The sequence below is a fragment of the Bubalus bubalis genome, chromosome 15 (assembly GCF_019923935.1).
Source record: "Bubalus bubalis isolate 160015118507 breed Murrah chromosome 15, NDDB_SH_1, whole genome shotgun sequence".
In the NCBI taxonomy this organism is placed as follows: Eukaryota; Metazoa; Chordata; class Mammalia; order Artiodactyla; family Bovidae; genus Bubalus; species Bubalus bubalis.
In genome coordinates this window covers 33578-519568 of record NC_059171.1, presented here as the reverse complement: position 1 = coordinate 519568, position 485991 = coordinate 33578, and the positions used below count along the sequence as shown (strand labels likewise).

The 485991-nt window shown below is 44.0% G+C and overlaps 3 protein-coding genes, 2 long non-coding RNA genes and 1 pseudogene across 12 annotated transcripts; 3 read left to right on the top strand and 3 right to left on the bottom strand.

Annotated features, from left to right (window-relative positions):
* Positions 1–15138: 15138 nt before the first annotated feature.
* MRPL13 (mitochondrial ribosomal protein L13) lies at positions 15139–56789 on the bottom strand. Of its 3 annotated transcripts, XM_006074687.4 has the most exons (7): positions 56561–56789; positions 52659–52782; positions 47421–47514; positions 43508–43568; positions 36605–36691; positions 29616–29737; positions 15139–15402 (listed from the first exon to the last, which is right to left on the bottom strand). In XM_006074687.4, exons 1-7 carry the CDS (start codon positions 56585–56587, stop codon positions 15381–15383), a joined length of 537 nt encoding a protein of 178 aa, XP_006074749.3. In that variant the 5' UTR covers positions 56588–56789; the 3' UTR covers positions 15139–15380. The 3 variants fall into 3 exon arrangements, with proteins under 3 accessions (XP_006074749.3, XP_006074750.3, XP_044784424.2); XM_006074688.4 differs by lacking the exons at positions 15139–15402; positions 29616–29737 and adding an exon at positions 32249–34292; XM_044928489.2 differs by lacking the exons at positions 15139–15402; positions 29616–29737; positions 56561–56789 and adding exons at positions 32249–34292; positions 54269–54409.
* Positions 56790–56809: 20 nt separating this feature from the next.
* On the top strand, positions 56810–134081 carry LOC102389419 (MDM2 binding protein). Of its 6 annotated transcripts, XM_044928487.2 has the most exons (23): positions 56921–57063; positions 57338–57476; positions 57857–57937; positions 63601–63674; positions 63770–63921; positions 65698–65756; positions 67308–67452; positions 68505–68622; positions 69520–69654; positions 71239–71333; positions 72144–72216; positions 75381–75498; positions 90361–90534; positions 91692–91799; positions 98978–99133; positions 101565–101682; positions 109603–109758; positions 113102–113197; positions 122845–123111; positions 124757–124997; positions 127997–128110; positions 132116–132181; positions 133228–134081. In XM_044928487.2, exons 5-23 carry the CDS (start codon positions 63845–63847, stop codon positions 133264–133266), a joined length of 2355 nt encoding a protein of 784 aa, XP_044784422.2. In that variant the 5' UTR covers positions 56921–57063; positions 57338–57476; positions 57857–57937; positions 63601–63674; positions 63770–63844; the 3' UTR covers positions 133267–134081. The 6 variants fall into 6 exon arrangements, 5 of the variants coding, with proteins under 5 accessions (XP_006074752.3, XP_025120723.3, XP_044784421.2 ...); XM_006074690.4 differs by lacking the exon at positions 57338–57476 and having other exon boundaries at positions 56810–57063; XM_025264938.3 differs by lacking the exons at positions 57338–57476; positions 91692–91799 and having other exon boundaries at positions 56810–57063.
* Positions 134082–140853: 6772 nt separating this feature from the next.
* SNTB1 (syntrophin beta 1) lies at positions 140854–394003 on the bottom strand. Its single transcript, XM_006074717.4, has 7 exons — positions 393326–394003; positions 279678–279894; positions 229814–230021; positions 170612–170751; positions 152195–152391; positions 145879–146069; positions 140854–142848 (listed from the first exon to the last, which is right to left on the bottom strand). The coding sequence occupies exons 1-7, from the start codon at positions 393840–393842 to the stop codon at positions 142756–142758; spliced, it is 1563 nt and encodes a 520-aa protein (XP_006074779.2). The 5' UTR covers positions 393843–394003; the 3' UTR covers positions 140854–142755.
* Positions 146067–148096, top strand: LOC123329407. Its single transcript, XR_006544796.2, has 2 exons — positions 146067–147127; positions 147774–148096. It is a non-coding gene; the product is annotated as an uncharacterized LOC123329407 (long non-coding RNA).
* Positions 392148–395033, top strand: LOC123329408. Its single transcript, XR_006544797.2, has 2 exons — positions 392148–392917; positions 394680–395033. It is a non-coding gene; the product is annotated as an uncharacterized LOC123329408 (long non-coding RNA).
* Positions 395034–437621: 42588 nt separating this feature from the next.
* LOC102396960 lies at positions 437622–474708 on the bottom strand (annotated as a pseudogene).
* Positions 474709–485991: the final 11283 nt, after the last annotated feature.

The following is a 485991-nucleotide window of genomic DNA, read 5'->3' as shown; positions in this document are numbered from 1 at the left end:
GCCTTTTGCTCATAAAGGAAAACACTTGTTATTGTTTAGTCATTAACTCTTTGTGACCCCATGGACTGAAGCCTGCCAGGCTCCTCTGTCCGTGGGATTTCCAGGCAAGAATCCTGGAGCGGGTTGCCATTTCCTTTTCCAGGGGATCTTCCCAGACCAGGGATCGAATCCAGGTCTCCTGCATTAGCAGGTGGATTCTTTACCACTGAGTCACCAGGGAAACCCATGCTTGAAAAATATTTGGGTTCTATTAATTGTTGAAAATAGAAATTTGAAAGAGAACCATAAACTGAATGTATATTCCTTTTTCTCTGTAGCATCTAGTAACAGGTAATTGCCAAAAATTGGGACAGGGCCTTTTATCACCAGAAGCTGTATTCTTCCTGGATCAGCAGTGTCTCTTGAACTTCTTTGAAGTTCACATAGCTTGGTTTAAGACCTTTTCATCTAAAATATTCAAACAAAAAGGTCTACATGTTGCCTTTGGGGATCCAACTAATACATATATATTTTGGTGCCTGTGCGGGAAATGAAAGCAGATAGTGAGCAGGTGACCAACAGCGGTTCCCTGTTAGTTACGCACATGCGTCCACACACAGAAAGCAGGGCCAATGAGGAGGAAAGTTTGCACGAGATTAGATGACCTGACCCAGAATCACCTGGAGAACTCTCAAGCGGTCCCCTGTTGGTTACGCACATGCGTCCGCACACAGAAAGCAGGGCCAATGAGGAGGAAAGTATGCACGAGATTAGATGACCTGACCGAGAATCACCTGAGAGCGCTCTCAAGTGAGTGGGCTGTGTCCTCAGTCACTTCATTCCTTTTAGCTCAGATTTCTTGGCCTCAAGCAAGTGAGGAGAGAGAAGGATATTCTATATGCCTTGATGTTTGGCCCTTGGAAATGCACGGACTACTGTGTCACTCAGGAGACACTCAAAGTTTGATATAAACGGTGAAGGATCAAGCACTGGAGGTTCTAGTCCATTCACATCGTTCTTGGATTGTGCAAATGAGCCTGGCGTTGATTTTACTTGCTGATCTGAATGTGTTTACTGAAGTTACGGGAACATTTCATTAGTTTGGAATTTGTTACCAGTTGGACCCTGTTCATGAGATTTTTATTGAGTGAAATGTTCATAATAAAAGGTGTAATTCAAGTTCAAGATTTTTATGTTTACAATACTTTGCCTTGTAATAAAAGCTTGATTCTGAAGTGCATTTTTATTGACTTACCTATTTTGGCAGGAATATACTGATATATTAACTTATACTTTATATAATTTCTGAAAGTAACCATTTCATAAAAGGACATTGCTCTTCAGAATTTTAATCACTTTGGTTAGAAACTCCTCATTTCTAGAATTACAGGCTTGGGACAGAGTGATTGAAGAGTTCAGTTTAGGAGATAATTGAGTGCAAGTTGAAGCTAGGGAGAGCAATCTGTGTGTGTGTGTGTGTGTGTGTGTGTGTATGAGCGCTCAGCCGTGTCCGACTCTTTGTGACCCTATAAACTGTAGCCCGCCAGGCTCCTCTGTCCGTGGAATTTTCCAGGCAAGAATCCTGGAGTGAGTTTCCGTGTCCTCCTCCAGGATAACCCCCCAAACCAGGGATTGATTGAACCACTGTCTCCTGCATTGCAGGTGGATTCTTTTGTGCTGAACCACCCGGGAAGCCCCCAGTTATTCCATAAAAACATTTAATTTCCAACTTCTCTCAGCTGTCTCAAAGAAGTGCTTGTAGTCATACTCACTCTTTGAAATCAGACCAGGCTCCTCCTCCTGTGTGAAGCCTTCCCTGAGCCCCACCACCACCAGCTGGATAACCTCCATAACCGTGGTCCTGCCGTCCCTGCTGTTCTGGTGTGCTCCCCATGTACCTGTGTGCACGCTTTAGGAGGTGTCAGACTGCCCACAGTGTGCTTAGCTCTTGGCCCCTGTGCGGAGGATCTCTGTAGAGTCGCCCCACGCTAGCGCAGTGCGGTTTGTAATCCGAGTCAAACCCTGCACTCCGTCTACGGTGGGGGGAGTGGCTTTGCTCTCACTATGAGCCGGAACGTTTGGGAGGCAGCAGTGATGCCCAGGAATGACTGATCAGCTCGTTAGAAGCTTGCAAATCAGATCTGGTAAGTATTTCGGAATGTGAGGAAGAGGTGTTTAAACAGAAATAGAGTGACAGATGTAGAAAACAAACGCGTGGTCCCCAGGGGGAGCCCCAGGGAGAGGGGTAAGTTGGGAGATCGGGACTGCCATAGACACACCACTGTATGTAAAATAGGTAACTGATAAGGACCACAGCGCCGGGAACTCTACTTAATACTCTGTAATGACCTACATGGGGAATGAATCTAAACGACAAGCGTGGGCATATGTATAACGACTCACTTTGCTGTACCCCTGAAACCACAACATTGTAAGTCAACTATATTCCAATAAAAATTAGAACAAGCAGAGAGTTACACACTTTGTGCATTTTAAGTGACTTTAAGGAAGTCTTCCATCTTCAAATTTTAGAAATATGCAAAAACATCTATTTCTGCTTTATTGACTATGCCAACGCCTTTGACTGTGTGGATTACAATAAACTGTGGAAAATTCTGAAAGAGATGGGAATACCAGACCACCTGACATGCCTCTTGAGAAACCTATATGCAGGTCAGGAAGCAACAGTTAGAACTGGACATGGAACAATGGACTGGTTCCAAATAGGAAAAGGAGTACATCAAGGCTGTATATTGTCACCCTGCTTATTTAACTTATATGCAGAGTACATCATGAGAAACGCTGAGTTGGAAGAAGCACAAGCTGGAATCAAGATTGCTGGGAGAAATATCAATAACCTCAGATATGCAGATGACACCACCCTTATAGCAGAAAGTGAAGAGGAACTAAAAAGCCTCTTGATGAAAGTAAAAGAGGAGAGTGGAAAAGGTTGGCTTAAAGCTCAACATTCAGAAAATGAAGATCATGGCATCTAGCCCCATCACTTCATGGGAAATAGACGGGGAAACAGTGTCAGACTTTATTTTTGGGGGCTCCAAAATCACTGCGGATGGTGATTGCAGCTATGAAAGTAAAAGACGCTTACTCCTTGGAAGGAAAGTTATGACCAACCTAGATAGCATATTAGAAAGCAGAGATATTACTTTGCCAAGAAAGGTCCGTCTAATCAAAGCCATGGTTTTTCCAGTGGTCATGTGTGGATGTGAGAGTTGGACTGTGAAGAAAGCTGAGTGCCGAAGAATTGATGCTTTTGAACTGTGGTGTTGGAGAAGACTCTTGAGAGTCCCTTGGACTGCAAGGAGATCCAACCAGTCCATCCTAAAGGAGACCAGTCCTGGGTGTTCATTGGAAGGACTGATGCTGAGGTTGAAACTCCAATACTTTGGCCATCTCATGCGAAGAGTTGACTCATTGGAAAAGACTCTGATGCTGGGAGGGAATGGGGGCAAGAGGAGAAGGGGATGACAGAGGATGAGATGGCTGGATGGCATCACTGACTCGATGCACATGAGTTTGGGTGAACTCTGGGAGTTGGTGATGGACACGGAGGCCTGGCATGCTGCGATTCATGGGATTGCAAAAGGTCGGACATAACTGAGCGACTGAACCGAACTGAATAAGGGCTTATAATAAGTAAATAAACCTTGTCTTTCTGTAAATGTATCCATGTGTTCATGTACTTTTCCATCTCTGGGCATCCATCCATCCATCAGACTTTTAATTAGTATCTGCCATGGGTTCAGAATTCCACGGACAGAAGAGCCTGGTGGGCTACAGTCCATGGGGTCGGGAAGAGTTGGACGTCACTTCACTGGGGGTTCAGCTGTGTGTTATAGTGGAGGGGGAGCAAAGGGAAGCTTGCTGGTGTAGGTTGCTTTAAGCTGAAGCAAGTCATTTGTACAAGGCTGGAAGATCTATCGCATGATTAAATGTTCAGATTTCTGCCTGAAAGCAGTAGGAAGTCAGGGGGGGTCTTTAAGTAGGTACGTGACCTGATTGGGCTTCTTAACGTGAAGGCACAGTTTTTATGTGGTGTATAAGACAGGCTGGTGTGGGGAAAGAGCAAGAAGGAGAAAGACGTTCGAGGATGACCTCCCACATACTGGCCTCTGTTCTGGATGTATTAGGTTGACTTGCACAAGCTAGCTTAAGTATTCCCTTTTTACAAACGATCAAACGCACTAAGTAGAAAGTCCAGGGTGACACACATCCCTGGAAGGGACAAAGGAAGGATCCTCACGGGTTTGCTCCCCTGGCTCATGGCCCCTCCTTAGCGGGTTTGTCATAACCTGAACGGACTTTGTGGCTAGCCCAATACATGCATCCCGCGATGCCTGGCGCAGGGGTTCAGATGACGGGGCTGGCCCGCGGTGACACAGGAGTGAGGGGAGCGGCTTTAACTGCTGAAGGAGAAGTCTGCGGGCAGGGTCTGATGACCGATGGCCGGAGGCTGGGTGATGATAGGCAGAGGGGAAGAATGGCTTTACGACAGCAAGTCTGGGAGGTTGAGTGAATGGGAATTTCACTGAGTGAGACAGAGACTTGAGGAAAGGAGAGTGATTTTAGAACGGCAAGTTGGTTTGAGGTGTTTCTGCTTTTCTCGGAGTACAGTGTTAACAGCAGATAGTAACTCAAGGAGACTGAGATGGGTGGGGAATGATGTTGGATGACTAATTCAGGCCGTGACAGCCGTCAGGACTGAGTCCCCGTGGGCCTGTCCCCCATAAGAAGGGCTGTGCAAATGCAGAATGGACGTTTCCAAGGACTGAACCAAAATATTTGGTTTAAAAAATAACTTTTTGTTCTGATTTGATGCAGGATTGGAAACACTGATGCAAATGGTCCATTTGTGCTAAACAAGCTCAGAGTTTAGATAATTCCTTTGCCACAAAGTTCTGGTTATTCTACACTCTCTAGAATAACTATCCTTAACAAAAATTAACTGCATGAATATATTTGCAACAGTTTTACATTATTTATCAGACTGAATAATTGTTTTAGAAGTTTGGCTGACACAAGATGCTTAAGTCTTGATAAAATTAAAAAAGCAAGTTGCAGAACAATATTACAATATTTACCTACTATTCTGTTCTATCCACATTGAAAATTGTGACGAATAAACTCCAGACACTTACCCATGCTTACCTCCTGGCTATGGAATTGTGAAAAGTGTTACCTTCACTTAACTGTTCATGGTTAACATTTCTCTATTGTTTGAAAAGTATTTTGCAATAAACCTGTGAACTCAGAACCTTAATACTTTACAGGAAAATCACAGAAGATTTCAGAGTAAAATTCTACCTTACAAAAATAATCTATCACCTTTTTAATACCCTTATCATAATAAATGATATGAATGAATGAAGAAAAATGAATCACCAGTATTTAGAAAAATGGAGGCAGTGATTATTTTAAAAGCAGAATAAAAGGATCAGTGGGAGGGGTGGGACGATTTGCTTGTTTCTAAATGCAGAAATATTAGTAATGATTTATTTTCTCTATATCTTCCTAATAAAAAACATATGCTGGCATGAATAACATATTTCATTGTTTCTAGAATGTTTAATTGCATTTGATCTTATTGATTAAAAAGATTACCACGACCAGTATAGTGAAATTGAACTTCCCTAACTTCAAAGAGGTTTTATAACGGAATCCAGAGAAGTGAAAATATCTTTTCTTCAGATTGAGATGAACTTTGTACGGTAACAAAACAAAGCTGAGTCAGATAGAAGGAGAACGTGTGCTCACTGAAGCCATTCATCTCCATCTTAACTGTCCTGTCATCTGACCCAGAGTCGCGACTCCTAATAAAACTATCCCCATCATATCCTAAAACTCATGCCACGAAATCATCAACCAGCTCAGCCTTCGCGCTGAGAAAGCATTGTTATTTGAATGTACTCAGATATTGAATAGATGTGTTGAAGAGAATTTGTTATTAGAACATTCATGTGTTTTCACCTTACCTAGCCTTTCTCATGTATATGGTTATATTTCTGAGCTGGCAAGTGTGCAGACTGAAAGGACTGAACTTCACAAGCAGAGTTTTTTGGCAAACATTCCGATTATCAGATCTGGACACCACCTTCATCTCCGGCTGCCCGCTCTCGTTCTTGGAATCTTGCCAACGAGTTCTGTCTCTGATTTCACACGAGCGTGAGCATGTTTCATCAGACCAGCAGAGAGCCACAACTCGGAGGGCGATAGACAACAGGAAAGCTAAAAAATGGATGCAACTCAAAAGCAGTACCATGCGGGTTGTCCACAGCACTGGGGCAACTTACCGTTCTCCCGAAATACCCACGGTCCACGTCTGCAGTGCTTTCTGAAGGAATCGGGTCTGTACCCGCAAGGCTGAAGATGGCTTTCAAGAATTGGAGAGTGATCCAAGGGACTGTGAACCTGGTCACCCATCTCCCCAGCAGCTTGGCAGGGTGCAGACAGACCGAGGGTTTCTGCTGGCACAGCTGAGCAAAGATTGCGGCTCGGACACCATTTCTGAACCTTAATGTCTCCTTGTTTTCATTTTGAATTTGTATGCCTATCAAAACGGTCACCCACTGCAGCAACATCACTTGTTTGGAATCCGTCACCTGCTTTGTTGCTCATGAGTGTTGTACCACCAGGTACGCTCAGTCGTGTCTTTGCAACCCTGGAAACTAGCTCACCAGACTCCTCTGTCCATGGGATTCTCCAGCAAGAACACTGCGGGGGGTTGCCATGCCCTCCTCCAGGGGATCTTCCCAACCCAGGCATCAAACTTGCATCTCTTGCGTCTCCTGCGTTGGTAGGTGGATTCTTTACCACTGGGTCACCGGGGAAGCCCAGTTACTCATGAGGGACCTTATTAGCTTGGAGTTGTTGTCCATACATTCTTCCCTCAGCTGATTAAAGACTGCATTTCTCATCTCCCTAAATCTGGCATCACCAGAGATGCTGTGTGGTCAGGCCGCCCCAGGTGGCTGTTCTCGCGCTCGCTCTTTAATGCTGCGGGGCCAGTGCCCATGTCATGCACACCTAACTCACACAGCTGCCCTTCCCACATACTGGCCACCCCTCCCCGCCCCCAGCCCCCGCTGGTACTTGGTCTCATCAAAGGGGTGCTGACGGTGTGCCCGTCTGCACGCTTCCTGGTAACTGATGAGCCAGCCTGCGGTCAGTTCCTCCTATAACGGGCAGCTTTCCCTTCTCTCCTGGGAGTGGAGACTGCACCATGCCCGACTGCAGTCTGCTGCCCACGGTGGGCACCACTCTGGGATCCCGCTCTAGACAAGTGAGATCCATCAAAGCACTGATATGGCTGTCCCTGACTCCAGCCTCGTTCTTCTGTCTTGGAGCGGGGAGGCGGAGGTCTTACAGGCCTGCAGGGTGCCACCCGACACAGTCCTGCACACTGCAGGCGCCTGCACGCTGGCTGCTGTGTGAGAGACAGTCTAGCCTCGGCTAAAACTATGTTTTCATCTTCTTGTACTGCCAACGGCAGCAGCGCAGATGGGTCTAGAGAATGTCACCCTGAGCGAAGTAAATCAGAGAAGGAGAAATATCATATGACGTCCTTTATATGTGGAATCGAACAAGAAATGACACAGATGAGCTTGCTTACAAAACAGAAAGAGGCTCATGGACTTTAGAAAATGAACTTATGGCTTCTGGGTGGGAGGGGGTACTTAGGGAGTTCAGGACGGTCATGTACGCAGAGCTGTATTTAAAGTGGATAACCCACGGGGACCTACTGTCTGGCACAGGGAACTCAGCTCAATGGCATGGGGCAGCCTGCATGGGAGGGGTTTGGGGGAGGGGATACATGGATCTGTATGGCTGAGGCCCTGTGCTGTCTGCCTGAAACTCACGTTGTTAATTGGCTATACCCAGATTACAAAATAAAACGTTAAAAAAAAAAACAACCCACAGAACTATGTTCTCTTCTTGTTGAGCACAGGTTAGACTCTTTTCCAGACTGTCTCAGCGGCCACGTGGCGTGTTCTCGGCCTGTGAAGTACATCTGAGGGTTTCCAGTCACCGGAGCTGAGAAGTTGTGTGTCTTGTCTGCCTGTTGCTTCCCCACTTGCACGCTGTATGCGGGGACTCCCCGGTCTTCTAAGAGCCCGGGGGAGTTGGGTGGAGGGTGCTGGCCTCCAGGAAGACTGGGGGTGCTGTGCTGCCTCTCGCTCCCCCTGGGGTGAGTCAGGGCGCCTCCCGCCGCCTCTCGCGGCCCCACCGCCCGCAAGCCTGCTCCCCAGATGCAGCCTCGCGCTCTCCGTCCCCAGGGGCGCTGTCAGCTGTGCCTGGAACACCGCGCCCGCCCTGCCCTCCGGAACTGGCGTCAGACGCCACAGGTTAAGGGCTCAGTTCCCCAGGGCGGCCCCTGTCTTGGAGGCCAGTCACCAGGCCAGGCGATGATGGGCGTGTCTGCCTGTAACCAGATGCCCGCCGCCCCCTGCCGCCACTGGGGTTCCGTGGCTTTGCTAGAGCAGCTCCCAGCTCAGGAACCGTCAGGTTCCTCAGTCGGTTGCTGGTTTATTGCGGAGGACATTCAAGGAGATGAATCAGTAGCCAGATGAAGAGATACCCAGGGTGAGGCCCCGAGCCAAGGAGCCTCTGTCCCTGTGGAGTTTGGGGCTCAGCTCCTGGACACGTGGATGTGTCTTTCTTGCCCAGCCTGGAAGCTCTCGGAATCCTGACCTCTGGGTTCCTATGGAGGCTTCGTTACACGGGCACTAAATGGAACATAACTGACTAAACGTTGCTTGTTGATGAGTATTTCCACCTGCAGCTTTCATCCCCTCCCTACCATCCATAACAAAAGACATCTTTGTGGCTTTCATCACTTAGGAAATGCGGAGGTTTTTAAAGAGCTCTGTGCCAGAAACAGGGATGAAGATCAAATACATGTATCCATATATCGGGGGCTTCCCAGGTGGTGCTAGGGGTAAAGAATCTACCTACCAATACAGGAGCCGCAAGAGACACAGTTTCCATCCCTGGGTCAGGAAGATCCCCAGCAGAAAGAAATGGCAACCCACTCCAGTATTTTTGCCTTGAAAATTCCATGGACAGAGGAGGCTGGTGGGCTACAGAGTCAGACATGGGTTGCACACACACACACATGAATATAGATACATATTTCCCAGCCCAGCCTAGCACTCTGTGATGACCTAGAGAAGCAGGAGGCTCAAGAGGGAGGTGCTATGTGTATAATTGCGGCTGATTTGCATTATTGTACAGTAGAAGCCAACACAACCCTGTACAGCAATTTTTCACCAATTAAAAAATAAATAAAAAAAAGATATATCTATGTAGTAGATATAAATCAAGTATATAGTAAGTATATGTATACATCTGCTGCTGCTGCTGCTAAATCACTTCAGTCGTGTCCGACTCTGTGCAACCCCACAGATGGCAGCCCACCAGGCTCCGCCGTCCCTGGGATTCTCCAGGCAAGAACACTGGAGTGGGTTGCCATTTCCTTCTCCAATGCATGAAAGTGAAAGTGAAGTTGCTTAGTAAGTGTCCAACTCTTCGTGACCCCATGGACTACAGCCTACCAGGCTCCTCTGTCCATGGGATTTTCCAGGCAAGAGTACTGGAGTGGGTTGCCATTGCCTTCTCCAATGTATACATCAATATATATCAAATCTATAGGTATATATAATATATGTTTCTTATTATAAATCACAATAGCATACCTTGATAGCAGGAAACTTTATTCACATATGTATCTCAAGAACCCAGAACAATTTCTGGAATGTAATATCTGTTGAATAACTGAATGCAACAGAGCAGCCGATCCCTTGTTAATATAGACTCGTGTTAGTCACTCGGTCGTGTCTGACTCTCACAGGGTGCAGCCCGCCAGGCTCCTCTGTCCATGGGATTCTCCAGGCAAGAACACTGGAGTGGGGTGCCATCTCCTTCTCCAGGAGATCTTCCTGCCTCAGGGATCAAACCCGGGTCTCCTGTATTGCAAGCGGATTCTTTACCATCTGAGCCACCAGGGAAACCCAAGAATACAGACTATCAAGTTGGCTAATGAATGGCTGCTTCCAAGTTTCAGACTTAGAGGTCAGAATTTCTGAAGGACACACGTATTTACATTTCTCCATGATTTCTCTAATGCGCTGGTAACAAGGCATACTGATAAAGTAATTCGTAATACTTTCCTAACAACTTAAAAAATATTTTATTTGGACTTTGTGAATTTGCCCCAAAGTAAAAGACAGATAGGCTTTATGCTCAGAATTTCCTCTAAATATTAAAAACCCTTTTCAGCTTCATGCTTTAAAATGGCATCACCGTTAAAGTGTTGCTTCTCCATGATTTAATACAGGCTGACAAGTTGGAGCTCCATATGCCCAACCTATAAAGCACAGGTGTGCTGTGAGCGAGACACTCGCTGGCAGCCACTATCTGCCAGGTTTTACTAGGTATTAATTTTGGAATTGAAAAGTGAAGGCGGTGAAATAAAGATTGGTTGGAAATCAGAGAGCTTCTCGTGGACCAAGTGGCCCTGGCGCCTGATTGTGCCTCCCGCCGCAGTCCCGTTCACGCTGTCCTCATTGGAAAAGGGATCTGACAGCTTGCTGGCCACCAGCCTGATGACAGTCGGCCTCAGCTGGAGGGACCCGCTGTTTTACTGAGAGCTGGTCTCAGGCTCTTTTTGAAGGTGGAGTGCTGAGTAGTAGTGATGCTGCAAAACTTCTCAGTTCTCTTTATTTTAGACTTTTGGGCAGAGAGAGAGTGGGGGTGCGGAATACCATTTCTCTGCAAGAGCCTGTCCTTAAGTTGAAATGGAATCTTAATGTCTGTCTTGGAAAGATCAAGCCTTTGTAAATAGGGTCCTATCCAGTTCAAACTTGGCATTGTAGAGATTGGCAGCTATATCCCTCCTGGGGATTTTAGGTTTTGAGGACTCAGGATTTGCTACCTGGCCGATGGGAGAATTTTCAGCCTGGAGAGACCTGGACATATAATGTTGTTCTTGACTGACTGTGGTACTAAGCTCCCTGCCCAGGAGAAGGTAGGAAAGCAAATCATACAGACTCGGAAAAAAAAAAAAAAATGGGGCACAGGTTTTGTGACCCTGTCTGGATCCGGCAGGGAGGAAATTACCAAGAAAGGAGGGGAAGGAAGGAATAGTAGAGAATCTGATAACTGCATGTATTTCTTCAAAACCTCGTTCATTTGGGGTAAATCTGGCAAGTAAAACCAAATCCTGCTCTTCAATTGCTTTTAAAGACGGCAGCATTGCTTCATCACTCCATCCCTAGCTCCTGGGCCAGCTTGTGGTCTAGTTTGTCTAAAAGGGAGACCTTATTCATCAGTCTCACTGAGCACAGCTCTTGTATTCACTTTGTAAATTTAGAGGAAGTAGGCGGAGAAAGGGGAGCCTTGCATTCTGGGTAGAGAACGGCTTTAACGACCTGCTTTAGTCCTTAGCTCTGTCTTGGCCCCCTGGCTAGGTCCTGATGGAACCCCGGGATCCCCCAGGCCTGGATAGGAGGGCTGGCTGTGTCAAGGGCATCACTACGCCCATTCAGGAGGCCTTACAGCGAGCTGCACCCTACACAGACCCAGGCATGACAAGGGGTGACGCCAGACTTGAGTACAGTATCTCCCATTTAACCCCATTTTCCGGGGTCGGGCGAGTGTGACCTCTTAGGACCCACCCTGGAAGAAGAGTCTGCTTGATGAAAGGATGTGCTAAACCAGGATTTATATGTGAGTACTGCTGTCTGTGGAGAAGGCAATGGCACCCCACTCCAGTACTCTTGCCTGGAAAGTCCCATGGACGGAGGAGCCCGGTGGGCTGCAGTCCATGGGGTCACTAAGAGTGGACACGACTGAGCGACTTCACTTTCACTTTTCCCTTTCATGCATTGGAGAAGGAAATGGCAACCCACTCCAGTGTTCTTGCCTGGAGAATCCCAGGGACAGGGGAGCCTGGTGGGCTGCCGTCTCTGGGGTAGCACAGAGACGGACACAACTGAAGCAACTTGGCAGCAGCAGCAGCAGCTGCTGTCTGTGCTATGCAGTGGCATCTGCAGCCCTATAAACGGATCCCTGCCTGCTGTGTTATGGGCTTATGGGAAAACAGATCTGAGGCAGAAATCTCAAACCTTACACCATCTTGTGATACAAGAAAACCCTCAGAATTTTAAACGTCAGAAGTTCCTAATTTAAAAAAAATTTACAGTAAATATAGAATGCTATTTTGATAAGACATGAAGCTTGCTTGGTGGAGGTGTTGATAGCAAACAGTTGTGGCTTTTAAACCATGGAGGAGAGCTGGGAGGAACACTGTAGTTTTCCAAGTAAAACGGGAAACCAGAGGTTGGTATCTGTGGCTTATTGCTCTATTTCTCGTTCCCCTGAACTGGCTTAGAACAGAAGCCCAGCTCTCCTGGCTTTGCGACTCGCCCTTTCTTGTATACCCACGTCTGCAGGACCCCGGCTGAGCTCGGGGGACACACGTGCTCTCCTGCTGCAGGAGGTTAGTTAGCCTGTGTCCTGTGTGCTCAGTCATGTCCCACTCGTTGCGACTCCACGGACTGCAGCCCGCCAGGCTCCTCTGTCCACGGGGATTTTTCCATGCCCTCTCCAGGGGATCTTTCCAACCCAGGGATGGACCCCACGTCTCTTGAGTCTTGCATTGATTGATGGATTCTTTACACTTGAGCGTGGGAAACCACAGTTATCCTTAACCCATTCCAAATGAGTGCTTTTTGGTTTTCAGTTCCCCAGAGAGCAGGCGGTTATTGGAAACTTGATTAAGCTCTTTTTTAAAGTGTTGTCTCTGTGTTCGTTAATGTGATTACTTTTGCCCTCTGGCTATTGCAAAATACATTTTCTCTCCTTTCAAAACTCCACAATACTTAAGCTTTTTCCTTTTCCACTTATAATCAGGATACTAACTCATGCTTTACTGAAGAGAAACAGCAGGCAGTCACATGGGTAACATGGAGAGACAGCTGTTGTGGGTTGTTCTTCCACCGGTCATTGTGTTCAACTGGATGGTGTTTTCCACATTTAGCTGGCGTTACTCAATAGCGTAACACTTAGCACCTAGTGAAAAACTGCACATGAGCAAACAGGATTTTGATTTTAGTGACGACTCCTTATCTGTTCTAATTTGCGTTTTATAGACACATGTTGCAACAGAGTATGTAGATCAGCTTTCTTTTCCTCCCCATGTGATACTTGGAGTAGAATTTCCTTCATGTAAGAGTTTGTATTTTTTTTTTTTTTTTTCAGTTCTTGTTTCTTCTATTCAACCTATTTGGATATGAGCAATAATTCTAACAGTTCAGCTTGTCTTGCCCCCTCGAGTTCCCGGTCCCCTGCATGAGCTGTGAGTTTTATTTGTCTCCCTGTGTTTATGTTCCCTGAAGAAACACAGATCTGGCTGTTAAACTCTCAAGGAACAGCAAATGGGCAGGACCGGGAAGTCTGATAGCTCCTGCTTCTGAAAGCCATTTGGTACAAAAGCCTCTTTACTCTGAATGCAAAATGGAGTGAGCCCCCGAGAGCAGGAGAAACTCAGTCCAACAACATAGCCCTTTTAGGTCTACACGGGTCTGTAGGATTGGACAGCCCCTACGCGGCCAAATGGGCTCTCACTTAGCGAGAGTCTCAATGTTCTTATTGAATATTAACAGTGGTCCCTTGGTATCTGTGGGCGAGTGGTTCCTAGGACTCCCTGTGGATGCCAAAATCTGAAAACCCGAGTCCTTCACACTGTGGCATCAGAAGCCCTCTGCACCCGCTGGTTCTGCATCCATGGAAGTGCAGGGCTGACGCTATGACAGGCCTGTGTTTGTGGTCAGTCGTGTCCGAATCTTTGGGACCCAGTGGACTGGAGCCCACCAGGCTCCTCTGGCCACGGGGATTTCTAAACAAGAATACTGGCGCCGGTTGCCATTTTCATTTCCAGGGGATCTCCCCAACCAGGGATCGGACCTGCGTCTCCTCCGTCTCCTGAGGTATGTGCCGGGCATGGTTCTAGGTGCTTGAGGTGCACCTGTTTTGGGGACACAGAAGCCCTCCCTGTGAAAGCTGGTCTAGCAGGAGCTGGGGGCTTTTTCACACCCGCTCACACCCAACATCACACGTCTAAGAAGGGGTGGGGCTTCTTTCTGGCCCAAAAGTCTGAAACATAACCGCCACTTCCTGGGGGCAGGTCATGGTTACTTTATTCCTGAATTTGTGATACATACATACTCACTTTTTCTCCTTTAGTGGTGGCTAAGCCCACGGCCGCCTGAGCCGGGCCGCCTGGCTTCGTCCCGACGGCACCACTCAGCAGATCTGTGACGTGGCCAGGTTTACTGCCGCCATCTCGGGCCCATCTTTAAACGGGGAGGTAATCTTGTGTACAATATTGATTGATGTAGGAATTAATTTTAATTTATATAAAGCAGCTGTGTTTGGTCCGTTAAAGGTGCTTAACAGCGATGCTTTATGTTTAATGTTACCTTTCCCCCCAGTGGACTTCAACCATAGCTCAGTCACTCCAGCACCTGCAACTGCCAGGCACAGGCAGGCGCGTGCGGGTCAAGCCCCAGCTCCTTTCCACTCGTGACAGATGGCAGGCTCTTTGCTGGGTGTGAAGGTGTAGGGAAGACAGGTGACTTCTGCTCCCCAACGCCTGTATCAGGCTCAGTGTATATTTGCTGCATGAGCAGGAGGAGTGGTCTGAAAGCCGCTCCTTGACTGGCTAGGGCACACCACCATAAAAACCCCAAACGCAGGGTCTTAGCTGCTGCATTTCCGGAGGAGACTTTGCTGGACACACTGATTCCAGCGGGTCAGTCTCAGCGCCCAGGAGAGAGGAGAAGAGGGGCCAACAGGAGCTTCGTGGACACACAGCGTCGCAGGTGGGGCAGTGAGGTTTCGGGGCGCAGACACGGAAACCAGCAAGCTCTGTGGGACACAGAAGAAGGTAAGCGTGAAAGGAGCTCAGGCAAGCCCTGCCTTGCTGAGCTGGTGGGTTACATACAACAGTCCCTGAAAGGAGACGTGCGGAGGGCCTTGTCCGCAGGCGTCCAGAACGGGAGCTGAGCTGAGGAGATCGGCACTTGGTGATCACAGTTGCCACACCACCTGGGTCTGCTTTTCTCATTAAATGAGACACTGAACTAAGTAAGGCGCAGTTTTATTCTTATCATTTCCAACATTCAAATAGCACTACACAATAAAACAATTCTATAAAATGACATCTTACTGCAATTTCCTAATGAAGGGATATCCCTTCCCGACCTTTCCCCACAAACTTTCAGCCCCCAGAGCAGGCTTCCTTCCAGAAGGCAGCTATTGCTTCATCCTGCCCTGAGGAAGGAGTTTCAAGCACCACACCGTTATTTTCTGAAATTTTCTTCCTCCTACAGCCGATAATCCTCAGGTCTGAAAGACAAAAATCAGTGTTTATTTTTTTAACGACTTATTATTTCACTTTCTCCTGCCTGATGCAGGAAGATTATTTTTCTAATTTAAAATGAAAGTAACTGTTCACCAAGAAATATTTCCAAATATTATGTCTAAATTTTTGGTGAAAAATATTAAGGCCAAATTACTGCAAAGTAGAATAGTTATGTGGCAATTTCCAAGTTCTTTTGAGAGTATAAATATAGGCTCCCATGTGCCTATACATGAATGTATGTACGAATAAGCCTGAATTCAATTTCCCCAAAGCCCTTTTAATAGAAAGGATCATATACAAAGATATGGACGGAGGAGCCTGGTAGGCTGCAGTCCATGGGGTCGCTAAGAGTCGGACACGACTGAGTGATTTCACTTTCCTTTTCATTTTCATGCATTGGAGAAGGAAATGGCAACCCACTCCAGTGTTCTTGCCTGGAGAATCCCAGGGACGGGGGAGCCTGGTAGGCTGCTGTCTATGGGGTCGCACAGAGTCGGACACAGCTGATGCGACTTAGCAGCAGCATATTCTGAATGAGCAAATAATTTCCCTATTTATATTATATCATACACTAAATTTAATTTGCAATATAATAGCATACAAAACAATTGTATAGACACTAGTCCTTTGGTACTTTAACTACACATACATTTATTACATATATGTATGTATATGTATATATATGGTCTTTTACTATATACAAACATAAGGTCTTTTCTTCATTTATATACTTATAGGATTAATCTTACCTGACAGTTCCTTCTAGTAGTAAAGTAAAACAACATTTTCAGAGAAATATTAATTTCAAAAATGGAGAAAATGAGGGAAAGGAACTTACAAAATGTAAGAAGTGTTTGTGTCTCACTATCTTTTACAGAGTGTAGTGTATTTGTGGGTATTGGACGCCTGCGGAATTTTCAGAAGGAATTTAGTAATAAGTAAACTAAATAGATATTTCTGAAACAACTGTAAAAATATTCGATAGTTTGAGTTCCTTTAAAAGGTGAAGTCTGTTTGCCCTGAAACAACTTATCTCACCCTTTCTACATTTATAGCGTTTTTAAAAAAAAAGACCAGATAGCCTAGACAGGAAGAGCAGCTTCTGGTATCTAAGTAAATGAATGACATAACGCTTAAAAATTATCCAAACATGCTTCACCATCATCATCCTGTAACAAGAAGAGAAACTGCAGCATTTTGTTGCTGTTTTTGAAATCTCTTTTCAAATGTCTTTTCAAATTGAATCCAAAGTCTGGGAATTGACAACTTGATAAACAATAGCTGGAAGGGGCTCCAAAACTTGCCCTTTTAGTCTTGCGGGTGTGACTCCACACAGTCCAAGCTCCCAGTCAAGAGACACCAGTGCCTTTTAAGAAACAATTTCTTCTCCCATCCAGCTGGTTCACATAATTAAAAAAGGGAGGTGGTGATGCCACTGGAAGGAAATCTAAGATTCTAACAAGGCGTCCTGACAAGGAGTTTCTACAATTCCACTCAAATTAAACGTGCTTAGCCACAGTCTGGTTGTTTCCACACCAAAAGTCCATTTATTCACAATGAGATGACGAAAGTACCTTTCAGTGGGACGCAGGAGTAAACTAGGACGCATGTGTGAAGGCTGTGTTCTGTCAGGTGAGCAAGCCGACTGTGACCTGAAGGAAGGGGCGAACGAGGCTCGACTCGGTGACCCCGTGGAGACAGCGCGGAGGATGGAGATGAGGCCCGTCAGGACTCGGGCCCCTGAGAGGAACGGGGGTGAGGACTTAAGAAAGGGAAAGGAGAGAGCGGAGGGGCCGCGGAGGAAGGAGCTGCTGCAAAAGGGCACTTCAAGGGCCACTATTAACCTTCAGCTTGAAGAACACGGGAAACGGCAATGCCATCTGATTTTCAGGAGGGGGATACAAGCAGAACAACAGAGTTTGAAGGGAAGGAGCCTGGTTTTGTACATGCTGTCTGGACATGGCAGGCAGCCAGTAAGCAGGATTTGGAGCTTAGGAGAAACGGGGAAAGGGAAAGACATCTGAGAGGCTCTAACAGTCTATGGCCACAGTGCCTGAAGGCCTGATCTCTAGAGAGGCTCTAACACAGACTGCTGTTCTACGGCCATAGCAGCTGACCACGCCCAAGTCTCTAACACAGACTGCTATCCCACCTCCCCAGTGGAAGCATTTTCACCAGCTCTCCACTCTGGCAGATTCAAACGTCTCAGAAGTCCACACAAACCAGCCTCCGTAATGGCCCCAGGTAACTGCTCTGAGTCATTCTTCCACATCCTGTCCCTTCTGGCCCCACGACACTCCCTGCTGCTGTCCAGATAAGAACTTTCACACCGCTGGACTTGGGCACTTGGTATTTTCTGCATTTGAAATGTCTCTTACATTTCCCTGCCTGGTGAGTGAAGTTGCTCAGTCGTGTCTGACTCTTTGCGACCCCATGGACTGTAGCCTATCAGGCTCCTCTATCCATGGGATTTTCCAGGCAAGAGTGCTGGAGTGGATTGCTGCTTCCTTCTCCAGGGGATCTTCCAGACCCAGGAATCGAACCCGGGTTTCCTGCATTGCAGGCAGACGCTTTACCGTCTGTAGACTTGACTAATCCTGCAAAAGCCACCCACAAAATCACATGTTCTGGGAAACCCTACACAACTCTTCCTTTCTGAGGCAGGGCTCTTTTCCCTGAGACTGCCAGGGAACTCCATGCTTGCTTCTATTACAGTTTCTCAAACTGCGCTTGCCCTATGTAAATGAGTCAATACTGCTCTGAATGTAAACAGTATTTGGTGTTTATGTAGATTAACAGTGCCGGGTGCTTAGATGCCGTGAAGTACATTAACTACCCCACAAGCACAGTCTCATGTTACCCTCCTAGCCGCACAGTGAGAAAGACATGTCGTCAACCCCACACAGCTGACCAGACGGACCCTCAGAGGAGCTGAGGGACCGAAGGACGCGCAGCCGGCAGGGAAGGCCAGTGCCCCACTGCAGACCTCTGACCCCTGCTCGCAAGCCCCGTTCTATTCACGTGTCCATCACGGAAGGCACAGTCCCGACATAATCCATCTCATGCGTCCAGCAATTAGCACAGCACCCTGCACGCTGTGGAGGCGTTAAGACACTCGTCATTGCAGTGACCGCCTTGCAAACGTCACTGAGCTCACAAAGTCACCCTTTCCTCTTTCGGAATCTTCTGCAGGTGGTTAATTTGTTTCTGAGGTGGGGCTGGTGTCGAGAACAGTATCATGGCCAAGGGACTAGATATTTTAGATGTTAACAGAGCTAGAAAAATCAACTTATGTGGGAGGCAATTAAAAATACTACATGGCTTCAGGAGGCACCCCCGTGGGAAGAAGGGGGTATTTGCGTTAAATGTGGTTCTGTCTCTCTCTCCACCCGCACACACGGAGCAGGGACACACACCACGTGCTGGGCCCGCTCACGCCCTTCCACCAAAAGCAGGCCCGCCCGGTCCAAGAACGGGAGGGGAGGCCCGTGTGCCTGAGTGCATCTCCAACCGCAGCGGGCATGCGAATCACTTGCAGATTTTGATTCAGTTAAGTCTGTAAAAGGTCATGACTCTGCATTTCTAACAAGCTCCCCTGTGATGCAAGTCTGGTCCATGGACCTCAGATCTCCCACAGAGCTATTCCTAAGACAGAGGAGGTGACTAAAGATGCTGAAGAAGCACTTTCAGTAGAAATTTCTAAAGTTATGCTGTGCCTAATAGAAAACAACACAATTCCTTATTAGCAAGAGATTTTTCCAGTTGATATATAGCACCCTTCTGGCTCTTTACCGACCAGAGGACTCTATTAATAGGCAGTTTTATGTTTTTCTGACACAACAATAGCTTACTATAAATTATGCTAACATCTACAGAGGCTGGATACTAAAATTCCTTTGACATCTATCATCAAAAAAGATTAACTATAGCTTTAACTGAGTGAATGTCACTGTATTAAGGTTCTTTAAATTTTTAAAACTGTATCAGTTTAAAAGCTAATGTATGTACAGCAACATTACCTTAATCAGAACTGAATTCTCAGATGTTGCTACACGTTTATCCTATTTTATGTTTACATCTACGTACTCTCCTTACTAGATTAAGTAATTTTTAAAAGCAAGAAATCTGGCAACTAGTATATTCCTTTTCAGCCTACAGATACTTAAATGCTGTTTGAAACTTTAATGAAATGGCTTGATCTTTTGCCAAATGGATGACAGGTAGTTTAGTCTGTATTGGCCATAGTTCTTTGTTTCATTGCAAATACAATGTATGAAGTTTTGAACTAGCAGGTATTTACACTGGTAACACATTTGGAAATAAGGGCTTCCCAGGCGGCTCAGTGCTACAGAATCCGGCTGCCAATGCAGGAGACGTGGGATCGATCTCTGGTCCAGAAAGATCCCCTGGAGGGGGAAATGGCAACTCTTTGCAGTATTCTTGCCTGAAGAACCCCATGGACAGAGAAGCCCTCTGGATTTCAGTCCATGGAGTTGCAAAGAGTCAGACCGGACTTAGCGACTGAACAACAACAATCTGTAAATAATAACAGCTTTCATTTTACAATAGTTTAGAACCTCAGGAAAACTTTGGAGACATTTCATATGCTGTTATAAAAAGCTAAGACCTATTAATTCTTAATAGAAAGTTATTGATAGAAATAAAACTTAAATGAATGAAATTAGCATGATCTTGTCTTTATATATGTAATACAAAGTATCCAAAATTGGGTACACCAGAGTTGCACCAAAGCAGACTGTTGAGAGAAAATTCTAGTTTAGCTGGAGGCATTAAGCAATATTTAAATAAGCAACAGAGACCAAGATATGAATTCATCACACAATGAATTAAAAGTCAATTCCTCTTTAAGGGAGGTATGAGTCCACTCATTCAGTCTCCCTCAACCAAGATTCCTGAGCATCAGGTCCATGTTGGGCTCGGGAAACAGCAGAGCGAGACGCAGCCTGTCTTTAGCGTTTTTCACAGAGGGAGACGCACACACTGACCTCTGAAGAGAAAGCTCAAAGTCTGACGCTCTCATATACGCATTTAGGGTTTACTTGGAGATTAATGAATCCTCAAAGAATTTGCCTACGTGAGGCTTTCTTTAATTCATTTTCTAAAGTGTGCTACACCTTCATAGGTATTTGATGCTTCACAGCAACAACTCACTTAGCGCCTGATACTTGTCACCAGCAGAAGACTGCCTCTAAAAGCCATCTAGCTTTGCACAAGATATCACTTTTTTCGAATGAAGACACAAAGGCCTCTGGGAGCTGTAGAAAGTATCCTATGTACTTGTGACTGCTTGGGCATCTGAAATCATACCACAGCTCACATGGTTCCCCATTTTCTATAGCAAATCCTTTACCACACGAATCCTCATGCAAAACACTAGCTGCCACGCGGCAGGTTTCACAAGCACAACACCGCCACTCGTCACAATGAAGCAGACACACCTCAGAAGTGAAGACACTCACGTTCAGAACACAAAAATGCCAAGAAAGCAACACATGTGTATTACCTTGAAACTGGGGACATTTCTATGAAGAATCTTCTTAGTTCAGGAAAAATCTTTTTGGAAATTTTAGCTTTCATTGTAAAATGGCAGAAAAAAATGCATTTGGTTTTTGAATAAAATGAAACATAAAGCTATAAAACACATGGTTTATATTGCAGTTCAAATAGAGAGACAACAGTGTTCATCCCATTACGATGAATTTATTTTCTAAAGGAAAAATAGCATTCAGATTTCTGTTGTAAATTCATGAAACTGAGTATAACTTAGTTCAGTTCAGTTCAGTCGCTCAGTCGTGTCCGACTCTTTGCAACCCCATGAATCGCAGGCACGCCAGGCCTCCCTGTCCATCACCAACTCCCAGAGTTCACTCAGACTCACGTCCATCGAGTCAGTGATGCCATCCAGCCATCTCATCCTCTGTCGTCCCCTTCTCCTCCTGCCCCCAATCCCTCCCAGCATCAGAGTCTTTTCCAATGAGTCAACTCTTTGCATGAGGTGGCCAAAGTTCTGGAGTTTCAGCTTTAGCATCATTCCTTCCAAAGAACACCCAGGACTGATCTCCTTCAGAATGGACTGGCTGGATCTCCTTGCAGTCCAAGGGACTCGCAAGAGTCTTCTCCAACACCACAGTTCAAAAGCATCAATTCTTCGCAGAGTATAACTTAAGTGTAATAAATTTCAAAAATATTTTACTCTCCTTTAGGCTTTATATCTTTTCACTTTTAAATAATAAGTAAAATGCTTACTCCAAGAAAACAGTTAAAAGACTAGGATAAAATCTGGATAGTGGAGTTATAACGGTCAGGTTGACAGAGTTTTAAGTCACTTTCACTGGAATAATGCAATTATTTAGACTAAATCAACCCAGGAAATCTGGGATCTGAGTTCATATTCCTTGAACTGAAGATGGCAGCTGTGAGGGTAACAGGCAGAGCAACGGTGCTGCCAGACTGCTTCACCCAGACACCGACCAGCCCGACCAGGAAGTGTTCAACAGGAATTCCTTTAAAAAATAAACTCAGTCTTAGGCACAATGGAATACTGCTCAGCCGTAAAAAGAATGACCTAATGCCACTTGGCAGCAACATGGACGGATCTAGAGATGATCATACGGCTGCTGCTGCGTCACTTCAGTCGTGTCCGACTCATCATACTAAACAAAGACAAATATCACATGATATCACTTGTGTGTGGAATCTAAAAAGTGATACAAATGAACTTATTTGCAAAATGGAAAGAGACTCACAGACCAGAAAACAAACTTATGGTAACCAAATGGGAAAAGGGGGGAGGGGTAAATTAGGTCAGGGCTCACACACACTGCTGTGTTGCCTAGTCAGTTGTGTCCACTCTTCGCGACCCGTGGACTGCAGCCCGCCAGGCTCCTTGTCCATGGGGTTCTCCAGGCAAGAACACTGGAGCGGGTGGCCGTGCCCTCCTCCAGGAGATCTTCCCGACCCAGGGACTGAACCCTGGTCTCCCGCGTTGCGGGCAGATTCTTAAACCAGCTGAGCCACAGGAAAGCCCATGTACACAGTTATATATGAAACAGATCATCAACAAGGACCTACCGTACAGCACAGGGAACTCGACCCAATGCTCGGTAATAACCTACGTGGGGAGAGAATGTGAACAAGAATAGGCGTGTGTGTGTGTGACTGGATCACTGTGCTGTACACCTGAAACTAACACAGCATGTAAATGAAGCATGCTCCAATATAAAAAAAGACTGTCTGACTTCTTTAAAAAGCAAATTTTTTTTCAATCAAAATGAATAGGAATTATTGTTGCACTCAACTGTCACTTTTAAGTCATAGCTCTATTGGCTAGGGAATATAAATGATTTGGTTTTGGTTTCTTACACAGAGATTGCTTTTTATTTTAGCAACCAGTCCTAATGTGTTCCTATCCAAAAGAACAGTATAGTTTAGAAGGCTTGATTTGAGCAAAATTCAGGACTGGAAATGTTGAGGTCTATGGTTTAAGCCAATGCTGAGCTGGTTGAAATGATGGAAAAGTTGGAACGTAAACTTGCTCCCCGAGTCCAGCCAATAACTTCTGACTGTGAAGTGTAGCAAAATGAAGTTCAATCTTGCACGAAAATGCCATATGACTAGACTAGCATACAACTATGGAAAGTCTTGAAGATCCCAGATCCCAGTTCTTCATGGGTTTTGAAAAGGTAAAACTCCTCTCCAGGGTCTTGAATTAAGTCTCTGACCTGAAGCACATTTTTAGAAAGCCATAGGTGAAATTATTGTTAGTTTTTAAGGGGCAGATTTGGGGGATGAACAGCCTCCACACGGAAGGGCGAGCAGAAAGCTCACGCCCCGGCCTCCTCCAGGCTGCGTACCGCCTGGACGGGATGCTCACCAGGCCCTCTGCCGTGCTTCCACTCCTGGCTCTGTCTTCCTTTCTACAGAGCTGGACGGGTGAACCGTGACTCTGCCTAAGTCTAACCCTGCTTCCAGCAAAGACGACTGCAGGGCCCAGCACCCTGCAGCCTCCCCCGGCCCAGGCCCACTTCTAAGGGTGCTCTGTGGGCAGTGTCAGACCAGGGGCTGGGTTCTCATCCCACAGGCTGTCTTTAAGCATTCATGAATGCTGAGACTTTCCACACTTAGCTTCCCTGCAAAGGTGGGGGCTATGCTTAAAATAAAGCATTACGGATTTAACGGGTGAGGAGAAAAAAAACACATTTCTTTTTTGGTTTTGTTTCATCATTCTGTGGATACTGTGAAGCAATACAAGTTGAAATTTTCCTTACACCTAGTTTTTCCAAAGAAAAGCTCTCCTACAGAATTTTGAAAAACTGAAAATTAAAAAAGTTTCAAATGCAACAAGTTTTATTTTTACCCTACATAATGAAAAATTTCCATCACAGTGACGGCATTATAATTTCCACGATTGCTGTGGTTTTGTAACGTTGGCAAAACCTCAATGATCCTGGAAATGATTATTGACAGAACTAAAATAAGCTGACCGTTTGAAAGCTACAAACTCAGGCAACTGACCTGCGAGAAGAGACGGGGCTATCTTCCCTGAGAAACGAGGTCTACGTGCACACCCACAGTCACCAGGCTCACACGGCGAGTGCGTAGGAAACGCAGACAGGCTGGAGCACACTCTGGCCCGGCGCTCCCTGGCTCGGGTTTATATCCATGAGGTGTGGAAACACTAACACACCAAGGACACACACTGATTTAACTGAGGTGCGTGGGTGATACTTCTCATCTGAGAAAATGGCTTTAGTCATACAACACATTTAGAGTTTCCTCATAAACATCAGTTTCTCTCCGTCTTGTATACCATTGTTTTAAAAAAATAAACAACCAGCATAAGAAAATCTAGAGTATGCTGAAATTAGTCCTGAGGGAATGTAACTTTTTAAGTGATTTAAAATGATTAGCTATTGAATTAAGATCAATACAATTTTGTTAGTCGCCTACTGGGTGACTTGGTTTCAAGGCCGTTCCAAGCTTGGCCTGACACCTGTTGTCGCTGCTCAAAAGACGCTCATCTCGAGCAGAGGAGCGCGCGAGCTGCCCCGGACCGGAAGCTGGTGAGAGCCGCAATTACGAAACGCCCCTTTTTATACTATAGATGCGTTAGGTTTTATTGCTAGGGAAACAGAAACCAGAGCAAGCTGTTTTCATCTCTATTTATTTATGGTGCAATCTAGGGACATTCGTTTCAGTCAAGTCTCTACAGGTTACCTGTCATATCTATCTTGAATAGTTTCCAATTACTACATTCCAAAGAAGATTATATTCTTGCCTTGGCTATTTGGGGTGGAACAAAAGAATATTTTAAGTTGGTTCCTTCTCTAAAAGGAGAAAAAATTTTTTTCTCATAAAAGCCAATCTATTAGTAATGGGGAATGCCATTTTTAAGCATGGCATGGTGTGTCAAATATTTTAATTGTGATCCTAATATATATCCTATTTTATACTTGAACTTTGTTAAGTAGTAAACAACTAAAACAGCACAGTCCATTAAAGTAGCCACTAGCCACATGAGGGGCTTCCCTGGTGGCTCAGTGGTCAAGAACCCGCCTGCAATGCAGGAGACATGGGCGCAGTCCCTGGATGGGGAAGGTCCCCTGGAGAAGGAGGTGGCAACCCCTCCAGTGTTCGCGCCTGGGAAATCCCATGGACAGAGGAGCCTGGTGGGCTACAGTCCACGGGGTCACAAAAGAGACACGACTTAGTGACGGAACAACAAGCCACATGAGGCTACTAAAACTTAAGTCAAATTACATACGTAAACTTGAAAATTCAATTCTGAGATACGCTAGCCACAGTGTAAGCGTTCAAGAGTCACAGAAGCCAGCAGCTACTGTACGAGCTCAGCTACGCATCAACGTGAAGAGTCCGTCAGATGGCCCTGACCTAAAGGAGCATCTGTTTCTTAGGCAATACGTTTTTGGTTGATACAAAAATGTATATATACACTTTTCCTGGTCATATGCATTCCGTGACTTAAAAAAAAAAAAATTAGACTTGGTGTCAGCTCTAATACTCAGAAGAATAAAATGAACAATTTAATGGCTAGCATACCTGTAACTGCAGCAAGTGTATACTCTTGTAAGTTAACAGATACTGTGTGGTAGTGGTGAGGAAAGATCACACTTTATTAAAGCTCACAGGAAAGCCTGGTGTCTAACGTGTATTCCTGCCACAGGTAAACCTGAATGGAAAGAAGGGGCAGGAAAATCCATTCCCAGAATAATAACTCAAACATGGATCAGGCAGCTCCGAGTTTCACTAAAAGTCTCCTTGAGAAAAGCCCTTTCTACTTCCCTTAATATAAAGAAGGCACTCAGTCAGCTTCTGGGTTGTTTTAAATGAGCCAGGGACATTTAGCAATAAAACAGGCAGTTTGATCAGTGCTCTTTGACTAAGACAACATTGAATATAGTTTGTTGTGGATGGTTATTACACCATTATGTTGGTGTAACTCACTTAGAACATACTTTAGAACATGAACGACACGCATGGCCACAAGCATAACGTGTGTGTGGTCACGCAACTAAAGACCACCTTTGGCATCTCCAGGCTCTAAAAAAAGACCTGTTTCCCATCTCGGCAAGAATTATGACAGGGTTTCTGTAAGAAAATCAGGTACGAGATATTTAGATTTACAGAATAAAACTGGTATCATATCTTAAAGCCACTGAAGATCATACTTGTGGGCAAAAAAAAAAAAAATCATGTAATCGGGAAAAGGTACAGTGATACCATATTTCGCGCAAAATCATGATTCCCCGAGTTTGTAAAACATACACACACACACACACACACAGCGCAAAAACTAACACAGAGAAACAGGAAGTGAGCACACCAAAATGTTAAGTATGGTGATATTATTTACTTACATTTATATCTGATTTTTATTTTCTGCAATGAACATTTAGTAAAACCCCCAAATTAAAACATTTTTTCAACTGAGCACCTGAGTCTGCTTTTTCCAGAGTTATTACATTTGAAGTAAATGTTGTCTATGTTACATGCAGTCTATTTTATTGTGAATTTTTGGTAAATAAAAGGTTTCAGACTGGTAAATTTAAGCTAATAAATGATTTCTAGAAGTTAAGGATTAATTTAAGTTCCACATCTCCTTTAAAGAACTTTTAAAAATGTTAACATCTTCCTAGAAGAACGTTCTGTGTTTACGTGGGCTGAGTTGAAGGATAAATGTAACTTCTATGTAGTCTAACTAGGAAAAGGTAGGTTGGATATGTCTTCAGTAAATGACCATGCAAATCTCTAAGAACAACTTACAACGATTTGTCCTAAAATGTAAATTTCATGAAAGTACCAATAGCTTCATATCTTCTAAAGATTATTTTTACCTCATTTATAAAACCTGATAAAAAAGACACTCTATTTCTTCATTTATTCATTCAGTATTTGCTGAGTGCCTACCTGATGAGTCAGTCACTGTGATCAGTGCTAACCAGACAACATATGTTTAACTGCATGAGATTAAATACAGTAAAATAATTTATTCTTCTATAACAAGACCCTATGTGGGTGGCCTAACCCAGCTCAAGGATTAGAGGAAAGAAGGTGCATTTAACAGGTTTCATCGTGTGTTTCCCTTTGGCGTCTGTCACACTTACAGCGCTGCATGACTCAACAGCAGTCTGTAGACTGGGTGCCATGAGCGCTGCACTGGTAGCTCCTCCCGCGCCTGCCCTCCTGCTTCCTGCAGGCTCCTGCCCGGCAGCGAGAGCTAAGACTGCTTGTTGCAAAAGACAATGAACGTTTGTTTTTGTGGAAAGAACACAGGATTGGAATTAGTTTCAAATTCAGGCTGTACTACAATCAGCCAAACCTCTAACTCAGTCTTAAAAACAGGAAGGTCACATTTCTCTTACTGGCAAGAGAATTACATACGGCATATGTAAACCACCTAGCAGAGTGCTGGGCGATTTGAAAGTATTAATATAACTGATCACTAATAATACTATTTTGCTCATTATTTGCAGACTTAATAAAGGTGAACCTTGAAATAAGTCAGCAAAGTCAAAAACATTTAAAATACAATACTCTAAAGACTTGTACTCTAAATACTCTAAAGACTTGCTGAAGAATTGATGCTTTTGAACTGTGGTGTTGGAGAAGACTCTTGAGAGTCCCTTGGACTGCAAGGAGATCCAACCAGTCCATTCTGAAGGAGATTAGCCCTGGGAGTTCTCTGGAAGGAATGATGCTGAAGCTGAAACTCCAGTACTTTGGCCACCTCATGCGAAGAGTTGACTCATTGGAAAAGACTCTGATGCTGGGAGGGATTGGGGGCAGGAGGACAAGGGGACGACAGAGGATGAGATGGCTGGATGGCATCACTGACTCGATGGACATGAGTCTCAGTGAACTCCGGGAGTTGGTGATGGAGAGGGAGGCCTGGCGTGCTGCGATTCATGGGGTCACAAAGAGTCGGACACGACTGAGCAACTGATCTGATCTGATCTGAAAGACTTGTGTGTGCCAAGAGTGAAGTTATATACACGCACAACGATCAGATCAAGGATTAGATTCCTGGACACACTATTAATTCTGGGAAAACAAATTTTCACAAACCTACCTGGCCAAAGGGCCAATCGAGAGACACAGATTTTCAGAGTGCATTGGGTAAGTATCCTGGGGGAAAAGGAGCTGTCTTTTGTAGATCAGCAAAGAGGATGTATGGTTCTCTCTAGGCCTGCGCAAACTCTGTGTAAATTCTGTAAACCTTTCTGAGCCCCTATCATGTGAGGTACTGTTCGAGGTGCTGCAGATGCAGGGATGAACAAGATGCAGCCCTTGCTCTTGAGGAGGTAGACGTAATGACAGAGCTACCTGGCAGGTGCCATGGCCGAAGACAGCTGGGCACTCAGTCTGCTCCTGAAGTTTAGGTGAGGCTCCTCCGAGGATACAGACATCTGAACTAATGCCTAAAGAATGGGTGAGAGTCACCCCTGAGGAGGAGGTAAGGGGCATGCTGTTTTAGGCAGAGGACCAACCTAGATAGCATATTGAAAAGCAGAGACATTACTTTGCCAACAAAGGTCCGTCTAGTCAAGGCTATGGTTTTTCCAGTGGTCATGTATGGATGCTAGAGTTGGACTGTGAAGAAAGCTGAGCGCCGAAGAATTGATGCTTTTGAACTGCGGTGTTGGAGAAGACTCTTGAGAGTCCCTTGGACTGCAAGGAGATCCAACCAGTCCATTCTGGGGGAGATCAGCCCTGGGATTTCTTTGGAAGGAATGATGCTAAAGCTGAAACTCCAGAACTTTGGCCGCCTCATGCGAAGAGCTGACTCATTGGAAAGGACTCTGATGCTGGGAGGGATTGGGGGCAGGAGGAAAAGGGGACGACAGAGGATGAGATGGCTGGATGGCATCACCGACTCAATGGATGTGAGTTTGAGTAAACTCCGGGAGCTGGTGACAGACAGGGAGGCCTGGTGTTGTGATTCATGGGGTCGCAAAGAGTCGGACACGACTGAGCGACTGAACTGAACTGATAGCAGAAAGTCATGGAAGAGCTAAATGGCATAAAAGGGGTGCCAGTTCTGTACAGTCTGTTACCGAGAGCCCAGCAGTGTGAAGGGAGAAGAACATAAGCTGAGGAGGTGACGAAGAGCCTGGGAGGCCAGGCAAAGCCGCCTAGAAACAGCGAGATGGGAGTCGTGTGTGACCTGAGCAGGCTTCTGGCCACAGGCGGAAGATACTGCACAGGGGAGGAGAGCAGTGTTTCTTCTTTTATTCCTCTACTTGGACAGACTGTGAAAGCGTCCAGAATGGATGACTCTCATTGGCTTTCATTCTTGGCTTAGTGAAGCAATCCCGAAAATGGAGAATTACTCGGTTTTAGGTAAAGACAATTCATTTATCATTCCAAGAGACTATAATCAATCCAAGTTATGTTATCCCAAACAAAATATCTGATCATTTGTAGGCCCCTATGAACGTCCTTGCACTTTCCTAGCACAGGCTCAAGACTCTGCGACTTCTGGTTCTGCCAGCTACAGCTACAGCTCATTTGTGGAAACGCCGCGAAAGCACCCAGGGGCGGAAGGGTGTGCTTCCCGCCCTCAAGGGCCTTACCATGCGGATAAGCAAAGAGGAAACACTGAACGCAGGTTAGAAAGACAATAAAAACAAAGACGGGAAGGAAAAGAAAGACTTACGGAGACCAAACTCTTGGAAAAGCCTCTATTTCTTCTTGCGTGTACTCATCTAGACGTCTGGGCACTTTTCGTGGTTGAGGAAGCTCTTCTGTTAAATTCTTAAGAATATCTTCTGGTATATCCTAGATCAAACAAAAATTTAGGCTTAATTTTCTTAAAATCTGTTCTTAGTAATTAGCAATTCTTGTGTGTAAGTGTGTTAGTCACTCAGTTGTGTCTGACTCTTTGCGATCCCAGGGACTGTAGCCTGCCAGGCTCCTCTGTCCATGGAATTCTCCAGGCAAGAATACTGGCGTGGGTAGCCATTCTCTTCTCAAGGGGATCTTCCTGACCCAGGGATCAAACCTGAGTCCCCTGTATTGCAGGCAGATGCTTTACCCTCTGAGCCACCAGGGAAGCCCTTAGTAATTCTTAGTAAGTATTAAGAAATAATAAATAGAAGAATGTTTACAATAGCACATTTTATATTTTAATCTTGACAAACATTTCTAATGATGAATCAGACATCTTCAATTTTGACAAGTATCTGGTCACTAAATTCTACTTTTTCTGAATATTATTTAATTTTTTCCTCCTCCTTTCAACAGCAAAAAAAGCACTGCCTTGGATCATTCTCATAATGTTTCATCTGATGACTGTTTGTGCAAGGTCTATTGCTTCCAGTGCCCAACCTTTTTCAATTTATGCTTCATGTTTTTGCCAAAAAAACCTTTCAAAAATGAAAATCTGCTGGATCCTTGAGTCATTTAGCCAGCAAGCATTTACTGAACTCCTTCTATGAACCAGAAATTGTGCTAGGGGATGATATAGAGAGAAAAATCAAAAGATCATGGTTCTAAAGGCTTCCAATTTTTAAGAAGTTACTCCTTGGTTAAGAATCTCTCCGGACGCAGCTCTAACTACTGGGCCACACTAGTGTGCTCACTCCCAGCCCCTCCAGCTTTCCTTCCACAAGTGCCAGCGGCTCCTGAGCAAGCCCCTCCCCGCACTGGTCCATGCCGACACCCCCATGCCTCTGGTCCATGCTGAAACCCCCATGCCTCTGGTCCATGCCGACACCCCCATGCCTCTGGTCCATGCCGACACCCCCATGCCTCTGGTCTATGCTGACACCCCCATGCCTCTGGTCTATGCTGAAACCCCCATGCCTCTGGTCTATGCTGAAACCCCCATGCCTCTGGTCTATGCTGAAACCCCCATGCCTCTGCTCAGCGCCTTCCAGAGCTGATTCCCGCTGGGTATACGGCCGAGGGTTCAGAAAAATGAAAGGAAAGGTAAGATGTGAAAAAGTCTGAACCTGAGTAAACGAAAAGCAGACTAAAGAGTAGAGCACATATTTGAGAGGCATCTTGAGAGAATTGCACTAAATAAGGGGAATGATAAAATAAAGAGTGTGGATAACCTAAAGAACTGACGTTTATATTATGCTCCTGGAACAGAAGTGAGGCAAAGGAATCATACTGTGGATCTGAATGATAGGTTAATTCAGGAGAGTCTATTGAAGGAACAATAAGATATCAATACAGAAGTGTCCTGTGGGCATTTCCACAGGGACTGCAGATATAATTACCTCTTTTCAGTTTTAGTGTGTTCCTAACTCTTGAGAAATTTGTATGCAGGTCAGGAAGCAACAGTTAGAACTGGACACGGAACAACAGACTGGTTCCAAATAGGAAAAGGAGTACGTCAAGGCTGTATACTGTCACCCTGCTTATTTAACTTCTGTGCAGAGCACATCATGAGAAATGCTGGGCTGGAAGAAGCACAAGCTGGAATCAAGATTGCTGGGAGAAATATCAATAACCTCAGATATGCAGATGACACCACCCTTATGGCAGAAAGTGAAGAGGAACTAAAAAGCCTCTTGATGAAGGTGAAAGTGGAGAGTGAAAAGTTGGCTTAAAGCTCAACATTCAGAAAATGAAGATCATGGCATCCGGTCCCATCACTTCATGGCAAATAGATGGGGAAACAGTGGAAACAGTGTCAGACTTTTATTTTTTTGGGTTCCAAAATCACTGCAGATGGTGACTGCAGCCACGAAATTAAAAGATGCTTACTCCTTGGAAGGAAAGTTATGACCAACCTAGACAGCATATTGAAAAGCAGAGACATTACTTTGCCAACAAAGGTCCGTCCAGTCAAGGCTATGGTTTTTCCTGTGGTCATGTATGGATGTGAGAGTTGGACTGTGAAGAAGGCTGAGCGCCGAAGAATTGATGGTTTTGAACTGTGGTGTTGGAGAAGACTCTTGAGAGTCCCTTGGACTGCAAGGAGATCCAACCAGTCCATTCTGAAGGAGATCAGCCCTGGGAGTTCTTTGGAAGGAATGATGCTAAAGCTGAAACTCGAGTACTTTGGCCACCTCATGCGAAGAGTTGACTCATTGGAAGAGACTGGTGCTGGGAGGGAATCGGGGCAGGAGGAGAAGGGGACGACAGAGGATGAGATGGCTGGATGGCATCACTGACTCGATGGACGTGAGTCTGAGTGAACTCTGGGAGTTGGTGAGGGACAGGGAGGCCTGGCGTGCTGCGATTCATGGGGTCGCAAAGAGTCAAACACGACTGAGCGCCTGACCTGATCTGATCTGATCTGAACATTCTCAAAACACAGGATGGTTACACACTGTCTGCAGACGGCAATAGTGTAATTGGGAATCAATGTCCAGGCAAGCACATGGCATCAAACAAGTTACTCGTTTGCCTTAAGAATCAAAATACAATTTAAAAATAGTTTCAAAGAATCACAGAGCTCTTACACTATAAGCTGATTCTAAAACCCAATACACCAAAAATTTAAAGATTTTTTTTTTAAACTTAAAATGACTTTAAAATTATGGTTTGGATAGGCTGGGTCACTATCAACATATATAAAGCCACAATAAACATTACTCACAATTGTTTCTTCACTCAAAAGCATTTGAAAAACATTTAACTTTCCTTACCCAGCATATTCAAATACACAAGTGTAAGCACACAGAACCAGAATGAGCAGAGGATGCCCAGACACATTAAATATTGTTAATTACTCCTTTATCTTTACTTACTAAGGAAGTCTATCTGCCAGTTTGGTATTCATGAAAATGTATGAATATTTCACACTTCTTTGGAAAACTATTTGAAAAAATCTTTAGATCACATTTGCAAAGACAATTTTAACACTGCCAACTGCTCACTCAGCATAGAGAATTTAGAACCTAGTGGGTTTCTGGTAAGTGTTTGCTGAACTGAACAGAATTTTGACTGAAATGAGCTTACCAAATTTCACCACTATTAAGGAATCCACTGAAAGAATGGACAAAAATCAGTGCGCAGTTAGGGATGGACATGCTGAGCAAAGTGGAACCAGAAAGGCGGGCAAGTGCTCCTTTAACGCACGCAGGGAAGGGAGCCCTCACAGGCTAACTGAGGGTGTTTATCAGAGTTTCTCTTTCTGTGATGATGCCTTCTGCAGAGTGGGTGGTTAGCCGAAGAGGGAAATAAGGAAAAGAATAAAAATAGAAAACAGAAGCACGGGGGCGGGGGGGAGGTGATCATTCACTCTTTCACAGGTTTTCCTCTTCATGCTTTTGTCTGTTTCCTGGCTGCGCCTCGCAGCCAGCAGGATCTCAGTTCCCCAAGTGGGGATCGATCTGGGACTCTGGGCTCTGGAGCTGAGCTCTCGAACCCGGGCTCTGGGCAGTGGAAGCCGAGTCCTAACCTCCGGGCTGCCAGGGGAGTCCCAGTTTATGCAATTTTTAAGAGAATTTCTAATCTATAGAAAAGTTGTGAAAATGAGTGAATTCATGAAGCCTTCACCTAAATTCACTAATTGTTAAAATATAACACGATTGCTTTCTATCTATTCATAAGCACATATACACCAAACACTCTTTGACTGTACCATTTGAGAGTTGTCTGCCAATATTTCATCCCTAAATATTCCAGCATATATATCTTCTAAATATAAGAATTGTTCCTGATGTAACCACATTACAAATTCATGTTCAGGAAAACTAACATTGATGAACATCTTTTAACCTAATATACAGTGTGTGTATATACACACACACACACACACACACACACACACACACACAGAGTATACGTTCAAATTTCCCAAAGTGGTCTAATGAAGTCTTATGGAGCTTTCTTTTTCTAATCCAAGGTCAAGTGTCACATGCTAAAACTATTATGTTATTATGTTAATATACATAATGCATTCTTTAGCTTCGATTGGAAGACATTCCTTGGTTTATCTGTCTCTTAAGAAATTAATTTTTGAAGCGGCCAGTCCAACTGTGTTGCAGAATATCCTCTTTCCTTTGGATTTGTAGAACTGTTTCCTCATGATCAGATTCAGGATAAACATTTCTGGCAGGACACTATATAGTTTATGTTGGGTCTTCAGTGCCTCATTCGAAGCAGGAGGCGTACAACATCAGTTTATCCCATACTGATGACAAATTTAATGTCTTGGTTAGAGGTGGTGGTTGGCCAGATGGCTTTAACGTAGAAGACTCTTCTCCCTTTTTAGATAGTTCTCTGTGGCATGTTCTGAAGCTCTGTGAATACCCTGCTCTACAGCGTCTAACCCAATGGGTACACGACACACTGATGCCGGTGGCGTTTCTAACTCAGTGTGGTTTTCCACACGGTTTAGATGACGTTCTTCTCTCAAGAAGAGCTCTTCCTTCTTGAAAAAGGAGAAGGGAAATGATAATAAGTTAAAAATAATTTTTGGACTATCATTGTGGGCTCACAGATTTCTGTTTTCTACTCCAAGTAATCCATCATTATGCCCATTCATTTCAAGGCTCACACAGTCCCGTATATGTTCAGTGGGCACCACTTCAAGTTGCCTCCTGTGTGCTGATATTTCTCCATCGGTCTTTGAACACTGTCTTACTTTCTGTTACTTATTATTTTGCTATTATAAACAATGCAGAAATAATAATCTTGTGCATGTGTGTACTCCAAAATAAACTTCTTTTTTTGTTCCAGACCTAGAATCAACCACTTCTCTAAGAATCACATTCCTTTTAATATGGAATAACACTTAGAAAACACAGTCTGAGAACTAGTTCTGCTTACTTCTATTGCTACTGGCATTTTATTTTTTTAATATATAAAATCTTAACATGATTAAAAAAAAAAATCTAAGCAGCTGTAATAATCTGGAAGGCTTTTCTGCAGAAGCTCCTTCCTCTTTCCTCCCCATCCTTCCCTGTGTTGGTCTGGTGAGTGACCAACTGCATGTCCTTGTTTGTTCTTCCTGCGTCTTTATGCAAAAAGATATATGTGTGTGTGTGTAAACATACACATGTATAAATGTATGTAAAAGGTAGTATGCCACCTATATTCTTTTCCATCTTGCTTTTTTTCACTTAATAATATATCTTGGAAAGCATTACTTATCAAGTCACAATGGTATCTGTCATTCCTTTTTGTATAATTGCACAGTACTCCACTGAATAGATAGAGCATAATTTAGCCAATTTCCTATGCATAAGCATTTGTTTATTTCCATTACTATTACGGATAATATGGAAACAGTAATCTTGTGTATGTGCATCTTCAGGGTAGCCTGCTGTAAACGAGGCTGCTGGACCAAGCACGATCCTCGTCACGTATGTCTTTGTGCTAACTGTCACCTCGTTCCCTGATTCCTCGTAGGTTGCACCACTTTGTACTGCTACCCGCAGCGTCTGAGTGCCCGTTTCCTCGTAGCCATGACAATAAAATGTGTTGTCAAGTTTTTGAAAATTTAGCAATCCATTTTTGGGGAAATGGGCTCATTTATTTTATAAACTGAAATCATTTAAGTAATTTACACCAAAACCTATCTAACTTGATAACTGGGAAAAATGACATTACTATTTTCTTTGTCCCTTTTAGAAATCATGATTGCTAAAAATATGTGAAAGTACAATCAGAAACAGTTTAAAAATTCTTTTAATTTCATGTCCAGGGTCATTTATCCTTACATGATGATACTACTCCCATGCTTGTTACCTCAGAGGTAAAGTGAACAGGGGGAAATTATTCTACTCATTCATGGAAAGCAAAGCTAATAATTAGCCACTTTGGTAAAAGTCTGAATAATTTACTTATGCATTATTTAAGCTAACAATAGAACATACAAGTGCCTTGAATAGCTGATAGAACTTGATATTCTGGAATGAATTTTATATTATTCTTTTACTAGGAACTATAAGGACAATTATAACCCGTAATATTGATACCAACTAGTAGTACTTACTGTGTTCCAGGGCCTGGTCTAAGTACCTAAAAAATGTTGTTTCATCTAATTCTTACAGCAATCTTAGGATGTAGGTACAATTACTACACCCATTTCACAGATGAGAAGACAGATAATAATGGCCACAAAGTCAGTAAATGGTGGGACATGTATTCAAACCCAGGCAGTCTGATTCTAGAGCCTAGACTCAACTACTTTATATAGAACTTCTAGTGTTTATATTATACTAGAGAGAAAAGCTAAGTACTCATACCAGTATAATAGTTATGAATAAAACTGTCTTTTTATTTTCAAGTTCTTTTTAGCTGAACAAGTTCTGAGTAGGAATAAGTATTCTGAAGTTATATCATGGGAGATAATTAGCAATCAAAGCCAAGCTATTAATCTATGATTCATAGAAGCTATACAGGTCACAAAAAAGTAAAGTGAATTCATACTTTTTTGTAGTTCATGAAATTACCTATGAGTACCCTCAATTAAACAGGGGCTCTAATTATAGTTCCTTGTTCTTAAAAAAGTAGCTATTAAAATGAAAATATGGATCTTACAGACTTTTGATTTTTAGTTCAATGATGGTTCACTTTATGATTTAAATCAGAAGCAATTGTTTTTGTAGTGTATTCACTATAAAATGCAAAAAAATATTTCAAAAGTTGACATAAAATTACTGAAAACAAATACAACAATTATTTTAAAATGAGAAAATATTTAATTAAAAATTTAATAAAGGATCTTTGAGGACTTACTTCATCTGGGAAAAGGTGCAACCTCTGCATCAGAGTTCTTCTGTGAAGGTTTTTTGGCAGCATGCCATAAATAGCTAGTTTTACAATCTGAAAAACAGATACATGGAGCACTCAGTAAGAAACATGTGATGGGAATATAAACACAGTAAGAGAAAGTGATGAAAAGCAGTGGGCTAAGACTTGATATGAATATGAAAGGAACAAAACTGAGACCTAAGCAGATATGTGGCAGCAATAAAAAAGAACTTTTATTATTTTGTACATTACCATCTTCTTTTAAATCTGTTTATCTGTATTTAGAAAAAGGAAAAAAAAAAGGAAGACATTAAGAAAACCTGTGTGTTGATTTTAGATGGAATAAGAAGAAATTCTCTGAGCTTACACAAGAACCTGTGGCCCAAATAATCTACTACATACAGGTTACGGCAGATCCTAGGGAGGTTTAATCACCCACCTCCCGCTTCCCGAGGCGGGTGATCAGGAGACTGCCAGTGAGTGAACTAGGCCTGACGATACCATCGTGAGGCTGACTCTGTAAGTCACAAATCTAGAAGGAAGGTAGTGGTGAGCATTCACTGAAAACTCACCACGTGTACAGGGGTCACTGCATTAGATTTGTTATCTTGTTTATGTTACTAAGTTCCATTTCACAGACGAGGAAACAAATTCAGTGAGGTTACAGAACCCACCCTAATTTCCTATATCTAATAAATGGTACTGGAATTCAAACCAGGTAGGCCTACTCCCAGGACAGACACATACCATATGCAAACACACTTAAAAATGCATTTCTGTCACTTATCAAGAAGACCCTTCACCCTGTCATACCCGTTGCCAAGAGGGCAAACTAAGCTTCCTATGATTTGCTTTTCTGCCTGTTAAGGTCGCCCCCATGGTTTATCTGCTGTTTAAGCCCTCTTTCAGGCTGTGCCGGGTCTCTGTCGCTGCACTCGCGCTCGCTGCAGCTGAGACGAGCAGGGGCTTCTCTGCCTGCGGCGCTGGATCCTCCTGGTGCAGAGCGCGGGCTCCAGGGCCTGCGGGCTCCGCAGCCGTGGGGCACGGGCTGAGCTGCCCCGCGGCACGTGGGGTCTCCCCGCCCAGCGATGGAACCCGAGGCCCCCGCGCTGGCAGGCGCACTCGGAAACACGAGCCCAGCAGGGGCGTCCGAGGCGTCCTCAGCGCTGTCCTGAGTGTGGCTCTGCGTGTGTGTCAAGGGAAAGTCACACAGCGTCAGCCTGCGCTCTATGCTCTCCCGTGGGCCTCCTGGCATGTAGTGTGCACAGACACACTGCGTGAGCCGCGTGAGACAGCTGAGACACCTGGAGGCAAGCTGATTTTCTTCATCTGCACTCATATTTCAAGGATATAATGTGGCATGTATCAAACTAACCCACTGAGACGGTACATGTTACAATGGGACTGCACTGTGGAGGATTTCCTTATCCTTTTCTTTTCTCATCAAATCTGACCACAAAACCTCAATATGTACAAATACTAATGCCACCCCACACATATTTTCCGTCTATTTTCTTGTTAGTGCTGTTAAGGCTTTATATTCTAGGGACTTTATATTGTTAAAACTAAAAGCAATTAAAAATTCAGTGCCTGAATTACATAAGCCACATTTCAAGTGGTCGACCTGCCGCAGGTGACTAGTGGTTACTGTATTTGACAAAGAACGTCTTCATCAGAGCAGAAACTTCTATTGGGTAGCACTGATATTAGTCTTTAAAATTTTTAGTGTTTTAAAAGTCTTTAGTAGAAAGCAACAATGTTAAGACTACTTAGCATCCTGTCTGGATTAGCAAGTCATTCTATCTTCTGAACATCATCCTAACAGCCAGTTTATTACATCAGCAGGGTTTCTTGGTATTTGGTTTTCATGTTCTTAAAACAATTAGTTTTATTTACTTGAATAAACAAATTGGTATTTTTAAAATGCACCTTATTTAAAAAATGCAAACGTAACAATCAAATTAGAGAAAGCTGTAAAGTATGAAAAGGTTACAAGCTGCCAGGTGAGAGAAAAAGATGACAGACACACACACACACCTGCCCAAAACATAAATGTGATGCAACATGAACAGGCGTCGAGCAATTCAGCTACACGGACAGAAGCACGGACTCGGAGGAGTTCAGAAAGCGAGACAGAACGAGGCAGGGTTAATGAACATTCAAGACCCTCCTAACTGAATCTGAACCCAGGGCATGTGACGTCTGTTTCACAAAAAACATCTTTGTAAGCTATAGGAGAGGGAATGGATATGAGAAAGGAACCGTATTAGAAGAAAAAGGCAAGAACACAGACGCTCTTAAGGAATCTAAACTGCATGACAGACGAAGAAAGGACATAAAGAAAGGGCCGGATCAATACACGTATCTGAGTTTAGAGTTAAAGATCTGCTATGTAATTACAAAAAGATATGGAAAAACATTTTAAAGCCTACTATTTAAATCAATGTACTTCATTAATAGTCGTGTCTGACTCTGTGACCCCATGGACTGCAGCATGCCAGGCCTCTCTGTCCATCCACCAACTCCTGGAGCTTACTCAAACTCATGTCCTACATCAATGTACTTTATTGTTCCCGAAAAACACTGAGGGTTTGGATTGGTGGTAAAGTAACTGACCTCTTCCTCAAAAACAGTCAAAATTAAGACTTAAAGCCATCATCAAATATTTCATAATGCATTTCAACCTCTGTTCATAAAAAAGTTTGAAACAATTTCTACAGACGCTATCCAAAGCCAAGCTCATCACATCAAAAGTTGGCTTATACCGCCTCCCAGTGTGCATTTAGCATACCCGAACAAACCAGAAACTAGTTTTAAAGACATTTAAAAATATTCGTTAAGTATTAAAATATAATTTGTTGTAAAAGTTATGGTATATATTAGCAGTGGCCCTAACAACTTTTTACTAGTATTATAAAAGTAGAACATTAAATATTTTCTAAGAAACAATTCTTGAGTATGTTTTTATAAAACATTCAAATGATGAAGTAAAAATACACAGTAAAGTACAGAATTTCTAAACATTATGTCAGTAATAAACACAGCTCTTCCCCCACTTATAACCAAGAAAATTTTAGACAGTACTTGGACCACGAGGAGATCAAACCGGTCAAAAGGAAATCAGTCCTGAATATTCACTGGAAGGACTGACTGATGCTGAAGCTGAAACTCCAATACATTGGCCACCTGATGCAAAGAACTGACTCATTGGAAAAGACCCTGATGCTGGGAAAGATTGAAGGCAGGAGGAGAAGGGGATGACAGAAGATGAGATAGTTGGATGGCATCACTGACTCAATGGACATGAGTTTGAGTAAGCTCCAGGAGTTGGTGATGGACAGAGAGGCCTGGCATGCTGCAGTCCACGGGGTCGCAGAGTCAGACATGACTGAGCAACTGAACTGAACACCAAACAAATGGTTGCATTCTTTATACATACATACGTACATACATTTATTTTTATTCATCATTTTAGGAAAATAAAAAGGAGTATCTTCAAAACTTAACAGTTTGCTCATTTAAATAAAAAGCTGAAACAGCTGTGAATGGGGAAAACACTCCCAAATCTAAGAGAACAATTCAAAGACTGGGTTATCAAGAGCTAAGGAAGAAAAAAATAAAACTGTAAAGGGCAACAGAAGACTCTGCCTTTATAATCAATACCGAGAACTAGCATTTGGATTTAGAACACCTGTTAGGACAGAACTCTATGATACATAATAAATAAACATTAATGAAGTTAGTAATATTTTTTTGAATATTTCTAAAGGATGGAACTGACTGGAGGACAAAAATAGGAAGAACAAGAAACAGAACGTCCTGGGCTGCCATCTGCTCTGGGGTGTCCGCTCAGCACAGGGCTTGGGTTCAGAGGACCGCAGACGTGAGGTCTGCAGGCAGGATCAAGACGCCCCCACACCCCTGGATCCCCCGGGGCCCAGCAGAAAGGCAGTATCCTTTCAGGGAGCTGAGTGGGGAAATGAAAAAATAAGTCTTTTTTGATAGATAGTTCCTAACTATGAACCTGATCTTGTAAGGTTTTCAGGCCCCAAGTTCACCTGTTTTATGGGGATCAAATTCCAGAAGTTGGAAGTATAGCTTAAAGGGGTCTTAGGTTGGGGTGTGTGTGTATACATGTATATCCCCAGGCACCAGCCAAAAGCTAAGTATATCTTTTCTGAAGAAATTCATTTTTAACATAGGTCTCAAAAACTTTCAGAGATGAAGTTCCAAGGTATATGTACTTTCCTAGCACCCTGAGCAGAAACAATAAATTGCAGACCCACAGACCCACAAGTATCAGTCAGATATAAATGCTAAGAATTATGTTTAATATGCTTAAAGAAATATAAGAGAGAACCAAGGTATGACAAAGGAACAGAAGACGGTCAAAACTGACTAGCAAACTGAAAAAGAAACAGTAAAAGCTTCCACAAAAGGAAAAAAATGCAACAGCTGACATTAGAAACTCAGTAAAAGATTAGACCTTGGTGAAAAGAAAATGAGAGAACAAGAACACAGATCTAAGGAAACTCCTGACAATCCAGCACAGAGCCAGGGAGACATAAAATACGAGGAAGACACAAAATGTAAAAGGAGGAACTGAACTGTGTGCGGTGGAGGAGGCAGTCTGCTATGTATACAGTCAGCTTCCAGAGGGAGAGGGCAGGCAGAGAATAAAGGGGACCAATATGAAAAGATGTAAGAGCTGACAGATTTTCAGAGGAGAAGAAACCAGTCCTCAAGCAAAGCAGTAAGAAAACTCAAAAAATAAAAATCAAAGCCAAAGAAAAGATTTTAAAAGTATTTTGAAAGACAAGACAGACTACATACAAATAAAGTGACATCTGAATCTGACATCAACAGCAATAATGGAAACTAAAATCTATTTGAAAGATAGCTTCAAAAAGCTAAGAGAAAAAAACAAAGTTATCCTAGAATTGTGCAGATACACAAAACTATTTTTTAAGAATGAAGGTAAAAATAAAGTTACAAACAGAAAAGGGGAGTCCACTATTCAGAGACTGTTATGATGGGAATGTCAATGAGGAGTACTTCAAGGCGAACACTGATCCGAGTTAAAAGACTGCAAGCAAAGAACATCGTAAAAAAATTAGTAACAGTATAAAAAACTGAGAACAAGAAAGTCCAACCAGAGGGGTTTTTAAACCATCTTGAACAGAGAAAACATACAGACAGAGGGAGAACGGGTATTAAAAATCTTCTAGAGGCCTTGACTTGACTTTGAGGAAAATAAAAATACTGATTAATCTTAGACTTCTAATAAATGAGGGGATTCCCTGGTGGCTCAGACGGTAAAGCGTCTGTCTGCAATGCAGGAGACATGGGTTCTATCCTTGGGTTGGGAAGATGCCCTGGAGAAGGAAATGGCAGCCCACTGCAGTATTCTTGCCTGGAGAATTCCATGGACAGAGCAGCCTGATGGGCTACAGTCCATGGGGTCGCAAAGAGTCAGACGCGACTGAGCGACTTCACTTTCACTTTCTAATAAGTGAACTCAATCAATCCAAAAGCAAGCAAGAAGGGGAGGAGAAGGAAAATAATACCTAGCTCAACTTGTGGACACAGCGGGGGAAGCAGAGAGGGACGGACTGAGAAAGCAGCACCAACATATACACCCTGCTGTTCAGTCGCTGAGTCAAGTTCGACTCTCTGTGACCCCGTGAACTGCAGCCCGCCAGGCTCCCCTGTCCATGGGATTTCTCAGGCAAGAATACTGGAGTGGGCTGCCATTTCCTTCTCCAGGGGCTCTTCCCCACCCAGGGGCCAAACCTGCGTCTCCTGCACTGGCAGGTGTGTGTGAGACAGACAGCGGGTGGGAACCTGCTGTAACACAGGGGCCCAGCTCAGGGCTCGGTGATGACCGGGCAGCGGGTGGGAACCTGCTGTAACACAGGGGCCCAGCTCAGGGCTCGGTGACGACCGGGCAGCGGGTGGGAACCTGCTGTAACACAGGGGCCCAGCTCAGGGCTCGGTGATGACCGGGCAGCGGGTGGGAACCTGCTGTTACACAGGGGGCCAGCTCAGGGCTCGGTGGTGACCGAGGGGGCAGGGTGGGGGTGAGGGGGCTCAAGCAGGGAATACAGACAGTTATGACCGACTCACAGTGACGTGTGGCAGAAACCAACACAGTATTGTAAAGCAATTACCCTCCAATTAAAAAATAAAATCTAGCTCAGTAAAGTTTAAAGATAAACTATAAAATAAAAGATAAACTGTGAGGCATCAAAATAAAAAAAGGTTGACTTAGCTATATCAATATATAAAAAGAATAGACTACAAGTTAAAAAGCACTACTGGAGATAAAGTCAGGACATACCCCAATCAATTCTTCAGGAAGATTACAATTCCAAACTTAAATTTATCTAACCCTAAATCGTCAAAACATACAATGGAAAAAACTGACAGAACTATAAGGAAAAATCAATAGATCCATAATTGAGATTTTAACATAACTCTTCAAGATAATAAAGTGAATAACAAAAATAGAGTGCAAGATTGGAACAACATATTTAGCATGTTTGATATACTTAAAATATAAACAGATATACATACATACATCTGTCTCCCCAAAACATTTTCAGCAATCATATATTCTAGGTGATCATGCAGATGTCAAGAAATTAAAAAGAAAAGCATCAAAATTCTATGACTAAATGCAAAGTATATTAAATAGTAATTAGAAAAGATACAGAACTGAATGATGATGAAATATTATTGATACTTATCAAAACTTGTATGATATAGTGAAGAACTCACAGCCCTAAATGCTAGCTACGTTAGAAGAGAAGGAAGATTGAAAACCCAGTTTCTGAACCAGTCTCTCCACAAATGATAAATAATAATAAAAAAATACAATACACTTACTGCTACTGGATCCTTCCGGTGAAGCTGAGCAGCTGTTACTTGTTTAAATCCACCTGGGTAGCTATTAAAAGAAACAAAGACAATAAAATTGGGAGTAGGAGATGGGATGGTGTCCTTGAAATGAACATTCTTATAATATGAAACTATTTTTATTATGAAATTACATTTGTTTCTCCTGGAGGAGGAAATGGCAACCCATTCCAGTATTCTTGCCTGGAGGATCCCATGGACAGAGGAGCCTGGTGGGCTACAGTCCATGGGGTCGACTGAGCAACTCACACACACACTTGCTTCTGGGAACTATGCTACTCATCATGCCTTAAAAATTAAGCAGTAACTATGCTATATGAAATGCTATTAAGTGGTCAAATTTAGCAATTGTTGTTTTATAAAACCAGTCAATCATAAAGGAAATCAGTCCTGAATATTCATTGGAAGGATTGATGCGAAGCTGAAACTCCTATACTTTGGCCACCTGATGCGAAGAAATGACTCCTTGGAAAAGACCCTGATGCTGGGAAAGATTGAAGGTGGGAGGAGAAGGGGACGACAGAGGATGAGATGGTTGGATGGCATCACTGACTCAATGGACATGAGTTTGAGTATACTCTGGGAGTTGGTGATGGACAGGGAGGCCTGGCGTGCTGCAGTCCATGGGGTCGCAAAGAATCGGACACGACTCAGCGACTGAAGTGAATTTCATAAAAAGTTCCACATCTTAGAAATTTCTTGGCTAACCATTTTAAAAATTAATTACTCTATTGGCTGTGCTGGGTCTTCACTGGGCTTCCCTGGTGGCCTGGCTGGTGGAGAGTCCGCCCGTAACGCAGGAGACCAGGCTCGACCGCTGGGCTGGGAATGCCCTGGAGGGGAAGGCTGCCCGCTGTCCTCACTGCTCCAGGCGGGCGTTCTCCGGCTGCGGCAAACGGGCCACGTGCTGCTCCGGCACATGGGCTCCTCATGGCACCGGCTTCTCTCGCTGTGCAGCAGGACTCCAGGTGTGCAGGCTTCAGTGTGGCAGCAGGTTCTGCGGTGCCGGCTCAGCAGCTGCTCCCAGGTGTGTGGAATCTTCCTGGATCAGCGGTGAAGCCTGTGTCCCTTGCACTGGCAGGCAGATTCTCATCCACTGCATCACCATGGAAGTCCCTGGCTAACTATATTTTTACTGGAATTTAAGTTCATTCATCATTCACAGTTACTTATTTCTGCTTGAATGTAGGGAAAACAAAACAGTGCCAAAATGTGTTTCAAAGTGAACACGCTAGGGGTCAGGTCTGGGGAAAGCTGGTAGACTACTTGGTTCTGAAGGCAAGTTAATACTCTAAACAGGTCGTGCTCCTATTTCCTATTACCAGGAAGTCATATGCTGCTTCTGAGTAACAAAATATTTCATTGTGTTCAGATCAAAATCATAAATGGAGATTAAAGAAAATATTTGGGAAAGTTATTGGAGATCTTACTAACCTGAATACCCCAGACCCAGGTCTGGGATCAAGGTCTGGCCGGCAGCAGCCAGTGTAGTCTGAGGCAACTCGTTTCCTCTCTTTACGGGTTTGCTCAGATAAGAAAAATGCTAGTGTTTGCCCCACCTACCTCTCATGATTTTATGAGTCGAGTAGGAAAGTGTTTGTGACAGTACTTAAGAAGTTTAAAACAAAAAGAGCACAGATGTAAGACTTCATTACACTGAATGGATGAAAAAGAGCCTAGATGACTTTCAAGGAAGGGAAAAAGAAAACATGAAGACAGTGGACTCTGCAAGGGAAATTTACAATTATCGAAATATGATTCCTGTTATAGTTTTCTTTCAACACTTAAAAACATTTTGGAGAGGATTTAGAGAACCGCGTTTTAGGAATAAAATTTAAGAAAGCAAATTTAGAAGTATGCTGAGAAAAATGTATAATTTTCAAAATGATACTCTTTCATTTGTTTCATGGAGTTTCACCCTCAGAACAAGAAATAATTGTTCTCTATTCTTTCTCTCTGGGAAGAAAATACTTTATGCTTTTATCACATGATTATTTTGTGAGTGTGTGTATGAAGGAAACTTAACGTTTATTTTTTTTCTTTTATTTAATTGGAGGCTACTTACTTTACAGTATTGTAGTGGTTTTGCCTACGTTGACATGAATCAGCCATGGGTGTACATACATGTGTTCCCCATCCTTATCACATGGTTATCTTGCATTTTCATATTTCTTTCCTAATTGCCTCTAAACTTTTAAAACTTGTTTTACATATATTTTACTTTGCCAAAAGTAAGAATGACTAAAAGTGATTGTGAATTAATTTTTGTTAAAGATTTCATGAAAGTTTTTAAGTACAGGAATGGGCAAAGGTTGGCTAACAAGCAAAAGTGTTTTTCCAAGCATTAAAGACTTACCTGGGCAAAAGATGAAAAGAAACAGATGGGAACCTTAAAGCTGGCTTGTCTAAGATGAAGGTGCACTTGGAAATAAAATAATTTTGATCAAGAATGAAAGGTCAATATGCCTAACTATATCTTGCATGATACTGAAGAAATTATGCTTAATAAAATTTGTACATGACCTGAAACTGAGGGGTTTAACTAATACATTACCTGAAATAATTCAGGTCTCAAAAGATCTTCAAAGGCTGGAGATAAAATTTAACATGGAGTAAACTCAGGGTACTACAGCTAGATTAGAATGCAACTGAAACACACAGGAAGGAGGACACAAGGTTGAAAAGCCCTCAGGAGTTTCAGCTGATGGTAAACGCAGTGTAGCACACAGTGACGCGACCGTGAGGAGGCCTCCTAGGGCAACAGAAGACGGAGTAACCGAAAGATGGGGAGTCACACTGCACCAGAACCCAGCAGGACACAGCCAGGCGAGGGTCATTTAGTTAAGATACTGACAAGTAATGACTGCACCCAGAGAACAGTGAGCAAGATATGACGGAGATCTTCGAAGGGCAGTCACATAAAGGGCTTTGCGTGAACTACAGGTGTTTAGAGAAGAGACGATCAGTGAGTGCGTGCTGATCACTCTCAATTACCTGAAGGAGGTCATGTGGAAGATACAGTTTTACACCGTCCAAAAAAGGAGGACAGAGGGCGAGATGGCTGGGTGGCATCACCAACTCGATGGACATGAGTTTGAGCAAGCTCCAGGAGATGGTGATGGACAGGGAGGCCTGGAGTGCTGCAGTCCATGGGGTCGTAAAGAGTCAGACACGACTGAGCGACTGAACAACAGCAACAAAAGGCCATTATGAAAGCTGGAGAGAGACAGGTGATGACTTAACAGCACTGAGATCTTTCCAAAATTCAGACCACGTCAAAGGCACAACGAATGGGCTGCCTCAGGAGCTAGGAGACTGCTACTGTTCAAAGACGGGCAGACCTGTAACCTGACAGGGATGCTGTAACGGTGTCCTTCCAACTTGGGATTCTCCTCACCATTCTTTCAACCTCTCATGCACTTTTAGAAGTTCAAGATGCTTCTGGAAACAGCAGTAAGACAAACCAGAGGAAGCAGAAAGAAATGAGAAGACTGATAAAGAGAGAAACCTAGATCAGAGAGGTTAACTGACAGATACTCTCAGGAAAAACCAATAGCCTCGGGCAATTACAAGGATCTGGTGCAGTTTTGTCATTTTCTGATTGAGTAAATCACACACACATCACGAACAAAATCAGTGTTTTCTTAAATCTCTTTTTCTTTCAAAATTATTTTATTATTTTATTTATTTTTATTTTTTGGCTGTGCCACGTGAGATCTTAGTTCCCCAACCGAGTACTGAACCTGTGCCTCCTGCAGTGGAAGTGCAGCGTCTTAACCACTCGATCACCAGGAAGTTCCTTAAATTTCTTTTAAATATAATCAATAATAGTAAAGTAATACATTTCCACTGCCTATCTTCCCCGACAAAAGCACTATCTTACCCAGTATGTGAGGAGTACACTTTTTGCTCCCACTTGTTTCCAGAAAAGGCAATGTGCCTTGTGTTCATGATGACAACATGATCCCCACAGTCACCTGGATTTAAAAGAACAAAGAAAGAAAAAAAGGATTTTGGTCGAAAAATTTTGCCTTTAAGAAAAAGTGCGCTTGGTTATTTATAAAGCTTTCCAAAGTCCAAAGAACACATCAGTGAATGTAAAGCATGTCAGTGCAGCATCAAAAGCCCGGAACAGACTGATGTTTTTCTTTTATATAACATCTAAGCATAGAGGAGTTGGCTAGACATTCGGAAAATCTCAACACTGGAAGGTAAAGGAGAATTCGGGAAGGAAGCCAGTAACAACATAGGTCTTTGAAAGGCAAACTACTGTTCCTCTTATTATCTTTGACCATTAATGATTACACTTTGTTAAAATGTAATAATTACACTTTAAGAATAATTAGACTTCACCACTTTTAACTATCTAATACAAATTTCCCCTTAAAAGTAAAAGAGAAAATGAAAACAATATGCATATAGATGAAAAAAGGTATATTTTACCAGTAGGTAAATTGGAAACAAATGTAAAACATCACAATTGTTATTCAGTTCAAATTCAGAGAAGAGAGTATTATGCTCTAATGCTTAACTACTAACCCAAGGTTTTTTCCAATCACATTTAATTATTTAAATATCTTTCAAACTGGAAAAAAAAAATTAAGGTTTGGTAAACAGTTTTCAGAAATAGGAATTGAGTTTATTTACAAAAACTTATCACCTTAGATTTCTAACCTTATTGGATTTCTTTTTATAATATTGGGCTAAGTTAAATGGCCAAATAAAATTCAAACTAATTAAATCAAGGGGAAACTCAATGATTTATGTGAGGATATCTAAGGTCTCATCGTGGATCCACGGTCTTCTTCCTCCTTCATGACATACAGCATTGCTTTTATATACTGATCTTATAGGATTTGGTTTGAGAAATGTCTGAAAAACAGCTGTTCCAATTTAGTGATAAATAACAGAAGTTTGGCTTTGGCTTTTATGCTTGTTTCCAGCCTTGATGCACAAATATCCAAATGCCTACTTCAACTTTTTTTTCCTTCTTTTAGTATCCCTGAACTTCTGCATGGCTAATGTGACAGATGATCATGGAAGTTACCATAAAATCCACTGAGTATAAAGACATTGTGATAGGAACAAGGGGTGCTGTTCCAATTTACTGCTGGTACGTAAATATTCACTTCTGAAAGAGGTAAGAGATGGGAATACCAGATCACCTGACCTGCCTCTTGAAAAACCTATATGCAGGTCAGGAAGCAACAGTTAGAACTGGACATGGAACAACAGACTGATTCCAAATAGGGACAGGAGTACATCAAGGCTGTATATTGTCACCCTGCTTATTTAACTTATATGCAGAGTACATTATGAGAAACACTGGGCTGGAAGAAGCACAAGCTGGAATCAAGATTGCTGGGAGAAATATCAATAACCTCAGATATGCAGATGATACCACCCTTATGGCAGAAAGTGAAGAGGAACTAAAAAGCCTCTTGATGAAAGTGAAAGAGGAGAGTGAAAAAGTTGCCTTAAAGCTCAATATTCAGAAAATGAAGATCATGGCATCTGGTCCCATCACTTCATGGGAAATAGATGGGGAAACAGTGGAAACAGTGGCTGACTTTATTTTTTTGGGCTCCAAAATCACTGCAGATGGTGATTGCAGCCATGAAATTAAAACACGCTTACTCCTTGGAAGGAAAGTTATGACCAACCTAGGTAGCATATTGAAAAACAGAGACATTACTTGGCCAACAAAGGTCCGTCTAGTCAAGGCTATGGTTTTTCCAGTGGTCATGTGTGGATGTGAGAGTTGGACTGTGAAGAAAGCTGAGTGCCGAAGAATTGATGGTTCTGAACTGTGGTGTTGGAGAAGACTCTTGAGAGTCCCTTGGACTGCAAGGAGATCCAACCAGTCCATTCTAAGTCCTGGGTATTTTTTGGATGGAATGATGCTAAAGCTGAAACTCCAATACTTTGGCCACCTCACGTGAAGAGTTGACTCATTGGAAAAGACTCTGATGCTGGGAGAGACTGGGGGCAGGAGGAGAAGGGGACGACAGAGGATGAGATGGCTGGATGGCATCATCGACTCGATGGACATGAGTTTGGGTGAACTCCGGGAGTTGGTGATGGACAGGGAGGCCTGGCGTGCTGCGATTCATGGGGTTGCAAAGAGTCGGACAGGACTGAGCGACTGAACTGAACTGAACCGAAAAGAGGTAAGTAGTCTATATGTAACTGGGAGCAAAAACCTTCAGTGTTTTGTATGACGATGTTCTAGGAGTGAGCTGAAGAACAAGTGTGCGATTAACACTGTGAAATTTAAATGACATTGTTAACACTTGAAATAGACTGACTCAACTGAATAGTAAGAAAGAAAAATACTTTAGCTGGGTGACTTTAAGAAGAGCATTTTAAACTTTTTTCCCCTAACAAATTCTTAAAACATTTAAATAAATAATGCAAAACAGAATAGTAGAGATTAGTTGAATTGTTTGAATTGTGTTTGAATTGCTAATATTCACAATATAACCTTTAAGAATTGTGTGAAAATTTTATTTGATTTCATTCCATGTGCATCAGAAATATTTTAGGATGATCTGATAACTTCAGATAATGCTAAAGAAAGGTTTCCCTCTGCTTCTTTTAAATGCTCATATAGTCTTCCTCAACTGATTAACTTGTGGACAATGAAAAGAACAGCATTCTGACGAAGAGTAAGTCATAATGCAGAAATCACCAAGGGCCCTGACTTGTCATTCATCAGCGAGAAATAAACATGTTCAGAAAGCGCCTGTGTCCCCAGCTCAGGAGGCAGCTCCAATTAGAAGGCAGTGTGTGTAAAGTGGTTCAAAGACTGTATACTCATATCTGCACATACACAGAGGCCCACTCGGCTTGTTGAGATGCTGTGGCAAACCAACTTTCCCTTTACATGGTTGTTTTTTTCTTATGGAAACTGTGGTCTGGGTCAAGATGGAAATGCCACGGAATTAAAAGAACGTGCTCCTTTCACAAAATTGGGGAGAAGATGGAATCAGCAGTAGCCACATAATTTTTTTTCAAGTATAGCACTTATCCATCCACTGAATTAAAGTTCTGCTTCCTTACAAGTAAGTCATCGCTGCAAAAGCGCTCCTTACGCACTGCAGAGTAAACACTGCCAGAACACAGACAAGTCTTTCTGTCAGGCCATTCTTTCCTAGGAATGGAGGATAGCTTTTCTAGGAAATCAGAAACTTACTTTTTAAAGACTAAATTGTATTTTTGTTTCACTGTATTTAATATTTGACTTTTATCAGCAGAAGTTTGGACTTTTCATGTCCCTAAGATGTCACCAAAATCAGAACTTAAACTGCAAAAAACCCCCAAAAACTTAAACTGCAAGCAGTTTTCAATTTACAAATATGTTGTTTTAGGTGTTTTTCTAACATTTACTGGTTTAATCAGCATTTATTATGTACGTTTTATGTGCTTATAAACATTATAGACATGTTTACTTGAAAACTGACATATAGTTTCCCAGAAAAACAATATTACAAATGATGGCCACATATACAGGAAGAGCTATAAAGGTTAGTATTTAGGTGTGATAATGACATTTAGGTTACGCTGGAGAATATTCTTAGGAGACATATGCTGAAGTATTTAGGGGGTAATATACTGATTATCGCCAGCTTCCCTGGTGGCTCAGAGGTTAAAGCGTCTGCCTGCAATGCGGGAGACCAGGGTTCGATCCCTGGGTTGGGAAGATTCCCCTGGAGAAGGAAATGGCAACCCACTCCAGTATTCTTGAGTGGAGAATCCCAAGGATGGAGGAGCCTGGTGGGCTGCATACAGTCCACGGGGTCGCAAAGAGTCGGACACGACTGAGCAACTTCACTTTCACACTGATTATCATTTATTTTCAAATGATTGAGTAAAAATAACATGGTAAAATACTGTGTAATCTAGGTGGATAGAGAGAAATTCACTGTACTATTTTGACCTTTTCTGAAATTGTGAAAATTTTTATAAGACAAGTTAGAGAAAAAGTAAAAGACTAACAAACCAGTGGAAAAAAGGGAAGAAGAAATGCAGACATTTCACAGAATGGGAAATGACCAAAAGGCCAATATATAAATGAAAAGATACTGAACTCCATGTGCAATTAGGAAAATGCAAATTAAAACCACAGAGCGCTTCCCAGCTACCAAAGCAGAATGTTACTCAGATGAGGAATAATGAAAACATCTGCATATGAAGACTGATTAGCTTCCTGTGTATCTCTGAACCCAGTAATTCCTGTCCTACAGACAGACCTTCCACCTGTGTCCTGGAAAAATGGTACAAGAATACTGATAGCAATGTTGTGTATAAGAAACAAAAAAGGAGGTAAACCACCCAAATGCTGAGTGAACGGATATTTATTTCATCATTACTATTATTACTTTTCTTAAAAATATTATCTATATTTATATACAGATAGATGAATACATCCCTATCCATCTATACACATCTTTGTATATTTCATATTTCAAAACAAAGTTAAAACTCAGTGCAAAAAGCGTTGTTGACAGGCCAAGCAAGATGAAGAGTAAGAACTGACACTCGGGCCTTGCAGGGTGGACAGGGAGTGCCTAGGAAAGTGAAGTCAATCAAAACTACCTGGGCTAAGCGGAAGGCTTTCAGTATGAAACCAGCTGTTTTTTGTTTTGGAAAAAGGATATGGAAAAGCAAATTTGTTAACTCAAAATAGTGAAAAATAACTTTCCATACCTAACTAGCTCTATATATCTCTCTGAAGGAAAGAGTCTTTAGAAGAGAGGGCAAGCTTATCTGCGTATTTTCCAAAGCTCTCTATTGAAATGCACGTCACCACGTGAAGAGACATGCTGAAGAATGAGCGTTTAAAGTCCAAGTTAGGATGTTTCTGAGAGTGAAAGGGAGAGCTACTGATAATTTTGCTGGGACAATGGCATAAAATGGGACTGTTTCAGGTGAAATGGTCTATGTGGTTTTCCTATGAAGAAGCAAAATTCATTTTAGTGCCCTAACAGGATTTCAGCGAAGATGGAATAAGGGATCTTCAAGAAAAAAAAAACCAGATCCTTGCAGCAGTCCAAACAGCTTCAAAATTCTATCCTCACATGAAAACTGCAATTACCGACAGGTCTAAAATGATACTCACTCAGTTGATGGTACACAGGCTTATGCAATCCTTGAAGTCTAACTGATGCCAGGGCAGCAAGCTTGCCAGGGGGCTGCATCTTCCCATCTAGGAGATACCAAACTCGGGCAAAAGTGGCCCATTGCTTAAGAGACGGAAGAGGAAACAAGGGAAATTCTCATTAAATGGGAACACCGGAGTTTGTTATTATATACCATTGCACATAATCTACAGTTAATGTCAATAATTATAACAAAAAAGATCCCATCGTTAGGTAACTTTTTTCATTTCTATTTCTGGAAAAAGGGAATCTTTCCTCATTCTTCTGCAGAGATTAATGCAGTCATTCTTCCTGCCTGCTTTTCTATTAGCAGTATGGATCATGCTTTATTAAAAACATTCCAAAGATATTATTTCCTTTTACATTTTGTATTTTTCGTACCATGTACAATAGACTGGAGGGTTAATGAGAAAGCAGAAGTTGTTTCTGAAGGTCTTCAAAAATACTTTGAGATCAGAAGATGTGTTACACTGAAAGAAGAGTGGCCAGTTAGAAACTGATGACTATTTAGGAGTTTAACTCTAGTGAAAGAAAGTGTGAAAAAGTGTTAGTTGCTCAGTCGTGTCTGCTCTTTGAACCCTATGCGCTGTAGCCCGCCAGGCTCCTCTGTCCATGGGATTCTCTGGGCAGGAATGCTGGAGTGAGTAGCCATTCCCTTCTCCAGAGCCTGTTTCCAACGCAGGGGTTGAAGCCAGGTCTCCTGAATTGCAGGCCCATTCTTTACCATTTGAGCCACCAGGGAACTAGCAGAAATGAAGCTGGAGAAGTATAGATGGATGTCATTCTAATGCAGTTTTTTGAAATTTAAGTTTATTCAGTATCATCCATCTATACTTCTCCAGCTTCATTTCTGCTAGTTCCCTGTAAAGGGTATTGCATTTTTAATTTAAATTTCTGATTGCTGCTAGTATACAGAAATACACTTCATTTTTATATTTTGGTCTTATATACAGCAACCTTGCTAAAGTCATTTATCAGTTCTAGTAACTTTTTGTAAATTCCCTTTTTTACACAGATGATCCTTTTCTTTGCAAATAAGGAGAGCTTCTAGCCCACATACTTTCCATCTCTCTCAGCATATGAACTAAAAACAAACAAAAAAAAATACAATTGTCTGCAGGACAATCTTGTTTCTTCAATAAATTGCAAAGAAAAAAGATAGGATAGGAACCCATTATTAAGAGACTTAAAAAAAAACACCTCAGAAACTTACTGTACTTTGGATCCCATTCCAAAGAAAAAAACCATAAAAATATTTTGTATTAATATTTATATAATATATACGTGAGAAAATTGGAAATGTGAACATATACTGAATAATTGATATTAAGGAATCGCTATGAAATTTTCATTTGCTTTGATAAATAGTAATGGGATTAAAAAAAATCTTTATCTTATAAAGAACATATTGAAACATTTACTAATGAAATAAGTAAATGAGGTACAGATTAAATGATACTGACTATGAGCCTTCCGAAACTGGGTGATAATCTACTTTAATATCTGATTGAGATTATCCATAATAAAGTTAAAAAAACAAAAAAAGCTGCTCCTGACCTCCATTCGTTACCAATGACTGCCTCATTTCTTTCCTTTTCTTTGCAGTAAACTCTTGCTAATAGTTGTCTTTACTCCAAATTTATCTCTCCTCATTCTTTCTTCAGGGCTTCCCTGGTGGCTCAGCAGTAAAGAATCCGCCTGCCAATTTAGGAGATAGGGGTTCGATCCCTGGGTTGGGAAGATCTCCTGGCGAAGGAAACGGAAATTCACTCCAGTATTCTTGCCTGGAGAATTGCAGGGACAGAGGAGCCTGGCAGGATGCAGTCTGTGGGGTTGCAAAGGAGGCAGCACAACTTAGGGACTAAACAACAACCGAAACAACGCTTTCTTCAACCTGCTCCACCCGGGCTTCTGTCTTCCCATACTCACCAGCAGCACTCTACTGCCCAAGTTACCATGACCGTCACATTACGAAATCCCTCGGTCAATTCTAAGTCTTTGATATGGTTGATCATTGCCCTCTCCCGGGTGTTCTTTCTTCACTTAATTTCTGGAACACCACTGTCTATCCCCGTTCACCCATCATGCTGATTCTCTCTCTTGCCTCTGAAAGGCTAGTATGTTCCACACCTGTTCTTGGTCCTCCTCTCCTCTTAACTTACTTCCTCAAAGACTTCATCCAGGCCATTTGTATGCTTATGATTACCTAATTTACATCTCCAGCTTGGTCCTCTTTTCCTAACTCCTGAACTCTTTTGAGACCCTATGGACTGCATCCTGCCAGGCTCCTCTGGCCATGGGATTCTCCAGGTAAGTATACTGGAGTGGATTGCCATTTCCAGGGGATCTTCCCCACCCAGGGATCAAACCCACGATCCCTGCATCTCCTGCACCGGCAGGCTGATTCCTTTACCACTGAGCCACCTGGGAAGCCCCCTGAACTATACACTTGTATTCAACTGCCCACCTGGCATGTTTTTTAAAATTATATGTAGCAGAAGACCAGTTTTCCCCCAATCCATTACAGACCAATACTCCGATAGAAAACACAACCCAACAAAACTTTGATAAGGCAATTAAAATGCTGCCACAATGTCAAACTGCTACAGTTCTTTTTAATGGTTAACTTATTTCCCGTATCTCCTTCATCAGGGGCAGGTAACAAAGAGTTCAAGGACGGAATCTCACCTGGGGCAGGACTAGGCTAAGAGGCATCTTACAGCAACATATCCAAAACCAAACCCTGCTCTTCCTCTGAAACCTGCTTCAGTGCCCGCCTTCCCTATCTCAGTTGATGGAAGCTCCCTCCGGTTGTTGAAACAAAAACCCTTGGATTAGTCCTTGGTTTTTTTCTGTTGCTGCCGCCACATTTAGCTCTTCGGGAAACCTTACCGGCCCCACCTTCACACGGAGCGTGGCCACTCTTCACCACTACACAGCGACCGGGCCTGGTTCGCGCCCCCGGCATATCTAGCCTGGATTATTGCGGCAGCCTCCAAATAGATTATTTGCTTCTGTCGTCCACCGATTCCCATTTCTAAACAATCCGGTCTTAACTCAGCAGTCGGGTACTCCTTGTAACACTTAAGCCAGATCAGGTTACTACTTGGTTCAAAACCCTCCAAAGTGAAAGTCGCTCAGTCGTGTCTGACTCTCTGCGACCCCATGGACTATACGGTCCATGGGATTCTCCAGGCCGGAATACTTACCAGGGGATCTTCCCAACCTAGGGATCAAACCCAGGTCTCCCGCATTGCAGGCAGATTCTTTACCATCTGAGCCACCAAAGAAGCCCATTGAACTGCATACCTGAGCTCAATCGCTCAGTTGTGTCTGTCTTCTTTGCGACCCTATGAACTGTAGCCCACCAGGCTCCTCTGTCCATGGAATTCTCCAGGCAAGAACACTGGAGTGGGTTGCCATTTCCTCCTCCAGGGGATCTTCCCAACCCAGGGATCGAACCTACGTCTCCTGTGTCTCCTTGCATTGGCAGGCTGGTTCTTCAGCAGCTGAGCCACCAGGGAAGCCCAAACCTCAACTGCCCCCACCCACCAAGGCGGCCCTTATTTTGCTCACTCTTCCAGTAGTCTACAGTGCCCTGTGAGATCCATCTTATTAGCTCCCTGGCTGTCGCCCTAACACCAGTCCGGGGTGAGGGGAGACCAGAAAAGGGCTGCCTGAAAACGCCAAAGTAGGGGCACCGACCGCACTACACGAAGGGGTGGTCAGCTGCGACCCTCGTCTGCGCTTTATCGCGGCATCTCCGGGCCTAGGCGCCTGGCTCCCCATCCGCCTCGGCATCGCCAAGTCTGACAGCCTCCCGCCAGTGAGGAAGCCCGCCACGCCGGGAGCGCAGCCTCACCTGCGGCGCCCTAGACAAACTCGCCATGCTCCCGAGGGGCGGCTCCGCTCTTCCGCCAGGACCCGGGGCCGCTTCGCATCACGGCCCGGAGGGAAACGCGCGGAGCTGCGGATGATGGTTCCTAGGCCAGCAAGCCTTCGTCTGCTTCTCCGCGTTTCCCACGTCTCTTCCAGTCTTCCCAACACAACCATTCCGTCAGGAAGAGAGCACACGATGCGGTTATTGAGAGAATAGCCCCCGAAAGCCACTCGTCTGCTGGAAAGGGTGCGTAAACCGACGGGGGACGGGCCGTTTCCCGCCGAGCTGAAGAGAGGGCGCCGGAAGTGCTGCAGGAGCGCGGGCGGTTTGGACGGACGCCGGCGCCTGAGGCGGCCGCGCGCGCTGAGGAATGGACCGGTACTTGCTCCTCGCGGTCTGGGGCGAGGGAAAGGCGGCGGCGGCGGCGGCGGGCCCGGGGCGTGGGCCCGAGGCCTCGCGCGTCGAGGGCCCCGGGAGGCCGCCGGGTAAGCGCCGAGCGGAGAAAGCGCGGGAGCGGCTCGCGGGGCGGAGAGGGCTTTTGGGACTAGGTTTTTCTGGGGAGGGCTGGGCGGAGGGGCCGCGGGGAGCCGTGACTCCCGCGGTCGCCTGTCAGGGCTGAGGAAGATGCTGCCCGCACGCAGAACGGGGCCACGTTCTGGGTGCCACACGCCTGCGCTCGGAACTTGCAGACACGGTTAAAAAGTTCTCGGGGCCTTGGAAATGGAATTTCTGCTCTTGAGACGTATATGCATTCAATAGGTAGCTCTGCCTCCTGTGTTCCAAGTGCGAGTCAGACGGAAGGCAGCAAGATGGAAAGGGCTCTTACTCGCCTGGAGTATTCATCCTAGCAGGAGGAGGCATTCCACACGTGGAATAAGTTAAAAAACAAGCCACAGATGTAAGACGATTCTGACCGTTTTTGCACTCTTTTTGATGCTCCTATCTGGAATCTGTTGCATTTTATTTAGTTTTGATGGACAGGTCTTTTGAGGAGGAAGTATATGTGGCTGTGTACAGAGTACTGTAACAGGATTTCCCATCCCATTGGTTTAAAAATTGTTTGGGGGAGGGCGATTTTGGATTTGCGTTAACTGGCAAGCATGTGCAGACCGGGAACTTAGGTATTCTCTCTGCTTGCTTAAGATTTATTATGTTAAACTTTGAACAGAGTAGATCTTTTATGTATCGTATGTTCTGGAGAGGCTCTGATGGTGAAATTGGAATTGGTCTACGTTGTGTAATTCTTGAGCCCAGCTGAGTTTGATTTTTCTTTCTCAGACTTAAGAGCAGCAAATGTTTATCATCTCCTGAAAAGAAGCATTAGTGCTTCAATTAGTCCAGAAGATAGTACTTTCCCTGGTGAGTACAACATACACCCTTATTTTCACTGGCGTAGCATTTGTATTGGAAATAAATTTAATTAATTTGGTCACATAAGAGTCCCAAAAACATTTGTTTTTTTTTTTCTTTGTTTGCTTTTGGGGGGATATTAATAATTTCATTTAATATTTTAGCTAAACGTATTTACAGGAAAATATTAGTGCAAAGCTATAATGCATTACCAATTAACACAATATATAAATATTTCTATAACATTTTATGTAGCACAGGATTTCTGTGTTATATAAAAATTTCATATAACACAGAAATAATATAAATATTAGACTAATTTAAAACTCCAGTCTCTTGTGGCACAGTTCTTTACTTATTGTTACAAGATTTAAAAAAATATATGAATATACATTATTTGTCCATTACTATATTATATTCTCTGTCTTTAAGCTCAACAAGAAGCACTTGTTGACTGGGTGCAAGTCCTTGGGATAGGGAGCTAGCAAAAGAAATATAGGAAAAGCAAAAGGGGAAAATTGCTTTCCTTCATTTACTGATGCTTGGATATCATTAAAGTTGTTATGAAAATTATTTTATATTCTCATCTTGAGCTTTGTTCCCTTTATGAGATTTGCTTGCCATCTTTAGCTTCGTGTAAAATAGAGTAACGTGGCTTTATAAGGAGGATGTATGATTGTGTTCTGAGTACAAATACATTATTAATGTTCTTATAGCCATTTCCTTAACTGTTTTTTTTTTTTTCATTCTTACCTCTTACTAATTCTCTTAAAAGCACTTCATAATTGTCATCTTTTCTCCATTCTTATCTGCTTGAACTTCTTAAAAATCTTTGACTTTTTTGATCATCCTTTACTTTGGAAATATTTTTTATCCTTTGGTTCCTATTGGCATTATATAGATCCATTTATTACTTCTTTGGTCGTTACCCTCTTTTTTTTTCCCTTCCCTTGCTTGGCCTCTGTCTGAGAGTAGAGATGCCAGAACATGTCTGAAAGCTGAAGGGAGTTTCTGGAGGCCTCAAGGAGAGTGCACCTGTTCTCATGACGGAACGCTCTGTTCCTTTCTGTTTTCATTCATCAGAGAACCTGTCTCTTGAGTTTCAACTGTCATCTTTGGGGAATTATTTCTAATATCTGTGCTTCCCTATCCTGTTTGCCAAATCCTGGTTCAGTTCAGTTCAGTTCAGTTCAGTCGCTCAGTCGTGTCTGACTCTTTGCGACCCCATGAATCACAGCACGCCAGGCCTCCCTGTCCATCACCAACTCCCGGAGTTCACTCAGACTCACGTCCATCCAGTCAGTGATGCCATCCAGCCATCTCATCCTCTGTCGTCCTCTTCTCTTGCCCCCAATACCTCCCAGCATCAGAGTTTTTTCCAGTGAGTCAACTCTTCGCATGAGGTGGCCAAAGTACTGGAGTTTCAGCTTTAGCATCATTCCTTCCAAAGAACACCCAGGACTGATTTCCTTCAGGATGGACTGGTTGGATCTCCTTGCAGTCCAAGGGACTCTCAAGAGTCTTCTCCAACACCACAGTTCAAAACCATCAATTCTTCGGTGCTCAGCCTTCTTCACAGTCCAACTCTCACATCCATACATGACCACTGGAAAAACCACAGCCTTGACTAGACGGACCTTTGTTGGCCAAGTAATGTCTCTGTTTTTCAATATGCTATCTAGGTTGGTCATAACTTTCCTTCCAAGGAGTAAGCGTCTTTTACTTTCATGGCTGCAATCACCATCTGCAGTGATTTTGGAGCCCAGAAAAATAAAGCCTGACACTGTTTCCACTGTTTCCCCATCTATTTCCCATGAAGTGATGGGACCGGATGCCATGATCTTCGTTTTCTGAATGTTGAGCTTTAAGCCAACTTTTTCACTCTCCACTTTCACTTTCATCAAGAGGCTTTTTAGTTCCTCCTCACTTTTTGCCATAAGGGTAGTGTCATCTGCATATCTGAGGTTATTGATATTTCTCCCGGCAATCTTGATTCCAGCTTGTGCTTCTTCCAGTCCAGCGTTTCTCATGATGTACTCTGCATAGAAGTTAAATAAGCAGGGTGACAATATACAGCCTTGATGTACTCCGTTTCCTATTTGGAACCAGTCTGTTGTTCCATGTCCAGTTCTAACTGTTGCTTCCTGACCTGCATACAAATTTCTCATGAGGCAGATCAGGTGGTCTGGTATTCCCATATCTTGAAGAATTTTCCACAGTTTATTGTGATCCACACAGTCAAAGGCTTTGGCATAGTCAATAAAGCAGAAATTGCCGGGGTCCAGCCCTGGTGGATCCAGGGAAATTCGAAGGGGAGATGGCTTGGGCGAACTGGATACAATAGCTTTAATTAAATATTAATTAGAGATATAAAGAGTAATAGAATAAGGATAGTTCAGCAGGAAAATTCAGCAGAGAAAAGAGGCTGAATAACTTGGTTTACTTGGAAAGCTAATAAAATTCCAGGGCAAGGAATTTTCGTCACCTACGTAGGCTGCAGGCGTCCTCCCGTTCTCCCAAAGGAGAGGAGACACTAAGGCCTCCCCGGTCAGATCTTAGAAGCCCAGGCATAATTAGTAGGCTTGACGAGCCTCCACATTCCAGATGGGGATTCAGCCAGAAGGTGAGAGAAAGAACAACATGGGGAGACCAGTCTTTCGAGGAACTGATCCCATTTTTTATTTTTCCAGGGTCTGTCTTTATACACTGAGATGTTATACAAAAGTCAAGTGGGGTCAGCAGTCCTGACTTTTATTAAAGTCAGGTGCTTCATACAAATATATACAGAGGTCTTAGGGGTGTTACATCATCTTCTGGCCAGGGGGCTGCTGACAATTTATCACCCTCTCCTTGTGACAGCGGTCAGTCAACCAGAACACTTATTTTTCCAGGGGTGATTATTCTTATAACAGACGCCACCTTCCGAAGGCACCAGATAAAGTTACATTCCTATAGGGTGAGGGTGTAGTGGGTTTTTAATTAAGGAAAGAATTTGCTTAGCCTAAGGTCTAACATGATTAATATCAAAGGTTAATACTTATTTCTTCTATATATTCATTAATGTGTATAAGGGCAGGGGATGTGGAGACTTAGCAGCAAACATTGGCTCAACAAATGAAAAACCCTTCACCAATACAATTTCTAATCAGCCCACTATACTTATACTAATAGTTTTCTATAAAGAACCTGTTTTTAGAAGGTTTAAAGCATCTCGTGCCTCTCACAGTTGGGAGGCTGTGAACAATCACATGTGGCCGGACAAGCCTGTCAGGCAGGCTAGAGAGCCTTCAGAGTTTGTAAGTTGGAACACTCCTGTCACACCCGGAATTATTATTAACTGGAGCTGTAAGTTAACTATTTTTCAGAGAGAGGTTGTGGGGGACAGCCCTCCGTAAAGTCAGAGGTGTAGGTGAGAGCACAAAGCAGTAAAGTAGGCAAACTCTGGTTTTGGGGGTAGATAATCGAGAATTTCCAGGGGGACTCCTGAGGCTTGATCCCGCCTTTGCGTATGCCGAGCCTCCTTCCTCATGACCTTTGCCATGGGCGGAATTCCTCACGCTGGCTCCCGGCAAGAAATAGATGTTTTTCTGGAACTCTCTTGCTTTTTCCATGATCTAGCGGATGTTGGCAATTTGATCTCTGGTTCCTCTGCCTTTTCTAAAACCAGCTTGAACACCTGGTAGTACTCATTAATTTTGCAAGTTGGTATAGTTTAAGTCAGTACTGCTATTATTACAACAGGATTTTGATGGAAAATGACATGGTCAGTGAAAGACATGTGATTAGTTGCCTGAAAGATTGCAAAGTAAAAATATTTTGTAAAAGGTGGATACATGGGACTTCCCTGGTGGTCCAGTGGTTTAGACTTTGCCTTCCAATGTAAGGGGTGTGGGTTCAGTCCCTGGTCAGGAAGCTAACATAAAAAAACCAAGACATAAAACAGATGCAATGTTGTAATTTTTAGTTCAATAAAGACTTAAAAAAAAAAGTTGAATACATGTGTCTGGAACTCCAAAGGAGAATGGAGCTGGAGAAAGATTATGGCATCATCAATATATAGATGTCAATTTGAGCCATGAAGAACGATGGGATTGTTTTGGAGAGTGAGAAGAGCAGAAAATCTTGAAATGAATTCCAAGGAATTCATTTTTGAAAGGATCTAAGCACCAGTTTTTAAAGAAAGATAAGTTTTCCACAGAAAGCAAGTGTTTTCAGGAGAAAGTAGTCAAATGTGTCATTTTTTATTCCTTTCTTAGTCTTTTTTTTTTTTTTTTTTTTTTTTAGAAACAACACAAATCTATTCAGTGATCAGAGAATGGAGAACTAGGAACTTAGTTTACAAATCAATTTAATGTTGAGCAGGGGTGGGGGAATTAAGGCAAGATTTAAAGGTACGAGTAAAGAGGGGAAGGCATTTGTAATGGTTTTGTGGGAAAAGGTGGCATTCTTCCTGGAACTGGGATGCCACCTCTTTTCTGCCCTTGTGTGGTCCTTTGGCATCTTAGTCTTAATGTTGAGAAGTCAAGTACCAATAGGACTAAAAACTTAGATTTAGAAACATGTTAGTCGTTGGTGACTTTGGTGGGTGTAGTTTCAGTGGCATGTTGGAGACAAAAGAACAGATTACATTGGATTCGGAAGGGAATAGAAAAGGTACATAGGAAATAGAGACGGTCAAGTGTAGACAGTGCTTTTAGAACGTTTATCTTCCTGGAAAGTAAAGAGAGATATAGTGGTTAACTAAAAAGGGGAGATGAATTTAAAGGTGATTTAAAAAAATAATTTGAGAAATACTTGTGCATATTTAGATGTTAATGGGAAGGAAATGGTAGAGAAGGAGAGATCAAAGATGCGGGAAGTCAGCAGCCTGGTGTCCCAGTGGAAGTCCAGGGGGTAGCCTTGGTCGGAAGGGTGGTGCCTCTTACATGTCAACAGGGAAGAATGAGGAAAGGCCTAATGGAAATGCAGGAAGGCTGGTCTGTTTATTACCTAATGGCTTCTATTTTCTTAAGAAATTAGGGGGTAAAGTCTTGTGGAATTTTGGCAGAAATTGGTAATAAGATACCAATTTGGTAAGAAATTGGTAATAAAATGTACTTAGCATCTTTCTTTGCTAACTTCTATGAGGTAAGCCACAGTTACCATATATCTCCTTCCCCCTCCTTTGGATCCGATTTCTGTACGTTGCTCTAAATTTTTCATTGATCTTCTGACTCGTACCCTGGGGTGACCCTTAATTTCATATCTTCATATAATATTCCAGTCTCCAAGAAGATCATCTCCATTTTAAAGCTATAGTTATTCTTTATTTCCTCTCTCTTTAGTAAGGCTGAACCAAACCTTCATGATCTTTGAGGAGGGAACCATTTTCCCTAAAATGCTTTGCATTTTTTGGTATTATTCAGCAGTAATTGAGTGGGTGTATTTTTCAGCATCTTTAGATTTTAGAGTTTGAAGATTAATAATAATGATGTAGATTTTGAACTGCGATGAACTAAAGCAGAGTCTTCATAGAGAATGAACAATTTTGCTCTTTAGGCAGCTTTTCCTGTTTGAATTTCTGTATTTTATATATATATATCAAAGTTGCGTAATTCTCTAAGTATACATGCTGTAACATCTGCTTATTTGTGGCATTCTTCTCTTCTAATCAGTATGATTTTGCTTTCAAGCCTGTTCAGTGGGCGGTATACCTGGTTCCAGGAAGTGGTTCTTTGCAGTTCAGGCAATATGTGGATTTTATCAGGTAATATAAATAAGAAAATGGTAACTGGTGAATGTCTTTGTTAATACAAATAATTCCATGAATCCATTACTTAATGCAGTCTTTTGACATGTTAGTTTTGTAGCTCACACTGGGAAGAGATACATTTTGGTGCAGAGAAGGATGACATCGAAGATGTTCTTCAAACAAATATGGAAGAATGTTTGAGTGCTGTTGAGTGTTTTGAGGAAGAAGATAGCAATAGCAGGGAATCATTATCCTTGGCTGAGTATGCTTACATGCGTCCTATAATGTCTTTACAGTATTTGACGTTAGATTGTATTTTAGCCATGAGGGTGAGGATTTGATATGTTAGCAGTTACAGTGAGGGAATTTTACATAATTAAAAATTTCAACTCTTATTTTGGAAGATGGGCAGTTTGGGCCTTTAATTTGAATAAAATTCTTTAAAACGCACAAATTTGTATCTGAAAATGTTTAGCTTCTTAAGCTTACTTATTTGTAGGAGTCATAAAAAGTGATAATTAATGTGTCACTTGCTTGATGTAATATTTCAGGAGCTTGAATAGAAACTTTATTTAAGGTTAGTAGCTGGCATTCACACCGCCGTGTCACTTTCATTTTGCTTTTGAAACTGAAATACATCTCTTCAGTTTGTGTGTGTCTTCAGTGTCTCAGGCACCCTTAAAATCCAGAGCTGCTGAGGGTTATATGGGTGATTGGATTCACTTTTAGATGTTTTGAATTGTAGTTTGACATATATGGTGATTTAGGTAATGTGAGTTGTCATTATTTTTTTCTTCATGAAGTACACTGTCTCTGGTGGTGGTTTAGTTGCTAAGTAGTGTCCGACTCTTGCGATCCCATGGACTGTAGCCGGCCAGGCTCCTCTGTCCATGGGATTCTCCAGGCAAGAATACTGGAGTGGGTTGCCATTTCGTTCTCCAGGGGATCTTCCCAACCCAGGAATCGAACCCAGGTCTCCTGCTTTGCAGGCAGATTCTTTCCCAACTGAGCTACAAGGGAAGCCCACTAGTCATTTTGGTCTTGTGTAATACTTCATTACAAAAAACTACTTTTGCTTATTTTAATATTCATGTATTATACTTCTATAAATTATTGCAGACTTCGAGTTTTCCTGTTTTCAAATCATATTTGTTTATACTGATTAATGAGGGGAGATGTAGACGTTTAGAAAGGGCATTGAAATGGAGGCTGGTAGAAGTGGTCTTGACCTTGGGCCAGTCACTGAACTTCTCTGGTGTTTACTGTCTCATCTGTAAAGTGCTGAGATCCTTTTAGATGATTTCTAAGCTGCCTTCCAGCCTTAGGGCTTTTACCATTCCATGTTTTCTCAGCGCTGTCCACGATGGTGAGTGCTAAAATAGTTGTTTCTAGCAAGTAACTTAATAACTATTTCCACAAGAGGGAGCTTGAAAACTGCACTTTACCATAAGATGTCTTAAGTTTTTTAAACAATGGTGAGTTTATAATAAAAGATTCAAGTACCTTTATGCTATATAATAAGCTATTTTGAGAAAAATTCATTATATGGATAAAACTAATAGATTTTTAATAGATTTTAAAGAATTGAACGAGAGTGTCATATTTTCCTGTCATCTGTTTTATGTCATTCAGAGAAAAGCAGTAGCCTTCTTTTTTAGACACTTAGGAATATCTTACTTTGTAGGGTTCAGAAGAATGTTTGATCTACAAGTTATGACTTATATTTAATGTACTAGATATAATTTAGGTAGGGTTTCCCCCCTTGTTACTGTTGTTTGTTTGGGGAGTGTAGCTTGGAACTTGATTCAGGGTTTGGATCCTAGCTTTCATACCTACTACTGATGTGAACTTTAATTGAATTATTTAAAGTGAGGATAAAAATAGTATTAAGAGTATTGCCTCATGGAATTGTCATGAAGATCAAATGAGATAATGCTAACATACTTAATATTGTGTCTGGCACAGAGATCCATTTGATTAATATGACCTAATTATGATTGTATATAACTTTTTTTTTCTACTTTCTCTTTTGTTTTAGCCTTTATGAAGAATCTGCAGAAAGTTTGCATCAGTTATCAGACAAGCTTCCTGCTCCTGGTAATACCTTATGGCTACTTTCAGTATTTGTATCTTATCTTACATTGTGTGTGAATGAACGATAAACTCAGTCTTTATGCTTGTGTTCTCACTTCTTATTTTTAAATTCAAAATGAAAAATGATTTTTATTTGAAGTTGTGAAAAAAAACATGCTCCACTACTTTAATAAAATACATTGTTGAGATATTAGCTTTCTTAATTGTTTTCATTTACTTAGACAAAAATTAGAACTTATAAAATTAAATACTCGTCTGTCTCCTTCTTCAGTTATTACTGAAGAAGAATCTTTCTACTGTCTACCATTGTTCTCCACAATGTTCTTTAGAACGCTTGTCCCATGGCAACTCCTGGAGAAAGAAATCCTTCAGCGTAGGTCACTTGGGCGGCAGTCTTCGATGGTGTGCAGTCAGCCGTGTCCGTGCTGTCATATAGAAAGGCGTGCAGTGGGAGAAGCCCGTGACTCAGTTTTTTTCTGCAGTTCATTTTCTTTTCCTGTAATGGGAAGCGTATTTTATGAAATACTGTATTTATTCTTAAAACTGTTTTATCTTAAATCTTTCTTAAGATGAATCAATTACTTGATTCATCAAAAATTTGATATACTTTGGCATCCACAAATACTTTTAAAGAGTTTTCTGAATATTTTCGTTATTGGAGTCAGATATTAAGCAGGTGTTTGTTGTGTCTGTCATGTATCAGGCATTGTACTGGGAGCTGAGTATGCAGTGATAAGTAAAGTATATGTGATTATCATAAAGGACTTTAGCTCACAATCTAATCCTTATATTCAGGATTGTATTTTAGCATAAAAGATCTTATATGGAAAATAGCTGAATACATCGACAAATAAGCATCAATTTTTTCTATGAAGTTCAAAATATGAAATGTAGAGTTGCTATTTTGGCAAATTGAAATACTTTGGTTTCTGTTTGATTTTGATTTTTCTTGTCCTTCAGTAAAATTTATCATTTTATAAAATTTAAAGTTTCATGAAGTTAACCTTCTTTCTCAGGAACCAGTGATATTGTCAGTATAATTGAATTTTCTGAGTGTTTTATTGTTCTTTAAAAAGAGAAATAATTTATTTGAGCATTACAGTTTTACACTAATTCATTCCCTTTTGTGTAACAAAATTAAGTATAGAAGAGCATAATGAATTGCACGTTTTTTTCCCTCTGTTCAGAACAACAATAGTGTTGATGATCTCACAAGCAATATATTATTAACCACTGGCACATAATTGGCAAGTGATTATGATATAGTTCATTGTTTTTCTGGCATATGCTAGCTATTTCAAGGTAACATGGCTTTAAATCAAGTGATGAACATTTAAAAATTTCAAACTCCTAAAGATGTGTGTTGTTTTGAAGAATTTCAGAAATTAAAGTTAAAATCCTTCTTCATCTTCTAAATAAACATAAAATTCAATTGTCCAGGATACTGTTTTGAGGCATTTCAGGTCTCACGTCTTTAAAAAGTTAGACTTAATCAACTGTGCTCCAAAATAAAAATGTAAAAAAAATTATAAAAATGCCTTTTTTTCTTCCTAGGTAGAGCAATGATAGATATAATACTGTTGCCTTCTGACAAAGATCCTCCAAAACTGAGAGACTGTTTGCCTGCTGTAGGAGCATTAAAACATTTGAAGGAATGGTATTCAGCAAAAATTACTATAGCAGGAGATCATTGTGAAATGTAAGCTATCTGTGCTATTTGTTTTTACAGTTAACTTGGTACCCTGCTTTTAATAGACCCAGCATTTGAAGATTTTTAAAAATGTGAGTTTTATGGGGGTGGCCAAGAAAGCAACATCTTATGGGAAAACTAAAACTTTTTGACCAACCCAATATGTCCTACTGCAATTAGAGTTTTTTTCATTGAGAAGGACTTAGATTTTCCTTATTTCATACTTTATATTTCTCAGAAGTTTTAAGTTTTTAGTAGATATTATGGATACTGTTTTTGAACCGTTATTGAGCATTATTCTCCAAACACATTGTGTATTTTTAAATAGGTTTGTATTGTCCAGTGAGCACCATGATAAATGCCATGGGTGTATGGATACACTGGATTTATAATGTCATGGGTTTTTTTTGTTTTATGTGCAATGTAGAAATAAATATATACTGTTGTGTCTTAGACACTTGAGTAAGGATCAACTGTGTATTATAGTTTTGATCCTTAAATAGGTGTTGGGTTTGTTCACTTCATGATTCTCTTCATTCAGCAGCTGTCTATTGGCCACTGTCATCATGCCAAGCACAGCAGTGTGTACTGGGGAATTAGAAAAGTGAGATGTGGTCTTTTTCATTGAAATACAGGGAGGAACTGGAATGCATATAGTCAGGACAATCTGTCAGTGCTATTAAGGAATTTCATACAGAACTGTTGTGGCAACAGTTTAGGAAGGCAGTTCTTTTGAAGATAAGAATTTAATTCTTTCTGTCTGTATATGTGTGTACATATGTGTGTATCTGATATGTTAAAGCCAGTAAATAACAATAGGAAAATCTATTCATCTATAGCATTAAGGATAATTATTCGTAATTCATGGTGATGTTGAGATTAAATGAACATATGCTGGAAACTTCTCCAGAGACTGATTTAATGAACGTTCTATATTAGTAGATAAAAGCAGAAATATAATCTTTACATTTTACTTATTTAGCTTGTAGTTAACTATAACGATTAAATCTAAGTCAAATTTAAAAGCCTGTATTGAATTATCATGAACTTTTTATTTATAGAAATTATCAGAAAATTGCAGAATACCTTTCTGCTAATACTGTATCTTTTGAAGATCTCAGAAATGCTATTGATTCAAAGGAGCTATGGAGGGGAAAGATTCAGATATGGGAGAGGAAGGTAAGTGGATTTCTGTTATCCCAGTTTACAAAGCAGGCCTTTCAACTTTATTTACAACACAGATAATATTAATGAATCCTAGTGAAAACGTACCATTTGAAGATGTCCTGGAAAAACACTTATCTCAACAGAACTTCTCCATTAATAGAAACGTTCTGAATTTATACAGAACAGTAGCCCACTGGCTTCATGTTGCTACTAGAACTTTCTATGTGACTACTTCAAACACAGAACTGAATTTTTCACTTTATTTAAATTTAAGTCTCTATGATTGTTATGGGCACTGCAATTCTAGAATGTAACATTATTTTCAAACATAGCTTTTAACATTAGTTGAGTTCATGTTTGTCCACACTGCTTTATTTAATTGCATGTAAGTTGTATCCACGTTGAAATAAGTATTTCTGGTATTTGATGTATTTCAGTCTATTATGCTTAGTTGCTCAGTTGTGTCCAGTTCTTTGGGACTCCATGGACTGTAGCCCGCCAGGCACCTCTGTCCATGGGATTCTCTAGGCGAGAATACTGGAGTGGGTTGCCATTCCTTTCTCCAGGGGATCTTCCTAATAACCCAGGGATCGAACCCCAGTCTCCTGCACTGCAGGCAGATTCTTAACCATTTGAATCATCAAGGAAGCCCCTGTGGTTCCAGAGAATGGGCTTAATATACTCTTGTGGGCTAGTGAAAGGCCAAGGAGAGCGTTTCATGAAAAATTCATGTGTAAGTTGAAATACGAATGATGTATACATAAATGGAAGAGTTGCATTTTGAGCTGAGGAATCAAAAATGAATTTATATATGGTTTTTCTCTCAACTTTTATGTTGCAATAAGATGCTTTAATCTTCGTAACTTAATTCATGATGCCTGTAACTGTGCTCTCTTCGTTTCTTTTCAGTTTGGAAGTGAAATTAGTTTTCCTGAATTTTGTTTAAAGGGAGTCACACCTAAGAATTTTAGTACATCTAATTTAAAAACTTGCTTTCTTGACAAAAAGATAATACCATCAAAGGATAAAGATATTTTGCCAAAGGTAATCTGTGTTTGTTTTTGCAATCCTTCATTCATAAATATTGTTATAAGATACATTTGAATCTTCAGTTAACTTAGCTAATATATGTGCTTAAGTGTGCTCACTCACACAACTTTTATTATAATTGTTCTTAAATTATACTGTGTTATCAGCATTGAATATTGGCAAAACTATCACTGTTTTAGATTCTTTTCAAAATGAAATGATCCTAATGTTAGGTCAGTATAGGCCTGAAACCACTTCAGGTTTGAACTTTACCATGTGAGCTCTCTAGGATTCAGTTTGAAGGGAGCATGACACAGTGGAAAGAGAACAGGCTTTGATCTCTCTGTCTCTGTGTTCACACACACAAACGCATGCATCAGTTCAGGCACTCAGTCATGTCTGGCTCTGTGACCTCATGGACTGCAGCACACCAGGCTTCCCGGTCTGTCACCAATCCCAGAACTTGCTCGAACTCATGTCAGTTGAGTTGGTGTTGCCTCCAACCATCTCACCCTCTGTCGCCCCTTCTGCCTTCAGTCTTTCCCAGCATCGGGGCCTTTTCTAATGAGTCAGCTCTTTGCATCAGGTGGCCAAAGTATTGAAGCTTCAGCATTAGTCCTTCTGATGAATATTTCGGATTGATTTCCTTTAGGATTGACTGGTTTGATCTTTTTGCTGTCCAAGGGACTCTCAAGAGTCTCCTCCAACACCACAGTTCAAAAGCATCAATACTTCGGCACTCAGCTTTCTTTATGACCCACCTCTCATATGACTACTGAAAAAACTATACCCTTGAGTATACAGATCTTTATATAAATACACACTATGTGTGTTTATTTTTGTGTATACACACACATACATATACATAATCACATATGGTAAAATTACTCAGATTTCTGCAAGTTTAAAATTTTGTATTGTTTGAAGATGTTTTTGCTTTTCATTGCACTTTCTATTAAGTACGCTAACCCCAACCTTGGAGATACCCTTTTCACTAGCTCACTCTTGGTTTAGTTTTAGACTCTACCCAAAGAAATCCTTAATCTTACTTCTTTGAGTGGAGCTTGCTTTGTTAATTAGCATCTTGGTTTCACTAGTTCTTTCTTTAATTACTTTGGTATTTTCTCCAAAGATTTTTTTTTTGTTTTTAATCTCAGCATACCAGCAGATGTTGGCAATTTGTTCTCTGGTTCCTCTGCCTTTTCTGGTGTGTCTTTTCTTTTTCTTTCTCAGTTTTTCGGACCCACTTCAGTAACCTAGCCTCCTGGCTTATCTGTCTGTCTAGCTAGAGATAAACAGGATAAGTTGAGAACTCTTGTCCTCTGTTGCTTACCTCTTTTTAGACTTCTTCCTGTAAACTCTTTCTAGAAATTTTCCTTTCTAGGAAATCTCCATGTTTATCTCTCCACTCTGAAAGCTAGAATTGAAATGGAAGAAATTCTTGTCTGTTATAGAGAATGAAGTGTTTGGCTTGCATAATGTATAAATACTGTCTTTTTAAGACCAATTTTAAAGGTTTAAAACCTGATCACTAATTTGTTCACTTTCATTTTATTCCTGGTATTTAAAAACTTACATAATTTTATTTTCTTTTTTTAGGTTTTTCATTATTACGGCCCTGCTTTAGAATTTGTGCAGATGATAAAATTATCAGATCTACCCTCCTGCTATATGTCGGACATTGAATTTGAGTTGTATCCTTTTCATTTACATGTTCATCATAGATCACATTTTCTGTGTCAAGTAGAGTTTTTTCCTGGTACTACCACATTTAAATATTTGGCCGTACTTTTGTGTTTCTTTTTTTTATAATATCAGTATACCTTTCATTGCCATTGTTTTAAGAGAAGTTCTACAACTTGCAAAAAAGAATCTTCCTTCAGGTAGTATATTTATGCCTTTAGGATAGGCAGAAGACTTCCTGAAATTATCACTCATTTGTGGGGTAGGGAAGAGGGAAAAATGTTAGGAATCTATGAAGAAAAACAAAATAATTTATATACTATTAGAAGGTTCAGATGTTTCTCTTGACATTGACAGGATAGATAAAAGTGCTATTCTACTGTATTGTTTTAAATACCTAAGTAAATATAAATGCCATCACATTTGTCTACAAATATTCAGCATTTTTAGAATCTTTTTAAAGAAAATATATCTTAAGATGTTTTAAGAATATACCTAATAACAATATTTTGTATAAAAAGAATTTGTTATTGATTGGAAATGAAACAGTAGTACATACAGTGTTCTTGAATTTTTATTCAGAAGCTCCAGTTTTTAAAATTTCTGGTTCTAATAGTTTGCAGTATCCCTACTTCTTGGCGTATCTTCAGAATCAGAAAAATAATTGTCCTTAAGGAGAGGAGTAATTCTGAGTTCCTGCAGCTTAAAATTTTTAATAAATGAATTTAAACATCTTGTGAGTTGGAGGATCAAACTTATTTTAGGGAGTTAAATTATTTGATAGCTAACCATTCTGTCATTTCTTTAACTCCTTAGTACAGGGGATTGACAAAAAACAGTACCAAGCAGACCTCCAGGTTGCTGTTGGAGCAGATTTCTTCCCTGTGTGGCGAGGTATAGAAAGTGGGGTTTTGTTTGTTTTGTGTTAAACTCAGTATTTACAGATGTGTGAGAAAAAGGAATATATGTTTTTTTCATCTGTCTTTGTGTGATGATTTGGTTTCTTTCACATAACACATTGTTTTGGTCCTAATTCATATTAAAATATTTTGGACTTTTTATAACTCAAGTCCACTGCAGACAGGAAGTGATTTTTGTTTTTTTTAGAAGAGATTTTCAAAAATCAGCTTCATGATTGGTAATTGCTTTAAAGTTTTAGTCTATGTTAGATTTTTGTTAACCTACTCCTTTCACATGTGATTTCAGTTCTGTGGCAAGATACTTATATGGCCCAGATGATAGACACACTTAAGTGAAACATTTTCCCGAAACGTATAAAGCTCTAGATACCCTCTTTTTGAAGTTACAATGAAATCTTTAGTCCTTAGTTTTATAGATAATGTTTCAAGTCAAAATCAAGCATATACCTGTAATTTGGCACAGGTATAAAGTAATTATTAATCCATCTATTGAAGATAGGCAAGACCAATCCTAGAAGACAGCTAAACTCTTGGTATCTATTCATGTCATATTTTCAGTTGTTTTATTTTAAATTTGTTGTATTAGATTGTCATTTTTATTGTTTCTTGGGCAATGGCTATAGAATATTGGACTGTACTTTATCAGTCAAGGACAAATATTGGATCTTTAAATATATGTTCCTACTTTAATGCAGCAAAAGGGATAATTTTTGGAAACATAGATTATGTAATTTGGCTGATAGATCTGTAAATGTGAAACAGTTCATTGTCCTTTTACATTGGGTTAAAATTAGTTTTTTACATTTTTTGAAAGAAAATTTTAAATTGGATGCTCATTGCTCGAAATAATCCTAGTGCTTTATACCATGGTTTTCATTTATTTATTCTTTTTTTTTGGACTGCCTGCCATTTGCTTGTTGCAGGTACTGGAGAGAATAAAGTGGACAAGGTCCCTCCTTGGGAAGCTATCATAGTGCTGAAATTCTAGTGATTTATGTGATCCTAAGTCGACTTCTGAGCTTAAAAAGGATGTTTGATTATCCCCAGAATAAAAATAAAAACCTTTTAGAGGAATACTTATTAGATTAGAAAAAGGCAAGATAAAATTGTTAGGGAATCATAATATCTATTAATCATACGGGCAGGAACATTTTTGTTAAAGAGGAGAATTTATAAGGCTAAAATGATGATTGTCATATTAGTGCCTGCTTGTTTGGTGTTTGCCTCTTGAAAGGGGTTTGAAACGTTGTCTTAAATTTTGAAATAGAAGGTGAAACTAAAAGCATCATTCTCAGGTCTCTCAGAGTCTATCTAAGGATTAGTGTAGGAGTGAGCACGGCTTATCAGGATCCAAGTTTGTTCTCAGTATAGTGTAAACTATCGACATATATTTATTTTGTAGGAAATTATAGCGTATGTGATTTAGAAATGTTTATTTTCATTTTTGTAGTAAATGTTTAATCAAAAATAGGCTGTCTCAGAAATGTGGTTATTTATCTGGATGGTGGATCAGGATATGTATACCAGGGTATAAGTTATGCTTTGAACTGTGTTTAGCATCTCTACGTTGTTAAGCTGTAACTATAATTTTAACGGTCATATAATTGTTAAACTATAACTGGACTCTGATCTGGCATACTAACATTACAGCTTTGTCTGCCCTTTGGGCCAGATGGTCTTGTCATGCATTTTGGGCTAAGAAGTCTTCTTTATGCAAGGAGGAAGAACTAGGACTTAATGTTTAGAAAATTAAACATATATCTTTTAGAATTAATGATTATTTTCCTAAATATTTTTATTTTAATGTCTAATCTTGAGTATGTAGAATATACTTGACTTAAAAAGATTATGGCTATAATAATAAAGGAAAGTAAGCATATTTAATTTTACCTACCTTACTATGCTCCGGTAGACTTATTTTTATAATTGTTAAGAATACGTAAGGAAAAATAATAAATAGCAGCAAAAAGTGTTAATTAACTTTGTATCACATATCTCGTGTAACCCATCTGTCTACCAAAGACAATTAAAAGTGACTTTGCTTTAGATTTGAGATGCCTCGTGCCTAAATTTCACCCAAATTTAAAAAAAAGTATATATCGAGATGTGCTGATTTTGTAGCTTACATTTCTAAAACAACAGGCAGAGTACAGCTTTCAGGGTTGCAATTTGTATTGTTCAGTGCTTAATCAAATTGAGAATTTACCTAAATATGTTATGTTGGGTTTGGGGGAACAAATATTTAATGAACATCTGTGAACCCAGCCATGGGAATATGAGGATGACTAAGTTGAGCTTGCTCATAAATCAGTTGGACACTGCTGTATGTTTTCTGGCATAGATTCATGGTTTCTCTGAATTTTATATCTGTTAGCATTAAGTCTCTGATATCTAGGAACAGAAGTTATGAAATTGCCTTTTGATTCTAATTTTGAAGCCAGAACAATAATCCATTTAGACTCAAATTTATAAAATTATGGCTTAGTGTGACCAGAATCTTTTGAGGACAGATAGAATTTGTGGCCTCTCATTGATTTGCCGGAGAAGGCAATGGCACCCCACTCCAGTACTCTTGCCTGGAAAATCCCATGGACGGAGGAGCCTGGTGGGCTGCCGTCCATGGGGTTGCTAAAAGTCAGACACGACTGAGCGACTTCACTTTCACTTTTCACTTTCATGCACTGGAGAAGGAAATGGCAACCCACTCCGGTGTTCTTGCCTGGAGAATCCCAGGGACGGGGGAGCCTGGTGGGCTGCCGTCTATGGGGTCGCACAGAGTTGGACACAACGGAAGTGACTTAGCAGCATTGATTTGCAGATAGACAAAGAAATTATACCCACAACCTAAACTTGAATCAAATATTGTAAATATGGTTTTCAGATATATGACTCAGTGGAAGGAAAAGGAATACCTATAGCTGAATACCTTTCTATGTTTTTTGGCTTTTACTTTTTTGGTAGAGGTGAGGCCGTGTTTTGGGTTTTTGTTTTTTTTAGTTTTTATAGTGAAATTTTTGGGAGAGAGTGTTATTAAAGGTGTGTTATGTCGATGAAATGTGAGTAGAGAATTGTCAGGTGACACCCTTTTACAGTTGCTTTCTGTGTGCAGTCACTAAAAGTGTGTTCTGTTTTATCCAGGCTGGTGCTCTGTTTGTGTTGCCGTGCACCATTGGTAGCATACTTACTCCTCCTCCCAGCCAGCTCAGTTCAAGAAGATGGAAGGAATATATGGCTAGAAAGCCTAGGACAATCGGTGGTAAGCAGTCCAGTTTTCATGGTGTAACATAAATAATGTACATATCAAATCTGAAATACAGATAACACTTCTTCATGAGAAAATACGTTATTACTACTAATTAAGAAAGACCTGTATCATATTAAGATTTTTTTTTTATCTAACAACCTACTGCAACATATATACAACAACCTTAATTCATTCATAAAATATCAGTGTTCAAAAGACAGAAATCTTGGTTAATTAGATAGCTAATTATATTGAACATGGGTTTCTTAGAGCCATTTCAGGAAATAAACTTGTGGTTACAATTTTATGACGAAATTAATAGAATCTATTTAACAACTTTTTATATGCTGTGCACTATTCTAAGTACTTTAGAAATCTTGATTCATTTAAATTTTATACTAACCTTGTGAAATTGCATTTATACCCATTTAACAGATACGGAAAATTGGGGCTTGGAGAAATTACAGAGCTATTAATTGGCAGAATCTTGTTTCAAATCCTGTCTCTTCCAGTTAATAGCTCTGTTAACATCTCCAAGGATTTGAACCCAGGCCTCTAATAATCTATTACATTCAAGATGTCATTAGTTTCTATTATAAATTCAGATTATTTAAATCCAAACTAATATTTCATGAAGTAATGGTGGGACAGATGTTAAAGTCACTTGTCCAAAGTCACATCACCAAAGTGTGTTCCTCTGTACTCTTCGCCAGCGTCTATTCCAATTGGACAATGCTGTGGACTGGGCCTTGTGACTCAGCTGGTAAAGAATCCACCGGCAATGTGGGAGCCCTGGGTTCAGTCCCTGGGTAGGGAGGATCCCCTGGAAGAGGGAAAGGCTGCCCACTCCAGTATTCTGGGCTGGAGATTTCCATGGACTATACAGTCCATGGGGTTGCCAAGACTTGGACACGACTGAGCGACTTTCACTTCTTTCTTTTGTTTAATTTAATTCTGCACTTATGATTAGCTGTTGTGCTCCATGCTGTGGTAGGACTGCAGACGCGTGTCTGCCCTGCTGTAATCTCTGGACATGCTCTCAAGTCAAGTGCTCGTGCTGAGCTGTGTCCAACTCTTTGTGCCCCCATGGACGGTAGCCCGCCAGGCTCCTCTGTCCTTGGAATTCTTCAGGCAAGAATACTGGATGGCTTGCCTTTTCCTTCTCCAGGGGATCTTCCCAACCCAGGGATTGAGCCTGCGTCTTCTACCTCTCCTGTATTGCAGGCAGATTATTGACCAGGAAAGCTGCAGAGATACTCTAGAGCCCTAGAATGCCAAGGAATACAGTTTTACAATCAGTGGCTTCCCCAGTACTTTATAGGTGAGATATTGAAATACATGTTAGCAAATGTTGAATTTGAAATGCACATAGTATTTATGTAGAGAGTTAAAGCTAGAGTTTAAAGTTTTAGATGTATATCTCAGTGAGTCATCAGAGCAAGAGATTTAGAGTTTAGCTTACCGGCTGTTTTGTTTACCTATTTTAAAAGTCACCCTACTTCACTTGAGTTCAGTCACTCAGTCATGTCTGACTCTTTGTGACCCCATGGACTGTAGTGTGCCAGGCTTCCCTGTCCATCACCAACACCTGGAGCTTGCTCAAACTCATGTCCCTTGAGTCGGTGATGCCATCCAACCATCTCATCCTCTGTCGTCCTCCTCTCCTCCTGCCCTCGGTCTTTCCCAGCATCAGGGTCTTTCTCAGTGAGTCAGTTCTTCCCATCAGGTGGCCAAAGTATTAGAGTTTCAGCTTTAGCATCAGTCAGTCCTTCCAATGAATATTCAGGACTGATCTCCTTTAGGATGGACTGGTTGGATATCCTTGCAGTCCAAGGAACTCTCAAGAGTCTTCTCCAACACCACAGTTCAAAAGCATCAATTCTTTGGTGTTCAGCTTTCTTTATAATCCAACTCTTACATCCATACATGACTACTGGAAAAACCATAGCTTTGAATAGACGGACCTTTGTTGGAAGAGTAATGTCTCTGCTTTTTAGTATGCTGTCTAGGTTGGTCATAACTTTCCTTCCAAGGAGTAAGCATCTTCTAATTTCATGGCTGCCGTCACCATCTGCCTTGATTTTGGAGCCCAGAAAAATAAAGTCAGCCACTGTTTGCACTGTTTCCCCATCTACTTGCCATGAAGGGATGGGACCAGATGCCATGATCTTAGTTTTCTGAATGTTGAGCTTGAAGCCAACTTTTTCACTCTCCTCTTTCATCAAGAGGCTCTTTAGTTCCTCTTCACTTTCTACCAAAAGGGTGGTGTCATCTGCATATCTGAGGTTATTGATATTTCTCCCGGCAGTCTTGATTCCAGCTTGTGCTTCATCCAGCCCAGCGTTTCTCATGATGTACTTTGCATATAATTTAAATAAGCAGGGTGACAATATACAGCCTTGATGTACTTCTTTCCCGATTTGGAACCAGTCTGTTGTTGTTCCATGTCCAGTTCTAAACTGTTGCTTCCTAACCTGCATACAGGTTTCTCAAGAGGCAGGTAAGGTGGTGTGGTATTCTTATCTGTTCAAGAATTTTCCACAGTTTGTTGTGATCCACATAGTCAAAGGTTTTGGTGTAGTCAATAAAACAGAAGTAGATGTTTTTCTGGAACTCTCTTGCTTTTTCCATGATCCAGCGAATGTTGGCAGTTTGATCTCTGGGTCCTCTGCTTTTTCTAAATCCAGCTTGAATACCTGGAAGTTCATGTACTGTTGAAGCCTGGCTTGGAGAATTTTAGCGTTACTTTATTAGCGTGTGAGATGAGTGCAATTGTGTGTAGTTGAGCATTCTTTGGAGCTTCCTTTCTTGGGGATTGGAATGAAAACTGACCTTTCCCAGTCCTGTGGCCACTGCTGAATTTTCCAAATTTGCTGGCATATCGAGTGCAGCACTTTCACAACTTCGTCTTTTAGGACTTGAAATAGCTCAACTGGAATTCCATCACCTCCACTAGCTTTGTTTGTAGTGATGCTTCCTATAGCCCACTTTACTCAGACTCTGGGATGTCTGGCTCTAGGTGAGTGATCACACCATCGTAGTTTTCTGAGTCATGAAAATCTATTTTGTACAGTTCTTCTGTGTATTGTTGCCACCTCTTCTTAATATCTTCTGCTTCTGTTAGGTCCATACCATTTCTGTCCTTTATTGAGCCAATCTTTTCATGAAATGTTCCCTTGGTATGTTGAATTTTCTTGAGATCTGTAGTCTTTCCCATTTTATTGTTTTCCTCTATTTCTTTGCATTGATCACTGAGGAAGGCTTTCTTATCTCTCCTTGCTATTTTTTGGAATTCTGCATTCAAATGAGTATATCTTTCCTTTTGTCCTTTGTCTTTAACTTCTCTTCCTTTCTCAGCTATTTGTAAGGCTTCCTCAGACTACCATTTTGCCTTTTTCCATTTCTTTTTCCTGAGGATGGTCTTGATCCCTGTCTTGTGTACAATGTCACAAACCTCCGTCCATAGCTCTTCAGGCTCTCTGTCTGTTAGATCTAACCCCTTGAATCTATTTGTCACTTCCACTGTATAATCGTAAGGGATTTGATTTAGGTCATATGTGAATGGTCCAGTGGCTTTCCCTACTTTCTTCAATTTAAGTCTGAATTTGGCAATAAGGAGTTCATGATCTGAGCCATAGTCAGCTCCCTTGTCTTTGTCTTGTCTTCTCTTGTGTTATTGGAAGAGTGTGTTTGCTATGACCAGTATGTTCTCTTGGGCAAACTGTGTTAGCCTTTGCCTTGCTTCATTTTGTACTCCAGTGCCAAACTTGCATTGGAGATACTCCAAATTTGCCTCTTGCAGGAGACCTGGGTTTGATCCCTGGGTTGAAAATTGTCCCCTGGAGAAAGGCTACCCACTCCAGTATTCTGGCCTGAAGAATTCCCAGACTCAAACAGAACAGCACCCTAAGCGACTTGCTGCAAAGAGCAGACAGTTGACTTGCTCATAGCTGGAGCAGGGTTCACCTGGGCAGCTCTCCTGCCCGTCTCACCAGCGCTCACGGATTGAGTTGTGGTGTCACTGAGCTGGTGGCTTGTTTGCGGGTTGGCCTCAGATGGGCGCAGGAAGGGGGCGCTTCTCCATGTGCTGTCAGGGCCTTCTCCTTGCCACGTGCTTTTTTCCTGTGATCTCCATAGCACATAGCTAGGATTTTTACATGACGACTCAAGATTCCAAGATACGCAAACATTGAGGCTGCCGGGACTTTTTAAGGCTTCTTCCCGGAACTGGCCGAGTGTTACTTCTGCTGTGTTCTGTTAGTTAAAGCTCCTCTCACCATGGGCCAGACTCAAGAGGGAGGCGGCCGTCAGGCTCTGAGCCCTGGGACGCCACCGATGCCACAGCCCTCCACGGACGAGTGGGGGTGACCGTGGGCACTGTAGGCGTGGCTAGGAAGAAACACAGCGTGAGGAGAACGAGAACCTTTAGAAATACCTGAATTTAAGGCATAGTGGAGGAAACGGTTGTCGGAAAACTGGAAAAAATTATAGGCATTAACATCGATATTGAAATACAGTTTATGACATGATATAGATTATGGTGCAAGGTGTGAGAAATAACGGGGAGTCCAGCAAGGTTCTTACACTTGAGGAAATAGAAGCATGGTCCTCTTCTTGGTGAAATTTATAGCCAAATGAGGCAGGCCCTTTGAAAAATCATTTTAAATCCCTTTAGCTGGCAGGGTGAAAGTGAAGTGGAGGATACTTCCAGGGTGTACGACCTCACAGAGCCTTACACAGGGCTTCTTTGAGGAACAGACATTGTTAATGTAGCTTATTGCACTGAACTACTCATGAATAAATTCAACTTTAACCCTTCTCAGCTCACAGGGAATATGTGTATACCTGGTGATTTTGGCGGATGCTAAAACAAAGTCAGAAATAGACTTACTGGATGGCAGAAGAGTCAGTTTCACCTTACTACATGAAATGATGGGATAGAATAGTATTTATCGGTTTCTCACTATTATCTATATTTAAGGCTATTAACCATAGCCTTGACTAGACGGACCTTTGTTGGCAAAGTAATATCTCTGCTTTTTAATATGCTCTCTAGGTTGGTCATAACTTTCCTTCCAAGGAGTAAGCATCTTTTAATTTTATGGCTGCAATCACCATCTGCAGTGATTTTGGAGCCCCCCAAAATAAAGTCTGACACTGTTTCTCCATCTATTTGCCATGAAGTGATGGGACCAGATGCCATGATCTTCGTTTTCTGAATGTTGAGCTTTAAGCCAACTTTTTCACTCTCCTCTTTTACTTTCATCAAGAGGCTCTTTAGTTCTTCTTCACTTTCTGCCATAAGGGTGGTGTTATCTGCATGTCTGAGGTTAACTGATATTTCTCCGGGCAATCTTGATTCCAGCTTGTGCTTCCTCCAGCCCAGCGTTTCTCATGATGTACTCTGCAGATGAATTAAATAAGTAGGGTGACACTATACAGCCTTGACGTACTCCTTTTCTTATTTGGAACCAGGCTGTTGTTCCATGTCCAGTTCTAACTGTTTCTTCTTGACCTGCATACAGGTTTCTCAAGAGGCAGGTCAGGTGGTCTGGTATTCCCATCTCTTTCAGAATTGTCCACAGTTTATTGTGATCCACACAGTCAAAGGCTTTGGCATCATCAATAAAGCAGAAATAGATGTTTTTCTGGAATTCTCTTGCTTTCTCCATGATCCAGTGGATGTTGGCAATTTGATCTCTGGTTCCTCTGCCTTTTCTAAAACCAGCTTGAACATCTGGAAGTTCACGGTTCACATATTGCTGAATCCTGGCTTGGAGAATTTTGAGCATTACTTTACTAGCGTGTGAGATGAGTGCAGTTGTGTGGTAGTTTGAGCATTCTTTGGCATTGCCTTTCTTTGGGATTGGAATGAAAACTGACCTTTTCCAGTCCTGTGGCCACTGCTGAGTTCCACATTTGCTGGCATACTGAGTGCAGCACTTTCACAGCATCATCTTTCAGGATTTGGAATAGCTCAACTGGAATTCCATCACCTCCACTAGCTTTGTTCGTAGTGATGCTTCCTAAGGCCCACTTGACCTCACATTCCAGGATGTCTGGCTCTAGGTGAATGATCACACCATCGTGAATATCTGGGTCGTGAAGATCTTTTTTGTACAGTTCTTCCGTGTATTCTTGCCACCTCTTCTTAATATCTTCTGCTTCTGTTAGGTCCATAGCATTTCTGTCCTTTATCGAGCCCATCTTTGCATGAAATCTTCCCTTGGTATCTCTAATTTTCTTGAAGAGATCTCTAATCTTTCCCATTCTATTGTTTTCCTCTATTTCTTTGCATTGATCGCTGAGGAAGGCTTTCTTATCTCTCCTTGCTATCCTTTGGAACTCTACATTCAAATGGGAATATCTTTCCTTTTCTTGTTTGCTTTTCCCTGCTCTTCTTTTCATAGCTATTTGAAAGGCCTCCTCAGACAGCCATTTTGCTTTTTTACATTTCTTTTCCATGGGGATGGTCTTGATCCCTGTCTCCTGTACAATGTCATGAACCTCCATCCATAGTTCATCAGGCACTCTATCTATCAGATCTTGTCCCTTAAATCTATTTCTCACTTCTACTGTATAATCATAAGGGATTTGATTTAGATCATACCTAAATGATAAAAAGTCAAAATTTAGGTCATACCTAAATCATAAAAAAAAAACATAGTCAAGGGTATGGTTTTTCCAGTGGTCATGTATGGATGTGAGAGTTGGACTGTGAGGAAAGCTGAGCTCCAAAGAATTGATGCTTTTGAACTGTTGTGCTGGAGAAGACTCTTGCAAGTCCCTTGGACTGCAAGGAGATCCAACCAGTCCATCCTAAAGGAGACCAGTCCTGGGTGTTCATTGGAAGGACTGATGCTGAGGCTGAAACTCCAATACTTTGGCCGCCTGATGAGAAGAGTTGACTCATTGGAAAAGACCCTGATGCTGGGAGGGATTGGGGGCAGGAGGAGAAGGGGATGACAGAGGATGAGATGGCTGGATGGCATCAGTGACTTGAAGCACATGAATTTGGGTGAAGTCCGGGAGTTGGTGATGGACAGGGAGGCCTGGCGTGTTGCAGTCCATGGGGTCGCAAAGAGTCGGACTCGACTGAACGACTGAACTGAACTGAAGGCTATTAACATGGATTGAACACTAACGTCTCTTAACTAAACTTAAGTGTATTCTTGACAGCCCTTTATTTATTTTTCCTCTTGTAATTTTTTCTAAGATAATTTTTTGATTTAGAATTTACTCTTAGTTGTTTTTTTTTTTTTCATAGTTTTTATTGCAGCTCTAAGAAAATACCTTATCAGTTGGCTTGATTTGATTTTTCTTTTCCCCTCTTTAAATTTGGGGATTCATATTGGTAACTTCTGAAAAATAATTAGAAATCTATCACATGACCATCTTTGAAGCCAGATTGTTGATTACTGATTAGGCTGTATCATTGAGGGCTGATTAAGCTGACACTTCACAGTATTTTTTTTTTTTCATGTTAGAAGTAGAAACAATCAAATTGAACAGTTGATTATTAAGTTCTATTTTACTCATAACCCTTCCTGGAGGGGAAATTATCCCACAGACAAAACTTCCATTGTAAAGAGTAGCTGAAGTTTAGCTAGTGTACGCTTGATGCCTCTTCCATGGGGAACATCATAGCCCTTTTGTGGTGCCCCTTCCAGTAGCCTGTCTCACTGCCAGATAAGATATCAACTGTCAGATCAGTCTTCTAAATCAAAACTCTGTTTCCCCACAGCCTGTTGAATCCTGCCCAGCTGTTCTCTGATGGTGCCTTCCATGTTCCCTTTCCTCCAAGCTACACTTTGTACTCTTTGCTGAAATTCTTCCCTGACTTTGTACTTTTACGATCTTGTTAATTATTCATTCAATCATACCTTTCTGTTTGTGCTTTGTAGGTACTATGAATTAGGGATGGTACTACAATCTGGGGATTGATGGTTAGCAAGGCAGACATGGCTTCTCCTCTTCTAGAATTTACACTATAACTTAGAAAATAGATATGGAGAAAGAGCTATAAGTCTTACCTATACAAATACAAAGTGCTAATTATACACATACTTATACAAAATACTTAGTTATACAAATACTATATACAAAACATTGTATTTAGTAGTAACCAACTAGAAATAATCCCGAGTAGCTGTTACATAAATAAAACATGTGCAAAGGTTATTATTGCTACAATTTGTAGTACAAATACCTGTTCAGGTGTATGAATGCAAGCATTTTTTTGTATTTGCACATGTATGAAATACTTAAGTTTTTCAGCAGACTTTTCTGAGCAGCTAAAATGTGCTAGGTGTGTTTTACATGCTGGACCGGCAGTAAATTGAACAAAGACCTCGCCCTTGGGGAGCTCACACGGTGATGGGGTCACAGGTTCAGTTCTTACCCAGAGTGGCTAGGTCTCTCAGTTTGGGGAAACCGTTACTCCACAGTCATTTTCTTGCTCAGGACCTAATTTTCGCTCTCCTGTCTAAAGCTGCAGCTGGACTGCACTCCTGACGTCCTCTCATCGTCCCAGCTCTATTTTCCTCCTTAGTGCTTCCCACCATCTAGTATACCTAATGTGTGTTCATTTCTTTCACTGGTATGGAGAAGAGACAAGGTGAACTCTTTACTTTTATTTGTTGCTTTATTCTCAGTGCCTGGAACAGTGCCTGACCCTTGATGGACCCCATGCACTGTGGCCACCGGGCTCCTCTGTCCATGGGATTCTCCAGGCAAGGATACTGGAGGGGCCAGCTGTTCTCTTCTCCAGGGGAGCTTACCGACCCAGGGATTGAAACCCAGGTCTCTTGCACTGCAGACAGATTTTTTTACCCTGTGAGCTACCAGGGAAGTCCTGACACTTAATAGGTACTCAAAAATAATTGTTAAATATTAAGTGAAATATAGATTGTATTTCCAATTAGTAGTAACTGCTGTCTGGAAAAGTGAAGAAAGACTTTGAATGAACTGCAGTGTGAACCAAAATTTGTGCTCCAGGTTTTATCAGTTCTTCAGGTTTAATGTAAGAAATCAAGGGATGTATATAATACATATATGTATTAGTTTGAACTGTGGTATGTCAAAAATTGTTAAATATCAGCAATTCATACAATTTGACCTCAAATAGGACAGTGCCCAATTTGAAATATGCTTAAATTGAATGGCAAAAGAATGATTTTTAAAGTGATTTTTGCTGAAATATTCGAGTATTATGGTACTGGGAAAAATGTAAAAGAACTATGGAAACAAATGGAAGGAACTAAACCCTACTACATTTCTGAAGAAAGGGCTCTATGTTTAAACTTGCATTAAAAAGCCAGTTGTATCAACCTGGTACCATATGTTCACAGAGATGTTTTATGAAATTGTCAAAAAATTGGATGTTGATCATTGCCTAATTTTATATAAAGAATGAAAAAGCTAAGGTACAGAGAAATCAGGAAACTTGCCTAAGGTCACAGGGTGAAGTCAGAATTTCCACCTAAATCTTTCTGCTGGTCATCTGTGATCATTTCACTATCCTGAGTTCTATTTTTGCCACATTTTTTAAGAAAGGAAACATTTTGAAGATACTCGGCCAAAAAAAAAAAATTATTAGTTAGGACTAATAAAGTACTTTGCATTGAGGAAGCTTGTGCCTTCTTCATACTCCAATCAGTGGGGTAAAAGTGTTTCAGAATAGTGAGCTGAAACTGACAAGGTTAAGGTGACTCAGCGTAATTTATTTTATAAATACTTTTGCCCTTGAGAAGAGGTAAAGGACTTGGATAAAGATTTTTAAAGAGATTTCAGTGGCAAAGACAAAGTATTCTTTCAGTCAGCAAAACTTATATTTATTGTGTGCTCGTGTTCAGGGCATTATTCTAGATGCTAGAAATTCAGTAGTAAAAACAGTCAACCAACTTTACTGTATTAACTTTTATTAAGCATACCATGGAACAGCATACTTGTTCTCTTCAAGCACAGATGGGACTTTCAGGGTAGACTATATATTTGTTAGGCCATTAAACAAGGCTCAGTAAATTTAAAAGGATAAAAATAATACACAATGTTTTCTCCAGTTACAATGGAATTAAATTAGAAAGCAACAGCAGAAAGAAATCTGAGAAATACTTTAAATATTTGGAAACTAAAATTTAAGCACACTTCTAAATAGCCCCTAGGTCAAATTAAAAAAATAATTTTAACTGAATGAAAATAGAAACAAACATATGAAAAGGCCCTCGTTGCAGTTCTAAGAGGATTCTAAATGCTTATCTTAGAACAGAAGGAAGATCTAAAGTCGACATTAACCTCAGGAAGCTAGAATACTAAATCCAAGTTAAGGAGAAGGAAGGAAATTAGACCAGAAATCAATGAATAAAACACAGGGGACTCTATCTAACAGAAAGTCCAAGACCTGTACATTGCAAACTACAAAACATCACTGAGGGCATTTAAAGAAGAGAACAGTGAATGGAGAGATGCAGCGTGTTCATAGTTGAGGAAATGCAGTCTTATCGCGGTGGTCTTTCTCTCCACATGGATGGTAGCAGTGGTCTAGTAGTGTTAGTCCCTCAGTCGTGTCTGACTCTGTGCGACCCCATGGACTGTAGCTCGCCAGACTCCTCTGTCCATGGAATTCTCCAGGCCAGAATACGGAGTGGGTAGCACTTCCCTTCTCCAGGGGATCTTCCCGACCCAGGGACCAAACCCAGGACTCCTGCATTACAGGCGGATTCTTTACCGTCTGAGTTACAGGGAATAGATTCAATCTAATCTCTAATGAAATTACAGGAGGCCTTTTCATAGAATTTGTCAAAATGATACTAGATTTATAGGAAATTACAAAGGTCTAGAATGGCTAAAACAATTTTGAAAAGGAAGAGCAACTTATGAGAATTTATGCTGCCTGATTTGCAACTCACTGTAAAGCTGTATCAAGACAGAGCTCACACGTGCCAGTGCAGCAGAAGGGACAGGGGTGCCAGTGAGAAAAGGGTGGTCTTTTTAACACATACCAGGATAAGTGAATGTTCATATATAGAGACTCAAAAATTACACGCATATATGCAATTATATATGTAAAGTTACGTATGCCTAATTGCAAGCACTAAAAGTATAAAACCTCTGTAAGAAAACATATACCAAAAGAAGGATCTATTAAAAGAAACCTATAAATTCACCAAAATTTAAATTTTTTGAATAAATTCACCTGTCCCCTTTTTGAAAAACTCTGCTAAGGAAAAATTTTAAAATCTACTAAGAGGAAATGGAGAAGGCAATGGCACCCCACTCCAGTACTCTCGCCTGGAGAATCCCATGGACGGAGGAGCCTGGTAGGCTGCAGTCCATGGGGTCGCTAAGAGTCAGACATGACTGAGTGACTTCACTTTCACTTTTCACTTTCATGCATTGGAGAAGGAAATGGCAACCTGCCGAGGTCCAGCTCCGGCTGATCCAGGGCTGATCCAGGGTATTCGAAGGAGAGACGGTGTAGGCGACCTATTCAAATGTTAATTAGAAATATAAAGAGTAATAGAATGAGGATAGCTCAGTAGGAAAATTCAGTGGAGAAAAGAAGCTGAGTAGCTTGGTTTACGTGGAAAATCAGTATAACCCGTGACACCAGGTTAGCTCTAACCACGGAGGCCGCAGGCGCCCTCTCAAATAGCGGAAGGTGCCCTACCTTAGACACCTTCTCGAGTGGGTCTTAGAAGCCCAGGCAAATAAATGGTCGCAGAGGATATCCACGCTCCAGATGGAGACTCAGCTGAAAATTGAGGAGAAGAATGACATGGGGAGACCAAGCGTTGATGAGCAAGGCCCATAGCTTTTTTTCACCAGGGGCTTATATACCCTAAGTTACACATAGAGGATAATAGGGGATGCAAAGTCAGCAGTCTTTGATCCTTATCAAAAACCAGGGTTTCTTTCCTGCAAATTTATGGTATACAAATGGTTTAGGTGATTTACATCATCTTCTGGCCAGAAGGCCTATTAACATTTTATGACTCTTGACAAAGACTTATCAACAAAGACTTATTTTCTCTAAGAGTAATTATTTTAAGGTTTGGCGCCATCTTCCGAAGATAAAATTACATTCCTATAGGGCGGATGTGTAATGGGTTTACAAAGGAAAGAATTTATTACCTTAAGGGTCTAAAGTTACTAACACCAAGGCCACTACTTATTTTTTCTACATACCAACTATATTAATTAATACACATTCAAGGATACAATTCAGGGGATGTGAAAACTTGGCAACAAACATTGGCTCATCAATGAAATCTTTTACTAGTTTTATTCTGACAGTTTCTAACTCTCTGAGAGGTTCTAAGCTATTTGAATATCTTAAGCTTCCCGTGAGACTGTAAACAATCGTTTGCATAGCTGTAGGAGTCCAGGTAAACTTGTCAGGCGAGTTAGAGAGCCATCTGAGGGGTTTGGATTTAAACACTCCTAATTGCCCAGGAACTTTATTAATTGGAGCTGTAAGTTAACTCTTTGACAGAGAGAGCGAGATGGTGGTGGGGGACAGCCCCCGGTAAAGTCAGAGGTGAGAGCACAAAGCAATAACGTAGGCAGACTCTGGTTTTTTGGGGGTAGATGCTCGAGAATATCCGGGGGGACTCCCGAGGCTCGATCCCGCCTTTGCGTATGCCGAGCCCCCTTCCTCATGACCTTTGTCACGAGTGGAATGTCTCTTGCCGGCTCCCGGCAGCAACCCACTCCAGTGTTCTTGCCTGGAGAATCCCAGGGACGGGGGAGCCTGGTGGGCTGCCGTCTATGGGGTTGCACAGAGTTGGACACGACTGAAGCAACTCAGCAGCAGCAGTGGCAAGAGGAAATAGTTTCAATCATATTATCTTAAAATGGACAGATAGTTTAAAAAAAAATTCTTACAACTCAATAGTATGGAGACAACCCAATTAATAAGTGACTTAGAGACTTATGGTGGTGCTAATGGTAAAGAGCCCACCTTCCAACGCAGGAGACACGAGAGATGCAGGTTTGACCCCTGGGTCTGGAAGAGCCCGTGGAGGCGGGCAGGGCACCCCACGCCAGTGTTCTTGCCTGGAGAAGCCCAGGGACGGGGGAGCCTGGCGGGCTGCCGTCCATGAGGTGGCGAAGCGCCAGGCACAGCTGGGCGGCTAACTCGCGGCACCAGTGCTGACCGTGCCTCCCAAGAGAGCTCGGCTCCGCTCTCTGGCTTCCAAAATTCTGGGAATTGTGTCAGTGAAGAAGGCTGAAGGGCCTCAGTATCGAGTATACCGGCATTCACTTAACACATGAATAATCAGTTTCAGCCCTAACCTCTGTCTTATATCTCCCAGGCCAGAGACATTTTGTTTTACTTTCTCCAGAGAATAACCGCTAGTCCCCTGGGTTGGGGGAAGGACGGTTGTTTGCCTGCACAGAATGTGGAGGGATCTGGACACCAAACAGCTTTAAGACAGACTTCCAGCCTGTTTCACTGTTTCACTGTCACTTTGTTTCCAGTGCCATCCCAGCGTCCTGTGTCAGGAGTTGTAGTATAAATTTTGTTGCTTCCAAACTTTATGGTTTTTCTCAGGTTAGCAACTGGGAGTCTGAAGTCTGTTTCCAATTGTTCATCTTCTTTCATGCTTTGAAAAGTTCATTTGCTCCTGTCTCTTCTCTCAGATATTGGTTCCTGTAGTTGTCTGCTATTTTTAAATTTATTCTCATTTCATGGAATTTCAGGAGATAGTGAAAATAAATGCTTATGTCCAATTCACCATCTTCTACAAAAAGGCTTCTATTTCTATTTTTAATCTCAAAGGCTTCACAGTTTCTCCTTAACCTTCACTATAGCCCTTACTTGGTTTGTTTTTAGCTGTCTTAACTGACCTTCGCGTTACTGGCGGCCAGATTAATGAGTGCTGTCCACCCCACTGTAAAGTTCATTATGGATGCACCGTGCGGGAGCAAGAAGCTCTCTCTGAGACATGTGCACTCCTTTCCCACCAGTGGAGCTGCGTGTGCGTGCAGGGCTCAGCGAACTCCACTTTTAAAGAAATGAAAGCTGGAAATAGTAGTTGATACATTATGGGTGTGAAGGTATAGAAAAGATGTACTAGAACTCTAAAGAGCCACATCAAAAGTTAATCAGTGAGTATGCTGCTCCTGCTGCTGCTAAGTCGCCTCAGTCGTGTTCGACTCTGTGCGACCCCATAGACGGCAGCCCACCAGGCTCCCCCGTCCCTGGGATTCTCCAGGCAAGAACACTGGAGTGGGTTGCCATTTCCTTCTCCAATGCATGAAAGTGAGAAGTGAAAGTGAAGACTGCTCAGTAAGTGTCCGCCTCTTCGCGACCCCATGGACTGCAGCCCACCAGGCTCCTCCGTCCATGGGATTCTCCAGACAAGAGTACTGGAGTGGGGTGCCGTTGCCTTCTCCGATCAGTGAGTATACATAGTTTTAATTTAAAGTAAGACGTATATGCTTTGTGAGTATCATTTTTGTTATATGAGTCTCTGCTTTAACAGCTTCCTCAGTTAAATGAATAAATTAAATTAAAAAAAGATAAATAGGGCTTCCCTTGTGGCTCAGCTGTAAAGAATCCGCCTACAGTGTGGGAAACCTGGGTTTGATCCTGGGTTGGGAAGATCCCCTGGAGAAGGGAAAGGCTACCCACTTCAGTATTCTGACCTGAAGAATTTCATGGACTGTATAGTCCATGGGGTTGCAAAGAGTCAGACACGACTGAGCGACTTTCAGTTAAATGAACAACTGCTGTCCCAAATATATTGAGTGACACCTTGTTTTAAAATAACATAGAAATGTAATTATATCCTATGGGTCAAATGTATGATTCTGCTATGTTGTCTGCTGAATTTTCACATGCTTAACAAGATAATTGTTTTTGTTTAGTTCCAGATGTTGAAGTGAAAGGAGAGAGTTCTAGCTATTATCTCTTGTTACAAGGTAATGGCAGTGGAAAGTGTAAAGCCACATTGATTCACTCAGCCAACCAGATCAATGGCTCGTTTGCACTCAGTTTAATTCACGGAAAGATGAAAGCAACGACAGAAGAAACCAAATTGAGTGAGTGTTAACTTTAGAGGGAAAACGAGATTTTTACGTTTGTTTGTGTAAGTAGTTAACTTACATGGTTTTTAGTGGACTTACTGTTTTCAAACTGCATTTCACTTTCAGTAAATTTGCTTTTACTTTAAATATTTTATAACACATTTGAACAATTTAAAATGCAGAGAATTAATCCCTTACGTATCATACTTCTTAAAATGTAACAGGTCACCCCTTCAGTTCCAAACAGGAAAATTTTTAGTATTTTCCACTTTAAACAATTTATCTTTCTAGAATTTACTTCTCATTGTTATTTACTTTCTCCCAAGCATCTTTATTGCTCATCTTTTTTTACTCTCCAAGCTCCATGCTGGGGTTATCCGTCACGGTGTGACAGACTGCCCCAAATTTAGCTTAACAATGACTGTTTATTACAATGTCTCATAGTGCTGTGACTGGACGTTTCTGTTTTGAAGGCCCGCGCGTGATTGCCCTCACACACGGCTGGGGCTTCTGTTCATCTGAAGACTTAACGGGGCTGGGTGTGTAGGCCGGCCCTTCCACTGCGTGTTTGGTGCCTGGGCTGGGGTGGCTGGAGCAGGTTGAGCTGCTTTCCTCTTCACACGCCCATCCTCCAGCCAGCCTGGGCTTCCTCGCAACAGCGTCGTCTGCAGGAAGTCTGATTCTTGTACGGTTGCCACCTTCTCTTAGAGCGAGTGTTCTGAGAAGCTGTGAGACTTTCTGTGACCTGCGTCTTTCATTGGCACTTTGACCATGCCTGTTGGTTTCCTGGGGTCACCTAGGTTCACTGTGGAAGGTCTGCACAGCAGGTGAGAAGCAGAAACGGATTCGCGGGGAGGCCGTCTTTGAAGACCAGCTCCTGTAGTCCCTCAGTGCTTGGTGTAGTGGTTTCAGTAGCTGAAGCAGAAGAAGATGTAGTGGAGGGAATTCTACTCTTCTACCTAAATTCTCTGAATTTAAGAAGCAGGTCAAAGTTTAAAATGCAAAATAATTTAGAATGTTTATTTTCTGCTGTTCATTTATTACTGTTTACTTTGAAATATGCGAGATGAAGAAAGATAAATAATTGACTTTTAATTACGTTTTAATACATTTCTTGAGAACTAAATTGTTGTTATAAGCCATCTTTAGTACTGATTTTTTCTGTTTCTTAGGCTTTCCTCTTGACCTCTTGTCACTCCCAAGTTTCTCCAGGGAGCAGCTTATACAGAGAGAGAAACAGCTAGCCGGTGTTCAGGCTTTGGCTGTGAAGGAATGTCTGAGTAAGTCGTCATGTGTGCCTTTCATTCTGTTGTAAGAATGTTGACTTGTTCAGACCTAATTTATTTTAACACTTTTTTCTTACATACTTTCTTTTAGATATGATACTCACTTGTAGAACTGTCGTTTTTTTTGCGGGATGTGAAGCAGAAAAGAATAGTTTCATTGCTTTGCCAGGCAAAGGAGCCACAGTGGACTCCTGCCCTTGAAAACTGTGTCCCAACCCAGGGGAGTCTGGTGAGGAGTTTTATGGCAACAGTTCGAGGGTGGCGTTGCTGACAAAATTACTGTGTGTGCAAGGTCTTAGGTGGTTGGTCTCCTTTTTTTTTTTAATTAAATTTTTTTTATTGTAGTCAAAGTCACATAATATAAAACATACTATATTTTAATCCTGTTAAACTGTGCAGTTCAGTGGCACTAACTACATTCTTAATAGAGGTAATGTAGGGTAGAAATGGTCTGTAATTTTTTTCCTACCAGATTCAGAATATTCCTATTTACTTGTATATTGCGGTTACCATTTATTATAATTGTCCAGGAAAATTTAGTTTCTCATTATTTTTAATTGTATACCAGAAAGAATACTTCCTGGTTAATGTAGTCATCTTTACAAAATTTCTCTTTATATCATTTAGCCAGAGGAAAGGAAGGTAGAGATTGCAAACAGAATAAAATATAAATCTAGAGAAATTAATATGTTAACTTGAGCATTGCTTCTTAGGCTTTAACCATAACTAAGCACATTGCACATATTGAGTGAAGTTGGATCATGGGTTTTTCTTTATTCAAGAAATTGACACTTTTTTAAGGGTTGTTATTTAAAATTTTTTTCCTCTGTTTCTAAATGTTAACTTGATTATCAATCTTAACATTGTTTTCATAAATAATCATTCATTAATACCTGATAGGGACTTAAGCTAATTAATATAGAATTTCTAAAACCTTGATTCAGCTTGTGAGGCTTCACTAGTTGCATATAGAAAAAATGATTATTACATACACACACTATAAAATGAAAAATACCACTCTTTAAAAGCATTTAAAAATATTTTGGATTCGGTAGTTCATTTTATTCAATGGAAAATAATTTTAGAATACCTGGTCTTAATAATTTGTATAAGAATTACTACTTTTTTATTTGTACAAAGCCAGAGTAATTGTGTAGTCTTGAACTCGTCAAACCACTTTTTTTTGACTATGAAAATAATAGGATATAATTGGGAAAGGCAAATTAGTTTCAATAAAAGGTAGTATGTATTAACCCAAGGGAAAAAAAAATAAGGAAAAAACCTAAAAATAGCGTTACACGTGATCCAGCATCTCTGACTCCTGAGCATATATCTGTAAAAGATGGAAACTGTCGTTCAAAAGGATATGTATACCCCAGTGTTCATAGCAACAGTGTTTATAACAGCCAAGACATGGAAGCAACCTAAATGTCCATCAATAGATGAATGGATAAAGAGGATGTGGAATATTACTCAACAATAAGAAAGAAAGAATACCGTTTGCAGCAACATGGATAAACCTAGAGATCCTCATACTAAGTGAAGTCAGACAGAAGATGAATATCATATATCACTTACATATGAAATCTAAAAGGCTGATAGAAATAAACTTATTTATAAAACAGAAGTAGACTCACAGACATAGAAAACAAACTTATGGTTACCAAAAGAGAACAGGAGAACGCAGAGCAGGGAGAAGGGTGGATAAATGAGGAATTTGGAATTAGCAAATACAGACTACTATATATATAGATAAACAACAAAGTTCTGATGTATATAGCACAGGGAACTATATTCAGTACCTTGTAATAACAGAAAAGAATCAGAAAAAGAATATATGTATGTCTCGGAATCATTTTGCTACACACCTAAAAGTAACACACCGTGTAAATCAACTATACTTCAATTTAAAAGGAAGAAAAAGCTGAAATACTAGTGAATACTAGTATTTTTGTGGATAAAACCCCTATATTTCAAACATTTACTTGCTTGGTATTATTTACTTCTGACTTTGTTCTAGCCCTGCTAAACCTGTCTGTAGGCTTTGAATCTTTGCCATAAGCCTCTGGTGGCTCCTTAAAACTAAGTTCCTTTAGCGTCTTCCCTCTCTCATCTTCACCTCCCTTCCTGACACTTCCAACCAGAAAAACTGAGAGCGGAAGAGCATGTAGCTCCCTGAAGCTGGTCCGTCTCTCCTCTGGTTAAGGCCATCCCTCCTGCTAGGTTGGGAAGGGAATATAATCAAGTTGTTGCCTATAGGTGTGACTAGAAGCTCTGCTTCGGGGAGGGGGAAAGAGGAAGTGCTAAATAAATGCCGAAAATGTGGAAGCACCAGCAGCTGAGTTATACCCCAGGCAGGAGCTGCAAGGATGGCCTCAGCACTGGGCAAGGACCGATAGGGGGCTGGAGGTTGGAGGAAGCCTCAGAGCTAGTAGCTGCTCGAGACGTCAGCTCTGGGGATATCCATGCGCTGGCCAAGTGCAATCTGAAGCGTTAAATCCTGATTAAGATGAGTGACCCACTTAATCTGTTATGGTGGAATTATTTGCTGAGCCACTCTCTCCTTTACCCAGAGAGTGAGTACTGAATTGAAAATCTGGGGACAAAGGTTCAGATTTCATGCATCTCTGAAGGTAGAGGAGGATGACAACAAATGACATTTCCAGTGTAAGAGAATCTTAGTGTCTCTTTCAGTGATCTTCAGAGAAGTGAATATAAATATAAAAGTATTTAAATTGATGTAGTTAATTTATACCTGATGAAAATGAATAGGAAAGCTTTCTTTGGGTAAAAATTAATGTTTCAGTATCAGTACAGATTGTAGTTTCTGCTGGAAAACAAGTTGTTCAAAATTCTTTTCAAAATTATTAATCAGACATGGGGTAAACTTACTATCTCCCCCAATATTTCTCTGACTACTGAGTTAGAATGAGCAACTGGGAAAGTTTGCATGAAAATTTTATTCTTAAAAATTATCTTAATTTTTAACTATACATAGATATTTAGATGTAGACGTTTGAAATGATACATAAATTTTATAATTTATGTCTAACTGATCTTTTGTAATTTATAAACTTTTATAATTAGAAGTATTAAATATCCTGCTTCTCTGATTTGTAAAGAAAAGGCTTGGGGCTTCCCTGGTGTCCTGTGGCTGAGGTGGGCTCCCAGTGCAGGGCCAGCTGTGAGCCCTGGTCAGGGAGCTGGATCCCACGTGCCACGACTTAGACCCAGTTTAGCCAAATAAAATATTAAGAAAATAAAAAAGACAAAAGGTTTAAGAACACTGAATGATTTTTAAATAAAAACTGCTCAATGTGATGCAGAACAGATTCCAAAATAGCAGCATTGTTGTATCACTCCAGGACTGCGGTCACAATTCTGAGTTCCCCACGTCATTTTTAAATTTATAGAGCCCGGTGCAAACCTGATTGATGTTCATTCTGCTGATATTTTTAGATGTTTTACACTCTATTTTCCTTTACTAAGTCCTGAGTTATCACTAGCTTCTTTTAGGAATAGCATTCTTTTGTGAATTCATCTTAAGACTTTAGTCCAATGTTTTTCTCCCAGATCTTTACCTGTCACTTGTGTTACAGACTCATCTGTGTAGGGGTTATTTTTCACCTAAGGTAAATTATCCTGCTTATAAACCCTATTAAATCTCATCTGTTTTCTCTCTCTATTGTTTGGTCATTAAAGTCAATAGGAAGCCATGTCCTGCTTTCCACATTGCCCAGCATTGTAATATAATTGACAGTTTTAATAAGCATAGGTCAGTGATGGTGGTGGTTTGGTCACTAAGTCGTGTCTGACTCTTCTGACCCCATGGACTATAGCCCGCCAGGCTCCTCTCTCTGTCCGTGGGATTCTCCAGGCAAGAATACTAGAGTGGGTTGCCCTGCCCTTCTCCAGGGGATCTTCCCAACCCAGGATCAAACCGGGGTCTCCTGCTTCACAGGTGGATTCTTAACCATCTAAGCCACCAGGGAAGCCCACTTACCTATCTACCTATCTATAAATTTACTACTGAGTCATGTAGTATATGATGGTCAATTTTCCTTTCTTGTATAATCTTTGTTTTCCTTGTGGTTGATAATCACCTTATTTTTAATTTGCCCTTTCTTCTGTAGAGGCAAAAGTACTTTTATGTTTCTCCAAAGCCTCCAACATTTCTGCCACACACCTGTCATTAAATTTATTGTATATTCAAACACAACAGTTCCTTTTTATTTCTCATAGTTTTTTTTCTGGAGTGTTTCATATTTTAGTGTATTTTGAACAAAATGTGTCTTAGACCTACTGACATCTTAGAGACTTCTCTTTCCTCTTTTCGTTTGGAATCTCCTATTTTCTAGACCCCTTGACCTCCTTTTCTTTTTCTTTTTTGGATTACTCCCTTGTTTGGTTGGAGCATATCTTGCATTAGCTTCCTGAGTAAAAGTTTGTTCTTGGGGCATACAGTTTTCAAGCTCTTGCATGTCTGAAAATATCTTTACTAGATTGATAATTTGTCTAGACTTCCAGGTTGAAAATTGTTTGCCCTCAGAATTTTGAAGACATTGTCCCTCATCTATTTTTTTGACCACTTGATAGGATATGTGGGATCCCCAACCGGGGATTGAACCCACACTCCCTGGCCTGGAAGCACAGTCTTAACCACTGGACCACCAGGGAAGTCCCTGTCCCGTAGTTTCCTGTTGCTGTGTTCCTGTTGACAAATCTCATACTAGTCTTATCCTTTGAAGTGGTCTATTTTTAGTTTGCTTTTGCCCCCTTCTAGAACTTTTACCTCCAGAAGCTTTGTCTCTGGAAGCTTTATTCTGAATCTTAATGTGTGTACCCCCCACTTTCCGCTGTCCAGTGTATTAAGCCGTGTACTTGATGAGCCACATCAGTACAAGATTCACATTTCCTAAGTCTGAAAATTTTTCTTATAATTTTCTTTAATATAATTTTCTTACAATATAATTTTTCTTATAATTATAATTTTTCTTATAATAAAATTTTTCTTATAATTTTCTTTAATATAATTTTCTTATAATTTTCTTATAATTTTTTCTTTAATATAATTTTCTTTCGCCCATTTTCTTTCTTCTTTCTAGAACTCTTATTGGTTATATAGCAACCTTTTTTTGGATAGAATGGCTGCTCTTTTTTCCTGTTTCCATATTATTTTTGTTCTAGTTTCTGGGGGATGTCTTGCAGTATTTTTTAATTTTGATCTCTCCATGCTTAATTTTAAAAAATATTTTCATGTTCATTGACTGTTCCTTTATCAGATCATCCTGTACTTGTTTCATGAGTATAGTATCTTTTCTTATTTCTGTGAGAATATTAATTGGTGGTTTGGTGATTTAGTCGTGAAGTCATGTCTGATTCTTGTGACCCCATGGACTATAGCCTACCAGGCTTCTGCATCCATAGAAGTTTTCAGGCAAGAATACTGGAATGTGTGGCCATTTCCTTCTCCAGAGGATCTTCCCGACCCAGGGATTGAATTTGGGTCTCCTGCATTGCAGGCTGTCTGAGCTCCAGAGAAGCCCTTGTGAGAGTATTAATCCCATCAAACTTTCTTTGTTACCTGGAATGCTTTTGCTTCTGCTGGGCTCCTTTTTATTTTTGTTTGCTTTAGTCTTTCTGTTTCATCCCAGACTTGGTTTTTAGTTTGGAGGGGCCTAGTAAATAATACTTGTTTCCCAAATTTGGAACCAACTGAGAAATAAACTTAAGAAACACACTGATGGAGATAAATTCCTAGGTTGAAGGATATGACTTTTTAGAGCTATAATGGGTTTTCTGCTGCATATACCCAGAATTGAATTTACTCCCTGAATGACAGCCAGAGCTGGGCAATCACAGATCAGACCTGCTGCACTGGGGCTCTCACCACCATACAGAGGGTGAGCATCCTGAGGATTTGCTTGCTCAGGTGGAAGTTGGAGAGGGGAGTTCTGATCAGAACATGCCTCGTTTCTTTTCCAGACCAGCTCAGTGGGTGATGGGAGGGAGCAGGAAGCTGGAAGCATTGCTAAATCGAACTCCTTACGTGTCTGAACATGAGACCATGAAATGCAGTGTTCCCTGTCCCCTCTACCCCTTTCATTAAATGTCTGGTGATTTTATTCCCCCTGTCCTGTTTTAACTGGGAAATTTTATGTGTCACTCTAATGTAATATTTGGCAAGCTTCAAGAGTGGTGGAGTAACTATTCAACATTTTGTTTGTGAGGTCCTCTCCTGAATTCTACCGTAGTGTCAGTATCTAGCTCTTTTCTCCTGGGGCATTCAGTTTTTCAAAGGGAGAATCCTTTCATCTTTGCAGTGGGGCATCTGTAGCTGCTGTCTTTCTGGCCACCGGGTTGAAGTCTGACCTTTCAGTATTAAACTCTACTTAATCTTGTAGTCTAACCCTCCAGCATCAACACCTCCTTTTTTGTTGTTGTTCGGTCGCTAAGTTGTGCCTGGCTCTGCACTCCCATGAACTGCAGCATGGCAGGCTTCCTTGTCCTGCACCATCTCCTGTTCCTGATAGGCTGTGATCTGAGGCTCCTCCTCCTCTGTTTCTACCCCAAAATGAGAGCAGAGTCATCTGGCTTGAGGGCTGGAGGCTAGGCGCATCCATTATCCGTCTTGTTTTAGCTCAGGACCTTCCTGTTTCCGTTGACCCTTTCTCTGCTCTGCTGACTCAGTTACCACTCCACCATCATCTTATCCTCCAAAATTCGTTGAAAACTGCCATCACTTGGTGTTTATTCTTTTGTTGTCCTTTTTTTATTCCTCGGTTGTGATTCTGAGTTTTGAGTAGGATAGGGAATAGACGGACATGACCAAACCACCACGCTTAACCGAAAGTGCTACAGGTTTTATTTTCACGTGAGCACCAACATAAGGCCGTCTTCATCCTCTGCAGTGTGTTTCTGAAAACTTCTGTAAACTTGTTTTGACTGTTGCTCACCTTTTAGTGTTAACAAATTACTCTGTTTCACATAACTGGAAATCCTTCTATTACCTTCAGATGAGACTGAAAGGAAAATAGGCCTACACAGGAATGCTGATTTGCTTGAGAAATTCATTTGTTTTACTTTTGAAAGTATTTCCCCTAAAATATAGTAGCTCAAAGGGTTTTAAATAGCAGGTATATTGTTAATCATATTGATTTGTTGTCTTATAGAAAGGAGAAAGTTGGCAAAGCAGCGTGAGGTAATTTCTGTGGATGAACTCAAAAGTCTGCTAACGTGCACAAGGGAACGCTTTTTAGATCATTTTGATGCTGTTCTTCCTAAAACAAGTCTAATAAAGACAGACAAAACGTCCAATATGTTACATGGTAAGTTTTTTGTTACTTTAAATAGTAGTCCTTTTTTTGTGTGTAGCATTTATGAGAGTTATTATTAAAACTTATAAAATGTATTGATCAAATCAAAATCTATCAAATTGTAGCAGTAATATATTTGTGTGTACAAGTATGTGTGTAAATATCAATATGTTGTATTTTTCATCATTTAGACATTAGAAATTTCCTGATGACTTTTTTTGTTAAGCATGTTCAGTATAATTGTTTTTGAGCGAAGGAGAAGCACTTCAAGGTAATTCCACTTAAAACTGTTACTAAGCTGCTGGAATGGATGGGTTTCTATTAAGCTATATTTTCATAAGGTGAGAAAAGTAGAACTTACTAAACTTAATGTAGTTAAAACTACATATAATAAGATGCTCCACACTTGCCATTTATTATAGTAGGAAGTCACCAAACTTCCTGAAGGAGCAGGAAATCATTTCTATACTAACTTGGCATTTCTATTTTCCTGCTTTCTCTTCTGGTGATGAATTTGCATAGAGTGAAGCTCTTCAGGATTTAAAAAGGAAGCGTTTAACAGTTGCCTGGCATTGTAAATGTATAGGATAATTTTTTGTTGTTGTTCTGTGAAAATCATTTTTATCCCATACATTAATAAGAAAATGGCCATAGAATCAAATTAATAATAATGTTTGTTGTGTGCCTTTTCTCTATTTGATGCCAGGAAGGCACACAAAGAATTAAAAGTTTGGGTGGGTCCTTGACTTTCAACAGGCTTATGATCTAGTTGGAAAAGAATATCAGCACAGTGTCTCGTGCCATGTGTGAAGGCCAGGCCTTTGGGGCGAGACGGCCAGGGCTCAGGCCTCAGCTGAGTGCCTTTGGGCAGGTTCTTCAACCTCTCCATGCCTGTTTCCTCATGTTTCAGATGGAGATAATGTTACCCAGTTACTAGGCTTATTATGAGGATTAACTGGGGTGATTCCTGTAAAACACTTAGCATGTAATCATCTCCAACAGCTGTGACCTGCCGTTGATGCTGCATGATAGCCGTTGTTAGCATCAGTGCGCGCTTAGTCACCAGGCCACTCCTGTGACTCATAGGAATGTTTGTCTGCCCCTTAATATTAAGCCTGTGGCATTTACATTTATATAGGTTGCATACTCAAATTTAATAATTTATATTGTAATATTTAGGGGGATAATTAATGTTTACTTTTATTTAACATGGCTTGTATTCTTCTGTGAACATAGCCTGTAATTGTTCAGATCTACTAATGGTTTTTTCTTTATCCATCTTTTGAAAAGCCATGCCAGCATTATAAAGCAGATGATTTCATCGTGAAGCTTATTCTTCATGAAATAGTCAGTATTTCACCACCCTTATTAAGAAGCAGGAACTACTATACTTGGATGGTGTTTGGTTGGGGCAATCCAGTATAGACATTAAAAATATTTTTAACTATTGAAGACTAAATAGTTTAAAAGTAAAGGAAAAATGGTATGCAGTTGGCTTCTGTTTTCATCTGTGATTAATTTTTCTTTTGAGTTCAAAAATTTCTTCCCAAATCATTATCACTTTGTAAGACCCTAAAGTATAAAATGGGTATTTTTTGTCAGGGTTGACAGTTAGTCAAACAGCTAATGTGCAGGAATTTTTAGTCAATTTATTTTGGAATCCATTAGTACAGTTAGTGATTTTGTCAGTCTTGAAACATTAAGATGTCCTCATAATTAATATTGAGAATGGAAGATGGCCCTCTGTCTTTAATGAGAATTGTGGATTATCAACAATCTCAATGTTAGTTCATTGCACCATACTGACCAAAAAGATAAGACACTCTTACATATAATACTTTATTACTAGTAAAATAGCATTTAATGTTAGTGATTTACTTGAAAATGAATATGTTAAAGCATCTTACATTAATATATGTGAGAATTATTTCTAAAGTAATCTTTACCCTCAAACGTCTTATTTATGGTATTATTGTACTTTTGAGAATGAAGTAATCTTTTAAAAATATAAATTTTTCAGGATATTGGTGCTAATTCCTCTTTCTAATATGGAGATCACATGTTATATCCCGTATATTCTCCACAGAGTTGTCTCTCTTTCATTTACAACTAATTTCACAAAAATAACAAAGTTATGCTTTCATTCCCTATAAGTCCTTGCAGTGCTAATTCCTCTTCTGAATTCTAGCCCATAACTTTTATTATGAGGAGAATGTAAAATAAAGCTCAATACTAATTTTTTTTTAATCATTTCCAAAAAACTTTTCTATGCCATTTTGCATAGTTCAGGTCATCAGAGATGCCCTTAATAAATGCCTGAGGCAGGCATTGTACAGTTAATCCAACTGGTTTTTATGTGTGTATCTACACGTACACATTTTTATATAGCAAAATTCAGTATGTTAATACCGTTCAGTACTCAAATGTGTTTCTTTCTCTTCAGATAACAGTTCACTGGAGCTTACTTCTTCCCACCTAGTGGAGACCAATCCTCTGGAGTGGCCAGAAAGGCATGTCCTTCAAAATTTGGAAACTTGTGAAAAAGCTAAACAAAAAATGAGGTAACGTTTAAATAGCTTATTATTTTTTATGACCTTTATTTTTTCTTAATCCTTAAATTGTGTTTATGAAATAGTAACTTATGGTTTTATTGTAAAGGATATGTGTGCTTACTGTAGATAGATAGATAGGTAGATCAAGATAGACTATTGCAGAGTAAGGTGTCCAGGAAATGCTCTTCCCCTTCCATATTCTACTTGTCCTTTCTGGGTGTACATAATCACAGGTAATAGGTTAGTGTATGACTTCCAGAACATCTTCCATAGAAGTACAAAAACATATGAATATGAAAGAGAAATTTTAAAAATATAGGAGTGTGTGTGTGTGTATGTATGGTCACTCAGTCGTCTCCGACTCTTTGTGACCCCATGGACTGGGGCCCACCAGGCTCCTCTGTCCATGGGATTCTCCAGGCAAGAATACTGGAGTGGGTTGCCATTTCCTTCTCCACAGGAATGTGTAAAATAAAGTAAAAGTACTCTTTTCCTTGAAGCCATTTTAAAATGTTCCTGTTTTACATTTTTATGTTTGTATATATTAACTGTCTCTAAGAGGCAGAGTTTGTTTTTGCTTTGTTTTTGGTTTAGTATATAGCAGGCACTCAGTACATCATTGTTGAGTGGTGGAAGAATGGAATAAAGAAAAGGAATTTGACTCTGTTGCACTGCCCTCCCAAATATTGCAAATCACGTTCATATTTTTAGCTCCTCTGCTGAGAACATTTATCACTTCAGATCTGTCTAGTCAAAGGTATGATTTTTCCAGTAGTCATGTATGCATGTGAGAGTTGGACTATAAAGAAAGCTGAGTGCCAAAGAATTAATGCTTTTGAACTGTGGTGTTGGAGAAGACTCTTGAGAGTCCCTTGGACTGCAAGGAGATCCAACCAGTCCATCCTAAAGGAAATCAGGCCTGAATAGTCATTGGAAGGACTGATGCTGAAGCACTCCAACACTTTGGCCACCTGAGCAAAGAGTTGACTCATTTGAAAAGACCCTGATGCTGGAAAGATTGAAGATGGGAGGAGAAGGGGATGACAGAGGATGAGATGGTTGGATGGCATCACGAACTCAATGGACATGAATTTGAGTAAACTCGGGGAGTTGGTGATGGACAGGGAGGCCTGGCATGGTGCAGTCCATGGGTCGCAAAGAGTCGGACACAACTGAGTGACTGAACTGAACTGATAACATTTTGTTCATAGATATCAACAAATATTTACTGAGTACCAACTGTGTGTTAAGCTCTCCTGTTAGAGCTTGCCTTTTAAGGGGGAGAGACAGTCAACAGAACTCAATAAGCAGACAAACACAAGGCTTGGAAACCTATCTGTGTGTAACGAATGAGGCTGCGGGACTGAAGGAGAGTGGTTTTATTTGTTGGCATGGGAGGGATGGCCAGGGCGGGCACCCTGAGGAGTTACGCTGGAGCTGAGATCTTGTGGGTAAATGAGTGAAGCACATGAAGGCACTTGGCCCTTACAGGTGTTGATGCGGTCTTTGAATCGTAAGTGCCTTGGTAAGCTTTCCATGGATTTTCTGTCAGTGATGTGATCTGATTTTGCAAAATAACATTCTTTTTTGTGGTGAATGGATTGTGGAAAGAAGATATTAGGAACAGACAGATCACTTAGGTGGCTTTCTCTGTAGGCTGAGAGGTAACTTTGACTTCTAACTAGAGTAGTAGTGGAGACAAGTTTGGAGAATATTTTGGTGCTAAGCTAGGGAAAAAAAGAAACTTCCTGTTTTTTTCCTGCCCATTTTCTCTGAGAAGAGAGAGAGAGGCATCTTAGACAGTTTAGATTTCTGGCTTGAACAGCAGGTGGGTGGCGTCCTCATGTTTTGAGGAAGATGGGTAAGTTGAAACAAGGGTGGGTTTGTGGAGAAAGATCAAGAATTCTGCTTTAGGGATGCTTTATTTGACCTATGGATTATGCATGAGGGCATATTAGGTGGAGAAATCTGGGAGTTTGTTTGGAGTTATCACTAAAAGGGTTTCTTTAATATATGCTAGTGGATGAGATGACATGGTGAGGCTGTATAGAAAAAGAGGAGGGCGTAAAGCCATTCCCTGGGGCTCTGTAACATTCACAGGTCAGGAGGAAAAGGCCAGTCTGGAAAGAAGATGGAGGAAAGGACAGGTTGCCCATAGAGACCTTGGATTTCCTGCTCGTCGATTTCAGATTGTGTGTTTCCACTTCCCGTTGTGAAGGACGAGGATGGACATCCCTGCTTCTCTTCACCTTTTATCCTCTTTCTTCCTCTGCACCTTATGTTATTTTGCAGTAGATAATCTTTTTTTTTCCTTAAAGTTATTTTTCTCCCATTTTTCTGACTTGATACTCTCATTTGGACTGACCCTGTCTCCTGCACAGCTGTTGTCCTGGTATTTCTTCTGATTACATTTCTAGATTAGATTAGACGTGTATTTTCTTGGATCTCATACCTTAATGAGAAGTCTGATGTGACACGGATTTTTGTTCCTTAATAGGTACTTTATTCTGTCTCTGAAACTTTTAGAATTTTCTGTTTTCCTTAATGTTCTGAAATTACATGAGGCCCTCATGGTGTGCAATGTTTTGGTCTTGAGGCTTTTGCCTTTTTATTAGCTCTTGGAAATCAGTTCAGTCACTCAGTCGTGTCTGACTCGTTGTGACCCCATGAACCGCAGCATGCCAGGCCTCCCTGTCCATCACCAACTCCCGGAGTTCACCCAAACCCATGTCCATTGAGTCGGTAATGCCATCCAGCCATCTCATCCTCTGTCGTCCCCTTCTCCTCTTGCCCTCAGTCTTTCCCAGCATCAGGGTCTTTTCAAATGAGTCAGCTCTTCGCATCACGTGGCCAAAGTAATGGAGTTTGAGCTTCAGCATCAGTCCTTCCAATGAACACCTGGGACTGATCTCCTTTAGCTCTTGGGAATATTCTTCTATTATTTCTTTGATAGTATTTGTCCTTCTGTTTTCTTTCTTCCTTATTTGTAATTATCTGTTTTACCTAATTTTAGATGCCTCAGATTGATTTTTCAATTTATATTTGATTCTTTCAATAATCCATGTCTTTGGACTTTCTGGGCAGCTCGGCAGTAGAGAGTCAGCCAGCCAATCAGGAGGCACCGATTCAGTGCTTGGTCTGGGTCAGCCCCATGCGCTACAGGGCACTTTGTGCCACAGCTGCTGAGCCTTGCTTTAGAGCCTGTGAACGGCAACTGTCGAGCCCGCGTGCCACTGCTACTGAGGCCTGGGAGCCCTGGAGTCTGTGCTCCACACAATAAAAGACACCGCTACGAGAAGCTGGCGCCTTGCAGCTAGGAAATAGCCCCCATTCTCTGCAGCTATAGAAAAAGTCCATGCAGCAGCAAGGACCCAGCACAGTGAGAAAAACAAATAAAAAAAGTTTGAAGAATGATTCTATAAAAAAATAATAATAGTCCATCTCTTCATCTTTTCTGCTCTGCATTCTGGTATATTTCCTTGACCTTTACTTTCATCTTTTCCAGTACATTTTTGGCAGCTATTAAAAAAATTCCTAATAATTCTTTTTTGTTATCTACCCTTTTTTCATAGCAACCTATTCTTATTAATAATAAGAATTGAGAAGATACTCTAAGGATATTAATTTATTAATTGGAATTTTCTTTTAACTTGTCTTATCTGTTCTTTAAATGATCCCATTATCCTTTAGATCTGTATCATTTGTTCCTCTGCTGTTTTTCTCTTCTGTGAAGCTTTTTAGTATCTGGTGGCCCTTGATTGTTCACAGCTGAGAATTTAGTCTTAGACTGTTTTATATTGGTAGTTGCCTACATTTCTCTCTATATGTGTGGTTCTGTTACCTGCCTGCTGTCACCAGAATTTATCCTGGGAGAAGGGAGATGAAGGGCAGCTGGGGGAAGGTAGCTTGGGTGCTTTCAGTTCAGTTCAGTCACTCAGTTGTGTCCGACTCTTTGTGACCCCATGAATCACAGCATGCCAGGCCTCCCTGTCCATCACCAACTCCCGGAGTTCACCCAGACTCACGTCCATCGAGTCAGTGATGCCATCCAGCCATCTCATCCTCTGTTGTCCCCTTCTCCTCCTGCCCCCAATCCCTCTCAGCATCAGAGTCTTTTCCAATGAGTCAACTCTTCGCATGAGGTGGCCAAAGTACTGGAGTTTCAGCTTTAGCATCATTCCTTCCAAAGAAATCCCAGGGCTGATCTCCTTCAGAATGGACTGGTTGGATCTCCTTGCAGTCCAAGGGACTCTCAAGAGTCTTCTCCAACACCACAGTTCAAAGGCATCAATTCTTGGGTGCTCAGCCTTCTTCACAGTCCAACTCTCACATCCATACATGACCACAGGAAAAACCATAGCCTTGACTAGACAAACCTTTGTTGGCAAAGTAATATTAGTCTCTGCTTTTGAATATGCTATCTAGGTTGGTCATAACTTTCCTTCCAGGGAGTAAGTGTCTTTTAATTTCATGGCTGCAGTCACCATCTGCAGTGATTTTGGAGCCCCCAAAAATAAAGTCTGACACTGTTTCCACTGTTTCTCCATCTATTTGCCATGAAGTGATGGGACCGGATGCCATGATCTTCGTTTTCTGAATGTTGAGCTTTAAGCCAGCTTTTTCACTCTCCACTTTCACCTTCATCAAGAGGCCTTTTAGTTCCTCCTCACTTTCTGCCATAAGGGTGATGTCATCTGCATATCTGAGGTTATTGATATTTCTCCTGGCAGTCTTGATTCCAGCTTGTGTTTCTTCAAGGGCTGTATTCTGGGGGCTTCGCCGCTGACGGTAGGTAGGACAGGCACCTAGTTCTGGATCTTCAGAGCGCAGTTTTTCTCTTGGAGGTAAAAGCATGAATCTAAGATGTGGAGTGGGAGGGTGTTCAGGTAGAGTTCTGAAAATGTATCAGCTGATGGCTGCCCGTTGCCACTCTGAGCTCCGGATTAGAGCCTGCCTGTGGTTTCCTGGGAGACGAAGACGTAGTCTGCCTTCTCTATAGGTTCCTTTTAATTCCTGCTGAGGAGTAGTCTAGTCATTCCTGAAATTCATTGAACCCTTTGGTCCACTCCTCTTCCTTCTTCCTTTTTGAGCCCTGTTATAAACCTAATGCCTGGTACTTCAGCATTGTGATTTTTCTTTTTTTGAATGGAGAGGTTAATGTGTATGTTTGATGCATCATCTTGAACCAGAAGAAGCTTGTTTGTAGTTTAGGTGTAGCTCAAATACCACCTTTCTCTTAAGGCTTGTAGAAATGCTGCAGTTAAAAGACTGTGCTATTACTTCTTTCATGAGACTTGTTTTATTGTGCCTTTCCTGCCTCATTCTACACTGATGTATTTATCTCCTTTCGCTCTCCTTCCCTCCTTTCTCCTACTTTAAGTCATACCTGTACACAGTCATGAACAGTGATTAGGGGTCTATAAATTATTATCAGTGAACTTTTTTTTAGTACCTCACGGTGATAATTACAGAGTAAATACTCAATACGTATTTGTGGACAGTTCAAAATACGGGAGGATACCATCTGATTCTTGGCTGGAAACCAAAGTTATATAGTGTCATAATTTGTTATATGTTAAAACAGATTCAGCTGAAGAATAAAAGACCATTACAGAGTGACATTCAGAAATCATAAGGATTTGGTTTTGTTTATTTATCTGGCTGTGAGTGAAAGTCGCTCAGTTGTGTCCGACTCTTTGTGACCCCGTGGATTCTACCATCCCTGGACTTCTCCAGGCGAGAATCCTGGAGTGGGTAGCCTTTCCCTTCTCCAGGGGATCTTCCCAACCCAGGGGTGAAACCCAGGTGTCCTGAACTGCAGGCAGGTTCTTCCCCGCTGAGCAGCAGGGCAGCCCTTGTTGGTCGTGTTAGGTCTTTGTGGCGGGGCGCTGGCTCCTCTTCTTGGCGGGGCACCGGCTCCTTGTTGGGTGCGCGGGCTTCTCAAGCTTTGTCACGCAGGTGAGACTTGCTGCTCCGTGGCATGTGGGATCTTACTTCCCTGACCAGGGATTGAACTTCTGTACCTGTACTGGAAGGCAGATTCTCAATGACTGGACCACCAGGGAAGTACCAGGAATTTGGTTTTAGACAAACTCAGTCACCTGTTAGGTGACTTTGTTGACTCATCTGTAAGATGGAGATAACAAGCCCAGTTCTACTTCAAAGTTCTGACAATTTAATGAGATAATGTATGAAAAAATAGTTTGTAAGTTTGGAAACACTAAAAAGTGTTGTCAGTGTGTCTTGTTTTTTTTTTTACTCAAAATGTATCTTGTTGGTACACTTTATCACAAATGGGGCTTTAAAATTTTTCTGATATTTTTGTGTCCTGGGTTCTATGTGACTGCAAAGTATGCAGTTCCCCATCATAACTGGACTATCAAATGATTGAGAATAATATTGATTAAGATTTTGTTAGTCACTGTTAGAGAATGGCTATATAGAAATTAAATTCACCTCATCATGTAGTTCTTACCCTCCTGGGGTATAGCGTTTTGAGTGTTTTCTTGTTTGACTGTTTTTATGAGATATATATTTTCAGTTTAAAAATAAAGGGAATGAGTAGAAGAAAGAGACACTGTTGTATAGAAATATGTCTTAAGGCCGTAATGTCAACATTTTAGTTGTATAATTATCAATAAAAATGCTTGAGTGATTAATCAGGAAATAGTTGAATTAATACAAAGTCAGGAAATTAATGTTCTGTGCAGGTATTGAAAGATTTTATTTTTGCTTTGGTGACAGAGTAATAGTATGATTTGTAACTCAATGCTTGAGAAAACCTGTAGCATTCTCTGCTACTATTTTCTTCTTTCCAGTTTTTAAAAACCGAGCTTTTTGGGTTCATAGAGTGATAGAGTAGAATTGGTACCTAATTCAGAGTCAGGCTAGTTCTGATTCTGTCATTTAAAAAATCTTGTCACCGCGGGTCTGTAAGGCACTATTGTGTGGTAAGAATAGTAATCGTTTTTTAGGCTTGGTATGATACGAACTTTACAAAGTTCTTATTTTCAGGTGTTAATTTCATTTTGAGATAAGACCTGTCCTGTCTTTTTCAAGGGAATTTGTGAGGATTAAGAATATATTGTAGGGACTTCCCTGGTGGTCCAGTGGTTGGGAGTCCACCTTGCAATGCAGGGGACACAGATTCGAGCCCTGGATGGGGAACTAAGATCCCACATGCTGCAGAGGAAGCAACAGCTGAGCCCTCTCCCTCCAAAGCCCATGGGCCACCACGAGAGCCTGTGCACAGCAACAGAAGACCTGTGCGAAGCAGCTAGACCTGATGCAGCCAAATAAATAAAAATTTTAAAAAAAGAGAGAATATATTGTATGCAGTTTGAAAAGTATGAAGTCCTGCCTATATTTCAGGTATAATAATAATTTAGTATTTATTCCTAACGTCATAATCATGGCTAGAAGAGACCTTGGAGAAATATCTGATTACCATCTCATTTCATGGTTGTGCTTTACATAATCTTTGAAGTTTATAGAACATTGGAACATTCGGTCTCTGCCTTCAGAATTTACAATATTATGGGGCTTTGGAACATACAAGAGAGTTTAGATTTAAATTTTATAGAATTGATGACTTCACACTAATAATGATAGTGTGATAGCATGATAATGGTAGCATGAATGTGATCAATCGTGCCAAATATAAAGAATATAATTATTTTAGTTAAGTAGTAACATTGTTTTGACATGATAACTGCAAGTTTTCCTGTAACCTACATACAGATTTTTGAAAATATGCTTTGATTCTAAATGATTTGCAAAGATTTTACTTTTTTTCTTTCTTAAATGTGTAGATCTTCAGTTTTGTGTGTGTGTGTATTTTTCTGGTTTCTGTTCATAGTAGCTTTTCCTGACCATGGAGAATTCTAATCTGCTTTTAATAAATCTACATAATTTTTTTTTTCTTCTCAGAACTGGTTCATTACCTCGTTCATCTGAACAATTGCTGGGCCACAAAGAGGGTCCACGGGATTCAGTCACATTATTGGATGCTAAAGAATTGCTTAAATTCTTTACCTCAGACGGATTACCAATTGGAGATCTTCAGCCTTTACAGATTCAAAAAGGGTAAGTTATAAACTTATGACTTCCAATTAATTTTTTAAGGAATCATTTTAAAAGCACATTGCCTCTTACTTCTTCAGTTATGTGTTTAGATCTAACATCCAGTTAGATGTTCTGTGCCACTTTGACAAAGTCTACGAGTTTGAGCCCAGTGTTTATCAGTTGGCCTTAATTCTCACATGTTGCCTTAGCCTAATGTTCTCCTCTTTGTAGTGCTGAGTATAAAGGAAACAGGAATAATAAAAACCACCTTAACATATTTCTTGTAGAAGTGAGCTTCTATTTTGTAGACAGATGGCAATACTTTTTCAGAAAAATTATAATTTGACTTGCAAAAATTTTTTTAATTCTCTTTTCTATCACTTTCTAGTTTTTACTTTACTACTACTTAATCATAACATTGTCAGTTATGCCTAATAGTAGCAAAAAGGATAGCCTTTCAACTGAGAAGAATGGGAAAGTGTAATAAAAATGATTTTGAAACTATACCAAGTAAAACTCACCGTCAACTTGAATAATTTACAACTAATTTGACTTCCAAGACAGCTTCCACTAAGTTGCTAATTAATAAAATCAGTTCAGTTCAGTAGCTCAGTCATGTCCAACTCTTTGAGACCCCATGAATCGCAGCACACCAGGCCTCCCGGTCCATCACCAACTCCTGGAGTTCACTCAAACTCACGTCCATCGAGTCAGTGATGCCATTCAGCCATCTCATCCTTTGTCGTCCCCTTCTCCTGCCCCCAATCCCTCCCAGTATCAGGGTCTTTTCCAATGAGTCAACTCTTCGCATGAAGTGGCCAAAGTACTGGAGTTTCAGCTTTAGCATCATTCCATCCAAAGAACACCAGGACTGATCTTTAGAATGGACTGGTTGGATCTCCTTGCAGTCCAGTGGACTCTCAAGAGTCTTCTCCAACACCACAGTTCAAAAGCATCAATTCTTCGGTGCTCAGCTTTCTTCACAGTCCAACCCTCACATCCATACATGACTACTGGAAAAACCATAGCCTTGACTAGACGGACCTTTGTTGGCAAAGTAATGTCTCTGCTTTAGAATATGCTATCTAGGTTGGTCATAACTGGGTGTTGCAAAATCGTGACATGAAATACTTGTGAGATTTGAATACCTTGTTCACTGCCCCAGTTTCTTCTTGTTAATCCATTTTTATGAGAATCTTCCAAAGGACCTTAAAAATTATAGAACATTTTGATTACTTTTACAAAGCTTGTTTTGGCAAGTAGGACTCTTTGCGACCCCATGGACTGTAGCCTATCAGGCTCCTCCATCCATGGGATTTTCCAGGCAAGAGTGCTGGAGTAGATTGCCATTTCCTTCTCCAGGGGGTCTTCCCGACCCAGGAATCAAACCCGGGTCTCCCACATTACAGGAAGACGCTTTACCATCTGAGCCACCAGGGAAGCCCAAATTTAAGGGTTGATTTTGGAAAGAATTTATCATGTGCGTGGTCACTAAAGAGAGAGAGAGATGGGGAGCAACTTAGGAGATATGATGGTCTTAATAGTTCTGAGTTTTAATGACTTAATGATTTTAATGACATAAAAACAGTGTAATTTTAGAGTAATTTTCTTATACCTTTGAGAGATTGATAATCCTTTCTGTGGGAATCAAGAACAGGAAGAATTATATGTACGTTTTCATCTATTTAGTTATTGGCTCCTGTCCTTCCAAATTATTAAGCGTGAACTGGCAGAGTCAGATGTGTTTGCCAAAACTGAATTATGTAGGTTGTACTCTTTTTGACCAGAATGTCTTTGTAGCTGCAGTGTCAAGGGGGATGCTATTAATCCTCCTGTAGCTTACCCGTGATTTATCTGGGGGAGTTTGATACAATTCCTTGGTGTTAGTAAAGAACTGTGTCATTATCAACCGTATCTTGTGTTAAAGTTGAAGGATGGGCTTTCATGGTAATGACTCATGGACCTGTGGGCTTTACTGACTGTCTACTGAGGACCGCCTGCAAAGCAGTACTAAGCAGAGTGCAGGAACGACACCTGTGCATATAAAGGAAGTAGTAAACATTGACAAAACACATACTTACTAAAGCATTTCCTTCAGAAAGAACAAGGTGTGCGTAAAATTAAACACAAATAGATAAAGTTGCTGGGAGAGATGAAAATAAATGGAAGACAACGTGGTAAAGGAAGGAAGTGAAATGCTAGGCACCTAAATAGTTTTATATTACAGAATTATTCCCTTGAATAGTTAGTCATAAAATACTGGGATCATTGCCATTTGTTAGTGTTACTTTATGTGAAGCACTTTAAATGAATGCATTAGAATATAAATCCTGGTTTTCAGGATTCATTAACTTGCATATGTCTTACATTTTAATGTAATAATTTCAAATGCTTATCTTATACTCTATAGATTATTCAGTGTCATGTGGGCAGTTTTCATTACTAAAGCCAAGGCGGGGAGTGTGATAGTGAATTATTCTTGATACTCCACTACCTACTTGTTTTTCTGTTTACCATTTGTAAGTCTTCTGAAGTCAAGCCCCTGGTGTCTCCTTCTGCCTATTACCAGCGTAAAGAAACTTGCATAATTCTCCCATCCCCACCTCTAACCTGTTCTGAGCTCCAGGAATCATGATGCAGTTCATCAGAACAGTGCCTCCCCACCCAGGCAGAGAAGGAGGACTCTAGTTAGAATAACTCAGAAAGCTTAACCTGACCATAGGTGCCAACATGGAGGTACTGAGCATGAGTATTTAAGTTCACCACAGGACTGGTTCTGACACACCTGCTGATTGGAACCAGCGTTAGAAGAAGAGCTGAGATCAGCGGTTAGTCTTTATATCCACTGATGTTTAAAAGGTCACTGATTCTTAAAATAGGTGTCAAAATGACTATGTTCCCAGGCATAGAAAAATCTGGATTCCCCATGTGGTACAGTAGGAACTAAATACCTCTTTTGTTACTGAAGATCTGAGTTTGACTTTAATTATTCCACTGCAAGAAAAGAATTTAACTGTTAATAAATGCATAAGCAGTTTACTACACCAGGAATAACATATGCTTCAGGAATAATGCTGCTTCTTGAATTTCCCCTACAGATCATGTTCTATTCTTGATTTAACCATGTCTCAGAATAGTTTTGTAAAATAAGTAATATTACCATATTTAGAAGCTTGGGACAGAGAAAATGTGACGAAACCCCTAGGCTTAACCTTACTTCATTTTCTTCTTTGGCTTCCTGATGTAATTCAGTTTTAATCCCATATAATATCTAGTTATAGAGAAGGAAGTCAGACTTCCTTCTTGAGACAGTTTCTTGAACTTTCTCACCAAATAAATGCAAATGGAAAGCTTTTTGTTTCAGGCAGAAGACTTTTGTCCTGACACCAGAACTTAGTCCTCGGAAACTTCGTGGTTTACCTTTTGAAAAAGCTTCAGTATGTCATTATCATGGAATTGAGTGAGTTTTTAATTTTCATTTTATTCTTCTGTGTGTTCTTAATGTGGCTTATCTTCTGTGACTGTGAAGAATGACTGTAACAAACGGATAGAAGTTGAGATAGAGAACCAAAGAACCCTCAAAAAAACCCTCAAAAAACAAGTATTACATACTCAAATAATTTGTCTTCTGTTGGTAAAAAAAGATATTTGTTGATTAATCAGTTTTACATTTAAATGTCCTATTACTAGTTATTGGGTATTTTAGTCAATTATTTTGGGCCCTACTTTGTATATTGTATATAAATGTATATTTACACTACTGGGCACATTGATATTCTCTGGTCATTGTAACTGCTCAGGAGCTGTTAGATGAAATGTATTCTCATTTGCAATATGTTAATTGTGTGTACATTTTTACGGAATTTTAATTGACCTGTTTGAATAAAATTTCAAAGGGTTCTCTTACTTAGAAGCATCAGCACTTCCTGAGGCCATGTGTGCATCTACCATTTTCACCGGGATAAGAAAGGAAATGATGGAAATAATATATTTTAGGTTAAATTTACAAGACCCTAGTGATTCATTTTGCAAACTATTTCACATTCCTAAAGCAAAGCATTATTTTATATTGATTTTCCATAAATGAAAATAGAAAAGGACTTGATTTTTACCTTGATCTCTTGCCTTCTCCGAGAAGCACCTTTATCAGTGAGCAAAAGAAATATACTACTTTGGTTGTCTTGTAAACTTAATCTTTATGTCACATAACTTTAAACCTTCTTTACTGATAACGATTCACTCAGGGGCTAAAGATACAAGAGACTGTAAGACAACTATTTCGGCCCTTAAGAAACATGTACTCTAGTAGGGGAGAAAGAAAGACATGACTTTAGTAGGATGTCAGTTCAATTCAGTTCAGTTCAGTCGCTCAGTCGTGTCTGACTCTTTGCGACCCCATGAATCGCAGCACGCCAGGCCTCCCTGTCCATCACCATCTCCCGGAGTTCACCCAAACTCATGTCCATCGAGTCAGTGATGCCATCCAGCCATCTCATCCTCTGTCGTCCCCTTCTCCTCCTGCCCCCAATCCCTCCCTGCATCAGTCTTTTCCAATGAGTCAACTCTTCACGTGAGGTGGCCAAAGTACTGGAGTTTCAGAATGTAAACGGTGTTAAAAATACCAGTATATAACACTGCCCAGTGTGTGAAACAAGTAAACACCACAAATTGAGAATTTCAGTGAGGACATCTGAACTAAGTTTGAAGGAATGAAGAGGAATTTATCTGACCAAAAAGGCAGTATCTATGGGAGGAATGAAAACCACAATCACAGGAAACTAACCAAACTGATCACATTGACCACAGCCTTGTCTAACTCAGTGAAACTATGAACCATCTCATGTGGGGCTACCTAAGAAGGACGGGTCATGCTGGAGATGTCTGACAGAATGTGGTCCACTGGAGAAGGGAATGGCAAACCATTTCAGTATTCTTGCCTTGAGAACCCCATAAATAGTATGAAAAAACAAAAAGATAATGACACTGAAAGATGAACTCCCCAGGTCAGTGGGTGGCCTGTTGGAGGTGCTACTGGAGATCAGTGGAGAAATAACTCCAGAGCATGAAGAGGCTGAGCCAAAGCAGAAACAACATGCAGTTGTGGATGTGCCTGGTGATAGAAGCAAGGTCTGATGCTGTAAAGAACAGTATTACATAGGAACCTGGATTGTTTGGTCCATGATTCAAGGCAAATTGGAAGTGGTCAAACAGGAGATGGCAAGACTAAACATTGACATTTTAGGAATCAGTGAACTAAAATGGACTGGAATGAGTGAATTTAATTCAGATGACCATTATATCTACTACTGTGGCCAAGAATCCTTTAGAAGAAATGGAGTAGCCCCCATAGTCAACAAGAGAGTCTGAAATGCAGTACTTGGGTGCAATCTCAAAAATGACAGAAGATCTCTGTTCATTTCCAAGGCAAACCATTCAGTATCACAGTAATCCAAGTCTATGCCCCAACCAGTAATGCTGAAGAATCTGAAGTTGAACGGTTCTATGAAGACCTACCAGACCTTCTGGATCTAACACCCCAAAAAGATGTCCTTTTCATTATAGGGGACTGGAATGCAAAAGTAGGAAGTCAAGAAACACCTGGAGTAACAGGCAAATTTGGCCTTGAAGTACAGAATGAAGAAGGGCAAAGGCTAATAGAGATTTGCCAAGAGAATAGCAAACACCCTCTTCCAACAACACAAGAGAAGACTCTACACATGGACATCACCAGATGGTCAACACTGAAATCAGATTGATTATATTCTTTGCAGCCAAAAATGGAGAAGCTCTATACAGTCAGCAAAAACAAGACTGGGAGCTGACTGTGGCTCAGATTATGAACTCCTTATTGCAAAATTCAGATTTAAATTGAAAAAAGTAGGGAAAAACACAGACCATTCAGGTATGACCTCAATCATATCCCTTAGGATTATACAGTGGAAGTGACAAATAGATTCAAGGGTTTGATCTGATAGACAGAGCGCCTGAACAACTAGGGACAGAGGTTTGTGACATTGTAGAGGAGGCCTTACAGATAGCTGAGGAAAGAAGAGAAGTTAAAGGCAAAGGACAAAAGGAAAGATATACCCATTTGAATGCAGAGTTCCAAAAAATAGCAAGGAGAGATAAGAAAGCCTTCCTCAAAGAAATAGAGGAAAACAACAGAATGGGAAAGACTAGAGATCTCTTCAAGAAAATTAGAGATACCAAGGGAACATTTCATGCAAACATGGGCACAATAAAGGATGGAAATGGTATGGACCTAACAGAAGCAGAAGATATTAAGAAGAGGTGGCAACAATACCCGGAAGAACTATACAAAATAGATTTTCATGACTCAGATAATCATGATGGTGTGATCACTCACCTGGAGTCAAACATCCTGGAATGAGAAGACAAATGGGCCTTAGGAACCCTCACTATGAACAAAGCTAGCGGAGGTGATGGAATTCCAATTGATTTATTTCAACTCCTGAAAGATGATGCTGTGAAAGTGCTGCACTCAGTATATCAGCAAATTTCAAAACCTCAGCAGTGGCCACAGGACTGGAAAAGGTCAGTTTTCATTCCAATCCCAAAGAAAGGCAATGCCAAAGAATTCTCAAACTACCGCACAATCGCACTCATCTAACACGCTAGCAAAGTAATGCTCAAAATTCTCCAACCCATAGGCAGAGGACCAGAGATCAAATTGCCAAAGCAAGAGAGTTCCAGAAAAACATCTATTTCTGCTTTATTGAGTATGATAAAGCCTTTGACTGTGTGGATCACAACAAACTGGAAAATTCTTGAAGAGATGGGAATATCAGACCACCTGACCTGCCTCCTGAGGAATCTGTATGCAGGTCAGGAAGCAACAGTTAGAACTGAACATGGAACAACAGACTGGTTCCAAATAGGGAAAGGAGTGTGTCAAGGCTGTATATTGTCACCCTGCTTATTTAACTTCCATGCAGAGTACATCATGAGAAATGCCGGGCTGGAAGAAGCACAAGCTGGAATCAAGATTGCAGGAGAAATAATAACCTCAGATATGCCGATGGCAGCACCCTTATGGCAGAAAGCGAAAAAGAACTGAAGAGCCTCTTGATAAAAGTGAAAGAGGAGAGTGAAAAAGTTGGCTTTAAACTCCACATTCAAAAAACTAAGATCATGGCATCTGGTCCCATCACTTTATGGCAAATAGATGTGGAAACAATGGACACAGTGACAAACTTTAATTTTTTGTGCTCCAAAATCACTGCAGATGGTGACTGCAGCCATGAAATTAAAAGACACTTGCTGTTTGGAAGAAAAGCTATGACCAACCTAGACAGCATATTAAAAAGCCAGAGACATTGAGTTGCCAAAAAAGGTCTGTCTATTCAAAGCTATGGTTTTTCCAGTAGTCATGTATGGATGTGAGAGTTGGACCATAAAGAAAGCTGAGAGCTGAAAAATTGATGCTTTTGAACTGTGGTGTTGGAGAAGACTCTTGAGAGTCCCTTGGACTGCAAGGAGATCCAACCAGTCCATCCTAAAGGAAATCAGTCCTAAGTATTCATTGGAAGGACTGATGCTGAAGCTAAAACTCCATTGCTTTGGCCACCTGATGTGCAGGACTGACTCATTTGAAAAGACGCTGATGCTGGGAAAGATTGAGGGCAGGAGGAGAAGGGGACGACAGAGGATGAGATGGTTGGATGGCATCACCAACTCAATGGACATGAGTTTGAGTAAGCTCTGGGAGTTGGTAATGGAAAGGGAGGCCTGGCGTGCTGCAGTCCATGGGGTCACAAAGAGTTGTACATGACTGAGCAACTGAACTAATAATGCGAGGAATGAAGTGCAGTGGTACAGATTCTAGAAAGAGGAAATGACATTTTTGTTTCTGAATAAGACTAAAGACGTATACTGTACTGTATTGAGACCAAATCATGAAGATCATTGTTGACGTGAGAGGGAGATTGTTCCTTATTACTGTGGCAGTAGAGGAAACCTTTATTTTTAAAGCATGAAATCATATGCTTGGTTTGTGCCATTGAAAGAAATCTCATTGTCCGTTGATAAACTCAGGTGAAGTATTTCAAGGAAGAGATGTGAAAGGACTGACATACTGTCAACACCCTGTGAATAAGGAGGATGTGGGAGCTGGCAGCATCTTAAGACCATTCGTGCATGAGACAGGAGACGCATAGGACCAGTACACAGTGAAAGGTGTTTTCTTTACCAGTCAGCCTTTTAAATTTACGTTAAGAATGTAAACTGAAACAACAGTGACCATCCTTTCCACCCATAAAATCATATTGATAATAAAGGGGCATGAGCCAGCCAGCTTGGAGTCTAAATTATTGCTCCCTGTATGGGAGAGTGATCAGTTCAGTCGCTCAGTCGTGTCCTGTTCTTTGCAACACCATGAACCACAGCATGCCAGGCCTCCCTGTCCATTACCAACTCCTGGAGTCCACCCAAACCCATGTCCATTGAGTCGGTGATGCCATCCAACCATCTCATCCTCTGTCATCCCCTCTCCTCCCACCTTCAATCTTTCCCAGCAGCAGGGTCTTTTCAAATGAGTCAGCTCTTCGCATCAGGTGGCCAAAGTATTGGAGCTTCAGCTTCAACATCAGTCTTTCCAATGAACACCCAAGACTGATCGCCTTTAGGATTGACCAGTTGGGTCTCCTTGCAGTCCAAGGGTCAAGAGTCTTCTCAAACACCACAGTTCAAAAGCATCAATTCGTCTGCGCTCAGCTATCTTTATAGTCCAACTGTCATATCCATACATGACCACTGGAAAAACCATAGCCTTGAGTAGACTGACCTTTGTTGGCAAAATAATGTCTCTGCATTTTAATGTGCTGTCTAGGTTGGTCATAACTTTCCTTCCAAGGAGTAAGCGTCTTTTAATTTCATGGCTGCAATCAACATCTGCAGTGATTTTGGAGCCCTGAAAAATAAAGTCTGCCACTGTTTCCACTGATTCCCCATCTATTTGCCATGAAGTGATGGGACCAGATGCCATGATCTTCGTTTTCTGAATGTTGAGCTTAAGCCAACTTTTTCACCCTCCACTTTCACCAAGAGGCTCTTTAGTTCTTCTTCACTTTCTGCCATAAGGGTGGTTGCGGGGAGCCGGTGTGAGGAGCTCCGCCCGTGGCAAAGGTCGTGAGGAAGGAGGCTTGGCAAACGCAAAGGCGGGATCGAGCCTCAGGAGTCCCCCTGGAATCTCCCGGCAGGTGGTGTCATCTGGATATCTGAGGTTGTTGATATTTCTCCCAGCAATCTTGATTCCAGCTTGTGCTTCCTCCAGCCCAGCGTTTCTCATGATGTACTCTGCATATAAGTGAAATAAATATTATTTACTTAGAGAGAGTGATCAGTAATTTACCAAAAGCCATGCAATTTTGTATAATATCAGATTGATTACCTTTGCTCAATGATAAAATTAGTGTATACACTGAAAGTAATTTTGCAAGGGTACTTTTCACAGTGTTATTTCAAATAAACATTGGAAATAAGGTCTAACTGCAGGAGCTTGGTTCAATAAATTATAGTGCATCCATAAATAAAATTCCATGTAGCCACCAGAATAGCTAAAATTAAAACTGAGAAGTATTGACAAGTGTATAGAACAATCAGAACTCTCCAACATTATTAGTGGAAGTATAAAATGGCATATTTAGTTCAGAAAAGGATCTGGCAGATTCTTATGAAACTGAACATAGCTTAAACCCCATGGCTCAGCATTTCTAATAGTCATTTTCCTAAGAGAAATTAAAACGTAACACCACAGAAACACTTGGAAAAGAACCCACAGAGCAGTTGTATTCATAATAACCCAAACTGGAAATAGCCTTATTTCCATCAATAGAATAGATCAATAAATAAACTGATATGTGTATATAACACAGTACTAAACAATAACCAGGAGCAACACGTGTACATGGAACAACATCGAACTTTTGTCTGTGGGAAAAAAAAAGAACAGTTGAAATACGAATTTGAGGAGTTTATAAAATGAAACCCCCTTAAGCAAATGAACGTAGCTAGATGTGACTCCGTTTCCTTAAGCCTGAGCCTTTGAATCAAAGCAGTGAGTGTGCAGGTGAGCACAGTGGATCCAGAAACACGCTGTTTCCAAGTTCTGGGTGTAAACTGTGTAGGCTGATTCAGTTAAACATAGATTATATTTCTACTCTAAACAAAGCTCAAGTGAAATTTTAAAGTAAATAAGAAACTGCAAAGAATGCTCTCCTCTTCTTACGTTGCTGTGACCCTTGGGAATCCTTGAGCTCTTCCTCTACTCAGGCTTAAGGTATATTTGGAAGAAACTGTTTAAGTGCAAATCAGTGTTTTCCAAAGGCAAAATGAAATCTGTCTACTGTTGTCTCGTTTTTCACTTATTTCTCTTATTCTGGAGTATAAGAGCCCATTGATTGTAAGATGCAGCGTCTTCTTGAACAACAAATTGAAATTCCACTGTGAAACTGTGACTGTCAGGTGGCCACACTGGCCTCTTGTTGCATTGAACTTTCTTTCATCTGTTCCAGTGTGTTTGCGAGTTTTTCCAGCATTCACTGGCATTGCTTGGTGTGTGCTTGGCAGTGTCTTGTCCGTCTTGTATTGATAGGTTAGTACAGCGGCAGCTTCATCTTCTGTTAGGTATTTTTCTTTCTCTGGGTACAGAAAGCACTTGGCTGTTGTTTTGTGAGAAAATACGAGCGTGCACTCCTTCATGCAGGAGTGGGTATTGGCTCCCCTGCTGTCCAGGGTCGCCCTGCGCCTGCTGCTCTGTCTCTGGCCCTTTCTGACAAAGTCATGTCTTGTTTCAGTGCCAAACGATAGGAACATCACGGTGCAGACATTTCAGATGGCAATTAGAGTCAACACGGCGGTGCCCGTCATTCAGTTAAAGGCATGACGCTGTGAGCAGCTGTGATCAAGAGACGGTAAAACTGGAAGGAAAAATCTGCGTCTTAGAATCGAAATCTTAGAGTAGAAAAAATTGTATTGGAGTCAAACTGTACATTTTTTTCCTCTCAAAAATTTCCTGTAGGCTAATCAGGGATTACATGTCCTCTTGCCTACAGCTTGTCCTTAGCATTCATGGTTCTTAGTTGTATTCTAGATTCTATCAGTTGCCCAGGATAGAAATAGGACTCATCAGTAATCCTTAGGGTTGCTGCTGGTTTTTAATGAAATATGTTTTATTAAACAACGGACTGGAGAAAGAATGTTAGAGAGTTGAGAGACCTAGGTTCTAGTCACTTTTCTGCCACGAGTTAACAATCTTAGTTTTTTTCCCCTGTTAAATTGTTGGGTTATATCAGAGCTATTTCAGTCCTAGCTACAATTTAGAATCACCTGCTGCTGCTGCTGCTGCTAAGTTGCTTCAGTCGTGTCCGACTCTGTGTGACCCCATAGACGGCAGCCCACCAGGCTCCCCCATCCCTGGGATTCTCCAGGCAAGAACACTGGAGTGGGTTGCCAGTTCCTTCTCCAATGCATAAAAGTGAAAAGTGAAAGTGAAGTCACTCAGTCGTGTCTGACCCTTTGTGACCCCAGGGACTTTAGCCTACCAGGCTCCTCCCTCCATGGGATTCTCCAGGCAAGAGTACTGGAGTGGGTTGCCATTTCCTTCTCCATAGAATCACCTAGGTAGCTTTAAAGAAAACAGTCCTAAACGCCAACCCCAGACCAGCTGAGTCAGAAACTCGGGGCACTAGCAGCTCGTGAAAACTCTTCAGGTGATTCCAGTGTGCATCTGTGAGTTGACCCCTGAGTAAGGTGATCCTTATCCCTTACATGAAAGCTTACATACTGAATCGGTTCAGGTCAGACTCTGGGGTCACCACCTGGGGTCTGAGTCCTGGCTTTGCTCGCGTTGTTAGCGCGCTGTGAGGTTTGCCGTGGTGGAGTGTAACACCACCGTGATGGTGGTGATAGCAGCAGCGTGTATCTCTTGACTGCTCTGCTGGCAGGTTCCAGGCACTGACTCTGAGCGCTTGTGTCTGTCCATTCATGGAATCTTCACCATAGCTCTTTGAGGTAACTGCTGTAAATCTCATCTTGCAGAGGAGGCAGCAAGAGTGTAGATAAAATTAAGTAGTTCGGCCATGTTTACATGATGGTAGAGGCAGATTTAAGTCCGGGGAGTCTGGTTCTGTAGTATATACTCTTAGAAATCAGAATACATGTCACAAGGGAAAGAGAAAGCCCTTAAAGCCTCCCCCAGGCAATCAGACACTGGGCTCATGATACACTCCTTAAACATTGGACTAAAAGCTTATAGCCCCAAAGTTCTGATTTAAGGAACTTCTTAGAATCTACAAGAGAACAGATAACAGAAAAAGTCTGATGTCTGCAGTCCTGTCATTGTTTATGGGACACTGTTTGAGTTTCCTCGATACATTGCACAGAGGGAGAAAGTGAAGGGTTTTCCAACATCATGGGTCTCATAGGTGACATCCCTGATAAACTTATTTGTTGTCCTTAACAACGTGGGGACTCTTGTCCAGAAGCATTCACTGAACAGACAGCTCCCTGACGTCTTAGATCAGATTTGGCTAGAAACCAGATCCATACTCAGCCAGACTTTGAAGAAGAATTTGTCGTCAGCCTAAGGTGGAAGTGAGTTTCAAAGGGGAATGTCAGAGTGTTCTGAGCTGTGTTTGGTGAGTCAGTTTAGAATGCCTTTATACCCTCCTAATCTTTGTGTTGAAAACAAACTTGCCCTTTCTAACGAAGTCAGCATTTCACGTCATTACATATCAGCCGTGCTGAGGAATCAGAGGTTGGTAGAGACTTAGAAAGTATCAAAACAGCAACTGTATTATTTTGAAAATAAACCAGAGTATTAACTTAATCTGTTGCCCAGAAACAGTCAAAGAGGAATCAGATTGTACCTCACTTTTTTTTTTTTTTTTTGAATCTTTTGCTGTGTCACGTAGCAGGCTGGAAAAAACTGAACTTGTGAGGGAAATTGGTTATTCACTCATGCTTCCAACAATTACTAGAAAGTTTTGTAAGAACTTTTTAAGTAAATGTTTTGCTCTTTGCAGGTGGCAGGAAATAGCCCATTGCTGCAGCAGAGTCTTTGATGTTAAAGATCTTTCTCTTGCTCAGGTACTGCTTGGATGACCGGAAGGCGTTAGAGAGAGATGGGGGATTTTCAGAGCTGCAATCCCGTCTTATTCGTTATGAGACCCAGACCACCTGTACCAGGGGTAGTTCTCCGGGACCCACCGTGCTCAGCCCTCTTCCATCTCCTGCGGTTTTGTCAGAGCCCATGAGTGTTCCTGACGGAGAAGCTCTGCAAAGGGAGCTCCGGACTGACGTCTCCCGAGTGAAAAGGAGATCAAAAGATGTGAACTGCCTTTATCCCCCCAAAAGGTGATATATGAAGTGCACAAAAATAGTATCTTGATGGAAAGTATTATTTAGTCTTAGGGTAATTTTTTTTCATATTAATCGTTCATATTTTTTAAGTTGCTTTCTGTGTAGATTTTATACACTTTCATAGTGTAGATTGGTAACGCTTTCATACCAGGAGTTTGTTTCTATTGTGAGCAGTTGATGATTATGCATATAAGTTATAAAAAAAATGACTTGGGGAAAAACACATTCTTTCTGGCTTTATAATGCTAATATACAGTCCATTGGCACAAGGGATTGTCAGGTTTTTAAACCATGGAACACTGGTGGTCTTCTCCATAGATAAAGCAGAGGAGATGCTCTGTTGAAGAGGATATTGAGAGATGCAGTTTTTCTGCCTCCTCCGGCTGTCTGCTGCCTGCATTGGCCCCTTGAACAAGGGGCTTCAGGACTGCGGCTTACGATTGAATCCGCGCCTTGGCAGTGAAAGCACGGAGTCCTAACCACTAGCACCATTTTAAAATAACTTGTTTCATATAAAATATAGCTTTAAAGCCTACATAATACACCATAAAAATGAGATTATTCTAGCTACTTTATTTGCTAGCTAGATAAAATGTCCAAATACTTGAACAAAAATTAGAAGCTCATGAAATAAACAGTCTAATTTCTATTGAATTTATATATCTTTGGAACTTTTGTCAAATTTAGGTCTTTGGCACCTAAAACAAACCTTAAATTCTTATCATATGTAAGCCTTCAAAAAGTATCAAATATCTTAAAGTGAAACTGTCTTAAACAGTAATAAGTATTAAGGACTTCCCTGGTGGTCCAGTGGTTAAGATTCCATGCTTCCTGTGCAGGGAGCGCAGGTTTAATTCTGCACTAATCTTAGTGTGCATGTCATGCAGTGTAGCAAAAATATATATATATATATATATTAGAATACTGTTTCCCTGATATGAAATAACTAAATTATTGTTATAAGGACTTTGCAAATTCATGATACTTTTTTCACCTGATAAAGCTAAAAAGCAAATCCATTAATATTTAGGATACTATGCTTTTTAGTAATTTTTTTATTTCTGACTGTGATTGATGTCTATGTGTTCTAGAAAAGAGAGTAACACTGTGTCCTATGGGTTAGCAGAATTGAAGAGTCTGAGACCCTTTCTTGGAAAAAGAAATTTAAACATCTTAGAAAAATCGAAACTAAAGGCACTTTTATAGTTTTATTTCTGTTTGTTTTAACAGCTTATCTTCTACAGGTAATTGCATGGCTACAACAAGCATGATTATTAGGGTTTCTTTATCAAAATTAACTTGTCTATAAACAGGACTGCCTGGAGTGCCATCTCTGGTTTATGTGAGAAATTGTAAATTGACAGGAAGGGAGACAGTAGTATCGCTTGTTGCTTTTCCTCTGAGCTAATATCCTAGAATATTATTCATTGCTTTCTGTGTTCTCATTTCTCATTTGAAGAACTAAAGGAGCAACTGTGTAATGCGATGTTGATTGCTTATTTAAGGCAGTAGTAGCAAGAAATTGTGTTTGCTCTCCTGGGGTTTATATGTTGATGATTATAGCTGTAGTGTTGAGGAAAGAAAATGAACGTGATTGGTGATGCCCTTAATCTGTGTTCTGGTCTTGCCCCTGCAACAGACTTGTGAGATCTGGAAGTTCAGATTCTCTTCTTTCTCAGACAAGTGGCAGTGGTCACCCTCACCACGCAGTCCCTTCCAGAAAGCTGCGTGCAGAGCGGCCGTTACCTGTGACGTGTCCCTCTGCGCTGAGCAGTGAAACTCCCAGAGCCACTGCCAAGGCCGGCTCAGGTCCAAAAGCTGTGCGTGAATCGGAAACAGCAAGGCCCTCGAAGGAGTCCCGGTCACAGAAGCACACGCGGGTAAAGATCCGCTTCCTGACTCTCCAGTCTGCACGGGGAGAAACGTGCTTACTTGATTCGCTTCAGATGTTTGTCAAAAAAGTTTATCAATGAAATGGTCTGTAATTTATTTTAAAATAATACCAAGGAGTTCCCTGGTGGCCTCTTGGTGAGGATTCCAGGCTTTCACTGCTGTGGCACAGATTCAGTCCCTGGTTGAGAGCTGAGATCCTGCCCCGTGGCACAGCCACGAATAGTAATAATAATAGTTCAGTGAAAGAAGGGTAATGGGAAAGTGCGAGTCGGGGTGTGAAGGAGCAGAAGGAGCCCCAGATAGATCCTCCTTATATATATTTATATATATAACCAGCTCTTATACATAGTCTTCATATATATATATATATTTATATATATAGCCAGGTCTTATATATAGTCTATATATATATATAAAACCAGCTCTTATATATAGTCCTCATATATACATATATATATATATTTATATATATAGCCAGGTCTTATATATAGTCCTCACAGGAGACAGGGATCAAGGCCATCCCCATGGAAAAGAAATGCAAAAAAGCAAAATAGCTATCTGGGGAGGCCTTACAAATAGCTGTGAAAAGAAGAGAAGCAAAAAGCAGAGGAGAAAAGGAAAGATATAAGCATCTGAATGCAGAGTTCCAAAGAATGGCAAGAAGAGATAAGAAAGCCTTCCTCAGCTATCAATGCAAAGAAATAGAGGAAAACAACAGAATGGAAAAGACTAGAGATCTCTTCAAGAAAATTAGAGATACCAAGGGAACATTTCATGCAAAGATGGGCTCGATAAAGGACAGAAATGGTATGGACCTAACAGAAGCAGAAGATACTAAGAAGCGGCGGCAAGAATACACAGAAGAACTGTACAAAAAAAATCTTCACAACCAAAATAATCACGATGGTGTGATCACTCACCTAGAGCCAGACATCCTGGGATGTGAAGTCAAGTGGGCCTTAGAAAGCATCACTACGAACAAAGCTAGTGGAGGTGATGGAATTCCAGTTGAGCTATTTCAAATCCTGAAAGATGATGCTGCACTCAATATGCCAGCAAATTTGGAAAACTCAGCAGTGGCCACAGGACTGGAAAAGGTCAGTTTTCATTCCAATCCTGAAGAAAGGCAATGCCAAAGAATGCTCAAACTACCGCACAATTGCACTCATCTCACACGCTAGTAAAGTAATGCTCAAAATTCTCCAAGCCAGGCTTCAGCAGTACGTGAACCATGAACTTCCAGATGTTCAAGCTGGTTTTAGAAAAGTCAGAGGAACCAGAGATCAAAGTGCCAACATCCGCTGGATCATCGAAAAAGCAAGAGAGTTCCAGAAAAACATCTATTTCTGCTTTATTGACTATGCCAAAGCCTTTGACTGTGTGGATCACAATAAACTGTGGAAAATTCTGAAAGAGATGGGAATACCAGACCACCTGACCTGCCTCTTGAGAAACTATATGCAGGTCAGGAGGCAACAGTTAGAACTGGACATGGAACAACAGACTGGTTCCAAATAGGAAACGGAGTACGTCAAGGCTGTATATTGTCACCCTGCTTATTTAACTTCTATGCAGAGTACATCCTGAGAAACGCTGGGCTGGAAGAAGCACAAGCTGGAATCAAGATTGCCGGGAGAAATATCAATAACCTCAGATATGCAGATGACACCACCCTATGGCAGAAAGTGAAGAGGAACTAAAAGGCCTCTTGATGAAGGTGAAAGTGGAGAGTGAAAAAGTTGGCTTAAAGCTCAACATTCAGAAAATGAAGATCATGGCATCTGGTCCCATCAGTTCATGGGAAATACATGGGGAAACAGTGGAAACAGCGTCAGACTTTATTTTTTTGGGCTCCAAAATCACTGCAGATGGTGACTGCAGCCATGAAATTAAAAGACATTTACTCCTTGGAAGGAAAGTTATGACCAACCTAGATAGCATATTCAAAAGCAGAGACATTACTTTGCCAACAAAGGTTCATCTAGTCAAGGCTATGGTTTTTCCTGTGGTCATGTATGGATGTGAGAGTTGGACTGTGAAGAAAGCTGAGCGCCTAAGATTTGATGGTTTTGAACTGTGGTGTTGGAGAAGACTGTTGAGAGTCCCTTGGACTGCAAGGAGATCCAACCAGTCCATTCTGAAGGAGATCAGCCCTGGGATTTCTTTGGAAGGAATGATGCTAAAGCTGAAACTCCAATACTTTGGCCACCTCATGCGAAGAGTTGACTCATTGGAAAAGACTCTGATGCTGGGAGGGATTGGGGGCAAGAGGAGACGGGGATGACAGAGGATGAGATGGCTAGATGGCATCACCGACTCGATGGACGTGAGTTTGAGTGAACTCTGGGAGTTGGTGATGGACAGGGAGGCCTGGCATGCTGAAATTCATGGGTCGCAAAGCGTTGGACACGACTGAGCGACTGAACTGAACTGATGTATATATATTTATATATGTATACAGCCAGCTCTTACATATAATTCATATATATATATAATTTATATATAGATTATAAATATATAAAATATATAATTACAATCACATAATTATATTTGTTTATATATAAATATGTAATGATTTATATATATATATATATATAAAACCAGCTCTTACATGTAGTCCTGATATATGTGTATATATATATATAGAGAGAGATTTTGTTACAAAATATATTCTCTTTATAGTGTTTGAAATTTTCCATAATAAAAAATAAGGACACACCTGTGTATACCTATCCCTGCTGTATGTACCGTTCCCATTCTGATGTCGACTCAGAGCTCAGCACATGAGCTCCTCTCTTGGGACGCTTCAGTCCTCTGCCTGACAGCTACCCTGTGACATGTGAGTGTGTCACTGTTTCAGGTCTCTTCTTCTCAATGGTTTGGTCTTAATGAGCTTATCTGTCTTTAGCATAGCTACAGGGTTGTGTGATTTACAGAGCTCAGCTCAGGGTAAGAAACACTAGTCACATGTTATGTTCTATTCAAGATACTGAAAGAAGTAGTTGCTGAAACCCTGAAGAAGCACGGGATCACGGAGGCTCACGGGTGCTTCCCTGCTTGCAGCCAGCGTCTCTTTGAGATCTCCAAGTTCTACCTAAAGGTACAGTGTCTTCTCTACTGTTGGCAAAATTGAGGTCAAGTTCTAATGTTCCTATTTGACTCAAGGTAATATGAATTGAATATTTTTTACTCTGACAACTTATTGCCACATTTTTTTAATGGAGGTAGAAAAACTGGAGTCAGAATATTTTATGGTTGATTTTAGTTCTCATATATAGAGAACTGTACCTTAACTGACACCCTCAGTGTTTGCCTAACAGGTCATTGACTTAAGTTGATAATAAACTCAGCTTATTTTATGTACTCAGGTAATTTTAGTATATAGTGAAGCTACCTGACAGAGTATCAAAACATAGTTTCTAGTTCTGGATCCACTAATAGCTCGTTGTAGTACAGACAAACCGACCATTCACATAACCGTTTTGTGAAACTTCAGTGGTGGTAGATTAGCTCCAGTTTTCAGTTCCTGACTTGAATCACAATTTTACGTGGGTTTTTGATTAAAACTGCAGATGGACCACAGGTGGAACACTTTCAGGTCCCTTGTAGAACCTCTCAAGAAAGACAGTCTTGAAGGTACAAAAGCCAAGAAAAGAAGAAAGGAAGACCGAGGCGGCGCTGTCACACGTTGGCGCAGGCAGCACGTGGGTGCGTGCTGTGGCTGAGCAGCAGCGACAGCCTTGATGCCCGCCTGGGGCTCGGAGTCCAGACCCAGCACGCTCTCAGGCCTGCTCGAAGCCCGGGGACACCAGGTGTTGTGGAAGGCGGGGGCAGAGTGCCGTGAAGAGCAGGAGTTAGAGAGAGGTCCGCAGAGTGAACGGGGAGCCTTCAGCCTGCTCTGCACGCCTTTCCCCGCAGCGTGTGCTGCGGGTGGCTGTATTACCCGTGGCTTTGCTCTCGCCCACCTCCGGCAGCGTGGGAAACAGTCCCTGGAGGAGAAACGCATGGGAGGCCGCAGTGAAAAGGCCAACGACCTCATATTCCCCTACCTTACAAAGGTGCCAGTGAATAACCTCTGCACACACAGAACGTCAGTAAGATTTTTATTGTCTCATTTTAAAATATGACTGCAAGGGATGTCCCTGGAAGCCCAGTGGCTAAGACTGTGCTTCTGCTCCAGGGAGCATGGGTTCGATCCCTGGACTGGGAGCTACGATCCCACGTGCTGTGTGCTACAGCGGAAACAATATTAAAATGTCTGTGCGACCAGACAGCTGAGACTCGGCAGAGCTCTGAGGAAAGCGTCTAACTCAGCAGGTGTCAGAACATAAAGGAGCAGAGGGGGCGCGGGAGGAGCAGAAGCCTGAAGAGAATGCCATGAAAACTGGATGTCAGGAAGGAGACAGTCGCATGTACAAAACCGGAATGTGATGCTGTTTGTGAAAACTATAGAACATTAAATTTCCTTAAAATTAAAATACAGTAAAATCACTAATAGTCAACAGTGAGAGAAAGAAATTTGCCAGAAGTTAGTATTACTGACAAAATTGAGGAGAAAAACATTAAACGTGAGATAAGAAAATGGGGGAATTAATCTGAAAGATCCATTATGCTCATAATAGAGACGAGAGGAGAGAAAACCTTCAGAAATACACAAGGCATTCCAGAACCAAAGGATGCAAACCTCCTGCTGGAAAGGGCACACAGCTCGTCCTGCCTGGAGGAGGCAGTTCTACAAGCCCCGTCACTGTGGAAAGGCACATCTCCTGGAGGGAGAGAGAGCAATTCCATAAAAGTTTTCTGGGAGAGAAGTAGTGGACATAAGATTCAAGAATAAGGTTGGCATTGGACTTATCTAGTAGCCTTGTATGCCAGATGGCAGAACATCATCTTCACATTCTGAAGGAAAGTGATTTACCTGGTATTTTTATATCTGGCCCAGAAGTCAGTCACAGGGCTTCCCCGGTGGCTCAGTGAGGAATCCACCTGCAATGCAAGAGACCCAGTTTCAGTCCCTGGGTTGGGAACATCCCCTGGAGAAGGGAATGGCTACACGCCAGTGTTCTTGCCTGGAGAATCCCATGGACCGAGGAGCGTGGTGGGCTACAGTCCATGGGGTCGCAAAGGGTCGGACACGGCTGAGCGACTCACACGCACAGGAGCCAGTCAAGTGTGAGGATTCAGCAGAGGCGCTTTCAGGCACGAGAGGCCTGAAACATTGTGTCACTTGTGTGACCTCTAATGAATTTGTGAGAAGATGAAATCCAGTAGGACAAGGGACTGACTCAAGAAGTAAAAGAAAAGCTACCTAGACTGGGAAAGATATGTTCCAGTGGGACCTGGTCCAGGAAGCAGCTGGACCAAACTGCAGCAGGCTGCGGGACAAGGGGCTCCAGGGTTTAAAGAATGCAGTTACGAAAACCAGCGCAGAAACGAAAAGCTGAAGGGGCGATTACCCGGTATCCGAGAGTGTTTGAAGAACTTTGATGTACATTTAATCAGTTTTTTTAATCAGAGTTGTGGGGGTAGGGGCAGAATTATGTACATGGAAAGCTAAGCAAATATAGTTCAACCACAGGATAAACAAAACATTAGATGAAAGAGAAATTATAACCATAATATGTTACTTAGCTTGGGAGTAAATTTTATTTGCGTAAGCATAAAATGCAAACATTGACTGTTTACTAATTTAAAAAAAAAATTGTGGTGCAGCTGTTACTGAGAGGAAGCGAAGGGAGGTGGGAGAATTCAGAGGCCTGAATCCAGGGTAACAGCAGTCACTGTCTGAAAGTGTGAAGTCACACAGTAGCAGTAATAAGCGTATTACCCAGAAACACGAAGGTGTGAATAAGAGAACAGTAGCAGTAATAAGAGTATTATCCAGAAACACGGAGGTATGAACAGGAGAAACAGAAGAGAGCGCTGAAAGTGACTGCTTCGACGGAGCATGACTTGGAAGCACAGCAGAGGACAGCTTTTTTTGTAAAACAAGTGAATTTTTTAAATTTTACGATTTAACTTGTTATAGGTTATTAACTTTTTAAAAGTCAGAGATTTCAGTTTTATGTCCAGTGTCATCCCTTCTGTGTCTGGAGTGAAATAGCCAGTAAGAAGAGAGAGGTAAAAGGTGTTTTATCTGAAAAATAAACATTAATTGTATGTCCGTCTCCTGAGTAATGAAGCATTAGTGGGTACACATAGCCGACGATGGAGAAGGAAACAGCAGCCCAGTCCAGTGTACTAGCCAGGAGAACCCCATGGACAGTGGAGTCTGCTGGGCTGCAGTCCATAGGGTTGCAGAATCAGACACGCCTGCGCGCCTGAGCACATGTGCACAGCTGAGGATGGGTGTGGGTCTGGCTGGTGCTGTTGGGTTTATGAGCTCAGAGCAGCATGGACTTATGTACAGACGGGTGTTAGAGAACTTGGCCTTCCAGGGTGGAACTGAATGATAATCTCTTACTGTGATTTCTCCCTCTTCACATTGATGATTATAGAATGATTTAGGATCATGTCAGGTTTATTTAGGAGAAGGCGATGGCACCCCACTCCAGTACTCTTGCCTGGAAAATCCCATGGATGGAGGAGCCTGGTGGGCTACAGTCCAAGGAGTTACAAAGAGTTGGACACAACTGAGCACACACATGGAGAAGGCAATGGCACCCCACTCCGGTACTCGTGCCTGGAAAATCCCATGGACGGAGGAGCCTGGTGGGCTGCAGTCCAAGGAGTTACAAAGAGTTGGACACAACTGAGCACACACATGGAGAAGGCAATGGCACCCCACTCCGGTACTCGTGCCTGGAAAATCCCATGGACGGAGGAGCCTGGTGGGCTGCAGTCCATGGCGTCGCTAAGAGTTGGATACGACTGAGCAACTTCACTTTCACTCTTCACTTTCACGCATTGGAGAAGGAAATGGCAGCCCACTCCAGCATTCTTGCCTGGAGAATCCCAGGGACGGGGGAGCCTGGTGGGCTGCCGTCTATGGGGTCGCACAGAGTAGGACACGACTGAAGTGACTTAGCAGCAGGTTTATTTAATAATGACTTGTTCTTTGTAATTTAATGTACAGATTTGAAATGCTCTGTTTTCTTATGTTTAGGATCTTAAAACTTCAAGGGGTCTATTTGAAGAAATGAAGAAAACAACAAACAACAATGTTGTGCAGGTAAACGTGCCGTGAGTGCATCCAGTTAGGCTGCCGTTTTGTTTCCGGGCGGCCAGGAGGCTGTAGTACACACAGAGAGAATTAGTGAGTGGTCTGTTCAGCTGTGTCCCTGTGACCACTTGTTAAATAGCTTAATGGACTTACGTAAGTAGGGTCTTCAGTAGTAGTTAAGAGATTTCTCTGTTAACAAAAGAGCTTCTAAATTAATGTTCAGAAAGAAAAAGAATAATCCAAAGAGCTGGAAAAATTAATCCATTTTGATTAGCTGTTTTCAAAGCTTGGTTTAATTCTATTTTTAGTGATCCTTTAAAAACAAATTTTCAAATAAAGGTGAGAAAATAGAGCAGTATCTTCATTTTGTCCAGTGAGCACACCACCATTGTATTCTGCAACATAAAAAAGTTCACCAAAAAGTGTTCTTTAGCAAGAAAATAAAATGTGTGATTTTTTTTGTTTAAAAATTCATGATATAATATGTAAATACATATGCAAAGAAACACATACAATTAAAAAAAAAAGAATTTTAAAAGAGAAACTCCTTGGATCACTATTCAGGCTGAGAAATAAAACATTTAAGAACCCTGGAAGCCCCAAAGTCTCTTCCCCACCATATCCTACTCTATCGCCTCTGGAGGTAAATGCTATATTGATTTTTTTGTGCTTGATAATCCTTTAATTTTTTAAAATAGAGTTGGTGTGTAGTATTGTATGGGTGACAGGTGTGCGGTATGGCGGCTCACAGGCTTGGAAGGTTACGCTGCACCTCAGCCCTTGTGAAATCCCGGCTGTGCTCCCTGTGCCGCAGTGTGTCCTTGTGGCTCGTTTGCTGCAGAACAGCTTGTGCTTCGCTCTCCTCCTCCTGGACTGTCTCTCCCCCTTCCCCCTCCCCACCAGTGAAGGGTATTTTTAAGATAAAATGTGTTTTTTAAGAGTCTGATGTGTTATTTTTTGTCTTAAATTTTCTACCATGCTCTTTTGAACAATGTATTTTTCTGTCGCTTTTGTTTTCAAAAGAATGTACCATAATCATATTTTTTCTCCCGTAGGTAATTGAATGGGTGTTAGAAAAAGCAAGCAAGAAATAACAGAATCATTCCCTTTGGATGATTATAAATTGGATGGATCTATTATATACCACTTCCTTCCTTAGTTTGAAAATTACACATTTCAAACTTTATTCAAAGAATTAATGTTCTATTTCTAAGGAATTTCATAAATACCCTGTACTTACATAGTTTTGAAGTTGCTCAGTTAATGTAATTTTAGTTTGTATACTTATAGTTTTACTATATTTTAATTTTTAAAGTTAACATTTTTATGTATGTTTAAAAATTTTACTCTTGGTTATTTAATTATTTCAATAAATAGAAAAAGATATTTCTTTACTTCTTGGTGAACGTCCTTGTTGTTAGGTGTATTTAAACTGCTGAGTCTAAAGTAAGACGTTGCCAGTGGCTTTTCTCATGTGTTACAACAGCTTGATTCATTGGGTGACCCTTGGTTTAGAAAACACTGGCAAAAACTTCATACAACATTAGTCATGCTCCCTTACTCCTGCCCTGGAGCAACCACTGTTGGAGCTATTTATGTTTATTTGGGATGAAAAAAGAGCAAAAATTGTGAAAATAAGACATAGTGAAAATGACTTAAGTACCTACTCCCAGAAAAAAAAATGTTTTCCCATGACAGTAAATTTGGAAAATGTGGAAAATACTAAGGAGGATGGAAAAAATTCCAATACTGTTCTGTCTACAGGTATTTAATATTTTTAAACATTATATTTATGTTTAAAATTGCGGTCATATGTGTGATATGTATGTATATTAATTTATAGCCTGCTTTTCACTTAACAATGTGATATAACAATATGATTAAAATGATTTTTATATCATATCATTAATAACTGCATGATTCAAATGAATCAGTTTATTTAACCAATCCTGCATTGTTGGACATATGAGTTTAATATTTGCTTATTGTAAATGAAACTTAAATGAATATTTCTGGTACATCACTGATTATTCCTTAGGACAGCCTTTTCAGGGTGGAGTCTGCGGGTGTCTGAGTGTACTGCTTTAACTTAACTTCAGTGCTGTGCTCACACTTAATAACTTTTGTGAATGTCCCATAAAAATACTGGAAATGGCACCCCACTCCAGTGTTCTTGCCCGGAGCGTCCCAGGCACGGGGGAGCCTGGCGGCCGCCGGCCACAGTCGCGAGCCGGACCCGAGCTAGCGCTGACCCAGCACTGCCACCGTAAGGATGCTCCAAAGTACAAGTGCTTAAGATGTTTGAGATGAATGTGAAAGCAGGTAACAGGAGCGATCTGAAAGGCCTAGGGACTTCAGGTCTGTTTCTAGCGCGGACTGAACTCACGGGAGGAGCTGCAGGCCGGGCTGAAGTCCAGCTGCGTGAGCCGCGTGCCTGTGTCCAGGAGAGGACCCTGCCGGCCGGGCCTGTCCATCGGTAGGACACCCACGCGCGGGACCTCAAAAGGCAGACCCGAGGGAGAATAGAGCAGAGCGCAGGCCTCGGCTGTTCGGATGTTAATTCCCGTAAAACTTGCACTGCCTGAGAGGGCTTTAGAGAAAAAGGGAGCCACAGGGCCAGACTGGCTCAGCCTGTTCCACAGTGATGGTACACTTGGGAAAATTGTTGTGTACATCACCTGGAAAAGAGAAGTTGGCTTCCTTGTGGCTCAGACGGTAAAGAATCTGTTTGCAGTGCAGGAGACCCAGGTTCAATTCCTGGGTGCTCAAGATTCCCTAGAAAAGGGCATGGCAACTCGCTCCAGCATTCCTGCCTGGAGAGTCCATGGACAGAGAAGCCTGGCGGGCTACAGCCACGTGGTCGAAAAGAGTCATACACGACTGAGTGACTAAGCACACACATCAGTTCAGTTCAGTTCAGTTGCTCAGTCGTGTCTGACTCTTTGCGACCCCATGAAATTGCAGCACGCCAGGTCTCCCTGTCCATCACCAACTCCCGGAGTTCACTCAAACTTAGGTCCATCGAGTAGGTGATGCCATCTAGCCATCTCCTCCTCTGTCATCCCCTTCACCTCCTGCCACCAATCCCTCCCAGCATCAGAGCCTTTTCCAATGAGTCAACTCTACACATGAGGTGGCCAGAGTATTGGAGTCTCAGCTTTAGCATCAGTACTTCCAGTGAACACCCAGGACTGATCTTTAGAATGGACTGGTTGGATCTCCTTGCAGTCCAAGGGACTCTCAAGAGTCTTCTCCAACACCACAGTTCAAAAGCATCAATTCTTAGGCGCTCAGCTTTCTTCACAGTCCAACTCTCACATCCATACATGACCACTGGAAAAACCATAGCCTTGACTAGATGGACCTTTGTTGGCAAAGTAATGTCTCTGCTTTTGAATATGCTACCTAGGTTGGTCATAACTTTCCTTCCAAGGAGTAAATGTCTTTTAATTTCATGGCTGCAGTCACCATCTGCAGTGATTTTGGAGCCCCCAAAAATAAAGTCTGCCACTGTTTCCCCATCTATTTCCCATGAAGTGATGGGACCAGATGCCATAATCTTAGTTTTCTGAATGTTGAGCTTTAGGCCAACTTTTTCATTTTCCTCTCTGACTTTCATCAAGAGGCTCTTTAGTTCTTCTTAAATTTCTGCCATAAGGGTGGTGTCATCTGCATATCTGAGGTTATTGATATTTCTCCCAGCAATCTTGATTCCAGCTTGTGCTTCATCCAGCCCAGTGTTTCTCAGGATGTACTCTGCATATAAGTTAAATAAGCAGGGTGACAATATACAGCCTTGACGTACTCCTTTTCCTATTTGGAACCAGTCTGTTGTTCCATGTCCAGTTCTAACTGTTTCTTCTTGACCTGCATATAGGTTTCTCAAGAGGCAGGTCAGGTGGTCTGGTATTCCCATCTCTTTCAGAATTGTCCACAGTTTATTGTGATCCGCACAGTCAAAGATAGCAGAAATAGATGTTTTTCTGGAACTCTCTTGCTTTTTCGATGATCCAGCGAATGTTGGCAATTTGATCTCTGGTTCCTCTGACTTTTCTAAAACCAGCTTGAACATCTGGAAGTTCACGGTTCACGTATCGCTGAAGCCTGGCTTGGAGAATTTTGAGCATTACTTTACTAGCGTGTGAGATGAGTGCAATTGTGTGGTAGTTTGAGCATTCTTTGGCATTGCCTTTCTTCGGGATTGGAATGAAAACTGACCTTTTCCAGTGCTGTGGCCACTGCTGAGTTTTCCAAATTTGCTGGCGTATTGAGTGCAGCACTTTCACAGCATCATCTTTCAGGATTTGAAATAGCTCAACTGGAATTCCATCACCTCCACTAGCTTTGTTCATAGTGATGCTTTCTAAGGCCTACTTGACTTCACATTCCAGGATGTCTGGCTACAGGTGAGTGAACACACCTTCATGATTATCTTGGTCGTGAAGATCTTTTTTGTACAGTTCTTCTGTGTATTCTTGCCACCTCTTAATATCTTCGCTTCTGTTAGGTCCATACCATTTCTGTCCTTTATCGAGCCCATCTTTGCATGAAATGTTCCCTTGGTATCTCTAATTTTCTTGAAGAGATCTCTAGTCTTTCCCATTCTGTTGTTTTCCTCTATTTCTTTGCGTTGATTGCTGAGGAAGCCTTTCTTATCTCTTATCTCTACAAAGAAGAGCTCCCTTCTTTGGAGCTCTGCATTCAGATGCTTATATCTTTCCTTTTCTCCTTTGCTTTTCACTTCTCTTCTTTTCATAGCTATTTGTAAGGCCTCCCCAGACAGCCATTTTGCTTTTTTGCATTTCTTTTCCATGGGGATGGTCTTGATCCCTGTCTCCTGTACAATGTCATGAACCTCTGTCCATAGTTCATCAGGCACTCTATCAGATCTAGTCCCTTAAATCTATTTCTCACTTCCACGGTATAATCATAAGGGATTTGATTTAGGTCCTACCTGAATGGTCTAGTGGTTTTGCCTACTTCCTTCAGTTTCAGTCTGAATTTGGTAATAAGGAGTTCATGATCTGAGCCACAGTCAGCTCGCAGTCTTGTTTTTGCTGACTGTATAGAGCTTCTCCATCTTTGGCTGCAAAGAATATATAATCAGTCTGATTTCAGTGTTGACCATTTGGTGATATCCATGTGGTCCCACACGGCATGGCTTAGTTTCATTGAGAGACCAGGCTGTGGTCCGTGTGATTAGATTGACTAGTTTTCTTTGATTATGGTTTGTGTGTCTGCCCTCTGATGCCTCTCGCAACACCTACTGTCTTACTTGGGCTTCTCTTACCTTGGACGTGGGTTATCTCTTCACGGCTGCTCCAGCAAGGAGATACCCCTCGTCCAAGCTGAGGAGCAGCGGCTGCGCTTTGCTGAAGCACACACATACAGCCTGAAAAGAGAAGTGGTACCACATGAACTCATGGATATAGTTAAGGTTAGTTCCAAACAGAATGCTAAAAGTGCCAGTGAGCCGTTTGTTGGCTTGTTCGGCTGAAAACAATAAAGGCACAGGACAAGATACATGAACTAGAGGAGGGAATCTTCCGTTTTCTAGCAGAATTTTGAGGCGATACAGAAGACTTGGAACATTCTGGATTGGAAAATAAAATGTTTTCCCACTTCATTTCCAGTGGCAAAAGGTTCTCCACGTAAGTAAGAGCCTCAAGATCAAACCAAAGGTGCAGTGATAAATGCTTCATTAAAACCTTAGAAATACTTAAACCCTTTCAGCAAGACAAAAGGACTTCTGTGAATCTTCAGGGTGTTGCCCCACAGCACTGACAGCCGAAGAAGCCCTGTCTGGTGGGTGTGGTTTTCATCTGACAGACTAGACTGTGACTTTGGATACACAGAAAGCCCACAAGTCTTAGCTTTATTGGCAATGTGATTCGCATACTATGCAATTCGCCCTATGGTATATAACCGAGTAGGTTTCAGTATACCCACAATATATGGTATATAACCGAGTAGGTCTCAGTGTACCCACAAAGCTGCGTAATCACCGCCACCAGCTAACTCCCCACCTTTCCATCACCCCAGCAGAAATTGCTTATCTACGAGCAGTCATTTCTGTGCACCCCTGGCAAGCACCCGCCGCCTCTGTTCTCTGGATTTGCCTGTTCTGTACACTGGACTTGCCTGTTCTGTACACTGGACGGACAGGGACTAGTACAGTGTGTGGTCTTCTGTCTCCAGTTTCTCCTACTTGTTTAGGCTCAGACTCGACTGCAGCCTGCCAGGCTCCTCTGTCCATGGCATTTTCCAGGCAAGGATACTTGAGTGGGTTGCCATTCCCTCCTCCAAGGGATCTTCCTGACCCAGGGATGGAACCCACATCTCGACACTGGCAGGCAGATTCTCTGCATGAGGTGTTCAGGGCTCACCCGTGTTGTAGCATGAGTCAGCATGTCATTGTATGACCCTGTCACAGTTGTTTATGCATTCATCAGTCGATGGACACTGGGCTGATTCCCCATTTTGGCTGTCATGAATAATGCTACTGTGGACATTGTGTACAAGTTTTGGCACAGACATATATTTTTCCATTATCTTGGGTATATGCCTAGGAGTGGAACTGCTGGACTATATAGTAACTCTGTTTAATTTTTGAGAAAATGGCAGACTGTTTTCCACAGCAGCTATACCATTTGACTTTTCCATCAGCAGCTCCAATTTCTCCACCTCCTTGCTAATTCTTGTTAGCATTTATCTTTTAACAGATGATAGGAAATGTGAGGTAATATAGTGGCTTTGACTTGCATTTCTCTGATAAGTAATGTTGAGCATCTTTTCATGCACTTACTGGCCAGCTGGATATTTTCTTTCAGGGAAATGTCCACCAAATGCTTTCTTAAGGACTTTTCAGTGGGCTTATTTCTCTTTTTATTGTTGAATTGTAAGAGTTCGTTATAGTTTCTGGATCCTAGTCCCTTATCTATGGTTTACACATATTTCCTCCGGTTTTCAAATAGTAAAAGACTTCTCAACCCCAGCCTGCTGTTTTTATTACAAGTAACTTGAACACAAACAAAGTTCTGGTACTAAAGAAAATTTGAGTATTTGGAGCTTGGTGTATAGATAAAATCCCGTGAAAATGTAGTTAAAATGAGGGTTGAAAGCCCTGAGCCCAGGTGACGACCCAGCATGAAACGCTGCACACAGAAGCAGCAGGTGGCACCCCGCCCCCACCATGGCCCCTTTCCAGGCCGAGGACGAGACGGGCAAGGGGTGTCTGTATGTGCCCGTATCCCTCTGGCTACTGAGGAAAGCGCCGGCCAGCCCACCACATGCAGAGTGAGCACCTATTTAACTCACATATGAAGTTTACAGGGTGGCCACAGCACTATAAACAGGCACATTTTATAAAATGGTGCTCTCATGAAGCATGTCCTCACCCCAGTCCACTCCAGTCCCAAGACAGAATATCGAATAGCTGTAAAACAAGGGCCAGAAAGGCCCCACTCATTAATTGTAGAGGACTCCTGCCCATTAGGACCGTTCCTTTTGACTTCAACCAAGCAGGGTCAACAAGCTTTTGGACAAAGCAACGTGCATTTTTTTCAGCATTTCAGTGCATCAGTTGATACAATTAAATGCCTCTGGCTGAATGGTTTTTAAAATAGATGTATAATTTTGTTTCTCCTACTTAGTCAAGGCAGAAAAAGAAACTTGATATCTGTATTCCTGTTGGTTTTCTTTAAATTCCCATGGGATGGTTTAGAGCTACGTCACCACACCAAAGGGCTCACCTAATTACTCTTAACAATTGGGCAGCTTCCCTCCCTCCAAGTGTAGTTTAAGACATCATTCACTGGAGTTGGTTTGCACCTAAAAGAACAGACATTGTGAATTTAATAATTCATCAATTCAAATACGAGACAGTTGATCACAGAGGGAACTGGACAAAAACAAATCCCCCAAAATGACTCAGTTGATTCGCTGTCTGTACCCAGGTATGATCCAGATGTATGAGTTTGTGTTATTCACATCATTCATAACGCACATCAAGACAAGATTAAAATCTACAGTGTGAAGTAATAACTTGTTGAATTCAAATTGAAGGAGAAAAAAATGAATATTTGAATTGATTCATCATAGCCACTCTGATATGATACAATTTAATTTTGAGGAAGAAAAATGATTTATATACACAGTTCTTAGTAAAATTTTCTATTTCTTGCTAATAACATTTTAATTCAGAAAATGCATTGATTTTATTCAAATATATTTTTCTAAAATATAAATATTTAAATTAAACTTTTATAAATGCAGAGAATGTAGTTTCTTTTGAACCCCACCCAGATATTAATCAGTCTAAAACTCGAGTGATGAAGAAATAGTATTTGTAATTATGATCATTTTAATGTGTCTATAAATATATAATAGGACCTTTTCAACTTAATTATGAGTAATTAACTCACACTTCATGTAGTATGGAGCACCTTAGATTACATATTGTTGAACTATTGGCATTAATATCTGTATTTTCATGTTATTTACAATACACAAGTATAGTTCTCTTGTATAACAACTTTCCAGTGATTTTGAAAATATATCATGAAAGAGTGCATTACAATTTACAGATGCATCAAAGCTTTCCTACAACACTGAGGCTGGGACTTCACTCTTCAGCATTTTAAAATAGGAAACAAAATCAGTGTTAAAGCTATGTTTTCTAAAGTGATTGTTTTGGTGTGTGTGTGTGTGTGTGTGTGTGTGTGTGTGTGTGTTTAAACACTAGTTTCATAAGATGTCTTAGAAAGTAGTTCTGTAGACGTGTTAGGAATGACATAGGATCATCCCTGTGTGTTCGGATCATTTCCCCTGCAGAACTGCAATATGCAATAAAGTCTTTGTGAAGAGGGCTGCAACCATGAACTCTGTTTAACATTTTTTAATGCAGTATATAACAAACAGTTTTTGATTACTAACCCTTTTATTTCCCTCTACACAAAATACCATTCAATCAATACCCTTTGGAACTTGAATTAATGTTACTTGTATTACTCTGGGGAAACACCTATCTAAAACAAAATGCTGATCTAAAGTAAAACTCCATAAACACATGATTCTGAGTGAACAAAATCACTTTTTAAATCTTTCTGCATAGCTCTCTGAAAAGACACACAAATCTAACCTGGAACATTTGTCTGTGTAAACTACAGAGGAGAGAAGTGTTGCAAATACAGAAATTCTAGAGCTAATTTTCAAGATTTGAGGCAAGTGACTTTAAAATCAAATAACAGGTTGTTTTCAGTGACTGTGTTCTGAAAGATAAAAGCAAAAGTGTTAAATCAATAAGACTGTGCTGTCTGGCACCTCCCTGGTGGCTCAGACAGTAAAGCGTCTGCCTACAGTCGGGAAGCTCCTCTAGAGAAGGAGATGGCACCCCACTCCAGTACTCTTGTCTGGAAAATCCCATGGACGGAGGAGCCTGGTAGGCTACAGTCCGTGGGGTCGCAAAGAGTCGGACACGATTGAGTGACTTCACTATGCTGTCTGAAAATATTCTTGTAGAAAAATATCAGGTCATTGTATTATTTCCCTGGAATTCCAAAAGAGCTGTGAGTGCTATTCATGGGTTTGGTTATAACACTGGCTATGTAAAACCCAGTATTAAACAGAATCATATAAGGCTCTATTACTTGCTTGAAAATGCATGCATACAGCACAGGCAGAAATAAGGGCCAATACATTGCTCAGCGCTTCCACTGAAAACCACAAAATGGGTATAAGTTAACCCCCCGTGAATTATTATATATATATCTCAAATGACAATCTTTTTTAAAAAATCCATAATTTGCTTTCTATAAATAAAGCTCTAAGTCATGGCTCTAAAATAGCAGGCCTTGGTATAAGTGTAGTCCCAGAATTAATTCTTTCATGCAAACCACTCTTCAGCAAAGCTTTGCAATTTAAGCAGTCTACTCTGGCTCAGAATCTACTGGCTTACAGCTCAGATAAGTATCTGATGTGTTAATTCCCACTCATCATATGCTCATGAGAACACTGCAGAATCCTTCTACATCACTGAAAGGTAATTCATTAAGAAAAAGTAACAGCTGTTTCATACTTAAATAAAAGGTGGGTTTCCATTTGAGTCCTTTCCTGACCAGTGGAAGTCAACTCAGAAGTAGGAAATGGGCCACAGTAAAACGAGGGGTCCTTACTCCTGGGGTTGGGGGGGTTGGTGGAAAACGTCCATTTCTCATCTGTTCAGCCCTGGCTTAGCAGGTGAACCAGTTGCCTAGAAACTGTATGCTTAAGAGCTGCACATGCTGTTTCAGTAGCATGTCCTTGATTGTCATTATCTAAGAGCTGTGCTGTGTATTTCCAATCAGCCTCACCGCTCTACCCTTTTACTGTGCTAAAAAAACCGTTTCATTCTGACAGTCCTTGCGGTGTTTTCTGAGGGTACCCTTTATAGCTGTGGAAACTGACAGAAGCCGGGCACTGCTACGTGGGACTCGGGGTCTGAAGCCGACATGCCGCATCTGGTGGTCACTGCGAATGCTGTCCGACACGACGCTGTTTTGGGGGCAGCGAAGCCTCCTTTGCTCAGAGGTAATTCACTCCCCTGCTCAGGCCACCAACCCCAGTCTTGTAATCTTAGCTGACAGGAAGGAATGAATGATGAAAACAATCGGCTTGGGGCAGGAGTGCAGGTCCAGTTGCTGGAATTTAAAAAGAAGAGCACATGAAAAATTTTAAATGAATGCTTGACACAAAATAGTGATTTACACATCAAACAGATCCAAGCACTTCCTGCTTTTAAGTGTTAACTGGAGCAACTGTGTTTTTAAATCCTTGCCCCCAATGAGATTAAAAAAAAAACATAACTCTTTGAACTTACTCCTTACATCTCATCTATCTTATTTCCCAAAATAAGTTCTGTGAAATTTATACATACCAATAGCACACGTACCAGTGCTGCCCTTCTTGACTGTCTAAACCTTTTATTTCTGGTGTCATGATTATTTATGTTGAATTAGGTGCAGCATGAGACAGTGCTACGTTTCCCATCATAGATGTGAGTCCCGGTTCTAACACTTTTCAGGTGTGTACATAATCTTGGACAATTCATTTAAAATTATTCTCAGTCCACCCTAACTTACAGGGTAGAGTATTAAAATGAGATACTGCAGGTGAAAATCCCTCACAAACCAGAAAATACAGAAGCTATATTACGAGCAGCCGCATCCTCACAGCTCGTGGCGTCGAGCGCGCCTAGAGCACCGTCTGCGGAGGCTCCTTCTGAAGGCTGGTTTTCCCCGCGTCCCTACAGAGCCGGCACAAGGTCAGAGCCAAACAGGCTGAATTTTCATCACCTGACCTAGTTCAAGAGCGCTGTGTTGCTCCTGATTCTTTTTTTTTTTTAATCTCGTTTTTGATTTTTCTTTTTATTGAAGTATAGTTGATTACACTGTTGTTAATTCCTGTTGTACAGCAAAGTGATTCAGCTGTACATATACGCACATTCTTTTATTAATATTCTTTTCTAAGATGGTTTATAATAGGATGTTTTTGTAAGTGGGGAATAACTGTTTTACAGTGCTGTGTGAGTTTCTGCTGTGCCTCAGTGTGAATCAGCCGTAAGCACACAGACATCCCTCCCACCCCTCTATGCACCACCGCAGTGGCTGGGCCCCCGTGCCTTCCAGCGCTCTGCCACGAGCTGTTTGCCCACGGCAGTGCATACGCCAGGGCTGCACTCAGTTCGTCCCCCTTATCCCCAGCTCTATTCTGGTGCTGGAGAATAACATCCTGACCACAGTAACATCCGGCAAAGTTAAGTTCTACTTAGTGTGAACCAGGCACTGTGTGAATACTTTCTGTACATTATCTTAGTTAATTCTCACAGAATCCTTCTGGGATAGCTACTGTTACCATCTCTATGTCTTAAGTGGAAAACTAAGATTTGGTGAAGCTATAAAACCTTCTAAGACCATACAGCTTACAGTGGAGAGAAAGCATGAACTCAGATGCAGGCCTGTCTGATGCCAGACTCTGGGCCTGACCCCATCCTCGCTCTTGTTTCTTTGGTGGCACCGGGCGTGTCCTGAGGTGCTGCATTTGTGTGCTCAGCTCTCCTCTAGTTTGCCGTGACTGGGGCTCCTCTTATTTCAGAACACGGGCTCTGGAGCAAGTGGGCTTAGTCGCCCTGTGGCATGTGGGATCTTAATTTCCAGACCAGGGATCGAACCCATGTCCTCTGCATTAGCAGGCAGATTCTTAACCACTGGGCTGCCAGGGAAATCCATTTCACCAGCATATTCGCTTTTACTAACACAGAGCATAACTTTTCAAACTAACCTTAAAGATGACCTCCTTCAGTCCCTGTGTTTTATAGGTGGGGAGACTCAGAGCCAAAGAAATAAGAGGACTTGCCCAGGACACGTGATGAGTTAGTTCCAGACTCAGAGAGACAGCAGGGGTCTCTTGACCCTAAGTTTATCGCATTTTCTACCACTTGTCTCTGCTCCCTTCCCTAGCACCTGCCTCTGGGGGTTGCTTACCTAGATCCTGGGGAAGGTGTGTCTGAAATTGATTCTCAGACTAACGTATCGACAGCAGAAAAATCAGTCCTTCCTAAGTCTTTTCAAGTCAGGTTGCAATTACAGGCAGAAAGGCCAAAATTTAGACATACGTTATTTTTCCTCACTGGCAAAAAGCCTTGAATTTTCCAGCCATGGATAAAAAGCAGGAGTCTCCTGCAGCCCTTGCACTTGAGGCAGATTCTTTACCCCTGAGCCACCAGGGAAGGCCTGGGGGAGGGGAGGGTTATGCAAGCCTAATAGCTGAGTTACAGTGACTGGATCTTATTTTTAGAGATTTATCTCTGCATTTTATATATTCCACCCCCATCCAGGTTATCAAGAATGAGTCAATAAATATTTGTTGACTAAGCCAGTGACTAGGAAGGACCTAGACAGAGACCGGCTTTTCCAAATGAAAGTCCTTTTTTGCAGCTCTGCATTCTACAGCTTAAATGAGATGCTATGTCTTCCTGAGAACACCCGTGCTAGAAAGTGGAGCAATGTGTGACTTTCACCCTTCAGAGGAACTAGAGTAATGCATTTTTTCAATATGGTAGTCGGTAACGATCGCAGGAAATCATGATTTTAAACACATGGGCGATCTGCAGTGATAGAAGAGGTATAAATGTCACCCTGACGACAAATTTGCTGGTTTTGCCGGATGCCTCCTGACAGGAGCTCACAGTGCCCGGTCCTCTCTCCACGCGGGGGAGCCGACCAGCGTTGCTGGGTTTCCTGGCCGCCCCTTCCCCTCTGGGCTCTTCACCTTCTCCACTGCTGAGACCTCAGAGACCATGGGCAGAATGGGTATTTTACATCCGTGTATCCCTGACACCTCGCACAATGCCCAGTTTAGATCAGATGCTTTTAAACAATGAATGGTACATTTTGATGGTGGTGGGGCCCTCTTTGAGAAGAATTTAATGCTGACTATATAAAGGATCCTTTCCTTTGATTCAAATATTTCTGTTATATTCAAATGAGACCAAAGGAAAGGACTTAAAAAATTGGATGCCATCACTATTTTTCAAGGATCCATTAAGACACGAACCTATAAGCATTTTGTTAATCAAATACTAACTAAATATAAGGCAGTATTATGTGTGCAAGCCAGTATGGGTGAGTTGCGTACACGAAATCACACTGTCTAAAGAAAAGTGTACTTACAAGCTCTCCATCTTTGCCTCCAAAATCTAAATACAGCATCCTGATTCCATCATCTGAAGACGTTTTCAGCTTTTCATAAGGAGCCTGTATGATTGTCTTGGGGAAAGCACCCTCCTGTGGTTCAGTGGTAATCGAAAATCCATTCTCATAATGTATGGTCAGTCGGCACTCCTGGTTTTTGTACGTGCAAGCTGGGAGAGGCAGACAGAGAAGGAAGGGTGACTGATGAGCAGCGGAAGTCCGTCCCTTCTCCCCGGCTCTAACCTAGTCTCCCCACCCCCAGGCCCAGCCACAAAGCTGCTTTCTAAAGGTAAAAATTAATAATGTGCATGAAAGCGTTCTCCTTAGATTGATTATGACATTGTCACTTAACTTGTCCTGTGAAACGAAGGGAAATAAACAGAAATTCCTTTTGCTGAGATTTACTACATTTTATCTGGGCTCTAGCCCTAATGTAACCATCTGATATATATCTAGGGAGACAGGTGTTCCAATGACCTTGTCTCAAGCTGGAAAAAAAATCTGACACTAAAAAAACCATTTATTTGGCTGCACTGGGTCTTAGTTGCGGCACAAGGGACCTTCTCTGTAGTCGGAGGACTTCTCTCTGCTCTGGCATGTGGACTCAGTTGCCCCAGGGATGTGGGGTCTTAGTACCCCAACCAGGGGTGGAACCTGAGTCCCCTGCGCTGGAAGGCAGATTCTTAGCCACTGAACCACCAGAGAAGTCCCTGACATTTTCGATTTAGAGCAAGCTACCTCTGATCATTGTTTTCATCATCATACACACACAATCTATAAATGAATCAATCAATTAATGAAGCACCTATCACCTGATGAAAAAAGCAATCACTTCCCCAGTGACGTTACCCAAAACAAAAACACATGTAAGAAGCCAGGAGCGAGCTGTTAAAAAACAACCTGAGTTTTACTTTAAAAAAAAAGTCAAAGCTCCTTTTATAAAGGCGAGCTTTTTGAATTTTCTGATGATCTGATCATCGCGGGTCCTGGAGAAGCGGCTGCTGCAGCTTCTACGCAGGAGCCACGGCCCCGCCGCCCAGGGTGCAGTCAGCCTCGGCGGCTGTCCGCAGGTGCCCCCGATTCCGGAGGACAAAAGGAAAACCTTTCCATCAGGTTAGGCGCCAGCACTTCTCCGTGGTCCACGCTGCGTTTAGGAAAAGAGACCAGCCCTTTCCGATTATGAGCAGCAGGCCTGCCTCCCGATTCCAAGTTTCTGTTCAGAAGACCTGTGAGTGTTAGAAACCCTTCACCAAAGAGTTCTGGAGGGAATTCCCTGGCAGTCTGATGGTTAGGACTCCTGTCAGGCCCAGGGTTCGATTCTTGGTTGGGGAACTAAGATCCCTCAAAAGGCACAGCCCCCAAAAGTACAGCATAGAGTTCTGGGAAAGGCGATCAGGGAGCGGATTGGATTTTTTTTTTCCTGCCTTACAAAACACTACATTTAACAGACCCTGGTAACTCAACTGGCTCTGGCTTTCATATACATCTGAAAGCTCTTTAGGGAAACCAAGACACCTTCTTTTTGAGGGAGGCGTCAACTTGAAGGCGGTATTGATTACTCTACACCATCACTAACTCAGCTTTATAAGCCCAAGTGAGTTTCACCCTACCTCCCTTGGGAAGCTTAGTAGGAGAAGTGAGAAGAGCAGAGCTCAGAGACCCGGTGGTTCCAATGCAGGATCCAGCCCTTCCCTCCCCGGCGGTCTCCGCTCCGCTCGGCGCGCCGCGCGGAGGGGCGGGACAGGGGTCCCTGCAGAGGCGCTGCGGTCACCGCGGCGCGGGGCCTCGGCGTTCGGGGGACACGCAGGCTGTCTCGCTGCTCTCAGGATGAAGGGGCTTGTAACCAGTTAAAACATATCCTCTTTCCTTCCAAGGGCCGCAGCTATCGTTCAACTTGTAACTAAGGGCTGACATTTTCCGAAGACTTCCTGGGCAGAGGCCCTGGGCAACCCCCACATTATCCTCTCGGGGGCCCTGGGCCTCCACCGCCCGTCTGGTTCACGGATGACCAACCCGCAACATGGAGACGGCACAGCTCAAGTGACGGCTTCCCCGCTTTTTATGTTTGTTTTAATGGAGTATAACTGCTTTACACTGTGTTATTTCTGCTGTACGATGATGTGAATCAGTTTTACATATACACATACCCCCTCCCTCTTAGACCTTCCTCCGACCCCCAATCCCCATCCCACCCCCCTAGGTCGCTGCGCGGCACCGAGCTGAGCTCCCTGCCCCAGACAGCAGGCTCTCAGCGGCTCCGCTGTGCCCAGTCCTGTGTCTGGCAGAGCCGCTCTCCTGGTTCGGGTTCCCGCCCTGCTCCCCGGGCTGTGTCCACACGGACGTTCTCCACGGGAGTGTCTGTCCCTGCCCTGCGCACAGGTTCTTCCATACACTTTGAATCTTCATTTCTGACACTGTTTAATGTTGCAGAATGTGGGCAACTGGGCTCTAAACATGTTTTTCCCTTTTCCTCTTTGAACTTTAAAGCTAGGCCACTGAATGGTCTAATTAACTGATCGTGATTCCTTTTCATTCAAATTGACCTAAAGTGGTGTTTGTGGCCTTTAGGTAATGGAATCGGTTATCTGAAGGTGCTCTTAATCTACACAGGATAAATTGAACGCATTATCAAGCTAACTGACGCTCTGATGAAAACGCCAGCCGGCCTCCCAGCTCCCTGCAGGCGTCTTTGCGTCTGAAACTGGGCTTCAATCATTTCTGTAACTCTTCTCTCCCACCACTTGGCCAGCTAGCTCACTCCGCACAATTCTTTGCTGTTTTCCTTGGGCTGGTCGATCAACAGCCTCATTGTTTTTCTGTCAAAGTAGATTTCAGCTTATAGAGAGAAGAATTTTATGAAATGTATGGACTGTAAACTAAACCAACCCCCTTTGGCCACTTTATTTTTTCCTAGAACACTCCTGATTGTTGCTAGGAGTCTGCACTTCTCTGCTATCATACATACAACTTCAGGAAATTTCGTTTTCAGGTGACTTGAGCCTTTACCAACTCTTAGGTTCAAAACTCTCGTTTTGCTTGCCATACAGAATATGTGTCAAAAATGAAAACTTCAGTGACACGTCAAGAAACATTTTCAAAAATGCTGGAAAATATTGGGAGTACTAGCCATCTGCAGGATAACTTTAAAAAATAACTTTATTTATTTATTTCTGGCTGTGCTGAGTCTTCGCTGCCGTGCAGGCTTTTCTCCAGCTGAAGTAAGTGGGGCTTCTCCTCCTGGCTGCATGTGGGCTTCTCATCGCGGGGTGTCTCTTGTTGCTGAGCACAGGCCTGCGGGCACCTGGGCCTCAGTAGGTGCAGCCTGGGGCTCAGGACTGGCCCCTGGACTCCAGAGCTCGGGCTGAGGAGTTGCAGTGCATGGGCCCAGTTGCTCCTTGGCATATGGAATCTTCCTGGACCAGGGATCGAACCTGTGTCTCCTGTATTGGCAGCTAGATTCTTTACCACTGAGCCACCAGGGAGGCCCCAGGATAGTTTTTAAAAGACGTTAATCATCTCAGAGATGCTGCAGTAGAAATTCTACAAAATATCTGATTTTTCATGCTTGCACAAATGAAGGAAATGTGGAGAAACCCTGCTACATGTTGATGTGTGTCCCACCCTTCATTTCCTTTAAGTTCATCTCACACACTAGTAAAGTAATGCTCAAAATCCTCCAAGCCAGGCTTTAACAATATGTGAACTGTGAACTTCCAGATGTTCAAGCTGGTTTTAGAAAAGGCAGAAGAACCAGAGATCAAATTGCCAACATCCCCTGGATCATCAAAAAGGCAAGAGAGTTCCAGAAAAACATCTATTTCTGCTTTATTGACTATGCCAAAGCCTTTGACTGCGTGGATCACAATAAACTGTGAAAATTATGAAAGAAATGGGAATACCAGACCACCTGACCTGCCTCTTGAGAAACCTGTATGCAGGTCAGAAAGCAACAGTTAGAACTGGACATGGAACAATAGACTGGTTCCAAATTGGGAAAGAAGTATGTCAAGGCTGTATATCATCACCCTGCTTATTTAACTTCTATGCAGAGTACATCATGAGAAACGCTGGGCTGGAGGAAGCACAAGCTGGATTCAAGATTGCCAGGAGAAATATCAATAACCTCAGATATGCAGATGACACCACCCTTATGCCAGAAAGTGAAGAAGAAGTAAAGAGCCTCTTGATGAAAGTGAAAGAGGAGAGTGAAAAAGTTGGCTTAAAGCTCAACATTCAGAAAACTAAGATCATGGCATCCGGTCCCATCACTTCATGGCAAATAGATGGGGAAACAGCGGAAACAGTGTCAGACTTTATTTTTTGGGCTCCAAAATCACTGCAGATGGTGACTGCAGCCATGAAATTAAAAGACACTTACTCCTTGGAAGGAAAGTTATGACCAATCTAGACAGCATATTAAAATCAGAGACATTACTTTGCCAACAAAGGTCCGTCTAGTCAAGGCCATGGTTTTTCCAGTAGTGATGTATGGATCTAAGAATTGGACTATAAAGAAAGCTGAGCACCAAAGAATTAACACTTTTGAACTGTGGTGCTGGAAAAGACTCTTGAGAGTCCCTTGGACTGCAAGGAGATCCAACCAGTCCATTCTGAAGGAGATCAGTCCTGGGTGTTCATTGGAAGGACTGATGTTGAAGCTGAAACTCCAATATTTTGGCCACCTGATGCAAAGAGCTGACTCATTTGAAAAGACCCTGATGCTGGGAAAGATTGAGGGCAGGAGGAGAAGGGGACAACAGAGGATGAGATGGTTGGATGGCATCACCGACTCAATGGACATGAGTTTGAGTAAACTCCGGGAGTTGGTAATGGACAGGGTGGCCTGGCATGCTGCAGTCCATGGGGTCGCAAATAGTCGAGCGACTGAACTGAACTGAAAGTCTTATTCAGTTGTATATCTTGGCTGCACTGGACCTTCTTTGCATGCGGGCCTTCTCTAGTTGCAAGAGCGGGGGCTACTCTCCAGCTTGGGTGCACAGGCGTCCCCTGCAGGGCTTCTCTTATGGGGCGCAGGCTTCAGGGCTCGCAGGCTTCCGAAGTTGCAGCTCGCAGGCCCTGGAGCATGTGGGTTCAGTGGCTGTGGCGCTCCGGCTTAGCTGCTTGACAGCATGTGGGATCTTCCCAGCACAGGGTTCAAACCCGTGTCTCCTGCCTTGGCAGGTGGATTCTTTCCCCTGTACCACCAGGGAAGTCCAACATGTGGCCCACCTTCTAGAACAGTCTCGGGTGCGGAGGACGTTGCACCCTGCTGCAGTGCTGCTCACAGAGTGGTCCACGGACCAGCAGCATCAGGACCGCCTGCGATCTCACCGGATGCAAATTCTCAGGCCCCAGCCCAGAACTCCGAGCCAGAATCTCCAGGGATGAGCATCTGAGTCTTCCGAGGGTAAAACTATAAACTCTGCTGTCGTTTCAGTGTGACTGAAGTCTGGAAGCACTGTACGTAAGAGGTCTTGTGGGAAAACCCTAGCCATTTAGAGCAGAGTTACACCATAGGGCTTTCTCCCGTGATGGGAATGTTCTGGACACGCACTGTCCAACATGGAAGAAATGACGGCTGACTAGCTGAGTTACCCACTTTTTCTGCAGGAAGATGAAATAAGAGTTTTCATAGTCAAACCCTTAGGTTGCATTTTAATGAGGTGAAGTTGCTCAGTCGTGTCCGACTCTTTGCGACCCCATGAACTGTAGCCCACCAGGCTCCTCCATCCATGGAATTTTCTAGGCAAGAGTACTGGAGTAGGTTGCCATTTCCTTCTCCAGGGGATCTTCCCAACCCAGGGATCAAATCCGGGTCTCCCGCGTTGTGGGCAGATGCTTTACCGTCTGAGCCACCAGGGAACCCCTGCACTTTTAGTAAAGCATTACTAAATGTACTAATAATGTCCAGTAAAAACCACTCGTGAAGATCCCTTTAATCTCCCATAAAGTGTAGTTCTCTTCCGTGTCTCAAGAAGTCTGGCATCACTGTTCTTTTTTAAGCTTTTAAAAACGTGTTTAATTAATTAATTTTTATTTATTTTTTTTGGCTGAGCCGGGTCTCCATTGCTACTCTTGGGCTTTCTCTAGTTGGGGCGAGAGGGACTACTCTCTAGGTCCCGTTTTAGTAGGGCATTATGAGTGCCTTAATTTAGAAGACTTTGAAATTTATCTCCTCTGGAATTTAAGGAAGTACCCCAAAAGGAGCCAGTAACGGAACCTATGTTGAGGCCACGATGCAGAGGAGGGCGCCCCCTCCCCAGAAGGCTGTGGCGTCCCCAGCCCGAGCACGCACCTGTGCTGATCTCTGCAGCGAGCTCCGCCGAGTCGTGGCACCCCTGTACTATGCTCCGTGTCCAGTGTGAGAGGTCCCTGCTGACCTCGGCCCTGAAGAGATGCGTTTCAATCCCCTGCTGGGTGCCAGTTCGCGTTGCAAAAGACAGATCCATACCGGCCTGGGGTGATCCCTTTCCTGGACCGGAATGGACCAGCCTGTTGAGAAGAAGAGAGAAATGATCAAAATGGAAGCTACTGTATCCACCTGATACGTCACTTGAGAAAAAGCTCCAGCTGGTGATTTGCTTGAATTGCTATCACTTTTCTGATCTGGAACCCAAGGATCCAGGATACCCTAATGTTCACAATGGTTTTCTGCCCCCTTCTCACTCAGTTCCTCTCCAGTGGTAGAGGGAGATGAATACAGTGGCCATGAACTGGGCATCCGGTTGACTATGCAGACACTTAGATGAGAAAGGAAGATACGGAAAGGACTGAGAACAGTTACCTTCTGCCATTACATACATATGATCCAGGGCGAGCCTGAGATGAGAAAGCAAATCTGTTATTTTCTGAGTTGGATTGAGCACCACCCCACCTCCCTGTCACACATACCATTTTTCTTATACTCTGGAGCATCTGGCTGCAGAGAATGTACTTCTGGGCGTGCATTTCTCACGCACTCAGCCTCCAAACGCAAGCAGACAACCATGGGACTCTGCTAAAGAAGCAGCATCTGTGTGTCTGTGTAAAGCTTGAAAAAGAGGGCTTCCCTGGTGGTCCGGTGGTTAAGAATCCACCTTGCAATGCAGGGGACACCAATTCGATCCGTAGTCCAGGAAGATCCCATACGCCTCGGGGCAACTAAGCCTGTGGACCACAACCACGGAGGTCTAGAGCCTGTCCTCCATGACGAGAGAAGCCCCACACCAGAAGCGTGAGCGCGGCAACAAGAGAGCAGTTCCCACTCGCTTCAACTAGAGAGCGTCCCAGAGCAGCAACGGAGCCCCAGCACAGCCAAAATAAAAATGAATCATTAAATAAAAATTTTTGAAAAGCTTGAAGAAGCACAGTGATGCTGAACTTCTTCGAAGAGGGAAGAGAACTGCACTTAATGGGAGATTAAAGTGATTTTCAAGAGTGATTTTCACTGGACACCCTGACTTTAGAACATACATCCAGCATAAGCCGTGACTCCCACGGTCCACGCTTTCCAACAGGCCAGGGGAAACAAGGAAGCCTGGTGCTGCCTTCTGAGCAGGGATGGCCCCTCGTCACTCACCCCGTTCAAGCACTCGGATCTCTTATGCTTGCTCCTTCTCCTCCATGTCCAGCCTCCTTTTGGGAGAGACTCTCATGCCATTAATTTGCAGGAGAGCATGAGTACAATGTAGGAAACGTTACTTGTCTCCAGGATATTTGCATTTTCAGCCTTTTCTTTCAATACAGAAAGAAACTGTTCATTGGTTGCTAGTGGAATTCCAGGTGTTATTCACTTGGTGGATGGGAGAGTTACTTTCTTAGGCAAAGGACTTGTTACCTCTAGATTAAAAGTTGTACAGAAGAAATCCAAAAGCTTATTTTCTCTTGCAAGTTTAGATACTGTAGACCAAAATTATCAGTGACATAAAACCTATGGTAGCCCACTGAATTCCTAGTGACAAGCTCCTATAGCTCTGAGGAGCTCTCTTTTACATACAGAGTTGAAATCCGGTGGGAGGGGTGGTTTGCAATGCTGACTGACAGAAAAAGGTTAATTGAAAAAGGCTTTTGATTGTACAGTTCTTTGAAGATAGAGAAGGTACAAAGGATAACAAGTGTTGGCAAGAAAGTGGAGAAAGGGGAATGCTTCACACTGCTGGTTATGTAAATTCGTGCGGCCACTACGGAAAAGAGCATGGAGGTCCCTCAGAATATTAAAATTAGCACGACCCAAAGGTCCAGCAATGCCATGTCTGAGAATATATCTGAAGGAAGCAGAATCAATATCTGAAAGAAATATCTGCACCCCCAAATTCACCGCAGCACTATTTATAATCGCCAAGCCATGGGAGCAACCTGAGTGCCCATCTGTGGACGAATCGTTAAAGAAGATGAGATGCATATATTCATAAAGTAATATTATTCTGCCTTAAACAAAAAAGGAAATTCTGCCATTTGCAACCTTATGGGTGACTCTGAAAGCATTATGCCAACTGAAATAAGCCAGACAGAGAAAGAGATGCTGTATGACATCACTTATGTGAAATCTTCAAAAACAAATCTTAAAAAACAAGTCAAGCTTACAGAAGCAGAGAGAAGAATTGTTACTGACGAGGGTTCTTAGCCTTCCCCAGCCAATAGAAATTCAGTTGACAAGAATTCAGGCACGGCTTTCCTGGGGTCCCTGCTGCAGCAGCGGGCAGCGAGAGGAAAGAGGTCCCCTTGCTCACTTGCTCCCCCACGCGCGGAAATCCTGGCGCGGTGAGGGGGTGAGGGGAGGGCCGCGGCCGAGGCTGCCTCAGTGGCGCGCCTGAGCATGCAGCGCGCTCAGTGTCCTGGTTTTCAGCCAGGCTCGCAAAGGTGGCACTTGGGTTTTTTGACCTCTTTGTATATTTGGGGTCCAGAATTTGCCCCAACTGTGTGTGCACACAGCTATTTTCAGCCCCACAGTTTCTCTGCATTTTGTCACTCGGGGAGAAGTTTGTCCAGAAGCACCCACTGCTGCTCTGCAGCGAAGGGCTCCCCGCCCGCCTTTGAACGACGGCCGCTGAGGCTGGGAGAAATGGGGTCACGCTGGTCAAAGGCTGCAGATTTTTAGTTGTGAGATGAATTTGTTCTGCGGATCTAGTGAATAGCATGAGGATAATATTGTAGACTTGAAATTTGCTAAAAAATAAAATTTGCAAAAAAACTAATGATGTGAGGTGATTGCGGTAATCATTTCATAATGATACGGACAGGAAATCATCCGGTATACATTTATTTGCCAGTTTTGCCTCAGCAAGAAGTGACTATAAGAGACAGAATCTCCCTGCAGCTCGCTGAGAGGAGTCCGGGACTCTGTCGACACGGCTCCTCCCCGCCCGCCCCAGGGATTTCGCGTGTAGAGACAGGGTCCAGCTCATCGGAGGAAGGAGAGCGCTGTGTGATGAGAGTGACTGAGAAGCTGCCTGAGGCTTCATCGTCTGGGGGAGAGTAAATAAAACAAGAGCATTTCTCAAAAGTCTGATAGAGAATTTAAAGGGACTGAGGGTCCGGTAAAAACTCATTAAGAAGCCTGTAGAGAAAACACACATTCACACGGTTTTCTTAGTTGCTCCGCAGTGTTTTTCTACTCAAAGGTGTTTACATTTCAGTCATTTCAAGAAATCTATCTGGGACTTCCCTGGCCATCCAATGGTGAAGAAAGAATCTGCGCTAAAGCAAGGGGCGCGGGTTCCCCTGGTCAGAGAACTAAGATCCCACCTGCTGTGCAGCGAGGTCAAAAAAATAAATAAAAGTTAAAAAAAAAAACACCTAAAGATGGAAGTAAAACGAATGAAATAAAAAAGTGAAATGTGTCTAGTGCTTCCTTTTTAAAATCTTAAAGCTGCGTCAGCTGGACGTGGCTGGCAGGCTGCCTGGTGAGCTGAAAAGGGACACGTCTGGGAGGAATAACCAGCGGCATCAGGATCCTCCCTACCATTAAGTTAAACGTTCAGAGTCACCACTTCATCAAGCAGGGCTGTAAAGGTCGAAGGAAGGATCTGTGTATGGCACCTAGTACCGAACCTAGATCCAGTTTGTACTCGATAAACATTTCCATCCCTTGCCCCCGCCCTCAGTTCAGTTCAGTCACTCAGTCGTGTCCAACTCTTTGTAACCCCATGAATCACAGCATGCCTGGCCTCCCTGTCCATCACCAACTCCTGGAGTTCACTCAGACTCACGTCCATCGAGTCGGTGACGCCCCCTGTCCTCAGTCTCCTTATTTAAAAAATGTAATTCCTGCTAGTGTGCGTACTGGTAACAAAAGGACACTCTTTCCAGATGAAAATCAAATGAGCTGCGTCAGATATCTCCACAAGGCGCGCGGGAACACGTCCTGAGGATGGGGAACAGCATAGACCTGACAAATTATTTGTAAATATGTGTGAATGTGGGGAAATGCACCTATATTCACTGAGAGACTCTTGATAAGCAGGGCTTCCCGGGTGGCTCAGTGGTAAAGAACCCACCTGCCAATGCAGGAAACACAGGAGACTCAGATTCGATACCTGGGTCGGGAAGATCCCCTGGAGGAGGAAATGGCAACCCACTCCTGTCTTCTTGCCTGGAAAATCCCATGGACAGAGGAGCCTGGCGGGCTGCAATCCATGGGGTCGCAAAGAGTTGGATACGACTGAGTGACTGAGCACAGGTATGCCATTCAATGGGCTTCCCTTGTAGCTCAGCTGGTAAAGAATCCGCCTGCAATGCAGGAGACCCGGGTTCGATCCCTGGCTTGGGAAGATCCCCTGGAGGAGGAAATGGCAACCCACTCCAATATTCTGACCTGGAGAATTCCATGGACTCTACAGTCCATGGGGTCACAAAGAGTCAGACAGAACTGAGCGATTTTAACTTACTATGCAATTCAATGATATAAAACAGAAGCTTGCAAACAAATCCATTAAAATGTCAAGCAATTTTGTGGGTGGTTTTATTTCTACTTATTTTTTTAAAGTTCTTAAAAATTTCTCTAAGCAATATATAGCACACAATGTAAAGATTAGTTTGACAAGGCTGTGGGACTAAAACGAACCCAAATCTTTCACTTCAATGTTTAGAATCAGGACTTCCACGACACTGAAAAATATGTACCTTCTTAGCGCAGAATACATGTTTTGTTTCTTTAAAGTTGGTGGCAATCCTGCGTCGGAATACTAGATGACGTCAGCCGCGTCGTCTGGCGTGGTTCCTGTCTTGCTAGCCTAAGTTGTCCATGTCTGGCTCCTGTTACCTGACATCCGCAGGCCGAGAAATGGCCTTACTCAGGATGAAGCTAACCGATCCAGGTGGGGTGAAACCTGTGACCTCAGTAACGCCTTACGTGCGCCTACTGGCCGCCGGCAAATGAGACAGGACAGAGCGGAGACCTGCGGGCGGAGGTTTCAGGGCCTTCTGGATCCCGGGGTGCCCTGAGGGGCCTTCAAGGAGCCCTTTCCCTCTCCTTCCAACTGAGCATCAGAAACCACTGAGAACACAGTCTGGAGAAGAGACTGAGGAATGGGAAGGAGGGAGGAGGCAGGCACACGCATCTGCAGCGTCTGTGCACCGGCCAGCGGCCCGCTGGGATGGACGTGCTCTCACGGGGATGGACGTGCTCTCACGGGGATGGATGGGCGCGCTCTCACGGGGATGGGCGCGCTCTCGCTCGGGCGGCCAGGGTCAAGGGGATGGAAGTGCTCTCGCCTTGAGGTCTCAGATCTCCGCAGACCTCTGCCCGTTGTGTGAGAGCCACGCTTGGAGCAGGTGACTTGCTTCCTGGGATCGAAGGTGAGCTGAACCTGCCGGGGCTGGAGCCCTCGGGAGCTCCTGGGCTTCTCTGTGTGTGAGGTTCACTGCTCAGGTGTTCACGCGGACAGGTCAGGGGTAAAGGAAGGTGTTGGGGGAAGCAGCTTACTACTGACGCTCAGCAATCTGCTGGTGCTCCAGAGCAAGCGCAGCGCGATCTCCTGAAGCTGGGTGCCCGTCCTCTGGACTCCACACATATCACCATCCACTGCTTCAGAGCAGGGACTTTTTTTTGGCTGCATGGCAGGTGGGATCTTAGTCCTCAGACCAGGGATTGAACCTGAGCTCCCTGCATTGAAGGTGCAGAGCCTTAACCACTGGACTGCCCCCACCCTACAGCTTCAAGATCACCACCTCATCTCTGATGTCCTTCAAGGTAGGAGGCTTGTCCCATCTCTCATGGTTTCCCTACTGTCTAGTATCCCACCTGACTTATGGTCAGATTTCCACATATACTGGCTGAGTAACTGCATGAATGCAAAGTTTTCAGATATTTTTGAAACGTGAATTCAAGTGGACAATGAAAACTACACATGCGCACACACACACTTGACCTATTTTGAAATCCTTTAAATGTGGGGCCACTGAAAAGTTTTTAATGGGCTCTTCACTTGCCAACTGCATTTGGGAACACATTACAGTAACCAGATTCGGGATACTATGTACCGAGTAAATGTCAGCTGGACATTAAGATTTTAAAAGTCATCGCTTGGACATTGGAAAAGGTAGGGCTAAGGATAGAATCTGTTGGCCTGACTTTCCCCATCCTGCCAGGAATGGTCTTTTTATATTCCTCCCAAGATTCTTTCCAAACATCTTTCTTGATCTGTAGTCCCGGGGGAAGACTCTGAAATAGCTATTATTTATCTTTCAATTATTTGTATCCTTAAAAATATGACCATGTGTTTCTTATCTGCAGCTGGGACTAAACTATAGCAACCCAGAAAATGCTGTCTCCCTAGAGAAGATAACTTTCTTACCCAGTGGAAAAAAAAATACTGGTATCCTGGGACAAGTTTTCAAGCTGCAGTTTACACTCAATTTCTAAGTATTCTCTGAAACAGCTTGAGAAGCCCAAGGACATGTTTTGTTCCCGGTGACAAAATTCAGATACACATTCCCATGGTTGGAAGCAAAGCCACCAACTCCAGCAAGAGTTTACACTCCCTATGAGTGAGTGTAAAAGTGCAGGTAAGTGAAGAAATGAATAGGACCATATAATATGAAACAGCGGAGCAAGAGAATAAAGGCATCGGTATAAGAGCACAGAGCAGAGCAGCAGACACTCAGTCTTGGCTCTCAGCCAACTGTATGACCTTGACAAATTTCCTTAAAAAAAAAAAATTATTTGGCTGCCTCTGGTCTTAGCTGTGGCATGTAAAATCTTTCCCTGCAGCTGACGGGCTCAGCTGCCCCCCAGCATGTAGGATGTTAGTTCCTGGACCAGGGATCGAATCCATCCATGTCCCCTGCATTGCAAGGCAGATTCTTAACCACTGGACCACCTGGAAGGTCCCTTGACAAGTTTTTTAAACTCTCCATGCCTTGGGATCTTCAAATGCAATCTGGGATGGATCAGCAGTGTGTTAGGATGAACTGAGTTTCAGGAATACTGTATGAAACAGAATCTGGCACGGAATATACTGTATGAGTCATTATTATAATTAATTTGAGCTGGGTAGGACTTTTTATTTGATTATCCCCTGTTGCACACTTAGCACCTAGAATAATTCCAGGCACGTGGCAGACACTCAGTAAGTATTTGCTAAATGAATGGCTGAATGAACAACTGGAACACAAAGAAGACTCTTTTCTAAGAGATTTGATTAATTACTGCTAGAGGAACCAGAGATCAAATTGCTAACACTCGCTGGATCATCAAAAAAGCAAGAGAGTTTCAGAAAAACATCTATTTCTGCTTTATTGACTATGCCAAAGCCTTTGACTGTGTGGATCACAATAAACTGTGAAAGAGATGGGAATACCAGAGCATCTGACCTGCCTCTTGAGAAACCTGTACGCAGGTCAGGAAGCAACAGTTAGAACTGGGTATGGAACAACAGACTGGTTCCAAATAGGAAAAGGAGTACGTCAAGGCTGTATATTGTCACCCTGCTTATTTAACTTATATGCAGAGTACATCATGAGAAACGCTGGGCTGGAAGAAGCACAAGCTGGAATCAAGTTTGCCAGGAGAAATATCAATTACCTCAGATATGCAGATGACACCACCCTTATGCCAGAAAGTGAAGAAGAAGTAAAGAGCCTCTTGATGAAAGTGAAAGTGGAGAGTGAAAAAGTTGGCTTAAAGCTCAACATTCAGAAAACTAAGATCATGGCATCCGGTCCCATCACTTCATGGGAAATAGATGGGGAAACAGTGGAAACAGTGGGAGACTTTATTTTTTTGGGCTCCATAATCACTGCAGAGGATGATTGCAGCCATGAAATTGAAAGGCCCTAACTCCTTGGAAGAAAAGTTATGACCAACCTAGACAGCATATTAAAAAGCAGAGACATTACTTTGCCAACAAAGGTTCATCTAGTCAAGGCTATGGTTTTTCCTGTGGTCATGTATGGATGTGAGAGTTGGACTGTGAAGAAGGCTGAGTGCCGAAGAATTGATGCTTTTGAACTGTGGTGTTGGAGAAGACTCTTGAGAGTCCCTTGGACTGCAAGGAGATCCAACCAGTCCATTCTGAAGGAGATCAGTCCTGGGTGTTCATTGGAAGGACTGATGTTGAAGCTGAAACTCCAATACTTTGGCCACCTGATGCAAAGAACTGACTCATTAGAAAGACCCTGATGCTGGGAGGGATTGGGGACAGGAGGAGAAGGGGACGACAGAGGATGAGATGGTTCGATGGCATCACCGACTCAGTGGACATGAGTTTGGGTAAACTCTGGGAGTTGGTGATGGACAGGGAGGCCTGGCGTGCTGCAGTCCACAGGGCCACAAAGAGTCAGACACAACTGAGCGACTGAACTGAACTGAGATATTATGACTTGTCTCCCACTCTCTGTCCCTCAACCATACCAAAGAGTAGTTACGGCTCAATCCAAAGGACGTGGATTTGCCTCCACTAAATGCTAATTTACAGATTAATTCATCCTGAAAAAAGATGATCTTGAAAGGTACCTGGGATCGAATGTCGTATGCGCTTCGCCTGACACGCACTTCCTGTTTCTGCTTCCAAATCCGTCTTTAGTGACTAGTGCTTTCACTGGTGGCTCATGGACAAAGAATCCACCTGCTGACACAGGAGATGCAGGCTCAATCCCTGGGCTGGGAAGATCCCCGGGGGAGGAAATGGCAACCCACTCCAGTATTCTTGCTTGGAAAATTGCACGGACAGAGGAGCCTGGTGGGCTACAATCCACGGGGTTGCAGAGTCGGACACGCCTGAGCACGCACGCACTACTATCAAAGGAAAGGGGCGTCTAACCGTCTGTCTCCTTATGAGACAAAAAGGAAGGATGGAATGGTTTAAAATCACGTCCTATGCCCGAAGCGCTGGACACCAGGAGGCTCACAGAGGTTGTGTGATAAGCCCCCTTCCGAGTCAAATTCTCTGTCTGAGATTTTGGGAGCTTGGCAGTAGAAGTAGCCGTCCCTGTGGGGGCCAGCCACAGGCGTCTCTAACAACTGAGGTGTGATGTGAGGCTGCATATCGTTTCTTGATCCTCAGACGGGCCCCTTTTGTCTGACTAGTTTCAAGAAAAACACAGAAAACCCTACCTCACAAGGGATTCTTATGCACTAGTTTAATTCTGGATAAAGCGTTAGAGAACGTCGCATAAAATGATTCATTAAAAACATTATTATTAATATCCTTAATTAAAACCAAAACAGTTGCAGCACACAGATTCAGCCAAATTAGTAAAATTACAGATTAGGTAACTGGGTTGCTAAGCAATATTACACCCTCATTTTCCTTAATTGCTGTGATTAGTATCTCCATGCATATGCCACAGTGCAAGCCACAGAACAATAAAGAAAAGGAAGAAAGAAAGGAGGAGGAAGGAAGAGCAACTGGTCAGACCCCTTCAATGGTTCTGGGGCTCCTCTTGAATTCTTTGTTATAACAGCTGGCCACCCTTACTTGGGGCCCGACAGTCAACAGTCTCCAGGGAAGACAGGAAGGGGCAGAATCCCAGACAAGCCCCGAACAGGAAAGGGCTGCCCAAGAATGAGCCTGCTGTCCCTTGGCCAGGAGTCACTGAACTCCTGCCTCACTGCACCTTCTAAACGTCTTCCATCTGAATATGGTGGTAAAGGAATCAGGCCAGGTCCCATCTCTCAGAAAGGGACATCATTAGGGACACTGAGTGTAAGCCAAGGCCCGTTAAACAAAGGGGAGTGAGCAGCGAAGCAGACTGGAGCCCAGTTCCGACCGAGGCTCATCCAGGTCCACTTTCAGAGCCACGTGAGCGCCTGCCATGCATTCCGCGCAGCAGCACTCAGGACCAGCTTCGTGCTGTGAAGTAAGGGCTCCGGGTCCCTATTTCCATCCCACACTTCCTCATCCCTACAAACAAACCCACAACTCTTCTTTAGCCCCGCCCTCACAGCTCAGTGACTTTGGTTTAAGGCACTACAAGTCCTTGGTAAACGCAGTTATCAGGTGTAGGGTCAAACAGATCCAATTCCTTTTCAGCCATTCATGCATTAATGCCAATTACTTTCTCCAATAGTAACAACTGCTGGCGTTTATCCATCACTTATTACATCTGTTACATGCTGAATGCTTACACTCACTTAAGAGCGATTGAGAAGTCCATCTTATCAATAACTGGAAGAGCAGAAGTTACTATTACTGCTTCCTGTAGATGAGGAGACTTGGATCCGGAGAAACTGATATTAATACTTTGCCCCATTACAAGCAGAAGTCTCAGAATCTGACTCCTGGTTTGTCTGATCCCAAAGTCCACGAATCTCCTCGCTCAGCTACTCCCCCGCCACATCTGAAGGGCTCCCGCACGGGCTCGAGTGCGGGCAGGGGCGGCACCAGACACGCGGAGACACACGCGGAGGACGGAGTGAGGGCCAACCCACACTTCTCGGTCTGGCACATGGGTTCGCGAGCACGCGGCTCCTTCTGTGCGCCCGAGAGGAAGCCCGTGGAACATGCCCGCGCCCTCCAAGAGGGAGGGGCCTCCCAGGCTTCGAGTGAAAACCACAGGCTGATTACAATTTAAAGTTTGACAGATGCAATTGGCCAGCCTTTCCCAGCGGAAAGCATTCCTAAAACGTCTGCGCCCGCCTGAGGCGGCAGCTGCTTTTAGCACTCAGAAACAGGTTAGCTCCTCAGGCACGAGATTCCCGGACACGTTGAGCACCAACGCTGCGCGTCTCTGGCTCCCGAGGGACGTCAGAGGGGAGCAGAGCGAGTTCGCTGGTTGGTTTCCTTCTGCTCCTCTAAAGGGACAGGTTGGGAAACGGGGCTGGGAGCAGCGGCATTCTTTTTACGAGCTCTGTGCCTCTGAACTTTTCCCCAATGCCTGGGACTGGGTGGGCACAATTCTGGGGTTACACTTCTAGAATTCCAGAAATATTGCGACCTGAATCCTGGTTCTCTGTGGACCGATCTCACTTGCCAACGACGGCGACAGTGGCAAAAGAGCAACCCACTCACTCTGTATGCGCAAGGATACCTTCCTTTTCTTTAATGTTCAGCAACATCAAATAAGCTTTGGCTAAGCAAAAAAAAAAAAAGAAAAAAGCTTTCCCAGCTTCGTAAAAAGCCGAGGGATGAGAGTAGCAGCCATGAGCAGCACCATCAGGGCACAGACACCACGCAACGCGGTCAGTGGGAGAACTGACTGCCTGGAAACTTCTCTGTGGGAGCCGACACCAAGACCACTGTGAGCATTTGTAGTGCCTCTGCCTTGAAACACAATCACACTTTCATCTTCCAGAAAAATATAAATTTGATATGCCTGGAACCCGCACCCCCCACCCCAAAATAAAGAACCACAAACAAATCAGCAAGTCAACTATGAAATGTGTGCACTGAGGAATGATTTTAGAAGAAACCTGTTTCCTACTGGCTACAGTCCCAGACAGTTCTTCTGCAAGAGAAAAGCCCCTCTGGCGTTCCGACCAACGCTTTCCAGGACTGCCAAGATGAAGGCTCGGGGACCTTCCTGGCCAGCCTTGCTGCGTGCAGCACGTTGAATACGGCCGTGCTGGAGTCCGTGCAATGGGCTGAGTTCTGCCCCAGCCGTCAGTTCACACAGGCAGGCTCCAGTCTACAGTGTGATTGTATTTAGAGACAGAACCAAGGGCATTAAGGTTAAGTGAGGTCACAAGGGTGGGGCCCTGCTCTGATGGGATTAGTGTCCTTGTAAGAAGAGACCCCATAGAGCTCAAGTTTTCTCTCCTCAGGGACACAAGGAAGTCACGTGGCCATGCACAGCAAGATGAGAGTGTCTGCACATCCAGAGGCTCAGGGCTTGCCTGGTGGCCTAGTGGTTAGGCCTCTGTGCTCTGATCCCTGGCCAGGAAACTAAGATCCTGATGCAACACACACAGACACACAAAAAGAGCATTTCTCACCAGAAACAAACCATGCTGCTACCCTGATCTTAGACCTCCAGCTGCCAGAATTGTGAGAACTAATACCAATCTATGGCCATGTGTCAGGCATTATGCTAAGCAAGTCTGTACTTGAGTCATTGCTCTGTAGCAGCATCCTGTGTCCTGGAGGATCCATTGATGGGGCACTGTGCAGTCATTCGGAGGAAGCTGAGGTAGAGGGCAAAGGACCAGTGGAAAATGCTATAAGACGGAAGAGCAGGGAAGCCATATGCACATTCTGGGACCTGCTGATGACTCTGTGGGCACCTGGATCCAGGACAGCCTTCGAACTAACTCATCAGTGGTCACCACTGCTTGAAGCAAAATGGTGCTTCTGAAGAACACAGAGGACAAAGGCCCCGTCCTGGCTATGGCGTTTCCTTCCCACCAGGAACCCTGGGAGCCAGTCAAGTCTTCTGAACCAGGGGCTCTCATCTGCCCACATCAGAAGCACCTGGAGGGCTTGTGCCCTCACATGTGGGCTGGGCCCCAGTCCTGGAGTTTCTGATTTAATTCCTCTGAAGTGGGATGGAGCATTTGCAATGTGCCCCAAGTTCCCAGGCAGTGCTCACATTCCGGCTGGCGACGACACTTTGAGAACCCCTGGTCGAAGTCCTGGGCATAAACTCCAGGTCTTAGAGAGTCCCCAGCTCTGTGCTCACTCTGCTGTAGGATCTGAACGGCTCTCTGTTCATGACTAAGTTGTCAGGAGTGCTAAGGAAAGATTTATATGATCCACTCAGTAAATTTGAAGAGCCATCTGATCTTCAGGGAATAGGAAATATGCTCCTGGGAGGCTGCAGAGAATGGTGCAGTTGTTGTTCAGTCACTCCATTGTGTCCGACTCTTTGCGACCCCATGGACTGCAGCACACCAGGCCTCCCTGTCCTTCACTATCTCCTGGAGATCACTCAAACTCATGTCCATTGAGTCGGTGATGCCATCCAACCATCTCATCCTCTGTCGCCCCCTTCTCCTCCCACCTTCAATCTTTCCCAGCATCAGGGTCTTTTCCAGTGAGTCAGCTCTTCGCATCATGTGGCCAAAGTATTGGAGTTTCAGCTTCCATATCAGTCCTTCCAATGAACACCCAGGACTGATTTCCTTTAGGATTGACTGGTTGGATCTCTAGTCTCCTGCATTGCAGGCATATTCTTAACCATCTGAGCCACCATTCTGGCTTTACTGAATGGTGGTTAAGAAGGTGCATTCAGGGCTTCCCTGGTGGTCTAGTGGTGAAGAATTTGCCTGCCAATGCAGGGCATATAGGTTCAATACCTGGTCTGGGAAGATTCCACATGTCACAGGGCAACTAAGCCCATGTGCCCAACTACTGAGGCCTGAGCGCCTAGAGCCTGTGCTCCACAAGAGAAGCCTTCACACCGCAATGGGAGAGTAGCTCCCGCTTACTGCACGTAGCAGCGAAGACCTAGAGCAGCTGAAACTAAATAAATCTTTAAAAAAAACAGAAAGTGGATTCAGAATCAGAATTCCGGGTCTGTTTCTCACCAGCTGTTCAACTGTGGGTAAGTTACATAACCTCCTAGTTCCTCAGTTTACTTCTCTGTGACACAGGAAGAAAACCTAAAGCTCGTGGGGCTGCGAGGGTTAAACGTGGTAACTGTGCACTACATCTGAAGCTTGTTAAGCACAGACTCCTGACTCCTAACCTGGGCCTGCTGAGCCAGGATCTCCAGGGCAGGGTGCGTGGGGCCAGAATCGTTAATGGACAGCCAGGTGATTCTTAAGTTGAGCAAGTTTTGCAAAGTCAGGTAGAATCCATGTAAAGCTGTTGGCTTTGTCTATGCTCCTTCCACAAAGGTCAGCCACGGGTTTATTAGCAGCTGGGTCTAGCTATTTGCAGATGGCATATAATGGACTTCCTGATAAAGTTACCCAGGATGATTAATTAGCAGACACCCTAACCTATAATAAAACTTTAGACGATGTGGCTCTGTATCTACAAATAAAAGTTGAGTGAACTACACATTTAAGATTCGTGTATAGCACTGTTTATAAATAATACCTTAAGAGAAGGTCTTCAAAAGAAATTATAAAAAGACACGACTCCCCTTCTTCGGAAAAATAATGCTACTAGACGGGCTATGTGCCTGAACGCTTATATGCCAAGCGCACAGAGCCACAGGTGTGTGCGTGGAACACATGAGAAGTAAGTGAAAGAGTCACTCGATGAATTTCAACTGAGGTTGGGGAGCAGCCCTCCTTCCCAGAGGAAGTGCTGGGGTGCCTTCTGTGGTGGGAGGATCGGGGTTTCCCTGGGTGTCTGCCACGCCTGGCCTCCCATCTCAGATGAAACGGAGCGGGGCCCTGTGGTCCTTCCCCAACCCATGTCCCCTGCCTGCCTCTTGTGTGTGGAAAACTTCCGTCAAAGGAGAGGTTTAATCAGAGAAGTGCGAAATGAGGAAATAATGGAAAACAGTCCATGAGACTAAATACTAACAACGTAGTCATGAGGCATGGTCAAGGGCCTTCAGTTCTTTCTCGAGGGCTACAGATAATATTCTGAGATATATCTTGCGAGCAGTCTTATGGATTCTAGACCACCAGGTGGGAGAAGTTAGCTACACGATGACCAGACGTTACCCAGGACACGAGCTGCTACAGGTCTGAGAACTGGCCTCAGAGAAATGAGAACGAATGGCCCCGGAACTGAAGATGAGCCGTCCCTGAAACCACCAAGACGAGGCCTGTCAGACCACTGAGGGCCAATCTGAAGAGCGGCCAGAGCTGCGGGCACTGTTTCTGCAGGCCCCCCATCCAATCTGTCTATGAGAGCGCTCACTACTTGTCAGGGGAGGACTGGGCCTTTGCACAGACATCCACTCCTGCCCCCAGTGCCGGCATCTGACATAAAGCAAGCTTTCCACCAACCTGGCCTGTTTATCAGGTTTTGAGCACAAGCACCCGGACCCACCACACACCCTCCAGTAACAGGAGAACCGGCCTGCTGCGCAGGGAGACTGTCAACCTTCAGGGCGGGGATGCTGCTCCCAGCCTGGAGCTGCAAAGGGGCTATGTCTCCACTGTGATTACACGGGGAGATGCAGGGGTCGTTTTCCTCGCTGTTTCCCAAAAGTCTTTTTCTAGACACACGCACAGGGTCCAGGAGGGAAGTTAGCCAGGACCGATGCAGGCAAACCACGGGAGCTGATGAGCAAGAGAAAGGTCAGTTAAAAGCCATTTCCCTAAAGTGCATCCCCCCGCTGGGCTGGGCAGAGGGCAGCTTTCGACCAAGTGCGTGAACAGACGGGACTGGGAAGGGGGGAAGTGCAGTGACCCCGGGCTAAGCCCTGTCCTGGGAGAGAAAGCGAGGATGGGAGTCCAGCTCCTCCGTTTCCAGGATTCCAGGTGGCACTGAAGGAAGGAGAGGCTCCCAGTGCGGCCTCCACATCTTAACTGCCTCCCGGGCTTCCAGCAGAGGTCAGGGGCACAATTACGGGCTCATGGGGCTAATTCAGACACATCAAGATGAGCTCTTCTGCAGTTCAGAGGTCAGTAATCTGGGAGAGGGTGGTGAGATGGGAAGTCAAGCATCCCCAGCACATCTCCTTTATATTTAGATGGCAGACCCTGATTTTTTTCCTTCTTTTTAAAGCCTTTATTGAAGTTGTTACAACATTGCTCCCATTTTATGCTTTGGTTTTTTTGGCCGCGAGGCAGGTGGGGCTTAGCTCCCCAACCAGGATCCAATCCGCAGCCCCTACCATCAGCATCGGAAGGCGAGGTCTTAACCACTGGGCCCCCAGGGAGGCCCCTGGACGCCGGTCTTTTCAAATGTTGCATCGTAAGTGAGCACAGTTTGCACCGAGTAGGAATCCCATCTTCTGTCTCCACATTGGGCGCAGCTCGTGGTTTTCGGTGATTGGTGTGATTTGCACATAATGCAGACCGGACACCGCACGGCTGGCGAGTCTACGGCAGGTGCTTCCGGTGCCACCGACAGGTACTCAGCTGCCAGCTGCTGTGTCTGCACCCGCCCCGCCTTCGGGGGCTTTGCTTTTGTATGCGTTCATATGCTGAGGCTGAAACTCCAATACTGTGGCCACCTGATGCGAAGACCTGACTCATTGGAAAAGACCCCGATGCTGGGAAAGACTGAGGGCAGGAGGAGAAGGGGACGACAGAGGATGAGACGGTTGACGGCATCACTGACGCAACGGACGTGAGTTTGAGCTCTGGGTGTTGGCGATGGACACGGAGGCCTGGCGTGCTACAGTCCGTGGGGTCACAAAGAGCCACAGGAGCCCAGCTTGTGCCGACAGCCTGCAGAGCCTGGAGGATGAACCCCCCCGGTGGCCTGAGCTGTTGGCAGGCTGCTTGGGACAAATTCCGAGGGAGTCGTGTACGCTCCAGGCACTGCTGTCCAACAGAACGTGCCGTGCGGTGGAGCTGCTCTAGATCCACGCCGTGCAAAACGGCAGACACCGGCCCCAACTACTGAATCCTCGAAAGGTGGCCAGTGCGATCCAGGAACTGAGTATTTAAAATCCTGAATCAATAAGTACACGCACACAGGAATGAAATAGCAGCCTCCACTAGTCAGAATGCTCAGAAACTGAGAGACAAAAGCTATGTGTTAAGGTAAGTTTTATTTTCAAGTTGCCTGAAAAGTACCTAGAAACTTTACGTTCTTTAAACTTTTGTTCCTGAAAACCGTTCCAAGAGGTCCAAGAGTCCAATATATCTTAGTAACTGGAAGACAGTGACTGTGGTCTAGTCTTTCTTTGATTTCATTACAGGGATGTCTCAGAACCTGAACACCAGTGCCCATGGATGAAGAGCATGGATATTAACTGCGGAAAGTGACAGGGACTGGGCTGAATTTGAACGAAGCCCAAGGAACAGCCCGGATCTTTGCAGGAACATCGTAGGATACTTGTATTCTGATTATTGAGGTTTTATTGAAACACAAACAGTATTTTAATAGTTACCCTGCCAAGATTTTTGAGGCTTAAGAGACTAAAAAATTAAACTACTGTTTTATTTCATTTTATTTACTTGATGAATGTCTAAGTGATATAGGCCTGGTTCCCAGCCCCTGAAGGCTTCCTCTACTTACCTCTGAGGCCAACAGTGGGTACTTTCAGGATACCCTTTCTGTTCCACATCGCCAACCATGAGGTAAGTAGGAGGGAGCTCAGGGAGCTTCAGCCCTGCTCACAGGTACTCTCAGGGTACCCTTGCTGTTCCCCGTCACCAACCACGAGGTAAGCAGGAGAGAGCTTGGGGAGCTTCAGCCCTGCTCACAGGTACTCTCAGGGTACCCTTGCTGTTCCCCGTCCCCAACCATGAGGTAAGTAGGAGGGAGCTCGGGGAGCTTCAGCTCTGCTCATTGTTGTCGCTTTGATTTTTGTGGCACTTCTGCTCTGCTACTGGGGCTCGTTCTCTTCTTGCACCTGAGCTTTGACTATAACCCGTTTGGCATCTCAATCCATTCAGATAGGAGAAGCCATCTTGACTGTCTCTCTCACCCAGAACAGATGCCCCCAAACCTCAGTTCACTGCGCTGTCGGTTGGACAAACTCTTTTCAGAGCCCACCCCACATTGTTCAGTAATTCATTCTACGGATGTTTAAGGGCCCCAAGTTGCCAGCAGCTATGCCAGCAGGGGCCACAAACATCATGGACACAAAGCTTCTAGGTAGGGAAAGAGACATAGCAGGAGTGATGAAAACTAAACGCATTGTCAGAAAGCATACACAGAGAGCCGGCGGCAGGAGCCAGGTCTGAAAGCAGGGGTCTGTTCTGAGGTGCTCCGGTGCTCAGGATACGGGACTTCAGAGAAGGCACTGAAGCACATGGTGCGTTAGGATCAAAAGTCTCAACACTGAAGGTGCTGAGCAGCAGACAGACCCCCGCAGCCCCACCTCCAGGGGAGGCGCCCCGCCAACTGCAGAAGGACTTGCTGCGGGGTTTCCTGCTGACCGAGCTTCAAAAAGCACAGTGGGACATGCCCACATGACATTCTTTGTGCCACCAAGTGAAGACCCTTACTTGATTCTGCCTGAACCCAAGAGTAGGCACACGTGTGGAGCTCATCTGCAAGTGGACGGGATGGAGGCGCAGGAAGGCCCCTAGGCCGGGCACATGCCCCTGGTGTCGCTGCCTCTCCATTAGGAGGAAAGGGCTTTGTGTTGCCCTGTGTGTGGTCAGAAATGATAATTAATCTAAGTGGCTAAAAATGTGTGCCTACATTCTGGAGGAACTCTCAGCTCCTGCTGCAAGAGGAAGCAGTAATATCACATGTTGAAATAATTATCATTGATTAAAAGATTCAAACAGCAAACTCCTCACACCCAGACACAAGACCATGGCTACCTGGTGGCAAGAAGTGGGTACGTGTGAACTGGGCTGAACCAGGCTTCCTTTCTCCGTGGCATGCTATCGTAAATAAGAAGGTCCTTCTCCGTCAGTACAACCAGGGCTGGCCTCCACCGCTTCTCGCTGTCCCCAGGCACCTGAAACAGAAGGCAGAGAACCATCAAGCAACAGCCTGAGACGAGAGAAAAGGAGAAGCTGGCAGCTCCCCGTCAGAAGGCCCCACAGCACAAGTATCTTTTGGTTCAGGCCGAGTCCCCAGGTGGCTTAGTGAATCCGCTGCCAACGCAGGACGCACAGGAGACGCCGGTCCATCCCTGGGTCGGAAGATCCCCTGGAGGAGGAAATGGCAACCTGCTCCAGTATTCTCGCCAGGAGAATCCCAGGGACAGAGGAGCCTGGCGGCCCCAGTCCATGGGATTGCAAACAGCTGGACACGATGCACGCATGGAAAATCAAAGTGAGGGTAGACCATTCACGGTTGCAGGATGCTGGGTCCTTGAAAATATGGTTTCTCAAGGGCCCTGGTTTACAGTCAGGGCTGCCAAGAAGTAGCCGGCAGCCAACACCTGCCGCTGACTCTCACCTGCCAGTCAGCACAGACACCTCTACTCATAGCAGGGCGACACGTGTAGGGGAAGAAGCACTCCCAAGTGGCCCTCTGATAGAGTGCACTGCTTTTATTATGAAACGGTAGGTCTGAAAACTTCTGAATCAATATCCAGAGACTCTAAAAATGTAGCAAACGTCTGTCTGTGCTGGCATGAGGCATCACAGCTCTTCCAAAAGCCATTCACTGTTTGATTCTTTCTGTGATTCAGGCACCATCTTGAAATTCTCTTGTTCTGTTGAATGTTTATTTCCATTCATGGCAAATACTTCTGTAACTCAAGGGCTGAGATGACCTGGCAGGGATCCAAGAGGATTCAAACATTGGCTGGATGTTTGGACCAGATGACCTTTAAGGCTCCTTTCAATCCTAAGGCTGAGCCTGTGGAGCTCAGCTCTTATTTCATGGGTCATCCCTCCTCTGCCCAGTGTTGATTTGACCAAACTCCCTAAGTGTTCTTCCATCTATGAAAATGCCCTCCTTCCCATTTGAACTCTGGGAGTAAATCTCTCTGATCAGTTTGGAAAAGCTCAATACTCCAGCCTTGCTGCTCAAAGCACGGATCATGTTCTAGCAGCGTCGGCATCACCTGGACACTTGCGAGGAATGCAGAATCTCGGCTCATCCCAGACCTATTGAATCAGCCTCTGCATTTTCACCAGGTCCTCAGGGGTTCATAGGCTCATTAAAGATAAGAAACACTGCTCTACATGAGGTTAAGGTTGTCTTTGACTCTGGCAACTAATCCAGTGAGGATCCGACTCTCTCATAATGAACCACTCTCCCACATTGACTCAGAATGAAAGGAAACAGTGAACTAAGTAAACAAACTAATCAGGAAGCTAAATAAATGATAAAGCTAATTTCTCCCTTCCTGTTCTTATCATTACCTTTTCTTAAGTGCCTCAGTGAGATTTGTGTTGAGTGGAAGCAAGTGTGTGCGGCTTTAGAAATGACTGATCAAAAAAGACGATGGCAGGATGATACGACGGCTGTAGCTTGCAGGTGCCTGAATCTGAGACCCTGCTCCCTTATTCATTGCCGGTGTGACTTGGGGCAAGCTGTTATTCTCTGTGCTTCTATTTCCTCCCTGATAATGATAACATGAATATACAACAGTATATTCTGGAACTAGAAGCCCTGGACATAAATCAACTCCACAGTGTACTGCAAGATCCCACGAGATCATGCGATATTGAACAAGTTAGCGAATCTCTTTGTATCTCCGTTTCTGTATCTGTGAAATGGGGAAATAATAGGACCTATAGAGGGTTGGTGTGAAGATTGAGTTAAAATGTCTAAAATGTAGAGTAAACACCATTTAGAGCTTGTTTATGGACATGAGATCAAACCAGTCAATCCTGAAGGAAATCAGTCCTGAATATTCACTGTAAAGACTCATGCTGAAGCTGAAACTCCAATACTTTGGCCACATGATACGAAGAACTGACTCATTGGAAAAGACCCTGATGCTGGGAAAGATTGAGGGCAGGAGGAGAAGGAGACGACAGAGGATGAGATGGCTGGATGGCATCACCGACTCAATGGACATGAGTTTGACTAAACTCCAGGAGTTGGTGATGGACAGGGAGGCCTGGCTCGCTGCAGTCCATGGGGTCGCAGAGTTGGACATGCCTGAGCGACCGAACGACAGCAGCAGGAAGAGCCTGTGTAGTAGCGTGTTTAGTAGCTCGGCCCTCATGAGCCGGCGTGCAGATCACATGGGACAGCGCACGTTACGGCCCGAACACGGAACCTGGCGGGTGGTAAAACTCAGGGTGAGAAAACTGTGGAAGACTCACTGATGTTTAAACTTCTCAAAAAAAGGTTTTCTTTGGAAACAGCAACAATGTGACAAAGTACTGACTTTCCTTGGGAAAAATGATAAGGCAAGCCAAGAGTATCTTCGGTGCTGACAATTTCAATTCATCCTCCTTCCAGGAAGAATTCATTGCACAATGATCACTTTTCTTTTTTAATGCCCTTCTTCCAACAATTCCAAATAAGAGTTTCCTTTTTAGAATGAAGAAATGCCCTGTAAAGTTATTAATACTAGAATATGAATGACTGCCTGGCTTATTTTCTCCTTTATGCACTTTATGCATACAAAAAATTGAGCTCTAGCTTATTGCTTTTTCCAGAAGAACAACAGCATCTTCAAGAGATCAAAGTGAATTGATAGAAAAAGGAACGTACCAGACTGTACAAGGTGAATAAGCTATGGTCTTAAGGCATAAAGTGTTCGGGGGTTGGAATAAGTTTTTTCCAGCCTCTACATTAACCATGAAATTAAAACATACTTGCTCCTTGGAAGAAAAGCTATGACAAGCCAAACAGCATATTAAGAAGCAGAGACATCACTTGCCAATAGAGGTTCGTATAGTCAAAGCCATGGTTTTTCCACTAGTCATGTACAGATGTGAGAGTTGGACTATAAAGAAAGCTGAGCACTGCAGAATTGACGCTTTTGAACTGTGGTGTTGAAGAAGACTCTTGAGAGTCCCTTGGATTGCAAGGAGATCTGACCAGTCAGTCCTAAAGGCAATCAGTCCTGAATATTCATTGGAAGGACTGATGTTGAAACTGAAGCTCCAATACTTTGGCCACCTGATGCAAAGAGCCGACTCGTTGGAAAAGACCGTGATGTTGGGAAAGACTGAAGGCAGGAGGAGAAGGGGGTGACAGAGGATGAAATATTTGGATGGCATCACTGACTCAATGGACATGAGTTTGAGCAAACGCTGGGAGACAGTGAAGGACAGGGAAGCCTGGCATGCTGCAGTCCACGGGGTTGCAAAGAGTCAGACACAACTGAGCGACTGAATAACAACATTAAACTTAGTAAATTGCTTTTCCAGCTCATTACACAGGACTGGAGAAGCTATAGACAATCTTCCCAAAGTGCCTGTCTTACCTAGTCAGATCTGATCCATTGACTTTGTCTGGAACCAGTCTTCTCAATGCGAACACAACTAAGCATCCTCCTTCAAAAACAATACGAAGTTTGCAAAATAACCCTCAACAGTAAATACCCTCAGTAACATGCAGATCTTTCTAATGGTGGAATCATAAACTAGCCCATGTGCCCATTGGTGTATACAGGTATGAACAATTCCAAAGCCCTAGCCACAGTTTGTGGCTTATTAAAAACCTCTGCTGACAGGTTAATTCTGCTACTAGAATACTCAGAGAGGGCGACCCCACTAACTCTGTGTGCAGAAGCTTCAGATTGATACTACGTGGCTGCTCAAAGGCAACAGAAGGCTGCCCATGAGGACCATTGGCTTTACAAGGAGAGAAAATTCATGTTGATGAGCAGATTTTTAAAACCATATTTTGGGTCACATGAGCTCATACTGTAAAGTCTTTCAAGGACACCTTTATTCAGGTTTGAAATATTTAGGCTGTTGTTTGCTGCTAACTTCTATTACAAATCCAAATTTCCTGGCATCCAAAGATTCTCCGATGTTAATGCAACAGTTCCGGGGCTGTGTCTGCATTTTACTGAAATGCGACTCCTGGAACCGGAGAAGGCAATGGCACCCCACTCCAGTACTCTTGCCTGGAAAATCCCATGGACGGAGGAGCCTGGTAGGCTGCAGTCCTTGGTGTTGCTAAGAGTCGGGGACGACTGAGAGACTTCATTTTCACTTTTCACTTTCATGCATTGGAGAAGGAAATGGCAACCCGCTCCAGTATTCTTGCCTGGAGAATCCCAGGGACAGAGGAGCCTTGTGGGCTGCCGTCTATGGGGTCGCACAGAGTCGGACACGACTGATGTGACTTAGCAGCAGACTCCTGGAACAGATGTGGCAACTTCCACTGCGACCCTGGCTTCCCACCGCTAGATCTGCATCGAGCAGTCTCAAGACCTGATCGTGTTTCTAATGAAGATGGTGAAAGGAAAGAAACAGGGAAACAGACCTGCAATTCGGAAATTATTCTGACACACAACTGAGCTAAACCCCATAAAAAGTCATCACACAGTCACCTCTGCAGAGCAGGAGAGACAAGGGTTACAAAACGGCAAGAAGGGTCTAAGGGCAGAAAGAAGTCATTGCTAAGCATTGAGGGAACAGGGACTTTCCTGGTGGTCCCGTGGTTAAGAATCTGCTTTGCAACGCAGGGGACGTGGGTTTGATCCCCGGCGGGGGTACTAAGACCCCACGAGCCGTGGTGCAACTAGAGCCCATGCACCAGCCTGCAGAGCTGCCAAGGTGACCACTGGGCCTGGGCACCTGAGGGCCCGCGAGCCACACGCACTGCACCCGTGCAGCACAGCTAAGGAGTCCATGCGTTGCAGAGGATCCTGGGTGCACACCAAGACCCGATGCAGCCAAATAAACATTATAAAAAACTAAGAAAATGAGGGAACACATAGATATAAATGCATGAAGTGTACATGCTGCACACCTCAAACTTCACACAATGCTCTGCGTCAGTTACGCCTCAATTTTGAGAGAGATTGAAGGCGGCAGGCGTTGACTCCTCAACTTGAGACAGGACTCGAGTCATCTAGTCATAAAACAAAATGTGGAACAATCGAAAGAGTGTGTATAGGGCTGCAGCCTGGTTGGGATCCCAGATTTTATGCCTTTATCTTCTGACAATTCACACTTCTGAGCAGGGTTCCTAACAAACACTGAAATACACTTTGAAAACTGCTGACCTCATTTCCTCTACAGTATTTGAAATCTGAAGATTACGTTCAAAGAGATGGTTTTACCAAAATCTCTCCGTGCCCTTTCTGTAGGTGTTTCAAAGAGAAGATGATGCTGTTGCCTCTTAGAGTCATACAGATAGAACGAACTCATACACACAGAGAGCTTAGAAAAGCGTCCTGCATACAGTAAGCTGCTGCTGCTGCTGCTAAGTCACTTCAGTCGTGTCTGACTCTGTGTGACCCCATAGACGGCAGCCCCCCAGGCTCCCCCGTCCCTGGGATTCTCCAGGCAAGAACACTGGAGTGGGTTGCCATTTCCTTCTCCAATGCATGAAAGTGAAAAGTGAAAGTGAAGTCGCTCAGTCATGTCAGACCCTCAGCGACCCCATGGACTGCAGCCCACCAGGCTCCTCCGTCCATGGGATTTTCCAGGCAAGAGTACTGGAGTGGGGTGCCACTGCCTTCTCCGATACAGTAAGCAGGCAAGCCTGAAACGTGTTAGCTTTTCTTGTGAATGATTTGCAATGTCTAGAAACACTGAATCACTGTGTTGTGCGCTTGGAACCAGTAACGTGCTGTAGGTCAATTATACGTCAGAGAAACAAACTCATAGAAAGGTCAGATTTGTGATTCAGAGGTGGGAGGAAAGGAAGAGGAATTGGAGGAAGACGGTCAAAAGGTAAAAACTTCCAGTTATAAGGTAAATAAGTATTAGTGATATGATTAATGTAAGTAACATTGCTGTGTGCTATATATGAAAGCTTTTAAGAGAGCAAATACTAAGAGCTCTCATCACATGGAAAAAAATTTTTTTCTGTTTCTTTTATTTTGTTTTTTATGAGATGGTAGACATTCACTAAGCTTATTGTAGTAATCAGTCCATGAGGTATGGTAGGTAGAATCATTATGTTGTATACCTTAAACTTATACAGAGCTATATGCCAATTATATCCAATATAACTGGAAGAAAATAAATAAATAAAATTTAATATAAATAAAAATTAACAAACAGTAAGTAAAGAGGCCTAAGGAATTAAAAAAATATTAGCCCTTCCTACTAAGAATATTGAATTAGAGATCTGAGTGACCTTGGGTGAGAATTATTTGCCTTTGTAGCTCTAATGTCCTCATCTGCCAAAGTGTGGGGTAAGTCTAAATTATCACTAACAGCCTCTCCAAAGTCAAAATCAGATCTTTTTTTTTTTTTTTTCAGTATAAAGTTCCTTGCTTATAGGCTGGGGCTGCTTTAGCTTCTAGACTCTCACTTTAAACCTCTTCTGTGTTCAGCGGACTTTGTGCACCGGGAAAAAGACAAGTGTGGGTCTCGCCTTCCCTCCTCACACCAGCTCACTCTGCCCAAGCTGCCGATTTTCTGCCTTCTGCTTGAGCACGGGGTGAAGGGGGAAGGAGGCAGGAAGAGCTCAGAGTCTTTGGAACCAGATAACAACATCTTCAAAATCGAGCTTTACCAGTTCTCAGCTGGAACTGCTCTGAGCACTTGCTCACGATGTGGTCGCGGCGATGGTTTAGTCGCTCAGTCATGTCCGCCTCTTTGCGACCCCATGGACTGTAGCCCACCAGGCTCCTCGTCCATGGGACTCTCCAGGCAAGAATGCTGGAGGGGGTTGCCATTCTCTCCTCCAGGGGATCTTCCTGACCCAGGGATCGAACCTGCATCTGCTGCATTGTGAGCAGATTCCTTACCACCAATGGCCACCAACGGCCTCCTGTGTATATTATGTGAGGATTAAAAGCAATAATGTATATAAAGCACTTCCCATAAGGTAGGTGGGCTTCCCTGGTGGCTCAGACAGTAATGGATCTGCCTGCAAGGCAGGAGATCCAGATTCGATCCCTGGGTTGGAAGAATTCCATGGACAGAGGAGCAGGGCGGGCTGTAGTCCATGGGGTCCCAAAGAGTCAGACAGGACCGAGCGACTTTCACCTTCACTCTTACATGGTCGGTACCAGTAGCTTGACTACGTCCATTTCACACCTCGAGCGCTCTTCCTCCAGCCACGCTGCTCAGGAAGGATGATCTAGAACAGACAGTGGCTCACAGGAGACTGAAAAGGTTCCCAAGGGAAGAGGGTCCATCACAACCTCATTTCAGAGATTGTGGTTATCTTGACAACCTTTTTTATAATTTTTTTTTCTGATGTGGACCATTTTCAAAGTCTTTATTGAATTTGTTGCAGTACTGCTTCTGTTGTTTATGTTTGTTTGGGGTTTCTTTGGCCTCAAGGCCCGTGGGATCCTAGCCTCCTGACCAGGGATGGAGCCTCCACCCCCAGCACTGGAAGGCCAAGGCTTAACCGCTGGACCGCCAGGGAAGCCCTCGACTTTAACGCCCTTTCACTTCAGATTGGTAAGTATTTAGAACAAAGGACAAGATACCAGGGTAAAATAATTAGCAGTTATCAACTTCCAGATGCTTTACAAACATTAGATAATTAATCCCTGCACCAAGTCTCAGAAAGCCGGATAAAGATCATCGCTACACATCCAGAAGAGGACGGGGAGCCGCTCAGCAAGTCCCTCGCCTGCAGCTCTCCTCCAGCTGGTCCTGAAGCGCCTCCAGACCCAGAAGGCGGGAGCCCGATGGGACCTCCACACCTGGGTGCAGAGGAGATGGAGAGGTGGGGAGAGGAGAAAGGGAAAGAAGGCTGGAAGGAAGGTTCAGGACAGGGTTCTGGGGAAGCCTCAGGCTCACAGGACTGGCTCCTCACCTCTCACACAGATCCTAGTTTGGCACCTGGATAACAAGAGGAATTCAAGAGTGGCTTACAGTGAGGAGCAGACTGGGTGATCCCTTTGTTTAATGGGTGTCAAGACTAGGAAGAGAAAGCTAAGTGAAAACTATGGGACGAAAAATATAGTCTGACTATTGCACACTTGGAACATTCCCTGGCGGCTCAGCAGTAAAGAATCCGCCTGCAATGCAGGAGACATGGGTTCGATCCCTGGGTCAGGAAGATCCCTGGAGGAAATGGAAACCCACTCCAGTGTTCTTGCCTGGAGAAGCCCATGTGCAGAGCAGCCTGGCAGGCTGCAGTCCACGGGGTGGAAAAGAGTCAGACATGACTGAAGTGACTGAGCACGCACACATGTATTTCAATATGAACTCAACTCATCTCATCTGCAAAGACCCTATTTCCAAACCAGGTCACCTTCTAAATTTAGGGGGCAGGCTTAAGACAAGAAATTCATCATAAGAAAATGGTCTGAATCTACTACATCTTCAGTTTTCAGTTTTGTTTTTTTCCACCGTGAACACTTGTAGACGTGGAGTACATTTGTTGAAAGTTATCTTATTTACTGAGTATGCAGAAGGTCAGATGCTAATGGACTCTAACAGAGGCCTTGATGACTCTGTTAAAAGTAACGCCTTGGTCCCTGGGATCTCATACTGAAGCCAGTCTTAGGGCAGATGACACATATCCAGGGAGATCGGTGCAGAGCCGGAGTTTAAATGTCTTCTCATCACAGAGCATGATGCAAAGAGGAGGCGGGAGGCACGAGAAGGTCCAGTCCCCATCACGCCCGGAGCATCCCCATCACGCCACCTGGGGCTTTCAACCGCCGTGCCTCACTGGCTCACTACTACTGAGACGGCTCTTCAGTGATGACAGTCTAAGAGACGCCCCAGGAAGGGATTCCAAGGTCTCTTGTTGCTTTGAAAGATTGCTGGATTCCACCTGGAGCTCTTTCTCTTTACAGTGAGTGCAGGCTAAACATAGTCAACGTGGACTAAAGACTTGAAAGAACCAGATCCGTCCACCCTGTGCCTGTGCCTCACTAAGTTTGGGATGATTTTCCACCCAACAGGCTTACCCGGTGGCTCAGATGGTAAAGAGTCTGCCTGCAATGCAGGAGACTGGTGTTTGACCCCCAGGTTGGGAAGATTCCCCTGGAGAAGGAAATGGCCACCCACCCCAGTGTTCTTGCCTGGAGAATCCTCAGGGACAGAGGAGCCTGGAGGGCTACAGCCCGTGGAGTCGAAAAGAGCCGGACACGACAGAGCGACGTTCTCTTTCTGCCGTACACCTGCCTCTGCCTTTTGAACAGGAAGTCAGCCCTGCTGGAGCCTCTACTACAGAACAGCAAATCCCGCCACCCTCCTCCTTCCTCCCTCTCCTCTACATCAATCTAATAACTCTTCCTCCAAGGAGAAAGGTGTCCAGATCTGGGAGCCAACTGTTCATCTCTAATTGTCCAGACCTAGGAACTGCCACTGCATGCATGCCAAGTCGCTTCAGTTGTGTCTGATTCTTTGTGAGCCCATGGGCTGTAGCCCACTGGCTCCTCTGTCCGTGGGATTCTCCAGGCAGGAACACTGGAGGGGGTTGCTGTGCCCTTCTCCAGGGGATCTTCCCGACCCGGGGATCTTCGCAACCCAGGAATCAAACCCAGGTCTCCTGCATTGCAGATGGATTCTTTACCAACTTAGCCACTAGGGAAGCCCTTCCAGAAGAAGAATGAGTGCTAAAATATTGCCAGTAGTTGTCCTTGACTTGTGTTAATCCAAACACACAAACGCATAAGGTTATCTTATTTTTTAAAACAGTATTATTATTCTGCAGCCTAGATATTATTTATAGTAAGGTGAAATAAACAGTTGATTATGTGCTAGAATTTGAAAAACTTGCACTTCCTTCTGCCATTATAGCTCCATTCCACTTATTCTTTAACTCTTTTAAAGAGCACAGGATCTTCAAGCTTCGTCGCAGCATGGAATCCTTAGTTGCTGCATGCAGACTCTGAGCTGTGGCGTGTGGGCTCTAGCTTCCCGACCACGGATCACACCCAGGTCCCCTGCTTTGGGAGGAGCGTCTTAGCCACTGGACTTCCAGGGAGTTTCCCCATTTAGCCTTTGTTTCTGTTTAGGTTGGATTATGTGGGGTTCTTGCCTCTTTGATTGAAGTGTAATTGCTTTAGAATTTGTGTTGTTTCTGCTCTATAACATGGCAGCTGGAAGTACACATAAATCTCTTCTTCTTGAGCCTCCCTCCCCCCCACCATCCCACCCCCTAGGTCCCTACAGAGCACTGTACCGGCTTCCTACTAGCTGTGTACTTCATGCACGGTGGCGTACACCTGTCAATGCTCCTCTACTGTTCGTCCCATATATCAGTGTATATGTTACGGAATCTAGAAAAACAGTACTGATGCACCTATTTGCAGGAGTGGAGACACAGACGTAGAGAAAGGACTTGTGGACACAACGGGGGAAGGAGTGGGGGACCCGCTGCGTTTAGAGTCAAAGATTTATTTGCAGCTCCCCTCAGCGCCTTGGCTCAACTGGGAACACACTGGACTCTCCCCCAGGACAGGGCCGCTCCCTGCGGACCACTCAGAACACCGGCTGTTTGCAATGGAGACCTGCAGTTTGCACGAAACTGCATTCTGTAGAGTGCTTCAGAATCACTGATTCTTTTAAACCTGTAAACATTCCCTTTTCATCCTGTTTACTTATGCGCTCAGGTTAATCCTTTCTGAGAAAAGTCCAGAAGTAAATTTCAGCTGCCTGAATTATAGAATGCTATAACTGAGTAACGTCAGTGTTGTTTGGGGTTTGCTTATCATCAAGTCTCTCAAAAACAGTGGCAAGTTAGAAGAGGCAGTTGAGAGCGGTCTGGAGAGAACGTGTGTGCTCAGTCGCGTCAGTCTGTCTGGAGCAGCGCAGGCAGTACGTTCTGTTGTTTAATCCACCCAGTTTGTGGCGGTTGTTATGGCCGCTCTAGGAAATAAGACAAGCACCGTGCTGTTTCACTTTTTTGAACCCTTTCAACATTTTCTGGCATTTATTACATCCCTATCTTATAGAAGAAGAAATGTGGTTCAGAGAGGTCGTGGACAAGCCAAGGTCACATTAGCTCCAGTCTTCAGCGCTGTGATGATCGCAAAGCTGCCCCCCCACCCCCCCGTGAGGAAAGGGCAGGATGTGGGCAAAGGGGGAAAGGCAGGAGGGGCCGCCAGGGACCCCGCGGCACCGCCTCCCCTGCTGGAGGGCAAGGCGCTCTGCCGGGCAGCAGGCTCCCCCTGCAGGCTCCTCCTGTGCGCCCTTCCCACCTCCTTCAGGTGGCCAGACACTGGTTTAATCCGAGTTCCGAATGCTTTCCTAATCATCAAAGCTCCTGACTCCCCAAGTCTCACATCTGATTAAAGTAATTCAAGACTAAGATGTAAATGACTCATAACCCATAAGACGCTGTTCCATAAAGGGATATTTTTATTTTCAGCAAGTAGCTGGGACAAAATTAGTGTCTCATGTTTATTCTTCATCACACAACTGAGGGGCTGGTAAATGAAACAGTTTATTTTCTAAGGGGATGAAACATTCCATTATACTATAAATTTAATTTGCATGTTTTTATAATTTTAGTAAACCCATTTCCTTGTGGGTGCGGCTCGCCCCACTACAAATGTTAGCAAAATCTAAGAAAGCAAAGTCCAATTTAATATGCTGTGTAGTTTTATATCAACCAGATATGATACGTTAAGGGACAAGTAACAGATAAGTACAGTGGGCTGTGAAATAGTGTTTGAACATCTGTAAACTACCAAACTTCTCTAGATGTTAGAACTGCTAGGAAGTTAAGCAGATTCTGACCCTTCCAGTTCATGGCTTAAAGTAACAGTTCAAAACACACATTTTCAGGACTTCCCTGGTGGTCCAGCGGGGAAGACTCTGTGTTCCCTCTGCAGGGTGCACAGGTTTGATCCCTGGTTGGGGAACGAAGACCCCACATCCTGCATCGTGTGGCCAAAAAAAAGAATAAACACTCTATAAAATATGCGTGCTGAGCGGCTTCAGGCGTGTCTGACTCTGTGAGACTGTGGACTGTAGCCCGCCAGGCTCCTCTGTCCACGGGATTCTCCAATGAGAACACTGGAGTGGGTTGCCATGCCCTCCCCCAGGGAATCCCAACCCAGGTCTCCCGCATCACAGGTGGATTCTTTACCCTCTGAGCCCCCAGGGAAGCCCAGTAAGCATGGGAGACAGAACGCGGGGCCTACACCATGGCTGCGGCTGGGGCCCAGGGCCCTGTGGCCGCTGTGCTCTCCACGGGCATTCCTCACATCCCCCGGCTCCAGTGCCCCATGCCCGCCACCTCCCTGGGGGCTCAGGCTGTGAAGAACCCGCCTGCAGTGCAGGAGACCCAGCTTTGATCCCTGGGTCAGGAGGAGCCCCTGGAGGAGGGCATGGCAACCCACTCCAGTGTTCTTGCCTAGAGATTCCCGTGGACAGAGGAGCCTGGTGGGCTACAGTCCATGGGGTTGCAAAGAGTCAGACACGACAGAGCGACTCACTTTTTCACTAGGTGTGAGCTGTCCACTCTCAGCTTCCAGAGATGAAGGAAAGGCTGCTTCTAATCTGTAACGCTCACAGATAATTAAATTAGGCTTCTCTCAGTCTACGGGGGAAAAGCTATTTTATACTTTCATTAACTCCAAAGGGCTATTTCAATTCTAGTCCCTGTTTGGTAAACAAGTTATCTTTCACTTACAGCCTTTCCTTCTCTAATGCCCAGGAAATTTGCCCTTTAAAGGGATCCTAATAGGCAGCAGAAATTTGTAATTTTTTAAAAAGTTATCTTTTGAAAGACAGTTGACATCACTAAATCCAAAAGAGCAAATTATTTTAAAACCTAGTCTGTGCTTCAGCACTCTCTGTTTCATTTTCACTGTATCTTTGGGCTTCCTTATCTATTTCCTCATTTTATTAATTCTTCAAAGGAGAAAACCGAAAGTTCTTTGAAGAAAGAAGTCACAAGGATGGAACACACAGCATGAAGAAGACGGTCAATTCTGCTGTGATAAGCATGCGTGGCGACAGATGGTTACTGGATTTATCACTGTGATCAGTTTACACTGCGTGCAAATGTGAAATTATTATACCATAGATCTGAAATTAAAATAATACTGCACATCAACTATATTTCAATTAAAAAGACTATCAAAGGCCAAAGAATGTAGGGAGTGTTGGCCCCAAAAACACATCAGCTTTTTTTTTTCACAAAATGTTCTGTATTATGCATCACAGCTGCCAATATGCCCTCTGAAGTTTTCAACTTTTTTCCCACTTTTTGACCTTGCCCCAAGGCATGTGAGGTCTTATTTCTAGGAACTGAACTGCCCTGCACTGGAGGTATGGAGCCTTAGCCACTGGACCACCAGGGAAGTCCCTGAAGTTTTCAGTTTCTTAATGACACCAGAGATTTAGGGCATATCAGCGTTTTCTAAAGTCATGGCCTAGTCCAACAGGTATTCAATAATGCCAGACACTATTCCACTATTTACTGTGTGAAAAAATAACATGTTTGCTTTGAGTTGCATATTTCAAAGTTTTATAACTCAACAAATAAATAAAAAAGGATTCATTTTACAGACATCGCAAACTTTGTGTGTCCAAGGACAAATGACAAATTCCAAAGTCCCCTTATCCTACTTTTGTTTCAATGCCTTCATAAAGCCTGTCCCAACTGGAAAGATTCTTTTTTTTCCTCTGTGACCTCCTGGAAGCAAGGAGGCACTCTGTATTAAGATCATAAATCTTGTTGTCAGACAGTTCTAGGCTTTGAGTCAGCTCAGCTATTTACAGTGTGATCTTGACCCAGTTTTCCCCATGCTTCAGTTTCCACATCTGTAAAATGGGGGTAATTAAAGTCCCTCTCCTGAGAGATTGCTTGACGGATGGAATCAGATAACGTGTGGACGTGTTTCATAGCACACTGCCGGGCAAACACTAAGTCCTCAAAAATCACTGTTTCTCTACATTTGGTGTGCAGACCTCCTGCTTTCAAACCAGCTGGGCTGCTAGTTACAAACGCAGACATCTGCCCATTCTAAGATCCAGTTCTTCAAAAATGCTGGGGGTGGCACTGGGAACATGCATTTATCCCAAGGGGCCTGGGAAGTTGCATGCCCACGATTCTTTGAGAACATCGCCAGTGTCGATTACCATGACCACAATCATCATGAGCAGAGCACTCACTTTCCATCCGTAGTTTCCAAAGACCAGTTCCCCTGGACTCTCTGCCTTGGTATCACGAGGGGACTCCTTAAGCATATAGATTCTTAACTCCCAAATCCAGTGAACCCTAACAGTGTACCTAGGGCTGCCACCACACATCTCTCCTTTCTGATCTTCTTCTGGAGATTCTGATGCTCAACCTGCCTTGAGATTCCCTGGCCCACATAACTCATTCTGACACTGGGTCATGGCCCTTTCTTTTTTAACCATTTAGTCAGTGTCTATGATGCCATGATAAACGTTTGTTGCTGAAATGAGCTGACCAGAATAACGGTGTGCTGGCCGGAGCAAGCCTCTCATCTGTGACCTGCTCTGCTTGGTGAGCTCTCCCCTTCACCCCTCCTGATACAGTGTCCACGGGGAGCTCGCCCTCCACCTGTCCTGATACAGTGTCCACGGGGAGCTCGCCCTCCACCCCTCGTGATACAGTGTCCACGGACATTTGATTCCTGCACGGTAGCTTCTCCAGACTTCAGTCATTAACGTGCCATTTTCAAGATCTTCTTTGTATTTACTTATTATGAGAACAACTGCTAGCTGCCCACCGAAAATCTATTCTGTCTTTTTTTATTAAAGGAATTAGAATTAACCAAAATTATTAGGAGAGACTATATGCAGGGTTAAAACATTCTTATTCCTAGCTCCAGCTTTCATAGGCCTTCATATTCACCCTCCTCTGACAATTCCAACGCAGGGGTGACCTCCACCTCTATTCTATTAGGATTGCTTAAACATCCGAGTTCATATACATTCCTTTAATCACACATCCAGGCACCTCCTTCTCTGAAAAGAAGTCCTCTTCATGTCTGCAGCGCACTCTTTGTAGTTATCAAACAGGGACCAATATAAATGTTATTTCCAGATAGGAAAATAACTATGAAAACGCAGGGTGACCTGTGCTTTTCTTTCTCTCTCTGTCCTATGCAGAATTAAATGAGACACAGGAAGGCATGTTTCAAATGCAGTAGCTTTTGAAAGGGTGAACTTCAGGGGTGAAGTCTTTCCAAAGGTGGACATTTTGTGGATGTTCCTGAACCTCTCAGGAGGGCTTTTAGTGACAGATTTCATATAAAATTACCCTCATACTAATTAAATCTGAGATCTAAGTTCAATGTACAAAAGTGATAATGTAGCACACTAACTACTGAGAATCTAAAGAGAATGTTGCTTTCTGTAAAAAAAAGTCTTTCTTTTCGTTTTTCTCTGTCCTGCCTTCGGAACTCCTCATTCATTCATTCACAGAGTATTTATTTGGCACAAATTGTGTGCCAGGTCTCCTGCTCAGCGTCTCGGTCACTTATCGGTGCTGGAAGGTGGACAAGGCGGAAAAGAGAGTAAATCAGCGACCAACATAAAAACGTTACCTTGGCCAGTGTATAAGGGGACAAAACAGGCTGAACTTAATTAAACTCATGTCAAATGACTTAGACACCAAATACGGCTGAAACTTCCACTTGCAAATAGTTTTCATCACTTTCCAGTGACAGTGCCGGGTTCTAACTCTGTGAAAAATATTTTTAAATCTAAATTTTGGCCTCCATGTTATTTAGCAGATGCCCTGAGTGCAACCTGGCTTCTCCTGCTCCTTGCTTCTGGTTTCTCCAGCGCCTCCCATTGATCTAATTTAAGAACATAACAGTATCTACTTCACAGGGCAACTGAGAGCCAAATGAAGTAACCAGGAAAAGTGGAAGTATTGGAAGCGTTATATAAACGCCAATAGGAGTACACGCTTAAAGTGCACAGTCAATGGTAACGCTTCCTGGAACTGCCGCTGTCTGCAGGGCTCATCACTTACGGGGTGACGTCCACTGTTACATCGACACATCCTTAACAGGTCTGATCCTGGCCACCCCTGTGCTAATCACAAGGTCTCCACTGAACACAAACGACAGCACTTTCGATTGTCCAGAATGCGCTGTCCTCGAGCAACTCCACAAAATCACTGCAGATGGTGACTGCAGCCATGAAATTAAAAGACACTTGCTCCTTGGAAGGAAAGTTAGGACCAACCTAGACAGCCTATTCAAAAGCAGAGACATTACTTTGCCAACAAAGGTCCATCTAGTCAAGGCTATGGTTTTTCCAGTGGTCATGTATGGATGTGAGAGCTGGACTATAAAGAAAGCTGAGTGCCGAAGAACTGCTGCTTTTGAACTGTGGTGTTGGAAAAGACTCTTGAGAGTCCCTTGGACTGCAAGGAGATCCAACCAGTCCATCCTAAAGGAAATCAGTCCTGGGTGTTCATTGGAAGGACTGATGCTGAAGCTGAAACTCCAGTATTTTGACCACCTGATGCAAAGAGCTGACTCATTTGAAAAGACCCTGATGCTGGGAAAGATTGAAGGAGGGAGAAGAGGACAGAGGATGAGATGGTTAGATGGCATCACTGACTTGATGGACATGAGTTTGAGTAAACTCCAGGAGTTGGTGATGGACAGGAAGGCCTGGCGTGCTGCAGCCCATGGGGTCGCAGGGAATCGGACACGACTGAGCGACTGAACTGAACTGCACAAGAACATACTTCCTGTATTTCCCTCTTTCTTTTTTGGCTACATCACAAGACATGCAGGATCTTAGTTCCCTGAGCAGGGTTTGCCCCCCAGCAGTGGCAGTACAGAGCCCTAAGCACTAGATCGCCAGGGAAGCCCCTTGTCTTCTCCCCTTCTGTTGCCAACACTTACCTCTTCCTATAGCAGCTCCTTATGTGCTTTTCATGCACCAAACACTGTTAGATTTAGTCAACTTCTTCTCCACCTTTTGACCCTTAGATAATCAGTGACCTTTTTCATTAGAACCACTGTTTTCCCTCCATCCATCTTAAGACATGAGGATCAAAGGCTTACATGCTATTCTAGATAAGATTTGCCAGAGACACATAACTCTGGGACCTCTTCACTCTCTGCCAGGAAGGACTGTCTGAGAAGAACTCTGGCTTTAAACTCACCATGTGGGGAGTGTAAGGTCTGGGACAGAACCCACGACAACCTGCTCGGTTACAGACGGGCTACAGCTGGGGTCAACAATGGCCCTGTTTTGTGAGTTTGTAAAGGTACTCATTCTGGTCTCTTGCCTCATACTAACCTCACCTCCAACAGATTTTGAGGTCCTTTCCAGCCTTGTCCCCCAAGGGTGAAGACCACCAGTCCAGCCTGCACGCTTTTCTCTCCCACACCTGTAAAAAGTGTTCTTTCATCTTCATCGTGTGCAAAGGAATATGGGTAGGTTAAAGGAAGTGATTTCCAATATCGCATTTGGTCTCAGTGGCTGCAAAGAGCCATTCTCATGAAATTAAATTGAAAAAGGGATCCTGCAGTTGAAAAACAGAGAAGATGATGATGATGAAAACAAGTAAAAAAAAAATAGACCACTTGAGTTTAATTTTACCACTTTCTTATATAAAGAGAATGAAAAAAGTGAAAGTGTTAGTCATTCAGTTGTGTCCGACTCTTTGCGACCCCATGGACTGTAGCCCGCCAGGCTCCTCTGTCCATGGAAATATCCAGGCCAGACAGAATACTGGAGTGGGTGGCCGTTCCCTTCTCCAGGGGATCTTCCCAACCCCGGGATCAAGCCCAGGTCTCCTGAATTGCAGGCGGATTCTTTACTGTCTGAACCAAGCTGGGATGAATCTCTTCCCACTGTTTCTATTGTAAGTCACTAACGACCAGAGTCGACCCCATTCATGAGAGAAGTTAAGTCATCGATGAGCATCAGTTTTTTAAAGCGTGAAAAAAGTCGGAAAGCTTTGCTAGAAAGCTACTCAGACAAAAATGATAAATGAATAGTCTTACATCAAACCAAGGATCTGAACAATCGATAAAAGCCCATTCACACCATCAGAACAGGCCCTTCTAACTAAATGAGGTCATAGGCATTCATGGGACAAATATTTTTGAGCACATGCTGTATGCCAACAGCATGCCAGGCGTTGAGTGTGCATGTTACGACAAGCAGAACCACACGGGACTTCCCAAATGGAGCTTATAGGCTGCAAGAGGAGACAGATGCCACAGGAATCGCCAACCACACAAACATCAATTCTAAACGCTGGTGGTGCTGCCACTCGCCCTGAGCCTACATCAGAGTTCTACTGAGTCGAGTCCACTTGCTCTTACTCAGGGAGCTTTGCTCATCTTAACTTTGAAATTCCCTTCGCATTAAATGCCATTCAAGGCAAGTGCTAACGTGGGTCAGTGAATTCAAAATGCACACCTGGAATAACAGGTGCATGGAGGTTGCTGGCTTCCTGTAAATATTTCTGCAAACAGCAGATTCCTTTGCAAATGATCCTTCACCCACACCATGTTCGCAGGCCTTTTTTTTTTTTTTTTCTCGCAAATGTTTAAACAGCTGTTAAAAAGAAAAACCAGGAAAAACAATTTTGGGGACTGAAAAAAAAAAAAGCCAACCAAAACAGATACTCTTCTCTTGCTTTGATTTTCCATTTTCTCAGACTTGAAAAAACTCCATTCCAGGGAGTTTTGATTCACAGGGCAGATCATTAAGAGAACTGTGAGGTCACAGTGAAGTTTAATTATGGCACCAGGTGTGATAGTCAAGCGATTAACCAGCCAGCACAGCCCCACCAATGGGAGTCGGAGCCAAGAGGAAGCAAGGCCCAGGGGCAGCGACAGAGAGCAGGCCTGGGAGGCGGCCCCACCCTCCCACACCAGGTGTCTCCTGCCGTCCTCAACGTGCCAGCACCTTTCAGTCTCATGTCTGATCCCATGACTTCAAGGTCTCCCATCCAATCACATCTTTATTGAGTACATCCGTTGTCATTGTATCCCAGGAACTAAATAGCGATGAAGACATAAGTAGTCCTGCCTTCATGAAACACGAATCCACGGTGGTGACAGACAAAAAAGCAGGAAACACGACACGATTCCAAGCTGTACACATGAACAAAGCAGGTGGTGGGAAAAGGGAGCAGGGGGAGGGAAAGACGCAAGCTACATAAACTCGTCCTTACAAGGATCCTGAGGGCTTAAAGGGCTTCCCTTGGGGCTCAGATGGTAAAGAATCCGCCTGCAATGCCTGAGATCCAGGTTTGATCCCTGGGTTGGGAAGATCCCCTGGAGGAGGGCATGGCAACCCACTCCAGTGTTCTTGCCTGGAGAATCCCTATGGACAGAGGAGCCTCGTGGGCTACAGTCCACGGGGTCACAGAGTGTTGGACACGACTGAGCGACTGGCACACACACTAGTGCTTAAAGGGTTAGTCTTGTCCAAGGTCCCTGCCTCTTAAGAAGGGACAAAGCACTAAGCCCAATAAACGAATTGCTAATAACAGAATTTCAGCCACAAAGTGGCTATTTGGGGGGATGGCATGTTGGATGGGGCTTTTTCCTAATCCCATAAATCACCTCATCTAGAAAGCATCTGGGGAGTCTATTTTTAAAGCTGGCTCAAATTCACAAATACAAAAAAGTCCTTGTCTTGAAGAAGGGAAATACTAAACTGTTCAAGGATGAGATCAAGCAGAGAGGAAGGACTTTGACTGTTTATTTTATCCAGTTCTCTAATGTTTGAGCTTTTTATGAGCCTTCATTACCTTGGTCGGTTACAAAGTGGGAGGGTTGTCTCTTCTAAAGAGCTCATGCCTTCATGTATAAACCTCCAATGATTTTGATATTTCTGGATCATTTCAAACTTTGAAGTTTGTGGTCCTCTGTTTGTGGCAGCCATAGAAAGTAACACAACATCTGGTGTGGGGGACCCGGGGCACTAACCTGCCTCCCACTGGGGGCATGGAGGGTTTTTATCAGCCTGTGTGATTTGCACACACCTGTTTCACAGCCAGGGTTCTTGCTAAACTGGCATTTTTACAGGATGGCAGTTTTTTAGAAGGACCAGTGGAAAAATGAGTATCCTTCACAACAGAACCACAAGGAAGGATCCCAATTAGTGAGCTTGCTAATTGATCACCATCTTGACTGTAAGTTCTTAATGAGGACGTAGGTCATCGTTAATACAAAGCAAGAGCTTGGGAGCACCAGGATTGGACAAGGCAGAGCCAGCCGATCTCTGCAGACTGGGAACGATCGGCGGTTCTGAGCCACAAGGGGCCGCAGCAGGACACGGCCTCGGCCAGAGATGAACCTGTGCTTCCAGCCATCTTGCAGCTTCAATAACTTAAGTCCTGCACACACTTAATGTCCTTAAAAGGTGTGGGTTTACTTATACATATAATTCAAAATGAAACCAAGATTTACTATCAAAACAGAATACACATTGTCTGCTGAAATTAAGAGTCTCTCGGTAGATTTTCCAGTTGCAAAACTCTTCATTAATTCTTCAAAGATAAACTTTTCTCAGACTTCCTGGAGGGTTCAGTGGTTAGGAATCCGCCCACCCATGCAGGGGACGTGGGTTCGATCCCACATGCCACGGGGCAGCTAAGCTCCACCGAGCTCACGCTCCAGGGCCCGTGATCCAGACAAGGGAGGCCAGCACACCACAGCAGACGGCAGTCCCCAAACGCCGCAAGCAGGGGAACTCTGGGCAGCAGAGAAGGCCCAGCACAGCCCCAGATAAATACATTTAAAAAAATTTAAATCAAAGTTAACAAAATTCTATGTAAGTAATTTGTAGTAACAGTGGGCTGTATACCCGTGAGATTCTAGCTCATGAGAATCTAGCTATTGCCTCAAAAACAGTAAAATGGGCAACTTGACGCTGTGTGCACATATAGATTTTTGGGGTAAATTTCTGAAACCAACTGCTGGATGACGCTTTTGCTAAAAACTCTCATTTTCTATCTATTTATGCCTAATTTCAAAACAGGTTTGGAGAATTAAATGCCATTCCGACAATGATAAAAAACTTTGCTAAAAAATACAGGCCATTGGTCAATTCACCACACATACAAACTGGTCATTCTACTGCCAGAAAAACCTACTTCCATTCATTACAAATGGATAGGTACGAGTCAGCTGGGCCCTGAAACCTATAAAGAATGATGAAGGCTTAGTGGTTATTTTGCAAATGTCAAAGATATGTATTACTTGTAAAGGATAGAAGGTTAGTAAGAATCGTCGTTGTATTTTATAATAGATCTTTCTTTTTAAAAATTCAATTTGTTTTTGTCTTAGCAAAAACTAATAGCCACTGAATTGCATGGTATGTTCAGTTTGTTAAAATTTATCAAGTACTACTAATAACATATGCACATATATGGATGTTTCTGTTGGTGTTGTTCAGTTGCTCAGTCGTGTCTGACTCTTGGACCCCATGGACTGAAACATGCCAGGCTTCCCTGTCCTTCTCTAATTCTTGGAGTTTACTCAAACTCATGTCCATTGAGTCAGTGATGCCATCGACCATCTCATCCTCTGTCGTCCCCTTCTCAATCTTTCCCAGCATCAGGGTTTTTTTTCCCAATGATTCAGCTCTTTGCATCAGGTGGCCAAAGTATTGGAGCTTCAGCTTGAGCATCAGTCTTCCAGTGAATATTCAGGACTGATTTCCTTTAGGATGGACTGGTTGGATGGACTCCTTGCTGTCCAAGCGACTCTCAAGAGTTTTCTCCAGCATCACAGTTTGAAGGCATCAATTCTTCAGCGCTTGGTCTTTTTTATTGTTTAGCTCTCACATCCATACATGACTGCTGGAAAAACCATAGCTTTGACTAGATGGACCTTTGTCAGCAAAGTAATGTCTCTGCTTTTTAATATGCTGTCTAGGTTGGTCATAGCTTTTCTTCCAAGGAGCAAGTGTTTTTTTAATTTCATGGCTGCAGTCACCATCTGCAGTGATTTTGGAGCTCCCCAAAATAAAGTCTCTTACTGTTTCCCTTGTTCGCCTATTAGCCACGAAGTGATGGGACCAGATGCCATGATCTTTGTTTTTTGAATGTTGAGTTTTAAGCCAGCTTTTTCACTCTCCTCTTTCACCTTCATCAAGAGGCTCTTTAGTTCCTCTTCGCTTTTTGCCATAAGGGTGGTGTCATCTGTATTTCTGAGGTTATTGATATTTCTCCCGGCAATCTTGATTCCAGCTTGTGCTTCTTCCAGCCCAGCGTTTCTCAGGATGTACTCTGCATATAAGTTAAATAAGCAGGGTGACAATATACAGCCTTGACGTACTCCTTTTCCTATTTGGAACCAGTCTGTTGTTCCATGTCCAGTTCTAACTGCTGCTTCCTGACCTGCATACAGGTTTCCCAGGAGGCAGGTCAGGTGGTCTGGTATTCCCAGTGAAAGATTGTTTCTTTCTGACGCTTGCAGCCTATTTCCTCCATTTGGAGACCCCTGGCCTTCCTGCCTGCTACCCTCTTACCATCTCTTGAAGAACTTTCCACAGTTAGTTCTGATCTACACAATCAAAGGCTCTGACGTAATTAATAAAGCAGATGTTTTTCTGGAACTCTTGCTTTTTCTATGATCCAAAGGATGTTGGCAACTCGGTCTCTGGTTCCTCTGCTTTTTCTAAATCTAGGTTGTACATCTGGAAGTTCTTGGTTCACATACTGTTGAAGCCTGGCTTGAAGGATTTTGAGCATTACCTTGCTAGCATGTGAAATGAGTGCAATTGTGCAGTAGTTAGAACACTCTTTGGCATTGCCTTTCTTTGGGATTGGAATGAAAACTGACCTTTTTCAGACCTGTGGCCACTGATGAGTTTTCCAAATTTGTTGACATACTGAATGCAGCATCATTTTTAGGATTTGAAACAGCTAAACTGGAATTCTATCACCTCCACTATCTTTGTTCATAGTGATGCTTCCTAAGGCCCACTTGACTTCACATTCTGGCTCTAGGTGAGTGATTACTCCATCGTGATTATCTGGGTCATGAAGATCTTTTTTTTGTGCAGTTCTTCTGTATATTCTTGCCACCTCTTCTTAATATCTTCTGCTTCTGTTAGGTACATACCAATTCTGTCCTTTATTGAACCCATCTTTGCATGAAATGTTCCCTTGGTATCTCTAATTTTCTTGAAGAGATCTCTAGTCTTTCCCATTCTATTGTTTTCCTCTATTTCTTTGCACTGTTCACTTAAAAAGGCTTTCTTATCTGTCATTAAGATAAGAATGTATTGTACTTAAAGTTAAAAAAAAGCAATTTAGTATTGCAAGAATAAAATCAGAAAATACAGTGAAGCTATAAGAAGTACATAAAACCCACCGTTACCTCCTCAAAATGCTAATGGGAATGCGCCAGTCCAGCTCTTCTGCATTCATCTGTTCTGTTTCGATGTGGTAGATTGCAGATGGATAGACATCTGTCAAGAAGTGGGACCTCCCCCTTTCCGTGCTGGCCCTGCGACTAGTGCCGACGAACGGGATGCAGCACAAATGTCGCTGCTGCAGCTCCTGAGAGCAGATTTTAAAAGATGTGCAATGTCTGCTTTTGTATGGTTTGAACTCCTGGGGTCCAGCTGCCAGGCTTCAGGAAGTCCAAGGCACACAAAGAAGGCACCCACAGGACCGAGGTGCTCCAGCTGACAATCCCCGCCGAGCTCCCAGCTGACACCTTCGCCAACGGACAACATACGTGTGCGCCACTTTGGATGGGGCACCAGGTCAAGCCTGCAGATGACCGCAGCTGCAGCCAAGAGCACATGGAGCAGAAGCGCTTTCCAGACGATCCAGTCAGCCCACAGAGTTTCGAGACGATACGATTAGTATCGTTTTGAAGCCACTGCATTGCTTCAGTCGTGTCCAACTCTTTGCGACCCCACGGACTGAGCCCACCAAGCTCCTCTGTCCACGAAATTCTCCAGGCAACAATACTGGAGTGTGTTGTCATGCCTGTCTCCAGGGTCTCCTAAATCCAAGGATAGAACTCACGTCTCTTATGTGTCCTGCACTGGCAGGCAGATTCTTTCCCACAAGCGCCATCTGGGAAGCCATGCTGCTGCTGCTAAGTCGATTCAGTCGCGTCCGACTCTGTGCCACGCCATAGACGGCAGCCCATCAGGCCCTGCCGTCCCTGGGATTCTCCAGGCAAGAACACTGGAGTGGGTTGCCATTTCCTCCTCCAATGCATTAAAGTGAAAAGTGAAAGTGAAGTCGCTCAGTCGTGTACGACTCTCAGCCACTCCGTGGACTGCAGCCTACCAGGCTCCTCTGTCTATGGGATTTTCCAGGCAAGAGTACTGGAGTGGGGTGCCATCTGGGAAGCCATACCTCAATTCAAAAGCCATTTAATTGGCATAGATATTACTGAACAATAGATAGCCAAGATTGTCTACTATTGTGTCTATCCATTTATTACTTAATTTACCTACAAAGTGTCTTGGTTGGCAATAGCAGTGTCTCCCCAGACAGATGACATGGTGTTGGAATCTGTCTGGCCATGAGATGGGGTGGAACTGGGCAAACTGGGCTTGGTCACTGGGAAATGGATGGGCCGCTGCTGCGAGGCTGCAGAGGGAGAAGACAGAGCAGGACCGTGAGGGCTGGTCCACCCGAGGCCAGAAGGAGCGCCAGATGCAGCCTGCCAGCCTGACGACCGGTCAGACGGAAGCTGGCGGGGAGCGCAAGGGTGCAGAGCGGGCGGCAGGCCAGCGGGTGCCTGCAAGGGGCTGACAGCCTGGTGCCCGCGGGCCGGACCGGGGGCCCTGGCATCCGGCTCCTCCCGCAGGGCCACGTCGGGGCGTCTCCCAGCCCTGCAGGGGTGCCTCTGGGGCGTTTGGAGAAGACCCCCAGTCTCGGCAAAGGTGGGCCCGCCCGCCGCGCCATCAGACTGTCCCCGGGGCTGCGGCAGGGCGAGGCGGGTCTCTACAGCTGAGGATGCGATCTCAGTGTCAGGGCAGGTTTCACCGGTTTCATGAGGACGAAAACACCCGAGATTCTGAGACCGCTCACCTGGATGACACAGTGTGAAATGACCTTAAGGACAGAACCCTTAAACTGTAAACGTGTTATCAGAAACAAGTCACGGGCAAGCCTTAGCTCGCGCTGAGCCGGATCCCAGCTCCAACCCCATTTCTTGCACACTTAAAACATGACCCTTCATTTTAAAGCCCCTTATATAAAAACCAACAAGGCAGTCACGTGTGTACCAGACACCTTCACCCACTCCCTGCGTCTCCCTCCACCCAGGTCTCACGCTGTGAACCCGGCTGGGGAGCAGGGGGTGCCCAGCAGCCTGGCCAAGCTCCACCTGGTTAAGAAATCTCAGGTTTACCTGCGTGACTTTTAAACCATATCCGCGTATAGTTGATTTCCTCCGTTGTGCTGGTTTCAGGTGTACAGAAAAATGATTGTTTATACATGTACATACTTTTTTTTAAGATTCATTTCTCATAAGATAAAAAAATTTTTTTTTGATGTGGGACCATATTTTAAAGCCTTTGTTGACTTTGTTACAACACTGCTTCTGACTTATGTTTTGGTTTTTGGTCATGAGGCAGGTGCGATCTTAGCTCCCTGACTGGGGTCAACCCCCCACCCCCACCCCCGCACAGGAAGGCGCAGTCTTACCCTCTGGAACTCCAGGGAGGTCCCACTCGCGTAAGTTTCTGTAACCAGCAAGAGCCTACGGCAGGGACTTCCCAGGTGGGTGAAAGTGTTACTTGTTCTGTTGTGTCTGACTTTTTGCAACCCCGATGGACTGTAGCCCTCCAGGCTCCTCTGTCCATGGGATTCTCCAGACAAGAATACTGGACGGGGTTGCCATGCCCTTCTCCGGGGCATCTTCCTGACTCAGGGATGTAACCCAGGTCTTCTGCATTGCAGGCGGATTCTTCACTGCCTGAGCCACCAGGGAGCACAGGGAACTCTGCTCAGTGTTCCGTGGTGACCTAAACGAAGTCACAGTGCTTTCATGTTTTGAAGCTGCCTCATCAAAACAGCCTCCTCCACAAGAACTGCTCTGGCTGCATGTTAACAACATGGGGAGCCTCTGCTTAACCACCTGGATCGGCCTGCGAGACGCGCCTGCCAGCCTACTTGAGTTTTCCACTGGGTTCAATCATCCCAGGCTCGGCATTGCAAGCCCTCAGATGATCACAAGCCTCTGGCTGTCTAAGTGATAAAGTGGCAGCGAGAGGCTCCTGGTGGCCGGAGACTGTGTTCCTGCCACGTGGCCTCTGCATTGGAAGCAAGTGAGGCTTTCCTTGTTATTGAGTCGCTAAGCTGTGTTGGACTCTTTTGGGACTGCAGCCCGCCAGGCTCCTCTGTCCATGGGAATTTCCCAGGCAAGAACACTGGAGTGGGTTGCCATTTCCTTCTCCAGGGGGTCTTCCCGACCCAGGGATCGAACTCACATCTCCTGCTTGGCAGGTGGATTCTTTACCACTTGAGCCAACTGGGAAGATTTCCTTGAATTCCCTTTAATGTGCTTTCTCCAAAAGTATGAAAGCAGGCTTTGGTCTGTTCTGTTGATTTTATGAACAAGTTTTCTAAAGCCAAGGCCTTCACATGTTTAAATCTGCGGATCGCACTTATGAAGACATCGTAAATCACAGGCCAGTTCACCCGTGTGCAAGCACGTGTGTGTGCAAGTGGAAACGACAGTTTCACAAAGTGATACTTTTACTGTGTGTGACATTTAAATTTTTTTATGTCAGTTCTATATGCTGGGCTAGGCTATGGAGTGCAGTGATTAAACAGTCTAGGTGTTGCCATGGAAGTATGTTTTTAGATGTGATCAACAATTCAATCAGGCTTCTCTGATGGCTCAGAGGTCAAGAATCCACCTGCCAGTGCAGGAGACGGGGTTCAATCCCCTTGGGAAGATCCTCCTGAGGAGGAAATGGCAACTCATTCCAGTGTTCTTGCCTGGAGAATGACATGGACAGAGGAGCCCAGCAGGCTCCAGCATATGAGGCTGCCAAGGGTGGACATGGCTGAGCTCACAACTGCGTTCACGAGCGTCATCAGTGCCGACACAGCAGTCCCCTCTCTCTGAGGCTTGGAGGGCTGAGCGCTCCGCTGCGATGCGCGCAGACCTCCGTCTGCTCGCAGCGGCTCGTGTGCCCCTCCCGCGCTTCGCAACTCACTCAGGAGAAAGCCTGCGCCTGCTCCCTCTCCCACGAAGACCGCCACCCGCCCAGGAGACAGCTGCAAGACTAACGCGGTTTCTGCTTGTGCCTCTAGAAATTTCGCTTTAAACAAAAGTAATGTACACCCACAAGACAATTCACGACATGTAACTCTGGCCAGTGCTTGATGAGTAGCCACGCAGAGGTCAGCTCTTTCTCGACCTTATTCCGGACCCCTGCTTAGTAAACGCTCAGCAGACGCTTGCTGTTGACAGCGACGAAGGTGGTATCGTGTTTCAAAACTGAGAGCCATAAATGGGAAACTTATGCCAAAATTACCTTGACTTGTTAAGGCCCAGATTAGGCAAAGCCCCTGTAAAACACCAGCATGAATTTCACTGCGAGTCTGATGAGATGTGTATGGAAACACGCTTCGGACGGGTGCGGTTAACCCACCAGCCTGTGGACCCTGAGAGACTTGGGGAAAGGCGCCCTCTCCCGGAAGGAAGCGGCCCTGCAGGTGCCCTGGTGGGCGACGCCCCGGGGCGGGCCCTTTCTTCCGGGTCAAGCTCCTCCTCCTCCACCACCAGCGCCGGAGCCTGGCAAGAGGAATGTCATCTGGGGTTTGCCCCCATTATTCCTCACTGCTGGGCACCTCTGTGGAACGCCCGAAGTGTGCCACTGACATAGCAGCCGTAGAGAATACCATCAACCTACAAATGCACACAGACCAGACCAGGGTTTAGCAGCTTGCTGCTGCTGCTAAGTCTCTTCAGTCGTTTCCGACTCTGTGCGACCCCATAGACAGCAGCCCATCAGGCTCCACCGTCCCTGGGATTCTCCAGGCAAGAACACTGGAGTGGGTTGCCATTTCCTTCTCCAATGCATGAAAGTGAAAAGTGAAAGTGAAGTCGCTCAGTCATGTCCGACTCTTCGCAACCCCATGGACTGCAGCCCACCAGGCTCCTCCGTGCATGGGATTTTCCAGGCAAGAGTACTGGAGTGGGGTGCCACACACATCTCAAAACAACAGCTACTCCTTTAAAAGTTTACATGGAGACATACATATTTCAGTACCAAACACTATACTGCTTTTTTATTCTTCTCACTTGCTTTTTAAAGAGAAGAAAACCCGATTTAGATTTTCAATAAGAAATCGACAATAGAAAATCTGAACAGGCAAGTCTTACTACTTCATCTGCTAACCCAAAGTGGATGAAACGTCCGCTGGAATGTTCCATGAAGGTCACTGCCCACTCAGGTCCAAGTTTCAGTGAGTTGTCTTTAAAAGAAAACTTGAGCAAACTGTGCATTTTCTGTGTCTCACAAAACCAGGCGGTGGCAAGAATTGAGCACGATAATGTGCAGAAAAGTGCTTGTAAATTCTAAACGCCTACAGAAATGTCAGTCACTTTAATCTGCGAGCTGGCCAGTGTCAAACTTCAGAAGAAACCATGAGAACCATTCCTGTTTAAGCCAGGGAAAAGAAAATATCAGAATGCTTCCTATCCTCGTTATTACAAAACAATGCTAGGAAAGTACTATCAACCCAGCAAAACAAAATAAAATAGGGTCATAAGTAACTGGAAGACAGAGGTAAGTTTACCATAGTCGGGGACTGAGATGATTGTAGGATGGAAAACCCAGGAGAAGCAACGGGAAAACTTATAAATGACAGGAGAATTCAACAAGTTGGCTAGGAACAGCATTTTATATATATATATATATATATATATATATATATACACACACACACACACACACACACACACACACACAGAAATCACAGGCTTCATATATAGTCAGTGAAAGTGAGAACTGAACAGCTCCTATGTATAATAGTTAGGAGTAAATTAGAAAATAAGAAGTACAAATCCATCTAAAGAAAATTAAAAAGAATCAAACGGAGAGACTCAAAGAAAATCTAAACAAATACCCAGTTCTTAGACGGAACTGTTCCATCATTATTAAGATCTCACACCTCCCTGCATTACCCCAAAGCTTAAAGCAATCTCAATGAACCTAGCATTTGCATTTGCATTCTGGCAGTGGGAGACTAGGTATCTTGAAAATGCTTAAAACACTTAAAAATGCTGGATAAAATCCAACTTATGTCCTTCTAAATGAATACCTTACAGTCTCAGGTGCAAGAAAAAAAGAGGGAACCACAAAGCAATGGGTTAGTGCTGTGGCCAGGCTGGGGTAGAAAGGCTGGGGCAGAATGAAGGAGAGTTTGTTGGTCTCCAAACCAGCGCCTGGCTCCGGCTTGGGAGAAGCTGGGTGCCAGCCAGCACCACAGATGGCCAGGCCTGCAAGAGGAGAAGCTGTAACTGACGTCCATGCATAAATCTGAACCCTTTAAGGAATTTACAGTGAGTGAAAGGAGACAGAAAACAATCTTCTTGACAGCACCTGGTGATCTGAGTAAGATACAAGGTCTCTTTTGATCGTGTGGAACCACAGGCTATGGCTCTGGGGTCAGCGTCTATACTGTGTACACAATCCAGGAAACCCCAAGCTGGGCAATTATCACAGAAGTTGACCTCAGCCACCAAAACTCTGGCGGTTCCTGGCAGATCCTTCAGGATAAAGCTGCTCTGTAGGGCTGCAACTCGGACACAGTCTTCCCACAATTAGGCCCTCGGTGGAATGAGCCCACAGTGCACAATTTCAGAACACATGTGATAAAGACCCTCCACGAGACCGAGCTAACAGACATATTGAGTCCGGTTATTAGAGCACTGAGAACTTAGGCTTAGGCTGGTTGCGTCTCCCTTGTCCCCAGGAGCGTAGTTGACGTCCTAACCGCCAGAACCTAAGAAGGTGGTTGTATTTAGAGACACATAAGGCAGGGGGTGCTAATTCAATACGATGGTTGTTCTTACAACAAGAAGAGACTGGGGGACACATAAACAGAGGGAAGCGCATGTGAAAACGCAAGGAGAGGACAGCCGTCTACGCACCAAGGAGAGGGGCTTCAGGAGAAACTAACACTCTCAACACCGCGATCCCAACTTCTAACGTCTGGAAGAGCGAGAAAACAAACCTCCTGTTGTTTAAGCCACTTAGTCTGCGGCACTCTGTTACAGTAGCCAGTAAACTAATGGAGCTACAGATAATAAGCGGACAGACACGAACATAGAAGTCTGTTAAAAATACTGGAAACCGCAAACACAGAATAAGACACTGAAAATAAGAAGAGGACTCCTGCTAAAAAGCCTATGAAAACATTAAAGAAGTATTTCATGAAGAAGGAAGCTGAATCCCAAAGAAAAGAGTGGGGTGTAGAAAGCAATGACGAGCAAAGGAAGCAGACGTCTTGTGTTTAAACCTAAGCAAGCATCTGTTGTTGGATTAAAAAAGTGACAGCTAGCTTGGGGAATATAAAGCAAGATGGCCAATACGGCATTGAACAAAATAACAGGCAAGCCAGGAGCAGAGCAAACGCTTCCGGAATCCTTGTGTTTGGGGTGAAATGGGTTAGAGACTTCCCAGGGCTAGAGGGTGGGGGTGAAACGGGTCAGAGACGGGCTTCCCAGGTGGCACCAATGGTAAAGAGCCCACCTGCCAACACAGGAGACAGAAGAGACGCGGGTTCCACCCCTGGGTCTGGAAGATCCCCTGGGGGAGGGCATGGCAACCCACCCCAGTGTTCTTGCCTGGAGAATCCCATGGACAGAGGAGCCTGGCGGGCTACAGTCCACGGGGCCGCAAAGAGTCTGACACGACTGAGTGACTTAGCACGCGCACAAGCACAATGGGTAGAGAGCTTCACTTTGGACTTTGTAAAGTCACATACGTATATTAAAATTAAAGGGAAATGACTAAAAGAACAGACCATATAATTTCCAAAATAAGTATAGAGCGAAAATAAAGAATAAAAGCATTAAATCTGGTAGCAGGCAAGAAAAAACAGAAACAGGAAACAGAAAAAGCAAAGATTCTGACCGGCAGATCCCGGGGTAGTTCATGGCCCGGTGCCTCAGTGGAGGGAAGTAACGGCGTAGACCCCGAACAGCTCCAGGCCAGAGCACTTCTCTCACCAGTGATCCCCGTGGGCGACCCAACGATCTCCCAACAGCAACAGCCCAGCGACCAGGCATCAGGCCCTCCTGAGTCATCAGAAAAGACTCTGGCTGCTAAGGTGCGAAGTTCCAGCCCAGCCTGCCCCCCGTCGCCAAGGGTCTCTCTCGGGAGAGCTGGGGCCCTGCAGAGCCATCCTTGCGAAATTCATGACCACATTCAACAAGAGGTAGGGCCTCCCTGGAAGTTACGACTCCAAGCTCTCCTCGCAGCGGGAATGGGTTTGATCCTTGGATTGGGAACTACGATTCTGCATGCCATGCTGCATGGTCCAAAAAATAAAGGGATGGACAACAGTTCTTACAATAAGCACACGCTGACTTTCAAAAAGGAAACTGTTTTAAAAAAGTCCAAACTGAGTGAAAACCAATCACGTTACCCTCCTTTTCTGCTTGGGAGGGAGAGAAGAGAAACGTGTATCACTTTATCTAATATTTCATGTCTCTGTGCAGAGATACTCTGTTTTCCACGCTTGTAGGAAATACTTGAAAAATTGGCTTGATATATGCTATTCCTAAGGGTACCGGAGATACTTAACTAAATTCATATTTTCACCTAAGTCTTTGCTTTGGGGCTCTCCAAATTCTGAAAGAGATGGGAATACCAGACCACCTGACCTGCCTCTTGAGAAACCTATATGCAGGTCAGGAAGCAACAGTTAGAACTGGACATGGAACAACAGACTGGTTCCAAATAGGAAAAGGAGTACATCAAGGCTGCATATTGTCACCCTGCCTATTTAATTTACATGCAGAGTACCTCATGAGAAACGCTGGGCTGGAAGAAGCACAAGCTGGAATCAAGACTGCTGGGAGAAATATCAATAACCTCAGATATGCAGATGACACCACCCTTATGGCAGAAAGTTAAGAGGAACTCAAAAGCCTCTTCATGAAAGTGAAAGAGGAGAGTGAAAAAGTTGGCTTAAAGCTCAACATTCAGAAAACGAAGATCATGGCATCTGGTCCCATCACTTCATGGCAAATAGATGGAGAAACAGTGTCAGACTTTATTTTGGGGGGCTCCAAAATCACTGCAGATGGTGACTGCAGCCATGAAATTAAAAGACGCTTACTCCTTGGAAGGAAAGTTATGACCAACCTAGATAGCATATTCAAAAGCAGAGACATTACTTTGCCAACAAAGGTCCGTCTAGTCAAGGCTATGGTTTTTCCAGTGGTCATGTATGGATATGAGAGTTGGACCGTGAAGAATGCTGAGCACCGAAGAATTGATGCTTTTGAACTGTGGTGTTGGAGAAGACTCTTACAAGTCCCTTGGACTGCAAGGAGATCCATCCAGTCCATTCTAAAGGAAATCAGCCCTGGGTGTTTTTTGGAAGGACTGATGCTAAAGCTGAAATTCCAGTACTTTGGCCACCTCATGCGAAGAGTTGACTCACTGGAAAAGACTCTGATGCTGGGAGGGATTGGGGGCAGGAGGAAAAGGGGACAACAGAGGATGAGATGGCTGGATGGCATCACCAAATCGATGGATGTGAGTTTGAGTGAACTCTGGGAGTTGGTGATGGACAGGGAGGCCTGGCGTGCTGCGATTTATTGGGTCGCAAAGAGTCGGACACGACTGAGCGACTGAACTGAACTGAACTGAACTGATGAGGCTGGAGCAATGGTCTCAGCCCACCTGATCACATGTGTATCTAATTAATCACAGGAGGACTTTATTTGGCCCAATCAGACTGTGGTTTTCTCTGTGGATCATTATTTGCTTTTGAAACTTCTCACTTTGCTAGTTCCTTCCTTGATTAGCTTATAAACTACTTGAGGACAAGGACTATTTTTTGCATCTGTAGCCCACGGGTGCCCTTGAACGGGGCTGAACCTCCCATAGGCAATTAACCTAAGTTTGCTGAATTTTCTTGATAATGCTAACCAGAGCACTGAAGAAATTAATGCTGGATGTTATTAGTTTTATCCATCACTAAGCTTGGAAGTAATTAAACCTTGGTTCATGGTCACTCTGAGCCACTTGTTGACCAGTTACCAAAGAGAGGGGACAAGAGAGAAGCATAAAAATCAAAAGGTATCAAATAGCAACTAGAAGCTGTAGGGGGGAAAAGTCGAAAAAGAAACTGAAACTATTGTTTTAAATTATTTTTGAATATTTGTAGAGTATTTTTTTTTTTTTTTAACACTTCTGTTACAGTCTCTGGACCTTCCCTGATGACTCAGTGGGTTAAGAATCTGCGTGCAATGCAGGAGAAGCAGGAGACGCATCCCTGGGTCAGGAAGATCCCCTGGAGGAGGAAATGGCAACCCACTCCAGTATCCTTGCCTGGGAAATCCCATGGTCAGAGGAGCCTGGTGGGCTGCATCCGTGGGGTCGGAAAGAGTCGGACACGACTAAGCATGCACACGTGACAGTCTTTGCAGAAAATTAAATCAGAGAAAGACGAGTCAGCTCTGGACATAAGGCGATAGGACGCCAAATCGCAAAGCTACCACGAAGGCACTGCCAGACAGGCAGTAAACTTCCTTGAATTTTTGTGTTTTTTTTTGTTTGTTTGTTTTTCTGTTTATTAGTGGGGTTGTTTTGTTCTTACTTGGAAGACATCTACTTTAAGATCAGCTCACATATCATCTTTGTAGAGCCTTCCGGGTGTCCTTCCAAACTGTGAATCACCAAATTTCCATATGATGGTGTCTGTAGTTAACTGATAAAATTTAACTCTAGCACTGGGCAGAATGCACTGAAGGAAAGTGATCACTCTACAGCTATTTCATGTTTCCATCTTGTATAGCGGTCACAAAGTAAAAATAATAATAATAGTAGTAGTGTGTTAAAGTGTTAGTCGCTCAGCCGTGTCTGACTCTTTGTGACACTGTAGATTCCAGCCCGCCACGGAATTCCAGGTCCATGGGATTCTCCAGGCAAGAATATTGGAACTGGTAGCCATTCCCTTCTCCAGAGGATCTTCCCGACTCAGGGATTGAACCTGTGTCTCCTGCATTGGCAGGTGGGTTCTTTACCACTTTGCCACTGGGAAGCCCTAAGGTGATGGAATTAGGATGTCCGAGACTTTGGCAGGTGATTCTACGAGCAGGGCAGAGGCCTCCTAAATGGGCTTTTACCTCCTATGAAAGCGACTCCTCGGAGATCCCTCCCCACTTCTGTCGAGTGAAAATACAAGAAGTTTGGATCTGAGAGAGGGCCTCGGACTGGCACCCTCATCTTGGACTTACAGCCTCCAGACGTGAGAAAAATGTCTCTGTTGTTCACAGGCAGCCTGTGGGTGGTATTTGGTTATAGCTGCTTGGATGGACTAGGACAGATGCTGTGACCAGCGTTGTGCTTACGTGATATCATTTAATATTCCCAAAACCTTTGCAAAGTCGTTATTATACCCCTTTCACAGATAAGAAGACTGGGCCTTAGAAACATGGAGTGGGCTTGTCCAGGTCACGCAGCTGGAAGATCATCACACCGGGAAGTCCTACCCCAGAGTCCACCAGATGAATTTTCTCACAAAACTTTCAAGAACCACTACAATGCTGCTGCTTACACACCAGACAGTGACGGTCAGTAAGTGAATATAACATTTATCGAGACTTACACAAGATAAGCACGTGGCATTCTTTGTGCCTGGTTCTGTAAAGGTAAATGGAGCGCTGCATGGTGAGACAGGTTAGGGACCGCTATGTCAACACAGCCACACGGTTTCTTTATATCAAGGCCTCTCAGAGCTTTCAGCGTAGTAAGATATAGTAAGATATAGCCTTTTGGGGCTTCCCAGGGGGCACTATCGGTAAAGAACCTGCCTGCCAGTGCAGGAGACGCAGGAGACGCAGGTTTGAACCCTGGGTTGGGAAGATCCCCTTGAGGAAGGCGTGGTAACCCACTCCAGCGTTCTTGCCTGGAGAATCCCATGGACAGAGGGTCCTGGTGCGCTACGGTCCACGGGATCTCAAAGAGTTGGACTGAAGCGACTTAACACACACACACACACAGCCTTGTTTTCAAAGTTATTTGGTCATGGATCCCATTACTTCTTCTTTATCTTTTACATTACCTCTTTTAAACTGTATTAACAGTTTGGAAAGCAATGTCATGAAAAACAGCTTCATAATAATAGCTGGCACTTGTATGGAGCGCTATGGTTCACAAAGCACACTCACAGGCCCCACCATCACCTTCTGCAGGGCTGCATGCAGAGCCGAGAGAAGCCATCAGAGGTTTCCCCAGGAAGCAAGAACTTGATGGAGCAGGGTGCGTGGACGGAGCAGGGTGCGTGGACGGAGCAGGGTGCATGGACGGAGCAGGGTGCATGGACGGAGCAGGGTGCATGGACGGAGCAGGGTGAGTGGACGGAGCAGGGTGCGTGGACAGAGCAGGAGCAGGGTGAGTGGACAGAACAGGGCGAGTGGATGGAGCAGGGTGCGTGGACGGAGCAGGAGCAGGGTGCATGGACGGAGCAGAGTGCGTGGATGGAGCAGGAGCAGGGTGCGTGGACAGAGCAGAGTGTGTGGATGGAGTAGGAGCAGGGTGCGTGGACGGAGCAGAGTGCGTGGATGGAGCAGGAGCAGGGTGAGTGGATGGAGCAGAGTGCGTGGACGGAGCAGACTGTGTGGACGGAGCAGGGTGCGTGGACGGAGCAGGGTGCATGGACGGAACAGGGTGAGTGGACAGAGCAGAGTGCGTGGACGGAGCAGAGTGCGTGGACAGAGCAGGGTGCGTGGATGGAGCAGGGTGAAGGGCAGAAGGGGGCTCGGGGCTCGGTGTCCACTGTCGACCCATGCCGTCATAGCAGGCAGTCTCCTTTCCTACAGAAACTTAATGCTTAGGGAAAGCAGGGCATTAAGTGAAAGGTCATTCACCTTTCTTTGCCTCAGTTTCCTCATCTGTAAAATGAGGCAGTTGGAACAAACTTAAGAGAGGTGCCGTGGCCAAAGTCAAACACTATCTTCCGCAGCGTGGCTGGATTTGTAATTGATTTTCTCAGCTCCTTAACCAGTTCAACCCGTGTGCCGTGAACCAGGAGCCAGTAACAGCGGTGGGCACTCCGGCTGCAATAAAAACTTAGGCGTGATTCCTTCTCCGGCATATTCCGTCTCCCAGAATGTGCTGGTAGAAATGTTTGTGTGCAACTGTTCTCTAAGGCCAGAGCGCCATGCCCTTTGGTACCTCTGACCTGTCGTCTCCTGAAAAAACAAACAAAAACCAGGTAGCACAGCGCTGCCCTGAAATGTCACAGAGTCCCTGTGGCCTGTGCCTCGTGACCATGCCCGAAGGTCCTAAATCTACTCTTACTCAACAGCAGGGTTGGAAGTCAGCTTCCCTTTGGTAATAAAAGCTATTACCCGACTCTTTAAACATTTCAACTTTTCTCCCTATTTCACAGTTCATAAAGCACCCCTCTGATGTGGAAGGATTTTTTATTTAAAAGGAGATGTAAGATAGCATGCTTTTCCACTTCTTGATGGCTTATTACTTCCCAGAAGCTAAGAAGCAGTGCTTATCCAACACAGCTTTGCTAATTGCTCACGTCTGTTACGATGTCAGTGCCCTGGGCATCTTGCTGCCCACCTCCCAGCTCCATCCCACGGGGAGTCTGGCGTTAGCACAGCCAGAGCCTGGGTTAATATGCACCCCACACAACTCATTAGCTGTACATTCGGATCGGAGCCAAGATTCAACACGATGGATCCAGCAACGTGCTGGAGCCTGGGTCAGTGTCTCGGCCGAGGGCTCCTCGATGCCGAGGTCAGCAGCTCAATGTTGACCCCACGGCTCACACCCAGCACGTCACGCTCCACGTGGCCATTGGGGAGGATGGCAAACGAGGGCCTAGTTAAAACCTGATGGGAGGAGGAACTTCACCTTGCAGGACCCACAAGGCTTCACGGTTACTGATCTGCCCTCCACTCACATGAAACGTCTGCGGGGTTTATCTCCAAAATAAGACCCCTGAACAGTCAAGGGCTGTTCTCGTATTTCCAGGAGTCAGACATCATGCTTTAGGGGTCCAAGTGAAAGTGTGAAGCATGTCTTTAAATGTAAATGTTATTTTTGTAACATTTGCTGGTTTAAATCCAGTGGAGGTAAAATGATTGAAGCAGCGTTTCTCTCCCTTCCCCCCCATCTTTCCATCTCTCCTCCCTGCTTCCTCACTCCTTCCTTCCTTCCCACCAACTTCTTCCTTAAACAGACACAGTAATAAAGATCCCTTTAAAAGCTGTCCTTCCCAGGTCGGGGCCTCTCAAGTCATCCCTCATAATACACCATTTGGCAGAAAACACTGCTCACACACCTCCTATCACCTTCTCCCGGAGGACGACAAACCCCAGCAGGGCAGAAAAATTACTTCCGAGAAGAAAGGCTTCCTCAGGCCTCCAAATCCGTCACGCCCCACAGTAATTACCGACTAGGACATTCTGGGTAGGACTGTCTTGCTCTTACCAACAGTTTTCCTTTCTTTAAGAGTGGAACAAGGACTACAGGCTCCCAGCAGCTGGTATTTTAGAGATGATTACCTGACCCTACATGGGTACTTCAAGTTAGCTTGATTTTTGTAGGTCTGGTTTGAAAAAAGAAAAAAAAGGAAACAAATCCAACACTTCCTGTTTAAAATTACAGAGCATGCAGTGCTCACATTTTCATAAAACCACTTAAAAATGAAAGGTCAAACTAATCATTCCAGCCCCAAGACTCAGCTTTCTTGTCAGCACGATTCAAAACGTGGCCCTTGCTTTCAACGATCGCACCTGTTCCGGGCGGCATCCCAGTGAGCACTTTGCACCACGACAGCCGCGAGGCACACAGCATCTCCCGTGCGCCTGCGTGCTTCCTGAAAACGGACGCGATTCCTGCAGACCACGGAGGCGGCCGCCTCTGGCTGGGCGCGCGGCCCCGTGCTCGCTCGTTAGGAGGACGGCCCTCAGCTCTGCTCTGGTGTTAGACGGACTAGAACCAGCCAGTTCCTGGGAGGGTCACAGCATCTTCCCAAAGTCCGTATGTTGAAAACTAATGGACAAGGCGATGGTATTACGAGGTGGGGCTTCTGGGAAGTGATTAGGTTGTGAGCACATGGAACCCACATGAGTGGGGTCAGTGCCCAACAAAAGATCTTCCAGAGGGACCCTGCCTTCTTGGCCCTCCCCCGTCTGAAGATAAGAAGACTGCAAGAAAAACACCAATACAGTATCCTAACGCATATATATGGAATTTAGAAAGATGGTAACAATAACCCTGTGTACGAGACAGCAAAAGAGACACTGATGTATAGAGCAGTCTTATGGAATCTGTGGGAGAGGGAGAGGGTGGGAAGAATTGGGAGAATGGCATTGAAACATGTAAAATATCATGTATGAAAAAAAAAAAAGAAGAAGACTGCAGTCCAGAAAGCGGTCCTGGCCTGCCCGTGCCGGCACCTGGATCTGAACGTCCAGCCTCCAGACCTGTGATAAGTACATTTCTGTTGTGCACAAGATACCCAGTCTATGTATGTGTGTTCAGTCCTGTCCGACTCGGCAACCCCGTGGACTGCAGCCCGCCAGGCGCCTCTGTCACGGGATTTTCCAGATAAGGATACTGGAGTGGCAGCCATTTTCTACTCCAGGGGCCCTTCCCAACCCGCATTTCAGACCTGCATCTCCCGCAGCTCCTGCAGAAGCTGGCGGGCGCACTCCTTCCCACTGTGCCACCCGGGAAACCCAGGCTGTGGCATGTTGTTACAGCAGCCCAAAGAAATCAAGACAACTGTTGATTACATATAACTCGGCGGTTCTCGGAGTCGGGAAGCTGAAGAAGGACTTTTCTGTGAGAGGCATGCTGGAGTGTTCCCTTCTAAATCTATTCTGGTGCAATGCATAAAGCCCTAGACTAAAAGCAGTATGTAACCGTTCTCAAACTTAAAAAAAAATGGTAGTCCCGAGCTTACAGATTTATATATACTGGGTGAAAATGGACCTGACGTGGAAAACTCACTAAACCTGGTGGTAAAGCGGGACAGAGCCCTGGCCCAGCGAGGGCCGGCAGGCTCTCTAGAAGCGCTGCTGAATTATTTTCCATAGGAATTTACAGCATCCAGCTTCCTCAGGCACTTTGGATGCGGCGCCCCTGGTGGTCAGGCTTAACTGCACAACAGCACTGTCCATCGCTGAGTCGTGTCCTCACGGACTGCAGCACGCCAGGCTCCTCTGTCCTTCACTGTCTCTTGGCGTTTGCTCAGATTTATGGCCATTGAGGACCTGATTCATGGACCTACCAGGTTCCTATGCAATACTGCTCTTTACAGCATCGGGCTTTACTTTTACCACCAGACACCCCTACAACTGAGCACCATTTTCGCTTCTTCCTGGAGCTATTCGTAATTGCCCTATGCTCTTCCTCAGTGGGTTTCCCTGGTGGCTCAGACAGTAAATAATTTGCCTGTAATGAAGGAGACCAGGGTTCCATCCCTGAGTTGAGAAGATCCCCTGGAGAAGGTATTCTTGCTTGGGGAATTCCATGGACAGAGGAGCCTGGTGGGCTACAGCCCATGGGGTCCCAAAGAGTTAGACACGACCGAGCAATTAACGTACTTCCCCAGTGGCATATTTGGACACCTTCTGATCTGGGGGCTCATCTACCGGTGTCACACCTTTTTGCCTTTTCATGCTGTCCACGGGGCTCTGCAGGCAAGAATACTGGAGTGGGCTGCCATTCCCTCCTCCAGGGGACCACGTTTTGTCAGAAGCCTGCACTATGACCTGGCTGTCCTGGGTGGCCCTGCAGAGCTTGGCTCATAGCTTCAGTGAGTCATGCAAGCCTCTTCGCCCTGGCCTTGATCCATGCCAGCATGCCCTCCCGTGGTCCCAGGCAAAAGGCAGCTCCGGGTCCCTAGCTCCGCGGGGCTCGAGTTATTGTCTAAATGGGTAGAGGGTGCTGGGACTGAGCTAAACAGGGTGAAGGTGAAAGAGAGAGAGAGAGTAATGACATATTTGGGCCAAGAGAGGATGTCTATGTGACTCTAAAGCAGATATTCACACATTGCTGAGAAACTGTCTTTGAAGGCAATTCCAAAGAAGAATTCTAAAAACGCAATACAGCAGCATATGAGTGAGGGTACAACTGCCTCAGAGTGTTGCTAAGAAAGACAGAATGACCTGAAGGTGTATATTCAATGCTCCAGTCACCCAAGGTTAACAGCTGTTTTTAAAAGACTGGCCGTGCATTTTGCTCCATTAAATCTCTGCACATGCTATTCTTGCAACCGAAAAAGTCTTCCTCTACCTGGTTTTTAAGATTCCCCTTCACACCTTTCCTACCTTCTTAGGCCAAATTAGATGATTTCTTCCTGTGAACTCTCACAGGATTTAATAGCAAATTAACACACACACATTTCTATATCTGAGACTCTAAGATTGCATGTCTGTCTTCCCCATTTGTTGGTGAGTGTCTCGAGAACCTCTTTGAATTTCCAACCCACTGCCTTTCCCATCATGCCTTTTCATGCTGTCCACGGGGCTCTGCAGGCAAGAATACTGGAGTGGGCTGCCATTCCCTCCTCCAGGGGACCACGTTTTGTCAGAAGCCTGCACTATGACCCAAGATCACTTCCCACATGCAAAATGCTCATTCCCCTTATAGCACTTATGGCTATCTGAATTGCCTGCTTTCTTGTGTACTGTCCGTCTCCCCTGCTGACCTGTGAGCTCATACAGCAAGGACCTTGTCTGCTGTGTTCACTGTCATATTCCCAGGACTCCAGCCTGCCTGGCAGAGTCTGTGTACTCAGTGGTTGTTTATTCAATGAGGGGGTTATAGGTACTGAATGTGTGCGTGCTCAGTTGCTTCAGTCCAACTCTCTGTGACCCCATGGACTGTGGCCACCAGGCTCCTCTGTCCATGGGATTTTTCAGGCAAGAACACTGGAGTGGGTTGCTAGACCCTCCTCCAGGGGATCTTTCCCACCCAGGAATCGAACCTGCATCTCCTGTGTCTTCTGCATCACAGGCAGATACCATTTCTTTATTTAATCAAGTTTATACAAACTTTAGAAGAGTGTTTTTATAATTAATAGTTGATTAAATATGAAATTACTTATAAAGCTTAAAAATTCAGTTTTAGTTACAATTATATATATAAAATCTGAGCTTCCCTGGTGGCTCAGACTATAAAAAATCCACCTGCAGTGCAGGAGACCCAGGTTCAATCCCTGGGTCGGGAAGATCCCCTGGAGAAGGGAATGACTGTCCATACAAATGAATTTCACATTCTTTTTAGATGGAAATTGAGATTACACAACTTTGACTTTATGACATCTTTTCCAGGCGTCACATAGATGCTCCTCAAGTCTGATTTTTCCCTTCAAGCTTTCCCTAGAAATCCCAGTCACCCTGTTCCTTCCTCCTCCCTAAATCTGGTGGCATTCTTGGGGGCTACACATTTGGATTCAGCTTGTCCTCTACAACAAACAGTAGATCTTTGGCTCTTATGGATTTAACAGAGTTGTTACTGAGCATGACCGTAAATGCTGATGACTTGTCGTCACTTGTCATTTTGCTAAGGTCAGATCTGAAAGTCTGGGCTGCCGCTGCCCCAGAGGAAGCCAGCCCACCGCCCTCCACAGACAGAGCAGCTCTCCCCTCAAGAGAAGCCAGTGGAGACACACACCCACACATGTCCACCTTGCTCAGCTGCTCCTTGGAAAATGGCCTAAAAAGCCAAACTCGGTATCAAGGATGGAACTCTATGAAAGTGGCAGTTCTTTGCAGAAAACAAGTTGGGGATAAGTGAAAGAAAAGAACATTCAGCTGGCCCTTCTGAGTCACTGATGGATCAAGAGTTGGGTCAAAGCACCAGTGCGATCCCTCCTCACTGCATTTGGTAGAAGGAAGTATGCCCTGTGTGCTAGTGAAGTGAAGTGAAGTCGCTCAGTCGTGTCCGACTCTTTGCGACCCCATGGACTGTAGCCTGCCAGGCTCCTCCGTCCCTGGGATTCTCCAGGCAGGAGTACTGGAGTGGGTTGCCATTTCTTCTCTGAGTGTTAGTAGCATTCACAAACTTGGGAGTTATAAAAGCCTCTACACAAAGCCCACTTAAAAAATACTCTTTAGATGAGAGTGCAGTAAGATGTGCGGTGAGAGAGCTGCCTTCATATGTTGCATTAGACTTAGCAGATGCGATGTGCCAGACCCTGTTCCAGACACTGTCTGTAAAACTTTTCATTTAAACCATATACATTCTCTTTTGAGGTAGGTATTAATGTCTCTTTTTCCAGAGACACAAAAACTGAGGTTCAAAGACTTTAAGAAACTTGCCTAAAGTCACCCAGCCAACAAGCAACAAGTGACAGTTGTTCAGTCTTGTCCGACTCTTGGCGACCCCATGGACGCAGGCCGCCAGCCTCCTCTGTCCCCGGGATTTTCCAGGCAAGAGCACTGGAAGGGGCTGGGGCAGGTCTGGTCCAGCGCCTATGCTCTGGCCTCTACATTATCTTGTATCCCAACCCCCACCCGCTTCCCTGCTTCCGGCACATTCATTCAGTTGATTCTTATTGGATTTATTGACTCCAATCTCATTTCTAGGTTTCCCAAATTCACCTTAGCTAAAATGCTTGCTACGCTGAAGCATTTTAATCACATAAGATGCGTGCAATTAAGCTGTGCATCACACACACACACACACACACACACACACACACGGCATGATCTTGCTCTGACAGCATTGACTTCAGGTTGTCTTAGTGTGTCCGGGTTGGGAGACCTGGGTCATAAGATAAATGCTCATCTGAAGCTTTTGTGAAACAGCCCTGCTCACAAGCTCCATCTTCACTGGTGGAGTCCCTCCCCTCCCTCCTCCACCAACACATCCCCCCCCAAGGCTTCTGGAAAGAATCCAGTTCAGTAAAACTGCATCTCTCCCTCTTTCACACCCATTACTGGAGGTGCTAATGAGCAGAAAGCAGCCCTACAGGTAGACAAAGAAACTAGAGAAAAGGGTGTAGTGCAGAACCCAGGACACCGGCAACTGAGAAGAATCGGGCAGACTATAGTTGGCACAAGACTCAGTCTATCTGCATGCAGAGCAGAGTGCAAAGAACAGTGAGTCCGGAATGAGGAGGCAGGTGAACCGTGCAGCCAGATGTTCTCTGAGCCAACACAAAGTTGCCGGGCAAACCACTGGCAATAATAAGCATTACGTGTGTGAGTCACTCAGTCATGTCCAACTCTTTGCAAACCCATGGGCTGTAGCCCGCCAGGCTCCTCTACCCATGGAATTCTCCAGGCAAGAATACTGGAGTGGGTTGCCATTCCCCTCTCCAGCAGATCTTCCTCACCCAGGGATTGAACCTAAGTCTCCTGAATTGCAGGCATATTCTGAGAGAGTCAATTCCTAGGCAGGTTGACAAGAAGTCCAGGGTCCCTGCTGAGGAGGAGATAGAGATCTGGAATTCTCAAGGAGGAGGAAAGGACAAACATCTTTTTTTTCTCTACATTCCTTAGTCTTAGTCACATAAAATGTTTTTTTCTTTAAGCCCGGAACTGATGATACACAACAAACAACTCAGTTTAAACTCTGTACTAAGGATTATACAACAACAGTGTATCCTGCTTGAGGACAGTTTCTCCTTCCTGAAAACCTTCTGACTAATTCTGATATCTTCAGTTCAGTTCAGTCGCTCAGTTGTGTCTGACTCTTTGCCACCCCAAGAATCACACCATGCCAGGTCTCCCTGTCCATCACCAACTCCTGGAGTTCACTCAGACTCACATCCACTGAGTCGGTGATGCCATCCAGCCATCTCATCCTCTGTCGTCCCCTTCTCCTGTCCCCAATCCCTCCCAGCATCAGGGTCTTTTCCAATGAGTCAACTCTTCGCATGAGGTGGCCAAAGTATTGGAGTTTCAGCTTTAGCATCACTCCTTCCAAAGAACACCCAGGGCTGATCTCCTTTAGAATGGACTGGATGGATCTCCTTGCAGTCCAAGGGACTCTCAAGAGTCTTCTCCAGTACCACAGTTCAAAAGTGTTAATTCTTTGGTGCTCAGCTTTCTTCACAGTCCAACTCTCACATCCATACATGGCCACTGGAAAAACCATAGCCTTGACTAGACAGATCTTTATTGGCAAAGTAATGTCTCTGCTTTTCAATATGCTATCTAGGTTGGTCATAACTTTCCTTCCAAGGAGTAAGCGTCTTTTACTTTCATGGCTGCAATCACCATCTGCAGTGATTTTGGAGCCCCCAAAAATAAAGTCTGACACTGTTTCCACTGTTTCCCCATCTATTTCCCATGAAGTGATGGGACCAGATGCCATGATCTTCGTTTTCTGAATGTTGAGCTTTAAGCCAACTTTTTCACTCTCCACTTTCACTTTCATCAAGAAGCTTTTTAGTTCCTCTTCACTTTCTGCCATAAGGGTGGTGTCATCTGTATATCTGAGGTTATTGATATTTCTCCCGGCAATCTTGATTCCAGCTTGTGCTTCTTCCAGCCCAGCGTTTCTCATGATGTACTCTGCATAGAAGTTAAATAAGCAGGGTGACAATATACAGCCTTGACGTACTGCTTTGCCTATTTGGAACCAGTCTGTTGTTCCATGTCCAGTTCTAACTGTTGCTTCCTGACCTGCATATAGGTTTCTCAAGAGGCAGGTCAGGTGGTCTGGTATTCCCATCTCTTTCAGAATTTACCACAGTTTATTGTAATCCACACAGTCAAAGGCTTTGGCATAGTCAATAAAGCAGAAATAGATGTTTTTCTGGAACTCTCTTGCTTTTTTCATGATCCAGCGGATGTTGGCAATTTGATCTCTGGTTCCTCTGCCTTTTCTAAAACCAGCTTGAACATCTGGAAGTTCATGGTTCACGTATTGCTGAAGCCTGGCTTGGAGAATTTTGAGCACTACTTTACTAGCGTGTGAGATGAGTGCAGTGGCACCCCACTCCAGTACTCTTGCCTGGAAAATCCCATGGGCGGAGGAGCCTGGTGGGCTCCAGTCCATGGGGTCGCTAAGAGTCAGACACGACAGAGCGACTTCACTTTCACTTTTCACTTTCATGCATTGGAGAAGGAGATGGCAACCCACTCCAGTGTTCTTGCCTGGAGAATCCCAGGGATGGGGGAGCATGGTGGGCTGCCGTCTGTGGGGTCACACAGAGTTGGACACAACTGAAGCGACTTAGCAGCAGCAGCAGCAGAGATGAGTGCAATTGTGCAGTAGTTTGAGCATTCTTTCGCATTGCCTTTCTTTGGGATTGGAATGAAAACTGACGTTTTCCAGTCCTGTGGCCACTGCTGAGGTTTCCAAATTTGCTGGCATATTGAGTGCAGCACTTTCACAGCATCATCTTTCAGGATTTGAAAGAGCTCAACTGGAATTCCATCACCTCCAGTAGCTTTGTTCGTAGTGATGCTTTCTAAGGCCCACTTGACTTCACATCCCAGGATGTCTGGCTCTAGGTGAGTGATCACACCATCGTGATTATCTGGGTCGTTAAGATCTTTTCTGTATAGTTCTTCTGTGTATTCTTGCCACCTCTTCTTAATATCTTCTGCTTCTGTTAGGTCCATACAATTTCTGTCCTTTATCGAGCCCATCTTTGCATGAAATATTCCCTTGATATCTCTAATTTTCTTGAAGAGATCTCTAGTCTTTCCCATTCTGTTGTTTTCCTCTATTTCTTTGCACTGATCACTGAGGAAGGCTTTCTTATCGCTTCTTGCTATTCTTTGGAACTCTGCATTCAGATGCTTATATCTTTCCTTTTCTACTTTGCTTTTTGCTTCTCTTCTTTTCACAGCTATTTGTAAGGCCTCCCCAGACAGCCATTTTGCTTTTTTGCATTTCTTTTCCATGGGGGTGGTCTTGATCCCTGTCTCCTATACAATGTCACGAACCTCCGTCCATAGTTCATAAGGCACTCTATCTATCAGATCTAGTCCCTTAAATCTATTTTTCACTTCCACTGTATAATCATAAGGGATTTGATTTAGGTCATACCTGAATGGTCTACTGGTTTTCCCTACTTTCTTCAATTTAAGTCTGAATTTGGCAATAAGGAGTTCATGATCTGAGCCACAGTCAGCTCCTAGTCTTGTTTTTGCTGACTGTACAGAGCTTCTCCATCTTTGGCTGCAAAGGATATAATCAATCTGATTTCAGTGTTGACCATCTGGTGATATCCATGTCTAGAGTTTTCTCTTGTGTTGTTGGAAGAGGGTGTTTGCTATGACCAGTGCGTTCTCTTGGCAAAACTCTATTAGCCTTTGCCCTGCTTCATTCCGTATTCCAAGGCCAAATTTGCCTGTTACTCCAGGTGTTTCTTGACTTCCTACTTTTGCATTCCAGTCCCCTATAATGAAAAGGACATCTTTTTTGGGTGTTAGTTCTAAAAGGTCTTGTAGGTCTTCATAGAACCGTTCAACTTCAGCTTCTTCAGCATTACTGGTTGGGGTATAGACTTGGATTACTGTGATATTGAATGGTTTGCCTTGGAAATGAACAGAGATCATTCTGTTGTTTTTGAGATTGCATCCAAGTACTTCATTTCAGACTCTTTTGTTGACCATGATGGCTACTCCATTTCTTCCAAGGGATTCCTGCCCATAGTAGTAGATATAATGGTCATCTGAGTTAAATTCACCCATTCCAGTCCATTTTAGTTCGCTGATTGCTAGAATGTCGACGTTCACTCTTGCCATCTCCTGTTTGACCACTTCCAATTTGCCCTGATTCATGGACCTAACACTTCAGGTTCCTATGCAATATTGCTCTTTACAGCATCGGACCTTGCTTCTACCACCAGTCACATTCACAACTGATATCTTAGAATGTATATTATGGGAATGGTAAGATCTGGTAAGATCTCTCTATTGTTAGTTCTAATCCTGTCATCTTAAAATGTCAATTATGGGAGCAGGTCTAGTAAGATCTTTACAACCTTGAAACGTTCTTTTGATTTACTGTAATAACCAGTTGAGAAGGTATACAGCTGCCTTGCTTAGACTAGCAGGGGACACTCTCTGCCCGCTTCTGAGGTCTCTGTCAGAGGCTTTCTCTGCTCTCTTTCACTTTAATAAACTCTGCCACACAAAAGCTCTGGAGTGATCAAGCCTGGTCCCTGGTCCCAAAGCTACATATTCTTCTTTGGAGATCACAAATCCGACACTGTTCACCATAAGCTATCAATTCTTTACCATCCGAGCCACCAGGGAAGCCCCATACACATTGCCAGCACTATTTTAAAAAGACTTTCAGGACAACAGGAGAGTGTCAGGGCTACTTAAGGCAAGAGAGGCTGTGGCCACCAGGTGACCATGACCAGAAATCCTCTCACCTCACCGCTCTGCCGACCCTCCCCCAGGTTTCACTTTCACTCTCTTAGACCTCTTGTGCTCTAGAAGGTACCCCCATCTCTTGTGCATCCCTACCTTGGATCTCACCACAGTCCTCGGCCAGCAGCCCCATCCGCACCAAAGGAGAAACAGCTGAGAGGCTCATACATTTGCACGATTCTGAAGAGTTCTTACAGCGCTTTACGTGCCAGTGAGGTGTACCAGGTGGAATGCCTTAGACTGAAAATCAGAGTGAGTTTTAGATTCACACCTAATGCTAACTAGCTGCATGATTATGACAAAATAACATAAAACTGCCAATTCTTATTCTATTATTTTTTGTACCTCCTAGCTCTAAATCTCAATAAAAACTTCACATTTCCCCCCAGAGCAATCAGCAGCCTCAGTTTAGAGTTCTCCAATTCTGAGTTCCGATCTAGTGTTCTTTTCATTAAGAAAGATGATAAATTCACAAAATGTGGCCACTCTGAGAAGGGGAAGGAATTTGCAATCCACTCCAGTATGCTTGCCTAGAGAATCCCATGGACAGAGGAGCCTGGTGGACTGCAGTCCCTGGGGTCACAAAGAGTCGGACACGACTGAGCAGGCACTCAGACACCACCACACGTGCATCTCACTCAACGTTGAGAAGGCAGATTCTTTACCACATGAGTCACCTGGGAAGCCCATATGTAAATAGGGAAATGTAAGTATGTAAATAGGGATGTTCTTACAGCGCTTTACGTGCTGTAAATCAGGTTCTAGAACTCTAGATACACCTATATTTCGAGCCCTAATCCTAAATAAAATCAATATGAAGAACTTCTAGTTTATGCAGTTGATAAACCCAGGAAATGATTCAGCTGAAAAAACCTGAAAATACCAACTTGAAGGAGTTTCAGGATGAAAAATGAAATGTGTTAATGTACACCGAATTTGTAAAGTCACGGTCTACTCATATTAGAAGCAATAAAAAGCCCAAGCCAAAAATGTAAGGATGCAAAGGGACTCTGAAATAACATTTGGGAATTTCAAAGCATTAAAAGTATCTTTCTCTCTCTGCTACTCAAGGGTGCCATGTACATCTGTTGGCATTTTTTCCCCCTGTGTGGACACACCAGTGATTATAGCAGGTACTGTTGGCCTGAAGACAAAATTCCCTGATGTGAACACGAACTGCTCAGTGGACCCTTTGCCTTCTTTGGAGAACTGCCTGTGGCTGACAGGCGGGCTCCTGCGACCTCCAGTGGAACCCACAGCCACGGCTGACTCATGCGGGGGATCAACCCCAGCTTGTGGCTCTGGGTGGGAAAGCTCTGTGCTGCCATTCACACTGCAGCCTCCCCGAGGGGTGGGCTGATTCTGAAACAGAGAGGGGCGGGGTACAACCTTGAACAGACTGACACGGCCATTGCAGATGGACATGACATAAACTGGTTAGAAGCAACTAAGTCCAAGACGGCAGGCAATGTGAGTTCCAGCAGACCACAAGCCTCAGTATACACTCATTGTAATACATCGGCATATGCTAAATGACACACCCGTGGGTGCCATGCCAGTTCCAAGGCCGACCATAAAAGGCCAAGAAGTAGGTGGTAACCCAATGCCTGGAACCTCCCGCCCTTTCCCCCAAATAGCTGAAATAATCTTCCCACTCATCAGCCTATGAAATTGGTGAATTGTTGCTGTGTTGTTTAGCTGCTAAGTCACGTCTAACTCTTTGAGACCCCATGGACTGTAGCCCACCAGGCTCCTCTGTCCATAGGATTTCCCAGGTAAGAATACTGGAGTGGGCTGCCTTTTCCTTCTCCAGAGGATCTTCTCGACCCACGGATCAAGCCCACATCTCTTGTATTAGAAGGTGGATTCTTTAACACTGTGCTACTCCAGCCTATGAAATTATCCAGCCCATAAAAACCCATACCCTCTTGCCTTCTGAGATGACCCACACTCTGATTTCGGACTGTGGATCTGAATAAATCTGCTTTCACTGTACTTTGGCTTGCTCTTGAATGTCTTCATGTGCAAAGCCAAAGGCCCTCACTTGGCGGCTGGTCCCAGGAACTCGCCTGAGACCCAGGATGTGACCATCCTCTTACAGTGCACTTTTTTCCACAGCATCACCACACCATCCATGCTTTGCTTCCTCCCCTGTCTACACTGCTTCATTCATTTCCTTACAGGTTTCTCCTAAGAGCTGTTAAATTAAGTAAACAAGGAGGCCATTAGACTGAGATGGATCTAATGCTTAGGAGGTCTGTGTGAGCAAACCAAAATCCAAGCCCTGAAATGCCTTGAGGCTATGAAATCAAACTTAAGGATAATCAATCACATCCAATGAGGGCTTTAAGCTATAAATGATTGAACATTTCTTTCCTTTGCTTCCACACTTTTTCTATATGCCTTTCCCTGAGCTCCTAAACACTTCCAATTTGAACTGATTTTGCTTAAACTCTGAAAATGTCCGACATGCCTCGTATAACAGAGTCCTTCCCCTTAGCAATCACTCCTAGAGAATCTCCATTTCAGACTCAGCTCCCAAAGAATTCTAAGACTGTCATCAACGTATGATCTATTTCATAAAGGAAGAGCAATCTTCAAAGCCTAATGAGATAAAACAAAGTTTAGTCTGCTAGCCACACAACCAGGCACAGGAAGCTTTCTATCTTGAGTCTCATGATCATTTCCAAAGAGATGGAATCAGGTGAATTTGTGCAAATCGACCTATGAGAACTAGACGTACACGCCCCCATCTCTCTTACGCGGGCACCTCTGAGGTTTCCGCTCCAGGGAGAATGACTCAGGGCTAAACTGCACTGTGAAGTCACGTATAAAAGTGGGCAGATTTTCACGCTTTCATTATGGTTGCCTCTGTCTCCATGCCAACATCCATCCTAATTTTAAGTCTTTGATTTTTATTACAGTGAATGTTAGATGGGGGCAGTTTGAACTCCACTCATCAGTTCAGTTCAGTTCAGTCGCTCAGTCAGGTCTGACTCTTTGAGACCCCATGGACTGCAGCACTCCAGGCCTCCCTGTCCATCACCAACTCCTGGAGTTTACTCAAACTCATGTCCATCAAGTCGGTGATTCATTCTGGCACATTTGCTTTAAACGCTTACAGACAGAGACCAACAGGAAGATAACCAAGTTTTCGTGTCCTGCTCCATCTCAGAGGTGATTCAGGCAGGAACTTGCTGACTGCATTTTACAGCAACACGTCAGGCCTGTTACCACTTAACTGCATTAACTGTGTTTCCCAGCACAGCAGACAGTCTTGATTTACGGATGATGCAGTCAGGGACGGCCTGGGCAGTAGCTCTATTTCCATTTACCAGACGGGAGTCCCCTCAGGTCAGAGACCACTTTCTCCCTGTAAGAAGGGGTAGGAAGTTCTTACTTAGGTGATTTTTAGGGCAGATGGTGGAGTTGATATATTTAGAGGCTCCAGAAATATCATTCCATTAATTACACTGTCAAGATCTTGATTACCAGCAGCCTGTTTGACTCAAGCCAGGGCTGTTACATTTACATTTGAGATTCTTCTAATATAGCTGGGCAATGTAGCTAGAGAATAAAATTACTTGGTTATATTTCACTTGGAATTTTGGGGGAATGAATAGATTGCTATTGTTGGAACTGAAGATTAATGGTGGCCTAGTGAAGTAAGTAATAATATAAAAATGTGATAAACTGATGGACGGACAGAGACAGATAGCAACAGCGAGATAGCTGGATAAGTGGATAGGGAGGCAAAAACAGATAAGGATGCATAGAGATGAATAAGGGTAGAGAGAAAGAGATAAGGTAGGTAGATGAATGAATGGATAAATAGAGGGAGAGATGGATAAATGGAGAGAGAGAAAGAGACAGAGAGACAGAGACCTGCCTTTGCACAGCAGTGGTGGACACATAAAAATGGCTGTGCAAGCTGAAATCATACAAAGTGATCTCAACAATCAGTTGGAGAAACTGGTAATGTTCTATGGATTTTCAAAACTGTTATTAAGACATTAAAATTGTCTTACTGTCAGTTATAAAAATAAAATTAATATTTACTAAATAACCTATAATTTAAAACATTGGAAAGATTGGGGATTCAGTGCTTTTGTTCCTTTGTCGAAACCTTGCTGAGAGCAGCTTGAGCAGCGCTCGCTGCCTTCTCGTCACGTCGCGTATGAGACGTGAGCACCCTGTCTGTGCCTTGACAAGTCATCCTCCTCCTTTCCAGGCCTGGATCAGCTAGCAGCCTCTTACACTGCACTTGGACCCTCCAGGGATGTGGAACTTCTCTGAGAGCTCCACGAATATGAAGGCTTCCACTGGCGTCACTCTCCCGGGTCACCTTCATCCTTTCTTCACAGCCGCTCTCATAAGCTTACCTTAGCTCTTTCTGTCTAATATCCATTCCTGCAAACGTCGTATTGACTGATCCCTGGGAGACAAGCAGGAAGCACACCTACCGCCCTCGCTGTCGTGCGTGAAGGAGCAAGTGCGCCGTGACCAATCACAGCAGACTGAAGTGAGCGCCGTGACCAATCACAGCAGACTGAAGTGAGCGCCGTGACCAATCACAGCAGACTGAAGTGAGCGCCATGACCGGCTGTCACCACGATGCTCAGCAGCCATGTGCACGCAGCGACCTGTGGGTAAAAACTAGCAGCAAGACGTGCGCTTTACAAGATTACTCACTGTGAATATGCAGTTAAAACACAGTTAAAATTACTTACAGTTAATAATACAAAATTACCTACAGTAACTGAAATCTGAACCATGTTGTTGACTGGGATTATTTAATTAAACCATGATACCGGAAATTCACAGATACTGGAAAACATGAAAAACAAGGCCAGTGCTCTGTGTGTGTGTATCTGCTGCTGTTGTTTAGCCACTCAGTTGTGTCTGATTCTTTGCGACCCCATGGACTGCAGCATGTCAGGCCTCCCTGTCCATCACCAACTCCCGGAGTCCACCCAAACCCACGTCCATTGAGTCAGTGATGCCATCCAACCATCTCATCCTCTGTCGTCCCCTTCTCCTCCTGCCTTCAATCTTTCCCAGCATCAGGGTCTTTTCAAATGAGTCTGGTGTTCACATCAGGTGGCCAAAGTATTGGAGTGTGTGTGTGTAAACACAAATCATATTCGTATCGTGTGTCCATGTGAGTGTGTGTGTGTGTGTGTATTCTAGTGTTCCTCTTAACCTCTCCTACCAAAGATAATTTCAGTCTTTGTAGGGCAGGAGGGAAAAGATTTTAGGAAGCACTGCTCTGTGGTGGCATGTCCACTCCCTCTGCTGTGGACTGAACGTTTCCCTCCCCCTCAAATCTACATGTTGAAGCCCTGATGTGCTGGCTTTAGGAGGTGGGGCCTTTGTGAGGTGGTTAGGTCAGGAGACTGAAGCTTCCATGACGGAGTTAGCGTCCTTATAAGAGAAGAGCGGCTAGTCCTCTCTTTCACTGCCACGTGAGGACACAGAAGAGGGCTGTTTTGTAACAGGCTCCATGCTGGGACCCTGATCTTAGACTTCCAGCCTCCAGAACCATGAGACATAAGTTTCCCTTGTTTATAAGCCAGACAGTCAAGGGCATTCTGTGGCAGCAGCCTGAACCGACAGCCACCCTTTATTTCCATAAAGGCGAATGAAGGGTCTGAGTATTTTGACATGGCTCTTAGTTCTGAAATTTTGCTTTTGGTATGGGTTCTGGGGGGCTCACTCATGTGAACACTTGCTCCCTGGGTCCCTTTAGCTCAGCTTAGTGGGAAGTTCTGGCCTATAAAGTTAGAAAGGGAAGTGAAGTCGCTCAGTCATGTTGGACTCTTTGCGACCCCATGGACTGTAGCCTACCAGGCTCCTCTGTCCATGGATTTTTCCAGGCAAGAGTACTGGAATGAGTTGCCATAGAGTTAGAAAGAGGGGTTCAAACTCTGGTCCCACCTCTTACTAGAGGAGTCATCTTAGAAAAGCTCCTTAACTTCTCCAAGCTTGCCTCCTAGGCTAAGTCGTGTCCAACTCTTGTGACCCCATGGCCTGTAACTTGCTGGCTCCTCTGTCCAAGGGATTCTCCAGGCAAGAATACTGGCGGGGGTTGCCATTTCCTCCTCCAGGGGATCTTCCCTACCCAGGGACTGAATCCCTGTCTCTTGCATTGCAGGCAGATTAGGGGTTATTTAAAGCACTCTGGCTGAGAAAGACTTAAGCACATAATAAATACTAATTACCAATTTACTGCCTCTCCTCCAATACCACCCTGGGGAGGCACAGCCCTCTAAACATTCCCATTTGAAAGGAACTTCTGTGGAAATGAGGGGAAGTTGAGAACTGAACTGCATCTCAGAGCTCCCAACTGGGTTTTTTTTTTTTTTTTTTTTTTTTAAAACCATGTTGTGTTTTTAACCTGACAAGAAATAGTTTGCAAACTGAGATAACAGGTCAGAGTAAAGACAACACCCGATAAACGGAGCACAAAGCAGAGCTTAACAACTGCCGCGCATTCGCTTATTACTGTTCTTTTAAGTAGCGAGTCAGAGCTTTATTTTTTTCTGTTTATTTTTCCTTTATTTATTAATCTTTGTTTTATTTTCTCTTTTATTTTTCTTTTGTCCGAAATAGGACCATTAAAGACACCTCAATAATAACTGTAAAAAGACTACCTAAAGAATGATGATTCAAAAAATTTGTTTGGGGCATAATGCATTTTATAGTCCAGGGTGGAGATGAGCACTTAGGGGGCAAGCAGGGCTTGCAAGAAAACAGTTTGAGATTAACTTGGTGGCAGAAAGGCTTTTCTGTTGGTGAACCCTGCCCACCTACAGATGAGAGCACCCACGGGGAAAGCAGCGGCCCCGCCACCGCAGCCCGCAGCTCACAGGCCCACGGACGTCAAGGGGACGCGGTGACGGCCCTGTTCCGAGGGGCGGTGTGGCTGACCTTGGCTGCAGCAGGCTCAGAGAACGGCCGCCAGAGTCCAAGGGGAGAGGCAAAGTGGCTGCGACGAGAGAGCTGCACTAGACTCTTTACAAATTAAATAAAGGGGATAATGACCGCACGGCATTGTCCCATTCACTCATTAATCCTGTATCCTGATTTAGAGTGTGGCCGTAAATAAGAGACCTTCCATTTTCCAGGTCCCAGATTCCTCATCTTTAGAAAGAAGCGGCGTGTTTCATCACTCTCTTGGTTCAGGCTGCTAGAATACATCATCACACACTGGATGGCTTAAAGAACAAACCCTCATTTCTCACACTTGTGGAGGCTGCAACTTCAAGACCAGGGTGCCAACACGGGGTTCTGGTGAGGGTCCTTTCCCTGGCTTGGAGAAGCCTCCCTGCTTGATGCATCTTCGTGAGGGGGAGAGACATTGCTCTGGGTCCTCACCCCTTAGAAGGACACCAACCCTATCATGGAGCTCCATCCATCTCCATGACTTCATCTAAACCTCATGACCTCCCAACGCCCCCACCTCCAAATCCATCACATTAGGGATTGGGGCTTCAGTTTACAGATTCTGGGGGGAGATGAATATTCAGTTCAGAGAAGTCACCTCTAAGTTCCCTTCTCTCTGACTACGTATATGAAGATTTCCGATGGCCAACAAATCAAATTCAAACCATCTGTCCCGCTTTCAGGATCTTCCATAATTAGGAGCCACCCAAGGTACCAGATTTTCTCATCACCTTCCTTCAGGATAACCCCACTCCCCTTTAGGCCAGTCTCTGCTCTGCCCTCCCTGCAAACTGTAAGCCACTGCATGATAAGTTGCTTTAGTCGTGTCCGATTCTTTGCAACCCTGTGGACCATAGCCTGCCAGGCTCCTCTGTCCATGGGATTCTCCAGGCAAAATACTGGAGTGGGTTGCCATGCCCTCCTCCAAGGGATCTTCCCGACCCAGGGACGGAACCCGTGCCTCTTCCACCTCCTGCGCTGGCGGCGGGTCCTTTACCCCTAGCACCATCACCTCCCTTTCTCTCAGGCTCATTCTCCTCAGGGAGTGACCGAGTTCTCCCCACTGACTCAAGATCATTTTGTGAGAGCCATTCTTCTAGTCCCTGGATCATCTCACTGTAAAGAGTAATGTTAATATAAAGTTCTCTTTCTGTGTAGTGAAGAGGAAGCTTGAGGATTTGCACTGAAAAGAATTTTAGAAGGGAAACTGTTGTTGCTTCCTATTGTTTTAGTTCATGTAAATGCCAGTTCTGAAAACTTGAAATTGAATATAATATGTACACACTTTGTCCTGGAGCCACTGTTATTCGTCCAAAAAAAATAAATCAAAGATTAACAGTATAGGAAAAGACAAAGGATATCAATTTAAGATAAATTACAGCTGAATATATATAGGATCATCCTTTATATCTTTACAAATGCCAAGTGAATTCTCTGATATTTGTGGTAATACAAGAAAGCCACAGTATTAAGGATTTGCCATTTGTTGTAACATTTTGCTAAAAACCATTCTAATGTCTCCACATCAGGATTCAGAATCAAATATTTATTCAAAAAGATTCCAGTTTGGATTTGCTCCCTTGGGCTTGATCTATGGTAATCTTTTAAGAAGTTTTGAAGATGAAGGCAATAAAAGACCTCTCCCTTCTGATAATTATCCATAATAAGTCATTACTGATTGCTCTTACGGGCATAATGCATGATTCAATTTAAAGAAACATCTGAAGATCTGAAAGTACATCAAAAGAACAATCATATTCTAAAAACAGAAAGCATTTTATGCACCTTTATGACTGCTCCATTGGAATGCTTAATGTGTCTACGGATAATTGGGATGAAACAAAAGGCATAAGCAGACAGTTTATAAGTGAGAAAATGGAACCTTTGGAAAAAATGCTAATATCACTACTAATGACGTAATAACCATTTTCCAACTATCCGAATGGTAACGGTTTTAATTGCAGTTGGTGCTAAAAGAGATGAGAGAACGGTACCTTCTAGGGTTGACAGCATCTGGTTACTTGCGAGGTGGAGGGATGTGTGTGCTGGACAGCCTCCCCTTGCCTCCAGAGCCAGGCCCCACCACCTGCTGCCCTGCTCAGAGCCCAGGGAGGCTGACCTTAACCGAGCACCCGTGGCCCCTGCCTCTGGCTTCCAGGCAGCCTCGACCCAGGGCAGCCACCAGTAGGAGGTCAGCAGGCAGGGATTCACGGGGCTGTCTCTGTGCTAAGAGGCCACCGCTGTCAGCGAGTGGCGCTTTTCCAGAGCTGCGAGTCTTGCTAGCTTAAGGTCGCGGCTCCTCTTCCTGGCCACTTCCAGGTAAAGGATGACAGTGACCTCTCACCATTCAGCTCCTGGTTTCCTCTGTCTTGGCTACACTCACAAACTGTCACTGTGTTAAATCCCGTCCAGTCACCCCTTCTGAGTTTGCCATCCATCTCCTGCCAGACCCTAACCTACACAGCACATGCCTGCATCCACTCTGGACCCTAACCCAGTAAAGACATTTTTCATCCTGATCAACTCCTCCCCATTGCCTTCTACAGCAAATGTCTGTTGTTCTTGCTTCCCCAGAATCCATTCAGCCTTCTTCTTCCACTGTAGCCTACTTTCCCATTTCAGAACTACCTCTCCTCATCCATCAGGGCACAGTTTGGATAAGGCTGACCTTAGTACTTTTGTTGGAAATATGGGAGCAAAGAGCCTTCTGTTCACTGAGGCAGCCAGCTATAAAAACAAAACAAAAAAACCACCCAGACAAACCTGGAACTCCTGGGCCGAAGAAAAAGGCGCTTGCTAGGGTATTAACCAGCAAAGCGGAGAGGGTGCAAACCACGCAGAGGCAGGCCCGTTGGCCTTCTGTGAGCCCTGGATCCCGCCGTGCCTGAAGCTCACCCTGGACACTGTGGTTACCAGAAGTGCTGCTGCTGCTAAGTCGCTTCAGTCACGTCGGACTCTCTGCGACCCCATAGACGGCAGCCCACCAGGCCCCACCGTCCCTGGGATTCTCCAGGCAAGAACACTGGAGTGCGTTGCCATTTCCTTCTCCAATGCATGAAAGTGAAAAGTGAAAGTGAAGTCGCTCAGTCATGTCCGACTCTTCGCGACCCCATGGACTGCAGCCTACCAGGCTCCTCCATCCATGGGATTCTCCAGGCGAGAGTACTGGAGTGGGGTGCCATTGTGCTAGGTCCCCTTGTATGTGCTCAAGCTGAGCTGAGCTTTCTGTCACTTGCAACTGAAAGATCGCAGACTAACAGGACTGCTCCTGAAACAAACACGTGCAATTGGAGAGAGTAAAAGTGGAGAGGGTGAGGCTGTGACTTCTACACACTGCCGTCCAGATTTGCAGGCTGTTTTCACCAAGAAGCCTCACACCAGGTCACGAGGCGCCACCTGTGGCTTTTGTTTATTATGATCTCGCTGTCACCACCTCCTGCATTGGCCTTTAGTCCTTTGCGATCTGCGAGACATGGGGCAATACCACAGCAAACAGCGCACTCTGTGTGAAGTCGGTGGCTGGGACCCACGCACGAACTGACGCAAACAAAGAACAATGGTGGAAAACAGCCAAATGCCCTGTTCAAGTGCCACTGAGCCAGGCCTTCTCAGATGACCGCTCACTGGCAGGAAAGCTGTTATTGCAACAATCATTATTCCAACTTACCGCCTATTAGAAAGTGAGTCCCTGGGAGGTCAGACTGTCCCCAAAGCCCACTGTTCCTGAGCACTCACGGTCAAGTTCAAGGAACAGCAATCAGGTGTAAGGACAATGGCAAAGGCTCAACGCTTTGAAACCAAGAGGACGGTTAACTCCCAGGAGACTGCCGCAAAGTGAGTTTTACTATCTTCAACACACCACATCACTTGGGAAAAGAAATCAGAGTGACAGTGTTACCATGACCCCAGGTCTTTTACACGGCAGCTGCCCTCCCTGTACTCATGTTTACACACCTGTCCCCTCCTGCCTAGCACTGTGCTTTGCACAAAATAGGTGCTCAGAAATGATGATGTTTAGAGCCTGCTGGCTTAAGAGTATAAATAAAAGATGATATCTGAGAAGAATGCACACAGAGTAGTTGCTTAAGAAATCTTCGCTGTTATTATCATCACTGTATGTGTATGTGAGGTCAACCGCTCAGTCGTGTCTGACTCTGCAACCCTATGGACTGTAGCCCAGCCAACTCCTCTGTCCATAGGATCTTACTGGCAAGATTACAATTGCTTTATTTGCAAAGTAACTGTGTTAACAGGTCCCTCAAAACCCACACAAATCCCTTTTTAAAGCAACAATTCCTACTTCTTTACCTGCCAAAGAGACAGTTCTATTGTGCGTCTGAGTTATTTCCCCTGCCCTTCCCCTTCCTGTGTACATATGAGAACCAAACTGTCCGGCCGCTTGCTCACTCATTCATCCAGACAATAGACAGTGAGTGACCACTTGCATTTTGCCACATACTGGACTGTCTGTGGGGAATCAAAGTTGCTGAAGACACAGAGCTCCTGCATAATGCAGACCCGCTGGAGACAGACAAGAAATCCCAGTGAGCGACTCAGCCTGTGGAACGAGGCACCCAATTTCAGGGGCTACAGCATGTGCTAGGAAGGCCTGGGGAAGACGCTTGGATGGGGGATGTTTCCTTACCTTTTCTGCAAGCCAGCCAAGGTGCCTGATCTCCCGGCCCCCAGCAAGGCCCGTCGAGCCCAGCTGCTCCCGGACCTCTGCGATCACGCGGGTCAGCAGGTCACTGACGGTCGCGTGGATGGCACTGAACCAGGCCTGGGCCGTGGCGGAGTCCTTGCCCCTCAGGACCACGGTGTGCTTAGCATCTGGAGAGTGGATTTCAAGCTGCCTAGAGGAGCAGAGAGAGAAGGGTTAGGCGGTTCCCTGGCAGATTGTGCCTCCTCAAGCCCTGACCTACAAAGGTGAATTAATTTCTTTTTTCTATCATACATTTTACTTTTAATTTTTTTAGCTTTTTAATTAAGCGTTTTTTTGGAGTGGGTTTTTTGTTTGTTTGTTTTTTTGTTTTTCCTTTTGGCCACTCCATGAAGCATGCAGAATCTTAGTTCCCTGACCAGGGATCGAACTGGGGCTCTCTGCAGTAGAAGCACAGAGTCTTAACCACTGGACTGCAGGGAAGTCCCTAACTGAGACTTTTAAATTTATTTTTTAATCAAATAAAAGAGTCTTTAAGCTCTAGAATGCTTTACAATTTTCAAAAGTTTCACATAGATGAGTTCATATCATCCTATGATAACCCTTTCCCTCCCTCCTATCCCTACGTTGCCTCTCCCCACTAAAGTGAACTAATTCTTCATTCTTACTTTAAGCTTCTTTTGCATGGCTTATCTCAATGGCCCCATCATCCATCCATCCATCCATTCACTCACTCATTCATCCACAAACATTGACTGTGCTGAGGCATTGGTTGAGCTACTGAGAGCATAGCTCTCTAGTCACCTGAATTAAGGATGCCTGGCCTTCCTGTTATTCAGCTGTGTCTTATTAGCAGCATCATATTAAGACTTCCAAGCTGTGAACTGATATTAATCTGCCTTACTTCTCCATCCCTAGAGGACTTTAACAATATGCTCACGTCCTAGGAGATACTGGAGGGATGTAGACTGAAATATCTATCCACCTGCTTAATTCTACTGCTCATTATTAATTGTGAATATTTTAGCATCAGAGACGACCAAAGTTTTGCATTCTTCAGGAATCCTGTCTGTGGCACATTTCCCTACCTCTTCATCTTTGTGCACGTGTAATGCAAGGCTTCCCAGCTGGCTCAGTGGTAAAGAATCCGCCTGCTAAGAGTGCATGCAGGTTCGATCCCTGGGTCAGGAAGAGCCCCTGGAGAAGGGCATGGCCACGCCCTCCAGTATCCTTGCTTGGAGAATCCCATGAACAGAAGAGCCTGGTGGGCTCTACAGTCCATGGGGTCGCAAAGAGTCAGACACAACTGAGCAACTGAGCCTGCATGCAATGGAGTTAACTGGCCTAGGACGAGGTAACAGTGGGGAAAGAGAGGCACTAAAATGTGGGGTTTTTTGGTTGTTGTTTTGCTTTGTTTGTTTTTTTAAACCTGCACTGGGAGGCTTTTGGGATATTAGTTCCTGGACCAGTGATCGAACCTGAGCCCCCTGGTGGTGAAAGCTTGGACTCCTAACCACTGGACCACCAGGAAATTCCCAAAGAGTTATATTTAAAGTCAAACTTCAAAGTTTATGCAAGAACTCCAATGGGATCACCTGAGATTTAGTGCACGATTTGCATACTGTAATTATATGGTAAAAGGCAGAAGTTCTTGACAGATGCTCTTGGTTTTTAAATTTTTTATTGTGAAGCACAGTATTGCAAAATCAGGACAAAGAAGCCCAGGACACCACCCACTCTGTTTACTCTGATGGTTCCACTCACTCACTCACTCATTCTGTTCACTCAGTTTACTCTGATAGTTCTATTTTATATAGCTATAATATATTATAATGTCAGGGCTTCCTAGGTGGCTCAGTGGTAAAGAATCCACCTGCCAACAAGAGATGTGGGTTTGATCCCTGGGTGGGAATGATCCTCTGCAGGAGGAAATGGCAATCCACTCCAGTATTCTTGCCCGGGGAAATCCCATGGAGCAGCCTGGCGGGCTACAGTCCATGGGGTCAAAAAAGAGTCAGACCCAACTTAGGAACTAAACAACAATACGATATCAAAACCGGGGCCCTGGCATAATGTAAGTGTATAGCTGGACCCCATTAACCATGTGTAGGTTCATGTAAACGCCACTGCAAGCAAGGGACAGAACAGAACCACACCATCCCCATATGCGTTCCCCCAGCCGCCCCTAGGGGTCACGAGTGCGCCCGCGTCCCCCAGCCGCCCCTAGGGGTCACGAGTGCGCCCGCGTTCCCCCCAGCCGCCCCTAGGGGTCACGAGTGCGGCCTGCTTTCCCCTAGCCGCCCCTAGGGGTCACAAGTGCACCCGCGTCCCCCAGCCGCCCCTAGGGGTCACGAGTGCGGCCTGCGTTCCCCCAGCCGCCCCTAGGGGTCACAAGTGCACCCGCGTCCCCCAGCCGCCCCTAGGGGTCACAAGTGCACCCGCGTCCCCCAGCCGCCCCTAGGGGTCACAAGTGCGCCCGCGTTCCCCCAGCCGCCCCTAGGGGTCACAAGTGCGCCCGCGTTCCCCCAGCCGCCCCTAGGGGTCACGAGTGCGGCCTGCTTTCCCCTAGCCGCCCCTAGGGGTCACAAGTGCGCCCGCGTTCCCCCAGCCGCCCCTAGGGGTCACGAGTGCGGCCTGCGTTCCCCAGCCGCCCCTAGGGGTCAAAGTTCTGCCCCCCACCACCCTAAATCCCTGACAAACATTCCCCACATCTGTAATTTTATTGCAGAGATAAAAATATACATTTTATTTACTCATTCATATATTTATACAGGCAAATAAATCCCACTGATTAATTAGGGTTAGGGTTAGGGGGATTGGATCCACGTATCAATTTCCTTTCATTCCTCAATCATAATGGTAACATTCACTGAGTTTTTATTATGCATTGGGCAAAAATTTAAATCCTTTTATATTATTTTTTTGTAATTTTTCTAACAGTCCTATGATTGATATTATTAATCTCATATAATGGGCTTCCCTGGTGGCTCAGTCAGTAAAGAATCCCCCTGCAGTGGAGAAGACCCCAGTTCAATTCTTGGGTCGGGAAGATCTGCTGGAGAAGGGAAAGGCTGCCCGGTCCAGTATTCTTGGGCTTCCCATGTGGCTCAGCTGGTAAAGAATCTTCCTACAATGCGAGAGACCTGGGTTCCATCCCTGGGTTGGGAAGATCCCCTGGAGAAGGGAAAGGCTACCCACTCCAGAATTCTGGCCTGGAGAATTCCATGGACTCTGTAGTCCATGGGGTCACAAAGATTCAGACACAACTGAACGACTTTCACTCTCACATCTCATAAAATAGAATTAAAGGGGCTTCCTAGGTGGCCCAGGAATAAAGAATCTGCCTGCTAATGCAGGGGATGCAAGAGATATGGGTTCGATCCCTGAGTCAGGAAGATCCCCTGGAAGAGGAAATAGCAAGCCACTCCAGTGGTCTTGCCTGGAGAAACCCATGGACAGAGGAGCCTGGCGGGCTACAGTCCATAGGGTTCCAAAGAGCTGGACACAACAGAGCAACTGAAGAACAACAAAGCTGGGAGGGACAGAGAACTGATGCAAGGCTAGAAAGTTGGTGATGTTGGGATTGAAGCCATGTTAATCAGGCTCAAAAGGCCATGCATTTAAATACTGTATTACGATGTCTCTCCTTTAGACGGGATGGTGTCCAGTAAAGGTGCATCAGTTGTGTCCACAGCTGACCCAAGGCATCATCACCAACATGCGTGCCTGCTCAGCTTCGCAACTGTGTCCGACTCTCTGCGACCCCAAGGACTGTAGTCCACCAGGCTCCTCATCCTTGAGATTTTTCAGGCACGAATGCTAGAGTGGGTTGCCATTTACTCCGCCTGGGGGTCGTCACCAATAAACATGCCCAACAGTGTCCTCCTTAACTCCTGAGTTTAAAGCAACAATTCTGCAGATCACCTGAAAATCAGAAGTCCCAATGTAACCTGGCCTCATTTACATTTGAAACCAGCCTTTTAGAGTGAGTAAACCTTTTTACTCATAAACTTTAATTACAGAAAAAGGAGGATTTAAAATAAAATATCTCTAGGGGAGTTTTAGCAAAAACTAGCATTTTTTTTTCAGTAAGAAATCTTCAAAACAAGTCTCCTCACTAAAAATCCAAAGGTTTCCTCTGATGAAACAGGGTATTTTTTAAAATGACATTTGTCCTTACCAAGAAGAAAAATACTCTCAAGTCTTTCAGGCATTTTTCAGAGAAATGGTTGGTCAATCTATGGTGAGTTTTCATGCCTTCCCAAAGTTTTTGGAGAAGTAAATGGCAGCCCACTCCAGTATTCTTGCCTGGGAAATCCCATGGAGAGAGGAGCCTGGCGGGCTACAGTCCATGGGGTGGCCAGAGTCGGACATGACTGAGTGACTAAATCGCACCCACCACCACTGGTCTTGCTCTTCAGGGAAGTTAACGAGCCAAGCACAAACTAGGGTTCTCTGAAAGCATTAATGAGGGCTCAGCTGGCTTTTCTAATTATTCTATCAGTATCCACTATTCTAGGAATTTAAAACACAGAAAGGTTTTTCTTAGAATATTTTCCTTTGAAGACCTGGGTTGTTTTTTTTTTTAATGACAGCTTGGGAAGCAGTCATTTGTCAGGAATCACACACACGTGCAAAAATGATGCCAGCAAAAAAGAGAATATTTCTTTGTTGAGTTTCCAGCATACCCAGAGGAAAACTGGTTTATAAAAACAGAGGTACAGCCTAGTGAGGAGGGGGCCCATTTTCCCCAGATTTTGACAGCATTTATCTTTACTGTTAACTTTTAAGTCAGCTTTTAAAGTACAGCATATAGACAGAAAAGTGCACAGATTAGTGTATAGCTTAAATGTATTTTCACAAAGGGAACACATTCGAGTCAACCACCAGTCAGACCAAGAAACAGAACATTACAAGTGTCCCAGACACCCTCCTCTTCCCGTTACTTCCCTTCAAATAACCCCTATGAGGATTTCTGTCACCACAGATAACTTCCTCTCAGGCAAAATGGATGAGGTTCTACTTGTTTTCATTTGTTGTTATTCTTGCCTGCACTGTTGGAGGATCTTGGAGAGGCCACGGTTAAACACCAAGTCCTGTGCCTGCTCGTGGTGGTTCCCAAAGTGTGACCACTGACTGGCAGAACAGAATCTTCTGGGAGAGCGTTAGAGGTGTGGACTCTCAGTGCATCCCCGAACCTTCTGAATTAGGGACTCTGGGAGCATGTTAGAGGTGTGGACTCTCAGTGCATCCCCGGACCCTCTGAATTAGGGACTCTGGGAGCGTGTTAGAGGTGTGGACTCTCAGTGCATCCCCGGACCCTCTGAATTAGGGACTCTGGGAGCGTGTTAGAGGTGTGGACTCTCAGTGCATCCCCGGACCCTCTGAATTAGGGACTCTGGGAGCATGTTAGAGGTGTGGACTCTCAGTGCATCCCCAGACCCTCTGAATTAGGGACTGTGGGAGCGTGTTAGAGGTGTGGACTCTCAGTGCATCCACAGACCCTCTGAATTAGGGACTCTGGGAGCGAAGCCAGCAAGACTCTTGCACGTAGTGTTAGTCGCTAGTCGGGTCCGACTCTCTGAGACCTCATGGACTGTAGCCTGCCAGGCTCCTCCGTCCACGGGATTCTCCAGGCAAGAACACAGGAGTGGGTTGTTATTTCCTTCTCTAAGGGATCTTCCTGACCCAGGGATCCAACCCAGGTCTCCTGCATTGCAGGCAGATTCTTTACCAAATGAGCCACCACCTCCAGACAAATCTGATGCAATTTAAGTTTGAGAAGGGTGCTCTATAGACTTACAAGAAAAAAGCCCTGATCTTGGTTGTTTGCCAGGGTTCCCAGCGGCTGAGGCGAACATGCTGAAAGGTGAACTGACCTACCCCCAATCAGTGTCAAAGGAGAAGCAGAGAGGACATAGAATAGAGGGGCCTGTGACTTTTTACAGTCAAATGCAGCAGCAGCAGCAGCAGTTCTCCATTGAAAGTATTCTTGAGGAACCTGGAAGTAGTTTATAATATTATAATTTTTAATCATCTAATTAAATAAACACAGATGTTTGGACCTCATTGCAGAGCTATTAAGAATTTCTAGAGGTTGAGGCCTGTGTAAATGCTTTACATGGTCCACAGATTATATGGATTAAGGATCATGGTGGCCTCTCCGAGCCCAAGCTCACACCTCCCAAGGAGCTGGCCTGGAGGGGATCGTCACCAGGACAACACATCACAGAGGTCCTGGGGGTGTATCAGCCCCACTGCTGAGATAACACTCCCCCAGAATCAGGCAGTTTGAGATGCCAAAGTCTTGTTACCTCACAAAAGCTGCTTGAGTGTCTATGACATGGAAGCTGGGTTCCCCCATGAGCAAGAAGAAACTACAATTCCTTTTATGACCTGGTCTCCAAAGTCACACAGCATCACTTCTGGTTTATTCTTCGTGCTGCAAGTGAGTCACTAAGACCAACATATGCTTGTGAGGAAGAGTTAAGCTTCACTTCTTGAAGGGAGTAGAATCAAAGACTTTGGGGACACATCTTAAAACACCACCGAGCGGCTCTGGGTGAAGCACAGTCCTGGAAGAGTCGATCCTGAGTGGAAAGGACTGTGAGCCAGCAGACTAGAAAGAAAACGCTCACACATATGAGGAGGAGGAAGACTTGTTTCTGACAAAGCTGCAGCTTTCAGCTCTAAAAAGAGGCGGGCTGTGGATCGAGAGGGGGTCAGAGTCACCCGAGGGGGAAGGAGCCTCTCGCTGATGCCTGTGCAGGGCCACCAGGACGATGGTGGACGAAGACCGGTCGGCTTGTCTGACACAGAACAGGCGTCAGTTGTTTGTGTAACGAACACAGAAGAACAGTGATCTGCATTCACCTCTCCATCAGCTCAAAAAACTCAAAGGGGAAAAAGGAAGAAGAGCACAAACATTTAATTTTAATCCCTATACACTCTACACACTAAAGCAAACGCAAGCATCTGGTAGCATGAAAATCCCTAGGAGCTCCGAGGGACAACACAAGATTCTGGTCAAGGTCATGGAAGGTCATGTGCTGGGTTGGCCAAAAAGTGCATTTGGGTTTTTCCTAAACATCTTATGGAAAAACTTCAATAACTTTCTGGCCAACCCAGTATATATATTTATTTCTTATTACATTACCGAGTACAAGTGTCAAACATACATTCCTTTGACTTAATTTTTCACTTAAACTCATTTTGTCAAAATGTAAATGTACTCTGTGCAATGCATGTCTTGGAGTAAAAGGAGAGACAGAGAAAGAAATTCCATTCCTGGGCTGGCCATGCAGTGGTTTTTTCAGCAGCTTTTTTAAAAGAAACCATTTAAAACAATTTAAAAGCACAAGTATCAGGGGGTAGTTGTTAAGCATGTGGATGTGGGGGTTCAAGGCTGACTTTAAAACTTGGTGGCTGTGAGCCATGTTCCATAATCTCCATAAACTTCAATGTTCTTATCTGTAAAATGGCTCAATCTTCCCTCTTAAAATTATTGAAAAGAGAAAAGTGAGATAATGTGTGCATGAGACGTCACAGTGAAAAGCTAACCTTGATCAGCTCTAGTTTACATTCCAATTTACAATGAAGACTCTTCTCAATTTGGGTACAAGCAAATGGGTCCAGTGAGGCAAGAAGGAGAATCCTCCAGGGTGGGCTGTGGTTCAGCTCCTTTTCAGAGCACTTGCGCTTGAAAAAGGCAAGCCTCAAGAAGAAGCTAGACAGTTAAGCAAGCGCTATTTCCAGCATCTTGGAATGGAGAAGATAACTCTGGGAGAGATGCATGGGTTTCCTGAGAGACCCTGGAAGACCTGGGCAAACCTGACTCTGTGTTCTCCCTCCATCTACTTCTTTGCTCCACCTAAAAGGGTTTTGTGAGGTTCACGCTCAGGGGCACAGGTTCATATGAGCTACAAGTGTCTGTTGAAGTCCCTTTGCTTTCTGAACTGCCTGAGCTAACCTGTGCCTCTGGGGGTAAAAAGAGATTGGGAATGGTTTCATCTTCCTAAAGTATTTTTCTGACAACATACCCGCAAAGAACCATTCTGTAGGATCATGTAACTCATTTTTAAAAACAGCACTGTCAACTCCAATTATTCTTCATCCATTTGTAAAAGAGAGATAAAGATGGAAGGAGATAAAGATGAGGAAATAAAGTAGAAAGAGGGGAGGGGGGAGGGGCACGAGAAAGAAAAGGAACATGAAGACTTAAGGTGGAAAAATAACCAAGGGGTGTGTGAAAATGGCCCCAAGGTTGGGTGGCTGAGGTCATTAGAGTCTGAGAACCAAAAACGGCTGCCACAGCAGAAGTAAAAATTGCACGGGGCAGACAGTGAGAGCAGTATCGTATCACTGATGTAAAAATGATCCATATAAATGCTTGTAAGCCCCGGAGAAGGAATGGCAACCCTCTCCGGTATTCCTTCCTGGAGAATCCCGTGGACAGAGCAGCCTGGTGGGCCACAGTCCATGGGTTGCAAAGTGTCGGACATGACTTAGCTACTGACACAAATGCTCGTAAGTGTGGAGACTATGGCTGGAGAGGCATACAGGTCAGTTCAACTGGGAGGGAAACTGAGGGACCGAACAAGGTAAGAAGGGAAATTTTTTTTATAATTTTCAAAATATAAAATGTTTTATTTCAAAAAATAGTTCTATGCTAGATTTTATATATGGAGAAACATGTAAACATACCGACAGCAGTATTAGGAGAGCTACATTAGTCCCCCAAAGCCAATTTCTGTAATTGAAGCCGTATCCTTACTATATGGACCGTACCAAAATATGTTTGCAAGCCACATAAAAACACAGCCACGTTACAAAAATTGTCTTATTCTGCCTGAATACAAATGCCAACAAGCAACCTGAGAACATGATCAATCTTTGCAGACTATTAGAACCAAAATGAATCAGCAAATCTACTCACTTAAGAAGAGAACTTTGACGGGGTAACGTTGGATTTTCCAATTGTGTCCCATGTGTATGGGCGTGTATTCACTGTATCTGAACAGGAGAAGCGGAGGAGAAAGGGGAGAAAAAGCAACAGGACTGGCCTGTTGGCTGAAGCAGCCTTGTTCCAAAGCGCCGGCTCTGGCAGTTATGACCTACGCTTCCTCACGGACACCTGTGGTTCTATGGGCCCGCCTTCCACTCCCGCCTCTGCTGATGACAGGCTTCACCTCCATCCTCAGTCTGTGTGATCTGGGGCATCAGTGGGCTAAAGGTTGTAGGTGTGACGCCATTTGTCCAAGGAGATCCAGGCCCGGGGTTTCTTCAGGAGTCACTTTTGGGGTGATGCTTTTCTCCCAGCATGTGTACAGAGACAAGAGTTATAGTCATGGGTCTGCAGATGGCCATCTGGACATCGAGGGGGGAGGGCCGCCGACAGATGAAGCCAACGCAGAGGAAAGCAGAGCCGAGAGATAAGACGCCTGACCCGGCCGCACCTGACCCTCAGTAGATCCCTGTATTTTCTTCCATGTTCCCTTTTTGCAGAAGCCAATTTGAGTTGGGTAATTTTCAAATACAACTAAAGGTCCTGATGCTTCAAGTTTCTTTATCCCTATAAAACAGGGATGATGACAATGATGAAAGTGATAATGATTATAATGAAGGCGACAGTAATACCCTTCCTGGGATTACTAACGAACCACATGAGGTAACTGGCCTTCCCAGGTGGCGCCCTGGCAAAGAATCCTCCTGCCACTGCAAGAGAGGCAGGAGATGCGAGTTCAATTCCTGGGTGGGGAAGATCCCCACAAGAAGGAAATGGCAACCTGCTCCAGTATTCTTGCCTGGGAAATCCCATGGACAGAAGAGCCTGGTGGGCTGCAGTCCATAATATCACAGAGAGTCAAACATGACTGAGCACACACGCATCAAATGCGATAACTGCGTACATGCTCCGTGACTTGTAAATCCCGACATTGCTAGTCGTCATTTAAGCTTTTGGCATTTTAGGGCTACTGTTGGCTCAGTTACTGGGAAAAGAAACTCTGTGAGTGGATGCAATGCTTTTATACATCTGGACACATGGGCACCTATAAACAAGTTAACTCTCTTAGCTACACTATGAGTAAACAGAGTCATGCCTATTAAAGCAGACAGTCCCAGTAAATCTCCTGGGTTGCACAACAGAGTCGGGAACGTGCAGTGATTTCTTTACAGATGCACAAATATGCTGTGAGTATCTGTGAGTCTTCCAGACACACACAGGTGTGCTGGGTGCTGAAGAGGCAAGTAGAATGCATGGGCCCCTGCCCCTAAGAAGTCCAGCATGTGCAGAAGGCTGAATAACATCTCCCGCAATCCATGTCTACCCAGAAACTCAGAATGTGACTGATTCGAAAGAATCTGCACAGAAGTAATGAAAGTAGGATGATGGTGAGATCCTTATCTTATTAATCTACCCACTGGATGAGGATGGGTCTGAATCCAATAAGAATGTCAGAGATGCCGAGAGACACAGAGAAGGCCTGGTGATGACGCAGGAATACACTGGAGAGAAGCATCAAGTCCAAGGATTGCCTGGGAGGGTTTCTCCCTCACAGCCTCAGAAGGGACCAACCCTGTCCATTCTTTGACTTCACACTGAGGCTTCCAGAACTGAAGCTTTTGTTTTAAGCTTTCCGGTCTGTGCCCATTTTGTTACGGCCGTCCTAGAAAACTGATACACCATGGAGCTATCTTCCTGTGCAGAGTTCAATGGGGGCTGCATTAATGTTTAAAATATATGGATGCTTAGAGTCAAGACAGATATTTCATGATGACATCATTTGAAGCACTACATCCACCAGGCCTACAGCTGGAGCTGCCCATTTGAACTTCCTGGTTAAATGACAGAAGATGTCCCGTTTGTCATCCAAGTAGTTTGAGTGGAATATCTGTCACTTTCAACAGAAAGAGTCCGCAGCTACTTCTCCTTCCTATCTTCAAGATGGTCTTCATAATACTTTTAAAGTTAATTTTTCCGGGGTTTCACTTACTATTTATGTTTATGCTATTTACTTGCTACTTATTACTCATATTTACATATGGGGTTGGCCAAAAGGCTCATTCGGGTTTTTCTACAAGATCTGCTGAAAAGTCCTAAAGAACTTTCTGGCCAGCAAAATACATGCACATCTTCTTGGAAACAAATAATATTTTGCAATTTTACTAACTGAAAATGAAATTATTATAGAGAAACTTGGAAAAAAATCAGTTTCTATCCTCTGCTTAGTTTAAACATGGTATTTTATCCTGGTTTTATTTTTGTATAACTCAGTGCTTCATTACAAAGCAAACACCCATTTAACAAGAACAAGAAACAACATTGCCAGCATCCTAGCTCACTCATGCAGCCTCTGAGTCACCATTTCCACCCTCCACACAAATATAACCACTACTCTGATCTGATGATAAATGTGTCTATAAGTCTCTCTCTCTCTCTCTTAATTATATACACGAAATGCAAGGCTGACATACAAAACTTGAATATATAATAAATAAAATAGAATATAATAAATAAATATATTAAATATATGATATATTATAAATACAATAATATAATATAGTAAATAAAACATAACTTGTAACCTGGCAACTAAGGTTTCAAGTGACCATTCCCCTCCAATGTGAGGCTGGAGAAAACACAGATGAAGGTGTTTAGGAAGATGTGGCCTGTGGACTTGTAGCAACCACTGGGAATCAAGTGGAATTCAAAGCACATGGTAGCTGTTTCAAAAATCTGTGGTACTGGTGGTTGATAAAAATCTTCCCAACAGATAAATCCATGGCCACCTGTATCAGTGGCCACCTCTAGATAGTGGAGTTATATATATATATATATATAGTTATATATGTGTGTGTGTGTGCACGCGCGCAGTCAGCCATTCAGTTGTGTCTGGCTCTCTGTGACCCCATGGACTGTAGCCCGCCAGGCCCCTCTGTCCATGGGATTTTCCAGGCAAGAACACTGGAGGGGGTTGCCATTTCCTCCTCCAGGGGATCTTTCCGACCCAGGGATCAAACTCTCATCTGTGTCCAGGATTGGCAGGTGGATTCCTTACCACTGGGAAGTATTTACATATATATATATATATGAAATCTGCCTGCAGTGGGGGAGACCCAGGTCTGATCCCTGGGCCAGGAAGATCCCCTGGAGAAGGGCATGGCTACCCACTCCAGTATTCCTGCCTGGTGAATGACAAGAGTCAGACATGCCTGAGTGACCGACACACACGTGCACGGGTGCTAAGCAGACTCGTAGGCTGCAGATCACTCAGGACTGAGTCAACCCTGCTTCCATTTCAGTGCGCGCTGGTAATAAAAAATCTCCTTGGCAACATAATCTTACTCCTGCCCACATGCAATTCTATAACCCAGAAAGAAAAGGAGAACCCTGCTGAAGGGAGAGGCATCCAGTGGCACGCTGGCTCACAGTAGGTCTACACTCAGCAAGTGGACTGAGCGCTTAGTGAGGAAAAACAATCTAGACAACTTCTTTGAGAGTGGACGAGCCCGACATTTCTGGAGCTGGGGGGACGGGGCGGGGGAAGGAGCAGCCAGCCAGGCCGCGGCCGGGGCTGTTTTCAGCAGGCCGGGCCTTCCTAACGGCGGTCTTGTTCCCAGCTGAGCTGCCCACCGCTTGATGAATTGTGTTTATCTGTAGTTCAGCGATAAGGTTCTCCTTTAATTCCCTGCTGAATAGAAATATTTAGGGCAGTGCCCCAGCTGTGTTTATTCTCACACTCCGCCACGGTTATGTAAATACTGCCCATGGAACCATTTCTGATAGAGGCCCACACCAGCCCCGAGCAATCAGGCGCTGTCAAGACGTCTGCCAAGACGCGCCGTTTCCACGCAGCTTGGCGCGGCCTGTGAGTGATATCACAGCTTCTCAGAGATCACTTGGCAAACCTCATAATAAAAGAGTAATTTTCTTCCCCTCTCAGTCTCTCAAAGGCTCTCACAAAGCCAAACAATGTTTCCCAGCATCCTCTGCTTCCCCTGTTGGGAAGCATGGATGGACACACAAAGCTTGAAGGCTCCTAACGCAATGCTCTAAATGAAACGTAACTTGCTACCTGGCAAGGAAGGTTTCAGGTGACCTCTCCCATCCAATGGGAAGTTGGAGAAAACAGACCAAGGGGGTCAGGAAGACGTATCCTGTGGACTTGCAGCGGTTACTGGGAGTCAAGGGGCACTCAGACCACAAATTTGTTTCCTGTTTCACAAATCTGTGAAGCTGGTGGTTGATAAAAAACTTCCCAAGAGACAAGTCTGTAGCACACCTTTAATAGTGGCTACTGCTAGATGGTGGAATTCTAATGTATTTTTATTTCTACTTTTCTGTTTTTATGCAATTTATAAAAATTTTTTTGCAATGTAATCAGAGAAAATACTAGGAAAAAAGTTTAAGAAAATGAGGGCTTGCCTGCCTTTGGCCATAATGTTGTTAGCGAAATGATTCATTAGGAAAATCAGTCTTAAGTGAAAAAAAGAAAGTGAAAGTTGCTCAGTCATGTCGGACTCTTTGCAACCCCATGGACTGTAGAGTCCATGGAATTCTCCAGGCCAGAAGAGCCGTGCCCTTCTCTACAGGATCTTCCCAACCCAGGGGTTGAACCCAGGTCTCCCGAATTGCAGGCAGATTCTTTACCATATGAGCCACCAGGGAAGCCCATGAGAAAAAGACAACACTAAAGAAAAGAAATCTGTTTTAAATCAGTAAATCACATTAGTGTTGTAATGTGAAAAAGACAACACTATAGAAAAAACAGATTCATTAATAAAATCCCCAAAGTGGTTATAGCTAAAAGATTTTAAAAGAAAGAGATAAAATATGCTAGAAACAATATTCAAAATGGGGATGAGTATTTGTCCTGTGGGGAGGTAAACTCCACCCCCAAACAAGTATATTTTTCTCATTTTACCCTTACTACCCTCCCACGAGAGGAACGGTAGTAATGTGCTTACATCATGGATAAGAGATGGCACCTCGGAGGGGCTAGTTGGTTTGGTCTCCCAGAAGGCGAAGCTAGAGTTGAAACCAAAGTCCATCTAAATGCAAAGCTCGCGCCTTAATCATTACGTTTATAAGGCCTGGTCGGTTGCGTGAAAGAGAAGTGAGCGTTTTTCACACTGGTGGCTGCTCAGTATCTTCTGAACTCCCTTCCTACCTATTCGGAAAGTTTTCCCACCTTAAGTTGAGTTTCTCCAAGGTAGAAGCCAGAACTCCAGTTCTCAGCCTCCGTTGCTGCTAGGGCACCGAGCTACTCACTCAGAACGGCAGTTCTGAAGCAGGCCACGGAGAAGGCAGCTGCCTACAGGACCCATCCTTCGGACACACGGTGGCAGGGCCGCCCAGCTCTTACGGGCAGCAACGGTAGAGCCTGGCCAGTGCCGGGGGTCACAGGTGCGCCCGAGGCAGCCGTGTGGGTTGGGGGTGGCTGGTCAGCAGCGGCAACAAAGGCGCTCTTTCTAGAACAGCTTTCATCATGTCGTTGGTGTTGAACTTCTTAGTCTGGCTATGTGAACTCTATGAGAACACTGCTGTTGTTCGGTCGCTAAGTGGTGTCTCTGCAACCCCACAGGCTGCAGCGCACCAGGCCTCCCTCTCCTTCCCCGTCTCCTGGAGTTTACTCAAATGCATGTCCATTGAGTTGGTGATGCCATCCAACCATCGCATTCTCTGTCGCTCCCTTCTCCTGTCCTCAATCTTTCCCAGCATCAGTGTCTTTTCCAATGAGTCGGATCTTCACATCAGGTGGCCAAAATATTGGAGTTTCAGCTTCAGCATCAGTTCTTCCAGTGAATATTCAGGGTTGATTTCTTTTAGGATTGACTGGCTTGATCTCCTTGCAGTCCAACTGACTCTCAAGAGTCTTCTCCAACACCACAGTTCAAAAGCATCAATTCTTTGGCGCTCAGCTTTCTTTATGGTCCAGCTCTCACACTCATACATGACTAATGGAAAAACCATAGCTTTGAGATACGTGAACACCCTCTAGCCAGAGTAAATTCTACTGCTTAAAATGACACTGCCCAGTGAAGAATGCAGATGGAGGAATCTGGCTGCCATGAGGGAGCCCATGAGATCATCCATGGGACGTGTCAAGCATGAGCAGTTAATGGAAAAGAAGCCTGAAGAAGGTGTTCTGCTGTTTTTTCGCAAAATCCCATTTCAAAAACAGGTCATGCATGATATAGTATTCTGCTCAGCTCTGAGGGAACCTGACAATATCTCTTGCATTGGCTAGGTTTCAGTGCTTCAGTAATACATAAATTTACAAAATATGTGAAGAGTTTCAGCACTTTGGCCTCTCCTAAGGAAACAATATCATTATCAAAGTTTTAGAAGAGGAGTTGGCTAATGTCAAACTAGAGAAAACATTTTGCTTTTCTGCTCCACACTTCATCTGTACCTCACAAAATATTCTGTGGTCTGACCTTACTCAACTGGAGTTTTCCATTTTTTTTTTTAAAGCTGTCTAAATGCATAGGTGTTCTGCAGGTTAAATAAATATACATTTGTCTCTAGAATATTAGTACCATATACTGACAAAATAAACAATCCACTCCATGGTTCAATCTAGAGCACAGCATTTTAAGTCTCAATGCAGTTCAGTCGCTCAGTCGTGTCCGACTCTTTGCTACCCCATGAATTGCAGCATGCCAGGCCTCCCTGTCCATCACCAACTCCCGGAGTTCACTCAGACTCACGTCCATCAAGTCAGTGATGCCATCCAGCCATCTCATCCTCTGTCGTCCCCTTCTCCTCCTGCCCCCAATCCCTCCCAGCATCAGAGTATTTTCCAATGAGTCAACTCTTTGCATGAGGTGGCCAAAGTACAGAAGCAGAAGATATTAAGAAGAGGTGGCAAGAATACACAGAAGAACTATACAAAAATTATCTTCACAACCCAGATAATCACAATGGTGTGATCACTGACCTAGAGCCAGACATCCTGGAATGTGAAGTCAAGTGGGCCTTAGAAAGCATCACTACGAACAAAGCTAGTGGAGGTGATGGAATTCCAGTTGAGCTCTTTCAAATCCTGAAAGATGATGCTGTGAAAGTGCTGCACTCAATATGCCAGCAAATTTGGAAAACTCAGCAGTGGCCACAGCACTGGAAAAGGTCAGTTTTCATTCCAATCCCAAAGAAAGGCAATGCCAAAGAATGCTCAAACTACCGCACAATTGCACTCATCTCACATGCTAGTAAAGTAATGCTCAAAATTCTCCAAGCCAGGCTTCAGCAATACGTGAACCGTGAACTTCCAGATGTTCAAGCTGCTTTTAGAAAAGGCAGAGGAACCAGAGATCAAATTGCCAACATCCGCTGGATCATGGAAAAAGCAAGAGAGTTCCAGAAAAACACTTATTTCTGCTTTATTGACTATGTCAAAGCCTTTGACTGTGTGGATCACAATAAACTGTGGACAATTCTGAAAGAGATGGGAATACCAGACGACCTGACCTGCCTCTTGAGAAATCTGTATGCAGGTCAGGAAGCAAGAGTTAGAACTGGACATGGAACAACAGACTGGTTCCAAATAGGAAAAGGAGTACGTCAAGGCTGTATATTGTCACCCTGCTTATTTAACTTCTATGCAGAGTACATCATGAGAAACGCTGGGCTGGAAGAAGCACAAGCTGGAATCAAGATTGCCAGGAGAAATATCAATCACCTCAGATATGCAGATGACACCACCCTTATGGCAGAAAGTGAAGAGGAACTCAAAAGCCTCTTGATGAAAGTGAAAGTGGAGAGTGAAAAAGTTGGCTTCAAGCTCAACATTCAGAAAATGAAGATCATGGCATCCGGTCCCATCACTTCATGGGAAATAGATGGGGAAACAGTGGAAACAATGTCAGACTGTATTTTTGGGGGCTCCAAAATCACTGCAGATGGTGACTGCAGCCATGAAAGTAAAAGACGCTTACTCCTTGGAAGGAAAGTTATGACCAACCTAGATAGCATATTCAAAGCAGAGCCATTACTTTGCCAACAAAGGTTCGTCTAGTCAAGGCTATGGTTTTTCCAGTGGTCATGTATGGATGTGAGAGTTGGACTGTGAAGAAGGCTGAGCGCTGAAGAATTGATGCTTTTGAACCGTGGTGTTGGAGAAGACTCCTGAGAGTCCCTTGGACTGCAAGGAGATCCAACCAGTCCATTCTGAAGGAGATCAGCCCTGGGATTTCTTTGGAAGGAATGATGCTAAAGCTGAAACTCCGGTACTTTGGCCGCCTGAGGACCAATTTTTGCTTCTTTTGAATTAGGTTAATTGGGCTAGGGTTGGCAGGTTTCACATATAACAATACAAGATGCCTGGTTAAATCTGAATTCCAGGTAAACAATGAATAATTTTTAGTGTATGTCGTGTGCAATATCCATGGTGGAAATAGTATGACACACATGGATTAGAAATGAAAAGAAAATAAAACCGATGGGGCTTCATGATGGGTTGGAAGCGGGGAAGAGTGAGGAGGCTTCCTAGTTGTCTGGCAGTGCCGATTACCAAGACAATAAAAAATGAAGAAGGTCCAGATTTGACAAGGAAGTAAAGTAACGTAGAAGTAAAGTACTTGAGTAGGAAGTACTTTGCTCATGGAAGTAAAGTGGCACAGTTGCACACCGCTCTCTGCCACAGGCATGGCGGTAGCGTCAGCGGCACTCATGCTCCCATTTCTAGAAATGTCCAGAGAGCACTTGACATGTGGTTCTGACACGTACTTCTTTATTGTCCTACCCTACTGTCCACTTTTGGTCAGCTGATAGTTTCTTTCAAGATTCATCCTTTTACAGTTTATCTCCCTCACCAGATTATAAATTCTGAGGGCATGGCCTAGACCAGAATTACCTTCAGTTCATCGCCTACCTGACGCATGCAGGCAGGTGCATCCATCCGTGTTGGCCTATACTCTTGGTGCAGGGACACTCTGTAAGTGTTGGCTAACAGAATGGATGGCTCTGTCTACTATGAAAGGTGGTCTCATCTCTGTGGTAATTTCCTTCTAGTCAAAGCTCTGTAACTGCCTCCACTGGCTGTTTCTTGTTTTGTGTTTTCCCTTACTAGAAATTAACCTTTCCAGTCTTTTTCTTGGGGGTAGGGGGAATGGATTACATTTATTTTCTATTTTTAATGCATATTTATTTGGGCAGGCTGTGCAGCATGTGGGGTCTTAATTCCCCGACCAGGGATAGAACCCACGCCCCCGGCATTGGAAGGGCAGAGCCCTAACACCAGACTGTAAGGGAAGTCCCCAGCCTTTTTAGTCTTGAAGAATGGAATGTAATCCTATGGCACAAAGTGTCTTCAGTTCTAAGTCATAAGCTTAGTATACTAAATAAGTCAAACATGTTTTAAGGTCCCATGAGAAGGCTGGTTTGCATGGGTATTGTGCAATAGCAATCAGCTCAAATATTTATTGCATTCTATTTCATATTATAATGTTTATCACACAACTTGCCATATATAATTTTCCTGGGCTAAAATAATCACTGTGTAATCTTGTGAGCCTTTTTACCCGGATTAGATGTAAAAGGCAGCCTTGCAAATGCATAGAACAGGGTAAAACGATGACACAGAACTGAAGCAGCCAGGAATATTAATTCAAAGTGCTTATCTCTGAGGGGTAAGGACAGCAGTGGATGCTATCTAACTCATTTATGTCAGAGCCTTATGTAAAACAGCAAGACTTATTGATCTGACATATTTACAAAGTTGTGAGATGCCTTTTTCATTCGTTAACTTATCAGTTATTTACTGTCTGGTATCTACTAAACACGGTCTTAGGCACAGGAGGGGAGGGGCAACTTGACACGGTTTGGGGTCCTATAATCACCGAGATTACAGCCTAGCAATCTTGGACAACAACACACACTTTCTTACGCTTTCAAAAAACATGAGAAATTCCTAACACAAGAGAAGAATCTGTATTCATTTGAGGAGATAAATTATTTAAGCAGTAATTAACCACGTGAGGTTGGCAGCTGCTTACAGACAGTAACAGCAGCAAAACGCCGCTCAGCCGCTCAGTTTTAATTTCAACTAAGCCTTTCTTTTCAAAGAGGGAGGGGAGGAGCAGGGCAAAAGCAGTGCCTGTCTCTGTGTGTCCGTGGCTCAGTCATGTCCGAGGACTCTCTTGCTGCCCCGTGGACTGTAGACTGCCAGCTTTCTCAGTCCATGGGATCCTCCAGGTGAGAATACTGGAGTGGGTTACCCACTGTATGTCTATGGCCCCCATAAATGAAGGTGTGCAGCTGTGGAGGATGGCACCTAAGCCACTAATACCCAGGAAGCCTTCCACAAAGGTCATTAATAGCCACCGGCCAGCAGAGAACCGAGAAAGAATGAGTGGTCAAAGAATTAGCAATCTAGAAGGAAGTTCAGTTCAGTTCAGTCGCTCAGTCATGTCCGACTCTTTGTGACCCCATGAATCGCAGCACGCCAGGCCTCCCTGTCCATCACCAACTCCAGGAGTTCACTCAGACTCACATCCATTGAGTCAGTGATGCCATCCAGCGATGTCATCCTCTGTTGCCCCTTTCCCTCCTGCCCCCAATCCCTCCCAGCATCACAGTCTTTTCCAGTGAGTCAACTCTTTGCATGAGGTGGCCAAAGTACTGGAGTTTCAGCTTTAGCATCATTCCTTCCAAAGAAATCCCAGGGCTGATCTCCTTCAGAATGGACTGGTTGGATCTCCTTGCAGTCCAAGGGACTCTCAAGAGTCTTCTCCAACACCACAGTTCAAAAGCATCAATTCTTTGGCACTCAGCTTTCTTTATAGTCCAACTCTCACATCCATACATGACCACTGGAAAAACCATAGCCTTGACTAGATGGACCTTTGTTGGCAAAGTGATGTCTCTGCTTTTGAATATGCTATCTAGGTTCGTCATAACTTTCCTTCCAAGGAGTAAGCATCTTTTACTTTCATGGCTGCAGTCACCATCTGCAGTGATTTTGGAGCCCCCAAAAATACAGTCTGACACTGTTTCCACTGTTTCCCCATCTATTTCCCATGAAGTGATGGGACCAGATGCCATGATCTTCGTTTTCTGAATGTTGAGCTTTAAGCCAACTTTTTCACTCTCCACTTTCACTTTCATCAAGAGGCTTTTCAGTTTTTCTTCATTTTCTGCCATAAGGGTGGTGTCATCTGCATATCTGAGGTTATTGATATTTCTCCTGGCAATCTTGATTCCCGCTTGTGCTTCTTCCAGCCCAGCGTTTCTCATGATGTACTCTGCATAGAAGTTAAATAAGCAGGGTGACAATATACAGCCTTGACGTACTCCTTTTCCTATTTGGAACCAGTCTGTTGTTCCATGTCCAGTTCTAACTCTTGCTTCCTGACCTGTTAGACATCATTTAATCCAACCACTCACTTTAAACATAAAAAACCCAAAAACCTAACTCCTGGAAAAAGAGAAGTGGCTCAGTCAAGGTCACACAGGTAGCAGTGCTACTGAGCCTAGAAGCAAACTTCCCAACAGCCATATTTATCCACGTTCAGAGAACAGGGAAAGAATGGAGAATGCATGGTGTGCTAGAGGCAAATGTAACTTCCCTTACCATTTTCCCGAGGATTTGTCCTGAATTTGAGGCCAGTAGCTTTTTCTGTATTTGAAACATTCACTATAGTGTTTTTAATAATAATAATAACCTCGTAGTTTAAAAAAATAAATTTATGTGATTATTTATTTATTGGCTGCGCTGGGTACTCGTTGCTACCTGCACGCTGTCTCTAGTTGCGGTGAGTGGGCTTCTCAGCGCGTTGGTTTCTCTCGATGCAGAGCACGGGCTCTGGGTATCCGGGTCAGCAGTCACGAGTGGGGCTTCCAGCGCCAGCTCAGGATCGCGGCACGTGGGCTGAGCTGCTCTGGGGCGTGTTGGGTCTCCCCGGACCAAGGACCAAGTCTGTGGCCCCTGAATTGGGGGCAGACTCTTCACTACTAGACACCAGGGAGGCCCACAGAGTATTCTGTAGATGCTTCACTGTCAAAGTATTTATGAAAATGACAGCTTCATAATTATTTTCTCCACGAAGCCTCTGCTCAAAGACACTTTCACCTCTTGTGTAGATAGCAATAATCATTTTCATTACGTGAAGGGTTTAAACAAGCAGAAACAAATAAATCAGCTACCCACAAAATTGCTACGTATAAAAAAAAATGTATATCTGAACTATCCAGACAAGTTTTAAATTGTCACGCAATTCCGCACTGGTTGCAAGAGAGGGTGAAAATCAGAATCATGCAGACAATCACCCCTCATTTCAAAAGGTCACACTACACGAGATTCAGTCTTCCTCCTTCTCACAATAAGTGCCAAGGTGCAGAGCAAGGTGTGAAGAGACTCAAGTCTCTATGCAGCAGCAAAGCTGTGGGTTAGATTTGTTTGATTTTGTTTTGATTCATTAGTTTTTTCTTTTATAGATGTTAAAATAGTGGAACTGGGAAATTGTTGCAAATAAAGGAATTACAGCTTTCTGCTCCTGGCATGAGAGTGGGGCGGGAGGGGGCGGGAGGGAGAGAGGCTGGCTAGGACATGTCTGTGGGTACAGAGGTGCGTGCGATGGAAACGCAAGGAGAGAACCTTAGAACTAAGGTTACACTTCAGCAGAGGAAAGTGCATTCTATTATGACCACTGGATTTATGAATTAATATGTGTATCTTTGGAGAAGTGGGTCCTCCAGATATTGAATTCCACAATATCCATACATGAGACTTCCTTGGCTTCAGTGGTTAAGACTCAACACTTCCAATGCAGGGGTGTGGGTTCGATCCCTGGTTGGGTAACTAGCATCCTTCATGCCCTACAGCATGGCCAAAAATTAAAAATAAATAAAATAACAATAATAATAATAAAATAATTTCTTAAAAAAGAAATAGTTAAATACTCATACATGGATACAGGAGCCTTCTAGGCATGATGTGGGGTGGGATACAAAGAGAAGCTGCATGTTGTCCAAACCATTTACAGTCTAGTGAGGGGGACAGAACCAAAATAATTATAACGCATGGCAGAACAGGTGTGCCATTAAAGAAGCACAGATTATCCAAGGAAGGCTGCTAGATTGCAAGGATCAGGAAATACTTCTGGAAGACAAGGACATTTGAGATGGGGCTAATGGAGCAAGAGGATTTTGGCAAGTGAGGAAGGGCATTCCAGTCTGGGGATGGGGGGACCATGACCAGGGACACAGAGGCATGGAAGCTGAGGACGTGCACACACTGAAACAGCCCAGTTCACTGGAAAGTCTTTCTAGAACTGTGTTCATTTTTAAATAGTGTTATTGAGTTATAATTGACAATGAACTGTACATAATTTTAAGTGTGTAGAACTTAGGCATATGTATACCCCTCTCCCCGAGGCCCCTTCCCCCCTTCACGTCTCTTACCACAACCCAGTCCGCGTTCCTGAGCACTTTGATCAATGGACTCATACAGTATTTACCCCTTTTGTCTGGCTCCCTCCAGAGAGCACAACTACTCCAAGGCTCGCACATGCCACGGATGTGTCAGGACTGCACCCCTTTATCGCCAGCAACGACCATTGTGTGGGTACACTGCTGTTCATCTACCCTTCTGATAGATGCATGAGTCGTTTGTAGTTTGGGGTTATTGCAAATAATACTGCTATGAACTGCACCTTTTTTTTATGGACACATGCTTTCATTTCTCTTGGGGAAACAGCTAGGAGTGTATTGCTGATTCATATGATAGATGTGTGTTTAACATTTTAAGGCATCGACAAACTGCGTACCAAAATGGTTGTAACAATTCTTCTTTTCTGATCAGCATTGTATGGAGGTTACGATTCTTTCAAACCCTTGTCAACACTTGATATGATCAGTCTTTTAAATTTTAGGCAGATTAATATGTGTAGTGTTATCTCATTGTGGTTTTAATTTGCATGTCTGTAATGACTAATGATGCAGAACATCTTTTTATGTGCTTACTTCCTATCCATCCATCTTTATGGTGAAGTGTCTATAAATTTTTGCTCTTAAAAATTGCATTATTCCTTTTTTATTATTAAATTTAGAGAGATTTTAATATATTATTCTGGATACAAGTCCTTTATCAGATATGGAGTCTGCAGATATTTTCTGTGTCTTCATTCTCTGAAGGATAGGTTTTTAATTTTAATGGAATTCAGTTTATCATTTTTTTTCTTTATGGATTGTGTTCTTGGTAGCCATATATAGAAACCTCTGCCTAACCCAAGTTCACAAAAGTTTCCTCTTAAATTTTTAGGTTTTACATTTAAGTTGATGATACATTTGAACTAATTTTTATATACAACATAAGATATGAATTCAAGGACATTTCTTTTTCACCTTCGGGTAGTCACTAAAAAGACTATCCTTTCTCCTACTTCTTTACATGCCTGGTAATTTTTTAGTAGATGCCAGACATTGTGAATTTTACCTTGTTGAGTTCCATGTATTTTTACGTTGCTAAAAATATTGTTCAGCATTTTTTTCTGGGACACAGTTATTTGGAAACCATTTGATCTTTTCAGGTGTGTATTTAAGGACTGGGGGCTGTTCCGTCTAGGGTGAATTCTGTCCTGCTAAAGGGAGGTCTCCTGTGTAGGCCACCCAAGGTCCTTCAATCGTGACATTTTCCAGTCCCACTGGTAGAATGAGTATAATTCCTGGCCTCGCGTGAGTGCTCAGCGACGTGACTTCTAATCCTCGGGGGTAGTGTTCTCCTTGGGCTTTTGTGGTTTCCTCACACACATGTGCTGATCCCTGTTCAGCTAAGGACTCTTCAGATCTCCAGAATCCTTTCTGCACTTCTCTTTCTTCCTGCTCTCTGCCCTGTGGATACTAAGCCGTTTTGGTTTCCCTGGACTCTTGGCTGTCTTCCCAACTCAGGGAAACTTTCAGGCTCCACTGAGATTCCTTCTCCCTGTCCTGTCTTCTTTCCTGCCGTGGCTGAAAACTCTCTCAAGACAGAGAGTGTGGACAGCCTTAGGGAGTGCCTGCTTTGTTTTCCAGCTCTCAGGAATCACTGCCTGATACCCAAGGTCCTCAGCTGTACTTTTCCTGCTCTTTGAGTTTTTCAGCTGGGAACTTAAATCCAGCTCCTGTAATTCTGTCTCAGTCAGAATGAAAACCTTGTGGCTTGCCTTTCAAGGCAAGTCTTTAAGGTACACTGTTTCCAGTATGGCAGTGTTTATTCCGAAGGCATTATAGCATTTGCTATCTTTGATGTATGTAAGTGACAGATTAGACTGTACTCTATTCAGATCAGTTCAAAGGCATTTAATGGGCAGGTTCTCTGTGCTTGGCATTGAGTTTATAAAGATGTAAAAGTGACAGTCACTCACTCATTCTACTCTTTGCAACTCATGGACTGTAGCCCGCCAGGCTCCTCTGTCCGTGGAATTCTCCAGGCAAGAATACTGGGGCGAGTTGCCATTTCCTTCTCCAGGGGATTTTCCTGAACCAAACCCAAAGAGCCTCTGCCTTCCTATTATCAGTTTACAGATACAGCAAATACCTTTGGAAGAAACCAATCATAGGATTTGCATATAACCCATGCTTTTAATATTCCCTCCTTTTTTTCTTGTATCTGCCAAATGCATCAAGGATAGTTTATTTCTTTGAAATAAGAGACCCAAGTCACAGGATTTTACTGACTGTAGGCACCCTTAGGCTTCGACTTAGGGGCAGAAGGGGAAACTCTAGAGGAACTGTTTCATGCTGATGACCTGTCGACGTCCCCGTTTCATGCTATTTCTCTGCTCCCATAACCAAGACAGAAAGCTGGCTCTTCTTCAGATGGGTGAGAACACGGCCTCAAACGGTCCCGCCTTAGACCCGAGGGACAAAGCGGCCGGACTAAGGGTCCGAGGCTGACGACACCGCGGTGTGAGCTTACGTCTTCGTGATGCTTCCATTCTGAGATGAGCGTAAAAGGCGTTTGAAATAATGTGTTGACCTTTTATGAGCTGGAGCAGCTGACATTTGCCTGAATCTGAGCCAGGCTGGGTGCTATTCAAAACGAGAAATCAGTTTTCCCAAGTGCACTGAAGGAACTTTTTCTGATCTTTTGTTAAAGCTTTGTTTCCAAGGCACTGAGTGAGTTTAATTAATTTCGCCACTACCTTCCCCTCCTTAATAAATTCCTCACACGTGTGGATTCAGTAGGAAATTGAATGTCATCTTTAGAAAACAAAGCAACAACAAAAAAGGGTGAGAGATTAGTTTGGTGAAAGCCCAGTGACAGAGTCAAAATGAAAAAGCCTCTCAACCTGTAATGAGATGAATCTATTAACATGCAGATTCCGGCCTAACAGGTGAGGGAGGGGCTGAGATTCCGCCTCTCACAGACGCCCGGGGCGCCCTGCTGCCGGAATCTCTCCACTGCACTGAGACATCAAGACCGCACCCTAAGACACCGTTCAGGGCTCATCTCACCACTGAAGCACTGTCCTATCCTGGGAGCCCTTCTCATCTGGACTTCAGTTTAGCATTGATACAAATTTTTCTCTAAAGTTCCTTCTAGCTCTTAAAAATGTATCTTGTTCAGGACTTTCGTGGTATTCAAGTGGCTAAGATTCCGAGCTCCTAAAGCAGGGGGCCTGGGGTTTGATGCCTGATCGGGGAACTAGATCCCACACACTGCAAAGAAGGGTCTGCATGCCACGACTGAAATGTCTCACACGCCTCAGTGAAGATGGAAAATCCCGTGCGCCACAACTAAGCCTCGGTGCAGCCGAGTAAAATAAAAATAAATTAAAAAAAAAATGCTTCGTGTTCTTGAGAGTGTAGGTCTAGCTTCGCTGTGCCCGCGAGTCTGTCCATACTATTGGCAGACGTGCTGAGCACCCACCACAGGCCGGGCACTGAATAAGACGGTGACCAGCTAAGTACACACTAGGTCGAACTCTGGCACCAAGAACTCAATTCAGAGAGAGCTGGGCAATGGCAACACGATGTCACACACACTACAAAGCTGCTCAAGCCAGCTGTTGTTAGGAGTACACAGAGGGCTGAGAATCGAACTGCATTTGGACACCAGGCAGGACGGGGGCGCCATCCCATCTTGGGGCTCAGACGTGATGTGCGTCTAAGTCACCTGTGGGGCTTATTAAACAGAGACTGCTTGATCCCACCCTCGGACTTCCAGGGATCTGCATGTCTCTGCGATGCTGATGGTGCTGATCTGGGACCATACCTTGACCTGTTCTGTTATGAATCGTGCCGTGTGCTAGATTTTAGGACACAGAAATGAACAGAGCATGAGGTTTGCTCTGGAATGGATGCCTACAGGAGTCACAGCTCAATGGCAGACACAGGCTTCCCCCTTTGCCCCACGCAGAATGGTTAGGGCAACTTTGGAAGCGGGTTGGAGAGAGAGAGAGTGTGTGAGGTAATGGTTCCGTGCCATCTGAGCAGTCAAGGGGAGGCGCTCAAACCCAGGTCTGTCCCTTACTGCCTTGGCCATTTTTTATTGGAGTATAATTGCTTTACACTGCTGTTCCGGTTTCTGCTGTGCACACAGCGGATTAGCTGTGTGCACACGGGTCCCCGCTCTGTCCTGAGCCTCCCTCCCACCACCGCGAATCCTGCCAAGCCGAGCTCCCTGCGCTATTCAGCAGCTTCCTACCAAATAGCTATTTGACACATAGTTGTGTGTATATGTCAGTGCTAACCCCCCAATCCATCCCACCTCCCTCCCCTTCTCTGTGCCTGTGTCTCTATTCCTGCCCTGCAAACTGGTTCCTCTGCACCATTTTCCCGGATTCCATAGATAGGCCTTAATACATGATGCTTGTTTTTCTCGGCCTTAGTCCTAACATAGTAAGTGCTGCAAAGTGAAGGCTGTAGCTCTGGTTCCTCTGTCTGGAGAGAGGGAGATGGAAAAGACTCCCCAGAACAGGTGGCGTCTCCTCTGCTGTGATGAGTAAAGAATGACCAGGAGTTTGTGAGGCAGCTCCGTTAGGGGTCAGTGGGTAAGGAGGTGAATGAATGGTTCTGGGTGGAAGGCATCACCAAGGTGTCAAGAAACACACTCCTCTCTTCCTGAATACTTTCTTGGTAAGTATGCAGGTAGTATAGCTTTGAGAATAGAATCAAATTTCTAATTCTTTGGGGGGAAACCTGGCTGTTTCAGGAGTTCCTATGTACTACTGCTCTATGAATCAACCAAAAGGCAGGTTTCAGTGGAAAGTTCATGGTGAGCATAGACCAGAAAGTTCTCAGTTCCAGATCTGCCGCTAGCAGCTCTGCCACATTTGGGGTTCACACGCAGAGGTCCTTTCCATGTTTAGCAACCCTGTCCCGTAGCATATCATCACTGCTACTATTCCACACACAGGGAATTGCTTTGCTCTCGTTGCTATTTAGCCGCTAAGTCATGACAGACAGGGAGACTGAGGCCCAAAGGGACTAGATAAAACGCTTGAGGTTATTAACTAGTGAATCCCGGCATAGCCAGTGTTTGAGCTCCAGTCTACTGGATGAAGTTTAATATTTTGGAATTTTTGCTTTTGCTTGGTTATTTCAAAAGGGGATTTTCCATACTTAACCAATGATTAGACATGCCAAGAAAATGTGTTAAAACTGCAGGTTCCCAGGTTCTTTATCTGGAAATTCCAGTTCTGGGGTTCTGGGGTGTGGTCAGGAATCCGTATGTTTAATCACTGACTCTCTCCTCCCCTTATGAGTGGCCCTGAACCCTGGATGCTGGTAACACCACTTCCCTTCTTTGTCCCTTGAGCCTAAGAGAGCTTGCTCCCCTCTGGGAGGTCTCATCACCCCTGCTGGCATCTCAGCTCTTCCTTCACCAGTATAACCTGCCTTTAATCCCCTGTTTACAATGCCCAGAGGAGTCTGTTTTCCTGGTTGGACCTTGCATGAGATCCATTTGCAAGCTGGATTTTTATTTCCTTTGTGGAAGCCGCCCTCCTTGCTCGGATTATGTAGGGCAGTCAAGACACAGCCGCACACCCCGGAGCGGAATGAACTCCGTCCGACTCCAGGTGCCAGGAGCTGGGGTGCCCCGAGCTCCAGGACCTCCTGGAGGGGAACGCTGCTGCCCCAGGCCGATCCCCGGGCAGTCCGCCGCCCAGCCAGGCCCTCTGGGCTCAAGCTCATGGCTCTTCAGGGACGAGGGATTCTAAGCCGCAGGACTAGGACATGCAATTAGAACAACAGCCACGTGGAAATAACGAGGCTGCTCACAGTATTGAAGCTGTTTCAGGGCTTCCTTGGTGGCCTGGTGGCTGAAACTCCGTGATCCCAGCACGGGGGGCCCGGGCTGGAGGCCTGGTCAGGGAACCAGATCCCACATGCCGTGTGTGTGTGTGTGTGTGTGTGTGTGTGTGTGTGCGCGCGCGTGCGTGTGTATGGTGTGTGTCTGTGTGTGTGTGTCTGTGTGTGTCTGTGTGTATGTGTGTCCGTGTGTGTGTGCGCGTGTGTGTGTGTGGTGTGTGTGTGTCTGTGTGTGTGTGTGTCTGTGTGTGTGTGTCTGTGTCTCTGTGTATGTGTGTCCGTGTGTGTGTCTGTGCGCACGCACGTGTGTGTGTCTGTGTGTGCGTGCGCGCGTGTGTGTGTGGTGTGTGTGTGTGTGTGTAAGCTATTTCACTCTTAGAGAAGCCAATAGAGATTCCCTTGAAAAAAATGAGTATGCTCCCGTTGGTCATGCTTAGAGGACATTTTTCCTCTCATAAGTGGTGCCTCAGGGCTTTTTCAATCTAATGCACTGACTGAGGCAATCACTGTAAAGAATTCTCCATCTGGGGACCAGGAGTACATTGAGGAACTTCCAAGGCACCACACAGGTCAGAGCAGAAGAAATTCTAAAAACATGTTTGGCCCACCAGTGGTCACCTGCAGACTATCAGAACGCTGGATAAGGAAGGTTTGAGAAATGCTTTCCTACCTCATGAGTCTTTCTTGTTTTCTTTTCCCCTCATCCATTTGTCCACAAATGATAGCAGTCCCCCAAAGCACCAGCTCTCACTGCAACACTTACATCCAGCGACGATTCATTCACGACCTGCCCTGAGCCAGTCGCTGATGAGCAAAAGCAAACGTGGCCACTGAACTCAGGCAGCTGGCGGGAGAGTCAGATGTGAGTCAGATAAAGACACAAATAAACGTAAAACCACCACATGCTAAGAGCTACGGAAGAGTGATACATGGAGACTCAGATTGGGGAAGCTTTGAGTTTCTTTGGGTCCCAACAAAGGGGTGAAGAGGTGTAGACATCTTCAACGAGGTACGTTTTTCTCTTACATTCTTCTTTTTTTTCTCTAGAGCACAGAGGCTCAGTAATTGCGGCTCACAGGCTTAGCTGCCTGACGCATGTGGGATCTTAGTTCCCTGACCAGGGATTGAACCTGGGTCCTCTGCATTGGCTGGTGGATTCTTAACCACTGGGCCACCAGGAAGATCCATTCTCTTACATTCTTATAGCTTCATACATTGTAAACCAGTTTAACATACATTATCTCACTTTCTTTTTCACATCAATTCTGCAACGACAAGATTAAAAAAAAGAAGCCTGAGAATTACTGTAGAGGAACCTGATATAGATGAAAACCTGAGAGAATGGGTTAGGTACATTACAGGGGAGAGGGTCTTCAAGCTTGTTCTTCAAAAGCTGGTGGTCTCTAGAGACGGTCATACTGAGTGCAGTAAGTCAGGCAGAAAAGGAGAAATATCGTATGACATCCCTTATGCGTGGAATCTAAAAAGAAGTGATACCAGTGAACTTACAAAACAGAAAGATACTCACAGACTTAGAAAATGAACCTATGGCTGCTGGGGGGAAGGGACAGTTAGGGAGCCTGGGAAGGCCATGTTCCCGCTGCTGTACTCAACATGGACAAGCGGCAGGACCTGCTGTAAGAACAGGGAGCTGCTCAGTGTCACGTGGCAGCCTGGATGGGAGAGGCTGGGGAAGAGGGATACATGGATGTGCATGGCTGAGGCCCTCAGCCATTCACCTGAAACTACCAGAAAACTGTTAATTAGCTATATTCTAATACAAAGTAAAAAGTTTAAAGTTTGAAAAAAAAATCAACAGACCAAAAAACATTAAAAGAAACATTGGTGGTCATGGGAATTCCCTGGGCCCAGTGCTTCCACGGTGGTAGCCCAGGCTCAATCCTGGTTGGGAACTATGACCCCACAAGCCTCAAGTCACGACTGAAAAAAGAAATTGTTGGTCTTGTCTTCAAGTGCAAATGTGTAATTATAATCTAAAAAGGCAGAAGTGCCACAAACATACACACATCCCGACGTCTGAACTGTGGCAGAATTTGGTTACGCTGCAGGTACGCCTGGCTGTGCTGAGGCAGGCAGAGACAAGGCTTCCTCTTGAACAAAGCTGACCTCTAGGCCCAGAGGGAAAGTGCGGTGGCCACCAGGAATAGCAGTTCCCAAAAGCAACAGCTCTAACCGCTTTACTGAAAGGGGCTTTTCACATGTTCTAAGTGTGAAAAGGTCCCACAGTCCTGCCTCTGGTACCTAAGTCATGCTCATTCACTTGGATGCCTTTGACTAAAAATAGGGAAAACAAAAAAGCAATTTTTTTAGGCTCTAAATTGAAAACTATATAAAGTGTGAAAGAGAAAATTCCATTTACTTTTTTTTCCCTTTTTTTGTTGAAGGTATTTTTAGTTGAAGGCATTTAGTTGAAAAAAGAATATTTACTGGTTTGTTCAGTCACTCAGTTGTGTCCGACTCTTTGTGACCTCATGGACTGCAGCACACCAGGCTTCCCTGTCCTTCACCATCTCACAGAGCTTGCTCAAACTCACGTCTGTAGAGTCGGTGATGCCATCCAACCATCTCGTCCTCTGTCATCCCCTTCTCCTCCTTCCCTCAATCTTTCCCAGCATTAGGCTCTTTTCTAATGAGTTGTTTCTTCGCATCAGGTGGCCAAAGTATTGGAGCTTCAGTTTTAGCATCACTCCTTCCAATGAATATTCAGGATTTATTTCCTTTTGGATGGAGAGGTTGGATCTCCTTGCAGTCCATGGGACTCTCAAGAGTCTTCTCCAACACCACAATTCAAAAGCATCCATTCTTCAGCGCTCAGCTTTCTTTATAGTCCATTTCTCACATCCATACATGACTACTGCAAAATTCCTAGCTTTGACTAGATGGACCTTTGTTGCAAAGTAATGTCTCTGCTTTTTAATACACTGTCTAGATTTGTCCCACCTTTTCTTCCAAGGAGCAAGCGTCTCAATTTTGTGGCTGCAGTCACCATCGGCAGTGATTTTGGAGTCCAAGAAAATAAAGTCTGCCCCTGTTTCCAACGTTTCCCCATCTATTTGTCATGAAGTGATGGGACCTGATGTCTCCCAGTAAATGGGCTTCCGTGGTGGCTCAGAAGGTAAAGAACCTTCCTGCCATGTGGGACACCTGAGTTTCATCCCTGGGTGGGGAAGTTCCCTTGGAGGAGGGCATGGCAACCACTCTAGTATTGTTGCGTGAAGAATCCCCATGGACAGAGGAGCCTGGAGGGCTATAATCCATGGGGTAGCAAAGAGTCAGACATGACTGAGCGACTAACACTTTCACCCAGTAAGTATCAATCAGCTGGACCGAATGGCTAGTGCATTTATATGATGATCACATTAGTAATGATGAGAAAGGTTCAAGGCAGTATTAAGTTATCCTGAAATTTCAGTTATCCAACATAACCAGACTTCACTAAAATAACGTGCCCTACGTTCAACAAGGGTCTGAGGTGGATGGGGTGGGGATCTGCTCAGGAAGCCTCCCCATTTCATAGCTGCACCTCCAAGAACACATATGCCCATCATTTCTGCTCACATTTCGTTAGCCAGAATTAGTCTCAAACTATAAGAAGCCCTGGAAATTCAGGAACAAATGGACTCTTGGGTGAGCACTAGTCTCTCTGCCACTATAACCTGTTTCCAGAACTCTACAAAACTGATCCCAAAGAACTTGCCTGGTGGTCCAGTGGCTAAGACTCCATGCTCCCAATGCAGGGGGCCTGGGTTCAATCCCTGGTCAGGGAACTAGATCCCACCTGCCACAACTAAAAGTCTGCATTCTGCAACTGAAGATCCCACACAGCACAGTGGAGACCACAGATCCCGTCTCGTGTGCTGCGACTAAGATCCATGGCAGCCAAACAAATGAATATGTAAACATTAAAAATAAAAGAAAACAAAACTGATCCAGAGAGAAGGGACTACCTCTGCAATAATTCGACAAGCCATATAAAGGCTCAGAACTTCCTTTAAGCTCTCTCCCCCGCCTCTTTTTTTTTTTTTTTTTTGAGCCTTCTACAGAAGAAGAGAGCAGAATGGGCACTGTCTGAGCTCCTACCATGTACCAACGCTTCACGGGATGGAGGCTATGACCTGGCTTATTCAGACTCACTGGACTCTATTTATAAAGTAGACTGCTTAAAAAACGCATCCATCTTTCCAGATTCCCTTGCAGATAGGGTTCCAGAGACACAAGGTTATCTCAGATATAGCATTTATCTATTCCCATGAGATTTGGAAGAGAAGGACATACTTCTGATGTTCTAACTGCCACTGCCGGCAAGCCAGGCTGGCCACACAGAAGGGAGAGGCAAGGCGACTGGCTCGCAGCGGCAGGCTGTGACCGCCCGCTTCCTGTGTGTCGGGAGGCAGGTGCAAAGCTCCACACCCCGATCTCAGTTTCCTGGTTCCTGATCGCGGCTCTGGTGCTACATAACTTCAACAGTTTCAGGGGCAACCTCCTGGTCCCCCACTTTCCTGATTATACCAGTTCTATAGAGTTCCGAGGGTCAGTAAGGGAGACCCAATCAAATGTCTTCCCATTTTTTTTGTAAACAATGAATTCCTTATATTAAATCCTTCTCTGTTTAAGTTACCTTGACTGAAGGAAATGGCAACCCACTCCAGGATTCTTGCCTGGAGAATCCCATGGCCAGAGGAGCCTGAAGGGCTACTGTCCATGGGGTCACAAAGAGATGGACACGACAAAGCGACTTAGTACACATCACACAGACTGGCTTCTATTTCTTCACTGTGATGTGACTGACTGCTGCTGCTGCTTCTGCTAAGTCACTTCAGTCGTGTCCAACTCTGTGCGACCCCATAGATGGCAACTCACCAGGCTCCGCCGTCCCTGGGATTCTCCAGGCAAGAACACTGGAGTGGGCTGCCACTTCCTTCTCCAGATGTGACTGACAACATTTGCTAAATACTGTTATATACACAAGCTCTTCTAACAACTTTCTAAGAACTCTTCATTGCTGAAATGAGTAAACATGTATTTTCAGGAAATTTATGTTTTAGCTAAAATAACTCCAAGCATAAATTTGTTTGAAGTCTCACATTTTAGCTTTGCAATTCAAGTGAATGAACTCTATAATAAATTCTCCTCTCCCAAAATTAAGAGTACGATTCATGTTCCTAGAAGGTACACACTTTCGTTCACTTGTCTTAAATATTCCCTGCTAAAACCTACTTTGTCTAAGAGGCTATGCATATCTCATTTTGAGAGGCATTTAATCTGTGTAATGATTCTGAAAAGTAGGTCTCATTATGCCCGTTTTATAGGTGGATAAGTGGGGCTTAGAGAGGTAACATAAGGTGTCCAAGATCTAAGAGCCAGAGTGTAAACCCAGTGCTTCTGTTGTCAAAGGCACAAGCTCTTTCCACTGAAACACAGAGACTTCTAGGAAGCAGCGACTCATTGGTTCCTAGCTGCTCTGAGCACTGGTTTGTGATGGAGGTTTGGTCAGTTCATTCAGCTCAACACTGGTGTACACTGGTTAGTGCTTCCCTCCTCCACAGACGTCAAGAGCTCTAAGAATCTGCCTCAAAACGGTGCATTTCCCGTCTTATAAAGAATTCAAAAAGAAAAGATGGACAGAACATAAGAAAAACATCTGCAGATCCAGAAAAAAATGGCCGAGATACACATTCTCTACTGCTGGTCACCACGAGCAGCACTATTATGATCCTCTGCTCGGACATGATGACAGATTTGTGAAGCATGGAAACCTGATGCAAACTGAAGCCAACAGGACCCCGAGATTACCGCTGGATCCACAGCAACATTTCGGCTTGAATGCCTACTCTGGCACACGCATGTGCTCTATTTATCTCTCTCCTTCTCTACATACCTGACAGCGAGCTAGAGGATTCTTCCATCAAGACTTATCGGAAAATGTTTATAAAAATGCAAGTGGCCTTGGTAGGCGTCTACCCCTTCTTAGTGATTCAAGTCCTGATTCCTTCCTGGAGAAATTAATCTAAAGATACTATCTGCAATTTGACCTACTTCTTCAAACTGTCAGCTACTATGGATGCGGTATCGGACAGGAGCGCATAAAATCAGGAGGGTTTTCATCTACGAAACAGCTATTTTACACTTTCCCATATAATAAATATTTCACCCAGGGCTTTCCTAGCACTTAATAAAACTACCTAACAAATTCTTAACATATCTTCATGACACTGAAAGAATCTCTTGATAATCTTTTTAGGGGTGGTTATCTTTGGATAAGAAAAAAGGAAATGGGAAGAGATTAAGTAACTACTCTGTGCCAGGCGATTAGGCACACAGATGGCAACCTGCTGCAGTGTTCTTGCCTGGAGAATTCCATGGACAGAGGAGCCCAGTGGGCTGCAGTTCACAGGGTCACGAGGAGTCGGATACGACTGAGCGACTAACACTTGAACTTTAAAGTTGCTCCATTCATAAAACAGCACAAACATAAGACACCGTCACCCTCATTTTATATGTTGAAAAAAAAATTAAAGAAGCTAGTAAATTGACCAAAATCACGCAGAGAGGAAGCAGAAATGCTAGCAGTGAAACCCAGGTTGGCCGAAGTCAATTGTCTTTTCAAGACAACACAATGCATCCAGCAAAAAATAAATAAATAAATAAAAGCTCTCTGGTAATATATATATATATATATTACCAGAGAGCTTGAGAAAAACAGCTCCAAGAATTCTAACTTCTGGGCCTAGTGTTTCGTTTCCAGGTAACATGAGGGAATATTTTCCACTTGCCTGAATATTTAATAACACAGGAAACGAAAACAAATTGCACTACTTGGCCTCTGCTGTGTGTTTCATAACAGAAGAGGAGGAGACGGTTTTATTCTAGGAAAAAAAAGCACGCTGAATTCCAAGTCAAAGTGTGTCCATAAAGGGTAAATGATGAGGCCTTTTTGATGAGAGCAAATGAACATTATAAAGATTCCCACTGACCAAAGGCTGCTGCTCAAACGCACTGCCCGCCCCCTGCTCTGTCTGCTGCCTTTTCAGGGCAGATTCCACCCTCAAGAGCAGCCTGGCAGAGGGACGGCAGGGCTCAGCTGCCCCTCCAGCCCCAGCTCTGTCAAGCAGAAGAGGCCACCCCTGTGGACCCCCGCACTCTCTGAGGAGACGACAGTCAACATCAAGGCCACTTCTCAAGTTCGCTGCCCTGCCTGCTCCCTGTGTCTCTGCCCTTCTGGCAGCTTCCAGCCTGAATAAAATCAACTGTCTTTTCCTCTAAACCTCTCAAACCTCTAAACCTCTAAACCTCTTTATCCAGGTCACATCACCATGGTGAAAAGAAATCTTAACCAAACCTCTGAATTGTGTTAGTCACCCAGTCGTGTCCGACTCTTGGCAACCCCACGGACCGCAGCCCGCCAGGCTCCTCTGTCCTTAGAATTCCCTAGGCAAGAATACCAGAGCGGGTAGCCATTCCCTTCTCCAGGTCTCCTGACGTGCAGGCAGTCTTTGCTGTCTGAGCCACCAAGGAAGGCCCTGAGACAGGGCATAACTCCACTGATGAGGAGGAATGGACGAGTATCAGTTACGGCCTGTCCAAGATGATTCTCTCCAACAAGGGCAGGAAACGGAGTACTGATGTCAAGCACAGTGTTCTCATGACTAGTTATCACGTGTCACATACACATCAGACCGATGTTCAAAAGGCGGGGTGTAAACACACTTCTGTGATTTTTTGTTTCTATATTTGCCTCCAGATTCATTCTCTCCCTTCTTTGTCCTGCTCTGTGTTTCAAGATGTCAAACTCTAACTACCACTCAGGCTCCCTAGCCTTGGCTTCTAATTGCGTGCAGCCTCTCAGAAGCATCGTCTGATGATTCGAGGACAGAAGAGAAAGGTTGGGGATGCTGCCCTACCCACCCCTCCCTGGGCCACTGTGTTTCTCCAGGACACTGGTCCTCAGCAGTTCCCTCTGCTCCTCAGTCCCAGGAGATGGGACAGGCTTCCCACTGTTCCTAAGCCCTGGGTCCTTTTTCATCCATCGTGGGTTCCTTGAACCCAGTCCATTCTTCAAGAAATGGTCCTTTCTTGGACTCTCATACTTGGACTCTCAAACAAGGCAGTATCTCCAAAGACCTGCACTTGTCCTTTGCCTCTGCCTTCTCCCAACCCTGCACCAAAACACACCTGTCTGCAGTGCCGTGCAGCGAGGGCCGGGGCAGGAATCGGGGAACCAGCATGTGTCACTGCGTCCACGTCCATGGTGAGCTCTGGACGCCTTCTTCCACCTCATGCCTCTGGGCCCGCTTGACCGTGACCTCCTGCAGATTCTCTCTCTTAAAATCTATCAACTTCATCCAGCTTCTCTTCAGTGCCTCTGTCCTACTCTAGTAGCCGTCTGGATTATTTCTTGTCTCCATTTCCGCAAGAGCCCCTCCTGACTCCCTGGCCTCCAGTCCTGGCCCTGCTCCAGCCACACTTCACTGTGAGGCCTGAGAGGTCTTTGTTACATTGTTCCACGGCTCCAGACCCTCCAGGATAAAGTCCAACCATAAATTGGCTTACCCCGATTGTACTAGCCTTTCCAGACTCTTGACATGGTTTTCCCATCAACAGCTCCAGAAAGGACTGACTTCTCCCAGTTCTGCCACAGAACTAACTCTTTTCTTGCCTTGGTGCCTAGACTCGTACTATTTCCTTTGCCAAGAATCCCTTCTCTGCCTCTCTACCCTTAATCATTGGCCTAACTAACTTCTGATTTATAAGTCACGTCTCCGCACAGACATCACCCTCTCTGACAATCATTCGCCGTCGCCCCCGCCTACACCCCTCCAAAACTTGGACTCTGGATTGGGCAGCTGTCCTGAGAGGCACCTTCCACAGCCCTCTTCGTCTCCCCAGTGTCTGTCCATGGAATTTCTCAGAGGTCCAGTGTCCTTGTCCCTGTTCCCCTCCTGACGGTGAGCTGTGTTGGGGAAGAACTCTATTACTGCTGTAGCTTCAGTATCTAGCAAAGAAGAACCAAAAACTATTCATTTAAAAGTTGAAATTAAGAAAAGGAAACAGAGACTTCCCTGGTGGTCCAGTGGCTAAGACACCGTGCAGTGCACGGGGCCTGGGTTCAATCCCTGGTGAGAGAACTAGATTCAAATGCTACAATGAAGAGTGCACTCCACAACTTAAAAATAAACAAAAACAAAAACCAGATCTCACATGCTCCCATGAAGACTGAAGATCCTGTGGGCCACAGCTAAGACCTGGCACAGTCAAATAAATAAATAAATTTTTAAAAAATAAAAATGGAAAGAAATCTCAACCAGGTACTAATGGACTGGCAATGTCAAAATTCCCATTCGAGCGTTGTTTAGAAACAGAGGGAGTGTCTGCCGACAGACACAGGCCCCGTATGCCCAAGTGGGTGTTTTTCTGAATGTGCCTGCAGCTCTCTGTGCCCCAAGCCCATCCTCTACTAAGGAAAGTAAAATTCCATGTGTGCGTTGAAGGGAGGAAGGCAGGGACTGCTCCTGAACCTTCCCCTCTCTCCCTGTCCCCACACCCTGGTAGGAGATGCCTGCTTGAACACAGAATGCCTGCATGAGACCATTGGGGTTATTTTCAGAGGCTTCATTATCTCAGCTGGGAAATCCGGGGGCAGCTTTTTGCAAACCAAATAGAGTTCAATTAATACATCAAGAACAAAGGATCAAGACCTAAATATTGAGAGTCAACATCAGCAGAAATCTCTCAGTACCCAGATGGTCAAGTTCAATGTCTCAAAGTGCTCTTAGGAAAGGGGAAACTGACATTTTCCTGGAACAGTGTTTAGAGGAACAGGAATGGACTCAAATGAACTCACTTTACTGTGTATTGATGAAATCACAGAATCATACCTAGAGAGCCCTCTCCTCAACTCTTTTTCTCAAAGCTAACTAAAGATAGTTAAATTCCCTTTTGTAACTTGCTTACCGTTACCAGGGAAGCCTTACTAATTCATCTCCCACTGATTAAAAATGTATGATAATTAGGATGAATACAGTACTGAAGTGTATCTATGAAGGAAACTGATTTTCTTAAAAATAACAAGACTATGAAAATGTTGTTTAAGCTCATTAAAGTGAGCCTTTAGTGCATTCTGCTGCATGCAAAGATGCAAGTTATGCAAGGGTTCCTATTAGGAAAGAACAGCGGCTTGGCCGCCCATGTCCATATTGTCCCCCTTAAAAGATCTCAGTAAAAAGATTACAAAATACGTACAAAACCCACAAGAAAATAAGACAGGCAAGACTTCAATATGTGTTTGAAATACAGACAGCAGTGGAGCCAGGTAACTGATACAGAGTAGAGAAAGAGGCAAGGAATTTAATGATACAACTTAGAGGGCTGAAGACAGGATTTCAGTGACGTGTGAGCCCCCTGACTCGGCAAACATGCAGGGCTCGGAACCTCCAGGGAGAGGGCCGGGGTTGGTGCAGGGCTGGAAACAGGCGCTCTGCACGAGTTCTGCAGGCTGAGTGGTGGGACGCTCAGAGGACTCGCGGAGAGACCGGACGGTTCTCCCTTAAAGTAACTCAAACTTGCAGACGCCAACATGTGCAGGATCGGAAGGCGTCTCAGAACCGCGGACTCACCAAGCAACAACTGTACGTGAATTCTCACCAATGATTAAGCCCCACCCCCGACGCACATAGGTTTCAACAGGCTTCTTAGTCTCTCTGTGCAGAAAGAACTGAGAGCAACGATCATCAGACATTTGAGGAGAACCTCCAGCAAGAAAGATGAAATCGGAACAGACAGAAAAAGGTAACTGGAGAAGCAAAGATGCAAAGAAACTAAATGAACTGATACTCTACAAGAAGTAAGAGAAAATTTGGCACCCACAAAACAAGAACAAAATTCTCTTAATAAAAGGAACATTCAAAGAACAAAAAGAGCTAAAATACAATAGCTGAAATGTAAACAGGACACATTCATGAGAAAGGTCAAAAAATAAAGTAAAAAAACATGATAAAGAGAAAGAAATAGACTTAGAAAATCAATCCAGGAGGCCCAATACTCGTCCAACAGCAGAAGCAGAGAGAAGCAGAGAGCAAAGGAAACAAAGGAGAATTTTATCCAGTAAATAATAAAAGAAAATTTCCCAGATCTCAGACATGAGTCTCTGGATTAGTTTACAAAGGGGCTGCAGATTAATGATAAAACATATTGCTTTTTTTTTTTTAATAAAATAAATCCTTTAGATTTACTTGATTGTTAAACTATCTGCCTTTATTATTTTGTTAATATTTAAAGTTTCATTTAAAATTACTGTAAAAAGGGAGTGTTTTACAAATTTTCTTAGGTCTGTCATGAATGCTAAGAGGCATACCGCCTGACTTCGCCTCACTGTGTACCCTTAAAAACCACATAACTGGGCCTCCCTGGGGGCTCAGTGGTAAAGAATCCACCTGCCGATGCAGGAGACATGGGTTCAATCCCTGATCCGGGAAGATCCCACAGGCTGCAGAGTGACTAAGCCCGAGTGCCACAGGTATTGAGCCTGTGTACAGGGGTGGATCCACTGAAACCACGCACCCTGGAGTCCGCATAAGGCTGCAATGAGAGACGCCCACCGCGACGAGAAGCCCATGCACTGCACCTAGAGAGCAGACCCCGCAGCAGCGAAGACCCAGCCAATAATAGACAAACAAATAAAATTATATAAAAAACTCCCTGGAGGCTCAGACAGTAAAGAATCCCCTGCAATGCGGAGACCTGGGTTCCATTCCTGGGTTGGGAAGACCCTCTGGAGGAGGGCATGGTAACCCACTCCGGTATTCTGGCCTGGAGAATCCCATGGACAGAGGAGCCTGGTGGGCCACAGTCCATGGGGTCGCAACGAGTCGGACATGGCTGAGCGACTAAGCACACACATATATAACTCATTAGGGCTTCCTATGTCAGATTTCTGACTAATTCAGCCCAACCTCCCTGAATGTCCCCTTCCCAACCATCTTTTGCTGAAATAGAGTTTATATTCAATTCTCTGTATTTCCCAAATGCAGGATGTGAGCACAGTCAAACAAACACCAAGGCCATCTCTTGTTTTATGCACATTTTTCCTACAGTAACAAAATATTTCACTGGACTTGTCTAGGTAAGAAACAAGACCAGAGGCTTCCCTGGTGGTCCAGGTGGTTAAGAATCCGCCTCCCAATGCAGGGGATGTGGGTTCGACCCCTGGTCGGGAACTCAGACCCCACTCGCTGCAGGGCGCCTCAGCCCTCCTGCCTCAGACACTGGGCCCGTCACCGCAGACATCACACTGCACAGCCCGAGAAGCCTGCGCACTCAAGGAAGACCCAGCGCAGCCAAAAGGGAGCAGGAAACAAGAGCAGACAGAAGGGAGATCAACGGACAGGTACAGACAGACAATAAGCGTGGCCCAGCTGGTGCTCTAGGTGGTGGGGGAGCCCACCCGGGCAGGTGAAAGTGGTGGGCCATGCAGAGGCTGGTACTCGTTGGTCGGTCTTCAGTTTTCCACATGACAGTAAAGCTTAACTTATTTTTTTAAACAAGATGAAAACTAGAACACTGACTTCTGCTCATGACACACACGACCGACCACACGCACTTCCGCAGCCCTGCGAGGAGGCGTCCAGCTCCAGCACAAAGCTGGTCAGCACCAATGCAGAGACCCTCTGCGGTGAACACCTGGACACGGGGGGTAGAGGGTGATGGGACAAGCTGGCTTGCTTAGGTTCTAATGTAATGCTAAGCTGGCAAGAAAGACAAGGCAACTCCTAGGTATTAAAAGAAAGGGTAGGAGAGCCTTGAAAACTAAGGGATGAGCATTCAAGCTGACCATGAGCACCCCTGGAACCAGCCTGTGGGGGGGGTGGTGGCCGGAAGTCTTTCTAGATGCACAGATGACAGCTAAGACTTGGTGAGCCCAGGAGAGAGGAAGCTGGAACTGACCTTTCTGCAGAGAGCCATTCATTTCAAAAGGCTAAAACCCTCTGTGAAAGGATGTCTTACAATTAACTTCTGCTCAGCAGCTTGGTGAGATGACCCAGAAACTCCTCTCTGCTGGAAAGAACCCCCACGCCCCCACCCACCCCTCTTGCACCCAGGAATGAGGATATTTTGGTTGAAAGCTACGTTTATGCCATGGTTACGCTGCCTGGATATCTACATTAAGTCATCTAATCATCACAGCAATATTATGTGGTCAGTATTTTAAAATAAAGCACATCTTATAGACAAGGAACCTGGGAACCAGAGAGATTAGATACTTTGCCTAAAGTTGAAGGGTGTAAGCAACAAAATTGGGATTCAAACCCATATTTTCTAACTTCGACACCACAGTTTTATTCATTGATAATGGTTTTAATCTGGGCCTCTGTTTCAGATACTTAAACTGTGTCCACTTACGACAGCACCATTATAAATTGATTTTACATTTTCTCTTTGTTTCCAAAATGTTAACATCAATCATGATCTGCTGGTGATACTTTCAGTTATGAGGCCACCACGATGTGTCCAACCAAGAGTGAGGAAAACAGAAGCAAGAAAATACATGCTCTGTGAGCCTCTTTCCAGGAGAAACATTGTTCACACACAAGGACTCACTGTGGAGTGAAGACGGCTATAATACCTCAGGAATCGATACTCTGGATGTACTACTGTGTACTCTGGCAGGGAATTTTTCAATAGTATTCTTTTCTGAAGAAAATATTTACTTTAATCAATGTATTTATCGGCTGTGAAGAGTCTCAGCTGTGGCGTGTGGAACCTTTCACCTTGGTGTGGCATGTAAACCCACCTTACTGTGACATGTGGGAATCTGCGTCCCCAGCCAGGGACTAGACCTGGGCCCCGTGCACTGGGAGTTCAGAGTCTCAGTCACTGGACCACCAGGCAAGTCCCAATTGTCTTTTAAGTTTAAAGAATACAGTTGAGAATCGTACCTAAGCTCTGAGGATGGAGGGGGACAAGGAAACAACGTGGAAAAAGGAGAAAATACGGCTAAACCAGTAAAATGATGACTCTTCCGTTGCAGGGGAGCCGCTGAAAGACCATCTGTTTATAAATGTGTAACTGAAGTGTTTGGAATCATCTACAACTCTGAACAAGGAGATAGGGGAGCAACTTCAGGGCGCCAGGACTGGAAAATGATTTATTACATCAAAAAAACTCAGTCTGCTGTTCTGATCCCATCAGAAATAAGCCCAGGTGAATCTAAGACAGCAAGGGTGAGCCGCCCGGGGAACCCGGCCCGTCTACACACAGACCCAGGAGATGGCAGTCCCAGTGGAGCAGAGACTGGTATAACGGCCACCCTGGAGGAGGAAAGGGCAGCCCACTCCAGTGCTCTTGCCTGGAGAATCCCATGGACGAGAAGCCTGGTGGGCTACAGTCCATGGGGGCACAGAGAGACAAGCACGACTGAGCAACTCACACTTGGCAAAGACCTTTGGATCTGGGAAGGCATGGCTTCCAGCTTCCTCACCTGAAATACATTTCTCAAGGTCGACTGGCATATCTTGTCTTGATAACCTTGGAGACAGTGGAATCTCTCCCAGAGCTGGCCTACGCGGACAGAATGCGTTGCTTAGGTTGCATCGGAACCCTGCAGTGGTTTTGTCACTTGGAGTTCTGGTATTCTGCTTATTATTTACACTGGTCTTCCAATACGGCCTGCCCCTAATGGGGACATGCGGATCCTCCTATACGAGTGTTTCCATCTGCTTGACAATCGTACTGCCTTACAAGTGAATCCCAACTTGTTTGGTTAACATGTACCCAGCCCTTGACATTGGAGATGGATGCACTGTGTCTCTAATGAGCTTTCTGATTCTCCCTGGCTGAAGTCTGGGATATTGAAGCTGAACTCCAATACTTTGGCCACCTGATGCAAAGAGCTGACTCATTTGAAAAGATCCTGATGCTGGGAAAGATTGAGGGCAGGAGGAGAAGGGGATGACAGAGGATGAGATGGCTGGATGGCATCATCAACTCGATGGACATGGGTTTGGGTAGACTCCGGGAGTTGGTGTGGACAGGGAGACCTGGTGTGCTGCGGTTCATGGGGTCATAAAGGGTCAGACACGACTGAGTGACTGAACTGAAGTCTGGGTGCTGAACTGCGGTGACATCATTGAGGGAACTTTGAGGGAACGAATCCGTGCACACTATAGGATTTATCAGACCATACCCTCTGAACCATGGCGTGCTGAGTGGAGCTCTTCCATTTGGGGCCACAGTAACGCTTTCTGTGAATTTTTCATTTGTATGCAGTAAACAGAGATGTACACTGTTTTTCACAAAAAGAGTGTGTGCTTTGGGCTTTCCTGGCAGTCCAGTGGTTCAGAATCTACCTTGCAATGCGGCTCAATCCCTGGTCCGGGAAGATCTCCCACATACAACTAAGCCCATGAGCAGTTACTGAAGGCCGTACACTGAGAGCCCATGCCCCACGAGAGAGGCACCGCAGTGAGGAGCCCACGCCCACGGGAAAGAAGCGCCCCCACTCACCGCAACTAGAGAAACCCCGCATGCAGCCAGGAAGAGCCACCGCAGACACACACATAAAGAAATCTTTAAACAGAAACACTGGGCGCCCTGCTCCACAAGTTAGCCGTGAAGATCTACTGTAGGGTCTGTTACTCTTAGCACTACACAGAGTCACAGCAAAGTTCTGTACCCCACCCTCCCTATTGGTTCGTCTGCTTCTAACCCAGAAATGGGCTTGGGTAATGAACTCTCTTGATTTACGTTTGCTGAGCCTGGCAGGATAGAATGGTGTTTTTCCTCTTATTCCCAAGACTATTTAGTGAAAGATTTTTTAAAAAGAACTTTCTGAAAAGGTAAGAATACTCCAAATGGGCAGATAAATATGCCATTTATCAGTTATTAACGTATCATATATTTTTGAATGCCTTCTTGGATCAAGCAATGTTCTAGAAAGCTGAGATTTTTTGGCAGTGTGCAGGTCTTTAGTTTTTTTAAGAAATAATTTCAAATTTACAGAAAACATGGAAAATGAGCAATGGTGCCAAGAATATATGAGTGCTCAGGTGTACCTACTCTTAATATTTCCCTCCATGTCCTCCATCACTTGCTGCTTATCTCTCTTCATAACAATTTTTAGAAAGTTGGGATATTAAAATCACGGGGCATCCCAGACCTCAAGGGTCTTCTGGCTTTAGGAACTGGGTAATCATGTTAGAAACAACAATCGTAAGTCATTATAAAGGACGCTGTCATGAACGGATCTCCACACAAGGCATACGTGCTGAGGCCGAAGGGTGCTCGGGAGCTGTCAGGGAGGCGAGTGCAGGCCAGGCACGGGTGTTTAAGGGCTCCTGGCCGTAAACGACGGGGAGCAGCAGAGCTGGACAGTTAGGAGAGACGCAGAATCACAGTGCTGAGGAGCTTCAATTCTAGTGAAGGCGACAGGAAGCCATTTTGACCAAATGGACAAATTCTGCATGTTTCACACTCCCTTGGCTGGCTGTGAGTAGGGTAGATGTCGGGGATGTCAGAAGGCAAACTAGAAACTCGGAAAGTAGTCAAAGTGTTAGTTGCTGGTACGTCCAACTCTTTTGTGACCCCGTGGACTGTAGCCCGCCAGGCTCCTCTGCCCATGGGATTCTCCAGGCAGGAATACTGGAGTGGGTAATCATTCCCTCCTCCAGGGGCCTTCCCGACCTAGGGATTGAAACCGGGTCTTCTGCACTGCAGGCAGATTCCTTACCATCCGAGCCCCCAGGGAAGCATCCAGTAAAAATCTGCCCAAATAGCGCAGACCAGTGGAGCCTACTCTTGGCACCAGGGACCAGTTTCACGGGAGACAATTCCCCACGGGCCAGGGGTGGCGGCAGAATGGCTCCGGGACAAGAAAGCGCGTTACATTTGCTCTGCCCTTTGTTTCCAACCTGACACTGCCATGGATCCTCAGACCCTCAGCCCAGAGGCTGGAGATCGTGGTCTCCAGGATGCGGGACAGTCTGGGCCTGGATAAGGGCAGTGGCCATGAAGGCAAAGAGGGGACCATGAAACACAAGAGACATTTAAGAGGTGGAATTCAAAGAGAAAAACTGCTGCAGTCCTTGACAAGCAGCGCCGGCAGTGACATATTCTTGTGGATTCAGTGCCTGCTGGGCGGCCTTTTCCATGGAAAGAGCAGCAATGCTACCTGCTGTTCTAAGGCTGCTTTGATTTGAGAAATTGAACATTAGAGCTTTTAATGCAGACGCTAAGTAGCTGTGTGTCACCAGCCGAGGGGATTAGCCCCGAGAAGCGAGGTTTTGGCAGCCAGGAGACCGTTAATTCCTGGTCGTGGCGCTTACAGGTCAGGTGGGCTGCCCTGGCAGGTGCTGAAAGCTGGGAGCAGCGGGGCACCTTGATTGAGAAAGTGAGCGTGGTGTCAGCCGGGCCTGGTCTGAATCCCAGATTTCCTGTTGGCTTCAGTTCTTACTTCTGAACTAAATTTCACTGTCTATGAAATAGAGATTGGCCTCCCAGGTGACTCAGTGGTAAAGAATCCGCCTGCCAATGCAGGAGCCGAGGGTTTGACCCCCGGGTTGGGAAGGTCCCCTGGAGAAGAAATGGCAACCCACTCCAGGATTCTTGCCTGGAGGATCCCATGGAGCCTGGCAGACTACAGTCCATGGGGTCACAGAGAGTCGGACACGACTGAGCGCGCATGGGCATCTAAAACAGAGATTAGAGCACCTGCGACCTAAGGGAATTTGGATCAAATGAGATACTTAAATTCACACATAAGTGATGGAGCTAAGATTCCACGATAGAGTTAGCTGATACAAGTCAACACCCTCTCTTTTCCCTTCTTTCCCTTTTATATTTAATATACACATTATTTTCATTACTTTTTAAACAGCTACACTTTCAGTTTCTATTTCCCTGTTAACCCAAGAGCTGTTTATCTCAGAGAGAGCTTTTTAAAAATCCATGAAGAAAGGCTTTCTGGGCTTTGGTTTTGTTACTGACTTTCTAGTTTCATTCCACAATCATTAGGGGATGTTGTCTGCATTATTTCTGCCTTTAAATCTGTAAATTCTGAATTTACAGAATTTTTGGTGACTTAATCTGTGGTTAATTTGGGGAATGTTCTATGTGGATTTGAAAAGAAAACTGTATTCTTTATTATCAGGGTACAAAGATTGTGATGTACCCAGACCTTCCTTAATTATGCAGGTTGGGTCTTTTGTACCTTTATTTATCTTCTGCCCAACTGCCCTGTCTTGGGTTGAGAGTAGTATGTTGAACTACTTAATATTAGTGTGCTTCTATTTCTTTTTGCATTTTATGTAGATTTTGCTGTAGAGGTTGCTGCTCTATTACTTGATGTGTATTCATAACTGCTGAAAAATCTGTTCCTTGTGAACTCTGACCTTAAGCATAAATCAGTCCTTCTTTGTCCTGTTTTGCGCTTTTGCAGTCTGCACTTTACCCTGTCATATATCAAGAGAAACGGATGCTCTTTTTGTTTTCATTGTTAGTTTGCATTTGCTGTGTATAATCTGCCCAGCCCTATACCATATTTCTTTAAAAAAATTTTTTTGACTGTGCCACACAGCATGTGTGATCTTAGTTCCCAGACCAGGGATTGAACCTGCATTTCATGCATTGGAAGCTGGAAGCCTTAACCACTGAATCACCAAGAAAGTCTTGCAAAGTCCGTATTTTTGAATGGTATAATATACTCTGCCTAGCACGTGACTGGAGTTTCACAAAGTACTTATTGCTTTCTTCTTTTCTTCTCTTCTTCAACCAGGGTCACCTAGTCTTTTTTTTTTTTTTTTTTTAGTTTTACCGAGGTATAATTGAAAAAATTATAAGACATGTAAAGTTTACATCATGGTGACATGATATATAGATTTACTGTGAAAGGTTAATTTACTATCAGCAGTTTTGGATCTGTTTGGACCAAAATCCCCTCCTGGACCCTCTGGCTTAGCTGGATTCTTGTTTGCAGTCACGCCCTGCTGGTTCTCACACCCCAGAGGACAGACTTTTCCTCACCTCGTAGGAGGCCCTACATATACTTACCAGAGATCAAGTTGAAGAGCACCAACATAAAAGTTAAAAAAATGGGAACTATATTCAATATCCTGGGATAAGCTAGAATGGAAAAGAATACGAAAGAGAATGTATATATGTATAATATAACTGAATAACTTTGCTGTATAGTAGAAATTAACACAACATTGTAAATAAACTATCAGTTCAGTTCAGTTCAGTCGCTCAGTCGTGTCTGACTCTGTGCGACCCCATAGACGGCAGCCCACCAGGCTCCCCCATCCCTGGGATTCTCCAGGCAAGAACACTGGAGTGGGGTGTCATTGCCTTAATAAACTTTTTGAACTAAAGCCTGATGTCTCTCCAAAGATTCTTTAAAAGGTAATTAAATGCTTGGGAGAAATGTGATAGCATGTAAGTCCACAGTTGAAAGGAACCCTAGACATTGTCTCAAACCCTCTCCCCAAAGCATTAACCACTTCTACGATAGCCCAAGTTTTCTAGTCTCTGTATTTTTCTGGTAAAGGTAAGCTAACACTGTCACCCATTCTTTGGGAACAAGATGAAAGCCCAGTTGTATCACATACTAGTTATGAAGACAGGGACTTATATGAGCCCCGAGCCTCAGTTATCTTTATCTGTGGAATGGGGATGATGACTGAGACGCAGAGGTCTAAGCATGGTTACAAATTCAAGGACTAGGTGGAAACTGAACACCGCAGCAGGTGATGCACTGAATCCCTTAAGTGTAAGGCATCAGGACTGATGAGAAGAGCTCCTTCTCTTTTGGAAGGAGAAGTCTTTTCTGGGCTCTTACAGATTAGAACCCTGCCTGCAGCAATGTAGGCCTAAGGATACCATTAGATCTTCTAATTTTACTAGAAAAGCAGAAATCTGGCTTTTTAATGTGAAATTTCCCAACTAGTCAATGTGGCAACTGATTCACAGATCTCTTTGCAACCCTAGATAGGCCATTAAAAACAAAACAAAACTGGGCTGGGCACAGCCGAAGGCGGGCACTTGCGGTATCTGGGCTAAAGTAATTAGCATGCTGCCCGGCACAAGACCGGCAGTGGGTAAGTTATGAATTCATCAGATCTGAAATCTCAGACCTCAGACTCTTGGGAGAAAGGACTTGTTCTGACTGGGTGGGTAAAAAAGTCAGGGAAGAGGAAAGTCAGTGCGAAGGACGCCCGCTGCGGCCGGGAGGCAGCAGAACGGAGCAGGCCGTTCTGGGTGGACTGGGCAGGCGGGGCCCCCTCGGAACGGCCCTCCCCGCCTCCTCTGCTCTCTTCTGCGGGGACCGGGCTGTCTCATACAAAGGCCCATCTCTGACCCCTGACCGAGGAGACGGCAGCCGGCTGGGGTCAGAAGGGCCGGCAGCTTCCTCAGCCTAAGTTCACAGGGAAGAGAACCAAAAAGCACCGAGCTGGGAGCCAAGGAGGCAACTTTCTCCTTGTTTCTATTTCCTTTGGGTTTTCCCCACCAGCAGCCCTGAACCTAGCCAAGTACTTCCTCCTCCGGAGGGTCACACTGTCCCACATATGTTATAAATAAGGGCCAGGAGAGCTGTCTATTTTTAGCATCTAAATGTGGATGCAAAGGTCACCAAGATTCCCCCTTCGCTGGCTCCATTTCCCTTTCCTTTCTACACGTCTTTTCTTTTCATTCCAGATGTACATTTTCTGTGCAGAGGAGATGAAGACTTTGGGGGGGAAGAGAGACCCCAAATATTCGCTCATCTTGCCAGGACTCCTTCTGATTGCCATGGATTGGTTTATGTATCTAGCCTGTGACAAAGAAGTCACGTAGAGACGTTGGGAAACGGCATCCTAGACTTGGATCCAAACCACTCTGTTTCCTCTCTTGAGAATAAAGAGAGGTTCAGAGCAGAAAACAGCACTGAAGAGCCTCTCCCTGAACGTTCCAAGGGCACAGATGAGGGCCCCAGGGAGGCGACAGGCTTATTACTGTGCATGCGTGCACTCCCTCCAGTCGTGTCTGACTCTCTGCGACCCCGTGGCCTGTAGCCCACCAAACTACATGTCCATGGAGTTCTCCAGGCAAGAATACTGGAGTGGGTTGCCATTCCCTCCTTCAGGGGATCTTCCTCACCCAGGGACTGAACAGTCTCGCGGCTCCGGCATGGCAGGAGGATTCTTTACCACTGAGCCACTAGGGAAGCCCATGCTTATTACCACCCGACATCAATAATACATAGTATTACAGCCTATATGCATGGAAGGCTCCTCTGGGCTAAGTACTTCACGTGGATTTCCTCATTTATTCTTCATAACTCAGGGAAGTATGGATTTCAATTATTTCCATTTTACAGAAGCCAAAACTGAGGCTCAGAGCTTGAGAAACTGGCCCAGCGTCCGGCAGAGGCAGACCCAGCGAAGAGACAAAAGATCCTGACTCCATGGATTCAACGTTTTCCGGAACGAGAGCTTAACACACAGATTTCCCGCGAGGATAAAGGAAGAAGGAAAAAGGAGGAGGGAGGAAGAGAGAAGGGGGGCGCGCTCGACACACACGTTGCTGGCCGTCCTTGGGCCAGCTCGAGGGCCCGCCCACTCGTACCTGCTCTCGGGGTCAGCCAGCGCCAGGCTGCGGGTGACGAAGCACATCCTGAGCGGGATGCTCCTCCGGTCTCGGTGGAAGGACGGCGGCTGCGACGCCAGCGGGTCCGGGGCGCCGGCCCCGAGCCGCGGGGACTCGGGCGGCGGGGTCTCCCAGCCGATCTCGGACACCGGCGAGCCCTTGGTCACGTAGGGGGTGGCCTCGCGCATGTACTTCACTGCAAGCAGAGAGGGGACAGTGAGCCTCGGTCAGCGCTGAGGGGCCCGGCGGGCTGCAGCTTTCGGAGAGCGCGCTAGCCCAGCTCCGCACAGGACCCTAACCCCGATAATAGTTGTCTGTCCCTTAAATTAGGTGCCAACGTGGTTTTTACAATCTGCCATTAAGATGACCTGAACTTGAGAATGACTCTCAGGGTTTTTCGATTATGACAACGTCTATCTTTTCTGATTATAAGGTGCATTCTGGGAAAGAAGCTGGAAAACTAATGAACAGAGACTGAGAAAGCGTATCTTAGTTAAAAGAAACACACAATTATTCAGTATAGATGCAGGGTATCTGGTACCCACATTGACCCTCCACATTACCATTATTCTGTTGGGAAGCAAGGACAATCTTTTCAAAAAACAGTGCTGAGAACATGTATGTAAAGAAATACACAGAAAAACACTTATTCCGTAACGGTAGAAATCTATGATGGCAAAAATATTACTTGTAAGAGCTGAAAAACAGAACAGAAGAACTGTACAAAAAAGATCTTCACGACCCAGATAATCACGATGGTGTGATCACTCGTCTAGAGCCAGACATCCTGGAATGTGAAGTCAAGTGGGCCTTAGAAAGCATCACTACAGACAAAGCTAGTGGAGGCGATGGAATTACAGCTGAGCTATTTCAAATCCTGGAAGATGATGCTGTGAAAGTGCTGCACTCAATATGCCAGCAAATTTGGAAAACTCAGCAGTGGCCACAGCACTGGAAAAGGTCAGTTTTCATTCCAATCCCAAAGAAAGGCAATGCCAAAGAATGCTCAAACTATTGCACAGTTGCACTCATTTCACATGCTAGTAAAGTAATGCTCAAAATTCTCCAAGCCAGGCTTCAGCAGTACATGAACCATGAACTTCCTGATGTTCAAGCTGGTTTTAGAAAACGCAGAGGAACCCGAGATCAAATTGCCAACATCCGCTGGATCATGGAAAAAGCAAGAGAGTTCCAGAAAAATATCTATTTCTGCTTTATTGACTATGCCAAAGCCTTTGACTATGTGGATCACAATAAACTGTGGACAATTCTGAAAGAGATGGGAATACCAGAACACCTGACCTGCCTCTTGAGAAATCTATATGCAGGTCAGGAAGCAAGAGTTAGAACTGGACATGGAACAACAGACTGGTTCCAAATAGGAAAAGGAGTACATCAAGGCTGCATATTGTCACCCTGCTTATTTAACTTATATGCAGAGTACATCATGAGAAGCGCTGGGCTGGAAGAAACACAAGCTGGAATCAAGATTGCCGGGAGGAATATCAATAACCTCAGATATGCAGATGACACCACCCTTATGGCAGAAAGTGAAGAGGAACTAAAAAGCCTCTTCATGAAAGTGAAAGTGGAGAGTGAAAAAGTTGGCTTAAAGCTCAACATTCAGAAAACGAAGATCATGGCATCCGGTCCCATCACTTCATGGGAAATAGATGGGGAAACAGTGGAAACAGTGTCAGACTTTGTTTTTTTGGGCTCCAAAATCACTGCAGATGGTGACTGCAGCCATGAAAGTAAAAGACGCTTACTCCTTTGGAAGGAAAGTTATGACCAACCTAGATAGCATATTGAAAAGCAGAGACATTACTTTGCTAACAAAGGTCTAGTCAAGGCTATGGTTTTTCCAGTGGCCATGTATGGATGTGAGAGTTGGACTGTGAAGAAGGCTGAGTGCCAAAGAATTGATGCTTTTGAACTGTGGTGTTGGAGAAGACTCTTGAGAGTCCCTTGGACTACAAGGAGATCCAACCAGTCCATTCTGAAGGAGATCAGCCCTGGGATTTCTTTGGAGGGAATGATGCTGAAGGTGAAACTCCAGTACTTTGGCCACCTCATGCGAAGAGTTGACTCATTGGAAAAGACTGTGATGCTGGGAGGGATTGGGGGCAGGAGGAGAAGGGGACGACAGAGGATGAGACGGCTGGATGGCATCACTGACTCTATGGACGTGAGTCTGAGTGAACTCCGGGAGTTGGTGATGGACAGGGAGGCCTGGCGTGCTGCGATTCATGGGGTCGCAAAGAGTCGGACACGACTGAGCCACTGAATTGAACTGAACTGAAAGGTTCAATAAAAGAGAACAGATTAAAGAAATTTTAAGACACCTTTACATTCATTTAAAAATGGATAGATACCGATGTCTTGAGGTAGAAAAGCCTGTAAGATCTACTATCCATTTTAAAAAAAGCAATAGAGAACAGTGCATATACTGTAATCATTTGTGTATACAATCATAGATATATATGTCTGTGTAGCTACTACAATTTATGGATGGAAATCCAAGAAAATGTTAATGGTAGTTAGCTCTGGGAGTAGATATGAAACTCAAGATGATGGAGAAATAGACCTTTATTATTCATTTATTACTCTTTTATATAATTTCTCATGTTCAGCCATTGTGTTATATATTGTGTTTTAAAATTTAAAGAAACAAAATTGTTTAAGAGCTGAGTGGAGCAGACTAAAATTCTGCTCTCTGATAAGTTTACTTGATCTTAAGGTGTTACTTGGGGCTTCCCTGGTGGCTCAGATGATAAAGAATCTGCCTGCAATGCAGGAGACCTGGGTTCCATCCCTGGACCAGGAAGATCCCCTGAAGAAGGAAATGGCAACCCACTCCAGTTTTCTTGCCTGGAAAATTTCGTGGACAGAGGAGCCTGGCGGGCTACATCCAAAGGGCTGCCAAGAGTCGGACACGACTGAGGACTAAGCACACATCACGGTGCTATTTGCTTCTGAATTTAAACGCTTGGTCCTTAGAGAGCATCCGCTGACAAGGCACCTGGGTTCTTGAAATGCACAATGTGAACTTCCATGTCCTTTTCCTGCCATTCACATAGCCTGGTTCTCCGCTGTTTGGGGCTGTGGGAGGGGTCTGACTAAGTCCCTTAACGGCATCTGCTATTACAAATGGCAGTGGATTAAAATGGGTGGCAAACCCAAGGGGTAGTTCCTCCAGATCTTGGGTGATTCAGTTGCACAAACCAGTGGTTTCCCTGTAGGAGACACGGGGTCAGGTTCCTGGAGACTCAGGAACAAACAGGACGTGGTTTCCATGCTTAAGAGCAACCAAATCACAGGCCACTATAGTGGATGCTGTCGTGTGCCAGCAGACCCTTTTCTGCAGGACCTGTATCCTAGCTGCCGTGTGTTGCTGAGAACCACTCTGAGATGCTCTCCTGCTCTGGAACACTGTTCTTGGACATCAGAAGTCATCAAGCCCAAGAGACTACCGGCCCACTGCTCCATCCTCCAGACAGAGGATCTGCTTCTCCGGAACCCCACCTAACACTGTGGCATAAAACAAGCATATAAGCGATGGCATAAAGCAGAATGAGCTGCAACAAGAAGAAAGGACCCTGGAAGAACTCATCAGAAAAGTGCATCTAGGAGTCTGAGTGACAGGTTAGTTCTCAACAATTTAATAAGCAGACCAAACATACCCAGATGCATGCAGTAAGGGCATATACTGGGAGATTCAGTCATAGATATTAAAACCAGCCATTATTCATTTAAGACAGAGGAGATGTCATTTAGCACCAATACATATTGAAAAGATTTTTCACTGAATATAAATGCAATTGGGAGAAAACAGCTCCCTGGTTGCTGCAAACTTGTTAGCACTGGTTGCAGACAGAAGAAGAAAGATTATTTATGAACAGTGTATTTTAAGGAAAACCATTTAAAAAGGAGCACAGACATACCTATGAACAAAGGCAGAAAATTCAGTGGGACAGGTTTAAGCTGTCTAAAAACTGGAATAAATAGACCTCTTCTGATGTTACTGAATTTTTTTTATCTCCGAGTATGTTTTTGTAGAAGCTATAACTCTGCTTAGCTTTGCATATTGTTGACTTATACTATTGATAGTGGGAAACTCAAGCATCACACCTCAGGTCGTTTGACAATTCTCCATTGATTGCATTATTATCCTTCTGGCTGGAGGAGGGGGTGCGTGTTGCAGAAGCGACAATCCAGGGATGCTCATTGGAGTCGGTGGCATTTGAACTTGACTTTAAAGGGTAGCTAAGTAGAGGTAAGAATAAAAGTCGTTTTATATAATGTGCACGCACGCATGCTCAGTGGCTTCAGTGGTGTCCAACTCTGTGCGACCCCGTGGACTGTAGCCTGCCAGGCTCCTCCATCCATGGCATTCTCCAGACAAGAATACTGGAGTAGGGTGCCATGTCCTCCTCCAGGGGATCTTCACAACCCAGGGGCTGAACCTGAGTCTCCTGAGTCACTGAGCCACCAGGGAAACCCTTTTACATAATGTACTCTGATTTACAATTTTTATCACAATACCATAGGAAAGGAAAATCAGACCTCAGTCTGGAAGGGGGATAAAGAAGGAACATCCATTATACACTTAGTGCCAAGTCTGGAATCAGAGGCCCTCCATAGCTTCCTGCATGTAAGCTTTAAAATGACCATTTAAAGCCTCACTTTATATACAAAAATAAGGGATAAGGGATCTTTCATTTATCAAGTGTCCATATGCATGCATGCATGCTCAGTCATGTCCAACTCTTTGTGACCCCATGGACTGTAGCCCACCAGGCTCCTCTGTCCATGGGAATTCTCCAGGTAAGAATACTGGAGTGGGTTGCCATGCTTTTCTCCAGGGTATTTTCCCGACCCAGGGATCGAACCCAGGTCTCTTAGCATGGCAGGCAGATTCTTTACCATCTGAGCCACCAAGTACCTATGTGTCCAGAAACAGTAAAAGAATACATTTTAAAAGAATACACTACATTGCTAACACTTTCAGACCCTGTTGGAAAGAAACATACGGCTATTCTAATTCCGGGGGCCACTCGGAGCTTTACATAGGTTATTCCTTGCAAGACAAATGTATTATTTTACACATTAGCACACCAATGCTCAGAAATTTAACTTAAGGGGTTAGTGACTGGTGAAGCTGGGGTTTGATTTCCCAGAGATTATATTCTTTCATGAAATCTGGCTAGCCCACCAAGATGAAGTATTCAAAATGAGGGTCTAACAGGGTTAGTTATTCTTTATTCGGTAGGCAATAGCTACAGTCCTGGGGGTCTAGGGGCAAGAGAATGGCAGAACTGAGGGTCAGATTCAGAGAGAACTCCAGAAAAGAGGGGCTTCTGGGTGGCGCTGGTGGTAAAGAGCCCATCTGCCAATGCAGGAGACCTAAGAGACACAGGTTCGATCCCTGGGTCAGGAAGATCCCCTGGAGGAGGGCACGGCAACCCACTGCAGTATTCTTGCCAGAGAATCCCATAGGCAGAGGAGCCTGGCAGGCTACAGTCCATAGGGTTGCAGAGTCGGACACGACTGAAGCGACTCAGCAAGCAAGGATGCACCAGGAAAGAGAGACTGCTTATAGCAGACGGAGAAGATGCTACATGCAGACCTACCAGTGACACGACCATCTGGGCTTACTTCCAGAGACGCCGTGAACACTCAGAACATTCATATAAGGTGTAAGTGATTACAGAAATATGTGGTTTTGTCCATCATGAGTAGGGGCTGGGGAAGTATAGCAAATCTTAGCCTAGAAGCAAAGATTTATCAAGCAGTGTAGTCTAATTCAAGGAGGGTAAAGGGTTACCTAAGACTAGATTTTTAAAAAAATTATTTATTTTTAATGAAAAGGATAATTGCTTTACAGTATTGCACTGGTTTCTATCAAACATCAGCATGAATCAGCCATAGGTTTACCTGTGTCCCCTCCCACTTGAACCTCCCTCCCACCCCCCTCCCCATCCCACCCCTCGAGGTTGTTACCGAGCCCGTGTGAGTTCCCGAGTCATACAGCAAATTCCCGTTGGCGGTCTATTTTACCTGTGGTGACTTAAGTTTCCACATTACTCTCTCCACACGTCCCGCCCTCTCCTTCCTCCCCCAAGCCGTGTCCGAGTCTGTTCTCAATGTCTGTGTCTCCATTGCTGCAAATAGGTTCATCAGTACTATCTTTCCAGATTCCACATATACACATTAGTATACGATATTTGTTTTTCTCTTTCTGACTTACTTCACTCAGTATAATAGGCTCTAGGTCCATCCACCTCATCAGGACTGACTCAGATGCATTCCTTTTTTATAGCTGAGTAATATTCCATTGTGTATATGTACCACAGTTTTCTTACCCATTTGTCTGTCAGTGGACATCTAGGTTGCTTCCGTGTCCTAGCTATTGTAAACAGAGCTGCAGTGAACATTGGAGTACATGTACTAAGACTAGATTTGATAGTAATAAGTGTATTAAATAATACAGAGATTTGCTTTTCTTTTACCAAAAGTCTACGGTGAAACAAAAGGGTTGCCAGGGGAACTCTCAGCTCCCTGAAGTTTTCAGGTCCTCACGCTTCCTGCTGTACATCATCAACCTGCCATCTAATGACCCAACAGCGCTGCTTGGGTTCCAGCCATCATGACCAAATTCCCATTAGTAGGAAGAAGGAAAAAGTAAAAGACACACTACCCTTCTTCCTTCAGGGTCAGTTTTAAGAAGCTGACACATTATCTGCTTACAACCCAACAGCCAGAATTTAGTCACATGGTCACTTCTAGATAGAAATTTACTCTTAACTCTGGACAGTTCTATGCCAACCCAGCTAAAAGTTAGTGAGAAGGGAGGCTACTACTGTGGAATAAAACAAGGGGACAATACTTAGCTTTTGCCATCGGGAGACAGCCCTGATCACGCCAGCTTAACACAACTAGACTTTACAAGACATGTGCCAAGTTACTTCAGTCGTGTCTGACTCCCTGCAACCCCGCGGACTGCAGCCCGCCAGGCTCCTCTGTCCATGGGATTCTCCAGGCAAGAACACTGGGGTGCCATTTCCTCCTCCAGGGGAGCTTCCTGAGCCAGGGACCGAGCCTGCATCTCTTAGGTTTCCTGCCCCGGCGGCCGGTTCTGTACCACTACTGCCACCTGGGAAGCTATAATTTATGCCTCTTTATAAGACATAAACACAATAAATGTATTGGAGCAGTCAGTGAAAGAAAGGACAACCAGGTTCCTTGAACCCTGCTAAGTGTTTGCTGTGTACTCGCCTGAACCTCACAGCAATCCTGGCATACAGACGTTGCAAGCATCCCCATTTAACCAAGGACTCTGCAGTAGAGAGAGAGACAGAGTAAATCATACGCCCAAGTTAGAAGGCAGGGAAGTGGCAGATACATGAGTCAAATCCAGGCAGCCTGGCTCCAGAGTCCTTCTTTTTAACCACGAAGTCATACTGTTTCTCACACTTTAAAAAAATTTAATTGGGTGAGTGTGAGAGAGAGAGTGTGTGTGTGTGTGTGTGTGTGTGTGTGTGTGTGTGTGTCTGTGTATTTAAGCCAACATTTTTCTGTACTGGGAGAAAACATCCAATTAAGAGGCTGTTGCCGGTAACATAAGAGAGCTTGATTTTGTAAGCCTGAACTATTAAACTATAGCATTTCAGTAAGTGCCTTTTAAGACACTGCAATGCGTATTTATAATAGAGGGTCTAACCTGGCAGAACTGAGCAGCTAGTGTCTGCATAATTATACCTCCCTGTGCTCACAGACAGTAATTTCGGGCAGAGAACTGTTGAAACTGATCAAGAAGCAGCCAGGCCTGGGCTCGGGCGCCTCCTAATCAGGACTAATTAATAAACCATGCCTTCCTGGGCATCATGAAGTAAAAAACGTGGTTGAGCAATTAAAATTTCAGTCTTCTCTCGCAAAAGAGGGGGAGAAAAGAGAAGTAAGAAGTGGTCCCCAAACCAATAATGCACCAAGTCGCTTTCAGTATGTTTCCAGTTTTTCATCTGCAAGGTGGACAGATGTGAAGATTTCAAAAAAACAGTCAGTAAGGCCCGTGTTTGCAAAGGCCCCGAGTTGCCACAATTAAATCTTTGTTGAGGAGGCCAGCTGACATTTGAAAGGAAAAACAGACACAGGCTACTAACGAGGAAATGCTTCAGGCAGATCCAATCAACTCCCCTACCAGGCTGGTTTCTGAAGAATCAGCAAGTCCCTCTGTTAGGAGCAAGTTTTCCTCTTAAAAATAACAACAAAACAACAAAAAAGGGATTTCCAGATTACAGGAAGGAAAAGAAATATTTCATGACTCTAAGGGATGGGAACATGAAATGTACATTTTCCAATGTGATTAAGGGGGAAAGGGATCAGCTGGAGGCAAGAAACCTCAGTTTTCAGACCTTCTTGCAAATGGGGACAAGCTGGTGACAGTGGGGTTTGCTGACAAAAACGCAACACACGCGAGGCTTCTCTTAAAGCCATTTCCTGGGTCATCTTAGGGAAGATGCAGCGGGAGCTCATCAATATTTCCAAAAGGACCAAAAAATGATGAAAGGGGTAAATCAGACTTCTCAGGAACTACAGCTAACCTCTCAGGAGGCCAAGCGGTGAGCTGGAAAGAGAACTGGTCCTGGGAGTCGGGACCTGGCTGCAGTTCTGACCCTGTGCTCACCAGCTCTCCAGCCCCGGGCAAGTCATTTCACCTCCTGGGTCTCCTTCTCCTCACCTGCGAGGACCGGGAAATATAGTTCCTGTCCTTCAAATACCCCACGATTCCTTGGGAAACTGCCTCTTCTGACATTCTTGTTTGGTTTTTAAAAGAATATTTCTTATCCTGCTCTTTGAGTCATCACTGACAAACAGCCCCATGAAAATGTGCACCAAATCCTTTGGCCTTGGGCAGATGCGCCTTCTGACTTTTTACAAAATCCTATGGGCAGCTGAGGGGCTTCCCCGATGGCTCGGCTGGTAAAGAATCCGCCTGCCAATGCAGGAGACATAGGAGATGAAAGTTTGACCCTTGGGTTGAGAAGATCCCCTGGAGAAGGAAATGGCAACCCACTCCAGTATTCATGACTGGAATAATCCCATGGACAGAGGAGCCTGGCGGGCTACAGTCCACAGGGTTGCAAAGAGTCGGACACAACTGAGCGACTAGGCACGAACGCATGCAAACAGGGGAACCGGGTGCTAAAGGTTCAAGACATAAAGAAAGCTTAGGTTAAATGAGAGACATTAGAACACAGTAGTGAAGACAAAAAGTCTGGAGTCTGAGGAATCCAATTCCTGTCTTTTCTATCCGCTACTTAGCAGCAGCAGCAGCAGCAGCAGCAGCAGCTCTTGAGCAAATGACAGTTTCCTCATGTGTTATTTTTCACCTATTTCATAGGATTGTCGTGAGGACTAAATGAGTTAATCTAAGTAAAGACTGCTACGGAACTTGGTATAGGAAACTCCACAGTGGTCAGTCACCATCATTAGAAATCAACCAAGGGGCTTCCCTGGTGTCCAGGGGCTAAGACTCTGTGCTCCCAAAGCAGGGGGCCTGGGTGCCAGCCCTGGTTAGAGAATGAGATCCCACATGCCGCAAAGACCCAGAGCTGCCAAGTATATAAATAAAAACATTTAAAAAGTTGACCAAAAAAAATGAAGATTTATGGCACCTAAATAACCAAGAGTTTTACCAAACTCACTACGTGTATCTCTGCAGGGTGGAGTCACAATCAGTGAACACAAATTATGAGATTATACTTGGGTTCAACATGAGAAAACACTGTGAAGTAGCGAGTTCCCTATTGTGAGTGACATTCGAGCAGAAACTGGATGAGCTATCTCCCATGTGGCAGCAAAGATTCTTTTACTCTGCGGAGGAACAGCTGCTTCTAAAATCCCTTCAAACCGTCAGGTTCTGTGTTCCTTCTGGAATGCAGTTCATGAAGACGCAGAATCTAATGACCCTGATACAGTGAGGGCGGGTCATGGTTGTACACCACGCAAAATCATGCTGCGCACTTCCTTATGACTATATGCTTGTTAGCTACATAGTAGCTACATATTGGGTGACATGAGCTCTCTAACTCTTAGAAGACTCCTTTATAAAATGAGGAACACATGCCTTCTTCAGAGAGGCAATGAAATGCACCAGTTTAATAAGGGCTTCAGAGTCAGAGGAAAGGAAAGTTAGTCACAGTCGTGTCCGACTGTTTGCAATCCCATGGGCTGGAGCCCAGCAGGTCCTCTGTCCATGGGATTCTCCAGGCAAGAATACTGGAATGGGTTGCCATTCCCTCCTCAATCTTCCAAACCCAGGGATCGAACCTGGGTCTCTTACAATGCAGGCAGATTCTTTACCAACTGAGCTACTAGGGAAGCCCCAGAGTCAGAGGATCTCAGTTCAAATCTTAAATCTAACTTTCCTTTTCTTTCTATTTTACAAGCTGGGCTTCTTCGAACAGGTATGTAACCTCTCTGAACCTCACCTCCTCACCTGATTATAACAAGACCTATCTCATAGAATTGTCATGAGGATTAAATAATTTTTAAAATGTATCGAAAGCCATTGGAACAGTGTCTGGCACATACTTGGCACTCACATATAACTCTTACTGCTATGTTGTTGCTATTATTGTTACAAAATTTAAATGAGAACATGTATTGCAAGAACACCTATCTACTTTTTAACTCTGCTGCTGCTGCTGCTAAGTCACTTCAGTCGTGTCCGATTCTATACGACCCCATAGACGGCAGCCCACCAGGCTCCCCCGTCCCTGGGATTCTCCAGGCAAGAACACTGGAGTGGGTTGCCATTTCCTTCTCCAATGCATCAAAGTGAAAAGTGAAAGTGAAGTCGCTTAGTCGTGTCCAACTCCAGCAACCCATGGACTACAGCCCACCAGGCTTCTACATCCATGGGATTTTCCAGGCAAGGGTACCAGAGTGGGGTGCCATTGCCTTCTCCGGCTTTTTAACTCTAGGAACCATCAAAATCATCAGTACTTAGTACATAAAGTATCATTTCATTCATTCATTTACTGTACATCAGTTAAATCAGGGGATTGCTACAACATATAATTCAATACATACTCACAATTGGACTAAAGTGCATTCATTAGCTATTAATAAATACTTCAGAGAATATGGACTAATGATGTCTACAGACTCGATCCTCCAACAGTTTGCTAGTTGGCTCCTCACCATCGCCAATAATCATAGTTTTTCTTCCTTGGGAAAATACGGTAACTGTTTTAACAGCTATACCCTAACATCTGAAGACAGGAAGTGAGTAATGGGCAGCAAGGACGTGTGAATGCTCAAGCCCTAATACTGTTTTTAGTCTTTTCCAGACAGAAGACCATGTGTGAACAGGACTTTGCGTCAAGAGGCAGGAAGGGCTGCGTTCACTTCCTCCTGACAGGTATCTCTGGAAAACAAACTCCTATTATTCCAGGTGTAGCTTGGTAACAACATCCTGCAAGTCAGACTTGGGGCTCAGTAACCTTGCAGTTACTTTTCAGTGGCAGAAGCCCAGAGTCATCAAGCTTTTCCAAAGGAAACAGGTTAAGTAAACAAACTATCATGACCAAGGGCAGATTCAGGCCAGGTCTGAATTTCTTTTTCACCCTTGCCTGGATATGCAGCAGACCTAAAGCAACTACAGAAGCATCTGGAGCAAAGGAGATGGGTGTGGGGCATCAGTGTCCATCAGGCTGGACAACGTCACAAAATCCTGCCATTTTCAAAGTGCTCACCTTTTACAACACTCTGTGCATTATCTCACTACACGTTTCGTCAACCCCACCAAACGACGCATGAACTCTAAGTCCTGTAAGAAGCTGGCTGCGAATTTATTTGCCTGGAATGTCCATGGCCCAGGGGGTAAGAGCTTAACTTTCTCCACCAAACTCCACCCACTCCCAAGCACACATGTATATACATGTCTGCTCAGCTGTGTCTGACTCTTAGTGACGTTATGGACTGTAGCCCACCAGGCTCCTCTATCCACGGGATTCTCCATGCAAGAATACCAGAGTGGGTTGCCATTTCCTTCTCCAGGGGATCTTCCCAACCCAGGGATCGAACCCGCGTTGCCTGTGTCTCCTGCATTGGGAGGGGACTTGTCCACCACTGAGCCACCTGGGAAGCCTCCCAAGTATACATGCATGTACACAAACACATTTTGTTCAACAGAATTAATGCCTATTGGCCACACTTGATGCACTGGGTTTTTTTTCCCTGCAAGCCAAACTTAGCTTGACTCTGCTTACAGGTCTTTTGGGAGAGGAATCGCCAAGAACTACAGGAACTGATCAGCATGCCAGAGGAGAGGTGTAAGCAAGCTTCTTGGATCTGATTGCCAGATCCAGGAGGCTCAACCCTTCCAAGCTCTCCTCCAAGCCTCTAGAAGCTCCCCTTGATTCTGAGCAGTCAAGATAGAAGGGCTTGCTTTGTTGCTTGATATGTTTAAAATGGGCTTCCCTCATAGCTCAGTTGGTAAAGAATCCACCTGCAATGCAGGAGACCCTGGTTCAATTCCTAGGTTGGGAAGATCCCCTGGAGAAGGGATAGGCTACCCACTCCAGTATTCTTGGGCTTCTTTTGTGGCTCAGCTGGTAAAGAATCTGCCTGCAATGTGGGAGACCTGGGTTTGATCCCTGGGTTGGGAAAATCCCCTGAAGAAGGGAAAGGCTACCCACTCCAGTATTCTGGCCTGGAGAATTCCATGGACTGTATAGTCTGTGGGGTCACAAAGAGTTGGACACAACTGAGTGACTTTCACTTTTCAGGAAGGAGTGATGGTGAGCATCCACAAATAGATACAACTTTTTATAATAAACAGACTCACGGGAAATTTTAGCAACAAAAAGGTGGGCAAATTGGGGTTCAGAAGGCTTAAATATATCACCTCAAGTAAGAAGCAGACCTGGAATCTGTTCTCTCATGTTCTAAATCTAATATCTAATCGAATAAATCTAATAACCTCAGCTTCAGTAAAATAAATAGTCCAAGGGACATGGAGGCATTGGCTAGATGACTGTGACTTAATAACTAATGACTTGCAACTGGTGCTGGAAAAATGTATGGGTACTGGGAGGAACTAAATTAATAAACACATTCTGCATTATATATCGGAATTCAAATTATCAAAAGATTCTACATGATAAGGGAAAATCTAAAGGTGGTATCAGTTCAGTTCAGTTCAGTCGCCCAGTTGTGTCGACTCTTTGAGACTCCATGAATCGCAGCACGCCAGGCCTCCCTGTCCATCACCAACTCCAGGAGTTCACTCAGACTCACGTCCATAAAGTCAGTGACGCCATCCAGCCATCTCATCCTCTGTCGTCCCCTTCTCCTCCTGCCCCCAATCCCTCCCAGCATCACAGTCTTTTCCAATGAGTCAACTCTTCACATGAGGTGGCCAAAGTACTGGAGTTTCAGCTTTAGCATTAGTCCTTCCAAAGAACACCCAGGACTGATCTCCTTTAGAATGGACTGGTTGGATCTCCTTGCAGTCCAAGGGACTCTCAAGAGTCTTCTCCAACACCACAGTCCAAAGCATCAATTCTTCAGCGCTCAGCTTTCTTCACAGTCCAACTCTCACATCCATACATGACTACTGGAAAAACCATAGCCTTGACTAGACGGACCTTTGTTGGCAAAGTAATGTCTCTGCTTTTGAATATGCTGTCTAGGTTGGTCATAACTTTCCTTCCAAGGAGTAAGCGTCTTTTACTTTCATGGCTGCAGTCACCATCTGCAGTGATTTTGGAGCCCAAAAAAACAAAGTCTGACACTGTTTCCACTGTTTCCCCATCTATTTCCCATGAAGTGATGGGGCCAGATACCATGATCTTCGTTTTCTGAATGTTGAGCTTTAAGCCAACTTTTTCACTCTCCTCTTTCACCTTCATCAACAGGCTTTTAGTTCCTCTTCACTTTCTGCCATAAGGGTGGTGTCATCTGCATATCTGAGGTTATTGACATTTCTCCTGGCAATCTTGATTCCAGCTTGTGCTTCTTCCAGCCCAGCGTTTCTCATGATGTACTCTGCATATAAGTTAAATAAGCAGGGTGACAATATACAGCCTTGACGTACTCCTTTTCCTATTTGGAACCAGTCTGTTGTTCCATGTCCAGTTCCAACTGTTGCTTCCTGACCTGCATACAGGTTTCTCAAGAGACAGGTCAGGTGGTCTGGTATTCCCATCTCTTGAAGAATTGTCCACAGTTTATTGTGATCCACACAGTCAAAGGCTTTGGCATAGTCAATAAAGCAGAAATAGATGTTTTTCTGGAACTCTCTTGCTTTTTCCATGATCCAGTGGATGTTGGCAATTTGATCTCTGGTTCCTCTGCCTTTTCTAAAACCAGCCTGAACATCTGGAAGTTCATGGTTGACGTATTGCTAAAGCCTGGCTTGGAGAATTTTGAGCATTATTTTGCTAGCGTGTGAGATGAGTGCAATTGTGCGGTAGTTTGAGCATTCTTTGGCATTGCCTTTCTTTGGGATTGGAATGAAAACTGACCTTTTCCAGTCCTGTGGCCACTGCTGAGTTTTCCAAATTTGCTGGCATATTGAGTGCAACACTTTCACAGCATCGTCTTCCAGGATTTGAAATAGCTCAACTGGAATTCCATCACCTCCACTAGCTTTGTTCATAGTGATGCTTTCTAAAGCCCACTTGACTTCACATTCCAGGATGTCTGGCATAGGAAAGACTAAAAAAATAAAGAGCCTCCTGACATGTTTAATTAAATAAAAAGAGGTAACAAAGTCAGTATTACAACTAGAAGGGAAAACAGCTAGTCACAAAAGAGATTAAAAAGATAAAAAAAATAGAATTTTGGACAGATTTATGATAAAGAATTTGAAGTCTTAGATGAAATGCACAAATTTCTGGTGGGGGGAACCTTACTAAAATTCACCCAAGTACAAATAGGAAGCATGAATGGAAGCTCTGGTCAATATTCTTCCCACAAAGAAAACAGAGCTTATTAGTGAATTCTATCAACTTTTCAAAGAATAGACCATACAAATTATTTCAGAAAACAGAGAAAGAGACTCCCCAGTTCATTTTATGAAGATTAAAGAAACAAAATCAGAGAAGAAAAATTTCAGAAAGGAAAACTGCCAACCCATTTCATTCATAAATTAATAGCAAAAATTATAAACAAAGTATCAGCAAATTAAGCCAAATAATATATCAGAAGGCAGTACAGCATGGCCAAGTTTGGGTTATTTGAATAATGCAATATCAGTTACATATTAGAAAATGTGTAAATGTCATTCAGTATGTTAGCAGGAAAAAAAAGGAGAAAAACATAAGACGACATCAATAAGAATGTATACACTAGCAAGCAGTTACAATGAAATAAAAAAGCCTTTTTTAAACCAAAAATAGAAGGTAACCTCCTTAATTGACAAAAGTATCTACTAAAACAAAAAACAAAACACACACATACACAAAACAGAACAAAAGGGGAAAAAAAAAAACGCTCGACATCAAACATCATAAATGAGGAAATGCTGAAAGCATCTCCCCGAAAATTAGGGCCAAAAAACTGACACCCACTATGAATACACCATTCAGTATTATAACTAGAGGCCCCAGGCAGTGTTAAAAGACAAGAAGCAATGAAAAGTATAGGATTGAAAGGTTTAAAAAAGGGAGTAAGCGAGAAAGTGCAGAAGGAGAGGAAGAAAAGAAAAGATATAATGTAAGGTACTTAGAGCTCATGGCACCTGGATTTCCATTCTGGTCAGGGTCCTAATTTTCTGTGTGGTCATTAAAAATCATGTAACTTCTAATGTTTGTAAGCTTCCTTATCTATAAAATTGGAGCTATCAAATATCTTGGTTAATTAGGTAGACAATGATGCCGTTAAAAAGAACAGAATATATGTTAAGACGTGCATATTTGAGACATGAGGGTAAACTATTTAAGTTTTGAAGATGTAAGGCTTGAGATGTAGATAGACCATCCATAAACAGGCTAAACGGCAATAGAATTCTGAGTCTGAAGCTTTGGGAAGTGGTGAGAGCTTTACCTCAAGAAGGAGCTAAATTTGAATGCTAACTAAAGGTCCAGAATTTTACATACTTATGTCTTTTAATTCTCACAACAACCCTGTAAAATAGGTACTCCTGCTCTTCACAGTTTACTGATGAGGACACAGACGTCGAAAAAGTTACTATAAGACCTTACAGCCTCACAGTCACGGTGTTTCATGACTCTGATCCCCTCAAGCCTGGATCCAACTGCAAAGCCCTTCTTCCCCACCGTGCTGTGCTAAGCTGCCTTTTGGAACCAGATCTGATGTAGAATCTTCTCTCATTCTCTCTGAGAGCTTGAGCAAATTGCTAAGACTCTCTAAGCCTGAGATTTCCTCTCTTAAAAATGAAGTAACTCTAATCACATGGGCCTGTTGTATTAAACCAGATGCTATATGCACAAAGTCTGGTACTAAAAAGGTGCCCCATAAATGGTACCGCCCATTATTCTTTCCAACCAAGGCAAATTCCCAGAAACAGATGCAGAGAACTAGAATGCTGGGGCTGAGGGAGCTGGCAGGCATCTCACACCCTAGGGTCATTTCAGGGATGACAACCTCAGTGATACCTTCTGCTCCAAGTCATCCACATCTTTGCAGACAGCTCAGGGCCAAGCAAAGGGCAAAAGGTAATGGCCAAAACTTAAGGGAAGTAACTGGCAAACTGAACAGATGATTTAAACCATTTCCTGTTTTACACAATCTACGTTCCATGATCTAATCTGGGAGCAGGAAAGGAGAGAAAGGAGACTGTGAGTTTTATGAAGGGAAAGCTCAAACTCAGCAACAGGAGGATGACTGGGTTATTCAAGACCTAATATAGTTTAGCTGAAAGACGACAGACCTCGAGTCAGGCCAGTCTGGCTTATGCTCCTGACTCCTCCACAAACGGCTACGCGGAACATTTCCCGACTTCCCTAAACCTCAGTATCTACAACTCTTAAATGAGGCTAACACACATATTTACTATCAATATTCAGTTAGATCATGTTGAGCATATGTGCAGAGCACCCTAAAGTGACAGCTGGTTGTCCTGGAAGTCGTGTCTCCTGTACTGAGAGAAGAATGCAAAGTCAAAACCCTTGTGGCTTGTGCTTAGTCAGCTGTGTCCGACTCTTTGCGACCCCGTGGACTGTGGCCCACCAGGCTCCTCTGCCCGCAGGATTTTCAGGCAAGAACATTGGGGTGGGTTGCCACTTCCTCCTCCAGGGGATCTTCCTCATCCAGGGAGTGAACCTGGGTCTCCTGCATTGCAGGCAGATTCCTTATTGTCTAAGCCACCAGGGAGGCAAAATTGCCTCAAGTCCCTCTGAGGCAAGGTCCTACCGCTTCCCCACGTTAGTTTAAGGACTGCAAAGTGGGAAATCCTGGCAGTGAATTACAGACTGACCATTACTTCTGTCTGAGGTATCCAGGCTTCCCTCTGTGCAAACATGCCAGAGAAACAGGAGCTGCACATATTATCAGACATCTTGAACCAGAAAGTTTAAAGCATTTCTGCTTTATTTACTGTCAGGCTCCAAATTTTTACCCCTTTTTCTTTTTTGTTCAACAGATAAGGCTTATCTAAAATATAAGCCTACAAGTCAAGCAGGATTTGTGACCTGAGCCTGCTCAAGAGGGCTCTGATTTATAACAATCAAACATTTACAGTTTAATATGCTATCTATAATAATAGAATCAGACCTGGAAAAACAAATGTTGCCACCCAACCTGTACAGCCTATTTATCATGTCTCAAAAAAAAAAAGACTCCTTTTTTTTTAAAATCCATGAATAACACTCATTTTTTAAAAGGAATATTGTGCTTTAAGAAAACCCATGTACATTAAACTATATAATATACTAATTACTTCCAAGAAATGGTTCCTTCAAGTTCTACAGTCATTTACAAACATTAATACATAGTTCAGTGAATCAGTCCCAGAGTTTATGGAATCATAGATTTGTAAGTGAATTATAGTTGGAATGAGTTTTCTCCCAGAATTTAGAAAAATACATGACATTATCCACACAGAGAATGAAATATGTACAGTAATAAATTGTTTGACAATGCCTGTTGCCAAAACAAGGCTGTCAAGGAGGGAAGCTCTGGAGCCACTGAATCTTAGCTTTACATATGCGTTTCTTTAGCATGATGATAAGTTAATTATGTATCTACTTGGACAGGTACAGTAGAAACAAAAATTTCACACTATAATAAATATAATGACACAGTAAACCTGTGGATAACACAAGGGCATTTATTCGTCCTTTAACCAAAATGGCGACTAACAACAGCAGACATTTATTGATAATTCATAGACACCTACGCACCATCTATGAATGATCACACTGACGCCTGACAACAACCCACTTTACCCAGAAGACGAAGCTCAGACAGGTCTCCTCGCCCCACGTCACACGCAGAGGCAGCTGCAGAGTGAGAGCTGGAGCCCAGTGCCGATTCTCCAGCCCTCAACCATCGCACACGAGCGGATCAGTGACATAAGCCCCTCTCTTTGCTCTTTCTGGTACTCACTGATGCGCTCTCAGAAACCCAACACATTCCCAGAAAGACACGCATCTGAAAACTCCTTGGCCTCAAAGCGGAGTAATGTGGATATTATCGTTCTTGGAAACTGTTTTAGAAAAACCTGGACATAAGAGTTAGGACCATGTGGCGGAGGCAGCGCTCCCCTTCAGCAACAGCAGAGAGCTCACTTGATTCTCCTAAAGCTCAGCCTCCTCAGCTGTATATACCAACAGAAGCCGCAACTTTTAAAACTTGGGTGTAATTCACATAGAGTGAAGGGCTCAGATCTTAAGTATTGCGTCACTCAGTGATCGCAGATGAATGCATACGAAGATAGAACGTTTCCATCCACCTAGAAATTTCCCTCATGCTCCTTTTCAATCAACCCTCCTCACCAACCCCTCCCACCAAGCAACCTGATTTTGCTGATTCTACTACAGAATTGTCTATAAGTGGAACCATGCAATACGCACATGCATGTTTCTGGCTCCTTTGCCTCAGGGTAGTGCCCTTGCGATTTGCCCATGTTATGTGTTCATCACTAAGTTCTGTCTGACTCTTTGTGGCCCCTGCATGTAGCCTGCCAGGTTTCTCTGTCCATGGGATTTTTCCAGGCAAGAATATTGGAGTGGGTTGCCATTTCCTTCTCCAACCCATGTTACAGTGTGTAATAATATTTAATGCCCAATAATAATTTGATATAAGTATTAAAATAAATAATGTACATTATTACCTATTAAAGGCTAAACCGAAATAGTTATTATTGTTCAAAAGAGGAAGCCCAGGACCACTAGAATGTTAGAGCCAAGAGGACAATACCTAAACCTATCAGAGGTTGGAATATATTTGGAGAAAGGAGTCTATTATTAGCGTCTCTCATATCCCATTCTTTCTATGTTTAAGGACACCCCACGTCAGAAGCACACATATCTGGAGCTTGGGGTGGAACTGAATTGAATTTAGCCTTCAACCAGGGTAAGTGGATATGCCAAGAGCACCTTCCCAGTGTATTTCTGAAACATTCCTTTTTGCCCATCACAGAGATGGAGGCCTATCTCCACCAGAAGATGGCATTTGAAAGATCAGCGTGCAAAACATCATCCGTCACCCTCGCTTTCAGCGAGGCCAGAGCTTGTGCCGGCAGTTCTGGCCAGCTGTGTAATTCGGTTTTTCCAAGGGAGCTGGAGCCTGGCCTGCACAAGTTGACACGAATACTGCATTTCACAGAAGGTGATTTGCCACAGTAAATAAACCCACACTAGGAAAGAAACAGAATCATCGAGATGGACGTTTTAAGTCCTTTCGGGCAGAGATTTTCTTCACTAAAATCATTATCTTCAAATCTAAATGGGAAGCAGATACTATTTCCAAAGAGTTTTCTCATGAATTAGTCTTAGAGGATGAGGTGTCAATATATTAGTAAATTCCAAACCCTCAAGCAAAAATTTCAGGAGTCTCTGTTAACCGAACTAACAGAAGAGCTTTGGAAACGACCCCTGGTTCAGGGGGCAACTTGGGCAGGAATAATGTCCTCCAGAGAAGCAAAGGTATACAAAGTTTATTAAAATATCAAGTCACATTTGGAGAGAGGGATAGAAGTACATTTCCTCAACGTTACTGCCAGTCTGTGAGTGTAAGTTTCTCTCCTGCTTCCTGTAGAAACAACATCTGCTCTTACATTCAGCCCAAGCCACCTCTGATATTTATTGCATTTGCTGAATGCTGAAAGGATCTGAAATGTTAAACCTCTTGATCTGTTGGCACTCTGGGATTTCTGTGAAAAGATGAGCTACATAATAGCACAAACTGGGGAAATATCATGTACCCAAAAGACATAAATCCCCAATCATAGTGGAATTCTTTTTCAATACACAACTCTAGAAGTTGTAAAAATAGATCCAAACTTTATCTTGTAATTTTCTTCTCATTCTTCCTCAACATATGTAGCTCCATTTCTTTAAATAAGTAAAGTACATTCAAGGTCATCCGGTCTGGACTTGAGCCAGTCACTTCTCCAAAACAAGTTTAAATGCATGAAAGTCAAAGCATGTGTTTGGTCTCATTAAGCTCACAATATCCTTAGGAGAGGAACAGAGAATTTGGTTTATTACCCAGCTGTTAATGAAGGATGCATTGCTTGCGTTTAAGTGAGATCTACAGTTTATTTTTATCCAGTGCTCAAGCTGCTTGATTCTCATCGAAATGCGAGGCTGGCAGTTACTCAGCAGAAACCAGAAAACAACAGTAAACAAGCTTGCTTCACACGAGCTGGGCATCTGAGAAAGAAAAGTAGTTAAAAAGAGAAAAAGAGAGGTTGGTTTTTATTATTTAAAATGTCTCCTTTAAAGGGGTGATAAACATAAGAAGATGCCTGGAAACACTATGAGCAAAGAAGGCAGAAAGGACGCGAATGAACGTCTGGGCAGGACCTCAAGCGAAGTCAAGTACTGAGATTAGCTACTTGCAGAGCAGAGGGTCCCATCTCCAGAGGCTGAAGGGATGAGCAAGAGTGGTGGCAGTCTCCTTTCTTTTTTCTCCTCCTCCTCGTTCCGTATTTATTAAGCACTCTCTGTACTCACGATACTGTCTGGCTTGCAAGGCAGTGGGGGAAATATTTGATCAAGAGTCTGGACTAATCAAAAAGCCAGATCTCTAACTCATCAAGGGACTAGTGTTTCCAGAGAATGCAATGAAGACAGCTCGCTGACTCCGTCTGTGACGGCCCCATTCACCTTGGCAAATTCCTTCTGATCTAATCCAGGCACGTTTCTTCAGTTCCTGGTGGAACCCCAGGAATCTTGGTCTCAATGAGTCACAATGGATGATTTAAATCATCTTCTCTTCAACCAGACCCTGGAATCTTTCACAGAAGGAAAAACTCAAGTCTTTCTTCCCTGATATTTTAGGGCTGAGTTCGTACCTAATAGGGAGAAGGCAATGGCAACCCACTCCAGTACTCTTTCCTGGCAAATCCCATGGACGTAGGAGCCTGGTGGGCTGCAGTCCATGGGGTCACTAAGAGTCGGACACGACTGAGCGACTTCCCTTTCACTTTTCACTTTCATGCATTGGAGAAGGAAATGGCAACCCACTCCAGTGTTCTTGCCTGGAGAATCCCAGGGACGGGGGAGCCTGGTGGGCTGCCATCTATGGGGTCGCACAGAGTCGGACACGACTGAAGTGACTTAGCAGCAGCAGCAGTCGTACCTAATAAATGCTTGGTGAATATATGAATATATATTAACACATATATTACTAAACCTCTTTGCTGTACACCTGAAAGTAACACAGCATTGTAAATCAACTATATACTTCAATAAAAACGTAAACAGAAAATTAAATAAACGGTTGAATAAAAAATACATTTTCCTACCTTAAACACATCTGCTACAGGCTAACTGCTTGAGGATAAAGTAAGTAGATACTCTGCAGTATTCCATTATTCTTATTACTACTATTGACAATTCCCTCAAAATACACTCCAAAGTGTTGTCACATAGCAGTAACCTTAAATTCTGCTAACCCCTATTTAAGCTATTCACATCATATTCTGTTATTTTCCTCACAGCCACGCAGGACAGAACTGGCCCCTCAGCCAGCATTCTACGCTCTATTTTATGAAGGTCAGTGCTTGTAGTTAATCATCTTCTCCAGCAGCTGACTTTGCAAATATATGTCCTTGCTCCCTCGGGGAGGATACTAGAGGTTAAAGGTCTCTGTCTTGGAACAGCTAGTGATCCTGACTTTGGGGAATAAGAACTTTTAAGAATCAGAAGTGCTCACAGCTGCGAGCTGCGGGCTCCCTGTCACGGGCGGCTGCTCTGGAGGCAGGCCGTCTACTGGGCAGCACCTTGGAGAGAAACTGAGCATCACAGTTTTGTGTGTGTGTTTGTTTTTTGGCGGCGCCACGCAGCATGTGGGATCTTACTTCCCTGACCAGGGGTCAAACTCTCGTCCCTGCGTTGGACGCAGAGTCTTCCCCCACTGAACTGCCAGAGACGTCCCAGCATGACATTTCAGATGCGCTTACCTTCTCCTGCACCTGAAATTCTAAAACTTCATGATTTCCCACTGGAAATAGAAGTTGTTGCTAGCCCTGTGAAGTAGTTTGCTACTGCTAAGTCGCAGCAGTCGTGTCCGACTCTGTGCGGCCCCATAGACAGCAGCCCAGCAGGCTCCTCTGTCCCTGAGATTCTCCAGGCAAGAATACTGGAGTGGTTTGCCATTTCCTTCTCCAGTGAAGTAGTTTGGGGACTGCTAAATAATTCACGCAAGTGCAAAAAAGAGGTCCAGAGCCTGGGCTTCTCTGAACAGCAATTTTCTTACTGATCCCCTCACAGGAGTTTTCACAGGTTTTAATATTCTAGCCAAGAGAGCCATAGCTCTCTGCAGAAATCCTTAGGTTCCCCAGAACTGGCCCTTTCATTAATAACCCAAGGTCCTTTAACTTGTCACTAGTCTTCCCCGGGCTCAACATGCTTCAGGCTTTCTCCTGGATGACCTGTCCCCCCGTGAAAGGTGGCTCAGCCTACCAGGGTCAACTAACCGCAGGCCGGTGAGAGACCACCCAGGAGGACACCCGGCAGACTGTCGAGAACACTCTGACTCTGACCCTCAGGCCACTGGGACCTCGCGGATACGCACATGCAGCTCAATGCTCCTTTCAGTCCCGTCTGGACGACAGGAAACATCGGCTGCTGTCAAAGAGCCCCGGACGTGGCCCACCCAACCCCACTCAAATAGCCCGCTCCATATGAAGGCTCCTCCCTCACTGTGAGGTCAGGGTGAAGACCCTGAGCCCTCACAGGATGGCGGCCCAGCCAAAGGGGTGCTTGGGTGGCTCCAGGGGCCCGGGGAATATGAACGAAAAACGCTGCTCATCAGCTGTTTCTTTGTTCCAACTTCGCCACAGCACTCTCTCTCTCTCTGATTTCATTTTCACTGATGGAGATTCTCAGCTAGCAAATACCGTGGAGCCTCCAGAGCACTGAGGTCTACCTTCTCCATTGGGGGAAGCTCCCAGCCTTGCTGAGAGGCTGGACAGGGATCTAGCCAGTGAGCAGGCATCGCGAGTCCTTCCCACAGGACTGATGGTAAATGGCCGAGAATGGTGTGCAGGGCGGAGGGCAGCCAGGGAGGCTCAAGATGAACTTTCTGTTGTGTGCTTCAGATGCAGAAACAGGGGCAGAGTTAGAAGCTGCTTATTCTATCCCCACACTTTTAGAGACAGGAGCTTCAGGATACTTTTAGAGAAAACAAAAATGAAATGAAAAACGGAGCCCTCTTGCCTCAAGTGGCTCAAACAAGGGAGGACTTCCATGGTTCCTGGGGACAGGCTGAAGGTGGAAGAAGCCAGATGTGCCATGGATCAGCTGAGTCCTGTCTGAACCAGACGAGAGAGGCCACCCCTGAGCTCCTCTTAAAGGACTCAGCTCCTGTTCATCCCTGGCCACACCCCTCCCGTGGAGTGAGGAGACCTTCAGACCAAGAAAATGCACCCAATTGGAGCCTGTCACTGCCTCCCTTTCGATTCCCTGGAATTTCCTAATTGGCCCCAAGCCTGGTTCCAGAGTATGCAGGCATTTTTCTTCCTTGTCTTTCCTCCTGAGGATCATTGAGCCAGAACACATCAACCTCAGGCTCAAGAGAAGCAAAAGCAACACATGTTCATTGAGGCAGGGCTTGGACAGAGCTTGTGTGGGCTGAAGTGCCTGCTCACACGAGCATAAAGCATGTGACAGCATCTGTATGGCCCAGGGTGGGGCGGGAGAGGGCACGGGGTCCCCAGGGCACTTCGCCGCCTGCTCTCCCACTGGTTTCCCTCACCACTTTCTGCAGTGGAACTCCAAGGAATCTGGGAATTTTATTTATAATTTTTTTATATTGGCTGTGCCAGGTCTTCATTGAGACGTGCAGGTTTTCCATTTCGGAGAGCAGGCTTTTCCTTGGTTGTAGCCCACAGGCTTCCACCACAGCATTCGAGCTTAGCGGCCCCATGGCACATGGATCCTAGTTCCCCAGGGACTGAACCCGCATCCCCTGCATTAGAAGGGGGACTCTTCACCACTGGACCACCAGGGCAGTCCCTGAGAATTTTAAATATGATCCAGCAAAGGAGATGGACACATTGATTTTATTTGATTTTAAAAATCTGTTTGAAAATGTTAAAATATTTAGACCGGTAGCGTGTGGATCTCCACTTGTATTCATGCCCAGGACTCTGAAAATCTTACTATTAGGAGCAGGCCTGCTTCTGACATATCCCTCACTCACTAACTGCTTCTTGGGAGGGAAAAGGTAAGAAAAACTAAGCATGATTTGGGAGGTGGGCAGTGAGGCTTCTGGGAGGCTGAGTATGAGGTACCAGGAGCTACTAAAACAGAGGGATAAGCTGAGGGAAACTAAAACCACCAGCAAGAAATCAAAATAGAGCACATTCCCCCCTCAGAAGCTCCAAATATTACACGCACTTCGGCAAAAGTGTCAATCTTTACCAGAAAGGAGGAAAAGAATCCTTGCTCCTGCCTCTGCCTCTGTGATTCCAAAGTCCTTTGAAACCAGGAGCAGGAAAGGGCAGCAGAGGCGTCCATCAGCATCCGCTTCAAGCCCTGACCCCCCGCTCCATCTCAGAGCAAATGCCCAGGTGTAAGAAAGTCTTGTCCAGGATGCTCCTGGCGTCCACCTAAGACTTCGGTTTCCAGTGCGGGGGTGGGTCCCAGCCTGGGTAGAGGAGGATCCCACCTGCCTCCCAGCCAAAAGAACCAAAATGTAAAACAGAAGCAATATCATAACAAATTCAAAAAAGACTTTAAAAAGATTCAGAAAACCACAAGTCCTCCTTCTCCTGTTTGTGAAACAACTTCAAACTATCCATTTCAATAAAAATTGTATGCTCACTGTCAGGATCAGAACATAGTCATACGGGGGAAGGAGGGGGTGGGACAAGTTGAGAGAGTGGCACTGACACACACACACTGCGTGTGTAACACCGACGGCGAGCGGGACGCAGCCGTGCAACGCAGGGAGTTCCCTGGGCGCTTGGTGAGGACCCGGGGGTGGGGGCGAGGTCGAGTGGGAGGGGGCACATGTGTATCTATGGCTGATGCACACGTACAGCAGAAACCAACACAACACCGCAGAGCAATTATCCTCAAAGAAAAATGAGAGAAAAGAATGCAGCCGGAAATTCTCTGAGAAGTCTGGGCCACCACACTGTCTGGAGAGGGTGGACGTGGTAGATACACGGACAGGGGCGGAGGGGCCGGCAGCACACCAGGCTGCGCCCGCTAAGTGACGGTGGTGTCGCTCAGGGTAACCCGGGCCTCCCTCGTTGCAGACAGACACGTCACCATCTGAGCCAACTGGGAATTAAGGCCACACCTGCTGAGGAATTTCAGTTCCCCCTAGTGTGTCATGCCCAGAAGAGCCCCAGGCGTGTCATAAGGCTGTGGACAAATCCCATGTGCCCTTTGGGGTGCCCAGTGCTAAGCGTATTAGACCTTGCCTGGCACCCAAAGAAAGAGAAAACTTTGAAGTTTTCCTTCAAAGTACCCCGAGAAAACACGAAGCTTTCTTCCCAGCTCCCTATTTGGCCCCTGTTCGAGGGCCCAGCATCCTGATTCTGATACCAGCCTGACATAAGCCGGACAGGGTAGACCGAGTGTTTCTCAGCATAAGACACGGCCAATCAGGACAGACCGAGTGTTTCTCAGCATAAGACACGGCCAATCAGGACAGACCGAGTGTTTCTCAGCATAAGACACGGCCAATCAGGACAGACCGAGTGTTTCTCAGCATAAGACACGGCCAATCAGGACAGACCGAGTGTTTTTTCAGCATAAGACACGGCCAATCAGGACAGACCGAGTCTTTCTCAGCATAAGACACGGCCAATCAGGACAGACCGAGTCTTTCTCAGCATAAGACACGGCCAATAAGGATAAACCGAGTCTTTCTCAGCATAAGACACAGCCAATCAGCATAAAACCCTCTGGACTCCCTGACCCCGTGACCTCATTCTGACAACTTTCTTTTCCTTACACCTTGGATCTGCATGCGTGTCCTGCTCCTATCTGCTGCAAGTGAATCCAACTTCACGGAGACTCCTCGGGTCAGGTCACTCGACAAGCTTTCCTGCCTGCCTGCCCTCTGCCACCCCCAGCCATTCTGAATGGGGTTCGGACAACAAGGGTGAGAGATACACGCAAGTGCTTTGAAGGGCATCACCAGGAGCTTTTCCAAACCCAAACTCTGAAAATACACCAAAGTGAATGTCTTCTCTGCCAAGGCGACGTAAAGAAGTCCCTACCGCTTTGGCAGGACGTTGGGGGTAAAAGTGAAGAGGAACTAAAAAGCCTCTTGATGAAAGTGAAAGAGGAGAGTGAAAAAGTTGGCTTAAAGCTCAACATTCAGAAAACGAAGATCATGGCATCTGGTCCCATCACTTCATGGGAAATAGATGGGGAAACAGTGGAAACAGTATCAGACTTTATTTTTTAGGGCTCCAAAATCACTGCAGATGGTGATTGCAGCCATGAAATTAAAAGACGTTTACTCCTTGGAAGGAAAGTCATGACCAACCTAGATAGCATATTCAAAAGCAGAGACATTACTTTGCCAACAAAGGTTCATCTAGTCAAGGCTATGGTTTTTCCAGTGGTCATGTATGGGTGTGAGAGTTGGACTGTGAAGAAAGCTGAGAGAATTGATGCTTTTGAACTGTGGTACTGGAGAAGACTCTTGATAGTCCCTTGGACTGCAAGGAGATCCAACCAGTCCATTCTGAAGGAGATCAGTCCTGGGTGTTCTTTGGAAGGAATGATGCTAAAGCTGAAACTCCAATACTTTGGCCACCTGATGCAAAGAGTTGACTCATTGGAAAAGACCCTTATGCTGGGAGGGATTGGGGGCAGGAGAAGGGGACGAAGAGGATGAGATGGCTAGATGGCATCACCAACTTGATGGACATGAGTTTGAGTGAACTCCGGGAGTTGGTGATGGACAGGGAGGCCTGGCATGCTACAATTCATTGGGTCACAAAGAGTCGGACACAACTGAGTGACTGAACTGAACTGAACTGGGGGTAATCAGAGAGTGATGCTGCCTAGTCCTGGGAGGGTTCCCAGGGGACTCAGCTGTAAAGCACCTGCCCATGCAGGAGACGTGGGTCCCAGCCCTGGGTGGGAACAATGCCCTGGAGGAGGAAATGGCACCCCACTCCAGTGTTCTTGCTGGGAAAATCCTATGGACAGAGGAGCCTGGTGGGCTACAGTCCATGGGGTCACAAAGAGTCCGATGTGAGTGAGCACACGAGCAGGCAACCACAGGTACCCATGATGCTACATCAGGACTGGGTGAGAGAATATATCATATTTATTTAGTGAGAAGGAGGGTGACCAACTTCCTTCTACCCCATAGAAGCCTCAAGCTATCAGTCATCAAGGATCTTCCAAGAACCTCTATTTACTGCACTAAATTCAGGCCACAACTTCAGGGACTTGATTCAGACATGAGGAAAATTTTCTGACATTATGAGTGGATTTAAATACTTGGGTATACTCCTGAGGTAGTTTTGGGTAGCTTCCCTGTTTTTCAGTTTTTATAAACTGATTAGGCTTTTCAGGGGATGCTATTAATGTATCAGTAGTTTCCTAGCTAAGTTCCAGAAAACTCTAGAGTGTCTTGGAATCTCAGACTTCTATAAAGTGTGCTTTAAAGGGCTACACAAACATTTGGTTAAGATTTCATTTTTCAGTGAAAACTTACCTTCAATTATTTTTTAAACAGTAATAAAAAGGGGCACTCATGGATTTCAATGTGTCTTATATGAAACTTTGACAGGTGGGTGACACCAAGGTGTGGACTCTGCTGCGAGGTTAATTCATGTTTCTAAGGACCTTGAAATCAAGCTTCTCCTGCAGCACGTACTCAGCTAATTGCAGCGGCATGTGTTAAACACTGATGACGGGTCACAGATACTTATCTGTGTGGGCCATGCTCTGCCCATCATCACACAGTCAAAATGAGATGCTGAGGTGTACATAACTGCACATGCCACTTGTAACTTCCAATTAAAAAGGGTTGGCTAGCAAAACAGCCTTATTACTTTAATTGGTTGCCTTCTTAATAGGTAAACATGCAAAGCTACGCTTAAAAAGTAAATGGGGACAAACACAACCCTGCTGTCACCTGTTGACATTCTGTGTGCTCAGTCGCTCAGTCATGTCAGACTCTCTGTGACCCCAGGGACTGCAGCCCTCCAGACTCCTCTGTCCATGGGATTCTCCAGGCAAGAATACTGGAGTGGGTTGCCATTTCCTTCTCCAGGGGATCTTCCTGACCTGGGGATCACACCCAGGTCTCCCACATTGCAGGTGGATTCTTTTCCATCTGAGTCACTAAGGAAGCTGTGTTGATATTCTATATAGATTTATTGATAAAAAATAATATCATGGTTAAAAAAAAGTTTGAGGGACTTCCCTGGTGGTGCACTGGTTAAGACTCTGCAGTTCCAATGTGGGGGTGCAGATTTGATCCCTGGTAAGGGAAGTAAGCCAGAAAAAATTTTTTTTAATTTTAAAAAAGCTTGAAAACACTGCTTTAGATAAATGTGGAAGTGACTTCAAAAAGTCCCTTCCAATATGATTCTTTTATAACACACTTGTTCCATCTATATCAAAGAAATATTTTGTATGGAAGAATATTCATATCATTATGTTGTTAAACAAGATGGTTCAAATGAGCTCTATAGAGCACAATATTTATATATATATGTATACACACACACACACACACATACACATTACATGTTACACATGCTTATAGAAGACTTAAATTGTATATGCCAATGTTACAAAACTATACAGAAGACCAACTGAAATTATTTTTAGAAAGCAAAGCAAAGGCATTTCCTCAGTGTTAGAAGGATGGATGTGATTGGCATTACTTCCAAATGCAGAGAGTAAATAAACGTGTGAGATGAGTCTGGAATTTGCTAAGCCTGCTCTGTGAATCCCTTCATTCACTCCTAGTTTGTTGATTAGGAAAGAGGCACCACACAGCTCATGTCATATGCTCAAGCTTAGACACAGAGGCCACTGGGTCCAAGTTCCAATTCTGCCCCCTCAAAAGCTGTATATCTTTGGCCTCTCTGTATATCTTCCTCTCTGGCCTCCCTCCGTATATCTTTGACCTCTCTCAACTTCAAAACTTCCCATCAACACAATAAAGATAATAACTTCCCAGCAGGACTACCACAAAGGAAATGAAATAGGCTTACAGCTGCAGAACCACGTCTAGTTCATACTGAGTGTCCAATACATGGCAGCTACTATTCTTCCAAAGATAAGTTTCCTGCCACAAGGTGCTTCCAGTCTCATAGAAAGACAGCAGACATGCAAACAGATAATGATACAGTGTGGCTCGGTGGTAAAGAATTCGTCTGCTAATGCAGGAAACATGGGTTTGATCCCTGGGTTGGGAAGATCCCCTAGAGAGGAAAGAGCAACCCACTCCAGTATTCTTGCCTGGGAAATCCCGCGGACAGAGGGGCCTGGCGGACTACAGTTCATAGGACTGCAAAGAGTTCGACATGACTAAGCGACTCAACAACAACAAACGATGCCACACCCCGTCATCACTGCCGCAGAGGCTGTCTCGGGAACTCAGGGGGCAGCACGTGGGATGGAGCGTGAGTCAGGGAGTCTCAAACTCGTGCTCACTCACCATGCAGGAAGGAGACTAGTTCAGGCTCTGCCAAGATCTTTTGGGCCCCTGAAGCTGGAAAGGAAACCAACAGAGAACAGCAGAGAGAAAAAAAGGCTTTGGACATTCGTCAGCCTTTCTACTGCAGCTTCAGCCTGGGTCCCTTGCAAAGCCCCCCTGCGGCAGTGCACATGGCCAGTCAGAGCTCTTGGACACAGGGTAGGCTGAGAGTGACAGCCATGGACCCGGGCCTGCCTACTTCGATGAGGTCTGGTTGGCATACATCATTACATTCCTGCACTGCTGCTAGGAAACATGGAGTCCCCTGCTCCGTCCAGTGGACCTGGGCCTGCTTACTTTGATGAGTTCTAATTGGCACACATCATTACATTCCTGCCCTGCCACTAGGAAACATGGAGTCCCCTGCTCAGTCCAGTGTGAGTGCCCTGCAACTCTCAGATTAAAGCTCTCCCCACCCTCCACCAAGCTGAACTCTCAACGTATACCACACTCCAGCTTCCAAACACTGAGCCTTATTTTCAGGAGCGATTCCCTTCTAGGGAACTTGGAATAGGGAAAAGAGTCATTTGATGGAAAGAAAGCACTAGATTTTAAAGCTACGGCTGTAAATTAGTTCACGGTATCTTTTATGATCTCTAACCTGATATAAGGTTTGAACTTTGGAAACCATTCTTCTTGGTCTTTTTCTGTTTTGAGGAAATGGAAAGCAGATTAAAAAAGGTAAGGCCCCGAAACAAGATGGTATCAGCTAGAGAGGCAGAAAGGCAGGGATGGGAGAGCCGCACAGCTGAGTGTGGAAGACAGTGGGCAGACAGACCTGGGGAGAGGAGAAAAGCCAGGAGGCCAGGGGCCATTGAACACAGTGGGATGAGGAGTGCCTGGCAGGGAGCAAGTGAACAGTCGTGAAGCGGCCGGGGGTGGAGAGCAGGGGCTGGTGAGTGAGGGGTCTGACTCCATGTCAGCTGCTGACGGGGGCTCCACGCCCCTCCCCGTGGCCTCTCTGACTGGTACCACAGCTGACCTCACTCCCTGAGGTGGACAGTTCTTTAGACACCGAGACTCCTTCATCTGAAGGCTTTTCAACTCCTCTGCCTCAGAACTTTCTCCAAAGATGCAGAAGGCATTCATGCAGCCCAGCGTGGAAGAGTGAATGAGGCGGGGAAGCGAGAGGGAAGGTGAGGGGCGGGAGGAACTGGCGGGCGAGGCTGCAGCCTGCAGACCTCTGCGGGGGGTTATCCTGGGTGCATTCGGAACAGCTCCTGCACGGGGCCCCCAGTTGTCCAAAGCGGTAACAAGCTCAGTATTTCAATCTGTGCTCTTCATGGACTTCCATTCTTTCCTGTATTAACCTCTCCGCCCTCAGCCCAGCTTCTTGAGATCCCCTCCCAGGCAACTCCCTGCACCGAAGTCCTCGTCTCAGACTCTGCCTTCGGGGGCCCCCAAACGGAAAGAAGGAAGGAAGTTGGTGGTGGCAGCTGCAGCAGAGAAGGAACCGCTGTCAGCCCGTAAAGCGGTTGCAATACACGGTACTAGGCACAGTGAACAGGCTGAAAGGAACTAATGTCAGCCTGTAAAGCGGTTGGCAACACACGGTACTAGGCACAGTGAACGGGCTGAAGGAACTAATGTCAGCCCGTAAAGCGGTTGCAATACACGGTACTAGGCACAGTGAACAGGCTGAAAGGAACTAATGTCAGCCTGTAAAGCGGTTGCAACACACGGTACTAGGCACAGTGAACAGGCTGAAGGAACTAATGTCAGCCCGTAAAGCGGTTGCAACACACGGTACTAGGCACAGTGAACAGGCTGAAGGAACTAATGTCAGCCTGTAAAGCGGTTGGCAACACACGGTACTAGGCACAGTGAACGGGCTGAAAGGAACTAATGTCAGCCCGTAAAGCGGTTGCAACACACGGTACTAGGCACAGTGAACAGGCTGAAAGGAACTAATGTCAGCCTGTAAAGCGGTTGCAACACACGGTACTAGGCACAGTGAACAGGCTGAAGGAACTAATGTCAGCCTGTAAAGCGGTTGGCAACACACGGTACTAGGCACAGTGAACAGGCTGAAAGGAACTAATGTCAGCCCGTAAAGCGGTTGGCAACACACGGTACTAGGCACAGTGAACAGGCTGAAGGAAACTAAAGAGCCGATCTCGTCTGCCTTTTTACCTCAAGACAGGTGCCTCATCAATCTCAGGCAGGTGAGACTTTCTTAGGAGTTGCTATGTGAAATCCTGCAATATCATTAACCAAATCTATTAAGTTAATCATTATTATCAACACTGATAATGAATTAGATCACTAGAACCAAAAGCTTTAAAAAAAAAAGGTGTGACTGTTGACTTGTTACAAACCAATGCAATCAACCTGACCAACCTGCTAGGGGTGGTCAGCATCTCATTCCACTGACACTGTGTACTACGACCCTCTCCCTTCCCACTGCAAGAAGGCTTCTGTGTCCACCGCATATTGAACTTGAACCAAAGTCTTCTCTGCTCACTGGTGCAGCTTCACCAGAGCTATTAGGCTCATCCTTACTTATATGTTCTATGTTCATTTAGTTTTGAAAATCTATTTTTTAGCACTTACATTCTTCTTTTTAATTCTTATTTTATATTGGAGCATACTTGATTAACAATGTTGTCAGTTTCAGGTGAACAGCAAAGTGACTCAGTTATACATATATATGTACTTTCTTTTTTTTTCAAATTCTTTTCCCATTTAGGTTATTATGCTCAAAACTTACATTTCTTTAAAAATCATCAGCTATCACTAAATAAGCTGAATATTATTTTAGCCCTCAGATGCTCTCTTCTCTAGTTTCTTAGATGTCCTTGGAGATACCGTTGACCACTAAGTGTAAATTTTATTGGATAAGGATCGATTTGTTGCTCTGTAAAGAACCATATATTCCAACAGCAAAGCTATTTTCTTCATTAAATCACCCTTTGTGGATTAAACTCCTCTTTCAACTTTGATATCAACATGTAATTCCCAGAATTATTCAAATGGCTAAATACATTTCTGAATAGATTTCTGATACCATGTAAGATGAGGGTGGACATTTTGAAACAGACTCGTATTTAAACAGTCATTACAGGGAAAATCACTCTTAAGCAGAAAGATAATAGTTTCATCTGATCTTTTTTTTCATGGTACATAAGGGAAAAAAATATGTGTTCTAAGAGGGAAAATTAGAGCCATTATCTGGACTATTTGTGAAAGTGCTGTGAAGTAAAGAAAGCTATTAAAGACCCACAACGTACAGCTTGCATGTAGCTGGTTGTAATCGACAATGAACTTCCACAGTGTCTGGAAGAGGAATCCTGGCAACGTGGAACAGTGGTGGTAATTAAACAGTCATAAAAACCTGAAACTGGAAGGCTGACAAAACAGCGTCCAGGCATTCCTAGCACTAAGAGTCTAATAGTCAATCTGCAGCACTTCTCTTCAGCTTAAGTAATGTTTTCCAGAATTCTCAGGCAATACTTTTCTCCCTTTCTTTTTGCATTACGCTGCAGGAACTGCATGGCGCCTGCCGTGATCAAGAGATGAAGGGCATGAAGGTTCTCCCGAATGAAGGGCTGGAAGATGAGAGCGGCAGAGATCAGAAAAGGCACCTCTGTACAAGCCCTAACCTGCTGACCAAGGAGGTAAAGAAGAACACAGCACTTCTGACATGTGGGCTCAAGGTGTGCCTCATCTTGTTACTGCTTTTTGCAACAACTGAACGAGGGATGTAAAGCTACATAAAACGGGAGGGATGTGAGCGGAGAACTGGGTTGAGATGTAACAAGTTCATTCTCCCCTGTGATGTCCACAGGTCGTGTCCACAGGTGTGAAGCCATCAGACCCAGACAAGAAGCAGCCGGGTGAGGGAGGAACTGGCATGTCGGTTTCAGGACTTGAACCCAGAGTTCAAGTCCTGAGGCGTCACTCATCCAAGGGGTGACTGTGCGAAAATTATTTTTCTGTTCAGTTTCTGGTCTGAAAGGTACTAGTAATGATCTTATAGGGTTGCTAAAAGCCTTAAATGTGATCATGCCTGCAAAGTGCTTTGTACAGCGCCTGGCACAGAGTAATACTCAGTAAATGCTGCCCACTGCTTTCAGAGACCAGAAACACTACTGCCAGATGTTTTCACAGTATGTGGCAAAGAGACCCAGGTAGAGCCAACACACTACAGAGGAGATTCAAGACAAAGCAGAAGTTTTTACCATTCCTGTATCAAATCCACCATGTCCCTAGCATTGGGCTGGGTAGCTGCTTGTGAGAATTCTGTCTGCTGATCACTGGGAAAATCAATGGCTAAAAAAGTCTGTGTGAGTTTGATTCCAAGCCCTCAGTCTTTTTTAGACTCCTACTATAGAACAGAGGAACAAATAGAGATTAGAAGCCAACCTCCTAGGCAAATCTTTCTGAGCTTTACTGCAGAATGGTATTATTACCTCCCAGGAAAATATTCTCCCTGCCTCTTGCTCATTGCCTTTGTGGATTAATGTATTAAACAAAATATGTATTAACTGACCCTTACATCAAGGACACTGTTTTAAAGTTCTGTTTTCCAAGCAAGGTATAAAATTGTGTAAAATGCATTACTCTTTGTGGGAAAAAAATACACAAATACTTAAGTGCTTATACATGTCTAGAGAAGGGGACAACAGAGGATGAGATGGTTGGATGGCATCACCAATGTGATGGACATGAGTTTGAGTAAACTCCTGGAGTTGGTGATGGACAGGGAGGCCTGGCATGCTGCAGTCCATGTGGTCGCAAAGAGTTGCACACGACTGAGCAACTGAACTGAACTGATGTCTAGAGTATCTCTGGAATATTCTGGAACACACCAGTTGCTTCTGGGAAGGGAACTGGGTGAATGAGAGGGAAGGCTGGAGGTAGGACTTCAGTAGCTGTTGGATTATGTATCCCATGCATGCATGAATTCTTGAAAATTATTTTGAAAAATAAGATTTTCCTATGTAGCTACAATTATAATCATTATCAACTATAGCTAAAAGCACCACACTTTGCCCACATGTTCTAGGCTTACCAAAGGTCCCCAAAGGGAAAGTTGTGTCCCTTTTGGAACAGGCTGAAGGGACAGGGCAAGTGCCACACCTAACATCATCAACCTCCTGCAAGAGCAGAGCTACTGCTAAACGTGTCTGAGTTGAAAGCTGTTCATTAGACCTAATCTTTCCACCAACATATTTTAAACAGAGAGTGTGGGTTCATGTCCTGGAGTCCCGATGGCCACCATGGCCAATGACTATGGCATCAGGTCAAAGTGCAAACATGGAGGCTACAAAGGCCATCATCTCAACTCAACAAACACACTGCCGAGTGTATCACTGACCCCACAGTGGTGTTCCATTCATAAGCCCCATGTTTATAAATCCAAGAATCTGTTCAAGCGAGGCTACCCAGATGGCGCAGTGGTAAGAATCTGTCTGCCAATGTAGGAGATGTGGGTTTGATCCCTGGGTGGGGAAGATTCCCTGAAGGAGGAACTGTCAACCCATTAAAGTATTCTTGCCTGGGAAATCTCATGAACAGAGGAGATTGGTAGGCTACAGTCCATGTGTCTCAAAGAGTCTGAGCAAACACACACATCTGTTCAACCAAACTGAGAACCCACTCTATGTTAGGAGATGCTGTAAATGAATTCTAAATCATCAAGTGGTGAACTTAAAATGTTTCATTTTGCAACAAATTGTTTTAGAAATGAAAGTGGAAACATTACCCCTACATATATCTTTCAATATGTTTTATACATATTGATATATATGTATATGATATATATCATACATGATATATACATATATATGTATATGATATATATAGTATATTGTGGTTAGGATTACTGGGATTAATTGGAATCTGTTCCACCACAAACTGAGTGACTCTAGGCAACTTACTTAATATCTTTGCACTTCAATTTCATCTTCTATAACGTGGGCATAATGACACCTATCTTTCATGGTGATTTATTTAGATTTTAAATAGTATGTGTAGAAAGAAAGCTTAGCCCAATGCCTGCCATGGGGTGGCTTAATAAATAACAGCTAAGAAGAAAAAGTGCAGTTGTTTCCAGTTCAATAAATAAATCGCAGTTTTATAAATCCAGGTCAAATCGTACCATTATTTTAGTTTGCTCAAGAAAAGAAAAAGACTGCTTAGCTCTCCTTTTTTTTCTCTTTCAAAAAACTACACAACAACAGCATTAAGAAACCATACATGTTCCATAAAGTCAGGCAGCAGTAGCTTCTTAGTTTCAGACCCAGAGAGTGTGAGATGGGGAGTCCATGACAGAGCATTAGAAATGGATCAGGAAGACATAAAATCAGGCAGCAGTAGCTTCTTAGTTTCAGACCCAGAGAGTGTGAGATGGGGAGTCCATGACAGAGCATTAGAAATGGATCAGGAAGACAATATTATCTTTCTGGGCCAGTTATGAACTCCTGGATGGATGGGGTTTGGAAGAGATGACTTCTGAGACTTAAAATCCTGATTGCTTAATACTTCATTAGAGAAGTTTAGCTCCCTGGTCTTGCCAAGAGTCACAGAACATCCGTGGAGGAAAGGACTATGCAAAACCATGTCATGTCGCAAGGGAGGAAGCTGGGGTCCACTGAGGGGAGACTTGTCTTGAGCTGCTCAGTGAGCGAGGACCAAACCCAGAACCGGGAGCCAAGCCTGCAGATGCCCACAGCAGGCCTGCCTGTCCTTCAGCAGCCCAGCTATTCCTGGAGACCATGGGTATAATTCTGGGTAATGGTTATGACTTGTTCAATTTTTAACTTCCCCTAAAATGAACCCCAATGAAAAACACTCAGCACTCCCAAGTGCTGTATAATTTCTGCAAAGGCAACTAATATGAAAATTTTATTTCATGGAAATGGGAGGACTGTATAAGCAGTGAGCAGTGTCTCAAAACTGGAGCTTCTTTAGATAGCTGAATGAAGCAATTTGGCTCTTCTTAAGATGCTTATCTTTCCATGAGGGCATGAAAATTAAAAGTTGGAAAGCTCAACACCTTTGTAGAGTTTATTACCGACACTTTTCACAGGATACAATGGCCGTGTTCTTTTCTTCAAAGCACGGATATAACTACTTTTTTCTTCAAGTCTCCCTTGGTTATTAAATAGCTTCCTATAACTTTTGGTTATCAAATACTTTAACTCTCATATCTGCAACCTTGGGCCACTGAGAGGAAAACAGAATTATAATTTATGATTTTTTATAAAAGGCAAGGACATTCAAAATGATGTTTGTTATCTCTAGCAGAATTTATACTTTAGAGTTTTCTGGTTATTCCTCACAATTAACCAGAAAAGCGGAAGCCTCGCTGGGAGGATGTGGGTTCTGGGTTCCTGAGCATGAAAAGTTTTCCTTTTGCTTTCACATCACTATGTCATTTCCCTCAGTGAAGAGCTGATCATTTCTATTTCAAGCAAAGGAGTATTTGATGGATAGGGAGCGCGTACACTGTGTCTCTGAGGCTGTAGCAGGCTGACAAGTAAAAAGGGCATGGAAGCTTATGCAGTGCGGAAAACACCAACTCTCGTTTGCCTATGCCTTCAGGAATTTATATTTTGGTGTAAAACACATTGCTTGCAAGGGACGATCTGAACTGTAGCTAATGCATGTGACAAACATCAAGGTGGTAACAAGGAAACTAATTTCATTCAAGAGACCCTAACGGAACACAATTATATGTATGCAAGTATGAAGTAGATAAATATGATCTCTGAGAAGTACTCCCAAAGTGTTTTTTTAAAAGTATGCTAGTTTATTTCAGAGTCATTCTCGGCCCGCTCTTTCCTCCTCCTGGAGTGAGTCTTCGTACCTGAGGGATCACTGTGTACGGACAAGAAAGCCCACCCATGTTGACGATCTGGCTGTGGTTTTAACGGAGGGCTAGGAAAGGGAGTGTGGCTGGCAATGGTGGTGTACGTGTCGAGGTCTGTATCCTTCTTCTCTCTAAAGCGTTACTTCTGTGTTTGGTATACTGCTCTGTTGAGCTGCGTGGTCCAAGCAGACCCAGTGAGTCGGATCTCCAAGCAGTAGGTCTGTTCTAAACTCCTCTTCCACCAACCAAATAACTGCCTTCTGTGAGGATGTTGGCTGGGAATTCCAGGCTCTTTGATCCCTCTTGAATGAAAGAAAGAAGCTTGGGTCTCTGTGTCTTATTTACCAGGTAATAACAAATAATAAGCTCTAATCTAAAAAAATACAAATAGCCACATGTTCTCCATTCTCTTCCATCTCTAAGCTTTCAGGATCTTCATTGATAAGAGCCCTAAGAGACTGGGGATATAATCTCACAGTGTGGAACATTTAGCAATAGGAAGGCCAATTGTACTTAAAATCCAGGATCCAGTAACCATTGTGAAGAAGTAGCCAATGACTCCAGAAGAGCAGGCTGGTGTGATGAGTGTACTGTAATTACTAGCTGGACATCCGACCTCCCCCCTACACGGCAGCTCCGGGGGCGGGGGTAACATCCGACCCCCTACCCCTACACTGCAGCTCCGGAGGCGGGGATAACATCTGTCTTGTTCAAGGCTATATCCCCAGGATGGCGAAGTTATTTTTGTAATAATATCCAGCTCAAGGCTTACTGTGAGGAATCAAGTAAGATCAGTGAATGCAAAGATCTTAGTACAATGCTTAGAACATACCAGTTATTTAGCAAATATTTTGTTGAATAAAAGTTAATAGAGGAGCACAAAGAGAAAGAAGCTTCTAAAATAAGAAGGTCAAGACTGTCACCACATTTTATTTGCATAGCAGCCATGAAAGCTGATATTTATTGAGTGCTTACTAGAGTGAATGTCGATATTCTAGGAATCAGTGAACTAAAATGGACTGGAATGGGTGAATTTAACTCAGATGACCATTATATCTACTACTGCAGACAGGAATCCCTCAGAAGAAATGGAGTAGCCATCATGGTCAACAAAAGAGTCCAAAATGCAGTACTTGGATGCAATCTCAAAAACGACAGAATGATCTCTGTTCGTTTCCAAGGCAAACCATTCAATATCACAGTAATCCAAGTCTATGCCCCAACCAGTAATGCTGAAGAAGCTGAATGGTTCTATGAAGACCTACAAGACCTTTTAGAACTAACACCCAAAAAAGATGTCCTTTTCATTATAGGGGACTGGAATGCAAAAGTAGGAAGTCAAGAAACACCTGGAGTAACAGGCAAATTTGGCCTTGGAATACGGAATGAAGCAGGGCAAAGACTAATAGAGTTTTGCCAAGAAAATGCACTGGTCATAGCAAACACCCTCTTCCAACAACACAAGAGAAGACTCTACACATGGACATCACCAGATGGTCAACACTGAAATCAGACTGATTATGTTCTTTGCAGCCAAAGATGGAGAACCTCTATACAGTCAACAAAAACAAGACCGGGAGCTGACTGTGGCTCAGATCATGAACTCCTTATTACCAAATTCAGACTTAACTTGAAGAAAGTAGGGAAAACCTCTAGACCATTCAGGTAGGACCTAAATCAAATTCCTTATGATAATACAGTGGAAGTGAGAAATAGATTTAAGGGCCTAGATCTGATAGATAGAGTGCCTGATGAACTATGGAATGAGGTTTGTGACACTGTACTGGAGACAGGGATCAAGACCATCCCCATGGAAAAGAAATGCTAAAAAGCAAAATGGCTGTCTGGGGAGGCCTTACAAATAGCTGTGAAAAGAAGAGAAGTGAAAAGCAAAGTAGAAAAGGAAAGATATAAGCATCTGAATGCAGAGTTCCAAAGAATAGCAAGGAGAGATAAGAAAGCCTTCCTCAGTGATCAATGCAAAGAAATAGAGGAAAACAACAGAATGGGAAAGACTAGAGATCTCTTCAAGAAAATTAGAGATACCAAGGGAACATTTCATGCAAAGATGAGCTCAATAAAGGACAGAAATGGTATAGACCTAACAGAAGCAGAAGATATTAAGAAGAGGTGGCAAGAATACACAGAAGAACTGTACAAAAAAGATCTTCACGACCCAGATAATCACGATGATGTGATCACTGACCTAGAGCCAGACATCCTGGGATGTGAAGTCAAGTGGGCCTTAGAAAGCATCACTACGAACAAAGCTAGTGGAGGTGATGGAATTCCAGTTGAGCTCTTTCAAATCCTGAAAGATGATGCTGTAAAAGTACTGCACCCAATATGCCAGCAAATTTGGAAAACTCAGCAGTGGCCACAGCACTGGAAAAGGTCAGTTTTCATTCCAATCCCAAAGAAAGGCAATGTCAAAGAAGGCTCAAAGTACCACACAATTGCACTCATCTCACACTCTAGTAAAGTAATGCTCAAAATTCTCCAAGCCAGGCTTCAGCAATACATGAACCGTGAACTTCCAGATGTTCAAGCTGGTTTTAGAAAAGGCAGAGGAACCAGAGATCAAATTGCCAACATCCGCTGGATCATGGAAAAAGCAAGAGAGTTCCAGAAAAACATCTAATTCTGCTTTATTGACTATGCCAAAGCCTTTGACTGTGTGGATCACAATAAACTGTGGACAATTCTTCAAGAGATGGGAATACCAGACCACCTGACCTGCCTCTTGAGAAATCTGTATGCAGGTCAGGAAGCAACAGTTGGAACTGGACATGGAACAACAGACTGGTTCCAAATAGGAAAAGGAGTACGTCAAGGCTGCATATTGTCACCCTGCTTATTTAACTTATATGCAGAGTACATCATGAGAAACACTGGGCTGGAAGAAGCACAAGCTGGAATCAAGACTGCTGGGAGAAATATCAATAACCTCAGATATGCAGATGACACCACCCTTATGGCAGAAAGTGAAGAGGAACTAAAAAGCCTCTTCATGAAAGTGAAAGTGGAGAGTGAAAAAGTTGGCTTAAAGCTCAACATTCAGAAAACGAAGATCATGGCATCTGGTCCCATCACTTCATGGGAAATAGATGGAGAAACAATGGAAACAGTGTCAGACTTTATTTTTTGGGCTCCAAAATCACTGCAGATGGTGGCTGCAGCCGTGAAATTAAAAGACGCTTACTCCTTGGAAGGAAAGTTATGACCAACCTAGATAGCATATTCAAAAGCAGAGACATTACTTTGCCAACAAAGGTCCGTCTAGTCAAGGCTATGGTTTTTCCTGTGGTCGTGTATGGATGTGAGAATTGGACTGCAAAGAAGGCTGAGCACCGAAGAATTGATGCTTTTGAACTGTGGTGTTGGAGAAGACTGTTGAGAGTCCCTTGGACTGCAAGGAGATCCAACCAGTCCATTCTGAAGGAGATCAGCCCTGGGATTTCTTTGGAATCAGATCAGATCAGATCAGATCAGTCGCGTCCGACTCTTTGCGACCCCACGAATCACAGCACACCAAGCCTCCCTGTCCATCACCAACTCCCGGAGTTCATGGAACGATGCTAAAGCTGAAACTCCAGTACTTTGGCCACCTCATGCTTAGAGTTGACTCACTGGAAAATACCCTGATGCTGGGAGGGATTGGGGGCAGGAGAAGAAGGAGACGACAGAGGATGAGATGGCTGGATGGCATCACTGACTCGATGGACGTGAGTCTCAGTGAACTCCAGGAGTTGGTGATGGACAGAGAGGCCTGGCGTGCTGCGATTCATGGGGTCGCAAAGAGTCGGACACGACTGAGCGACTGAACTGAACTGAACTGAACTGAACTATGTGCCAGACTTTATGCTCCCGTATCTAATGACTGACAGCAACGCAAAGAAATACATACTCTAATTATCACTGTGAAGAAGCTTGAGACCTTTGGAAAACATTGGTAATACTCCTTAGATGAGGTGCCATTCTAGGGTGGGTGTGCTAAGTCACTTCAGTCGTGTCCAAGTCTTTGCAACACCTTGGACTGTAGCCCGCCAGGCTCCTCTGTCCATGGGGATTCTCCAGGTAAGAACACTGGAGTGGGTTGCTGCGCCCTCCTCCAGGGGATCTTCCCGACCCAGGAATCAAACCTGTGTCTCCTGCATTTCCTGCACTGGGAGGCAGATTCTTTACCAGCGCACCACCTGGGAAAGCCAAAGAGACCTTAGGTGAGCGTGAGACTTTGCAGCAGGCACAAGTCAGAGATGCTGAATGTCGGGTCGGAAGGGTCCGAAGAAGTGCTGGGAGCCGGTGAACATGAGTCTGCTTCCCTCAGAATTCTGTCAAGGGACCAAAACTTCTGCGGTTGTGAATAGCATTTCCACGACGTTTGTTGAGAGGTCAAGAAACAAAGTAGATATAAGAAGGATTAACAGACATTTTCAGCTGAACCAGTCTGGATTTTATTAGAGGGCCTCTGCCTCCCCTGGGCCCCCTGGGGACTGCCATGGAGCCAGCTCTTAATAGAGAACGCCGAAGCGCTAGGGCTGGACACGGCGCCCAGCAGCCGGAAGCCGGAAGTGGAGGGAAACGCAGCCCCTTCGCTCCGCCAGCGCTTCCGTTACGTCACCGTCCGAAGACCCCCTGCCCCGCACTGTTCACAGGACACCTAGCTGTGCCCGGCGGCTGTTTATTATCTCTCACCTATGTCTTAGCCAGTCAACATTTTAAAACCTCTCTGAGTTCTGTTGGGCTGTTATAACCAAGTACCATAGCCTGGGTAGGTGATGACAGCAGAAATTGCATGTCTCACAGTCCTGGAGTCTGGAAGCCTGAGACCAGCGTGTCAGCGGGCAGGGTGAAGACCTCTTCCAGGCGGCAGACTTCTCACCGTGTCCTCGTGATGGAGGGGCCACAGAACGCGGGGGGCGTCTGTTTTATACGCGGGCTAAAAACCGCATGGACGGAGGAGCCTGGTGGGCTGCAGTCCATGGGGTCGCTGAGGGTCGGACACGACTAGGCGACTTCACTTTCACTTTTCACTTTCATGCATTGGAGAAGGAAAGGGCAACCCACTCCAGTGCTCTTGCCTGGAGAATCCCAGGGACGGGGCAGCCTGGTGGGCTGCCATCTATGGGGTCGCACAGAGTCGGACACGACTGAAGTGACTTAGCGTAGCATAGCATAGCAATCCCCTTCAGAGGAGGCCCACCCTCATCACCCAAGCACTTCCCAAAGGGCCTGCCTCCTAAAATCATCGCGCTGAGCATTAGGATTTCAATATATGAATCTGGGCTTCCCTGGTGGCTCAGTGGTAAAGAATCTGCCTGCAATATAGGAGACTCAAGGAGACGTGGGTTTGATCCCTGGGTCAGGAAGATACCCCGGAGGAGGAAACGGCAACCCACTCCGGTATCTCTGGCTTGGAGACTCCCATGGACAGGAGTCTGGTGGGCCACAGTCCATGGGGTTGCAAAGAGTCAGACACGACTGAGCACTCACACACACACACACACACACACATGAATTCGGCAGGGACACACTCACACCACAGCACGTGCTTGCATTCCCTCCCTCTTCCTTCTCCTTATCTCTCTTCCTTTTCTTCCTTTTGTCTCTCTCTTTCTCAATAGTTTGTAACATGGAATCCAAACTTACACTTTCAAATACTTTGACCATTCCTCATGACATGTTAGCATGGTGAAGGGGCAGTCTGACTGATGGATCCACCTTTGACTTGTCCTGTAACCTTAAACATATCACATAACCTCTCTGAGGATTTGTTTCTTCATCCATAAATGAGAGGTATTAGAAATATGTGCTTTCTGTATGCTAGGGAGCTAGGCAGAGCTCTTAATAAACATCATCTTATTTAATCCTATCAATCCTGGGAGACAGGTATATATTATTACCTTCATTTCTCCCCCCAAACTTAAGATTCTTACCCCCACAGAGTCAATGCTCTAAATAAATTACATAATATTTGAAAAATACTTTGTCAACTATGAAGCATCAAAAAAATGTTAGCTATGAATTTGCCTAAACAAATCTCAAGACTTATAGCATATAATCCTTCTAATGATGCTTTCTAAGTGGGAGGAAGAAAGGCAATTTGGGTCTAAAGCTGACATTATCTCCTATAAACCAATGAGTTTTGATAGAAGAAATGAAAACCAAAACAAGCTGAGAAAGACCTAACCACAAGGAATATCCAGAGACTGGGGGGACACGAGCATTCTGAAGTTGCTTAGGGAGTCAGATCAACTGTTGACTTTAAAGGTTGGAAAATTCCACGGATAGAGGAGCCTGGTGGGCTACAGTCCATGGGTCACAAAAGTGTCAGGCACGACTTAGCAACTGAATAACAACAACAAGGTTGAAGATGGTGGTGGTGGTTTAGTCACTAAGTCACGTCCAACTCTTGAGACCCCATGCACTGTGGCTCACCAGACTCCTCTGCCCATGGAATTCTCCAGGCAAGAATAGTGGAGTGGGTTTCCATTTCCTTCTCCAGGGGATCTTCCCGACCCCGGAATGGAACCCGCATCTCCTGAGTCTCCCGCACTGGCAGGCGAGTTCTCAGCACTCCTGCAGCCTGGGAAGCCAGCTTCCCATGCGTCACCATCACACACGCAACAACACCTGTTAGGACTTCTAAAGCACTTTCTGGATGGAGTAGGGCTTTCATATAGAGCCTAACTGTAGGGAATCCAAGACAAATAGGGTAAAGATTACTATGATCTTCATTTTTCACGTAAGGAACATAAGTCTTGATGAGGCTAAGTGATTTCTTCTCTCATTCCCTGCCTCCCCGTGTCCTTTTTCCCTTCCTTCTTGCATGAAAAAGAAATACCCCCCTCAGCACCCCGAAATCATTTATCATAACTCTGTTTTCTAAAGCAGTCACTGAACATCATCCATCAAAGATTTCAATAATAGTACTTTAGAGCTGAGATCATGTACAGAAATGTCCTAAGCAAATTGCAAAGCACAATATATCTATCCTCAGATAACTGTATGCATCACCATTCAGAAAAAAGAAAGCACAAGGTTTTATTTTTTTTCTTTGTTTCACTAAACATCAGCCTCAAGAACTCCCAAATCTACACTCTGTGTCCCAATAAAAGCTACAGAAGACTTCACGCATCCACCATTCCTGCAGTTTAGAAATAAACTAAAACTGCAAAGCAAATCACTGTTCATAGGAATTGTTCCATCAGGCAGCTGAGGTGGGGGTGACCCAGGCTTAGCAACTGACCAGGAGGAGCCGGAGCTCTCCTCTGAGTGCAGCAAACCTCCCCTGTGACAGTGTCCAGACAAGTGTTTGCGGAAAAGCTCTCATCATTTCAAGAGAAACGGCAGAGCTAATCTGGGAAAATCTCTATGCATTATTAAATGCTTTTTAATTTTAAAGAACTATTATTTATTTGTGGCTGCGCCAGCTGGCATGTAAGGCTACAGTCCCCCACCAGGGATCGGACCCTCAGCTTCTGCCGCCTCCACTCACCACATGGCTCCAGCCTCAGTCGGGAAACCGTGCTGCCAAGGCGGACATGGGGCCTCAGCAGTGACAAGGACCCCGTGGGGCGGTGGCTGGAGGGAAGCCTGTCTGCGGACACAACTGATCCTAATGAGAGCAAGGACCCCCCAGCAGGGCCGCCGCACAGTAATGACACGCAGTCCAGCCCAACACAAGGAAATGCTCCTGTCAAAACAGGGAATTTCCCCGTGAGGCCTAAGTGTTCCTGTGCCAGCATTAAGGAACTCAGCACAGACAGCGGGACTCTGGGCTTCCTAACGAGCTAAAGCGACTCTCTGTAAAGGGATTAAAATGGGTTGGCCCAAAAGTTCTTTCAGGAACCCTAAACGAACTTTTTGGGCCAACCCAACAGAAGAAGAAAAATAAGAAAAGGAGAAAGGGTCAGCAAATCTCAAGGTCCTCAGTGTTTGGATTGGGAAATTAGGCACATCTAGAGAGGTGTCATGACAAAAAGATGAATGTCGGCTTCTATACTCCCCCGACATTTACCTCAACTAAGTACGGAATATTTACAAAGCACTTGGGCTTATAAAGTACATTCTAATTCTTCCTCACATTTCTGCCTTCTGCTCAGACAGGTAAGTGTTGCTATTACTCCCATTTTATTGGTGAGGAAGTGGAGGATCATAAATGCTGAGTGACTTATTCAAAATTGTAAATTACTGGAAAAGTTGAGGGTTGGCCTGAGTGAAAGTAACACAATCACGCGTGAACCCATGTTCCTGGAGTAACCGATCCAGACCAAGGAGGAATTGGTCAACGGTCCTAAAGGAAGTTTAACAGGAAAGCAGTTGTCTGTGTCCGTTCCATAAAAAGATTTATGATCTCTGTTTGCCATGGACAGGAAAATATAACAGATTCTTTAATTTTAGTGACATGAAGAAAGCTGGAGGGAAAGGGAAGGGATATACCACTTATAAACAGGGCTGAAGACAAGATCAAGACGGAGGCTAGCGCCTAATCACTTTCACTGTCTTCTGAGTCAGGATGCTATCATGGTCAAGAGCTTGGCACAGGCTCTATTTCATATTTTAGAAAGAAAAAAGCACTCAAGTTCAGGTTCCCCCATCACTTCCACATTTTTCTTCTATAGAATGATGTCTTAAGGGGGCATCATCTATTCCCTTTGTTGGATTCTGCAGGCAAACAATAATAATATTTACAATAATAATAACATATTAATATAGCATTTCCCTTGTGCCAAAAACATTTTACACAGTTTCAATCTATTGACTCCATTTCCCAGCAGGACTAGGGAGTGGTTACAATTATTACTGCCATTTTACAGATGTGGAAACTGAGGCCCAGAGGGTTTAAGACTGATATATCACAGCTCATCAGTAGCAGAGCACAGATCTGAACCCACAGCTCATGCTCTTAACTGCTAGGCACAGCAGTATCGCATCGGTCTTCTGTCCCCACCGAACACTGGGCAGTGAGTTTGCACGCAAGGATGCATCACCTTCTTGCTTTAAAAGCTGAGACATGGTTGGTCTATAATGTTCTGTTAGTTTCTAGTGCACAGCAAAGTGATTCAGTTATATGTACACATATATTCTTTCCCAGATTCTTTTCTAGTACAGGTTATTACAAGATATTAAGTATGGTTCCCTGTGATATATAGTAGGATCTTGTTTTTTAAATCTATTTTATATATGTATGTACATGGGCTTCCCAGGTGGTTCAGTGGTAAAGAATCTGCCTGCCAGGCAGGAAACTTGAGTTCGATCCCTGGGCTGGGAAGATCGCCCGGGGAAGGACGTGGAGGCCCACTCCAGGATTCTTGCCTGGGAAATCCCATGGACAGAGGAGCCTGGCAGCTACAGTCCACAGGGTCACAGACTGGGACACAGCTTGGTGCCTAAGCAGCAGCAGCAGCAGCCGTGTACACGTGCTAATTCCAAACTCCTAAACCAACACCCCCACCCACTGCACGTCCCCTTTGGTAACCACAGGCTTGTTTTCTATGTCTGAAGCTCTGTTTCTGTTCTGTAAATAAACTCATTTGCATCATTTTTAAGAATACATATTTATTAGGCTGTGCCAGGTCTTTGTGGCAGTGTAGGATCTGCACGTGGGACCCAGTTTCCTGACCAGGGATGGAACCCAGGGCCCCTGCGGTGGGAACGCAGAGTCTCAGCCACTAGGCCACCAGAGAAGCCCCTTATCTGCATCACTGTTTAGATCCATGTATAAGTGATATCACAGGTATATGTATTTCTCTTACTTACTTCACTTAGTATGATATTCTCTAGGCCCAAGGATGTAGGTTCTTGGTGTTCAGTGCATCCATATCCACTTCTTATAGCTCTTTTCCTTTCGGATGAAGCATTATGCTAAAGAGAATATACGCCAGGCGTATGCCCAAGCCTACCTAGTCCTCGTGGCAGCTACTCATGAAGTTTATTCTCGTATTATAATCTCTCGGTAGCCTTGCTCCATGTTCTGTGCACTGATATTCAGATAAATATTGGAAGTGTGGTATTTTACCACCTCAAATGTAAAAAAATAAACTAAGCATCTTCTCATTTCTACCCTTCTGTATCAGGGGTCTACAGGCGATAGCTCACAGGAGAAACTGACTCTATTTGTACGGCTGGCATGCGGAGAAGGAATATGTGACAAAGACTGTATGACCCACAAGGCCTACAGTATTTGCTATTTGGCCATTTATAGGGAAAAAAATTTTGCTGACTCCATATGTTACATAATGTCTAAAGTTTATTAGAGAAAAATATTTTATATTTTTCTTTTTTTGCTTTGTCCACGATTAAAGTTAAGTCCTCTTCATCTGATTAGCTCATTCTGAGGAAAGAAATCAAAAGAGGTCACAGGCTTGACAGCAGCAACATGAGTGGTTCTGGAGCTGGCTTGCATAAGTGACTATGAGCATCTTTTCCCGAGTCAGCACTGGATGGACTCAGCCATGGTGAGGGTGTTTACACCGGCAAACACTGTCGGTTTTACCAAACCATATGGGACAAAATACATGAAGTAACTCTGCATTCTCTAAAAGTATCCTGGGGTCAGGACTGAAGTTTAGTTTGTAAAGGAGACGCAGAGGCGACCATAGTTATGTTTTCTTTTATACAATTGAGGACATAAGATTCACAAAACCCAAGGATCCACAGGGCCTGGAGAGGTAGAACACAGGTGAACGGGCTGCATGGAAAGCAGCAGGAAATGGGATTCCCCAGCAGTCAAGCGGTTAAGACTCTGAATTTCCAATGCAGGGGGTGCAGGTTCGACCCCTGGTCAGGGAACTAAGATCCCACATGCCACGTGGTTTGGCCAAAAAAGAGACAGTGAAAGAGAAAGAAAGAAAAGAAAAACAGGAGGAAATGGCAGGACCTATGGAAACAAGGAAACAAAATCAAAGACATTTAATTAAAAAAAGTCAAGCCTTTTCCAGCCATGCAGAACACTGCCTGCCAATTTATGGCCGTTGGCTTAAGGGAAAGCATTTTGAGGTATAAAGCTGTGCCTTTAAAAATCCCTTTCCTCTGTCTCCTAGGCATTGCATTATGTTGGTTTACCTGTGGCGGATTCATTTTGATGTGTGGCAAAACTAATACAATTATGTAAAGTTTAAAAAAAAAAATTTTTAAAAAAAGGCAGTAAAAAGGACTTTCACGAGATATAAGGAAAAGTGTACCAACTCAGGATTACCAGGCAATGGATACGTTACTGAGAGAGGCGACCAGCTCGCCTGCCCTGGAGAATGTTTCCAGCTGAAAGCATCGCATCCGTCTGAGGCCATTTATGTTCCTACAGAGCAGAAGCACTGATGGACAGGTGCCCCGAGCACCCTGCCCAATGGCGTGACTCCTAGCCCAGCTTCCCTCCGCATCATCTTTCCAACATCTGTTAACTATTCAGGCCACAGAGGTGGCATTTCATTCAGCTGTCTCTTTCAGGAGCTTTAAAAGATCCCCAGACTGGAAACATGGATCTGCCTTTCAGAGTGAAAAAAAAAAAAATCCTTTTTCTTTCTGGAAGTGATCAGATGGATGGGTATTGCCTTCCCTGAAGGCAAATGCAAAACAATGCATTTGGGGAAAAGATGACAACCACACAGAAAGGATGCCAAACCAGTCTTTGTGGTCACAGAAGAGCGTGGAGGAAGCAAGGAGGGCGCATCCTAAAGCCTCCACACCAGACTGAGCACAGCAAATCATCTGTTCTGCTCTTCTTGCCCCAGCCACGGACATTACACCCATTATGTGTTATCATCAGAAAATGCTGGGCAGGCTTCCCTAGTGGTTTGGTGGTTCAGTGGTCCAGTGGTTAAAAATCCACCCTGCAAAGCAGAGGACAGCAGTTTGATCCCTGGTCTGGGAAGATTCCTCAGGCTGCTGTGCAAGAGAAGGCCCATGTACAGTAAAGAAGACCCAGCACAGCCAAAAATAAAAAATAGAAATAAATTAGCAAATGAAGCAACTGACAAACAACTAATCTCAAAAATATACAAGCAATTCCTACAGCTCAACTCCAGAAAAATAAATGACCCAATCAAAAAATGGGCCAAAGAACTAAATAGACATTTCTCCAAAGAAGACATACAGATGGCTAACAAACACATGAAAAGATGCTCAACATCACTCATTATCAGAGAAATGCAAATCAAAACCACTATGAGGTACCATTTCACGCCAGTCAGAGTGGCTGCGATCCAAAAGTTTACAAGCAATAAATGCTGGAGAGGGTGTGGAGAAAAGGGAACCCTCTTACACTGTTGGTGGGAATGCAAACTAGTACAGCCACTGTGGAGAACAGTGTGGAGATTCCTTAAAAAACTAGAAATAAAACTACCTTATGATCCAGCAATCCCACTGCTGGGCATACACACTGAGGAAACCAGAAGGGAAAGAGACACGTGTACCCCAATGTTCATCACAGCACTGTTTATAATAGCCAGGACATGGAAGCAACCTAGATGTCCATCAGCAGATGAATGGATAAGAAAGCTTTGGTACATATACACAATGGAGTATTACTCAGCCATTAAAAAGAATACATTTGAATCAGTTCTAATGAGGTGGATGAAACTGGAGCCTATTATACAGAGTGAAGTAAGCCAGAAAGAAAAACACCAATACAGTATACTAACGCATATATATGGAATTTAGAAAGACGGTAACAATAACCCTGTGTACGAGGCAGCAAAAGAGACACTGATGTATAGAACAGTCTTATGGACTCTGGGAGAGGGAGAGGGTGGGAAGATTTGGGAGAATGGCATTGAAGCATGTATAATATCATGTATGAAACGAGTCGCCCGTCCAGGTTCGATGCACGATACTGGATGCTTGGGGCTGGTGCACTGGGACGACCCAGAGGGATGGTATGGGGAGGGAGGAGGGAGGAGGGTTCAGGATGGGGAACACATGTATACCTGTGGCGGATTCATTTCGATATTTGGCAAAACTAACACAATATTGTAAAGTTTAAAAATAAAATAAAATTAAAAAAAAATGTTGTCACTAAAATGGTTTAAAATAATGGCTAAAAAGCCTCTTCTGTTTGTTTTTACTATTGCTGTGGACTGAGTATTTGGGTCCCCTCCCCACCTTGAAATTCATGTTGAGATGCTAACCACTAGGGTGAGGATTTAGGAGGCGGGACCTTTGGAAGGTGCCCCACCCTCAAGAATGACATTCAGTTCAGTTCAGTTACTCAGTTGTGTCTTACTCTTTGCGATCCCATGAATCACAGCACGCCAGGCCTCCCTGTCCATCACCAACTCCTGGAGTTCACTCAAACTCATGTCCATAGAGTCGGTGATGCCATCCAGCCATCTCATCCTCTGTCATCCCCTTCTCCTCCTGCCCCCAATCCCTCCCAGCATCAGGGTCTTTTCCAATGAGTCAAGTCTTTCCATGAGGTGGCCAAAGTATTGCAGTTTCAGCCTCAGCATCAGTCCTTCCAATGAACACCCAGGACTGGTCTCCTTTAGAATGGACTGGTTGGATCTCCTTGCAGTCCAAGGGACTCTCAAGAGTCTTCTCCAACACCACAGCTCAAAAGCATCAATTCTTCGGTGCTCAGCTTTCTTCACAGTCCAACTCTCACATCCATACATGACCACAGGAAAAACCATAGCCTTGACTAGACGGACCTTTGTTGGCAAAGTAGTGTCTCTGCTTTTCAATATGCTATCTAGTTTGGTCATAACTTTCCTTCCAAGGAGTCTTTTAATTTCATGGCTTCAATCACCATCTGCAGTGATTTTGGAGCCCCCAAAAATAAAGTCTGACACTGTTTTCACTGTTTCCCCATATATTTCCCCTGAAGTGATGGGACCAGATGCCATGATCTTCGTTTTCTGAATGTTGAGCTTTAAGCCAACTTTTTCACTCTCCTCTTTCACTTTCATCAAGAGGCTTTTAGTGTTCTTATAAAAGAGGCCCAAGAAAGCTCCCTTGACAACGTGAGGACGCTGTGAAGACAACCCACTGAGAACAGGAAGTGGGTGCTCACCCGATACAGAAAGGATCAGCACCTTTAACTCAGACTTTCCGGCCACTAGAACTGTGAGAGGTGTATAAGCCACTTGGTCTATGGGGTTTTTGTTGTTGTTGTTGTTATAGTAGTATATGTTTTTATTCTTGCTTTTTTTTTAAACAGAGCAATTCCTTTATTTCTTTTTATCATCTTTTCTTTCCTCCTTTTTTTAAAGAAACGTTTTCTTTTGCACTGGGGTGTAGCCAGTCAGCAACCATTGTGACCGCTTCAGGCGTCATCAGGGGGCCCAGCCAGACATAAACATGTATCCCCCGAGGTCCACTCCATCCCGGCTGCCACGTAATGCTGAGCAGAGTTCCCCGCGCTTACAGTAGGTCCTTGCTGGCTATCCATTTTAAATATAGCAGCATGTATACATGCTTTTGAATAGACTAAGAGAACGATCAAAAGTTACTTATCAGAGGCTGAAGACCCTTGAGCATATGCACAACCAGGTTACAGATGTGCTGAACAAGGGTGACAACGCAGCTTATGCAGAGAGTAGAGGAAGCTCTGGACTCTTAGACGTGAGGCTAAAACCAGGAAGGGCCAAAATGACTGACGAGAAATTTCTCAAGGTAGCTAACATGATATTATGTATACAAACTTTTAAAGTAATTCCTGTGCACAGTCAAAACCTCAAAACCACAGAACTCCCAAAGGAAAGGTCAGAAGTTCTGCAGCCAGACGCTGACAACAGAACCAGCATTCTTGGGGGGATAACTACCAGAACTTCAGCTGCTCTTAGAAGACAGCTAACGTCGGACACGTTCTTACTTCCTGGGTTGCTGGCCATTCCACTAATATAACCCTTGTTTTTCTCTTGTGAGTATTAAAAAGGGTTTGGAGTTAGCAATTTGCTCTGGCACCTTTGGGTTCTAAGTCAGTGACCGTACTATGGAAACAGAGATTCTTCTTTGTTGGTCTTTCTGCTCAATCATCTCGCAAAGAAACCTCTGATTATCAGGGACAAGGTATGTGAGGACCAGTTCAATGAAGCTTAATCTTCAAAGGACACACATCTTAGAATGACACTGAGGGTCTGTGTCTCATTGCCACTTGGAGTCCGGAAATTGCAGGGAACACAGAGGTAATGACAAACAAGCGCTGGACACCATTTCCTTGGCTTCTTGATCGATGTTCCTAATACCTGGCTGGTATCACTGTAGTTAACTGAGGTCTGTAATGCGAGCAGGGGTAATCAGACCATGTTGACAGAATGCCGAGGGAAGGCTCCCACAAAGGTCCGTGTCCGTGAGGGAAGCTGAAAATCTCACGGAGTTTGATTTGCAGCAATGGTCCAAGTGTTAATTCTCTACCTCCTGATAAAGTAAGACCCTCTTGCAACCCATGAATAAAACATTCAATTAACAGCAGGTAGTCTAGCTACTGAGGGACTATGGGAAGGGTGGGATGTTGTGGATGTCATTGTTACTGGATCGGCAGATGGTGCCAAAACAGCCTCATCTGTTGCTTGACTGCGTGTCTCAGGTTAAAGCACAGGGCACAGTGCCATTATGCCACTGGGCCAAGAAAAGAAAATGCTGTGCTTTTTCATTTTGGTCCCGAAATCCCTCCTAAGAAACTAATGTGCTGGGGAACGTGTCTTCACCTCCATTTATTTCTGATTTCATTAGGAAGAGAATTTGATTAACCTTTGGAAGAAGGTGCGTCTACTAAAAATTAACTGGTACCCCCTACTTCCTTCTAAAAGCCGACAAATTCATATATGCCAAGATGAATACTAACACCACAACTCTATGGAATAGAAGGGTTCTGTTGATCCTATTTATACAGTCTCTGAGCTGTGTGAGAAGGTGATCAGGAACTGTTGTCTGTCTGGGCCCCTCTGCCAGCCTTGGAGGAACGGATCCTTCACACCACCCCCGCCCCCACACCAGAATACAAAACTAAGCTTCTGAGTGTCTCTTAACATATTTGATGGAGCACAAGTTCTTAATATATTTGATGCAGCATTTTACCAGCAAATATAACATATTGTTATAATTATAACTGATGTAACTGGGCATAACATTTTCCTTTTATTTTAATGTTCTATTATTAGATTTTAGTGTTGGTAGAGTCTTTCCAGAACAAAAGAAACTTTGAATAGATGCCATACATAGATTAATTGGGGGCATCTTTTGGCCTTCTAAAACCAAAACAAGGGCAAGCAGTCTGGCAATCATAAATCCATCTGCTGCCCCCTTTTTCTCTGTCTAAATCGTCTAGTATTAGTGTTATGTTTAAAACAAAGAATTAAAATACTAAAATACCATTGTTTTAAACCCTGTACTTCCAAGGCCTTCAGTTTTCTGATATACCCTTTTTAAAAATTATCCAAATAAAATGCAGTAGTATTCCGATTACAACTTCCTGCCCCCAAGTCCGCCCTGCACCCCTCCGTGTCCTGGGAGACTGACCCTGTGAATCCCCTTGCCCTGCGACCTGTGTTGCTTCGGTCTGGGAGCACAGGCAGGAGGTCAAAGATGGAAGAAGAGGTCTGAGTGGTCACTTTAACAGCCCTCCTCCTGCATTCAGCCCCGACCGTGGCGGCAGCAGCTGCAGGCGAGGCTCCGAGGCCCCTGCGCGGTCCTCGCGGCCCCCGGCGCCCGGGTCTCCACCCCAGCGCCCCCAACAAGGGGTCTGAGCCCCACGCCTGCGGCCCCGGGCCCCTCAGCCCGGCTGTTCGGAGCCGGCCACGCTTCTGTGTCCTCTGCATCCTCCCAGCGCCTCCGTGTCCTCCGCGCCCCGCAGGACTGCCCGGCACAGCCCAGCCCACGGGCTCATGGAGGTGCAGCCTCCCGGACCTCTGAGACTCGGGGAGAAGCAGGGTTACCCTTTCCCGCCACCATCTGCCTGGATCCCTTCTCGGGCTTCACTCTCACACACTCGCCCATCACAGCGCCCCGCCAATGTCTCCTCTCCCCCCGGGAACCGTCCGGTCACCCCGTTTCTCCAAAGCACACGCCGGAACGCAGGAATGGAGCGAAACCTTAGGGGAGGCTTGAGAAAGATGGAGGCGGCCTCCTGCGGAGAGCATACCAGGAAACAAGTTAAAGTTAATTTAGAAGGGACGAAATTCCTCAGCCTCCCACCCCAGATAGAATTGCTCTCCGCAGGCTCCTGAAGCCTCGTAACTGCCCTGCACTGGGCTTCTTCTCTGGCCCGAGTTCTCTCCCGCCTCCCCAGTCCTTCACCCCTCTCGTTCCGCCCCTCCTACAGGCGTTTCCCAGAAAGCAGCGCCTCCTTCCTGCAAGGCACTCCTGTCCGCTCTTTGTGTCCACCTTGTCCTTAACAACCCTTCTGAGGGTCGAGCCACGGGGTGGCAAACTATGGCCCCGGGAGTCACATCAGCCCGTGTTGGTGAATTTCTGCTAGAAGCGGCCGCAGGCCCACTATGGCCTCCAGCAGTTGCAACAGACTTTCCAGCCCACAAAGCCTCAAATATTCACTATCTGACCCTTTACAGAAAAAGGTTTCCACCCCCTGGGTCTAGCCTTTCTCACCTAAAAAGGTCAGGAGGTATTTTCCTAAATAAAAGTTGCAGTCTTAAGATTAATTTTGCCATCTGTCGGGTTGCCAACCAAAATAAGTAGCCAGCTTTTAAAAAGATGATTTTCTTTTTATTACTCAGGATCATGGATATTCAGTGTTAGTGAAGATTAGAGAAATGGCATTTCTTATATTCAGACTGTAGACCTTTCTGAGGACAGTTTAATCTTGAATATATGCAGAGCTTTTAGCCCAATAAATGCTTTACTTTTATTAATTCATCCTAAGGAAATCAGTATTGGATAAGGATTCCGCCTACAAGAGTGTCAACATGAAACAACAAGCCTAGTACATTCACTCAAGGAATTGTCTGAAGCAATGAAAAACAATCAGGCAAAACATCTGTTTTCAGGAGTTCCCTAGTGGCCTAGTGGGTAGGGTTTCGGGCTGCTGTGACCCAGGTTCAGTTCTGGTCAGGGAACTGAGTTCCCATAAGCCTCGAGTCATCAGCAAAACAAAGGAAAAAGGAAAGAAAATTGTTTTTCAACCAGTGAGATCCATGTTGTATTTTCAAATAAAAATGGCAGAATAATATACCAATTTTTCAACATGTCTGTCTCCAAGTGGAGAGGAAAAAAGTGATTATTTTTTCCATTTTCTCTATTTTTTCCCCCAAAATACATTTTACACATTACTAGGCACTGATCATCTCCTTGATGAGATCTTAAATGGACTTCTTCGCCGGAGTTTAACTGTCTGATGCCTGCTAAAGAATATCCTGTGACTTCTCTAATCAACCCAAACCTCTCACCCCGCTTCCTGCTCTGCACACAGGCCTTCCTCAGATACGTTACATTCTGACTCGATTCAAACAAGCTCTGTTGTAGCAACAGCTGACATCCTGTCTATTCTAGTGGACGTGAAGACTCCTGCATTTTCTGTTTTAGATCAGGGAGTTGTTTGTTTGGGAGTGGGTTTTTCTCCCCCCTCCTTTTCAACTGGCTCTAAAAATATATCCATCCACAAAAAATAGAGCTGATGGAATAAAAAAAATATTTTGCTCCTCATCCTTCCGTGGTCTGGGAACCGTGGTCTGGAAATTCAATACAAAGGATCTGTTTTCTGAAGCATCTGGCACATACAGGAATTGTAAAGATGAGACAGGAAGAAGGATGGTCAAGTGATACGGTGTCTGGGAAAGTCAGATTCCTGCATCAGGGGCCACAGGACCACTTTGGAGCTGCCCAGAGAAGGGGAGGCAGCTTAGTGCTTGTCAAGGCAGAGAATTCCAAAGGAAAATAAAATACAAAAATTTCTTCCAGGGTAATGTCATTAATACTCAAGTGCCCAGCAAAAGGCCAGTGTGGTACTAATGCCATATGCTTGTTCACTGAAGGCAGTGCTCTGGTTTCGTTAAGCCCAGTGCAGTGGAAACAGCCCAGGCTTTGGAGGCAGGCAGACCCAAGCGCTGGGAGTCCTCAGCCCTGTGACTCCACAGCCGTGGGCCTTTGAGTAAGTCGTTTGCATCCCTCTGGGCCTCATTTCCCTCTTCTAAAAATAAAAGAAATAATACTACCAAACTTTCAGCGATTTCATCATTGTTAGTAATTATATGTGTAAAGGGCAGTCCAGTGCCTGGCACCCAGAAAGGAAATGGTAAAGGGTGGCTACTTCACTAACAGTTGAAATGTAAGTGATACAAATATGATTTCAAACACTGGTCATATTCATAATAATCTTCTAGTTTGCCTGCTTTTTCAAGCTCTGAATCAGAGGACAGTCTGGAAAAACTTTAGAAGACAGCCCCTCGGGGGTTCGTTAGGAGGTCTGGGTCAGATCCTATTTCTAGCTAGTTTTCCCAACCTGCTTTTCTCAACTTTAAAAATTAACTGCGAGGGCAAACCTACCAACAGTTCAAGGGCTAAAGATGAAAATAAAAGAAAAAGGAAAAGCCATCTCTTTCCTCTTTATACGTTTGTAGAATCTTAACATGACCAAGGCTGTCATGAATAATTCCGTATATTATGTGCTAACAGTTGACCGGACGCTTACCAAGAAGCCAAAGCACTCTCTGTCTTTTTTAAGACTATTTAAATTTATTGATTTTTCTATGTATAGGAGTTGTTTACTGTATTCAGTATACTGAATACGTGTATACTATGTATGTGAAAGTCAAAAGTTTGTGAAAGTATTTGCCACTTAGTCTTGTCTGACTCTTGGCAATGCTATGGACTATAGCCCACCGGGGGCCTCTGTCTGCAGAATTCTCCAGGCAAGAACACTGGAGTGAAGCCATGCGCTTCTCCAGGAGATCTTTCTGACCCCGGGATTGAACTGAGGTCTTCCACATTGCAGGCAGATTCCTTACCATCTAAGCCACCAGGAAAACTGCATTCCATGTATACTATTTATAAACTACTACAGTCTGTCTTTGTATGTGCCTGCCATTTTTCTTTCATTCTGCTTCTCTGGTGGTATCTTGTGGTTGGTTGTGTGTACGTTATGAAGAGGCCCCTGTCTTGTGGTTGCCTGTGAGTCTCTTGGTTACTAGGAAAGTCTTGTGAAAAATGTTGATAAAGGTTTGCAATGAAGAAAACTGAAACAGACTTGGAGGTTAGGAGCTCGCTGTCTTTCTCATCTTTACCTCTCCCCTGAAAGCCCAGCTCGCTGTCTTTCTCATCTTTACCTCTCTCCTGAAAGCCCAGCTCGCTGGGGTCTACCACCTGTAACACTCGGATTGGCTTGAAATACTTCCCTGGGGGCTCAGATTGTAAATAATCTGCCTGCAATGTGGGAGACCTGGGTTCAGTCCCAGGGTGGGTAGACCCCCTGGAAAAGGGAATGGCAACCCACTGCAGTATTCTTGCCTAGAGAGTCCCATGGACAGAGGAGCCTGGTGGGCTACAGTTCACGGGGTCGCAGAGAGTTGGACACAACTGAGCGACTAACACACAACACACACACTAGTATGGAAAATTCTGTGCTGGTCTAGGAGTCCCTGTCTGCTAAAGCGCCCATCTGTGAGCTAACCTAACTCCTTAGGAGTCCATTCTGTTTCTTCTTTGGGTGAACAGACCATTCAAATCTTTGCATTAAAGATGTTACCTGATTCTTCCCAAGCTTTAAAGACTTCACTTTGTTAATTTCTAGCAATCATGTGATGTGGCTAGAGATTCCATTTTCAATTTTTCAATAGAATAATCATAACAGTGATTATTTTCAGTATTAAAAGTCTTATCCCTGGTGGTCCAGTGGCTAGGACTCTGTGCTCCCAATGCAGGGGACCTGGGTTCCATCCCTGGTCAGGGAACTAGACCCCACACGCACCAAGTGAGTTCGCCTGCTGCAGATAAGGATCCCATATGCTGCAACAAAGATCAAAGACCCCTCGTGTTGCAATCAAGATCCAGCACAGCCAAATGAATAAACTATCTTAAAAAAAAAAAAAAAGTGTTAAGAAAGCTCATGTTATCTTTCAAGGCCAGGCCTCTCAACTAGGGACAAATTATTCCATCAGATCAGATCAGATCAGTCGCTTAGTCGTGTCTGACTCTTTGCGACCCCATGAATCGCAGCACACCAGGCCTCCCTGTCCATCACCAACTCCCAGAGTTCACTGAGACTCACGTCCATCGAGTCAGTGATGCCATCCAGCCATCTCATCCTCTGTTGTCCCCTTCTCCTCCTGCCCCCAATCCCTCCCAGCATCAGGGGCTTTTCCAATGAGTCAACTCTTCGCATGAGGTGGCCAAAGTACTGGAGTTTCAGCTTTAGCATCATTCCTTCCAAAGAAATCCCAGGGCTGATCTCCTTCAGAATGGACTGGTTGGATCTCCTTGCAGTCCAAGGGACTCTCAAGAGTCTTCTCCAACACCACAGTTCAAAAGCATCAGTTCTTCGGCGCTCAGCCTTCTTCACAGTCCAACTCTCACATCCATACATGACTACTGGAAAAACCATAACCTTGACTAGACGGACCTTTGTTGGCAAAGTAATGTCTTTGCTTTTGAATATGCTATCTAGGTTGGTCATAACTTTCCTTCCAAGGAGTAAGCGTCTTTTAATTTCATGGCTGCAGTCACCATCTGTAGTGATTTTGGAGCCCCCCAAAATAAAGTCTGACACTGTTTCCACTGTTTCCCCATCTATTTCCCATGAAGTGATGGGACCAGATGCCATGATCTTCGTTTTCTGAATGTTGAGCTTTAAGCCAACTTTTTCACTCTCCTCTTTCACTTTCATCACTTAGGCTAATAATTCTACCTTCCTTCCTTCTTTCTTTTCTGTTCACCCTTTCCTGCCTCCTTCATTTATGTACTCATCAAGGGGCACACACAGAGACGGCATGCTCTCTAGCACCTAAAACAATGCCAGACCCACCATGAGCCTCCAGTGTGCTCAGTTAGAATGGATGGAACACAGATAGACTCCTTTGCTCACACGGCCAGCTGCTCTGTCATTACCCCTCAGCAATACTATGGCAGTGACTATACCCCACAGAATCATTAGTAATGCAAAGCACTGTTTTTATTAGTTATTACCATTATTTTTATGAGTTTTACTCTACAAAGATAATATGACTCATACAATAGGGTGGCACCAACTTGGGGATGGGACTGGTGATGGAGTAGGAAAGACAGATAGCAACCTACTCTCGTTCTCTTGGACTTTACAGCTGAATGACGGTAAGGGCCACCTCGCAGATAGCCACACAAGCTATAAAATCTTTACATGTTCTGTGGTGGAGAAGCATAAGGATGTTTGAGAACATGCAGTGGGAAACCATATCTTGTACAAGAAGAAACAGGGAGCTGGGCCAGTTCAGAGCTAGGTACTTTGAGTTAGTTAAGCTGGGACTTGAAGGGTGGTGACCAAGAGCTTGTTACAGGGAAATTAAGACCTAGGCATAGAGATGGCATGTAGGAAGACCTGAGGTGACCAAAAAAAAGAAGAAAAAAAAAAAAAAAACCGTATGTGGGAAGTGTGCAAGGCCTTGGAAGGAATCCTGTAAACAGGAGATGATGATGGAAAGGGATGGAAATCAAGGAATGTTTAGAGGGGGCATTAGCAGGACTCGATAATAAGTGCATGAAAGGTATCGACAGAAGAATTAAGAATAGGCTCAGGATTCTGGCCTTAGTAACTGAGTGGCTTTATATTTAACTCATTTGTTTTTGAGGCTGAATTGACTATTAAAAGCATGACTTTGCTGACAAAGGTCCATATATAGTCAAGGCTATGGTTTTTCCAGTAGTCATGTATGGATGTGAGAGTTGGACTATTAAGAAAGCTGAGTGTCAAAGAATTGATGCTTTTGAACTGTGGTGTTGGAGAAGACTCTTGAGAGTCCCTTGGACTGCAAGGAGATCCAACCAGTCCATTCTAAAGGAGACCACTCCCGGCTATTCACTGGAAGGACTGATGCTGAGGCTGAAACTCTAATACTTTGGCCACATGATGCGAAGAGCTGACTCATTTGAGAAGACCCTGATGCTGGGAAAGATTGAAGGCAGGAGGAGAAGGGGACGACAGAGGATGAGATGGTTAGCATCACCTACTCAGCGGACATGAACTTAAGCAAACTCTGGGAGACAGTAGGGGAGAGAGGAGCCTGCCCTGCTGCAGTCCACGGGGCCGCAGAGAGCTGGACACGACTTGCCGACTGGACAACCGTCACCTTCAGGTAGAAGGCGGTGCTGAGAGAAGGAGGCTGTCAACAGGCCCACATTTCTCCGCTGACCCAGCAAAGTCCCCCATGATCTGGCCTTTCTCTTTCTCTCCAGGAAACGACATTTTCTTACTTCAGGAAAACTCACAGCTCCCCTGACAGTTCATGCATTTGCTTGACTTCCCTTTTCTAGTCCCCTCTGCATGGAATGCCCATCCACCGCTTGCCACCTAATTAACACTTCAGCTTTTAACAACACTCGAGTCACTTCCTCTCTGACACTTCTCAAAATAGGGCTGACACCTTCCTTCTTCATTCCCCACAGCACCCTAGAGCAGCATTTTCAAACTGGGGAGGCAGCCAGGCATATACATGCAAAAGAGGGCCGCCTGCATCTGTGCCGCGTCTGCACTGTGTCCAGGGCTGGGGGAGCTGTGGCTCTGGGAGCCGGCCGTCTCTAAGCGAGAGGTCCCACGTGGAATCAGGGGCTCGTGTTCCCAGCTCTGAGAAACGCACAAGAAGCTCAGAATCTGTGGAGGGTGCGTGTGTCTAGAGAGTTGGGTGGGTGGGCAGGTGTATGATCTCCCAATTTTTCACAAAACGACTTGTTATACTCTGAGCAGGTCGTTGTAAACATGCCAGTTTTGTAACCTCTGCTCTATACACTTCATCTTCACTGTGTTTGTTCAGGTGTCTTCTAATCATCTCGGTTATGTGGACGTGTCTGGTGAGTCTGCATCTGTGTTCCCTGAAGCCCAGCACCACGATGCGTTCATTCACTCCTGCCTCCCACAGCAGTATCCCCAGGCCTCTATAATCCCCAGGGCTGAGCTTGTGTCTGTCACATAGCAGGAATTCAACAAATATTTTGAACTAATGCATTTCTATGGCTAATCATTCTACAGAGATTTACTAAGTATCCACAGTGTGAAATGACTTGCTGTGTTCCGAACTTCCCCAGTACCAACAGGCTTGCTTGAAATTCCTTCACCAGGGATGAATCTGTTGAGCTGGTTTCTCTAGGTGTCACCTTACGGAGGTAACATGAGGAGTGCTTATCCTTCGTTGATCAAAATCGAATTCGTCTCTTTATATCCACTCTCTCCTAAATCACTGTCCTCAGATGCTGGTCACTGTGCTTCGACTCGTGATAATGCTGCCAATACAGTCTGTAAAGTGCTCTCTGACCCTTGGAAGAAAGATGCTGCAGGAAGGGAATTGATTACAAAATAATTGAATACACCAGGGTGTATCTGGCCTTCTGTTTAAATGGAACTGACTCACTAAGGGTCACGGATGCTCATTTATTCAGAGGAGGATGCTGAGCGATAAGGAGAAGCGGAAGAAATGTTTCCATCTGTCATGAGGTGTCATGTGGAAAACAAAGGGCTGGCTTCCACTTCACAAGCAGAACCAGCTTTTATGCACAAGCAAAGGGGACCGTGACTTAAGAATGCGGACAGGCTCCTGGAGAATTTAAAAGAACTCTGCTTCCTCGAGACATCCCCTCACCCTAAGCTACTATGATTCAGACGCTGAAGACTCACAGAATTAGCCTGCTGCTTAAACATGATGATCCTGTGTGCTAAGGAGAGGAACCATATTATCTACAGCTGAGGGATCCCAGCTAATAACTCACCCCTCATTAAGCACTGTCTGCTCCAGAGAACAAAGGAGCGGGGGCAGATTTGCAGGATGCAGGAGTGCTGATGGAGGGAGATTCATGTGGAGGCGCGAGACCGAGAGAGGACACTAAGTTATCTCAGGGCAGGAGACTGGGGGCAGCAGGTGTGAAAAAACAAACTCTGAATTTTGATGAAATCTGACAGGCTATGAATGTGTGGCCCACATTACCATGACACCTAGAAAAGCCATGCCAGGACATTAGTCACTAATGAGGGAATTTCAGACACGACAGCTGGGTAGAAGAGAGGATTTGGGGCAAAAGAGTTCAACAAAGCCACTCTTTATATGTGCTGTTTCCACTTCTTTTCACCCAGTTCCTTCAGATACCCATATAAATTAATTCTCAAAGCCTAGATTCTTTTGTAAACTTTTAATTTTCTATTGGAGCATAGCTGATTAACAATGCTGAGACAGTTTCGGGCGGACAGCACAGGGCCTCAGCCATACAGACATGTGTCCCTCTCCCCCAAACCCCCCTCCCGCCCGGCTGCCAGTGACCCTGAGCAGGGCTCCCTGTGCTTGCAGGGGTCCTGTTGGTCATCCATGTTACATATGCCAGTGCACATCTGTCCATCCCAAACGCCCCAAATGCCACTTCCCTCACTCTTGCCCCCTGGCAGCCACGAGTTTGCTCTCTGTGTTAAAGGTTAGCTCTCACGTGCAAGAAGTCTATCCTCATCAGTCGTGTCTCTACCTGCAGCAGCGACAGTATTGCTGTTGGCCCTGGAGGCAATGCCTGCCTTTACATCTGGTCCTGGTTTCTCTTCTCCCTCCTGCACTTGGCTTGTGATTAAAGCTTTCTTCCCTCATGGGCCAGTGAACTATTTTAGATTAAAAAATAAGTTCTTAAACCAGCAGCTCCATCACTTATTTGTTATAACCTCTTAAGGTACTGACTTTTACTCTGTAAGCTTCCATTTCTTTTTCTGGAAGCTGGGGATAATAATAGTATGAGGAATAAAAAAGAAACATCCTGCATGAGTTGAGTCCAGTGTCTGCACACAGTGGGTGCCCAATGAATGCCAGCTGTCACAATCAGGTAACTGTTGACCCATTCTCTTTCCTTCACCTTGTAGCTTAAAGCAGTCAGACACAAGTGGTGCTGCCCAGCACGTGGCTCATTTGGGACGTTTTGGAGAATTCTGACATTATAACCTGGGATCCACTGTCAGTGATGGGCTTGTATTTTTCTTGCCTGTAAACCTCTCCAAAACACTATGTGATGTATATGTCTCATTAGAAACAACATACAGAGTGAGAAAAGGATATCAAATTTAAAGAGATAGTTAAGGAGAGCCAAGTCTAACAGAAGAGCAGGTTTACTCTCTTCAGTAGACAAAATGGTAATAAAAATCCAATTTGACCTCAGGTCAGGGAACCTGGAGAAGTTAAAGTTCCCAGAAACATAGGGTTTAGCAACACACACACACACACACACACATTATCAAATATAAAATAAATAAAATATATAATTAATATTAAATATATATCATTTTTAAAAATCTCATCTCTGAGACAGTGGCAAGTAAGGGACAAGTGGTTGAGCTGGAATTCAAACCCAGGTGAATCCATGGTTTGATCTTTTATTTTTTTTAAGACTTTTTTTTAATGTGGACCATTTTTAAAGTCTTTATTGAATTTGTTACAATATTGCTTCGTTTTATGGTTTGGTTTTTTGGCCACAAGGCCTGTGGGGTCTAAGCTCACTGACCAGGGATGGAACTCAAACCTCTTACACTGGAAGGCAAAGACCTAACCACGGGACCACCAAGGAAGTCCCACGGCCTGCTCTGAAGAGCATGATGCACTGTCTCCATGGTTAGTTGCTTTCAGAGAATTAGGTCGTATTCTGGACTGGCTGACCTTCCATTTCTCAATCCTCCAAGTCAGTAAGAGTCTAGGGTCCCAACGAGTGCGTCTAATAATTGCCCCCTGCCCTCTGCAGCCTCAGCATCACTTCCATTTCCTCACTTTGTTTTCATTTTCAGCACAACACCCAACACTCCTGACACGAATGCATCTATTCATGTGTTTGCTTTCTGCTTCTTTCACTAGGATGTGAACCCCACAAGGCCAAGAACTTGATGTTGGTCACATCCAGTACCTGGAACTGAACACTAATCATAGAAAAGAACAAATATTACTTTATTCAATGGATGAACAGATGGATGTGGATGGATGGATAAGGTGGTAAAGATGGATTTAGTCTGGTGCAGGACATCCACTTGGTTAATGATGTAGTGAAATTTCAGAGGTATTCATTTACAGAGCAAGCTTTGGGGGCACTAAATTGCCCTTTTCTGAATGGCAGAACAGAAGTATTAGAAAGTAAAGGGATTTAAATCTGGAAAATTAAGCTAGAGCCAAAATCTGGAGAGATTCAAATGCCAAGACATTAACCCAGAGTAGTGATACGAGAACCATTTTCCTTCAGTTGAGCTGAACAAGTTGGGCTGGTACTCCCAGGAAAGCCCCAGAAAAGAATCATCTCTACCTTTAGGGTCTCTAATAGCTGACCTGGATGGAATTCAAGTTCCGTCCAATTCTCTAGCTTGGGATAATAGAGCTTTTATTTCCCTCGAGACAACTGGCCTAAGGCCTCAAGTAGAACAAGAGAAAACCTCCTGGTACATTCCCAGAGGCCTAAGCACAGAGATTGAAATCTGAAGCCTGCAGGAAAGAGAAATTGAAGCCCCAAGGTCCAATCTGTGCCTGCCCATTTTTTTTTCCTTTTCCAGGTTAGAAAAAATCTCGTCTCTTTCTCCATAGACAAACCATAGACGATTGGGTGTCCCTTACCTGTGGAATGTCAGGAATTAAGGTAACAGTCATGATGACAATAACAACAGGTATCATTTATTTGGTTGGGGGGCGGGCATTGCTTCCCTGGTGGCTCAGACGGTAAAGAATCCGCCTGCAATGCGGGAGATCCCCTGGAGAAGGAGGATGATCCCCTAGTCGGAAGATCCCCCGGAGAAGGGGATGGCAACCCACTCCAGGATCGCTGCCTGGCAAATCCTGTGGACAGAGGAGCCTGGTGGGCATTTATTTGGGTGCCTACTTAAATGCCAGACCTGGAGCTATTAGGTATTAGTCCAAAGTCCCCATGAGAACACTGCGAAAGGCTGAGTCCCTTTCTCAAGGTCACAGTCTTACTCAGTGGGAGAGATGGAATCAAAACAGATCTATCAGGTTCCCAAACCTGTTTTCTACTGAAAGAACTGCATTCCTACAGGACACTGGGTAACAGGCCCACAGCTGCCAAGGCCGGCTGAGCACAGTGAAGGGGATGCTACGGGAAGAGGGTGAGGGGGGCGATGTCCACGAAGCTCCTGAGGCATTGGAGGGAAAGGGAAGGTCACCCAGAGATGGGACCAAGGCCAGGGGACTCTGCAGCAGTCCAGTCAGTCAGACGAGAAACCTGTGCTCACAGATCTGAAAGGTCACAAACAAGGAAGGACGAACGCATTCTGTGTCTCAGGAGGAGACAAAACTTAGAAGCACGAACATTCAATTTTTATTTAGAAAAGCATTCTCAAGTACCCTAGATGTCTCTAATGTCCACCCCTAGATTCATCAGTCTGACATTCCTCCTTTTTCTGTGAAAGACTTCTTTTTATTCCAACCACAGCATTCCAGCGGGGGTGTCCTTCTTTCTTGGCTACTTTGGCTGAATGAGTACAGAGACCAGATGGGAGGTTAGCTGACGAGATTGGCCCCCCCGAAAGCAAAAACACTAAACCCTTCCCAACTGCGAAGCATGGACACAGAAACTGAGGAAGCTGTAGGCGGCTGAGCTTTCCACTAAGCGGGAAAGCCAGCCCCTGCTCAGAATGGAGGAGGAGAACAGCAAGAATCAGAGACGGAAAGAGGAAAGGAGGGGGTGAGGGAGACAGGGAGCAGGATGGAAAATGGATGGATTTCCAGGCTTCAAACTTGGTTGCTACTCATCCTTGAAACCTGCCCTTCCCAAGTTTTGTCAAGAGAGCTGAAAAAGGTTGCTTTTTCCTAAAATGAGTTTAGGTGTGGAGTCATTTGCAACCATGAGCTCCTTGGCTAACGTAATCAGAGGGAGCCCTCCCGCACATGGGCTGAGATGAGGGCTGAGCTCTCCACCTCTGGACACATCGGAAAAGCGCCTCAAGGGTGGTCACAAGACCCGGGTTCCATGCAGGTGACTTCTGCACTGAGTTGCAGTCTTGATGAAGCCTAAACTCTATGAGAGCTGGAAGACACTCAAGCACATGCTCTTCATTTTTGCCTCAGTCTCTCCTGCATGGGTCCTTGGCTTCTCTATTTCTCCAGCTCCATTTACATGCAATGTCATCTGTTGGTGGCTCACTTACAAGACCTCCTGGGGGGATTTCACAATCACTCTGATAAGGAATCTAAGAGAAGGCAAAGAAATACACCTTTGTTTCCGTGCCAAACCACAGCATACTGTGCAATCAAGGCTGCAACTTGGGGACACAGCCAGAAGACTCAAAGCTGCTATTGAATCATGAACTAGGCTGACCTTAACTCTACGGCCTCCAAAGAGGACCCGGGAGGCTACTGTGGTCATCTCACTTTCCTCAAGACTCTGAACCTCATGGAAGTTATCTTCAATGAATAAGGAAATCCAGATTGTATATTACTTGCTGCCTACACCCACCCTATTATATAAGCCCATCACTGACCTTCCCCTGCATCATCCCACTTAAGATCAAGAAGTATTTCTGATATCTCACAGCTGGAATACACATAGCTACGTGTTATGTTAGTTACACACAACCCTAATTCCTGAGAGTTGCTTGGACAGCAAGGAAATCAAACCAGTCAATCTTAAGGGAAATCAACCCTGAATACTCGTTGGAAGGACTGATGCTGAGACTCCAGTATTTCTGTCATCTGATGTGAACAGCTGACTCATTGGAAAAGTCCCTGATGCTGGGAAAGATTGAGGGCAGAAGGAGAAGAGGGGGTCTGAGGATGAGATGGCTGGATGGCATCACGGATGTGATGGACATAAACTTGGGCAAACTTCGGGAGAGGGTGAGGGACAGGAAGGCCTGCTGTGCTGCAGTCCATGGGGTCACAAAGAGTCGGACATGACTGGGCGACTGAACAGCAACACCACACATAACTATAAGGACTGCAAGAGTTAAAAACAGGTTATGGCCATGAGTTCTGAAGTCCCTGTTCTCTATGGAGGTCATAGTAAACTCGCTCTGTATCAGAGGATACACATAACCTCGACAGCTAGTGGTTTAGCTGCTTCTCTGCATGAAACGCAAAGCAGCCTTCAGAGGCCCGGGAGAGCAGCAAACACGACCACCAGAGCCAAGATCAACCCAGAATGTTCACGTACTTCCACCCATTCATAAACATTCAGGAACTTCTCCCCATCTCTGGTCATTACTTCCTGAGATTATGTTGGTGGTCTGCTTCAAATACTTTTTTTGATAAATGAGCACAGTCCCTCTGAAAAGCAGTGCACTTCTTGGTAACTTAAGAATTGAAAACCACATTTTGAACACGTTTATTCTTGCCTGAAGAATTCCATGGACAGAGGAGCCTGGTGGGCTACAGTCCATGGGGTTGCAAAGAGTGCTCCGGCATGACTGAGCAACTTAACCTAACCCTTTCACACCGTGCCCATGTGAAAGTGGCATTACAGAACTAAGGTGGTCACGGGCATCCACGGCTGTCAGTGATGGACCCCAAGTCAGAAAGCATGGCACGCCAACGGTAAGAGTGCTCCCCAGGGCAGCCAGGGAGGTCTGGGGTCCACACGCACACAGGGCTGTATTTAAAGTGGAAACCGACAAGGCTCTGCTGTACAGGGAGCTCTGCTCAGTGTCGTATGGCAGCCTGGGTGGGAGGCGAGTTGGGGAGAATGGTACATGCATGTCCATGTGGATACACAGTCCACCTGCAACTGCCAGTACAGTGCTAACTGGTTATACTCCAATACAAAAAGGAGGTTTAAAAAAATAAAACGCAAGTGTACTGTGAGAAGAGTGTGTGTGTTAGTCACTTGATCGTGTCTGACTCTTTGACCCCATGGACTGTAGCCTGCCAGGCTCCTCTGTCCATGGATTCTCCAGGCAGGAACACCAGAGTGGGTAGCCTTTCCCTTCTCCAGAGGATCTTCCCAATCCAGGGATTGAACCTGGTTCCCTTGCACTGCAGGCAGATTCTTTACTCTCTGAGCCACAAGGGGAGCCCAGAAAGCTTGTGATAAAATGATAAAGAAATAAGTATGTTTCATATCAATGATATTTCAATAAAGCTGGAGGAAAAAGGAAATAGTTACAAGTGTGAAAAACTGAAGCATGTATCATTAAAGTAAGAGTGTAATATGTTAAAAAAAAAAAAAAAAAAAAAAAAGAGTGTGTTCCCACCCACACGTTCTGCACGGCATTGATTCAGCTGCCATGTGACAGGTGACATCGCCAACCCAAGGCTCAGATCCTAGCTCTAGAGTCTCCCGGGAAACCCGAGACAACAGAGAACACAGAAACAAAGACATCACAAGACCAGAGCCTCTGACACCCACAGCGCCAGGAAGCCACACACACAACTTAATTCCTGGCAGGTAAACAACCCACTAAAAAGGTGTGAACCCGTGGGTCACAGTTCATGCACTGTGCTTGACAGAGACACCCTGTGAAGCCACTGGAAACTTTTCATATGAGTGTTTCTTTTTATCAAAATGGCGCCTCATGTCATTCTGCAGGATTCACATAAACTCGTGGGCTCCAGTTACCTGTGTTACCACGGTCTGAATGCTTCTCCCCGCCCCTCTCACACGCTGACATCCTAACGCCCAGTGTGATGAACAGGCAGGGTCTTTTGAAGGTGCTTACAACGTGAAGCACCTTTGTAAAGCTTACAAAGTGAGGTGGGGCCCTCATGAGTGGTATTAACACTCTTATAAAAGACCCCAGAGAAATCCCTCAAGCCTCCTTCCTTAGGTGAGGGTACAATGAGACGTCTGCACCCCAGAAGAGGGCCCTTCCCCCTCCACACTGACACCTTGATTTTGAATTTCTAGCCCCCAGGTCTGTGAGAAAAAAATTTCTGTTTTCACAAGGTGCCCAGTCTATAGTATTCCAGCAGCTGGCAGAGACTAATAAGACATATGTGCTTCAGCTCACGGACTGCTGGTTCTTTCAAAATAAAACCACTGGAAAGGAACCCATATGATGCTTTACAAAAATATCAACCACTTTTTCTCAGCTCCTCAGAGGTTTACCTCTTCCAATGAGACAACACCCACGTTCAAAACCACCTCTACTCTGGATTCCAGAGAACTGAATTTGATTACTCATCATGCCCCAGCTTTGCTCTCAGAATTGATTAGAGTGAATTTCAAGAGTTGCATGAAAGAGCACTAGCAGCAGCTGGCATGAGGCAAGAGGCACACCAGCGTCTGCATAAATGTCCTCCCGGTCACCACAGCTCTGTTCTCTGACAAAGGCCCTGCTGTTCTCCAACTGCAGGTCCAGCAAATTGCACTTCACTAGGGTGGCGGTTCTGCAAAGCAGGCAAAATGTTTCCCAGGATGAGCCCAGCCAGGAAACCATTTCCTTTATCCTCTAATCAGGATGAAAAGAGGAGCCGGGTTCATGAACGTCTGTGCATCCGGCACTGTCATCTCTCGTTACCTGCATGAAAGAAGGCCTGTTGGGTTTGGAGGGTGGGAAGGAAGCTCCCACTTGATTTTCCTACCAGCAGGTGCTCACTCACAGGCTGACTGTCAACATAAGCTACTTCGCTCCGCGTGCCCTTCCTCCCCCAGTTTGTTCAGTGCTTTTGCCTTTATTGATCTAACAGTAGATTTTTATTAGCATCTTGCTCACATACTTCTGTACAACCTAGAACTCTGGTCTTTGATAACAAGTATTTGGTTTAATCTTTTTTATGCCCCAGAATCCACTACAGTGTTTAGTACCCAGTGGGCACTCATTAAATATACTTGCTGAAAGAAAAAAAAATGCTAGCAAAGGAATTTTACCAAAACAGGATAATAATAAAAATAGTAATACTTTATTGAGCATTTGAACTTTCAAGAGTGCCTGACAATAATCCCTTACAGTTGGTAGTACCATATCCCCGTCTTATAGATGAAGGAACTGAGGCTCAGGGACTTCCCTAGTGGTCCAGTGGTTAAGAATCCGCCTTCCAATGCAGGGTTCAGTCCTTGTCGAGGAACTAAGATCTCACATGCCATGGAGCAACTAAGCCTTTGAGCTCAACTACTGAGCCGACACACCTCAGCTAGAGAGAAGCCCACACGCTGCAAGTAAGACCTGATGCAGCAAATAAATATTACAAGAAAGAACAAAACTGAGGCTCAGGGTTTTGTGCAGCCGGGCACACAGCTGGGACTGAGACACGCCCTCTGGAGCTCACTCTGTGCAGTGGACTATCCCAGGGACTTCTACCTCTAGCACGAGGTACAGGATTCCCAGGAAACTCATTTTGCTATTTAGACAGTAAAAGTCCTGCATATCCCATTACTATAGGCGCTTATTTCCCAAGAACTGCTTGCTAATGATGCCCATTGGAAAACGCAAAGCTCTTCTTAAAAAGCAGGCAGAGGAATGGAGGCTTCCTGGAATCCTCTAAAAAATAGTTAGCTCACTCAGCCACAAAGAAACCTGCAATAAAGCCAATTCCATTGCAGGCCTAATTGTTATAATGTTCTTTCTTCTTGGAAGAGCAGAAATCTGTTTTCTCATAACTGGTAGTTATACAGATCTTTGTCTGGACGTACTTCTTTTCAACAACCACCTGGCTGGTATCTGGAACTGGTTGCCTGGTCTCCATATCTTTGTGTTAGACATCAAAAGGCATGGAATTATTAACATAACTGGTTTTTTAGCACATAAAATGTAGAGGTCATTTTAAAACAATACACCTTCAACAAAATAAATTACAGATGGATTAAGACATAAACAATGGAACCAATAAATATTAGCAGAAAAAATGACCATTTAAAATAATCTAAGGGAAGGTAAGTCCTTTTACCTGGGATATATATCCTGAATAACTTTTTTAAACATTCATAAATTTGACTATATAAGCATTTAAAAAATGTCTGCATGAAAAATATACCATAAAACAAAGTCAAAACACAAATGGGAAACATATTTATAACTTACAAGAGGTCAGTTTCCTTAAACTATAAAGAACACTAACAAAAAATGGGTGAAGAATATAAATGGAAAAAATATTAAAAGACTCAAGTCTCCAGGATGAGGCTTAACCTCATTTAAAATAAGTGGAATGCAAATCAAAGCTTCAGTGCTTTCCCCCCGCCCCCCCACTGATTAGATGAGCAAAGTTCAAAAGTTGATAACACAATGCAATGGGCAAGAGAATGAAGAAAACGCACTCTTGGTGCTTGGCTGTTGAGCGTGGACTGCTGATAGCTCTGGAGAGCAATCTGCAACAGCCTAAGTCACAAGGCACATACCTTTTGTTTCCGCATGAAAGTTAATGTCCGGGGTACTTTTACACATTTGCAAAGTGACATATTTCTAAGAATATTTATTACAGTCTTATTTATGATAGCAAAATATTAGCAAAACCTAATGACTATCTGGGAGAAGGCAATGGCACCCCACTCTAGTACTCTTGCCTGGAAAATCCCATGGACGGAGGAGCCTGGTAGGCTGCAGTCCATGGGGTCGCAAAGAGTCGGACACGACTGAGCAACTTCACTTTCACTTTTCACTTTCATGCACTGGAGAAGGAAATGGCAACCCACTCCAGTGTTCTTGTTTGGAGAATCCCAGGGACAGCGGAGCCTGGTGGGCTGCCACCTGTGGGGTCGCACAGAGTCGGACACGACTGAAGCGACTTAGCAGTAGTAGTAGTAGTAATGACTATCCAAAAAGATGTCATCACGAGAATAAATAATCAAGAGAATAAATAACGGAGACCCAGGCAGCGACACACATCACGCAGAACAGGGCCCCCCACCCCGGCCCCAGGCCCCTCTTCCTCCCTGCCTTTTGCCATCCTTCCCATTTTATTTGAAAAACTAAGGGAACCGGCGGGAGGAAAGGCCTCCTGGGGGCCGGTATTTTACCTACATTCCCACGTTTAATCCTCACAACAATGAGGTCATTTCCATGTTTGCAAATGGTGAAAACAAGGCTCGTAAAGGATAAATAATTGCTCCAAGTTAACAAACAGCAAAGCTATGATTCAGAGCCAGGTATGACTGATGACAAAGCCCGTACTCTTACCACCAATTTATCTTTGTATTTCTAACAGCTTTTGCTCCATATATTTTGTAGTGGAAATTTTTGGCACATAAATTTTGAATCTATTATGTCTTCACTATTGATTATACCATTTGTCAATGTGAAACCACTCACTCTCTTGTGTATAATACTTTTTGATTAAATACTAGTTTCCTCATATTTTTACCCACTTACTATCTTTTTATAACTAAATCATTTAACACATATTTGACAACCATATACCAACTATACACTGGCAATACCAAAGTGAGTAAGACATAAAGTCTGTCTTCAGGGTAATTAGAGACAATATTAACTAACAAAATATTGCACAGTGTGATAATTGACCAGATCATTTTACTCACTGGGTAATAGAGCAAATAACTGAATACTGCTTTTTAGTTCACTTCAAACTATTTTATGTTTTAACAGAATTTAAAACTATGTATTTGCCATAATGCACACACTTTGGGGGTTTATTATTGTTTCTCGTTTCCTTGCTTTTTAAGTTCTTTTTTTTTTTTGATGTGGGCTAATGGATGTGAGAGTTGGACTGTGAAGAAAGCTGAGCGCCGAAGAATTGATGGTTTTGAACTGCGGTGTTGGAGAAGACTCCTGAGAGTCCCTTGGACTGCAAGGAGATCCAACCAGTCCATTCTAAAGGAGATCAGCCCTGGGATTTCTTTGGAAGGAATGATGCTAAAGCTGAAACTCCAGTACTTTGGCCACCTCATGCGAAGAGTTGACTCATTGGAAAAGACTCTGATGCTGGGAGGGATTGGGGGCAGGAGGAGAAGGGGATGACAGAGGATGGCTGGATGGCATCACCGACTCGATGGACGTGAATTTGAGTGAACTCCAGGAGTTGGTGATGGACAGGGAGGCCTGGTGTGCTGCGATTCATGGGGTCGCAAAGAGTCGGACACGACTGAGCGACTGAACTGAACTGAACTGAAAGTCCTTATGGAATTTGTTACAATATTGCTTCTGCTTTATGCTATGTTTTCATGTTTTGGCTACAAGGTATGTGGGATGTTAGCTGCCCAACCAGGTACTGAACCCACACCCTCTGCGTCGGAAGGCAAAGTCGTGGCCACTGGACCACCACCGAAGTCTGTTTGTGCATTTTCTTCTTCACCATTTGTTTTCTGTAGCAGATCCTTTATTTCCCATACCCACTCAGGAGACAGGCATCTTATCTTTAATTACATGAAGGGTTCTCTTAGGGTTTTTTTCACAAACACACAAGATATCTTATTTATCTAACCAAAACAAGGGAACAAACAAAAGTGTTTGATAATTTTTAATAGATGCCTAGACACACGAAGAAGGTGATGGCACCCCACTCCAGTACTCTTGCCTGGAAAATCCCATGGACAGAGGAGCCTGGTAGGCTACAGTCCATGGGGTCGCTAAAAGTCGGACATGACTGAGCAACCTCACTTTCACTTTTCACTTTCATACATTGGAGAAGGAAATGGCAACCCACTCCAGTGTTCTTGCCTGAAGAATCCCAGGCACGGGGGAGCCTGGTGGGCTGCCGTCTATGGGGTTGCAGAGTCGAACACGACTGAAGTGACTTAGCAGCAGCAGCAGACATTCAGTCCCTGTGCATCTCTCAACACCACTGTCCTCCATTATCCAGTCTTTATTAATTTATCTGAGTTCCCAAATCTAGTCATTACTGTGTGTATGTTTGATTCTCTTTTAAGAACCTTTTTTTTTTGTCATTTGTATTCCAGTTTGTTTCCATGGTTACAGCAATTATTAGCATCTGTTCTTACACTGGTTGTTAGTATTTTTACTCACCTGACCTTAAAGTTCAAGCCAAGCTGAAGGATGATTCTCCGGGGATTCCTGAATTGGGTGGGAAGCTGAAATACCCTGCTTCTAAACTCCCTTCCCACTCCAGCGTAACTGAGTGCAATGTCTACACGCTGTTCGCACACACACCAAGCTTACATGGTTCAAGAATACAAACAGCTCATTTGCTACATGTATTAACTGGCCTGCGTATACACTCTTTAGACCTTGAAAATGTCATCGACAAAAAAAGAAAGAAAAGACAGGAAAAGGATCTGGTGATACAGTTCTTCAGAACTCAGGCTCTATAGCTAGACTATCTTGGCTCAAACCTGGGCTCTGACTGTGACCCTGGGCCCATCTCTGAGCATCTCTACCTCAGGCTGCTCACCATTGAATGGAAGGACTCATTTCTCAGAGGGTTCTTCGGAGCCCCTAATGTTGCAGTAAAATGTTTCTTCTATTACTGGGCTTTCATCAGACTCTGGAGCACACTGGAAGTATTATAAATATGCTAGTAACTAATGTTTATATCCTGCACTTTTCAACACTCAACTCTCTCCTTCTTGATAAACTGTAAATAATGACTCTGATTAATGAAAAAAGAGATGCTACTTCTTTCAGTTCAGTTTAGTTCAGTCACTCAGTCGTGCCCGACTCTTTGCGACCCCATGAATTGCAGCATGCCAGGCCTCCCTGTCCATCACCAACTCCTAGAGTTCACCCAGACTCACGTCCATCGAGTCAGTAATGCCATCCAGCCATCTCATCCTCTGTCGTCCCCTTCTCCTCCTGCCCCCAATCCCTCCCAGCATCAGAGTTTTTTCCAATGAGTCAACCCTTTGCATGAGGTGGCCAAAGTACTGGAGTTTCAGCTTTAGCATCATTCCTTCCAAAGAAATCCCAGGGCTGATCTCCTTCAGAATGGACTGGTTGGAAGTAAAGCTACTTCTTTACTTCCTACAAAAGACTTGCAGGGATCCCTTGGGAAAATGGTCACAACCTCGTCAAACTGCAGGACCCTTCTGGATTATTTCAACCACTTCCAATTGGTCTGTTGCTCTGCGGAGGATCCAGACAATCGTTTTGATATTCTGAGCACTCGGCTAGAAAGACACAGTTGTTTCTGGCTATGAAACTCATCACAGAAAACAGGAGCAGAGCCGGGAACAACTAACCCGAAATGGAGCCTAACCCGCCATACAAGATTGCACCAGTGTCCCGGGGGACGTACTGGCCCCATGCTGCTCACGCTCCAGGGGACCAGCACCCATCATGAGCCTCCATGGCTGGGCGCCGGTACCCTGAAGCCAGGACTGCTGGACGCTGGCAGCCCACATCCTCAGAGGCTCATTGTGGGGGCACCTGACAAGCAGAAGGTACTCACTGAAAACCACAGGGAATAACACCTGTGTGCAAACAATAGGCGCTTGTACTTGCACATCTGCTACACTCCCAACCACATCCTTTACCTTTCATCACATTCGAGTGAGAGGGCAGACAACACACACACAGACAAGCACACTAGACTGTGTGGGATGGTACCAGGGGTGATGGAGAGAAGTAAGCTGGTGAGGGCCTCAGGGAGTGGTGTGTGTTGGGGGAGGGGCAAGGCCCGCCAGACACAGCATGCTCCACCTAACACGCTGAAAGAGAGCGCACAAGGCTCTCCACCTTGTCAGCCAATGGCCCCGGCCAGACAGCAAATCTATCCTGAGCCTCAGTTTTCCTCCAGTGCAAAAGAGGGCCAATAATACTCTGCCATTACTATGCCAACAAAGGTCCATCTAGTCAAGGCTATGGTTTTTCCAGTAGTCATGTATGGATGTGAGAGTTGGACTATAAAGAAAGCTGAGCACAGAAGATGCTTTTGAACTGTGGTGTTGGAGAAGACTCTTGAGAGTCCCTTGGCCTGCAAGGAGATCCAACCAGTCCATCCTAAAGGAGATCAGTCCTGAATATTCACTGGAAGGGACTGATGCTGAAGCTGAAACTCCAATACTTTGGCCACCTGATGCGAACAGCTGACTCATTGGAAAAGACCCTGATGCTGGGAAAGATTGAAGGCAGGAGGAGAAAGGGACGACAGAGGATGAGATGGCTGGATGGCATCACCGACTCAATGGACATGAGTTTGAGTAAACTCCGGGAGTTGGTGATGGACAGGGAGGCCTGGCGTGCTGCAGTCCATGGGGGTCACAAAGAGTCGGACATGACTGAGTGACTGAACTGAACTGAATACTCTGCAAAAGTCTCCTGCATGGACTTGTGAAATGTTACAGGAAGGAAGAATGCCTGAAACCTCCTGTGACCCCCAACAGCTTGACAAGAGATGGAATTTTTTGCTCTACTTCTCGAGAAAGAGCAGGACCAAGAGGACACCTCTGGTCTACCTCGTGGCACCCCCACCATGAGGAGGAGAGGCTGAGCACTTCAGAGCTGCCCGTGAGCATCTCAGAAGCTCCTCTCTCTGGATCTCTGGGTCTTGACTTGTTTGTTTCACCTGGCAGGTCCAGCCAGGAGTCTACTTTCCTGGTTCTGGGCAAGACATGGGATTTGGAGGGTCACCCATTTAGACCCTAGCCCCCGCCCCCGCCCCCACTTTCAATTCAGCGGGGAAAGGGGTAGAAAGCCCTTATTTCAGCTAGAGTAGGTTGTGGCTTTTGACACAATTTTGGCAACAGTAAAGGTGCTATTTTGATCCTCATTTGGAAATTATCCTTTACAACTATCTTTTTACAAACAGATTTCTGGAAGAGGACCCTAGTTGGAACTTTTAACAGGAGTATTCAATAATGCCTTGAGGTAAAGATGACCATACAGTCTTTGACACTCTTTTTATTGAGAGGTGGGGTCAATCTCTCTTCCCCTTTAACCTAGGTGAGCTCTGGGAATGCTCTGATCTATGGACTATCTGATGGAAATGATGCTGGGACAGTTTCTGGCCCCAGATTCAAAGGCTGGCTCCAGTGTTCTAAGAGGTGCTTCCACTGCCTGCCTCTTGGAATACTTGCTTTGTGGGATGCCAGCAGCCATGTGGAGTCTGACTGTCTGAGTCCTCCATGCCGTGAGTAAGCCCAGACTGGGCACAAGAAAGACTGGACAGACAAAGCTGCTCAGAGTCCACAGCAGATCCAGCCATCCCAGCCTGGGTGCAGACGCGTGACTGAAGCCTTCACACGCTTTACAATCTGTCTGCAGCTCTATGTGCATCATGTCCCATCACGCGATCACACTGCCCATCGTGGTTTTGTCACCAAACCATTTTCACAAACTGTTCTTGTTGCTTAGTTGCTCAGTTGTGTCAGACTCTTTGTGAGCCCATGGACTGTAGCCTGCCAGGCTCCTCTGCCCAAGGGACTTCCCAGGCAAGAATACTGGAGTAGGTTGCCTTTTCCTTCTCCAAGGGAGCCTCTTGACCCAGGGATCGAACCCAAATCTCCTGGATTGGCAGGCAGATTCTTTACGCTGAGTGCCCACCAAGGAAGCCCTTGAAACTGCATGGAGGGACCCAAAAAAGAACTACCCAGTTGAGCACAATGTAAAAGAGAATGACAATTATTATTATTATTTTTTTACAGTTACTAAGTGTCCCCAGTGGCTTAGTGGTCAAGAATCTGCCTGCAATGCAGGAGACGCAGGAGACGCGGGTTTGATCCCTGGGTTGGGAAGATCCCCCGGAGGAGGGCATGGCAACCCACTCCAGTATCCTTGCCTGGAGATTCCTATGGACAGAGGAGCCTGGCAGGCTACAATCCAAAGGGTTGCAAAGAGTCAGACATGACTGAGCGACCTAGCACAGCACAAGCCTTGGATGGTTTGTTACACAACAGATAACCAGCATGTATAAAATGCTTTTAAAATGCTCAGTATGTTCCTATACATATGACATTATTATGTGATGAACCCAAACTCACAAATCTGCTGTTGGGCAGGGACTAGAACACAGGCAGATGCCCCCTGCCCACCCCAGACCCGGGCTCTTACTACTCCACACAGTTGTTCTTGCTACTCACCGGGCAGTTGGTTAAAATCAGCCACTGTGTTCTGTGATCATGAAATGTACAATCAATGTCTGTAACTGTTTCAGCGTCTGACTACAGTAATCGTCTTGTGATACTGTCCTCTAGTAATCCTACATTGCCAAGTGGCAATCTCCCAACAGACATTCATCCCAGGGAAGGCACTGACATAAAAGGGTAAGAAAAACAGTCACCATTAACTTTGCAGAAAGTAAAGTCAGTGTGGACTCTCCCCGCTTCCCTTCATTTCTTATAACCACCCCTCTCCTATCAAGGATGGATAGGAAGCATGCCTAATATCCACCATTCCTTTGCCTGATTTCAAGGGCTTACTGAAAATATGGACCTTAAAACAATCTACCCTTCAGTGTTAAAAGGGAGACTATAAATCCTGTGTGCAGGATGTAATTCTTAAAATGCATTTCTCTTCACTATGGAGTCCTCTAATGTAAATGGACTGTGCTCGTTTTACAGCAATTTATTTCTGGTATTAATCTTTACCTACATGTAAATTAAGCCGGGTTATGGGGAAAACAGGCAGAGGCATGGAGCAATGGCCTCGGAATTCTAATGGTATTACTGACCAGGGTTTTTGCCCTCCTCCAGTCACTAGAAGTTGACTAGAGCCCAGATAAGAAGTTTAGGCAAGGTTTTACTGGGGTCTCTGCTGCAGCCAGGGGACCAAGAAAGAAAAACAGGCTCCCTTGTCCACTCGCTCCTCAAGGTGGGAACAACGCTGCTCCTTATATGAGGGGGAGTGTGTCTGGGGGTGGGGCTTAGGTGTTCTGCCTGCCCTGCGGTGGTGCTGAGAGCAGGGCACGTGCAGGGCCCTGTTTTTGCTCCAAGCTCTTCAAAAGTGGCAGTTGGGTTTTTCAGTCTTGTATATTTTGGGTCCTGAATTTGCCCCAACTGCTCATGCATGCAGTTATGAATTTCTCTGTTTTTTGTTGCTTGAGGAGACGTGTGTCTAGGCATATGCACTGCGGTGAAGGGTCCCAGGTCCCAGGCCTCTCTCAACAGAAGAGTCCCTCTGGCCCATGTATTTCCAGATTACTGCCTCAGTGGAAGGGTGAGAGAAGCATCACAGGGGCAGATCAGGAAGATCTGGCAGCTGCTGTGGGATCGGGTTTGCGGCCCAACATCCCCCAGAAAGGAAACTGCTCGTCCCAGAGGGAGGTGAAGAGGGTTTTGAGGCAAGAGAAAGATCTGGGACTCAGTCAAAAATCAGAATCTCAGAACCCAGAGAAAGAGGTCAAAGGAGGTCAGAATTTATGAATTAAAGGAAACTTTGAGTGGTGTTTTCTTTTAGTCTCTATTATTTCTCTTATGTGCAGAGTGGAGGAACAATTACTCTTCAGGAAAATGCACCTGAAAATGTTGTTTCTGTACAAAATTAAAGAAAAAAACTACAGATTCAGGGAAAAATGCATAAGCAATTTCTGTTTCATTAGGTCACAAGCATTTAGGTTTATTAGCTAAGAAGGTGAATCCAGCTAAGACGCTGCAAATGCAAGGACCAAGTGCACTTCTCGGAAGCAGTCACCCGGTCTGAACCGGAGACGCCCTTGATCGCTTCTGTCTTCTTCCCAGTCAAGAATCATTTTCAACTCGAGGGTCTGATTTGAAAACAACGGGGAAAATATGCTTAAAACAAAACAAAATCACGCCTCTTTTCTTTGAAACTTAACCCAAGTCATACAGCTTTAATTTACATCAAGCTCTCCAAGCATCTCTAGAACAGAATTGAGCCCTACTAACAGAAATTTTCCAAAATAAGCTGTTCTGAGGAGTTCTGTCTGGGAACGATGTTACAACCCATATTTTATCTCTGTCCTCTATCTCTCCTGTCCAGAATCATCAGGATTGCTTTTCAGATATAAAGGTTAGGGACATACTTTTTTTTTTTTTTTTAAATACAAAGTATAACAAAGGAGGTAGATAAATGCTTCCTGGCATCCAGTACCTCTGGGGTCAACCAAACTAAAATGGGAAGAGGGGAAAACGCAACACTGTGTGTGCTGCCTCAGGGCAGAGGAGAGAAAGACCCTGAATAGATAGAACCCAGGTCCAGTGTGGGAATGGAAGCTCTTTAGTCGAAAGCAGGGCTCAACAAACTCATTCAAGGCTAAAAAAACCCCCTTGGAGGGAACAGGAAGAGAAGGAAGGAGGGGAAGAAAAGATGTAGTTACACGAAGCAGCCTAAGAGGTAATGCCTTTCATTAAAAGCACCACCCAGCGATGCTGGTGGCCCCATCAGCCACAGACCAGAGAAGAAGAAGTCACATCAGTCAGGCCAGAGAAGAAGACAGTCCCTGTTGCTGTCAGAGCTCCACTTCCACAGAGGATGCCCTTGCAAAATAATAATTTCTTTTAAAAGTATCAATCAATCCTAAAGGAAATCAACTCTGAACATTCATTAGAAGGACTGATGCTGAAACTGAAGCTCCAATACTTCAGCCACCTAATGGGAAGAGCTGACTCCCTGGAAAAGACCCTGATTCTGGGGAAGACTGAGAAGGGGGCGACAGAGGATGAGATGGCTGGATGGCCAAGTGATGGATCACCAACTGAATGGACATGAGTTTAAGCTCCAGGAGATGGCGAAGGACAGGCAAGTCTGGTGTGTTGCAGTCCATGGGGTCGCAGAGAGTCAAACAGGACTTAGCAACTGAACAACAAAAAAAAGGTAATAAAACAGGAACTGACATCTAAAAGAGAGATTTCAATGGACTTGGGGAAACATGAGGAAAGCTTCTTAGAGGAGCCAGTTTTTAATGGATCATAAAGAGGGGATGGCGTGGACAGAAAAACGCGGCAACATCCCAGAAGAAGCCCACTTTGTATTGTTAACTGTAGTGAAAGTGAAAGAAAGTGAAAGTCGCTCAGTTGTGTCCTACTGTTCGTGACCCCAGGGACTATAAAGTCCATGGAATTTTCTAGGCCAGAATACTGGAGTGGGTATCTTTTCCCCTCTCCAGGGGATCTTCCCCACCCAGGGATCGAACCCAGATCTCCCACACTGCAGGCAGATTCTTTACCAGCTGAGCCATCAGGGAAGCCTGTTAACTGTAGTACAGAATGAAAACTTCAGATGAAATGCTCCTGGTTTTATCCATTTGAAGAAACAACTTCTGAATGTTTATTCCATGCTTCCTGGTTATCCCTTAGGATACCCGCATGTGTATGGCATAGCCTGATCTCTTTAGGAACCTTCTAGTTGACGGGGAAAGAACAACATAAACAAATGGTTAGTATAGGAACAAAATGAGTGCAGCCAACATCCACTGCATGATAACCAAGTGCCAAACATGATAACATCACATCTATCTCATTTCATATTCCCAAGTAACCCACAAAGTACTGATAGGCTTTATGATCATACCGATGAGGACGCTCGCTGAAAGGGAGCAATTTGCTCAAGAGAATGGCACTGTTCAAGGTCACCGACAGGATAAGTCGGGGAGCTGGGCTTTAAAGCCACATGGTCTGGAACAGGGCCATATTATTTTTTTAGTTAATCAATCATTTATTTGTGGCTGTGACTGGCTTTTGTTGCTGCACGTGGGCTACTCTCCAGCTCCAGTTCCAGGCTTCCCACTGCAGCGGCTTCTCTTATTGCAGAGCACGGCTCTAGAGCACACAGACTTCAGTAGCTGCAACTCCAGGGCTCTAGCACACAGGCTCAGCAGCCGGGGTGCTCTGGCTTTGCTGCCCCGCAGCACTTGGGCTCTTCCCCGACCAGGGATCGAGCCCATGTCCCTGGTACTGGCAGGCGGACTCTTAACCACTGGACCACCAGGGAGGTCCAGGATCGTATTCCTTTAATTACTGTACTCTATCTCTGTACAGTTTGCTGGGAGAAGGAAATTACTCTTTCTTGGAAACAGTGCCATTTTGTTTAATCCTATCAAGGAGTCTACAAAGTCGGCTACGGATGCTATGGGTGACATAACCGAGATTCAGAACGAAACGCGTTCTCCAGATCTGTTTGGTCTAACTCCAAAGCCCATTTCTTTCCAATAAGCCACACTCCTGGTAAAAGGATGAAGCCGCCAAGTAACAGAGAGTCTCAGAAGACGTGATGAAGAGTGGAGAGAGTGGAGCTGAATCTGAGAACGAGCGGGATGTGACCGTGGTGAAGGCATGTCCCGGGGGTGAGGTGGACTGAAGCAAAGTACCCAGGCGTCCGACCTTCCCCGGGAAGGCATAGCCCACACCTGCGTGGCCCCGTGGCCCCCCACCTGCAGGGCACGGGGGTGCTGCTCCCGGTCCGGGTGCTCGGGGTTTCTTACGAGGGAGCCTGGCCCGTCCAGCTTTGTGTCCTGGACAGACTCTCCTGCAGCCGCGGGGAGCTCTGAGTGAGGCGGCAGAAACCGACTCACAGACTTTCAGGGGCAGAGCCGACAGCCGGTGAGCAGGGAGCGGAGGCTGAGAGTGGAGTGGAGGCTGAGACCGGGAGCGGAGGCCGATCCTGGGAGTTGGGGGTGAGCACGGAGCGGAGGCCGCGCAGGGAGCGGAGGCTGAGACCGGGAGCGGAGGCCGAGCCTGGAGTTGGGGGTGAGCACGGAGCGGAGGCCGAGACAGGAGCAGAGGCTGAGCGTGGAGCGGAGGCTGAGACCAGGGATTCCAGCGGGAGCCTGGTGGCAGAGTCTGAAACCGAAGAGCACGAGCAGGTCCCCAAGGGGAGCAGCTGCGGGCCGTCTGCGCTGAGCCTGAAAAGCCTCTGGCACACTGGGTGGCACTACCCACCAGGCAGCTTAAAGGTAATTCCAGAACCCCAGCGAAGACACGGGGTTAGACTTTTGGCATTCTGCACTTGTCTAAAACCCAAAGAGAGAAATAATAAATGTGGGACAAAAAGGTACATGCTCCGTACCTCGGCCTCGGCTCTCTGGTGTGTTTTGAGGGCGCTAGCGGGTGGCTTGTGTTATTTATTTTTTCCCCCCTCCCTCCTCCTCAAGCAGTTGGGACTCCCTGAGAAAATCTGGCTGCAGGCTTTTCATCCAAGAGGCACCCGTTCTGCTCAGGCTAGCGGCACCCTGGCCCCAGCCAGTGCGTCCTCGTGGAGAAGCCCTCCTCCAGCCCCAGGCACGAGAGCCAAGATCAAAGCGCAAAGCACAAATGCTGCTCTGATCAAAACCCAGCTTTTGGCGTTTGATGTGGCCCAGCCTCTATTGTGGTAAGGACAATGGAGTAGTGTGGCCAGGGGACTTTGGCAATAAGTATAAAGCAAGGTGCACGCCATCAAATAAGAACGAGAGAAAGTGAGAGAGACAGAAAGAGAGGAGGAGAGAAAAGGAAGGAAGGGAGGGGGAAGAAGGGAAGTAAACCGAAGTCAGCCAGGACCCCGGGGAGCATCTAGGGGACCGCCAGCAAGGGAAAGCACTGTATCGCTTGCCCAGGGTCCCTTTCTGTGGAGGAACGGTCTGAGCAATCAGATGAGCGAGTCTTCATCCCAGTCTCACTCTGCCATTAGCCACCAAGCTGGCTTTACCAGTCGCGCACCCTCTAGGTCTACTCCCCAGAGGCCGACTCCAGCCCTTTCCAGCCGTCTAACATTTAGAGTCCATGGCTGCCGACAGGAGATGCTGCTTCATCCCGGCAAACCACCTTCTTTCTTGGAGGAAAGGATCTCTGATATCCTGTGTGGCAATGAGACAAAGGGAGGGTGTCTGAGCCAGTCCTTAAATCTCCCTGAGGTAGTACCTGGCCCTGCTCACTTCCACTTTCAAAACTCGCGATATGCTATGGAATTAAGACATAGCAAAGCAGGATGACCAAAACTCTCAAATAGTCTAAAACGTACATACTTCACAATTACCCTTATTTACTACCAAAATAAAACCTCATTTGGGGACAATGTCAGGAGACTCAATGTGAGGCCTTCTATGAACACGAGGCCGGACTAAACAGCCCACCTGCTCTTCCTCCTAAGCCTGGCCATTTCCGCAGCCCAGGAGCTTAGCACGTTGCTGTCACAGGGTGGGCAATAAGAAGTACATGCAAAATGAATCAAAGCACACACGGATGCATCAACGGTCTGCACGCCTTTGGGCTCTGCACACTTCATTAGGAAAACGATAAGAAGGCAATATAGTTATCTGAGAAGCATGTTGACTTAAATCAGGCCCTGTGACCAAGCAGATCCTCAGAAATCACCTTCAACTTTCAGATCTAAGGCACAAAAATAAAACTGTTACCTAGAAGTAGAAATAACTAATATCCCAGTTTCGGTTACGTGTGTGTGTGCTCAGTCGTGCCCGACTCTTTGCAACCCCGTGGACTGCAGCCCACCAGGCTCCTCTGTCCATGGGGTTCTCCAGGCAAGAATACTGGAGTGGGCTGCCATGCCCTCCTCCAGGGGATCTTCCTGACCCAGGGATCAAACTCACATCTCCTGCATGGGTGGGTGGATTCTTTATCACTGAGCCACCTGGAAAGCCCTTTCTCCTTGATAGATTTACTGAATGAGGACTTCTGCTTGGTGGCTGTAAAGAGCCATCTAGGTGTTATAGGAAAAAGGACTCAGATGCTAAAATATGTCAGTTCCACACACTTCAAAATGGTATGGTCATTTCCCAAGATTGGCCATGCCTGTACTTATCCAGCCTGTGCAAATGTGAGTTTCCAATTCACAACCCTTGGAAGGAAGAAAGCACGATTTGAGGTCCACCGTCCTCACAGGGTTCATGGAGAGGATTAATGAGTTAATAAGCATTAAGCATGCTGCAAGCCACAGGTAATGGGCAAACATGATTAGGAACACATTCTTCCCACCAAAGAGGTTCAGACTTTGCACAGGTGGTTAAATCCCTGGAGAAATATCTACTTCTAATACAAGGAACTAGATGCCAACTCTCAAGTAACAGGCTGCCTGGGAAAACGCCCTAAGCGTCCAGTCACTGGTGGCAGGGACAAATTTAGATAATACAAGGGCAATGGCATCCCCTGAAGTACCATCGAAAGCAACTGAAGTAACAAGCAACTCCAGTTAACAGTGGCATCTGCAGTAGCAGCAGAAGTGCTTTGGTGAGAGGATGGTTCTCTGAACTCTCCCTTTCTCAAGTCTCCAACTGATTTGGCTGTTCTGCCAACTTCCACTCTGTTAACTGCATCCAGCTGTTCGCTTCAGCCACATGGAGACTGCACACATGAGCACAGCCTCCTCAAACTGCAATGTCTGCACATGAAGCCGCTCAGTCGTGTCTAATTCTTTGACCCCATGGACGGTAGCCCGCCAGGCTTCTCTGTCCATGGGATTCTCCAGGCAAGAACACTGGAGTGGGTTGTCATTTCCTCCTCCAGGGGATCTTCCTGACTCAGGGATTGAACCCACATCTCTTATGTCTCCTGCATTGGCAGGTGGGTTCTTTATCGCGGAGCCATGGTGGAAGCCCCAAACTGCAATAACTGTATTTATCCGCTACAACTTAGGTGGTTTCCAAGACTTCTTAGGAGGGAAAGTACAGAGATGAAGCTCACTTTAGCCTGAGATACGTCTCCCTCTTGTTCCCAGGAGCATTTCCTCCTGACTCTACATTTGCTCTCAGAGCACAAATACTGTAAAATGGTGAGGCAGCAAGGATTCATTGAAAGACCTCCTGTGCCCCACAAAATGACACTCCATTCATTTTGTAACCTCAGACACCTGCTACTCTAAAGCCATCAGAGTTCCAAAAGAAGGACACTTAGATGCTTTCAAAACGGCAAGAATCTCTAAACCAAGAGTCCTGACCCCTGATTTCATCAGTGTTCTTGCGTTTTTGCAAACTTCTCATTTTCAGGACAAAACAATTAAGTGAGCAGGGCTATGAAGAGAAGCCTTTCTGTAGAGGTTTTTCTTCCCTTTTCTTTCTTTCTCATTTTGGCTGTGCTGGGTTTTCGTTGCAGAACATATGGAATCGAACCCTAGCCCTTGCATTGGAAAGCAGATTCTCAAAGCCTGGACCACTAGGGAAATCCATGGCAGATTTCAGGATGGGAGAGTGAAGATGGGGTAAACTCTTATGACAGCGTCACAGAGCTTCAGGAGAGATACGAGAGCCTGAAAGAAATGAGTGCTGGTGGGCATACACACATGGACTGACTTCCCATGTGTGCCAGGCTTCATATTAGGATTTGAGTCTCCATTGCCTTAAAGCATCCAAGTGTCCCTAAACACCCAGCATACATATAAATAATCATGACGTTTATTAACCGCTATGACTGTAGTAAGAATAACATGTCTTCAAATCACAAATTGAGATAAAACTGAGTCTGGATCATCATGAAAGACTTCACAAAGATGACACATTTACGGACGGGATTTCACCCATTCTAGAAAGAGGAAATCGCGTTCCTGGCAGTGTGAGATAAGAATATCTTTGGCAGGTTCAATACCTGTTGAATCGTTCGTCCACTTACTCATTCAGTCTTTCTTATGCTCATTATTCACTTGTTCTTCAGGCCTCTGCTGAGTGCCAGGCCCAGTGTGGACAGACGTCAGGCTGTGATGTTTTGGTGGCATCCTGACAGTCACTAAGGATCAGGCAAATATGATGATCACAACTTCTACTAAGTGAAACAGTTCTAGTGGATGGAGAAACAGTTCTAGTGGAAGTTCACAGTAGAGGGTGAGGGGGGCTGATGGCTGACAGCCCAGCTCTCAAGACACCACTGCAGATGAGGAGCAGGATGAGAAGCCCTGGGCGGGACAGGAAGGGCGAGCAGAGGAGGACCAGGGTTCACACTGTGTGTGAGCAGGGGAGGACCATTGTGCACACAGTGTGAGCAGGGGAGGACCGAGGTGCACACAGTGTGAGCAGGGGAGGACCGGGGTGCACACAGTGTGAGAGAGGAGGACCGAGGTGCACACAGTGTGAGCAGGGGAGAACTGGGGTTCACACAGTGTGTGAGCAGGGGAGGACCGGGGTTCACACAGTGTGAGCAGGGGAGGACCAGGGTGCACACAGTGTGAGCAGGGGAGAACTGGGGTTCACACAGTGTGTGAGCAGGGGAGGACTGGGGTGCACGCAATGTGAGCAGGGGAGGACCGGGGTGCACACAGTGTGTGAGCAGGGGAGGACTGGGGTTCACACAGTGTGAGCAGGGGAGGACTGGGGTGCACACAGTGTGTGAGCAGGGGAGGACCAGGGTGCATGCAGTGTGAGCAGAGGCGGCCTGGGGGTCACACAGTGTGAGCAGATGAACTGCACCTAGCGACGAATGGGTGCAGCGGGCCAGCCTGTTTCCTGGGGCAGGTGAATGGGCAAGGCATGAGAGTGCAACCCCACTGAGGGGCACTGGGAGGAGGCAAGTCTGAACAATGGAGTCAAAGATGATGATTTTGTTTGTGGCATGCCTCATTTGAGAAATTTCTGGCTCACTCAGGCAGGAATGTCCATTTGGCATGCCATTCGTTCAGGAAAGGGAGTAACAGCTAGAGAAAGGGATCTGATAATTGTGTGCAAATAAATAACAGCTGAAACCATGGAAGTAGAAAAGAAGATTTTACATATAGACCTTTGCCGAAGCCTATTAGGGACATATGGGGGATCGTGATCTACTGGAAAAAAGACAGATGGCAGAGCAGGAGAGGAGGACAGGGTGCTATTATGAAGCCGACAAGGTAAGAGGCGGAGCTGCCTTCCCTGCAGCCCACTGGTGGGAACTCCAAGCTTTCACTGCCATAGGTGGGGCTTAGAGCCCCCGTTAGGGAACTAAGAGAATTTCCAGGAAGAGGGCTGTGTTTGTGTTAGTCACTCAGTCGTGTCTGACTCTTTGCAACCCCACGGACTGTAGCCCCCCAGGCTCCTCCGTCCATGGGATTCTCCAGGCAGGAATACTGGAGCGGGTTGCCATTCCCTCCTCCAGGGGATCTTCCTGACTCAGGGATCGAACCTGGGTCTCCTGCATTGCAGGCAGATTCTTTACCATTTGAGCTGCAGGGAAGTCCTAGAAAGGGGGCTGGAAAATAGCAAAAAGTGCTGAAAACCCAACTCTTCCTTCTACATTTCTTTTTATATCAGAGTTCTGGAGATCGGGTGCTTCACAATTCTATGCTGGTTTCAGGTGTACACACACACGCATCTGTTCTTTTTCAAACTCTTTCCAATTTATGTTGTTACATAATGTTGAGCAGAGTTCCCGTGCTGCACAGTAGGTCCTCGTTGGTCCCATTTTAAATAAAGCAGTGTGTGCTCGTCTCTTTTCACTCCACCACCACATCTGTTTGTCCCGTTTGTAGACACATCCTTTAACATCTCCCATTAAGCTGTCAGTTAATATGAATCTTAATATGCAGCTATGGTGTGCATGGGAGTTAGATTAAAACCCCACTGATGGCAGTGTCTCTTGCCTCACTTTGGTGGGGACATCTGACATGATCAAGAGCTAGAAGTGAACAGCAGACACGCGTCAGATTATTTGAACAGGACGGTAAAGCGTCTGCCCGCAATGCGGGAGACCTGGGTTCGATCCCTGGGCTGGGAAGATCCCCTGGAGAAGGAAATGGCAACCCACTCCAGTACTCTTGCCTAGAAAATTCCATGGACAGAGGAGCCTGGTGGGCTACAGTCCATGGGGTCATGAAGAGTCGGACACGACTGAGAGACTTCACGATTCACGAAAGAAACCTAAAGTGGTCAACATAACTTTTATAAAATATATTTTATTGACATTATGGATGATAAAGAGGTTTTCTAAATTATAAATCAATGTCATTTATGTAACAGCATTTCCAGAAAAATCTGTATTGCAGAAATGCTGTGTTTCCAAGAAATTGTAATGGTTTCTTCAACTCTGTATCTTACTCTTTGGACAGCCAATTACAATTTTCTGAAAAAGAACAGCTGCAAAACCAAATCAAATTAGTACAAGTGAAAATCAACTGACACTTTCAGAGCAGTTTTGTCACTATTCAAGAATCAAACACCTTACCTGTCGGGCATCTCAAAATTTTTTTATGAAAGATGAGCTATCAGGGTAGATATTTTTTCTTTTTATAAAAATAACACATAATATTTTGTTTTACTTTATTTCATTTAAAGTAAACATGTGCAAACAGAAAAGCAGAAAGGAGTAAAAACTAACAACTCGGGCCTGGTCTGAGGCTGGGTCATTAAACCAAACTCCTTCCTGACATCTTGTGTTATGCCCTGTGGAAATCAGCTAATCCCTGGTTTCCCTTTGACAGAAGCTAGAATTCTGTTCTCAAATTAGATCCACAGAGAGTGAGACTCCTGAAGAGGCCTGCTGACCCACAGGCTATCAGGAATGTCTGCTGAATCAGTGATTCTTCACTTTAAAACTAGTAAGTGGTGGGGAGTAAAGAGCTAATGTCTGGAGTTGATCATCAAGGAAATGTAGCATAAGCATATCATTAAAGAGAGGGCGGTGACCACTAAAAGAACTAAATATGGAAACTGTTCAAAGTGGTCTCCTCTGGGAAGTCAGCGAGCAGTCAAGGAGGGTGGGGATTCTTCACTTTAAAACGAGTTAAAACTAGGCTGAAGCAGGAGCCTGTGATATTCATTATAAGATGTTCTGTACTTTCCAATTTTCTGCAACCAAGAGCATTTTTATTTAGAGAATATGAAAGTGGAAAAGAGCTGTTACATGTTATGACTGCATGTATGCTTACTTTGTGGGCTTCCCTGGTGGCTCAGTGGTAAAGAATCTCCCTGTGAAGCAGGAGACGAGGGTTTGATCCCTGGATTGGGAAAATCCCTTGGAGAAGGGAATGGCAACCCACTCCAGTATTCTTGCCTGGGAAATCCTATGGACAGAAAAGCCTGGCTTGGCTATAGTCTATGGGGTTGCAACAGAGTTAGACATGACTTAGAGACTAAACAACAATGCTTACTTTGTCTTATGTAGTCCAGGTTTTTGAACTTACATTCACAGAGTCACAAAAAGAGAAGATCGTCTATTTTGCAAAGAAAAAGGCTGAGACTCAGATAAGTTAAGTGAGTTGTCCAAGGTCACACAGCTAGAGTCAAGGCAAGAATCCAGCCCTTCCACAAGGTCCGTACCTTATCCACATGCTCTCAAGCTGCTGCTTACGAATCTCACAAAGCAGAGAATGGATTCATTCTCTTTTATGACATGTCAGACTACACCACAGACTTCCCTGGAAAATGATTGTATCAGAGCTCGGCCTCATCAGACGTTATAACTGTCTGACATTACAGAGAAAAAGGAAAATACTGAGAGGTGGGGGACGGAGCTGGAATTTCCAAACTGCAGTCAGTGTTTAGGGAGGGGGGACCCTGGCGCCTGTACAGCCACCCCTGCTCAGCGACCACATGGCCACGTGGATTCGTTTGTCAAAGCTGCCATCACAAAGCACCACAAACTGGGTGGCTCATGCAACAAAAACTCACGGTCTCTCAGTTCTAGAGAACAAAAAAGTCCAAAACCATGGTGTCGGTAGGGTTGGCTCTCTCTGTGGGCTGAGAGGAAGGGTCCGTTCTGGGTTTCTCACCGTGGCTTGGAGATGACTGCCCTTTTCCTGGGTCTCCTCCAAGGTCTTCCTTCTACACAAGCCTGCGTGTCCTGATTCCCCTTGTTTACAACGGTACCAGCGACACTGGACGGGCTTGCCCTCCTCCAGCATGACCTCATCTTAAGTCATTACACCGTCTGTTGTTGCTGTCTACTCACTAAGTCACGTTAGACTCTTCTGCAACTCCACAGACTGCAGCCAGCCAAGCTCCTCTGTCCGAGATTTTTCCAGACAAGAATACTGGAGTGAGTTACCATTTCCTCCTCTAGGCGGTCTTCCCAACCCAGGGGTTGAACCCAGGTCTCCTATGTGTCCTGTTTGGCAGGCGGATTCTTTACTACTGAGCCACCAGGCAAGCCCAATTACAGCTGCAACAACTCAATTTCCAACAAGGGCACCTTTGGAGATACTACGGACTGGGACTTCAACATATGAAAACGGGGGAACACAGTTTAACCTATAAAACCAGAAAATGATCAGATCCTTGAAGCCTTCCTCCAAACATGTACAGAGTTTACTGAAGATTTTCTTCATCTAGGAATGTGTCCCATTGAAAGCTAAAACTGGGACTTCCCCGGTGGTGCAGTGGCTAAGGACTCTGAGCTCCCAACCCAGGAGCTCAGGTTCGATCCCTGGTCAGGGAACTAGATCCTGCCTGCCACAACTAAGCATTCTCATGTCACAGCTGAAGATCCCCCATTCCGCCACTGAAGATCCTACATTCCGCAACTGAAGAGCTGGTATGCTGCAAGGAAAATAAAAGACCCCGCATGCCTCAACTAAGACCCAGCGAGGACAAATAAATTAACAATTTTTTAAAAAATGACAATTAATTGGAAAGAGACTTGAAAGAAGAAATTCACTTTACATTTGAAAGTCTGAAAGTGTTAGTCGTGCAGTCGTGTCCAACTGCAACCCCGCGGACTGTAGCCTGCCAGGCTCCTCTGTCCATAGGATTGTCCAGGCAAGAATACTGGAGTGGGTTGCCATTTATTGTTAAATCCTCTACCAGACACAATAAAAAACACTAACTGCAGCATTACTTCCTCTAGATACATACTTTCTCCAGGATGACTTAGGATTGAAGGAAGTGAGAATAATTTACATTATAAATAAGTTCTATCTAACCATGGAGACACACCCACTCAATGGCTGTACTGAAAGGTTAGCCCTCAAGTGGCTGTGCCACATTTTGAGGGTCTTGTCAAGTCTAACTGTGCAGCTGAATGAAGCCTGAGCACCTCAGACTGGGGAAACACATATAAAAATTTAAAATCCAATTTACTTTTCCATTCAACCATGATATTTACCTTTTGCTTTCCACTCAGAAAGAAGAGCAAGGATGGCAAATTTCCCTTTGATTTCTACTCTACTCTTCTTGGCAGGTCTTCACAGCAGGGACACTTCACAAGAAGTTCACAGGGGGACATTTTTCCTTTTACTTGGTTTATCTGATCAATAGTTTTCCCATAATATGCAATTGCACATTTGCCTAAAAAGCTTTTGCAAATCTGTCTAACGTGGGACAGCTATTCTGGGTTGATCTTAAAAACATGCTCTGGCAGCAAACTGATCGAACATAGCAAACATTTCTTACAAAAGTAAATTATATAAAGCTGATGGTTTTCCAAATATCCCCACTCTGACTCTCAGTTTATCTGTTTTATACTAACTCACTCGTTCACTCACTTTTCACAGACTCATTCAACAATTATAGGTGAATCCCAACCCCAAAGTGGGTTACTTTCGTTCAGTTTATAACACCATTGTTTGGAATTGGAATGCATCGTTTAAAATACGGGCAATGTTACCCATGCAGACTTGGTCTTGTGTATTCCATAAATCAGTATCATAATGAGATAATGAAAAAAGTATGTCAATACCCATAACAAAGAGTAAACTAAAATGAATTATGTTTACTGATGAAAAAGAGAACTTTTCTCCTTATCTTTAATCTTTTCTTAAACACTCCTTCCTCCTCCTCATTGCCCTGACAGAAGGCTTTCCCCTGAAAATACCACTTTCTTTATAAGTCCAATTCTGATCTCTCCTTCAACTTCAAGGGCAAAGAGAAGTCAGCAGACTCCTTGTTCCCCACTGTCCCTGCTAGACACTTGATCTTTTTTTTTGAGTGTAGCATTTTTTGATATAAATTATTTTTTTAATTTTTTAATTTTAATTGCAGGCTAATTACTTTAGAATATTGCGGTAGTTTTTGCCACACACTGACACGAATTAGCCATGGATGAACATGTCTTCCCCATCCTGAACTCCCCTCCCACCTCCCTCCCCAACCCATCCCTCAGGGTCATCCCAGTGCACCGGCTTTGAGTGCCCTGTCTCATGCATCGAACCTGGACTGGTGATCTATTTCACATATGGTAATATACATGTTTCAATTGTATTCTCTCAAATCATCACACCCCATGCCTTCTCCGGCAGAGTCCAAAAGTCTGTTTTTATATCTGTGTCTCTTTTGCTGTCTCGCATATAGGGTCATCGTTACCATCTTTCTAAATTCCACATATATGTGTTAATATACTGTACTGGTGTTTTTCTTTCTGACTTACTTCACTCTGTATAATAGGCACCAGTTTTATCCACCTCATTAGAACTGATTCAAATGCGTTCTTTTTAACGGCTGAGGAATACTCCCCTGTGTATCTGTGCCACAGCTTCCTTATGCATTCATCTGCCGACGGTCGTCGAGGTCGCTCCATGTCCTGCTCTTGTAAACAGTGCTGCGGTAAGCATTGGGGCACATGCAGACACTTGATCTTCCACAATCTCTTGAGAAGCTCTGCTCCTTAAGGCATTCAGACGTGTGGCAAGTGATTCTCGTGACCTCTTTCCCAGACAGACCCTCCAAACTCCTGCCCACTGCGAACCTGACCTTGTAGCCAGATTTCCTGGACAAAGGGGAGATCCCTGACCCGAGACATCCCAGTCAGATTTCCTCTTTCTCAAAAGTCTAAAATTGAAATGGAAGAAGAAAATATCTACATTTGCGTCGATTTTTTCTTCATGCTCCAAATACTGATGAATCGCTGGCTGCTGTCAAGGCCTGTGGCAGAGCTTATACGACACCATGTTTTCAGGAGGCGAAAACAAGACTGAGCTGAAGCCTCGTGTCCATGAGGGAAGATGGAACTAGGATGAAGCTAAAACTGTAGCAGATTCTGAGGACAGAGCAAGGGTGAGGGTTGCGTCTTGCAGTTAAAATGAAAAGCTAGCCTGTTTTACAAAAAGCGAGCTCACATCAAGAAGTCCTCTGCTTCGGGGATACCAAGGGGGAAGTGGGGTGGACCGAGAGACTGGGACTGACATGCACACTGCTGGGCATGAAACAGACAACTGGAGGGGAGCTCCTGCCAGCACAGGTGACTAAATGGGAAGGAGATCCAAAACAGAGGGGACATCTGTATACACACGACTGATTCACCCTGCAGCACAGCAGACACCAACACAGCAGTGTGAGCAACCCACTCATAAAAAAGAACCTCTGCTTCCCCCTCACTCGTCTTCAATACTCATGTTTTTAATGCGACCAAAATTGATCGAATCTTGTGTGTCGGATTTTTTTACAATTGCAACACACTCTTTTTATTAGTAGACTTGAGCTATCTGTTTACATCATGGTTCTCCCAGTGCAAGATCAACTCGAATGGAAAAAAGAGAAGAACGTGGCTGCTCTGTAGGTCTCTCCCCCCGGGGACTGTAAGCCCCTCTGGAAGCTGTGATAATGCTCAGGACTTAGGAGATGCTCAGGCAGTACCTGAGGACTGGAACCAAATAAGAAACATGCCTTATGAGTTTGAAGATGCGACTGGAATGGGAAGAGTTAAAAAAAATCACCCAGGATTTCTGAAAGAACACTTCACTGGGTGTGGAGAGTAAGTCTGGGGAAGGTGCCTTCTCTGGCATGAAGACAGGGTGGGAAAAAAAGTGGAAGGAGAGCCAAATACTTTCAAAGAACAACCTTCTGTCCTAAGGAGAGAGTGACTTAACGGTCTGCAACACACCCGCGCCTGCCCAACGGCACAGCAATCAGGAAATACTGTCATCGCCTTCAAAAGGAAGCTTTCTGAAACATTAAATATGATAGCCTCCTGCTGGATTTTTCCACAGCGATTGCAGTAACCGCTTCTAATCGTGCCCCTGAAAAGATAAGGCAAGTTGAGATCTAAGAAAGAGGACAGCGGCTGCCCAGGGAGAAATGCTGTTCCTGAGGGTGATCTATCAGCATGTGTTCCACTCAAGGGACCAGCTCTGGTTCAAAAAAAATTGTTTTTTTCTTCCGGAGTCCTTGGCTTCTGATAACTGAAATTATGAAGATGTAGGCAGTGACGGTCCAGGGAGTTGCACAACTGCAAATCAGCCTATTTAACTTCAAACCCTACATTGTTTTAACTAGTCAAATACAGATTTTCTAAGGTGATTAAAAAAAAATCCTATTTACAAGATTCTAGAACACATTAGCAAGCAAACATTTAATCTGAATTTTAATGTTGCTGCCAAAGAATGAAAAAATTATTAGGCTTTTTTCCCCACCGTTATATATTTATTTGAAGCACATGAAAGAACTTTCCTAAGTGTGACTAGCTCACAGTGTCTTTCTCAAAGATAAATAGATGCTTCAGCTTATGTTTAATATAGGTCAAGCTCAATCACGCTTTTTTTTAATGCCGCAGAAAGGGAAAATATCCTGCAACTGGTTGAGTTACGGCAATATCAGGGTATGACCCAGGCGACGAGACATCTCTTCCCGTGAGCCTCTGTCCCCTCGCGAAACCAACCGGAGGGAGCAGGAAACAGTTGGTGAGTCCCATATTAAGAAGATTAACTTCACTGCCGTTTAGCAAGAAGCTGGAGAGGCTCTGAGAAGTTCGTTAGACCATACAACATCTTGAAGCCTGACACAGCTCAGTAACTTGGAATGGAATGCTGCAAAGTCTTGGAAAAAAGGATCCTTCCCTCTCTAAATCCCTCCTACCTCTGCTCGCAGCCCCCACCAGCCTAGGATAATTTGGAACAGCATAAATTTTTCAGACCTTCGCATAAAAAGCTCAGAGGGTCAGGCCTTTCTTTCAAGTTGACTAACCTAAAGGTTACTTAAAGAGAGCAATTTGCTCATTCATTCATTCACTTATTCATTCACTCAAGTTGTAGTTACTGAGTGCCCACTGAATTCCCAGTAATCCTCTAAACATTGGAATATAGCTTCCAATAGGGGGAATCAGATAAGAAACCAAGAAGCAATACAGAGTAGCACATGCACTATTCACATACACTCACACACACAGGGGCATGGTACTCAGTTGCCTCGGTCATGTCTGACCCCATGGACTGTAGCCCGCCAGGCTCCTCTGTCCATGGGGTTCTCCAGACAAGAATACCGCAGTGGGTTGCCATGCCCTCCTCCAGGGGCTCTTCCCAACCCAGGGATGGAACATGTATCTGTTATGTCTCCTGCAGTGGCAGGCAGGTTCTTTACTAGCGCCACCTGGGAAGCCCACATACATGCATGCACACATTTGCCCTCCATATCTACAGAGGTGGGACCTGCAGTTACCAAGGGCTGACTGCACTACCCCACTTTACATAACAGATATGAGCATCAGTGAATTTCGGAGTCCACAGGGGTTTGGAACCCATCTTCCAAGGATACTAAGGAGTGACTGTGCTGAAGAATATAGTGAGGAAGTATTGGATTGGCCAAAAAGTTTGCTCACCCTTTTCCATATCTTACAAAAAACCCAAACAAACTTTTTGGCTAACCCAATACTATGACACTGTAGAAAGAAATCAGGGTAAAGATATAAAGGAGGGTGTTATTAATAACAATCTTATTAATTTTACAACTATAGCCTCAAGATGCCAATTCTTCAGTTTTCATATGATGACTACTTCTGTTCACATTTGGTAGTGCTGGTTGTACTCGTAATTCAGGGATGATTCTAGATTGTGGGCTCTTAAGAGCTTGCCCCTCACCTGCATATCTCAGTGAAGGCTCTTAATTCCAGTCCCTGGGACACTGGGGATAAAGACCAAAGGTTTCAGGGAAGGAGTCACATCTCCCAAGCTGTACGCTCGTCTCCTGAGAAAGGCCTGGGAATGGCCACAGTCACACCTTCTGTGCAGCTTCCTGGTTCTCGTGCATCTTTACAAAGCCATCTTTAAATGATCCACCCCTGACTGGTTTACTCCAGTGACTCACAGTTCTGTCACTGACTGGCCACATGGCATTGTGTGTGTGTGTGTGTGTGTGTCCAAACCACCCCCGCCCTGCATAAGGATACAGCCAGGGGCCCACCCTACTCCAGCATGACCTCATCTTAACTAACTACACTGGCAAGGACCCTATTTCCAAAACACTGGGGGAAAGGACCTCAACACGCGAATTGGCAGCAGACATACTTAACTTGTAACAAAGAGTAGAATCTGTAAATGTGTTAAAAAGGACTGGAGAGGAGAGCCAAAAATCAAGGAGACCAGTGTAGATACGAAACCGGACAGAGGGAACCTGTGAAGTGGGGGCAGGAGGCTCCCTGGGCCTGGGACCAGCCCCAGGGTCTCACTATTCCCGCCTGGGCCTCGGGGGGCCTCGGAGACGGAAGAGCCGCCCTGCAGTGGGCACGCGGCTTCCGTGAGGCTGGAAGGAGGCAGTGGCAGATGAGAACGAACTCTGCTGTGTCCAGCTCAGGCCTTGGCTCTGCAAGAGCATTCAGTGCCATCCCCAGCTTTCAGGACTCCTCCCCGTCACGTGTGCAGCACGTAATATCCGTAACACTCACTCAGCAAAGCTAGGTATGTTCCTTCTCTACAACTATACCAGCGAAACCTTCCATTTTCCCAAAGTATGCCCACACATATACAAATACGAATATATCTTAAAACATTAGGTAGCTGAGAATGTATTTTATAAATCAGTGTCTGAGATTCATCCTTTAAAATTGTTCCAGATCATCTTTCCAGGCCTTAAGGACATTTTCAGAGAAAATAGGACTTAATTCAGGACTTGAAACACTTATAAAGTTATATTCATTGTTTCCTCTGACAAATGCAGACTGATAAGCATACTGGGGACACAGTCTCCTGTCATTTCATAATTACTGAGGCAAAGATAAATTTGTAGAGAGTACATTTTCTGGCAGAATGAGAAATAATGATTCAGGGACACCTATAATTGAAAATGAAATGTACTCACATAAAAATTGTAGTGTTCAAAAAACTTGAAAACCACTAAATCCATTTCAAAATTTTGTTTCCCAAGTGTTAGATGGATTAGGATAGAGCACCTGGGTTTGTTAATTTAAGTCCCTCTTTCAACCAGGGATTGATACAATGAAGACCTATGACATGGAGACATTGTTGAATAGTTGTTTATCCAACACGTGTACATTATTTGGGCTTCTCTGATGGCTCAGTGGTAAAGAATCCGCCTGCCAAAGCTGGAGACACAGGTTCAATCCCTGGGTCGGGAAGATCCCCTGGAGAAGGAAATGGCAACCCACTCCAGCATTCCTGCCTGGGAAATCCCATGGACAGAGGAGCCTGGTGGGCTACAGTCCACGGGGTTGCAAAAGACTTAACAACTAAACACCAGCACCGACAGCGTGGCTTACTGAGCCACTGATAAATCTCGCCAACCAAAGCTGCTTGTGCCCTAGTTTTACCCACGTCTTGCTGTGTGGGGCCATGGCCAATGACCAGCAGGCAGCTGTCAATGAGTCAGTGCTGTTCAGTTCACTGAATTTTTTACGCTGGAGAAGGCCTGATCTCTTACGATCATTTAGTCTAGCGCAGGAGAACAAATATATCATAATAATAATCAACACCCTTCGGTACTCGGATACAACACAGGGTGCTGAATGCTGTATTCAGGTCTGTACTCACTCTTCCAATTCTCCCGTCAGCCCCGTAAGGTGCCACTGCCACCCCAGGTGAGCCACGGGGACTGGGCTCTAGACAGGGGAGACTGCTGTCCAGCTCACACGCCTGGTTTGTCCACTTTGTTCGTGGAGAATCTACTTTGGTCTGTCACTCTGAGATTCAATAGTTTCTTGTCACCATAACAGGAGTGGTAGATCAAAAGAGGGTATGATGTTCATGTCATTTGTGCACTCTAAAGTGTAAATAAAGGAAAATCAACCCACAAGATCCAGAGACAAAACAGAAAAAAGAGGTCTTTCATCTGACAAAAAGCGCCTAAGCTGCCCACCTTAAGACGAACGAGATCAACCCAGTTCACCACGAGCTCCACCACTCTTGACTGTCTTAAGACTATAGTTAATGAGCAGGTATTTTGGGCCAGTGGTTCTCAGCCCTGAATGTACATTAAAATCACCTGGGGAGCCTGTAAACTGACTAATACCCAAGATAAATCTCTGACTAATTAAAATCAGGATCCCTTATGGAGGGATCCAGACATGAGTATTTTTAAAGCTTTCTTAAATAGGAAAGTATGCAGAGTACATCATGAGAAACGCTCGGCTGGAAGAGCACAAGCTGGAATCAAGATTGCTGGGAGAAATATCAATAACCTCAGATATACAGATGACACCACCCTTACGGCAGAAAGTTAAAAAGCCTCTTGATGAAAGTGAAAGAGGAGAGTGAAAAGGTTGGCTTAAAGCTCAACATTCAGAAAACTAAGATCATGGCATCTGGTCCCATCACTTCATGACAAATAGATGGGGAAACAGTGGAAACAGTGTCAGACTTTATTTTTGGGGGCTCCAAAATCACTGCAGATGGTGACTGCAGCCATGAAATTAAAAGACGCTTACTCCTTGGGAGGAAAGTTATGACCAACCTAGACAGCATATTGAAAAGCAGAGACATTACTTTGCCAACCAAGGTCTGTCTAGTCAAGGCTAGGGTTTTTCCAGTGGTCACGTATGGATGTGAGAGTTGGACTGTGAAGAAAGCTGAGTGCTGAAGAATTGATGCTTTTGAACTGTGGTGTTGGAGAAGACTCTTGAGAGTCCCTTGGACTGCAAGGAGATCCAACCAGTCCATTCTGAAGGAGATCAGCCCTGGGTGTTCTTTGGAAGGAATGATGCTAAAGCTGAAACTCCAGTACTTTGGCCACCTCATGTGAAGAGTTGACTCATTGGAAAAGACTGTGATGCTGGGAGGGATTGGGGGCAGAAGGAGAAGGGGACGACAGAGGATGAAATGGCTGGATGGCATCACCGACTTGATGGACGTGAGTTTGAGTGAACTCCGGGAGTTGGTGATGGACAGGGAGGCCTGGCTTGCTGCAGTTCATGGGGTGGCAAAGAGTTGGACACAAATGAGCAACTGAACTGAACTGAAGTGTCTCTACACTTAGGAGAAGGTGATGGCAACCCACTCCAGTGTTCTTGCCTGGAGAATCCCAGGGACGGAGGAGCCTGGTAGGCTGCCGTCTATGGGGTCACACAGAGTTGGACACAACTGAGGTGACTCAGCAGTAGCAGCAAGTGTCTCTAACATTGGGCTTCCCATGTGGCTCCACAGTAAAAAAAAAAAAAAAAAAAAAAAAAACCTGCCAATGCAAGAGACGCAGGAGACATGAGTTCGATCCCTGGGTTGGGAAGATCCCCTGGAGGAGGAAATGGCACCCCACTCCAGAATTCTTGCCTGGGAAAAAAAATCCCTTGAACAGAGGAGCCTGGGGGGGCTACAGTCCCTGCACAAAGAGTTGGAATGACTGACTTAGTCCGCAAGCAAATGTCTGTAACGCATGGCCAAGTTTGAGAACGACTGTTAGGCTGTACACCAGCGGCGATTCTGCCCTCCAGGGGACACAGGGTGATGTATGGAGGCAGTTTGTTATTACAAGCAGGGACGGAGGATGCCACTTGCAGCCAGTGGGTAGAGGCCAGAGATGCTGCAAACATTCTACGTTACAAAGGACTGATCCAGTCCACAATGTCAATGGCACTGAGGGTGAGAAACGCAACACTCCACTTTGGTTCAGTTGATCTAACTTGTGTACAACCTACTTGCAGGGGCTGTGCAGTCAACTAAGTAGAACTACACGTCTCTCTGCTAACCTCACGTCTCTCCGCTAACCTCCGCGCACAGAAATGAAGGACCAGGTGAAGGTGGCCCAGTCTGCCTCACAGGGTTTCCTGGGTGTAGTGTGCTCAATCTTTGTGTCTGAACCAGCCCTTCTGAGAGATTTGGGATGTAAATCTTCCATCATGCTTTCTTATGAACACTTCAAATCAGGAAATGAGACTCCAATGAAGCCCAAGTTGATATACCATGCCTTCTCCAAAGCAGTGAATGGCACCTGAGTGAATACTTGCAGTTCTCTGCCTGGAGGGCATCTTTTGGGCAGCGGGTATTGGTGACCCTCCCCCTGGAGTAGGGAACGGCTATCCTCTCCAGCATTCTTGCCTGGAGAATCCTGTGGACAGAGGAGCCTGGAGGGCCGCAGTCCATGGGGTCGCAAGGAGTCGGACAGAACTGAAGCAGCTTAGCACACATGTGCTGCTGACCCTCATAGAGACAGCAGCAAGAGTATCAAGAGAGGTAATACCCCCAGCAGGCAACCTTAATGAAAAGATGAGTTGGTAAAATAAGTTTTACTCCCTTCCTCACCTCTCATGGGACCGGTACATTCCAGAGTGGCTAAGTGCTCACAGTGGGGCCCTTCTGGGTTCATTTCTATCATCATCTTACATTCCCACTCTACAACCAGTGTTTTCTGGGGTTCTATCACAAATAAACTTCTTATACTGAGATGTTCATCTGAGGTTCTGCTTCTAGGGAACACAAAAATGAAACAAATCTCGAAATATGTGACACTATCAGATACGAATGCCACACGGGAAAATGAAGTGGACAGAAAGGTACACAGAGAGATCAGAGTCACTTATGGTGCAAAAATATACCTTCAAAAAACCATTATTCATAGAGAACAGCCAAGTCACTGCATCCACAAAACAAGAGGATGCTATAGATATAAAAAGAACGAACAATGAGACCAAGAAAATGTGCTGGAACTTAGCAACAGAACAGATAAACTTTCTAAAGATTCAATACAAGAGTTGTAGATACAAATCTAGTAACTGACCGTGAAAATGAACAAACACGGCAGAGAACGGCAATCAGAGGGAAAGGTAACGACAAAGATTAGCTTCTTGCTGGGTCAGTACAGAGGGTCCTGTATCCAGCCACCAGGATCTGCACCCTGAGGCACTGACACCAGAGGAGAGGAACTGCTGGACACAACACCAGAGCGTGTTCCAGAACCGGAGCAACAGAGCCTTCAGACCACAGGCCCCAATCCACTCAGCAAACCGCCCCCTAAATTTCTTAGTTGTTTTTTCTTCATGACATTCCCAGGCACAAAGAAATACCTAACAATTCGATTTACTAAGTAGCTAAGTCCTAACAACATAGTACATCTTTGAAAAAAATGAAAGGGTGAGTCGCTCGGTCATGTCTGACTGTCTGTGACCCCATGGACTATAGGCCTGCCAGGCTCCTCTGTCCATGGGATACTCCAGGCAAGAATACTGGAGTCATTCCCTTCTCCAAGAGATCTTCCCGACCCAGGGATTGAACCCAGATCTCCTGCATTGCAGGTAGATTCTTTACCATCTGAACCTTCAGGGAAGCCCCTAGTGCATCTTTATGTCCTGAAAAATTAGCGTTTGTTGGGCACTATGCAACTTCTCAAGCCTTGAAATCATATTGGATACTGCTGCCTCCATTTTCTGTTCCACACTACTTTTCACTTAGCACTTATTTTAATTTAATTTCTTATCATAGCAATTGCAGAAAATCCATCTTTGCAAAGATATTGACATCACTGAAGGAATGTAGCAATTTAACGTTGAAACTCCCTTTACTGGTCTGCCTGGGGTACAACAGATGCTGCTGCTTTCCTTGAAACTTTAAAATGTTCCACATGGTGTCCTGGTGAGTTCACTGGTGCACCCTATGGAACCTTGGTACAGTTTGGGAACTACCGCTCCGGTCTGTTGCTGCTGCTAAGTCACTTCAGTCATGTCCAACTTTGTGCGACCCCATAGACGGCAGCCCACCAGGCTCTGCCGTCCCTGGGATTCTCCAGGCAAGAACACTGGAGTGGGTTGCCATTTCCTTCTCCAATGCATGAAAGTGAAAAGCGAAAGTGAAGTCGCTGTCGTGCCCGACTCTTAGCGACCCCATGGACTGTTGGTGTCCCTTAAAGTGCTTAGAAGAATGATTACCAAAAGCCTCACACCTTGTCAAGTTACTCTACACAACTGAGACTATCAGAGATAAAAAAGAAATATTAAGACTTTCCAGAGATAAGAAATAGTTCACACATGAGAAAGAGAGAAGGAGAATGGCATGAGACCAGCGAGAAAAGAGACCAAAGAAATTACCATGTGTTTGCTTCCCAAATGCCCTTTCTCAGAAAGCTGCTGAAGACTGTGCTCCAGCAAAACTGGGGAGTGAACAGACAGTGGAGGTGATGCTTGACCAGGAGAGCGGGGAAGCCGAGGACAGCCCGAGGAGGATGGCCACAGCCAGGCCAAGATGGAGCCGCCAGAGCGGCAGGGCTCCAGGAGCAAAACAAGCAGAACAGGTGGATTATTTGATATGTGTGAACATTTCAAAAAATTATTGCTAGAAATTTGACACGTTAGTGCTGCATTCGGAAAAAAAAATTGAGCTAGGCTTAAGAAAACAAAGCAAATGGAAAAAAAAGAGAAAAACTGTTAGTATTAATAACTGCGAGAATCCTGATCATAGAATACTACTTAACTGGAAAATGGAGCAATACTGACATCATTCTAATTTTATATACATAAACCAACTTAGTAATGGCTAAATTTGATATATCAAGAAATAGCAGTATAGACATATTATTCAGAATATTAGAATATGTATTCTAGTATGTAAAAATATGTATTCCAGTATTTTAAATAGTCTGCCCATACTGCTATTAGAATATTCTAAATAATATGCCTATATTGCAATATATTCTAATATTCTGGGGAACAGGAGAGAAGATATGAGGGAGGGTAGGTGAAGGAATGCTATAAACATGAATTATTTTGATTTAGAAAAATTCTAAAAATGAAGTAGAGAACAGAGCAAAAAAGAAAAGCCATTAACTTGATCTTCTACACAGACGAAAGGGTGTTTCAGACGAAAGTGCATGAGGCACAGGGCCCCAAAGAACAATGTAATTCCTGTGTTTTATGTTCCTTTCTCCTTGTGTGGTCCTCCCGGGCAAGTCACCTCTTCTGGGAAGCACTCCTTTCCACTTCATGTAGACTTAGTACCTTCAGATACTCCATAAGTTCTGTTATAAGATTTCCTCCTTTGTAATTTATATGCTTATAAAACTTATTTGTAATTTATATAAATGCAGTTTATTACTCTACACCTGTCTCCCCCTCCAGGCTGTTCCATTTAGAACAGCAGGAATTTCATTTCATTCCTCTATAGATTTTTGCTTCAATCTACCAACAAGGTCCACCTTACTAACCATCCTAAGACAAATGGTTTTCTTCCTTTGTTTCTGCTTTGGTTGCACCGGGTCTCTGCCGCAGCGTGCGAGCTCTCTCTCGCGGCAGTGCTGGGCTCCTCTGGTCGCAGGGGCTTCACAGGGTCTCCTCAGTCGCAGCACCGGCTGCACGGAGGGGCTTGGCTCCCCGACCAGGGATCGAATAGACCCACACCCCCTGCATCGGAAGGTGGATTCTTAGCCATCGGACCACCAGGAAAGCACCGAAAAATTATTTTAATAACTAGTTTTAATAACTAATTTTGCACCATAACTCGTAATTCAAACTCCCCCCCCCCCACGTTTTTTTCTTCTTCTTCATATTTTATCATCTCTGAATTGGGGAATGGCCTTAAAGTTTCTGAAGGCCTGGATGGAAACCAAGTTCTTACATAGAGTAGTCATAATTTTTCCTCTCATTCATCAAGGGCCCTCCCAATCTGAGGACACTTTAGATTATCTATCTGCCTAAGTACTTGTTAACATTCACACTGACATTCTAAATTTAGATCTAAATATTTATTAGAACCAACTTGCAATTCAGGGCTTCCCTCGTGGTTCAGCAGTAAACAATTCACCTGCCAATGCCAGAGATGCAGGTTCCATCTCTGAGTCGGGAAGATCCCCTGGAGAAGGGCATGGCAATCCACTGCAGTACTCTTGCCTGGGAAATTCCATGGACAGAGGAGCATGGTGGGCTATAGTCCATGGAGTCACAAAGAATTGGACATGACTTAGTGACTAAACAACAACAGAACTTGCAATCAGAATCACAGGGGATGTGTTTTTCCCTCTTTCCACCACTACCAAGTTTGAAATGAGTTCCTTTGTTGTGCCTATCTGTGTGATGGCTTAATTTTCATTTAACCCTGCACTGAAGGGATAACATTTTGGTGTCCCAATTTTAAGCAAGTATCCTGTAAGACTCCCCATCTTAGTTTTTTCTTTCCTAAGGATACATAAATTTATCTTCCACTGGATGGTCTCTTGGATTCCACAAAATACAGTACTAAATAATAAAATAATAAAAAAAGACTAAAGTATATTTTTATTTAGTAACAGTTACATATTTTACATTTTTAAATAAAAACACGGGTTTCTTTGGGCTAATAAGATCTTGGCATTCCTATAATTACTAGAAAAATTTTCAAAGAGTTTTGAATTTTGCTTTTTTGGTTAAATCCTTATTTGCCTACTATCCCTTCACAAAACACTTTTCTTCATGTTCCTGCATATCAGCATTTTAAGACACAGTTCACATTTTTCCACTAAAAACCACAGCAGCCTACGCTGTGGTTTGGTTGAAGGAAAGTATCTGAGGTGACTAAAAATCATCAATGAAATACAGTCTTGTGGGATTGTAACTCACCCCCACATGGCAAACGAACTCTGCTAGGCCATCTCTTACATCAGCCAGTTTCTTAGCATGGTAAATCCCAAACTGTCCCCTGTGCCTGCATTACAGAACCTATGACTGAACCCTCTATCCAGAAACAAGACTTAGCTAAGCATGAGATCTGACATACTGTATGGTCAGTCATCATTTAGTGCAGACTACGTTCCAGGCAATGAGCTAACCACTTCACACATGCAAATACTCTACTCCTCATGATGAACCTACTAATTAAGAAACTGAGGCGTGTCGTTAAATACCTTGCACAAGATCACAAGCTAGAAAGCGGTTGCATGCAAATTTAAGCCCAGACAGAATACATCTAAAGCCTACTCTCTAAACCACTGCTTTTTACCTCTTTGAGGAAAAAAAAAAAAATTGCAACAGGAAGAAACAAGGGCAGTCTGAACAGCAATGCAAACAAACTGGACATGTCAGTTGCAGCATCCTCAGCAACTGCTAAACTTCAGTCACAGCCGCTTGCATCTGTGCACAGGCTGACACTTCAGTCCACAGAGAGGAGAAGCAGTCTTGAAAAGTACTGAGCTAAAGTATGGGGCATCCTTTTAATTTCCATGATAACCACGATTAATCATGAACTTTTCCATCTTGCCTATTTCGTGTTGGGGATGGGGCTCATTTGCCTGGGTCTGTTTGGACATTTACTTCCTGGTGCACATTACATATTTTCTCATAAGTCTCACTCTGCAGGCCAGAGCTAAAGGCAAGTGCTATTATAGATCAAAGCCAGTGAAGTGGGTAATGAGGTTTGGTGTATAAAACACGTTATAAACGTGGGGGGAAATTCTGGCTTTTCTTTAACATTAACTGCTTTGAAATGCATCATCTGAAGTAGAATTCTCAGTAGGCCACAGGCTGCCAGAGAGGAACTTCCCCTCTACACGGACCACGGTAGCCTTGGTTAGATGTGTTTCACAAATGTAGACCCTGTGCAATGAGCTATTTTTAACACATATTCCATGGTATGTGTTAAAATGCACCACTGAATGAGAGGAGCAACCCCTCGCCCAGCAGAAAGAAGGAAAAGGTCAGCTTCACTTAAGGAATATGGTCTGAATTCTCAGACTGATACATAAGCTTAAAAAAGAAACAATTAAAATATCTAAGCAGACAGTTTTCATCTCCTCCAGTAGAAAGTGTTCTTACTTATTTGGACATGGAGGTCCCTGAGCCACAGAGGGGGCAAAGGCAAAGTGGTTCTAAACATAGCATGAAAAGGATAACTTCCCTTTCCCATCACTTGTAAAGTCATGTCTGGCCCCTCTTTTGTTAACTGTCTTTCAAGGCTGGTCTATGTTAAGTAAGTGCTTCCTGGATTTATAAAGTCCTTTCTTCACCCCTCTTCTCGACAGGGAAAGGTTCGGTTTCCTTATCAGATGCCAAATGTTTATCGCTGTGGTCTAATAGCATGAGTGCTGGAGGATGGGAGTCGTAAAAAAGGGTCATTGATACGTCCCCTAATTCCTTCTCTCTCTCCCTCCTTCCTTCTGCCTGTCCTGCCATTTCTTCCTCCCTAACACATTCTAACAGCTTAACGTATGCCAGGTGCATGCATGGATGCTCAGTCGCTCAGTTGTGTCCAATTCTTTGCGACCCCATGGACTGTAGCCCACCAGGCTCCTCTGTCTGTGGGATTCCCCAGGCAAGAATACTGGAGTGGGTTGCTGTTTCCTCCTCCAGGGCATCTTCCTGGCCCAGAGACTGAACCTGAGTCTCTTCCATCTTCTGCATTGGCAGGCGAATTCTATACTACTGCACCACCTGGGAAGCCCAATGTATGCCAGGTACTATTGCTTTATATTCTGCAGTAAAAATCACCCTATTTGTCTTACTAATCTCCACTACTTCACATGCACGTATGTTAAGTTGCTTCAGTTGTGTCTGACTCTGCAACCCTATGGATGTAGCCCGCCAGGCTCCTCTGTCCATGGGCTTCTCGAGACAAGAATACTGGAGTGGGTTGCCATGCCCTCCTCCAGGGGATCTTCCCGACTCAGAGATCAAACTTGAGTCTCTTATGTCTCTTGCATTGACAGGGGGATTCTTTACCACTAGCACCACCTGGGAAGCCCTCCAAGTACTGCACAATCAGCCTTAATTGCCCTACCTCACTGCTTACTGCAAGAAGAAGCCACGTCCTATTCCTCTGAGGCTTCTCCTAGTCCCTGCATGATGTCTTGGGCTGGTGTCAGTGTGCAGCAGAAAAGCTGATGGAGTGTTAGATAACCTGATTTCCAGCTCCATCACTGACAAAGTAACCTGGGACCAGTCACCCAACCCTGGCATTTCCATTTCCTCCTGTACAAAAGGGGAATTATAACAGCTGTCCACTCATCCACAAAGGGGTGATCTGGAGACAAAATCATAATGCATGTGAAGCCCCTCTACAAACCTAAGTCCTGCTCAGGGAGGTGCCCCCAAGTATAGTTCAGGATCAGGTGCCCACACCCCAGGGCAGCTGGGTGGGCACAGGGGGCCACTCACCTCACTAGTCTCGCCAACTTCATGCTAGAAGCATGCTTGAGGGAGTGAGCTTATGGAAATATGAAACCAAGTGTGACATTTCCCTGACTCAAACACTTCACCCTCAGAATGAAATCCAACTCTAACAAGCCCTACCAGCCTTGACCCTGCTCGATCCTCTCATCTTTTCTCACTCCTGCCCCTCAGCAAGGTCTAAAGGGTACATTCTTCCCACTCAGACTCAGGTACAGCTGACAACCAAGCTCTTTTTTGGGCTGAGGCACTGGCCTTCTGCTAGCCCAAGGGGGGTTCAGCTTCCCTTCCCATGGGCAACCATTGCAGCCCATAAAACCCTTTGAAGTTCAAATTTTCATCCAGTTCTGAGGCCATACGCCAGCAAACTCGCTACCCTTCTCCTGCACCCCTTCTCCCTGTCCGCTGCCCCCAGCACTGCAGAAAGTGGTGGTGAAAGTGACATTTCAGCGACTCCCCACACCAAGCACTCCTGGGTGGCACTGAGGAAGCAGCTTTGAGCGACAGGGTGAATGTCAACAACCGTCTCTGACGTTCTCGCTTGAGTCTCCAGTTTTCGAGTTCAGTTCCACGGGAGACTTTTGTACTCAAGGATTATACTGCCCACCCCTCACCTCCACTCTCAGAACATTCTACACTCCTTGATCTCAACAAATTCTGAAGAAACTGATTTTATTGTTGCTTCAGCTACAAACAGGTTGATATAGTTCAAATTATGATTTTACTATTAATATAAGGGCAACCCCCCCACCCGCCCCGCTCCTCCACCCAAAGCTTCCAAAGGCATTTGTGCAGGTGTGCCCTGCCCTACTCCAGAGCGTGCGCTCCTGGAGTCATGGGGCACAACATCTGCACGGCTGGACGCAGGGTCCCTGTTCTCCACTCCCGAAAAAGGGAAATGAGTCTGTAGTGTGAAGATTTCTGATCTTAACTTTGATGCGCGTTTGGTTTGACACTGACTTAACTGGCATAGTTTATTCACTATTTAAAGTCTGAATTGCAGTTTAGTCTCTCTGCTCGCCATGTGTCCAACAATGGAGGCTCCATCACGTTGCAAATCTGGGCCATATCGCGGCAGACCCCTCTCGACAGCCAGACACTTGGTGATTAAGTTGGGCTCACTGTCCATTCCTGCCTCTCCCTCCGGGTGGCCGCACAATGACCGTTTCCGGTCCGTGGCTGCCGCCTGATGTCAGCACGCGAGGAGCGCGAAGAGCATCTTGAGTCCAATAACTGATGACACGTCCGCTGACTCAAGCAGACAGCTGAAGCAGAAGTCAGTGTCAGTCTCACCTTGAGCTTTTAAGTCTGACAGACCTGGGTCTTTTCTGTTAGTTGAAGCAAATAACCTGTTATCTATCAGCTTCAGTTTCCATTCAGTAAAATTAGCAAGAGTAGCACTAGCCTCAAAGAGTTACTCCAAGTGTAACAGCAACAAGGGCAACAAACGAGGGCGCGCACACTAAGTCCTCAAGAGCTGTGAGCTGCTGCTGCGACTGCTTTTGCCCAGAGCAATGGTCTCCTGAGGTTACAGTTCTGTAGTACAAGAAAAATAAAAAATGAAATAAAAATGTAAAAATATAAACTCTAGGAGAGGAATAGGGAAAGTCTGTTCCTTAGAAGGGACAAGTTCATCTTCATTTGAATTATAGAAACTAAGCACAGCAGGCATTTGATATATGCCCCCTGCTTCCTTTAAGAAAATGCTCAGAGTACTCTTCCTTATAGCAGCCCAGTAAATAAACGTTTATGTATTCTCATTTTTCAGAAGACACTGAGGCTCGGGGAGGTTAAGATCCTTCTACGACAGAATCTAAGACTAGAATGCAGGCACTGAAATTTGCTGGGCTTCATTTCGGAAGAAATGTAGCCCTTGATTACATTACTAGCGTCTGTACATTAGCAGATGGACAGAGGAGCCTGGGGGCTACGGTCCACGGGGTTGCCAAGAGCTGACGCGGCTGATCGAGGCGCACACACCGTTAGTACACGCAGCGAGTTTCCACTAGGGGGCACACGTCACGAAATGAGCGGTTGTATCAGCATTCGTTGAAGAACTCAACGAGTCTCCATCTGCTCCCTCAAAAAAACAAACAAGAAAAAGCAATCTACGTAAAAAAAAAAAAGTATTTGCCATATAAATATATATTTAATGCCGCTCCCTTAGCCCTCTCATCCAACTAGATTACATCGGCACAGTCTTTCCTATGTAGAAATTCTGGAATCAAGATGGCATTTCCGCGCAGGAGCAGTGGACAGGTGAGTTTTAAAAGCCCTTCTGGTGGTTCTGGTAAGTCCCTTCAGCTGGGAACCCTGTACTAGAACTAGCCAAGCTACGAGGGAGAAGTTGTGTGCTATTTGATTTGATGATACATGACCACCTCATTTAGGATCAATACTCTCAGAAGAAGAGATACTGTTTTGGTGGGGAGGAGGTTTCTGGTTTATCTTAATAGCAGTTGATTTCTGAACACTCAGGCTTAGAATAAGACTGCTGCCCAAACAAAGTCCAGGTGGGTCTTGTCCAGGAAGCCCACAAGTCTTCCCCTAAAGCTCCTGCCTGTAACATAACAATCTGTTGTAAGACTGTTACATTTAGAGGTTTTTACAAAACTCACTTTTCAGTTGCCGCACCAAAAAAAGTCAGACAACTGCTTGAATTATTTTCTTGACTAAATTTATTTTTAACTCCCGGAATCATATTTTCTTCTTCTTCAGGGGAGAGGTAGATTTTAAAATTTCTTTGCTAAGTCACTATTCACTAAATTGAAACGGAGGGGGAATAAAACAAAAGACATAATCAAGGGCAGTGCCTGAAATAGAAATGACCTGCCTTTGTGCCCCCTGATATTCTGCTGTAATATTGCAAGCCGAGCAGGTGTCCAGCCGTTTACAGTCCAAACTACACTTGCTCCAGATTCCACCTGCCCCTTGTCACACAAGCCAACACACACTTGAATCAAGAAACTTTTTTCTATTTACTTATGTTAATAATCAAGCCAAAGCAAATAGCCTTCCACTTTCTGGATCCCGGGTAGCAATTAAATATGAAGACATCGCAAATACTCTAGACAAATAAGGGTTGGGGGAACCTTCTGTATTCTAGGCCAGGAAGTGGGCCACCATGGACCAGAGTTGCATCAGCTGTGACAGGGAAGAGCAGTTGGTTTCCAAACTTCAAACTTTCTCGGTTTCACAGGTCGCATTGCAACTTCATGGGTGAGCAGGAAATCGACTCAAGTTCTTAATTTAGGACTTAAATCAACCACCAGTTTACAAGGTCTCAGTTGAAACATTCTGTTTCAATGGCCATGGTTTCATTTATTCATTTACTCAGCAGGCATGACATGGAGCTCAAGGGAGAGGACCCATAATCAAATAAAAGACCCCAGACAACTCAATCTACAGTGTGTGGGGGCAGCTGGCTAAACAGACACAAAGAGGAACGTACTCCACAGCTGAGCGGCAGACAGGGACACAGAGGGAGAGACGGGAGCGCAGTTGTGGCAGGAAAGACGTCCACCCCCTCAGCGCCCCCACCGCCCCTCTTCCGCACAGACGGACACACAGCCACACCAGGACACACAGCCACACCAGGACACACGCCGCAGACCATCCTACTCACACTCTGTAACCGGGGTAACGGGGCCTTCAGGTCTCAAGAGAGGAGGTGCTAAGACACTTCACGAGCGGGGGAAACTGTTTACAAACGTAAAGTTGTTTCCACACCACTCCGAGGGGGTGCAGGGGAAACATAGGGAAAACTCAGGCAGGAAAAAACACTCCACCAGCCCTCCACCCAGAGCGACCTGGAATCCAGACCGACCGGCCAGGCACCTGGCAGCAGAAGCAAACTTTTGCGTAAAGCTGCAGCACACCTCCCAGCCTCGGCACGACTCGCCAGAAGCCCCGTTTCCAATTTGGAAGGAGGGAAGCCGGGAAGGGTGGTGGGAGTGTTGGCATTCACACGTGGCCCCCTCTCTCGGACCCCTGTGAGACTCAAACCCCCACCGCCTTTTGTACGCCCGGCTGCCCAGGCTTCTGAGAGAAAATCGTGCCCGAGCAGAGTCGCGGTCACTCGGTGAGCCGGCTCCGTAACGTGGCCGTGAACCCCTCACCGCCAGCTTCACCTGCAGCCCCTACACGACACCGGGATTTCGCGCGGATAAAAACGAGGCAAAGTGCAGGCCGCCCCCGGTCCTCTGCCGGGCAATGGGTAGGGGCTCAAGAAAGCTCGCTCGCCCGGCCCTTCCCTCCAGCCCTGCCAGGTCAACGCCCAGGACGACCCTGGGGTGGAGACGAGTTGCCCCCAGGAGGGTAGAAGTTGTCACAACTCGGCGCGCTGCGGCCTCCGGAGGGCGGCTGCAGGCGGGGCGCGTGCGGACGGGGTGGAGGCGGGGAGGGAGGTAGAGGGGGGCGCGCACCCCGGGGGGCGTGCGGACGGGGCGGGGGGTGGGGTGGGGTGGGGTTGGGTGGTGGGTGGAGAGGGGTGGGGCGGAGGGGCGGAGGGGGGGCGCACCCAGAGCCGCGCGCCCCGCGATGGCCCCCGGGGGGGGCGTGCGGACGGGGCTGCGGGGGTGGGGTGTTGGGGGAGCTCCCCGCCCGCCCCGCGCCGGTCCCTCACCTTCCAGCAGCACCTCGCGGCCCGCGCGCTTCAGCGCCTGCACCGCCTCATCGTGGGTGGCGTCGCGCAGGTCGGCGCCGTTCACCGAGAGGATGGCGTCGCCCACGTAGAGCGCCTGGGTCTGGTCAGCCGCCAGCCCCTTGAAGATCTTGCTGATGAGGATGGGCATCTTGTTCTCCTTGCCGCCCTTGATGCTGATGCCCAGCCCGCCCAGCTCCTGCTTCAGCACCTTCACGCCGCGCTTCTGGCTGCACACGGCCTCGGGCACCCGCTCGGGCGGGTCGGTGAAGGCGGTGCGGACCCCGGCGGCCGCCTCCGCGGGCCCCGCGCCCCGGCGGGACGAGGCTCCGGCGGCCGCCCCGAGGCCGTTGGCCGCGCCGTCCTCGCAGCTCAGCAGCAGGGCGTCCTCGCCCAAGTTCACCAGAACTTTGTGCCAGCGGTCCCGCACCAGAACTTCCAGCAGCCCGCTGCGCGGCGCGCGGCCGCCCCCGCCGGCCGGCCCCGCCGCTACCGCCATCTTTCCGGCATTCTCCAACGCGCGCCCGCGGGGCAAAGTGCGGGGGGCCGCGCGGGGAGCGACGAGCGCGCCGGGGGAAAGCCGCGAGGGCCGCGCGGGGAGCGACGAGCGCGCCTGCGGGGAGGACGCGGCTCCGCTCCGGACTCGCCGAGCCGCCCCGCGCGAGCTGGCGGCCGCTCTCGGGCCGGCCCCCGGCCTGATCTGGGCGGGGTGGAGCGACCTAAAAGGAGAGACGGAACAGGAGGGGAGAAAAGAGCCAGCTGCAAAAGCCCGACCGAGGGGGCGGGACGGCTGCGCGCCGGGCGGGGACGGGCGGGGCCGCGGCCGCTCACCTGTCCCGCCGCCACCGCCCCCCGCGCGCGCGCGCCGCCCCGGAGGGCCCCACGCCGTCCCCGGGACCCCACGCAGCCCCGGCCCTCTCGTCTCCCCGCCCCGCCCCGGGGACCCCACCCTGCTCCAAGGGACCCCACGCAGCCCTGGCCCTCTCCTCTCCCCGCCCTGCCCCGGGGACCCCACCCCGCTCCAGGGACCCCACGTCTCCTCCGGGAGCCCGGCCCCCGAGGACCCCCACTCTGCCCCGGGGACCCCACCCCGCTCCAGGGACCCCACGCCCTCTCCGGGACCCCGTCCCGCCCCGAGGACCCCCACCCTGCCCAGAGGACCCCCTTACCGCGGGCGCGCGCCGCCTCGCGCGGTCTGGGTGTCCGGCGCTCCTCCTCCCTCCCCCACGGACGCTCCCAAGCCCGCGCCCCCCTCACAGCCTCTGCCCGATCGCCCCTCAGTCTGAACCCCAGCCGAGTCTAGATTGAAGCCTCCTCTCTTCCTCCTCTTGCCCAGGTCTTACCTGTCTCTCCTCTCCGCCGGGACGCCCAGGTGGACTCAGAGGCCCCAGGTTCCCCGAGAGTCACGAGGGAAAGGCTGGCCCGCGAATCCCAAGTGAAACGTCAGCACAACTCGAGTGCGGGACACAGTCTTTAAAGGCAGGACATCTTTGTGCCGGGTCTTGGGAGACGTGTCTCCGTCTGCCCCAGGCCCCAGGGACAGATGCTCTTCCAGTCCTAGCGGAATATATGCTCCCTGCTTCTGACCTATCTCCCTACCCGCCGCGCCACCCCAAATGCTTCCTGTGACTTTCTTTATCCCGAAGATCCAATAGAGAAAGTCCATCTTAAAGAACGCAGTTGCAATGGATTGTGTCTCCAAAGTTTCTTTATGGGTGACTTATTTGCAGCTTAAGCTGCGTTTTTCCTGGGATGAGACATTATAATCCCTGGTTACCTTCCCAGTGGTAAGGTAAGCACTGGAAATGCCAATGTAACCCTTAGATGACTCTTTCAGAACCAGCCTAGTCCCTGAAACTCCTCAAGTTCTCCTCCACCCGACAGCAGGCCTCACGGAGCTCTGGAAGCGTTTCACATTTCCCAGTTATTAATACCTCCCTTCCCCACTTCTCTGTGCCCTCTCTCCAAAAACAAACAAAAAATTCACCAATCCCAGAATTCCTAAATGTAAACCCGACCCAGCAAAACATCAGGAGGAAAGAAGCCTTAGGAACACATTCCCACCGATGCGTATCATCACTGAAACTTCTAACCCTTCCAGCATGACTCACAGTTTTAAATAAGAATGTTTAAAAAATCCAGACCAATCCCCAAAGATTGGGTGGTTGGTATTCCAGGCCGGGACCCAGGATAAAATGGAAACACTGGATTTCCTTTTTTTTTTTTTTTGAAGTCACTGCAGGTAGGTCAAGGGGAAGGCTTAGATTTATACTTCTGCCTGCAGCACCCTCATTTCCAGTACTGCTAACCCACCAGTGCTCTAAAAGCTGTTTATCCTCTCATTAGCCGTCCTCAGGGCCGGACAGCACCGGCAGCGCCCTGCTGGGTGGGAAGCCGGAGGGTCCCACCCTCTGTTTAGAGACGCAAGTCCGGAGCGTCTGCCAAGTGCGCTGAGATGGAGGTGGGCGCCAGAAGGCCAGTGTGATGATTTAGAAATCAACCCAGCTCTGCCCTGGGACTGACATCTCTATCCACGTCGCACCTGGATCTCCCTCTGCGGTCGAGCGATGTCAGAGGCCCAGGCATAACTAGAAGTAATGTATCGATTTGTCATCAGAAACTGCGAGCTCTGGGATGGAAATTTCTCAGAATCCCCACAATAGGCACATTTTTTCCAGGTAAGCAAACCTACGTGGGAAGGAGTAGGTTTCTTTGTTGAAAGTGGCATCAGAAGCAGAGCAAATATTCATTATCATTAGGCCCAAGGTGTGCCTGTCAGCCAGAGACGGCTTTGCCAGTGGAATTGGAATAACAGCCCTATTCTAAACACTTTACACATGTCAACTTAATCCTCCCGGGAATTCTTGGGATGTTAACACTTCCTATTATCATCACTCCTATGTCACAGGTGGAAAAGTGGAGATGCAGAATTTTAAAACTAGCCCTGGTCCTGTAGCTGATAAATGGCAGAGTCAGGGTATGAACCCAGGTGTGAAGAGTTTGGACTCTTCACCATTATCCTCCTCTCTCCTAAAAAATGCTCAGACCCCGTTGGCCTCAATGTTCAGCTTGCATGGAGGACAGCGTATCCACTGGGAGGGAGGCCCTGAGGGTTAGGCCCCTTCCCCTAGAAAGGTGCAGACTTCCCAGATGGCTCAGTGGTAAAGGGTCCACCTGCCAATACAGGAGACACAGGTTCAATTCCTGGGTGGGAAAGATCCCCCTGGAGAAGGAAGTAGCAACCCACTCCAGTATCCTCGCCTCACGGATAGAGGAGCCTGGTGGGCTATAGCCCAGAGAGTAGAATGGGTCAGACCGGACGTGGCATCTCAACAACTAGCGAGGTGCAGCCAGCTTTGTCTCTGGCCTTTCCTGCTCCCCAGGCTCAGAGGACACCCACTCCCCTAGAGTTAGCACATTCTTTTCTTCAGATGTGTTAGTAGGTTGGAGCTGATGATGGCTATGGTCTTGCTGGCCTAGAAGCCCTGTCTTATCCCTCAGACACCTCTGCACACCTGGCCCAATTAGGAAAGCTGCTGGCTCTCAAAGGTAAGCTTGATCTAATTTCTTGGTACTAGGCAGGACTACCACGCAGTAGCCCTGTAATACATACAATCAGGACAGATTATGTTCTCTTCGGTCTCCCCTTGTGAAGAATGGCCCCTGAACAGGTCTGAAAAGACTCCCGGCGTCCTCACTTTACGAGTGTGGCGTTTGAAGCTGAGCAGAGCAGTGACTGCGTTAAGGCCCCGTGATCAGTCTGTGACAAGCCACAACTGGGCTGGCGCGACTGCCCGTCCACCTTGAGCATTCCAGAAGTGACACCTCAAGTCCCCTCCTCCTTTTTTTAATCAGATTTCTTTTACTCAGCTCTGGTTCTGTTTCCTCCTTCGGTCCTCTGCTTTTGACTTCCGTCTCCACCCAGCCCGAAGTGGTATCTTCTGTGGGTGCATCTTTGCTGTGGGAGGTGCGTTTTCCTGCAAAGGGGGTGGACCTTGGCCTGCAGAAGTCCTTGGCCACGGGGCGAGGATGCCTGAGGCGCAGGAGCAGCCCGTGGGGAAGGGGCTGTGTCCGCTCCCTTTCCACAAAGGGGTTTGTCCCCTGCCCTGTCCCAGGCACTGTTCTAGGGGCTGCACTGTGACGGGGGAGCAGACAGACGGTAGGACGTGCCCTTGGAGGCGTCCATCATAGTGGGCCACAGGGTGGAGGTGGAGAAAGACTGCAGAGGTAAGATGCTTTCATGGAGAAGTAAGTGCCAGGAAGAAACTACAGCAGGGCAAGAGGGTCTAGAGTGACTCGGGGAAAGGTTTTTCACAAGTAACAACAGGGCATCTTTCACAAGATTCATGTGCTGGCGCTGTAAGGAAGCAAAGCTGTTCGTCATCACTGGCTGAGCCAGAACAAGGCTGAAGTTGAGGGCAGGGGGCCCAGTCATGCCCTGATCTGACCCTCTGCTGCGAGGCTGCTGAAGCCTCATGGAGACCTACTGAGGAGTCTTAACTGGTAACAGAGACCTCTTTAAGAAACCAGAAGTTGCTCTGGTGCAGTTCTTGGCCCAAGAGGATCCACAAAGCTAGTTACTTTCTGTTAGAAGAAGATTCCCGTCGAAGACTCCACACTGGCTCTCAAAGCTTCCTCAAAGCACGTGAGGAGTGACTCTTACTTTCAAGATAAAGTAGTGGGACTGAGGGATGAGACGCGTGAAGAGCGCTGGCATGCCCCAGGAGGCCTGCAGGCACATCATCCATTGTAAACAGGTTGGCCAGCACCCTCTGTTGCAGAGACTGGTATTCAGCTGGGTGGATCCTTGGTAAACCAGATAGACCACCACCCAGACTCTCAGCCAGCCAGTTGGTCAGGTGAATTGTTTGATTGCTCATTGTGTTGAGAATGTGGTGGTGGTGACCTTTTTGGGAGCAGAGCCAGCCCAGGGCAGAATTGTGATGCAGTTAGATACTTATCCTCTCTCTCCTCTTATTGAGTTCCATTCTCTCTGGTTCTCTTCCGTAACTACTTCTGCTAAGACAAACCATATCCAGTCTTTTAATATCTGTGGTCTAAATTTAAGTCACTTTCCTAAAGGATCTTAACTTTGATTCTTTTTAAAAACTGTAGGATAGGTAAGATGTCACATTAAAGACATTGGATAAAATGACTCTAAGACTCTGGTAGGCAAGATGCATCCCACCAAATACTAGGAGCCTTAGCAAGCTGGCCTGAGGAGGCATTGAAGATGTCCCAGTAAACAGGCGAAGAGGAATAAGAAATCAGAGGTTTCTTTCATACACATCTTTAAATAGCAAGGAAGTGAAAAGTCAAAGGATGATACTTGGAAAATGTTGAAAGCAGAATTGGTTTGGTCTGGCAATGTATTTGAATATGGGAGCAAAGGGAAAGTGTTTATGGGGAGAGAAATTCATAATTATTATGCTAACTTTTGAATTGCTTCTCTTCATAACTAAACTAGAGCCTCACAAAAATAGCCCCAATTAACTAGAAAACTTGGAAACCCAGAGACAGAAGACATATTTAAAGGCAAAGGGCTACTGCCCTACTTCTGAAATGAAAATTCAAGCCATCTGAGGCATCATAAGACACTATATTTACTTGAAGTAGCCACTGGACTAAACTCCAAGTTGGCCGTCGATGCTTGAAATCTCTGACCTGCTTGGTGAAGGGACAAAAAAAAACCTAGAGCAAGCAAGAGGCTGAGCCTGGAGGCAGTCCCAGGCAGCGGCCTGAGTTTACCATCTCTGTGGGTGATAAGACTGCACTGCAGGGGAGGGGATTGTGGCGAAGGCAACTGGAGAAGTTCTCAGGACCACCCGAGAATAGAAAGGCAGGTCTCAGGAGCAGCCCGAACGACGGTTCGGCTAAACAGCATGGAAAAATACTTTTGGAAGTATTTTAAAGGAGAAAACAAATTGCTGTAGACTGACTAGAATTTCTGTTTTCCATGTTTCTGTTCCGTGTTAGTTTCTCCAGCACTGGGGATACCATGGCTATTATAAAACTGCAGTTTCAAGGAAACACCTGGCAATTGTTCTTAATGGTGGGAGGGAAATAGAAACACCTGGGGGCCATGTTAGAAAGGCAGGTATCGGATTCAGTAATTCCTTCCACACTTATTAGCAGACATACCTCTGCAAGGAGGAACTTCCTTCTATGCACAGTTTTTAGGTTGTTTGTTTGTTTGGCATGCCTCACAGCATGGGGGATCTTAGTTTCCCGACCAGGGATTGAACCTGTGCCCCCTGCAATGGAAGCACAGAGGCCTAACCTCTGGACCTCCAGGGAATTCCCCTATATACAGCTGTTTTTGTTGTTGATTCTTAATTTCACTATGATCTAGATTCTTGCCTAATGTGCTCTAATTCGTTACTATCATTTTCCTGTTTTCTGCTTAAATATATCAATTTGGCCAGTATGAGCCTCGTTAAGCTGGCTCTTGTCTCTGTTGATGGGCCATCATTGTCTTTAAGCACTTTTTACAAGTTTCTGCTTTTTGCTTTCTGGCATAACAAGCTCTTCCAGGATTAATTTCTATTTTATATGCCTAGCCCTGGGATCAGTCATTCCTTAAGGAGCCCTGGTTCCTTTTAGTGGGAAAATTATTTAAAAACAAAGATATGGAGACTAGGTGCACTTATTTATACTATGATAACAGGCAGATAGTTCATATTCATATTCTCATTTCAAATCCTACGCCATAAGCTGCTTTCTTACTTTTCCTTACTCCATATTTGTTTCTCCCGATATGTGAGAAATCTGATTTTCACACATGTTAATAGAGTTATTCATTTTGGTGTGTCCTACAATACAGAAATTGTTCAGAAATCACGATTAGTATTTTGATAGCAGCACCAAGAACAAACCCACTTAGTAAGTTCAGAGCGTCTCTGCAGGTCATTTATCCCTAGAATGAGCATCAGGAAAGGCACACACATCACCACACAGAGGCTCGATCCAGCCCGCCGCCTAAACTCATAAACATGGGCCTACAGGCAGACCCAGATGGCCCGGACTCTGTAACACAAGCGGCCTGGCTGTCTCAACAGTGCTAAGTCTTGGAAGACAAAACACCGGATGGGATTTTTTAAAAGGAAGCTAAAGGGGCATGAAAGCCAGATAAATTGTAGGATCTTAGATTCAGTCATCAAAGAAAAACTGCAGGGACTTTTTATGTGTGTGGCAATTAAAGATATTTAAATACAGACTGTATATTTGATCATATAATTGCATCCATGATAATTAAGTTCCTTGGGGGCAATAATCATAGAAAGCTTTTCTTCTTAGAAGGTATGTCCTGATTTGTTTATGGGTGAAATGGTGTCTGTAGTTCAGTTCAGTTCAGTTGCTCAAGCATGTCCGACTCTTTGCGACCCCATGAATTGCAGCATGCCAGGTCTCCCTGTCCCTCACCAACTCCCAGAGTTCACTCAAACCCATGTCCATCGAGTCAGTGATGCCATCCAGCCATCTCATCCTCTGTCATCCCCTTCTCTTCCTGCCTTCGATCTTTCCCGGCATCAGGGTCTTTTCCAGTGAATCAGTTCTTTGCATCAGGTGGCCAAAGTATTGGAGTTTCAGCCTCAGCATCAGTCCTCCCAATGAACACCAAGGACTGATCTCCTTTAGAATGGACTGGTTGGATCTCCTTGCAGTCCAAGGGACTCTCAAGAGTCTTCTCTAACACCACAGTTCAAAAGCATCAGTTCTTCGGTGCTCAGCCTTCTTTATGGTCCAATTCTAACATCAATACATAACCACTGGAAAAACCATAGCTTTGACTATACAGACCTTTGTCGGTAAAGTGATGTCTCTGCTTTTTAATATGCTGTCTAGGTTGGTCATAGCTTTTCTTCCAAGGAGCAAGCATCTTTTAATTTCATGGCTGCAGTCACCATCTGCAGTGATTTTGGAGCCCCCAAAAGAATAAAAGTCTCTCACTGTAAGGATGTCTGTAACTGAGTTTCAAATGGAGTAAGAGAGGAATTACCAAGAAAATGTGGCAGAGTATCAACCAACTTTCAAATATAGAGACAGACAGAGAAGAGAAAGAGAAGGAGATCTATGATGCAAATGTGGCAAAATTTGTGGTAAGTGAATCCAGTGAGAGATAAATGGGGATTCATTGTATGATTGTTTCAAATTATTGGTAGGCTTCATACTTAAAAAAGAAAAATAGTGTTGGGAATAATAGTGCAGAAACTTAAGGCCCCACTCCAAAAGATGCTGATGGTTCTGATCTTGGGTAGGGTCTGCAAATATACATTTTATCAAGGAGATTCTGAAGCAGCAAACTGTGGTCCCTGGTCCAGCTTTTGTTTTTGTAAATAAAGTTTTATTGGAACACAGACATTTGTTTATAAATTATCTGTGACTGTTTTCATACTGCAATGGCAGGCAGGGTTGAATAATCTGACAGATCATAGAGCCCTCTGACCTTTGAACCTTTTGACAGTAGAGATGATCAGAAATATAAAAATATTCTAACCCAGCCCTTTACAGAAAAAAGACGCCCCCTCCTCCCCCCTCCCCGGGCCACTTTGGGCCTCCCAGCTGACCAGTGGTCCAGACACCGCCTCCAGTGCCGTGCTGGGGGGCTGATCCCTGGTCAGGGAGCTGAGATCCCATATGCCTCGCACCTAAAAAACCAAAGCATAAAACAGGAGCAAAACTGTAACAAGTTCAATAAAGACTTAAAAAAAGAAAAGAATGACCCCTGTTCTAGTGTATTCAAACATAAGAAAAGGACTAGAGCAACTTTAAAAGCAGGGAAACCTGGAATTGGGGGAAGGGGCATCAGCCTGGCAAATAGTAAACATTCGAGTCCATGGTAGTTAATGTAATTGTATATAAAGGACACAAACCAGGAAGAATCAGAATCAACACTTGAGTGTGCCTACTATGGGCCAATTTACCTTTTCTCATGCAATAGTCACATCCGTTCTGTGAGGTAGAAATCATCTAAGTTTCATAGAATAGTACATGGAATACAAAGATAGAAGCCCACTCAAGGTTACATAAATTTGGGGGGAAGGAGCTGAAATTCAGACTTAGGTTTGACAAACTCCACCAAATATCCCTTTACCACTGAGTCACTCTGCCACTTTCACCACATTTTAGGCTTCAGTTGATTGAAACTCAGATTTTACATCCAAAGGCGTCTGAGTGAGGGCTTTTACAGTCATTTTGAAAGGGAAACCTGCAAGAGGACCAACCTCTCTTCCAAAGACTGAGTCTTGGCGGCCCCACCACCGCGGTGTTTTAAACGCTGTCGCAGGCTTTCTGAAAAGGGAAAAACCTGCGGCTCTCGGTGTCGCCAGCACCGGTGCCCCCAGCAAAAAGCAGCTTCAGGTTATAATCAGAGCAAGGGAGTCTTACATTTCTCGTGGATGCAAAGACACTTTATTGCCATTTATTTTCTTTCCAGAAAGTCAAGCAACTGCAAATATAGTTTGGGGCTGTTTGAAGACTTCTTTCTTCTTTTTTTTTTTTTTTTTCCGAGACAGAATTTTGTTTTTCCCAATAAAATCTGTTTAGAATGAACCTAGATGCTGTCACAAAACATCCATTATAATCAGTGTGTTCTGAAATTTTTTCATGGCTAAGGTTATTGTGATTTTGCTTTGGGGAACAAAGAAGCTTATCATTTTGATGATTTTATATATACATACAAAATGAGAATGTTTATTTTTCACCCTCAAGAGGAAATATGTCCTTTTTCAGTTTTCTTAAAATGCTCTGCCCTCCAGTTTTCTATTAAGTTTTCCAAATTTTGATAGAGACATAAGTATAGATTAGCTATTTCTCCACAAAGAGCACAGTAAATGAGTCCAGTGTTGGGTAATAATCAGAGGTGAGAGGTGCACGCACATGGAGAGCACGAGCTTGCTGAAAGGGCCAGCCCTGCTCAGCAGCAGGCAGTGACTGTGGCCATGTGGGAAAAGCACAGGGGCCAAGCCCTCTGACTTACTAAGACAGTCAAGAGATACACTCCTAGATGATTTTAAAATGTGGCTCAGCCTATTAAAAGGGCTATTATTAAAAAGTCAAGAACTAACAAGGGCTGGTGAGGACGTGGATGAAAGGGAACGCTTGCACACGGTTGGTGGAAACAGGAGTTGGTGCAGCCACTATGGAAGATAGGCTTCCCAGGTGGTGCTAGCGGGGAAAAGTGCGCCTGCCAATGCAGGAGGCAGAAGAGACTTGGATTCGATCCCTGGGTGCGGAAGGGCCCCTGGAGGAGGGCATGGCAACCCACTCCAATATTTTTGCCTAGAGAATCCCATGGACAGAGGAGCCTGGTGGGCTATAGTCCTTGGGGTCACAAAGAGTGAAACAAGACTGAGCACTCGTGCATGCATTGTATGCTTGAAAGTTGCTAAGAGAGAAGGTCTTTAAAGTCCTTATGATTACAAAAGCGTTAACTGTGAAGTGATGGATATGCTAACTAGCCTAACTGAGGGAGACATTCCACAATACGTTTATCCAATCATCATGTGCGTCTCAAACTTGCCTCATGTTATATGTCAGTGGTATCACAATAAAAATGGAAAAAATTTTTTGACTCAAATTTGCATAAAATATGATTTAGCCCCAGAAATAAAATAAATGACAAGCAAAACGAAGACTCATACAGGTGGAGTTTGGCCTTCGGGTCATGACTTTGTATCTCCCACTGTAAGTAACTGAACTGGAGGCCTGGATTTTTATCTCAATCTCTGGGAAGTCTGCATAAGGTTGGTCTGTCTTCAGTACATAATCTGATACAATCTCATGCTCTTACAGCGCAGAATGAAAACTCTGAGCCCCGAGAAGCTCCCATCCCTGTCCATACAGTGACTGTAACGCCACAGGTGGGTCACGGCGGCAAGCCAGCCGGCCTGCCTCCGGCGTCACCGTGCACCTGCAGCCTACCCCGCTGTCCAAACTCGCGGCGGAAGTAGGGTGTTTTCTACTATAATGCTTCAACTCCAGACTCAATGTTTTTCTGCTATGTTCTTGCAAAAAAGGCACAGAGCAGCTCTCAGACTGTAATTTTCCACCTCTTTCCCAACTCCTAATTGTCAAGCCAAACACTTCCACAAGCTTGCAGCAAAAACAAATGAAAAAACAAATCCAACTTGATCCAAAAAGTGCTAACAATGGAACTTGAATAGAGATAAATTTGGGGTTCATTTGAATCTATAGGCCATCCCAGGATTCTCTGCACTTTACTTTTTCTGGTAATGTAAGCAATTCAGAGAACATTTCTGGGTAAGTGCCTGCACTTTGATCCCCATAAAGGCTGCTAATATTTTAGAAATTCACTCTAACCACTGCAGGCTTAGCTGGGGCACAGGAGCAGAGTGGAAGGAGCTAGCAGATCTGGTTCTGAGCAGTCTTGGGAAGTACAGCCTGACACTCGGTCATCCAGGAGAGGATCGCATTATGTACACATTTCGAGACTATGGATCCTGACGCTGTTCAGCCACGGGGCGGTTTCCCGGAAAAACAGTGTGCCTCCTTATTCCATCCCTAGGTCATCATAAGTCTAATGGACCCAGCCATTCTCAAATCTTTCATTTTTAGACTGCATTATGGTTTGAAAATGTTTTCATACAGATGGTGGCGATTGATCCTCAAAATATCCCAGAAAGGCAGGCAGGTCAGATATTGCTAAGCATTATTTATTGACAAGAACACAAGGTTGTGTGACTTTATCAAGGTTTCCAAGGTTATTATGGGCTTTCCTGGTGGCTCAGAAGGTAAAGAATCTGCCTGCAATGCAGGAGACCTGGGTTTGATCCCTTGGTTGGGAAGATCCCCTGGAGAAGGGAATGGCAACCCACTCCAGTATTCTTGCCTGGAGAATCCATGGACAGAGGAGCCTGGCGGGCTACAGTCCATTGGGTGGCAAAAGAGTCAGACTCATCTTCACAACTTCACTTTCACTTTCAAGGTTATTATAACTCAGGTTTTCTGAGTCAAATTTCAGCATTTTTCTTGAGTCTCTAGAGAATCATACTGTATACAAATCTGTTGAGGCCATCAACGTTTAAACCTGATTCACATGAGTTTCTCACCTTTCACCATAATATTATGTCAATAGTCCAATAATTTCAAAAACAACTATTGACTAATCCATAAATAACTTGTGTTAAACACTTTTATGGAATTGAAAAAATTTGATAGCACTTGATTTCCGATCTCAAGGGATGGGTGGTTTGAATTTGAAAGAAAAGGATTATGTGAAACTACCCAAAAAGAGAGGCCAAGCTAAGAATAGATCTCATAGCACGAATTGAGCCCAGACCTAAGCACTTTACATGTATTATCTGATTTACCCATCGGAACAACTTTCCAAGGCGACTGTGATTATCCCCCAACAACCGAGGAAGCTATTACGTAACATGCCCAAGGTCACAGCTGGCAGATGTCAGAGCTGGTGTTAGCTGTATTCCTGCCAGATGTCAAAGTCCTGTGCCATTCTGACTTCCCGAACACACAGGAGCCCATCTTGATGAGGACTGAACACTTCATTGTCCAGGAAAATGTAAAAGATGAGCAACCAGAAGAGAAGGGCAAGGCCAGGGAAGTGAGTGTTGAGTTGGAACTTAAAAGTGGAGGGCAGGTTGCTGCAGACCCAGTGGCAGTGAGGAGAGCACAGGTGGGTTGGGAAAGCGTGAGCAGCGGGTGGGCGATCGGTCAGAACCATGACACCGTCTCCCTCAGAGGTCAGATGGCTTACCCTGCTGGAGAGCTGTGGCTTAGCACGGCCTGTTCTCAGAGCTGGATTTACAACTGTGCCTCTTTGTTCTAAAGGAGAAATTGTGGCTTTTGCCAAGTGCTTTGGCTTCCTGAGTTCAGGTACTCCCTGAAGTGGATGAAAAGCCAGGTTTTGCAATATCTGTGAAAGAAGAGTGAAGAGTGGGTTGAACCATGCCGTTGCTCAGGGGACAGTGAAGGAGCGTGTAAGAGGCCTCTGGAAGGTCTTGTGCATGCTTTGCATGTGTGCAAAACAAGGCTTTGTTTGCATAGGTTCTTACAAACAGGTTCTTCAAATGGTTTACCTACCAAAATTACAGCCCGCAGATGTACTTTGCAAAGCTAGAGCTTCATATGGTAGACTCCAATTTCTCTGTTATTCTTTGTATTCTGAAGCTTCAGTTATTAGTAATTCAGAAAATTATTAGTCAGAGTCAGCCTTGTGGGCTATGGATGTTCTCAAGGCTGTGGGACCTATTTGCCTGGAGGACCCTGTCCCCCTCAACCGTTCCCAAAGGATTCCCCTCTGACATAGGTTGACTGTAGGGTGGTAGAGCTTGCTGGGCTTTCTGCAGAGTCTGCCCTTAAGAGTCATGGCTTCTCACTAGGAAACAAGGTGGTGCTGGAGATGCTGGACTCTGCCTGAGGCTTCATAACAGCTTGGAGAGGCTCAGGATTATAATACAGCCCATTCCTCTGACTCACAGAGGAGACAGAACTAGGGAAAGAAGGGCGATAGTTTTCATTCTGTCACTTAACTCTTTAGAATGAGTGTGTCCAAATCTGCCACCAGAGCCCCTTCCCATCTACTTACAAGGGCACTTGGAACCAGGACACTCAGAATAAGATGCAACTGAATGAATGGCTGGTGTCAGAAATCAGATGGAGATTGTGTTACAACAGGAGTCCCTGTGTGTGGTGGCCCAGGGCATGGAGAGGTGGTTTTGTTGCTAAGTCGTGTCTGACTCTTGCAGCCCCATGGACTGCAGCTCACGCGGCCCCTCTGTTCATGGGTTTTCCAGGCTGGAATACTGGAGTGGGTTGCTATTTCCTTCTCCAGGGGATCTTCCCAACCCAGGGACTGAACCCAGCTCTCCTGCATTGCAGGCAGATTCTTTACTGACTGAGCCACCAGCGAAGCCCCTAGAGGTTTTGGCAAGATTCAAATACTAGAAGGACATAAACAAAAGACTTCACATAAAAAATAAACAAAACAGATAAATAATAAATTTCCCAAATCTTCTCAGTTCCACTCACAATAAAAATTAAAACAATAGATCATTGTCTTTTTACCTCTCAGGTTGGCAAAGATTTAAGACATTTGATAATAGTCCATCTTAAAGAAGGTGTAGGAAGATAGAATTCACTTTCTCTATCCATTGTTTATAATTTGAAACAAACTTTTTGGAGAACTTGTCAGCACTTTCTGTGACTTTGACCTAGCTCTGTTGTTTTTGGGATTTTTTTGACAGATATACTCACACAAATGTACAAAGGTACTGTGTATTTTATAATAATAAAAAGCTGAAGACAGTTTAAAAAGCCTTAATAAGGAATACCAGGCAAACATTTTTAATGCTGTCAAAATAATATTAAGTCAAAAGAGACACACTTCCAGTTATTAGATAAATAAATCCTGGGGATATACAGTATAGTGTGTTGTTTGTTTGAAAGTTGCCAAGAGAGTAGATCTTAAAGGTTATCATCATAAGAAAATAAATCTGTAACTATATGTAGTGATAATTCACTAAATTTGTGATAATACACATTTCACATATCGAATCATTATGTTGCATACCCTAAGTGAATACAATGTTGTATGTAAATTATCTCAATAAAAATAATATTACATCAAAACATCAAATAATAGAATAATAGGTATAGTATGAGCTTTTTTGTATGAAACAGCAGCAGGGTATATGTATCCATATGTCTGTCTATATCTTTACATATGTCTATGTATGTTTCTCCATTCATGGAACATACGTGAAAAGATGCATGTGTGATGGTTAATGATTGCCATTGGTAATGACAGGGAGACCAACGTGTGAAGGAACATTTTGAATTTTGATTTACTGACTTATATATGGTTTGAATGGTTTTAATGAATATTTATTTCTTTCAAAATTAAACAACATTTCTAAACAAATGTATAAAGGATAAAATAGACAGTAACTCTATACTAGGAAGATCAAGTGCTATCAACATAAAGTCCAAAGCATGGAAAATGCGAATGATAATAATATTATAATAATAATAATAACAGCACACACTTAGGTAGCTCTTCTTTGTTCCAGAAACTGTTTAGCACAGAGTAACTCATTTAAGCCCTAGAATAATGAAGTAGTTGCCATTTAGATCAACAGTTTAGTGAGAAGGAAGTGCAGCATAAAAAGGTTAACCCACTCTAGGATGCACAGCAAGTAACAGGTTGAGCAGAAGCGGGTGAGTCCTGAGTGTCTGCTTTGACCTCCATTCTAGTCTGTATCTTGAGGTATGATGGAAGCCTGCAGAGTTCACGGCTGAGCTGAGAACTGATCTGGGCTTGACAAGAGGGAGCCAGGAAGGCACTGTACAGTCTCGGAGGTGCCCCTGATCACCGTTAACAGCCTCTGGGTACTTGGTGGTACATGAGTTGAATTGCCTCAAAAAGTCAGAGATTCAATATTTCTGCCCATATGAGTTTGGCTAACTTGATAACAGTATCAGTTAGATTTGGGGAGTGGGGCTGTGTATGATGGTAACAGGATAATGTGGTTGTTTAAGTAAGATAAATATTTACCCTTTTCCCATGTGTGAAAAATCCAGAGGCAGTCCAGAGAAAATCTGTTGCCCAAATGAAATTAGGGACCGACACTCCTTCCAGCTCTCCACCCACCATCCCTTCATAGACGTGTTCACGGTGGCTACCGGAGTGCCAGCCATAGCATCTCTATTGCAAGGAGAAGGAGACGACAAGAAGGGAGAGGAGGGCTGGACACTGGATACCTGAGTATGCTTCTTGAAATCTGCTAAATAACAGTTCTCCTTGTATATGATTGTCCAGAATGTAGTCTTTTATTCACAGCTGGCTGTAAGAAAGCTAGGAAAATTCATCTTTTTTTCTAGACAGTCGTTTGCCTGGGGGACAGTTTTGGGTTCTATTAGTAAGGCAGAAGGAGAGAATGGATTTTATAATAAGTTGCTAGCAGTTCTGCCCAAAACAATCCATTTCTGAGTGTTAAGGATGGAGTCTCATCATTATAGTATCAAGATACCAAAGGTCATTCTGCCTATGACTTTGAGCCATTGAACAAGGGGCGTTTTGAGGATACTGGGCTAAAGGGGCAGGTTGGCAAGGGGTGCTGCACAGGTGTGATAGACTTTAAGAGAGAACAGAAGTGCTCAAAGAGTAAGTTCTACCCCTTCGCCATTATTACAAGCGTCTGGAACTCTGGCAATTTTACTTTATCTGGGCCTTTCCTATAAGAAGGCATCCACACTGCTGTGTCTGCTAGCACCTTTAAATTCTCTTCTTTGGAAAATGGGGAGGAATGATTTAGGGGTCACCCAACACCTCCATGAGGACATCACTTCACTTATTATCAGTCTCCCCACCTGGACTTATAAAGGAATGAACTCATTAACGCAGAGGAATGTGCCTGGGACTAGTGAGGTAAAAACAAAATGGGCTGGAAGAGCAAGAAGGAAGATTCTGCCAAGTGTTCCGGAGTCACACCAGGGCAGAGACTGCGGTGGGCTCTAATTGGCGCCAGCAGCAGCCACGGCATTCTTACTCTCAGCTAAGTGGCATGCAGGGAAGGTGAGAAGTTATTTTCTACTTTAGAAAACATCAAAGAAAATCCAGTAACTTGCACTTTAATAGCAACAAACTAAAACCAACAAAGGTCCCTGCCAACACCAAGGAGAAGAAAAACTGCAAGAAATAATCAGAGAGAAATTTGGGTAAGAAATCATTTAAAGAGGGAACAGCAGTGAGTGGTCCATAGGCTGATTTAGGCCCAACACTGGTTTGAATGTGGCCTGTGTTTATATGGCTAAGAATGGGTTTTACATTTTTAAACGTGAAAAAATTCAGAAGAAGAAGAATGTTTAGTGACACAGAAAAGCTGCATACAGTTCAAATTTCCATGTCCATAAACACAGTTTAGTTGAAGCACAGCCGTGCCCCCTGATTTATGCCGGCTCTCCCTGGCTGTTTTCACTCTCTAACAGTGGAGTCAAGAGTAGTTGCAAAGACCAAGATATTTCCTACTGTTCCCTTTACAGAAAAAAGTTTGCTGAATCCTTATTTAGAGTACCCCTCCTCCCCAAAAAGCATGCCTCATAACTGACAAGTTGTATGAGCTGAAAAAACGCTGCTTTTTGATCTCAGTGCCCTCATTGTTCAGACGGGAACAATAATCTGCTTCATAGATTGTTACGAGGATTAAATGAGATAATTCACGTAAAGCCTGTGCCTGGAATATAGCACATTGTCAATAAATGGCAGGGGGTTTGTTGTTATTGACTGCTTTGATAGGTAAATTGTAATTTTCACTGAAGCTCAGACTGCTTCTTGTTTTTTGAATGTTTGTTTATTGATTGGCTGTGCTGTGTCCTGGTCGCAGCACGTGGCATCTTTTTGGTTGTGGCGTACAAACTCTTAGTGACGGCATGTGGGGTTTAGTTCCCCGGCCAGGGATTGAACTCAGGCCCCCTGCATTGAGAATGAGGAGTCCTAGCCACTGGCCCATGAGCGAAGTCCTTCAGTTTGCCTCTTGAGCTTTCCTTGAATTCTTCAAGTTGGACCAGGTGTCTTTCTTCTGTGTCCCCCCACTCAGAACCTAGTGCTTTTCTCCATAAGTACTTACCACTTGCCAACAAAGGTCCGTGTAATCAAGGCTATGGTTTTTCCAGTGGTCATGTATGGATGTGAGAGTTGGACTATAAAGAAAGCTGAGCGCCAAAGAATTGATGCTTTTGAACTGCGGTGTTGGAGAAGACTCTTGAGAGTCCCTTGGGGTGCAAGGAGATCCAGTCAGTCCATCCTAAAGGAGACCAGTCCTCGGTGTTCATTGGAAGGACCGATGTTGAAGCTGAAACTCCAGTACTTTGGCCACCTGATATGAAGAGCTGACTCATTGGAAAAGACCCTGATGCTGGGAAAGATTGAGGGCAGGAAGAGAAGGGGACGACAGAGGATAAGATGGTTGGATGGCACCACCGACTCAATGGACATGGGTTTGGGTGGACTCCGGGAGTTGGTGATGGACAGGGAGGCCTGGTGTGCTGCGGTTCATGTGGTGGCAAAGAGTCGGACACGACTGAGCGACTGAACTGAACTTACCACTTTATGCTGTGATTATCTACTTGTCCGCCTGGTCTCTCCTACGAGCCACACGTCTCTTGAGTGAAGGGACCACGGCCTATTGGTGTCTGTCTTCCCAATGGCTGTCGCTGTGATAGAACACAGTAGTTCTGGAGTTTTAAGGGCTCCCACCACCAGGCTGGAGGCTGTTGCTTCCTAATACTGAACTCTAGGATTAGATAGGCCTACTCACTCAACCAGAGGGTCTTTGAGCCAAGACAGCCTCCCTACCCATCACAGAAGTAGGGCTGACCCAATTGTGGGGTTTTGTTTTTTTTAAACAAAATTTTGGGCAGGAAATTTATTTTTTTATTTTATTTTATTTTTTGGCCAAGCCAGGTGGCATGTGGGATCTTCATTCCCTGACCAAAGATTGAACCCATGTCCCCTGCATTAGAAGCAGGAAATCTTAACCACTGTAATGCCAGGGAAGTCCCTGACTCGATAGTTCTTAAGGGATGAGTTGTCCTGTCTCTTCTCCCAAGTTTCTCAAATAATCTCCTAAATAATCATTCCTTTGCTGAGAAGAGTGAGTAAAAGGGTAGAGAAGAAGGCCAAGGGTGTACTAGAGTGGGACTACCTTTCTGGAAACGTGAAGTAGTGGAGGAAAATGTTTCCCTTTAGCTTGTGGCTGCTCCTCATATGAAAACCAAATAAGTGATTCCCAAGGAATGGAGCTCTGTATTATCTCACTGCGCTCCAGAAATTTGTCATACTTGCTGTGTCATCTGTGGTACCCAGTGGACTATGGGAGCTGATGCTCTTTCCTTAGAAATGGTTCATCATGCCCAAGACAATAATGTCTCTTCAGTCAAACAGCTTGTTTCTGTGGGTACAATTTATAATTAGGTGGCAAGGCTCAGAGGCTAAAACTGAACTATGATACCTCCTGCTTAAGGCCAGAAAAGGACAGAACCAATAACTTTAGTAGCATCAAACAACAAAGCTTGCAAAGATAAATATTGACTCCTGTCCAAAGGGCAGAAGAGAATCCCAAACAAGACATGATACTAAAGGTCAGAAGACAAAAGCAAAGAGGACGTGAAATGGAAGAGGTTTGAAAATAAATTGCAGAGGAGTCTGGAAAACTATTTTTCTGGGAAGCTCTCAGTATTTGCTGGATGGAGGCTATTTTTCAGTTTTTCCACCAGTTATGCAGCTTCTTATTTAATTTATAGCACAAAAGCAACAATTGGCAACTAAGATTTCAAAATAATTCATGAACAAAAATGCTATTTAAGGAAAATACTTTTATTTGACTTTCCCCATCTGAAAACTGAGAAGAGACAAATGAGCGCGCGCATGCTCAGTCACTCGGTCGCGTCCGACTCTTCGCGAGCCCATGGATTATCGCCCACCAGGCTCCTCTGTCCATGGCCTCTTCCAGGCAAGAGTACTGGAGTGGGATGACATTTCCTACTCCAGGGGATCTTCCTGACCCAGGGATCAGGCCTGGCCTCTTGCGCCTCCTGCACTGGCCGCGGGTCCATTAGTGGCGGATCACTGCTGCCTAGTTCCGAGAACAGCAGTGTTTAAAGAGGAATCTTGACGACACTCTCGTTTACTTCACTGCACAGTCCCAGGTGGTCCCTTCTGTCTGCCCTTATTGCTTCCTGACGAGGCGGCAGGCACCACGTTAGGCTCAAAAGACACAGAAACGAGAAGTCCCTCGTCGAGAGCTCTGTCCAATTAAAATACAAGCAGAGACTTCCCTGGTGGTCCAGTGGTTAGGAATCTGCTTTCCGATGCAGGGTCATAGATTCGATCTCTGGTCTGGGCACTAAGACTGCAGGGGCAGCAGGGCAACTAAGCCCCCGTGCCTCAGCTCCTGAGCCCCTGCCCTAAACGCCCCCAGGGCCCTGAGAAGCCGGTGCACCAGAGCTGGAGGAAAAGCTGCCTCGCAGCGACAAAGACCCAACAAAGAACATCCAAAAACACATAAGATTGATTCATTAAAAATAAATAAATATAAATACAATGCAAGCCACAAATATGAGCCACATGAAAAAGAACAGACGAAACTAACTTTAATGATGTATTTTATTTATGTAAATATTTAACTCAATGCACAAAATGTTATTTTAACTTGGAACTGAAAGAATTACTAATAAGAGAGCTTATATATATATATATATATATATTTTTTTTTTTTTAGTAAATTTGTGAAATCCAGTGCTTATCTTACCCTTATACACGTGTGCCTGTGTGCTCAGCTGCTTCAGCTGTGTCTGACTGTTTGCGACCACATGGACTGTAGCCCACCAGGCTCCTCTGTCCATAGGATTTCCCAGGCGAGAATACTGGAGTGGGTTGCCAGCCCTCCTCCAGGGGATCTTCCCAACCTGGGGGTGGAACCCGTGTCTCCTGTGTTGCAGGTGAATTCTTTACCCACTGAGCCACCCAGGACAGCCCATGGTAATACACAGTATGGATCATAACGATCTCAATCCTTGTAAGCATTCAATGTGGTCCGTGGGTACCCTGCCAGGCAGGGCAAGACTACAGGAGCCCCTTTATACCTGTACATCACAAGGTCACAAGAGCTCCTGAGGACATGAACTCAGTCTGCCTTGATTGCCATCATTTCTGCAGGGCCTGTTACAATGCCTGGCACGTAGGAGGTGTCAATACTTGTTGAATAAATAAGTGGAGTTTTCACGCTTCTCTTCTCTCTGGTTTTAGTATTAATAAATAAGATACTTCATGGAGTCACTTGCTGCATCTGGAATTGCCACTTCCCTTGTCTTATTTCACACCTCACTCAAGTCACGATTGTTCCCAGAGACCAAATAGTTTCCACGGAGCTTTGGATGGCTCTCAGCACCTGTTACTTCACTGTGGACCATGGAAGAAGGGGTTGTGATGACTGAATCTAAGGGCCCATTTTTGCTTTCCTTTAGATATTTAGTTTGATATTCCATCAAACATGTAATTCATATTATTTGTAGTGTCTGAATTTTTTAAGCTATTTTGAGCACTATTAGCTCATCAAGGATTTGTTTCCTATTATTTTATCTCGAGAATGTTTGCTATGTTTCTATGTGTCGTGCTGTTATACCTTAGGGCCGATCATTATCCAAAGGAATGTACCTCTAATTTTCAAATGTGAGTTATAAAAAAGTGAGGAATTTTGATAACCAAAGCAGTTCAAATATTCCATTTCTCTTTGATTCCGCCTGAAGAGTCCATCAAGCCCTCTGAGGTGGACACACCCTATGGCGACCCCGCAGAGAGCCACACACGTAGCTCCGTCCTCGTGAGCGCAGGAGGGACAGGTGGGTTCCTGACAATCAGTGGAATGTGATAAGGCTGCCGGGGTATCGTCCTTTGATGAGGCTGTCAGCAGACTGGCGAGCGGGACTCTCTTCTGACCGAGTCGTGCTGTGGGCCACGCCAGCCAGCTGCCAGCCTTCCTCATAAAACGCAGGAGAGTCAGTGCTGCCGGTAGCCTGAACGCGCTTGGGAGTGAATTCTTTCCCAGATGAGACTCCGGGTGCACACACAGCAATGGGGATCTTACCCGCGTGCTTGTCAGACCTCGGGCAAAGGCCCCAGTCAAGCCTGCGCCAGGCTCCTGGCCCATGTAAACTGTGCGATGGTGAATGCGTGTTATTCTCAGCCACCAAGGTTCATAGCCTCCTTCCTATAATCTGATCCTTGGACACTTTTTCAAGAGGTTGAAATATTAAAGTGTAAATATATGTATGTATGTATTGCTGGAACTCTAATTCCTACTGTTCCCCTGAGTCTATTTAATGCTCCAATCGTACTGAATTTACACAGCTCTCCAAATCCGCAAACCTATTTCATAGCTCTGCTGGGATGTCCCTTCTTCCGCTTGTCCACCTACACTACTCCTACTCAGCCTTCAATCTCACTGCAAATACCTCCTTTAGGAATCTTCCCTAAGCTTCTCAAGTAGAATCGATCACTCCTTTTTTTCCCTCTGTCACAACAGCAGTTCTACATGCCTGTCTCCTGTCTGAAGCTGGGGCCATTGTATTATATTCACCTATCACTTAGTATAACATGTAAAGATAAACATCCACATTTTAAATTATAGACCCATCTGCAGCCGCCTAACGTGCATTTAAATAACTCCCTTGATGGTAGAAATTTTCTTTGCCCAGTTATTTAAAATTCCTTATTTAGGTACCATGGAGCTTATTATAGTATGAAAACTCAAAAACCAACCTGATCAATTTTTAAAACCTGGTCTCTATTTATTGTTGGCTGCTCTGGGTCTCCGTTGCTGCAGTGAGCAGGGGCTCCTCTTCCTGCGATCTCCTCACTGTGGTGGCTTCTCTAGTTGCGGAGCAGGTCTCCAGGTACTCAGGCTCTGGAGTTGAGGCTCACGGGCCTGATTACTCGGCGGCACGTGGACTCTTCCTAGACCAGCAATCAAACCTGTGTCCCCTGCATTAGCAGGCAGATTCTTAAACACTGGGGCACCAGGGAAGTCCTTTGGAATGAACAGCTAAGACTTCTGTTTAGAAACCAGATACTTAATATTATATATCATAATTTTTTAAAATTTCATTTAGATTTATTTTATATTTAAACAAGATGGATTATCCCGGGATAGAATCTGATTGCTGACAATTTAGGTATTTTTTTATTGCTTTCTTAGCTTTTCTGACTCTGGGGCTCCATTTAATAAATGGGTACTCAGGCCTCTGGATCCACAAAAGAGTTAACCCAACACCCTCAACTGCCTATTTTACAACTAGCAAACTGCTCATATACTAGGCTATTTTATTACAGAACAAAGACTTCAAAACTGTTTTGAAAAGAGACATTTGGATTAAATTTATTTCTAGAATATTCTCTTAGAGCAACTCTTTTTTTTCGAACAAGTGTCATGAAAAGGTTTATTTTTAGATTTAAGGTTTATAGGAGCTGTAGTGTACTTGGCTCTCTATGCTAGATTTTTATAGCCCTCTCACATTTCTCAGAAGAGAAGGCTATTAATGTTGCCTTCCAAATAGTTTTGATTCTGTAGGGAAGATTTATTAAAAAAAAATCATCTTAGCCCTTGGGAAAAAATTAACTCAGTTCAAATGCCGTATCAAACATTTGATATCCAAAGAAATGCAATGTGGATAAAAGTATAATTTTGAAAAAAATGCCAAGGAATTTTTGGATACCATTTCAGTGAGCATAATATTCTCTTTGCAAGTTAGAAAAGAACCTGAGAGAAACCTTCTTGTTACTGCTTAGTTACTCATTACTGTTATTTTCATTTATATGCTGAAAAAATCATTTAACAATTCTTTCCTCTCTGTAGAAATAGACTAGAACTAGCATAAAACAGTATTCATAGGGCAGGTGTTGGGAATAGACCACTTCAATAAGCTCTAGTCTGCTGAGAAATATGGAAATATTTTTCATGTAAATAGAAACAATGATATGGAAACAATGAGAATAATGGGTTTTCTTCTGTGGTTCCCACACAAGCAACTTTCTGTTTTCAGGAGGTGCGTAGCATTGCCAAAGATGAACTTTCATTTCGGTGACGTTTCATTGCTATTTTAACAGTAAAAGTATATATATATATATATATATATATATATATATATATATTTGCCTATGAAGCCTTTGTTTATGAGTTCATAAATAGGATACCTATGTATGTTTCCAATCATTAATGCAAAGGTGAAATTATTCTTTCATGGCAGGTGGGCCAATTAGCATCTTTAAAAGAAGCCATCATTATGTTAACAAAAACTTGGGTTTGCTGATGAATAATGATTTCACCTCAAAAAGCACTTTGAATACATTGCCTAATTAATATGACTCAGAAGGCTCAAATAAAAATATATTCTGTGCTCTTAGACGTTTAGTTCAGCGGAAGCACTTTGGGAAGCAAAGAATGATCAGTAGGAAAATTGCATCGCTTCTGTGCCAGCTGCAACGCCAGTCGCAATATAACTTTCTTTTTTTTAATTTTTGCAGTTGTTTGTGTCAGAATGAGGACAACCTACATTTTACTATGGGAAACATTTTAAAATAATTGTTGTATGTTTATACCTTGGAACATGGTGGAATAGACAGCCTGAAACTTCGCTAACAAAAACATTTCAAAACACCAGTTAAAATACAGACAATACCCTTTTGAGCTCATCCTTTGAGTTATCAGTGAGTAAGGTAGACATGAGGTGCTGGTGGAACTGTGAAAGGAGTTGAGCTGGAACAGTGGACGCACTCAAGCTGGTGGTTGTCAGTGTTAATAACCTATGGCATTAGGTGCACACACTGGGGCGGGACAAAATGGGCCAACATGAGACACAGTTCATAACTGAAACCACTGCATTAAGCCTGACCCTTCAAGGGCTACCATTTTAGTGAAAGGATCCATTAGACACAAGTGACCCATTGCCACAGTAGGATGACAAGCAACCTTATCCTGGATTCTGAGTGGGAACAAAGTTTCTTCTGATAAATGTAACCACTGACATGTTCTCATTTGGATAAGAGATTATACTTTTTACTGTCTGCATTTTTGAAAATTCCATGATGATTAATTAACACAAAAATGGTTCTAGCATTTTTTAGAAGGTCAAATTTTTCTCCTGAAGGATGTACTCTCAACTATGATACATAGAATTTTTACTGAGAAATTCTCTTTTTGAAGAAAAACTCAACAGTGATAAATCATAAATCAGTTAAAATAGTTATCCTTTAGAATCAGCACACATAACAAATAGCAAAGCTTCAAATGATGAAATAAGGGCATGTAAGATGATTAAAGAACTGCAAAAAGAACCTCAGAAAAGCAAACAAAGAATAAGAAACTATATAAAAAGACCAATTTGAAAATTAATCAAATAGAACTTCTATAAATGTAAAATGGAGTCATTTATATTAGAAACTCAATAGATAAGTTAGATTGTAGATTAGATACATTGGAAGAGAGAATGGGGAAAAGTAGAAGGTACAGTTGAAGAAATTATCAGAACAGAGGGATAAACATAATATAAAGAGAGATTAAAGAGATGCAAGTTGGAAAGAAACAGACCTAACGTATGTTGAATAGGAATACAGAAGGAAAAGATGGAGAGAATGAGAAAAGAAGCAATGTTGAAAGAGAAAATGGGTGAGGATATTCCAGAATTGATGAAAGACTTGGATGCTCATACTTGGAAGTGCAAGAACAGCATAACAGTGTTACTGAACCAAACTTGGGTCCTCTCGCCCCAAATGCAGCAAAGCTAATCTACGGACACTGGGTTGTGGTAAAGGAAAATATAGCATCTATTGCAGAGTGCCCAGCTTGTGTCCAAAAGACGCAAACTCCTTGATGGCTTTCAGGGAAATTGTGTTTTGTTTTTAATTTACTTATTTATTTTAATTGGGAGATAATTACTTTACAATATAGTAATGGTTTTTGCCATACATCAATATTAATCAGCCCAAAAGGTGTTTTTTAGACAATGTGAGGGAGAGGGTCTCGGGGTGGATGATCAGCTCATGCCTGGTTCTCTGATTGGTTGATGGTGAGTAAGAGTGGTGTTTCAAGAATCTCAACCATCAGCTTTCTGGATGCCTTAGAAAGCATCACTATAAACAAACCTAGTAGAGGTGAAGGAATTCTAGTTGAGCTATTCCAAATCCTGAAAGACGATGCTGTGAAAGTGCTGCACTCAATATGCCAGCAAATTTGGAAAACAGCAGTGGCCACAGGACTGGAAAAGGTCAGTTTTCATTCCAATCCCAAAGAAAGGCAATGCCAAAGAATGCTCAAACTACCGCACAATTGCACTCATCTCACACGCTAATAAAGTAATGCTCAAAATTCTCTAAGCCAGGCTTCAGCAATATGTGAACCGTGAACTTCCAGATGTTCAAGCTGGTTTTAGAAAAGGCAGGGGAACCAGAGATCAAATTGCCAACATCCACTGGATCATCGAAAAAGCAAGTGAATTCCAGAAAAACATCTATTTCTGCTTTATTGACTATGCCAAAGCCATTGACTGTGTGGATCACAATAAACTGTGGAAAATTCTTCAAGAGATGGGGATACCAGACCACCTGACCTGCCTCTTGAGAAACCTATATGCAGGTGAGGAAGCAACAGTTAGAACTGGACATGGAACAACAGACTGGTTCCAAATAGGAAAAGGAGTATGTTAAGGCTGTATATTGTCACCCTGCTTATTTAACTTCTATGCAGAGTACATCATGAGAAATTCTGGGCTGGAAGAAGCACAAGCTGGAATCAAGATTGCCGGGAGAAATGTCAATAACCTCAGATATGCAGATGACACCACCCTTATGGCAGAAAGTGAAGAGGAACTAAAAGCCTGTTGATGAAGGTGAAAGAGGAGAGTGAAAAAGTTGGCTTAAAGCTCAACATTCAGAAAACAAAGATCATGGCATCCAGTCCCATCACTTCATGGGAAATAGATGGGGAAACAGTGGAAACTGTGTCAGACTTTTTTTTGGGGGGCTCCAAAATCACTGCAGATGGTGATTGCAGCCAAGAAATTACAAGACGCTTACTCCTTGGAAGGAAAGTTATGACCAACCTAGATAGCATATTCAAAAGCAGAGACATTACTTTGTCAAGAAAGGTCCATCTAGTCAAGGCTATGGTTTTTCCAGTGGTCATGTATGGATGTGAGAGTTGAATTGTGAAGAAAGCTGAATACCGAAGATGATGCTTTTGAACTGTGGTGTTGGAGAAGACTCTTGAGAGTCCCTTGGACTGCAAGGAGATCCAAGACTGTACAGGGTATGTTGCAAGATGACATTCACCACCAGTCCATCCTAAAGGAGATCAGTCCTGGGTGTTCATTGGAAGGACTGATGCTAAAGCTGAAACTCCAATACTTTGGCCACCTCATGCGAAGAGTTGACTCATTGGAAAAGACTCTGATGCTGGGAGGGATTGGGGGCAGGAGGAGAAGGGGACGACAGAGGATGAGATGGCTGGATGGCATCACCGACTCGATGGACATGAGTTTGAGTGAACTCCGGGAGGTGGTGATAGACAGGGAGACCTAGCGTGCTGCAGTTCATGGGGTCGCAAAGAGTCGGACACGACTGAGCGCCTGAACTGACTAACTACTGGGGTCTGTGTGCTGGTGGTCAGCAGGGAGTTAACTTCTTTCACTGGTGAGGGTTTTAGTATCTGCAACTGAAGGATATGACCCAGGATATTATCTATAGTCCTTGAGGAGGAACTAAAGGTCCTTGATTTGTTTGATGGCTAACTATTGTCACCTTGTTTTGTTTGACTGTTTTCTTTCGTTTCTGCATTTTATCACTTCTCTGCCTAAATTTGCTCTTTGGAACTCAGGGAGAGAGGCTACAAACAAGTTTTTCTACAAACAAGAAGGGGGAGACACAGGGTTCTGTCTCCAGGAAGGCCCCACAGGGGCCTGCTTGGTTCAACAGAAGTGGGGAGGGGCTAAACACATCACTCTCAACCTGCAGAAGAGCCCAGACAGGAGGTGATTTTAAAAGCAGCTGGAATGAAAATAGAAAGTGTCTTCTAAAGTGTCCAGGGTGCAGAGACTCCAGCCGCAGGCTTGCCAGGCAAACAGGTCTGCAGGGTGGGTGGGAGGTTGCTGTGTATTGTCTCTGTCTGGAGGGCTTGTAGCATCTGCAAGAGACAAACTTCTCAGAATGGAGACAAGCAGTGCACGTCAGGATGCCTGAGCACGTGGGAAGCCTGGTGCACAGGCCGCATTGTCATCGGAGACAAACCTCCAGGGACAGGGAGGGCTGCGGAGGGAGCTGGGGCCAGTGTGGGCAGAACTTGCAGAGTCCCTGTTGAGACCATGGAAAGTGATCACCAGACCAGACCAAAGAACCACGTGTGTTCTGGGTGTGTGGCTGAGGCCAAGCGCCGTTGGATGTTGTAACACCTGTACCCCTTCTGAGAGTGCTTCCAGGAATCACAGGAGAGTGCCTCCTTAGTCAACGCCCCATCCATGCCCTCTATCCAGAAACCTCAACTCACTGTAAAGAAGAAAGGTTGAAAGGAATGTCTCCCACCATTGCAGAGTACATATTGAAGGCTGAATTTCAAAATGAGAAGTAATAAATTGATAGGGGACATAATAAACTTTAGATAAAAGGAAGTTGACTACAGAACAAAGGAGTGTGATCCAAGAAGGTAGGTGTGTTTAAAGAAAACAGCAGATAATACTGTGGGGAAATCTAAATGGCAATGGCTGTATATAAAACAATAAAGATAACAGTGATTCATTTGGAGGGTGTAAAGCAAGCTGGAAGTAAAATACTGGAAAACTAATACCTATAAAAAGGAGAGGCATGATAAGAGTAAAAGTTTTCAAAATCTCTCTAGTGTTACAGAAAGAAGGAAGAGATTAACTTTTCTAGGAGTCATTTTTTACTGTTTTCTCTTTTTCATACTCTGAGTTTACTAATCTGTTAGCAAATCTTGCCAGCTATATCTTCAAGCCGTATTTGAATACATCCATCATACCGCCTTCACTGATACCATCCTGGCCTGGCTACAATAGTGTTTTACACATTCATTTCAATTACCTTTCAACTGTTCGCCCTGGTTCTGCCCTCTGTCTCCTAGTATTGTTCACCCTCCTTCCTGCCCTCTTTCCCCAAAATATATCTGAACAAACTGTTTATCATACTATTCCTATTGATCACTTCACACACCTCCACTAACTTTCCATCTCACTTATGTACAGATGAACCTATCTGCAGGGCAAGAATAGAGACACAGACGCAGAGACAGGTGGACATTGTGGGGGAAGAGCAGGTACAGCTGGGAGCAGGATCGACACACAAGCCACCGTGTGAAAGAGCGAGTGAGCCGCTGAGCAGCACAGGGGCTCACACCTTTGTGATGGCCCAGGGGTGGGCCCGGAGGGGCAGTGGGAGGGAGGCCCAGAGGGAGGGGATATGAGCACCTGTCAGTTCAGGCACTCAGTCGTGTCTGACTCTTTGCAACCCCATGGACTGCAGCACGCCAGGCCCCCCTGTCCATCACCAACTCCCAGAGTTTACTCAAACTCATGTCTGTAGAGTTGGTGATGCCATCCAACCATCTCATCCTCTGTAGTCCCCTTCTCCTCCTGCCTTCAATCTTCCCCAGCATCACAGTCTTTTCAAATGAGTCAGCTCTTTGCATCAGGTGGCCAAAGTGTTGGAGTTTCAGTTTCAGCACCAGTCCTTTCAATGAATATTCAGGATTGATTTCCTTTAGGATGGATTGTTTGGATCTCCTTGCAGTCCAAGGGACTCTCAAAAGTCTTCTCCAACACCACAGTTCAAAAGCATCAATTCTTTGGCACTCAGCTTTCTTTATACTCCAAATCTCACATCCATACATAACTACTGGAAAAATCATAGCCTTAACTAGATGGACCTTTGTTGACAAAGTAATGCTTTTTAGTATGATGTCTAGGTTGGTCATAACTTTCCTTCCATGGAACAAGTGTCTTTTAATTTCATGGCTGTGGTCACCATCTGCAGTGATTTTGAAGCCCAAGAGAAAAAAAGTCTTTCACTGTTTCCATTGTTTATCCATCTATTTACCATGAAGAGGATGGGACCAGATGCCATGATCTTCATTTTTTGAATGTTTAGTTTTAAGCCAGCTTTTTCACTCTCCTCTTTCACTTTCATCAAGAGGCTCTTTTAGTTCTTCACTTTCTGCCACAAGGGAGGTATCATCTGCGTATCTGAGGTTATTGATATTTCTCCTGGCAATCTTGATTCCAGCTTGTGCTTCGTCCAGCCTGGCATTTCACATGATGTATTCTGCATAGAAGTTAAATAAGAGGGTGACAATATACAGCCTTGATGCATTCCTTTCCCAGTTTGGAAACAGTCCATTGTTACATGTCCAGTTCTAACTGTTGCTTCTTGACCTGCATACAGATTTCTCAGGAGGCAAGTAAAGTGGTCTGGTATTCCCATTTGTTGCAGAATTTTCCACAGTTTGTTGTGATCCACACAATCAAAGGCTTTGGCATAGTCAATAAAGCAGAAGTCAATGGTTTTCTGAAACTCTCTTGCTTTTGATATGATCCAACTGATGTTGGCAATTTGATCTCTGGTTCCTCTGCCTTTTCTAAATCCAACTCAAACATCTGGAAGTTCATGGTTCACATACTGTTGAAGCCTGGCTTGGAGAAATTTGAGCACTACTTTACTAGTGTGTGAGATGAATGCAATTGTGCAGTAGTTTGAGCATCCTTTGTCATTGCCTTTCTTTGGGATTGGAATGAAAACTGACCTTTTCCAGTCCAGTATGCAGGTCAAGAAGCAACAGTTAGAACTGGACATGTAACAATGGACTGTTTCCAAATTGGGAAAGGAGTGCATCAAGGCTGTATATTGTCACCCTGCTTATTTAACTTATATGCAGAATACATCATGTGAAATGTATTACATTCTGTGAAATGATATACATTCTGTGGCCCCTGCTGACTTTTCCAAATTTGCTGGCATATTGAGTGCAGCACTTTCACAACATCATCTTTTAGGACTTGAAATAATTCAGGTGGAATTTCATCACCTCCACTAGCTTTGTTTGTAGTGATGCTTCCCAAGGCCCACTTGACTTTGGACTCCAAGATGTCTGGTTCTAGGTGAGTGATTACACCATCGTGGTTATCTGGGTCATGAAGATCTTTTTTTTGTATAGTTGTTCTGTATATTCTTGCCACCTCTTCTTAATATCTTCTGCTTCTGTTAGGTTCATATTGTTTCTGTCCTTTATTGTGCCTATCTTTGCATGAAATGTTCCCTTGGTATCTCTAATTTTCTTGAAGAGATCTGTAGTCTTTCCCATTCTATTGTTTTCCTCTATTTTTTTGCATTGATCCCTGAGGAAGGCTTTCTTTTCTGTCCTTGCCTTTCTTTGGAATTCTGCATGGGTATATATTTCCTTGTTTTCTTTGCCTTTAGCTTCTCTTCTTTTCTCAGCTATTTGTAAGGCCTCCTGAGACAACCATTTTGCCTTTTTTGCATTTCTTTTTCTTGGGGATGGTCTTGATCCCTGCCTCCTGTACAATGTCATGAACCTCCTGTCCATAGTTCTTCAGGCACTCTTATCAGATCTAGTCCCTTGAATCTATTTGTCACTTCCACTGTATAATTGTAAGGGATTTGATTTAGGTCGTACATGAATGTCTAGTGGTTTTCCCTACTTTCTTCAATTTAAGTCTGAATTGCCTAATTCACTTTGTTCTATGGCAGAAACTAACACAACATTGTAAAGCAATTATATTCCAATTAAAAAATAAAGTGAAAACCCTGAAAATATTAACAGCTAAAAGACTCCACGTGATCTTCCTCCTCGTCATAACCCAGTGTTCTTCCTTCCTGAGCTCATCATGTCCTCCTCTCTCCCTTACTTGTTCTGTGGTTGCTTCCTGGGTCCCTGTGCTCTTTGAATCTATTAAAAATGTTCTGACTGTAGGGCTTTTCTGAAAATGGCTTCCCTGGTGGCTCAGATGGTCAAGAATCTGCCTGCAATGCGGGAGACCTGGGTTCGATCCCTGGGTCGGGAAGATCCCCTGGAGAGGGGAATGGCAACCCACTCCAGTATTCTGGCCTGGAGAATCCCATGGACAGAGAAGCCTGGTGGGCTGCAGTCCATGGGATTGAAAGAGCCGGACACAGCTGAGTGACGACTAACACTGTCACAAACGTTCACTTTCCAACCCTCACTTTCTAGAGTTTTTACTCAAGTGTGGCTTTTTCAATGAGCTCTTTCTTGTGACTCCTACATATAGTCCATCCTGCTTCCTTTTCCCACCCTTGCACTGTTTATCTTTTTTCTTTATTTTTTCTGTTGTACCTACTACCATCTAAAATTCTCTGCAGCCATCCTCATCATCTGAGAGGGACTAGTTTTGGGACATCTGGAACACCAAAATCTGCCAATGCTCAAAGAAGAGTGAAAGTGGAAGTGTTAGTTTTACTACTTTCTTATAAAGAGAATGAAAAAAAGTGAAAGTCACTCATTCATGTCTGACCCTTTGCGACCCCATGGACTGTACCCACCAGGCTGCTCTGTATGTTGAATCATCCAGGTAAGAACACTGACGGTAGCCTTTCCCTTCCCTGGGGATCTTCCTGACCCAGACCTTGAACCCTTCACTGCAGACGGATCTTTACCGTCTGAGCCACAGGGAAGCATTCCAGCACTCAAGAGTCCTACAAAAATGGCAGCACCATTGGCTCTCTGAGTCTGCTGATTCCATGCCAGTTGGGGGGTGAATGGAAATTTCGGATACTGTATCCCTCTCCTTTCTTTCTTTCCCGCTTTCTTCCCTCCCTCTGAAATAATGAGATTCTCCCCCATAGGAAGCTTTCTGATGACGGGAGCTCTTGTTTTCATTGTTGCTTTCATGGTACCTCCAGGGTGTGAAGAAGCGGCCTGGCAGGCAGTAGTCACTCAAACCTTTGTTGAGTAAGTGGATGAGTGAATGTATGAATCAAGCCAAAATAGAAACAAGGAGAAACCTAGAAAAATTTAAAAATTCAACTAAGGAGCTTTATCTAATGGATTTACATTGAACTCCAGACTTAACGATTTGCAATATACATTTGCTAGTTACACTGTGAATACATATTGATCACTTGCCAGAATCAATTATGCATCTACCTCTAAAGCATGTCTCCGTGAAAACCAAAGTTGCAGTAGTAATACATCGCCTCTCTTCTATAACCACAATGCAATCAGAAGACTACAACAAAAATAAACTAAACAATTACCAGATATGATTGGAAAGCAAAATGAGCAAAAAATAAATAAATAAACTTCCTTCTTACTCATTGATTACATAGTAGTCATTATGTAGTCAGAAAATACTTAGAAGTGCAATACATGAGCTTTTTACACATCAAAAATCTAAAGCAGTATTATACGGAAATTTATATCCCTTGGAAAAAACCCAGCAGTTTAAACATAAAACAAATAGAGGAAAATGGAATAATAAATTTAAAAGCAGAAGTAAGTAAAGTAAAAAACAAAAACTTGAGAGGATCAAAAACCCCCAAATTGATTCAGTGTGAAAAGTAATAATAACATGTGCAAAACTCTGAGTCAATTGATTAAAAAAAAAAGAGAATACTGAAATATACATGACTGGCAAAGAAGGGTTCCTAAGTATACATGGCAGAGATCTAAAACAGTAAATTACAACAACTATTTTTATGCCAATACATTTTTAAAATAAGAGAAAACAGACCATTCTAAAAATGACAGTCACATTATTTTTCCAAGTTAACAATTTTATTAAAATTTTAAAATGTCCTGTATATTAAGTTTCTAAAGAAGGCAAGCATTTGGTTTTTGAAATCTTTCTAATCATCTTTGGCAAAATGAGCAAAAGCATATATTTTTCAGTTTCTTTATAGAACTTAAAAATTCTAAAGTGCTTTAATCAAAATCCATTTAGTTACAATCTCAAATCAAACTTTTCTAGGCAAAAAAGGGTTTATTGGCTCATAAAACTAGAACTTTAGAAGTGTTTGTAGCTTCAGAAGGGCTGGATCCGGTAGCTAAAATAATGTAACCAGGAAATTGCCTTGTTCCCTGTCTTGGCCCTGCCTTACCTGGTTTTGGATTGACTCTCATGAAGCTAATGTGGTCATTAACGTGGTCACCAAAATTTCTAGGCTTACATCATTCTCACAGCTAATGATCACAGAGAACAAAGAATTCCTCTTTCCTGAGAGTTTCAGCCAAAGTCCCACGGGTCAACACTGATTGACCCCTGACGTCACATGCCCATCCTTCAGTTGATTCCTTTGACCAATGGAGGGAGTTGTCTGGCCATGTATCAGCCCCTGGATCAAATTCATTCTTTCCACATCATGTAGACCGAGAGTTGAGAGAAGCCATGTTCAAAATAGCTTCCAACTGTCTCCTGTAGACACCATGTTAGCAAAAATGACACAGGTTACCAGATACTTATTTTTATACACTTTATGCAGTCATCATCCATGTCTACAGTATAAAGTGACAGAAGATTTTTTTTTTTTTTTTTTTTTGGTCTCCTTCTCTTGTTCAGAAGCAGCAGTGAAGCTAGAATGTTAATCTAACTGTAATTTACCTTTATACATATACTGTCCTGATTGTTGCTGTTTTTCTCTAGTATTTCCAAGCTCCAGGAACATGTGGAACTGAGGGTCCAGGGGAAGGAAGTGACTTTCTCTCAGCCTTGCATCCAGTCTCTAGAGAAAGAGGAGAGAACACAGGATGAAAAGAACAGGAGAAATTGGAGGGAGGTTGAGAAAGAATTCTCCTGTGTTTACAAGGGCCGCAAGCTGTTTTCATCAAGGGTATATGGAATTAAAATTCAAGGATGCAGCAGGCTTGTCTGGTGGCCCAGAGGGTGAACAATCCGTCTGTAATGTGGGAGACCCAGGTTCGATCCCCGGGTCAGGAAGATCCTCTGGAGAAGCGAATGGCACCCCACTCCAGTGTTCTTGCCTGGAGAATCCCATGGACGTAGGAGCCTGGTAGGCTGCAGCCCATGGGGTCGCAGAGTTGGACACGACTGAGCGACTTCACTTTCACTTTTCACTTTCATGCATTGGAGAAGGAAATGGCAACCCACTCCAGTGTTCTGGCCTGGAGAATCCCAGGGACGGCGGAGCCTGGTGGGCTACAGTCCACAGGGTTGCAGAATCGGACACGACTGAGCGACTAACAGGCACACAGTGAGATAAAAAGAATCCCGTGTTGAGATTATGTCAGTTAAGTATTTGCCAAACTGGAAGTTACTCTGTGAGTGTGAGAAATTCAGCTCTATCATGTCTGGGGTTCTTATCTCTCTTCTGTTTTTTAACAGACATAACTGGGCAAAGTGTGTTCCCCAGAATAGAACATTCTGTGACATAGACTGTGAGAAAATGTTTTCATAATCACATAAATCTGGTAAAACCAACATATTCTGTACTCATGGTGTCTTACCATTCACATATTAAAGTCTACTAATATAGAAAATTTCAAATTTTATTTAGTCTTGCTGACTGTAAGACCTGTCCTACCCTACCCCTCCTTTTTTGTGTGTGTGGGAAAGCCTTTACCCATACTCTGGGAAAGACTAATTTTTCTCCCTTCAAGGAGGAACTAAACGTGGAAATCGGTAATTGACTTATAAGGAGTTTTTGTAGTTTCCCATACAACTGCTTCTCTTTTCTCTTTCCCTCTTCAGTTCCCATTTCCATAGCTCACTGACTTCTGCTAACGATATTAATCATAAATTGCTGATTGCCTTCAGGGCGTCTCATTCATGACTTTACAATGAAGCAATTGGTATGTTTCTTCACTTCATAAATGCAGGATGAGGGGTCAGAAGCTGAGGTCACGTGATTAAGGACAGCAGTAATGACCCCGCATTATTGCTGGAAACAAAAACAGCAGCTGCATTGTGAGCGTGTTTGAAAGAAAGGTCGTCGTGCTGGCGACAGGGGGGTGAAGCTTCTCTCTCTTCCTTAAGCTTCCAGCGAGTCATTTTCACATATGGACGTCTGCTCAGTGTCTCATTACCGCAATCTTTGTTGCCCTAAATCATTGTTTCCAAGGATACTTGGAGACAAAAGAATGTTCATCACAATGGACACAGTTGTGCAAATTATGAGGACTGTTAAGCAATATACATATTTATCCAAATTAGCCAACAAAAATATCTATGATAGGTATGACAGAAGGAAAGGTCAGGTTTTAGAAGACATGATGGAGCTACAATTTCAAGTTTTGGGTCCGATTTGGGGTTATCACTTTTAGATGACTGGAATGGGAATATGGCCATGAATTTGCCAGTCAGTGACTGAATAAGCTGTCTGCCTGGCAGACTTCAGAGTCCAATAGTTACTGGCCTCTAGAATAAAGGAGAAAGGGATGGACGGAGGGAGAAGGGAAGGAAGGCAGGTGGGAAACACTAGTGATTGGTCTGCTCTGCTCTAGGGTCCAGGTACTTTCAGCACAGCGTTGAGCCTATTAGCCTTTACAAGGCTACTCGCCTAACTTCTTGGAGGCTTCATTTTCTTAAAATATAAGACGGGAGTGGTAATACCTTTTTTAGTTACTTTGCAGGATGGTTTTAAGGCTAAGCAGAAAGAGAGAAGTGACATGCAAAGGCTGGCTGTGTGTGAAAAGCAGCACGGATGTCTTTATTCATTTCATAGCATGATAATGAACACATTCATTTCCAACTTCAGGCATAAATATGACACATGTGCAACATACGTGTGGGCCAAGCGAAGATTTATGCTCAAGTGAACACTCTCTCTGGTTGACAGATGGACTACACAAAACATAGAAAAACAAAAAGCTTAAGAATAAGAATTTTTAAATGGTATAATTTAATTGTTTTAATGAATTAATTAAAAGCCACTTTTAGAGTTTAGAAAGAGCGACATCAATATTGTTCTGGACAGTTATTTGGAATTGAATTTAACTATTGCTCTGAGGCCTTGGCCTCAGCTTTAGTCTTTGCTTGCTTTTTTCTTTTCTTTGTACTTGGTGTGTTCCTTGGAGAAGGAAATGGCAACCCATTCCAGTGTTCTTCCCTGGAGACTCCCATAGACAGAGACATCTAACAGGCTACAGTCCATGGGGTCCCAACGACCAGGACGTGACTGAGTGAGTCCACTTCCACTTTCCACTTAACCAGATGGATGTTTCCATCTCCCAGAAGCCAGGCGCCAGAACGTCGGTTTCAGGCACTCAGAGGAAGCCATGTGGCTGATGAGCTGGTTTTCCTCCCCTAACACAATCCACCTCAAACAGATGTAACTAACATTTCAAGTTTGCCAAAGATTAAGGTTTGGTTTATTATGTGGGACAGGAACATGGCTGCAAATTTGCCAGGCACTGATGGAACTGTTTCCTTGACTTAAGTCAAGGCTGCTTATGTAATTGATTTTTTCAGGTGTGTGCATTTCTTTCTCTTGGTTTGTCTCATTGCAGCAAAGATATGAAACAATGGACCAGTGTTATAGCTCGGTTACAGCTCAAGCTTTTATTAAGCAGACAGCAGATCATACATACACCCCTGAGAGGTGAGGGCAGGCAGACCCTGAAGAAGTGGCCTCAACCTGTCTTAGCTCCTCCTGTTGATGCTTTTTTGTCTCCTTCCCCCAGAGCCTGATTGGTTTTGCCCTACGCAAAGTGGCGCAGGCTACCCATCAGGAAGGTGGTGTGTTTTTTTTCCCACTGGAGGTTCCCACTCCGGTCCTTGGATTTTTTCCTTTGTTTTCTTTTTCTCAGTCTTTTTCCTTTCTTTCTTTGCCTTTTAGCTGCCAATTTTTAACTACCATTTTGGACTCCCTTTTTTCTACTCTCACTACCTAACAGTTACAATCTGCTTTTGTAGATAGAATCAATGGTGACACCACCTTAAGATGAAAGCAAACCCACAGAAAATTTTGTTTCTAGATAATTCTTCTAGATATTTAAATTTCTAAAGAACAGTTACTGAATTGGAAATTTTTGTTGTCAGTATTTCAGGCTTATTTTTCCAGTTATATTTGTTTTGATTTTGCTGTTTTGCTTTTTTTTTCCCCCACTTGTGGTTAAAAAAGAAAAGAAATGTCTAGGCCTGCAAAGGTCAATTCCTGAAATTTGTATGAGCTCCAGGTAAACTTTATCTGAGTTTATCATACTAAAATTGCCTGGGCCTAGATACAAAAAAAATTTTTTTTGACAGTGGTGACCGCATATCTCTTGATTAAACTGTCAAATTTGTAGACTGATTGACCCAGAGATAGGATTTCAATTATTGCTTTTGATGGTTCTGGACTTCGTATCTAGAGATAAGACATTCGGCTCTGGGAGACATTTTCTACTGCTGGGGCAAGAGATGTAGGTCACTGAAAGTGCATGAAACTTTATAAACCATTCTGGTTTGTTTACTCCAAGAGTTTTACAGCCATCTATGGCTTTTTCTTGGTCTGTTGTGCAGAAGGCACATATGCATGGCCTTCACACTTTAGAGCTGAGTCACAGAGTTTCAATCCCAGATGCTCTACCTCCTGTCCTTGGGAACTTGGGCAAACGCTTCACTCTCCGGTGCCTCAGTTGCGCTGATGGTAGGACGTGGTGCCTGCCTGGCAGGATGTTGGAATGGGTAAATGATCTTGGCACATTATTGTCATTACTAGCATCCCCTGGAAGGACAGTATTTAAAATCTGTTTGCATTTGAAATTTGATTCATAGTTTATAAAGTATTTATTATTTGTGAGAATAGTTCATGTGTTAAAATATTAAGGCAAGTATAAAAACTTCCCATTTTTTTATTCTCATATTTCCACCCTTATTTATTTATTTATTTGGCTTCTGACTATACAATCTGAAGCATGTGGGATGTTAGTTCCCCAACCAGGCTTTGGACCCACACCCCATGCACTGGAAGTGTGGAGTCTTAACTACTGGACAGCCAGGGAAGTCCCCAGACTTCCTATTTTAAAGACGAGAAAACCAAGGCCAAGATACATAAAATGGATTTTTCAAGGTTCACGACATTGCAAATCAAGGCAAATCAAGAAAACTGCCTTAGGTCAGCATCATCCCTTATTATCTATAACAAAGATTCTCTTCTTGATTAAATTCCAAGCTCTCTTGAACTATTTCTCAACTAGGCTTCAACTCTTGGGCTTCCATATTTGTTTCTGTATTTTCCCATTTTAGCAATGTCAATTTAGCTAGAATTTCCCATATCTGATCACTCTTGATATCTAATTGGGTTCCTCACCTTCCACCATCCCTCAAGTGATATTTGATCACACTGGACTACCTTCAATAAAACTCGTTTGGTGGGCTAAGCAAGAATCTTCCCTTACCCCAGATATTTTCTCTTAGTAATTTTCTACCTACTGACCCCCATCCCGCTCCTTGACTATAAATTCCCACTTGCCCAGGCTGTGTTCAAAGTTGAGATCACTCTCTTCTCCACTACAAGCTCCTATTACAGTGGTCCCCAGCCAGTCCCAATAGCCGCACTTTGAATGAAATCTGTCTTTCATCTTTAACAAATGTCATGAATAATTTTTTCTTTTTCACAACATCTAGAATAGGCCTTGGCTTTTCATAGGTCTTAACATTTTTGTTGAATACATGAATGAAGTGCTTGAGGCAAAAATTCTCTGACCTCCAGGGTCACTACTATTTTTATTGCGCTCAAGCCGCATATCTAAACCAGGGTTGCGTTTTCTCCTAAAGACAGCAGAAGAATGCGAATGCAGATAGAGTATGAGCTTCCCTGGTGACTCAGTGGTAAAGAACCTGCTGGCCAATGCAGGAGACGTGGGTTTCATCTCTGAGTTGGGAAGATGCCCTGGAGAAGGACATGGCAACCCACTCCAGTATTCTCACCTGGGAAACCCCATGGAGCTTGCTGGGTCTCAGTCCATAGGGTCAGAATGAGTCAGACACGACTTAATGACTGAGCAGGCATGCACACAGATAAAGTACAGCTTGTTTAATAAAAATGTGAACTGAGTCACATTTGTATGTTCCAGAATGCTGGCGAGATCCCCCTTTTTCCAGTGAGTCTCATTGAGTATCTAGTCTTAAGGGCATTGAATTGAGATGGTTGAAGTACCCTCAGCTTCTGGAAAGAGTAACCCAATGATTTACCAGCAACAAGCCATTAACCGGGTCACCTGAAGGAGAGAGACTCTTGGTAACTAATGTCCACACAAGCCACAGAACAGGCTGCATTGGGAAACATGCTTGTATCTGAAAGAATACACATTCCTTCAATTCCCTGAGACTGTCCAGTGTTCAAGAACTTTTTTCCCTTGAGTGAAAAGGAGAGCACTGATTTGATGAGAAGGCTTTGAGAAACTTGACTGGACTTCATATTTGAGTACTAAGAAAAAAGTTGCTGGGAGAATATACTTATTTGGCAAGAATATTTAGTGGTAAATTACAGATCCCTCTAATAAAAATATTTCTGATGGCAGAGGCTGCTACCATGAAAAGAATGCTGGATGGAGAGTGAAGACTGGTTCCTAATTTCAAGTCTGTCATTAAGTAGCAGCAGGGCTGTAACCAAGCTACTCAGCTTTCCTGGGCTGCATTCTCTTCTATAAGTGAGTTGGTTACATAAATAATGTTAAAGGTTCCTGAAATTCTAAATTTATATATTCATGAGAAATGTTTTGGATCCACACAATTAAAAAAAAGAAGCCCTCCTGTCTATAAAAACAAAAGGAACTGAGTGGCAATCAGCATTGAAACAGAAATTAATTCATTAGCATTTAAAAATATCTCAATGGCAATATTTCCCGAACAATGACTTCATTGATGACATGAGTGGGCCATTGTGCCTTCTGCCAGTAGAACAGACTCCACTTTATTCTTAGCAGCTGTGGTCCCTAATTGGAAAGGGGACTGGTCCAAAAATGATAAAGGGAAATTGCGTCCCGGCACTGAAAAGGAGCATGGAGCTCGGGGGCTTCCGCCGCCTCAGTCATTGTTCACCTCTTGAGCTTCTTGTCAAGGAATTTGCCCTCTGGAGACTGAAGCCCCATGGTGGCTTAACTTTTGCTGTTGAGATATTTGTCTGAAAAAGTTCCTTTTGCTCTCTTTATTGCTAAAAATAGTATGCATGCATGCTAGTTGCTTTAGTGCTTTAGTCGTATCCAATTCTTTGTGATCCTATGGACTGTAGCCTGCTAGGAGGCTCCTCTGTTCATGGGGACTCTCCAGACAAGAATACTGCAGTGGGTTTCTATGCTCTCCTCCAGGGGATCTTCCCAACTCAGGGATCGAACCCACATCTCTTTACATCTCCTGAGTGGACAGATGGGTTCTTTACCACTAGGGCCACATGGGAAGCCCAAAAATAGAATAAAAAGGTTTTATTCATAGAACCAGTTCTTCACTGCAGTGTCCCTTGTACTTGAGCTTTGCTTAAACAGTTTCCCTATTTTTTATTTTTTAGTTATTATTTTTTTTACATTTTGGCCACACTGGGTCTTCATCATGGCTCTCGGCTCCCCCAGGTTGCAGCGCTCGGGCCTTCTTTCTTGTCGCTGTGCATGGGCTTTCTCTAACGGCAGCCCTAGGGCTTCGTTGCCCCATGGCATGTTGGATTTAGTTCCCTGACCAGGAATCAAACCCAGGTCTTCTGCATTGGAAGGCGAATTCTTAACCACTGGACCACCAGGGAGGCCCCTCTATTTTCCATTTCCAAATAATTTTGAAATAGGGGAAAGCAGAAGAGACTAAATGTGATTCTTGAATCAAGTATTCAAGTTCTGAGGAGTGATGATTCTCTAGATTTATTCAAAGAGCCATGAATTCTTGCTACTTCCTTTGTTGGGAAAACTCTTTAAGAGAACGCCCAAGGCTCTTACCTCACCTACTTCAGAGCTTTGCTCAAATGTATCTTCTGTGAGCCTTTCCCTGTCCAAACACATGCACTGCTTCTGATCCCATTTCCTGTTCCCCATTCCTGATTTATTTTTCATCATAGCATTTTTTCCCCCACCATCTCATCAAGGATAGCATCTTTCTGATTATTCTCTGGGTCTCAATATGTAGTGGTGCAGTGGTGAAGAATCCTCCTGCTAATGTTGGAGATGTGAGAGACACAGGTTCCTGAAGGGTGCCTGCATTAAATAGATTATGCCTCTGCCTGCCTCTTGCATGCAGCACAGAGCAAGACATGCTTGTGTGTGTGCTCAGTCATGTCTGACTCTTTGCAACCCCATGGACTGTAGCTTGCCAGGCTCCTCTGTCCATAGCATTTTCCCAGCAAGGATATGGAGTAGGTTGCCATTTCCTCCTCTAGGAGATCTTCCCAACCCAGGGATCAAACCTGAGTCTCCTCTGTCTGCTGCACTGGTAAGAGGATTTTTTTACCACTGAGCCCCTGGGAAACCCTTTCCAATTTATTGGGTCTTTTATATGTATTTTGACAAGTCCTGTTATGCTACTAGGATTGTATTATGAAGTCTGAGATGTTACTTACAACTACTATGTGGCCATGGTGGGACTTTAGACAAATCTTGCCTCACTTCCAATCTTTTAGCTTTTTCTACTGTCTGTATGGTTTACCGCTGGAGAATTATAGAGAATCCATCAGCTAGATGCTCGGGGATACTCCTATTACTCCAAGGAACCAAAGCTTGTGGTTCAATCATTTCGTTTGTCTGCAGGAAGACTCAGAACCCAGCATCAGTCTCTGGGAATAATTTATCATGTTCTTGAGATCAAACACAATAACAAAGACTCAAGTTGGAATTTTTATAGGCACAGAAAACAGGCAAGATTAAGTGGCTTTTAAGCATTCAGTTTGGATAGGAATGAAAGCAACAGAAATAAAAGTGGTGTTAGAAAAATAAATCATGTATGGAAAAGAGGAAATATAATCTCACTTTGGAGGAAATGAGCGTTGACAACAATGTGTAAATTTAGGAATGTCAGTTATCTTCTTTATGCTCCTTGCACTCCATACCTATAAAATGGAGGTAATACATAATCTACCTGGAAAATATGTAAAGTTTTAGAAAACAGAAAAAAGTACTATGTGAATGCAACAGAGCAATATATTTGAAAATAGATAAATCTGGAATATGTGTGCTGCGGGTTAATTTATGTCCCTCCCACGTTTGTGTGTTGAAGTCCTAACATCTAGAACTTCACAAGGAACTTTATTCGGTAATAGAGCTGTTGCCGCTGTACTTAGTCAAGGTGCAGTCGTCTGGGGTAGAATGGGCGCTGAGCTGATATGACTGGTGTCCGTATAAAAAGGGGAAATGTGAACAGACACACTCATGCAGGGAGAACACCATGTGGAGACTGCAGCTATGCCGCCACGACCCAGGAGCCGCAGAAGCTACGCGAGGCTGCCCCTGATGCTGCCTTAGCGCCTGCAGAGGGGCATGGGCCTACTGACGGCTTGCTCTTGGACTCCAGTCTCCAGAGACGTGAGACAAAAAATTTCTGTTGTTTAAACCACTCAGGTTGTGGTACTTTGTTAATGCAGCCTTAGTGAACAATTACGGTATCCCTGAAATGGTGTTCCTATAGTGAGGGCTATCTGAATGTGCCACTTCTTAATGTCACCTTGTGTAACAGATCCAACAATTCCATTAGAAGTCCAGACAGTGAACATGATGCCATTGTGAAGATCAAGAAGATGGGGTCTGTTTTCCAATATGCAAACTTCTTGATTTATAGATAAAAGTGAATCCCAGGGAGGTGGTATATTTTGCCTAGATGTTCTCAGGACTAGAACTTCATGTGTTAAATTATTGGACCCCAAAGAGTGGCTAAAAGTCCCTCCTTGTATCGCCATAGTGGGTGTCATAGATGGATGTGAACTTTATTGATTAATTTAATCAATTATTATTTATTGAATGTTGATTATGCAAAGCTCTAATCTCCTTCCTCAGAACATTTTTGTGGAAAGAAAGTTGTGCTAACTTTATTTAGCTAACTACCATAATGCCAGCTACCATGTTTCTCCACATTTGGGCATCCTAAGTAGGGAAACCAATCTATATGCCCTACTTTCTTTTCTCTTCTCCCCACCTCTTTTTCCAACTCAAGATTTTCCTTTTTACCCACATTTGGACAAGAAGAGTCTTTGACCTAAGACTCTGTTTTAGAAGGGCTTATGTATTACACCCACACAAGTAAGTGCGAGTGGTAGTTGCTCCGTCATGCCTGACTCTTTGCAACCCCATGGACTGTAGCCTGCCAGGCTCTTCTGTCCATGGAATTCTCCAGGCAAGATTACTGGAGTGGGTTGCTATTTCCTTCTCCAGGGAATCTTCCTGACCCAGGGATCCTGCATTGCAAGAGAGTCTTTACCAACTGAGCCACCCGGGAAGCCTACTATTAAGAGATATTTCTAAGTATAAAGACAGGTCAACTTAAAAAGTTTCAGCAGATACATGCTTGACTTTATCTTATAATCTATGGATAGTACTTTAGAATGTTGGATTAGAATAAAGGTGTAATGAATTCTTACACCTTTTCCAAAGGAATACCCAAGACAGAAGTAGCAATAAAGTTATAAATGACAGCCATCAATCAGATGAAATAATTTAGATGAAGCTTTTCTCTCTCGAAGAGATGGGGACTGGGCAGTGGTCAGGAAGGAAATACAATGTGCTTTGAACTTTGTATGAAAAATAATGTTCAGTTCCACGTTGCTGAACATGGTTCTGTTTTTGCCAAATAAATCGTCTATTTCAAATTACTGTCCAAATGCTTTATCAAAACTCCACTTCTGCCTTTGTTTTGGAATCTGTTACCTTTGTTGCCCCCTCCTGATCACTGTCCTCTGAAGCTCCTACTTCTTTTCTGCTGTCCCCTGACAACTCGGTGGCCTTCGTGCTGTCCCCTGAAGCCTCAGTTGCCTTCCTGCTTCCTCGGAAGTTGCACTATTCTTCCTGTGGACCTTCTAGCTCTGGTTGCTCTGTGGCCACAGAAAGCTGTCAGCGCTGTGAATCATGCCACTTTTCCTATACTTCTGTTACTGATGCAGTAAGGATGTCAAAGCAAACACCCTGCTTTCCTTTGAGAAAGACCATTCCCTTCACTAGCATAACTAATGTTTGCCATTTCAATCGAGCGCCACAAAATCATGGTCACAAAGCCCACTTCTGAGTTGCTCAAGGAGCGCTGGTCTACTGACCTGGCCCTGGAGAAGTGGGCCAGGGCGGCTGCCAGGGCTTCCAGGGCTCCCTTCTCCCCAGTCAGCTTCTCGGCTGACTGCTTGAAGTGACCCAGTGCAGTGGGAGGCACAGAGTCCCAGAGCCTGATGGCTTCTTTGCTAGAAGCTTTTATTATCTCTGTTGCAGAAGGAACACCTATTCGTTTAAATTTGATTCCCGCTTTTTGCTCCACTTGGGCTAACTGGTATTCTTTGTGATGGGAAAAGCAGATGCAAACCCAGGTCCTGCCTGCTTTACCTGTTCGCCCAGAACGATGAATGTAGGATTCCACATCCTTTGGTGGAGAACGTTGAACAACCAGATCAGCCTCAGGGATATCTAACCCACGTGCAGCAACATTGGTTGCAACCAAAACCCCAACATCTCCATTTCTAAAGCCTTTCAGGGTGATTTCCCTTTGCTTCTGTGGAATGTCTCTGTGTAATGACTGGGCATCCTGTCTTACAGCCACATTCTGCAACAACTCTGGGCTTCTTTCTTCGTTTCACAAAATATGATAGTGCGCCCTTGAAAACCACTGCATGCTCTCCTCACGTCTCCAATAACTGCTGCTCTCTGAGTCCAGTGGCACCTGATAGCCAGATGCTCTACAGTTACTGCCGTTTTCTGCGTCTTTTTACCAACCAGGCCCTCTTGTCCATACGTATGTTTCATGTATTTCTTAGCAGCAGTGTACACCCAGTGGGGGCAAGGTGCAGAAAAAGCAATGGTTTTTTTTTTTTTTGGTTTTTTTTTTTCTGCAACACCCACACAGCTAAGGCTTTAACAACAACAACAAAAAAAAAACAAAAAAAAACTTTTCCACGTCCACGTCCTGGGTGGGACAAGATCATGGAGACAGATATTCTATCAGGGCATGGAAATAATTTGAGTGGCAGAACTCATAAATAAAAGAAAGACAAACTAATTAACAAATCATTTTTCTCAGACAGCATAAAGTCAATAGATTTAAGGAGATATAATTTCCAGGAAGGGACAAGAAGGCATTCATTAATTGGCTCAATGTGCCAACTGAGAAATATTTTGCAATGTGATAAATTCATATTTTTTTTAGTTTGTTTATACATTGGTCAAGATCTATGCTATCCAATATGGTGGCTATTTAGATTTAAATAAATTGAAATTAAACAAAATGAAAAATCCAGGTTCTCTGTCCCATTGACCACAATTCAAGTGCTTAACAGCCTTGTATGGAGCATGGTTGACATATTGGACAGTTCAAATACAGAACATTTTCATCATTGCATAAAATCCTATTTGACAGCATCAGTCTAGATGTAATAAACATGGAGCATGACATTGATTTTTTTACATTGGCAGTTAGGTTGATACAGAAGCTGGGATTGTGAAAGTTTTATTTTTATACAAATATTTAATATAATTTAATAAATTCTCAAAAAGTATTAAAAGATCAGTCAGAAAAGGCCTAAAATAAAGGCACCAAATGGTAGGTAAGCTAAAAAAGTGTGCAAAGGAGGATGTTCACTGAAATACAGAAGCATTCTGTGTGCCATGTAAGGTGCAGCATCTGAACCTGTTACTAGGAGAATGGTCTCAGTGACGCTCGTAGAAATGATGCTGGGAACAATTCAGAGACTATGTTCTCTGAATCTAGTGAGTGGAGGGACATCCTGATGAAACACGTATCAAATCTGATGTCATAACTATTCTCAGATACATGCTAAGAATAATGACTAAATGCTCTTAAAGCAACAAAATCAAATTTTGTTTAACATATGAGATTTACCAGAAGAGAGAAATGAGACATAGGTTTTATGAACTTGAATGTTTCATACAGAAATGCTAACTATACAGTGCACTGTGGTTTATGTGATAAAATTAAGATATTTTATGACAGAAAGTGAAGTGAAAATTGCTCAATTGTGTCCAACTCTTTGTGACCCATGGACTGTACAGTCCATGGAATTCTCCAGGCCAGAATGCTGGAGTGGGTAGCCTTTCCCTTCTCCAGGGGATCTTCCCAGCCCCTGGGAAGATTGAACCTAGGTCTCCCACATTGCAGGCAGATTCTTTACCAGCTGAGTCACCAGGGAAGCCCAAGAATACTGGAGTGGGTAGCCTATCCTTTCTCCGGTGGATCTTCCCAGCCCAGGAATTGAACCAGGGTCTCCTGCATTGCAGGCTGATTCTTTACCAACTGAGCTATCATTTGAGTTAATAATTTATTATATGTGATCACATTAAAATGTTTTAAATTATATGTAAAATTATAGTTAATTTCTGAAGCTAAGTTTTGCTTCAAGAATTCATTGACAATGTTAATTGCTATTTCCTCAGAAGAGGGAAATTTCTCTACATTGAATTTAATTTAAAAAAACTAAGAACTACAATGACTCAAGAATGTTTTGTCTAATTTGGCTTTGCTGTCAATTTACCCGAATTATGCAAAAAATCTTTAACAATGTAATTAGTGTGCTGAAATAAAGGCAAGCCATATTTTTATGAAAAGTATAATAATTTATGAATGGCATGTCTTTAGAACTCATTTTAACATGGGCAGTGTACCAACAGAACTGTCACTTGAATTAAATTCAGTTATCTTTGACGTTATACTTACTTTTGATCATTTAAAACTAATGGTCAAAAAAAAAACCAAAACTAATGGTATTAAAAATATTTTTCAGTTTTGTCATTATGAAGGTTTAATTTTCAAGGAAGGAGGATAGAATACATATGTTTAAAATTTTTATTTATTTATTGGCTGTGCCACACAGCGTGTCAGATCTTAGTTTCTTGACCAGGATCGAACCCGAACCCGAACCCCTGCAATGAAAGTACAGAGTCTTACCCACCGGATGGCCAGGGAAGTCCCATAGGACAGAGTTTAACTAACGACTGTCAGCTTGATGTGTACCTTTAACATACATTGTTATATGGTGTGTGGGCCTCTATTTGTCCCCTGGCCTTTGGTCTGGGAATAATAAGAGTGGCCTGGCTGTGTTCGTTAGTCCTTCTGGAGGAAGTAAAAAATACCTTTTCCCACAGGTTAGAGCTTCCTGTTTCAGAGCCTGAGAGAACTTACAGAGACAAGTACAGGATTCTAGTTCAGCTTCACAGTTCACCTGTAACTATCACTTCATTTCAGACACTTAAGGGTTGAGAATATTTAGAGAAGATTGTGCTTACATATTTGCAATGGGTTATACTTCAGTGGAAACAGTGTCAGACTTTATTTTTCTGGGCTCCAAAATCACTACAGATGGTGACTGCAGCCATGAAATTAAAAGATGCTTACTCCTTGGAAGGAAAGTTATGACCAACCTAGATAGCATATTCAAAAGCAGAGACATTACTTTGCCAACAAAGGTTCGTCTAGTCAAGGCTATGGTTTTTCCTGTGGTCATGTATGGATGTGAGAGTTGGACTGTGAAGAAGGCTGAGTGCCGAAGAATTGATGCTTTTGAACTGTGGTGTTGGAGAAGACTCTTGAGAGTCCCTTGGACTGCAAGGAGATCCAACCAGTCCATTCTGAAGGAGATCAGCCCTGGGATTTCTTTGGAAGGAATGATGCTAAAGCTGAAACTCCAGGACTTTGGCCACCTCATGCGAAGAGTTGACTCATTGGAAAAGACTCTGATGCTGGGAGGGATTGGGGGCAGGAGGAGAAGGGGACGACAGATGATGAGATGGCTAGATAGCATCACTGACTCAATGGACATGAGTCTCAGTGAACTTTGGGAGTTGGTGATGGACAGGGAGGCCTGGTGTGCTGCGATTCATGGGGTTGCAAAGAGTCAGACACGACTAAGCGACTGATCTGATCTGATACTTCAGTGGGGGCTTCCCCGTTGGTTCAGCAGTAAAAAATCTGCCTGCAATGCAGAAGCCGCAGGAAACACGGGTTTGAGTGCTGGGTTGTAAAGATCCCCTGGAGGAGGGCATGGCAACCTGCTCCAGTATTCTTGCCTGGAGAATCCCATGGACAGAGGGGCCTGGTGGGCTACAGTCCATGGGGTTGCAAAGAGTCTGACATGACTGAGCAGCTGAGCGTGCATACTTCAGTGGATACCAAACCGTCTTATGTCACCTCTACAGAAACAGAACAGCAGGAAAAAGAAACGATTAGGTTCTGGTTTGAGGGATTTCACTTGTGCCCCAGGAAAAATATGTTTGGTAGCAGAGTTGCCTTAAACTGTGGACTGGTTGACTGAATGGAAGATAGGAAGCCCCGTTCCCTTGGGCTCTGACTGGATTTCTCTGATTTGAATGTTATAGATCTGGTGGAGTTATGTCTAAAAGCAGACATAGGAATTATTTCCAGTTTTATTAAATTATAACTGACTACAATTGTAAATATTTAAGGTGGACAACTTGATGTTTTGTATATGTACACATTGTGAAATGATCAACACAATCAAGCTAATTAACACATCCATCACCTCAACAGCTACCGTTTTGTTTCTTCTTCCTTTTGGTACAGTCTTTACAGGTCTAAAAGATTAGGGTTTTGCGGCTTTGCCGTTTTGCTTTCCAAGAGGCTCAAGTGGTGAAGAACCCGCGTGCCAATGCAGGTACTCTAAGACCTCAGTTCGATCCCTGGGTTGGGAAGATCCCCTGGAGAAGGGAATGGCAGCCCACTCCAGTACTCTTGCCTGGGAAGTCCTGTGGAGAGAGGAGCCTGGCGGGCTTACGGTCCATGGGGCCACAGAGAGTCACACACGACCAAGCGCGCAAGTGGAGACACAGACAAGTCTGCTATTAAACACTGCAGTCATGTCACTGTAGCTCAGAGGTGGGAAGTGAGTTTTACCCCAGTTTCCCTGGAAGTAAAGAACAGTCTGCATGAGTTGTAAAGCTCCATGCTCTTTCTGTTTGCATTCTTGCTAAAGCTTGTTGAAGCCCTTCAACACTGGGGACTTTGGGTTCTGTTTTTACCAGTGACCTAATCTGCTGTGGATTACCACCAAGAGAGTGGCCTGCGTTAGCGCCCACCGGCCAGGCCGCTGTGACCACAGTGAAGATCGGCTTCCTCAGACGCCTCCCTCCGCGCAAGTGCCCTCCGGCCTGGCCCAGCGGGGAGGGCCGTTCCTGGGGTCGCAGCTGGGAAGGGCTCTGGGCTCAGGTTTCAGAGCAGCTGAGGGCCGTTCAGGCCTCTGAAACCTTTGCATAGAATGTGTAGTGTCTGACTTACAAGGAAAGCGGGCAGCTCTAACCTCACGGAAGAGACGGCTTTGGAGGGAAAGATAAGCTGGAGCAGGAAAGGGCAGGCGGCAGACGAAAGGGGCGGCGTCTGTGGGCTGGGGTGGCAGAAAGAGGGGCGCACTTCCAGAAGGGACGACTGCCAGTTAATTTATATGTGTGTGTGCGCGTGCGTGTGTGGGGGGGGAGGGGAGGAGGATGCTTGAGTGACAGCTGGCTAAAATGAGGGCCTGGGGCCCCTTAGAAAGTGAGCCGACAAGCGTGTGTGTGCTCAGTCACTTCAGTCGTGTCCGACTCTTTGCGACCCCATGGACTGCAGCCCACCAGGCTCCTCTGTCCTTGGGATTTTCCAGGCAAGAATACTGGAGTGGGCTGCCATGCCCTCCTCTAAGGGGTCTTCCTGACCCAGGGGTCGTACTCTTGTCTCTTAAGTCTTCTGCGTTTGCAAGCGGGTTCTTGACCTCTAGCGCCACCTGGGAAGCCCCTGAACTGATGAGGCAGAGATTACATGAAGATAGAGCCTGTTGGTTCCCTCCTTCGTCTGAGATGCTGAGTGTGGAGGAGGTGATCAATAAATGACTAGGAATTAACCAGTGAGCGAATGGCTCAGCACTTGTGTGAGTTTCTTGACCCTACTGGAAAGTGCTTGAAGGTTCCACCAGACGTGATGGGTTTGGAATAATGGCTCCTTCTATGTGAGCTCAATGCTTCCAGCCTCAATTTTTCCTTCTTTTTTTTTTTTTTGATTTCTTTAAAATTTTGGATTATAGTTCATTTCAATGTTATGTTAGTCTTAGGTGTACAGCAAAGTGATTCAGTTAAACATATACACATATTCCTGGAGAAGGAAATAGCAACCCACTCCAGTATTCTTGCCTGGAGAATTCCATGGACAGAGGAGCTTGGAAGGCTACAGTCCGTGGACTTGTAAAGAGTCAGACACGACTGAGTGATTAACACATACATATTTTCATTCTTTTTTCAGACTCCTTACCTATTTAGATGTTTACAGAATATTGAGTAGAGTTTCTTGTGCTGTATAGTTGGTCCTTGCTGGTTATCTGTTTCATTTTTTCACTTAGTTTTTTGAAGTGCACTTGCTTTTATGCTGTGTTAGTTTTCACTGCACAGCAAGGTGAATCAGCTGTACATGCACGTATCTCTCCTCTTTTTTGGATGCTCCCCTTCAGGTCACCATGGAGCACTGAGCAGAGTTCTGTGGGCACAGGTAACCCTCATTACTTATCCATTTTATGCACAGTATCAATAGTGTGCACACACCAACCTCAGTCTCACAGTTCATCCCCCCCTCCCCACCTTTCCCCCTGGGTATCCATACACTTGTTTAAAATTTGTTGATGATAACAGCTTTGCTCAGTTGTGTGAGAATTCAAGTGGCATATGTAAGTTCTAGGTGTGTCTTTATCCTGAAGACGTAATCTCTTTAATCTCTTTCCTTTCCAGAAGCTGGGAAAGGATAGTTGTAAGGGTAGTCAGCCCATATAATCTGCTTTTAGTAGTCAACGTTATCTGATACTTAGAAACACGGCAAAAAGGACCGTGTGTCCTCTCAGTGTTGTCCAGGCTCACAGAGCAATAGGCCTCCCAGACTACTTAGCATCTAAGAGAAGATGCCCGTATTCGATGTTCTGTTTTCTACGGATCAGGCCGTTCAGGAGAAATGCAAATTTCTATCCAATAGAAAGTTTAGCTGCAGAGGACAGTTTGTTTTCTACCTAACCCAACAATTTACTTCGGTGTTCTTTAATCCCTGTAAATTCTCAGTTGCTATTTGATACTATTTTATGATTCTGCTGATTCCCTCTTAGACTGGTCAGATAAATTGATCCTTCTATATAAATTGGTAACATAAATTGATCATGCAAGTCATGTTTTCAACTTTTGAAAATCACACTCTGACAGTATTTAGAGATCTCCATCTTTCGCTATCAATGTCTAGAACAAACCTATGTTGGGCACTCAGCATAGTTTTTTTGAATAAATGGGTGAAGAATAAACGAAAACATGAACCACTAAAGGAGGACAGAAGGAACCCTGAGTTCTTCCAACTTTTGAGAAAACTAATATTTAATGAGTTTTTTAAAATATTAGATTTATAGCAGAATTTTAGAATTCTGAGATAATTTCCTTTTTACCAGTGTTAAAATGAGTTTTATATAGGAAATTATGGTAACAGTACTTTGAGTTTACTTTTGAATGTTGTCCTTGGAAATAAAAAGTTGGAAATTTGCATCTCTGTGCTGGTTCATTGTTTTTAGAAATGTCTCTGGCCCTTGTAATTCACTTGATCTCTAAGATTTAGTCCTCACTTGAAATGATCATCATGGGGAGATGAGATCTGGCTTACTTTAAACAAGTCATGTAGCTTCCAGCAAGATTTCCAAGACTCGCTATCATTAAGAGAAACAGCTGTTTTGAAAGGCACTGTGCCTGCAAACTCTTTTATTCCCGCTAATGTCAGCTTTTAAGTAGCGTTTAGAATAAAAAAGAAAAAATTTCCTTTTGCCGTAAAAAGAAACAAGATGGTGTGGTCTACATCAAAGGCTCATGTAATTATCATTAAGCTGGTATGATGCCTGAAATATATTAGGTGCTCACTTCATATTTGTGAAATACATTTATTTTCTACTTTAAAGATTATTTTTAATGGAGTTTAGTTGCTTTACAATGTTGTGCTAGTATACACATGTATAGACCATGTATATTTATACATAGTATCAATTGGAATTCATTTAGACAAGGTTCCTTCTTGTTTCCCATCTTTCATTGATCAAGCCTCACCCTCTAGGGTTTTAACTTATTACCATTTCACATATTTGTAGAATGAAAAAAAAATATAGACAGCTATAATATCTTTCGGAGAAGGCAATGGCAACCCACTCCAGTACTCTTGCCTGGAGAATCCCATGGATGGAGGAGCCTGGTAGGCTCCAGTCCATGGGGTCGCGAAGAGTCGGACACGACTGAGCGACTTCACTTTGACTTTTCACTTCCGTGCACTGGAGGAGGCTATGGCAACCCACTCCAGTACTCTTGCCTGGAGAATCCCAGGGACAGAGGAGCCTGTTGGGCTGCCGTCTATGGGGTCGCACAGAGTCGGACACGACTGATGTGACTTAGCAGCAGCAGCAACATAATATCTTTATATCATAAAACATAGCTAGTAGTAATCCTATGGGTATTACATGAGAAAATTATAAGATGCACTTTTAAAAGTCTTTTAATATTAATTGTCACTATTAGGAAATGACAGGAGTGGACAGTAGCAATAACAAGGAAAACAGACTTTCTGAAAGAGGAGCCTCACATGCGTCACATTCCCTTAGGAGGCTGGAGCAAAGATAAAAGTGCCAATGGATTAGCCTTAATGCTCTTTATTACAACAGATGACAGTGCTTTGTTAAAAACAGTTGTTGAGAAGATATTCTCAATCAGGAAGAAGACAAGGGTTAGAAGGAAAATAATAAACTGATTGTCAAACAGAAAAAATGACAAGTAATTATGAAGCCCCCTTATGTCTCGTGATGCAATGATGAATCAACACTGAATTACTAATGCATCATCACTAATTTGCAGAAAGGTAAATTGTTTACAAATACAGTAGTCTCCCTGAAATATGTTCACAGTCACCTGCGACTACTTATCTTTTGAGTTTATTTAGGTCACTATAAGTGTCCAGAACATTTGACAATTGGGTTTAAATTCAAACACTCTTTTTTTTCCCCCTAGAAAAGTGACTTAAGATGGAAACTAAACAAATATTTGAAGTTGGTGAAGGAGTGTCGAGTAGATGAAGAACTTCAGATAGACTTTGACAAGATGGGCATCAATTAATGTTGAGTATTAAAGCAATGGTGTGTGTGTGTGTGTGTGTGTGTGTGTGTGTATCTGGTGGGGGTACACTTTGAACTTGGTCCCCATGATTGCATTGTGAATACCTTCCTATATTCCAAGAAAGTGAAAAGTATACATGGTGCTTTCAAACATGAGCTCTTCCAACTTGATGCTGCCCAGCTCAGCAAACGCAGCAGAAAGCCCGGGCTGAAGCAGGTGTTCAGATGTGTCCACTGAGTGGTTCATAGCTTGTGCTTATCGTACTGTTCTGTGGTCACAGTTCTGGCTGTAAGAGTTTGTGACATTTTACAATGTTGAGGTATTCTATGAAGAAGTCTCTGCCTTCCCAACTAAGGATGGTGTCCCTCCCACATTATATCACTTTCAGAATTATAGTCAGGGCTATACAAATTATGGTTGCATTTTTCAGTATAATTTTTCCTCTTATTTTTGATTTATCTGTAAGTAGATAAAAAATGATCATATATTTAAGGATAAGAACTTTTTGAAATACTATTTTCTTGTTTAATTACATCATTGCTGTTTGCTTCAAGGCACACGTTTGAATGAGTACTAAAAGGATTTAAAATGAGCAGGTGCTATTTTTTCACTAAGAAAATAATATGTGCTCATTATGAAAAAACTGCTTTTATGAAAACAAAAAAGTTATCTGTATTCTTATCACTTAGTGATAGTCAGCGTTAGCATTTGCTTGTGTTTCCCTTCCAGTTTTTTTAAAAAATGAATCATTTAGTTTTTAACATACTGTGATCATACCAAACATACATGTTGGTGCAGAATGTTGAACTAGATTCTATCAATTCTTGTTAGTGAGTAATAGAAAAAAAAAGGCCAGGTTAAATGAAAACTGAAAATAGCAAAAACTCAATGTAATCAATGGTCTAAACTTCCTCTTCCATCAAATCTTTTTTTTTTATGTTAAAGAGCACCTTTTCTTTTATTATTTTTCTAAATGAAGCAGCTAACTATGTGGTTATGGTGACTGGCTCATCACCACCTCATGGGAGCTCCTTAACAAGCAGGGTCAGCGACAGTCGTGGGGCTGCCCCGGAGGTCCAGCGACTAAGGCGCCACCTTCCCATGCAGGTAGGGTGGCTTGGACCCTTGGTTGGGGAACTAAGATCCCATATGCCTTGTGGCCAAAAAGCCAAAATATAAAACAGAAGCAATATTGTAACAAATGAAATACTTTAAAAATGATCCATGTCAAAAGAAAAACTTAAAAAAGAAGTAGTAGCTGTACCACCATTAACATGTTCTGATACAGTCGGGTCTAGGAACCGGGTGTCTGAACTCCCAGTGTTCTTACCATTGCATCAGGCTCCCACCTTTGGGATCTATTGGATGCAAATACTTCTGTAAGCTCTTCCTAGGTCACAATTGTCTTAGTCATTTTTTGGCATCTGAACTTGAATAAGCTGAAGAGATCTAAGAAGTCTGGTATAAACACCAAGGACCACGCCTGGCTCCCAATTCCAGAAGTTAGTTTGTTCTGTTGTACCCATGATATGAGCACTAGAATATATGAAAGGCAGATATTTTGATTGGAATCTTTGTTCCATTTTTTCTACTTGTGTGATTTGTAAATTTATTTCTAGTTATGTATCTGAACTTGAGCTTTCTGATCAGTAAAATGGGAATAATATTATCTCCTAGGGCATAATAGAGCTGTCCTTCAGCTCTCCTGGGACTCGAGCCCAGCCAAAACCCAGGATGCCTGGCTTCAGGACCTAATGAAGCTCAGGCTCTGATGTCTCATTGCAAAAATTCAGTGATAGACAAAGCAATTAAGTAAGAGGTGGATTTGTTAGGATTCAGAAAGAAGCACACTCTTCAGGGTGTGGGCCATTGCCGAGGGCAAGGGCTGGGGCCATGGTTTTGCTAGCGGAGAAGGCAATGGCAGCCCACTCCAGTACTCTTGCCTGGAAAAATCCCACAGACGGAGGAGCCGGGGGGGCTGCAGTCCATGGGGTGGCGAAGAGTTGGACACGACTGAGCAACTTCACTTTCACTTTTCACTTTCATGCATTGGAGAAGGAAATGGCAACCCACTCCAGTATTCTTGCCTGGAGAATCCCAGGGATGGGGAAGCCTGGTGGGCTGCTGTCTATGGGGTCGCACAGAGTCGGACACGACTGAAGCGACTTAGCAGTGGCAGCAGGGCATAATACTATCTCATGAATTTTGAATGTGATCATACAACTTAGAAGTGACGGATAAAAAGCACTCACCACATATTAGAAGGATAAATCAGGTCAACAACAATCAGATATAACCCCTTAGGTGATGCTGATAAATAGCTAAGCCTTCTAAAGACTAGGGATTGTGGAACAAAGGGCTCTGCAGTTAGCCTTGCATCCAAGGCTTACAGAGATGGGAGGATATTCAGGACTCGGGTGGGAAAAAGGATGGAAGTATTTCAAAGTCTTTCTCATTGCTTTCCAAAGAACTTTTGATAACAGTGACCCACCATTCTTGTCTTTGAACCTCCAGTGCCCCAGTTCTAAATAAGTGAGTTTATGTGCCAGAAAACCATCTAGATGCTAGGGACTTTCAATAATTGGTTTTCAAATGAATCAGTGTATGGTTGGGGTGACTTATGCACGTTGCAAAGGGACGCTTTATTTTGTTTTTTTAATCAATTAACTTTTTGGCCGTGCCGGGTCTTCGCTGCTGTGTGCGGGCTTTCTCTAGTTGTGGTGGGGCAGGGGCTCCAGGCACGCGGGCTCCAGGAGTCGAGGCTCATGGGCTCTGCAGCACAGGCTCTGAAGTTGTGGCTCATGGACTTCAGCTGCTCCCTGCATTAGCAGGTGGGTTCTTCACCTCGGTACCACCGGAAAGTCTCAAAGGGACCTTTTAAAATAAATTTTATCTTCTTTTCTTCCTCATCCTGCTCTTCAGTTTGGACCAGTCTTAGGAGGACAGTCCACGGGGTCGAAAAGAGGCGGACACGACTGAGTGACTTCACTTTCAGACAATCATATTCTGATTTAATTGATATTATTTAGTCCTGGGATTTGAACTCAAGATTGCTTGATTCTATATTTGTTTCTTCTTCTGCCATGAACACCTACCATATATCTGCTTCTATAGTAGCCTCAGAAAGGATCTATAAATGTAAATCTTTAAAATTCGATACTCAAAGAGCAGAGGGGACAGAGCCAAATAAAAGAAATAATAGTGATCCAGTATATTAACAGTGACTCAGTGTATTAAGAAAGTACATTAACTTTTTAATTATCTCCTCTCATCAGAATAAGGCAAGCTACATGAGAGAATTTTCCAGGTGATTGAGGTGATGTTTCTGCAAGGTTCAATACAATTTTGATTTTCATCATTTTTACAGTGAGAAATCATATGCTGCTGCTGCTGCTGCTGCTACTGCTGCTAAGTCACGTCAGTCATGTCCGACTCTGTGTGACCCCATAGACGGCAGCCCACCAGGCTCCCCTGTCCCTGGGATTCTCCAGGCAAGAACACTGGAGTGGGGTGCCATTGCCTTCTCCAAATCATATGCTAGGACTATATATTATTTTCTACATTTTTAACCAGACAACATTGAATGTGATTTTACCTTTTATCAAGGATTGGGACATTCTCTTTTTTCGCTCATGAATGTCCTTGGGATTTTGGGTTTGTTTCTTGTGTCTCTCTTTCCTCTGAGTCTGAATCTTGATCTTCACTTCTGCCATGTTTATGCATCTTTTCTTTCTCTTTTCCTTTGGTTTATTCTTTGGTTTCTTTCCCTTTTCTTGGTTTCTTCTGTTTGCTGGTGCTAGTTTTTCTGGCCTAAAAATCAGATGATTGAACAAGTTAAAACTAGCCAAGATGTCATGTTCAGTGAGTAAAATGCAAGCTGTAATAAGGATGCTATTTATTCTGTTTTCTCATTTAATTCAACTGTGGGTGTTTTTAGGGTAAACACCCTAAAACAGGAAAGGGGGGCTTAGTGAGAGGCACACTGACCTCCAGGTAAGTGAATGTGAAGAAATGTAGTAACAGTTCTTCAAGAAAGTCAAGTGTGGCAAGAACAGATGGAGATTAGCAAAGGCTGGGCAAACAGGGCTGGAACTAGTTCTCTGGGAAGAACTGGACTGAGAGTCAGGGAGACACAGAAGAGGAGCTAGACAAGAGATGAAGCGGAAGAGGAATGAGAGTAAGTGCCAAAAAGGGAAAAGGAAATGAGCTGTCACATGAATACCACGCATCCTATACAGCCTGGCTATTTTATTTAATCCTCTGAGCACATTATGTAGGTGTTATTACATTTATATGACGCCCCTCCCCTGAAAAAGATTTACTCTTTACCCTTCCCCTGCCTTCTCCTTTATCTTTTAACTTCCTATTGGGTTTCGTCCATAGGAGACTTTGATATGGAATGGAAGGCGAAAAGAGACAAGGTCGGGGTATTGATTTCTCTGGGTCACGGCAAGGCTGCATCCGTCAACACTGTGGTCCCAGCACCTCCTTGCCCCTTTAGGCCTACTGCCGTAGCTGGTCCAGGCTGCGGGCTCCTCTAGACCCTGCCCACGTCCTTCCAATAGTCCTTGTATCAAATTCTCATCAATTACCAGTTTCATGGTGTCCTTGTCATCCTGCTGTTACCTTGATTGACCCAGGCACTGTGTTTTTATTCTTCTGTTATAAATGGTATGAGTGAATTTTAGAGATTTTTATGTAACATGCCCACATTCGCACATCTAGAAATAGTTGGCTCTGGGATTTGTAGCCAGGTCTGTCCAATGCCTATGTCCTTTGCATTATGCCAGGCTGGATGAGTATTTATGGGAGAAACTAGGGGACCAGTATCCTTAGCTGGGAAGGATCCCACTATGAGATGAAGACAGAAAAAATTATGATCTATGTATGTTAACTGACTGTCTAATCTGGACAAGATACTGTAGCTGGAGGACCGTAGGACATTAGACCTGGAATGAGTTTTCATGCTGTGTTCATTGGAGCCCCAGGAGTTCCACACAGAAACATTTGGGACTCCATGAGGAGCAGAGAGATATGGGCTGGGCTTAGACATTCTCATCTGCTTTCTTGAGGACAGATACAGTTTAATCAGCTTTATTATTTTTTTTTTTCTCTGTGCTCACCAAATAAAACTATGAGAGAGAAGTCTCTAAAGCTTTCCTTGGTTTCTTCTTTAAAATGAGACTGTCCTATCCCTTAAGATGGTTGGTGCTATCATTGAGATCTCACATATAAAATACCTGGCTATCAATAAATTGTATATTTTCTTCTTATTTTCATTCTTCTTGAGTATATCCAGAGAATAAAATTCAGTTTAGGCCATGATTTTTTTCAGTTACATCTCTCACCATCAGTAGCTCTCTAAGCGTGGGTGTGGTCTTGTAACTGAGCAGGACCCTCTGGAGCCTTCCCAGGACAGAACTGCCCCCATACCCTCTGCAGCAGCTCCTCTCTGGAGGACCTAGATAACAGTATATGATGATGCGCACTCCCTGAGTTGTTTTACAGATGCTAAAAACCTCAGCAGATGGAAGAAATTAACTACTTGATGACCATGAGCATGTAGCCCCTGACCTACTGGCAGCTAAAGATGGAGAATGCTAACTCACCCTGTGGCACGTCCTGGTGCCTCACCATCAACCAGTCAGAAAACTGGACATAAGTGATCACATGGCCTGCAGCCTCGCTCCCTCACTTGGCTTTTAAAAATGCTCCCCTTCAGGGAGCTCGGGTTTTTGGGGGAACCTGAGCCACCCTATTCCTTGGATACCCCTACAATAAACCTTTCCCTGCTCCCAATTCTGATATATTTTTTGTTTGCTTGTTTGGTCTCACTGTGCATCAGGTACCTGAACTGGAGTTTGGTAACAGCCTGAGAAACTGCAGCAACTAGAAAGCTGAGGAGAGGGACATGAGTGTTCTCTGAGCTCTGATGAGCCAAACGTGCCTTCTCTGGCAAGACACAGCTGTGTTGTTCCTCTGACTCATGTTGATGAGCAGATGATCCAAGGGCTGATCCATGAGACACAGGCTTGCACCCAGCTGCTAACACCTGCCCCCGAGGCCTTCACCCTCCTGAGCAGCATCATCAGGCTCACTCCTGGGGCTCGCTAGGTAATCTGAGCTGGAAAAATACCATTTGCTAGGCATTTACCTCGAGCCATGTTTTTCCCACAACAGTGTTTTATAACCACTGATCTAGAGAGTTAGGTGGAAGGTATAGTCCATGTATATATGTATACTCAGTTGTGTGAGCACACAAACATCTAAACACACACTAACACACTGCATCCATTCCTTTGTGGTGTAAAGTCAGTATAACTACGTGTATATAATGAAGAATAACTTAACACTTGAGTGCATCACATCAGTGGTTCTCAAGCTTGGCTGCATAGTAGTAGAATCACCAAGAGGGTTTTAAAATTTTTTAGTGCCCAAGTGGCATCCCAGAATATTTAAATCAGAAACTTTTGGAGTGATATTCCAGGTTATGCCAAAGTGAAACCAAGTTTGAGTATTGGTGTACCAGATTAAACGCTTCTTATGATGAAATGCCCTTGGAATGCATTTACTTTGATAAAATAAGACATCTAAATTTTTATATATGGCCAGATTTCATACATGTTTACTTCTGCTTCTGGCTGTGATGGAGTAACTGTGATAGGACATACCCCTTCACGGTAAACAGTGAGAAAACTGCATAAAATATATGAGACAACTGTTTCTGGACATTAGACAACAGGCAGTGCAGGACTGTGATTCGTGAGAAAAGAAATAATGTGAACCTGATGTTCATCTGGGCTGTGTGTCTGGAGGCACTTCCCAGATTGCAGAGAAGGGAGGAGAAACTCAAGCAAAGCACAGGAGGAGAGAGAGTGGAATTTTGGAAGAGTGAGGTGTCTGGACTCTAAGGGTCAGAGTATCAGGGAGGAGGAAGCTGCCCAGAGAAAAACTCCAAAATACACATAAAGGTCCCCTTGAGTATTGTGTTGAAGAGTAACCTACAGATGTGAAGGGCGAGCCTCCATGAGGCTGGGCAGAAAAACAACCAAGGAACTGTAAGCTGAAGCGTTCCTAGAACACACGCAGGGCTGGGAGATGTCTGAGTTCCGGTCAACTGTAGTGAAGAGTTCGTGTTGGGGCCCTGAGGACGCTGGAGGATCGTGCCCAGTGAGACAGAGTAAATCCGCTCTAGAGCAGAGGACACTCAAACTTGCCCTAAAAAGCTTTTAAGAAAACTTTGCAAATCTCAGACTGAATAACAAGTAATTTAAGTGAATGAAGTCTGATGCATTTAAAAGGAATGTATATTAAAAGAAAATCCAGCATTCAACATTATAAACTGCACAGCGTCCAGGATTTAACAGAATAAAATACTAGATGTGTGAAGAAGCAGAAAAAGTACAACCTACTACAAGAAGAAGCACCAATTATTATAAACAAAATAAAAATGGCAAAGATAATATAATTAGCAGATGAGAATCTTAAAATAGCTAATAACCTTCAAGAATTTAAAGGCAAAATATAAGCCAAATTAGAAGAGGAATAAAGGACTTTAAAGAATGGAATTTATAGAAATGAAACAATATCTGAAATGGAAAGATTCATTGGAATGGATCAATAACTATTAGACACTAAGAAGGAAAAAAAATCACTGAATTTGGAAGTGTAACAATGGAAACTGTGCAACTGAAGCACAGAGGGAAAAAGTCAACATGAACAGAACCTTACTGGCCAGGGGACATTCTCAAATGTCAACATATGTGTAATCAGAATTTTTTATAATGTAGAGAAAAAAACCCCAGACAATTATTTGAAGAAACACTAGCAAGTATTTTGCAAACATAATGAAAACTATTGATACACATATTCAAGATACTCAACAGACTCCCAACAAGGATAAGGAAAGAAAACGTCATGTTGAATAGCATTTTTGAAAATCTATGGTAAAGAATAAATCTTAAAACAAAACAAAAGCTATCACCCTAGAATCTGTTATTCAATGCAGTTAGCTTTAAAAATAAAAAAAAGAAAGAAAAACTTTTTCTGAGGCCAAAATCTGAAAGAATTCAGACCTGAGTGCAGACCTGCACTATAAAAAATATTTTTTAGAAGTTTTTATGTTTTTTGTTTGTTTGTTTTTTAATATGGAAGGCAAATACCAGATGAAAACTCAAAACTTGAAAAAATAAGTAACACTGGAAATGGTAAATATGTTGATTTATACTTGAAAGACTTTTCCTTACCAACATGTACTAAATACATAAAATTATTAATGAGACTCTGACACTCTTTTCTTTAGCACTAAGTGTTTGGAGTCCATCACATTTCGCCTTGGAGTAACCACATGTTAAGTACTCAGCTGCCACACATGGTGAACGGTTACTGTAGTGGGCAGCCCAGCGCTGGCCCATCAGCCTGGTTTGTTTCCTCATTTACAGCTGACCCTTGAACAACAGGGTTTAAACTGCTTGAGTCCACTTGTGAGTTTTTTCAACAAATCCATACAGCATGATCTGCAGTTGGTTGATCTTAGGATTCAGAGCTAGATACAGAGAGCTGACTATAAAGCTACACTCAGATTTGGAAATGCACAGAGGCCCAGCATCCCTAACTTCAGCATTGTTCGTGGGTCAGCAGGATTTATTATCATCTGAAGACAATATACTTCATACTTATGTTCTGTCTGTAAAATGTGAGCTGTTAACAGAAAGGACATAATCTGGTTCACTGCGGTGTGCCCTGTGGTTAGAACAGAACCTAATACACGGTAGGTTCACCTAATACACGTAATACTATTATTTATGTCTTGAATAAAAGATGTTTCAAAGAAAAGACCTGGACACTATGTGCATCAGGTAGGGATCCTGCTGTATGTAATTCCTTTATGTTCCTTTAAAGTCAACTTCCTCTTCCTGATGCCTGGTTCTTGGCAACTATTGGTCATCTTTCTTTTACTATAGTTTTGGCTTTTCTAGAATTTTACTTGAATTAAATCATAAAATGTGTAATCTTTTGTATCTGAATGCTTTTACTTAGCAAAACTGTTCTTGACATTTATTTATGTTATTGCTTTTATCAGTAGGTCATTTCTTTGTATTGCTGAATCATATTGATATCAACATTTCATTGTTTATATATATATATACCACAATCTGTATAAGTTAATTAGATGTTAATGGAAATTTGAATTCTTTACAATTTGGGGGCTATTGTGAATAAATCTCCTTTTGAGTATAAGTGTAGACTAATGTTTCCATATCTCTTGGAATTTCTGTGTATATGTTAGATTATGTATAATTTTCAAACTGCTGCATGATATGTTCAAACTACTGCATGATTGCACTCATCTCACAGTCTATTTTTTTTTAATTTTATTTTATTTTTTAAACTTTACATAATTGTATTAGTTTTGCCAAATATCAAAATGAATCCGCCACAGGTATACATGTGTTCCCCATCATCTCACAGTCTAGCAAAGTAATGCTCAAAATTCTCTAGGCCAGGCTTCAGCAGTACATAAACTGTGAACTTCCAGATGTTCAAGCTGGATTCAGAAAACACAGAGGAACCAGAGATCAAATCACCAACATCCACTGGATCATTGAAAACGCAAGAGAGTTCCAGAAAAACATCTACTTCTGCTTTATTGATTATGCCAAAGGCTTTGTGTGGATCACAACAAACTGTGGAAAATTCTTAAAGAGAAGAAAATACCACACCACCTTACCTGCCTCCTGAGAAATCAGTTTGCATGTCAAGAAGCAACAGTTAGAACTGGACATGGAACAACAGACTGGTTTCAAACTGGGAAAGGAGTACATCAAGGCTGTATATTGTCACCCTGCTTATTTAACTTATATGCAGAGTACATCATGCGAAATGCTGGGCTGGATGAAGCACAAATTGGAATCAAGATTGCCAGGGGAAATATCAATAACCTCAGAAATGCAGATGACACCACACTTATGGCAGAAAGTGAAGAAGAACTAAAGAGCCTCTTGATGAAAGTGAAAGAGGAGAGTGAAAAAGTTGGCTTGAAACTCAACATTCGGAAAACCAAGATCATGGCATCCAGTCCCATCACTTCATGGCAAATAGATGGGGAAACAATGGAAACAGTGACAGACTTTATTTCAGAATTTATTCTCTTGGGCTCCAAAATCACTGCAGATTGTGACTGCAGCCATGAAATAAAACATGCTTGCTCCTTGGAAGAAAAGCTATGACCAACCCAGACAGCATATTAAAAAGCAGAGACATTACTTTGCCAACAAAGGTCCATTTAGCCAAAGCTATGGTTTTTCCAGTAGTCATGTATGGATGTGAGAGTTGGACTATAAAGAAAGCTGAGCACTGAAGAATTGGTGCTTTTGAACTGTGGTGTTGGAGAAGACTCTTGAGAGTCCCTTGGACTGCAAGGAGATCCAACCAGTCAATCCTAAAGGAAATCAGTCCTGAATACTTCTTGGAAGGACTGAGGCTGAAGCTGAAGCTCCAATACTTTGGCCACTTGATGTGAAGAATTGACTCATTTGAAAAGACCCTGATGCTGGGAAAGATTGAAGGCAGGTGGAGAAGGGGAAGACAGAGGATGAGATGGTTGGATGGCATCACTAACTCAATGAACATGAGTTTGAGCAAGCTCCATGGTTTGGTGATGGACAGAGAAGCCTGGCATGCTATAGTCCATGGGGTCACAAAGAGTTGGACACAACTGAGGGACTGAACTGAACCGATGTATACTTTTAAGAGAAATCCCCACTGTTTTCCCATGTGTATTTTCACTAATGATGTAAGAGAGCTCTAAATATTTCATATACTTGTCAATAGTTGGTATTGTCAATCTTTTTTATTTTAGGTTAATAGATATGTAATGGTATCTCATTGTGATTTTAGATTGCATGATGATGAATGATAAGCATATTTTCATGAATTTATTTGGCATCTGTATACCTTGTTTTATTAAGTATAGTTTTTACATATATATTTTTAATCAGATTATTTTCCAATTATTGTGTTATAAGAATTCTTTATGTATTCTGGATGAAAGTACTTTGTCAGATATACATGTGTTGTAAGGATGCTGTTCCAATCTGTGATTGCCTTTAAAAATTCTTAACAGAGTCTTTTGAAGAACAAAAGTTTAAATTTCAATGCAGTGAAATTTGCCGAGTTTTTTTGCATGTGTGATATTTATTTATTTTGGAAGTGTTTATTTATTGGCATTGAATTATAGTTGATTCAAATGATTTAGGTGTATAGCAAAGTGATTCAGTCATGAACATATAACTGAATTTTTTTCAGATTCTTTTTCACAAGACACTGAATATCATTCCCTGTACTATATGGTAGGTCCTTGTTGTGAATAATTTTTCTTTTATATTCCATACTTTTGGTGTCATATTATTAAATCTATTTAATGTTTGCTGAATTCAGATGTGCTACTGCGGGCAGGAATCCCTTAGAAGAAATTGAGTAGCTATGATGGTCAACGAGAGTCCAAAATGCAGTACTTGGATGCAATCTCAAAAGCGACAGAATGATCTCTGTTCATTTCCAAGGCAAACCATTCACTATCACAGTAATCCAAGTCTATGCCCCAACCAGTAATGCTGAAGAAGCTGAAGTTGAACGGTTCTATGATGACCTACAAGACCTTTTAGAACTAACACCCAAAAAAGATGTCCTTTTCATTATAGGGGACTGGAATGCAAAAGTAGGAAGTCAAGAAACACCTGGAGTAACAGGCAAATTTGGCCTTGGAGCACAGAATGAAGCAGGGCAAAGGCTAATAGAGTTTTGCCAAGAGAATGCACTGGCCATAGCAAACACCCTTTTCCAACAACACAAGAGAAGACTCTACACATGGACATCACCAGATGGTCAACACTGAAATCAGATTGATTATATTCTTTGCAGCCAAAGATGGAGAACCTCTATACAGTCAGCAAAAACAAGACCAGGAGCTGACTGTGGCTCAGATCATGAACTCCTTATTGCCAAATTCAAACTTAACTTGAAGAAAGTAGGGAAAACCAGTAGACCATTCAGGTATGACCTAAATCAAATCCCTTATGATTATACAGTGGAAGTGAGAAATAGATTTAAGGGCCTAGATCTGATAGATAGAGTGCCTGATGAACTATGGATGGAGGTTTGTGACATTGTACAGGAGACAGAGATCAAGACCATCCCCATGGAAAAGAAATGCAAAAAAGCAAAATGGCTGTCTGGGGAGGCCTTACAAATAGCTGTGAAAGAAGAGAAGCAAAAAGCAAAGGAGAAAAGGAAAGATAAAAGCATCTGAATGCAGAGTTCCATAGAATAGCAAGGAGAGATAAGAAAGCCTTCCTTAGCGATCAATACAAAGAAATAGAGGAAAACAACAGAATGGGAAAGACTAAAGATCTCTTCAAGAAAATTAGAGATACCAAGGGAACATTTCATGCAAAGATGGGCTAGATAAAGGACAGAAATGGTATGGACCTAACAGAAGCAGAAGATATTAAGAAGAGGTGGCAAGAATACACAGAAGAATTGTACAAAAAAGATCTTTACGACCCAGATAATCACGATAGTGTGATCACTCACCTAGAGCCAGACATCCTGGAATGTGAGGTCAAGTGGGCCTTAGAAAGCATCACTATGAACAAAGCTAGTGGAGGGAATGGAATTCCAGTTGAGTTATTTCAAATCCTGAAAGATGACGCTGTAAAAGTGCTGCACTCAATATGCCAGCAAATTTGGAGCACTCAGCAGTGGCCACAGGACTGGAAAAGGTCAGTTTTCATTCCAATCCCAAATAAAGGCAATGCCAAAGAATGCTCAAACTACCGCACAATTGCACTCATCTCACACGCTAGTAAACTAATGCTCAAAATTCTCCAAGCCAGGCTTCAGCAATATGTGAACCATGAACTTCCAGATGTTCAAGCTGGTTTTAGAAAAGGCAGAGGAACCAGAGATCAAATTGCCAACATCTGCTGGGTCATCGAAAAAGCAAGAGAGTTCCAGAAAGACATCTCCTTCTGCTTTATTGACTATGCCAAAGCCTTTGACTGTGTGGATCACAATAAACTGTGGAAAATTCTGAAAGAGATGGGAATACCAGACCACCTGACCTTCTTCTTGAGAAACCTATATGCAGGTCAGGAAGCAACAGTTAGAACTGGACATGGAACAGACTGGTTCCAAATAGGAAAAGGAGTACCTCAAGGCTGTATATTGTCCCCCTGCTTATTTAACTTCTATGCAGAGTACATCATGAAAAACACTGGGCTGGAAGAAGCACAAGCTGGAATCAAGATTGCCAGGAGAAATATCAATAACCTCAGATATGCAGATGACACCACCCTTATGGCAGAAAGTGAAGAAAAACTGAAACGCCTCTTGATGAAAGTGAAAGAGGAGAGTGAAAAAGTTGGCTTAAAGCTCAACATTCAGAAAACTAAGATCATGGTATCTGGTCCCATCACTTCATGGGAAATGTATGAGGAAACAGTGGAAACAGTGTCAGACTTTTTTTGGGGGGGGCTCCAAAATCACTGCAGATGGTGATTGAAGCCATGAAATTAAAAGATGCTTACTCCTTGGAAGGAAAGTTATGACCAACCTAGATAGCATATTGAAAAGCAGAGACATTACTTTGCCAACAAAGGTCTGTCTAGTCAAGGCTATGGTTTTTCCTGTGGTCATGTATGGATGTGAGAGTTGGATTGTGAAGAAAGCTGAGCGCCAAAGAATTGATGTTTTTGAACTGTGGTGTTGGAGAAGACTCTTGAGAGTCCCTTGGACTGCAAGGAGGTCCAACCAGTCCATTCTGAAGGAAATCAGTCCTGGGTGTTCTTTGGAAGGAATGACGCTGAAGCTGAAACTCCAGTACTTTGGCCACCTCATGTGAAGAGTTGACTCATTTGAAAAGACTCTGATGCTGGGAGGGATTGGGGGCAGGAGGAGAAGGGGACGACAGAGGATGAGATGGCTGGATGGCATCACCGACTCAATGGATGTGAGACTGAGTGAGCTCCGGGAGTTGGTGATGGATAGGGAGGCCTGGCGTGCTGCAATTCATGGGGTTGCAAAGAGTCGGACACAACTGAGCGAGTGAACTGAACTGAACTGAAGATTTTCTTTTAACTTTCTTTTTCTTTTTGGCTAAGCTTTTTATGTAGGTTTTTCAGTAGACATGTTTTTATTAGTTGAGGAAAGTTTGCGTTTACTCTCAGCTGAGCATTTATTTTAATTTTTTAAAATTATTAATGAGCACTGAATTTTTTCCAATGCTTTCTCTGCATACGTTGTGCATTCTTTGACTGATGTAATCAATATGCTCAAATACCATGAGGGTTCAAGCTTTACCATGCTAACATTATTATCTAAACTTCTTCCTTTAAAAAAAAAATCATTCCAAAGTCATCTGGTCTTCAGGGATGGCTGGATACTTCTAAATACCGCTTTATAATTCTGTCTTTACACCCAAGCATAGATTTTTCTCAGGCAAAACCTGAAAATTTATTCCTCTTCTCCAACTTGCCTACCATGGGAACAATGAGAAAGTTCAAGAAGTTGAACTAATTTAAACTTTTTGTCTCTGAATTTCTCTATAATGAAATGTTTGTGAGAACTGAGTGAGATAACATTTGTAATAGACCTAGTTCAGTACCTAGAATACAGCTGTTATTTAAAAAATCCTTTTTAGTTCAAAAGCCTGATTTTGTTCTCGTCTATCTTGACCTTCAGTTAGTTTAGGATATGACCTCAACTTTTTTCCTTCCAAATAGTTTCTATACTCAGATTGCTTGCCTGCATTCACAATCTTTAGATATACCTTCATGAACCAAAGACTTCTCTGCTTTGGGTAATAACTTGAGGAGTTCAATATTTCATGTTTCCTAATTTTCTCTTCCCTCTACTTGTCCCTCAGAGAAGGCAATGGCACCCCACTCCAGTACACTTGCCTGGAAAATCCCATGGATGGAGGAGCCTGGTAGGCTGTACTTCATGGGGTCGCTAAGAGTCGGGCACGACTGAGCGGCTTCACTTTCACGTCTCACTTTAACGCATTGGAGAAGGAAATGGCAACCCACTCCAGTGTTCTTGCCTGGAGAATCCCAGGGATGGGGGAGCCTGGTGGGCTGCTGTCTATGGGATCGCACAGAGTTGGACACAACTGAAGCGACTTGGCAGCAGCAGCAGCAGCTACTTGTCCCTGTCATTACATAATGCAATATTAAAGCAAGCTTCCACTGTGTTTTGGTAATTATTTTTTGAGCACTTTTGATTTTAAAAAGGGAGTAATTGTAACAGATTCAGTTCAGTTCAGTCGCTCAGCCATGTCCAACTCTTTGTGATCCCATGAATTGCAGCAGGCCAGGCCTCCCTGTCCATCACCAACTCCCGGAGTTTACTCAAACTCATGTCCATCGAGTTGGTGATGCCATTCAGCCATCTCATCCTCTGTCGTCCCCTTTTCCTCCTGCTTTCAATCTTTCCCAGCATCAGGGTCTTTTCAAATGAGTCAGTTCTTCACATCAGGTGGCCAAAGTATTGAAGAATCAGCATCAGTCCTTCTAATGACTATTCAGGACTGATTTCCTTTAGGATGGACTGGTTGGATTTCCTTGCAGGCCAAGGGACTCTCAAGAGTCTTCTCCAACACTGCAGATCAAAAGCATCATTTCTTTGGTGCTCAGCATCTTTATAGTCCAACTCTCACATCCATACATTGACTACTGGAAAAACCATAGCCTTGACTAGTGAGACCTTTGTTGGCAAAGTAATGTCTCTGCTTTTTAATATGCTGTCTAGGTTGGTCATAGCTTTTCTTCCCAGGAGCAAGCATCTTTTATTTTTTTTAATTTAAATTTATTTTAATTGGAGGCTAATTACTTTACAATATTGTATTGGTTCTGCCACACATCGACATGAATCCACCATGGGCGTACACGTGTTCCCCATCCTGAACCCCCTTCCCACCTCCCTCCCTGTACCATCCCTCCGGGTCATCCCAGTGCACCAGCCCCAAGTATCCTGTATTGAACCTGGACTGGAGATTCGTTTCTTATATGATATTATACATGTTTCGATGACATTCCCCCAAATCATCCCACCCTCTCCCTCTCCCACAGAGTCCAAAAGACTGTTCTATACATCTGTGTCTCTTTTGCTGTCTCACATACAGGGTTATCGTTACTATCTTTCTAAATTCCATATATATGTGTTAGTATACTGTATTGGTGGAGAAGTCAATGGCACCCCACTCCAGTACTCTTGCCTGAAAAATCCCACGGGCAGAGGAGCCTGGTGGGCTGCAGTCCATGGGGGTTGCTAAGAGTCGGCCACGACTGAACGACTTCACTTTGACTTTTCACTTTCATGCATTGGAGAAGGAAATGGCAACCCACTTCAGTGTTCTTGCCTGGAGAATCCCAGGGATGGTGGAGCCTGGTGGGCTTCCATCTATGGGGTCGCACAGAGTCGAACACGACTGAAGCAACTTAGCAGCAGTAGCAGCAGCATACTGTATTTGTGTTTTTCTTTCTGTCTTACTTCACTCTCTATAATAGGCTCCAGTTTCATCCACCTCATTAGAACTGACTCAAATGTATTCTTTTTAATCGCTGAATAATACTCCATTGTGTATATGTACCACAGCTTGCTTATCCATTCATCTGCTGATGGACATCTAGGTTGCTTCCATGTCCTGGCTATTATAAACAGTGCTGCGATGAACACTGGGGTACAAGTATCTCTTTCCCTTCTGGTTTCCTCAGTGTGTATGCCCAGCAGTGGGATTGCTGGATCATAAGGCAGTTTTATTTCCAGTTTTTTAAGGAATCGCCACACTGTTCTCCATAGTGGCTGTACTAGTTTGCATTCCCACCAACAGTGTAAGAGGGTTCCCTTTTCTCCAAACCCTCTCCAGCATTTATTGCTTGTAGACTTTGGATAGCAGCCATTCTTACTGGCGTGAAATGGTACCTCATTGTGGTTTTGATTTGCATTTCTCTGATAATGAGTGATGTTGAGCATCTTTTCATGTGTTTGTTAGCCATCTGTATGTCTTCTTTGGAGAAATGTCTGTTTAGTTCTTTGGCCCATTTTTTGATTGGGTCATTTATTTTTCTGGAATTGAGCTGCAGGAGTTGCTTGTATATTTTTGAGATTAGTTCTTTTTCAGTTACTTCATTTGCTATTATTTTCTCCCATTGTGAAGGCTGTCTTTTCACCTTGCTTATAGTTTCCTTTGCTGTGCAGAAGCTTTTAATTTTAATTAGGTCCCATTTGTTTATATTTGTTTTTATTTCCAATATTCTGGGTCATAGAGGATCCTGCTGTGATTTATGTCAGAGAGTGTTTTGCCTATGTTCTCCTCTAAGAGTTTTATAGTTTCTGGTCTTACGTTTAGATCTTTAATCCATTTTGCGTTTATTTTTGTGTATGGTGTTAGAAAGTGTTCTAGTTTCATTCTTTTACAAGTGGTTGACCAGTTTTCCCAGCACCCCTTGTTAAAGAGATTGTCTTTTCTCCATTGTATATTCTTGCCTCCTTTGTCAAAGATAAGGTGTCCATAGGTGTGTGGATTTATCTCTGGGCTTTCTATTTTGTTCCATTGATCTATATTTCTGTCTTTGTGCCAGTACCATACTGTCTTAATGACTGTGGCTTTGTAGTAGAGCCTGAAGTCAGGCAATTTGATTCCTCCAGTTCCATTCTTCTTTCTCAAGATTGCTTTGGCTATTTGAGGTTTTTTGACAAACCCACAGCAAACATTATCCTCAATGGTGAAAAATTGAAAGCATTTCCCCTAAAGTCAGGAACAAGACAAGGGTGCCCACTTTCACCACTACTATTCAACATAGTTTTGGAAGTTTTGGCCACAGCAATCAGAGCAGAAAAAGAAATAAAAGGAATCCAAATTGGAAAAGAAGAAGTAAAACTCTCACTGTTTGCAGATGACATGATCCTCTACATAGAAAACCCTAAAGACTCCACCAGAAAATTACTAGAGCTAATCAATGAATATAGTAAAGTTGCAGGATATAAAATCAACACACAGAAATCCCTTGCATTCCTATACACTAATAATGAGAAAATAGAAAGAGAAATTAAGGAAACAATTCCACTCGCCCTTGCAACAAAAAGAATAAAATACTTAGGAATATATCTACCTAAAGAAACTAAAGACCTATATATAGAAAACTATAAAACACTGGTGAAAGGAATCAAAGAGGACACTAATAGATGGAGAAATATACCATGTTCATGGATCGGAAGAATCAATATAGTGAAAATGAATATACTACCCAAAGCAATCTATAGACTCAATGCAATCCCTATCAAGCTACCAACGGTATTTTTCACAGAGCTAGAACAAATAATTTCACAATTTGTATGGAAATACAAAAAAACCCTCGAATAGCCAAAGCATCTTTTAATTTCATGGCTGCAGTCACCATCTGCAGTGATTTTGGAGCCCAAGAGAATAAATTCTGAAATAAAGTCTGTCACTGTTTCCATTGTTTCCCCATCTATTTGCCATGAAGTGATGGGACTGGATGCCATGATCTTGGTTTTCTGAATGTTGAGTTTCAAGCCAACTTTTTCACTCTCCTCTTTCACTTTCATCAAGAGGCTCTTTAGTTCTTCTTCACTTTCTGCCATAAGGGTGGTGTCATCTGTATTTCTGAGGTTATTGATATTTCTCCTGGCAATCTTGATTCCAATTTGTGCTTCATCCAGCCCAGCATTTCACATGATGTACTCTGCATATAAGTTAAATAAACAGGGTGACAATATACAGCCTTGATGTACTCCTTTCCCAGTTTGGAACCAGTCTGTTGTTCCATGTCCAGTTCTAACTGTTGCCTCTTGACATGCAAACTGATTTCTCAGGAGGCAGGTAAGGTGGTGTGGTATTTCCATATCCTTAAGAATTTTCCAGTTTGTTGTGATCCACACAAAGCCTTTGGCATAATCAATAAAGCAGAAGTAGATGTTTTCTGGCACTCTCTTGCATTTTCAATGATCCAACGGATGTTGACAATTTGATCTCTGGTTCCTCTGTGTTTTCTGAATCCAGCTTGAACATCTGGAAGTTCACAGTTCACATACTGTTGAAGCCTGGCTTGGAGAGTTTTGAACATTTCTAGTGTGTGAGATGAGTGCAATTGTGCAGATTATAACAGATTGGTTTCTCTTATTTAATTACATAAATTAGCTTTGGGGGATATCTACCATTGAGTCTGAGTTTCCACCGCTTAAATACAAAGCTTTTCTTTATTTGTTAATTTTCTTGGCTACTGTTTTTTAATAATATCATACCTGTTAGGTCTTCCCTCATAGCTCAGTTGGTAAAGAATCTGCCTGCAATGTAGGAGACTTGGGTTCGATTCCTAGGTTGGGGAGAGCCCCTGGAGAAGGAAATGGCAACCCACTCCTATATTCTTGCTGGAGAATCCCATGGGCAGAGGAGCCTGGTGGGCTATAGTCCATGGGGTCTTAAGAGTCGGACATGACTTAGAGACTAAACCACTACTACCATACCTCTTTCACTATGGTTGAACACATAGATGCATTTGAGGTTCTTTTTGAATTTAAGCTCTTGAATGTTTCAAGCAGAAATAAGGGCTAAATTATGGGAGCATTTTAGTGCCCTCAGATCAAAGGAAATCACCTACAACAACAAGATGGAATCAATGGCTAGAATAGATTTTAAGAGAATAAAATTTCAGAATCACTGAATACAAAATGGATACATCAGGGCTCTTTATATTTGTGGAGGTGAAATATAATATATAGTTTCAAATTATTTTTTATTAGGCAACATTTTCATTGCAGAAAATATTTTAAAATATGCATGTATAAAGAAGATAAACTTAAAAATAAAACATTTTTATTGAAAGTATGCTTTAAAAATATATATAGACATAATTTTACAATTCATAAATGTCATATTGTACCTATTGTTTTTCTGGTGTAGCTTTTGACTTCTTGGTTATGTTTTTCTCTTTACTTTCTTAGCCACCAAATAATTCTTTTCAAAAATCTGATCTACCTCCTTAATGTATTTTTTGCCCATGTTTGCAAGATAATAATATATAGCAGTTATATGCATATTTTAAAGCTCACCTGTACTGGTATTTACTGAATATTAAAGGTTATGCTAAATGCTTTATGTGAATTTTCACCTTTCATTCTCATGAAAATGCCCTGTGTGGTTACTATGTTTTCCCCACTGTTTTAAGGATGTTTTAAGGATGATATTTAGCTACAGAGAAATTAAGTGATTTGATCTAAGTTACTCAGGAAGCAAAAGAATTAGAACTTATACTTTAGTTAATATGTATTTATTTTAGAATATTATATACACACACTGCAGAAAAGCTTTATTTTTGTTTAATAATACATTGTAAATGTTTATTTGCATAGATACTTATTGTAATATAATGTATGTCAGATGTTGTTCCATTTGGCTTTCATTTCCATTAAATCAGATTAAATGATGCGGTCTGAGAGCATGTTTTCCCTTTATTTCCAGTAGCCTAAAGAGATACCATCTACCTTTCTTTGAACAAAAGGGAAAGCAGACTAAAGGTGGTCAGGGAACAGCTTGCCAGGGGGCCCTATGGAGGAGCTAAAAATTATGTCACACTTCTGTGAATTGTTCATGGCTCTGGCCTTAAAAATCCCATATCACATCAAGCCCTTTCATTCCTCTGTTATGGCTAAATATATGCCCATCATTAGAGCCAATCAGCTCCCAAAGGGGACAGATTTTGTCTCTCACCCATTCATATAGCTCCCCAACCTCAAGATGAATAGAGTTGACCTCCAGACATTTGTTCCCATGGAAACTCAACAGGCATTTAGAAGGAGCATTCAAAATTATGCCTCTTTACGGGGCAGAATCCATTAGGCCTGGGCATGTGGCTATAAGTTCCTTTATGTGGCTATTTTAAAGTAATGGACCGGAGCCTTTCCAGGGTCTGATTCATGCTTTTAAAAGGCAGTAAGAGACCCCTTTCTGAAGAAGAGTTATCCTCAGTCTATATTCATCAGTAAGGTAGCCCTTAAAATAAGTGGGTGATGAAGACCTGTCATCCTGCTATCATTTGAAAATTGGAGTAAGCGTCAAGCTTTGGCTTTATAGGACATGTGCAGACCCTGTAAAGAGCTCTAGAAGTTTATTCGTTTTCTGCCTGATTTATTTCCCTTCCCAAGGTACTTTTCTATCTCTGATTGCATTCTTGGAGCCAAATCACGTTAGATATGGAATAGTGTGGGGTGGTGCTTCATATGGAAAATATTATAAAGGCAAGAAGGTAACTGGTATTCTTTGAATTCTACTATTTCCCAGGCCCTCTGATAGGGAGATTGTGTGTATATATTTTACATATGTATGTATATGCATATATATAGGTAGTACAAAAGTTATATAGTATTATGTTTATATACAATATATGAATATATAATAAATATAAAAATAAACAAAATATATCTTTTATTTTGCATACATCAATTATATATATATATATATGTTTATAATTCAATCTTGAGGGCAACATTTTTTCCAACTCTTTGACATCCCATGGACTGTAGCATGCTAGCTCCTCTGTCCATGGGATTTCCTAGGCAAGAATACTGGAGTGGGTTGCCATTTTCTTCTCCAGGGGATCTTCCCAACCCAAGAATCGAACCCATGTGTCTTGCATCGGCAGCAGACTCTCTACCACTAAGCCACCACGGAAGCCCTATAATATATAATAAAATATAAAAATAAATTAAATATACTTTTTATATATGTCAATTATATATATATATATAAAAGTGAAAGTTGCTCAGTCATGTCTGACTCTTTGCCACCCCATGGACTGCAGCCTGCAGGCTCCTCTGGCAAGAACACTGCAGTGGGTAGCCTTTCCCTCCTCCAGGGAATCTTCCCAACCCAGAGTTCGAACTCACGTCTCCTGCATGACAGGCAGATTCCTTACCATCTGAACCACCTGGGAAACTGGTCAAGTACTTGTAATTGAAACTTGACGGCAACATTTTGAAGTAGAATTATCTCCAGGAAGAGCCAGGCTCCAAAAATATTTCTGGTTCCTATACTTCTAAAGTTCTTGCTTTCTCCATTACTGTGTGTGCATGTGTGTGCACAGCTACACACAGTATACATTACTGTGTGTGCATGTGTGTGCACAGCTACACACAGTATACATTACTGTGTGTGCATGTGTGTGCACAGCTACACACAGTATACATTACTGTGTGTGCATGTGTGTGCACAGCTACACACAGTATACATTACTGTGTGTGCATGTGTGTGCACAGCTACACACAGTATACATTACTGTGTGTGCATATGTGTGCACAGCTACACACAGTATACATTACTGTGTGTGCATGTGTGTGCACAGCTACACACAGTATACATTACTGTGTGTGCATGTGTGTGCACAGCTACACACAGTATACATTACTGTGTGTGCATGTGTGTGCACAGCTACACACATTATACAAAGCGTGTGAGAATTAGAATATACTATTGTAGTATCTTTCTACCTTTTATAAAATGGCACCCTAAGTATTTTATCATACCAATATACCTAAGTTTATTTGCCAGTGTTTTATTTTTGGTCATTGAGATCAGAAAATATTGTATCATATATGCCATCACTGATTTATTTAACTACACTGTTCTTTTTTTGATATTTAGTTGTACCCCTTTTTCCCCCACCATAGATAATATTGTGATGAACATTCTTGCATTTGCTCGATATTTTTGTTAGGGCAAATTACTAAAATTGGAATTACTGGATTAAAGGGCATAAATATTTCCTCATAATTTTTTTTCAAAATGTCATAAATGTTTTAGTTAGGCTTGCCTAACTAAAAGGCAAATATTATTTATATATGTATACAAAAACTTTTCTACTATGCTTGATAAAGGCTTGAGAAAAAACATCAAAAAAAAAGAGATGGAGAAATTCTTTAAGATTTTTTTTTATGTGAAATATTTTTTAAAGTCTTTATTGAATTTGTTACAGTATTGCCTCTGTTTTATGTTCTGTTTTTTGGCCACAAGCCATGTGGGATCTATATAAAAATGTGGGATATAAAATCCTAGTTTCATTCTAATAAGGTGAATGAACCTAGAGTTTATTACAGAGTGAAGTCAGAAAGAGAAAATCAGACATCCTCCTGACCAGGGATTGTACTCATACCCCCTGAACTGGAAGGCGAAGTCTTAATCACTGGGCCACCAGGGAAGTCACAGGGAATAAATATTTCTTAATGGCTCTAAATAGTGAAGTGAAAGTTGCTCAGTCATGCCCAACTCTTTGCAACCCCATGGACTATACAGTCCATGGAATTCTCCAGGCCAGAATACTGGAGTGGGTAGCCTTTCCCTTCTCCAGGGGATCTTCCCAACCCAGGGATAGAACCCAGGTCTCCTGCATTGCAGGCAGATTCTTTACCAGCTGAGCCACAAGGGAAGCCCATGGCTTTAAATACATATGGCCAAATTGGGCTGCAAAACAATTATAGTGCCTACACTTGCCCTTAAGTGTTACTCAGCTGTTAAAAAGAACGCATTTGAATCAGTTCTAATGAGGTGGATGAAACTGGAGCCTATTATACAGAGTGAAATAAGTCAGAAAGAAAAACACTTATATAGTATATTAATGCATATATATGGAATTTAGAATGATGGTAACGATGACCCTATATGCGAGACAGTAAAAGAGACACAGATATAAGGAACAGACTTTTGGACTCTGTGGGAGAAGACATGGGGTGGGATGATTTGAGAGAATAGTACTGAAACATGTATATTACCATATGCGAAATAAATCACTAGTCCAGGTTTGAGGCATGAAACCAGGCACTCAAAGCTGGTGCACTGGGATGACCCTGAGGGATGGGATGGGGAGGGAGGTGAGAGGGGGGTTCAGGTACACCTGTGGCTGATTCAGGTCAATGAATGGCAAAAACCACTACAGTATTATAAGGTAATTAGACTCCAATTAAAATAAATAAATTAATTTTTTAGAAAAATGAATGATGCTGTTGTGCAAACTCAAGATAGAATCAAGTGCCATCTGTTTGTAAAGCTGTTGTAAACTTTCTGTGAGAAAGATATGAAATACAAATTCTACACCAAAAAGAAAAAAAAAGAGTGTAGTGGTTAGACGTCCTCTGGAAAAATATAAGATTTCTGCCTTTCCCACACGTTTGCTAAGCTAGATGCTTTCATTTTTAGTCATTACCAACCTGATAGGCAAAAGGTAATATCTCACTTTAATTGTATTTTCTGATTAGGATTTTAAGCATCTTAGTATTGTATCTTGAGCAGAAATGTATTGGTCAAGAAAAATAGAATTTAATTTCTACTAAAAAGAAAAGTTAAGCATGGTCATTTTAGTACCCAGGAAATATTTTGAAACAATTTAAAATCAGTGAATTGATTAGAACTTCATTCTAGTTGTACATGGTATTTAGGGAATCTTTTTTTCCATCTAATCATGCTGTGTATAATTACATAAAGACACAGCAGGAAATAGACTTTTTTTGAAGAAATATCTGAAGCCAAGTTGGAAAGACATCCATCACGATGCATTGCACTCACGTGGTAATTATTTTTGCAAGCATTTAGTGCACAGTTTGAACCTTGGTGTTCATAGAAGCCACCATTTTCTCTGCATATGACAGAATTATGCATTCAAAAATATGGATAAAAGAGAATTTCTATTAAGACTTGTTGCATAAAATTTGACTCAGTTCTAATAAGGTGAATTAACCTGGAGCCTATTATACAGAGTGAAGTCAGAAAGAGAAAATCAGACACCGTATATTAACACAGTTAATGGAATATAGAAAGATGGTTCTGATGAGCCTATCTGCAGGGCAGCAGTGGAGATGCAGACATAGAGAAGAGACTCGTGAACACAGTGCAGGAAAGGGTGGGCGGGAGGGATTGAGAGCATAGCGTTGAAACACGTGCATGGCCACATGTACAGTTAGATGGCCAGTAGAAATCTGCTGCATGTCGCAGGGAGCCTGAATCTGGTGCTCTGTGACAACCTAGAGGGATGGGATGGGGTGGGATGTGGGACATGTGGAAGGGGACATGTGTATACCTAAGACTGATTCATGTTGATATGTGGCAGAAATCACCACAATAATGTAAAGCAATTCTCCTCCAATTAAAAATAAATAAATTTAAAAATTATAAACACCCACAATGACACAGGGAACTCAGTTCAGTATTTTGTGCCAACCTAAATGGGAAAAGAATTTGAGAAAGAGTGGATACATGTATATGTATAACTGAATCACTTTGCTGCTTGAAATTGTCACAGTATTGTTAATCAACTTGCTCTAATATAAAACAAAAAGTTAAAAACCTTTTCTGAATGAACGACAAGTCTGATAAATTCTCTTTTCTGTTGAAGATTGTCTATTTGCTCCTACAGTTTTTTTTTTTTTTTGAATCTTACAGTGTGAGGAATGTGTACAAAATTTGAACAATTGTGTGTAATGGAAAAAGCACTGTACCACCTGAAGTGAAAGTTGCTGTCGTGTTTGACTCTCTGCGACCTCACGGACTATACAGTCCATGGAATTCTCCAGGCAAGAATACTGGAGTGGGTAGCCTATCCCTTCTCCAGTGGATCTTCCTGACCCAGGAATTGAACCCGGGTCTCCTGCATTGCAGGCGGATTCTTTGCCAGCTGAGCTACTAGGGAAACCCGAAACTACCTGAAAGAAATCTTCAATTTCAACCTAGAATTAATTCAATAAAAAGCTGAATCACATTAGCTAGATAACTTCACATTTCTGATCTTTAACTCCATCATCTGCAAAATGATGCTCTTCTTTGTAAACCTTTTCTCCTAGTTTCTTTCTTTTCTGTTCAGAGAATGATTAAAGCATACGACTGGATGCCTCTATATCAATAGCTTGTTAGTCCTAGAATCCCAGTTCCAACTAGCTGGTGCATTGCCTACATCCTTTTCAACTTTGACATGCAGGAAACTATTTTTCAAAATACCTTGTCAATTGCCTTCTGTCTAGGTTCCACCAAAGAGACCACTAGTGAGCGCCTGAAGGAAGGAGAGGCCCTGATATTCTCTGCGTTCTCTCTCCATTGGCAGCATCTCCAGTACGGGCTAGGGCTGCTGCACGACTCCAGGTTCTGACAAACAGCCTCTACATCCTGGCAGGCTGTCTTTGTCTCCAGCTTCTAAGAGGCCCCAGACCTTGACTCCAGTAAGACCCTTCTTCACATTTTTGCATCAGCCTTGGAGGTGGTAACAGCTTCCTGATGGTATGCATTCCTGGTTTGTCTCACTGTCCCCTCTTTTACAGCTCAGTTCTTATATCATCCATGTAGCCAATTCTCTGTATTAAATTCCTCCTATTTAAAACACTTGCAGTTTTTCTGAATGGACCCTGACTGATACAGTTAAACATTTTTGTTTCACTTCTGCCAAATACATAGATATGAACATTATTGGGCTTCCCTCTGACTTTATTTTTTTGGGCTCCAAAATCACTGCAGATGGTGACTGCAGCCATGAAATTAAAAGACGCTTACTCCTTGGAAGGAAAGTTATGACCAACCTAGATAGCATATTCAAAAGCAGAGACATTACTTTGCCAACAAAGGTCCATCTAGTCAAGGCTATGGTTTTTCCTGTGGTCATGTATGGATGTGAGGGTTGGACTGTGAAGAAGGCTGAGCGCCGAAGAATGGGAGTCTCCAGGCAAGAACACTGGAGTGGGTTGCTGTGCCCTCATCCAGGGCTGACTCCTGTACCATTTACTTACACTTTGTTCCAGCTCTGCTGTCTTCATGGACTGAGCATCCATTTCTTCTCTACCTTCTGAGTATTCCCCAGTCTTCAAGACTCAATGTGAGCCCCACGTCTTCTTTGAAGCTGCTTTTGACTGTTGCAATCTGTGTCAGTCCCAGTTTCCCTGAAGTATGAGATCTGCAGGTGCTACTTCATATTGTTACTTTCAGGTCTCATATCTGCACATGAGGAAAGGCGAGAAAAAGTGCTATGATTTGTTTTCCTAATTATATCTATCCCTGAGTTCTGGAAGGCTACAGTCCTTGGGGTTGCAAAAGTTGGACATGACTTAGGTTTTAAAGAAGCCTCCCCTTTTCCAACTTATCTTTTTTCTGGGTTGGAAGACTTAGTATTTCTATCCTGCAAGAATTGACATAGATCCTATAATAGGGAGAGATAAATGCTAGTTCCCTTATGGCCTTTCAAGATATTTTTTATTAAATGAGCTAGTTCCATTTAGTGTTTGGTTATAAATGTAAAAGAAGTAATACTTAGGTTGAATATTTGCTGCCCACAAGGCATATGCTGAAAATTTTTGTTTTGAATGTATCTCTCAATAAGAACTTGTTTTCTTTGGTTTTCTCATTTTCTTAAACTTGTAACGAGAGGAATGGGGAATACATTCATTTGTTTATTGAACATTTGTTTATCTCAAACCACATGGTAGCTGCCCTGCTAGCCGTAAGGAAAAGGAATAAGGCTTAGGCAGGCCTGACGCAGCCGTCATGGTGCCGGAATTCTAGTGAGAAAAAGAAACAGAAGGAACATGTACAAATAAGGGTGCCATAAAGGAGAAAAACATTTCCTTCTCTGCTTCTAGGTTCTGTAGCTGGTCTAAGAATTAAATTGGCATAAGACAGATTAACAGGAGAAAAAAATTAATTTTAATTCCATACATACACAGGAGAGTTTCATAAAAATAGGAGAGTCAAGAGGGGTCAAGTTGAGACTTGTATACTATCTGGAATAATGGAAAGGAATAGGGTTTTGACACGTGGTTGGGGGAGTGAATTAGGGGAGCAAAGGAAACATCTGATAAGTTAAAGGCTGCCTTGTTTTGCAGTTAAGAGTCTCTAGGGTAAAAACAAAAAAAGGTGTCTCTGGGTGTAGCTTTTCTCCTAATACAGATGCCTTTACCAACAGAATATTTGTTTATAAATGCAAATTTCCTTTACAAAAGAGGAAATTTATGCTTTGTTTTAGGCACTTAAGGGGGAGATAAAGAGCTCTCAGGCATCTGTTGGATCCGATCGCCTTCACCTCAGAATACTTCATGTGCAGAAGCAGCCTGTGTTAGGGTGTCATGCCCTGAGCCCTTCAGTACGAGTGATCAGAAGTGCTGTGAAGACAAGGGGCTGGGCTGAGGGGCAGGTCTGCTGTCCATGGAGTAGTCATAGGGGTTTTGCCTGCGGTGCTGACACTTGGATGGGGCCAGATGGTCTTCTCACTGGTGAGGGGCTGAGAGGTGTGGGGCCGGAGCTCAGCCCAGGCAGACAGGCAGGCGTTTGCTCGGTTCAGTGAATGGAAGGAAGCCCCATGTGGTCAGAGCACACGGAGCGCGGGAAGGGAGGAGGTGCGCAACGGGGATGCTGAGACGATTGGCGCAGATCACCTGACTGAAGCTTCCAATAAGCTGGACTCCTTTTAGAGAAGGTTTTGTGAAAGAACACTCTATAGTACTTTTCAGCCTCATGAGATTTACTGTCAAAACTGAATAGTTGTGTTTGAAGAGTGTTAGACCACTGGTTGTCGACTTTTTTTGGGAGATTTTAAAATGAACTCTCTGAAAGATTCTTGGAGATGAGCAGTAGGCAAAGAGGTTCAAGGAAGCTGGTAGTTAAGCCTTGTATTAATATTTATTTATCCTCCATTTGGAAAGATTGAGAGCAAGAGGAGAAGGGGGCAACAGAGCGTGAGATGGTTGGATGGCATCACTGACTCAATGGACATGAGTTTGAGCAAGCTCCAGGAGATAGTGAAGGACAGGGAAACCTGGCGTGCTGCGGTCAGTGGGGTCGCAAAGTGTCAGACATGAATTAGCAACTGAACAACAAGGATCCTTCATTCATTCACTTATTTGTTAATTCACATAACATGAGCCCTTCACCAAAGTACTTTTCGACAGTCTTCCAGGGATAGAATTCTTGGCAGAATGGACTGTGACTGAATTCATGTTTATTTTTTAGTTTACTTTTTGTCTATTTAAAAATATATAACACAAAGCAGTGGACTGTAGCTGTTGGGAACAGGAGCTGAATGTTTCGTTTTGTACCTGGACATTTGGCAAGTGTGTACATAGGACAGTCATCTTAAGTCCCAATCTTTTATCTGTCACTGTGGTGCTGGGGCCTGATGTGCCTATGTCTGTCTTCCTAAGGAGAGTTCCCAGAGTTTGTGAAACTTCAATGTCTCTTTTGTCTTCCCTCTGCAGCAATGGGCTAAATGTTCTCTTGACTGGCAGGCATTATTTATGACAAAGGTTCCCTCAATGTCAATTAGTCCACAGAGGGAAGCACAGCTCCAAGGGCACGTTCTTCTCTGGATGCCAGACCCAACTCCATCAGCAGTGACGAGCTTTACGTGTGTGACTGCAGCCGTTTCTGGGCAGTTGCTGCATGGAGCAATGCCTTTTGTCATCCATCACATCTCCAGAAACCCTTGCTCCCTCTCTTCTCCCTTCTCTAAATAGCTTTCCAAAAAGGAAAGTGAAAACATTATTTATCTCTGACCAAAATGTTCTTTCCAATAACAGTAATGAGGTCTTCTGAAACCAAAAGGCAGAGTTCGCTCTCCCTGGACACAGGACAATGCTAAACGGATTGCCTCATGGGAAGACCCTGTGGGAAGGCCCCAAATCTGGGACCACTTTAGGGGTGTATTGTCATTTCTTGGAGCTCAGGAACCCTGACTTCCTTGGATCCAACACAGTCCTTAGCCTTCTGAGAGGCAAACGGCAGGTGCTCTATAGTTATAGCCAGCTACTTGCTAAGCCCTTCACATGTATTATCACAGATCAGTTGACTTGATATGTCTGATGGATAGTCATCCTTTTGGTCTGCCCAACTCGAGAAGTCTATCTTATGTGTGAAGAATTTTTCATTCAGGAGACTCAAAAAGGTGCTGGATGATAGCTTCCCTGACCTCTAACGCAGCTATGATGGGGGTGAGTACCAATTCACTCTTCTCTCATCATATGGATACTCTGCAGACTTGGAGTTACTGGAAGGAACGGGCACCACAAGGAAGATTTTTGGGGGCAGCAGTGGTAAAAGCAAGACTAACCCCAAACAGCAGAGGGAGCGGAACTGCAGGGTGTTCTGATGTCAAGGTCAGTGGTATCTGCACATGACATTGGGCAGAGCTCACTGGCAGCAACAGTGATTTCCTCTCTAGGAAAGTTCTGTGGCATAAATTTGGGCATTGTTCTTTGCTTTCAAGATGCAAATCTGGTTATCTACTGTTCAATCAAGTCTGTGAGCTATTCAACATCTTTTTATTGGTTGGCCAAAAAATTTGTTCAAGTTTTTCTGTACCATCTTAAGTACCCAATACAGTATCATTAGTTATAGGCACTACATATGTCTGTAAATTATTGTATTCATGCATAGGATAAAGATACTTTGACTAAATAATTATGCAGCTCAAAGCAATGTAATTTTATTTAAATTGTATTTGCATTGCTTCTCTCCATACCAAATAATAGTATAAAATTATCGTCATGTGAAGAGACAATGATACAAAAAGTATACAGACAAAAATATAGGAAAAGAGTATAATAGAGGTATAGTGTGTTATTTTTGAGATTTTTGTCACATGTGTGGTATTTGTCAGCTTTTAAAAAAATAATAGAGTTAAAATTCACATAACATAAAATTTACCACTTTTACCATCCAGTAACTTTAAGGACTTTCACAATGTTGTATAATCATCATCACTTTCAATTTTAGAATGTTTTTCATCAACTGCACAGAAACCCTGTATCCACTCGGCAATAACTCTGCATTCCCTCTGACCCTCAGCTCCTGGTAACCAGTAGCCTGCTTTCAGTCTCCATGGATTTGACTATTCTGGACATTTCAAATAAATGGAATCATTTAGTAGGTAGACTTTTATTTCTGGTTTCCTTCTCTTGGCATAGTATTTTCAAGGTTCTTTGTTGTAGCATATATTAGAACGTCATTTTTTATATGGATGAATAATATCCCACTGATTGGATATACCATATTTTGCTTATACATCAGTTGATTAACATTTGGGCTGATTCACTTTTTTGGCTGTTATGAAAGATGATGCTATGAAAATTCATATGCAAGTTTTTGTTTGAATGTATGCTTTCAATTCTCTTGAGTATATACCTAGGAATGAAATTGCTGTATTGTATAGCAATCCTGTTTTACTTTCTGAGGAACTGCCAAACTGTTTTTCACAGTGACTTCAATATTTTACAACCCTTTGAAAACGTATGAGAGTTACAATTTCTCACCAATACTTTTTGTTTCCTATTTTGTTTTTAAATTCTAGTGGGTGTGAAGTGCATATTATTACTGTTTTTATTTGTATTTCCCTAATGATGATGATATTGAGCTGCTTTTCATGCACTTCTTGGCCAATTGCAGAACTACTTTGAAGAAATGTCCATTCAGTTTCTTTGTCCAAGTTTTAATTAGGTTATTTGTCTTCTTGTTGTTGAGTTGTAAGAGTTCTTTTTAACATTTGTATTTATTTATTTATAGCTGTGCTGAGTCTTCATTGTTGTACGGGGCTTTCTCGCGCTGCCGTGAGCAGGGCTGCTCTTTGTTGCAGAATAAGGGCTGCTCACTGAAGTGGCTTCTCTTGTTGCGGCGCAGGCCTCACGCGTCACAGACCTCACGCGTCACAGGCCTTACGCGCGCGGGCGCAGGCCTCACGCGTCACAGGCCTCACGCGTCACAGGCCTCACGCGTCACAGGCCTTACGTGCGCGGGCTCAGGCCTCACGCGTCACAGGCCTTACGCGCGCGGGCGCAGGCCTTACGTGTGTGGGCTCAGCAGCTGCAGCGTGTGGGCTCAGCAGCCGCGGCACATAGCCCTAGAGGACGAGGGCTTAGTAACTGTGATGCTTGGGCTCCGTTGCCCCATGGCATGAGGGATCTTCCCAGACAAGGGATTGAAGCCATGCCCCCTGCATTAGCAGATACAGTCTTAACTACTAGACCATCAGGAAAGTCCCTGTAGTTGTTTTCTTAAATTCAGTTTTGAGTTTTTCACTTTCAACTGTGTAGAAATAAAACTGATTTTTGTATGTTGATATTCTGCCCTGAAACTTTCCTGAACCAGTTTACTAGTCCTAATATTTTATTTGTGAATTCTTTAGGTTTTTCTCTATATAATATCACGTCCTCTAGAGATAGTTTTACTACTTCTTCTTCTATTTGTATATCCTTTTATTTCTTTCTTTCCTCTCTCCTTCCTTGCTTTCTTCCTTCTTCTCCCCATCCCTGAACAGTTGTCCTGGCTCAGACTTCCAGTAAAATATTTATTACTTATCTTGTTACTGATTTGAGGCATAAAGTTTTAACATTAAGTATGGCTGATGAAGATTTCTCATAGATGCACTTTATTAGGTTGATGCAGTTTCCTTCTCTTTCCAGTTACTTGGACGTTTTCAGTTCTCTTGACTCTACAGCCTCAAGTGCAGCACCCTAGTGCGCAGTCAGAGGCTGAGGGTCAGGGAGGGTAAAGTATCCCTAAAACGAATCAGAATTATGACGTCTCTAGTTTTTACCACATATAACTTGAGAGGCTTAATTAGTTTAGCTCCTGCCAAAATGGAGAGCGTCCTCAAGTCACAAAGAGAAAGGTCTGCCTTGTTATCACCCACCTATCTGTGTTGAGAGTTGTGACTCACATGGCAAGGCATAGCTGAAAGTCTGCTGAAATTCTAAAAATGAATAATACATGATATAGTGCTGTGTCCCAGAACTTGTTTTATTGTCTAAATTTTGCACACATTAATATGCCTCCCAAGAAGGTGACTTGTTTCTGAAATATCACAAGAAAATGCAAGAGAAACAAGAACTGCATAGGGAATAAAAGGTTATGCCAAATTATTTCACTGCTTTGGTAAGTGAATTTGAGTTAGTAACCGAATCTATTTCAGTATAAATTTTATTTAGAGAAAAATCTGTTTCTTCCTACCCAAATAAGTAGCTATTGAACATTTGTTTGAAATACCAAATTATTAGCTACTGAGATTGCCTGCATGGCTTGCTGTGAACCTGCAGAAAAATCTAAGAAGTAAGCAGTGAAATGATGGAATGAGGTTGTGTGGACTTGTTCCCATGCTGTGTGAGCTGCAAGTTATGCCTAGCGTTCTTGGGAACAAGGACACCACTTAAGACGTCACCTTAGAAAACTTTGTTATGAACTGAATGTTTGTGTCCACAAAATTCACATGTTGAAATCTTAAATGATGGTATTAGGAAGTGGGAACTTTGGAAGGTAATTAGGTCATAAGGATGGAGCCTCATGTGTGGGAGTAGTGCCCTCGTAAGAAGAGACATGGGAGAGCTTGCATCTACTCCCAGTTTTCTGCCATGTGAGGATAAAAGGAGAAGATGTCTGTCTGCAAATCAAGAAGAATGTCTTCACCTGACATCTCATCTGCTGGTACCTTGATCTTGGTCTTTCCAGCTTCCTGAACTGTGAGAAGCAAACATTCGCTATTTAAGCTGGTCAGTAATGGTACTCTGCTTTGGCAGCATGTATTGAGAATAAGCTGCTCAGTAACGGTACTCTGTAGTAATGGTGCTCTGTAGTAACGGTGTTCTGTAGTAATGGTGCTCTGTTTTGGCAGCATGAACTGAGAATGAGACATGGCTTCTCCTTTTCATGTAAATACGTGGAGAGATTTTGTTGCTGTTTTTGCTCAAAGAAGAATGTAACAAACAGTCTCAAATAAAATTATTCATCCACCTCTTTTCTTTTAATTAAAATGATTTAAGTCTAGTTATTTTTATACTTCTGACAAAAGTCATTTCCCAACCAATTGTGAATTTTACCTTTGAGAGAAAAAATGAGCTTATATATTCATATATTAAATAATGAATTGAGAATCTCTATAAGCCAAGATTTGTGTTAGCTGCTGAGTGTACAGAGATGAGTAAGGAACATTCCCAGCCTTTAGAGAACATTATAGTGCAGGAGATTAAATATAATACAGAATTTGCTATTTTGATGAGGGCTGGGGCACACGAAGTCATGAATTTGGTGCTTATTTCAACAGCTCATTTCAGGAAAGTGTTCAGTGGAGTTGGTCATCAGCTCATGCCCCCGGACCATGAATATCTCCAAAAGTTCAATTTATATGTGTTCGGTTGCTTTAAGGACCATATTGAATAAACAATTGACTTACCCAGTAGGTGACTAATAGCTTTTTGCTTACTTTGGGATAAGCCCTGTGTGGTTCTCAGAAATCTCTTAATTGTTTGATTATTTAACAAAAAATTCTTGCCTGTTAAGACTTCAAAACCTCCCAAAGTCCTAGTAAGAATTAGTTTTTCATGCTCTTAGTCATTGTGGGCTCATTTCCCCCTTGTTCTTGAAAAGGGTGATGAGACAGGTTTGGTTACAAAGTAGCTGTTAATAGTGAGATGGTGCCTGGTTTAACTGAACACAGGCTAAAGCAGCCTCTGTCTCCCTTTGCCTGTAATCAGATTTTCCAGATAGGGCCACAGCCATTAGCTCAGTAGGTGATCGGTGAGGGTTTGTGGAATGCATGAGTGAGTCATTTACCATGGACCAATTTCCAAAGCTGATTCTCTGATTCTGTCACTTACGTAATGAGCATTACAGAGGCACATCTTTCTGTGGACCATAGTTTAGTTTCTGTTTTCAAGGATGTGAGTACTATGCTTGTGTTCATGGCTCACCTTTGTGTGGTGGTGCAGAGCCTTCTGAAGGTAAATGTTATCTTGAAATGATACGTCTCTATATTTTAAGAAGCCCAGTCCTCACCATTAGGCAACACACAGTGAAGATGAATCTTCCATTTAAATAACCAGGCCTTGGAGTAAGCAGAAGGCCCTGAATGACATGAAAACTCTTGCCCTTGTGGTTTATTTATTTTATTTTTTAAATTTTGGTTGCGCTGGGTCTTATTTGCTGCATGTGGGCTTTCTCCTGTGAAGCACAGGCTCTGTGGTGTGGGCTTCAGTAGCTGTGACCTGCGGGCTTAGTCGCCCGATGGCATGTGGGGTCTTACTTCCCAGATCAGGGATTGAACCTGTGTCCCTGTGTTGGCAGGCAGATTCTGAACCTCTGGACCACTGCAGAAGTCTCACTTGTGGCTTACTTTTAATCTAAAATTCTGTTCCACATGCTCTTTGGGCTCCACTTTATTCACAGTTTACAGAATCAAGAAGCCCACTCAAATCCTTCTAACCCTGCCTATCACTAATCTCTTAGCAATCATAGTTCATATGCCTTGTCAGTCAGCTTTTGGCAGAAGCCTCAAGAACAATACCTTTTTGCTTTTCACTTTTTGAGGAAATGGTTTAAACATCCTTCTGCTTACAGCTTAAAAGATAATGACTGTAGAAGGTATATTAGATCATCTATTTAAACCATTACAAGAGCTGGATTTCTGACCCAGGGATTCAATCCAGGTCTCCTGTGTTGGCAGGCAGACACTTCACCACTGAGCCACCAGGTAAGCCCATTGAACAAAATCAGTGGTACTTAAATCAAGTTGGCAACCTAATCTTTGACCACAAAATAGATATATTTATGCCTATTATGCTAAGAGATTAGGAGCTTTGATGCCTAGTACAGTTTGCAAGCCTCTACCTTGAGTAATCAGCTAATTATTGGTCAATAATAGTCAATGGTCAATCCCACTGTGTCCTAGAGCCATGAAAGAGGCATCTTGCCAACTGCAGACGTAACTGCTACTTCTTCACATTGTAACGGAGGACATCGCCCTGGCCTAAGGTGCCTAACAAGAAACTCTAGATTTTTGTCTAAAGCAAGGAGAGTCCTTTAAGAGCAAAACACTGGGGTTGGAATGACTGGGGCTTGACTCCTTTCCACTATATTTGGCGTAATTGTTGCAACTTCCCTGAACCTTAGTTTCTCATCCTATTGTGGAAATAAAAATAATATAAATGAATAACTCATTGAATAACTCATGTCTTCTGTTTCCCATCCTTGCCTTAATCAAGAATTGGTTCACTCAACACTGATTCTCCTTTGCTTTGCTCTAACACAGAGACAAAAAAGCTAAGCATTCAGTTTTCCTAGCTGCAATTTAGATAACGACTAGAACTGTGATGCAACACAGTTCTAACCAATGAAATGCCAGCTTAATCCGATGGGAAGGGCTTCCATTAGGCAGAAGACCAGTGGCCCTCCTACCTTCTTCCTGACTGGGAAGCAGGCATGACGGCTGAAGGTGCCAGATCTCCCTCCATCCTGAGAACTAGAGTCACATCACAAGGACAGTGGGGCCAGGGGGTAGGAAACCCTAGTCCCCAACAATATCACATAGTGGATATTCAGATTACTGGGCAAGTGAAAAGCTTCATTCACCAAAACAGCTTTTATCATCCTTCTTGAGAGATTAGTTTTCTTCTTCTTGTTGTTCTTTTAGTCATAAGTTGCATCCAACTCTTTCGCAACCCCATGGACTATAGCCCACCAGGCTCCCCTGTCCATGGAATTTTCCAGGCAAGAATACTGGAGTAGGTTGCCATTTCCTTCTCCAGGGTATCTTCACAACCCAGGGATTGAACCCGTGTCTCCTGCATTGGCGGGATTCTTTACCATTGAGCCCCCTGGGAAGTCCTTTCTTCCTATTAGAATAAAATAGACCCATTTTGTTTGATTTTGCTATGCTGAGAGAGGATGTGCCTACTCCTTGCCCTGAGTTACATTTCGGAATGATGGACTGCGTGGAGGAAGAGGCAGAATCCAGCATATTCTCCACCAGCAATGAGCGGCTAAAGGTTACTCAAGAACTGAGAGCAAAGAAAGGACGATGTAGTCAAGTGTGGAACCCAAAAAATAACAACCAGAGCCTGAAACAGAGGCAGTGAACTCCAGCAGGGAAGCTCCACAATGCCTCAGCCAGTCAAAAACTCCCAGATCAACTCAGACCAAGAAGCTAAGTGCCTCTTTACCAAGAACGCTGCCTTGGAGTATCCAGACATCAGTGATGGAGTGTGTCAAAGCGTGTGTCACAAGAAATACACCAACATTTTCAGTGACTTTAAAGACTGAATGAAGTCAGATCATGAGTGAGAAATGGAAAGAGTTGTATTAGAAGCTTGAGAAGAACCACATTCTGAAATGGAAGGAGAAAAAACATAAGCTGTAAATAAAGCTATAGCCAATAGACAGGGTAAAATGGACAGAAAATGTAAGCAAGTAAAGAAAATGTGTGAAAAAGAATTTGTAGAAATATTGTGTGGCTCAACCTTAAATATCTGACAGTACTCAGACCCAGATCTCTCTGACTCTGGGACCTGTTATTCACCACTGCGCTCGTGTATTTTGCCCCAATGCCAGACACTTAGCAAATGTTTAAAGAAAATAAAAGTTGCTGATTGATGAATTAAAGTTTCTTTCTATTCATACATTAAAAAGTCTCCAATTTCAGCACAATCTCATACTGACATTGAAACCAAAGGTCTCCATTAGCAGGATCTTCTCTCTGTAGAAGTGAGAACTGAGCTGGGAGACAGCTGAAATAAATTCTGCGTGGCATTGGCCTTGGCTGTACAGATGAAAGGCATGTCCCGAAGTTCTTTGGCTGGACCCCCAGGATGACACACTTGTGGCCGTAGGGGGGCGGGGTACGGGGGAGCCATGCGGGGAGGACTGCCAGCTGCACACACAGCAAGAACGAGCCTCCGCCTCAGGTGGCCTTGCTTGGCTCTGTCATCGTGGCCCTTTTAAGGGATCATAGCAGAGACAGCAAATTCCACGTTAATCCACTTTTTAAGAACAGAAGAGATGTTCTTCAGCATCAGCCAATAAGCTGTAGTGACTCAAAAATGGGTCACAGATATTGCCTTTTGCCCAGGCTGAAGGCCCAAAACACACCAGGCAGTGTGTCCAAAGTGGGATTAGAGTGGGCTAAACCCAGGCAGCTCACAGCCTCAAGTCTGTGGCTCAGTAAAGAGCTGTGCTCACTGAACACAGAATCTAGATTTCTGCCTGCTTCCCTAACCCTGTAGTGCTTGTTTCAGACGCAAAGTGCTCGGGGCAGCTATACATGTCCCTTTACACTCTCTGCTGCTTGTGTCTGATAACTTAGTAAAGAAAACCTCAGACACTAATGATAGAATCTTGTTTGTTTTTGTTTGTTTTGCCAGGCTGTGCAGCATGTGTGATCTTAGTTTCCCAACCAGGGATTGAACCCGCATCCCTTGCATTGGAAGCACAGAGTCTTCACCACTGGACCACCAGGGAAGTCTCATTGATGGTAATTTTTTAAAACAGGAAAATAATATATATACACGCTAAAATTTCAAACAGTGTCAAAAGATGAAGAGGAGCATTCACCCTGCGTCTGGTCCCCTTTACTCACTTGTTTGGCATTCCCATGGATGAAACAAGCTCATTCAATAGAAGGAGACAGGCTTGAGAGGAGAGAGAGAGGGTTTTTCTCTACCTCCAGGGACCTGGGGGACTAAGGAAGCAGAGAGAACGGTTCTGTCACAGACCACTGCGGAGTTGGAAGCACTTTCCAACTTGGCCTTGCTTAATGGGAGGTCTGCTTTGGGAACATATCTGAGAGTGTGTGTCACTCAGCTTACCTGTCACTGGTCAGAACTGTGTCGCATTCCCATCGCTAGCTAGCATGCAGCTAGGAAAATGGAATACTTAGCTTTCTCTTCTCTATGTTAGGGGAAAACAAAGGAGAATCAGTGTTGAGTGAATCAATTCTTGATTGAAGCAAGGATGAGAGAGACAAAACATTAGTTACAACCTAAACATGGGCTTCCCTGGTGGTTCAAATGGTAAAGAAT

What these genes read in the sequence shown, in the direction of transcription:
- MRPL13 (XM_006074688.4), bottom strand. Translation starts at nt 56,587, where the DNA reads ATGGCGAGTTTGTCTAGGGCGCCGCAG. An exon ending in GTTTGTCTAGGGCGCCGCAG is followed by an intron (nt 52,783 to 56,560) that starts GTGAGGCTGCGC and finishes CCGTCTCTTAAG; the next exon opens with CAATGGGCCACTTTTGCCCG. An exon ending in GCCTGTGTACCATCAACTGA is followed by an intron (nt 47,515 to 52,658) that starts GTGAGTATCATT and finishes TTTTAAATCCAG; the next exon opens with GTGACTGTGGGGATCATGTT.
- LOC102389419 (XM_006074690.4), top strand. Translation starts at nt 56,949, where the DNA reads ATGGACCGGTACTTGCTCCTCGCGGTCTGGGGCGAGGGAAAGGCGGCG. An exon ending in GGGCCCCGGGAGGCCGCCGG is followed by an intron (nt 57,064 to 57,856) that starts GTAAGCGCCGAG and finishes TTTCTTTCTCAG; the next exon opens with ACTTAAGAGCAGCAAATGTT. An exon ending in GACAGAAGAAACCAAATTGA is followed by an intron (nt 90,535 to 91,691) that starts GTGAGTGTTAAC and finishes TCTGTTTCTTAG; the next exon opens with GCTTTCCTCTTGACCTCTTG.
- SNTB1 (XM_006074717.4), bottom strand. Translation starts at nt 393,842, where the DNA reads ATGGCGGTAGCGGCGGGGCCGGCCGGCGGGGGCGGCCGCGCGCCGCGC. An exon ending in TTGGCTGGCTTGCAGAAAAG is followed by an intron (nt 170,752 to 229,813) that starts GTAAGGAAACAT and finishes CTTCTGTTTCAG; the next exon opens with GTGCCTGGGGACAGCGAGAA. An exon ending in CGCTGCAGAGATCAGCACAG is followed by an intron (nt 146,070 to 152,194) that starts GTGCGTGCTCGG and finishes TGCCTCTCCCAG; the next exon opens with CTTGCACGTACAAAAACCAG.